We start from the raw sequence: 576,716 nt of genomic DNA, 5'->3' as shown, positions 1-576,716 counted from the left end.
GCTTCCACCAGTTTTCCCACTATTGACATCAAACTATCAGGTCTGCAGTTTCCTGAGTTATGCTTTGTCTTTTTCTTAAACAATTTGCAATCTTCCTGTCCCCTGGGACTAATCCTGTGTTCAGAGAGGCCTAGAAAGTTTCTGTCAATAGCTTTGCAATTTGCCCCTATACCTCTCTCAGTAATGCGATATATTTCAAGAAGATTATCTCGCTTATAAACTCCAATAAGTACAAGACAAATCGACTCAACTACTCCCCCTAAGAAAATTCCTCCCAAACTGTGATCAGTCCTGCAAACCTTCTCTGGATGTCTCCAGTGCCTATATATCTTTCCCTAAATGAAGGGCCCGAAACTGTTCACATTTTTCCAGCTGGTCTGAGTAGTGTCTTGGATAATTTTAGCAAGACTTCTCTATTTTTATACTCCATTCCCTTTGAAATAAAGGCAAAAGTGCATTTGCCTGCCCTATTTTGGAATCCAAAATGGTACCAATACCAGACAGCTCTTTGCTAGCACTTACTGCAGATCTTATTCTCAAATTTCTTATGAATGTTCCACACTTTTAAACCTAAATTCTAAGGTTAAAAAAATCTAATGTTGATCTTGTTTTGTGCACCTTCAGTGCAGCCAATAACCCACAAATCTCTCTGTGTTGCAGCTTTCTGCAACATCTCTCCACTTAAATAATATTGAACCCCTCTATTCATCCTTCCATAGTGTACAACCTCGTGTTTTCCCACATTGTTTTCCCAGCTGCCAAATTTTTGTCCACTCACTTAACCTGTCAAAATCTGTTGTAGACTCTCTGTATCATCCTGTCCATTTGCCTTCCCATCTAACTTTTTGTATCAACCACAAACTTAGTTATACTCTATTTTCTTCTGTTATCCAAATTGTTAATACATATTGTAAATAATTGCGGCCCTTGCACTGATCACTGTGACACTCCACTAGTTACAGGTTGTCATCCAGAAAATGATTCCCCCCACCAACCCCACTCTCTGTTTTCCAATAGTTTCATCCTTCATCCATTCTAACATACCTCTCCTAAACCATGGGCTCTTATTAAGTAACCTTGTGAATGCCTTTTGGAAATCCAAATATTTGCATGTTCCCAGTTATCTATCCAGCTTGTTACTTCTTCAAGAACTATAATAATTTTATCAGACATGATTTCCCTTTCACGAAGCCATGAATCTACTTGCTTTTATTCTGTATTTTTGAATGTTCTGCTATTACATCCTTTATAATACACTCTAACATTTTCCCAGTGACAAACATGAAGCTAACTGGCCTATAGTTAACTGTTTTTTTTGTCTCCCATTTATTTTTGAATAAGGGTGTCACATTGGTGGTTTTGCAAACTTGAAAGGATTCTTGGAAGATTACTACTAGTGAATGCAATATGTCTGGAGCAACATCCTCTAAGATCCTAGGACTCAATCTATCAGGTTGTTATCTTTTCACCCCATCAATTTCCCAAGCACTTTTTCCCAAGTGATGGCAAATGTTTATTTCCTCCCACAACTTTAGTCTCTTGATTATTTAGCATTTACAGAATACTATGAATGTCCTCAACTCTGACGGCTGATGCAAAGTGTTTATTCAACTCCACTATCACTTATTGGAGTTGAAAAATGTGGTGCTGGAAAAACATAGCAGGCCAGGCAGCATCCGAGGAGCAGGAGAATCGACATTTTGGGCATAAGCTCTTCTTCAGGAAACATCCGAAACATCGATTCTCCTGCTCCTTGGATGCTGCCTGGCCTGCTGTGTTTTTCCAGCACCACATTTTTCAACTCTGGTCTCCAGCATCTGCAGTCCTCAATTTCTCCTACCACGTTTTGGAGCCTATTTAATTTCCCGAACCTCGTTCTCTGAGGGACCTTTGTTTACTTTGGTTTCTATTTTCCTTTTTGCATATGTTTATATGCAAAATAAATTTCCTTTCCAAAATAAATTTTAGTTTTTTCTCAATGTTTAATTTCTCCTGCTTTTTTTTATTTTGATCATCTTTTGCTGGTTTTTAAATCCTTCACAATCCTCTGGCTTAACACTTTTCTTTGTCTGGTTTTTCTCTCAAATGCATGCTATCCTTATCCCCTTCTAAGAATCCTTCTTCCATGCTGGAACTTTGGTGTGAGTCATTAACCGTTTTCTTAAACTTTAAGTTCAAAGAATGATGAGAGACTGCTTTATTATGGAGGTGTTCACTCTCCAAGCAGCAAGGTTAGAGAGAATTGTTTGTCCATTCAAAACAGCCAATGATGTTGTCATTACATCATGTAATCAGACTCTCAAAGTTGTGGATGTGGGTTTGCTCGCTGAGCTGGAAGGTTTGTCTTCGGACGTTTCGTCACCATAGTCGGTAACATCTTCAGTGAGCATCCAGACGAAGCACTGCTGGTGTTTCCTGCTTTCAATTTATATGTTTGGGTTGGTGATGTTATTTCCTGTGGTGACGTCATTTCCCATGGTGGTGTCACTTCCTATTCTTTTTCTCAGGGGGTGGTAGATCGGGTCTAATTCAATGTGTTTGTTGATACAGTTCCGGTTGGAATGCTATGCTTCTAGGAATTCTTGTGCATGTCTCTGTTTGGCTTGTCCTAGGATGGATGTGTTGTCCCAGTCGAAGTGGTGTCCTTCCTTATCTGTATGTAAGGATACTAGTGAGAGTGGGTCATGTCATTTTGTGGCGAGCTGATGTTCATGTATCCTGGTGGCTGTTTTCTGCCTGTTTGTCCAATGTAGTGTTTGTTACAGTTCTTGCACGGCAATTTGTAAGTGACACTAGTTTTGCTTGTTGTCTGTATAGGGCCTTTCAAAGTTCATTAGCTGCTGTTTTAGTGTGTTGGTAGGTTTGTAGGCTACCATGATGCCAAGGGCCTGAGTAAACTGGCAGTCATTTCCAAAATATCTTTGATGTAGGGGAGAGTGGCTAGGGTTTCTGCATGCCTGCTGTCTACTTGCTTGTGTTTGTTGTTAAGAAATCGGCAGACCATGTTCATTGGGTACCCATTCTTTTTTAATACACTGTATAGGTGATTTTCCTGTGCCTTGCGTAGTTCCTCAGCGCTGCAGTGTGTGTTGGCTCATTGAAATAATGCTCTGATGCAGCTTTGTTTGTGGATCTTGGGATGATTGCTTCTGTAGTTCAATATTTGTTCCATAAGTGTTGTTTTTCTGTAGATGTTGGTTTGAAGTTCCCTGTTGGCTGTTCACTCCACTGTAACATCCTAGGAATGGCAGTTTGTTGTTCTTTTCCTCCTCTTTAGTGAATTTTATGCCAGTAAGAGTATTATTGATGGTATTGAAGTTGTCCTCTAATTTGTTTCATTTAGTGCTGACAAAGGGGCCATCCCTGTAGCGGACCCAAAGTTTGGGTTGGATGATTGTCAGAGCTCTTTGTTTGAGTCTCTGCATTACTGTCTCTGCTAAGAACCCTGATGTCAGAGATCCTATGGGTGTTCATTTGGTTTGTCCATAGGTTTTGTTGTTAAAGGTGAAGTAGATGGTAATGCAGAGGTCCACTAGCTTGACGATACTATCCTTGGTGATGAAGTTGGTGTGTTTGGTATATGTGTCTTTGGGTCTATTAATAGTGTAGTCAGTGTTTCCTTGGCCAGGTTAATGTTGATGGATGTGAACAGGGATGTTACATCAAAGGAGACCATTATCTCATCCTCTTCTATCTTGGTGTCTTTGATGGTCTTCAGGAATTCTTGGGTGGAGTGGATGGAGTGGCATGAGTCTTCTACTAAGTGTTTTAGTCTTTGATGTAGCCCTTTGGCCAATCTGTAAGTTAGTGTTCCAGGTAGCGAGACTGTGGGTCTGAGGGGGGCTCCTGGTTTGTGAATTTTGGGTAATCCATAGAAGCGTGGTGTGTTAGATCCATCTGGTCTCATTTTTTGGAAGTTAGTCTTATTTATTTCTCCAGATTTCTGAAGTCTTTTGAATAGAGTTGTGATTCGGTTCTCTAGTTGTTGGTTCGGGTCTTTTGCCACTTATTGGTAAGTGTTGGTATCTGCAAGTAGTGCGTTCACTTTTTCAATATAGTGTCTTTGATTTAAAATGACTATCAAGTGTCATTTGTCAGAAGGTAGGATAACAATTTTAAAATCTTTTTTAGTCTTTCTAGTGCTTTCCTTTCTTGTGTATTGAGTGTGTTTCCTTCCTTTTTCCTGCTTAATGATGGTGCAACTACCTGTCTGATAGTTTTCTGGGTTTCTTCTGTGATTTGGTTTTTTTCAGTGTTGTTTCTAATGCTGCTAAGAAATCTTTCTTGTCTGCATGCAGGAAGTTGTAATTTAATCCTCTTACTAAGACGGCTTTTTCAGTGTCTATTAAAGGTCAATCAGATAAGTTTTTTATCCATGCTTCTGTGTTGTCAGTGCTATTATTTTGTGTAAGTTTGTCTAGGCTTTTTCTGCAGGTCTAGTTTTTTTTTCATTTTCAACCAAAGGACATCCAGACATATAAATAGAAAGCAGGAAACACCAGCCATGCTTCATCCGGAGGCTCACTGAAGATGTGACCTGGTATGGTAACGAAACATCTGAAAATGAACCTTGCAGCTCAGTGAGCAAACTCACATCCAGAACCTCAACCTGAGCTACAAATCTTCTCAACCTCATTAAGACTCTCAAAGTGACTGTCCATCATACTTACACAAATACACAACATCCCTCCCCCACCAGCAATTCTTGAAATGAAAGCATTCACATTATTTACAATAATATGCACAACAGTTGTGGGTAAGACATTCTGGAGAACATTGATTCCTGTGTAGCTGTCGCCGTACCTCAGACTTTTCTCATTGGCTTTAATCTTTGTGTAGTTTCAGGTGTACAAGATGCCTGAATGTGTGACGGTTTGCACAATGTCATGTTGGTTCTGGCACGCTTCAAGTAAAGCCCATCTCAACTGGACAGGTCACCTCCACCCCAGTGCTGGTGTCAGTGCCTCACAAACTGAAAGTCATTCCACTCACAACACCCATTTATCTCCTTGACTTCATTTAACCCATGCCAGTTTGACAGTGACTCAGGTAGTAATCCTGTGATTCTTAGCTTGGAAGTGTTAATTTTGAGTCTAACTCATCAAAACTTTTCAACAGAACCTCCTCTTTAGACAACGAGATCCTTCCCATCCTGATCCAAGTTCTTCAATAGTTCTGAGGAGAAAGCCTTAACATTGGCACCAGGCGGGCAATGCAGCCTTCGGGTCTCCAACTTACAAATGGAAAAAACATTATCTCACCCACTACTACTACATTCCAATTTCCTCTTCTCACTTTAGTGTACCGCAATGTCACAGTTAGTTCACTCCATCCAGTCTCTGCTCTTGTCCACACAGCTTACAAGAATCTCATATCTGTTGGAGAATTGTCGGTTCCTCAAGCCATCCCTCAGATCCCCATGTCTGCCTCACTGCAGTCATATCTTTTTGTTCCTCATCACAAAACAAATTTGAATTTCCTAGTTTGAGGGATATGACCATTCCCTGGACCAAAGTCTCCAGGTATCTTTCTTCCTCCCTGATGTGATGAAATATCTGCAATTCAGACACTAGCTCCTCAATCTAGATCTGAAGCTTCTCGAGCAGCAAACACTTTCTACAGATGTGTACAATGTGGATCACATTGGTGTCCAGAAGCTCCCATATGCGGCTGCAGCAACACATCACCTATCCTTTTTTTTGCTATGATATTTTTTTTAACTCATTAATGAATTACTCTGGTGTCCCTGCTATATACACTCGTAGAATCTTCTGTACTTGCACTTTATTGTAATTCATTTTTAACAGTATTATCAATGTTATACTTAATAAACTAATTTTAAGAAGAAGAGAAAGAATAAAAGACTAGAGGTCCAATGTAAACTAAAGAGCTTAATTTTGCTTTAAATACTAGAAATACTCACCAAAGCTACTCATCACTTAGCTGCTTTCCCTGGATTCCCAATCCCATTGTGATTTGTGGCATCACTCCATTACTGGTCCTACAGCAGTTCAGCCCTTCCAGAGAATCTAAGGCCAAATTTTTCAATCTCTCATCATAAGACAACCCAGGCCACAATCTAGGGAACTTTCATTGTTCTGCCTCCAATGCAAGTATAACATTCCCTAAATATGGAGACTAAAACTGCACGCAATATTCTGGGTTTAGTCTCACCAAAGCCCCATTCAGTTGTAACAAGATAGCTCTTTTCTTATGCTCTAATGTCCTTGCTTTCATAATTTCATGTTTCTGCATGAGGCTTTATGTCTCTTGTATGTGCACACCCAATTTCTCTGAACATCGACATACACAAGTTTCACATCTTATAAAAAAATATTGAACTGAGGAATGCTGCACAGAGAATGCTGGAAGATCTGCCTGAGTTCAGTAGCATCAGACATTAGGATACCATTCACCTTTCCTTACTTCATGAAGTTATTGAACCTCAGTAGGACTGAATCCAGCTATTATTCGCACAACATTACTCAAAATACTGAAGATGCTGATAACTGAAATAAAAAGGAAAATGCAAAAAAGTACTCAGGAAGTCAGGTAGCATCCGAACCCAGAAATAATCCCATCTGATGCTAATACTGAACAAGTAAGTTCTCTGAATAAGAAGCATCTTGAGAGATTCAAGTTTAATTGTTGCATTTGGTTAATGTAATGGACTGACACATAATCACACGAGGCTGCAGATGTTCTTTAACAACAGAACATTAGTGTATTACTTAAATGAAAGAAAATATAAATAAAAGACAGAAAACTCTTAATGCCAATGTCAAAACAACATTTCAGCCTGTTTCTCAACACAAAATTTTATTCTCAGTTTTAGAAAAATTTCCTCCTATCTCAGTTCTTTATATTTTTATTTAACTAATCCCTCCCAATTTATTTTCTTGGACTACAGAGGCTTAGGGTTCCTGTCTGAGTCCACAACGCAAATGTTTTGCAACTCTGATGGCCTAAACTTTCTCACTTTAACAACACAAAGACATAAAAGCTCTCCTGGCTTGGGAGTTTCATGAACTAATAACACTTCAACACTGGTTCTCTTAAATTAAAACTTGATTACCCTGCTAGGAGAAACATTCCTACTTTATATACTGAATTCCTGGTTCTTCTGAAATAACACTTTAAACCTCAGTTCTGAACTTGAAGTCAAAAGTGAGCTACCAAATTTCCATCATATAACATTGCAGCAGCTCTCCTGAACACTTGACTGCAGTCACATACTTTCACAGTCACAAACTACTGAGCTTTCCCACGAATGTCTGTGTTTGTAACTTAGAACAAAATTGTATGAGAAATCTAAGGTTTCAAATATGCATGTCACGTTCATGTGACAACCACTTTAAACATTGTCTTTAACCCTTTGGCTAAAATAATCCTGGTAAATTGAAAAACAAACAAAACTCAATTGAAAATGAGTTCATTAACATCTCCTCAAGAGTCCTTGAGTCATTTTATGATACCGAAGATACTAGAAAAACGCAGATTGTTAGTGCTAATTACTGTGATAACTGCCTGTCAATTCACACTACTATGTCCAAACACAACAAGAACAATTCATATATCATATAGCAGCAGAACTCTGAAAGACGGTCACTGGACTCAAAACATTAAATTTGCTTTCTGTCCACAGATACTGCCAGACTTGCTGAGTATTTCCAGCATTTTCTGATTTTTGTTAAAGTTAATTAATATCCCTTATCTTGTAGATTGGATTGCTGTCTGGAATCAGTACAGACTGCACTCAGACAAAACATTGTATGTTATTTTTAAAAACAGAGTACTTTTAATTCATGTTTTAAGCTTTAATAGTTTTAAAATATTAGACAGTACAATTCAATGAGGGTTCATACCTAATATTTTTCAGGAATAAACAATAGCTTATATTTATATAGTAGCATTGCTAAACTATCCTTCTGTTCCAGTGAAACTATCTCCCTCGTTCTCAGGGAAACCATCTCCCTTCCCAGTGAGTCTAACCCCCTCTGCCTCAGTGCTAAATGACCTCTCTCTGTCTCAGTGCTAAACTATCCCCTTTGTCCCAGAGTTCAACTATCCCCTCTATCCCAGTGAAACTAACCCCCTCTGTCCTGGGGAAAATATCACCCTCTGTCCCAGGAAACCAACTCCATGTCCCAGTGAAACTATCTCATGTCCTCGTCAAATAATCCCATGCCCCAGTGAAACAACCCCCTATATCCCAATGAAATTACCCCCTGCTGTCCCAGTAAATGTATGCCCCTCTGTCCCAGGGTTAAATTATTTTGCCCAGCCCGCCACCACAGCCTGTGTTAAACTGTCCTCTACCCAAAGAAACAACAGAACTGGTACATGTCAACATGAGTTTGCATGTAACACACTCATTGGGAGCTACAATTTTGCTATCTTGACATCTCATACAAGCATAGAGACTGGGTCAAAGTCCCTTAGGGACTGTGTGATCATTCATTTACAGGCTTTATAATGTCCTCCGAACATGGTGTCATAACATCCTGCAAGTACAGTTTTATTGAAAACTTGTATTGTTACTTCAGATTGATTTTACTGCATTCTTAATCTTTGTGATGTTATCAATCATTGATCCAGTATTGTCTCTGCAATAATTTACTTATCTCCTTTCTGTTAATCTTACAGCAATCTCTGCACAGGTCTCCTCATTATCTGGACTTATGCCCATCATTTTTCTGATCTTTGTCCACACATTGTCTGACAATAATGTCTGTTGCTCACCAGGTCCAGGTCACATCCTGCCTGTAACATTTTACTACTGTAGTTAGTTTAATCATAGAGTCATAAAGATCTACAGCATTGAGAAAAAGCCCTACAGTCCATTGTGTCCAGACCAGTCAGAAACAACCACCAGTGTTTAGATTAGAGTGGTGCAGGAGGCATGGCAGCATCCGAGGAGCAGGAAAATCAACGTTTCGGGCAAAAGCCCTTCATCAGGAATAGCTCTACAGGCAGTAAGTTCCACATTCCTAGCACCCTCTGGGTGAAAACATTTTTTTCACATCCTCTCTAAACCTCCTGGCTTTTGCCTTAAGTCTATGTCTCCTAGTCATTGATCCCTCCATCAACAGGAAAAGTTTCGCCTTGTTTATGCCCCTTATACTTTTTTACAGCTCAACAATGTTCCCTTTAAATCTCCCCTGCTCTAAGGAAAACAACCCCAGTCTAACTAAGCTCTCTACCTGAAACTCTCCGGCCCAGGCAACATCCCTGTAAATCTTCTCTGCATCCTCCCCAATGCTATTGCATCCTTCTTGGAAGATGGATTCCAGAACTGTACATAATACTCTCGTTGTGGCCTAACTAGCATTTTATACAATTCCAGCATAACCTCCCTGCTCTTAAATTCTATGCCACAACATAAGCCTTGTTAACCACTTTATCTGCCTATCTTATCTACCTTAAGGGGTCAGTATATATACCAGGTTCCTATCATTCTTCATGTATTCCCTTGCCTTGTTTGTTTTGCCCAAGTACAAGACCTCACAATTATCCAAATTAAATTCAATTTGCCATGATCAGCCCATGTGATTAGCCAATCTGTATGTTTCGGACCAAGTCTACGGATTCTTAAGGGCGAGGGTGAGCAGCCAGAAGTTGTGGTACATATCGGTACCAATGTCATAGCTAGGAAAAGGGATGAGGACCTGAAAAGTGATTATAAGGAGTTAGGTTGGAAGCTAAAGGGCAGGAAGAGCAGAGAAGTAATCTCTGGATTGTAACCGGTGCCATGTGCTAGTGAGGCTAGGAACAGAGAATGAGTGCAGCTGAACACATGGCTGCAGAGTTGGAGTAGGGCTCCATTCATGTGGATCATTGGGATACCATCTGGAGGACGGGTTGCATCTGAACTGGAGGGGTTCCAATAGCCTGGGCAGGAGGCTTGCTGGAGCTCTTTGGGAGGATTTAAACTGGTTTTGCAGGAAGATGGGAACTGGAGCTACGGAGCATAGGATGGAATAGCTGGTGAACAGGCAGATACAGCATGCAGAGAGTCTGTGAGGGAGGATAGACAGTTGATAGAGCAAAGTGAGGTTGGCGTGATCTGTTGAAATGTGTTTATTTTAGCGCAAGAAGTGCCAAGAATAAAGGTGATGAACTTAGAGCTTAGATTGGTACTTAGAGTATGATGCTGTGGCCATTTGGATATCATGGGGGCAGGAATGGCTGTCAGATGCTCCGGGGTTTAGATGTTTTGAAAGGAATAGGGAGGGAGGTAAAAGAGGTGGGGAAGTTGCATTGTTACTCAGGGATAGTACAACAGTGGCAAAAAGAGAGGTCATCGAGGAGGGTTAGTCTACTGAGTCTTTATGTGTCGAAGTCAGAAACAGAAAAGGAGCAGTCATATTAATTGAGAGTTTTCTACAGACCCCCCCCCCCAAATGGCAACAAGACAGTGGGTGGCACGGTGGCACAGTGGTTAGCACTGCTGCCTCACAGCGCCAGAGACCCGGGTTCAATTCCTGCCTCAGGTGTGGAGTTTGCACATTCTCCCCATGTCTGCGTGGGTTGCCTCCGGGTGCTCCGGTTTCCTCCCACAGTTCAAACATGTGCAGGTTAGGTGAATTGGCCATGCTAAATTATCCATGGCATTAGGTGCATTAATCAGAGGGAAATGGGTCTGGGTAGGTTTCTCTTCAGAGGGTCGGTGTGGACTTGTTGGGCTGAAGGGCCTGTTTCCACACTGTATGGAATCTAAAAAAAAGTATTTAACTGGGGGAGAGGGAATTACAATGTAATTAGGCAGGAACTGTGGAGCATAAGTTGGGAACAGATATTCTCAGGGAAATGCATGACAGAAATGTGATGGTTGTTTAGGAGCATTTGCTCCGAGTGCTAGATAGGTTTACCCCACTGAGGCAAGGAAGGGATGGTAGGGTGAAGGAACCTTGGGTGACAAGACATGTAGAACATGTAGTCAAGAGGAAGGAGGAAGCAAGGTTACAAGGTAGCCAGGAAAGACCTACAGAGAGAGCTAAGATGAGTGAGGAGGGGACATGAGTAGTTGTTCGCGGATAGCATCAGGAAAACCCTAAAGCTTTCTACAGGTAAAAAAAGGATAAAGGAATGACTAGAGTAAGATTAGGGCCAATCAAGGACAGTAGTGGGAAGTTGTGCCTGGAGTCAGAGGATGTAGGGGAAGCAGTAAATGAATATCTTTCGTCAGCATTCACATTGGAAAAAGACAATGTTGTTGAGGAGAAAACTGAGAAACAGGCTACTAGGCTAGATGGGATAGAGGTTCACAAGGAGGAGGTGTTAGCAATTCTGGAAAGTGAGAAAATAGATAAGTCCCCTGAGCTAGATAGGAATTATCCTAGGTTTTCTGGGAAGCCAGGGCGGAGGTTGCTGAATTTTTAGTCTTAATTTTTATGTCATCATTGTCTACAGGAATAGTCCCAGAAGACTGGAGGATAATAAATGTTATTCCCTTGTTCAAGGAGGGGAGTAGAGACAACCCTGGGAATTATAAACCAGTGACAAGACATGTAGAACATCTAGTCAAGAGGAAGGAGGAAGCAAGGTTACAAAGTAGCCAGGAAAGACCTACAGAGAGAGATAAGATGAGTGAGGAGGGGACATGAGTAGTTGTTCGCAGATAGGATCAGGGAAAACCCTAAAGCTTTCTACAGGTAAAAAAGGATAAAGGAATTTGTTGTGGGTAAAGTGTTGGAAAAGGTTAAAAGAGTTAGGATTTATAATCATCGAGACAGGAATAAATTCATTAAAGATCATCAACACGGTTTTGTGAAGGGTAGGTCATGCCTCACAAACCTTGAGTTCTTTGATTCTAAAAAAAAGTGACATAGAACATAGAACAATACAGCACAGAACAGGCCCTTCGGCCCACGATGTTGTGCCGAACATTTGTCCTAGCTTAAGCACCTATCCATGTACCTATCCAATTGCCGCTTAAAGGTCACCAATTATTCGGACTCTGCCACTCCCACAGGCAGCGCATTCCATGTCCCCACCACTCTCTGGGTAAAGAACCTACCCCTGACATCCCCCCTATACCTTCCACCCTTCACCTTAAATTTATGTCCTCTTGTAACACTCTGTTGTACCCGGGGAAAAAGTCTCTGACTATCTACTCTATCTATTCCCCTGATCATCTTATAAACCTCTATCAAGTCACCCCTCATCCTTTGTCGTTCCAATGAGAAAAGGCATAGCACTCTCAACCTATCCTCGTACGACCTATTCTCCATTCCAGGCAACATCCTGGTAAATCTCCTCTGCACTCTCTCCAAAGCTTCCAAATCTTTCCTAAAATGAGGCGACCAGAACTGCACACAGTACCCCAAATGTGGCCTTACTAAGGGCCTGTACAGCTGCAACATCACCTCACGACTCTTGAATTCAATCCCTCTGCTAATGAACACTAATACACCATAGGCCTTCTTACAAGCTCTATCCACCTGAGTGGCAAATTTCAAAGAGCTATGGGCGGCACGGTGGCACAGTGGTTAGCACTGTTGCCTCACAGCGCCGGAGACCCGGGTTCAATTCCCGCCTCAGGCGACTGACTGTGTGGAGTTTGCACGTTCTCCCCGTGTCTGCGTGGGTTTCCTCCGGGTGCTCCGGTTTCCTCCCACAGTCCAAAGATGTGCAGGTCAGGTGAATTGGCCATGCTAAATTGCCCGTAGTGTTAGGTAAGGGGTCGATGTAGATGTAGGGGTATGGGTGGGTACGCTTCGGCGGGGCGGTGTGGACTTGTTGGGCCGAAGGGCCTGTTTCCACACTGTAAGTAATCTAATCTAAAAAAAAACATAGATCCCAAGATCCCTCTACTCCTCCACCCTACTGTTAACCCTGTATTCCGCATTCTTATTTGTCCTTCCAAAATGGACAACCTCACACTTGATAGGGTTGAACTCCATCTGCCACTCCTCAGCCCAGCTCTGCATCATATCTAAGTTCCTTTGCAGCTGACAACAGCCCTCCTCACTGTCCACAACTCCACCAATCTTTGTATTGTCTGCAAATTTACTGACCCACCCTTCGACTCCCTCTTCCAAGTCATTAATAAACATTACAACAGCAAAGGACCCAGAACTGATCCCTGCGGAACTCCACTTGTAACTGGGCTCCAGGCTGAACATTTATCATCTACCACCACTCTCTGACTTCGACCGGTTAGCCAGTTCTCTATCCAACTGGCCAAATTTCCCACTATCCTATGCCTCCTGACTTTCCGCATAAGTCTACCATGGGGAACCTTATCAAATGCCTTCCTAAAATCCATGTACACTACATCCACTGCTCTACCCTCATCCACATGTTTGGTCACCTCCTCGAAGAATTCAATAAGACTTGTAAGGCAAGACCTACCCTTCACAAATCCGTGCTGGCTGTCCCTTATCAAGCAGTGTCTTTCCAGATACTCATAAATCCTATCCCTCAGTACCCTTTCCATTACTTTGCCTACCACTGAAGTAAGACTAACTGACCTGTAATTCCTGGGGTTATCCCTATTCCCTTTTTTGAACAAAACAGGGACACAACATTCGCCACTCTCCAGTCCCCTGGTACTACCCCCATTGGCAGTGAAGACAAAAAGATCATTGCCTACAGCTCTGCAATTTCCTCTCCTGCTTCCCACATAATCCTAGGATATACCCCGTCAGGCCCGGGGGACTTGTCTACCCTCAAGTTTTTGAAAATGCCCAACACATCTTCCTTCCTAATGACCAAACAGGTGGATGAGGGTAAAGCCGTAGATGTGGTGCATATGGATTTCAGTAAGGCATTTGATAAGTTTCCCCGTGGTAGGCTATTGCACAAAATACGGAGGCATGAGATTGAAAATGGTTCAGCAGTTTGGATCAGAAGTTGACTCGCTGAACGAAGACAGAAGGTGATGGTTGATGGGAAATGTTCATCTTAGGATTCATTTACTAGTGGTGTACTGCAGGGATCTGTTTTGTCTTTTTTATAAACAACCTGGATGGGAACATAGAAGGATAGGTTACTAAATTTGCAGATGACACTGAGGTCAGTACAATTGTGGATAGTGCCAAAAGATGTAGCTTACAGAGGGACATAGATAAGCTCCAGAGCTGGGCTGAGAGATGGCAAATAGAGTTTAATGCAGAAAATGCTCCTTTGGAAGGAGCAACAGGAATGCATGGTATTGGATGAATGGTACGATTCTGGATCGTGTAAATGAGCAGACAGATCTCAGTGTCAATGCACATTCAATCCTTCAAAATTGCCACATAAGTTGATAGGGCTGTTAAGAAGGCATACGGTATGTTAGCTTTTATTGGTTAGAGGGATCAAGTTTTGGAACCATGAAGTCATGCTGCAGCTGTACAAAATGCTGGTGCAGCCGCACTTGGGAGTACTGCGTGCAGTTCTGGTCATCGCATTATGAGAAGAATGTGGAAGTTTTGGAAAGGGTGCAGAGGAGATTTTCTGGGATGTTGCCTGGTATGGAGGGAAGGTCTTCTGAGGAAAGGTTGAGGGACTTGAGGCTATTTTCATTAGAGAGAAGATGGTTAAGAGGCGAATTAATTGAGACATATAAGATAACCACAGGGTTAAATAGGATGGACAGTAAGGGCCTTTTTCTGAGGATGGTGATGACCAGCACAAGGAGGCATTGCTTTAATTTGAGGGGTGATATATATATATGTATATATATATATAGAGGACAGATGACAGAGGTAGTTTCTTTACTCAGAGAGTAGTAAGGGTGTTGAATGCACTGCTTGCAACGGTAGTAGACTCGCCAATTTTATGGGCATTTAAATGATCATTGGATAGGCAAATGGGCTAGAATGGAATAGTGAGGGGAGATGGGCTTCAGATTGGTTTCACCGGGCAGCGCATCATCAAAAGGCCTGTACTGCGTTGTAATGTTCTAACTAGCAGCACGAGTCGGTGATTCATTTAAAAGTGAAGGGGAAGGTAGGGATTAAATCTCCTTGCTATTTCTCATTTTCTTTTAAAATAAACATCCATACTACTGCCAAAAAGCAGTAGCGCCTATTTACCCCCTGCACCCATGATGTGTGTGTGCAGGTGTAGGACACAGTGAAGAGTGACGAGTGCAGAAACCTTTATTCATAGTCCACCACCAAAAAGAAAAGAAACACTTAAGTGGCCAGTGACAACCAGTGCCCTTCTCATCAAAGGGCAATGCCTAAATGAATGAAAACGTGAAGAGGATGGTAGGGATTAAATCGCCTGGTTATAGTTGTTTTATGAACTGACCGTGGCCCAGCCAGCACAGAATCAGTGCCCTAAACTGAGGAGACTCTAAAGCTCCTGGGTCTTTTTTTTTGTCGTGTACACGCGCAGGTGTAGGACACAGTGAAAAACATCAGGTGTTTAAATCTTTATTTGCATTCCACTACCAGGAAGAATGGAAACGTCCGAGTGGCCAGTGACAAGCAATGCCCTTCTCATCAAAAGGACAATGCTGCATGATTGAAAAATAGTAAAGGGGAGGGCATTGATTAAATTTCCTGGTTATATTTTTTTTGAGGGGATTCTAAATATCCTGGGTTTTTTTTTGTTTCTTTTTCTACCCCCACACGACTGCCTAACTACGGCAGTGCTTATATTTTCCCCAGCACCATGTTGTGCATGTGCAAGTGTGAGACACAGTGAAAGACAACAAGTGTACAAATCCTTATTCAATTCCCACCAGCAGGAAAAAAGGAAACACCTAAGTGGCCAATGACAAGCAATGTCCTTGTCAAAGGGCAATGCCGCATGATCAAAAAAAGTGAGGGGGAGGGTAGGGATTAAATCTCCTGGTTTTTCTTTATTTTATTAAACAATACAGTTTACAAAACAATTAACATTGTATACAGCTGTCAAAGAAACAGAAATTTTTACAAGGGAAAGGAGCAGCAAAGTCAGGCCCCAAACCTAACTAGTTTTCAGGGAAATGAGGACAAACCTCAAATCCCAGTTTTAATCATGGAAAACAAACTAATGACATTTGTACATATAAGACAGACAGTCTGATTACATAAAACAGTGCATACAATACAGATCCCCAGCAACCCACCCATCCCTCCCACCTTCTGGCCACTCTAAGTCAGACTGCCCCTTCCGGCTCTCGATCTACCCCATGCCCCTTCTCGTTCTCTATCCCCCCTGACACACCTTTCAACCACCTCTAGGACAGTTCGTTCGGCTTCCCCAAGGACAACAACAGCCAGGATAGTCTACCCACCTTCCCTAATCGCCCTTTACACCTTCCAACCACCGCTGGGCCAGCACTGAGGAGGGTCCACCCACCTTCTGGCTCTCAGCCTGCCCCATACATACCATTGAGCTCTCACCCACCCTGATGTGCTATCCGGCCTGTGGACAGCCCTAACACCTTCTTTCCACCTCCAGGACAGCCTGTCCCCTTCCCTGGGACAATGGCACGCAGGGCAGCCCATAAGCCTTTTATATCTCAGTCTACCCCTACACACCCTCTGGCTCTTGGCCGTTCTGACACCTTCTGAATACCTCTAGGACAGCCCGTCCTGATTACCCCTTCTCGGGACAACAATGTTCAGAATGGCCTACCCACCCTCCAACTCACAGGGTGACAGCTTTCAGGATGACCCAAGAGCCTCCCCGCTCACAGTGAGGCCTGCCAGACCCAGGGACACAACACAGTGCAGGTGATAACCCAACAAGCAACAAGACAATTACCAACAAACAGAGGCCTTTCTGGTACAGACTCCATTACCAAAAACAGTTCTCTGCAAAATGTAGCGTCCAATTCCAGGAACAGAGTCTACTCCAACCTGCAGAGTCTGTTGCTAAAAACAGAGTCCACAACTGAGGGCAGAGTCCACTCCTGAAGGAGCAAATGCACATCCCACAGCACACAGGTGGTGTTCATTCTCCAGAGTGTCCTGGTCCATCCATAGAGAACCAGGCCCACTCACAGGAACATAGTACATTGGAAAGGTGCAGTTAACTCACAGGGGTTTTGGTCCACTACCAAAGGCAGGGTCTACTCAACTCCAGGCTGCAGCCAGTGCTCACCTCCCAGCACACATACAGGTGCTCAGTCTTTGCAGAGGCCCAATCCCAGGGCCAGGCCTACCCACAGGAACAACTCATCTGGAAAGTTGTATTTTCTCACAAGTGCTCAGTCCAAACACCAAAACAAAAGTGAGGACACATACAAAATACAGAGAATACTAGAGTCCAAGGCCTAAGCCCTACAACAAAAAATCAAAATTGAGCAAAGGGCAAAAGAAAAAAAAGAGTAAAATATGGGCTGTAACCAGCCGGTGAAACAACAATCCCCTAATGAGGACTGAGTTACACCTGAAACACATTGTCTGTATGGATCAGGCAGTTTAGAAATCAGTCCTCACTAAAAATGGAATATCAGTTAATAAAGTGGCTAAATAATTCAGCTAGTTCAGGAATCAGGTTCCCCACCCCAAAAGAAAGCAGAAACCAACTGCAGTAACACACTGACTGTAGCACCAGCCAGTCCCCTCAACTGAGGGGACTCAATCTCCTAGTTATTTTTTTTAAACCCCCACCTAACTGTGGCAGTGCTTATATTTTCCTCAGCACCCATGTTGCATGTGGGGGTAGGTGTGACACACCAAAAGACAACAGGTGTACAAATCTTTATTAAATTTCCACCACCAGGAAGGAAACACCCAAGGGACCAGTGACCAGTGACAAACAGTACTCTTAGAGGGTGATGCTGCATGATCAAATAGTGCAGGGATTAAATCTAAATAGAGTTGAAGGGGGAAATAATACACTCCACTCCCTGCAGTGTCCACCTTTCCCTGAAAATCGAAGGTATTGGTGGACACCACATGCTCCTTGCCCAGGGAACCTCTGGCTCTGATATATCCGCGAAAGAAGGGCAGGCAATCGGCTATAATGACCCCCTCCACGGTCTGCTGCCTGGACCTGTTTATGGCCAATTTGGCCAGGCCCAGGTGCAGACCACGAGGAAGTTCCTCAGACCTACCTCCCCCGTCCTCACCAGGTGCCTAAAGATCAGGAGCATGGTACTGAAGCGCAAACAAAAACAGAAGGAGAAGGTCTTTGATTTCCTAAAAGAGGGAATGCAAGCACCCACCCACAGACTCCACAGGAACCACCACAATTGACAGTTTCAGGAGACTTCTGCGTGCAACACCCTCCAACCCAGATCCACTGAGGATCCCCACCACCCAGTGGCAAATGGGCACACAGGCTCCCAGGAGGAGTATGAGACCCTGGGTCCAATGTGTAATGCCATCTGGGCAGGGGTAAGCGCAGATGGGATTCCATTGCACACCTGAGCATCATCCAACTGGTGCACTATGTTGGGTGCGGGCACCGTCATTTTAAGACAATGGCAGTGACCACAAATCAGTCATCTACCTCTGCCCTGCTCGCTACATCCTGCAGCAGCTTCCAGCCCAGATTCCCGCCACCCAGCAAGTCCCTGACCCTGGTCACCCTTGTAGCCATGGCCTTCCCCCTCAGACAGCCACTCGAACCTGTGAGTACAGAAGTGCAGATTCCTGAACAACAGCTTTCTAACGACAGCTACTACTCCTGCCGGGGATAGGCGCAACACAATTCAACCATGTTCCAGTGATCAGGTCCTGGTAAAAGACAGGCATATCCTAAGGGCAACCTCCAAAGCATCACGGTCGATGTTGAGGTGTCATAGTTGAGGTTATGCACCTGGCAGAAAAAAAAATACATTGCCAGAGCACACCACATAGGAGTTGGTTCAGTGTAAGAGGCATTGCTACAAAGCCTGAAGGCGGAAAGTCACCACTTGGGTGCGAACGCACACCAGCAACTGACCGCTCTCCTCAGTAGGGAGACTCAGGACCTGCACAGCAACCCAATGAGACTTTGTCCCAGAAGAAGTTCTCTGGTTGTCAGCAACAAAACCAGGAGGGACCAAAGGGACCAGCCAGTACCATAGCATGGCAGCTACCAGCTGGTTTACAACCAGCACTCTACTCCTGTAAGATTCGTGCAGTCCTGTCCAGCAGCCTAGATGAGCCAAAACTTTGGCCTCTAGTTCCGGCTACTTTGTGGGCCAGGATTCCTCAGAGGGGCTGAGGTAGACCCCCAGTAGAGGAGATAGGTGGTACTCCAGCTGAACCCCTGTAACTCCACCAGCAGAGTCCACCCACCACCACAGACTGACCAGTGATCCAGAACATTTGGCCCAGTTGATCCTGGCGGAAAATACTGCCAAGTACATGGCCTGACACTCACTCATCCTCACCAGATCAGTGCACGTCGTCAGTGTAAGCAGAGAGGACCACTCCCGTGCCTGTGCCGCAAAGAACCAGCCCTGACAACCTTCTCCGCAAGAAACACAGGAAATGCTCCATGTAGAAGGAATACAGCTGGCCGGACAGGGGGCAGCCTTGATGTACTCCTCTCCCAAAGCAAAGGGGCGCCATCAGAGACCCATCAACTTTAACCAGACACTCAGCGGTGTGCAAAAGTCGGATCCGGGCGATGAACTGTGTCCCGAACCCAAATGCCCACAGAGTCCTGAGACTCTGAGAACCCAAATGCCCACAGACTCTTGATCAATGCTGTCGAATGCCTTCTCCTGGAAGGTGCGTGGCAGACCAGCCCATTGACTGAAATGAATCAGGTCCTGGACCAGATGGACTTTGTTGTGTTTCGTTCGGCCTAGGACCATGTAGGTCTGGTCTGGGTGAATCATGTGGGCTAGCACAGAGTTCTGCCCACAGCAGGTGATGGTCTGTGCACTGTACCCGTTACATGGAGGCTGCTGGAAAGCAGGAGGCGTACGCTGGCAAAAACCTATGGGCGGTCAATTCTCGACACTCTGACTCCAGGCCTCACGAAGGTCAAGGCAATGGAATAGAGATGGAGAGTCTGCCAGATGTCCACCAAGTCAAGGGACTTGACCAAGTCCCCCAAACTCCTCCCAGGCACCGCTGTGGTCCCGGTCCTCGAGGATCCAGTTTAAATCTCCCAAGGACAACACACTGGCCTTCGTCAATAGAGGGTAGATGAATGGACATTTCTCCATAGAAATGTATTTGCCTCGGTCCAACCACGGGAACGTAGACATTCACAAAGTGAAGCACCGCAACCAACACCCCCACCCCAGCCAAACAGTCAGGTGAAGCAAACAACCTGACACAATCTCACTGACCCCCCGCACTCCCCCCCCAAGATCTCTGGCTGAAAACGTGGGGCCAACAAGATAGTCACCCTGCCAGATGTGCAGGTGAGGTGGCCCAGTGCACCCCTTCCTGGAATGCCCCTAGGTCAGATCATCGTTCGGTGGAGGCTCAGGTCCCTGCTCCTCTCCCAATACTGGGACACCCAGCTCCTTGGGGAAAAGGTCCTCCCCGAGGGCCAAGCCAGCTGGAAAATCAGTCTGGGAGGGACGAGTGAGGATAACGCCTACCTCTCCTCTCCTCCCCTTCCCCACTCGATGACCCAGTGGTATTAAAGTTTTTGTTGTTATAGCCCACACTGTGCACAGACACAACCCTGGGGGCTGGTGGGAGCAGGGGATTTTGCTGAGATCCCCGGGGGTCCAGGTGGGTCAGGCCACAGTGTGGGAAAGGTGGGAGGCTTAGCACCGACCGTGCGCCATGGGGAAGTCCTCCCCACTGTGGGAGCTGCACCTCTTCCCTCTAGTGGTGGTGGTGGCTCTCCCCTGTGCACCCAAGTGGTCATGAGGCCAGAGGCTCATCCCCCCAGCTTTTTGCAGAATACGATAGGCTGAGGGAAGGGGTGGATGGTGGCAAGGGTCAGGAGAGTCAGCCGTGTCACTTCCTGTCCATCCCCTAGGTTATCAGCTGATGGTGGGTGGGGCAGGGATCTCCGCCCTGGATAGCTTCTTATCCAGGGCGGAGATCTGCAACGAGTTCCCCAAAGTTGTTACATAGGTCTGGGTGAATGGGGCAGGGCCTGGGCCAGGTGTTGCCAGGCAAGGACCAGACATCAATAATCCCAGGGGTTCTGTAATGGGGTGGGGTTGGGTATGGGGTCAGGAGACATGGATTCTTCAGGGATCTCATGGCAGGGCCGGGATCAGGTCTGGGGGTCACGGTTCCTGTGCTAGGGCAAGGTTGGTGCAGCCACAGGGGCATTGTTGCACCAGGTGGGGCAGATAGAGGGTCCAACTTTGTGGAGACAACCCCGTTGCCTCTCCCAGGTAGGTCTGCTTGAGCCTGTCTAGCCAGACACACTCCACCCTCCCTGCCAGAAGCAGAGGCACTAGAAACCCTTGGCTAAGCCCCCACTGGCAGGGCATGTGGTTGTTGTCTGTGAGGGAGGGGGAAGTGGGTGCAGCCGTGCCACCCTCAAATGGCAGTGTGTGCTGGACAGCCTTCTGGGTAGGATAGTTCTTCCATATGTACCCCACCTCATGGCACAGGTGGCACTGCACATTGTCCAGAAGACATGCACCCTCGTAGAGGAGGTGAAAGAGCCCTCAGTGACCTCCTCCCAGGCCAGGCAAATAAACACCTGGTGCCAGAAGGAGAAAACGTGCCAGAGGGCAGGGTCCTTTATACAGAGCAGGAGCTGTTGGACACCTGACCGGATTTCCCCCAAGGTGTTGAGATAGGGGAGAAGGAGCACACTGGAAATGAAGGGTGGAACATTAGAGATCACAACCCACTGGGTAGAGACCTCCAATGGTCAAAGCATAATGAGTCCCACCCACAGTGAGCCCCTCTTCATGGCCAGGTGGACCATCTGCTCGGTCCTAAGGAAATATATGGCCTTCCCGTACATTTGGGCAGCAGCAACAACGGTTAGCAGGCTGACCACACCAGGTATGGCCTTACTGCAAGCCTCGATTGTCACATTCGGGTGGAGATAGGTCTTGACCCCTAGGAGTTAGGTGAGGTGCCTGAAGAGGGTCAGGTTTGCAGCTGGGGCTGAAGCAGTAAGCCTAGGGCAATGGCTATCCTGGTATAGGTGTGGCTACAGCCTGCTGGTTTTGGGCTCACCATTGTGTTGTTGGGTGACCACGGGTATTCTTCCTCCACGTGGGCCTGAGGCAGTGGTAGTCACAAGACTGGGGCAGTAGTACTGGCAATCCAGTGTCCTGATGAAGGGCTTTTGCCCAAAACGTAGATTTTCCTGCTCCTTGGATGCTGCCTGATCTGCTGTGCTTTTCCAGCAGTACTCTGATTGAAACACTGGCAGTCCAATGTGTCAGTGAGGCAGCAGTGGTGGTGGTGGCAGCCCAGGCAACTGCAGGAGTAGGACTGTGTCGGTGGGGTCTAGACAGCTGCTGCCATGGGAGAGGGCACCCCCCGTACCTGCCCGGGGTGACAGAGCCGAGGACAGCCTACCACCTTCAGGCTCTAGGTCTGCCCCTGTGTACCATCTGGCTCTTGCCCACCTCAACGCACCATCCAGCCTGTGGCCCACCCTGACACACCTTCTGGCCACCTCTAGGACAGCCTGTCCCTTTCCCTGGGATGACAGCGTGCAAGGCAGCCCACAAAGCCTCCCAGATCTCAGCCTGCCTCTATGCAACTTCTGGCTCTCAGCCACTCGGGGAGACAGTGCTCAGAATGGTCTACCCACCTTCCAGCTCTCTGGGTGACCAGCATCGGGGTGGCCTACTCGCCCTCCGGCTCTGAGTCAGCTTTCACGATCACCTATGAGCCTCCCAGCTCACAGTAAGGTCTGCCAGACCCAGGGACACAACACAGTGCAGGTGATAGACCCAACAAGACAGTCAATTATCAACAAAGAGTGCTTTCTGGTAGAGAGTCCATTACCATAAACAACTGTCTTCAAAATGTAGAGTCCGTGCCCAGGAACACAGTCCACTCCAGTATACTAAGTGCATTGTCAGAAATGGTGTCTACTCCAAACTGTAGAGTCCATTGCTAAAAACAGAGTCCACAACCGAGGGCAGAGTCCACTCCTGAAGGAACAGTGCACATCCCACAGGTATTCATTCTCCAGAGTGTCCTGGCCCATCCATAGAGAACCAGGCCCACTCACAGGAACATAGCACATTGGAAAGGTGCAGTTAACTAACAGGGGTTTTGGATTAGTGGTGCTGGAAGAGCACAGCAGTTCAGGCAGCATCCAACGAGCAGCGAAATCAACGTTTCGGGCAAAAGCCCTTCATCAGGAATAAAGGCAGTGAGCCTGAAGCATGAAGAGATAAGCTAGAGGAGGGTGGGGGTGGGGAGAGAGTAGCATAGAGTACAATGGGTGAGTGGGGGAGGAGATGAAGGTGATAGGTCAAGGAGGAGAGGGTGGAGTGGATAGGTGGAAAAGAAGATAGGCAGGTCGGACAAGTCAAGGAGGCAGTAACTGAGCTGGAAGTTTGAAACTAGGATGAGGTGGGGGAAGGGGAAATGAGGAAGCTGTTGAAGTCCACATTGATGCCCTGGGGTTGAAGTGTTCCGAGGCGGAAGATGAGGCGTTCTTCCTCCAGGCGTCTGGTGGTGAGGGAGCGGCGGTGAAGGAGGCCCAGGACCTCCATGTCCTCGGCAGAGTGGGAGGGGGAGTTGAAATGTTGGGCCACGGGGCGGTTTGGTTGATTGGTACGGGTGTCTCGGAGATGTTCCCTAAAGCACTCTGCTAGGAGGCGCCCAGTGTCCCCAATGTAGAGGAGACCGCATCGGGAGCAACGGATACAATAAATGATATTGGTGGATGTGCAGGTGAAACTTTGATGGATGTGGAAGGCTCCTTTAGGGCCTTGGATAGAGGTGAGGGAGGAGGTATGGGCACAGATTTTACAGTTCCTGCGGTGGCAGGGGAAAGTGCCAGAATGGGAGGGTGGGTCGTAGGGGGGTGTGGACCTGACCAGGTAGTCACGGAGGGAACGGTCTTTGCGGAAGGCGGAAAGGGGTGGGGAGGGAAATATATCCCTGGTGGTGGGGTCTTTTTGGAGGTGGCGGAAATGTCGGTGGATGATTTGGTTGATGCGAAGGTTTGTAGGGTGGAAGGTGAGCACCAGGGGCGTTCTGTCCTTGTTACTGTTGGAGGGGTGGGGTCTGAGGGCGGAGGTGCGGGATGTAGACGAGATGCGTTGGAGGGCATCTTTAACCACGTGGGAAGGGAAATTGCGGTCTCTAAAGAAGGAGGCCATCTGGTGTGTCCTATGGTGGAACTGGTCCTCCTGGGAACAGATACGGCGGAGGCGGAGAAATTGGGAATACGGGATGGCATTTTTGCAAGAGATAGGGTGGGAAGAGGTGTAATCCAGGTAGCTATGGGAGTCAGTGGGTTTGTAAAAAATGTCAGTGTCAAGACGGTCATCACTAATGGAGATGGAGAGGTCCAGGAAGGGGAGCGAGGTGTCAGAGATAGTCCAGGTAAATTTAAGGTCAGGGTGGAATGTGTTGGTGAAGTTGATGAATTGCTCAACCTCCTCGCGGGAGCACGAGGTGGCGCCAATGCAGTCATCAATGTAGTGGAGGAAGAGGTGGGGAGTGGTGCCGGTGTAATTACGGAAGATCAACTGTTCTACATAGCCAACAAAGAGACAGGCATAGCTGGGGCCCATACGTGTGCCCATGGCTACGCCTTTGGTCTGGAGGAAGTGGGAGGATTCAAAGGAGAAATTGTTAAGGGTGAGGACCAGTTCGGCCAAACGAATGAGTGTGTCAGTGGAAGGGTACTGTTGGGGACGTCTGGAGAGGCAAAAACGGAGGGCTTGGAGGCCCTGGTCATGGCGAATGGAGGTGTAGAGGGATTGGATATCCATGGTGAAGATAAGGCGTTGGGGGCCAGGGAAACGGAAGTCTTGGAGGAGGTGGAGGGCGTGGGTGGTGTCTCGAACGTATGTGGGGAGTTCCTGGACGAGGGGGGATAGGACAGTGTCAAGGTAGGTAGAGATGAGTTCAGTGGGGCAGGAGCATGCTGAGACAATGGGTCGGCCAGGGTAGTCAGGCTTGTGGATCTTGGGAAGGAGGTAGAACCGGGCAGTGCGGGGTTCCCGGACTATGAGGTTAGAAGCTGTGGGTGGGAGATCTCCTGAGGTGATGAGGTTCTGTATGGTCTGGGAGATGATGGTTTGGTGATGGGGGGTGGGGTCATGGTGGAGGGAGCAGTAGGAAGAGGTGTCCTCGAGTTGGCGTTTGGCTTCAGCGGTGTAGAGGTCAGTGCGCCAGACTACCACTGCGCCCCCTTTATCCGCTGGCTTGATGGTGAGGTTGGGATTGGAGCAGAGGGATTGGAGGGCTGCGCGTTGTGAGGGTGAGAGGTTGGAGTGGGGGAGGGGGGACGACAGGTTGAGGCGGTTAATGTCCCGGCGGCAGTTGGAAATGAAGAGGTCGAGGGCAGGTAATAGGCCAGCGCGGGGTGTCCAGGTGGATGCAGTGTGTTGGAGGTGGGTGAAGGGGTCCTCGGAAGGTGGGCGGGAGTCCTGATTGTGAATAAGCTCGGAGGCGGAGGCGACGGAAGAACTGTTCGATGTCACGTCGTGTATTAAATTCATTGATGCGTGGACGGAGGGGGATGAAGGTGAGTCCTTTGCTGAGGACTGATCGTTCGTCCTCAGTGAGTGGGAGGTCTGGGGGGATGGTGAAAACTCGGCAGGGCTGTGGTCCACTCCCAAACTCCAGGATGCAGCAAGTGCTCACCTCCCAGCATGCACACAGGTGTTCAGTCTTTGCAGAGGCCCAGGGCCAGGCCTACCCACAGGAACAGCTCATCTGAAAAGTTTATTTTCTCACAAGGGCTCAGTCCAAATACCAAAAAAAAAGTGAGGACACATACAAAAAACAAAGAAAACTAGAGTCTAAGGGCTAAGCCCTGCCACACAAAAAAAATCAACATTGAGAAAAGGACAAAGAGAGGAAAAAAAAGAAAAATACAGGCTATAACCAGCCAGTGAAATAATAATCCCCTAATGAGAACTGAGTTACACCTGAAACACATTGTCTGTATGGATCAGGCAGTTTATAAATCAGTCCTCACTAAAAATGGAATACCAGTTCAGGAATCAGGTTTCCCATGCTTCCCACCTCCTCCACACCCACCCCCCCGCCCCCAAAAAAAAAGAGCAGCAGAAACCAACAGCAGCCATAACACACTGACTATAGCACAGGCCAGCACTGAGTCAGTTCCCTAAACTGAGGAGACTCAATCTCCTGGTTACTTTTTTAAAAATTAAACAATATAGTTTACAAAACTGTAACAGCTGTATACAGAGAGACAGCAATTTTACAGGTGAGAGGAGCAGCAAAGCCAGGCCCCAAACCCTACCGTTTAACTAGTTCTCAGGGAAATGAGGGCTAACCTCAAATACCAGTTTCAATCATAACAAAATAGTAACAACATAAGACAGTCCAATTAGATTTTAAAAACTCTGCATAAAATACAGATCCCCAGCAACCCACCCATCCCTTCCTCCTTCCGGCCACTCTAAGGCAGCCTGCCCCATGCCCCTTCCAGTTCTCAGTCTGCCCTGACACACCTTCTAGGACTCTGGATTAGTGGTGCTGGAAGAGCACAGCAGTTCAGGCAGCATCCAACGAGCAGCGAAATCAACGTTTCGGGCAAGAGCTCTTCATCAGGAATAAAGGCAGTGAGCCTGAAGCGTGGAGAGATAAGCTAGAGGAGGGTGGGGGTGGGGGTGGGGGTGGGGAGAGAGTAGCATAGAGTACAATTGGTGAGTGGGGGAGGAGATGAAGGTGATAGGTCAGGGAGGGGAGGGTGGAGTGGATAGGTGGAAAAGGAGCTAGGCAGGTAGGACAAGGCTGAACTGGACACCTTCTAGGACAGCCCATCCTACTTCTCCAATTCCCCTCAGGATGACAGCAGTCAGGACAGCCTTCCCTAACCAACCTTCACACATTCTGGCCACCTCTAGGACAGTCCACCCCAGTTCCCACCCAAGGTGACAGCACTGAGGACGGCCTACCTGCCTTCCGGCTCTCTATCTGCCCCTATGTACCATTGGGCTTTCACCCACCCTAATGGGTCAGCAGGCCTGTGGCCTGTCCTGACACCTTCCTGCCACCTCTAGGACAACCCTTCCCCTTCCCTGGGTTGTTAAGAAAGGTGTTTTGGCATTTGTTAACAGGGGGATTCAGTTTAAGAGCTGTGAGGTTTTGCTGCAGCTCTACAAGTCCCTGGTGAAACCACACTTGGAATATTGTGTCCAGTTCTGGTTGCCCTACTATAGGAAAAATACAGAGGCTTTGGAGAGGGTGCAAAGAAGGTTTACCAGGATACTGCCTGAACTGGAGGGCTTGCCTTAGGAAGAAAGATTGAATAAGCTCAGACTTTCTCTCTGGAGAGGAGGAAGAGAGGAGACCTGATTGAGGTGTACGAAATAATGGGAGGGATAGATAGAATCAACAGCCAGAGACTTTTCCCCAGGGCAGGATTGACTGGCATGAGAAGTCATAGTTTGAAGATATTAGGAGGAAGGTATAAAGGAGATGTCACACGTAGGTTCTTTACACAGTTGTGAATGCATGGAATGTGTTGCCAGCTGTGGTGGTGGAAGCGGAGACATTGGGGACATTTAAGTGACTGCTGGACATGCACATGGATAGCAGTGAGTTGAGGGTGTGTAGGTTAAGTTACTATATTTTACATCATGATTAAATCATGGCACAACATTGTGGGCCAAAGGGCCTGTTCTGTGGTGTACTTTTCTATGTACCTTTCCAATGTACTGTGTTCCTGTGAGTGGGCCTGGTTCTCTATGGAGGGGTCAGGACACTCTGGAGACTGAACAGCTGTGTGCTGTGGGGTGTGCATTTGCTGCCTTCAGGAGTGGACTCTGCCCTCAGTTGTGGACTCTTTTTAGCAGTGGACTCCATTCCTGACAAGGCACTTTGTATGCTGGAGTGGACTCCATTCAGATTACTTTACAGTGTGGAAACAGGCCCTTCGGCCCAACAAGTCCACACCGACCCGCCGAAGCGCAACCCACCCATACCCCTACATTTACCCCTTACCTAACACTACGGGCAATTTAGCATGGCCAATTCACCCTAACATGCACATCTTTGTGACTGTGGGAGGAAACCGGAGCACCCGGAGGAAACCCACGCAGTCACAGGGAGAACGTGCAAACTCCACACAGTCAGTCGCCTGAGTCGGGAATTGAACCCAGGTCTCTGGTGCTGTGAGGCAGCAGTGCTAACCACTGTGCCACCGTGCCGTCCTGGGAATGGACTTTACATTTTGAAGAGAACTGTTTATGGTTATGGACTCTGTACCAGAAAGGACTCTGTTTGTCAGTAACTGACTGTCTTGTTGCTTGTTGAGTTATCACCTGCACTATGTTATGTCCCTGGGTCTGGAAGACTCACAGGTCATCCTGAAAGCTGTCTCCCTGAGAGCTAGAGGGTGGGTAGGCCACCCCAATGCTGGTCACCCAGAGAGTCGGAAGGTGGGTTAGGCAACTTTGAAGGATGTACTAGTACACCCAGATCTCTCTGTTCCTCCACACTGTCAAGAATCCTGCCTTTAATCCTATATTCAGCACTCAAGTTCAACCATCCAAAATGCATCACTTCACATTTATCCAGGTTGAACTCCATCTGCCACTTCTCAGCCCAGCTCTGCATTTTGTCTATGTCACACTGCAGCAGCCCTCTATACTATCGACAACACCTCCAACCTTAGTGTCATGGGGGTTTTGGTCCACTCCCAGAAGGTAGGGTCAACTCCCAAACTCCAGGATTCAGCATATGCTCACCTCCCAGCACACACAGATGTTCACCCTCTGTAGAGGTCTAGTCCTAGGGTCAGGTCTACCCACAGGAACAGCTCATCTGGTAAGATATATTTTCTCACAAGGGCTCAGTCTAAACACCAAAAAAAAAGTTAAAACACATGTAAAAAAGCCTAGAGTCCAAGGGCTAAGCACTGCCACAAAATCAACATTTTTCTCCTTCACTTTGAGAAAAGGACAGAGTAACACACAGGCTGTAACCAACCCATGAAACAACAGTTTCCTAATGAGAACTGAGTTACACTTGAAATACATTGACTGAGTGGACCAGACAGTTTAGAAATCAGCCCTCACTTTACAGAAAAGGAATACCAGTTAACAAACTAGCTAAATAATTCAGCAGGATCAGGTTCTCCCCACCCACCTCCCAAAAAAAGCAGAAACCAGCACAGAGTCACTCCCCTAACTGAGGAGACTCTAAATCTCCTGGTTACATTGGTCAGCCAGGGCTTTCCTGGTTGGCCCAGGTGAACAACCCTAATCAAGTATCTCATACTCAACCAAGTCCACTAGCTTCCAATCCCTACAGAAGGCTAAATGCCTTCTTAACTACATTCTGTATATGTGACACAAACTTCAAAATATTAGGCACTTAGGTCTCTCTGTTTGAGAGAAGTAATTTCTCATCTCTATTTTAAATTTGTTACTCCTTATCCAAAAAAACCTTTTGTTCTGCCCCACAAAAGGCAATATCTTTTCTATTTCTATTTTGTCAATGCCTTTAAGCGTCTTGTATACCTCACTTACACCTCCTCTCATTCTTCTAAACTTTAGTTAATATAGGCTTAATAGCTCAAACACTCTTCAAAAAACAAGCCCTTCATTTCTGGAATCAATCTCATGAATCTCCTCTGAACTACCTCCAATGCAATTACATCCCTCCTAAAGTAAGGGGACCAAAATGGTATGCAATACTCCAAGTGCAGTCTCCTAATGCCTTATACAATTGCAGCAAAATTTCCATACTTCTTTACCCTACACCTTTAACAATAAATGCCAAAATTCCATTTGACTCTGAAGGATTGTATTTTGACTTTCTAAATGTACTGTTATTATTTCCTTAATAATGAATTCTAATCATTTCTGAATGATGCATGTTGACCTAACAGGTTTATAGGATTTCACCTTCTGCTTCCCTCCCTTTTTTTTATATAGGGGAATTAAATATCACATTTTTCCAAACCACTGGAACCTTTCCTGCATCCAGAGAATTTTGGAATACCAATGGATCCACTGTATCTGCTGCCACTTCCTTTAAGACCCTAGAATGGAGGCCATCAGCCCCTGGGACTTGTCTGCCTCCAATTCCAAACATTTGCCCAATACATTTTCTCTTGCTGTCATGTATCCGCTTCTACCACCTCCCTGGCAGCACATTCCAGGCTCCTACCACTCTCTGCATAAACACTTCCCTCATATATCTCCTTTAAACTTTCCCTCTCATCATATACTTATTCTCTCTAGTATTTGGCATTTCCTTCCTGGAAAAAGACTCCAACTATCCACCCTATCTATGATTTTGACTATTTCTATCAGGTCAGCCTCCAATGCTCGAGCGAAAACAATTCAAATTTGTCCAACCCCTCTCTATACCAAATATACATCCTGGTAAACCTCGTTTGCACCTTTCCCAAGCTTCCACATCCTCCCTATTTTGCAGCCACCATAGCTGCACACAGTATTCCAAATGTGACTTGAAAAAAGTCTCATACAGTTGCAGCTTGACTTGTCATCTTTTATAGTCAATGTCCAGACTAATTAAAGTGGAAGTGCTGGTGTTGGACTGGGGTGGTGAATTTGCATTTGCAAATTTACATTTGTAGATGTTTCTATTTTGTGAAACAAAACACAATCTGTAGCCAGTCAGTCCATGTGACATTTTATAAATTCCTACTTTGGAAATAGAACTACTCTGATTCAAGGTTGGAATACAGGCAGACTCTTAACCTCACACCTTTAATGCATTGTCTAAGCTGAGATGTCACCTTTGTTTTTATAAAGCCTTAAGTTATCTCGGGAATGTGACTTGAAAGAAGTTCTGGGATTTATATATTAATGAATTGAAATCTCCAACCAATTCTACGTGATTAAAACTTAACAGCAATCTAAGTTTGTTCAATGCATCACATCTGTTGCATGATACTTTGACCTTTTACAATAAATTCTGTGTCCTGTGATCCTGCCCCACTAGTCACTTAATGAGGGAGCAGCATGCCAAAAGCTTGTACTTCAAAATAAACCTATTGGACTATAACCTGGTGTTGTGTGATTTTTAACTCAGACTAATGAAGGCAAGCCTTCTACCACCTATCCACTTGTGCTGCCACTTTCAGGGAGTTATGAACTTGGACCCAAAGATCTCTCTGTACATCAATGCTTCTAAGGGCCTTGCCATTTACTGCATACTTTCCCGTTGCATTTGATCTCCCAAAATGCATTTCCTCACCCTGGTCCAGATTACATTCCATCTTGCATTTTACCTCCAACTTTCCAGCTGATCTATCTCCTGCTGCATCCTTTGAAATTCTTCTTCACTATCCACAACTCCACCAATTTTCATGTCATTTGCAAACTTATTAATCAGTCCACTGATATTTTCATCCAAATCATTTACATGTATTACAATCAACAGAGGTCCCAGCACTGATCCTTGCAGAACGCTACTGGTGATAGACCTCCAAGTCAGAAAATCAACCCCTCCACAACCCCTTCTGTCTTCTATAATCAAACCAATTTTGTAACCAACTTTTCAACTCACCATGGATTCCATCCGGTTTGATCTTCTGGACTAGTTGCCCAAGTAACCTTGTGAAATGGTTTAGATGCACACTTATAATGCTAAAGTGTACAAGGCTTTGGACCAAGTGCTGGGAAAATGGGATTAGAATAGTTAGGTGCTTGTTTTTGACCATGCAGACTCAATTGACCAAAGGGCCTTTTTCTGTGTCTATAAGTCACCTCTGATTCTTCTAAACTGCACAGGATATATAACATAGAACATAGAACATAGAACATAGAACAATACAGCACAGAACAGGCCCTTCGGCCCACGATGTTGTGCCGAACTTCTATCCTAGATTAAGCACCCATCCATGTACCTATCCAAATGCCGCTTAAAGGTCGCCAATGAATCTGACTCTACCACTCCCTCGGGCAGCACATTCCATGCCCCCACCACTCTCTGGGTAAAGAACCCACCCCTGACATCTCCCCTATACCTTCCACCCTATAGACATCACCTTTCCTCATTGGCAACCTGTTCCTTTGGGTATTAGTCTAGAAAACCTTCTTTGAACTGCTTCCAACATATTAACATCCTTCCACATGCATAGTGGCCAGTAATACACACTATACTCCAAATACAGTCTCACCAATGACCGAAGCATAACCTCCCTACTCTCACATTCAACCCCCCCACCCCCCCCAATAAAACATTTCATTTTATTAGCTTTCTGATTACTTGCTATACCTACAAACTAACCTTCTGCAATTCGTATGCTAGGACACCCAGATCCCCCTGAATCTTAGAACTCTGCAACCTTTTAGCATTTAGAAAATATGTTTATTCTTAATAATGAAGCCCAATGGCTGAATATTAATTCCTACAGAATGGTTAACAGCTAAATGCCTTCAGGATGATGAGAAAAAGTGGCCAAAATCACAGGAACAACAGCCCTGGCAGAACAAGGCACTGTTTGTTAAGCAGGAATCTGGTGATAACGGCTTCTAAAGACTGCTTGGTCTTCGTGGTTATCAAGGCTACTAAGTTAAATAGAAAAGAGGACAACGAAACAAATGTATCTTGTGCATTGAATCCAGAGTCCCGGTCAGGAAACAAACTATCTTGAACCTTCAAGAAGAGACATATAAAAGTAACTGTTTTGAAGGATTGGCAATGTAACCTGGGGAACAACCATTCAGAAGCAGGAACCTCAGCTCAGAGTTCAGAGAAGAACAAAAGACCCAGCTGAGTGACTGAAACCTCACCAGTGTGGGTATTACCTATATTTCAGTAGTGAGTCTGGGGCAGATTTGTTTTTAACCTGATACAATTTTCTGCTGTAGTGTTAAGCTTACGGAGTGATAAATAAAGATGCACATTGTATTAACAGCAGAGTTGCAATCATTGTGTTCACTGGTGTTGAAATGGGCAGGACAAACAGACAATGGACAATTCTTTCAGCCAAAATGGACAATGTCATGCTTTTCCACATTGTACTCCATTTTCCAGATCTTTGCCGACTCACTTATCCTATCTTTACCCATTTATAGTTTCTTTTATGCCATCTTTACAAATCACTTTCTTACTTCGGCAGGTTGATCCTCCTCTGCAATGTCCTAAGTGGAAATTGCTGAGGGGCCTGTGTGTGAAGTTCTATCTCCAGCTGGGTGCCTTCTGAAAGTGTCCTGTCCCCTTGTAACGAAGGGTCACAGTTCCCCAATCCGTTGTCACCCTGTCTTCAGTCCTGAGCACCAATGGCTGAGGTGAAGAAAGGAGTGTAGGTGTATGTGTGTGTCCAGCAGTGCCCCAGGCTGCTGGGCCTAACTCTCCTTGACAGTTCCCAACCTAAACTGGAGGGAACCAGACATATCACAGCATTCACAACCTTGCTGCAACTTCTTTCCAATAAGGGTAATTGAATCCCAGGTCTGTCACTCCCATCCCTCCCTGTGCATATGGATGAAGTCTCTGATTGCCAACACCACAGAGACTTCTACTACCTGGGGTTGTACAAGCCACTGACAGTCTTCCCACTTCCAGCAGCCCGGGTATTTTTCCTTCTGCCAACTACAGAGCTGTTACCAGCTTGTGTACCAATACACTTTAAAATAATGTACTCCCAAGGTGTCAGTATCTGAACTGCTGGGAGTTGCAAGGGGTAGCCTTGGCAATGTTTCCTCTGATTCTCCTCCAGGAGAGCACGATTTCACCAAAGAGGTCATGGAAATCCAGTGAATCCTGCAAGGCAAAAGAAAGAGAAGGCATCATGACCAGTGGTTAGAGGTGGTGTGAAATGATCGACACTAACAACGGGGTTAATTTGAGAGTTACAGTGAAACAAGGAGTAATGTTTACTTGATTGTCAGCACACGGATGTTTTGACATCCCTGCAGGAGTAGTCCCAGTATTCTCCTGTGAAGGCTAGGATTTTCTCCTTGTGGAGGGTGAGGGCACAGACATTGTGTGCCACTCTACCCATATGGACTCCCTCTGCCCTGTTACAGGCTGTGATCTCCTGTAAAAGAAAAGGTAGAGGAATGAGTGAGATGACACTGGTTAGCACAGCTCTAGTGCTGTTGCATGAGGAGCAAAGGTGGTGGGTTGTACTGAAGCGCTTAGGAGGCATCACAGAGGCCGGGCAGGGTTAGTGGTGAGGGCATTGGTAGGAGGATGTAAATTGAGAGAGGGTGATAGGTGAGGTAGCAGAGATAAGGATAGATAATTTATCTTGGCAAAGCAGAGAATATCGTTGACCTTGTTTCTGCATTGTTGACCATTCCACCACACTCGACGGAGGCTTTGACCTAGGTGGTGACCTCAAACTAGGCTAGTAGTGTCTGGTGGCACTATTCCTCCAGGAAGAAGGCTAACCCTGTCCACCAGGATCACTTGTTACCCATTGGAGAATCGTGGTGCCACTTTTGCTTTATTCTAACGTGTTCAGACTCTCTCCTTGACCAAGCCGAACAGCTTTGGAATGTCAAATGCGTGCATAGTCCCAATGGAGTGTGAGACTGTTGGTGGATATCTGCTGAGTGGTGAGAGTTCCTGGAACAGCAAGTGATAAGCTGGGGTGGAAATCAGATGTGAGAGATATCATATTGGCATAGCAGGTCATTAATCAGGACCATCTATAAGATTGGGCACGGAATCTTGCGAGGCCTTGTGGAGTAAAAGGCTTCCATAAAAATTCAATGTAAGCCAGATTTAGCCAAACACACATAATATGGATACTAAATTGATGAAATGGATACAAAATAGACTGAGTGATAGGTAACAGACAGTAACGACCAAAGGTTAATTTTCAGGCTGTAATGGAGACCTCCAGGATCAGTAATGGGAGCCTCACTTTTCCTGATATATATTAATGATCTGGATCTTGGTGCAGGGACAATTTCCAAGTTTGCGGATTACAATCAACTTGAAAGAATTGTAAACTCCAGAAGGATATCGAGAATAACACTGTCTTTGTCTTCGCCACAGCCACTTCCGCCCCCTGCGTTGCCGCCGCCACAGCCACTTCCGCCCCCAGTGACATCACTAACCTGCACGACCACAGCGCCGCATGTGTCTCCGCCCCCACGCCGATCTCCGTCACGACACTTATCTCCACCCCCACGCCAATCTCTCTCACCATGCCTAACCCTGCCCCCACGCCGATCTCCGTTACCACGTCTAACCCCGCCCCCACGCCGATCTCCGTCACCACGCCCAACTCCGCCCCCACGCCGATCTCCATTCCCGCCCCCATGCCCAGCTCCAGCCCCACACTAGGTCCTGGTCCTAGCCCCCAGCCCTGTCATATTTTCACCATCCCTCCAGATCTACCCCTCTCTGAGGATGAAAGATCAGTCCTCAGCAGAGGCCTCACCTTCATTCCCCTACGCTCTCGGATTAACGAATTCAACATGTGGCGTGACATCGAACAATTCTTCTGCCACCTTCGCCTCCGTGCCTACTTCTCCAACCAAGACTCTCGCCCACCCTCTGATGACCCTTTCTCCCACCTCCAACATACCCCATCCACCTGGACACCCCGTGCTGGCCTCTTACCTGCCCTCGATCTCTTCATAGCCAACTGCCGCCTCAACTTCTCCACCCCTCTCACCCACTCCAACCTCTCACCCTCGGAATGTGCAGCCCTCCACTCCCTCCGTTCCAACCCCAACCTCACCATCAAACCAGCAGAAAAAGGAGGTGCGGTAGTAGTCTGGCGCACTGACCTTTACACCGCTGAGGCTAAACGCCAGCTCGCGGACACCTCCTCCTACTGCCCCCTTGACCATGACCCCACCTCCCACCACCAAACCATCATCTCCCAGACCATCCAGAACCTCATCACCTCAGGGGATCTCCCATCCACCGCCTCCAACTCATAGTCCCACAACCCCGCACTGCCCGTTTCTACCTCCTGCCCAAAATCCACAAACCTGACTGCCCCGGCCAACCCATTGTCTCAGCCTGCTCCTGCCCCACCGAACTCATCTCTGCATACCTCAACACGGTCCTGTCCCCCTTAGTCCAAGAACTCCCCACCTACATTCGGGACAGCACCCACACCCTCCACTTCCTCCATGATTTTTGCTTCCCCAGTCCCCAATGCCTTATCTTCACCATGGACATCCAGTCCCTGTACACCTCCATCCCCCATCATGAAGGACTTAAAGCCCTCCGCTTCTTCCTTTCCCTCCGTACCAACCAGTACCCTTCCACCGACACACTCCTTCAACTGACTGAACTGGTCCTCACCCTGAACAACTTCTCTTTCCAATCCTCCCACTTCCTCCAAACCAAAGGAGTAGCCATGTGCACCCGCATGGGCCCCAGCTATGCCTGCCTCTTCGTAGGATATGTGGAACAGTCCATCTTCCGCAGCTACAGTGACCCCACCCCCACCTTTTCCTCCGCTACATCGATGACTGTATCGGCGCTGCCTCGTGCTCCCACGAGGAGGTTGAACAGTTCATCCACTTTACCAACACTTTCCACCCCGTCCTCAAATTCACCTGGACCATCTCAGACTCCTCCCTCCCCTTCCTAGACCTTTCCATTTCCATCTCGGGTGACCGAATCGACACGGACATTTACTATAAACCAACCGACTCCCACAGTTACCTAGACTACACCTCCTCCCACCCTGCCCCCTGTAAAAACGCCATCCCATATTCCCAATTCCTTCCTCTCCGCCGCATCTGCTCCCAGGAGGACCAGTTCCAAAACCGTACCACCCAGATGGCCTCCTTCTTCAAGGACCGCAATTTCCCCCCAGACGTAGTCAACGATGCCCTCCACCGCATCTCTTCCACTTCCTGCTCCTCCGCCCTTGAGCCCCGCCCCTCCAACCGCCACCAGGACAGAACCCCACTGGTCCTCACCTACCACCCCACCAACCTCCATGTCCAGCGTATCATCCGCCGTCATTTCTGCCACCTCCAAACGGACCCCACCACTAGGGACATATTTCCCTCCCCTCCCCTATCAGCGTTCCGAAAAGACCACTCCCTCCGTGACTCCCTCATCAGGTCCACACTCTCCACCAACCCAACCTCCACTCCCGGCACCTTCCCCTGCAACCGCAAGAAATGCAAAACTTGCGCCCACACCTCCCCCCTTACTTCCCTCCAAGGCCCCAAGGGACACTTCCATATCCGCCACAAATTCACCTGCACCTCCACACACATCATCTAATGCATCCGCTGCACCCGATGTGGCCTCCTCTATATTGGGGAGACAGGCAGCCTACTTGCGGAACGTTTCAGAGAACACCTCTGGGACACCCGGACCAACTAACCCAACCACCCCGTAGCCCAACACTTCAATTCCCCCTCCCAGTCCACCAAGGACATGCTGGTCCTTGGACTCCTCCATTGCCAGACCATGGCAACACAACGGTTGGAGGAAGAGTGCCTCATCTTCCGCCTGGGAACCCTCCTACCACAAGGGATGAACTCAGATTTCTCCAGTTTCCTCATTTCACCTCCCCCCACCTTATCTCAGTCAAATCCCTCGCCTTCCTAACCTGCAATCTTCTTCCTGACCTCTCTGCCCCCACCCCACTCCGACCTATCATCCTCACCTTGACCTCCCTCCACCTATTGCATTCCCAACACCCCTCCCCCAAGTCCCTCCTCCCTACCTTTTATCTTAGCCTGCTGGACACACTTTCCTCATTCCTGAAGAAGGGCTGATGCCTGAAACGTCGATTCTCCTGTTCCTTGGATGCTGCCTGACCTGCTGCGCTTTTCCAGCAACACATTTTCAGCTCCAGAAGGATATTGACAAGTTGGAGTTGGTGGGGGTGGGGGGGGGGGGGGGGCGGAATAGATGGCAAGTTAGGCTCAGTGTAAAGTGTGAGGTGATGTACTTAGGTCAGAAGAACATTGAAAGACAATGTCACTGGTATGGTGCCTCAGTGGTTAGCACTGTTGCCTCACAACACCAGGATCCCAGGTTCAATTCCAGTCCCTCAGGCAACTGTCTGTGTGGAGTTTGCACATTCTCCCTGTGCCTGCGTGGGTTTCCTCCCACAGTCCAAAGATGTGCAGGTCAGGTGAACTGGCCATGCTAAATTGCATATAGTGATAGGTGCATTAATCAGAGGGAGATGGGTTACTCTTCGGAGGGTCGTGGACTGGTTGGGTCGAAGAGCCTGTTTCCATGCTGTGGGTAATCGAATCTAAATAAAGGTCCAATTCTAAAGAGAGTGCAGAAGCAGAGGGGTCTGAATGTTTTTTGCACAGATCATTGAAGGTGGCAAGACAAATAGACAGCAGTAAATAAAGCTTTGTACATATAGTACAAGAGCGATGAAGAGCTGTTGAACTTGTACAACTCACTTGTTAAGACGACAGCCGAACTATTTTGTACAGCTGTGGGCACCGCATTACAGGAAAGATGTGAATGCTCTGGGGAGAGTTCAGAAACAATTTATAAGAATGGTCCCAGGAATGAGAAACTTCAGTGAAGAGAATAGATTGAAGAAATTGAAACAGTTCCCCTTGGAGTGATGAAGGCTGAATGGAGATTTGGTAGAAGTTTTCAAAATCATGAGCAGACTGGACAGAGTAGATAGGGAGAAGCTGTTCACACTCGTACAAGGAAAATGAATGAGATGATATAGATTTAAAGTGCAAACAAGGTAAGGATGTTTTGAGAAAAAGCTTTCTCACACAGCAAGTAGTTAGGGTCTTCTGGAAGTGTTGTGAAAGCAGGTTCAATTGAGGCATTGAAAGGAAATGGGTTGATTATTTGGGTAGAAATAGAGTGCCAGGGTGTGTGGAAAAGGTAGGAGATGGGCAGCGGGTAACAGAACCAATGCAGGCATAATGGGACAAACTGGGATTTCCTTCTGTGGTTTACAATTCTATGAATCCACAGTAATATGAGATTTTATAGAAGAACATTCGTGGACGGCACGGTGTCACAGTGGTTACCACTGCTGCCTCACAGCGCCAGAGACCCGGGTTCAATTCCCGCCTCAGGCGACTGACTGTGTGGAGTTTGCACGTTCTCCCCGTGTCTGCGTGGGTTTCCTCCGGGTGCTCCGGTTTCCTCCCACAATCCAAAAATGTGCAGGTTAGGTGAATTGGTCATGCTAAATTGCCCGTAGTGTTAGGTAAGGGGTAGATGTAGATGTAGGGGTATGGGTGGGTTACGCTTCGGCGGGGCGGTGTGGACTTGTTGGGCCGAAGGGCCTGTTTCCACACTGTAAGTAATCTAATCTAATCTAATTCATTCACTAGATTCTTCAGTGTGCATGCCCTCAAAATGTGCTGTTGTTTTTTCAATTGTGAAGATAATTGGGTGACAAAGTGGCTCAGTGGTTAGCACTGCTGCCTCACAGCTCCAGGAACCCAGGTTCAATTTCAGCCTCATGTGACTGTGTAGAGTTTGCATATTGTCTCTGTGGGTTTCCACTGGGTGCTCTGGTTTCCTTCCCCAGTCCAAAGATGTGCAGATTAGGTGGATTGGCCATGCTAAATTGACTATAGTGTGTAGGCTAGGTGGGGTTAGCCATGTGGAATGCAGGATAGGGGTGGGTCTGAGGGGATGCTCTTTGGAAGGTCAATGTGGGCTGAATGGCCTGCTTCCATACTGTGAGGATTCTATTAAATACAATAGCAGTGGAAATTGAATCTATCATGTCTCATGTGATGTTTATCACCTCTTCATTGTTCAAATGATGGGACATAAAATACTACTGAGTGAGTATAGAATAGTGAGTTCCTTGACTTCACCCTTTCCCTATTAAATGGTCAAAGTCTAAGGACTTACTCAAAGGTTACTTTCTGTCTATGTAGCTATAATTACATAAACTGGAATGAGAATTATTACTTTGCCGGCAGCTTAAAATTTCATTAGCAAACAAAGAACAATGGTGTGCAAAGATTTATTAGAATGAGATGGTGAGACTGCAGACTAATTGATGTCATAAAATTTATCAAGCCTTTCATGCATGACATTCGATAATGATATAAACATTGCATGTCTGAACAGATGGATTAACAATATCTACAAATTCGAATGTGCAAGCAGTTAATGCCTACTCTTCACAACAATTTTAGGATAGCTGTTGTCTTTAATTGGAATGTTACAGACACCATCCCTTCAGGAGAGCTGGAAAGGATAAAGAGGAGATTTATCACCGTTTTAATAGGGATGAGGGACTTCAGTTGGATAAGATCATAGAATCTCTACAGTGTGGAACAGGCCGTTTGGCCCAATGGGTCGATACTGTACAGCATCCCAGAGCCATCCCTCTATCCATATACTTCCCATGGCTAACCCACCTAGCTTGCACATCTCTGAACACTACAGGCAATTTAGCATGTCCAATCTGCCTAACATGTACATCTTTAGACTGTGGGAGGAAACCTGAGCACCCAGCCAAACCCACACAGACATGGGGAGAACATGCAAACTCCACACAGAGGTTGGAATCGATCTTAGGTCCCTGGTGCTGTGAGGCAGCAGTACTAACCACTGAGCCACCATGCTGCTGAAAAGATGTTTGAAAGGTCAAGACCATTCTTGAAACCGAGACAATTAAAAGATGAACTAGTACAAGTTTTCAATATAATGAGCACTTTTGATGGAAAAAGGAAAGCATTCAGGTGAGTAGGTCAACAACCAGATGCTGTCAATTCCAAAACATTGGTAAAAGGTGAAGGATGATGGGGAGAAAATGTTTGCCAGGGACGATCTGAACCAGTTTACCTAGCATTGTGGTGGGTCAGACTCCACTCATCGGCTTTGATGAGGGTTCCAGGATCATGTCAAAGGAATTATAAATGCAGCACTGAACACATCTGCTCTTTCCAAGACAGCCTGAAAAACCTCCATGTGTGCTATGAAGGTGTGAAATCATGCATTCTGGTAGGATGAACAAGCTTCACACTAGAGTGGAGCTAACTTGCAGAACCAGCAGGAAATTATTCAATGTCTACTACCTTCAAGCCAAACCAAAGTCACCCCAACCAGCATCATTGAGCTCCAGTACACACATGATGTTTCTGTATGTGCAATCTTCAAGGATATACCTGGACCATTGTCAGCACCAATATGGAGATATATGAGAGTATAGGTCTCACACTGAACATTCGCAAGATGAACGTCCACCACCAATCTGGCCGAGCATTGTGGCGTGAACCCTGATTATCAAGGTTCATGGGGAGGCCTTAGAGAATAATGGGCACTTCCAATACCTGGGGAGTGTTGAGATCCAGCACCACCTCCAGTGTGCTAGTGCAGCCTTCAGTCACCTGAGGAAAAAGGGTCTTCTAGGACAACATCAAATCTGACATCAAGGTCATGGTTTACAGAGCTATGGTAGTTCCTGGCATCTTATATGGCTCTGAGACATGAACTGTCTAGAACACACATCCCAAGGTACTGGTGCAGTAGCAACCAACGCTGCCTACACAAGACCCTGCAAATCCACTGGGAAGAAAGATGCACCCACACCAGCATCCTTAGTCAGGCCAACATCCTGACCATTGAGGTGCTGACTACCCTTGATCAGCTATGATGGGCTTGGCACCTCACCTGCATGACCGACATGAGACTCCCCAAGCAGGTGCTCTACGTCCAGTTCCTATATAGCAGGCAAGCCCCTTGTGAACAGAGGAAGCAGTTCAGTTAATACCCTCAAGACTTCACCACTGGCGAGGTGTGGCATTCCCACAGACACTTGAGAATCACTGGCCCAAGTGGAGGAGGAGCATCCAGGAAGCCATCCAGCACCTTGAGACTGGCCATCGGAACAAAGTGGAAGTAAGGCAAAAACAAAGAAAAGAGTGTGCTGCCATTCCAATGCCACACCCATCCCTTCCCATGACCACCTTCTGCCCCAAATATAACAGAGCCTTTGATAGTCAATATGTACAGCCACCTACCTGAGAGTGGAAGAGAGTCATCCTCGTCTGTGAGGGACCACCAGTGGTTGATGATTTGCCTGGCCCATATCCCTCCACATATTTCTTATTCATGTACTTATCTTTTAAACATTGTAATTGTACCTGCATCCACCACTTCCTCTGGAAGTTCATTCCATACACGAACCACTCTGTGTACAAAAATTGACCATCACGTCTTTTTTAAATCTTTCTGCTCTCACATTAAAAATATGTCCCTTAGTCTTGAAATCCCCAACCTCAGGGAACAGAAACCTTATATATAGAGTTCATTATTTTATAAATCTTTATAAGGTCACCCCTCAACCTCCTATGCTCCAGTGAATAAAGTCCCAGGAGAAAGTCCCAGGAGGACTGCAGATGCTGGAGATCAGAGCTGAAAGTGTGTTGCTGGAAAGGCGCAGCAGGTCAGGCAGCACCCAAGGAGCAGGAGAATCAACGTTTCGGGCATGAAGAAGGGCTCATGGCCGAAACGTCGATTCTCCTGCTCCTTGGATGCTGCCTGACCTGCTGTGCTTTTCCAGCAACACATTTTCAGCTCTGAAAAAAGTCCCAGCCTATTCAGCCTCTCCTTATAACTCACTCTATTCCTAGCAACATCCTGGTAAACCTCTTCCAGTTTAATATCATTCCTATAACAGGGTGACTAGAACTGGACACAATACTCCAGAAGAGGCCTTACCAACAAATCAACATCATGTTCCAATTCCTACACTCAAAGGTCTGAGCAATGAAGGCAAGCATGCAAAATGCCTTCCTTACCACCCGACCTACATCTGACCCAAACTTCAAAGAATGTGGGAATGTAAAGACATCCCTATTCCAACAACCGTGTAAGTAACACTTCTAACCAGTGTCTGCGAAACCTTCTCTCCCTTATGTCTTGCAGGGACTACCAGCATCTTTGCTACCTTTGCAGAAAATGCTGGGATCCCCCAGAAACCACCTCTTGGACCACTGAGGATGAGAGTACTGAGGTCTCAAGAGAAGCATCAGCACCCCCCAGCAAACCAGTTACTGACACTTGAGGGAATGCTAGTTTTCAGGTTGTTGGTGCACAAGCTGGTGAGCACCTGTGGGAGATACATCCCAAGTCACCGGCACTCATAGGACTGGTGGAGACCAGGCACCTGCTCAGCTCCAGGCAGCAGAGAATCCTATGGTGTTGGCAATCAGACATTTCATCCACATGTTGCAGGGAAGAATAAGAGTGGCAGACAGTTATGTGGAACACAATGGCACTGCCCAGGAGCTACAGCAATACAGTGAATCATGTTGTCATGGACAGTTTGGTGGTTGCCATGGACACTCAGGTCCAGTAGTCTCAGGGTCTGCTGGAAAGGTTCACACACCAGCACTCCACTGCCCCGGCCATTGGTCCTCAGGACTGTAAGCATGGGATGGGGAATCTGCCAGTATGGATCTAGCCAGAAGAGAAACCACACACTAGCCCCCAAGATGTCTCTAGTCAGGGCACTCCAGATGTTCCCAGGACCTCCAGGATCCCTTGCCTGGCCTCATCTGACCTCAGAAATTCTGAGAGGCAACTTGTACCAGGTAAGAAAACCACTAGCATGTCTGGCCTGTCCAGATGCATATGGCACCGGGGTCATCTGACCAAATCTCTAGGAACAACAAGCTCCACTATCAACTCCACCCCAGCTGTAGGGACTACATTGAGATGTGGTGAGAGGGAGAGGTAACTCAAACTTTATTGTCGGCACTTTGATGGCACGAATGACAATGGGTTGTAATTGATTGGAGACCTTTGTAGAAATGTCTTTGCTTTATCTGTCCAGCGGGTTATTAGTCTCTCTCTCTCTATACAGGACCAAATGGCATTGTTACACTATCTGACATCACTTTATGGACACAAACAAGATCCATCTCTCAATGATGGGGGAGTCCAGAACATCAGTACAAAAGATAAGGCTGGAGCATTTGCAGTGTATTTCATCCAGAAGTATGAAGTGGATAATCCTCTTCCATAGTCTCCAGCATCATAAACGCCTGTCTTCAGCCAATTTGGTTCACTACACACAATGTCAAGAAATGGCTGGAGGTACTGAATATTGTACAGGATCTGGGCACTGACAACATCCCAGCAGCAATATCAAAGATGTATGCTCCAGAACTTGCTATGCCTCCAGTCTAGCTGTTGCAGCATAGTTGCAACACTGGCATCTACCTAACAATGTAGAAATTTACCCAGTGTACGTTGTGTATAGCAGGATAAACCCAACTCGGCTAACTACTACCAAACAATGTAAACCTGACCATCAGAAAAGTGATTGAACGTGTTATCAACAGTGTTATTGATCAACACTTGTTTAGCAATAACCTGCTCACAGTCGGTCAGTTTTGAGTTACATTAGGGCCACTCAGCTCCTGAGCTCATTACCGCTTTAGTTCAAACGCGGACAGTATCTGAAGAGCAGGACAATCGACATTTCGAGCAAGAGTCATTTCTGATGATGGGCTCTTGTCCAAAACGTCATTTCTCCTGCTCCTCGGATGCTGTGCTTTTCCAGCAGCACACTCACAACTCTGATCTACAGTATCTGCAGTCCTCACTTTCTCCTCAAATGTGGACAATAGAGTTGAATTCCAGAAGCGAGGTAGACTGTATGCCCTCAACATCAACGCTGCCTTTTACTGTGTATGAAATTTGATGCCACTGAGTAACTGGGATGTATTACAGATGCATTTAAAGGGAAGATTGGCATACATGGGAGGAGGGAATAGAGTTTATCGCCAAAAGTTAGTTGAGGAAAATCGGAAGCTCAAATTGAAAATAAATTCTGACAAAATGGACTGTTTTCTTTGTTGAATGGCCTGTTTCCACGATGCACTTTTAATGTCACCTTTTCCTCTACATTTAAAGTGTAACCATGACTTGTACACATTTAGGGTAAATTATCTGCAGTTAAAAGATGAACAGTGACGATCTTTAGAGTTTGGCGCATAATACATCAGAACTTATGTTTCACTTGTTGTGAAATACTTTTGCATATAGAAGGAAAACTGAATGGTAAATGAATCACAATATGTTGAAGTATATCCTGTTTGTTGATTTACAAATGAGATATTTGGGAGGAAATTTTCTACCTTTGCCAAATCTTACTGAGGAGGGGAAAGGAAATAAGGGAAATATTGCCAAAATTCCTGCTCCTTCTTGGCTATCTTCATGACCTCTATTTGAAACTGAGTTGAAAAGCTGTCTTGCTTGGTAATGATTCAAATTGATTTCAAAAACTGTGAGGAATGATTGCTTGGATGTTGTGGAATAATGAGGACAGAGGATTAAAGTGACAGTGATTAAAGTAGTGATAATTTAGTGTTCAATGTGAAAGCACCAAGAAATTCACCAAATTCTTTAGGCATCAGCTTCCAAATCAACAACCACAAATATCTACAAAGACAAGGGCAGCATATACGTGGAAACCCAACCTGCAAGTTCCTATCCTAACCGCTCACCATCTTGACTTGGAATTATTCTGACTGTTCCTTTGTTGTTGCTGAGTCAACATGCTGTAATGCCTCTCTAACCTACAGCAAATGGACTGCAGGTATTCAAGAAAGCAACTTGCCACCACATTACTAAGGGCAATTAGGGATGGGTAATAAATTCTGGCCCAGCCAGCAAAGCTGCTATTCATACATGAATTTTAAAAAGAGATGACTTGCACTTCAGATAGTGTCTTCGATGTGGTAAAATGCTGCCTTTCACAAGAGCATTCACTGACAAAAATGACAAAGTTTCAACAGAGCGTTTGGGGCAATTGACCACAATCCTGGTCAAAGAGCTGATTTTAAACAGACATAAAAGAGGAGAGAGGGAAGTGGAGATGTTTTCAGGAAGAAATTCTAGCGCTTAGGTCCTGGGTACTGAAAAATATTATTAAGATGGAGAGGGTTCCTAAGACAGTTGCCAGAATGTTTCTGGATCAAGAGGGTTTAGGTAGTGGGCAAGTTGTTGGAGGGAATCCTGAGGGACAGGATGTACATGTTGTTGGAAAGGCAAGGACTGATTAGGGATAGTCAACATGGCTTTGTGTGTAGGAAATCATGTCTCACAAACTTGATTGAGTTTGTTGAAGAAGTAACAAAGAGGATTGATGAGGGCAGAGCAGTAGATGTGATTTATATGGACTTCAGTAAGGCGTTTGACAAGGTTCCCCATGGGAGACTGATTAGCAAGGTTAGATCGCATGGAATACAGGGAGAACTAGCCATTTGGATACAGAACTGGCTTAAAGGTAGAAGACAGAGGGTGGTGGTGAAGGGTTGTTTTTCAGACTGGAGGCCTGTGTGCCACAAGGATCGGTCTGGGTCCTCTACTTTTTGTCATTTACGTAAATGATTTGGATGCGAGCATAAGAGGTACAGTTAGTAAGTTTGCAGATGACACCAAAATTGGAGGTGTAGTGGACAGCGAAGAAGGTTACCTCAGATTACAACAGGATCTTGACCAGATGGGCCAATGGGTTGAGAAGTGGCAGATAGAGTTTAATTCAGATAAATGCGAAGTGCTGCATTTTGGGAAAGCAAATCTTAGCAGGACTTATATACTTAATGGTAAGGTCCTAGGAAGTGTTGCTGAACAAAGAGACCTTGGAGTACAGGGTCATAGATCCTTGAAAGTGGAGTCGCAGCTAGATAGGATAGCGAAGAAGGTGTTTGGTGTGCTTTCCTTTATTGGTCAGAGTATTGAGGACACGAGTTGGAAGGTCATGTTGTGGCTGTACAGGACATTGGTTAGGCCACTGTTGGAATATTGCATGCAATTCTGGTCTCCTTCCTATCGGAAAGATGTTGTGAAACTTGGAAGAGTTCAGAGAAGATTTACAAAGATGTTGCCAGGGTTGGAGGATTTGAGCTACAGGGAGAGGCTGAACAGGCTGGGGCTGTTTTCCCTGGTGCATCGGAGGCTGAGGGGGGACCTTATAGAGATTATGAGGGGCATGGATAGGATAAATAGGCAAAGTCTTTTCCCTGGGGTCGGGGAGTCCAGGACTAGAGGGCATAGGTTTAGGGTGAGAGAGGAAAGATATAAAAAAGACCTACAGGGCAACTATTTCACACAGAGGGTGGTACATGTATGGAATGAGCTGCCAGAGGAAATGGTGGAGGCTGGTACATTTGCTACATTTAAGAGGCATTTGGATGGGTTTATGAATAGAAAAGGTTTGGAGGGATATGGGCCGGGTGCTGGCAGGTGGGACTAGATTGGGTTGGGATATCTGGTCGGTATGGATGGGTTGGACCGAAGGGTCTGTTTCCATGCTGTACATCTCTATGACTCTACAAAGACAGGCTGAAGAGGCAGGGACTTTTTTCACTGGAGTGTAGGAGGTAGAAAGGTAGCCTTAGAGGTTTATAAAATAATGAGGGGTCTAGATAAGGTGAATGACAGGTGTCTTCTTCCTAGGGAGGGGATTTCAAGATTGGGGGGCATTTTTAAGGTGAGAGGGGAAAGATTTAAAAAAGACAATGAGGGGCATTTTTTTTTACACAATGCTTTGTGTGTGTAATGAACCTTCAGAGGAAGTGGTGGGTGTGGATACAGTTATGACATTTAAAAGACATTTGGATAAATACATGAATAGGAATGGTTTGGAGTAAGGTGGGCCGTGCGCAAGCAGGTGGAACTAGTTTATTTTGGGATTATGGTCAGCATGGACCGGATGAACTTCAGATCGTTTCAGAGGTGGAAATGAGTTACAGGGAGGTAGTGACACTTCAGGTGCAAGAAAAGGGTAGATCGCCTACTGTCAGTGGACAGAAAGTGAACCGGCAGGCAGTGTAGGGAACCCCTGTGGCTGTTCACCTCAATAACAAGTATACCATTTTGGATGCTGTGGGGGGGGGATGTCATACCGGGGGTAAATCATGGAATTCAGGTCTCTGGCACAGAGTCTGTCCCTGTTGCTCAGAAGAGAAGGGGGGAGATGAGCAGAGCATTAGTCACTGGGGACTCCAAAGTTGGGGGACAGATAGGAGGTTCTGTGGTAACGAGAGACACTCGCGGTTGGTATGTTGCCTCCCAGGTGTCAGGGTTCGTGATATCATGGATCTTGTTTTCGGGATCCTTGAGGGAGAGTGAATCAACCCCAAGTTGTGGTCCACACAGGCACTAATGACATAGGTAGGAAAAGGGATGGAAATTTAAAGTAGTAATTCAGGGACCGAGGCTGGAAGCTTAGAGCTACAGCAAACACAGATGTTATCGTCGGTTTGTTGCCTGTGCCACATGCTGGGGAGGAGGGGAATAGGGTGAGACAGGAGTTGAACACATGGCCACAGGGATGATGCAGGAGAGAGGGTTGTGGATACCGGAATAATTGGGGCTCATTCTGGGATAGGTGGGATCTCCATAAACAGGATGGTCTACACCTGAACTAGAGGGATACCAATATCGTTGGTGGCGGGGGAAGAGTTGCTAATGCTCTTCAGGAGGGTTTAATTGTGCAGGAGGATGGGAACCTAAATTATACAATGTCCAGGAGGTTGAGTGCAGTGAGGCCAGAAATGAGGTTTCAAGGTCGCAAGAGTTCACTGGCAAGCAGGAGGGTGGTTTGAAGTAGTTTCAACACCAGGAACATTAAGAATAAGGTGAGTGAACTTGCAACATGGGTTGGTACCTGGGACTTTGATGTTGTGGCCATTTCGGAGACATGGGCAGAGCAGGGACAGGAATGGTTGTTGCAGGTTCCAGGATTTAGATGTTTCAGTAAGAACAGAGAAGATGGTAAAAGAGGTGTGGCATTGTTAGTTAAGGATAGTATTACGGTGGCAGAAAGAACGTTTGCGAACTCATCTACTGAGGAAGTATAGGCTGAGGTTAGAAACAGGAAAGTCCGTTGGGAGTTTTCTACAGGCATCCAAATAGTTCCAGAAATGTAGAGGAAAGGATAGCAAGAATACTTCTGGATAGGAGCGAGAGTGACAGGGTAGTTGTTACAGGGGACTTTAACTTTCCAAATATTAACTGGAAATATGATAGTTCAAGTACTTTAGATGGGTCAGTTTTTGTCCAATGTGTGCAGGATGGTTTCCTGACACAGTACGTAAACAGGCCAACAAGGGGCGAGGCCACATTGCATTAGGTACTGGATAATGAACCTGGCCAAGTGTAAGGTTTGGAGGTAGATTAGATTAGATTTCCTACAGTGTGGAAACAGGCCCTTTAGCCCAACAAGCCCACACTAACTCTCCAAAGAGTAACCCACCCAGACCCATTTCCCTCTGATTAATGCACCTAATATTATGGGCAATTTGGCATGACCAATTCACCTAACCTGCACATCTTTGGACTGTGGGAGGAAACCAGAGTACCTGGAGGAAACCTACACAGAGACGGGGAGAATGTGTAAATTCCACACAGTCACCCGAAGCTGGAATCAAACCTGGGCCCCTGGCGCTGTGAGGCAGCAGTGCTAACCACTGTGCCACCATGAGCACTTTGGTGATAGTGACTTTGGTGATAGATTGGCTTTGATCTTTGTGTCATCATTGTCTACAGGAATAATGCCACAGACTGGAAGATAGCAAATGTTGTTCCCTTGTTCGATTATGTTTTCTTTAGCGATAGAGAGGGATAGGTATATAACACAGGGCAAGAGCTATTGCTGGGGGAAAGGCAATTATGACATAATGAGGCAAGATTTAGGATGCACAGGATGGGAAAGGAAGCTACAGGGGATGGGCACATCTCGGGGCGGGAATGGCTGCTGGATGTTCCAGGGTTTAGAGCATTTAAAAAGAATAGGGAGGGGGGAAAAGAGGAGGGGGTGTAGCACTACTAATCAGAGAGGGTATCACAGCTACAGAAGCTTCCATTGTCGAGGAAGATCTGCCTACCGAGTCAGTATGGGTGGAAAGCCAAACAGAGAACAGCCAGGGAATTCCTAGAGGCATGGCACTCATCCATAGATTCAATCAATAAGCACATCGACCTGGACCCAATATACCGACCACTGCAAAGGACAGCTGGAACTGACAACCGGAAGCGGCAGATTCAAACCACTACAAATGCCGGAGTAAAGATCACAGAAGCGCTTCACAGGAGGCTCCCAAGCACTGAGGATGTCACCTAGTCAGGGGATGGAACATCTGCAACACAAATTCCCAGCTCGGCGAACAGAGAGAAGGTTGAGAGCTGACTTAATTGAGTCATCAGAGGGTTAGATAGGGTGGACAGTGAGAGCCTTTTTCCTTGGATGGAGATAGCTAGCACATGGATGATGGATATAGGACAGATGTCACAGGTAGTTCCTTTACTCAGAGAGTAGTAGGGACGTGGAATACACTGCCTGCAACAGTAGTAGACTAGTCAACTTTAAGGGCATTTAAATGGTCATTGGATAAACATGTGGATGAAAATGAAATAGGGTAGGATCGAATGGCTTCAAGTTGGTTGCACAGGTTGGCACAACATCAGGGGCCGAATGGCCTGTACTGTGCTGTAATGTTCTATGTTCTATGGCTGGTTGGACCAAACAGTCTGTTTTTGTGCGATATGACTCAGAATGCTATAGAAGAGGGATCTAGGGGTGCACGTATATCAAGCTTTGAAGTTTGCATCACATACAGACAGATTGTTTAAAAAGGCATTTGGTAAGCTTGCCTTCGTTGCTCAGTCCTTTGAGTGTAGGAGTTGGAAACTCATGTTGAGGTTGTACAGAACATTGTGAGGCCTCTTCTAGAATACTGTGTTCGGTTCTGGTCTCCCAGTTATAGGAAGGACAGTATCAATCTGGATAAAAACAAGAACTGCAGATGCTGGAAACCAGATTCTAGATCAGAGTGGTGCTGGAAAAGCACAGCAGTTCAGGCAGCATCAGAGAAGCAGTAAAATCGACGTTTCGGACAAAAGCCCTTCATCAGGAATACAGGCAGAGTGCCTGAAGGGTGGAGAGACAATGAGAAGAGGGTGGGGGTGGGGAGAATGTAGCATAGAGTACAATAGGTGAGTGGGGGAGGGGATGAAGGTGATAGGTCAGGGAGGAGGGTGGAGTGGATAGGTGGAAAAGAAGATAGGCAGGTAGGACAAGTCACGGGGACAGTGCTGAGCTGGAAGTTTGGAACTGGGGTGAGGTGGGAGAAGGGGAAATGACGAAACTGTTGAAGTCCACATTGATGCCCTGGGGTTGAAGTGTTCCGAGGCAGAAGATGAGGCGTTCTTCCTCCAGGCGTTGGGTGGTGAGGGAGTGGCGGTGAAGGAGGCCCAGGACCTCCATGTCCTCGGCAGAGTGGGAGGGGGAGTTGAAATGTTGGGCCACAGGGCGATGTGGTTGATTGGTGCGGGTGTCCCGGAGATGTTCCCTAAAGTGCTCTGCTAGGAGGTGTCCAGTCTTCCCAATGTAGAGGAGACTGCATCGGGAGCAACGGATACAATAAATGATATTGGTAGATGTGCAGGTAAAACTTTAATGGATGTGGAAGGCTCCTTTAGGGCCTTGGATGGAGGTAAGGGAGGAGGTGTGGGCGCAGGTTTTGCAATTCCTGCGGTGGCAGGGGAAGGTGCCAGGATGGGAGGGTGGGTTGTAGGGGGGCGCGGACCTGACTAGGTAGTCACGGAGGGAACGGTCTTTGCAGAAGGCGGAAAGGGGTTGGGAGGGAAATATATCCCTGGTGGTGGGGTCCGTTTGGAGGTGGCAGAAATGTCGGCAGATGATTTGGTTTATGCGAAGGTTGGTAGGGTGGAAGGTGAGCACCAGGAGCGTTCTGTCCATGTTACAGTTGGAGGGGTGGGGTCTGAGGGCAGAGATAAGGGATGTGGACGAGATGCATTGGAGGGCATCTTTAACCACGTGGGAAGAGAAATTGCGGTCTCTAAAGAAGGTGGCCATCTGGTGTGTTCCATGGTGGAACTGGTCCTCCTAGGAGCTTTGATGTCACGGTGTGTATTAAATTCATTGATGTGTGGGCAGAGGCGGATGAAGGTGAGTCCTTTGCCGAGGACTGATCGTTCATCCTCAGTGAGGGGGAGGTCTGGAGGGATGGTGAAAACTTAGCAGGGCTGGGAGCTGGAATCTAGTGTGGGTGTGGAGATGGTTCAGAAGAGGTTTACTAGGATGGTGCCAGATAAAGAAGATTTCAGTAATAAAGAAAGGTTGAGTCTTTTTTCATTGGAGCATTCAGGTTGAGAGGAGATCTGATAGATGTTTATGAAATAATGAGATAGATAGAGTTAATGGTAGTTGTCTTTTCCCTAGAATGGGGGCTTTCAAGACTGGGAACACATTTTTAAGGTGAGAGGAGAGAGATTTAAAAAGGAAAAGAGGGATACATGAATAGGAAAGTTTTGGAGGGATATGAGCCAGGAGCACGCAGATGAGACTAGCTTAGTTTGGGATTATGTTGGTCATGGACTGGTTAGACCGAAGGGTCTGTTTCCATGGAGTATGAAACTGACACTCTATGGCAATGCTCTAGGATGCCCAGGGAATGGGGAACTCCCAAGAACCTTCCAGCTCAGCACACTCCTCATGACCTGTCCTACCTGCCAATCTTCCTTCCCAACTATCCGCTCCACCCTCATCGCTGACCTATCACCTTTATCCCCACCTCAATCCACCTATTGCACTCTTAGCTACCTTCTCCCCAGCCCTACTCCCCTCCATTTATCTCTCCATCCTGAAGGCTCCCAGCCTCATTCCTGATGAAGGGCTGATTTTCCTGCTCCTCGGATGCTGCCTGATCTGCTGTGCTTTTCCAGCACCACTCTAATTTTGACTCTGATCTCCAGCATCTGCAGTCCTCACTTTCACCCTTCCAGATATGTTGTCCTCCCCACTTCGCAATTGGCTCTTTCCCAAATGTCTGCATTCCCAAAGACCTACTTGCCAAGTAGCAGAGCCACAGCAATGACAACCTATGTCCTCCATGCCCTAAAAGCCTTTCCCCTTTGTTTCTGTGGACAGACATGATGGACTGAGGGTGGCTCAACTCATTAACTGATCCAACTGGATGCCCAAGGTAAGAAAAGCCACATCTCCGTCTTGGGCCTGCTGCAGTGCTCCAGTGAAGCTCAGTGCAAGCTAAAGAATAGCATTTTTTTTCCACTTGGGGATCTTACAGCCTTCAGGAATCAATATTGAGTTCAACCAATTTAGAGTCTGAACATCTTCCACAGCCTTTACTCATCCCCACACCCCAGGCCCTGTCATGACATGGACTGCTTTCAGCAGAGCTAACCGACTGTCACCTACTTGTGGTCCTCATTATCAGCTTTTCCTTCTCCCTGGAGGACCATCAGCCATTTCTTTGCCTCCCTAACTGCATGTATACCACTTCTTCCTCACTACTATCAGTATAAGCATCACTGCACCGACACGTTGAACCTCCTTCCTCTCCACTGATGCTGTCAGACCTGCTGAGTTTCTCCAGCAATCTCTGTTTTTGTTTCAGCCTTGGGTGAGAAATGTGCAGACCCCTGATAGATGTACCCTGTGTTAGCCCTACCCCCTGGAGTGACAGGACTGACTGTGACCCAGTCTCTGGGCTGCAAAGGCACCCCTTTGCAGACACATGTGGCCGATCCCCCTGAACTGGCATCTGAGGCTATCTCTGACTTACTACCCACATCCCCTGACTGACAGCTGCCTCCAAGGACTTCTGTGAGCACTACTTCCCCAAGACTTTGAGACTTGGCTGTTTGTTGGGTTGTAAATAAGGCACTTAACAAGCAACAATTCCCCTTAATTGGCAACTCACCACTGCCTAGTGAGAAATTCATCTTGGACTTATTAAAGGCATAAAGGATGGACCGAGTTGGTCTAAACATCGAGATCAGCTTCACCAGACTTCTTGTCCAATGCTGCCACATTTCTTGCCATAGCTCACATCAGTCAGACCCATGTAAGATTCTATCCAAAATGTCTGCAATTCTGAGTACTACAAGGGATTAGGGGCTTCTTTTGATATCAAGAGACTGAAAAAGCTGGGATATTTCTCATTGGAACAGAGTATGTTAGGAAGAGGATTAAGAGATATTTTCAAAAGTTTTGATTGGGTAAATAAGCAAAAGTTCAAGATCAGTGGTCAGTAGGACGCAAGTTTAAAATAAAGTCTAAGTGCTGGAGAAACTCAGCAAGTCTGGCAGAATCTGTGGCGAGAGAAACAGTGGTCAGTAGGTCACAAGTTTAAAATAAAGTTAGTAAGTGCTAGAGAAACTCAGCAAGTCTGGCAGAATCTGTGGCGAGAGAAACAGTGAACATTTTGAATGTCACTCTTCTTCAGAAATCAGTCAAGACACAGCTTTAAGGTGAGTGCCAGGGAAATACATTCATGCCTGTTAAACAAAATAAATAACTATCAAGATTGCAGCTACTCACATGATGCTGTGAATTGTGTTTTATAGTGATTATAAAGAAGATAATGAAATGTGTTGAAGAATTATATAGGTCTCTGTGGCAAGTACAAGTGGCATTTTTATGTTTAGCGATTTAAATGTCTGTTATACAGATGATTCAGCACTACACAGAGCGTACAAAAACAGCAGCAGGAAGTCAAAACTGCTACTGCCCATCAGGATTCTTTCTGCCTTAACTATTGGGAGGGTCAAATGCTGAGTGATCCACTACTTTGTTCACTTCAATTGCAATTTCTTTCATAATCTTGTCTTTTCTTTAACTACCATTCTGAATGGCTGCGAGAACACAAGAACAATGGGAAAAGGTTAAATCAAGTTCTAACAGATTCATTCCTCCAGAACATTATGTTTTATATGGGTCAAATGGTTCAATTGGCCCAACAGCTGGTTTGCAATGCAGAGTAATGAAAATGGCAGAGGTTCAGTTCCTGTACTACCTAAGATCACCATCAAGTCCCTCCATCTCAACCATGTCCCTCATGTGAGGTGTGGTGCCCCTCAGGTTAAACTCACCACATTGTCTTTTTCTCTCTCTAGTGAGAGAGTGGGACTACTGTGAGTTTACCTTCACATTAATTCATTCATGAACTGTACTCCCTAAATGCTAGTGTTTCTGTCTTTAGTTGTCTCTTTGAAGGTCATTCTGTACATTGTAAAATCTAGTTTCCTGATATCTGCATTTATCATTTATAACTCTGGTGTTATTTGATACGTTTTAAAGACAGAGGCTATCTTATCAATCATTTACATTTTGCTGTACTTTGAGACATCTACTTAACTGCCTTCACCTTCAGCAAGATATATACTTCTATAATCCTACTTTTATTTATTCATAATCTTATTTTTATTTGTTCAAGAGATGTAACCATTGGTCATGATCATAGCTGATAGTGATACCGGACAAATCAGAATTTAGAGTGAAACCTGACTTAAAGACCATAAGTTTTGTTTTTTACAATTTAGTTGTGGTCAGTCACTGTGCATATTAACACAAAACTGTCAATGTATTTTACAGGAGAACATAAGTTTATTTCACAAAAAAAGGGTAGAAAAACAAAGCTAATTACGATATAATTTGGGAAGATCCACAACTAAAAAAAATTCAACACTTTCTCCCAGCAATACCAAGTGTCACATCAATCTTCACTCTTTAACTTCTTATTTAACTGACAAATCCATCTCTCTGTGCTTTCAACAGTTGTAATCCACTTGTTACTGTATCTCTAAGAGACACAAGTCACTGATGTTTTCTTAATGAACTTAAAGAAAAGTTCTCGGTCTTTCCAGCTCTGTCTACTCAGAATGTTAAGAAAACTTCTGACTTCTCTCCAGGTCTGATTGTTTGGAAACTATAGAACTAAACTGTCCTTCTGCTGATACGGATCTTTCCTTCTGAATTAAGTCTGCTTCTCCCCTCCGGCCTCTCTTTATCTAGGTTATAAAAGCTCAACTTAGTAAACACTTCTGCAACTAGCTTACTAGGTAGCTTATTTAACAAAGATATGATTTCTTGGAAATGCAGCTTTGACCCACCGCTAATAAAAATGTCATCTTGTCGGAACTGAAAACTTCCAATCCATTGACCTCAACCTTATAAACCAAGTTCCCAAATAATTATAACATCTACATGATGAAATTGAGAGTTTTATACATGGAGTTTAATATTGTTTGCTGCAAACTCTTGGAATTCTACATTTAAAATATGGCTCATCTGTGTATTTGGAGCGAACAATTGCTTTTAAACACCACAAATTACATAAGTCTAAGTGAAAGCAAGTTATCCAGTTCCTGGGGAACCAAAGGACCTAGGGGGAGAATTTCCCAGGCTCTGACTTTCATTTTTCAGTCTGAGCCAGGAAGCCATTCAACAGAGAAGCATGTATTCAGTTCCAAAGTGCTGAGAAGTCCTTTGTTGGAGTTGGACACTGGGTCATGCTAGATGTAAGCCACTAGCAGTTGTTAGATTTGCAACAATATTTGTAAGCTTTACTGATGTACGGATTCCAATACAAAGCTTTTGTTTCTGTTCAATCCACAAAGAATGGTTGGGTTAATTCTACTGTAAATTTAAAAATACTTGATTCTGTATTATAAAGGAATAGATTGTTCTTTTTTCGGTTATCTTCATTACTGTTATTCATAAATATTTATTTTATTTTATTTTATTGCTAAACTAAACTATTAAAGCTCCAGACAATGGAACCTATTAAAACTGAAAGAATAGATGCTCGTTTCTCATTCAAACTGATTGCTTCTGTCAAACTAAGAAGTAGAACAAATGGCTGTCCTTAGAAATAATAGCACTAGGTTTCTTTTTAGTTTAAGCTGTTAGGACATGGAGTAAACCCTCTTGCTTAATTTAAACCTGCAACACAGAAAAGATTTACCCATGCTATAATCTGTGAAAATTCAAGAGGCTAAGAACTATTTAAAGTAAAAATAAACAACTTTATTTCTAAAAGTATAACAGAGAATAATTAACTAACTACTATTTACAACTCCTTCCTCTAATTTATCTTTTACCTTCCCTTCTATAATACTAGTCCGATAAAACCCTTCAATTAAGATTTACCAAAAATTCAAGCTTTCAAAATCAGCCAGCTGTTGAACCTTCTATTGGGATCTTCCTGTGTTTTCTTTTCTTCCTAGGGATTATGCTTCACAGGTCACACACGGGGGCGGCACGGTGGCACAGTGGTTAGCACTGCTGCCTCACAGCGCCATAGACCTGGGTTCAATTCCCGCCTCAGGCAACTGACTGTGTGGAGTTTGCACGTTCTCCCCGTGTCTGCGTGGGTTTCCTCCGGGTGCTCCGGTTTCCTCCCACAGTCCAAAGATGTGCAGGTCAGGTGAATTGGCCATGCTAAATTGCCCGTAGTGTTAGGTAAGGGGTATGGGTGGGTTGCGCTTCGGCGGGGCGGTGTGGACTTGTTGGGCCGAAGGGCCTGTTTCCACACTGTAAGTAATCTAATCTAATTGATAAAGGTACCTTTAAGAGAGCTATTTTGTGGGCAGTCTATAGATGTTGTTGGCTCAGCAATTCTCCTCCCAACTATCCAATTTTCCCCAGTCTTACATTCCTCCAAAGCATTGGATTGTGTCATTGGCTCTTAAGATTGTCAATATACTAAATTCAAACTTGACTGGGATTTGGTATTTTTCAGGGGATAATTTAAACGGATTGGCCGAATTTGAATTTGTTTTGTCGTCTCCAGACAACCAGCTAATCTAGCTTTCAACCAATTGCTACATTGTTACTTTATTCGGTGCTGTGTCAGGTAGTTCTGCTTGCTTTTGACTCTCTTAAAGGTACAATACACCCACATCTTCATAACAAAGCTCTCTGGATATTTAAATCACTATTCAGATCATCACATCGATTCGCTAGCATTGTTTTCTACAGCTTTTAATATATAACTGTACTTTTCTTTATGGGAAAAGCACACCAATGCATCTAAATACTTACACAATGTTTGGCAATCCAAGGTGTCTGTATTAAAGAGTCATAATTAATTCAAATTTTAATTCTGCTCTCCTCTGCACAGATGCTCCCAAACCTGCTGAGACTTTTCAGCACTTTTCCCTCTTATTGGATAATGTAATAGTCAATTTATGCTTTCAGGACAAAGACCTCGATTGCTGCAATAAAAACATATAATTTGAAAGACAGTATCTAATTATGACATTTGAAGTTGTCAAAATATTTTATACCCACCTGTCAGGATCCTCCCAACTCTTCAGCAGGTTCCCACAAATTTCACAAAATCTCTTTACTGCCAAGTTTCTCAAATGGTTTCCAAAACTAATCAATAAGAATATCTCCTGGACTTGGCAATGTCAATCAGTCATTGTTTTATATATTCTGGGTTGCAAAGCTGACCTAATCCAAACTTTTTCCCACCCATGGAAAGTTGTATGGGTCTTTTCTGGAGGAGAAATTCAAATTTATGGTAGCACAGCCTTTATTTTGTTAATTCATACACCATTTTCCAACTTTGTCAGGACAGGAAGATCCAACCTCAGATTTCAATGCTCCCAGACTAGGATTTCAAAGTGTGATGTACTCATGGAGACGGACCACCATCTGCTGGTAATTACATATAGTGCAGATAGTCAACTACCACACGCAATATATAGTCTTTAATGTTGTCATGCTGTCACAGTGCTTCACAGAAGCAATTATTAAACAGAATTTGATGTAGAATACCTGAAGTGCAATTGCCATTCGGCCCATCAACTCTGCACCAGCCCTCCAAAAAGCTTGGACCCTGGGGGGCATAAAACCTTTATTTTATTTTAGCATGATAGGCCTTTTCATAACTAGGTTTCTATAGGATTTGATTTTTGATTTTTTTTTAAGAAATGCAGGTGGCTTTTGATAAATGATTATGTAATCAAGATTATCTTGCAGACAACAATAGAAAGAAGGGCCAGTATAGCTTTAATATAGAGGTGTGAAATTTTGTTCTACTTTTGAGTTTTGGAACAAGCTGGCTGTAGAAGCTCAAATGTCTCTCTCAAACAGAGTTCAATTGAAATTATGTATGTTGGCTAAAAATGTTTAAACCTCATTACCTGATGACATCATAACAGTGAGTTAAACTTCTGGTACAGCCAAACTGTGAGAGACAGGAGTTTTATATGCAAAACTACAGAATTAACAACTAGTAGAATCAGGAAAATTCTGATCTTAGGTAGCTATGCTTAACAAAATATATGCCTGCATTGAATGAGAAGTCTAAAGCCACTGGATGGTTGGGACAGTTTTGAATGACAAACCTTGCTGAAATACTCAAGAAATTGCAACCTTTATCTGAATTTTTAAAGCAATATTCAGACCAAGTGTTTAATCACCTATGTTTTGATAAAGATCTAACTTTGAATTTTGGTCTTTAAGTCAAATGCATACAGAAAAAGGATGAGATGAAGGTGGTCAGATTTAATTATACGTAACTTTATTTGCTGTACTTTTAATATCTTTAACATAAGTGACTATTTAAGATAGAGTGTAGCTATTTGTATTTGTGTCCTTTGATTTTTTTGTAGTAAAGTTACTTTGATTAAACTCTGGCTTTTGTTCTTTTACTACTTCTTGGTTTTTCAGATTCTGAAGAAATAAATCTACCAAGATCAGAACAATTAGTGATCTAGTGAAATTGCAAAATCACAGATCATGCTGAATGTGATGAAATATTAGCTGAGGTTTAGGCTTATATGAGTTCAATGTGAATTTTATGATATGAAGTACAAAATGCTGCATCACTGGCAAAGACTATTTTGGAGAGTACAGATTCATCCCTGAATGATTTGCAACAATTAACCAAGTTCAGATTTTAAAAATTAGCAGGAGAATTGATTTAGAGGTAAAAGCAGGGTCTAAAAAAACAGAAATAGTTGATGTAATGGAGGTGGAAGAAAAAAGGCTGATCCTGGTCCAATGCAGATTGAGTAAGCCAGAATTCAACTGTAGATATAGCTCCTCAAACTAGAGAGAAAAGTGAAATAGAAATAGAAGTAAAAAAGAGAAATAAAAATGTTTCAACACAAAATAAATTAAGAAAAGACAGCAAGTTGGGAAAGAGACAGCCATAGATAGTTTCAATTACTGAAAGTTCCAAAGAGGTCTGATAATACAAACTGGGTAAAGAGAAGCTTAATTTATCAAGTGAAAGAGAAACTAATAATTTTGACAATAAACTCGGCCCCACTCCAAACTTTGACTTAACAAAGAAATTTTGCCTAATTTTCACGGCGGTCAGAATTAAACAGGATCTGGACCAGATGGGCCAATGGGTTGAGAAGTGGGAGATGGAGTTTAATTCAGATAAATGCGGGGTGCTGCGTTTTTGGAAAGCAAATCTTAGCAGGACTTATACACTTAATGGTAAGGTCCTAAGGAGTGTTGCTGAACAACAAGACCTTAGAATGCAGGTTCATAGATCCTCAAAAGTGGAGTCGCAGGTAGATAGGATAGTGAAGAAGGTGTTTGGTATGCTTTCCTTTATCGGTCAGAGTATTGAGTACAGGAGTTGGGAGGTCATGTTGCAGCTGTACAGGACATTGGTTAGGCCACTGTTGGAATATTGTGTGCAATTCTGGTCTCCTTCCTATCAGAAAGATGTTGTGAAACTTGAAAGGGTTCAGAAAAGCTTTACAAGGATGTTGCCAGGGTTGGAGGATTTGAGCTATACAGAGACACTGAACAAGCTGGGACTATTTTCCCTGGAGCGTCGGAGGCTGAGGGGGTGACCTTATAGAGGTTTACAAAATTATGAGGGGCATGGATAGGATAAATAGACAAAGTCTTTTCCCTGGAGTGGGGGAGTCCAGAACTAGAGGGCATAGGTTTAGGGTGAGAGAGGAAAGATATAAAAGAGACCTAACGGGCAACTTTTTCACACAGAGGGTGGTATGTGTATGGAATGAGCTACCAGAGGAAGTGGTGGAGGCTGCTACAATTGCAACATTTAAAATGCGTTTGGATGGGTACATGAATAGGAATAGTTTGGAGGGATATGGCCGGGTGCTGGCAGATGGGACTGGATTGGGTTGGGTCAGCATGGACAGGTCGGACCGAAGGGTCTGTTTCCATGCTGTACATCTCTATGACTGTATGACTCTAATGAGAAAGAGGCTATGACTCTAATGAGAAAGAGGCAAAGGTCACTGCAGGATACATTCATTTTTATTTTGCAAATATTTTATTGGGTAGGACAATGGACGTTTATTCAAGGCTATGGAAAGAGCAATATTCAAATTGTGAGGCAGTTGAAATATAGTCCTTGATACATATGAAATTTTTCTTGAGATATATCAACTAAGAGTTCAGACCCAGAAATAAAATCAAAGTAGAAATTCCTGGGCTATGTTAGACATAAAGATATATCAAGACTCAGAATATTATTTCATTTATTTAGATAAAACCTTTGAAAATATGAGGGAGATCATGATCCTAGAATAAGTTAGGAACTGCATTCCAGTAATTACTGGATCTCACTTGGAGGACTGGAAAGTCTGTAAAATGAAGGAAGCTAAAGATTTACCCAATGGATGTGATAGCTCACACAGACAGCCACAAGGAAGCTCGAGGAATCAACATTTTGAAAAGGATTCTAGCTTTGGGAAGGTTGAGGATGTTATGAACAATAGACAATAATATCACATATAGAACAGTACAGGCCCTTCAGCCCTTAACTCAGAGAGAAAATGCTGGAAAATCTCAGCAGGTCTGGCAGCATCTGTCAAAATGTCAGCTCTTTTCTCTCCTTACAGATGCTGCCAGACCTGCTGAAATTTTCCAGCATTTTCTCTTTTGGTTTCAGATTCCAGCATCCACAGTAATTTGCTTTTATCCAGTGTAGAGCTTTGACAAAGGGTCAGTTAGACTCGAAACATCAGCTCTTTTCTCTCCTTACAGATGCTGTGAGACCTGCTGAGATTTTCCAGCATTTTCTCTTTTGGTTTCAGATTCCAGCATCTGCAGTAATTTGCTTTTATTCCTTCAGCCATTAATGTTGTGTTGATTTTTTATCCTACGCTAAGATCAAACTAACCTACATAACCTTTATTTTAATATCATCTTGATGCCTATCCAACAGTCACTTAAATATCCCTAATGTCTCTGATTGTACTACCATTGCTGGCAGTGCATTCCATGCACCCACAACTCTCACAACCTACCTCTAACACTTCCCCTAAATCTTCTTCCAATCACCTAAAATTATGCCCCCCCAGTTGTTTCTGCCTGAGGAAAAAGTCTCTGGCTATTCATTCTGTCGATGCCTCTCATCATCTTGTACACCTCCATCAAGTCACATCTCATCCTTCTTCACTCCAGTGAGAAACCCCCTAGCTCCCTCAACCTTTCTTCATAAGACATGCCTGGCAAACCTCCTCTGCACCCTCCCTAAAACTTCCACATCCTTCCTATACTGAGGCAACCAGAACTGAACACAATATTCCAAGTGTGGTCTCACCAGGGCTTTTTTGATCTGCAGCATAATCTCGTTGCTCTTAAACTCAATCCCTCTGCTAGTGAAAGCCAACACACTATTCACCTTCTTAACAGCCTTATCAACTCGGCTGGCAAGTTTGAGGGATCTATGGACATGGACCCCAAGATCCTTCTGTTCCTCCAGACTGCCAAGAATCCTGCTTTAACTCTGTATTCTGCATTCAAGTTCAACCTTCCAAAATGAATCACTTCACACTTTTCCAGGCTGAACTCCATCTGCCACTTCTCAGCCCAGTTCTGCATCCTAATAATGTCCCGTTGCAACCTACAACAGCCCTACAAACTATCCACAACTCAACCAACCTTTGTGCGATCACAAAACTTAGTAACCCAACCCATCCAAGTCACTTATAAAAATCACAATGACCAGAGGTCCCAGACCAGATCCCTGCAGAACACCACTGGTCACTGTGCACTAGGCTGAATACCAGCCAATTCTGTACCAGACAGCCAAATTTCCCTGAATCCCCTGCCTCCTTATTAAGTGAATGAGCCTACCATGGGGTTTTGCTAAACATCAAATAATTGAATAAGGCTTGTGAGGCATGACCAGCCCCTCACAAAGCATTGCTGACTATCTGTAACCAAACTATGATTTTCCAAATAATCATACATCCTGTCTCTCAGAATCCTCTCCAATAATTTACCCACCACCTACATAAGACCAACTGGTCTGTAATTCCCAGTGTTATCCTTATTCCCTTTCTTGAACGAGGGAATAACATTTTTCACCCTCCAATCATCTGGTACTATTCCAGTGAACAGTGAGGATCATCACCAAAGGCACAGAAATCTCTTCCTTCACTTCGTGTAGTGTATCCTGTATCTCCCATCTGGATCACGGGACTTATCTATCCTCATGCTTTTTCAAATTTTCAGCACATCCTCCTTCTTAACGTCAACCTGTTTGAGCATATCAGCCTGTTTCATGCTGTTCTCACAAATGACAAGGTCCCTCTCATTAGTGAATACTGAAACAAAGTATTTATGAAAGATCTTCCCTACCTCCTCCAACTCCAGGCACAAGTTCCCCACTATTCCTGGTTGGCCCTTCCATTACTCTGGCCATCCTCTTGTTCCTCACATAAGCGTAGAACACCTTGGGGTTTTCCTTAGTCCTACCCACCAAAGCCTTTTCATGCCCCCTTCTAGCTCTCCTAAGCCCATTCTTCAGTTCCTTCCTGGCTACCTTCTAACCCTCTAAATCCCTGTCTGATCCTTGCCTCATCAACCTTAGTAAACTTCCTTCTTCCTCTTGACTAGATGTTCTATATCTTTTGTCATCCAAGGTTCCTTCACCCTACCATCCCTTCCTTGCCTCAGTGGGACAAACCAATCCAGCACTTGCAGCAAGTGCTCCCTGAACAACCATCACATTTCTGTCGTGCATTTCCCTGAGAATATCTGTTTCCAATTTATGGTCCACAGTTCCTGCCTAACAATATTGTAATTCCCCCTCCCCCAATTAAATACTTTCCCATACCATCTGCTCCTATCCCTCTCCATGACTTTAGTAAAGGTCAGGTAGCTGTCATCACTATCACTGAAATGTTCCCTCACCAAGAGAATTGACACATGACCTGGTTGGTTGCCAAGCTCCAATATGGCCTCCCTTCCAGTCAGTCTATCTATATATTGAGTCCAGAACCCTTCCTGGACACACCCGATAAAATCTGCTCCATCCAAGTATTTGCACTCAGGAGGTTCCAATCAATATTAGGGAAGTTGAAGCCACCCATGACAACAACCCTATTACTGCTGCACCTTTCCAAATCTGCTTCCAATCTGCTCCTCTACATCTCTGTTGTTATTGGGGGGTGTCTGCAGAAAACTCCCAATAACATGACTGCTCCTTTCCTGTTTCTGACTGCAACTGTTCCTTTTCTGCAACTGTGATACTATCCCTGCTCAGCAATGCCTCTTTTGCCTTCCTTCCTATTCCTTTTGAAACAGCTAAACCCTGGAACATGCAAAAATTATCCCTGCTCCTAAAACATCCAAGTCTCCGTAATGGCCACACAATGGCAATGGATCCAAGTACTGATCCATGCTCTAAGTCCATCACTCTTATTCCTGACACTTTTTGCATTAAAATAGACACACTTCAACCCATCACACTGACTGCAATTTTGCCCTACCAACCTTCTATCCTTCCTCACAGATTCTCTGCACACTGTATCTACCTGTTCATCAGCTACCCCATCCTTTGATCCATAGCTCCAGTTCCCTTTCCCTTGCCAAACTTGTTTAAATTCTCCTGAAGAGCTCTAGCAAACTTTCCACCCAGGATATTGGTGCCCATCCAGTTCAGGAGCAACCTGTCGTCCTTAAATCGGTCCCACCTTCCCCACAAGGTATCCCAATGATCTACATATCTTCCTACACCAGTTCTGCAGTTACATGTTCGGCTGCACTTTCTCTTTGTTCCTAGCTTCACTAACCCATGGCACCAATAACAATCCTGAGATTACTACTCTGCTCATCCTGTCTTTTAGCTTTAAACCTAACTCCCTATAAATACCTCCCTATTTCTCTCTTTTTTAGCTTTGACAAAGGGTCAGTTAGACTCGAAACGTCAGCTTTTTTCTCTCCTTACAGATGCTGCCAGACCTGCTGAGATTTTCCAACATTTTCTCTTTTGGTGTCACTTTTCAGGTCCTCATCCCTTTTCCTAGCTATGTCATTGGTGTCAATATGTACCATGACGTCTGGCTGCTCACCCTTCCCCTTAAGGACCCTGTCGACTTGCTCTGGGACATTCCTGACCCTGGCACCTAGGAGGCAACATACCAACCAGGAGTCTCATTTTTGACCACAGAATCTCCTGTCTGTTTCTCTAAACATTGAAACGCCTACCAATCTCGCTCTCCTATTCTGACCCCCTTCCCTTCTGAGCACAGAGCTCAAAGATATATGTGATATAAAGATATAAATGATGTGAAGAAATCTTAGTCTGAATCCTCCCGTATTGTAACAGTGGCATTTAGTGGAGGGTTTCCTTCTATGAGTCCCGGTGATTTATTTCACACAATTCTCTGCTGGTCGTTGCATTATTTATGAATTTGAGCCCACCACACAACCTTTCAGCAGCATCTTCTGCACTTCACACCATAGGTGTGAGACATAAATCTCAGCAGCACACTATTTATAACATTGCAAGCCAGTGATTATACTGCAGTATGTGTCACTGCACAATTTCAAAGGAGAAGGTCAGTTCACAGTGTCCTAGACATCCTAGTGGATGGAATAGTGGACAGACACACGGCCATGGCTCCAAACACAGCTAGCTTGGTCCAAAGGAGCTGAATTACTGCTGTGTAAATGGTCAAAAGAAAGTATAAGTAGGTTCGTGATCTTCTGCAATCAACACTGAGCAAGTGTAAGTCCCGCCATTGTCTCTCAGCTACCTCTCACTCTTGCTCACCACTTCTCCTGCTCTTCTGCTAGCCCTAGTAGCTCACCCAGCCCTTTTCATCCTGCTGAATTCCTGTGTGTCTTGTTGCAGGAGAAAATAGCCTATAATAAAACTGAAAGGGCCGTGACAGGTGGCTGACATTTGTTCCTAGGGAGAAGCTGAACAGGCTGGGGCTGTTTTCCCTGGAGCGTCGAAGGCTGAGAGATGACCTTATAGAGGTTTACAAAATTATGAGGGGCATGAATAGGATAAATAGACAAAGTCTTTTCCCTGGGATCAGGGAATCCAGAACTAGAGGGCATAGGTTTAGGGTGAGAGAGGAAAGATATAGAAGAGATCTAAGGGGCAACCTTTTCACACAGAAGGTGATACCTGTACGGAATGAGCTGCCAGAGGATGTGGTGGAGGCTGGTACAATTGCAACATTTAAGAGGCGTTTGGATGGGTATATGAATAGGAAGGGTTTGGAGGGATATGGGCCGGGTGCTGGCAGGTGGGACTAGATTGGGTTGGGATAGCTGGTCGTGTGGACAGGTTGGACCGAAGGGTCTATTTCCATGCTGTACATCTCTATGACTCTATGCTGTATGAGCTCATGAGAGGGGACTGAGACCGATTTCATACAGAGATATCAAAGTCACCACATCAAGGCAACCAATTAAACTTCATAATGCTGTTCTCCAGTTACCAGCACTGTGAACATATCCTTAACATGGTCAAGCTTCTACCCCTATTTGGCAACAAATTCCCTTCTCTCTGATGCAAGCACCAATGGCACCCACACAGCCTCTACTTAGAAGTACACAGCCCGTCCTCCATTTCTAAGGAAGAAGTCGCAGATCCCTCAGAAGATGGACTGGCATCCATTGTCCATGAGGATACTTTGAGGGGCCTCTGCTTCTTCCTTGAAAAAAGGTCTGACTGAGCTTGTTCTCAATTGGCACAATTTCTCCTTTAACTTATCTCACTTTCTCCAAGTCAAAGGTGTGGCCATGGGAACTAACATGGTTTATCCTTGTTCAATAGCTTACTACATTCAACAATTTAAAGGCAAGGACTAAATTTGGAAATTTCTTTTTACAGAATTCCCTTAGTGTAGGAACAGGCCATTCAGCCCAGTAAGTCCATACTAATCCTCTGAACAGCATCCCACCCAGATCTATCCCATTACACTATCCTTGTAACCCTGAACTTCCCACGGCTAACACATCTAACCTACACATCCCTGAACACTATGGGTAGGTTAGCATGGCCAATCCACCTAACCTGCACATCTTTGAACTCTGGGAGGAAACTGGAGCACCTGGAGGAAAGACACACACAGATATAGGGACAACATGCAAACTCCACATACAGTGTGGAGGCTAGAATCATATCTGGCTCCCTGGCATTGTGAGGCAGTAGTACTAACCACTGAGCCCTATTCAAATGGATTTTTCTCAATCTTGTATATAAGTTAAATTCCATTGAATGTTTTTCTATTGACTGATCATTGAATTTTGTAAACATATCAAAGTCTGATTGTGCATTTAATGGATCAACTTCCTTACAAATTTTGTCCATAAATGCTAAACGAATTTCCAAACCTCCTTCAGTGTCATGGCTGAGACATGGTGGCAGGAAGGACAGGTTTGGAAACTAAAAATAAGTAGGTTACAAGTTTACAGGATAGACAGGGAAGGTGGAGTAGCCTCACTACTTAGAAAGGGAGGGGGAAAGCATACGGGGAGACTGTATGAGTGTAACTGAGGAACATAAAGAATCTGAAACCAATACAGGTGTTGTGTACAGACCCGCAATAGCAACTTTGACGTGCTAGGCAACATAAATGCAGAAGAGTCTAGATTAGAGTGGTGCTGGAAAAGCACAGTAGATCTGGCAGCATCCGATGAGCAGGAAAATCGACATTTCGGGCAAAAAGTCCTTCATCAGGCATGAAGGCAGGCAGCCTTCAGGGTGGAGAGATAAATGGGAGGGGGTGGGGCTGGGGAGAAGGTAGCCAAGAGTACAATAGTTGGATGGAGGTGGGGATGAAGGTGAAAGGTCAGAGAGGAGGGTGGAGCGGATAATTGGAAAGGAAGATTGGCAGGTAGGACAGGTCATGAGGATGGTGCTGAGCTGGAAGGTTGGAAATGGGGTAAGCTGAGGGGAGGGGAAATGAGGAAACTGGTGAAGTCCACATTGATGCCCTAGGGATGAAGTGTTCCGAATCGGAAGATGAGGCGTTCTTCCTCCAGTGTCGGATGGTGAGGGAGTGGCAGTGGAGGAGGCCCAGGACCTGCATGTCCTCGGCAGAGTGGGAGGGGGCATTGAAATGTTGGGCTACGGGGCGGTGGGGTTGATTGGTGCAGCACCACTCTAATCTAGACTCTGATTTCTAACATCTGCAGTCCTCACTTTTGCCTACATAAATGCAGAAGTTAGGCAAGTGAATAGCAAAAGCAGAATAATGTTAATAGGGAATTTTAACTTTAACATAGATTGAAACAGGCAGACAAACATCTGTTAGAAAGGTGTTGAATTCTGCAGTATGTTTCCTGCAGCAAAATGTCCTGGCTGCAATAAACAATATAAGCAATATTGGATTTAGTAATGAGTAATGAGCGGATAGAAGAAGTAACCTAATTGTGCATGAGTATTATCAAATAATGAACAAAACATGATCAATTTTCAATGTAGCGTTTGAAAGCAAAAAGCATGAATCAGTTATTCGAGGTTTCAATTTAAATAAGGCTGACTTTCAATGAGATGTAACAGTAAACCAGGAAGTCTGCTCTTGGATAAAACAACTTAAGAACATTGGGGGATGTTTAAGGAAACATTTAACACAATAAATACAAAGCCAGTTTATACCCAAGAGCGAAAGCTTCACTTCACTGAAAATATGTCTTGGATAACTAAAGAGAGGACAGCATAAAACTAAAAGAAAGGGCTTATAAAAATGCAAAAAAAAAGCACAGACTGCTGAATGGCAAAGTTACAAAGACCAGCAAAGAGCCACAAAGTGGCTTATGAGGACTAATAAAAAGATGATCCTGAAATACAACTTGCCAGGGACACCAGAATCAATAAGAAGAAATTCTACAGTTACATAATTGGAAAGTACGTGGTCAGGAGCAATTGTGACACATGAAAGACTGAAAATGGGGATATTATCAATTACTATGCAGAAATGGCTGCTATGTTACATAATTACCTTGCCTCAGTATTTACAGTAGTAAATCAGGATAGCCTGCCTAAAGTCCTGAGGAAATTAATAGTGGATTCGGGACAGGGATGGAATAAAATTAGCACACATAAAACACTGGTAATGAGGAAATCAATAGAACTAAAGAATGACAAATCACCAGAGCCTGATGGTTTCCATCTGAGGGCATTAAAGGAAGCAGGGGATCACACTGTTGACATCCTAACTGTAATCTTTCAGAGTTCCCTAGATACAGAATTCTTGATTGGAAAATTGCACTTGTTGCTCTGCTTTTTAAGAAGGGCAAATGAGGAAAACTAGAGAAGTACAGACCAGTTAGCTCATATCCATGGTGGGGAAATTATTGGAGTCTATAATAAAGGATAGGGGAATGGAACACTTTGAAAATGTTTAGTTAATCAGGGAGAGCTAGCATGACAAATCATGCCTGACAAATCTCATTGAATTTTTTGAAGAGGGTACAGGTGAATGTCTGTGCACATGGTTTATATGGATTTCCAAAAGGCATCTGATAAAGTCCCACATAAGAGACTGTTAATTCAGGTAGAAGCCCATGGAACTGAGGAGGAAACTACTGATATGGCTAGGAAATTGGTTGAATGGCAATAACTGAAAGTAGTAACAATGGCTGAGTACTCAGATTAGCAGGATGTGACCAATGGTGTCCCACGAGGATGTATTATGGCCTCAATTGCTCACATTATTTATTAACAACTTGGATAACAACATAGAAATATGTCCAAATTTGCTGATGATACAAAGTTTGACAGCATTGTAAACAGATGATAGCAAAAAATTACAAATGGATATTGATAGACTAAATAAATGGACAAAACTGTGGCAGACAGAGTTCAGTGTAAGCAAGCGTAATGTTATCCATTTTGGACTGTGAAACGATACATCAGGGTACTTTCTAAATGGTATGAAGTTCAATTTACTGGATGTCTAAAAAGACTTGGAGTTCAAGTACATAGATCTTTAAAATGTCACAAATAGGTGCAGAAACCAAACAAGAAAGCTCATGGAATGCTAGCCTTTATATCGAAAGAACTGAAGTAAAAGGATGCAGAAATTATGCTGCAGCTATACAAAATTCTGGTTAGATTCTATTTGGAGTGCCATGAGCATATCTGGGCACCACACCTTAGGAAGGATATATTGGCCTTGGAGAGAGTACAACTAGGTTTACAAGAATGATTAGATTAGGGGCGGCATGGTGGCACAGTGGCACAGTGGTTAGCACTGCTGCCTCACAGTGCCAGAGACCTGGGTTCAATTCCTGCCTCAGGCAACTGACTGTGTGGAGTTTGCACATTCTCCCCGTGTCTGCGTGGGTTTCCTCCGGGTGCTCCGGTTTCCTCCCACAGTCCAAAGATGTGCAGGTCAGGTGAATTGGCCATGCTAAATTGCCCGTAGTGTTAGGTAAGGGGTAGATGTAGGGGTATGGGTGGGTGGCGGGTCGGTGTGGACTTGTTGGGCCGAAGGGCCTGTTTCCACACTGTAAGTAATCTAATCTAATCAATGAATCCTAGACTTCAGGAGTTATGAGAAGAGATTACAAAAATTAGGCCATTGTACTTGAGAAATTAGAAGGTTAAGGGGTGATCTGATTGAAGTCCAGCCTAGTGTGGCAGATGTTCAGCCCGGCGTGGCAGTCTCTCAGTGGCCCAGGATGGTGGTCTCTCGGCCTGGTGTGGCCTCAATGTGGACCTCCGAGCTTGAGGTGGTTCTTCAAAGTGTAGTCCTACCATGGTTAAGCACTTAAGAAAGACTGTTATGTTTGAACTTTCTGCTTCATTTCTTTATTTGCTATTTGAAACTAAGAAGGTCTAACTTCTAACCTTGTTTCATATGTTTTACACTATACTGTAATTACTGCAATGTTTAGCTTTTAATTTTGTTCTTTCTTTCTACCTTGTTCTTAAAATTTAGTACTTAGGTATTTGTACCTAAGATGGTGCCTTATGTGGTAACATTATACACTTTTCACTGTACTGCTGTACCTTTATACTAGAGTGCATGTGACAATACATCAAATAAATCAATAAATAAATCAATGAATCAGCCTTCAAGATAGTATAAGGAAAAGGAGGGAAGATAAACAATTTCCACTGGTTGGGAATTCTAAAACTAGGGGACATAGTCTGAGAATTGGGCCAGACCATTCAGAAGAGGTGTTAGGAACATATTTCGACACATAAGGAATGGTAGATGTTTGGAACGCTCTTCCACAAATGGCAGTGGATGCTGGATCAGCTGTTGATCTTAAATCGAAGACAGATAATTCTCGTGTTAAAGAGAAGGTTTAAGAGATTTGGGCCTGAGGCAGGAAATGGAGTTAGGCCACAGATCAGCCATGATATCATTGACTGATGGTACAGGTTGGAGGGGCTGAATGACCTAATCCTGTTCCTATGTGTCCAAGTTTTGAACCTCTAGTTCTGAAAATACTTTGACTGATTTTGCTTTCAGTAGGAAGCAACAGAGCAAAGGTCGTACCTTGCTGTCTTTCTTGGGAAGGACATAACCACCTGGTCAATTCATTTTTTCAATAATCATAAAAGTTTATTTTCACAGAACATCAAAAAGAAATCATATCTTGTTACTTCACACTTCGTTTCTGTCATTTTTCTCCAGATGAACCTATTTACCATAATAATTACTCTCATAAATAAATCAAATTATAATCTTCAATTTAAAAACATCAGCTTCCCATCTCCCCCTTCAGGCCACTATCCTCTTCTCTCACTGATACTGGTTTCCAGGTTGGCTGCAGAGATAGAAACTAAGACAAAAACTTTTCTTTATTCACAAGAGTTTATTGACTTGCTTAGTCTCATAGTTTTCATCCAATATCCCAACTGTCCACATTTTTATATGTGCTCAAAGATAATTAATACAGCTCATACTTCTCTTAATCTTAACAATGACATTAACAACCTAAGAGAAGTAATTCAACAAAGTGCTGCCTCACCCAAAGCAGACCACATCCCTGTATAAGTAAAATTAAACAATGCCAGACAAAAATTACGCAAAAAAGAATAGAGCTCTCTGTTCGTGGGATATACAAGTTTGATATGTGCTGGGAAAGCATGTGTGAGAGTGATTTCCCTGGTAATTTCAGTGTAATTGAATATAGTTGAAAAAATCCTCCCCTCTCTTGAACAGCAAAGAAAAGTCTATGTATCATAAGAGCCATGGTGAAAACTGAACAAATAGTAGGTGAGGAGGGAATCCTTGCCATGGCTAAAGAGGAGTTCACAACCTCACACATATGCCTACCACCAGCTGAGATATGGGCCTTGAGGGAGGAACAGGGCATTTCAATTGATGAGTTCTGATATTCTTCTCCTCAGACAGAATGGGAAAAGTTTAGATTCTCAAACCCAGGGTTAGAGTGAAGATTTTAAGCAAATCCTCTTAGCTGCCTGTACCCCAGACCTAAAAGGAAAACTGAACCAGGATATTACAGCAAAGATCCATCTTAGGGTATTATAGGAGGTCAAAAGAGGGGTATTAAGAGAAGCAAATATTAATTTCCACCAAATATTAGTTAGTATCAAAGAGTCACCTGCTGACAGTCTATCTGCTTGCAAAGCGGCTTCTTGGTTGCTATTGAAAGACCTAGTCAGAGGAAGCTGAAAATGTGTTGCTGGAAAAGCGCAGCAGGTCAGGCAGCATCCAAGGAACAGGAGAATCGACATTTCGGGCATAAGCCCTTCAGAGGAAGAACAGGTCCTAGACAGAGGTGAATGCTGTGACTTCCCAAGTTTCAAGAGCCTCTTTCTGAAAGCATTCTAACCATCAGTCCATAGTGCATTAAGTACGTACAATAATAAAACCATTGGACGCTGATGAGTTGTTCCACCGTACTAACTGAAATAACTGCACACAGGCCGGTACCCCATAATCAAGTCATCCTTTACTTAATATGCATAGGACATGGACTCTGGCCATCCAGCTCAGAGGCAGTCCCTACATTTTGGAACACTCGAGGAAGTTCCTTTTCCGAGTCTTTACATCGCTCGTCGATGTTTGTGTACTCTCTAGCATCACCACAGACCAAGGATCAGCTGATACTGGTGGTATATGAGGCTGGTTGTTATCATCATTATTTGCGGGCACCTACTGATGTTGGTGATGTTGTAGGATTTTGTGGACCGGCATCCTCCCATTTTTTATTTTTTATTTTTATATTTTTTTTGGTGGGGTTTGGCCAGTCCTTGTCTCGGTGAAGGATCTTATCTCACTGTTTACGGTTATTTGCTCACTTGTCACTGATGAGTTGTAAGAGTTCAAGTGTCAGTGACAGAGTGAGTCTTGATGTCTTTTGGGCGAATGTATCATATCTCTCGATGCCAAGGAATTTCATGAGGCGGTTATTCATACCCAGCCACTTGCCTCGTGCGCCCATCACGAAGCCAAAGTATTTGGGGTCCACGCCTCCCGTCAATTCCGTGACCTCGGCATTCAGGTGTTTATATTTCTCTTGTTTTTCCCGCCATGCTGTTTCCAGTGCTTTACTATCATTCTCGTACCACACTGTGACATCTACAACCGCGATCTTCTGCTCTTTTCTAAATATGAGATCGGGCTTCCATAGGGAGCCATCTTTGGCAAACAGCCTGGGCTCCACCCACGATGTCCAGCCGTACTGACGTGTTTCTGTAACTGGTCAGTGATCTTGTTATGGCATTTTATTCGAGCATTTTTCACGAATGGGCAGCATCCTGAGATGTGTGATATGGTCTCGTTTTGCCATCTCACACCTTCGGCATAGTTTGTTTCGGTTTGGCATTCCTCTACATAATGTGGTTCTTGTCAGGTATAGATTACACGGCAAGAGCACGCTGTTTATGAATCTAGAGGATTTTTGTTGTACTCTGGCTTTTGTCCAAGAATTAGAGATCTTGTCATCTCTAAAGTACTGGATGCCTGCCCCTTGACATTCCAGCGTTTGCCACTTTTCGAATTCCCACTCCCTCCAGCCAGCATACCTATAGGGTGGTTTTGGTCGCCTGCGTTTGCCTCCTGGAATGCAGGCATGATGTCTTGGATAGCGGTCATCGGGTTTCCCCTTCGCCGCTACTGGGTTGGAAATTTTCAATTCCCTTGAGGACCTTGAGCTCGCGCAGTCCCACAACAGTCTCTGTGTTGCTCTCTCCTTTATGTTGAAAGGAGGCCCGAATGATCACATCACTGGACATGTCGAGTGCCTCGTGTTTGCGAACAATCGCGGATGGAATTTGCACTTCCAGTTTTGGGACACCTAGACCGCCGTTCCTGTTGCTAGCGTATAGCACCCTGTCAGCGGTATGAGGTGGTAGGTGTAGGAATTCTTTGGTGGTGTTATGGATTATTTGGTCCAGCTTGATGAGAGTAGCCTGTGATGCTTCTGTCGGGATCAGATCGGGGGATGACATGTATCTTTAGGATCTCCAGCTGTTGTTGTGGTCGGAGAGGTGCTGCCTGTATTCCTTTAACCCAGGACTTAAGCTTCTCCTCCCACGCCCCTTCTGCCACACCTGCTCATGGATCGATCCGGGCAGCCGGGTATTTCTCTGTGTCGCCTGGGGGTATGTAGGCTATGGATTCGTCTTGCAGCTTCCAGTTTGCGAAGTGACTGTACAAGAAGGTTTTCCTTTTAAAGGTGAAGTGGAATCCCTTCGTCTTCGCTGTGTTAATACTGAGGCCTGTATGGTCACAGTATGCCTGGAGCAGCTTCAGATTTCTAGCCATACCGGTGTGGGAGTCGCTTAGAAGGGCAATGTCATCCGCGAAGGCTGAAGTCGAGCAGTTGACTCTTCTGCCGCCCGGGGCATGGAGACCCTTGAGTTGGCCCTCTCCAGAGAGCATACCAATGGATCCAAAGCGATGTTAAATAATATTGGTGAGAGTGGGTCGCCCTGCTTTACGCCCCTCTCAATGGTTATTGGGGTGGTTAAGTTTCCGTTCCCTTCCACCACTGTTGTGTTGCCAGTGTATAGGTCTTCAATGAGACTTACAAAGGCTTTGGATAGTTTCACTCTTTGCAAGGATTTGATCAATAGCTTGTGCCCAACCGAGTCGAACGCTTTCGCTAGATCGACAAAGACAACTGCGAAGTCCTTACGATTGTGCTTTGCTCCCTTGATGATGTTTTCGAGGACGACAATGTTTTCATTGCATCCGGGAGTGGCTGCTATGAATTCTTTTTGCCTGGGGTTTATTTCGACTGCTTCACTCAGACGTTTTGCCATTATTTTCGTGAACAGCCGGAGCAGCATTGGACCGATAGTTATTGGTCGCCAGTTATCAATGCTTTTCAAACGGTCCTTATCCTCGCACTTTCAACTCTTTTTTAGTGAATCAGGGATAGTGCTTGACTTTAGCCATAGGGAGAAGAGGCGGGGTAGACGAGTTTCCTCTTGCTCATGGATTGTTCTTATGTCCTACAGTTTCAGGCCATCTGGTCCAGCAGCACTGTTCTCGTCTATCCCCTTTATGGCTGCTTCAACCTCCTCTACCTCTATGGGTTTCATCAAGGACCCGTCATCAACTTTGCCAGTGTATGGGGCATACTTATTTATGTTTGATTTTTTTATTTGGTGCTGACAGTTTCTCACGGAAACATGTCTCCAACTTCTCTTTTGAGAGAGGACAAGCGGATGAGGTCGGCACCCCCATGAACTCGCGAGCTAATTGACGCCAGTTAGTTTTGTAAAGCTGCTGTATTGCTCTAAACAGCGCTTTACGTGCTGCTCACCGTTTTTTGGCTCCAGTATTGCTACCGATCCTTTTGTCTTTCTTGGTCCGATCTTTTTGAGGCCTCTTGTGTTTGTCCTGTCTTTTCCTACTATTCATTAGTAGGTCGGTAATACTTTCCACTAGTCCGATTCCGAGGGCAAGCATGTCTGGGTCATTCCTCGCGCTCAAGAGCTCCTCAGCTTGTGAAAGCTGGTCATCTGTGTCCCGATGTTTAGGGATCGAAGCCAGTGTTCTTCGGCTGGCTCTTTGGTGTTGGGCTTGATTGTCAGAATTTTCCTGGACACTCTCTGCCTCAGAATCGTGCGAGTCTATACCTGTCGTTGGCTCGCTGATGGTCTTGACATCCATTGGGGTGTTTGCCAGGAGCCTGCGCTTGTCTGAGATTTGCTTTGGTGTTTTGGTTTTAAGGATGCTAGCGATGGATTTGTTTATAAATTTGATCCTGCAAATCTCACCTGCAATTCCCTCAGGAGTGCCACCTCCTCCTGTGACCATACGCGGTCACTTTTCCCATGTTTGCCCTTGACTTTGGATGCTGGTTTGAGGCGTTTCTCGTTTCGTAGAACCGGGTGTCTGTGCCTCTCGTGTTGACCAAGGCCCAACTGCGTTGAAAACCGTTGGTCATATGTGCTGCATGCAAAGTCTCCAGTTGGGGTTTGTTTTGATCCCTTGCATTTTGGATAATGGCAGGTGATTGAATGGTATTCTCCTGCTTTACTGCAGCGTGAACATTTTGTTCGGGTGTTCTTTATTCCGTGCATTTTAGTCACATGGGTCTTAAACAGGCTCAGCGTGGGGAAGAGGGTGTCCCAGTCCTTGCAAAACAGCCCATCAATGGGATAGTGAATGATTACCTCTGAGACAGATGTTCTGTCGTATACTGGCTCGATAACTACTCCTTCCATGAAGGCAGTTGCATCAGCTGTTTCCTCGCCAGTCTCATTTATAGTCTTTTTCGTTTCTGCGCCCTGCTTTATGTCTCGATAACTTTTGTTGTAGAAAGTTTGGGCGGTTATGCTTGTCTCAACCACAGGGTGGGCTGCCCTTACGGTGCCTTCTTCAACGTTATCTATGTCATCCATTACAGGGTGAGCCGGCTCCCTGGGAGGGGTGACCAGTCTCAGCTCCATGTAAGGTAGGAGGTAACGTCTCAAGGTTGCTGTCTCGGTCTGGACCGAGATGGACCTTGTTGCGGGTTTTAAATATGTACAACCTAATGATTTATCACAACTCGCGGTTGTGGACGAGACTGTGGGGAAGTTGTTTTTCCGAGACGCTTCCCAGCCGGAAGGCTCCATTGAAAATGGAAGACTCATACTGGTTTTTTGAGAGCAGGTCAGTCTAGACCACAGCCGTCTCGTACCTTTTCTGGTCGTTTGGTCACCCAGCAGCCAGGACTGCTGAGCTTACCGGCGGGGCGGCACGACACAAACTATGCGCCAAAAATACGTGAAAACCTCATAGTCGGCAACGCCTTCCGAAGGGGGTTATGTCAGAGTTACTCCCTCCTTACGAGAGTCATAGTTACTCCCGTCTGAGACTCTCTGATACTCCTGTTTATACCTGTCAGCCAGGGCTCCCTAATTGGCCCAGGTCAACAGCCCCAATCAGGGATCTAGTACTCAATGAGATCCACCTGGCCAACTCCATTCCAATCACTACACCAATACAGCCTGGACCATGGACCAGGTCTGAAATAACTTTTGTAGGAGTTTGGGAAATGTTAACGAAGCAGATGTTGAGGGCCCCTTGTTCAGCCAGAAGTCTAAATTACCCAAGAACCCTGTGGAAAGAAAGGCTATACTTTCCACTGCAATTATTTGGGGTACTATGACCAAAATTGCTGTCGTAAACAGGATGGGGAAGAGGCTGGCAAGGGGATGACTTCCCTCTCCCCACTCTCTGGTACACACAAGTTCTGACTAAGTTCAACAGTGTTTAGAGAGACTAGATTCAGCAATAATGACCATGAGATCAAACAGGGCACTCAGTAATTCACTGCAGCATTGACCCAAAACCCTATTCTAACAAGCCAGAATCCATAATGATTCCTCCACAGAGACATGGTGTCATCTCTCTGAGATAATGGTTGAGGGAGACCAATAGTTCAACTGTTGATATTGAAGACTTTCAGCAATTAATGCTAGCTGACACCCCCTCAAACATGATGCACGACCTTTATCCAGAATCCACAAAAGGCTCAGCACAAACTTGACAGGGTCCAATACAGGAGACTCTTATCATCAAGTTAAATATAGATACAATTTCCAGGAACAAAGAAAGGGGTGGTAACGACCCTTGTGGTATTATCACTAGAACTATTAATTGAGAGACCCAGGTAATATTCTGGGATTGCAGGTTCAAGTTCCATCACAACTGGAATTTCAATTCAATTTTTTAAAAGTCTGCATAGAAGAGCCTAATGACACCATCAAACCTATGTGGTTTTCCCTTTAGGAAAGGACACTACCATCCTTTCCTGGTCTGGCCTACATGTGACTCCAGAACCACAGCAATGTCGTTGAATCTTCACTGCCTTTGGGCAATTAAGGATGCTGCCTGGACAGACTAACATCCCATGAATGAAAACAATGGATCGACAAAAGAATAATTTTAAAAAAAAGAAACATCAAGCACAATCTAGCAAATTACATTTGAGAAAATGTATATATTTTTTGTAAGAAACAACAAGCGGAATTTAGTAATAAAATAAACAACTGTATGGAGAGAATAGAGATGAGAAACAGAAACACAGAAGGTAGAGGCAGAAGGCCTTTTGATCCCTTGAACATACTCTGCCATTCATTACTATTACGGCAGACAATCGAGCTGCATACTTTAATTGCACCCTCCCCCCATATCCCTTCATCCATATACCCGGAAGGCTATCTAAATCTGCCTCCTTCTTGAAAACACATTGCTTTCGCCTCAACCACTTTCTGTGGTACTGAATTCCACAAGCTCACCATTCTTTGGGTGAAAACAAATTCTCACTGAGTCCTAAAAGGTTTATCCCTTATCTTTAAGCTTTGACCCCTTGCTCTGGACTCCCCACCATTGGGAACATCTGTCCTGCATCAAACCTGTCTAGTTCTGTTAGAATTTTATAGGTTTTTATGAGATCTCCCTCCTCATTCTTATAAACTACAGTAAATACAATCCTAACTAACTCAATCTCTCTTCATAGTTAGTCCCACCATCCCAGGAATCAACTTGGTAAACCTTTACTGCACTCTCTCTACCACAAGAATATCCGTCCTCAAATAAGGAGATCAAAACTGCACACAATATTCAAGTGTGGCCTCATCAAGGTCGAAAATCACATGACACCAGGTTATAGTCCAACAGGTTTATTTGCAAACACTTGCTCCTTCATCTGGTGTTCGTGAGAGGAAGACTGAACACCTGACACAGACTTTATAAGGAAAACATCAAAAGGTTATACAATTCATGTGAACAAATTGAAGACACATAAGATGACTCTTAAATCTTTAATCAGTTAGAATGCCGGTGCAGGTTTCGATTGACTAATATGCAAATCCCAGAATTTCTTTCAAGTCACTGCCCCGAGACAACTTAAGGTGTTATCAATATAAAGGAGGTGAACCTCCAGTCAGACAATGTATTTTAGGCATGAGGTCTTGTTTAGAGTCTGTCTGTGTCTTTTATTTCCAAAGTAGGAGTTCATAAGATACCACATTGACTGACTGTCTATACATTTTGTGCTTTTTGAACAAAATAGAATGTATCTGCAAATACAAATCTGTAAATGTAAATTCAGCCCACAGATTTGTGTGTGCATGTGAGAGAGGGGGAAAGTGAGTATGTGTGTTTGTGTGAAAGACACAGAGGGGGAGCGAGAATATGTGTGTTGACAGAGATTGCAATTGAACACTTGCAAGTTCAACTTTGAGGAAGTCTGTGCATCTGAGACTGTGCATGTGTTTGGTTGAGAGATACTATGACTCCAAACAAGTCAGGCCTAAAATACATTGTCTGGCCAGAAGTGTCACCTCTTCTATAGCAATAACACCTTAAGTTGTCTCAGGGCAGTGACTTGAAAGAAATTCTGGGATTTAATAATTAATTTAAACCTGCATTCTAGCTGATTAAAGATTTAAGAGTTATCTTATGTATGTTCAAATTGTTTGTATGAGTTGTATGCCCCTTTGATGTTGTCCTCCTAAATTCTGTGTCTAAGGTCTTCCTCTCTCGCTAATACCAGATGAAGGAGTAGTGCTTCCAAAGCTAGTGTTTTCAAATAAACCTATTGGACTATAACCTGGTGTCATATGGTTTTTGACCTTGACCAACCCAGTCCAACACCAGCACCTCTATATCCTGGGTTCACCAATGCTGTAGCAAGACATCCTTGTTTCTGCACTCACTATGAAGATCAACATACAGCTTGCCTTCTTTACTGCTTGCTGTACCCACACATTTACTTTCAGCAAATAGTTCACAAGGGAGCACAGATCTTGTGGGCGGCACTGTGGTTAGCACTGATGCCTCACAGCGCCAGAGACCCGGGTTCAATTCCCGCCTCAGGCGATGTCTGTGTGGAGTTTGCACATTCTCCCCGTGTCTGTGTGAGTTTGCTCCGGTTTCCTCCAACAGTCCAAAAATGTGCAGCTTAGGTGAATTGGCCATGCTAAATTGCCCCTAGCGTTAGGTGAAGGGGTAAATGTAGGGGAATGGGTCTGGGTGGGTTGCGCTTTGGCGGGTCGGTGTGGACTTGTTGGGCCGAAGGGCCTGTATCCACACTGTAAGTAATCTAATCTAATCTTGTTGAACATCCCTCTCTCTCAATTTACAACCATTTGAATAATAATCTGTCTTTCTATTTTTGCTATCAAAATGATAGCCTCAGATTTATCCACATTAACCCACTCACTTTGCCTGACCAAATCACACTGCAATAATCTCTGTATCCTCCTCACAGCTTACCCTCCCACCCAGCTTTGCATCATCTCAAAATTTTGAGATATTACATTTAGTTACCTCATCTAAATTAATAACATATTTGAGATTAGCTAGTACTGATCCATTTAAATTCCCACTAGTCACTGTCTTGCCACTCAGAAAAACTCATTTATTCCCATCGTTTCCAGGGTGCTAACCAATTTTCCATCATAATGCATTACCCTCAAGCTCACGTGCTTTAATTTTACACATCAACGTCTTATGTGGAACTTTGTCAAAAACCTTCTAAACATCTAACGAACAACATCTACAAGCTTCCCGATCAACTCTACTAGTTTAGATTAGATTACTTACAGTGTGGAAACAGGCCCTTCGGCCCAACAAGACCCCCCGAAGCGCCACCCACCCAGACCCATTTACCCCTTCACCTAACACTACGGACAATTTAGCATGGCCAATTCACCTAAGCTGCACATTTTTGGACTGTGGGAGGAAACCGGAGCATCCAGAGGAAACATACGCAGACATGGGCCAGACAGTTGCCTGAGGCTGGAATTGAACCCGGGTGTCTGGTGCTGTGAGACAGCTGTGCTAACTACTGTGCCACCGTGCTGCCCACTTTTTTTTAAAAGGTTCTCCCTGTCCACCTTATCTAACCCTCTGATTAGTTTATCCTTAAAGTATTCCAGTAGATTTGTCAAACGTGATTTCCCTTTTCTAAATTCATGCTGACTATGTCTGTGTCTGACTTTACCACTGTTTTCTAAGTGTTCGGTGATAAAATTCTTGATAATGTATCTTCCTTGATATTGACATCAGACTCACTGGTCTACAAAGAGGAGATTGTGGGAGATGAGCACGAGGGAGCAGATGGTAGTGGGAGAGTGAGGGAGGGGATGAGTGTGAGGATGGGGATAAGTGTGAGGATGAGAATGAGGATATAAGCAAAGAGGATAAGGAAATGGATGAGGGTGTTGGGGATGAGGGAAGGATGAAAGTGAGGGAGATGGGGAACGGAGGAGGGTGAGGGAGTGAATGTGGATGAGGGAGGGATGGGTGGTGAGGGATAAGAGGAATGAGATTGAGGAAGAAGATGATGAGGGATAATATGAGAGTGAGGGGCACAAGAAAGAGGGGAAAGAAAGCGATGCGGGTGAGGGGATGAGTGTGAGGATGGGAATGAGAATCAGATGCATTACGAACACTTAAATGACTCTTGGATAGGACATGAATATAGTAAAATGTAGGATATGTAGGTTAATTTGATCATAACATCGAGGGCTGAAGGGCCTGAACTGTGCTGTACTATTCAATGTTCTATGAGAGAGAAGGAGGGAATGACGGTGATTAGATGAGGGTGAAGGAGGGGATATGTGAAGGAGGGGCACAGAGAATGAAAGGAGAAAGAGACTGGGGACAAAGGAGTAGATGGAGGAGATGAGGGTGATGAGGAAGGGATGAGAGTGAGGGAGAAAGCAGGGAGTGGATGAGGGAGGGGGTGCAGCTGAGGGACAGTTGAAAGTGAGAGAGAGGATGGGGAGGGAGGGGATGAGGTTGAGAGTTAAGGAGATGAGGGTGAGGGACAGGATGAGGGCAAGGTAGTGGATGAGAGTGAGGGAAGAATGAGGGAAAGGAAGGGGTGAGGATGAGGGTGATGGAGAGATGAGAGTGGGAGAAGGGATGAGGGTGGGAGAGGGAGGCTGAGGATGGAAGAGAGGAATGAGTGTGGGAGAGAACAGTGTGAGGAGCATGTAAGATGACAGTGAGGGTGAGGGGATGAGGTGTGGGAGGAGATGAATGTGAGAAGTTGAGGGTGATTGCACGATGGCATAAGAGTGAGCTTGAGAGGATGACGGTGAGGGACTGGATGAGTATGCAGGATTAGGGTGAGGAGGTGGTTGTGGGATTTGACGTCCAGTGTGATTGCTTCTATGTTGTGGAGACGAAATACAGACTGGGTGACCACTTTGGAAAACACCCATGTTCTGTCTGCAAAAATGATCCTAAGCTTCTAGTTGCCTGCCACTTCAACACACCAAAGTGTTCCCAGACCAACATTTTTGTCGCAGGCCCATTGCAGTGTTTCAGTTAGCCTCAGCGCAAGCTCGCAGAATGACACTGCATTTTCCACCTAGGGACCCTGCAGCTTTTGTGACTCAACACTGACTTTGATAACTTTAGAGCTTGGTTTCATCCTTCCTTCCCTGATTTTAACCCAACCCCACTGTTGTGACATGGATTGTTTTTAGCATAGGCACCCACTTTCGCCTTATTATCACATCCCAGGGTTTGTTTTAAGCACGGGGCCCCTCATTCTCTGCTACCCTCAGCTCTCATTACTATTTATTCAGCTTCTCTCCTGTGCTGTTCTGACCTGCCATCCATGATGCCTTCTTTTCCCCACCTTGTTCATATTTATCTGTCTCTCAGCTCCATTTCCAACCATCTGACCACCTCTTCGGCAAAAATACCATTTTTTTCCCCCCCCAGCTGCTATCAACTGTGAAGAAGAGTCACTGGACCTGTTCCTCTCTCCTCAGCTGCTCTCAGATTTGATGAGCTCCTCCTGCACTGGGACAGCGAGCCAGAGGCTCAGGACTGAGCCACGCCCCTTCCGCCGATGCAGCCAATCCGAGCGGCGGACGACGCGGCGAGGTCGCGGGTGGTGACGCGTTTCCGGTTCACTTGCCTGCACGGACGATGCGGACCTGGAGCCTGATGTTTCGGCAGCTGCTCAAGGTCAGCCCGGGCTCCGGGACCTGCGGGCCCCTCGGCCCGGGCCTCGCCGCTCCGGAGGCCGGGCCCCCATCTCAAAAAGCTGCCGTCCTGGTCAGACCCGGAGCCTGCACACCTCACCATCCCCCAAACACCGGAGACCCCTCCCTTCCCCCAAATCATGGAGACCCTACTCCGCCTTCTCCCCTCAGCCCGGACCCCCCTCCTTCCACCTCCACCCAAAACTCTGGCGACTAATGTCCCCAAATGCAGAGACCTGTCCCTCCGCCTCCCCAAACTCTGGAGCCACCCCACCAGAAAGCCTGGAACGACCTCCACTCAAAAATTCTGGAGTCGCTTTCTTTTCACACCCTCTTTTACCCCCCCACCACCTCCCCTTTTAAACTCTGGAGCCCCCTTTCCACTGCCACCCCCCCCCCCCCCAAAAAAAAACCTGGGGCCTCCCAGTGTTTTCCCCTTCTCTCCCATTCATGATTCTTGTGCATTGATAATGCTAATTTCTGGTACTTAATGGGTACTGTCATAGAACTGTGTAAAGTGAATGCATTAGGTATTAGCCAAAATATGTGCAATATAAGTAGTACAACTAATTTAGTTGAATATAGTTCAGATTTAGTTGGTGCTGATTGTATTTTCAGAAAGCATGCACCATCTGTAGGATGAGATTTTTAACGTTCTAAAGGAATTATGATCCAGTTGGTCTGCTGTGATCTCCTTGTACACATTGTTTGACCGGTTTACCTTCACTATTTGTATGAGAGAAGAGGACCTAGCAAATGTGATGAAATCTGAAGATGGACTATCTTGTTCATCTTGTTTTTCAAGGTTGATTCCAATGTTGTTGAAATGTGTTTTTCTTCTGAATGCAGACTGGACGTGCTTGTCGTAGACTCCAAGGTCTTTCAGCAGTTGGGTTGCGGACCTATGCTGATGTTGCACCAGGTATGGTATGTGTTATAGACCCTGGCCAGCTGTGCTTTTCCAGCACTGCACTCTTTGATCTCCAGCATCTGCAGTCCTCACTTTCTTGTAGGGCTGTAGGTGAGAGTTCTCACCTATTAATCATTTTGTTGCTGATTTCCCTATGATTCTTCAACCTTTGTAATGTTAGGCTGATATTTTCATTATAATATCTTGGTGAACTTTAACCCTAATGGAAAACAATTATGAATTGCAAAAGGGAGCAGGAAAATATTTGTGGGACTGGACTTGTGTACTGGTAGATAAAACCACCGTTAGTGCTGTTAAATGCATGTCTGAGCATGTTGTTCCAAGTAGGCTAAAGTGAGGAAATGTGTTGATTCATTTTTAAACCTTCTATTTAGGTTTGCTAAGCAATTAGATAAATTTTAGAGGGTAATACAGCAGCGATTCAGGTCTATCGTTGTTCAGATCAATTTCATTAAAATAAATCCTAGTCTTTATGTGCAGTGTCCATTTTTACTCTTCTGAGAGCCAATGTGACTGTCTTTGAGATGAATCTAATGCTGTTTTATGTGTAACTCCCTTGTGAGGATAAACTGTTTACAATTGCCTACCATCTGCAGTTGAAGGTGTGGTTTTATGCCTGAAGTTATGTAAAAATATCTAAACTTGTACGATTCTGTTGGGGGGTGGCGGAGTGAGGTTTTGGGCACTCAACAGCACTACTGAAAGTCTCTTTTGTCACTCCTGGTATAACAACAGTAATTTTTCATTGGCAAGCTCAAATATCCATGTAATTAGTCTAAAATATGATTTGTACACTGAAATATTGACTTTATTCTGGTCCATGTGTGGACAGACTCAACGTGAAATAATGCTTCACTGGTGACCGTTGAAGCAGTTCAAGCATCAGCAATTGTTGCTCCCTCTCAGCTGCATCATATTTATGGCAAGGAATTTTGGAACCAGAAAGTAAAATTTACAGCAGTTAGTGTTGAAAATAAATTCCTTCTGTTGAAAGAGTCACTTGGCAGGCACTACTCAGTTTTTCCAAAATAGTCATTTTCTTGGAGCAAATGTTATGCAACCAACCAGGGAACAGGCTATTCTGGATTTGATATTGTGTAGGATTAATTAATATTAATTAATCTCAGTAAAAGATCTTCTAGGGAAGAGTGATCTATAATTTTAAATACACCGGGAGGAGGGGGAAGCTAGAGTCCCACACTAGTGTTATGGAGTTAAACAAAGAATTATATAGGCACAAGGACTGTTTTAGCCCTGATGGACCAAAGCAGGAAGACTAAAAGGGCAGTTGATGAATGAATAGTGGCAGATGCTTAAGGAGATACCTAATTGGTGGTAATTAAAATATATTCCAGAAAGAAAGAGGGGTGGTATAAAAGGTGGAAAAACATCCAATGCTAAGCAAGGAAGTTAAATATAAAAACAAAAACTAACACATCAGATTCTGGACACACCAGTAGATGTCTGGAGATTAATGACAGGATATGGCGATAATGTGGGAAAATGGTAGAAGAAGTGATATACTATGTTCTAGAATGGCAGGGCAAATTCACAGACAAGAACGACATAGGATTCTGCCACATTATGTCCATGCTGGTCAACAAGGATCCCATTTTCCAGCTTTTGCCCCATGCACTCATGGTATCACGAGTGAATATCTAAAAACTGCTTAAATACTGTGTGTTTCTGACGTGGTGCTCTTTCAGGCAGAGAATTCTCTACTCCCACCACCCTTTGCGTAAAATAGTTCCTTAAAGTAGCATGGTGGCTCAGTGGTTACTACCACAACATCAGGCATCTGGTTTTGACTCCACACTTGGGCAACTAGTGGAGTTGTACATTCTCCCCACATCTGCATGGGTTTCCTACCACAGTCCAGGGATGTGTAGGTTAGGTGGATTGGCCATGCTAAATTGACCATATTTATGACAAGAGAAATGCAGGTTTGATTAATTGGCTATGGGAAATGCACAGTTACATGGATGGGGTAAGGGGGTGGGTGTGATGCTGTTTGGAGGGTTGGTGTGGACTCTGAGCCAAATGGCATGTTTCCAGACTGTAGGGATTCTGTGGTTCAACATGATAGGTTGAATGGCACATTTCTGTTCCTAATTGTTCGCTTATGCAATGGCCAAACTTTGAGGCACAGATGTGATTTCTTCATAGAATCCATCTTAGTAAATTTTTCATTTTATGACGGGTCTTATTGGCGGTTCATGGTGTCTGATGACGAATATTGGTGTTATATTGGTTTATTGTGTCAGTGATGAAAGCTCAAGCTGAATGTACTCTATATTCCTCATTGCAGTTGATGCAGATGTCACAGTGGTGGGCTCAGGACCAGGCGGGTATGTTGCTGCCATTAAGGCCGCGCAGTTGGGGTTTAAGGTAAGTCAAAGGCTGGTGAGCTAATTATGAAATGGTTTCACATGTAAGGCAAAGCCTCTTGTCCAAATGTACCAATGATTAAAAGGGTAATATTGCAAACAATGTTAAAGGAAGCATAAAATTACAAAGAAGGCAGAAAAAAATGGCAAATAAATTGCTGTACAGGCCAATATGAAGTCCACATTGGACGTTAAAAAAGACTGACAGGGACATTATTTAAATAATGGAAAGCCAGATACAGTGGACAGGTACAGAAAGTTATGGTAAAGGTGATTTAAATGTTGACCTTTTCATAGACAACGTAAACAAGAAGGTAGAAGTCATGCTTCAATACAATACCTGGGTTACATGATGGCAGGAGGAATGGTACCATGTGTTAGGCCTTGAAGGGAGTGCAGTATAGAGTTACGAGGCAGATATCTAGGCTCCCAGAGTTAAATCATGAGAAGTGATTGCACAAACTAGGATTGTGTTCCCTGAAACTTAGAAGATTCAGGTTTAACTTGATCAGAGCTTTCAGGCAAGGAAGGGAAACAAATTATTCCTGCTAGTTGGACAATCCAGAGTTGGGAGACCTGGCTCTATTTTATACCTTTTGAGGAATAAAGTTAGGAAGCATGTCTGTGCATACTGCCTGGACATTTTGAACTCTTCTGCAAAGATTGATGACTGCTGAATTATTCATTGTTAAGCCAGTGATAAAGGAATTCTTATGGTATATTGGTTTATGGAGTCAGGTCACAGAATCATTTCATTGAATAGTAGAACAAGTGATGAATAGTCTCTTTCTGTTCCTGTGTGCTATTAGAAATAAATATCCATAGTGTTATGAAGCACCACCATGTGTGCTGCACGTTCATGCCTTTTACCCATAGCCACTCAGGTCTTTCTTTTTAGATTATTACCCAATTCCTTTCTGAAAGCCAGACTGACCCTGCTTCTATCACTCTCAAGCAAAGCATTCCAGATCCTAACCCCTTGCTGTGTGAAAATATTTCCCCGTGTCAAGTAGGAACAGGTTCTCCATATCTACCCCATGTTTTGAACACCTCTATCAAATCTCCTATCAACCTTCCCTCAGGAGAGCATGCTCAACTTCAGCAACTAATCTTCCTAACTTAAGTCCTTCATCCCAAAACCATTCTTTTGGATCTTTCCTGCCCCCCTCCAGTGCATTCATATTCTTCATAAAGTATATGGCCCAGAGCTAGACACTTTGTGGGCTCTCTGTAAAGCATAGGATCCTTTATTAATTTCTTAAATGTGTGACTGCACTTACCATATCAAAACTCCTGCAATGTTGCCTCAGGAAAACTTGATGGTGCTGCACGGGTTTGAGTGTTCAGCTCCTCAGAGTAAAGTCAGCCAATTGTAGAGCCAGTGATTGTAAAGGTGCTATTTTGCTGGGCTGGTCATTGTGCAAATGACTACCCCAGAAGGTATTCAACAGTGATGTGAAGCTATTAAGCACTTCTAGAGTTTCGAAGAATCTAAGAATGCTCAAAGACCTATCTAGAAAAACATGACATTTCAGCTGACTCAGGATGAAATGTGCGACAGGTAAAAATAACAATAGCTAATTCAGTTACAAGACAAAATATATCCACCTGGCTGCAGAAGACTCTCAAAAGGCAATCAAGGAAAGGTTGACGGTCAGATCAATCTGACATTTTTGTCCTATTGTGGGGGAAATATTCCTATAGAAACTAAATTTGTACTCTGTCCATGGGTGTGGGAGTTCACATTAAATACAGAACTCACTTTCCTATTCATCCAGACCCTACCTTCTGCATGCAGATTACGTGATCTATCGAGCCTTTTCTTTAATCAATATTCACTGATTTCCTGCACAGTAGAGCTTATATTTCAAACTCTTCAGCTTCATCAATAGACCCTGCTGAGATCCATTAGTCTCAGTCAGCATCATCTCTCCCAGCTCTGCATTTCTGCTATTATACACCAGCTGCCTATTCTTCTAGCTCCTCTCTCATTGCTAAGTTCAATTTTCAGCCACCTTTGCTACCTTGACCTATTCTCACCTTCAAAACCTTCCTTTCTAAAACTCTGCCATTGACAACTCCTGTTCAGCTCTTAACTGGACTGTAAGGTACTTTGGGATTTATTCCTGTTATTGTCCCTGAATCAGGGGAATTCATTCTCACCTCTGATTGTTCAGCTATATAAACCTCACATTGTTTGGCTATACATATATCTATATCAGTGATGATTTAAATATGTAAATGGTGTAAAGGCATTGTTGATAAATTAAGTTGTTATATATTTTATAATAGTATTTTAAAGGCAAAGGATAATTCATTCCTGTTAAGCAAAGGGGTGAAAGGTATCTGTTCAAAAAAGGGAATAGGAATAACCCCAGGAATTATAGGCTGGTTAGTCTTACTTCGGTGGTAGGCAAAGTAATGGAAAGGGTACTGAGGGATAGGATTTATGAGTATCTGGAAAGACACTGCTTGATTAGGGACAGCCAGCACGGATTTGTGAGGGGTAGGTCTTGCCTTACAAGTCTTATTGATTTCTTTGAGGAGGTGACCAAGCATGTGGATGAGGGTAGAGCAGTGGATGTAGTGTACGTGGATTTTAGTAAGGCATTTGATAAGGTTCTCCATGATAGGCTTATGCGGAAAGTCAGGATGCATGTGATAGTGGGAAATTTGGCCAGTTGGATAAATAACTGGCTAACTGGTCGAAGTCAAAGAGTGGTTGTAGATGGTAAATATTCAGCCTGGAGCCCAGTTACAAGTGGAGTTCCGCAGGGATCAGTCCTGGGAGTCGAAGGGTGGGTCAGTAAGTTTGCAGACGATACGAAGATTGGTGGAGTTGTGGATAGTGAGGAGGGCTGTTGTCGGCTGCAAAGGGACTTAGATATGATGCAGAGCTGGGCTGAGGAGTGGCAGCTGGAGTTCAACCCTGTCAAGTGTGAGGTTGTCCATTTTGGAAGGACAAATAAGAATACTGAATACAGGTTGAAAGGTAGGGTTCTTAGTAAGGTGGAGGAGCAGAGGGATCTATGTTCATAGCTCTTTGAAAGTTGCCACTCAGGTGGATAGAGCTTGTAAGAAGGCCTATGGTGTATTAGTGTTCATTAGCAGAGGGATTGAATTCAAGAGTCGTGAGGTGATGTTGCAGCTGTACATTTGGAGTACTGTGTGCAGTTCTGGTCGCCTCACTTTAGGAAAGATGTGGAAGCTTTGGAGAGGGTGCAAAGGAGATTTACCAGGATGTTGCCTGGAATGGAGAATAGATCGTACGAGGATAGGTTGAGAGTGCTAGGCCTTTTGTCATTGGAACGGCGAAGGATGAGGGGTGACTTGATAGAGGTTTATAAGATGATCAGGGGAATAGATAAGAGTGGACAGTCAGAGACTTTTTCCCCGAGAACAACAGAGTGTTACAAGGGGACATAAAGGTGAAGGGTGGAAGGTATAGGGGGGATGTCAGGGGTAGGTTCTTTACCCAGAGAGTGGTGGGGGCATGGAATGCACTGCCTGTGGGAGTAGCAGAGTCAGCATCATTGGTGACCTTTAAGCGGCAATTGGATAGGTACATGGATAGGTGCTTAAGCTAGGACAAATGTTTGGCACAACATCATGGGCCGAAGGGCCTGTTCTGTGCTATATTGTTCTATGTTATCAGGGTTAGGCAGGAATGTGGATTTAAGGTTACAATCAGATCAGTTGTGATCTTATTCAATGTTAGGCATGATTTGGAGGTGCCAGTGTTGGACTGGGGTGAACAAAGTTAGAAATCACATAACACCAGATTATTGTCCAACAGGTTTATTTGGAAGTACTAGCTTTCAGAGCACTGATCCTTCATCAGTTGGTTGTGATGAAGGAGTAGCACTCCGAAAGCTAGTGCCTCCAAATAAACTTGTTGAACTATAAACTGGTGTTGTGATTTTTAACGTTATTTAATGGTCCATTCCTGTTCCTAATTCATATGTTCTCAACTTAATCTGACTACTTTTATTGGTCACTTTGAGGAATTAGATGAAACAGTTATTAACCTAAAATAAAATGCTGCAAATGCACCGCAGGTCTCCTGGTACCTGTGGAGAGAGAAAGAGTTGACGTTTCTAGTCTGTGACCTTTCACCAGAACCTGATCTGCAACACTTCTTTCTGCACTGGTGCTGCCAGATCTGTTAACTCTTTCCAGCACTGTGATCTTTTCAGATTCTGATTATCCCTAGCATCTTGCCTTTTGTCTTAGTTTTGAGGAATGTTTATTTCCACAGATACTGGTACCTTGCCTATAATTACCACTGAATTCAATAATAATTGTCAGGAATATGGAGAAGGTAGAAGGTCAGTTACAATCTTATTGAATGACAGAGCAGGCTTGAAGGACAGCTTGGCAGAAACCCTGTATTACTTGTGTGTGTGTGTGTTCTTATCACATTGTTTGCAGTTACAGGTCAAACAAAGCACTGTTAATCAAGCTCACCTTCCTGAATACTTTCAAAATGGTAACTTTCATTTTTAAACATTGCAGACTGTCTGTGTGGAAAAGAATGATACGTTGGGTGGAACATGTTTGAACGTGGGATGTATCCCCTCCAAAGTACGTATTTGTTCAGTGTGTAAGACACTGCATTTTTAATCAATGTTCTATTGGAATGCTACTATATAGTCACTAAATGTTTTACATATCAATTGTAAGATTAACTGCTTAATCAAAGTTGTCACTCTTGTTCTAGGCCTTGCTGAATAACTCCTATCTCTACCACTTGGCCCATGGGAAAGATTTTGCCAGCAGAGGGATTGAAAGTAAGTATATCTTCAGAACAAAAACAAAAAGTGCAGGTAATGCCTGACAGTATTCTGAGAGAGAGAAGCTGTCACCTTTCATCAGAACCGGAAAAAGTTAGAAATATAGTTGCTTTGGATTGGTTGTAGGAGGTTTTAAAAAAATCAGTGCATGGTTAGAGACGTTAAATGACAAAAGGCTACATGTTGCAAAATCAAAGGGAGTGGTAATTGGAGGAGTAACTAAATGAAGATTGTCTAGTGGAGGTGTAAATGGCAGGATCATGAAGAGCTACCATTTACAAGGAAAAGGAATGATGTGAAATCGTTTTTTGAAATGGAAAAGGAAGTAAGTGAGACAGGTGGTGATTTAAAATTATTAGAGCTATACAAAATCATGAGGAGCTAAACAGATGAAGGAACTGTTCCCATTAATAGAAAGATTGAGACAGAGAGAACACAAATTGAAGGCAAGAGAGGCGATGGAGGAATGAAAATCTTTCTTCACTAAGTAAGTGATTGGGATTGGAAATGCCTTGCTTGTGTGTTGAGAAAGATTCAATCAAGGTATTTAAGCGGGAATTCAATTATTGTCTGAAAAGGAAGAAAAGTGGCCACACAAATTGCGTGATAAAGGAGATGTATGGCATGCTTGCCTTTATTGGTCAAGGCACTGAGTAAAAGAATCAGGATGTTATGTTGCAGCTTTATAAGACTTTGGTTAGGTGATACATTTGAGTTCAATTTTAGTCGCCATGTTACAAGAGGGATGTGGAGGTTATAAAGGGGGTGCAGAAAAGGTTTTCCAGGATGCTGCCTGGAATAGAAGGTATGAGCTATGAGGAGAAGCTAGTAAACTCTGGTTGTTTTCTATAGAGTGGTAGAAGCTGAAGGTAGTCTTGATAGTCTATAAAATTGAGATGCATGGATAGGGTTGACGGTCAGGCTCTTTTTTTTTCCCCCCAGAGTTGAAATATCTAATACTAGAGGGCATGCATTTAAGGTAAGAAGGGGGGATAGTTCAAAGGAGATGAGGGGTAAGATTTTTTAGTGTTAAGTGTCTAGAATGTGCTGCCAGGGATAGTGGTGGAGGCAAACACAAAGGGGGGTGTTTAAGGGACTTTTAGATAAGAACATAAATATGCAAGGAATAATGGAATATGGACCAAGGGGCAGGCAATAGGAATTAGTTTATGTTGGTGTCGTGTTCAACGCAATGCTGTGGGCTATACAGTTCTATGTTCTAGGAATGTGCAGAATAATATGACCATGTGCAGTCAGTTGGGATTAGTTTAGAATGGCATTGTAGTCCGTGTAGACAATGGCGGGCCAAAGGGCCTGATCCTGTTTGTACTGTTCTTTTGTAATGAGGAGATGGCATGGTAATGGTGCTCGGTGAATTCCTTCAGAACAGGTGAATGGACTCCTGTGCTGTAACCAGTCTGTGACTCCAGTAAATTCTGAAAACTCAGAAATTCCTAGTTGAAACTGAAGGGGATGAAGTGTTATTCCTCAAGCTTATATCAAGCTTAATTGAGGAGCAGAGTGCAAATGTGGAAGACAATTAAAATGCCAGGTGACCAGAGCTTGGATTAAATGAGCTAGCCGAATGGAAGACTATTGCAAAGCAGTTAGTAAGTCTACATTTGGTTTTCCTAATCTAGAAGAAACTATATTGAGCAGCAAATGCAGTATACTAAATAAAAATACAAGTAAACTGTTGTTTCACTTACAAAGGAGTTTTTAGGGTCTTGGATTGTGAAAAGAATATAGGTAAAATGTAGGAGTTACATTTTTTGGGCTTGCTGTTTGAAGGTGTCATATAAAGGGGAGGATGTGCTTGAGGTCTGGGCTAAGTTTTGACAGGCAAGCCTACCCTTTGGAATGGTAAAAGAGATGTGTAAGAGACCACATGGCATTGAGAAAAGGGTACAAATTGGAAGCAAAATGAAGAAAAATTTCAAATTCTGTAGGTACAAATGAGGAAGTAGCACTGGAGCAATAAACATACAAGGATTAGGAGATTTAGAGTTAAGATTTTAGGCAAGATATGTAAAATGAAGTGAGGAGTTTCTTTTCTCGCAGTTAGTGGTAATAACCTCAAACTGTTATCAATGAGGTTATCAACCTGTTATCAATGAGGTCAGTTGAAAATTGGATAGGATCTTGAGGGAAGTAAGCTTGTCAGAACATAAGGAGAGATGGAAGGGTGGAGAATTGGACTGTTTATAATGCTGTACTGGTTAGAAGGCCTCCTTCTGTGGTGCCATTAATCTGATTTCACAAACAGTCTCCTTTTTATTTTGAGTGAGTGGAATTGAAGGAGAAGTCATTTAAGATGAGGACAGGTTCAGCCAGATGGAGGAAGGTAGTGATGAATGGGTTCTGTGCAGGGAAGCACCAGGGAGCTTTGATTATCCTGGTATGATCATGTGTAGGGACACCCTTGATGAAGTCAGTCACTTGGGGCCAGGAAACTGGGAACGATTGAAAGTGACAGAGGGCATCAGAAGAATAAACTAGACCACTGGGAGTAAAATAGTCCAGAAGGGAAAGCATCCGTTGTGGGACAGAAGCAAGCTCAGTGTCTACTGAGACAGTTCTTATGGTCAAGTAGGTATATTTGGTTAATTGTCCTATTTCTTCCATTGCCCCACCACCTTGTATAAATCTGAGTGGTTTGGCTGGAAATAGGGAGTAAATGGCATATGGTGGAGTTGGTCATTGCTCACACTGTCACTTACTGATTTCCTCCCCCGCCACCACCTTAACTGTTGTATTTTATATAAAATATGGGGGCATAAAATTGACTTATTCTGTGTTTCTTCAGTGGGTTTAAAACTTATGAGTGAAGTTGGATGTCTTGTGGCTCATTTCAGTATATGACAAGGGCATGCAATCGCTTTAGAATATAAATATCCTTCCCTGCAAATTAACTGTAAATGTGAATAGCATATTTTTGATCCTAATTACATTTGGTTAAAATGTAACTTAGTGCACAATATTGAAAGTTCAAAAGGTGTTACTTTGAACTTTACTTCACATTTCTTTATTAAAGTCACAGGAATGAATCTTAACCTGGAGAAGATGATGGAACAAAAGAGCAATGCAGTGAGGTCACTGACTGGTGGAATTGCTCATCTTTTTAAACAGAATAAGGTTAGTTTCTGATTTAAATGCACCATTTGAATTAATGGTGCATTTATGGAGACCTTTGTCGAGGTAAGGGGAGCAGAGGTTGTTGCTTGCTTTACCATGTCCAAAGTCTTCCTTCTGAGGAGCTACGATAGAATGTGTTAAGTTTGATTAACTGTGAATCTTATCCTTAATACCTACTCACTTGGCCTATATCATTTGAGCATAGGCAGAACTAAAATTTAATCTCTGACATTTGGAAATAAATTTGAAAGTTCATGTACATCTTATAGAGGCAATTCTGTTTTAAATTTAGTAATATTTTCAGTTATTGCATTTAGTGTACGTTTTCTGCATGAAATGTCGACCACCCCAGGTTTGGTATGTTTTTGTAGTCTGCTGCTTCAAATCTGCATGTAGACCAATTAAAGTCATAGATTCATAGAGATGTACAGCACTAAACAGTCCCTTTGGTCCGACTCGTCCATGCTGAACAGATAGCCTAAATTAAACTAGTCCTCTTTGCCAGCACTTGACCCAGATCCCTCTAAACCTTTCCTATTCATATACCCATCCAGATGTCTTTTAAGTGTTGTAATTGTACCACTTCCTCTGGCAGATCATTCCATGCATGCACCACCCTCTGAGTGAAAAAGTTGTCCCTTAGCTCCATTTTAAAATTTTTCAGTATTTACTACAACTCCACCAATTTCCATGACACCAGTTAGCTGGATACTTATCCAGAACAACTCACTTGATTAGCACCGCATCTACTAATATTCACTCCCTCCACGATTGATGCTTATTAGCAGAAGTATGTATTATCTACCAGATGCACTGCAGAAATTTGCCAGACATCCTTAGACAGTACCTTCCAAACCCCTAAACGCTTCTATCTAGAAGGACAAGGGGAGCAGATACATAGGAATGCTACATAGGAATTCCCTTCCAAGTCACTCACCAACCTGACTTGGAAATATATCACCATTCCTTCACTGTCACTGGGTAAAAATTCTGGAATTCCTTACCTACAGCATATTGATTGCAGCAGTTCAAAAAGGCAGCCTACCAACACCTTATTAATGGTAAGTAGGAACAGGCATTAAGTACTGGCCAGCCAGCGATGCTCACGTCCTGTGATTAGATTACTTAGTGTGGATACAGGCCCTTCGGCCCAACAAGTCCACACCAACCTGCCGCAGCGCAACCCACTCATTCCCCTACATTTGCCCCTTCACCTAACACTATGGGCAATTTAGCATGGCTAATTCACCTAACCTGCACATTTTTGGATTGTGGGAGGAAACCGGAGGAAACCCACGCAGACACGGGGAGAATGTGCAAACTCCACACACAGGCGCCTGAGGTGGTTATTGAACCCAGGTCTCTGACGCTGTGAGGCAGCAGTGCTAACTGCTGTGCCACCATGCCGCCCACCAATGTGAGTGAATTTTTTAAAAAGTATCCTTTCCATGAAAGCCAGCTAGCATTTGTCGCCTTCACCGCCTGTTTATATTGAGGAGCTGGTGCACGATGACACCCTGATCACGTTACAGCTTTCACTTTCCCAACCTTTCAGATTCTTTCCTATTTTTGCTACCAAAGTGGATAAATATCCACGTTATACTTCATCTGCCATGTATTTGCCTCAACTTGTCCAAATCACACTGAAGCTTCTCTGCATCTTCTCTTTTCACCCTCCCATTCACATTTGTCTGAAAACTTGGAGATGTTACATTTAGTTCCCTTGTGTAAATTGTTATAAAATACTGTGCTGGTATCCAAACACTGATCCCTCCAGTACTCCACTGATTACCAGCTGCCACTCAGAAAATGACCTGTTACTCCTATTGTTTCTTGTCTGTCAAAGTTAAAAATCTCAACACCAGATTATAGTTCAACAGGTTTATTTGGAAGCACTAGCTATCGGAGCACTGCTCCTTTATCAGGCAGCTACCTGAAGAAGAGGAGCAGTGCTCCGAAAGCTATTGCTTCCATATAAACCTGTTGGACAATAATCTGGTGTTGAGATTTTTAACTTTGTCCACTCCAGTCCAACACCGGCTCCTCCACTAGTCTGTCAACAGTTCTCTATCCATGTCAGTACACTTCCCCCAGTCTTGTGTGCTTTAATTTTACTTGCTAATCTTTTGCATGAGATCTTATCAAAAGCTTTGAAAAATCTAAGAAAACCACATCTACTGCTCTACCCCACTTAAAACTCTACGAGGCAAAATAAAACTTGTTGATATTTGTCGTTGTCATTCTATTTCGTTACAAGGTGACACATGTTCAAGGACATGGGAAGATTACTGGGAAAAACCAGGTCACAGCTTACTGTAGTGATGGTAGCATACAAATCATCAACTCCAAGAACATTCTTATTGCCACAGGATCAGAGGTTACACCTTTCCCTGGGATTCAGGTATGAGAGTTAACTTTAAAAAGCGGGATTATTCTCAATTGATAAATTTCCATGTTTTTACACAACTATTTAGCTGATGTACAATCACGTTTAAAAATGTGGTAAGTGACAATTTTAGTACAGTTGAAGGCCATTCAGATTGTCATACCTATTCTGGTGCAGATCTGATTTAGTGCAACCCACTTCCAATTCCCTGCCTATTCTCCATGTTTTTGACATTCTCTTTACCTTGACAACAGTCTTGTGTTTTTATAGAACCTGTTACTGCTTTTTGCCTGGAAGTCAGTTTTGTAAGAGTGTTAAATTAACAATATCAATATGCCATACCCACAGATTGATGAAGAGACAATTGTGTCTTCAACTGGAGCTCTATCATTGAAACAAGTTCCTGAGAAGCTGGTGGTTATTGGTGCTGGTGTCATTGGTGTTGAATTGGTAAGCAGAAGAAACTGCAGAAATGAGGTCTTGCTTTTAAGAACAATTAATCAAAATATTACATAGAAACCCTTTGTGTTTGAACTGGATCTTTGGTAGAACTAACTATTTAATCCATGTCCCTGACTTTTCTTAACTGACCTGCAATTTCTTCCCCTGGTTCAAACCTGCAGATTATTGACCAGTGGCACTCCAGTAATCGTGTATGTCAGCATCTGTCTGAGAACCTAAATCAAAAAAAACTTCTAATCTCTTGAAAATTTGTGTCACACGTTTCACTCCCCTTAACAGATATCAAAACAAATCTTGGATTCCACTAACCAAGAGTGGGATTGAGAAAGGAAATGAATCCTGTAGTTGATTAAAATCAATGATTTAATGGTATGTTAGGGTAATATTTCCTGACTGTGAAGGATGTCACAGCTATCACAGTTCTCAGAAAGTGAGCTGATATCCCTTATAACAGCACTGACAGGTCTCACCAGTGGGACCGTTAACTTACACAGCTGTCCAGTTACAGTCTGCTAACTACGGTCTACTACAAGTTACATGATACCCGTCTAATATACTGCCTCCGAATTCCAGGCTATTTCAGTACCAACTAGTGTCTCACCCCACTCGGCACCATAAAAGGTGGAGCATTTGTAGAACTACTGGTGTCTTGGGCATTAATCTCCAAGTGTGGCTCCTAAAGGTGGTCCAACAAGTGACTGGCCGCCTACCTTCCAGGCTGTTGGGACTTGTACTTTCTGCTCTTGTTAATTTATCTTGATGGTGACATCTCTAATTGTTAGATCAACGTCACCATCAAGATTCTGCACAACATTTGTGGATGTGCAAATGTCTGGACTGTCATACAGAGAACAAATGTCCCATGTACAAATTGCAGCAGTTTTAAATGGGGCGAGCAGAGCTGGGCAGCAATCTTAATGGATGTCTTGGTGCCTCACTCAGCAAAGGAAATTAGAGGGAATGTTGATCCTAAGCCTGACGTAGCGTCACATGTCAGGAAGAGTCTACAGTATCTCTCTAGCAGTGAAGTTCCACCACTATGCTTGTTAACAGTTACCACCCACCACTGCTGGAGAGGGAGAAATGAAACCAGTGCTCTTGCTGTCCTCAGCCCTGCTGCATTATTGAATCTGTCAGTGTATATGTTGCAGTAGCCAGTCTCTGGAAGTTGTGATTTTCTTCTGTTTCCAGGGCTCTGTATGGCAACGCCTTGGCTCCGAAGTGACAGCTGTTGAATTCTTGGGGCATGTTGGAGGAATCGGCATTGACATGGAGATTGCAAAGAATTTTCAGCGCATTCTTCAGAAACAGGGTCTGAAGTTTAAGCTTAATACAAAAGTGACTTCAGCAACTAAGAGACCCGATGGGAAGATTGATGTTTCGTGAGTATGAAGTGAGAATGTATGAGTAATGGATTAATTATAAGCCATAAGAAGTGAGTTATAAGCAGTGTGTAAAGTTAAGCACAGAAAAGTACTTTGTACTCCATGGACACACTTTGAAGCGTTTTATCTACTTGCTCCAGATTTGAGGCTGCAGCCGGCGGAAAGGCAGATACAATCACTTGTGATGTGCTGCTAGTGAGCATTGGCCGTCGCCCCTACACTGAGAATCTGGGACTGCAGGACATGGGAATCGAAGTTGATAAGAAAGGTCGGATACCAGTCAATAATCGCTTTCAGACAAAAATTCCAAAGTAAGTGAATCCTCTTCTCCACACACAATTATTCCAGGAACGTATATGGACACTTGTCTGTGTCTGTGTTTGCAAGCTGTAGACAGCTAGAACAGGAATTGATCACTAAGTCACTTGAGCATTTCCATCAATCAATGACACCCTGGTTGATCTGTGACTGAACTCCATTTGCTCACCAAATTAAGTAGCATGTAGCACAGCTTGAAAAAGTAGTTAAAGTTGGGGGATTTAGTAAGTGAAACATTTTTGTGCAGTAAGGAAAGAAAGTGCTGTTCTGCACCACAGCACGTGGTATTGAAAGGGGACCTCCAGGAGATAAGGACCAAGCAGTCAGGGCATGAGTGCATCTTGCTCACAACTGGGATAGGAGCCAGAGTATAGATTCAGAAGGGAATGACTAAAGATGAAAATAAGGAACAGAAACGGAGTCAGCAAGTATGGAGGGTCGAAGGAACAAAATCCAGAAAATAGCCAGCAAAGGACGTGGTCAGCAGTTCATGATGTGTACTTCAATGTGAGGAGTCTGCTCTTACTCACTAATGAGCTGATGGCGCAAGTAGAAATTTGGAAATATATATTAGTCATTGTTGAAAATTGACTGCAAGCAAAAAAGAGATTGGTAGCTCTATATGGTTTACAGTTGGTATAAAATGGAGGGTTCACCATCTTGGTAAAGGATCAATTATAGCTGTGGCAGAAAAAGAGAAAGTAACATCTAATGAGGCCACGTGAGTTGAACTGAAGAATAAAAAAGGAGTCTGTCACATTACCTAAAAAGGATTGTGGAGCCACCCCAGGAATAAAGAAACAAATTTGTAGATAAATTACTGAGAAGAGTGTAGATATAGTAAGAGGTCGCAGCTAACGCAATGTTAACTGGGATGGATCAGTGTAAAAGGTATAAAAAAGCATTGAAAGTGCATTTAAGAGGAATCTTTCAGCCAGAACAGAACAAAATTGACATGTTTGTGATGTCATTTTAGGGAATTAATTTGGCAGGTGATAGTGGTGTTAGTGGGTCAGTATTTTGGTGGCAATGATTTAGGCTCGAGGGCCTGGACGGCTTACTTCTGCTCCAGGTAATTGAGTTGTATGAGGTACTTGCTATCTGTATAGATGAGAATAAGGACTATAAGGGTCAGTGGGAAGTGGACAATGGAACCGTGGTGCAGTATGCCATTCAACTGATCGTCTAAGGTGGTAATAGAGGAAAACTGGAGAAGCGACAGAGCATGATTCTGGGAGAAGTTGGCTCACTCACCACAACGGAGAAGGGGATTGCAGAGGACCTGGTATCAAATACCATGGGCTAGAGAAGTTGCCAGGTAGGATCCATCTTAAGTTGCTAAGGGGGGTAAAGGAGCAAATAACAAAGTCGTTGACAGAAATTTTCTAGATTTCTCTGAACACAGGATTAGTCCCAGGGGACTGGAGGATTGCAAATGTAACACTGTTGCTTAAGAAAGTGGCAAATGATAACCCAGGAAGCTACAGGCCTATCAGCTTGACATTAATAATGGGAAGACTGATGGAGACCATAATACAGGCATAGGTAAACATATATTTAGTGAAAAATAGGTTAATATGAGACAATCAATATGGTTTGGTCAAGGGCAGATCATGTCTGACAAATTTGAGTTCTTTGAAGTGACACAGGCAGGGGTGAGGTTAGTGCTGTGGACTTTCAAAAAGCATTTGGTACAGTGCCATTTGTCAGCTCGTTTAGCAAATTAAAATGCTTGGGTTTGATGGATCCTCGGCAGCATAGATTAGAAGTTGGCTAAAAGATAGGAAATTCAGGGTAGGTACAGACGGATGTTCCTCACATTGGATATCAGTTGAAAGTGGTGTTCCCTTGATCAGTGTTGGGATTCTTGTTTTTATATAAGTCAGGAAGTGCTGTGAAGGTGGGTGTTGAGGGCAACATCTTAAAATTTGCAAATGTTGCTAGGGAGAATAGTGAATTGTGAGTATGATGTTGAGTGATTTCAGAAGGACAATACAAGTTGGCCAAATGGGCAGACACCCAGCAGATGAATTTTACTGAAGAGAAATGTGAGCTAATGCAATTTGGTAGAAGAAACATGGAGAGACAATACAGGCTCCATCGTACAAGTTTGAAGGGAACATAGGACCAGGGGGACCTTGTGGTTCACGTGCATAATTCTCTGAAGGTCACCTGCAAGTTGAAGCAGTTGTTAAAATGACTTATAGGATCCTTGAGTTTTTAAATAGAATCATAAAGTATTAGAGCAAGGAAGTGATGCTGCACCTCTACAAATCATTGGCCAACCCACACTGGGAGTGTTGTGTTCAGTTCTGGGCACCTTACTTAAGGAAGGATTTTAAAGTCCTTTAGAGAGTGCAATGGAGATTTCCTGGAATGATACCAGGAATTAGGGATTTTACATAAAAGGAAAAGTTAGAGAAATTGGTCTTATTGGAGTCGCACAGCACAGAGTGAACTGGTCCATGTTGACCAAAATTTCCATCTACACTAACATATCCTTCAAAACATTTCCTATTCATGTATTTGTCCAAATGTCTTTTAAATGTTGTTAATGTACATATCTCAACAGCTTCCCTTGGCAGCTCATTCCATTTGTGTACCACCCTCTGTGCAAAACAGTTTCCCCTTGGGTTCCCTTTTATTCTTTTCCCCTCTAACCTTAAACTGATACCCCTAGTCCACGATTCCCCAACGTCTCGAGTGAATGAAGAAAAGGTCCTGCTACAGGATATCGGGAGAAAAGATAGAAAACATGACCTCCAAGAATCTAATACATTATTAGCATTAGAGTCAGTCACACTCTTTCTCCATATCCCTCCAATATGTTTTGTCTGTCCAATTCCCTTCTGAGGATTGTTATTCAATGTGTAAATTACCACTACTTACATTAAGAATTACATTCCAAATCCTGTTGTGTAAAAAGATTTACTACTTCAATCCCCTGTTGGGTCTTTTCCCAATCCTTTCAAACCCATGCCTTCTCATTATCTAACAGTTATTAGAAATATTTTGTCAATAGTTATTCTCAATTTCTGTCCTCAAATAAGAACAAGCATAGTTCTTCAATCTTATTAACATCACCTCAAGCCCTAGAAATATTCTAGTAAATCTCTTCTGTACACATTCCACTTGTCTTATCCTTCCTGAAGTTTGCTGCCCTCAAGTAGCTGCCAGCTGGAGTAGTGTGACGAAGTTGCCTTCTGTCATGTTTAGCAAACCTTCTCGTTTTTCTACTCCATGACTTTATATGGCCCAGAATTCTATCTGCTTTATTGGCTACTTTTTTAACCTGTTATACCACCATTCATGCACAAACCCTTTTCCAATCTCTGTTCTTGTACCCTCTTTAGTGTTGTACTCTCCAGCATGTAAGGTGTGTCTTTATTCTAATGTTTACTTTGAAATCTGTCTTTAACATTGTTTATCATACTTCCAGATTTCATGTCATGTGTGAATTTTGAAATAGTCCTTTTCTCCCTACCCCTGTTCCAAGTCCAAAAACAAGAGATCCTAGTACTTGAACCTCTAGAAAGTTGGCTGTATACCTTTGTAGCACATTTTAATTGAATCTAAATGGGTAGTTTAATATATTGAACTACAAAAAAGTATTTTTCCTTCCATAGTATCTTTGCTATTGGGGATGTGATTGCTGGTCCAATGCTGGCTCACAAGGCTGAAGATGAGGGGATCATCTGTGTAGAGGGAATGGCCGGAGGAGCTGTACACATTGATTATAACTGCATCCCATCTGTTGTATACACTCATCCAGAGGTTGCTTGGGTTGGCAAATCTGAAGAACAACTGAAGGAGGAGGTAACATTCCCACTCATTCCAAATCTTTGCCCTTTTGACTTCAGCACAAAATATTAAACTAGCAATCTGTTACTAAAATGGATATTTTTAGAAACTAATGTTCAGCCACTTAACCCTCCTAAAAACATTAAGATGACTTTTAAAAAATGAATTGAAATGTGTTTGAGGATTAATAATGACTCCTGCAGGTGCTTGCCTGTTTTAAGGATTATAATTAGCAATACAATTAGCAGTGCATGAAATGGTGGGTCAAAAAAGCCTTGTCTTTGCATTAGGATGTCCTTTAGGGTATGTTAAGAATGAGCTTACTGCTATAAAATGCTTCTATGACTTTAAGATGTTCTCAAATAGAATTAAAGAATGGTGGTTTCATAGTGGTAATGTCATTGGGCTAGTAATCCAGACCCTGTAGAATGCTCATAGTTTCAAATGCCACCGTGGTAGATCCCACAGAAACTGTAATTAAAAGCTAACATAGGAAAGATTTTGGAGGGATATGGATCAGGAGCAGGCAGGTGGGTCTAGTTTAGTTTGGGATTATGTTGAGAATGGACTGGTTGGACTGTGGTCTGCTTCCATGCTGTATAACTTTCATGACATGACCCTAATTGCAGCCATATAGTCACTGATTGTCATGAAAGCCCATTTAGCTCACTGATCTCTATTAGAGAGGAAATCTGCCATCCTTGCCTCATCTGGCCTACACAGGACTCCAAATGTACAACAATATAGTTGACATCTAACTACCCTCTGACATGGCCTAGCAAGCCATTCAGTTTTGGATGTAGGTTTGCTCGCTGAGCTGAAAGGTTCATTTCCAGACGTTTCATTACTTTTCTAGGTAACATCTTCAGTGGACTTTATGCAAAGCAATGCTGAAACTTCCTGCTTTCTATTTATATGTTTGGGTTTCTTTGGGTTGGCGATGTCATTTCCTTTGGTGATGTCACTTCCTGTTCCTTTTCTCAGCGGGTGGTAGATGGGGTCTAACTCGATTTGTTTGTTGATAGAGTTCTGGTTGGAATGCCATGCTTCTAGGAATTCTCATGCTCGTCTTTGTTTGGCTCGTCCTAGGATGGACGTATTGTCCCAGTCGAAGCGATGTCCTTCCTCATCCGTATGTGAGGATACTAGTAAGAACGGGTCATGTCTTTTTGTTGTTCATGTATCCTGGTGGCTAGTTTTCTGCCTGTTTGTCCAATGTAGTGTTTGTTACAGTCCTTGCACGGTATTTTGTAAATGACGTTAGTTTTGCTCATTGTCTGTATAGGGACTTTCAAGTTCCATTAGCTGCTGTTTTAGTGTGTTGGTGGGTTTGTGGGCCAAGGGTCTGAGTAGTCTGGCAGTCATTTCCAAGATGTCTTTGATGTAGGGGAGAGTGTCTCTGGTGGACCTATGCCTTACCACCCACTTGACCTTCAACAACAAAACTTAGACAAACCAATGGAATGCCCATGGGATCTCCGATATCAGGGTTATTAGCAGAGGCAGGAATGCAGAGACTTGAGCAAACAGCTCTGCCAACCATTCACCCCAAACTCTGGGTCCGCATGGATGACACCTTTGTCATCACTAAACGAAACCAGTTAGAGGTAACCTTCAAGACCATCAATAATACCCTTACTGGCATAAAACTCTCTAAAGAGGAGGAAAACAACAACAAACTGCCAGTCGTAGGGTGTCACAGTAGAGCGAACAGCCAACAGGGAACTTCAAACCAGCGTCTATAGAAAAACAACACATACAGACCAAATATTGAACTACAGAAGCAATCATCCCAACACCCACAAACTAAGCTGCACCAGAACATTATTTCAACGAGGCAACACACACTGCAGCACAAAGGAATCACGCAGAGCAGAAGAAAGTCAGCTATACGGTGTATTCAAAAAGAATGGGTACCCAATGAACACAGTCCGCCAATTTCTCAGCAACAAACCCAAACAAGCAGACAAAATACGTCCGAAACCCTAGCCACTCTCTCCTACATCAAAGACATCTTGGAAGTGACTGCCAGACTACTCAAACCCCTTGGCCCACAAACCCACCAACACACTAAAACAGCAGCTAATGGAACTTGAAAGTCCCTATACAATGAACAAAACTAATGTCATTTACAAAATACCGTGCAAGGACTGTAACAAACAATACATTGGACAAACAGGCAGAAAACTAGCCACCAGGATACATGAACACCAACTGGCCACAAAAAGACATGACCCTCTCTCACTAGTATCCTCATATACAGACGAGGAAGGACACCACTTCAACTGGGACAATACATCCATCCTAGGACAAGCCAAACAAAGACGAGCACGAGAATTCCTAGAAGCGTGGCATTCCAACCAGAACTCTATCAACAAACAAATCGAGTTAGACCCCATCAACCACCCCCTAAGAAAAGGAACAGGAAGTGACTTCACCACAGGAAACATCATCACCAAAGGAAATGACATCACCAATCCAAAGAAACCCAAACATAAATAGAAAGCAGGAAGTTTCAGCATTGCTTTGCATAAAGTCCACTGAAGATGTTACCTAGTAAGGTAATGAAATGTCTGGAAATGAACCTTTCAGCTCAGTGAGCAAACCTACATCCAAAACCTCAACCTGAACTACAAATCTTCTCAATACGCTAAGCCACTCAGTTGTTTCAAACTACTATGAAGTCTAAACAAACAAGTAAAACCAGACTGACCACCTGATTCACTCTCCACCTTCTTTGCAGTTGTAACACAGTATTTTGCAATCTGTTCTGCTACCCCAATGCACTTTGTATGGTACAATCTGTCTGTATTGCATGCAAAACAACACTTTCTACTGTATCACAGTAGATCTGACAATAACAAATCAAATCAAATGTCAGCCCATGCATGGGAAATGCTAAGGGCAAGGAACAGCCTTGACAAATGTAAAATATCCTTGTTACCAACATAGGATAGTGTCATGCTCTGGCTGGCTGTCACATTCTCTCGCGCTCTGTCTCACTTGTGCCTGGCTCTCTGTCTTTTTGAGCTGCTTCAGTACAGCTGCAACACTGGCATCATCCACTAATGTTGAAAATTGCCCAGGTATGTTTTGTGTACACAAAGCATCCCAATCAACCAATCTATTTTCAATTGTTGGCAAAGTAATGGAAGCGGTCAGCAGCAGAGCTATCAAACAGCATTTGTACAGGAATAACCTGCCCACTGATGCTTAATTTGGCTTCTGTAAAGGTCCCTCAGCTCCTGATTACATGGTCCAATGATTTGACTGAGTGTGGTATCAAAATTGAAGTCGAGGGCTATCTGAAGAAAACTTGCTGGTTTGAGTCAAGCCTAGCACAAAAAAAAGTCTGTTATTGGTGAATTATCTCCTACTTTAGGAAGGAGCAAAACCAGAATTATCACTTTGATCATGATTATTGAGCAGTCTTAAGCTTTAAGTCCTGTAGCTCTACTTTGCTTAAAATTTCTGCAGGAGTTCCTCAGGGTAGTATCACAGTATAATAGTATGTGAGGCCCAGTCACCTTCAGCTGCTTCATCAATGACCTTTGCTCCATCATTAAGTCAGAAGTGGAGATATTTGCTGATAATTACACCACATTCAGCTCTATTTGTGACCCCTCAGGTACCTGATGCAGTCTATGTCCAAGTGCAATAAAGACCTGAACAACATTCAGGTTTGGGTTGTTTAGTATCATTGCCAAGTATCGTTTTATGATGGAGAAAGTGAGGACTGCAGATGCTGGAGATCAGAGCTGAAAATGTGTTGGAAAAGCACAGCAGGTCAGGCAGCATCCAAGGAGCAGGAGCAGGAGGTTTCCTGAAGAAGGGCTCATGCCCGAAACGTCGATTCTCCTGCTCCTTGGATGCTGCCTGACCTTTGCGCTTTTCCAGCAACACATCTTCAGATCGTTTTATGATGCAAAACTACCAGGCGATGACCATCTCCACTGAGAGAAAATCATCTTATTGTTGTGGTTCTGTTTGCCGAGCTGGGAATTTGTGTTGCAGACGTTTCGTCCCCTGTCTAGGTGACATCCTCAGTGCTTGGGAGCCTCCTGTGAAGCGCTTCTGTGATGCTTCCTCTGGCATTTATAGTGGTTTGAAACTGCCACGTCCGTTGCAGTGTTCGGTATATTGGGTCCAGGTCGATGCTTATTGATTGAATCTGTGGATGAGTGCCATGTCTCTAGGAATTCCCTGGCTGTTCTGTTTGGCTTGTCCTATAATAGTAGTGTTGTCCCAGTCGAATTCATGTTGCTTGTCATCTTGAGTGTGTGCCTACTAAGGATAGCTGGTTGTGTCGTTTCGTGGCTAGTTGGTGTTCATGGATGCGGATCGTTAGCCGTCTTCCTGTTTGTCATATGTAATGTTTTGTGCAGTCCTTGCATGGGATTTTGTACACTACATTGGTTTTGCTCATGCTGGGTATCGGGTCCTTCGTTCTGGTGAGTTGTCTGAGAGTGGCTGTTGGTTTGTGTGTTATGAGTCATAGTGGTCACAGTAGTCTGGCTGTCAGTTCAGAAATGCTCTTGATGTAGGGTAGTGTGGCTAGTTCTTTGGGTTGTGGCATGTCTTTCATTGTCTTTCCCTTAGGCATCTGTTGATGAAATTGCGCGGGTATCCGTTTTTGGCAAATACATTGTATAGGTGTTCTTGTTCCTCTTTTTGTAGCTCTGGTGTACTGCAGTGTGTTGTGGCCCTTTTGAATAGTGTCCTGATGCATCATCTTTTGTGTGTGCTTTCACGCATTTGAGAGGCAGTGTGCACATGCTGTGAACAATAAAAAAACCTACACAAAAGTCATTCAGTCCATTAAACCCAGACCTGTTCTGAGTATGATTAGATTAGATTACTTTTTTTGATTAGATTAGATTACTTCCAGTGTGGAAACAGGCCCTTCGGCCCAACAAGTCCACACCGCCCCACCGAAGCGCAACCCACCCATACCCCTACATCTACCCCTTACCTAACACTACGGGCAATTTAGCATGGCCAATTCTCCTGACCTGCACATCTTTGGACTGTGGGAGGAAACCCATGCAGACATGGGGAGAACGTGCAAACTCCCAGTCTGATCCCCATGGTCCTGTAGGTTTTTTGTTTTGAGTGCCCATCCAGTTTTCTTTTCAAATCATTGTTACCACTTCCAGCACTTGCATGGGCATTGAGAGTTGGGGGGGTTTGAGCTATAGAAAGGGGCTGTTTTTCCTGGGGCATTGGAGGCTGAGGGGGTGACCTTTTGGAAGTTTATAAAATCATGAGGGGCATGGGTAGGGTGAATAGACAAGGTCTTTTCCCCAGAGTAGAAATTCCAAAACTAGAGGGCATAGGTTTAAGATGAGAAGGGAAACATTTAAAAAGGAGCAGAAGGGCAACATTCTCATGCAGGGTTTGGTGCATCTATGGAATAACTGCCAGGAGGAAGTGATGGAGGCTGGTATAATTACAACATTTGGGTGGGTATATGAGTAGAGAGGGTGTAGGGGAATACGGACCAAATGCAGGCAAATGGGACTAGATTTATATAAGATATCTGGTCGCCGTATAGGAGTTGGACCGAAAGCTCTGTTTCCATGCTATACTGCTCTATGACTGACTTCCAGGTCGTTGCCACTTACTGTGTAAAATTATTCTTCCCAAAACTCCCTGCATATATTGTACTAGATTTTAAATCTGTTTCTATAGGACTTGTCCTCATATGAAAATAGTGCTTTTTCCCCAACTTATCCAAACTTTTCCATCTTATACACCTTTCTTCAATCTATTATAATCTACTTTGCTCCAGGGAGAATAGTCCCAGCTTCTCAAACCAATCATGTTGAAATTTTACTCTACATCCTAAGTCCTCTTTATACAACAGGATAAGTTGTGCTTCTAGCACAGAACTTTTGCAGTACTATTTACAATGAAATGGCTTTGAAATCTGATCACTTTCAAAGCAGCCCTTTTGTGCACGGCAAGATCCTGCAAGCAACATTGAAGGAATGACCATATAATGTGATTCAGTGATGTCAGGCCAGAAAAGGGTATGGAAATATTTCTGATTTCCTTCTGTAAAGACCATAGGACCTTGACAATCCTTGTCAGGGGCCAGTGAACCACTTACTTAATAACTCAGACCCAGGATAGCACTGTACTGAGAGTATCCATCTGGAATTGTTTCTACTCATGGGATGTGAGCATTGCTCTGTAGACCAGCATTTATTGTCTGGAGAGCATTTATGAGCCAAATTGTTTGCTGTGGGTCTGGAGTCAAATGTAGGCCAGACCAGGTAAGGTAGGTAGATTTGCTAACGTGATGCCACGTGACTTATGACAACCGACAGTACTTGCACGGTCATCATTAGGCTACTTTTTGAACTGAATTTGGATTTCACTTTCTGTCATGATGGGATTCAAATCCATGTCTCCCAGAACATGAGTCTGGGGTTCTGGATCACCCATCCAGTGACGACATCACCACTACACCACCATTAACCCCCTTATGACTGCAAGTTTGTAGAATGCATGTCACTAAGTGTACACCTCACTTGCTGCAAAAACAGGTCTGTCTTGAACGTAAAGCATATGTGAGCCTGTTTTATTCAGTATTGATCATTCATTTTCTTTTAGGGCATTCCGTACAAGATTGGCAAATTCCCATTTGCTGCCAACAGCAGAGCAAAGACTAACAATGATACTGATGGTCTGGTAAAGATTCTTAGCCATAAAGAAACAGACAGAATGCTTGGAGCACATATCCTTGGTTCTGTAAGTAGCAAACCCATTGTGGTGTAGATGGGATAGAAGTAAATGTGGTTTTCTCTCTGTTAAGGGTGCTGGGGAAATGATCAGTGAATGTGGTTTTCTCTCTGTTCAGGGTGCTGGGGAAATGATCAATGAAGCCACCCTCGCTATGGAGTATGGAGCATCATGTGAAGATGTTGCCCGTGTTTGTCATGCTCATCCAGTAAGTAACGCTGGGAACTTTGGAGTACTGAACAGGGATAGCACTGCACAGATTATTAAAAACCTGCATCCCTAAAGTCTTCACGGCACGCAAATGTTGTACCTCTACTGAAAGAGCAGTTGTGCTTATTCTATATATTTCTTGTCCATGTGTATCTGACTAGAAATCAAAGCAGCAATAGGTTATTTGGCCCATCAGGCTTACTTCCCCATTCTACACAATCAAGGCTGATCATGGGCTTCACGGTGGCACAGTGGTTAGCACTGCTGCCTCACAGCGCCAGAGACCCGGGTTCAATTCCCGCCTCAGGCGACTGACTGTGTGGAGTTTGCACGTTCTCCCCGTGTCTGCGTGGGTTTCCTCCGGGTGCTCCGGTTTCCTCCCACAGTCCAAAGATGTGCAGGTCAGGTGAATTGGCCATGCTAAATTGCCCGTAGTGTTAGGCAAGGGGTAAATGTAGGGGTATGGGTGGGTTACGCTTCGGCGGGGCGGTGTGGACTTGTTGGGCCGAAGGGCCTGTTTCCACACTGTAAGTAATCTAATCTAATCTAAAAAACTCCACTTTAGTGTCTGCTCCCCATATCCCTCTCTTCCTGAGACATCAAAATCTGTCTGTCCAAGCCTTAGATATATTAAGTGATGGAGCATTCACACCCTTCTGGAGCAGTGAATTGTGTGAATAAATGTCTCCCTATTTCGATCCTAAACGATCATCTGCTTATCCTGAGACTGTGCCCCCAGATTCGAGATTTCCCCAGTCAGGAAGAAAATAACATCTCTGTCTACCCTGGGAGAAAGTGAGGACTGTCGATGCTGGCGATCAGTGTCAATATTGTGGTGCTGGAAAAGCACAGCTGGTCAGGCAGCATCTGAGAGCAGAAGAATCAACATTTCGGGCATAAGCTCTTCATCAGGAATGAGGGTTGTGGTCCGGGTGATAGCCACTTTTTGCTTTTGAGAACTGTTTCCATTCTCACTAATAATCCCTATGTTGTACATTTTTACTGTTTTGCCTAATACATTTACTTTTATATGGATTATTTGCACTTTCTAAACAACTGAAATACCAACTCTCAAGATTCCAATTGGCTGCTCTCTACCTCCCAGCCCTTCACTCACTTCCCAAACTTTGTTTTCTGCTTTATTCCATATTGTTTGTAAATTTGTATTTAGCTTGGAACTGGAGCAGACAAAGTTCTTGTTTTGGTTATGAAAGTAATTACTGACCATTGCTAAGACTCTGTGAAACTAGTAATTAAACAGTCTCACTGCTTTTTCTCTTCTCTTGCAGACTGTTTCAGAAGCTTTCAGAGAGGCAAACATAGCAGCATCATTTGGCAAAGCCATTAACTTCTAAAAGATTTGTGATTTGTATATAAACTGTAACTGGCGTCGGAACCATTAGTAACTTGGCATTGTGATGAAGAATGAAATTATCTGTTGGCCTTAAGCAGGATTGTAATAAACGATTTGTTTGTCAAATGATGCCACATTACTTGTATTTTAACAGTAATAAAACTGAGGAAATGATGTATAGATTTCTGTTCGATTATTGTCAGTGTTTTCACCCCAAAATGCCGGTGTTCCAGCCCTCTTCCTAGGTAGGAGGCTGAGGGAGTTCAAGGAGGGCAGGGGGCAAGGGGAAAGAATGGCAAAGGGGAAACAGAAGTTTGAGCATTCAATGAGACTGCAGCATGGGACAGAAAGCAATCATGGAATTGAATATGAGGGCTTTAAGTTCTATAGGACTTGGTAATGAGGATGCAGGAAGGGCTGGAATCAGGCACCCATGACAATTCCTATTTAGCAAATTAGTCTGGGACCAGCTATAGAGAGGCAGACCTTGGAACTGAATTTTCAAATTGCAGTTTGTAGAAAACAATTGGATGCCAAACAATGCTGGAGAAACTCAGCAGATCTGGCAGCATCTCTGAAGAGAGAAACAGTTAACATCCCAAGGGCAGATCAATAGTTAGCACTGCTGTCCCACAGCACCAGGGACCTGGGTTCGATTCCACCCTCTGGCGATTGTCTGTGTGGAGTTTGCACTTTCTCCTTGTCTGTGTGTTTCCTCTGGGTGCCTCCAGTTTTCTCTGCCCAAAGTGGTGCAGGTTAGGTGGACTGGCCATGCTAAATTGCCCACAGTGTCCAGGGATGTGCAGGCTAGGTGGATTAGACATGGGAAATGCAGGCTTACAGACATGTATGGGTCAGTGTGGACTCTGGACCAAATGGCTTCCATCCTGTAGGAATTTGATGATTCTGAATCTCATTTGACTTCTTCAGAACATCTCCAAGGTCTTCTGTGGTAGAGAATTCCACAAGTTCACTACCCTTTAAATGCAGGAATGTTTCCTAGTCTCAGTCTCGGGATATTGAGTAGGCTATTTAGTACTGTGTACCCTGACTAGACTCTGGACTGCCAGGGAAAACAAACTGCTTGCATCTTGTTTGTCCAGTCCTGTTAGAATTTTAGACATTTCAATGAGACCTTCTCTCAACATTCCAATACAAGCCCAGTCAAACTAATCTCTCCTCATAGGTCAGACCTGCCATCTTTAGTATCAGCCTAATGAACTTTCGCTGCACTCGCTCTATGCCAAGTGTATCATCCTTTGGGGCATCAAATGCACACAATAGTCCACTAAGACTCTGTATAACTGCAGTAAGGCATCCTGACTTCTGAATTAGTCTTGTCTCAATGAAGGTCAATGTACCATTTGCTTTCCAAATTGCTTGCTGCACTTCTTCAGGCCTTCACATGCAAAGAATAATCCTCTGCCATTTTCGCCGACGCCACCATTAAACACATCTTCCCTTCCTTCCCGGTGTCTGCGTTCCGCAGAGATCATTCCCTCCAGGACAACCTAGTCCACTCCTCCATCATACCTAACACCTCTCCCATCATACACGGCACCTTCCCATCACACCTAACACCTTTCCCATCTCCCATCTCACAGCACCTTCCCATCACACCTAACACCTCTCCCATCACACACGGCACCTTCCCATCACACCTAATAGCTCTCCCATCTCCCATCACACACGACACCTTCCCATGCAATCGCAGAAAGTCATCCAAGGCCCCAAACACTCATTTCAGATTAAGCAGCGTTTCACTTGTATCTCTTTCAATTTGGTCTATTTCATTCGTTGCTCCCAATGTGGTCTCCTCTATAACGGAGAGACAAAACACCGACTGGGTGATCACTTTGCTGAGCACCTTCGGTCTGTATGCAATCAGGTCCCAGACCTTCCCGTGGCTTGCCACTTCAACACAATCCTGCTCCCATGCCCACATGTCTGTCCTCTGCCTGCTGCAATGTTCTAGTGAAGCTCAACGCAAACTGGAGGAACAGCATCTCATCTTCCAACTAGGCATGTTACAGCCTGCCGGTCTCAACATTGAATTCAACAACTTCAGATGATTATCCCATCTCGACCCCTCTGTTTTCATTCTGCTCCGTAATTTTATTTCACTTATTTTTTAATTATTTTTCATTGTTCTGTACCTCTTATTTCTTGATTGTCTTTCTCTCGCTCCCCACTCTCTCATCACCTTTTTCCTCTCCTCTTCCCCCTTTGCTACCCTTCTCCCCTGTTTTCCATTTTGCCTCTGCTTCACCCATCCCCCCCATTCCTCACATATTTTGTCACAGCACTGGCTTCAGCCTTGGTCATTCACAACTCGTAATCTCCCTATAATCTCTCTATGCACTGTTGTTATCACCTCTTTATTGCTACCTTTGCTTCTGGAGCCATGACTCACCTTCTCTCAGCCTAGTATAAATACCTCCCTATTTCTCCCTTTTTTTTTAGCTTTGATAAAGGGTCAGTTAGACTTGAAATGTCAGCTCTTTTCTGCCAGACCTGCTGAGATTTTCCAGCATTTTCTCTTTTGCTTGATGTACTTGCTTGTTAAATTGCATTGACTGGTGTGTAAGGATGCCCAGATCTCTGTGTACATCCATATTTCTCAATGTATCACTAATTAAATAATCATCTTTCCTGTTTCCAAAACCAAGGTGTATAACTTTACATTCAGCCACTTTGTGCTGCATCAGCAATGTGTTTGCCCATTCATTCAACTTATCTAAATCATCCTGACATTAGTTTACCTCTTCCTCAGCTGAGAAGGGCTCATGCCCGAAACGTCGATTCTCCTGCTCCTTGGAAGCTGCCTGACCTGCTGTGCTTTTCTAGCAACACATTTGCAGCTCTGATCTCCAGCATCTGCAGTCCTCACTTTCTCCTAGAAGATTTTTGCCTCTTCCTCACAACTGTAGTTGAATTTTGTCATACCTGTCAAATGTGCCAGAGGTTAGGAAAGCCACCAGAGAGACAGGTGTTTAGTTACTGCCCCGCAGAGTGAGAAATCAAATCCAGATGGCATGGACCTTAATGTGCCTCAAAATACGTTAAATAATGAGGAAGTTCTTGAAGAATGGTATAGGATAGTGAGCTATCTGCATGGTTTTGTGTGAGGAAAATTGTGTCTCACAAACTTGGTTGAGTGTTTTGAGGAAGTTACCAAAAATATTGATGAAGGCAGAGCAGTAGACGTTGTTTATTTGGATTTTAGTAAAGCCTTCAGTAAGGTTCCACATTGTCGATTAATTAGTAAAGTTAGATCACATGGGATTCAGGGTGAGCTTGGCAATTGGATAGATAATTAGCTTCACTGCTTTACAGACTGGAGGTCTGTCATCAGCAGTGTTCTGTTCTGGGTCCTCTTTTGTTTGTCATTTATGTAAATGATTTGGATAAAAGTATGGTCGGCATGGTTTTTAAGTTTGTAGTCGACACCAAAATTGGTGGCATAGTAGACAGTGAAGATGGTTTTCTAAGATTACAAAAAGATGGGTGGCACGGTGGCACAGTGGTTAGCACTGCTGCCTCACAGCGCCAGAGACCTGGGTTCAATTCCCGCCTCAGGTGACTGACTGTGTGGAGTTTGCACGTTCTCCCCGTGTCTGGGTGGGTTTCCTCTGGGTGCTCCGGTTTCCTCCCACTGTCCAAAGATGTGCAGGTCAGGTGAATTGGCCATGGTAAATTGCCCATAGTGTTAGGTAAGGGGTAAATGTAGGGGTATGGGTGGGTTACGCTTCAGCGGGTCGGTGTGGACTTGTTGGGCTGAAGGGCCTGTTTCCACACTGTAATGTAATCTAAAAAAAAAGTAATCTAATCTTAATCATATAGGTCAATGGGTTGAAAAATGGCAGATTGGTTTCAATCTGGATAAATATGAGGTATTACATTTTGGTACAACAAATAAAGATAGGGCTTATTAAATTAATGGTAGGGCCTTGAGTAGGGGTGCAGCTACACAATTATTTGAAATTTGCATCACATATAGACAGAGTGGTTTAAAAAGTGCTTGGCATGCTTGCCTTCATTGCTTAGTCCTTTGAGTATAGAAGTTGGAAAGTCATGTTGAGGTTGTATAGGACATTGGTGAGGCCCCTTCTGAAATACTGTATCCAGTTCTGCTCACCCAGTTATAGGAAAGATATTAAGATATCAGAAGAGATTTGGCAGGTATGGAAGGTTTGAGTTATAAAGAAAGCCTAGATAGGCTGGGACTTTTTTCGTTGGAGAGTAGGAGGTTGTGACTCAAACTTTTAAGTTTATAAAATAATGAGGGGTATAGATAGAGTTAAAGGTAGTTGTCTTTTCTTTAGGATGGGAGAATTTCATGACTAGAGGGTACCTTTTTAAGGTTAGAACAGAAAGATGTAAAAAAAGACACTAGGGATAATTTTTTTATACAGGTGGTTCACATATGGGATGACCTTCCTGAGGAAATGGTGGATATGGATACAAACATTTAAAAGACATTTAAATGTACATGAATGGGAAAGGATTGGAGGGATATCGGCCAAGAGCAGGCAGGTGGGACTGGTTTAGTTTGGGATCATGTTTGGCATAGATCAAAGGGTTTGTTTCCTTGTTGTATGACTCTCCTTGTAAGACAATCCCTTCATACATGGTGCAATCTTAGTGAATCTTCTTTGGACTGCCTCCAATGCTAGTACATCCTTCATAAGATAAGAACAAAACTGTTCAGAGTATTCCAGTTGTGGTCTAACTAATGCCATATTTAGTTTTAAAAGACTACTTTATATTCTATTGTTATGGACCAGGCCAGACCCCTCAAAACATTCCAAGAAGGTAGCCCAGACCCTAATTTTGCTAGTTGTTTTAAGCAGGTGTTCAGTTGATATTCCAGGAGAGATGCAGCTGGTCAAACCACTTAGTTTTAAACAAAACACAATTTATTTACAAGATTACTGAATGAAACACAAACATCAGAAAATAGAATACCAAATAACTTAACCTCTCCGAAAACCCAATAGATCATCCCAACTTAATGATGCTGTTCCAAATATTTGCAACAATTCTCACAAATACCCCTTGGCACAAAAAGTAAAATCAAACACAGGTTCTTGCAGGATAGAGGACAGAGACAGAGTACCAACCTGGACCTGCTTCTTTGGGTCCAGCAACATCTTTCACACTACTGTTCAAAACCAAACCAAGCCAGAGAAAAGCAGAGCTGGAAGAACTGGCCACTCCCCTTTCATTGTACCAGTTTTTTTTAAGTGAAAGCCTTTTGCCTCAGGCAGTATCTGTTTGCTATAAACAAATTGGCCCTAAACCCCTTCAATCCCAGACTCTTATGTTTATGACGTCTCTGAAAAAGAAAACAGGACAGCATAACCTTGTTAAAGAAGCAGCTTTATCACATCATTTCCTTCAAAATAAAGTGCAATAAGATGCAATGGTCAGTTTGCTCATCTTGCCTGCAATTCCACTGTAGTCCACACAGTTTGCAAGAACCTCCTAATAGTTGGATAATTGTCGGGGCCAAGGCTCCTGTAATGCCACAGCTTGTGTCCTCATACCTGCCTCACCTGCATAAAGCAAATTTGAATTACCTGGACAGAGAAGCATTTCCAGCTCCTGGTGCAAAGTCTCCAGGTCATTTTTCCACTCCCTCATGCGGCACAAGTCTGCAGTTCAGACTTCAGCTCTTCAACTCAGATCTAAAATTCCTTGAGCTATAAATGCTTCTGTCTCTGCAAACCTCTGGTTCCAAACAGTGCCTGTATACAGACTAGCTTCTGTCCTGCCCCTGCAGTGTTGGTATGGCTTCTCTAGTTCAGCATCAGATCAACAGTGACCCTTCAAATATAGTCTTGCTACTGCAGGGCGAGGCGAAGATGGCTAGACAGAAAATAAAGAAGTGCAGCTGATGGAAATGTGAAGCAAAAGCAGACATATCTGGGGAAATGGGTCAGGTCTGGCAATATCTGTGGAGAGAAAACCGAGTTAAATGTTTGGGTCTGATGATCCTTCTTTAGAGCTGATGGCTTGGCTTTGTTTAGTGGAGATGATAGTTTGTGGTTTAAACCATCAGATAATCCAGCAGCAGGTCCTGGGAAGTGAGGCAAAGGCTTGTGCGTGAACTTGTGGGAACTGTCCCTGACTTGATAACAGTGAGGATCTCTACTTAGACAGTTTAAGATGACTTGCAATAGAGTCATGGTGTCTTACAGTATGGAGACGGGCCCTTTAGTCCAAACTGATTCATGCCAATCAACATGTCTGTCCAAGCTATACCCCATTTCCCTGCACTTGGCCCATATTCTTCTAATCCGTTCCTATCCATGTATTTTAATGGCTTTTAAATGTTGTTAATGTACTCACCTCAGCCATTTCTGCTGGTAGGTCATTCCATATGCGTACCACCCTCTGTGTAAAAGAATTGCCTTCAGGTTCCCTTTTATTCTTTCCTCTCTAACCTTAACCTGATGCCATCTAATCCTTCCACTATTATCCACTGCTTCCTACCATCTAGCCAATTGTGTATCCAATTCGCCAGCTCCCATTGGATTCCATGCAATCTACCCTTTCAGAGCAGACTACCATATGGAACCTTATCAAAGGCCTTACAGAAATCCTTATATACTACATCTACTACCCTTCCCTTGTCAACCTTCCTAGTCACTTAGAGTCATAGAGATGTACAGCATGGAAACAGAACCTTCGGTCCAACCCATCCATGTCGACCAGATATCCCAACCCAATCTAGTCCCACCAGCCAGCACCCAGCTCATATCCCTCCAAACCCTTCCTATTTATACACCCATCCAAATGCCTTATAAATGTTGCAATTGTACCAGCCTCCACCACTTCCTCTGGCAGCTCATTCAATACCCGTACCACCCTCTCTGTGAAAACGTTGCCCCGTAGGTCTCTTTTATATCTTTCCCCTCTCACCCTAAACCTATGCCCTCTAGTTCTGGATTCTCCAGCCCCAGGGAAAAGACTTTGTCTATTTTCCCTATTCATGCCCCTCATAATTTTGTAGACTTCTATAAGGTCACCCCTCAGCCTCCGACGCTCCAGGGAAAACAGCCCCTGTCTGTTCAACCTCTCCGTATAACTCAAATCCTCCAACCCTGGCAACATCCTTGTAAATCTTTTTTGAGCCCTTTCAAGTTTCACAACATCTTTACGAGAGGAAGGAGACCAGAATTGCACACAATATTCCAACAGTGGCCTAACCAATGTCCTGTACAGCCGCAACATGACCTCCCAACTCCTGTACTCAATATTCTGACCAATAAAAGAAAGTATACCAAACGCCTTCTTCACTATTCTATCTACCTGCGACTCCACTTTCAAGAAGCTATCAACCCGCACTCCAAGGTCTCTTTGTTCAGCAACACTCCCGAGGACCCTACCATTAAGTGTATAAGTCCTGCTAGGTCCAGCACCTCGCATTTCTCTGAATATTAAACTCAGCCACATCCGGTCAAGATCCTGTTGTAATCTGAGGTAACCCTCTTCGCTGTCCACTACACCTCCAATTTGGGTGTCATCTGCAAACTTACCAACCACACCTCTTTTGCTCGCATCCAAATCATTTATGTAAATGACGAAAAGTAGAGGGCCCAGCACCGATCCTTGTGGCACTCCACTGGTCACCCCAGTCTGAAAAACAACCCTCCACCATCACCCTCTGTCACCACCCTCACCCACCTTAAGCCAGTTCTGTATCCAAATGGCTAGTTCTCCCTGTATTCCATGAGATCTAACCTTGCTAATCAGTCTCCCATGAGGACCCTTGTCTAATGACTTATAGATCACATATAGATCACATCTACCGCTCTGCGCTCATCAATCCTCTTTGTTACTTCCTCAAAAAACTCAGTCAAGTTTGTGAGACATGATTTCCCACGCACAAAGCCATGTTGACTATCCCTAATCAGTCCTTGCCTTTTCAAATACATGTATATCTTATCACTTAGAATCTTCTCAAGTAACTAACCCATCACAGCTTACTGGTCTCTTCATTCCCAGGCTTTTCTTTACAGCCCTTGTTAAATAAGGGCACAGCATTCTGTACCCTCTGGTCTTCTGGGACCTCACTCGTGGTTAACTATGGAGCAAGAATATCAGCCAGGGTCCCTAGAGAAGAATTTAATCTCTAGCCTTTTTCAGTGTTCTTGCATATAGAATCCTGATCAGCATTATGCTTCACTCTGGGTTTTGCTGGAGTCCATGCTCCGGGTTTTGCGGGAGTGTGAACCCCGCCCCGGGTTTTGCGGGAGTGTGAACTCTGCTCCAGGCTTTGTGGGAGGCCCTGCTCCGGGTTTTGAGTGAATGTGAACCACGCTCTGGGTTTTGAGTGAGTCCACTCTCTGGTTTTGTGTGGGTCCACTCTCTGGTTTTGTGTGAGTTCACTCTCCGGGCTTTGTGTGGATCCACTCTCCAGGTTTTGTGTTGATCCACTCTCCGGGTTTTCTGTTGATCCACTCTCCGGGTTTTGTGTTGATCCACTCTCCGGGTTTTCTGTGGGTCCACTCTCCGGGTTTTCTGTGGATCCACTCTCCGGGTTTTGTGTTGATCCACTCTCCGGGTTTTCTGTGGGTCCACTCTCCGGGTTTTGTGTTGATCCACTCTCCGGTTTTTGTGTTGATCCACTCTCCGGGTTTTGTGTTGATCCACTCTCCGGGTTTTGTGTTGATCCACTCTCCGGGTTTTGTGTGGATCCACTCTCCGGGTTTTGTGTTGATCCACTCTCCGGGTTTTGTGTGGATCCACTCTCCGGGTTTTGTGTTGATCCACTCTCCGGGTTTTGTGTGGATCCACTCTCCGGGTTTTGTGTTGATCCACTCTCCGGGTTTTGCGGGAGTTGACGGTTGGGACGTCGCGGTGATGGCGGCGGGAAATGGCCTGTCCCCGAATCGATCCAAAGAGCTTCTGAGGACGGAGAGTGTCCCTGGTGAGAGGGTCAGGGTCAGGGACAGGGACGGGGTGGGGGGGGGGGGGGGGGGGACAGGGACGGGGTGGGGGGTCGGGGGGGGGGTGAGTGGGCTCTGAGAGAATGGCGGTTGATTTTGGTTGTTTATTTTATTTTTGCGGCAGGTTTCAGGCAGAGCCTCGTGGTGGATCCGGCTCGATCGAGGAGATCAACCCGACCCCAGATCGTGAGAGTGGAGAGGAGCAGCGGTGAGTGCAGCCCTGACCCCCGCCCATAACCCCCCTCCCCGCCATAACCCCCCCCCCTCCGCCATAACCCCCCCCCCCCCCCGCATTAACCCCATCCCCCCCCCCGGCCATAAGACCCCCCCCCCGCATTAACCCCATCCCCCCCCCGCCATAACCCCCACCCCCCCCCCCCCCCGCATTAACCCCCTCCCCCCCGCATAACCCCTCCCCCCGCCATAACCCCCCCCCCCCGCATTAACTCCCTCCCCCCCCCCCCCCGGCCATACCCCCCCCCCCGCCATAACCCCCCCCCCCCATAACCCCCCCCCGCATTAACTCCCTCCCCCCCCCCCGCCATAACCCCCCCCCCCCATAACCCCCCCCCGCATTAACTCCCTCCCCCCCCCGCCATAACCCCCCCCCCCCGCATTAACTCCCTCCCCCCCCCGCCATAACCCCCCCCCCCGCATTAACTCCCTCCCCCCCCCCCGCATTAACTCCCTCCCCCCCCCAGCCATAACCCCCCCCCCGCATTAACCCCATCCCCCCCGCATTAAACCCCCCCCCCCCGCATTAACCCCATCCCCCCCCCGCATTAACCCCCCCCCCCCCCCGCATTAACCCCCCCCCCCCCCCCCGCATTAACCCCCTCCCCCCCCCGCCATAACCCCTCCCCCCGCCATAACCCCCCCCCCCGCATTAACTCCCTCCCCCCCCCCCCCGGCCATACCCCCCCCCCCCCCCCCCCCCCCGCATTAACCCCCTCCCCCCCCGCCATAACCCCCCCCCCATAACGAACCCCATATGCCGCCCCCCTCATAACACCCTCATACACCCGCCATAACCACCCCCCACAGTCTCTTCCCCCCGTCTCTTTTCCCCCCCCGTCTCTTCCCCCCCCCCCGTCTCTTCCCCCCCCCCGTCTCTTCCCCCCCCCCGTCTCTTCCCCCCCCCCCGTCTCTTCCCCCCCCCCCCGTCTCTTCCCCCCCGTCTTCTTCCCCCCCCCCCCGTCTCTTCCCCCCCCCCCGTCTCTTCCCCCCCCCCCCCCCGTCTCTTCCCCCCCCCCCCGTCTCTTCCCCCCCCCCCCCGTCTCTTCCTCCCCCCCGTCTCTTCCCCCCCCCCCCCCGTCTCTTCCCCCCCCCCCCCGTCTCTTCCCCCCCCCCCCCCCGTCTCTTCCCCCCCCCCCGTCTCTTCCCCCCCCCCCCGTCTCTTCCCCCCCCCCCCCGTCTCTTCCCCCCCCCCCCGTCTCTTCCCCCCCCCCCGTCTCTTCCCCCCCCCCCCGTCTCTTCCCCCCCCCCGTGTCTCTTCCCCCCCCCCGTGTCTCTTCCCCCCCCCCGTCTCTTCCCCCCCCCCTCGCCTCTTCCCCCCCCTCTTCCCCCCCCCCTCGCCTCTTCCCCCCCCCCCCCTCGCCTCTTTCCCCCCCCACCCCCTCGTCTCTTCCCCCCCCCCCTCGCCTCTTCCCCTTCCTCATTCTCCCTCCCCAGTCTTCCTTTCCCTCCACTCTTCTGTTCGCCCCCCTTCCCTCACATGCACCACCCCGAAGTCCATTTAAAAACAGTGCAGACATTGTCAGTTACGATCCCACTTTGCAATGTTTAGGTTTTATCTCTACCTGTCTTTACCCTCAGTGTTGGACAGAGTTCAGAGCTTTCTGCCAAAGTTGGCCAATGCGAATCAGGAACTCTTAAAACAGATGGAGATATCTAAACCGGAGACAGTTTGACATCGAGAATATAGAGGATTGTTCCGATAATGTTATTGAAATGGTGAGTGAGAACATAGGATGGAAACGGGGCCGGGGAGGTGAGGGGGGAGGGCGCGACAGAGGGGCGCGGGGAATGGGGGAGGGGCGCGACAGAGGGGTGCGGGGAATGGGGGAGGCGCAACAGAGGGGCGCGGGGAATGGGGGAGGCGCGACAGAGGGGCGCAGGGAATGGGGGAGGGCGCGACAGAGGGGCGCAGGGAATGGGGGAGGCGCGACAGAGGGGCGCGGGGAATGGGGGAGGCGCGACAGGGGGGGGGGGGGGGGGGGGGGGGGGGCGAGCGGGGAATGGGGGAGGGTGGAAGGGAATGGGAGATGGGGAAGGGTCAGATGGGAGAGGAAAGATGGGGGAATGGCAAGATGAAGGGAGTTGGTGGGGAGGTGGGAAGGTGTGAGATGACCCGAGTGGGTGGGGCAGTGCGAGCTGAGGGGAGTGGGGAGCAGTTGGGGTAGGGGGTAAATGAGAGTGGAAGATGTGGGAATGTCGAGATGAGCTGAGTGGGGTGGGAGATGGGGAAGGAGTAGGTGTGGGGAATGGGGGGTGGCAGGGCAGCTAGAGGAAGAAGGTGGAGATGGGAGTGCAGAGGTGAGATGAGGGAGTAGGTGGGCAGATGGGGAGGGGCTGGATGAGGGGAGTGGGGGACAGATGGAAGAGGAGCGTGATGTGAGGACTAGGGTGGCAGATGGGAGCTGTAGATGACGGGAGTGGCAGATGGAATGGTGAGATGGCAGTGGGGGGGGTGGCAGATGGGCAAGGGGTGAGATGAATGGTGAGCGGAGAGGAACGACGAGGGAATGGGGAGGGTAACAAGGGGGTATTGGGGAGGGACGAGGGGGGAGCGAAGGGGAGTGTGGTGTGGGCGAGTTGGTTTACGATGGGGAATGTGGAAGGGGAGTGAGGGATACAGGGAACATAGAAGATGGGGGAAGAGTGTGGGGCATGTGAGATAGTGGAGGAGGATGGAGCAGAAGGACAAGGAGGAGAGGGGGCACGAGGGAGGATGTGGAGAGGGCAGATGGGCACAAACTGGTCAGGTAGGCAGAGCAGTAGCAAATGGAATTCAATCCAAAAAAGTATGAGGTGATGTACTTGGGAGGGGTAACAAGACAATGGGTTATGCTGAGTGACAGAGCACTGTAAAGTATTAAACATCACAGACACCTTTTGGTTTGTGTATCCACAAACACCCTGCAGGGCAAATAGATTAAGAATGCAAATGGGATTCTTACCTTTTTGCACCTGAGGCATAGCACACAAGAACAGGGAGATTTTGCTGAAACTTTATAAAACACTGTTTAGGCCACAATTGCATCAAATTTTGGGTCACCACATTATAGGAAGAATTTGATTGCAATAGTGAGGGTGATTTGACAGGATGTTACCTGGGCTAGACAATCTGTGCTATGAGGAAGGATTGGATAGGCTGGTGGGTTGTCCTTGGAGCAGTAAAGGTTAAAAAGGGACTTGATAGAGATGTATAATCCAGAATTACACGCATTGGCCTAACCAATGTCCTGTACAGCTGCAACAAGACCTCCCAACTCCTGTACTCAATACTCTGACCAATATAGGAAAGCATACCAAACGCCTCCTTCACTATCCTATCTATCTGAAACTCCACTTTCAAGGAGCAATGAACCTGCACTCCAAGGTCTCTTTGTTCAGCAACACTCCCCAGGACCTTACCATTGTGTATACGTCCTGCTAAAATTTGCTTTCCCAAAATGCAGCACCTCGCATTAATCTGAATTAAACTCCATCTGCCACTTCTCAGCCCATCTGGTCCAGATCCTGTTGTAATCTGAGGTAACCCTCTTCGCTGTCCACTACACCTCCAATTTTGGTGTCATCTGCAAACTTACTAACTGTACCTCTTATGCTCGCATCCAAAGCATTTATGTAAATGACAAAAAGTAGAGGGCCCAGCACCGATCCTTGTGTCACTCCACTGGTCATAGGCCTCCAGTCTGAAAAACAACCTCCACCACCACCCTCTGTCTTCTAAGAAGTTTACAAAATTATGAGGGGCATGGATAGGATGAATAGACAAAGTCTTTTCCCTGGGGTCGGGGAGTCCAGAACTAGAGGGCATAGGTTTAGGGTGAGAGGGGAAAGATATAAAAGAGACCTAAGGGGCAACTTTTTCACACAGAGGGTGGTACATGTATGAAATGAGCTGCCAGAGGATGTGGTAGAGGCTGGTACAATTACAACATTTAAGAGGTATTTGGATGGGTTTATGAATAGGAAGGGTTTGGAGGGATATGGGCCGCGTGCTGGCAGGTGGGACTAGATTGGGTTGGGATATCTGGTCAGCATGGACGGGTTGGACCGAAGGGTCTGTTTCCATGCTGTACATCTCTATGACTCTGTAAGATTGAGGTGCATTAAAGGGGTGGATAGGATGGCACTGTTTTCATCCATAGAGGAGTTATTAACCAGGAGGCATAAAATTAAGAGATCGAAGGCTGACACGTGAGTTGAGGATAATTTTTTTTTGTCTCGGCTTAAGCCAGATATTTAAGTTCAACATTTAAGCAGTATTTAGATATTGCCATAGCCTCCAGGGGTCTAGGTAAAAAGCTGAAAAATGAGTTAAGTATAGTCAAGTCTTCACTGATTGTCACAGACTTCTGTATCATGTTTCCTACTCTGCTTTTCCAGTTCCCAATCTCTTCCCATCATCCCATCCCTGACCTCTCTGCGACCTTTGTCTTTGTGCACCTGTTTCATTACCCCTCAGTTGCCCTCTCTTCTTTCCCTCTCAATTACTCTCTCTGAAATACGTTCCCACCTCACTCCCCATGATCCAAAACCTCTGCAACATCTTTCTGTTTACCCTATCCTCACCGATTCCCCTCCAGTCTCTGGAACCCTCCCTCACCCCACCCTTCCTCACCCCACCACCCCACCCTCCCACTCAAACCAATCTCCACAGACTTAACAAACTGCCAATTGTTACTGTCCAGTTTCTCCCTGCTGCTTCATTTGCCTATTGTACTGTTTCAGAATGTGTCTCTGTTTGAGATGAATGGCTGTGACAAAAGTGGAGAGGAAGCGTTAACTTCTGAGGATGAGGATTCTCAGTGTGAAAATGATTCTCAGTGTGGGGAAGTTACAGAAGCAAATCTCAAACTACACAGATCCCAGAAGCAAAAGAAGTGTAGAATAGAAGTTCTGTCAAGTGATGGCACCCACTAACTGTCCAAAGGAGCCTGGAATAGGGGCATTAATTTCTTCATATTTAAGAGGGATGCAAGTGATGCAATGTCCTGCATGATTTCAGAAGATAATTGAATTGTTTAGTCCTCAGTCTCACTGTTAACAGTCACACTGACCTCAGTAACATCTGAGTGGATTAATAGAGCATCCATCTAAGCTGAGGAACTGAAGGTACCTCATGAATTATCTTGCAAAGGAATCAGCCAGATGTGTGACTTTCCAGCAAAGCAGCATGCTGCACTTGTAGCACATTATTTGTATACTTCATGTCAGTTGGTTACTTTCAACAGCCATTCAAAACAGGCTGCCTCTGGAAACAGCAGTGCCTGATGTTCCTGAACATTATGGGTCTGCTGTTCTGATGAACTTCCCCTAATGGAAATAATTTCACCAAATGTCCTGGTACTGGAGAAACTGAAAGAAATCTCTTTAACAGAATGAAGCTCTGGTTGAGTGTTAAGCTCCACAACAACCAGCAAATAGATGGACTTAGTTTAGCCATTGCTGCCCGTTTGAGAGTTTATGGTGTTAAGAGTGTTGTAAAGAGAATGACAAGTGATGTAGTTTTTGAAAAGTGAATCAGTAAAATGAGCAGAATTTTGTAAAAGTGACATTTGAAGTGATAACCATAGGAATCTGTGTAATGCGAGTATTTAACAAATCAACCCATTTCCCTGCAGAGCTAATGAAATTTGATCGTTCACTTTACTGAGAAATCTGGGCATCTCTTTGTAATTAGGAGCTGGTGGATAATTTTGTTCAATTCTACAGCACCTTGCTGTAACTCATTTTTAGAAAATACCAGTTATATTTTGATATCATGAAAAATGATTTAACAGTGACAGTACTATATCCTGTAATTACTATAAACAATCTTGTGCATTATAATCCTTGTGAACAGACATTGGCCAGGTCTGTGCTGCAAATTCAATGGTGTAGGAATGTGCTTTAGCTGCAATCACTTCTCAATTTGAAAGCAGATCTACTTGAAATCCATCACAGCAGATTTCAGCTGTAGGTGCTGCATTCAATTGCTTGATAGCATTCAAACATTTATCATTTTTGTCTGTCTTGCAACACCAGTTCTGACAAGTCATCACATCTCCTGATCCTGACCCAGCTTAATGATGCTTTTTTTTTCTCTGCCTTTGTGTTTGAATATTCTTTTTTGTACTCTATAAGCTGATGCATTTTTCCATCAAATCTAACTACACCTGGTAGAAAGTTGGGTCATCTGTTATTTTCAATCTTTAATCTCATCACTTGTGTTTGGCCAATTGAATTTTTTTCTTTACTCATCCTCCTCCAAAGCCCAACCCTCTGAGTCACCTCCTTAGGATTCAATAAGCTACTGAGCATCTCTGGTTTCTTATGGTTTAGTAAGACCAATCTTCTGATTCTGCATGTCTTAGGGTTATCTATCTAGTTATTGTTGCAGTTTCTGCAGATGCTTCAAATGCTGGAATTTTTTTATTGTCATGAACCTGTGTCCAGCAGAGGGAACAAAACTCTGCCTCTGATAAGTCTGAATGTTCCGTTGAAGGAAGTGCTGTTGCTCACTGGTGCCTGATCTTTTCTGAAGATCAGCGAGTGTGGTCTCCACCTCGTGTGCGTGGAGCTTTCGTTTACATTCAAAAGTTCGTATTAATCAAGAAAGACTCCCTTGAGAAGGATACATGAGTAAGGATAGTGTCAAATTGATAAACTAGGATTGAGAAAAGAGAATGATTTTAATTACAGACACGTTCTTTTTGTAAAACAGTGGTTTCTTTGTATAGATAAACATTTTGGTGTAACTAATTCTGTATTCAATAGTTTCCATATTATTGCTGAATGTCTCTTTCAGGAACACTGATTCTGTATGGTAACCTTGTAATAATTCATATTTCGTTTTAAATAAAAACCTATTTGAATTTACCAGCTGAAGAGTCTTGTTTTTACTGTGTGTCTAAGTCTCATCTGAACCATAAAAATCTGAAGATTAAGTTGGTAAAGTTAACTTTTATGGTAGTATATTTGAATTCTGCTGTTGACTGAAAATCTGTTTGAAGAAGTCAGAGTAAGTTGTAGTGGGACAAACAGAATACAAAAGCTATAGGAACAAACGTTCCTGCAATGAGATGCTCATGACTCAACAAATGTAAGCAAACCCTAAAAGAGAGGTGTACCTCTGATTTGAGTACCAATTTACTGGGGGAGATTTATCTTTGGGAGGATTTTGTGATTTTGTCCTTCCACTCAATGCCCAGAATGTGCTGCAAACACTTTGAGATTGGATAAGCTGGATTTCTTCGGGAGAGGCCAAGTGAAGATTTAATTCAGGCATTTAAAATTATTAGGGACCTCAGTGAGTGGATAGGACATACGTTGTTAGCTAATGCTAGGTCAGTGGTTTTCAAGTATCTGGCAGAAAAATTAATGAGGCACAGAGGGCAATTCTTTTCACCAAAGTCGTCTGGAAGGGTAATGGGGGTCTGGTCTGATTGCTTGAATAGGTAATACAGCCAGATTCTTCAATGCACTTTAAATGCTGTAACTTAGAGCTTTATACCAAAAGTTGAAAAGCAAGATTAAACTTTTTTAGAGCTGGTCATTTTGCAACTTTAATTTTTAAACATTATTATGTTACGTGATCAGGAAACAGTCATTGATGATTGATCATTGAACATAGAACATTACAGCACAGTCCAGGCCCTGCGGCCCTCAATATTGAAATCAATTTGAAGGCCATCTATCCTACACTATTCCATTTTCATCCATATGTTTATCCAGTGACCATTTAAATGCCCTTAAAAGTTGGTGAGTTGCAGGCAGGGCTTTCCATGTCCTTACTACTCTCTGTGTGAAGAAACTACCTCTGACATCTGTCCCCTCATGTTAGCCATCACTATTCAAGTAAAAAGGCTCTCACTGTCCACCCTATCCAACCCTCTGATCATGTTTATGACTCTATTAAGTTCTCAACTACCTTATTTCTAATTAAATCAGACTCCAGACCAGACTTTACTAACATCCATATACACCACATCAACTGCTTTACCCTTATCCCAGTTTGGTCACCTTTTCAAAGAACTCAAGAAAGTTTGTGTGGCATGACCTACCCTTCACAAAATCGTGTTGACTATCCCTAATCAAATTATTACTTTCTAGATGATTATAAATCCGATCATAACCCTTTCCAACACTTTATCCACAACCAAGTAAGGCTCACTGGTCTATATGACCAGGGTTGTCTCTACTCACGTTCTTGAACAAGCAGACATTTGCTGTTCTCCAGTCTACTGGCACTATTCCTGTCGACAATGATGACATAAGGATCAAAGCCAAAGGGTCGGCAATCTACCCTCTAGCTTCTCAGAGAAGCCTAGGATAAATCCCATCTGGCCCAGAGGACACATCTATTTTCACACTTTCCAGAATTGCTAACACCACCTCCTTCTGAACCTCAATCCCATAGTCTAATAGCCTGTATCTCAATATTCTTCTCAACCACATTGTCTTTTTCTGTGCAAAAATTGACAAAAAAAATTCATTTAGTGCCTTTCCTATCTCCTCGGACTCCATGCACAACTTCCGAGCTAACTTGTAACTCCCTAGCACCTTAACTGAACCTTAACATCTCATCTTTACATAGTTAAAAATCACACAACACCAGGTTATAGTCCAACAGGTTTAATTGGAAGCACACTAGCTTTCAGAGCGATGCTCCTTCATCGGGTGATAGTGGAGGGCTCGATCGTAACACAGAATTTATACATAGAAAAATTGATTGTCCGTTAAGCCTTTCATCTGTTAGAATACAGTGATAGTTTCACTTCTTTCATGTGTAAATCACAAAACCTTTTTTTAAAAGTTGCATTCTCAGGTTAGCTGTTAACAATGGTGATAGCTAGACAATATTTTGAAGGTGTTAGCCCCCTGTGTTCTCTGTCTATGACCTGATGTTTAGGTTGATTCTAATCTAAAAAGTGAGATAACAGAGTTTTACATAAATTCATGTAGTTTTTGAGCTCAGAGTTCGACATGAATGTATGCAGTTTTTGAGCAAAGTGCAATATAACTCTGCAAGTACAAATTCACCCCACAAAATATATGTGTGCATGTGGGTCTTTGTCTGTCTGTGTGTGTCTGTCTGTCTGGGGGGGGGTGTGTGGTGTTGTGAGTGTGAGAAAGTGTGTGTGTGTGTGTGTGTGTAGTGAGTGCAGAGTGTCTTAAGTCTGTGAGGGGGTGCATGTGCACTTTGCACAGGGGGCTAACACCTTCAAAAATATTGTCTAGCTATCACCATTGTTAACAGCTAACCCGAGAATGCAACTTTAAAAAAAAAGGTTTTGTGATTTACACATGAAAGAAGTGAAACTCTCACTGTATTCTAACAGATGAAAGGCTTAACGGACAATCAATTTTTCAATGTATAATTTCAGTTACATCACACTGCAAATTTTTGCTATAAATTCTGTGTTACGATCGAGCCCTCCACAATCACCTGATGAAGGAGCATCGCTCTGAAAGCTAGTGTGCTTCCAATTAAACCTGTTGGACTATTGTGTGATTTTTAACTTTGTACACCCCAATCCAACACCAGCATCTCCAAATCATCTTTACATAAGTCTCCTTCTTCCTCTTCACTTCCTCTCATACGTGTCAAGGACAAACAGTTAGCTGTTCCTTGAACAAGCTCCACATTGCAATTCTGCCCATCCCCTGCAGTTTCCTTCCCCATCCTAAATCTTGCCTCATTGCATCATAATTGCCTTTCCCCCAGCTATAACTCTTGCCCTGTGGTATATACCTATCCCTTTCCATCGCTAAAGTAAACATAACTGAATTGTCACTATCACTAAAGTGCTCACCTACCTCGAAATCTAACACCTGGCCTGGTTTATTAACCAGTACCAAATCCAATGTAGCCTTGCCTTTTGTTGGCCTATCTACATACTGTGTCAGAAACCCTCCTGACAAAACTTAGCCATCTAACATACTCAAACTATAGTGTTTCCAGTCAATATTTGAAAAGTTAAAGTCTTACAAGTTAATATTTAAAAGTTAAAGGAAGGGCTTATGCCTGAAACATTGAATCTTCGGATGCTACCTGACCTGCTGTACTGTTCCAACACAACACTCTTGACAAAGTTAAAGTCCACTATAACAACTACCCTTTTATTTTCACTCATACGGATACATCTTAGCTATCCTTTCCTCTACATCGCTGGAACTTTTCGGAGGCCTATAGGCGGCACGGTGGCACAGTGGTTAGCACTGTTGCCTCACAGTGCCTGAGACCCGGGTTCAATTCCCGCCTCAGGCGACTCACTGTGTGGAGTTTGCACGTTCTCCCCGTGTCTGCGTGGGTTTCCTCCGGGTGCTCCGGTTTCCTCCCACAGTCCAAAGATGTGCAGGCCAGGTGAATTGGCCATGCTAAATTGCCCATAGTGTTAGGTAAGGGGTAAATGTAGATGTAGGGGTATGGGTGGGTTACGCTTCGGCGGGGCGGTGTGGACTTGTTGGGCCGAAGGGCCTGTTTCCACACTGTAAGTAATCTAATCTAATCTAATCTAAAAACCCCCAAAAGGGTGACCTCTCCTGTTTCTAACCTCAGCCCATATTACCTCAGTAGAGGAGTCCTCATCAAAAGCCCTTTCTGCCACTGTAATACTATCCTTGACTAACAATGCCATACCTCCCCCTCTTTTACCACCTTTCCTGTTCTTTCTGAAACATCTAAACCCCAAAACCTGCAACAATGATTCCTTGTCCCTGCTCTATCCAGGTCTCCAAAATGGCCACAACTTTGAAGTCCCAGGTACCAACCTATGCTGCAAGTTCACCTGCCTTATTCCGGGTTCTTCTGCTGTTGAATTAGACACACTTCAAACCGCTTTACTGCCTGCTGGTAGACTCTTGCAACCTTAACCTCACTACTCTCAACCTCCTGTACATTGCAGCTACAATTCAGGTTCCTATCACCCGCCCCCCCCCCCGAATTAGTTTAAACCCTCCCGAAACCACCACCCCCATCCCGGAATATTGGTACCTGTCAATTTTATGTGTGGACCATCCCATTTGTAGAGGTCCCACCTACCCCAGAATGAGCCCCAATTTTCCAGGTATCTGAATCCCTCCCTCCTGCACCATCCTGCAGCCATGTGTTCAACTGCTCTCTCTCCCTATTCCTCGCCTTGCTAGCATGTGGCATGGGTAACAAACCATAGATAACAACTCTGTTTATCCTCGTTCTAAGTTTCCACCCTAGCTCCTTGAATTCCTTACAACCCCATCCCTTTTTCTAACTATGTCATTGGTGCCTATATGGGCCACGACTTGTGGCTGGTCTCCCTGTCCCTTAAGAATCCTGAAAACACAGACCCTGGCACCCGGGAGGCAACACACCAACCGCACGTCTCTCTCGTTCCCACAGAATCTCCTATCTGTCCCAGCTGTGGAATCCCCAATGACTATTGCTCTACTCCCCTCTTCCTTCCCTTCTGAGCAACAGGGCAGACTCTGTGCCAGAGACCTGTAACCCATTGCTTACCCCTAGTAAGTCACTCCCCCAACAGTATCCAAAATGCAATTGAGGGGAATGGCCACAGGGGATCCCTGCACTGTCTCAATGTTCCCTTTCTGTCCCCTGACTGTAACCCTTTTTCATGTACCTGGGGTTAAAACCTCACTGTAACTCCTCTCAGTTACTCCCTCAGCCTCTCAAATGATCCAAAGTTCATCCAGCTCAAGTTCCCTAACGCAGTTTCTGAGGAGCTGGAGTTGAGATTTATTTATTGACAGAAAAGTGACCAGGTGTCTGGCACTCCCTAAATGTAGAGTCCTGCACTCTATGACTAATAATCCATTTACCAGTTCACATCTTAGAATCATAGGATCCTTGCAGTGTTGAAGCAGGCAATTCAGCCTATTGACTCCACATTGACCACGAGTTGAACAGCATCCCACCCAGATTCTTTCTTCCTCCCTTACCCTTTCCATGTAACCCTGCATTTCCCATGGCTAACCGACTTGGTCAGCACATTCCTGAACACTATGGGCAATTTGGCACAGCTAATCTACTTAATCCTTACAGGCCACTCTGTAGATGATGTAGTACCAACCAAGCTTACTCTTGTTCTCTGCTTCACCAAATGTGCTTCTTTAATGGAATTAGAGAAATTTCACAGAAAACAATCTATTTATCACAATTAGTGTTGGCATTTAATATTAATGTCCTAATCTCTTTGATCCAGAATTATCCCAATCGTATCAGACAGGAGGGTAACTGAGCATATCTTTATCTACTACACAATGTAGTTTTCACCCCAACCACAACATCTTGAAGTTAGTGCTTCATATTTCATCTTAGACTGAAGAATACAAATTTATGCAAATAATTTAAACAATGGGATGAACCTCAGCATGATCATGTGTGGGGAACATCCACAAACAAAGGTTTTTAATCAATGGATTTATTCCAAGGTCATCTTTGCTATATATGCGCTAGAACAACTGAAAGCAATGGCTGAAAACCACAATCACCAAATACCCAGCATTAAGAGCAGGGGAAATTTAAAAAGAAACTGGCTCAATATCAGCTGGAATGCACAGCAAAGCTTTATTTTTACTAAATTATGCGATGCATGCTTAAACCACAACTACTAATTTTTACATTCATGATGAATAAATTCATAAAAGTGAGTTGTGAAAACAAACATAAATGGAAATTTAAGCCATCTCAGAGCAGAAACAAACCAGAATATTAAGCAGATCTTCTTTTCCCACATGATCTCAGAGACACAGTGGTGCCTGTTGAGGTGGAGTGAGACCAGTTCCTCACAATCAAGATATAAGCTATGTGTATTCATCAAAAACACTGGTACGTGTAATTTCTCCTGGACTAGATTTGATCACCTGATGGAATTGGAAAACAGCTTTTTGGAGAATGTTATTCCCTATTGTCCATTGTTTCTCTTTATTGTCTCTCAGGAGATCAGCTGACTGCAGGGTGGAAATATCTGTTGCAATACTTTAGCCATCATTGCGGGGGGGGGGCGGGCAGTCTTGATGGATCAACTTTTTTTTTAACCTACTCCGAGTTTTAAATGCCAATGTTGCCCTAATTCCCCATCACACCAACTCCAAGGTTCATTTTGTCAATTACTAATATTCTGCAGCGATCAAGTGAAAGCGTTATGAGATCACTTTTCAATGGTATCAGACGAACAATAAAATGGTCAGGACTAAGGCAGATATATAGATATATTGCCAGTAAGGAATTAATGCAACTGAAATTTTCTTACACAAATGAAGCAAGTGTTCTTAACAGAACCCATGAACATAATAATATAAACACACTTTCAGACAGATGTAACTACTGGATTAACCAGTATTTGTATGACATTATAGGTATATTACAAAACACAATCTTGATACATGTGCCTACAGTCAAGACATACGTCAATTCCAGAGAACAGGCATTCAAGTTTACAGAGATACAAAATATTGAAATTATTCAAAATTAAAGCTTATTATGTAGTTTAGATGCTACGGTGCTGTCTTCTATATTACTATATAGAAAGTTTTCTAGTTTCCCAGATCTATATAAGTTTTCTACATCTATATTAAGGGCACTTCATTGTAATCATGTGCAAATAAATTTGTAGTGATACTTGGCAGCACCATCATTCGGACAAAACTAAAGCGACATATTATTCTGTAACTATTAATGCAATAACATCAGAATTTGATGATACCACCCTCACCTCAGTCCAACACCAGCACTTCCACATCATATCAGGTTTTGTTGAACAAAATAAATGACCTTTTTAAATGGTCAGTCGATTTAAAAATCCCAAACATTTAAGTGCTTCGTTCTGATGTTCAGTTGTACTGATTTTCTCTCCACAGAATTTTCCCAAATTCCAACATAAAAATTTGCAGAATTTCAAGTTCAGATCACATTTCTATGATATTTTGAGATAGTTAATCACTGTGCCTGCTCACTGCCCAGATTGAATTAATCACCATGGTGAGTTTCCACAATTGCACTCATTTTCACACCATCTAAAAAGGTCTTTAATAAACTCTCTTGTTTTTATATTAAAGGTGTAATATGCCATCAGACACCTTTTAAAACTCAGAATAAAACTGATACTGTACACCACTAACTCACAACTGATGCAGTGTAGTCACTTTCACTTAAAGTGCTAGATCAAACATTAATTAATTTTTTGTGATAAACCCAATTGCAGCTCAATAAAACTGCACCAGTTACCACTTCAGATATTTTAAGGAATATTTTTAATTCAAATGTAAAGAAAATGTCTAAAACAGCCCTATTGTACCAGTTCATGGAAGATAATATGTATATAATATTGAGGGAAAAATTTAAAGAGCAAACACTTCCATGAACTGATGCAATTTTGAACATTACTTTATGTCTAAATATTGATTGCACCCACAAAGCATAATCTGTGGCTAAGAGTTCAAACTAGTGATTATTTAAGATATATTGGATGATATTGAGGCACACGGAGATGTCAATGCATCAACAATGTAAATGGGATAATTTTACTTCTCTTGGGGGCTATAATTAAAAGCAAGTAAGTCACGGTTTTCCCCGAGGGTTCAGTCTGTATAAGTCAGGTGACCCTAGGGTTCAATTTATTTATAGAAAATAACAGCAGATCTGGCAGCATCTGTGGACAGAGAAACAGAGTTAACATTTCGTATCCAGTAAGACATTTCTGCGGAACTTTTCTCTCCAGAGATGCTCTTAGATCTGCTGAATTTCTCCAGAAGCTACTTTGCATATCAGATCTCCAGTATATCACAATACTTCATTTTTATTTCAGTCTGTACAATTCAGTTGTCACCGAGGGTTCAGTCTGTAAGATTGAGCAGTAGCTTTACTGGTTTAAGTGTAGCCAGTGTGAACAAAGATGGTTCTAATATTCCACAGTTACAGCTTTAGTTCGTAGATATTCATGAAGAGCTTCCTCACCTAAAAATGGAAAAAAAAAGATTTAGATTTAGAAACTTCAGAAATCTTGAAATCAAACACCCAGATGATCAGGTTGTCTTCTTCTGTAACAGGAAAGGAGCAGTCACTTTATTGGGGGTTTTCTACGCGCCCCTCCAACAGCAACAGAGACACGGAGGAGCAGATTGGGAGGAAGATTTTGGAAAGCTGCAGAAGTAACAGGATTATTGTCATGGGTGACTTTAACTTCCCTAATATTGATTAGAATCTCCTTAGTTCAAATAGTTTGGATGGGGCAGATTTTGCCAGGTGTGTTCAGGAAGAATCCCTGATTCAATATGCAGTTAGGCAGACTAGAGGGAAGACCATATTGGATCTGGTGCTTGGCAATGACCCAGGTCAGGTGTCAGATCTCTTGGTGGGACAGCATTTTGGTGACAGTGATCACAACTCCCTGACTTTTACTATAGTCACGGAGAGGGATAGGAGCAGACTGTATAAGAAAGTATTTAATTGGGAGAGGGGGAATTACAATGCTTTTGGCAGGAACTGGGGTGCCCAAATTGGGAACAAATGTTCTCAGGTAAATGCACAACAGAAATGTGGAGGTTGTTTAGGAAACATTCGCTGATAGTGCTGGACAAGTTTGTCCCACTGAGGCAAGAAAGGGATGGTAGATTGAAAGAACGTTGGGTGACAAGGGATGTGCAACATCTAGTCAAGAGGAAGAAAGAAGCTTACTTAAGGTTGAGGAGGCAAGGATCAGACAGGGATTTCAAGGGTTACAAGGTAGCCAGGAAGGAACTGAAGAATGGGCTTAGGAGAGCTAGAAGGGGGCATGAAAAGGCTTTAGCAGGTAGGACTAAGGAAAACCCAAAGGCAATCTACACTTATGTGAGGAACAAGAGGATGGCCAGAGTGAGGGTAGGGCCAATCAGGGATAGTGGAGGGAATTTGTGCCTGGAGTTGGAGGAGGTAGGGAAGGTCCTTAATAACTACTTTGCTTCAGTATCCACTAATGAGAGTGACCTTGTTATTTGTGAGGACAGCGTGAAACAGGCTGATATACTCAAACAGGTTGATGTTAAGAAGGAGGATATGCTGAAAATTTTGAAAAATATGAGGATAGATAAACCCCCTGGGCCAGACGGGATACACCCAAGGTTCTTACAGGAAGCGAGGGAATTCACTGCTGCACCTTTGGCGATGATCTTTGCGTCCTCATTGTCCACTGAAATAGTACCAGATGATTGGAGGGTGGTAAATGTTATTCTTTGTTCAAGAAAGGGATTAAGTTAACCCTGGGAATTACAGACCAGTCACAGTCTTGTGTCTGTGGTGGACAAATTATTGGAGAGGATTCTGAGAGACAGGATTTATGATTACTTGGAAAACTATAGTTTGATTAGAGATAGTCAGCATGGCTTTGAGAGGGGTAGGTCATGCCTCGCAAGCCTTATTGAATTATTTGAGCATGTGACAAAACATATTGATTTAGATAGAGCAGTGGATGTGGTGTGCATAGATTTTAACAAGGCATTTGATAAGGCTCATTCAGAAAGGAGGCATTGGATACAGTGAAATTTGGCTGTCTGGATACGGAATTGGCTGGCCATAGAAGACAGAGGGTGGTAGTTGATGGCAAGTATTCACTCTGGAGCTCGGTGACCAGTTGTGTTCCACAGGGATCTGTTCTGGGTCCTCTGCTCTTTGTGATTTTTATGAATAACTTAGATGAGAAAGTGGAAGGATGGGTTAGTAAGTCTGCCAATAGCACAATGGTTGGTGAGGTGGTGGATAGTGTGGAGGGCTGTTGTAGGTTGCAATGGGACATTGACAGGATGTAGAACTGGGCTGAGGAGTGGCAGATGGAGTTCAACGTGGAAAAGTGTGAAGTGATTCATTTTTGAAGGTCAAATTTGAATGCAAAACATAGGGTTAAATTCAAGATTCTTGGCAGTGTGGAGGAATAGAGGGATCTTTGGTTTCTTGTCCATAGATCCCTGAAAGTTGCCACCCAAGTTGATAGGGTTGTTAAGAAGGGTTGTTGGCTTTCATTAGCGGGGGTTGAATTTAAGAGCTGTGAGGTTATGCTGCAGTTCTGTAGAGCCCTGGTTAGACCACACTTGGAATATTGTGTTCAGATCTGGTCGCCTCATTACAGAAAGAATGTGGAAGCTCAAGAGGAGATTTGTCAGGATGCTGCCTGGACTGGAGGGCATGTCTTATGAAGAAAGGTTGAGGGAGTGAAGTAGGGTGAGAGGTGAATTGATACAGGTGTACAAGATGATGACAGGCATAGATAGAGGGAATAGTCAGAGACCTTTTCCAGGCCAGAAATGGCTATCATAGGGGGCATAATTTTAAGGTGACTGGAAGAAGGTTTTAGGGATGATGTCAGAGGTCAGTTCTTTACGCAGAGAATGGTGGGCATGTGGAATGCACAGCCAGTGGCGATAGTAGAGTCAGATACATTAGACACATTTAAGTGACTCTTAAATAGGCACATGGATGATAATAAACTGTAGGGGACGTAGGTTAGTTTGATCTTAGAGTAGGATAAAAGATCAGCACAACATCAAGGACTGAAGGGCCTGTACTATCCTGAAATGTTCTAATTAATTTCTCACGATTTTCTTTTAGACTCACTCTGCAAATTTATGTTGCCTCTCAAATTAGTGCATAATGGTCCAAATGTTCAGTCACTCTGTCCTTGTATAAGATTCTAGGAACTGTCCCGCAACTGATATTAGACTCAGAAACCTGTTAAACAGCATAAATGACATCAGTCAGTTTCCCATCCAAAGGGGCAATTTGTGACATTTTGGACGATCAGTTTTCTCACTTCATTCTTTTAACATCCTGGAGAGTTGGCTACCTTTATAATCTTTTTAGTTTTGCTGTAATATTATTTTATTTGTATTTAATCCCGTTAGTTCCTCCTCACGCTTTATTTCCAGGTTTCTCAGGTACTTTGTCCTCAACATTTACTGTGAAGACATATACAAAATAGCTATTAAAAAGAATGAAAACAGAAGATCCTGAGGAGAATTTATGGTTGGATATTGACTGGAAGGGACTAAAACTAAGAACATGGTTTAAAACTTGTGGATCGTCCACTTAAAAGTGATGGGATTTTTCCTCACAGAGTGTCATTGACCTGTGAAATTCTCCTTCCCAGAAAAAAAAAGAATATCTGTCATTAAGGCAGATTAGATAGATCTTTGATTGGCAAAGAGGTAGACATGACAGGAGAGTGGAGTTGAAACCACATGCAAGTCAGCCATGATTGTCACAGAGTCATAAAGAATAGAAACAGGCCCTTCGGCCCATCATGTCTTTGTTGACCAACAAACATCAAGATACCCTAATCCCACTTAGCTGCAATTATTTTATAGCCTTCAATGTCTTGGCATTTTAAGTACTCATCCAGATGCTTCTTGAATGTTGTGTGAGCACTTGGCTCCACCACCCTCTCAGGTAGCACGTTCTATATATCTACCACCCTCTGGGTGAAAACAAGTTCCTCAGATCTTGAAAGCACATGCTCCTTTTGAACAGGCTTGAGTGGCTGAATGGCCACACTCATTCCATGTATATACGTCCTTATTTAACATGCCTGCCATTTTCTGGTTTACAATTACAATATTACTTGTGTCTTTAAGGAATTTCTGCACCTCTCTCTGATTCTCAAAATATTAGCAAAATCCCTCAGCATTGTCCCTGATTTTTGTTTTATCTCTTTGCTGTTTTTCCAGAATCTTCCAGTGCATGCAATCTCCACTCATATGCCTTTGCACAAGATTAGATTAGCTTCCCTACAGTGTAGAAACAGGCCCTTCGGCCCAACAAGTCCACACCAACCCTCTGAAGAGCAACACACCCAGATCCATTCCCCTCCGTTCACCCCTGACTAATGCACCGAACACTATGGGCAATGTAGCATCTTTGGACTGTGGGAGAAAACCCACACAGACACGGGGAGAATGTGCAAACTCCACACAGACAGTCGCCTGAGGTGGGAATTGAACCCAGGTCCCTGGCGCTGTGAGGCAGCAGTGCTAACCACTGTGCCACCGTGCCACCCCTCTTTCAGTTGCACACTGTGTCTCGCCTCTGTTCCCCACATTTCTGCTCGCTGATTTTAAAAACAGTTCCAAATTTGAAAATAGCTCACCTGACATCAACTCCACATCTCAAAAATAGGAGCAGGAGTAGGCCATTAGATCCTTCAAGCCTGTTCTGCCATTCAATATGATCAGGACTGTTCCCGCTTTCTCCCCTTATCCTTTAATCCCTTTAGCTCTAAGAACTATACCTAAGTTCTTCTTGAAAACTTCCAATATTTTGTCCTCAGCCACTTTCTGTGGCAGAAAATTTCACAGGCTCACCACTCTCTGGGTGAAGAAATTTCTCCTCATCCCAGTCCTAAATGGCCTACCCCGTACTCTTAAACTGTGACTCCTAATTCTGGACTATCTAGTTATTGGGATCATCCTTCCTGCGTTTAACCTACCCAGTCCAATTAGAATTTTACATGTATATATGAGATTCTCTCTTTTTCTTCTGAACTCAAGGGAATATAATCCTAACCAATCCAATCTCCTAAGCAGAAAGGATAAAGAAATATAGATTCCTAAATAGAGAATTATGGTTAGGAATCTACAGAACAGACATCACTTCTGCAAACTTAATGAGACTGAGATAGGAAGACAGAGACAAACCAACTTTTTTTGCAACATGTCTTCAAATAGCTTCTTTCACCTCTCAGTCTGCTGAATATTGAAGTCACATGTTAATTATATTGGCAAACCATACACTATTTACAATCAGAATCTGGATTAGATTGCTAGGAATGGGACACATGTTGACTTAATGACTCAATAGCAGCTGGAAACTTAGTTCCTTCCAAGTATGACAGAGGGAGAATGTTTAAACATGCTGCTAGTTAATGTTAAAATTATTTGGCCTACAATCTTAATGAGAAAGCAAAGGAAGAGTGACGTGACTTAGAAGGTGCAGTGTCGATATCAAAATAGAATGTAACGCTTTCTATAAATCACAAACGAAGCTGCAAACAGCTATTGACAGAATGTGCATAAAGTGGCAAATGGAATTAAACAAATTTGAGGTGAAACACATCAATAAAAAACACAACAAAACAAAACATAATCTAAGCCCAATATCTGTAGGAAGCACATTCCTTGAGAAGATCCTGAGAGCTAAGATATACATGCACTTGGAAAGATGAAGGGCTTTTGCCTGAAATGTCGATTTTCCTGTTCCATGAATGCTGCCTGACCTGCTGTGCTTTTCTGGCATCACACTCTCGACTATAATCTCCAGCATCTGCAGTCCTCACTTTGGCCCATTTGGATAAGAGTAGTCGGCATGGCTATGTGCATGGGAGATCATGCCTCACGAATTTGATAAGAGTTTGTTGCTGAGGTGACCAGGAAGTTTGATGAGGACAGGGCATTTGATGTAAGCTATATAGATTTCAGTAAGGCCTTTGATAAGGTTCCACATGATAGACTGCTCTAGAAGGTTAGATTGCATAGAATACACAGGGAGCTGGCAAATTGGATACAAAATTGGCTTGATGGTCGGAAGAAGAGGGTAATAGTAGAAGGATGCTTGTTGGACTGGAGGCCTGTGACTTGTGGAATGCCTCAGGGGTCGATGCTAGGCCCATTGCTGTTTGTTATCGATATCAACGATTTGGATCAGAATGTACAAGGCATGATTAGGAAGTTTGCAGCTGACACTAAAATAGGCAGTATCGTGGACAGCGAGGAAGGTTATCAGAAATTGCAGCAGGATCTTGATCAGCTGGGAAGTGGGTTAAGAATGGAGTTTAATATAGATAAGTGCGAGGTCTTGTATATTGGAAAGTCAAATCAAGGTAGGAGTTTCATGGTAAATGGTAGTGCTTTAAGGAGTGCAGTGGAAGAAAGGGACCTTGCAGTTCAGGTGCACAGTTCTCTGAGAGTGGAGTCACAGGTAGACAGGGCAGTGAAGAAGGCTTTTGGCACACTGGGCCCTTCATCAGTTAGGGCATTGAGTTTAGAAGTTGGGAAGTTATGTTGCAGTTGTACAGGACATTGATGAGGCCACACTTGGAGTATTGTGTTCAGTTTTGGTCACCTTGCAATAGGAACGATGTTATTAAATTGGAAAAAGTACAGAATAAATTCATAAGGATGTTGCCAGGACTCAACAGTCTGAATTACAGGTAGACGTTGGACAAGTTAGGACATTCTTCTTTAGAAGGTTAGAGACTGAGGGAGGATCTTACAGAAGTGTATAAGATCATGAGAGGCATGAATAAGGTAAATGCGCTCAATCTTTTTCCCAGAATTGGGGAATTGAGGACTAATTTATGGTTAGAGGAGAAAGAATATAAGGGAACCTGAGGGGCAACTCTTTTACACAGTGAGTGGTATACATATGGAACGAGCTGCCAGTAGAAGTGGTTGAGGCGGGTACATTAACAAGATTTAAAAGGTATTTAGATAAATGCATGGACAGGAAATGTTTAGAAAGATATGGGTAAGTGCATGGAAATAGGATAGCGTGGATGGACATTTTGGCCAGCATGGCCAAGTTTGGGCGTAAGAGGCAGTCTCTGTGCTTTAGGACTCTATGGCTCTATGAATGGAAATAGGCTCAGCGTTATGGAAGGGCGGAGGAAATTGGAGAATAGGTACACCATTGCCACAGTTTGATAAGGCTGCAAAAATAAACAAGAATACTATGTTCTACCACATGCAGCAAAAAGTTGCTCCATCATGATTCGGCATTCAAAAAAAACGAGCAAAACCAGAGTCAATCCCCCAGAAGGAGCTCCCACATACTCAGTCCTGGAACTTAATATAACACAACTGCCTGGTCATAGAGTGAATGCTGCAACAGAATGCTGCCATTAAAAACCTTATGACCAACACAAGCTGTGTTTCTGAATAAAGTTTAAACTTACCCAGATCTTTTCCAAATCCAGACTGTTTGAAACCCCCAAAGGGAGCTGCAACATCAGTTTTATTATATGTGTTGATAAATACAGTTCCAGCATCAAGTCCATCGCTCACGTACATTGCTTTTCCAATGTCCTGTGTGAAAACCCCTGACGCTAAACCAAACTCAGTATCATTTGCCCGATGCAACACTCCATCAACATCTCTGTAACCAATATAAAGAGAGTAAAATCAGTGCTTCACATTGGACTGTACATTTCATCTCATAACCACAAATATTTCTTCAAATATAAAGCATAGTAGAAAAATACTTGCATTAGATAACAGGTTTATAAAAGAAAGAGCATTAAGAATGAACTGAAAAAGTAAGTGAGAGGTCAAAAGCAGTGAATTTTAATAGATTACTAAGAAATATGTGTGAATCCAGGAAGTGTTTTTTTTAAGTAAGCAAGTGACCACACAAAAATGATGCTAAAAACAGGAGTGACTACTGTTATAAAGCAGAGGTTGACCCCCTTCTGAGAACCAAAACTGAAACACCCAAAGAGGAGCGCCTCACCCTGTTAAAAGGAGTGTGAGAAAGGGTGTAATCCATTTTCATCAAATTTTAGTGGTTAAATAAAAGAAACTCCTGACATTCACTTCACAATCAACAAGCGACAATTTATTTATTTAACTCTTGACAGTGAACAACTTAACTAAACTATTAGAAACTGAACAATCCCCTTCCAGCTACTAACTCTTTTGAAATAATGCAAAATTTGAATGGTATGCTGTTCCAATAAATATAAGTCTCATTCATATACAAAGAAAAGAGTTTAGTCTCGAAATTACAGCCAGATTACATGCCTTCTGGAATTTTCTGTGCCTACTTCATCGCTTCTGTCAGGAACATCTTCTCCTCCATTGGTATTGTTATCAGTTGGATGGTGCTTTGTCTAATACATAGATGACTGTGACTGCCAATTTCTCTCTTGAGAGAGAGATGAGAGCTGAGAGCTTTTACCTCTGGCAGGATGGCAGCTAGCTCTGTAGATTTTTCAACTGCCCCCTTCTTTCATACCTTGATGACCTATCAATATTTTTACAATCGGATTGGCCCGAGGTTGTCAAAATCATCAGGTTTAAATTTGCTAGGTTTTTAGTACCTAAGGGCCTGATTTAAATTGAGTGGCTAAATTTAAAACCTGTTGTCTTGACAAAAACTGCTGCTGGGCCTACTAACTGTCGTGCCTTTTGATACAAATGTTTCAGTTCGGGCTGTCTATGTACCGGCAAACTCAAACTGCTGCCAGACGTCCATTTTAACTCTAAGCATAGAAAAAAACACCATCTTTTAACAGAACCACACAATACATTCCCCATTTTACAATTTTACAAACACCAACTTCACAACACTACAGACCAAAAAGGCAATCTTCTGAAGCAGAGAGTATGGCTATGGTGATGAGTGAGCACTTTGAATCCAATTTCTTTCAAGAAAATATGGGCGGCACGGTGGCACAGTGGTTAGCACTGCTGCCTCACAGCACCAGAGACCCGAGTTCAATTCCCGCCTCAGGCGACTGACTGTGTGGAGTTTGCACGTTCTCCCCGTGTCTGCGTGGGTTTCCTCCGGGTGCTCCGGTTTCCTCCCACAGTCCAAAGATGTGCAGGCCAGGTGAATTGGCCACGCTAAATTGCCCATAGTGTTAGGTAAGGGGTATGGGTGGGTCGCGCTTCGGCGGGGCGGAGTGGACTTGTTGGGCCGAAGGGCCTGTTTCCACACTGTAAGTAATCTAATCTAATCTAATCTTTATTCAAAAGGATACTGCCTCTGTAGCAGTGAAATAGAAATTGGACAGAATGGAAATTCACTCTCAAATAGAGTTTGGAATATGATAGGGGAATCGCTCTGGGTGAGTTACTCTTCGGAGGGTCGGTATGACTTGTTGGGTCAAATGACCTATTTCCACACTGTAGGGATTGTATTGTATTATATTTTATTATATTTTTGGTTTGGATATTTGGGGAACTGCTATTGATGCAGACTTGGATATGGGGAGCATATTTCAAAGTTTATAGATGACAAAATGCAAATACTTAAGAGGATTTAACAATGACAGACATTCAGAGGGTAAAATTTACCATAACTGTTAAATGATTTATTCTAGTCTAATGAATGAGACACTAAATGATCTAATTTTAGATGGGATGCAGAGAAACAGAGAGTCCTGTGGCAAGTAAGGGTGAGTGTGTGCACATATATATACTAACTGAGCACATTGAGAAGGCTGTTAAAACCTTTTGTTTCATACAGGCATATAGTAGAAACGAAAGGAAGTTGGCAAAATCTTAGTACTTTGGTTAGACCATACTAAATTTCGGCACTACAGTTTAAAAGGGACAGTAATGCACTTCGTTGGGTTTTGTCTGTCAGCCCATGTAATATATACCAGAAGACTGGATTCTTGGTGAGTCACATGTCTCCAAGTTTATTCACAACACTAACTACTTTTTGCACTTGTATGAATAGTCTGGGTTGTGTTCTTATTGAAGTCACTGTCACTGCAAACACTGAAGTGACTGACCACACACTGAATCCATTCAGAGAATGTCTAAAAACAAGGCAGTACCTGTACATTAGAATGTCATATACAAAGAACAAAGAACAAAGAAAATTTACAGCCCAGGAACAGGCCCTTTGGCCCTCTAAGCCTGAGCCAATCCAAATGTACTATCTAAATCTGTTGGTCAATTCCTAAGCATTTGTAACCCTCTGCTCCCTACGTACTCATGCATCTATCCAGACACATCTTAAATGAATCTACCTGCTGGCAACATGTTCCAAACATCCACCACCCTCTTTGTGAAGTACTTGTCCCGTGTATCCCCCTTAAACTTTCCACCTCTCACCTTGAACGCGTGACGTCTGGTTATTGAATCCTTCACCCTGGGAAAAAGCTTGTCTCTATCCACCCTGTCTATACCCTTCATGATTTTGTAAACCTCAATCAGGTCTCCCTTCAATCTCGTTTTTTCTCGTGAAAATAAACCTAACCTACTCAATCTCTCTTCATAGCTAGCACCTTCCATACCAGGCAACATTCTCATAAACCTTCTCTTCACCCTCTCCAAAGTGTCCACATCCTTTTGGTAATGTGGCAACCAGAACTGTATACAATATTCTAAATGCAGCCGAACCAATGTCTTGTACCAGGATGGCTGGTCTGGCATCTCTGGAAATATGATAAAACTTTGGGAAGGTTACAGTGAACATTTGATGTAATAGGGATGTGGGACTAGCTAGGTTGAGGGTCTTTAGGTCTGTGGGGAAACCAGAAGAGCTGAGTTTCTTATTGTTAGGACAGAGAAGGTTAAAAGGAAATTTAAGTGAGGTGTTCAAAACCTTGAAAGGTTTGATAGGTTAAATATGAGAAACTGCCTCCAGTGGTAAAACCAGATCTTTTGATTTGAGGTGATAGCAAAAGAATCACAAGTTCTTATAACCTGGCTGTGCTGAACGAAGGGCTGATGCAAGAGATTAAATGATAACATTCAAAAGGGAGTTGGATGAAAATGAAGGAAAACTCTGATGTACAAAGAGTTAGGGGCGTGGGACTAACTAGGGTAGCTTTTCTAAAGAGCCAGTCCAGGTGTGATAGCCTGAATGGTCTCTTTCTGTATTGCACCATTTTAGATTAGGAAATCTTGAACAAAATCTCTCAAAATACAGCTAAATCTTCAATTCTCATAGAAACAGTTCTTGCCTTTGATATACTGTGAACAGGAGAGGTTTCCAGTTTGCCTGCACACCCTCAGTTGCTTCTCATCAATTCCTCAGTCACTATCTATCATCCCCATGCAGTCTCTACCGTAACCACCACCATGAGAGAGAGAGAGAGAGAGAGAGAGAGAGATAGAGAGAGAAAAAGAGAGAGAGAGAGAAAGAGAGAGAGAGAGAGAGAGAGGGAGAGAAGACAGTAGAGTTTATTGTCACCATGTGTTGTGCCTGTACCATTATGCTACAATCTTATTTGGTTTTGAACTTACTGGCTGGACACTTAACTTGCCTCCTTGTCCATACACCTTGCCAGAGTGGGAGTGGCAGTGAACTGGACACACTAAGAAGGGAAAAGATTATGGGAACAGCCATAGAAGATCTGGAGAAGTATGTTTAAGGAGTACCCTCTACAGCTGAAGTGGAAAAGATTGTAATGGATTGAGGTTAGTGACAGAGTCTTGCCGTCTATTTTCCTGTACCAAACTCAAGGAATCTCGTCTATGGCTGAGTCATTTAGAACATAGAACATAGAACATAGAACATAGAACATAGAACAATACAGCACAGAACAGGCCCTTCGGCCCACGATGTTGTGCCGAACTTCTATCCTAGATTAAGCACCCATCCATGTACCTATCCAAATGCCGCTTAAAGGTCGCCAATGAATCTGACTCTACCACTCCCACGGGCAGCGCATTCCATGCCCCCACCACTCTCTGGGTGAAGAACCCACCCCTGACATCTCCCCTATACCATCCACCCTTCACCTTAAATTTATGTCCCCTTGTAACACTCTGTTGTACCCGGGGAAAAAGTTTCTGATTGTCTACTCTATCTATTCCTCTGATCATCTTATAAACCTCTATCAAGTCACCCCTCATCCTTCGCCGTTCCAACGAGAAAAGGCCGAGAACTCTCAACCTATCCTCGTACGACCTACTCTCCATTCCAGGCAACATCCTGGTAAATCTTCTCTGCACCCTCTCCAAAGCTTCCACATCTTTCCTAAAGTGAGGCGACCAGAACTGCACACAGTACTCCAAATGTGGCCTAACCAAAGTCCTGTACAGCTGCAACATCACCTCACGACTCTTGAATTCAATCCCTCTGCTAATGAACGATAATACTCCATAGGCCTTCTTACAAACTCTATCCACCTGAGTGGCAACCTTCAAAGATCTATGTACATAGACCCCAAGATCCCTCTGTTCCTCCACCTGACCAAGAACCCTACCATTAACCCTGTATTCCGCATTCTTATTTGTTCTTCCAAAATGGACAACTTCACACTTGGCAGGGTTGAACTCCATCTGCCACTCCTCAGCCCAGCTCTGCATCTTATCTAAGTCCCTCTGCAGCCGACAACAGCCCTCCTCACTGTCCACAACTCCACCTATCTTTGTATCATCTGCAAATTTACTGACCCACCCTTCGACTCCCTCATCTAAGTCATTAATAAAAATTACAAACAGCAGAGGACCCAGAACTGATCCCTGCGGAACTCCACTTGTAACTGGACTCCATGCTGAAAATTTACCATCTACTACCACTCTCTGCCTTCGACCGGTTAGCCAGTTTTCTATCCAATTGGCCAAATTTCCCTCTATCCCATGCCTCCTGACTTTCCGCATAAGCCTACCATGGGGAACCTTATCAAATGCCTTACTAAAATCCATGTACACTACATCCACTGCTCTACCCTCATCCACATGCTTGGTCACCTCCTCGAAGAATTCAATAAGACTTGTAAGGCAAGACCTACCCTTCACAAATCCGTGCTGGCTGTCCCTAATCAAGCAGTGCCGTTCCAGATACTCGTAAATCCTATCCCTCAGTACCCTTTCCATTACTTTGCCTACCACAGAAGTAAGACTAACTGGCCTGTAATTCCCGGGGTTATCCCTATTCCCTTTTTTGAACAGGGGCACAACATTTGCTACTCTCCAGTCCCCTGGTACCACCCCCGTTGCCAGTGAAGACGAGAAGATCATTGCCAACGGTACTGCAATTTCCTCTCTTGCTTCCCACATAATCCTAGGATATATCCCGTCAGGCCCGGGGGACTTGTCTATCCTCAAGTTGTTCAAAATGTCCAACACATCTTCCTTCCTAACAGATATCTCTTCTAGCTTATCAGTCCGTTTCACACTCTCCTCTTCAACAATACAGTCCCTCTCGTTCGTAAATACTGAAGAGAAGTACTTGTTCAAGACCTCTCCTATCTCTTCCGACTCAATACACAGTCTCCCACCACTGTCCTTGATCGGACCTACCCTCGTTCTCGTCATTCTCAGGTTTCTCACATACGCATAGAATGCCTTGGGGTTATCCTTGATCCTATCCGCCAGGGATTTTTCATGCCCTCTCTTAGCTCTCCTAATCCCTTTCTTCAGGTCCCTTCTGGCTATCCTGTATCCCTCCACTGCTCTGTCTGAACCTTGTTTCCTCAACCTTATGTAAGCCTCCTTCTTCCTCTTTACTAGACATTCAACCTCCCTCGTCAACCAAGGCTCCCTCACACGACCATTTTTTTCCTGCCTGATCGGTACATACATATCAAGGACACGTCGTATCTGCTCCTTGAAAAAGTCCCACATTTCCACCACATCCTTCCCTGACAGCCTATGCTCCCAACGTATGCTCCTCAAATCCTGTCTTACAGCATCGTAATTTCCCTTCCCCCAATTGTAGAAACTTCCTTGTTGTGCGCACCTATCTCTCTCCATAACCAAGGTGAAAGTCACAGAATTGTGGTCGCCATCACCAAAATGTTCACCCACTAACAAGCCCACCACTTGTCCCGGTTCGTTACCGAGTACCAAATCCAATATGGCCTCCCCTCTGGTTGGACAATCTACATACTGCGTTAGAAAAGCTTCCTGGACACACTGCACAAACACCGCCCCATCCAATCTACTTGATCTAAAGAGCTTCCAATCAATATTTGGGAAGTTGAAGTCGCCCATGACTACGACCCTGTGGCTTCTGCACCTTTCCAAAATCTGTTTCCCAATCTGTTTCTCCACATCTCTGCTGCTATTGGGGGGCCTATAATAAACACCCAACAAGGTGACTGCACCTTTCCTATTTCTGACTTCAGCCCATACTACCTCCAGAGGCAGATCCCCCTCAAACTTCCTTTCTGCAACCGTTATACCATTTCTAATTAGCAATGCCACCCCCCCTCCTTTTTTACCACCCTCCCTAATCTTACTGAAACATCTGTACCCAGGAACCTCCAACAGCCATTCCTGTCCCTCATCTATCCATGTTTCCGTGATGGCTACAACATCGTAGTCCCAGGTACCGATCCATGCCTTAAGTTCACCCACCTTATTTCTGATACTCCTTGCATTGAAGTATACGCACTTGAGCCCATCTCTGTGTCTGTAAGTAGTCCCTGTCAGTGCTACCTTCTCCACAGCCTCCCTACAGTCTTGGACATCCTGACACACAGCTAGCTTACTTGCTGGACTACAAGTCCGGATCCCATCCCCCTGCCAAATTAGTTTAAACCCCCCCGAAGAGTGCTAGCAAACCTACCCCCCAGGATATTGGTGCCCTTCTGGTTCAGGTGCAACCCGTCCTGTTTATACAGGTCCCACCTTCCCCAGAATGCAGTCCAATTGTCCAAATATCTGAAGCCCTCCCTCCTACACCATCCTTGCAGCCACGTGTTCAACTGCACTCTCTCCCTATTCTTTGCCTCTCTGTCACGTGGCACCGGCAACAACCCAGAGATGACGACTCTGTCTGTCCTAGCCTTTAGCTTCCAGCCTAACTCCTTGAGCTCTTGAATGACCTCCCCGCCCCTCTTCCTACCTATGTCCTACCTATTTCATTTAGTTTACAGTATAGCACTGCCCGTAACCTCTTTCTATTCACACAGCAAGATGGTAGTTCCACTTCATCATTCAACTCACCCATCTCGAAACTTAGAAATGACCATCACTGGTCCAAAAGATTCTTCTTTCGCAATGAACATGTCATCCTCCACATCAGTGAACACTGTCGGTTCCATGAAGAAACCTAGAACAAAGATAACCACCAGAAACAGAATAATCGCTGCTGAGTCAAGGCTGAAAACTCAAAGTCTTTTGACTACAGGCACAGTATACAGACTACACCATGTCATTTAACAAGTCATTGGACTCAATGGCTTAACTCAGTCTGTTCCTCACCACTTACCAACTCACCATGGAAGGATACAAAAGAATAAAGAACAAAACAAATAGTAAGAGCTAGTAAAAAAAGAGCATAAAAATAAATGTACACTATCAAACCAACAGAGAACATGTTTACAATTACAGGAGAAAAAAACTGGTAATGGTAATATATTATATTACATGCTGAATAATCACTTTAAATCAGTCTTTCCAATGGCATGACCAGTGATCATGCCAGAAGTTTCCAGAAATTTAGTAAATCAGAGGACAGGGAGTTACCAGAAGTAACCTAAGCATAGTAACAGTAATGCAGAGAATCACAGCATTTAATATTGACAAATTTGTAGAACCACGTAATTCTGTTTAAGATTTATATAGGAAGTAGGTGAGAACAGCGCTAGTGCCCAAACTATATTATTGCAAGTTTCTCATGATTCAGAAACAGTTCTATTAGATTGAAAAACTATGCATATATAAGAAAACAGAAAGGGAGAAACTAGGGAATTATTAACTGGTGATCTGAATATTTATTCTGTGGAAATTGTCAGAGTTTGTAAGTAAGGATATGGTGACTGAACACTTTGAAAATATTCAAGTGACGAGAGAGAACCAGCATAGATTTTAAAGGCTAGGTCCTGTCCAACAAATCAAACAAATATTTTTTGAAGAAATGATTGCACTAATGGCTGGAGGTATATTTATTTGGACATTCAGAACATGGTAAACTCCCATGAGGCTATTAGCTAAAGTTGGAGTTCATGGCATGAAAGGCAGATTATTGCCTTGGTTAGGAAATTGGCTGAGTGACAGAGACAGAGACTGGGATGATAGACAATACTTTAACTGTCAGGAAGGGACTTGTTATGCCCCTCAACTATTCACTGCATTCATTACTTACTTAGATTTTGGTGTACAAAACTCCACATTGCCGACAAGGCAGGTAGGTAATAAGTTGCAAAGAAATATTGATACATTAAATGAAAAGGCAAAACTGTGGGAAGTGAATGCAGGACAGATCAGAGAACCTCCTAAACAGTTACAGCTAGAAACAAGAAGGGCTCACTAAATCAGATAATTAAAATGTTTTAACAGGTCCAGAAAATAATCAAAAACCTAACAGAATGCCAATCTATAACTTTATGAGGACTAGAAAACATGCTTAGCTTCAGCAAAATAAAGTTTTGGTTCGAGTTCACCTGCATTCACTGTGAGCAGCCCTAGGGATCACACCTTAGAGAGGAGGTTTTCATCATGGAAGGAGTTACTGTAGATCTACCAGAATGGTACCTCAACTCCAAAGGTTGAAGTAAATGAAGTGATTACAGGCAAACTAGGGTTATATTGCCTGGAATTTAAAAGGCAAACAGGTGATTTGATTAAAGCTTTAAAGATATTAAGGAAAAGGGATATAGTACATAGAGAAAAATTATTTCCACTGGTTAAGTCATCTCTGATCAGGCGACGCTCTAAAAATTAGAACCAGACCTTTCAGAAATAGAATTTTGAAACACTTCCATAAAAGAGATAGGAAATGTTTAAGACTGTATTCCATGAACAGCTACTAAGGTTCAATGAAGTGTCCAAGATTGATGGGACTTTGTTATCTGAAAGGACAATGGGTGAAGACAGATATATGAAGTTAGCTATCAGATGAGCCGTTATCTCACTGAACAGTGGATCAGGTTCACAGGTCTGAATGGGTAAATCTGTTCATACGGCAGAACTGTACACATGCTTAACATTCTATCATCTTTAAAGTCCTCCTGTCTTTCCAGTAACATCCTCTGTTCCTGCCTTCAAGTATGCATAAAAACGAAATACTGCTCAACTGTATCACATAAAAACATGTGGGTTTTTTTGTCAACCCATTTCTATAAAGTTAAAGACTTCATACCAGGTTGCAAAACAGACTTTCCCCCGTATACCAGTGTCGCTCCTTCCTTCACTCCAATCTCACAGTATTCCAGCAGTTTTTCCAGATGAGCTTTATGGTTTTGTGGCCCATGATCTGTTGACCTGTCTAAAGGATCACCAATTTTCATCTTCTTAATCTCCTCAACCTGTATAACAGCATGGGAAATAAAATACAGGACCACCACACATTAATAATGTGCATTTTCTCCTTAAAACGGAAGAACAATAAACAAGAAGAACTTCATGATAACTTACCACTCGCTGAACAAATTTATCATGGACAGATTCTTCAACAAACAAACGGCCAGCAGCAATACAGTTTTCCCCTTTATTGAAATATACTGCACCCATACCCTGCAGGAGGAAGATTAACAATTACATATAAGAAAAGGAATTGCTGTGTTCACTGAACAAGAATTGGGGTCAGTTTTCATTTATTGACAGACTGACTGCATAGTTGTAAACACAAGGATGTCTCAGGTAACACTCACCATTCTTACAGCCTTATCAAGGTCACAGTCATTGAAGATGATGAGTGGAGATTTCCCACCCAACTCCAAAGAGACCTTTTTCAGATTACTCACAGCACAGCTGTTAAACAGATGTTAAAAGGTCAATTATATTATCATTCATTCATATCTCATTTGACAATTGTCATTATAAATTTTTTTTCTCCCATGAGTCAATCCCACTCATACTATTGACAAGTCAAGCTATACCAAAGATCTGTGTATATATGCTCTCATGTAATAAATATAAACACCATCACGTCTGCAAAATATGACAGAATATTGACTGGATGATCGAACCTTGAAGGTTTCTAGAAGTTAAGAATAAAAGAGCATGACTCTGCAGGTGGTATTGTAGTTAAAAGAAAGAGAAATCCCAAAATCTGTTTTAAACCTACACATTCCTTAATAAGCCATTCTTGCTGATTAATCATCAACTCCACCCTCCAATATTTGAACCTGTCTCCTATATTATGATGTCTGAGATTTACTTATTTGTCTTATTTCTATGGAGTTTCCTGTCTATTTTCTCTTCTTTCCAACCCCAATTTCTATCTTCTGCCGACTGCAACCTACCCTGCCTCCCCCATCTGATTCTTGCTTCAATGTTAAGACTGTTCTGTGCACATGTGCAGTGTGAACTTAATGCATGATGCAACAACATACAGGGTCTGGAACCATGCGGATGCACATTTTCAAATGAGCGCAGTTGCCCTGTAGTTGCAGTATTATCAAAAGCTGACTTTCCGAACATTCCACCTACACCCCTGAGATTCTCAGCACTATGTGGTTTCTTTATCAACCTACCTCAGATGTCTTCTTGAATTACACCTTCTGACCATGACTCAGATTTTAAGATTATTCTTTGTCAGAGGGAAGGTCTGTCTGTCACCACAACCAGAAAGGCATAAGAAAGAGTGAAGGATGAAAAAGGCCATTCTTCACCTTATCAATGTTCTGAGCTGTTCAATTTATTGGGTGCTTTAGCTGTTCGACCCACTTCTGCCTTTGTAAAATGTTTTGTTTATTTCTCACATTCTGATTTGAAATTCTCTGTATCTTATTTTGTCTACAACTGCTATTTCATTTACAATTATTGCTCTCAAAAAAGGCAAGGTCATAGTAATTGCTCAACAACCAAAGATTTATCTACTGTTTATTGGTGAGTTGACAATGTCCCGTTGAACATCCTGAAAAAACGATTTTACAACTTACCTTTTCATAATCTGTTTACCGATTGGAGTTGATCCTGTGAACCCCAGTTTGCGAACATCCGGGTGTTCTGACAGCCGCTGCCCAACCAGGCCACCTAGGATTAAATGTGAAGGATTCGATGGCTATTAAATATCTTGATTAATATCAAAGTTCAGTAGTTGCAACCCGATTTGTAGAAATTTGAATAGCAATATAGTATTTTTGTCTGCACAGTGGCTATGTTATTGGAATTGTAGCCAAGAATACTGTGTCTTCATCACCATTCATGGGAATGTCTTATCTCACCAGTGGCACAGTGGTATATGGTCAGCAGAGCATGGTCCAACAGACTCTGAAGCCATGAACTCTCATGGCACCGGGTAAAATGGGCAAATATCCTGCTGATTACCACATGTCCCACAGCTGATGGTGGCTGCAGATATAGTGGATATGCATTGATTGCAATCTCTCAAGATTCCCTAGACACCTGGAAAGGTCCTAGCAAACCACAAATGCAAGACCTTATTCAAGAAAGGAAAGAATCAGAAAATGGGAAACTATAGGTCATTTCTGCCTAATATCTGTCTTCAATGAAATGATGGAATCCCTTATTAACATACCAGTGGTAGAACATTTAGAAATAAATAATTGCTTGGTTGCATAGAACATAAATATTGCTTAAAGATGACCAGAAGTCAAAACTGTTCATCTTTTCATCTGGACTATTACATGAGAAACAGTGTAGGTGCTCCTTTTTTCAAGTCTGACAAATGCAAGACAAAAGGTTCTGATTTCTTGTCTTGTTTTAGTAACATTTAGAAAAATGTAATACAATCAGGTAGTGTCAATACAGTTTTGTAAATGGGAAATTGTGTTGATAAACTTATCAGAAATCTCTGAGAAATACAACAAGCAGGGTGGATGAAAGGGAACCAATAGATGTGTGAGATATTGTGTTATACGTATCTTTACTAACTCACTCACCAGCTCGCTATACTCATTCATACTGCATTCCCATTCATTTGTTCAAAACCCTTCATTGACCTGTAATTTACTTTAAAATGTTTTCATTCATTCATTCATAAAACTGTGGTTTTGTAGTATATTTTACTATTACAATATAGACTAAATTAAAACATCCCTTTCAACCCATTACTGCTTCTTCATTCCTTTAACCCTGATCAGGCCTATTTCTACATCAAAAACTACCTTTGGTTAGATGTCAATGTCATAAAAAATACCATCCCCATCAAGTCTCCACAAAACATTACAATATTAATCAGCCCTTACCAACCATCTATCAGACCTGAGTAGATACAAAACATCTTCCTCAACTAGACCCATACAAATGAACAGAACTGTTAAGAAACTTCCTATCAAAACAGCGCTGGAACTGAATGAATGAGAACTGTCAAAACCGGCAAGTAGAAAACAAAATCTCACAGCCCAATTTAACATTCTCCACATAAAGACATCTATAATTTCTAACTTATTTAGATTATATAGGTTTAGCATTTTTACTAACATAAAGGTTGATTCAATAAAGACCATTTCAAACTTAAAAGATAAAAGAACTAACATCTTTTAATTACACAGCCTGGACAGACACACTGATCAGAGTAGCAGCCAACAGTTAGCAAGTGTTTAAACAATCTCCGGCCTCCCCAGGACTGATGTCAAACAAATTTTTGTATATAATAGATCAAACTATGCAACACCATAATGATAGAATTTTATTATAGAGTCACAGAGATGTACAGCATGGAAACAGACCCTTCGGTCCAACCTGTCCATGCTGACCAGATATCCCAATCCAATCTAGTCCCACCTGCCAGCACCCGACCCATATCCCTCCAAACCTTTCCTAATCATATACCCATCCAAATGCCTCTTAAATGTTGCAGTTGTACCAGCCTCCAGCACTTCCTCTGGCTGCTCATTCCATACACGTACCACCCTCTGCATGAAAAAGTTGCCCCTGAGGTCTCTTTTATATCTTTCCCCTCTCACCCTAAACCTATGCCCTCTAGATCTGGACTCCCCCCACCCCAGGGAAAAGACTATGCCTATTTATCCTATCCATGCCCTCAATTTTGTAAATCCCTATAAGGTCACCCCTCAGCCTCCGATGCTCCAGCGAAAACAGCTCCAGCCTGTTCAGCTTCTCCCTGTAGCTCAAATCCTCCAACCCTGGCAATATCCTTGTAAATCTTTTCTGAACCCTTTCAAGTTTCACAACATCTTTATGATAAGAAGGAGACCAGAATTGCAGGCATTATTCCAAAAGTGACCTACCCAATGTCCTGTACAGCCACAATATGACCTCCTAGCTTTAGTACTCAATAAAGGAAAGCATACCAAATGCCTTCTTCACTATCCCATCTACCTGCGACTCCACTTTCAAGGAGCTATGAACCTGCACTCCAAGGTCTCTTTGTTCAGCAACACTCCAGAAGACCTTACCATTAAGGGTATAAGTCCTACTAATATTTGCTTTCCCAAAATGCAGCACCTCGCATTTATCTAAATTAAACTCCATCTGCCACTTCTCAGCCCACTGACACATCTGATCAAGATCCCATTGTAATCTGAGGTAACCCTCTTTGCTGTTTACTACACCCCCAATTTTGGTATCATCTGCAACCTTACTAATTATACCTCTTATGCTCACATCCAAGTCATTTATATAAATGATGAAAAGTAGTGGACCCAGCACCGATCCTTGTGGCACTCCACTGGTCACAGCCTCCAGTCTTAAAAACAACCCTCCACCACCACCCTCCGTCTTCTACCTTTGAGCCAGTTCTGTATCCAAATGGCTAGTTCTCCCTGTATTCCTTGAGATCTAACCTTGCTCACCCATCTCCCATGGGGAACCTTATCAAATACCTTACTGAAGTCCATATAGATCACATCTACTGCTCTGTCCATTTCAATTTTTTTGTTACTTCTTCAAAAAACCCAATCAAGCTTGTGATACATGATTTCCCACGCACAAAGCTATGTTGACTATCCCTAATTAGTCCTTGCCTTTCCAAATACATGTACATCCTGTCCCTCAGGATTCCCTCCAACAACTTGCCCACCACCAATGTCAGGCTCACTGGTCTATAGTTCCCTGGCTTGTCCTTACCACTCTTCTTAAACAGTGGCACCACGTTAGCCAACCTCCAGTCTTCCGGCACCTCACCTGTAACTATCGATGATACAAATATCTCAGCAAGGGGCCCAGCGATCACAGAGTCTAGGGTACACCTGATCAGGTCCTGGGGATTTATCCACTTTTATACATTTTAAGATATCCAGCACATCCTCCTCTGTAATATGGATATTTTGCAAGATGTCACCATCGGTTTCCCCATATTCTATGTCTTCCATATCCTTTTCCACAGTAAATACTGATGCAAAATACTCGTTTAGTATCTCCCCCATTTTCTGTGGCTCCACACAAAGACCGCCCTGCTGATCTTTGAGAGGCCCTATTCTCTCCCGAGTTACCCTTTTGTTCTTAATGTATTTGTTAAAACCCTTTGGATTCTCCTTGACCCTATTTGCCAAAGCTATCTCATGTCCCCTTTTTGCCTTCCTGATTTCCCTCTTAAGTATTCTCCTACTGCCTTTAAACTCTTCTAAGGATTCATTTGATCTATCTTGTCTATACCTGACATATACTTCCTTCTTTTTCTTAACCAAAGCCTCAATTTCTTTAGTCATCCAGCATTCCCCATACCTACTAGCCTTCCCTTTCACCCAAACAGGAATTAATTATCTCTAGTACATGGAATATACTGGAGTACTCTTCATTTGACCGAATGAATACATTTCCAAAAAAATTGAAGAAGCCCAACACCAAAAAAAGCCCAAATGAATGGCATTCTATCTACCACCTTCAGCATTCATTCCCTCCACGACCAGTGGCAGCAACTGTGCACCACTGACAAGATGCACTACAGTAACTCACGAAGACCCCTTAGCTAGCATGAAACATATTTGACACATCTAACAACTCAAAGAACATGGGTAATAGATCCATAGGAATTAGCTGTAAGTTCCATTCCAAGCAGTGCACCATGCAGATAACGAAATATACTTCCATTCCTTAATTGCCATGACTTCAAAAATCAATTCTCTCTCTAGCAACATTGTACATATGGTTCAAGAGGACAGTTCACCACCACCTTCTCCTGAGCAATTAGGAATGGACAATAAATATTAATAAACGTCAATGATATCCACATCCCAGAACAGAACTAAAAACAGACAAGCCTAGCATAGAATAGGTTACATTGTAGATGAATTAATTCAGGAATGACAGGCTACACTGACTGAGAAGCTTGATGGTGCCTATTGTAGGAGTGGAAGGTAATGGATTGGGGAACAAAGCTTGCTCCCCATTGAGGTCAGATCTCAGCACTGAGTGCAGTGTTAAAAAACAATCTGAGAGAGATTCATTATATAGCATCACAGCAGATAGCAGTTCTGACAGAATTCAAAACCAGCTCCCCTTGTAGGATAAGTCCTCTCCACAGCAAGCTTCATTCTAAATCTACTTTTTGTCTAGCACATTCTGCCATTTTCCTGCTCCATCCTAGCACTAGTGCATCCAGTAGCCTCATTTCCACTAACAAACTTTCATCTGGTTGCCCTTCCCCTTTACCTTAATTCCACTGGATCTCCTCTCCTGCAGAGTTCTGCACTCAGCACAGTTAAGTATGAGAGAGGTGTGGATGATGCAATAACTCATTGTTTAGACAGCATTGAAATACAGAACTAGTTAGTCACTCCCAAAATATATTGAACAATTCCAACAAAAGAAGAGTTTGTCAGTTCACCTGATCCAGGAAGAATATTGATAACTCCTTTCGGTATTCCAGCACGTGCTGCCAATTCAGCAAACTTCAGTGCAGTCAGCGGAGTCACCTAAAATGGAATAAAATCCAGACACAGTTACCAGAGGAGAATCTGGGGTCAAGTGTACCCTAACTCACTAAATGGAAAGCCCAAATATTGAATCAAATCTTGAATTTTACAATCATTCTCCACTATTCAAAAACTGGGTGAGGAATAAAACTAATTTCATTCAATTCCCAAATCCCTGTGTTTGGGTTCAAATTACACTCAGAGGTGACTTATGCTATGTTTGTTGGTCATTTCTGCTGAACAGAATAATAAAAACAAGGATTTAAAAATCACTATGATTATTTCAAAATTGCTTGAAACATACTAAATTACATAAAGAGACCATGTGGGTTTTGAAACAACCTACTCATACTGGCTTCAACGTTTTTCATTCTTTCATGGGCTGTGGAAATGCTGGCTAGGTTATTTCACAACCACTGGATATTTCAAATCACTTCATAGCCAATGAAGTACTTTTTGAAATGTAGTCACTGTTGTAATGCAGCAGCCAATTCGCACACAGTGAACTCCCACAAATACATAATAATAATGAGCAGAGAGTATGGTTTTCAGGATGTTTCTTACCTTTAGGGTGTTAATAAATATTGATCAGGGTATCAGTAGAACTCAGCTGCTCTTCTTCTCCATGGGATCTTTTACATGCACTGAGGCAGACAGGCCTCAGTTTAACATTTTATTCAAAAGTCAGCACTCACTGATTATTCACTGGTTACTGCGCTGGACTGGAATTTGAACCCAGAACCTTATCATGAGCGGGTTTGTTAGCTACCAACTGAGCCATGACTAACACCCCAGCATAAAGGCACTGCTCGATTTAGGGTAGCAACTTAGCCCACCGATATTACACATTTGCTTAAGGAAGAATTACTTTACATCAGCATGACTCATCTCAGCTTTACTGGATACAGTGAGGGCTGTAGAGTTGGTGAATTAGCTGACCATGCCACCATGGTACAGGAACATATACAAGATAGGAGTAGGAAGGAATGCAGTGGCAATATATAACAATATAATGAGGGGCACTGATACAGTTCTCTTCAGCAAACACAGGGGTCCAGAGGGCTATGCTGATATCAGGGCTTGGGATATCTGCTTAGTGTTATTTAATGTCCAATGAAACAAAATAAATTTAAAGTCTCATAGTAAAGGCATCCATAGGTTCCAATGATCATATTATAATTGAATTTAATATTCAGTTTTAGGGAGAGAGGAGCGAGTCCAAGACTACTACTTTAAAAATATAAATAAGAGTGATTCTATGAGGGCATGAAAGCAGAGCTGGCTAAAGTCAACATGCAAATTAATTAAAGGGTAGAGTTGCTGTAGCAGGCATCAAAGGGAATATGATAGAATACACAGAATAGATAAATTCCAAAGAGTAAGAAAAATCCAAAGGGGCAGACCCCTATCCATGGTTGACCAAAAATGCTAAAGATAGAATCAAAGTAAACAAGTTGCATATAATCGCACAAAGACAGGTGGCAGGTCAGAAGATTGCACAGAATATAAAAATACAGCAAAAAGTGACTAAAAACTTAATGGGGAAAAGCTTGGAGTACAACTGAAAACTAGCCAGAAATATAAAAACAGATGGTAAGAGTTTAATAGCTTAAAAGAACGAGTTAATAAAATTAGCATTGGTCCTTTGGAAAGAGAGTCTTGAGTATTAATAATGAAAATGGGGAAATTGAATGGTATTTTGCAACAGTCTTCACAGGACACAAATAACATACCAGAAGCAGTGATATAACGAGGAAACAAAAGTGAGGAAGGAAATCAAGAAAATCACAATCACTGAATTTATACTGAATAAATTCTTGGAGCTACAACCTGACAAGAGCTCAAGTCCTAATGGACTTTAACTTCAGGTCTTAAAAGAAGTGGTTAGTGAGATAGCTGGTATACTGATTGTAAGTTTGAGTATGTGGGAAGATGAGAGTAAAGAAGTCAGAACTGAGATTTCAAGATCGCAATAAGGCACCGGCAGGCAAGAAGTTGGTTTGAAGTATGTCTACTTCAATGCCAGGTGCATCCAGAATAAGGTGGGTGAACTTACAGCATGGGTTGGTACATGGGATTTCATTGTTGCAACCATTTCAGAGACAGGAATGGTTATTGCAGGTTCTGGGATTTAGATGTTTCAGTAAGAACAGAGAAAATGGTACAAGAGGGGTTGGTATGGCACAGTTAGTCAAGGGCAGTATCGCGGTTGCAGAAAGGACGTTTGAGGACTCCTCTACTGAGGTAATATGGGCTGAGATTAGAAACAGGAAAGGAGAGGTTACCTTGTTGGGAGTTTTCTATAGGCCTCCAAATAGTTCCAGAGATGTAGATACAGCTTAGCAAGGATGATTCTCTATAGGAGCAAGAGTGACAGGGTAGTTGCTACAGGCTTTTAACTTTCCAAATATTGACTGGGAATACTTGACTGGGAAAAGTTCAAGTACTTTAGATGGGTCAGTTTTTGTCCAATGTATGCAGGAGTGTTTCCTGACACAGTATGTCCTTAGGCTGACAAAGGGTGAGGCCACATTGGATTTGGAACCAGGCCAGGTGTTAGATTTGGAGATAGGTGAGCACTTTGGTGATAGTGACCAAAATCCAGTTATGTTTAACTTAGTGATGGAAAAGGTTAGGTATATATCGCAGGGCAAGAGTTGTAGCTGAGAGAAAGGCAATTACAATGTGATTAGGCATCGGATGGGGAAGGAAACTGGAGGGGATGGGCAAAATTGATACGTGGAACATATTCGAGAAAGTATATACTTTTCAAACAGAGAGGAAGTGGGTGAGTGAGGGAGCCGTGGTTTACTAAGGAAGTTGAATCTCTCTTCAATAGGAAGAAGAAGGCTTATGTTAGGATGAGATGTGATGGCTCAGTTAAGGTCCTTGAGAGTTATAAGTTAGCCAGGAAAGACCTAAGCAGAAAGCTAAGAGGAGCCAGGATGGGACATGAGAAGTCACTGGCAGATAGGATCAAGGAAAACCCTATGGTTTTTATTAGCAATATCAGGAATAAAATGACTAGAGTAAGATTAGGGCCAATCAAGCATAGTGGTGGGAAGTTGTGTGTGGAGTCAAAGGAGATAGGGGAAGCACTAAATGAATACTTTTTGTCAGTATTCACACTGGAAAAAGACAATGTTGTTGAGGAGAATACGGAGGTACAGGCTACTAGACTAGATGGGATTGAGGTTCACAAGGAGGTGGTGTTAGCAATTCTGGAAAGTGAAAAAAATAGATGAGTCCCCTGGGCTGGATGGGTTTAATCTTAGGATTCCCTGGATGCCGGTGGGGTGGGGGTGGGGGTGGTGAAAGTGGAGGGGGGATTGCCGACCCTTTGGCTTTAATCCTTATGTCATCATTGTCTACAGGAATAGTGCCAAAAGACTGGAGGATAGTAAATGTTGTTCCTTTGTTCAAGAAGGGGAGTAGGGACAACCTTGGAAATTATAGACCTGTGAGGCTTACTTCAGTTTTGGGTAAAGTTTTGGAAAGGATTATAACAGATAGGATTTATAATCATCTAGAGATTAATAAGTTGATTAAGGATAGTTAACATCGTTTTGTGATGGGTAGATCGTGCCTCACAAACCTTATTTAGTTCTTTGAGAAGGTGACCAGACAGGTAGATGAAGGTAAAGCAGTTGATGTGGTGTCTATGGATTTCAGTAAGGCGTTTGATAAGGTTCCCCACGGTAGGCTATTGCACAAAATAGGAGAAAGTGTGGATTGCAGATGCTGGAGAGAGCTGAAAATGTGTTGCTGGAGAAGCGCAGCAGGTCAGGCAGCCACTAAGGAGCAGGAGAATCGACATTTCGGGCATGAGCCCTTCTTCAGGAATCAAATTCCTGAAGAAGGGCTCATGCCCGAAACGTCGATTCTCTTGCTCCTTGGATGCTGTCTGACCTCCTGCGCTTTTCCGGCAACACATTTTCAGCTATTGCACAAAATACAGAGGCATTGGATTGAGGGTGATTTAGCGGCTTGGATCAAATATTGGCTAGTTGAAAGAAGACAGAGGGTCGTGGTTGATAGGAAATATTCATCCTGTAGTTTAGTTACTAGTAGAGAGAGCTCAGTCCAGGTATGTAGATCCTTGAAAGTTGCTACCCAGTTGATAAGGTTGTCAAGAAGACATATGGTGTGGTAGAGGGATTGAGTACTGCAAGGATATGTTTTGGGTCCACTGTTGTTTGTCATTTATATAAATGACCTGGATGAGGGCATAGAAGGATGGGTTAGTAAATTTGCAGATGACACTAAGGTCGGTAGAGTTGTGGATAGTGATGAAGGATGATGTAGGTTACAGAGAGATATAGACAAGCTGCAGAGCTGGGCTGAGATATGCTAATGGAGTTTAATATAAAAAAGTGTGAGGTGATTCACTTTGAAAGGAGTAACAGGAATGCAGAGTACTGGGCAACCGGTAATATTCTTGGTAGTGTAGATGAGTAGAGAGAGCTCCGTGTCCAGGTACATAGATCCTTGAACGTTGCTACCCAGTTGATAGGGTTGTCAAGAAGACATATGGTGTGGTAGAGGGATTGAGTTCGGAACTATGAGATCCTGCTGCAGCTGTACAAAACTCTGGTGCGGCCATATTTGGAGTATTGCGTACAGTTCTGGTTACTGCATTATGAGATGGATGTGGAGGGTTTGGAAAGGGTTCAGAGATGATTTGCTAGGATGCTGCCTGGTAAGGAGAGAAGGTCTTACGAGAAAAGATTGAGGCACTTGAGGTTGCTTTCATTGGAGAGAAGATGATTGAGAGGTGACTTAATTGAGACATATAAAATAATCAGAGGGTTAGATAGATTGGACAGTGAGACCCTTATTCCTCAGATGGCGATGACTAGCACGAGGGGACATAGCTTCAAATTGAGGAGTGATGGAAATTGGACAGATGTCAGAGGTAGTTTCTTTACTCAAAGAATAGAAGGGGAATGGGACGCGGTGCCAGCAACAGTTGTAGACTCGTCAACTTTATGGGCATTTAAATGGTCGTTGGATAGGCATATGGACGAGAATGGAATAGTGTAGGTTAGACGAGCTTTAGATTGGTTTCACAGGTCGGTGCAAGATCGAGGGCCGAAGGGAATGTAATGTACTGTAATGTCCTATGCTCTAAGCTTTCAAAACTCCTTTGATATAGGTACAGTCACATTACATTGGAAGATAGTGAATGTAATTTCTTTATTCAAAAAGAGAGGTAGACAGAAAGTAGGAAACCACAGGCCAGTTATATTAACATCGGTCATGGGAAAAATGTTATTTTTAAAAGAAGTTAGAGCATGGTATTTGGATACATTCAAAGTAGCCAAGCAGTGTCAGTATGGTTTTGTGAAAGGGAAATCACGTTTGACCATCTGTTAGAGTTCTCTAAGGAAGTAAAATGTGATGTGGATGAAGAAAAACCAGTGATGAACTGCAATTGGATTTTCTGTAGCCATGTGAAAAGGTCCCACATCAAATGCTTTTGCAAAAAATTAAAGCTCATGATGTAAGTGTTGGTACATTGAGGTGGATAGAAGATTGGATGGCTTACAGGAAGGGAGTACGTGTAAGTGGATCATTTTCAGGTTGGCAAAATGTGGTGAACCATAGAATTAGTGCCGTAACCTTGTCAGTTTATAATTTATATAAATAACTTGGATGAAGGAATGGTAGGCATTGTGTCATCAGCAAATTTGGCAAAAAGATAGGTAGAAAACTAAGTTATAAAGAGAATGAAAGGAGCTTACAAAAAATGTTAATGAGTGGGAAAAGATCTGACAAATTGAATATGATGTGGAACATGTGAAAATGCCCATTTTGGCAGGAAGCAAAGAAAGAGAAGTATATTATCTAGATGGTGAGATTTTACAGAACTCTAACTTGCAGAAGAACTTGGGCATTCCAGAAGATGAATTCCAAAAGATTAATACAGCAAGTAATTAATAAAACTAATGGAAGGCTCATATTTATCATAAGTGGAATTTAGTGCAAAACTAGGGAGGTGATATTTTAGTCAAACAGGGCACTATTGAGACATATTGGAATACTGTGCGCAGTATTGGTCCCCTTACTTAAGGAAAGAAATAAATGTGTTGGAGAAAGTTCAGGTAAGATTTACCAGACCAATTTCTAGAAATAGAGCAATGTCTTATGAGGTCAGGATAGGCTTATATTTTCTGTGGATTTTGAAAGAGTAAGATGTCATTCACCTGAAACATAAGATCCTGAGGGGTCTTTACTGGGTTATTATTTCCTCTTCTGGAGGAATCTAGAACTCTGGGATTCTTTAAAAATTAGGGGTTGCCCATGTACAACACAGATTAGGCTTTTTTTTCTTTCAGAGCATCATGAATCTTTGGAACCCTCTGAAAAGATGATGCGTTCTTGAGTATTTTTAAGACAGAGGGTGAAAAGTTATCAGGGGAAGCAGAAATGCTTTTCAGTCAGATCAAACATTAGCAGAGCAAGCTTGAGAATTTGAACGGCCTCTTCCTTGCTCGTATGCATATTTTAAGATGCTTGTACATAACAACTTTAATGTAACAAAATTTCCAAAGGGCTTCTTAGGTATATTATAAAACAATCTTTATCACAAAGGTGCATACATAGATCTTGGGTCTCCTGTTTAGGAGATTTATTTGATGGGGAGGTCATGATATCTTTCGAGTAGCTGAGTCAGAAATATGAGCTATCTCGGAGGGACCTCTTTCATTACTTTCAGGTTAGGGACTTTTTGCAGAAAAAGATGACATTGATGGTTAGTCCCCATAAGTCGGATACGGAGAGTACAGTGCTCCGGTCTACAGGCGCGCTCTCGGTCAGCACCCTCTACCACTTGTTAGGAGGTAATGTTCCAAAAGGCTATGCGGAGCCTGGAATCGGGAATTGGGGGTGGGAATCTCATCAGAGATGTGGGAGGATATTTGGGAGAATGTAAGGAAGATTTTGATTTGTAACAGGACGCAGACTATGCATTGAAGGTACTCCACAGGGCTCACTTGGCACTTGAGCGGCTTGCAAACTTTAAGACAGCAGTGTCCCCAGTGTGCCCCAAATGTAAAACAGATGTTGGCACTCTTACTCATTGCTTGCTGTCATGCCACAAGCTTCGTAGGTATTGGGGTGCCACAGCGAGTGTTTGGAAGGGGTCTTGAGAACTGAGGTCAAGATGGATCCAGTGTCCCTCCTCGTGGGTTTGCCAAATCTCCCTTCTTTGGATGTGCATGGGAAGAAACTGTTTAATATTCTTTCACTCTGTTCTAGGAAGAATATTCAAATAAGCTGGTGGCCCCAGAATCCCCTGGGACTGGCGCAGGTTAGCTATGGAGTACACCCCCCTGGACTTCTTTACGAGTATGGTGCACCAGAAAACGGAATTGTTTTATAGACCTTGGCGGCCCTTTCTAAATTATTTTGATGCAGACTTGGTGGCTATATTGGTCAGGGCCTTTGTGTAGTCATGAGGGCTCTGTCTGGCAGTCGAGGGACCCCTGGGGGGAAGAATCCTGAACAAGTACGGGTTTGCTTACTCATGCTCCCAGTAGTGGGGAGCTTTGGTGGAATTGCACTGAGTGGAGTAACTTAACGAATATAACTTAATTTACCTTGGTTTAATTTTTTTTTCTTAGTTATTTATTGAATTGCAGTTTTTTTAGATTTTTTTTTTCCTCAGTGGTTTGTGGAGTAGAATAGTTTGTTTTCTGATATTGCCATTACATTATAAGATTGATATACTATTTTGTAGTGATATTGTAATTTTGTAAAAAATTTATAATATTTTTTTCTCAATAAAAATATTTATTTTTATTATTTTATTGTGAGAATGATACATACGAGTATTTCAGACCTTGGGGTCTAGGCATTTTAAGGCATAGCTATCAAAGCTGAAACAATCACAATTGAGGATGGACATGAGGCCAGTACTAATATCACAGAGAGCTGTGGAGATGAAGGTTACAGAGATAGAAAGGGGCAAAGTCACGGTGGGACTTGAAATAAGAAACAGGCTTTTACAATCAAAGTTGCTTGACCAGGAACCAGAATAATATCACTATGACAGAAGAACAGAACTTGAGATAAGACACAGTTCAAGGTTTGTGCAAAGATTTGTAGTTTGGGTGCCGGTTGCTGTAGTTGCGGGTATGTTCACCGAGTTGGGAAGTTGATTTGCAGGCGTTTCATCCATAGAACATAGAACATAGAACATAGAACAATACAGCGCAGTACAGGCCCTTTGGCCCTCGATGTTGCGCCGATCCAAGCCCACCTAACCTACACTAGCCCACTATCCTCCATATGCCTATCCAATGCCTGTTTAAATGCCCATAAAGAGGGAGAGTCCACCACTGCTACTGGCAGGGCATTCCATGAACTCACGACTCGCTGAGTAAAGAATCTACCCCTAACATCTGTCCTATACCTACCACCCCTTAATTTAAAGCTATGCCCCCTCGTAATAGCTGACTGCATACGTGGAAAAAGGTTCTCATGGTCAACCCTATCTAAACCCCGAATCATCTTGTACACCTCTATCAAGTCACCCCTAAACCTTCTTTTCTCCAATGAAAACAGCCCCAAGTGCCTCAGCCTTTCCTCGTACGATCTTCCTACCATACCAGGCAACATCCTGGTAAACCTCCTCTGTACCCGTTCCAGTGCCTCCACATCCTTCCTATAGTATGGCGACCAAAACTGCACACAATACTCCAGATGCGGCTGCACCAGAGTCTTATACAACTGCAACATGACCTCAGGACTCCGGAACTCAATTCCTCTACCAATAAAAGCCAGTACGCCATATGCCTTCTTCACTGCACTATTTACCTGGGTGGCAACTTTCAAAGATCTGTGTACATGGACACCAAGATCCCTCTGCTCATCCACACTACCAAGTATCCAACCATTAGCCCAGTACCCCATCCTTTTGTTACTCATACCAAAGTGAATCACCTCACACTTACCTACATTGAACTCCATTTGCCACCTTTCTGCCCAGCTCTGCAGCTTATCTATATCCCGCTGTAACCTGACACATCCTTCCTCAGTGTCCACCACTCCCCCAACTTTCGTATCATCCGCAAACTTGCTCACCCAACCTTCTAGCCCCTCCTCCAGGTCATTTATAAAAATGACAAACAGCAATGGTCCCAAAACAGATCCTTGCGGAACACAGCTAGTAACTGCACTCCAAGATGAACCTTTACCATCAACTACTACCCTCTGTCTTCTTCCAGCCAGCCAATTCCTAATTCAAACCTCCAACTCACCCTCAATGCCATACCTCCGTATTTTTTGCAGTAGCCTACCATGGGGCACTTTATCAAATGCCTTACTAAAATCCATATACACCACATCTACCGCTTTCCCCTCGTCCACCTCCTTAGTCACCTTCTTGAAGAATTCAATAAGGTTTGTGAGGCACGACCTGCCCTTCACAAAACCATGCTGACTATCCCTGATCACATTATTCCTATCCAGATGTTCATAAATCCTATCCCTTACAATTCTCTCTAAGACTTTGCCCACAACAGAAGTGAGACTCACTGGCTTACTGTTACTAGGGTTATCCCTACTCCCCTTCTTGAACAAGGGAACCACATTTGCTATCCTCCAGTCTTCTGGCACTATTCCTGTAGACAACGAGGACAGTGTCTAGGTAACATCTTCAGCAGTATATAGGAGACTCCAAAGCACTGAAGATGTCACCTAGACAGGGGACAAAACATTTGCAAAAAAAATCTGCACAGCAAACGTACCCACAACAATGGCATAAGACACAGTCTTTGACGACCTCAAATTCCCCTCAAAACCAGAAAATATACATGACAAAAAAAAAAGGGAATTAAAACTCCACTCTGCCGAGGATTTGCAGAATTCTTGCTGGTTCCAGAAATCCCCACATGATGGTAGTGGTAGCTGCCAAGTTATTAGGAGAAGTGAAATTTGATCTGTTTTCCCATTTAGAGATCGGGCATTTCCAGCTATTATCATATAACTGTTTGATAGCTGATTAGATATTATTACAAGTGGAGTCTGGACAGTCAATTGTGACTACTGACAAATCAACTCAAAAAGGAGATTCGTAACAATTCAAGCTTGTGCTGATTTACCTGTGCCGGTTTCAGCACTAAAGTGTTGCCTGCTGCCAGACAAGCAGCACTCTTCCATGCCAGCATCATAAGAGGATAATTCCAGGGAATAATGATCGCACAGACTCTGGAAAACATCAATAATCAGCCATCACATACAAATCAACCACTGTTGTCCCAACATTCTCCCTTTAAAAAATTTTAGACATCCAGGCTATTTACCAAAACAACCATCAAACGAATTCACCATCTTACCCAAGTGGCTCCTTCTTTGTATATGTTAAATTACGATTGGGACGAGCTTGATTAATGGGGATTGTAGAACCCTAAAGAATATCAAAAATGGCACAGGTTAAATTTTCATCTGGACACTTTTTTAAAAAATAACTAAATTGAATTTTAAGTTCTTGAAGTGAACCCGCTGTGTAATAAGAAGTGGTAATCAGGAGAGTTCGACTAGAGTCATACACATGGAAACAGACCCTTTGGTCCAACTCATCCATGCCGACCAAGTATCCCAAACTAAACTAGCCCCACACTGATCTAATGTACTTTAAATGTTGTAACTGTACCTGCACCTACCACTTCCTCTGGCTGTTGATTCCAAATACGAACCATCCCCTGTGTGAAGAAGGTATCCCTTAGGTCTCTTTTAAATATTTCTCCTCTCTCCTTAAAAATATGCCCTCAAGTTTTGAACTTCCCTACCCTCGGGAAAATACCTTTGCAATTCACTTTATCTCTGTCCTCCATGATTTTATAAATCTATATAAGATCAACCCCCACTCCATTCCCCACAAAAAAAATGTCTCCTGCACTCCAGCAAAAAAAGTCCCAGCTTATCCAGTTTCTCCTTATAACTCAATCATGACAGTTCTGGTAACATTCTATTCAATCTCTTCTGAACTCTTTCCTATTTAATAATATCCTTCCTGTAGCAGGGTGACCAGAACTGTACACAGTACTTCAAAAGTTGCCTCATCAATGTGCTGCACAACGTCCACATGACATCCCAACTCCTATACTCAATGGTCTGAGCAATGAAGGCAAGTGTGCCAAACACCTTCATAACCACTCAGTCTACCTGTGACACAACTTTCAAAGAAATATGTACCTGAAACCCTAGGTCTCTCTCTGTTCGACAACATGACCCAGGGCCCTATCTTTAACTAAATAAGTCCTGCCCTTGTTTGTTTTACCAAAATGCAATACCTCACATTTATCTAAATTAAACTCCATCTGCCATTCCTCAGCCCACTGGCCGAATTGACCAAGATCCTTTTATAATTTTATATAAGCTTCTTCACTGTCAACTATACCACCAATTTTGACGTCATCCGCAAGCTTCCTAAACATGCCTCCTAAATTCTCATCCGAATAATTTATATAAATGATCAACAAAAGTGGACCCAGCACCAATACCTGTGGAACACAGCTGTTCACAGGCCTCCAGTCCAGTCCAAAAACACCCTCCACCATTTCCCTCTGTCTCCTACCGTCATGTCAATTTTGTATCCAATTGGCAAGTTCTTTCTGAATCCCACATGATCTAACTTTACTAGTTAGTCTACCATGCAGAACTCTGTCAAAAGCTTTACTAAAATCGACGTAGACAATGTCTACTACTCTGCCCTCATCAATCTTTTTGGTTATGTTCTCATAAAACTCAATCAAGTTTGTGAGACACGATTTCCCATGCACAAAGCCATGCTAACTATCCCTAATCTGTCCTTGCCTCTCCAAATGCATGTGAATCATATCTCTCAGAATCCCTTCCAACAGTTTGCCCACCACTTATGTCAGTCTCACCTGCCTATAGTTCTCAGATTTCTCCTTACAGCCTTTCTTAAATAAAGGCATAACATTAGCCATTCTCCAGTCCTTCAGCATCTCACCCACAGCTGTAGATGATACAAATATCTCTGTTAGGGGCCCTGTAATTTCTTCCCTAACTTTTCACAACATCCTGTGATACACTTGTTCACGTCCTGGAGATTTATCCACCTTTACGTTTTTACCTTTACTTGCGTTCCACCACTAGTTGGAACAGTGGTCCCAGTCCAAAAAAAACATAAATATGTTCATCCCATGACCAGGAATATTTCTTTGCTTGTGAACTCAAACACACACCACACATTTTGGAAAAATAACCTACTAAGCTCCCAAGAGCCACTGGATACAATTATGAAACTATTCAATTTTTGTTTATAATCAATGTATAGAGGAACCTCGATTATCCAAATGACACAGGCAAGGAGTATTTTGTCGGATCAATGAATGTTCAGATAATCAAATGCTGGATAACAGTTTAGCCAAGCATTGGGATTTGCAGTCTTGCCGGATAATCTGAAATTTGGATAATTGAATGCTGTATAATCGAAATTTGTCTGCATTCTAAAGGTAAGTTTTCAAATTGAAATGCTTCAGAATCAAGCTATACGACTCTGAAATGGAGGCAGTAGGGTGGATAGTGAGGTCTTCAGGGTAGATGAGCACAGGAAGCCACTCAAATGGTAAGAAGGGAGGAAAACGTTGAAAGGAATGTAGTGGTAACAAGGGTCAGTATAATCTGAACGATTGACACAGTTCCTTGCATCAGAGAGTGAAAGATCAGAAAACTGTCTTGTCTGCTCAGTTCCAGTCATCACCACAGAGCTGGAAAGGAACTGGCAGTGGGAGGGGGATAGGAGGGCCAATCTTTGACCTTTGTTGTTGATCCCCAGGACTATGATTATGACTCTATCTTGTTGCTTATCTGTGTTTTGCTAAAGTAACGTTATTAAGAATAAATTGTTGATTTTTGTTTAATTTGTAAACATGGTGTCCAAAATTTGTTAGTGTTAGAGTCTGGTTAGGAACAATTGGGCAATGTAAGCAAGTGTTAGGTAATCAGTTTGGACCGAAGAGATCATCAGATCATAAGACATAGGAGCAGAAATTGGGCCATTCAGCCCATCGAGTCTGCTCTGCCATTCAATCATGGCTGATACGTTTCTCAACAGCATTCTCCCACGTTCTCCCTGTAACCTTTGATCCCCTTGACAATCAAGAACCTATCTATCTCTGTCTTAAGTATACACAATCACCTGTCTTCCACAGCCTTCTGTGGCAATGAATTCCATAGATTCACCAATCTCTGGCTAAAGATGTTTTTCCTCCTCTCCGTTCTGGAAGGGTCTTCCCTTTAATCTAAGCCTGTGCCCTTGAGTCCAAGTCTTTCTGGCCAATGGAAACATCTTCCTAACATTCACTCTGTCCAGGCCATTCAGTATTCTATAAGTTTCAATTAGATCCCACCTCATCCTTCTAAACCCCATTGAGTATAGACCCAGAGTCCTCAAACGTTCTGTGTATGTTAAGTGTTTCATTCCTGGGATCATCCTGTGAACCTCCTCTGGACCCGCTGCAGGGCCACTACATCCGTCCTGAGGTACAGAGCCCAAAATTGCTCACAATACTCTAAATGTGGTCTGACCAGAGCCTTATAAAGCCTCAGAAGTACATCCTTGCTTTTATATTATGGTCCTCTCGAAATAAATGTATTTGCTTTCCTAAATACCGACTCAACCAGCAAATTTACCTTAAGAGAATCCTGGACTAGGACTCCCAAGTCCCTTTACACTTCAGATTTCTGAATTTTCTCCCCATTTAGAAAATAGTCTATGCCTGTTTTCTTTCTGACAAAGTGCATGACCTCACCCTTTCCCACATTATATTCAATATATGAGTACTTTCTACAGGATATGAAGTTAAATACAATAGATATCCAAAGATATTTGGGGGTTCAAGTGCATGGATCTTTAAAATGGTGCAGAAAATAATCAAGAAAGCTCATGGAATGCTTGTGCCTTACTACCTAGATGATTGGAGTACAAGGATGTAGAAGTTTGGCTGCAGCTATACAAAGCCCTGGTTAGTCTCCACTTTGAGGTCTGTGTGTAGATCTAGACATTCGGAAAATAAAGGGGCATGGGAAACAGGGAAATCTGGCTGTCTGGACACAGAATTGGCTGGCCCATAGAAGACAGAAGGTGGTGGTAGACAGAAAGTATTCAACCTGGAGCTCAGTGACCACTGGTGTTCCGCAGGGATCAGTTCTGGGACCTCTGCTCTTTGTGATTGACTTGGATGATAAAGTAGAAAGGTTGGTTAGTACGTTTGCTGATAACACGAAGGTTGGTGGAGTTGTGGACAGTGTGGAGGGCTATTCTGGGTTGCAATGGGACATTGATACGATGCAGAGCTGGACTGATAAGTGGTAGGTGAGGTTTAACCTGGAAAAGTGTGAAGTGATTCACTCTGAAAGGTCGAATTTGAATGCAGGATTCTTAGCAGTGTGGGGATACAGAGGGATCTTGGGGTCCATGTCCATAGATCCCTCAAAAGTTGCCACCCAAGTTGATAGGCTTGTTAAGAAGGCATATGGTGTGTTGGCTTTCATTAGCGGGGATTGATTTTAAGAGCCGCGAGGTTATGTCTATCACAAGGGAGCATAATTTTAATTTAATTTGAGGAAGGTTTAGGGGAGATGTCCAAGGTAGGTTCTTTACTCAGAGAGTGGTAGGTGCATGAATTCACTGACAGCAGTGGTAGCAGAGTAAGATACATTAGGGACATTTAAGCTACTCTTGGATAGACACACATGGATGATAGCACAATGAAGAGTATGTAAGGTAGTCTGATCTTAGAGTAGGGATAGCCCGAGTAACTATAGGCCAGTGAGTCTCACTTCTGTTGTGGGCAAAGTCTTAGAGAGAATTGTAAGGGATAGGATTTATGAACATCTGGATAGGAATAATGTGATCAAGGATAGTCAGCATGGTTTTGTGAAGGGCAGGTCGTGCCTCACAAACCTTATGGAATTCTTTGAGAAGGTGACCAAGGAAGTGGACGAGGGTAAAGCAGTAGATGTGGTGTACATGGATTTTAGCAAGGCGTTCGATAAGGTACCCCATGGCAGGCTAATGCAAAAACTACGGAGGTATGGCATTGAGGGTGCATTAGAGGTTTGGATTAGGAATTGGCTGGCTGGAATGAGACAGAGGGTAGTAGTTGATGGTATAGGTTCATCTTGGAGTGCAGTTACTAGCGGTGTTCCACAAGGATCTGTTTTGGGACCATTGCTGTTTGTCATTTTTATAAATGACTTGGAGGAGGGGCTTGAAGGCTGGGTGAGCAAGTTTGCGGATGACACGAAAGTCGGTGGAGTTGTGGACAGTGAAGAAGGATGTGGCAGGTTACAGCGCGATATAGATAAGTTGCAGAGCTGGGCAGTAAGGTGGCAAATGGAGTTCAATGTAGCTAAGTGTGAAGTCATTCACTTTGGTAGGAGTAACAAGAAGATGGATTACTGGGCTAATGGTTGGATACTTGGTAGTGTGGATGAGCAGAGGGATCTTGGTGTCCATGTACACAGATCTTTGAAAGTTGCCACCCAGGTAAATAGTGCTGTGAAGAAGACATATGGTGTACTGGGCTTTATTGGTAGAGGAATTGAGTTCCGGAGTCCTGAGGTCATGTTGCAGTTGTATAAGACTCTGGTGCGGCCTCATCTGGAGTATTGTGTGCAGTTTTGGTCGCCATACTATAGGAAGGATGTGGAGGCATTGGAACGAGTGCAGAGGAGGTTTACCAGGATGTTGCCTGGCATGGTAGGAAGATCGTATGAGGAAAGGCTGAGGCACTTGGGACTTTTCTCATTGGAGAAAAGAAGGTTTAGGGGAGATTTGATAGAGGTGTACAAGATGATTGGGGGTTTAGATAGGGTTGACAGTGAGAACCTTTTTCCGCATATGGAGTCAGCTGTTACTAGGGGACACAGCTTTAAATTAAGGGGTGGTAGGGGTAGGGGTAGATTTTTTACTCAGCGGGTTGAGAGTTCATGGAATGCCCTGCCAGTAGCAGTGGTGGACTCTCCCTCTTTATGGTCATTTAAGCGGGCATTGGACAAGCATATGGAGGTTATTGGGCTAGTGTAGGTTAGGTAGGCTTCGGTCGGTGCAACATCGAGGGCCGAAGGGCCTGTACTGCGCTGTATTTTTCCATGATAAAAGGCCGGCATAACATCGAGGGCTGAAGGGCCTGTATCGTTCCATGTTATATCTTCCTTTTTTTTCCTACTTTTATACTCTATTCCTTTTGCAATTACTGTCAAAATTCCAATTGTCTTCCTTATTATTTGCACACTAGATTTCAGTGATTAATGCATGAGAACACCCAGATCCCTCTGCACCAGAAGCACTCTGAAGCTTCTCTCCATTGAGCTAACAACTTGCTTTTCTAGTTTTTAAACCAAAATAGATAACCTTATATTTATCCACAGCCATTGTTAAATTTTGGTCTATTTACCTAAATTATCCACATCCATTTGCAAATTTCTTATTTATTCTTATTTTTCCACCTATTGTAGTGTAACCTGCAAATTTGCTTACAATACCTTCTAATCCTCCATCCATGTTATTAAAACAAATTGGAAATAGTTGAGGCAAGAGAACCGAACCGTGTGGCACCCCACTAGTTACATCTTGCTAAGCAGAAAAAGATGTAATTATCCCAACTCTCTGCTTTCTGTTAATTAGCCAATCCTCTATCTGAGCTAATAATTTACCCTAACTCCATATGATCTTACTTTGTATCATAATCTTTTGTGCGGTACCTTATCAAATGCCTACTGAAAATCCAGATATACCATATCTACAGAATCCCCATATTCCTCGTTACATTTTTGAACAATACTAGCCAAACATCATTTATCTTTTTTAAAACCATGTTGACTGACGGATTGCATTTTGACTTTCCGAATGTCCTGTTATTGCTTCCTTAATAACAATTTCCCAATGACAGATATTAAACTAATTAGTCTCTAGTTTCTTACCTTCTGACTTTTTGAATAAGGGTAATACATTAGCATTTTTTTCCAATCCACTCAAACCTAACAAGCTGATCTCTCTTTGAAACATAACCATATAAATGGGAGATTTTTTTTTAACAATAAAACGTAAGATTATTAAACAAAAGACAAAATATAATAAAGCAAACTATTTACTTATACAGTAAACATACAGTTTTAAACATACAGTAAAAGCATAATCCCAGGGATCCAAGATAGTGGGGATCTGAGAAGATCACACTGAGAGCTCTGCATTGCAGCATAAGCGGGACAAACTTTCAACCCAGACCATTGCGATATCCTGGGACTCCGGAAAGATTGTGGAGTCCCAAGAAACTCCTAAAAGTTAACTTACCTGCATTTCCAGCCGTCCAGAGATGCCAAAAAAGGGAGGAGGAGCATCTGAGGCCGGGCCTGCGGCCCTGCCTGCAGGGCCCTTGGAATCGATTACTTTCCAGGCCCTGGTGAACGAGTTCGCGAAATCTCACGAGATGCTGGGGAAACAGATTGAAGAGAAGCTGGCTCCAATCTCGCTCATGCAGCAAAAGCATGAGCAGCAGCTGGGAGACTTGGAGAAGAGGACGGATGAGGTGGAGCACAGGATCACAGTGATGCCAGTTCATCCAAGACCTGGAGACGCAGGTCTGTAATTTGCATGACCAAGTGGATGATCTTGAGAACAGGGACAGGAGAAAAAACATTCAGATCATTGGTCTGCCTGAGGGTAAGGAAGGTGAGCAGCATGCGGAATTTGTTGAGGATTGGCTGCCGATATTCCTTGACTTAGAGGCTAGCATGAGAGGACTGAAGATAGAGAGAGCTCATTGGGTTGCAGGGAGGAGATTGGGTCTGGGTCAACATCCTCGTCCTCTCCAGGTGCGGTTCCATCAGTATGGAGAGTCATAGAGGCTTCTAGAGTCCAGGAGAAGGATCCGAACGCCCTAATTTACTAAATTAGGGCGCTCTAAAATCATGTTCTTTCAGGAATTCTCAGTGGCGGTGATCCAGAAATGAAAATCTTATGATGGTGTCAAAAGAGGAAAGAGGGAGCTTTCCGGTGGTGCTTCGGTTAACCTTAGATGGATCCATACATCTCTTTGACACGTCGGAGAAGGTAAGAGACTTTGTGGACAAATTAACCTAATTTGAACGATTTTAGTATGTATAAACAGTGTTGTTTGGGTATGTCTTTATTGCTTTTGTAAAAGAAACGGAGGAAGTCCAGCTGGAGCTTTATTTTTCTATTTTTTTTCTATTGATAATAATTTGGTTTAAACTATTTTTGGCGGTGGTTGAGATGGACTTTTTCAATTTCTAAGTTAGGATATACCAAAGGATGGGTGGGGTATTTATTCTCTTTGTTTAAGAATATGTTTAAGTTTATATTGGTATTCTATGGTGTGTTTACTCTTTTCTGTTTGTGTTCGCGGTGTGGCTGTAGCTGGGAGAAGTGAAGGTGGCTGGAATGGTTGGATGCCTGCTTACGGGCAGTTTGGGATGGGTAGTTGCCCCCTCTGGACAGGGTTGAGTTCCTTCAATCAGCACTGTTGGCGTTTTATATGTTGGTTTGTTTTTATGGTTTACATTGTTTTTAATTTTTAATAGTTTTGTAGGTTTGTTAAATGTAGTGGTTTTAGTTTATGTAGTTTATATTTGGTGGATCATGTGACACTGGGGCTCAGCAACTTGTGGTTCAGGTTCTTCCTCTCTGGAATTTAAATGTTATTGCAGAAAGTTATGGCTAATGACTTGATTAAATGGTGTACCTGGAATATCAAGGGAAGTCACTGACCAATTAAGGTGGTATTCTTGAGTATTAGAAAGGAGAAGGTGGATATTGCTTTGTTACAGAAGACACACTTGGATGACAAGGAGCATTTGAAATTATAGCAGAATGGCTTTGACTGAGTTTATTTTTCATCATTTAATACCAGAAGTAGGGAAGTGGCCATATTGTTTTTTTAGATTAGATTAGATTACTTACAGTGTGGAAACAGGCCAACAAGTCCACACCGCCCCGCCGAAGCGTAACCCACCCATACCCATTTATTCCTTACCTAACACTACGGACAATTTAGCGTGGCCAATTTACCTGACTTGCACATTTTTGGACTGTGGGAGGAAACCGGAGCAAACACACGCAGACATGGGGAGAACGTGCAAACTCCACACAGTCAGTCGCCTGAGGCGGGAATTGAACCCGGGTCTCTGGCGCTGTGAGGCAGCAGTGCTAACCACTGTGCCACCGTGCCGCCCACAGGTTTAGGAAGAATCTCCCAATTAAGTTGTTAGAGTGTGTTAAAGACACACATGGGAGGCTTGTAATTCTTAAAGCCTTGATAAATGGGGAAGAATATGGTGTTTTAAATTTTTATTGCTCTCTAGCTCATCCCCTTAAATTTTTGGTAGATGCTTATTCTGGACTGATAAGTCTTGATTCCTGGCACATCATTATAGGGGGATATTTTAACCGTCTCATCGATCCCACAACAGACAGGTTGCCCAAAGGTCCCTCAATACCCTCTGTACAAACTAAACAATTAGTGGATCTGTGTGGGGAGTTAAGGTTGGTGAGCATCTGGAGGCAGGAACTTTACGTTTTTCCACCCTAAGGCAGGGATTTTATGTTTTTCTCCAATCTGCACAGATGTCACACCAGGATTGATTTTTTTCTGACCCCTGCGGTAACCCTGGACTTGGTGGCATCTTGTACGATTGGTAATATTACCATCTCTGATCATGCTCCAGTGTACCTTATGGTTAAGCTTAAGGACATTACAGTGGGTTTGAGGCACTGGCGAATGGATCCCTTTATCCTCAAGTGATAATAAGTTTGTGGAGTATTTCTCTGGGGAATTTCCGGTATTCCTACACATCAACTTAGGCTCGTTTGGTAGTTCACCCATCCTCTGGGAAACTGCCAAAACCTATGGGGTGGGGGGGGCGGGTGATTGGGAGTTGGGGGTAGTTATTTCCTGTTCCGCCAGTAGGAGGCTGCAGAAGAGTGAGCAGCAACGTATCCTTGAAGCACGGTTGAAGGCAGCTGAGAAGGCTTATTTTGACAGACCCTCATTGGTCAAACTACACAGGATTACGGCGCTGCAGTCTGCAAAGAAGGAGCTGGCTTTTGCAAAGCAAAGGTTATATGAGAATGGTGAAAGGCAGGCAAATACTTAGCGTATCTCACCAGGAAAAGGAACGCCCACAAGCCATTACAGCGATTAGGGAAGGGTCTGGGAACCTAACATGTGATTCTAAAAAGATTAATGTGGCGTTCCAGAGATTTTACTCTTAAGTTATATCAATCCGAGGATTGTGAGGAGGGGTAGGCCAAAATGGAATTTTTTTTAAGGATCTGAAGCTCCCGGGCATGACTCCCAAACAAGAGTCCTTTCTTGATGTCTCCTTATCACAGCAAGAAATGCAGGAAGCTGTGAGGCGCCCGGTCCTGATGGACATCCCAGTGAATTCTATAAGGAATTTATAAGGATACTGAAAGGCCTGATGCTCAATATGTTTAATGATTCATACAGTCATGATTGTCTCCCACCATCTCTGACAGAGGCCAATATTTCACTTATTCTTAAAAAAAAAGGAAGGACCCGGAAGACTGTGCTTCGTATAGGCCCCATATCACTCTTAAATATGGACTTTAAAATCCTCTCCAACACTCTCGCGTTAAGGCTAGAGACTGTGTTACCTTCTATTATTAAAGAGGATCAGACAGCTTGATAAAGGGTCGCAGATCCTCCAATAATGTTTGGAGGCTGCTTAATCTAATTTAAGCATGGCGACTTCTCTAGATGCACAGAAGGCATTTGACTGAGTTGAGTAGCTGTACCTTTTACACTCTGGAGCGGTTTGGTTTGGACGAAGTCTTTATAAGAGATGGGTAATGGTTCTCTTATCACCAACGAGGTACGATCAAGTAATTTTAATATTTTTAGGGGCAGCCAGCAGAGCTGTCGTCTTTCACCACTGCTTTTTACGTTGCTGATTGAACCATTGGTGGAGGCCATTCGTGGGGATCTCAATATATCAGCTCCAGAAATGGGGTCAAAATTATATAAGATTTCGTTGTCTTAATTTTTTTAACAAATCCAGCAGTTTCAGTGCTTCGCCTGATACAATTTGCTGCATTTTCAGCGTACAAGATTAATTTTGTGAAATCAGAAGCTATGCCTATGGGTGGTCTTGCGAAGAAGCAAGGTCTTGAGGGCGATATAGATTCCCATTTAGGTGGTCACAGGAGGGGGTTTTGTGTATTTGGGCATATTTAATACTCCAGTTCTGGATCGGCTGTTCAAAGCCAATTTTATTCAATTATTTGATAAAATTAAACAAGACCTTCAAAGATGGGAGGCACTTCTGGTCTCATGGTTGGGTCGGATAGTGCTTATTAAGATGAATATTCTCTCCTGTTTGCTATACCCTATATGGATACTCCCCCGATTTTCAATAAGCAAACACTCAGGAGGCTGAACGGCTGGTTCAGCTCCTTTATTTGGTATCGTAAGCGGCCCCTCATTTAATTAGCTAAATTGCAACTGCCTCACAGGTTGGGGGGGAAGTAGACCTTCCAGACATTAAAAATGACCAACTAAGCTCGCTTTTGTCCTGCATGAATGATTGGGTTTGTGGAGATCCTCTTTCAATATGGCTAGATATCGAAGCCTCCCAGGCAAAGTGCCCCCTTACCAGTTTTCTGTTTTGGACAAAGTGAGGACAGTTAGGGAATATTGTCATCACCCAATAGTCATCAATACAATTAAAGCATGGAGGACAATTCGGCAGAGGGAAGGCAATATTGGCAAAACTTCTTTGTTTACACCTTTAGTGGGTATGCCGGGTTTTCAACCGGGGATGATAGATTCAGGATTTAAATGTTGGGTAACAAGGGGTGTGTCTTGCATGAACAATTTGTTTCGAGGAGACATAATAACGTCCTTCGATCAGTTAGTACGGAAATAACAGTTATCTAATAGAGACCTCTTTCGTTTTTTTCAAGTTAGGGATTTTATTTAAAAAAAGACTACACTTATGAATGATCCCTACAAATCTGACATAGAGAGGGGAGTGCTAAGTGCTAAGAGTACACTTTCTGTCAATACATTATGTCATCAATTGGGGGGGTGCCCCCTCAGATGAGTTTGATCGACTGCAATGTGTGGGAGAGACAGCTGGGTGTTGAAGTCTCCCCAGAGGCATGGGAGAATATTTGGGAGAATGCAAGGAAGATATTAATTTGCTTTACAGTTGACATATCTCCACAGGGTCCACTTGACTCCAGACCGTTTGTCAAAATTTAAACCAGTGGTATCTTCAGCATGTCCCAAGTGCAAAGTTTGTATGGGTACTTTTACCCATTGTCTCTGGTCTTGCGATAGGCTTCAAACATATTGGAGTGCTGTGGTGGGTGCAATGGAGAGGAATTTGGGTGTAAGGGTGGAGAAGGACCCTATCTCTCTCTTTCTGGGCCTGCCCACAGTATTCCCTGCAGATGCGCATAAGAAAAAAAACTTTTCAACATTCTCACGTTCTGTGCAAGAAAGAATATCTTGCTAGGTTGGATATCTGAAAATCCCCCAGGCCTGTCAGGTTGTTATGGAGCAGATTCCCTTGGATTTTCTCTCAAATATGGTACACCACAAAACTGAGAATTTTTATAAGACATGGCAGCCCTTTTTGGAATACTTGGACACAGATTTATCTGCCACACTAACAACAGCTTTTATACAGCCGTAACAATTGTGTTTTACAAGTCCAATATTCAGGGAGGAGGAGCTGTGAACGTATGAGCGTTTTGTTTGGCTGGGCTGAGTTATTACTATTTACTAGTTTGTTGTTGATTATTATTTACTTGTTTAGTTAAATAGCCAGTTTGGGTTTTTTTTATTCTACACTTTTCTATATATGTTTATACATTTGTACACAAGGGTGGGTTGTTTTTTTTTTAAACTTTTGTATTGTTTTGAATTGTATTGCTTCGTACTTGTTGTAATATTTAAAAATCTATTTTTCTAATAAAAATATATTTTTAAAAAAGCATAATCCCGAAACATTCCTTAATGAATTACTATCATAAACATACTTTGTACAGCATACAAAAGCACTCCCTTTCTCATAGTTACACCAGAGCGGAAAAAAAATCTGTTCCTAACATCTCAATAGGTATAAGGCAAGTATGGCTTTAACTCCAAGACTGAAATGTCTGATAGGTTCTTCCTAGAGCTATAATATACCTGAACTTAAAATAGCCTCTTCAGGGTTTTATCCCAACAGTTTGGTTTGGGAACTAACACTAGCTCCTTACTCAAAAGCTACTTATTTTTTCTATATTGTCCCTTTCTCAGGACCACTGGTCTCTTCAACCATCTCTGTCCAAGCAGTTCAAAGCCGAAACAAGTAAAACTGAAAGAAAATGTCCCACGCCAAGCTAAGCTTAAGACAATCCTCAATCTCAATTTCTAACAGACCTTAAAAACACAGGTTTACCTTGTTAAAATATGCTAAAGTAAACACAAACTCATCAGTGCTACCAAAGATCCTCTCTCAAACTATTTTCAAAGAAATCACGTGGCTACACACATATTTACAAGTGAATTATTAACTCCAGACCCACAGAAAATCGATATGTCACTAACACAAAATCCAAAACCCAAACTTGAATTAAATGATATTAAAAATAATAAAAGTCAGACAGTTTTTATCTCAATATAAAGAAAAGAAAAAAAATGGCTGAAAGATCAATAGGGCGTGAAAAAAAGTACAAGAGAAAGCAAGCTAAAAATTTAAAAACAAATGGCAAGAGTCTCTTAAGGTATTTAAATAGGAAAAAAGTAAGTAAAGCAAGCACTGATCCTCTAGAATATGACTCTGGGAATTAATCATGAAAATGTGAGAAACGACTTATCAATTCAATGTATTTTGCATCTGTTTTCACTGTGGAGGATACAAATAACAATCTCAAAATAACTGAGACTCAGAACGTGAAGGGGAGAAAGGGACTTAAACTAATTACAATCAACAGGAAATCACTGCTGAAAAAATTGTTAGAACTAAATTTAATAAGCTTTTGGCCCTGATGGAGTTCATCCAGTCCTGACAGATGCCCAGAACTCTGGACAAGGGCAGGCAACACTGCCTTCCAGAGTCTCACTCTCAGATGCAGGGAGCTGCATCAATCCTTTCGACTACATTGCCTGTTTGAATGACTTCCTGTGCTCATTCAACATGAAACTCTTACTATCCACTCTACCATTCCCCATCCCTCAAAAGTGGTTGTGCAGCTTGTACCTAAACCATTCTGTCTTTTAAAAATTGCTTTTCCAACCAAGTTGCTTACAAAGAAAGTTTGAAAATGTTAAAAGAGATGGCTGCTGGAAGGGTCCAATCAGATTTGAAAATAGCAAATGTGATTCAATACTCAGGAGAAGATACAAAAAGAAAGGAAACTATAAATCAGGAAGACAATGCTGAAATCTATTAAGGTGGACATAGAAAAGCATTTAGAAAATCTTAATGCAATCAGGCAGAATTAACGTGATTTTGTAAAGAGTAAACTATGCTTGACAAATTTATTAGAGTTTTTGGAGCAAGTAACATGCAATATACTGTACTTAAGATTCCCAGAAAGCATTTGACAAGGTACAATATCAAAGATTATTACCCAAAATAAGAGCTCATAGTATAGGGGATATGGACAGAGGCAGACTAGCTAATAGGAAGCAGAGGATGGGCAGAAATGGGTCTTTTGTCGGACACGGGGATCAATGCTTGCACAGCAACTATTTATAATTCTATATTAATTACTTGGATGAAAGGACTGAATGGATGGTTGTCAAATTTAATGATGACACAATGATAGGTAAGAAAGTAATGTGTGATGTGGACACAAGGACTCTGGAAAGATTTATAGATAGGTTAAGTGTGTGGGCAAAACTCTGGTAAATGGAGTATAATGTGGAAAAATGTAAAGTTATCCACTTTGGCAGGAAGAATAGAAAGGCAGCATATCATTTCAATGGAGAGAGATTGTAGAACTCTAAAATACACAGGAATCTGGATGTGTTCACAAATAAATCACAAAAAGCTAGTTTGAGTATGGCAACTGATTAGGGAGTGTTTTTATTTATTGCAAATAGAATTTAAAAGTAGGCATGTTTTCCGATAGAATATAAAAGTATATACGATTCTGGTCTCATTATTAAAGAAGGGCTGTAAATGCTTTCAAATCAGTTGGCTGGACATGCTGGACTATCCATTGAGATTAGAAAGGTGATCCTATTGAAACATATAAGATCTTAAGGGGACTGAACAGGACAGACACTGAAAGCATGTTTACCTTTGTGGGAGAGAGCAGAACTATGGGACACATATTAAACATAAAGCGTCACCCATTTAAGAGGGAGGTGAGAGTTTTATTTTCTCTCAGAGGATGGTACATCTTTGGAACTGTCTTCCGCTGACCGCAGCAGACACAGGTTAAATGTGTTTTTTAAGGCACAGTAGACTTTTGACTAACAAAGGAATCAAAGATTATCGGGGTAGCTAGGTATACGAAGACGAAGCCATATCTTCCAAATTAAACACCAAAGTAGGCTTCACAGGTTGAAGGCATACTCTGTTCCTAACTTTTACATATGTTTATGCATTAACAAAGAGTTTCCATTTTTATAATAAGCAAATGGAAGATCTAAGGTGTGTGCTCATTCATTCTGTACCTGGATCTTATCACACCATCCTGCAAAGTATCTGAATGTTTGAATGGACATTCCAACATGCGTCTTCAGAGCAAGTGTGTACACAGCCCCTGAGTCAATGGCCTCAATGGTAGCCAGTTCTTCCTGGTGCTCCTCCATCAGATCTGCAAGTCTACAATTGAAAAACGTAAACTCAGCAACACAGATACTTTAAAACAAGAAATTCCAAATCTTGAGAGATTGCAGTTCTGCAATTCCTCATCGTGTTACAGGGCGCTCTCTCAGAAAACAATATTATGTGCTGTAGTTTACTGTGGTGGTGTAATGAGGAAGTTACACACAAAATTTTATTCGATCATCTACCATCTTGTTGATATTAATTTAAATGCAAATTTCCAACTAATCTTATTATTGTTGCCTGGTAGCACAAAACTTGAATATTGCTGAAAAAAAAGACACATTTAGTTGAAACTTTCATCTTGCAAGACATGAGTGCTAATGGGTTGGCTGAGGAATTGCCATGACAAATGCACCAAATAATGGTGAATGTCAGTTAACTACCAGGCTATGTTTAAATTTTATACTAGGCAGGTTGATGTGAATTTGATCAGGGCAATGCCCTGAGGAATAAACCAGCACATGCCTAAGACCTAGTTTGTTTAGTCGAAACAGGCACAATGAGTGTATATATTCTGTGCAGCATATTTGTGTGTACTGGAAGGTACAAATATTAACACACAGGGAACTGTTCTTTCCAGACAAAAAGTACATACACTGCACTTGTTTAAACTTAACCAGCTAATGTCTAAGGGCACTGCCTAACCGACCTGGTTTAAATTTGATTAGTGCATTCTCTATGGTAACATCTTTACCAACCAATCAGAGTACACTGGCCAGCTGATCAGCATGCAACATAAATGTCAGTTTTCCCCTTGAATCAGAAATAGTGTGAGTTGCCCTGAAGAATTCAAGATGAAAAACATCCACAAAATGTATCTTTCCTTAATAATACCCAACTCATTATCACCACTGGGAATACACAAATTATTCAGTGGCCAGGGATGATACAAATTCACATGGTATGTCCCTTCTTAAAGTTATGAAGTTTCAAGCTGTCTATCTATCATTCAACCACTTTAATGATAACAAGCTTAACAACATGTCATTGTGGAAGCATTTCAATTTATCAGTAATCTGTTCTAAATGTATGAAAATGGTTTCTAAGACAGTATTCTCAAACCATTGAGTCCTGGAGTTATATGTAGATTTTCAGGGGATCTGTAAATAACACAAAACTGCTGACTAAGCACATCAGTGAACTGCCATCGTCAGAGATTAACATGGTGCTAGTTGGGAGACAAGAGTAGAGTGCAGCCACAGCAAGACGTTATGGACCAGGCCAGACCCCCTCAAAATATTTTAAGAAGATAGTCTAGACCCTAACTTTTTCTTATTTTAAAAGCAGATGTGAAATGGATATTCCAGGTGTGATGCAGCTGGTCAAACCACTCAGCTTTAAGCGAACCAGAATTTATTTAAACACTACAGTTGAAACACGAACAAAAGAAAATGGAATTTAGGATAACTTTACTGGAAAACTTAACCGTCTTGGTACAGCAACTTAACTAAGGAACAGTTCCAATCCAGCAATATTCCATAAACACACCCCTTTGGCAAAAGGTAGATTCAAGCACAGGCTCCTACAGGCAGGAGGGAACAACTTCCAAAGAGATTTCAGAGAGAAAACTCAGTCAGGAATCATCTGCTGAAGTTGGAACCTCTCTGCACTCCAGAGCTGCTGACAGCTACGAAACTAAACCAAGCTAGGAGAAACCTGAACTAGGGGAACTGGCCATCCCCCCACCATTGTTAAACTAGACATTTTGGTACCTCTCCCTTTAGGACCATCCTTACAAAAAGCCCCAAAGAAAATAACCTTGTTTAAGTGACAGCATTGTCACAACAGACTGAATTGGCTGTGTCACTGAGACTTCCTTTTTGGGGGGTGGTAATATTTGCTACTTCGAATTTTACTTTAGATGCAGTATTAAAACAATTTTTACAAGCATCTCTTTCAAAAAATCAGTGACATAGTTTAGCTGGGGGTCTGAAGAGATAATTAGGCTATTTGAACAGAACTTTTCCGCAACCAAAAAGATCGAAAACTACTGTTCTCAAATATTGTTGGGGGTGGGGGTGGGGGGTTGGGGGGGAGCTGTATGAGGAGAAATACAAAGTACCTGCTCAAAGTTTGGCAATATTGGGTCAGAAAATAACAGTATCCTGAGGTGTCAGTTAAACCTCCTCTGGATGGCAGTGTCAGTTTGAGCCAAAATAAATGCAGAAAATTTGCAGGCAACAGGCTCTCTAGCTCAGAGCAGGTTTGAGCCAAGATGTGTTCAAGGCAGGGATTAACCAACAAATATAAAAGAGAAAGGGAATTGAAGATTTAATACTTACACGCATTATGTTAGTTCCCATGTTTCCATGATCTGGGTAACTGCTGTGCTACCCGATTGTGGGTATCTCAGGGTGAGAATACATAGCATATTCCACCCAGCCTTACAACAAACACAAATACAAAACAAATTTCTGCAAATACAAAACACATTTTCAATATGATACCTGCAAGGATGTTATCAAACAGGCATTGCATCATATATGTGGAGAAACACATGGTCCTGCAGCTCAATATTGTTTTGTGCAACACTCAGCTGGTGAAGTTAGGAGTAACAAGTAGTCTGCAAATCAAATAACTTTCATTATAGTGCATATTCTCATATATTGTGAGTAATGGGAATATCAGAAAAGCCTTACTGGTACAACAATCTGCCTCTGTCTCTTGCATTCATCTTTCCCCACTGTCCATTTTCAAATGCATCTTTGGCTGCAGCCACAGCTCTGTCAACATCAGCAACTGATGAATATGACACCTCACAGATCACCTGCCAAACAAACCAATGAATTTACTAATTCATTATCAATGGCCATTACAAATCATGAACATCCCATTCATGTGAGTTATGTTGCTGTCACTATCAGTTGTTCAGAACACGGAATTGTTATGGACTAGGCCAGACCACTCAAAACACTCTTAAGCAGGCAGCCCAGTCTGTAACTTTGCAATTTGTTTCAGTAAGTGTGCAGTGAAAATTACCCGGAGTAAGTTAGCTAGGTTGACTGCCAGGTTTTAAAACAGACAAAGATTTATTCACAAAATTACAGAATAAAACACAACGAATAAAATATAGAATACCTACAGAAGTCAATCTATCCAAACTAGACTTAATTATGCTGTTCTGAATATGCACAACAGTCCCAATAAACAAACCCCCTTAAACATAGTGAAAATGAAACAAAGGCTTACAGGTTGAAGTTACAAGGGCAAAAGGAGAGAGAGTCTATCAGCCTGTTTCCACACAGCCCACTGCTGAACTGACTGAACCAGGACTTCAGCTTTCAGGACTGACCACTCCACTTTCATTATGCAGGTCAATTCTAAAACATAAGCTTTGGTGTAAAGTCTCATCTGTTTATGTATAAACAAAGAGGCCTCCCAACACCCTTTCATCTTTATACCAGCCCAGCCGATTCAAAGCCCGGAATATTTTTTGTCCCCTCTGAATAAACTCAAGGGCACAGTATCCTTGAGAAAAGGAACAGCTTTTAGAAAAAAAGGACCAGCTTTGTGACAGAATTAATTAGCATTGTCCTTGCTGAAGATACCAGTCTATTTTGTCAGATGACTGAACCTCACTGGAAGATTGGTTACTCACAGAGCCATTGGTGGGATTGATGGTATTGTATGTCTTCCCTTCCTCAGCGTTTGTAAACCTGCCATCGATGAAGCACTGGTGTGGCATTTTCACAGTCATATCATTTACATCCATCAAAACCTAAAAATTTGAACCGAATATCATAAACTGTGTGGATCTTCATTCTTGATCATCTTGAAAGATTGCCAAGAATTTCTGAGGGTATAATCACAAACCTTTAATAAGATAATCAACAATTTGGAAACTATGTTGGAAACCTTTCATTCAATGCAATCCCTGTGACAACTGCAACTTTAAAATGTCTTCATTCTAAGAGCTGAAGACAGATTCATGACCTCAGTTCATCATGTTGATTGGAATGTGGCTTGTAAATTGTAATTGTAATAAATTTGTTACTTTCCACATCAGAGGCTGGCAAACTGACTAGATTATTGACCAATGAACTGGCGTTATGGCACTTACATAATCCACTTCCAGTTCTTCCTCTTTGTCCTCTCCTCTCAGTTTCCTCACAATCATTTGGATGAAATCCTCGAACTTCGTTGCCATGTAGACATCTTCATTTTGCAGCTGCAGGCCATTGCATTTTTGTTTAATTTCTTCAACCAGCCTAAACATATACCAATGGCTTTACTCAAGCAGGGTGAATTTTATACAGAATTTCAAGATAAATGTATCTCACAAGGACAAACTTGGTGAAACTTTCAAATGGAATTGGATATTCATTTGTCGGCACCTCAGTGAGAGAGTGACGTACTGTGGCTCACACAAAGCTTCACACAAACATACAGAGTTTAAAAAGAAGAGAAGATAGTTACCTGACAACATCCATGGAAGCTGCTCCAGATTTGAAGAAATCGGTGGTATCCTCAATGGCTTCAACATTGCTCAAAATTGATTTCCAGATAGCCTGGAAGATAATAACAGAACAAACCCACCTGGGATAAAAGTGGACATATTCTATTCTAGAAAAAGCTGCTACAGTGAACCCCCATATGTTAAGTTTTCTGAGATATGTCAAAGATTTCCTCTCACTCAATTCCACTTGGACAACCGACCCACTTCCAAATACAACTAATATACTGCAATGATCTTCCTCAGCTCAAAATAAACAAAGATATAGTCCATATAAGAATTGGTCTTCCAAGACTTGGAATTGAGGGATGGTACCAGAGGTTTAGAGAATTGCAAACTGAAGCAGTCCATGCCCCATATGCAGGCTGACAAGTGGCAACTAACAGTCATGCCACACAAGTGTTACACAATGACCATCTCCAACAAGACAGAACCAACCATCTTTATTATTCAATGGCATCACTGTCAATAAAACACCACTATCAATATCCTGAAGGCTACCATTGGCCAGAAATTGAACTAGTCATATAAATACTCTTGGCTAAAGAGCAGGAATCCTGCAGCAAGCAGTCACCTCCTGACTCCTTAAAGTCTGCCCACCATCTACAAGGTGTAATTCAGGAGTCTGATGGAATACTCCCCACATGCCTAAATGAGTGCAGCTCCAAAAATATTCAAGATGCTTGGCACCCTCCAGAATAAGACAGACTGCTTGTTCGCCACCACATTCACTCCCTTCACCTCCAACACTCAGTAGCAGCATTATGTACCATCTACAAGATGCACTACAGAAGTTCACCAAGGCTCCTTAGATAGCACCTTCCAAATCCACAACTCCTTCCAGAAGCAGAAGTCTACAGATAAATGGGAATATCACCATCTGCAAGTTCCCCTCCATATCGCTCACCATCCTGACTTGGAAATATATCAGTTCTTTCAGTATAATTGGGTCAAAAATCCTATAACTCCCGTCCTAATGGCATTGTGGTTGTACATATATCCAAATGGTACTTTTACCAACTGGCAACAGTTCAAAAACTCAGCTCACCACCAGCCTCTCAAGGGTAACTAAGCTTAGGCAATAAATGTTGGCCCAGTAAGTGGTGCCCATACCTCCTGAATGCATGAAATAAATGTTACACCCTTCTTCAATCCCACATATAAGCCCAACAATGTCACACCAGTTTAACCTTGATGGTAGGGAAGCTTTTGGAAATGAGCATGCAGGCCAAAATTCATAGTCACTCAGCCAACTGAGAGTAGGCCAACACAGGTTTGTTAAGAATGCATTGTGCTGAATTAACTTTCTCACACTTTTTGATGAGATAAGGGAGGGTTGATAAAGGTAGTGATGTGGTGTATGTGGATTTTCAAAGGACATTAAAGTGTTACACAATTGACTTCTGAGAAATGTTAGAACTCAGTGTAAAGCAGATGGTAGCAATGTAAATATAGAATTGGCTGAATGACAGGAAAGAGAGTAGTGGTCAACAGTTGCTTCAGACTGAAGAACTGTGTATAGTGGGGATTCCCAAAAGTTTATGTTGGGATCCTTCCTCTTACAAGGATTTAAAACTTGATGTTTGGGCATCATTTCACAGTTCACAGATGTAAACTGTGAGGAGGATAATATTAAAATGAAAATAGGATGTAGAATGTGAAACTGTATGCAGAGAAGTGTGAAGTAATTAATTCGACAGAAAGAGCAGTGTAAGGCACTACAAAACAAAGCAGGGAAGTTGTGATAAAGAAACAAATCAGCTTCAACTGGAATATTATGTTCAGTTTTTGGCACCATATTTTAGGACCAGTGTTTGAAGGTTCAGAAATCATTCAAGGATAATGAGGGATGAGCTACAAATGGTGGTCTTGCCAGTGCCAGTTACATCCCATGAAGGAACTTCTTTTTAAAAAAGGAATGGGTCAGAGTATTGAGTACAGGAGTTGGGACGTCATGTTGCAGCTGTACAGGACATTGGTTAGGCCACTGTTGGAATATTGCATGCAATTCTGGTCTCCTTCCTATCGGAAAGATGTTGTGAAACTTGAAAGGGTTCAGAAAAGATTTACAAGGATGTTGCTAGGGTTGGAGGATCTGACCTACAGGGAGAGGCTGAACAGGCTGGGGCTGTTTTCCCTGGAGCGTCGGAGGCTGAGGGGTCACCTTATAGAGGTTTACAAAATTATGAGGAGCATGGAAAGGATAAATAGACAAAGTTTTTTCCCTGGGATCGGGGAGTCCAGAACTAGAGGGCATACGTTTAGGGTGAGAGGGGAAAGATATAAAAGAGACCTAAGGGGCAACTTTTTCACGCAGGGGGTGGTACATGCATGGAATGAGCTACCAGAGGATGTGGTGGAGGCTGGTACAACTGCAACATTTAAGAGGCATTTGGATGGGTATATGAATAGGAAGGGTTTGGAGGGGTACAGGCCGGGTGCTGGCAGGTGGGACTAGATTGGGTTGGGATATCTGGTCAGCGTAGACAGGTTGGACCAAAGGGTCTGTTTCCATGCTGTACATCTCTATGACTCTGACTCTAGTGACGTTGAACTTTGGTTACACTGACAAACCAGAGACTGAGGTTGTTCTCCATGGAGAAGAGTAGGTTGAGAAGAGATTTGATAAAAATGTTCAATGCTTAACAGGTCTGGATAAAGTAGGTGAGGATCAATTGAAAATCAGCGTGCTCAGGTTTAAGTATGGAAACAGTGAATGGAATTGAGTATGTTGCCTATGGCTGTGTGGAATGCTCTGCCCCAGAGGGCAGTGGAGGCCCAGTCTCTGGATTCTTTTAAGAAAGAATTGGATAGAGCTCTTAAAGATAGTGGAGTCAAGGGGTATGGAGATAAGGCTGGAACAGGATACTGATTAGGAATGATCAGCCATGATCATATTGAATGGCGGTGCAGGCTCGAAGGGCAGAATGGCCTACTCCTGCATCTATTGTCTATTGTCTATTGAGTCTGGTGAGGCAGGGTCAAAAACCATTGAAGTGACTCCAAGTCTGTTGTTCTTGCAGAGTTTTGACAGACCAAATGGCCCCCTCCTGCGCTGTAACTGTTTCATGAATTTATCCATCGGTGATACGCAAAAATTAAAGATTTCATTTGAAAAACCACGGAACAAATACAATTCAGAAGGAAGCTAATTACCCACTGCCTGCATGGCTCTTTGAAAGAGCTGTTCACTCAGTCCCAATCCACTGTTCCTTCCCCAGAGTCCTTTTTACAGCATTTATCCAATTCTTCTGAAATTTATTATTGAATCTGCTTTCATTGTCCTTTCAGATAGGGCATTCCAAATCACAAATGTTTTCTGCATAAAAATAACTGTCCTCATCTCCCCTCTGGATCTTAAGCTGGTGTCCTGGTGGAAGCATTATCTCCTTCTATATCCTATCAAAACCCCATTCAGAATTTTTAGCACCTCTATTAAAATCTTCCCCTAACATTCTGTGCTCTGAGAACTATGCAAGCTTCTCTTGTATCTCCATGTAACTGAAATTCCTGGTACCATTCAATCAATCTTGTCTACACCTTCTCCAAGGCCTTGACATCTTCCCTAAAATATTATGTCCAGAACTGGACACAATTCTCCAGCTTGTTTTTAAATATTACCAGTGTTTTATAAAGATTTGGTATAATTTAATTGTTTTTGCCCTCTAAGCCTCTATTTACAAAGCAAAGCAAAACTGTTATGCTTTCTTCAACAGCCTTCTCCATTTATCCAATCAACTTCAAAGCTTTCAATATGTAAATATCCTAATGAGCCTCCTCCTATATTGCTTTCAAAGGTGAACTATTCCACTTATATTGAAGAGGGGCAGAATAATCTCCTGACCAGCTGGACATCTGTCTCTTTGCTTTTAAAGGATTATACAGAATGGCTGTTTCAATAGCAATTGGGCAATTATAGCTCTTCATTCAATATCTCCTTGTTCATGAAATGTTCTGCAAAATTCAAAAGACAAGCTAAAATTACACAGAAATGAACTTGGAAGATTCAAAAATGGTGAAAATTAAATAATGTACATACAAATGGTTAGCACTGTTGCTTCACAGGGACCTGGGTTCGATTTAACCCTCAGTCTATATGGAGTTTGCACTTTCTCCCCATGTCTGTGTGGGTTTCCCCTCGGTGCTCCAGCTTCCTCCCACTGTCCAAAGATGTGCGGGTTGGGTGGACTGGGCATGCTAAATTTGCCCATAGTGTTCAGGGATGTGCAGGCTAAGTGGATTAGTCAGGGTAAATGTGGGGTTATAGAGATAGGTGTGTGTGGTCTGAATGGGATGCTGTTTGAAGGATTGGTGTGGACTTGATGGGCCAAATGGCCTGCTTCCACACTGTAGGGATTGTCTAACGCAAAAGTGGTCAGGAAAGGGATAAGATCAGTGGTTTGCGAATAGAGTTGGTGTTGGCTTCCAGTCTCATCAATATTGAGCTGAAGGACATTTTTTGCTTATCCAATATGATCAAGCAGTTTTAGAACACCAAGGCAGTGCAGCGTTCGAGTAATGTGGCAATAAGACACAACTAGATGCCTTCAGCATACTTGCCACCTGACTCCATTTCTTTTAAGTTTCAATTGAAAGGAATCAAATTCCTTTGATTCAGAAAAGGAATATTACCTTTTGATGACCAGCTTGACAAGTAACAGTTGTCTTTCTGAGTTAGGAATAGATAGTGTTGACAGTCAGAATCTTTTTCCCCAGACTTGAAATGTCTAATACTAGTGGGTACATATTTAAGGAAAGAGGGAGAAAGTTCAAAGGAGATGAGACGGGCAAGTTTTTTTTTTACACAGAGTGGTAGTGCATGGAATGCGCTGCCAGGGGTAGTGATGGAGATAGATATAATGGGGCATTTAGATAAGCACATGAATAAGCAAGGAATGGAGGGATGTGGACCATTGGCTGGCAGAAGGGATTAGTTTAACTTGGTATCATGTTCAGTACAACATTGTGGGCCAAAGGGCTTGTTCCTGTGCTGTACAGTTCTATGTTCCACCCTTGCATCATTCTTTAAATATAAATATGCAGCTTAAACATCCAACATTAAAGGGAAGTATCACTCACAAAGGAGAAAGTGAGGACTGCAGATGCGGGAGATCAGAGTCGAGAGTTTGGAGCTGGAAAAGCTCAGCCGGTCAGGCAACTTCCGAGGAGCAGGGGAATCAATGATTTGGGCATGAGCCCTTCATCAGGAATGAGGCTTGTGGGCCAAGGAGGCTGACAGATAAATGGGAGGGGGGTGGGGCTGGGCGGGGGAAGGTATCTGAGAATGTGATAGGTCGATGAAGGTGGGGATGATGGCGATAGGTCGGAGAGGACGGTGGAGCGGATAGATGGGAAGGAAGATCGACTGATAGGACAGGTCAAGAGGGCAGTGCTGAATTGGAAGGTTGGACCTGGGATAAGGTGAGGGGAGGGGAAATGAGGAAACTGGCGAAATCCACATCTATATGTCATTCACAAAGCCCTGGAAGTCTGATTCACTCAGATAGCAATGCAAAATCATATTAGTATTTGTTATGGCTCGGATACCCTCACATCGTCACAGTTACGTACTGTAACTTCCCCGATTCCTAGGAGAAGGCATGCATAGCCTCTGCCGTTGTTATTGCAGAAGTTCTGAGAACCTAAGGAAATGCTTTCACGTGGTCCAGCTTTTAAAAATTAATAATGAAACAATAATGTGGGTTTTCACAAATGTAACTAGGTATGTGGTTCAAAGCAAAGCCTTTCAGCCCAGCAAAGATTATCATTTGACTATGTCAACACAGTCATTAAGTTTGTCTAACACTAATCCAAATAACCTGAAAATCTTTGCTGCAGTCACTTCCATTGAAAAGTAATTCCAGACCATTTATCAAAACCTACAATTAAAACCTTGATAAAAGCAATGACTGTCCCACAAGTAACTGATGCAGTATTCCCATAATATCATAAATGGCAATGAGACCAATAAGGGAGGGTGGGACATAGAACTGCACAGCACAGGAACAGGCCCTTTGTTCCACAATGTTATGCCGAACATGACACCAAGTTAAACTAATCCCTTCTGCCTGCCAATGGTCCACATCCCTCCAAACCTCCATGCTGGCCAGGATTCTGGGAAAATCTGCTGTTAACTTGACTTTTGTTCTAAATTTATTCTTATTTTTAACACTCAGCTCAATAATGCTTAATCACACCCCAATCCTTGCATCTTTCTATCATATACCTGCCAATCAATGACAATTTGGAGCTTTTTGGATGTTGAACAGAACATCCTTAAAATATAACAGGATAGTCAATAGCTCCACTGAAAGAATGAGACTGTCAGATAGAGCGAGGCAGAAAACAAATATCAACAAAAAAAGCACATTAAAGACAAAGAAGTTTCACCTTTGTGTTATTCTAATTCCATAAAATCTGAATTTACCTTTATATCCTCTGCAACCTTCTTTTCTTCTTCAGTCAGTTCCACAGAGACAGTCTCACCAGAAGAGAAATATTTGGAGGCAGGAATCATTTTTCCATCCTCAAACTGAAGATTTCGAACCAACAGCTGCAAAACACAATACTTACCACTCATCTAAAATACAAAGGGTAGCCATGCCACCAAAAGGTCTGAGCAACCTCATGCTTTCTCTATGTAAATTCACTGCACAACTCTAAACAAAGAGATCCCAAGACAATGCTGTATTTAATAAAATCAGCCAAGACAATCCAAAGACAATTGATGGTCAGGCAGGATTCAAGGAGAAGGAGAATTGACGTTTCGGGCATAAGCCCTTCAGGAGGAATGAGTCTTGTGGGCTGGGGGGCTGAGAGATAAATGGGAGGGCGGTGGGGCAGGGGGGTAAGGTAGCTGAGAATGCAAGAGGTAGATGAAGATGGGGAGAAGATGATAGGTCGGAGAGGAGGGTGGAGCGGATAGATGGGAAAGGCAATGGACAATCAAGAGGGCAGTGTCAAGTTACAGGCTTGTGGCTGGGATAGGGTGGGGGGAGGGGAAATAAGGAAACTGCTAAAATCCACATTAATCTCGTGTGGTTGCAGAGTCCCAAGGCAGAAGATGAGGTGTTCTTCCTCCAGGTGTTGGGTGGTTGGGTTTGGCGATGGAAGAGGCCGTGGACCTCCATGTCCTTGATGGAGTGGGAGGGGGAGTTGAAGAGTTCAGTCACGGGGCAGTGGGGTTGGTTGGTACGGGTGTCCTAGAGATGTTCTCTGAAACAATCTGCAAGTTGCTGTCCTGTCCCCGATGTAGAGGAGATTACATCGGGTGCAACGGATATAGCAGATGACATTTGTGACAGGTAAATTTCTGTCAGATGTGGAAGGATCCTTTGGGGCCTTACACATTTACAAATAACATTTTAAGCAACAAATACTTGGGGTACAACTTGCTCCTATCATTAATTCTAAACTAATTATAATTCATGAATAAATTTACTTTGCTTTTACTAAAAGAGTTGCTTTAGAGAAACTCATATTTCACCACAAGCATCTGAAGAAATTTAGAAGTCTTAGATTTAGAAAAATCATTCCATTACTATGATAGATCAGTGCAGTAAAGTCTTACCATATTTCCATCATTGCCAAAGAGCACCAGTCCATTGCTGGTTACTAGACCAGGCTTGCTAGCACCACTGATCTCCAACGGCTGGCCTGATGGTACTGCACCTTTATACATGGAGGAACCATACAAGGTGACTGCCTGAAATGGGCAAGAAACAATATACAACTGTTGACTGATGCACTGCAGAAAAAAGTAATCTCTCAGACAAAAAAAAATCACACTTAGTATTTGCTACATTATAAATAAATTCAGTGGCAATCCTTTTGTAAGTTGTTGTATAATGTATTCAGAGTAATTTTTCCAAATCATTTTTCCAGCTTGCACCTGGTGAAACTCTCTGAACCTTCCATGTGATCTCTTGGTACAAATGCTTGCAAACTATCATACAGGGACAAGATTTAGTACTGCATTCTGCAAATGGGTTGCCCAAAAATATGTTGGTATTTCCTGGTCGTATGGATCATCACTGATGGATGAACAAGTGAATACAATTCATCAATAACAGTTATTATTTATTTCAATATTCCAGTGAAATATTTTTCTAAAGTTCCAAAACAATGCAACAGCTTATAAAACAGTAATTACTACTCCTAGAATTTGAGGAAATCAGCACCAACACTGAAAGTACCTCAAAAAAAAAGCAGCTCTTACAGCCACAACGTTTTCCTGTACTTCATAAAGTCTTCTTCCTGGTTTGGGGGAGGCAGAACTAGAGGGCATAGGTTTATAGGGGACAGATTTGAAAGGATCCTAAGGAGCAACTTTTTCACACAGAGAGTGGTGTGTGTATGGAATGAGCTGCCAGAGGAAATGGTGGAAGATGGTACAATTATAACATTTAAAAGGCACCTGAGTGCGTATGAAGGGTTGATAGGGATGTGGGGCAAATGCTTGCAAATGGGAATAGATTTGTTTAGGATATCTGGTAGGCATGGACAAGTTGGATTGAAGGGTCTGTTTCCGTGCTACATAACTCTATGACTCTAAGTTAGTGGAGCTCATACTATTCCAAAAGGCGACTGGGTATCATGGAAGTACTTTGGTTACAAATATTTCCCAAGGAAAGGAAGGGCCCTTGGCTTCAATTTGCACTTTCAACAATTACTCCACAGGTATCAGACATGGTTAAACATAATTTTCTTCATTAATAATTTAAAATATACATAAGCATTCATTAAAAATAGCCCACTTCTGCAGTTTCCTTCATTACGGCAACTTGCTGTATGTTTTGGTCAAATTACATTTTTATTACTTAAGGCTTCTGGGGATTTGGCCAGTGCTCAGAGATAAAATTCCATATCTTTTTCCATGTAAAGTACTAATTAAAGCTAATGACCCCATTCAACAGTGATATATATGCACAGCATACCAAATCTGTACCAAAGTTCTCACCGTTAAGAAAATATTCTTAACATTTACAAGTTCGCTAATGACACCACTATAGTCGGTTGAACCTCAGATGGCAACAAAACAAACCACAGATGGGAGGTGGAAGACCTGGAAAAATGATACACTGAGAACAACCTCGCTCTCAATGCCAGCAAAACCAAGGAACTCATTACTGACTTATGGCAGGATGTTACTTATGCCCCCCTACACATTAACTACAGAGAGGTGAAACGAGTAGAGTGTCAAGCTCCTGGGAGTGGTCATTCATAACAAGCTTTCTTGTACTCTTCATGTGGACACACTGGTTACAAAGGCCCAACAACATCTCTTCTTCCTCAGGCAGCTGAGGAAAATTGGCATGATGGCAAATAACTTTGCAAACCTTTATAGGTGTGCCATCGAGAGCATTCTGTCTGGATATATCACTACCTGGTATAGCAACTGTACCATTTGAGATCGGAGACGGTTACAGAGAGTGGTGAACTTGGCCCGGACAGTCACAAAGGCCAACTTCCCATCTATAGAATCTATCTACCAGGCCCGCTGTCAAGGAAAAGCTGCCAGCATTCTCAAAGATCCATCCCACCCTGTCAATATTTTTCTGCAACCTCTATCAACGGAGAGAAGGTACAGAAGCCTGAACACATGCACCAGCCAGTTTTGAAACAGTTGTTAGAATACTGAATGGAGTCACAAACTCCTAGCATTTGCCTGTACCTGTGTTTTTGTTTTTGCCACTGTTTACCAATTATTGACTTATCTATGCTACTAACTCTGTGATCTGCCTGTATTGCTCGCAAGACAAAGCTTTTCACTGTGCCCCAGTACACATGACAATAAATTCAATTCAATTCAATATTCTGATCAACTGTCTCCCTAATCAGTTTTTGTTCAAATGCTGTCCCTGAAAAAGGGATTTGAATAACCTCCCCAAAACAGACACTAAATAAACCATTAATTTCTTAGTTTAACTCTCCTCCCCTTCTTAAATAATGATTGCATTTGGTCCTGGGGCTTTGTCTAACTTCAGTTTCATTAGTTTCTCCATCATCATTGTCTGCAAATATACACAATCTAATTAGCTTCTCCCCTTGTTTTAGTTTTATTTTTCCTATCCCTCATTTTATTCTCCTCCTTTACTGCAAAAAAACTGATACAAGGTAATTATTTAACAATTCTGCTATTACTTATTTCCAATTAGTTACTTACGATTACTTACAGTGTGGAAACAGGCCCTTCGGCCCAACAAGTCCACACCGACCCGCCAAAGCGCAACCCACCCATACCCCTACATCTACCCCTTACCTACACTACGGGCAATTTAGGATGGCCAATTCACCTGACCTGCACATCTTTGGACTGTGGGAGGAAACCGGAGCACCCGGAGGAAACCCACGCAGACACGGGGAGAACGTGCAAACTTCACACAGTCAGTCGCCTGAGGCGGGAATTGAACCTGGGTCTCTGGCGCAGTGAGGAGGCAGTGCTAACCACTGTGCCACCCATAAAGGGGGCAGAATCTTCTAACTGGACTCTAAATATGGCATCAGGCACATCAGAAGTTACCAATCTTGTTTAGACCCAGGACAAGTTTTCTCATGCAAACGTCTAATTTTTAGTAATTAATTATGCGTCAAGTTGTTGATAGAGTTGGACGGTGAATCTTATGGAGTTAGCAGACAGGAGAATCTTGCCCCCATCAGGATTTTTGGGTGTCAATGGTGCAGATGCCATACTAAACTTGGATGGCACTTCACTCACTGCAAACCTGCAGCATTGTTAGAACCTGCACTGGTCACCTCAGCTCCTCTGCAGATATGTCAGGCCAGACTGAAAGTGACCCTAAGATTCACCTCATTATTCTAATCCAGGCAGTTCATCAAAGAAGGAAAGGACCACCCAGAGAACTATGCACCTGAATCCTTAGGTCTCTTTCTTCAGCAATACCCTCCAGGGCCCTACTGTTAACTGTATAAGTCCTCCCCCGATTTGCCTTACCAATTGCAACACCTCACATTTACCTAAATTAACCAAATCTGTCAATTCTCAGTCCATTGACTCAGCTGATCAAGGTCCCATTGTACTTGGAGATAAACTTCGTCACTGTCCACTACACCATCTATTTTGGTGTCATCTGCAAAATAACTAATCATACCTCTTATATAAATGATCTGGATGTAAATATAGATGATGAAACGCAGTGGACCAGCACTGATCCCTGTGGCACACTGCTAGTCATAGACCTCTAGTCTGAAAAGCAATCCTCTAGCACCACCCTCTGTCTCCCACTGTCAAGCCAATTTTGTATCCAATTGGGTAGTTTCCCCTGGATCCCATGTGATCTAACCTGACGAACCAGTCTACTATATGGAACCTTGTTGTACCCTTTGCTGAAGTCCCTTTAGACAATGTCTACCTTCCTCTGCCTTCATCAATCTTATTTGTCACCTGTTCAAAAAAATCTCAATCAACATCGTGAGATATGACTTCCCATGCACAATGGCATGTTGACTCTCCCTAATCAGTCCTTGTCTTTCCAAATGCATGCAAATTTTGTCCCTCAGAATCCCCTCCAACATCATAACTACCGCTGACGTAAGGCTCACTGGTCAACAGTTCCCTGGCTTTTCTTTACAATCTTTCCTAAATAATATTACAGCATTAGCCAACCTCCAGTCTTTCGGCACCTCACTCGTGGCCATCAATGATACAAATATCTCAGCAAGGGGTCCAACAATCTCTTCTCTATCTTCCTACAAAGTTCTGGGAAACATCTGATCAGGTCCTGGGGATTTAATTACCATAATGCAGTTTGAGACCTCCAGTGGCTCCTCTTCTGTAACATGAACTTTTTCTAAGATATCATTATTTATTTTCCCAAATTATCTGGCTTCCATGTCCTCCTCCACATTAAGTACTGGCATGAAATATTCACTTAGTATCTCACCCATCTCCGATGGTTCCACACGGAGACAGTCACGTTGATCTTTAAGTTGATCTAAAAGTAACTCCCTAGTTACTTTTTTGCCCTTAATGTACTTGTAGAATCTCTTTGGATTCTATTTCACTCTATTTCTCAAAGATATCTCATTTCCTTTTTGCCATCCTGATTTCCCTCTTAAGTATACTCCTACCGCCTGTATACCCCTCTATGGATTCACTCAATTGAGGCTGTCTGTATGCCTCACCGATATATGCTTCCTTCTGTTTCCAGAGCCTCAAGTTCTCTAGTCATCCAGCATTCCCTACACCTACAGCTTGCCCTTCACACTAACAGGAACACACTGTATCTGAACTCCTGTTATCTCATTTTTAAAGGCCGCCCAATTGCCAACAATCACTTCACCTGCAAATAGCACCTCCCAATCAATTTTTGCAAGTTTCTGACTAATGCCGTCAAAAGTGACCTTACTTCAATTTAGAAATGTTTGATCCTTTTCATAAATATTTTAAATCTAATAGAGTTATGATCACTTGCCATAAACTGCTCTCCCACTGACACCTCAGTTACTTGCCCTGCCCACTATATGTAAAGGAATAATTGAGCTTAGTTAAAGCTCAACTGACCCTGCATTGACCCCTGAGGCATTCCACTAGTCAAAGACCTCCAATCCAACAAGCGTCTGCTTTCTACCATCAAGCCAATTGAGTATCCAATTTGCAAGCTCCCCCAGATTCCATGCGATCTAACCTTCCAGAGCAGCATACTATCTGGAATCTTATCAAATGCCTTACTGAAATCCACATAGACTACGTCTACCGCCCTGCCCTCTTCAATCTTCCTGGTCACTTCATCAAAAAACTCTAACAAACTTGTGAGGCATGATCTCCCACACACACAAAGCCATGCTAACTACTCCTAATCAAACCCTGTCTTTCCAAATGCATATTTATCTTATCCCTCAGAATCTTCTCAAGTAACTTACCCACCACAGATGTAAGGCTTACTGGTCTATAGTTCCCAGGTCTTCCTCTGAAACTCTTCTTGAATAAGGGCACAATGTTCACTACTCTCCATTCTTCTGGGACCTCACTCATGATTAACGATGATACAAAAATATCAGCCAGGGCCCCTGCAATTTCCTCTCTAGCTTTTTGCAATGTTCTTCGATATATCTGGTCAGGACCAGGAGATTTATCCACTTTCATTCATTTTAATACATCCAATACCTCTTCTACTCTGATATGGACTGTCCCCAAGTCCCCAAGTCTTTGTGTCTTTCTCCACAGTAAACACAAAGAAGGAAAACTCATTGAGGACCTTGCCCATCTCCTGCAGTTCTACACATACAAATCCACTTTGGTCTTTGAGGGGTCCTATTTTCTCTCCAGCTATTCTTTTTCCTTTAATATACTTAAAGAATCTCTTTAGATTCACCCTAATCATCTCAGGCAAGGCTATCTTGAGCTGGCAAATTAGATCCACAATTGACTTGATGGGAGGAAGCTGAGGGTAATAGCAGAAGAATGCTTGTTGGACTAGAGGCCTGTGTTGAATGGAGTGCCTCAGGGGTCGGTGCTGGGCCCATTACTATTTGTTAACTATATCAATGATTGGATGAGAATGTTAAAGGTATGATTAGTAAGTTTGCAGATGACACTAAAATGGGTAGTATCGTGGATAGTGAGAAAAGTTATCAGAAATGCAGCAGGACCTTGATCAGCTGGATAAGTGGGCCATGAAATTGCAAATGGAGTTTAATACAGATAAGTGTGAGGTCTTGCACTTTGGAAAGTCAAATCATGGTGAATGGTACTGACTTAAGAAGTGTAGTGAAACAGAGGGACCTTGAAGTTCAGCTGCATAGTTCTCTGAAAGTGGAGTCACAGGTAGATAGGGCAGTGAAGGCAGCTTTTGGCACTCTGGCCTGCCTCTATCAGGGCATTGAGTATAGAAGTTAGGATGCTATGCTGCAGTTGTATAGGATGTTGGTGAGGTCGCACAAGGAGCATTGAGTTCAGCTTTGGTTACCTGGAAAGAGTGCAGAAGAAATTTACAGAGATGTTGTCAGGACTCAAGGGACTGAGGTTAGACAAGGTAGGACTTTTTTCTTTAGAGCCCAGGAGACCGAGGGGGGTATCTTGTAGAACTGTATAAGATCACATGAGGCAAGGATAAGGTGAATGCACTCAATCTTTTTCCCAGGGTTGGGGAATCGAGGACAAGAGGGCATCGGTTTAAGGTTAGAGAGGAAAGAATAAAAGGGAACCTGTGGGGCAATGTTTTTACACAGAGGGTGGTACACATATGGAATGAGCTGCCAGTGGAAGTGGTTAAGGCGAGTACACTAATAACATTTAAAAAGGCATTTGGACTAATACACGGATGGGAAAGGTTTAGAAGAATACGGGGCAAGTGCAGGGAAATGGGGTTAGCATGGATGGACATTTTGGTCGGCATGGACCAGTTTGGGCCAAAGGCCTGTCTCCATGCTGTAGGACTCTATGACCCCAATATTATCCAGCCCACACAATGACACGGACAGCTGAGCAGTTTCTTAAAAAAATTTTGAAATGGTAGTAGGGGGGCATTACTATGTTCAAGACGCTCAAACTGTTCCCACCAATGCTCCCTACTTAGCTGGGTCCAGAGTTTTTTGGGGGTCTTCATCCTAGGGTTGCCCACAACCAAACTGTTGAGACTACCAGGGCATTTAGAGCTGCTAGCAATCAAACTGGCCAGCAGCTCCAGAGGGTCAGTCTTTCTCTCACTGAGGGGTGGAATTCCACTCCACACCATGTTAGCCCACTCACAGTGCATCATGGCCTGGGCAGGCCTATCAGTCTGTCAGTTGCCCATCGACTTTCCTTTGCAGTCTTTTAGATTCAATCAGTTTACCACTGGTGATAGGCAAGGCTTTAGAAACAATGATCCCAGAGAATACTGACAGGCACTTAGACAGGTATGGACTAAAAAGAAGAAATGTCAATATAGATTTATGTTAGACAAATGGTGTTTGATTAACTGTCCTGAGTTTTAAAAGAGGGAACAGAGGGTGGATGAGGACAGTACAGTTAATCTTGTATGCATGGACCTCCAAAAGACAGGTTGGTAAAGTGTCACATATGAGACTTGTTAGAAAATGTATAGCCCATGAGATAAGGGGCAGCAGCACATATGTAAATTTGGCAAAGGGACATCTATGGAGTAGCAGGTAGTAACTGGTAGGATACCACAGGGATGAGAAAACTAAATGTCATGAGTCCAAGTTTGCACATGACAGAAAACTGAATGGGAGGATGAACTATGATGATGCAGCAAAAATGTTTAATCATGATTTGGACTATCAGGCAAATGAAACTAGTTTAGTTTAGGAACATGATCAACATGGACTAGTTGGACCAAAGGGTCTATTTCCTTGCTAAATAACTCTATGACTCTATAAGTTGAGTGAACAGGCAGATGAAATATAATGTGGATAAATGGGAGGTGATCCATTTTGATAACAAAAACAGCAAGGCAGATTATTATCTAAATGGTGATGGAATGGGAAAGGGGGAGGTACAATGAGACCTAGGCGCCTCTACATTCCAGGGCAGAATGAAACATATCCTGGGTTGCTGAGTGAGGCAAGGGAGAAATAATTGAGGCATTTGCAATAATTTTCAATTCCTCCCTGGCCATAGGAGAAGTGCCAGAAGACTGGAGTACAGTCAAAGTAGTAACGTTATTGAAGAAGGGAGGGAGAGATGAACCAGGAAACTACAGGCCAGTCAATCTAACCTCACCAGCGGGGAAACTATTGGAAGCAATTCTGAATGACAGAGCTAATCAGCACATGGAGTAGCAGGAAATAATCAAAAACAGTCAAGTGGTTTTCTGAAGTGGAGTTCATATCTGACCAACTCAATTGAATTTTCAAAGAGGTAACCACTTGTGTAAATGAGAGCAATGCATTCAACATAATCTATTTGGACTTCAGCAAGACTTTTGATAGCGTCCTACGTGGAAGACTGTTAGCAAAGGTAAGAGTCCATGGGATCTAAGGAGATTTAATAGATTGAATAAAGAATTAGCTGAGTGGCAGGATGCAGAGGATGATGGTAAAGGAGTGTTCCTGTGACTGGAAGTCTGTTTCAAGTGGAGTTCCACAGTGATCACATTGAACTAAAAGGCAAAAAGGACCAAATTGCCTACACCTGTTTCAAATTTTAATGTTTCCAGGTCCATGGCTGATTTTTGTATGATTAATGACTTGGACTCTGAGAGGAAGTTGCATACAACATACAATTACAATCTGTGCAGATGACATATGATATACAGTGAACAGTGAGGAAGATAGTAATAAATTTCAAGAAGGTTTAGACAATCTAATGTTTAGCTGAACAGAGGACCTCATTGTGAATGAATGGCTGAACTCCAAGCTTCACTAATGGACCCATCCCCGTAGGGAACTCTTTGCACAGCTTGAAGGGACTAACTGCTTTGTTTGGTTGGTAGTTTTATGAGTTTGTAATAAGTTTATTTTTCTCTGAGGTAGTTTCTCAGTGGTATTTGTTATTAGGACAAGATTCAGAGCCGTTAAATGGATTAAAGATTTCATAAATGGGATTTGTGCCGGCCATAACAGTTTAATGAGATCATAAGAGGGATGTTGGGTCCTCTACTTTTTGTCATTTACATAAATGATTTGGATGCGAGTATAAGAGGTACAGTCAGTAAGTTTGCAGATGTCACCAAAATTGGAGGTGTAGTGGACAGCAAAGAGGGTTACCTCAGATTGCAGCAGGATCTTGACCAGATGGGCCAATGGGCTGACAAGTGGAAGATGGAGCTTAATTCAGAGAAATGCGAGGTGCTGCATTTTTGGAAAGCAAATCTTAGCAGGACTTGTACACTTAATGGTAAGGTCCTAGGGAGTGTTGCTGAACAAAGAGACCTTGGAGTGCAGGTACATAGCTCCTTGAAAGTGGAGTCGCAGGTAGATAGGATAGTGAAGGCGGCGTATGGTATGCTTTCCTTTATTATATGTTGTAGCTATACAGGACATTGGTTAGGCCACTGTTGGAATACTGCATTCAATTCTGGTCTCCTTCCTATCGTAAAGATATTGAGAAACTTGAAACGGTTCAGAAAAGATTTACAAGGATGTTGCCAGGGTTGGAGGATTTGAGCTTAGGGAGAGGCTGAACAGACTGCAGCTGTTTTCCCTGGAGCATCGGAAGCTGAGGGGTGACCTTATAGAGGTTTACAAAATTATGAGGGGCATGGATAGGGTAAATAGGCAAAGTCTTTTCCCTGAGATGACGGAGTCCACAACTAGAGGGCATAGGTTTAGGGTGAGAGCGGAAAGTTATAAAAGAGACTTACGGGGCAACTTTTTCACACAGAGGGTGGTACATGTATGGAATGAGCTGCCAGAGGAAGTGGTGGAGGCTGGTACAATTGCAACATTTAAGAGGCATTTGGATGGGTATATGAATAGGAAGGGTTTGGAGGGATATGGGTCAGGTGCTGGCAGGTGGGACTAGATTGGTTTGGGATATCTGGTTGGCATGGACGGGTTGGACCGAAGGGTCTGTTTCCATGCTGTACATCTCTATGACTCTATATTTTCAAATAGAATCTTCAATGGGAGATTTTATAATTTCATGAGCATTTCAAAAACTTGCTTTATTATTAAATCTATACCTAATGGATACAGGGTGAGTGGGCATACTGGCCGATTGGGCAACATGGAGGATGCAGGGGCCTTTATAGAGGAAACACAGAAGATATGAGAGGTCACATAGAAGATATGAGAGGCTGAGGAGGGAGGTGAAATGATGACGGGTGAAGGATGAGGACTAGAGGATCTAACAACCACGAACTGAATTGGGCTGATATCCCTGTAAATAGAAGCTTCTATCCTGTCAGCCTGGCCATTCGGCTGCCTCAGCACTGGAAATGTCAGCCCTCACTAGATTACTGAAGACCAAACTTTTGTGGAAAATCAGTGCCCTTTTGAAGTAGAGAATAGGACATCAGGAAATAGACTCACTTAATGTTTCTGAACCAAAGGGAAATTCAGCATCAGAATTCTATCACCAAGATTAGAATTATATTAATCCAAATTTGTTTTTAAAAGTATTCAATTTTAGCAGTAAAACTTTGTTGCACGTTATAGGGCTTGCATCAAAATACATGAAAAGAAGGATGCTTCAAGTACTTGTCCATCAAGGAGAGTCCATGCTCCGGGTACTTTATCATGGCCACGAATCCAGTTGTGTATGGCTTCTGCTGACTGATCCCAGGAAATCTGAAGAAAGAACATTAGTACAGAAATTGAATCAGATTCTATAATGCATTAATTTAACACCATTACTAACTGAGACTTTGTGGAAAACAACAGGCTTTTCATTGAAACAACCAGGGGTCAAACTAGTTTGTACGCAAATATTATTGCCAAATATTACTACAGTTTCTGCCAATAGGGCTAGCTGAGACTAAATGGAGGCATTAAAGTGATGGTGATCTTATGTTGGTAAAAATATGATGCTGTCTGAGCCCTCAGCTCAAAGATTCTCTGCTTAAATCTCTTTTCTGTTTCTGCTCCTTTATGATTCACTTTAAAATCCACTTTCCCTAAATATTTGGTTGCTTACGTTCATCATTCTTTACGTGACACAGTAACTAGTTCAATTTGATATCCTTCTACTGAAGCAAGTTAGAAGGCTCTGTTAAAAGTGCTAACTAATGTAAATTTATTTTCTGGATTAGTGGTGCTGGAAGAGCACAGCAGTTCAGGCAGCATCCGAGGATCAGTAAAATCGAAGTTTCGGGCAAAAGCCCTTCATCAGGAATATAGACAGAAAGCCTAAAGTGTGGAGAGATAAGCTAGAGGAGGGTGGGGGTGGGGAGAAAGTAGCAATCGTTCGTCCTTCCACCGACACACTAATTCGTTTGGCCGAACTGGTCCTCACCCTTAACAATTCCTCCTTCGAATCCTCCCACTTCCTCCAGACCAAAGGGGTAGCCATGGGCACATATATGGACGCCTCCTAGCAGTCTCTTTGTTGGCTACGTAGAACAGTTGATCTTCCGTAATTACACCGGCACCACTCCCCACCTCTTCCTCTGCTACATTGATGACTGCATTGGCACCACCTGGTGCTCCCGCGAGGAGGTTGAACAATTCATCAACTTCACCAACACATTCCACCCTGACCTTAAATTTACCTGGACCATGTCTGTCACCTCCTTCCCCTTCCTGGACCTCTCCATCTCCATTAATGACGACCAACTTGACACTGATATTTTTTACAAACCCACCGACTCCCACAGCTACCTGGATTACACCTCTTCCCACCCTACCTCTTGCAAAAATGCCATCCCGTATTCCCAATTCCTCTGCCTCCGCCGTATCTGCTCCCAGGAGGACCAGTTCCACCACAGAACACACCAGATGGCCTCCTTCTTTAGAGACCGCAATTTACCTTCCCACGTGGTTAAAGATGCCCTCCAACACATCTCGTCCAAATCCCGCACCTCCACCCTCAGACCCCACCCCTCCAACTGTAACAAGGACAGAATGCCCCTGGTGCTCACCTTCCACCCTACCAACCTTTGCATAAACCAAATCATCCGCCGACATTTCCGCCACCTCCAAAAAGACCCCACCACCAGGGATATATTTCCCTCCCCACCCCTTACTGCCTTCCGCAAAGACCGTTCCCTCCGTGACTACCTGGTCAGGTCCACGCCCCCCTACAACCCACCCTCCCATCCTGGCACCTTCCCCTGCCACCGCAGGAACTGCAAAACCTGCGGCCACACCTCCTCCCAAGGCCCTAAAGGAGCCTTCCATATCCATCAAAGTTTTACCTGCACGTCCACTAATATCATTTATTGTATCCGTTGCTCTGGGGAGAGTGGACGCCTCCTAGCAGAGCGCTTTAGGGAACATCTCCGATTCACCCGCACCAATCAACCCACACCGCCCCGTGGCCCAACATTTCAACTCCCCCTCCCACTCTGCCGAGGACATGGAGGTCCTGGGCCTCCTTCATCGCCGCTCCCTCACCACCAGACGCCTGGAGGAAGAACACCTCATCTTCCGCCTCGGAACACTTCAACCCCAGGGCATCAATGTGGACTTCACCAGTTTCCTCATTTCTCCTTCCCCCACCTCACCCTAGTTCCAGACTTCCAGCTCAGCACTGTTCCCATGACTTGTCCTACCTGCCTATCTTCTTTTCCACCTATCCACTCCACCCTCCCCTCCCCCACTCACCTATTGTACTCTATGCTACTTTCTCCCCACCCCCACCCTCCTCTAGCTTATCTCTCCACGCTTCAGGCTCTCTGCCTTTATTCCTGATGAAGGGCTTTTGCCTGAAACGTCGATTTTACTGCTCCTCGGATGCTGCCTGAACTGCTGTGCTCTTCCAGTACCACTAATCCAGAATTTGGTTTCCAGCATCTGCAGTCATTGTTTTTACCTAATGTAAATTTATTGTCTGGTAACCTTAGATATTACAGGTAAAATGGAGGCATGTCTGGGTTAACACTTTTTTTGGATGGCGTGAATGCTCAAAGATGGGGAAGAGAAGGTAGCAATATATGGGAGACTGATAGCAAAGCCCATGGGATCCAAGGAAATTTGGCAAATTGGATCCACAATTGGCTGAGCGACAGGAAGCAGACGATAATGATTGAGGGATGTTTTTCCGACTGGAAATCTGTGTCTAATGGGGATCCCACATGGGTAAGTGCTGGGATCTTTGCTGTTTGAAATTTATATGAATGTGTTAGACTTTAATGTAAGAGAGTTGATCAGTAAATTCACAGACAATACAAAAATTGATAGGGTGGTATATTATGAGGATAGCCTTAAATCGCAGGAGGACATAAACAACCTGGTCAGGTGGGCTGATCAATGGCAAAGGAAATTCAATCGAAATAACTGTGAGGTGATGCACTTGCACATGACAAACAAAGTAAGGGAGCATGTGATGAATGGAAGGAGCTTGAGGAAGCACCAAGGCAAATAAAATGGTTAAGAAGGTATATGGAATACTTGCCTTTATGAGCTGAAGCACTGAATTTAATAGCAGGGAAGTAACTTTGGAACTGTTTGAAACATTTGTCAGGCCACAGCGAGATTACTGTGTGCAGTTCTGGAATTTACATTATAGGAGGGGTATGAAAGCTCTGGAGAGTGCACAGAGGAGATTTAACAGGATGCTGTCTGGCCTGAAAAGTTTGAGTTATGAAGAGTAGATAAACCAGGATTGTTTACTTGGAGGTGAGGAGATTGAAGGAGAACATGACTGAGATGTATTAAGTTATGACGGACAGAGATACAATAGACTGAAGAAACTTTTCCCCTTCCAGGAGAATCCAGAATAAGGTAGATGAACTTGCAGCATCAATAGGTAGCTGGGACTTCGATGTTGTGGCCATTTCGAAGACAAGGATAGAGCAGGGTCAGGAATGATGTTGGGCTTAGATCTTTCATTAAGATCAGGGAAGGTGGTAAAGAAGGAGGAGGTGTGGCTTTGTTAGTCAGGGACAATATAACTGTGGCTGAAAGAACTTTTGACAAGGACTCGTCTCCTGAGGTGGTATGGGCTGAGGTTAGAAACAGGAGAGGAGAGGTCACACTGCTGGAAATTTTTTATAGGCCTCCGTAAAGTTCCAGGGATGTGGAGGAGGAGATTGGCAAAACGATTCTAGGTAGGAGCGAAAGGAATAGGTTGGTCATTATGGAGGACTTTAACATTGACTGGAAATGTCGGATGGATCAGTTTTTGTCCAATGTGTGCAGGAGGGTTTCCTGACACAGTAATTCGGAGGGCTGGCAAGAGGGGAGGCCATACTGGATCTGGTACTTGGTAATGAAGCAGGCCAGGTGTTTGATTTAGTGGTAGGTGAGCACTTTGTAGACAGTGACCATAATTCAGTTACGTTTAGTATAGCGATGTAAAGGAATAGGTACATGCTACAAGGCAAGAGTTATAGATGGGGAAGGGCAATTATAAAAAGACTTAGGAGGCATAGAATGAGGTAATAAAATGCAGGGGATGGGGACAGTCGAAATGTGGAGCTGGTTTAAGAAACAGGTACTGCGTGTCCTTGATAGGTAGGTCCCTGTCAAGCAGGGAGGAAGTGATAAGGTAAGGGAATCGTGGTTTAGATTAGATTAGATTAGATTAGATTACTTACAGTGTGGAAACAGGCCCTTCGGCCCAACAAGTCCACACCGCCCCGCCGAAGCGCAACCCACCCATACCCCTACATCTACCCCTTACCTAACACTACGGGCAATTTAGAATGGCCAATTCACCTGACCTGCACATCTTTGGAGTGTGGGAGGAAACCGGAGCACCCGGAGGAAACCCACGCAGACACAGGGAGAATGTGCAAACTCCACACAGACTGAGGCGGGAAATGAACCCGGATCTCTGGCGCTGTGAGGCAGCAGTGCCAACCACTGTGCTACCGTGCCGCCCAAGAAATTATATCTCCTTAAAAGCGGAAGAGGGAGGCTTACGCGACATTGAGACGAGATGGTTCAGATGAGGCGATGGAGAGTTACAGATTAGCTAGGAAGGATTTAAATAGAGAGTTAAGAAAAGCAAGGAGGGGACCTGAGCAGTCTTTAGCAGGTAAAATAAAGGAGAACCCTAAGGCTTTCTATAGGTATGTAAGGAATAAAAGGATGATTAGGGTAGGAATAGGCCCAGTCAAAGAAGTGAGAAGTTGTGTGTGGACCCTGTGGAGATTGGAGAGGTGCGAAACGAATATTTCTCATCTGTTTTCACTCAGGAAAAGGAGAATATTGTAGAGGAGAAGACTGAGACATGGGCTATTAGACTAGAAAGGATTGAGGTTAGTAAGGAGGAGGTGAAACCAATTCTAGAAGGTGTGAAAGTAGGTAAGTCCCCTGGGCCGGATTTATCCAAGGATTCTCTGGGAAGTTAGGGAAGAGATGACGGATCCTTTGGCCTCAATCTTTGAGTCATCATTGTCTACAGGTTTAGTACCAGATGACTGGAGGATTGCAAGAAGGTCAGTAGAGATGACCTAGGTAATTATAGACCTGTGAGCCTTATGTCTGTTGTAGGAATAGTTTTGGAAAGGATTATTAGATATAGGATTTATAACCATCTAGCAAGCAACAATTTGATTGGAGATAGTCAACATGGTTTCGTCAAGGGCAGGTCGTATCTGCCTCATTGAGTTTTTTGAGAAGGTGACCAAACATGTGCTTGAGGGTAGGGCAGTTGACGTGATGAACGTGGACTTCAGTAAAGCTTTTGATAAGGTTCCACATGGTAGACTTTTGGAGAAAATGCAGAGGCACGGGATTGAGGGTGATTTAGCAGTTTGGATTAGAAACTTGCTTTCTGAAAGAAAGCAGCGAGTGGTGGTTGTTGGAAAATATTCAGCCTGAAGTCCAATTACTAGTGGTGTGCCACAAGGATCTGTTTTGGGAACACTGTTGTTTGTCATTTTTATAAATGACTTGGATGCAGGCATTGGTGGATAGATTAGTAAGTTTGTAGATGACACTTAAGTCAGTGGAGTGGTGGACAGTGTTGAAGAATGCTGCAGGTTGCATGGGGACTTGGATAAACTGCAGAATTGGGCTGAGAAGTGGCAAATGGAGATAAATGTGAGGTGATTCACTTTGGGAAGAATAATAGGAAGGCAGAATACTAAATCAATGGAAACATTCTTGGTAGCGTGGATGTGCCGAGATATCTTGTTGTCCAAATACATAAATCCCTGAAATGTTCTATGGACAGATAATAACCAGGGAGATAGATTTAAGGAAAGGGGCAGAAGGTTTATAGGAGATGGGAGAAAAACCTTTTTTACCTAGAGGGTGGTGGGAACCTGGAAGTCTCTGCCTCTCTGCTTGGAGGTCGGTACAGGCAGAATCCCTTCCAACATTTAAGTAGTATTCAGATGTGCACTTGTAATGCCATGGCATGCAAGATTTTGGGCCAAGTGCTGGAAAAAGGGATTAGTGCTTGATTTTGATCTGGCCTGGATGTAATGGTCCAAATGTGCTGTAGATCTTTATGACTACAACCACGAAATACAGTGAAACAGCCAGGTTAGCATGCTCAAGGAGATGCAGTGCTGCATGACATAACATGTTCAAGGGGAAAGTGCTGCAGTTACAGAATTACAACAAATCTTACACAATCCTGAAGATCAGAAATGAGTTTAGAGTTTAGCAGAGGGATTTGAGAAATAACACCTCCATTGTGCAAGAAATGAAAAAGTTTTTCATAGTTTGGGTTCTAGCGACCAATAATTTTACAGTTCCATCCAGAAAAATGTATGCTCATACCTGTAATGAAAGTTTACATTTAAAAACAGAATTAATGATGTTGAACTATTACTGTTTACTGATTTATATCACCTTCATCAACTTGTACTATACAAATTTAAATTAATTATCATAAGGTGAGAGCTAGACAGCACTTTTACACCGGTCTGGGTTCAAGTTTGTGGGATGATGGCATTGAAAGTAGTGATGGGTTGTCTGTCATTCTTTAATTCAGAATATGCTGAAGTGACATTTACAGCGAGAACTGGCTGTAACTTAAGCACAGTGCTCAAAGTTAGCAGTATTGAAAAGAAGGTATTTACTGCCAGCTGTTGGCTTCAATCAGAGCATCTGAGCAGTGTTCATAAAAAGCAGCTATCAAGGAATCTATTTCACAACTAGTTTATTTCAAAACATCTTGCCACGAATTTGGGTCATTGATCATCATTTGGACTGCATGAACTGAGATGAAACAACTGGGGCCCAGTAGACATTTACAATAGCTAAACAAACATTTTGAAAGTTTGAATTTGCTCTTATTGGAGATTGCAATAGAAATGGTACACTATGAGCATAAATTTTGTTATCAGTCTTGTTCACCATGATAGGTTTTGTTTCATAGTGTTTCTGCACTGTAAGATTCATCCAGATTATGCAGAAGTGAGGCCTGAACACTTTCATATGGATTCAAGGTGGAAATTGTTGGTATCCATGACTTGCAGTTAATAGGGGAAGCATGATTATTTACTTTCAAGAAACCAAGACATAAAAACATACTTCACTATCTCTGGAAGATCTCATGCATATTATTCTAAATTCTTGCATTGTAAAATATGGACTTTCCCACATAGTGCCTTTTAACACCTCAAAATGTCTGAAAGGACTTTGTAGTAAATGAAGTGTTGCTATAGAATCATGGAGTCTTTAAAATATACAGCAAAGAAACAGACCCTTCGGTCCAACTAGATATCCTAACATAATTTAGTCCCATTTGCCAGCACTTGGCCCATATCCCTCTGAACCCTTCCTATTATTTACCCATCCAGATGCCTTTTAAATGCTGTAATTGTACCAGTCTCCACCACTTCCTGTGGCAGATCAGTCCATACATGATCTGCGCTGTGTGTGAAGAAGTTGCCCTTTAGATCTCTTTTATGTGCCCTCCAGCTCTGGACTCTCCCATCCAGGAAAAAGGCCTGGTCTATTTTTCCTATCCATGCTCCTCATGATTTTCTAAACCTCCATAAGGTCACCCTTCAGCATCCGACTCTCCAGGGAAAACAGCCCCAGCCTATTCAGCCTCTCCGTAAAGCGCAAATCCTCCAACCCTGGCAACATCCTTGTAAATCTTTTCTGAACCTTTTCAAGTTTCACAACATCCTTCCATTAGGAAGGAGACCAGAATTGCACGCAATATTCCAAAAGTGGCCTAACCAATGTCCTGTACAGCCGCAACATGACCTCCCAACATTCTGACCAATAAAGGAAAACATATCAAATACCTTCTTCACCACCCTATCTACCTGCGAGTCTACTTTCAAGGAATGATGAACCTGCACTCCAAGGTCTCTTTGTTCAGCAACATTCCCCGGACCTTACCATTAAGTGTATAAGTCCTACTAAGATTTGCTTTTCCAAAATGCAGCAGCTCACATTTATCTAAATGAAACTCCATCTGCCATTCCTCAGCCCATAGGCCCATCTGATCAAGATCCCGCTGTAATCTGAGGTAACCTTCTTCGTCGTCCACTACACCTCCAATTTTGGTGTCATCTGCAAACTTACTAACTATACCTCCTATGTTCACATTCAAATCATTTATATAAATGACAAAAAGCAGTGGACCCAGCACTGATCCTTGTGCACTCCACTGGTCACAGGCCTCCAGTCTGAAAAACAACCCTCCACCCTCTGTCTTTGAGCCAGTTCTGTATCCAAGTGGCTAGTTCTCCCTGCATTTCTTGAGATCTAGCCTTGCTAATCAGTCTCCCAAGAGGAACCTTGTCAAATGCCTTTCTGAAGTCCACATAGATTATGTCTACCGCTTTGCCCTCATCAATCCTCTTTGATTGCTTCTTCAAAAAACTCAGTCAAGTCAGTGAGACATGATTTCCCACGCACAAAGCCATGCTGACTATCCCTATCAGTCTTTGCCTTTCCAAATACATCCCTCCAACACGTTGCCCACCACCGATGTCAGGCTCACCAGTCTATAGCTCTGTGGCTTTTCCTTACCCCTTTCTTATAGATTCATAGAATCCCTGCAGTGTGGAAACAGGCCATTTGGCCCAACAAGTCCACATTGACTCACCAAAACGTAACCAACCCAGACCCATTCTCCTACCCTATATTTACCCCTGACTAACGCACCTAACCTATATATCCCTGAACATTATGAGCAATTTAGAAAGGCCAATTCACCTAACCAATTCACTGTGGGAGGAAACCAGAGCACCCGGAGCAACTCACGGAGAACGTGCAAACTTCACACAGACAGTCGCCCTAGGCTGGAATCAAACCCGAGTCCCTGGTGCTGTAAGACAGCAGTGCTAATCTCTGAGCCACTGTGCCATTCTAATTTCGTAAACAGTGGCACCACATTAGCCAACCTCCAGTCTTCTGGCACCTCACCTGTGACTATCGATGTTACAAATATCTCAGCAAGGGGTCTAGCAATCACTTTGCTAACTTCCCACAGAGTTCTAGGGTACACCTGATCAGGTCCTAGGGATTTATCCACTTTTATGCGTTTCAAGACATCCAGCAACTCCTCCTCTGTAATATGGGCATTTTTCAAGGTGTCACCATCTATTTCCCTACATTCTATATCTTCCATGTCCTTTTCCACTGTAAATACTGATGCAAAATACTTATTTAGTATCTCCCCCACCTCCTGTGATTCCACACACAGGCTACCTTTGAGGTGCCCTATTCTCTCCCTAGTTACCCTTTTGTCCTTAATGTATTTCCAGAATCCCTTTGGATTCTCCTTAGCTCTATTTGCCAAAGCTATCTCATGGCCCCTTTTTGCTCTTTTTGATTTCATAGAACAGTACAGCATAAAAGGAAGCTCTTTAGTTTACTGTATCTCAAAGACCAATCCAACTAGTCCCCAATTCTTTCACCATATCCTTAACACCTTTTCTCTTTTAATAATTCATTCCTTTTTAAAAGTGACTACTGAATTGATATCCGCCAGCCAATCAGGCAGAGTGCAGTCCAAACCTTCATCACATCACACACAAAAAAAAGACTTTTCATACATAGAAAATAGTAACAGGAGTAGGCCAGACCTTTCAAGCCTGGTCCGTTACTTAATATGTTCATGGCTGATCATCCCACTCAGTACCCAGCTTCAACTTTTGCCCCGTACCCTTTAGTCCCTTTAGACCCAAGAATCATATCTAACTCCTTCTTGAAAACATTCAATGATTTGGCCTCAACCACTTTCTGTGATCAAGAATTCCACAGGCTCTGGATGGAGCCATTTCTCTGGATGGAGAAATTTCTCCTCATCTCAGTCCTAACTGACCTACTCCTTATCCTTAAACAATGATCTCTGGTTCGTCATTAGACATTGATTCTTTTGTTGATGTCTCAGGATATACCCTCTTGTTATCAATCATTCAGCTGTTGGAAGATTTTGTTTAACTTACTCTATCAAAACCTCTATTAAATCTTTTCGTGACAATCCCCAGTTTATATAAAACACCAGTCAGTCCACATTATTTTAAATCTCTCTTCCGTGTAGCCACTCAATTTCTTGCCATTCTGAAAACCTTCCTAAAACCCACAGAATTTCTTTTAAGATTTCTTGCAGAATGAAAATAGGCCATTTGGCCTAACAAGTCCACACTAACCCTCCAAAGAGTAACCCAGCCAGACCCATTCCCCTACCCTACATTTAACCCTGACTAATGCACCTAACACTATGGGCAATTTAGCATGACCAAGTCACCTGACCTGCACATCTTTGGATTGTGGGAGAAAACCGGAGCACCCGGAGGAAAACCCACGCAGACACAGGGAGAATGTGCAAACTCCACAATAGTCACCTGAAGTTGGAATTGAACCCGGGTCCCTGGCGCTGTGAGGCAGCAACAAATGCCCTCCACAAGTTTGCTTTCTGCTTTTTATACACATCTTATTGATCCTAGGATCCCATATGCTAGCCTGCCACCTTCAACCTTTTGCACACTAGTTGCTGTTATAATTCAGGTGTCAATTTGCAAGCTGCAAAGCCTCAGAAACATAGTCATCATGGGCTACCCCGTGATTCAAGGTTAATCTCTACTCAGGGTTACAAATTTCTGCCTTGGTTTTCAGATGACGGGATAGGCCAATTTGCAACCTCATAGATTTCTGGCTACCTGAGGCAGTTGGATCAAGAGTGCAGGGATTGCTTCCTTTCCTTTATACTGCTTTGTTTCTTCATGGACAAGTTGCCATTATTTTAAATGACTGGTAGCAAGTTCCTCCTGGTTCTTAATGTCAATGTCACTGCATTTCAACAGCTTTGTAATGTTTTGTTTGCCCTCTCTCATTTGACAGATGGTTCTAATGGGTAAATGTTTATCAATCATTTGGATTGAGTGTTCAGTTTGTCAATGTTGGTTTTACAAGAGTTATGTTTAAATATTTCTCAAACTAGTTTAAGGAAGATATTAGCAATTGTCTAATGGTCTTCCAATTGAATCTGAAGGGTGTTGCATTAGCAATGTCTCTGGAAGTTCTTAAGTGTCGATTATACCCAATCCAAGTCTCACTGCTGTCTAGAAGTGTGGTGATAACTGTTCTGTCAACTAGGACTTTTGTTGACTTTCAGAGATCTTTGTTGTCAAACACTCGCTGCTGTGACTTGTAAAAGCATAAGCTGACCTGGTTTTGGATCTCCTCATCAATGATGGCCTTTTTGGCTAATTCCAGAGAGTATGAGGCTTGTTCTGGCAACACTCAAGAACAATCCAAGTTTCTTGTATGCAGAATCGAAGACACTGAGAATGGATTCCATATTTGGTGCAGAGAGAGGATCGACATTGTAGTCATATGTATGCTGTAGATAATGCTTCGTCTATGGTAATCAGTTTAGTTTTGGCAGAGAGGTTATTGAGGTTAAAGAGTTTTCTGTCCGGTTGGTATTTAACACTAACACAAGAGCCAGCTGGTCTTTAATTGGGTAAATAGCCACTGACTCCTTTTTCCTGTACGGGAGACAGAGCGGAAGTAACACTGGAGACCAGAAGGTTGCCGGGAAGGTAAGGACTTAGTATAAATTTGGGCAGCGGCTAAACCCGATACTACACGTGTAGTATCCCCCTCTCGCACCCCCTCCTCTAGCCAGAAGAAAGGGACTCTGTAAGGTAAGTTTTTTTTTCTCTTCTTTCATATATTAAGTGCAGTGTTTGGTTTTAGTTAGTTGATATAAAGCTAAGGCTTACAATGGCAGGGGACCTCAGACTCATCAATGTGCCTCTTGCTTGATGTGGGAGCGTAGGAATGTGGCTGACGTTCCTGACTCTTACACTTGTAAGAAGTGTGTCCAGCTGCAGCGCGTGTTTGACCGCACGACGGCTCTGGAGCTGCGGATAGACTCACTGTGATGCATCCGTGATGCTGAGGTGGTCATGGATAGCATGTTTAGTAAATTAGTCACACCACAGATTAGAATTGCTGAGGAAGACAGTGATCACAAGGCAGAGAAGGGGTGGGAAGGCAGTGCAAGTGTCACCTGCAGTCATCTCCCTCCAAAACAGATATACCGTTTTGGTACTGTTGGGGGAGATGGCTCACTAGGGGAGGGCAGTATTTGTCAGGATCATGGCCCCATGGTGGGCACTGCTGTTCAGAAAGGCAGGGAAAAGACTCGTAGGGCCACAGTCATAGGGGATTCTACTGTAAGGGGGGCAGATAGGCAGTCCTGTGGCCGAAAACAAAACTCCTGGATGATATGTTGCCTCCCAGGTGCTCGGGTCAGGGGTATCGCCGATCGGCTGCAGTGCATTATGAAAGGGGAGGGTGAAGAGCCAGTTGTTGTGGTGCATATAGGCACCAATGATATAAGTAAAAACCGAGATGAGGTCCTGAAAGCAGAATTCAGGAAGCTAGGAGAGAAGTTAAAGAGGAGGACCTCAAAGGATTTCTACCAGTGCCATGTGCTAGGCAGGGTAGAAATGAAAGAATAGACAGGATGAATACGTTGCTTGAGGGATGGTGTAGGAGGAAGGCGTTCAGATTTGTGGATGATTGGGACCAGTTCTGGGGAAGGTGGGACTATTACAAATTGGATAGTCCATACCTGAACCAAACTAGAACTCATGTCCTTAGGGGAGTTTTTAAACTAATGTGGCAGGGGGCTGGGAACCAGAAGAGAAGACTAGTAGACAATGAGATGGAAACTAGAAACTGTAAGGATCATGGAGTTAGCATTACCAAGGGAAGAGTAGGCAGAGAGCAGATGGACACAAAAGAACTCACTGCCTGAAGTGCATATAGTGGGTAAGGCAGATGACCTTCTGGCTTGAATTGGTACCTGGGAGTATGACGTTGGTTGAAGGATATAGATGCTTCAGACAGGACAGGGAGGGAAGAAAGGGGAGCGGGGAGGAGTTGCATTGCTGGTCACAGATGATATCACGGCTGTGCTAAAGGAGAATACTATGCAGGGTTTGAGCAGTGAGGCATTATGGGTAGAGCTGAGAAATAAGAAGGGTGCAGTTACATTGTTGGACCTGTACTACAGGCCTCCCAGTGAGTGTGAGGTAAAAGAACAAACGGGTAAACAGATTATGAAAAGATGTAGAGGCAACAGAATGCTGGGGATGGGAGATATTAACTTTACCAACATTGACTGAGATACACTTAGTGTCAGAGGTCTGGATGGAGCAGAATTTGTAAGGAGCATCCAGGAAAGTGTTCTAGAGCAGTATGGCAATAGTCCGATGAGGGAAGGGGCCATATTGGACCTGGTGTTGAGGAATGAATCAGGCCAGGTGGTAGAAGTTGCGGTGGATTTCTTTGAGCATAGCGGCCGCAATTCTGTAAGCTTTAGAATACTCGTAGACAAAGATGAGAGTGGTCCTAAGGGAAGAATACTAAACTGGGCCAAGGCCAATTATATCAAATTTGGCAGGAGCTGTGAAATGTGGATTGGGAGCAACTATTTGAAGGGAAGTTCACATTTGATATGTGGGAGACTTTCAAAGATAGGTTGAAGATAGTGCAAGATAGGCACGTCCCTTTGAAAATAAGGGTTAGGAAAGTCAAGATTTGTGAACCGTAGATGACAGGAGGAATTGTCCGACTAGCCAAGAGGAAAACGGAAGCGTACATAAGATCCAGGCAGCAAAGAACAAAACAGGCTTTGGAGGAATATCGGGACAGTAGGACCAATCTTAAACAAGGAATCAAGTGGGCTAAAAGGGGTCATGAAATAATACTAGTGAGCAGAATTAAGGAAAATCCCTAGGCCTTTTAATTCACGTAAAAGAAGCAAGAGGGTAACTAGAAAAAAGGTTGGTCCACTAAAGGATAAGGAAGGAAGGTTGCGTGTCGAATCTGAGAAAATGGGTGAGATTCTGAATGATTACTTTGCATCAGTGTTCACTGAGGACAGGGACACGATGAATGTTGAGATTAGAGATAGATGTTTGTTTACTTTGGATCACATTGACATAAGGAGGGAAGATGTGTTGGGTAGGCTAAGGTGGACAAATCCCCAGGACCAGATGGGATCTATCCCAGGTTGCTGAGGGAGGCCAGAGAGGAAATAGCTGGGGCCCTGACAGATATCTTTGTAACATCATTAAACAAAGGTGAGGTGCCAGAGGACTGCAGGGTTGCTAATGTTGACCACTCATACAAGAAGGGTAGTAGGGATATTCCGGGTAACTACAGACCAGTGAGCCTGACATCAGTGGTGGGAAAGTTGCTGGAGAAGGTACTGAGGGATAAAATCGATATATATTTGGAAAAGAATGGGCTTATCAATGATAGGCAACATGGATTTATGCAGGGGATACCGTGCTTTACCAACTTAATAGAGTTCTTCGAGGAAGTGACCAAGTTGATAGATGAAGGAAGAGCTGTTGATGTCATATACATGGACTTTAGTAAGGCGTTTGATAAGGTTCAAGGAGAAAGTGAGGACTGCAGATGCTGGAGATCAGAGCTGAAAAGGAATCCTGAAGAAGGGCTTATGCCCGGAACGTCGATTCTCCTGTTCCTTGGATGCTGCCTGACCTGCTGCGCTTTTCCAGCAACACATTTTCAGGTTTGATAAGGTTCCCCATGGTAAACTAATGAAGAAAGTGAAGTCACATGGTGTTCTAGCTAGGTGGATAAAGAATTGGTTGAGCAACAGAAGACAGCGAGTAATAGTTGAAGAGAGTTTTTCGAAATGGACAAAGGTGACCAGTGGTATTCTACAGGGATCAGTGCTGGGGCCACTGTTGCTTGTGATATACATAAATGATCTGGTTTGATCAGTAAGTTTGTTGATGACACAAAGATTGATGGAGTAGCAGAAAGTAGAGGGGACTGTCAAAGAATACAGGAAAATATAGATAGACTAGAGAGTTGGGCAGAGAAGTGGCAGATGGAGTTCAATCCAGGCAAATGTGAGGTGATGCATTTTGGAAAGTCTAGTTCTAGAGAAAACTATACTATAAACGGAGAGCCTTGGGAAAAGTTGATGAGCAGAGAGATCTGAGAGTTCAGGTCCCTGCACGGGTGGATAGAATGGACAATGTTATGCTTGCCTTCATTGGATGGGGCATAGAGTATAAGAGCTGGCAGGTCATGTTAAAATTATACAAGACTTTGGTTCAGCTGCATTTAGAATACTGTGTGCAGTGCTGGTTGCCACATTACCAAAAGGATGTGGATGCTTTGGAGAGGGTGCAGAGAAGGTTTATGTGGATGTTGCATGGTATGGAAGGTGCTAGCTATGAAGGGAGGTTGAGTAGGTTAGGATTTTTTTTAGATTAGATTTCTTACAATGTGGACCCCTTCGGCCCAACCAGTCCACACCGACCCTCCAAAGAGTAACTCACCCAGACCCATTTCCCTCTGAGTACTGCATCTAACACTATGGGCAATTTAGCATGGCCAATTCACCTGACCTGCACATCTTTGGACTGTGGGAAGAAACCAAAGCACGCGGAGGAAACCCACACAGATACAGGGAGAAAGTGCAAACTCCACACAGACAGTTGACTGAGGCTGGAATGGAACCTGAGACCCTGGTGCTGTGAGGCAGCAGTGCTAATCACTGAGCCATTGTGCCGCCTCATTAGGAAAAAAAAGGAGATTGAGGGGGGACCTGTTTGAGGTCCACAAAATCATGAAGGGTATGGATAGCATAGATAGAGATAAGCTTTTTCCCAGGGTGAGGGCTCCAATAACAAGAGGTCACATATTCAAGGTGAGAGTTGAAATGTTTAAGGGGGATACATGTGGAAAGTACTTTACACAGAGGGTGTTAGGTCCCTTGAACGCGTTGCCACAGGTAGTAGAGGCGGGCACGGTAGATTCATTTAAGATGCTTCTGGACAGATGCATGAGTAGGTGGGGAGCACAGGGATACAGATCCTTAGGAATTGGGTGATAGGTTTAGACAGTGGATTTCGATCGGCCCAGGCTTGGAGGGCCGAAGGGCCTGTTCCTGGGCTATATCTTTTCTTTGTTTCTTTGTTTGACATACAAAATAGTACAGGCACTATCATAAAAACTTGAAGTGATGTTCACACAATTTTTCTTTCAGGTATCTGCTTCAGATCTCCCACACAAGAAAGTTGCAAAAATTCTTCTATGGATCACCACCTGGACATGATGGAGTGGCTGTGAATTCTGATGATCTCTTGTGCAATGCCACTGGGATGTTCTTAGTGATGGTATTAAGGTCAGCAAGAGATGCCAGACAAACTGCAGTTCAAAAAGTCCTCAACATTAAAAATCGGCAAAGGAAGACTATGCATCTCACTGGCTGCAAGAGCGGCAGCAGCAAAGTGATCCTGATCATTGTGATTCAACACATCATTTAAATCTGATCATCAACCCACCAAGACCGTGTGGATAATGTCAGTGCTTCAATATCTTCACATTAAACAAATCAAGCACTCACGTCTATCAGTGAGCATTTCTCAAAACCTGTGGTGATGCCGAATAGGTAATATGCGAGTCCCTAGTGATGAGTTGTCTACATAGGTGCATGAATGTCATTGGGACATGAGTTATGACAGAGGTGACTTTGGGTATCAGCATCAATGGCTGAGGGATCCTCTTATGCATACTTTCTGCTCAACTGATACAGGGAGGATGTTTAAAAAAAAATGCCACAAACGTTTTGAGTTGAGGTGACCCTTCATCAGAGCTGAAGACTGCTCTGATGAAGAGTCATCTAGACTCGAAATGTTAGCTTGCTCTCTCTCTCCATGGATGCTGCCTGACCCGCTGTGATCTTCAGCATTTCTTTTCAGCATTGTGTTAATGACAAGGTAATTTGTTTTTAATGACACCAACTGAAGGATAAATAGTGGACAACATACTAGGGAGAACTCTCTGCTCTTTGAATGTAAACCATTTTACATTTTCTTGAGAGAGTAGCTGGGACCTCGATCAAGTATCCCACCTAAAAAGCTGGCATCTCCAACACAGTATCACACTGACACTACCACACAGGTAGTGTCGGCCTGGATTATGTAGTCAAGTTTCCACAATATATATCTTTCCTTGCCAAAACCTATAACATTCAGCTTGAATGTCTGATCAGAAGCTCTCACCTGCACTAAAAATGGAACCTGTACTGCTTAATACATCACAATACAACAGATCATTAAGAATTAAAAGGCAAAGTGAAAAGGTTCTCAGTCAAGGACACTATTTGGGAAAATTGTGTCCAGGTAACTTATGTACACAGCTGTGTCCATAACAACATCACCTTTACTTGTTATGTTCAAAATTATTTATATCTAGTTTAGGCAGTGAATGAGTCAGGTGTTCTTTAAGGAATATTAAAGTAATTTATAGCAATTATTACAAATGCACAGCTTTCATTTCAACAGAGTAAACAAGTGAGGTCGTGGAATGTCAGTTTCATCAAATGTTTACATTGATCATACATGCTGCAAATTAACTTAACACAACTAATCTAACAGTACGTAAACCCCTTAAGATTCATCGAACAACTTGCACTTTTAATGTAATATTACATCCCAAGACACATACAGGCACAAACATCTACAGCACAGAAAATGGCCCTTCAGCCTTTTAAGTCTGTGTCAGTCAAAGACACTACCTAACTATCCTAATCCATTAGGAGAAAGTGAGGATTTCAGATGTTGGAGATCAGAGTCAAAAAGTATGGTGCTGGAAAAGCACAGCCAGTCAGGCAGCATCCGAAGAGCAGAAGAGTTGATGTTTCAAGCTAAAGCTCTTAATTAGGAATAGATCCTAATCCATTTTCCAGCACATGGCCCATTGCGCCTTGCATGTCTTGGCATGGCAAGTACACATCTAAATACTTCTTAAATGTTATCAGGGTTTCGGCTTCCAACATTCTTACAGGTGGTGAGTTCCAGATTCCCACCAACCTCCAGGTGAAAATGTTTTTTCTCACATCTCCTCTAGAGGGGGTGATGGCCCAGTGGTATTACCACTGGACTGTTAATCCAGGAAGCCAGATAATGTTCTTGGGACCTGGGTTCAAACCCTGGCAGATGGTAGAAAGGGAATTGAATAAAAATGGCATTAACCATTTCACCAGTGCTCTTTCAGCATGGAAACTTCCATCCATCCCTGGTCGGGCCTTCATGTGACTCCAAAGCAGCAGCAACAGTTGACTCCTAACTGCTGTATGAGCAGTAAATGCTGATCTAGCCAGCAATCTTATGAATAAATTAAAACAACTTTCTAACTCTTTCCTTAAAGCTATACCCCCAGTCATTGATCCTTCCACCAAGGAGAAAAGTTCCTTTCTATCTATCCTATCCCCCTCATGATTTTATACAATTCAATCATGTGCCCTCGCAATCTCCTCTGCTCTAACAAAATGAAAACTGTCTGTCCAATCTCTCTTCATAACTCTCAGCCCAGGCAGCATCCTGGTAAATCTCCTCTGCACCCTCTCCAATGCTATCACATCCCAGATGTGGATTCCAGAAATGCACACAATACTCTTGCTGTAGCCTAATCAACATTTTATACAGTTTCACCATAATCTCCCAGTTCATAAAGGCAAGTATCCCAGTGGAGCTCATATTTAGGGAATGGATTTCGGAGCACGGACAAAAAAAAACCAGTCTTACCGTTAGGTTATTTGAGAAAACTTCTACTCATCCAGTACTAGATATCAAATAAGTAATCAGGGATAATTTATCAATAGTGAAGGAGACTAAATAAAATGTGGTGAGATAGAGCTGAACTTCAACAGAGTATTTGTGAAAACGTACAATGTACTTTTCGCGGGCATCACAGGAGGGAATTTGCTCTGTTCTCACTGGCTACCTGCAACAGCAACTTACTGGTACCAATCCCCTGTCTTTTCACAGCAGCCCTGCTTCAATTTCAAACAGTGATCCAAGTTCCTTTTTGAAAGTCAGGATTGAAATTGCCTCCACTGTGCTCCTTGGCAGCACATTCAGTCATTTATTATAATAAAATATTTCTTCATATTGTCAATGCTTCCTTGTCCTTAAATCAATGCCCTCTGGTTCGTGATCCAACAATAATGGGAACAGTTTCTCCTTATCTACTTTGTCTGGACCCCTCATAATTTTGAATATCAAATCTCCACTCAGCCTTCTCTTCTCCACGAAGACTTTGCCATTCTACCTACATAGTTGAAAGTCATCATCCATGGAATCATTCTTGTGAATCTTTCTGACAACCTCTCCACATTTTTCAAAATGTAATGGATGCATCCAGTTGATGCCAAATCAATGTTTATGTTTTACATAGCTTCCTTGCTTTTATACTCATTATACATAATAATAAAGCCCAGGATGTTGAATGCTTATTAATCACACACTCAATTTGTGCTGAGAACTTCAATGATTTGTACTTATATACCCCAGATCCATCTACTCTTGCACCCTTTTAAAAATTGAACCCTTTGTAATGTATTATCTCGACATATTCTTCCTATCAAAACGAATTGCTTCACACTTTTTTGCATTAAACTTAATCTGCTACTTGTCTATTCATTCCCACCAATTTATGTCCAAAGTTTACATTATCATCCTCACATCTGACAATGCTTCAAAGTTCTGTGAGGTCTCCACCTTTTGAAATTGTGCCATGTGCACCAAGATCTAGGTCATTAATACATATCAGGAAGAGCAAAGATCATAACACCAACCCATGGGGTACTCTATCATGAACCTTCCTCCAGTCCGAAAAAACAATCAATCTCTATTTCTGTTGTTCAGCCATTTTTGTGCTCATGTTGTCCCTTTTATTATATGAGGTCTAAGTTTATTCACAAGTCTGTTGTGCTGCATTCCATCCAATGCCTTCTGCTCTGTCAAAGTCCATGTACACCATGTTAACAGTATTAGCCTCATCAACACACAGTGTTACCTCATCAACCAGTTAAGTATACAGAACCGCATGATGGCTCAGTGGTTAGCACTGCTGCCTCACAGCACCAGGGTCCCAGGTTTGATTCCAGCCTCGGGCAACTGTCTGTGTGGAGTTTGCACATTCTCCCAGTGTCTGCGTGGGTTTCCTCTGGGTACTCTGGTTTCCTCCCACAGTCCAAAAAGGTGCAAGGCAAGTGAATTAGTCATGCTAAATTGCCCATAGTGTTAGGTGCGTCGTGGCGAGGGAAATGGGTCTGGGTGGGTTACTCTTCGGAGGGACGGTGTGGACTCGTTGGGTCAAAAGGCCTGTTTCCACACTGTAGGGAATCTATTCTAATTTACCCTTAAATTCCCACTGGATCTCTTTAATTAACTGAACATTCATTATGTTCTGAATTAACATTTTTATGTTTCATCACTATGTAAAGTGCATCAACATCTTAAATACAATCAGCATATCTAAAGGGTCCTTCTCAATTTTAACCCAATCAAGTTTCTGAACTTCTAGTCTTTCACTACCTGAACTGAAAATACCACTTACAATATGGGTCAATAGTGAGTGGGGGAGGACGATGGATGGTAGGTGATCAGTAGATTAGTGAGAATGGGTTCATAGGAGAGGGACACTAGTAGGTAGGTCCCATGGGCAAGATAGGCTCGAGGAAGACATGAGGTTGAAACAGTAGAGAAACTAGACAAAGATAGTTTGAACACCCGTGCTCATGGAAGGGAAGGACATGACAGAGCAGCTGATCTAATTACCTCAATCTTCGTGACACCACAAGCTCTTCATGCAGCACTGTGGCTCAGTGGTTAGTACTGCTGCCTCACAGTCTCAGGGACCTGAGTTCGATTCCAGCTTTGGGTGACTGTCTGTGTGGAATTTGCACATTCTCTCCATGTCTGTATGGGTTTCCTCCGGGTGCTCAGGTTTCGTCCCACAGTCCAAAGATGTGCAGATCAGGTGAATTGGCCATGCTAAATTATCCATAGTGTTCAGGGGTGTCTGGTTAGGTGCATTAGTAAGGGGAAATGTAGAGTCATAGGGTAGGGAAATGGGTCTGGGTGGGTTACTCTTTGGAGGGTCAGTGTGGACTTGTTGGGTCAAATGGCCTGTTTCCAAACTGTAGGGATTCCGTGATTCTTGGAAGTGAGGGTGGAGGGGCAGCAGAGAGAAATTCGACAAGATGATCTGTGGTAGAGGAAGGGAGCCAGAGTGACTATCCTCCAAGTCTGCTTTTTCCCAAGCTGCTCCCATATTCTTCAGTTCCCTTCAACCTAATGAATGAATCAATGTTCTCTTTACACGTATTTGTTTCAACTACTCCCTAGCTTTCTTGAGGAGGTGAACCTTCTCCTTAAATCACTGCAGATTGCATGGTAATCCTGCCTTCAGAAGGAATCGTGCTTTGATATAATTGAGATGTAGTTTAGAGTCAATTACTGTGTGGATCTAGAAGCATGGCCAGACTATGATTTAGTTTCAAAATGCACCCGCTATCATGGAGAAAAACTACTGCAAAATAACAGCAAAAAATAGACTAAAACACTACCATTGCGTTTTCTTTCCTCTGAATTCCTTCATAAGATGCTCCTTCTTCAGGTTGATTTATTCGCGGTGCCTTCCCTTCAGCAATTAGCTGCACAGCTTCTACCTGAAACGAACAGATGAATTCAGGCTAGATTCAAAGTTCCAAAAAAAGGTTTGCAGCAAGCACGTGAAAACCCGATTCTTCCAATGCAACATTACCAGCTTCCGGGGTTATATTACACTGCAATTACTGTTAAGTGATGGACGAAAGATTCTTACACTAAAGCTTCCACTCAGGAGTGAATTCATATTTGAACTCGATAATGCATATCATTAAGTTAGCAATGACTTTACAGCAAAATCTCTTTCATTTCAGCACCCAAGGAGTTTCAAGTACACTACATGCAATTCTTCACACAGGAAGTTGTTGTGGCTCAGATAAAATACACTCATTTTCTTTGGGGGTGTGTAACTCCTAAATCTAAACCCTCTGGATGTCAAAAAGGATCTGGGGTTGGATAAGGCAATAAAAGGAATCTCACCAGATACTGTGTTTTCAACATTGCAAAGGGTTAAGGAAGTTATGAAAAAAGAAAATTAGGAAATCAAAGAAAATATTTATTAGCAATCAAAATCAAGTAAAATCCAAAGTAGTTTCATGAATGCATAAAACACATTTTTCAATCCTCTCTTAGCACTCTCTGGTACTCAAGGACAGTAGCATTGTTTAAAAAGGAAGAAAGGGATAACTAATCTTGGTGGAGGGAAAATTTCTGTAAACTTGTCATTAAGTAAAACAGAGATTAACCAAAGAGAGGTTGTTAAGAGGTTTTATCTCATTAATTTAATTTGTTTTGGGCAAGTAACAAGGAGAACTGATGAGAATGCTTAATGTAATCTAAATGGATTTTGGCAAGGTTTATTGACGAGATCCCATATGGCAGGCTGGCCATAAAAGACTTGTAGAATCCACAGAAATGCATCAAGTGGAATGAAATTTGGATCAGTGGCAAGAGCAAGGGATAATGGGTGATGGGTGATTTTGTGACAATAAGATTGTTTCTGGTAGAACTCTGCAGGGTTGAATGTTGAGTCACTTGCTGTTGCTGCTAAATAATAATAATTTAGATTTAATATAGAGGACATGAGTGAGAAGTGATAGGGTATCTTTATGAAGGATATGAAAATTGGTAATAAGCCATTTGCTGCAGGAAGGTGTCAATGGACTGTTTAGATGAGCAGAAACATGAGAAAGTGAAATTCAATTCCAAGGAGTGAAAGGTAACAGGCTGGACTAACAAGGCAAGAGAATACATTATAAATGGTTGGATACTGAGAAGCGTCATGATAGAAAATGATATTAGAGTTCAAGATCACAGATTCCAGTGATCAAAAAGACACATATTTCCCTTTGTAGGTGGATTATAATGGAACTGTATGTACACTTCTTAGAGTTTTGGTTATTGCATAAGGGATGGAGGTGATTGTACGAGAGAAAGTGCAAAAGACATTTACGTGGGCATTGCCAGAACAAAAGAATTTTAGCTCTAAAGAAAAACAGAAAATTCTGCAAAGAATTGAGCACTTACTGACTTCCTAAAGCCTGTTCACCACCAGGAGTGATAAAATCCTCCTCACTTGCATTTGTGTGTACAGCTCCACAACTCTTAGAGCTCGATACTATGCAAGATAAACCAGCTTGGCTGACTGGCACCCCTTCTGCAGTGTTAAGCATTCAAACGCTACAACAAATTAGACAGATGAAATATATAGTAGTGTAATGTAACATTACCCACTTTCATAAGAAAATCAGAAATCCAGAGTATTCAATAGTGATCGGCTGGGAAGTGTTGAATTTCAAAGGGACTTGAGCATCATTGTTTGTCCAAACATATGAATTAGGAGCAACAACAGGCCACTAGAGACCTTAAGCCCACTCTGTCAATCAATAAAAGGTTATGGCATTCAATAACAATGTAAGTTACTGAAAGTTAACACTTATGTAAGCATTTGAAAAGCCAAATGGTATGCTGGCCTTTATTGCTACAACAGAAAGTGAGGACTGCAGATGCTGGAGATCAGAGCTGAAAATGTGTTGCTGGAAAAGGGACACATTTTCAGCTCTTTATTGCTACAGGACCATCTTACTGTAACTATATAGAGCCTTTCCCTGAATCAGTGTCTAGAACCAGGAGGCACACTCTTAGAATAAGGAGCAGGCTCTTTAAGACTGAGATGAGAAACTGTTTCTTCATTCAGAAAGTGGTGAATCTTTGGAAGTCTCTACTTCACAGCTATAGGGACCCACTCATTGAGTAAGATCATGAGATTCTGACTAATTAAAATATCAAGATACAGGGATATTGCAGGGAAATGGCGTGAAAGAAGATGAGCAGCCAAGATGATCACTGAACAGCAGAACAGCTTGAAGAGCTGAATGGCCTATTCCTGATCTTGGGTTTTATGGGTTTTTTTAGATTAGATTACTTACAGTGTGGAAACAGGCCCTTCGGCCCAACAAGTCCACACCGACCCGCCGAAGCGCAACCCACCCATACCCCTACATCTACCCCTTACCTAACACTACGGGCAATTTAGCATGGCCAATTCACCTGACCTGCACATTTTTGTGTCTGTGGGAGGAAACCGGAGCACCCGGAGGAAACCCACGCAGACACGGGGAGAACGTGCAAACTCCACACAGTCAGTCGCCTGAGGCGGGAATTGAACCCGGGTCTCTGGCGCTGTGAGGCTGCAGTGCTAACCACTGTGCCACCGTGCCGCCCATTACATGTTTACACTGTGTCAGCTTTGTAAGCAGGCCTATTCAGCATTGTTCCCAAACCGACATCTGAAGGCTGCATCAGGTTCTGGTTGCATACTAAAACCTTGGGCTCAAGACAGGATTTTCCTGGAGCAGGTTGGTACATAACTTCATATTCCACTGGACTTATCATAAGGCCAAAGATGTTGCATGTATTGGAGAACAAGTCAATGTGCATTGCATAGCCACCACTGAACCAAGAGCTAGTACACAGACACAGGCCCACCTTAGAGCTGTGAGTGCCAAGCTGTATTGCAGCAACACATCAAACTTCCAAGAACAGCAACCTCAAACCCATATTATTGATCGCCCAGAGGGTCAAGGGCAGTAGACAGATGATAACTTCACCAACTGCAAGTTTGCTTGTAAGTTACATAACATCCTGATTTGGAACTTTATCATGGTTTGCTCATGTCATGGGGTCAATATCTTTGAGCTCCCTCCCTAACAGCACTGTGTATGTATCTAAAGCACGCGACTGCAGAAGTTTAAGGCAGCAGATCAGGGCAGTTAGGATTGCAAAATATATATTGGTCTAGGCAGCGATGCTCTGATCTGGAGAATGAATTTTGAACATGCCCTTACCATTGCAGAAATTCCTTCAGGGTACAGGAAACGGTTGTACAGTGAGTCAACAGTGTCATTCAGGTCAATATCACATTGCCTCTGCAGAAGAATTGGGCCAGTATCCAGGCCTTCATCTGCCCAGAAGATGGAGAAACCTCCGACCTTATCTCCATGAATAAGAGTCCTGCACACAAAGGATCAAGTGTTAAGGGTTTGTCTATATAATCTCTGTGGCTTGATTTAACTACCACATCTCAGGGAACCGAGGCAGAGTTTCTTCAGAGTTGCACGTTGGCACATGTGGCTAGCACTGCTGCTTCACAGTGCCAGGGACCAGGGATTGATTCCAGCCTTGGGCTATTGTGTGGAGTTTGCATGTTTTCCATGTGTCTGTGTGAGTTTCTCCCTTTGTCCAAAAACACGCAGGTTAGGTGGGTGAGCTATGCTAAAAATTGTCCCATAGTGTCCAGGGATGTGCAGGTTAGGTTGGTTAACCATGGTAAAAACCCCATGTGGAGTTATGGGGCTTGGTTGGGTCTGCTCTTCAGAGGGTTGGTGCAGACTTGATGAGCTGAATGGCCGCATTCTATGCCGTAGGGATTCTATGACTCGATTCTCTGATTCTTTGGGGGTGCACAGTAGAGACACGCACTGGTAGAAAGGAAAGACAGTTCTGTCATGAATGTGCAGATTAGATGTGTTAATGACACCAGAACCCAAGACCTGCCTGACGTCAAAATAAGGGGTCAGTTTCAGTTTAGCAAAATCTATAGCCTGCACCTGGAGAGGTCCAGCAGTTAAGTTCATATATAAGTTTCATGGAAAAATGTTGGGCAAGAAGTGGAAGGTAGCACGTTTCTCATTGAATCGTAGAATCCGGACAATGTAGATGGAGACCATTCAGCCCATCAAATCTGCATACACCCTCCAAAAAGTATCCCACCCAGATCCATCCCTCACCCTATCCCATACCTCCATAGGTATCATGGCTAATTCACCTAGCTTGCACATCCCCTAGACACTGCAGGGCAAATTAATATGGTGAATCCACCTAACCTGCACATCTTTGGACTGTGGACAGAAATCTGAGCACTTGGCAGAAGCCCATGCAGACATGGGGAGAACATGCTAATTAGAAAATAGAACATAGAAGAATACAGCGCAGTACAGGCCCTTCAGCCCTCGATGTTGCGCCGATCAAAGCCCACCTAACCTACACTAACCCACTATCCTCCATATACCTATCCAATGCCCGCTTAAATACCCATAAAGAGGGAGAGTCCACCACTGCTACTGGCAGGGCATTCCATGAACTTACGACTCGCTGAGTGAAGAACCTACCCCTAACATCAGTCCTATATCTACCCCCCCCTTAATTTAAAGCTATGCCCCCTTGTAATAGCTGACTCCATACGTGGAAAAAGGATCTCACTGTCAACCCTATCTAACCCCCTAATCATCTTGTACACCTCTATCAAATCACCCCTAAACCTTCTTTTCTCCAATGAAAACAACCCCAAGTGCCTCAGCCTTTCCTCATAGGATTTTCCTACCATACGAGGCAACATCCTGGTAAACTTCCTCTGCACCCGTTCCAGTGCCTCCACATCCTTCCTATAGTATGGTGACCAAAACTGCACACACCAGAGTCTTATACAACTGCAGCATGACCTCAGGACTCCGGAACTCAATTCCTCTACCAATAAAAGCCAGTACGCCATATGCCTTCTTCACTGCACTATTTACCTGGGTGGCAACTTTCAGAGATCTGTGTACATGGACACCAAGATCACTCTGCTCTTCCACACTACCAAGTATCCGACCATTAGCCCAGTAATCCATCTTTTTATTACTCTTACCAAAGTGAATCACTTCACACTTAGCTACATTGAACTCCATTTGCCACCTTTCTGCCCAGCTCTGCAGCTTCTCTATATCCCGCTGTAACCTGCCATATCCTTCCTCACTGTCTACAACTCCTCCGACTTTCGTATCATCCGCAAACTTGCTCACCCAACCTTCTAACCCTTCCTCCAGGTCATTTATAAAAATGACAAACAGACATTCTACAGTGACGGTCACCCAAGCATGAAATTAAACTTGGGTTAGGAGCTGTGAGGCAGCAGTGCTAACCACTGTGTTACTGTGCCTATCATTTATGTGCTTCACAAGTATGGGCCTCCCTTTCACCAGCCAAAACGCTACCCTCCGATGCAGGCTCCCTCCCCTATTCATTGTCTCTGCTTTGTAACAATCCTAATCTCCTGCCTATCTCCCACATCCTGTTTATAGCCTGCCCACTAACTCCAACACCTCCCTCCCAGCCTCCAGACACTGCTAGCCTACCCCATTCACTTCAACATTAGCCTCCACTCCCAGCAAATTAACACCCACATGTCCCACCATCCACCCAAATGAAAGCCTGGAGTCACTGTTCCAGCCAGTGTCAGGTGCTAATCCCAAACTGATGCCTCCAGTCGTTATTGGCCAAGTTGCCAGGATATTGGCTAGCAGGCTGGAGGCACCACAACAATTTTGTAATGAAACCCTGGAGTGAAAACCAATAGCATTTTCACATGCCAGAATTTTTTACCATCTACAGGCCATTTCTCATCCTCTCTTTCTCCTCATTTACACCAGAGAATGTATGTTTTCCAAAACATAACCTACAGGTTCTAACCAGAATTTAAAGATCAGAAACTAAAAACTTCATTCTTTTTGTTTAAACGATGATTGGTATCCTGTGCTGCAATTGTGTGCTCACAGATGAGTTATCACATGGAAAGACACAGTTATGACTGAAATATCTGCTATATATTTTTGAAATGTATTGGAATAAAAAGCCAGAAAAACAAACAATTCTTTCCATCAATAAAAATCTGGGTGGAGAGAAAGGGAAGGAGATATCTGTTCTAAATTTAGCATGTCACTAACTCAGTTTCTGTGTTCCAGTCAGTAATCATTTAAAGCTAATCATTAGTTGTTGCCTTCCAAATCCCTGCTCATCTTCCCTGCAACACTTGGTGTGAACTTCCATCCCATTACAATATTTTAAGAGTATTTCCAAAGTCACAAATGACATCTCATATGAATGACAAAGCTATGATTCCGTATGTTGAGCTGTTGTTTAAATAATCTGTGGAACAGCTGTCCCAGTTTTGGCACTGGCCCCCATACATTAGAAAGGAATACTTCACAGGGTTGACAGGTCTGGGTGCCACCTGTCATTTTGGTATCTGGAACAGGTGGGGGTAGTCTGTCCAATTTTACTTGTTTTGCAGTGATTTGGACCAAATGGGTGGATTTCCAGGCCATTTCAGAGAACAGTTAAAAGTTAACCACGCTGCTATGGATCTGTAGTCACATGTAAGCCAGGTCAGGAAATTTCTTTCCCTAAAGGAGCCAGATAAGTTTTTTTTATGACAAACTACGATTGTTACTGGGACTAACCTTTAATTCCAGATTTATGGACAGCTTGACTTCTATTAATTAATTAAATTTAAAATTCCACTAGTTGCCCTGGGGTAAAAAACAAGTCTTCCAAATATTTAGCCTCCGACTCTACTAGTTCAGTGACATTATCACTAAGTCACTGACCCTGTGAAGATACTGACCTTGTCTTCATGCCAGTATACCCTCCACTGGTTTGCATTGCACAACCATACTGCTCAATGAGATTGATTCAAAACAGATCCATCGGCACTTGCTGATTAAAGACATTCAGTTTGGGTTTCACCAGAGCCATTCAGCTCCTGACTTTATTACAGCCTTAGTTTGACCATTGATTACAAACTGTACTGGACTAGCTACAAGAGCAAGTCATATCCTGAGTAATTCATATCCTGATTTTCCAAAGCCTGTCCACCATCATTAAAGTACAATTCAGGATTGTGTTGGCCGGATTATTGTAACTCCAACAAGGGTGGCATGGTGGCTCAGTGGTTAGCACTGCTGCCTCACAATGTCAGGGACCTGGGTTTGATTCCACCCTCAGGCGACTGTCTGTGTGGAGTTTGCACATTCTCCCTGTGTCTGTGTGGATTTCCTCCCACAATCCAAAGATGTACAGGCTAAGTGAATTGGCCATGCTAAAATGCCCAGAGTGTTCAGGAATGTGTAGGTTAGGTGCATTAGTCAGGGGTAAATATAGGGGAATGGGTCTGGGTGGGTTACTCTTCTGAGGGTCAGTGTGGGCTTGTTGGGCCAAAGGGCCTGTCCCCACACTGTAGGGATTCTATTTTTTAAATAAAGTCAAGAAGCTCAAGACCACTCAAGCAAAGCAGTCCACTTGAATGACACCTACTTAGCCAACCAACCCAAGGGTAACTAGGATGAGCGACAGTTGATCATGCACAATACCAATGTTCAGTCAAAGAATAAAAATAAAAGGATACATCAGAAATTTAAGTGTGGAGTTGGAGGATGCAAACCTAAAGAACCAAACACTTTTGACAGGAGCACAAAAGCGTAGTCAGCAGCATCAGTCCAAATCAAATGAACAATTTATCAAAAAAGTTGCATTTTGGATTCTCCAAGAATTCAGCAAGAATCACAGATTTAACAATCCAGTCAAAATGGGAAATATTTCCCAGCAGAGGACCCAACTGGCTTTATCCTTCAAAATTGCAGCAAATGAGTTGCAGGGTATTCCATCCTTGCCAGTTTGACTGAGTTTGGGTAATACCATTTGTACGCAGGCATTTGCAGAGCCTGCAGTGGCCCTGGTTTCACGCTACGGATGCTGCCAGACCCATTCAGAAGTCAACTTACATCTGGTTTGGACCAGTTAAATTGCTTAGCTACATCAAAAACATAACTAATCAAAATAAACATCTGATTAAATGGTCATCTGTTTCTAATAGAGGTTGCTACCAGCATGGCCGTATCACTGATCACAGAACCAGTTTTTAACAAAATTCACTCTGGACTCCCGCCCTTAAAGTTTGTGCAAGGCTAGGCCGAGAACCTATACCAGGGAACCTTTTCAGATGAAGGGTACAACTTCAATTCCAGTCTCTTATGAAAAGCAGCTGGTCAGTTACCAATGACTGTAGTAAAAGGCTCTGGCCCAAGCTGGATGGGATGAAATTGGTTGTGAGAGATCCACCAGGATTGGTTCAACATTTTTCAATTAGAAAATGGCTTCCCATGTGAAATCTTCCAAGAAGCTCGAAGGACTATTACAGGAGGCAAGGTCATCTCACATATTGACTAGGAAGCAATTCTATGATTCTTCAAGGCAAACACAGTGCCATTTGCCTTAAGGACAGAAATAGAGGCAGAAATCAATGGGCTTGAAAACGAAAAAATAGCCTACAGCCTAGCTAGGTACCAAGCTGTCGCTGTTCTTATTTGGTTAAAGGATTACTCCACATGCAACTATAGGGATAGCAGCAGCAGAGTTGCTAATGGATAAAAGGCTCCCATCAGATTAACTGTAATCTTCCCAGACCTGGCAGGAAGAGTGGGTGGCTTGAAATGGCATCAAGAATGCTGATCCTGGATTGAGACTCTGCCAAGTGAGAGAAACTGTTTGATAAAGGGGATGAAGTTTGGTGTAAGAATCATGGAAATAGCCTCGAATGGGTACGAAGTATGTGCAGCATGAGGTCAAGACCAGTGATTTATAAAGTTCAGCTAAATGGGACAGTTCTGAACAAGCACGTGGACCACATGAAAGACAGCAAATTCGCAAATGGTGCAGAAGCAAAACGTGTCCTGCCCCGCTGACCAGTCGGAAAGGCTGCTGGAACCCACAGGTTCACCCAGTCCAACAAGCATTGACAAGTCCTCAGAATCAGAGACGGATATAGCCGAATCAACGCCTTTGTCACTGGAAGAAGGGAGTAAAATTCTACCGAGACACTTCTGGTGGAAGAAGTGAGCTCCTGTGCATTGCACACCAACCATATCGGATGCCAAGTCACAGGAACCTGACACAGTGCTAAAATGGCTCTCCAGAAAAAGGACCAGAGGGGAAGGGATTTAGTGGTTGTAACCAGCTGGACATCACAGAATATGATTTCCCTGATGGAGCTGTTAACCTGGTCCAATCAGGGAGCCCTGGCTGACACAAACAGAAGTGTCGTCCTACACTCCTGATCTTTGGGCACCCGGTACGGAGGAAGGAGGGCAGGTCTGAAGACCTCCTCGTGGGTCTGCTCCTGGGCCTGGACAAACTGGCCATAAACAGGTCCAGGCAGTGGGCCGTGGAGGGGGTCGTTAGGCTGACTGCCTGTCCCTCTTCCGCGGTTACGTTAGAGCCCAGGTGTCTCTGGAAAAGGAGCATGCGGTGTCCACTAACACTCTTGAGCTGTTCAGGGAGAGGTGGGCGCTGCAGGGAGTGCAGTGCATTATTTCCCCCTCCAACTCTATTTTGATTTAATCCCTGCCCTCCTCTTCACTGTTTGATCACACAGCATTGCCCTTTGATGTGAAGGGCACTGCTTGTCACTGGCCACTTGGGTGTTTCCTTTCTTCCTGGTGGTGGAAACTGAATAAAGATTCGTGCACCTTGTGTCTCTCAGTGTCTCACACCTGCACACGCACACCATGGGTGCTGGGGAAAAAAAATAAGTACTACTGCAGTTAGGCGGTAGTGTGTGGGGGGGGGGTTTAAAGAAAAAAAAGGAAAAAAAAGAAAAATAGTGGAAAGTCAGAAATGCTGGCAAAAAAAGAAAAAAGATAAGTGTCAGAGGTTATGTTCATGCTGACAGCTGACTCTGAAGAGGCAGTTCTAAAGTCAAGGACTGTTCATGTGTTAATAAGGTTGACTTGGTGGTAGAATATGGACCTCTGTAGAGTTATTTAGATGTTATGGGGAGAATATATTGGTAATCAAGGCACATGCAATGCACAGGAGCTCACTTCTTCCACCAGAAGTGTCTCGGTAGAATTTTACTCCCTTCTTCCAGTGACAAAGGCGTTGATTCGGCTATATCCGTCTCTGATTCTGAGGACTTGTCAATGCTTGTCGGACTGGGTGAACCTGTGGGTTCCAGCAGCCTTTCTGACTGGTCCGCGGGGCAGGACATATTTTGCTTCTGCACCATTTGCGAATTTGCTGTCTTTCATGTGGTCCACGTAAACAGTAAAATTAATGTTTTGAATGATTCAGCAAAATAGTTAGTTGTTTGCCTTTAGTCCTGCTCTCCAGAATAAAATACAGTTTCATTGGGCTTCTTTAATAAACTCTCCATCTTTTTCTTATAAACAAAGCTCACTTGTAAGAATGAATGACAAAACTGGCTTACACCTAATCTATAATGTGGATTTGGACCTTTTGATCCCTATGCACATGCCCACAACACAAAATACAACAAGGTCTCTGGCAAGGATAATATTTTTAAAAGACCAGAAGAGAAATAATTATATTGATTACTGGCCTGAATATCAAAGGATAGAATTGGATTTCTATTAGCCCATGCAAGATCTTCCAGACAAGGCTTCAGTTTGGATGGCAATTAGGCTGGATCCAAATCTTTGGGCGGTTGTCACAGTTCAGCTTTTCAGTGTTTACAAAGTAATCAAAATACTGAGGTGCAATAACTTAGTATCAGGTTTCCCAGTATTTAAACCAAGAGAGCCAGAGAGAGAATCTAGTAGCTGTGTCAAATTTTTAACTCCTCTTCCCAGGCCCCTAAGATTGGTTAAAACAAAGTCAAGTGCAACGGATTTTGCGAAACAATCGTCTATACAAAGTGCCCTGTAGACTCTTTCAAATCCAGATTTGCCAGTAATTGGTGGCAGTAAATCCTATCACCTTCTGTAATGGGTACATCTACATATTGATGAAGAAACTTTTCTTGAACACATTTAACAGATTCCTCCCCATCCACGTCCTTAACATTATGGCAATCCTAATCTATATTTGGAAAGTTAAATCCTTTACTATTACAGACCTATTATTCTTACTGATATCTGAGATCTTCCTACATATTTGTTCCTCAGTTTCCTGGAAGGCCTAGAATACAATCACATCAAGGTGATTGTCCCTTTTTTATTTCTCAGTTCCACACATATAGCTTCACAGGACTGTTCCCCATGCATATCCTCTCTAAGTATAGCAGTGATGTTTTCCTGCATCAAAAACACCACCCCCTCCACTCTTGACTCCCTTTCTATCCTTCCTTTCATATGTATACTTATGTCTGAACACTGCCAGTCCTGTCCTTCCCACAGCCACGTTTCTGTAATAGCCATGATCTCCCAATCCCATGTTCTCATCCATGCCCTGAGTTCATCTATATTACCTGTCAGGTTTCTTGCATTGAAATAAACGCAGTTTAATTCATCAGCCTTCCCTCGTTCTCTGCCATGCTCTTGCCAGCCTGATCTACTTAACTTGCTTCCTTCAACATCCTAAATATCGTCAACCTTCTCTCTTTTCTTATTACTGCTTAGGATCCTCTCTCCTTCCATCCTGCTTTAAAGCCTACCGCATTGCATGAGCAAAGCTTCCTGCCAGCGTATTAATCTCCCTCCAGTTAAGGTAAACCTGACCCATCTGCACAGGTCACTTTTGCCCCAGAAGAGGTTCCAATGATCTAAAAATCTAAATCCCTGCCCCCTCCACTGCCATTCACTAATCTACCCGAAATAAAAACCTAAAGAACTGTGGATGCTGTAAATCTGAAAGAAAAACAGAAGTTGCTGGAAAAGCTCAGCAGGTCTGGCAGCATCTGTGAAGAGAAATCAGAGATAACATTTCGGGGCCGGTGACCCTTCCTCAGACCTGAGGAATTAATCTGCCCTCTCCTCCTGTTCCTACTCTCACTAGCATGTGGCACCAGAAGTAATCCAGAGATTACTGACCTTGAGGTTCTGCTTTTTAACCTCTTGTCTAACTTCCTACATTTACTCCGTAGAACCTCATCCCTTTGTCTACCTATGTCATTGGTATCAATGTATACAATGACCTTTGGCTGCTTACGTTTTGCTTTGAGAATTTGCTGCAACCGCTCTGAGGCTTCCCTGATCCTGGCACCAGGGAGGCAACACCCATCCTGATGTCTTGCTCATGGCCTCAGAATCACCTATCTATGCCCTCGACTGGAGAGTTCCCTATAACAATTGCTTGTTTGAACCTTGACAAACCCCACACAACAACCATGGTGCCCAACACCTGGTACTGGAGGATTGGAAAGAGGCAAATGCTGCTCCTCTTTTCAAGAAGGGCAATAGGGAAACCCCTGGCAATTACAGACCAGTCAGTCTTACGTCTATGGTCAGCAAAGTTTTGAAAATAATTCTGAGGGATAGGATTTATGACTATTTGGCAAAGCATAGTGTGATTAAAGGCAGTCAGCATGGCCTTGTGAGGGGCAGGTCATGCCTCACAAATCTTATTCAGTTCTTTGAGGAAGTGACAAGACAGGTCGACGAAGGTCGAGCAGTGGATATGATGTATATGGACTTCAGCAAGGCATTTGATAAGGTTCCCCATGGTAGGCTCATTTATAAAGTCAAGAAGTATGGGACACAGGGAGATTTGGCTATCTGGATTCAGAATTGGCTGGCTGACAGAAGGCAGAGTGTGGTTGTGGATGGAAAGTATTCTGCCAGTGTTGAGTGGGATCCCGCAGGGCTCTGTTCTTGGGCCTCTGCTCTTTGTAGTTTTTATAAATGACTTGGATGAGGAGGTTGGTGGGGGGGGGGGGGTTAGTAAATTTGCAGCTGACACAAAGGCTGGAGGTGCCACCGATAGTATTGAGGGCTATTGCAGGCTGCAGCGCAACATGGACAGGATGCAAAGCTGGGCTGAGAAATGACAGATGGAGTTCAACCTGGATAAATGCAAAGTGACGCATTTTGGTAGGTCAAACTCGAATGCTGAATATAGGTTTAAAGACAGGATTCTTGGAGGAACAGACGGATCTTGGTGTGCAAGCACACAGATCCCTCAAAGTTGCCACCCAAGAGGATAGGGTTGTTAAGAAAGCATACAGTGTTTTGGCTTTCATTAACAGGGGGATCGAGTTTAAGAGCCGTCAGGTTTTGCTACAGCTCTACAAGTTCCTGGTGAGACCACACTTGGAATATTGTGCCCAGTCCTGATTGCCCTACTACAGGAAAGATGCAGAGGCTTTGGAGAGGGTGCAAAGAAGGTTTACCAGGATGCTGCCTAGACTGGAGGGCTTGCCTTATGAAGAGAGGTTGAGTAAGCTCGTACTTTTCTCTCTGGAGAGAAGGAGGGAAAGAGGTGACCTGATCGAGGTATAAAAGATAATAAGTGGAATAGATAGAGTCAATAGTCAGAGACTTTTCCCCAGGGCAGGACTGATTGGTACAAGGGGTCATAGTTTTAAGATAGTAGGAGAAAGGTATAGTGGGGACATCCGAGGAAGGTTCTTTACGCAGAGAGTCGTGAATGCATGGAATGCGTTACCAGCAGTGGTGGGGGAAGCAGAGACACTGATGACATTTAAGCGACTGCTGGACATGCACATAGATAGCAATGAGTTGAGGGGTTAAATTATTTTATTTTCCATTAGGATTAACCCTCAGCACAACATCGTGGACCAAAGAGCCTGTTCTGTGCTGTACTTTTCTATGTTCCATGTTCTATGCAACACATGGCTGCACTGCTATTTTCTTCAGAGAGGTCATCTCCCTTCAACAGTGTCCAAAAGCCTATATTTGATTGAGAAAGGGATAGCTACTGGAGACTCCTGCAATATCTTCCTACCTCTTTTGACAGTCACCTATCTTCCTGACTGTACCTGTGGTGTGACCACGTCCCCGTAGCATCACACGCTGCACCTCCTGTAGGCTCCTCAATGACACCAATTGACTCTCCAGCTGAATCATACAGAATGACATGAGCTGCAACCAAACAGACTTCTTGCAGTCAGAGTCTCCAGGGACACTTAACTGTTCCCTGATCTCCCACATCTGAAAGGAAGAGCATACCACTCCAGTCACTGCTATCTTTGCCCCTTTAACAATTAGCGAATGTAGACTTGCCTTAAACACCCACATGTCGCTCAAATCCCAGAGTTTGCACACTGTTGCTGCTTACACTCTGCTGGCAGACCCTAATGCTCACCTTTATACTATAAGGCTTGAAAGAAGCAACCCTTAGTACAACCTCTTAAAAAAAACCTACTTTCCTTTACCCACAGTTTTAAATTTTAAGTATGCAAAATTTACAGTTTATGTTAGAGTCAAAGAGATGTACAGCATGGAAACAGACCCTTCGGTCCAACCTGTCCACGCCGACCAGATATCCCAACCCAATCTAGTCCCATCTGCCAGCACCCGGCCCATACCCCTCCAAACCCTTCCTATTCATATACCCATCCAAATGCCTCTTAAATGTTGTAATTGTACCAGCCTCCACCACTTCCTCTGGCAGCTCATTCCATACACGTACCACCCTCCATGTGAAAATGTTGCCCCTTGGGTCTCTTTTATATCTTTCCCCTCACCCTAAACCTATGCCTTCTAGTTCTGGACTCCCCCACCCCAGGGAAATGCCTTTGTCTATTTATCCTATCCATGCCCCTCATAATTTTATTAACCTTTATAAGGTCACCCCTCAGCCTCCGACGCACCAGGGAAAACAGCCTCTCCCTATAGCTCAAATCCTCCCTGGCAACATCCTTGTAAATCTTTTCTGAACCCTTTCAAGCTTCACGACATCTTTGCAACAGAAAGGAGACCAGAATTGCAAACAATATTCCAACCAATGTTCCGTAAAGTCGCAACCAGACAGCCCAACTCCTATACTCTGACTGATAAAGGTAAGTATCCCAAACACCTCCTTCACTATCCTATCTACCTGCGACTCCACTTTCAAAGAGCTTTGAACCTGCACTCCAAGGTCTCTTTGTTCAGCAACACTCCCTACGACCTTACCATTAAGTGTATAAGTCCTGCTAAAGTTTGCTTTCCCAAAATGCAGCACCTCACATTTATCTGAATTAAACTCCATCTACCACTTCTCTGCCCATTGGCCCATCCGATCAAGATTCTGTTGCAATCTGAGGTAACCTTCTTCACTTTCCACTACACCTCCAATTAGATTCAATTCGATTACTTACAGCATGGAAACAGGCCCTTCGGCCCAACAGGTCCACACCAACCCACCGAAGCGCAACCTACCCATAACCCTACATTTACCCCTTCACCTAACACTATGGGCAATTTAGCATGGCCAATTCACTTGACCTACACATCTTTGGACTGTGGGAGGAAACTGGAGCACTTGGAGGAAACCCACGCAGACACCGGGAGAATGTGCAAACTCCACGCAGTCGCCTGAGGTGGGAATTTAACCCGGCGCTGTGAGGCAGCAGTGCTAACCACTGTGCCGCCCACTGGTGTCATGTGCAAATTTACTAACTGTACCTTTTATGTTCACATCCAAATCATTTCTGTAAACGACAAAGTAAAGGACACAGCATCGATCCTTGTGGCACTCCATCGGTCACAGGCCTCCAGTCTGAAAAACAACTCTCCACTACCACCCTCTGTCTTCTACCTTTGAGCCAGATCTGTATCCAAATGGCTAGTTCTCCCTTTATTCCATGAAATCTAACCTTCCTAACCAATCTCCCATGGGCCTTGTCGAACGCCTTACTGAAATCCATACAGATCACATCTACCACTCTGCCCTCACCAATCCTCTTTGTTACTTCTTCAAAAAACTCAGTCAAGTTTGTGAGACATGATTTCCCACACACAAAGCCATGTTGACTATCCAGAATCAGTCCTTACCTTTCCAAATACATGTACATCCTGTCCCTCAGGATTCCCTCCAACAACTTGCCCACCACCAATGTCAGGCTCACTAGTCTATAGTTCCCTGTCTTGTCCTTGCCATCCTTCTTAAACAGTGGCACCACGTTAGCCAACCTCCAATCTTCCAGCACCTGACCTGAGACTATCAATGATACAAATATCACAGCAAGAGGCCCAGCAATCACCTGATCAGTTCCTGGGGATTTATCCACCTTTATGCTTTTCAAGACATCCAGCACTTCCTCCTCTGTAATAAGGACTTTTTGCAAGGTGTTACCATCTATTTCGCTACCTTCCATGTCTTCCATATCCTTTTCAACAGTAAATACTGATGCAAAATATTCATTTAGTATCTCCCCCATTTTCTGTAGTTCCACACAAAGGCCGCCTTGCTGATCTTTGAGGGACCCTATTCTCTCCCTAGTTACCCTTTTGTCCTTAATATATTTGTAAACTCCCTTTGGATTCTCCTTAATTCTATTTGCCAACACTATCTCATGTCCCCTTTTTGCCTTCCTGATTTCCCTCTTAAGTATACTCCTACTTTCTTTATACTCTTCTAAGGATCCGGTCTATACCTTACACATGCTTCCTTCTTTTTCTTAAACAAACCCTCAATTTCTTTAGTCATCCAGCACTCCCTATAAATATCAGCCTTTCCTTTCACCCTAACAGGAATATACTTTGTCTGGATTCTCGTTATCTCATTTCTGAAGGCTTCCCGTTTTCCAGCCGTCCCTTTATCTGCCCCCAATCAGCTTTTGAATGTCCTTGTCTAATACCATCAAAATTGGCGTTTCTCCAATTTAGAACTTCAACTTTTAGGTCTGGTCTATCCTTTTCCATCACTATTTTAAAAATGAATAGAATTATAGTCACTGGCTCCCCCACTGACACCTCAGTCACCTGCCATGCCTTATCTCCCAAGAGTAGGTCAAGTTTTGCACCTTCTCTAGTAGGCACATCCACATATTCAATCAGAAAATTGTCTTGTACACACTTAAATTCCTCTCCATCTAAACCCTTAACACTATGGCAGTCTCAGTCGATGTTTGGAAAGTTAAAATCCCCTACCATAACGACCCTATTATTCTGTCAGATAGCTGAGATCTCCTTACAAGTTTGTTTCTCAATTTCCCTCTGACTATTAGGGGGTCTATAATACAATCCCAATAAGGTTATCATCCCTTTCTTATTTCTCAGTTCCACTCAAATAACTTCCCTGGATGTATTTCTGGGAATATCCTCCCTCAGCACAGCTGTAATGCTATCCCTTATCAAAAACGCCACTCCGCCTCCTCTCTTACCTCCCTTTCTATTCTTCCTGTAGCATTTGTATCCTGGAACATCAAGCTGCCAGTCCTGCCTATCCATGAGCCATGTTTCTGTATAATTGTTATGATATCCCAGTCCCATGTTCCTAACCATGCCCTGAGTTCATCTGCCTTCCCTGTTAGGCCCCTTGCATTGAAATAAATGCAGTTTAATTTATTAGTCCTACCTTGTCCCTGCCTGCCCTGACTGTTTGACTCGCTTTTGTTCCCAGCTGTACCAGTCTCAGATTAATCTCTTTCCTCACTATCTCCCTGGGTCCCACCCCCACCCCCCCAACCTTACCAGTTTAAATCCTCCCGAGCAGGTCTAGCAAATCTCCCTTCCAATTTAGATGCAAACCGTCCTTCTTGTACATGTCACTTCTACCCCAAAAGAGATTCCCATTCGTCCAAAAATGTGAATCCTTCTCCAATACACCAGCTCCTCAGCCATGCATTCATCTGCTCTATCCTCATATTCCATCCTCACTAGCTCGTAGCACCGGGAGTAATCCAGATATTACTACTCTCGAGGACCTCCTTTTTAAATTCCTGCCTCTCTGTAATCTCCCTTCAGAATCTCAACCTTTTCCCTTTCTATGTTGTTGATTCCAATGTGGACAATGACCTCTTGCTGGCCCCTCCTCCCCCTTGAGAACATTCTGCACCCTCTTTGAGACATCCTTGATCCTGGCACCAGGGAAGCAACACACCATTCTAATTTTTCGCTGCTAGCCACAGGAATGTTTGTCTGTACCTTGGAGTAGAGAGTCCTCTAACATAATTGATCTCTCGGAACCCGACATACCCCTCATTGCATTCAAGCCAGTCTCAATACCAGAAACTTGGCTGCTCATGCTACGTTCCCCTGAGAATCCATCACCCCCTACATTTTCGAAACAGCATACTTGTTTAAAATGGGTATAGCCACAGAAAGCTCCTGCACTAACTGCCTACCTCTCTTACCTTTCCTGGAGCTAACCCATCTATGTGACTGTACCTGAGACTTTCCCCCCTTCCTATAACTGCCATCCATCACATACTGTTACTGTTGCAAATTCCTAACATTGCTTCTAACAGTCTCTCCAACCGATCCATTCGATCTGATAAGATTCACAACCAACAGCATTATTTGCAGATATAATCCGCAGTAACCCTTAAACTCTTTTAAACTCTCACATCTGACAAGAAGCGCATATCACTTTACTAAAGGCCATTTTTGCTCCTTCACAATCTACATACCCAGAAAATAACACCGTCTTATTCCTCTACAAAACACTGCCCCAGGTTAAATTAATACTTATGGCTTATATTTTAAGTTTAATCAAGAGACATATCTCAAAAAACATATAATCAAGAAAGAAACAACTCTACTCACTGCTGCAGACTTTCTGTCGGTCACACTTAAAAACAATACACTTATCTGCTTCTGTGCTGTGAACTTTGTCCAAACAGTTCCTCCAAGATCAGTTGTGAATTTCACCGTTTGCTAATTTTCCCAGATGCACTCCAATATCCAGCAATACATGAATTCAAACAGCAAAGACAGTAACTGTGCAGATTCACTGCTGTTGAAAAATGTGTTGCTGGAACATTCTCCTGTTCCTTGGATGCTGCCTGACCTGCTGTGCTTTTCCAGCAACATATTTTTCAGCTGATCTCCAACATCTGCAGTCCTCATTTTCTCCTAGGTTCACTGCTGTGTCAGTTTCTTTCTCTCTCTCCTGCACTGACCTCACGATGTCCTTTGTCTGTTCTTCTCCCTTTTAAAACTGCTTTGTTTTGACATTTTTTTTCCCCCAAAGTTCCAAAACAATGCAACAGTATACACAACAGTAATTGCTGCTCCTGGAATTCGATGAAATCACCTCCAACACCTAAAATACCTCAATAAAGGAGCAGCTCTTACAGACAGAAATTTTTCCCGTCCTCCATCTTGGATTACCCAGCATCCGTCTTAAATTGTAACCCTTAACTTACTTCTGGCATTTGAAAACTCTTGTTTATCAGGATCCAAACCAAAACAACCTGCTCCTCAGAAACACTAATTGAGGTACAGCCCTCTCCTGTTCTGAATTACTGTGTGCAGGTCCCTTCACCTTCTCGATTCAGCCTTACAAAGACAACAGTTCCAGGAACCCTGTTCCTCATCATGATTCCTCTCCCACTGTTGCTAAGACATTCCCTCTCTGAAGCTCTCTTCAATCTCATGAAACAAGTTCAAACTCCTATATGTCAAGTATAGACAACAGGGATCTAGTGAAACCCTTGAATAATATAGGGGAAATGGGGCATACTTAAAAAGAGAAATCAGGAGGGCAAAAAGGAGATAAGAAAGGAGATTAAGGCAGCACGATGGATCAGTGGTTAGCACTGCCATCTCAACACCAGGGACCTGGATTCGATTCCAGCCTTGGGTTACGTGAACTGGCCATGCTAAATTGCCCATAGTGTTCAGGGATGTGTAGGTTAGGTGTATCAGTTAGGGGAAATGTTGGGGAATCGGTTGGGTGAGTTACTCTTTGGAGGGTCAGTGTGGACTTGTTGGGCCAAATGGCCTGTTTCCACACTGTAGGGATTCTATGAAGTAAACTTACCTGCCAAGGATAAGAAGGACCCAAAGAGTGTATATTAAGTTCTGAAGAGCACCTAGGAGAGAAAATGGCTTCTTCAAGATCAATTAAGTCATTTATTTGTGGAACCACAGGATACTAAACAAATATTTTGTGTTGGCATTTAATATGTAGAAAGACATGGAAGCTAGGAAACTTGGAGATATAAATAGTGATGTCTTGAAAATAGACCACATTACAGAAAAGATGTGCTGAAGGTCTTAAAATGCATAAAAGTAGATAAGGTGAGTGTTGCTGAACAGAGATCTTGGAGTGCACGTTCATAGTTCCTTGAAAGTGGAGTCCCAGGAAGACAGAATAGTGAAGGCGGTGCTTAGTATACTTGCCTTTATTGGTCAGTACACTCAGCATCAGGAGTTGAGAGATCATTTTGTGGTTGTACAGGATATTGGTTAGACCATTTTTGGAATACTGCATTCAATTCTGGTCTCCCTGTTCTGGGAAAGATGTTGTGAAACTTGAAAGAATTCGGAAAAGATTTACAAGATTGTTGCCAGGATTGGAGGGTTTGAGCTATACAGACACACTGAATAGGCTGGGACTATTTTCCATGGAGCAATTGAGGCTGAGAGGTGAACTTGTGGAAGTTTATGAAATCACGAGGGGCAAGAATAGGGTGAATAGGCCTATTTCCCTCGGGTGGGGGAGTCCCAGGGAGCCTAAGTTTAAGGAGAGAGAGGAAAGAGTTAAAAAGGGCCAAGGGGCAACTTCTTCACATGGAGAGTTGGACCGAAGAGTCTGTTTCCATGCTTTACAGTTCAATGACTCCATGATTCTAAGTCCTCAGGAGCTGATCAAATGTATCCCAGGATATTGTGGGAAGCTGAGGAAGAGGTTGCAGAGCCACTGGCAGAGATATCTGTATCATCTGCAGTCACGCGTAAGGTACCAGAAGTCTGCAGGGTGGCTAATGTTGTACCTTTATTTCAGAAAGGCTCTAAGGAAAAGCCCGGGAATTGCAGACCGGTGAGTCTGATGGCAATGGTGAGTGAGTTGCTTGAGGGATACGGAGAGACAGGATTTACATGCATTTGGAGCGACAAAAGACTGATTGGGGATAGTCAGCATGGCTTTGTGCATGGGAAATCGTATCTCATAAATTCGATCTTTTTGAGGATGACACCAAGAAGATAGATGAAGGCAAACCGGTAGACATTGTCGACACAGACTTTAGCAAGGCTTTCACCAAGGTTCCACATGAAGACTGGTCAGTAAAGTTAGATCATATGGGATCCAAGGAGAGCTAGCCATTTAAAGTCATAAAGTCATAGAGATGTACAGCATGGAAACAGACCCTTCGGTCCAACCCGTCCATGCCGACCAGATATCCTAACCCAATCTAGTCCCACCTGCCAGCACCGGGCCCATATCCCTCCAAACCCCTCCTATTCATATACCCATCCAAATGCCTCTTAAATGTTGCAATTGTACCAGCCTCCACCACTTCCTCTGGCAGCTCATTCCTTGCAAGTATCACCCTCTGTGTGAAATAGCTGCCCTTTTATATCTTTCCCCTCTCACCCTAAACCTATGTCCTCTAGTTCAGGGAAAAGACTTTGCCTATTTACCCTATCCCTGCCCCTCATAATTTTGTAAACCTCTATAAAGGTCACCCCTCAGCCTCTGATGTGCCAAGGAAAACAGCCCCAGCCTGTTCAGCCTCTCTATAGCTCAAATCCTCCAACCCTGGCAACATCCTTGTAAATCTTTTCTGAACCCTTTCAAGTTTCACAACATCTTTCCGATAGGAAGGAGACCAGAATTGAATGCAATATTCAAACAGTGGCCTAACCAATGTCCTGCACAGCCGCAACCTCCCAACTCCTCAATACTCTGACCAATAATGGAAAGCATACCAAACGCCTTCTTCACTATCCTATCTACCTGCAACTCCACTTTAAAGGAGCTATGGACCTGCACTCCAAGGTCTCTTTGTTCAGCAACACTCCCTAGGACTTTACCGTTAAATGTATAAGTCCTGCAAAGATTTGCTTTACCAAAATGCAGCACCTCGCATTTATCTAAATTAAACTCCATTAGCCACTTCTCAGCTCATCTGGTCAAGATCCTGTTGTAATCTGAGGTAACCCTCTTCATTGTCCACCACACCTCCAATTTTGGTGTCATCTGTAAACTTACTAACTGTACATCTTATGCTCACATTCAAATCATTTATGTAAATGACAAAAAATAGAGGACCCAGCAGCGATCCTTGTGGCACACTACTGGTCACAGGCTTCCAGTCTGAAAAACTACCCTTCACCACCACCCTCTGACTTTTACCTTTGAGCCAGTTCTGTTTCAAAATTGGCTCAAGTAGGAGACAGAGGGTGCTAATAGAGGGTTGTTGCCCAGATTGGAGGCCTGTGACCTGTGGTGCTTGGTCCATTGTTGCTCATCATTTATATAAATGATTGGATGAGAATATAGGAGCCATGGTTAGTAAGTTTGCGATGATACCATGGGATCTTGATCAGCAGGGCCAAAGGTGCGAGGACTGACAGTTGGAGTTTAATTTAGATAAATTTGATGTTGCATTTTGGTAAGACAAAGCATAGCAGGACTTACACAGTTAATGGTAGGGCCCGGGGGAGTATTGTCAGAGACCTAGTGGTACAGGTATGTAGTTTCTTGAAAGTGGCATCACAGGTAGGGTAGTGAAGGCGGCATTTGGCATGCTTGCCATCATTGCTCAGACCATTGACTATCGGAGTTGGGACATCAGGCTGCTGCTGTAAAGGACATTCTTGAGGTCACTTTTGGAGTAATGTGTACAGTTACGGTCACCCTAATATCAGAAGGATATCATTAAATTAGAGACTGTGCAGAAAAGATTTACAAGGATGTTACTGGGACTAGAAGGAGACTGGATAGGTTGGGACTTATTTCCCTTGAATGTAGGAGGTTGAGGGGTAACCTTGTAGAAATCTTGAGGGATTTTGATAAGATAAATAGCAAAGGTCTTTTCCCTTGGATAGGAGTGTTCAAAACTAGAGGGCATAGTTTAAGATAAGAGAGGAAAGATTTAAAAGGGACCTGAGGGGCAGCTTTTTCACACAGAGGATTGCGCATGTATGGAATGAACTGCCAGATTGTTGATGCAGATATATTACAACATTTAAAAGCCATTTGGACAGGCGTATGAATCGGAAAGGTTTAGAGGGATATGGGCCAAATGCAGGCAAATGGAATTAGTTTAGTTTGGGGAACCTGGTTGGCATGGATGAGTTGGACTGAAGGGTCTGTGCTGTATGACACTATGATTCTACATAGCTCAATCATTTAGCTCAACGTACAAACAAGAATCAAGTTTCAAAAGCAAAGGAAGCAAGACATCAACTTTGCAGAGCTTTCCTTACCCAGACCTACTTACAATTAAAAAAGACATAGAACATAGAACAGTACAGCACAGAACAGGCCCTTCAGCCCATGATGTTGTGCCGACCATTGATCCTAATGTATGCACCCTCAAATTTCTGTGACCATATGCATGTCCAGTAGTCTCTTAAATGTCCCCAGTGACCTTGCTTCCACAACTGCTGCTGGCAACGCTTTCCATGCTCTCACAACTCTGTGTAAAGAACCCGCCTCTGACATCCCCTCTATACTTTCCTCCAACCAGCTTAAAACTATGACCCCTCATGTTAGCCATTTCTGCCCTGGGAAATAGTCTCTGGCTATCGACTCTATCTATGCCTCTCATTAGCTTGAATATCTCAATTAAGTCCCCTCTCCTCCTCTTTTTCTCCAATGAAAAAAGTCCAAACTCAGTCAACCTCTCCTCATAAGATAAGCCCTCCAGTCCAGGCAGCAACCTGGTAAACCTCCTCTGAACCCGCTCCAAAGCATCCACGTCTTTCTTATAATAAAGCGACCAGAACTGGACGCAGTATTCCAAGTGCGGTCTAACCAAATCTCTCAATAGTTTGACAGATTTGAGAAACACTCAGATTAGACAAAACATTGATTTGTCAAATGTAGAGGATATTCATTGCATATCCCATGAATCCCAGCTCATCAGAAGAGGTTCCTTGAAACAATCTTGAAATGTTATACTCCCAACTACCTAATTCCCCATATCCCTTCCGACAAAGGTAGGAAGAGAGATGGGGATTTAAGGCAGAAATTCAGGGAGCTAGGGTGGAAGCTTAGAGCTAGAACAAACAAAGTTGTTATCTCTGATTTATTACCCGTGCAATGTGCTAGGGAGGTAAGGAATAAGGAGAGAGAGTTGTTGAACACGTGGCTACCGAGATGGTGCAATAGGAAGGCTTTTGGATTCCTGGATACTCCCTATTGCTGTCTGTAATAAGTGAAAGAAAAATAATGTGGTAGTAACATTCCCTCCCAACCACGCAACCATGACAATCTAACAGGTATTCAATAGCAATGAACCCATTTGCACACTTCCTGGAACAGGATCAGAGTAACATTAGTAGCAATCAATTTTAATAGGTGTTAAATAAATTTACATGTTCAAATAGAGATGTTTCCTTTAAAGAGGCATGAGCACACTAATCAGAGCAAATACATCTCCTCATCAAGAAGCAGAGTGACATTAAGGCAAACACAGTAAATGTGCAATGATATTATCAATATACAATTACCTTATTGGGATAATAAGTTAATGATACAAATATCAGACATTGCTCCACTTGACTGAAAAAAAATAGCAGAAAAACCTAAACGTTGACAAACAAACTTCACTGATGCTGTCACTTCAAAAAAGGTCATTTTGTCATTTTCTTTTTGAAGACAGGTTGTAAAGGCACAGATGCCGAAGTGGCTATGGCACATAGCCTAATTCAACAATCGCGGAGGCCTTTAGGCTTTTGTTAAACCTGTTGTAACAATGGAAGGGGAATGGCCATTTCTCACAGATCCAGCTTTCTAGTTTTTTTTTTAGCTGTAGCAGTCAAAAGCTGTTTGGGTCCTAGAAGAGTTGGGGCTTCATTAATATGATTACCAGCTGCTACATCCTCGGAATTGTCTCTTGATGTTGTTTTGTCCTGTATTAGAGAATTGCCTGTAAGAATCTGTGTCTAAGTTTACCTTTTTGCCGAGGGGTGTGTTTATGGGATGTTACTATAAAGGAACAATTAATTAGTCGGGGGTACTGCATCAATTATTCAGTTAAGTTTTCTAATAGTTAAGATATTCTAAATTCCTCTTTCTTTTGACTGTAGTATTTAAATAAATTGTATTTTGCTTAACATCGAGTAGTTTGACTAGTTGCATTAGATTTGGAACAAACATTTCACGTCTGCCTTTAAAATAAGAGAAAGTTAGGGTCTAGGCTACCTTCATAAAATACTTTCAGGTGGTCTGATCCATAGCAATGAAAGTAGCAAAAGTATGTGAAACAAAATTGCAGAAACAATAAGCTTCAACCAAGGTGAAGCAGACAATGTGGCGTAACTTTATCAAGCAGAAATGGAATAAATGAGACAATGGGAAAATGGCAATAGTAGCAAAAGCTATCACATTCTTAAAGTCCTTTTTGTCTTCTATTTTGCAACAAAATACAAAGTACTTTGGAAATAAGTTGCAATGATCAAATTCTCCCTTTAAACCATGTGCTTCTGTTCAGTGATCGGATTTCCATGCATGGGAATTGGAATAATTGCCATCACATTGAGAGCGTACTGGATGCTGCTCTCTTGGACGTAATTGAAAAGTTTACATTAAGTTGCAAAACATTGGCCAGCTTTACAAGACACGGTTATTGAGTCTAGCCCACTGCAGTCAGCACAGGTGAGTCAAGCAGTTTTGTCCGCTGGCCAAGTTAAATTGTTATGCAACGGCTGTGTCATTGCACCCTGGCCGAAATCAACACATACAGTGTCACGGATTGTATTCTCGGCCAGTTGGTAAACTGGGATAAACTGTGATGCAGCTGATACAGACTCAAAACATCTTTGCTGTGGCTATCGGTACAAAGCCTTGGCAACAGTCTACAACACAACTACCTAATTCCCCATATCCCTTCCGACAAAGGTAGGAAGAGAGATGGGGATTCAAGGCAGAAATTCAGGGAGCTAGGGTGGAAGCTTAGAGCTAGAACAAACAGAGTTGTTTGTTTACCCGTGCCACGTGCTAGGGAGGTAAGGAATAAGGAGAGAGAGAGTTATTGAACACGTGGCTACCGAGATGGTGCAATAGGAAATCTTTTGGATTCCTGGGTAATTGGGGCTCTTTCTGGGGCAGGTGGGACCTCTACAAACAGGATGGTCTTCACCTGAACCAGAGGGGTACCAATATCCTGGAGGAGAAATTTGCTAATGCTCTTTGGGAGGGTTTAAAATAATTCAGCAGGGGGATGGGGACCTGAACTGTACTTCCATATACAGGAGGTTGAGAGTAGTGAGGTCAGAAACAAGGTTTCAAGGTCGCAAGAGGACATTGGAAAGCAAAAGGTTGGCTTGAAGTGTGTCTACTTCAATGCCAGAAGCATCCGGAATAAGGTGGGTGAACATGCAGCATGGGTTAGTACCTGGGATTTCGATGTTGCGGCCATTTCAGAGACATGGATAGAGCAGGGACAGGAATGGTTGTTGCAGCTTCCAGGATTTAGATGTTTCAATAAGAGCAGGGAAGATGGTGAAAGAGGTGGGAGATTTGACATTGTTAATCAAAGACAGTATGCAAGGATTGTGAAGGTTTGTAGCTCAGGTCGAGGTTTAGGGTGTAGGTATGCTCGCTGAGCTGTAGGTTTGATATCCAGACGTTTCATTACCTGGCTAGGTAACATCATCAGTGGCGACCTCCAAGTGAAGCGAAGCTGTTGTCTCCTGCTTTCTATTTATATGCTTGTCCTGGATGGGATTCCTGGGGTTTGTGGTGATATCATTTCCTGTTCGTTTTCTGAGGCGTTGATAGTTGGTATCTAGATCTATGTGTTTGTTTATGGCGTTGTGGTTGGAGTGCCAGGCCTCTAGGAATTCACTGGCATGTCTTTGCTTAGCCTGTCCCAGGATAGGTGTGTTGTCCTAGTCGAAATGGTGTTTTTTTTCATCTGTGTGTAGGGCCACGAGGGAGAGAGGGATGTGTCTTTTTGTGGCTAGCTGGTGCTCGTGTATCCTGGTGGCTAAATTTCTTCCTGTTTGTCCTACGTAGTGTTTGTGGCAATCCTTGCATGGGATTTTGTAGACGACGTTGGTTTTGTCCACGGGTTGTACTGGGTTTTTTAAGTTTGTTAGTTTTTGTTTGAGAGTGTTGGTGGGTTTGTGTGCTACTACGATTCCGAGGGGTCTTAGTATCAAGGACAGTTTTAAGGTGGCAGAAAGGACATTTGAGGACTTGTCCACTAAGGTAGAATGGGCTGAGGTTAGAAACAGGAAAGGAGAGATCACCACGTTGGGAGTTTCTAGAGGCCTTCGAATAGTTCCAGAGATGTAGAGGAAAGGATTGCAAAGATGATTCTTGATAAGAGCGAAATTGACAGGGTAGTTGTGATGGGGGACTTTAACTTTCCAAATATTGACTGGGAATATTATAGTTCAAGTACTTTAGATGGGTCAGTTTTTGTCCAATGTATGCAGGAAGGTTTCATGACACAGTACGTACAAAGGTCAACAAAGGGCGAGGCCACACTGGATTTGCTACTGGATAATGAACCCAGCCAAGTGTTAGATTTGGAGGTAGGCAAGCACTTTGGTGATAGTGACCACAATTCAGTTATGTCTACTTTAGTGATGGAAAGGTAAGATTTATAGCTGGGCGAAAGGCAATTACGTTGCAATTAGGCAAGATTTAGGATGCATAAGGTGGGGAAAGAAACTGCAGGGGATGGGCACAATTGAAATGTGGAGCTTATTCAAGGGACAGCTACTACGTGTCCTTGGTAAGTACCTGTCAGGCAGAGATGAAATTGTCGAGCGTAGGAGCCATGGTTTACTAAAGAAGTCGAAGCTCTTGAAGTCAATAGGAAGAGGAAGGCTTACGTTAGGATGAGATGTGAAGGCTCAGTTAGGGTGCTTGAGAGTTACAAGCTAGCCAGGAAACACCTAAAGAGAGAGCTAAGAAGAGCCAGGAGGGGACATGAGAAGTCATTGGCAGGTAGGATCAAGGAAAACCATTAATCTTTCTACAGGTATGTCAGCAATAAAAGAATGACTAGAGTAAGATTATGGCCAGTCAAGGATTGTAGTGGGAAGTTGTACGAGGAGTCAGAGGAGATAGGGGAAATGCTAAATGAATATTTTTCGCCAGTATTCACACTGGAAAAAGACAATGTTGTTGAGGAGAATACGGAGATACAGGCTACTAGACTAGATGGGATTGAGGTTCACAAGGAGGAGGTGTTAGCAATTCTGGAAAGTGAAAAAATAGGTAAGTCCCCTGGGCCAGATGGAATTTATCCTAGGATTCACTGGGAAGCCAGGGAGGAGATTGGCTTTGGTCTTTATGTCATCATTGTCTACAGCAATAGTGCCAGAAGACTGGAGGATTGCAAAGAAGGGGAATACAGACTGGAGGATTGTTCAAGAAGGGGAATACAGACAAATCTGTTAATTATAGACCAGTGAGCTTTACTTCGGTTGTGGGCAAAGTACTGAAAAGTTGATAAGAGATAGGATTTATAATCATCTAGAAAGGAATAAGTTGATTAGATAGTTAACACGGTTTTATGAAGGGTAGGTCATGCCTCACAAACCTTATTGAATTTGTTGAGAAGGTGACCAAACAGGTGGATGAAGGTTTTGTGGTGTATATGGATTTCAGTAAGGCTTTTGAGAAGGTTCCCCACAGTAGGCTATTACACAAAATATGGAGGCATGGGATTGAGGGTGATTTAGTAGTTTGGATCAGAAATTAGCTAGCTGAAAGAAGACAGAGGGTGGTGGTTGATGGGAAATGTTCATTCTGGAGTTCAGTAACTAGTGATGTACCACAAGGATCTGTTTTGGGGCCACTGTTGTTTGTCATTTTTATAAATGACCTGGATGAGGGCTGAGAAGGATGGATGAGTAAATTTGCGGATGACAGAGGTCCAGTAGAGTTGTGGATAGTGCCAAAGGATGTTTTACGTTACAGAGGGACATAGATAAGCTGCAGAGCTGGGCTGAGGGGTGGCAAATGGAGTTTAATGCAGAAAAATGTGAGGCAATTCATTTTGGAAGGAGCAACAGGAATGCAGAGTATTGGGCTAATGGTAAGATTCTTGGTGGTGCAGATGAACAGAGAGATCTCGGTATCCATGTACATAGATCCCTGAAAGTTGCCACCCATGAATAGGGTTATTAAGAAGGCATATGGTGTATTAGCTTTTATTAGAAGAGGCATAAGGTCATGTTGCAGCTGTACAAAACTCTGGTGCGGCTGCACTTGGAGTATTACATACAATTCTGGCCACTGCATAATAGGAAGGATGTGGAAGCTTTGGAAAAGGTTCAGAGGAGATTTACTAGGATGTTGCCTGGTATGGAGGGAAGGTCTTATGAGGAAAGGCTGAGGAACTTGAGGCTGTTTTCATTAGAGAGAAGGTTGAGAGGTGATTTAATTGAGACATATAAGATAATTAGAGGGTTAGGTAGGTTGGACAGTGAGAGCTTTTTTCCTCGAATGGGAATGGCTAGCATGAGGGGACATAGCTTTAAATCTAATAAAAGCTAATAAATCGAGGGGTGATAAATATAGGACAGGTATCAGAGGTAGTTTCTTTACTCAGAGTAGTAGGGGTGTGGAACAGCCTGCCTGCAACAGTAGTAGACTCGCCAACGTTAATGGCATTTAAATGGTCATTGGTAAGGCATAGGATAAAAATGGAATAGTGTAGCTTTAAATGGGCTTCAGATTGGTTTGACAGGTCAGTACAACATCGAGGGTTGAAGGGCATGTACTATGCTGTAACGTTCTATGCTTAGATTAGATCCCCTTCAGTATGGGAACAGGCCATTTGGCCCAACAAGTCCACAATGATCCTCTGAAGAGCGACCCACATAGACCAATTCCCCCACCATACTTACCCCTGACTAATGCACAATGGGCAATTTAGCATGGCCAATTCACCTGACCTGCACATCTTTGGGTCATGGGAGGAAACCACAGCACCTGAAGGAAACACATGCAGACATGGGGAGAATGTGCAAACTCCACACAGACAGTCTCCAGGGCAGGAATTGAACCTTGGTGTGTCAGGCAGGAGTGCTAACCACTGAGCCACCCTGCCATCCAAATGACAAGAACCATAAACTTTGAGGGATACAATGCAAAAGCTTGATCATCACATTCAATCCTACACGTCATGGTCTTCTGGACTGATATTAACAAAATTCAAGAGATAAAATCATCAATGGAGACAAGAATATTGCACAATTATTTAAACAAGGTTGGCAACCTTCCATCTAGACAAGACGTTTGATGAAGATATCAGGTATAATGCTAGTAAGTCAACAAATTCATATTGGAAAATTTTTAGCAGAAGGTTGTATAAATATTGCCAGCTTTGTTTTTCAATGTTCACTCCACAAATAGCATGAACACTTGAAGCTTGAGATGCTTGGGCAATAAAATCATTTTGATGGAGAAGCTGTCCTGTCTCCCCATTCAAATCAACCTCCCCATATGTCTTGTCTCTTAGAAGAATAAGAGGAGACCTTACTGAAACACAAAATTCTTAGGGGACTTGATTGGGTAGATCAGAAGGACCAGAAGGCACAATCTCATAATAAGTGATCGCAAATTTAAGATAGAGATGAAGAGAAATTTATTCGCTCAGAGGGCAATGAACTGTGGAATTCCTTACCGCAGAGTGCTATTGAGGCTGGGTCATTAAGTATATTCAAGACGGAGATAGATTTTTAATCATTAAGAGAATCAAGCAGGTAGAGTTGACGATTATCAGATCAGCCATGCTCTCGCTGAATGACAGAGGCAGACTCGATGGGCTGAATGGCTTTTTTTTTGCTCCTATTGTTCATAATCTTTCCATGATACAATGACTCGGTGAGCTGGAATTGAACGAAGCAGCGCTCCAAAATAACACTCAGATGGTGATGCCTTACATGCAATCCTCTAAAGTGGCTGATGATGGACTATTTACATCTGCAAGACATCACCACTGAGATAAATCATATCTTTTTGAATGTTTTCATGAGTTGTGGACATATTGGAAAAGCTAGCATTTGTTGTCCATTCCTATTGCTCAGAGGGCAAGTGATAATCACCCTCCATGTTATGGGTCTGGAATCACATTTGGGCCAGATCAGGCAAAGACAGAAGAATTCCTTCCCTATTGGTCATTAGTGAGCCAGTCAGCCTGACAATTGACATTGTCATCATTAGGTCAGCTTTCTATCCCAGGATTTTATTGAATTCAAATTTTACCATGAGCATGGTGTTCTGGATTCCCACAATGCTACCGCCTCCAAGAATCTGAGTTTGTCTTCATCGAAGAGAATATTTCATTTCAACAAGTTACTTTACAGTGTAGATTCAAATAACTATGGGATTTAAGTTAAATTATTCAGTTGTCATTGTGTGCCAATTCCTGGTGTGATTTCATTTCAGGAGGTGATATACTCAAAAACATTTAAGAGGACAACTTTTTAAAGCTTTAAAAAAAAACTGGGATCCTAATTTCTAAAAATGCAAAGACAAAAAAGTAATGGTTAACCCAATCACTGATTTTTGTGCAGTCCAGATATTATTGCATGACTTTTGTACATCTCAGAGGACTTTATAGCCAGTTAATGCTTATCAAGTTTGTAATGGTAAAAATATGTCAGCCAATTTGCCTACTGTAAGCTCACACAATGCAATAATGACTAGATAATGAATTTCTGTGATTTTGGATGAAGGATAAATATCAGCCAGGACATGAGGCATAAGTCCCTTGTTCCTCTTCGAATAGCCATGATGTGAAGGTGCTGGTGTTGGACTGGGGTGGACAAAGTCAGAAGTTACTAAATCTCTAATTTTCTATCTGCTTAATTTATTAGAGGTCTGGGAAGAGGACAAGAGAATGGAACTGAATTGATTGATTTCTCAGAATGAGTACAGATGGTCTATTGTAGTACTGCAAAATTCTACACTGCAGGACACCTAAACTAAGAATGAGATCTACTCCACGATCCAGTCAATGTAACAGGCCAGTTTAGAGACGACACTCTCAGCAGCTTTATAAACAGAGTCTCATCATAGGACTGAAACTTATCTAGTGTCATTTGATAGTCGAAAAGTATCAAGACCTGTTTGCAGTAAACAAACTAATGGATTTCATACTGGCAGTGAAGAAATACTGGGAGACATACATGATACCGTCAAAGTTTGAAGTTTTTGAGTTGAAATTCCCTGAACATAATGACTAGCTGGTATTTTTTTGGATTTTTAGAAAGCTCTAGATAAACCTTGAAGTAATGCACTGATGTACTAGATTGATGAAATAATTTGCAAATTAGCTAACGGAGTTAAAATGAGTTTGCAAATATGAGTCTTGAACCTAGCTGATGTTCTCATGTCTGCCTGGATAGTCTACTCCAAACTTAACATTGCTGGCAGTACACAGATATTTTCTGCAAAGACAAACTATACATTCTAACTATGCTGGAGAATGAAACAGACATGACAAATTTTCAGAAGAGGTTTCAATAATTAAGCAGTAACGCTAAGAAATATTTGATTCACTTTAATGTGGTCAGGCACTAGTAAATGGCATGTAATGAATATAATAAACTCAATTACAGACTGCAAAACATATTTAACCACGTATCATGCATAATATCTAAAACCTAAGTGAAAAGCTTCAAAAAAGCAGTGTAGAGAACAGTTCATAGGAGTACAATAAACAAGATTTTGAACTGAAGATTCCAGATGATGGAGAACCTCACAGCAAAATTAATTTTCACTGAGGGGCAAACCAATCAGGATATTTAAATTGAAGATGATAAAGGATATTATTTTTTGCTAGCAGGTTTGAGAGCAAGCATAGCACTTCAGGATTACAACAAAAATTTTATCAGATATGCATAAAAGTAATCAGTTTACATCAATTTAAAATAAAAATGATTTTTCACAGCTTGAATTGTCATTTTCGGAGGATATCAAACACAATACAGGAAAATACATTGTGCCTTCTTTTTCTTTAATAACTAATGCCCTTCACAACTCAATACAGCACAATCATTAATGTATATTCTAATTTATATTCCTGATAACCTATGCCTTTTCGACAACTTTTACCTCAGTACTGAAGTTCTTTTTACAACCCTTTCATTTTTAATTTTTTTCAACTACTATCTTCAGCGTCTATTACTACAACTGTTTAAAGCACCCACCCTTTCAGAATGAGGGTGTCGCTCACCCACCTCTGAACATCTTGAGAAGATAGTGATTTAATACAATTGAAAAGTTTGCCAGATCACTTCAAAGTACAGTTAAGAGCCAATCACATTGGTGTTGGACTAGTCATATGATAAACCAAACCAGGTAAGAATGCAGCTTTCCTTTTCTAAATAACATTCATAAATCAACTAGAATTTTATGACGTACAGCCTCAAGATCACTTTTATCGGTCCTTGCTTCAATTTTTAATTTCTTGATTTAAAATATAAGCAGAATTCAAATTTGCCACTTGTCACTATGATATTAGAACACACATTCACTAAATAACAGGTCCACAACACAAGAACCTGTATACATTTAAATCTTCCGCCACTTTTCTCTTCAAAAAGAGACAGGCATAATTTTGATTCAGAGTAAGTCTGCCCTGTTATAGCAACCTTCCTTCTTTCCAGGCCTCACCTCAGTGTTCCAAACATGTTAACACTTACTGCTCCCAATAACTCTAGCTATAGAACTGACCTTCCGAATCTCACTCTCCTTCCAGAAGATAGCACACAAATTAATGAGAAGATTACTACTAACAGTTGTTTGTCAGGCTAGTTTGTGACTTCCCTGTGTCCCTTCATGTCATGAACTATGACAGAGTCATAGAGATGTACAGCACAGAAACAGACCCTTCGGTCCAACTTGTCCAGGCCGACCAGATAATCTAGTCCCATTTGCCAGCACTTGGCCCACATTCCTCTAAACCCTTCCTATTCATATACCCATCCACATGCCTTTCAAATGCTGTAATTGTACCAGCCTCCACCACTTCCTCTGGCCCTTTTATAACTTGCCCCTCTCACCCTAAACCTATGCCCACCAGTTCTGGACTCCCCCCACCCCAAGGAAAAAAACCTTGTCTATTTATCCTATCTATATCCCTTGTGATTTTGTAAATCTCTGCAAGGTCACCCCTCAGCCTCCAATGCTCCAGGAAAACAGCCCCAGCCTATTCAGCCTCTCCCTGTAGCTCAAATCCTTCAACCCTGGCAATATCCTTGTAAATCTTTCCTTTCAAGTTTCACATCCTTCCACTAGGAAGGAGACTAGAACTGCATGCAATATTCCAAAAGTGGCCTAAGCAATGTCGTGTACAGCCGCAACATGACATCCCAACTCTGATAATCAACGCTCTGACCAATAAAGGAAAGCATAACAAATGCCTTCTTCACTATCCTACCTACCTGTCATTCCACTTTCAAGGAGCTATGAACCTGCACTCCAAGGTCTCTTTGTTCAGCAACACTCCCCAGGACCTTATCATTAAGCATGCAAGTCCTGCTTGGATTTGCCTTTCCAAAATGCAGCACCTCACATTTACCTAAATTAAACTCCATCTGCCACTTATCAGCCTATTGACCCATCTGATCAAGATCCAGTTGTAATTTGAGGTAACTTTCTTTGCTGTCCACTACACCTCCAATTTTGGTGTCATCTGCAAACTTACTAATTATACCTCCTATGTTCACATCCAAATCATTTATATAAATGATGAAAAGCCGTAGACCCTGCACCAATCCTTATGGCACACCACTGGTCACAGGCCTCCAGTCTGAAAAGCAACCCTCCACCACCACCCTCTTCTACGTTTGAGCCAGTTCTGTATCCAAATGGCTAGTTCTCCCTTTATTCCATGAGATCTAACCTTGCTAACGAGTCTCCCATGGGGACCTTTGTTGAACGCCTTACTGAAGTCCATATAGATCACGTCCACCGCTCTGCCCTCATCTTGTTACTTCTTCAAAAAACTCAATCAAGTTTGTGAAACATGATTTCCAACGCACAAAACCTGCTGACTATCCCTAATCAGTCCTTGCCTTTTCAAATACATGTAAATCCTGTCCTCAGGATTCCCTCCCATCAACTTGCCCACCACCAATGTCAGGCTCACCGGTCTACAATTCCCTGGCTTTTCCTTACCACCTTTCTTAAATACTGGCAGCATGTTAGCCAACCTCCAGTCTTCCAGCACCTCACCTGTGACGACTGATGATATATCTCAGCAAGGTGCCCAACAATCACTTCCCTAGCTTCGCACAGAGTTCTATGGTACACCTGATCAGGTTCAGGGGATTTATCTACTTTATGTGTTTCCAGACATCCAGCACCTCCTCAACTGTTATATGGGCATTTTTCAGGATGTCACCATCTATTTCCCTACATTCTATACATTCCATATCCTTCTTCACAGTAAACACTGATGCAAAATACTCGTTTATCTTCCCTGTCTCCTGTGGCTCCACACATAAGCTGCCTTGCTGATCTTTGAGGGGCTCTATTCTCTCCCTAGTTACTCATTTGTCCTGAATGTATTTTAAAAACCCTTTGAATTCTCATTACCCCTATCTTCTATGCCAAAGGTGGCATGGTGGCTCAGGGGTTAGCACTGTTGCCTCACAGCACCAAGGACATCTGTTCGATTCCAGCCTTAATTGACTGGCTGTGTGGAATTTGCACATTCTCCCCATGTCTACATGGGTTTCCTCCAGGTGTTCCAGTTTCTTCCCAAAGTCCAAAGATGTGCAGTTTAGGTGAATTGGCCCTGCTAAATTGCCCATAATGTTCAGGGATATGTAGGCTAGGTGCATTAGTCAGGGGAAATGTAGAGGAATGGGTCTGGTAGGGTAGTCTTTAGACAGTTGGTCTGGACTTGTTGGGCCAAATTACCTGTTACCACACTATAGGATTTCTATCACATCTTTTTTTGCCTTCCTGATTTCCCTCTTAAGTATACTGCTACTGCCTTGATACGCTTCTGAGGATTCACTCCATCTCTCCTGTCTATACCTGGCCTGTGGATCCTTCCTTTTCTTAACCAAAACCTCAATTTCTTTAGTCACCCAGCATTCCCTACACCTACCAGCCTTTCTTTTCACCGTAACAGGAATAGACTGCCCCTGGACTCTCGTTATCTCATTTCTGAAGGACTCCCATTTTCCAGCCGTCCCTTTACCTGCGAACACCTGCCCCTAATCAGCTTTGAAAGTTCTTGTCTAATACCGTCAAAATTAGCCTTCCTCCAACTTAGAACTTCAACTTTTAGATTCGGTCTATTGTTTTCCATCACTATTTTCAAACTAATAGAATTATGGTCGCTAGCCCCAAAGTGCTGACACCTCAGTCACCTGCCCTGCCAAGAGTAGGTCAAGTTTTGTATCTTCTCTAGTGGGTACATCCTCATACTGAATCAGAATTTTTTTTGTACACACTTAAATTCCTCTCCATCAAAATTCATAACACTATGGCAGTCCCAATCTATGTTTGCAAAGTTAAACATATTATTTGGAGATAACTGAAATCTCCTTACAAATTTGTTTCTTGATTTCCTGTTGACTCTTATGGGGTCTATAATACAATCCCAAAAAGGTGATCGTCCCTTCCTTATTTCTCAGTCCCACCCAAATAAATTCCCTGATGTATTCCCAGGAATATCCTCCCTAAGTACAAAGGTAATGCTATCCCTTATCAAAAGTGCCACTAACCCTCCTCTCTTGCCCCCCCTTTCTAAACTTCCTATAACATTTGTATCCTAGAACATTGAACTGCCAGTCCTGTCCATCCCTGACCCATGTCTCTGTAATTGCTATGATATCCCAGTCCCATGTTCCTAACCATGCCCTGAGTTCATCTGTTTTCCCCATAAGGCCTCTTGCACTGAAGTAAATGCAGTTTAACAGTCCTACCTTTGTTCCTGCCTGCCCTGACCATTTGACTTGCTCCCCTTCATAACTGTACCAGTCTCACCTGATCTCTTTCCTCACTATTTTCCTGATTCCCACATTTCCCCACCCCCTCCCCAACTCCACCCCCTCCACAAGCCCCACCTTACTAGTTTAAATCCTGCCTAGCAGCTCTAGCAAATCTCCCTGCCAGCATGTTACTTCCCTTCCAATTCAGTTGCGATCCGTCCTTCTTGTACAGGTCACCTCTACCCCAGAAGAGGTTCCAATGATCCAAAAACGTGAACCCTTCTCCCCTACACCACCTCCTCAGCCATGCGTTCATCTGCTCTACCCTCCTATTTTGACCAGAAACTTGGCTGTTCTTGCTACATTCCCCTGGGTGTCCATCACCCCTTCCATTTTCCAAAGCAGCATACTTGTTTGAAATGGGGATAGCCACAGGAGACTCCTGAACTACCTGCCTAACCCTCTCACCTTTCCTGGAGTTATGCCATCCAACTGACTGTATCTGCGGATTTTCTCCCTTTCTATAACTGCCATCCATCACATCTCCTTGCTCTTGTAAATTCCTCACTGCCTCTAACTGCCACTCTAAGCGATTCATGCGATCTTGGAATGCTTCCTTCTTTTTCAGAGATTTTACCTTCACTCAGACATACGATAGGCAAGAAACATTTGAACCTGAAGTCCACAACCTCAGACACCACTGCCTCCAGTTATAGATCTCCATAATTACAACCATATAATTTACCTGCTCCTCACCCACCAGGAAACATGCTGTTCAGGACCATCCTCCTCACAGTTTCGGCCCACCTCAAACTTGAGCAATACACATGACCTCTACCAGCTAGATGGACAAAGGTAGCAGATACCTAGAGAAACCATGACATGCAAATTCTTCTCCAAGACATAGCCCATCCTGACCTGGAACCATATCACTGTTCCTTCACTATTTTTGGGTCAAAATCCCAGAATTCTCTCTCTCTCTCTCACACAACCCTGTGGTGACCCTTAACCTCAAGAATACAGTGGTGAAAGAAGTCAGCTCACCACCACCTTCACCTATGACAAGCAATCAATGCTGGCCCACCCAGTGACACCCACATCCCATGAACAAACAAAAAAAATGATTAGATTAGATTTCCTCCAGTATGGAAACAGGCCCTTTGGCCCAACAAGTCCACACCAAACCTCCGAAGAGTAACCCACCTAGATCCATTCCACTACCCTATATTTATCCCTGACTAATGCACCTAATACTATGGGCAATTTAGCATGGCCATTTCACCTAACCTGCACATCTTTGGATTGTGGGAGGAAACCGGAGCAAACCTGCACAGAGAATGTGCAATAAGGCAGGAATTGAACCCAGGTCCCTGGCGTTGTGAGGCAGCAGTGCTAACCACTGAGCCACTGTGCCACCCATGATGTCTATAGGACAAGTATGACCCAAGACACTCAGCAATTTCTGTTCACAATATCCATGCACTTCAAAGTGTCTAGCACTGCACAATTTTGAAGAGTTTGAGTCAGAGACATCTTATTCCATGATTTTGCACATTACTCACACATCAACAATGGCTTAGAGTCCTCCCTCTGTGTAACTTAAAAGTACAGTTTGTGTTAACCTGAATCCATAATAACTCCAGTCTCTCCAGCATCAAATTCCATTTGCTTCACAAAACAGAAAAATCTCTCATTGCAAGAGGACGACACTGATAATTTCCATATTTCCAGTTCCTTAATTGTACAGAAGTTGAATCCTGCTGAAATCAGGGACATGTTGCCCAAGCTTTTCATCTCTCATTCATCAGGACAAATGTAAGACTGCCAAATTTCAAACAATTAAAACCATTTGTATGACAAGGTAAGAGGTATCTGATTTGTTGGCAAATCAACTGTAACCTGCATTGCCATGGAGAAAGCAACAGGAATTAAAGACTCCCCCAGCACTTTGGGTTTTTTTAAAAAACACCACAACACTTCAACATATTCCTTATGCGTGTAGAGAATAGGTCCTTTGGTATGAATGCAAATTGCTTCTAATAAGCACAAATTAGCCACATTTTATGATCAAGCTGAGCTCACATTTATTGTTAACATAAGTATTAGTGCAATCAGGATAGTTTATAAAATTTCATCCAATTGTGGAATCACATTTATCAGTGGATGTTTTGCTTTGGGTTTTTCAAGCACCCTTTTCTCCTGCAGTACAAAATATTACAATTCTTTGAAATTTGACATTAAGACCACAAGAATTAGCAGAAGTAAACGACTCAATCCATCAAATCTGCTCCGCCATTCAATTAGATCATTCATGGTTGATTTGAAAATTCTCAACTCACTTTCTTGTCTTCTCGCCATAATCTTTAATTCCCTTAATTATTAGAAATCTGTCTATCACAGCACTGAATGGCCAAACCTTGACAGCCCCCTGCAGTATAGAATTCTATAGAATAACCTGTCTGAGAGAAAAGAATTCCTCATCATCTCTGGCTTAAACGGAGGACTCGTATTCTGAGATTATGCCCTCTGGCTATAGACTCTCCCAGAAGGGGAAATCAACCTCTCTGCATCCACCCTGTTAAGTCCTCGAAGAATCTTGCGTGCTTCAATAAGATTGCTTCTCCTTTTAAATCCTACTCAATCTCCCTTGTAAGAAAACCCCTTACATCTGAGACCAGCCTTGATATCCTTCTTTGTACTAATTTCAATGCCAGAGCTGAAAATATGTTGCTGGAAAAGCGCAGCAGGTTAGGCAGCATCCAAGGAGCAGGAGAATCGATGTTTCGGGTATGAGCCCTTCTTCAGGATTCCTGAAGAAGGGCTCATGCCCGAAATGTTGATTCTCCTGTTCCTTGGATGCTGCCTGACTTGCTGCACTTTTCCAGCAACACATTTTCAGCTCTGATCTCCAGCATCTGCAGTCCTCACTTTCTCCTACTTTCAATGCCAGTAAATCTTTCGTTAGTCAACAAGACCAAAACTGTTTATTGTAATCCAGCTGTGATCTGGTCAGTGCCTTGTATAGTTTTAGAAACACCTCCTTATTTTTCTATCCTTTGAAGCAAATCTGTCTTCTCTATTATCTGCTGAACTTATAATCTACCTTTTTGTGATTCACACCAAAATCCCTCTATACTTTCCACAGAATCCCTCTATAAAGCTTTCTACAGTCTGTCTCTATTTAAATAATATTCAGCTTTTCTATTCTTCCTGCCACAGTGCATTTTCCCAAGCTATATTCTATCTGCCAAGTTTTTGCCCACTCACTTAACTTGTCTATAGACTCCACATGTCATCTTCACTACTTGCCTCCCTGCCTATTTTTTGCATTTGCCCTGAGTGTGCAACACAAAAACCTTCAGCAACATGCCTCTTTTCAGCAATAAAACTACCTTTTTAAAATCTCTCGCCTTCATGTTTGCACCAAACAAATAATGCAGTTGACCCCTTCTTTAATTGCTGGACAGAAAAGAGAATTCATTAATAGACTGTCAGGAGTTTAGTGAAGAATCACTGGATGCTGGCAATTTAAATTTTAAATTCAAATTTTTTTTAAAAAATCACAACAGATTAAATAAAATTTGCAGCAAATCAAAAAAAATTAAAGTTCACAGTTTCTTCATTATTACAAGTTCCTTACACATACATCAGATCCTTGCTATGCAATTTAAAGTGCACCACAACAGTCAATATCAGTGTCATTTGGAGGACTATTCTCACCAGTTTATAGCAGCAGCGCCTCTGTGGCGTGGAAGCAGTGATGGATGGTAGATTATTGATCCATGCTTTGGGTGATTAATAACATCCATAGGAATGAACTGGCTGCAGAATGGGAGCACATTTAGTTCTGCTCCAACTGATTTATAGGCCTCAACAACATCTGTAATAGATTTTCCCTTCAGCCTCCACTTGGGAAACTTAAATACTGGTGTCCCATCCTTCTCTGCTGCAACAGCTGAGAGAAAAAAATTAAAATGACAATAAACATTAGTTCACAACATATTTACCTCTATGATCTTTTTAACTCTCAAAGTGTACTCCCCTCCATCCTCCCAAAACAAAACAAATTCAATTTATCTTTCAAGAGATGGGTTACCATTTATTAATTGCATTAATTGAAAGATTCTAAAATGTCATTTTGTGCGAATGGAAGAGGATAAACTAATACCCAACACTTGTAACAACATTGCTGGCCAATGTTTCCTGATAATGGTGAAAAGTACAAAGGCCAGATCCACAGACATAGTTCACAATGAATTCACTGGTGGATCAACAATGAAATTCTTATTTATCCAATTATGAAAACAGATGTAAACTGCTGTCGGTTTATTCAGAATTGTAATTAAGGATAAAACTGTGATTCAACATGCAGATACTATTCTCTTGCTCTTCCAGTGATGTCTCATTTTATTGCACCAATATAACATCAAATAAAAGAATGGTAACTGCAAATGCTGGAACATAGAAGAGTACAGCACAGGAACAGAACACTGAAATAAAAACAGAAAACTCTGGGAAACTCAGCAGGTTGATAGATTAAGTGGAGAGAGAAATGTTCTGAGTCTGATATAACTCTTCTGTGTTCTCCAGCACTATTTTTTTATGTACAGAAAAATCTCAGTTATCGAGCCATCAATTATCCAAAGTTCAGATTATCCAAACAAGATCTCAAGGTCCTGTAAATGCTTCCTTTGTTTATGATCAGATCAGTTATCTGAACCAAATGAGACAGACAGGGAGTATTTTGATAATTGAGGTTGTTCTGTAATGGCTAATTTGGAATATCAAATCATTTTTCTGTTCAAAATATTTCATTCGCCTTGTGTCTGATGACTTCTGCTTTGAAAACTCCTGTCAGCAAATTCGTACTATTTGTTTTCTCTGTGTTAAACCTCACAGCTACAAACAGTTAAAATTTTTATACTCCAGCTTTGAGACAAAGACTGCTGCCCTGAAGGCTTCCTCACTATCCAAAATCATTCAATTTACAGTAAGCCACAAATCGGTTTCAGGCTGAACAAAAGAAGTGCCAAATTTCTAAAGAAGAGAAGGCTATTCCTGAACTCACTGTCAAAGCCCCTCCTGCCTTCATTGCGGGTGTTGGTCAAGGCCCTTCCTGCTTTGACTTGATGGGGCTCTCCTACTCTGACTTAGGGCATTAATCAAGGCCCCTCCCAAAGTCAATGGAGACATCAGAGTCATAGAGATATACAGCATGGAAATAGACCCTTTGGTCCAACTTGTCCATGCCGACCAGATATCCCAACCTAATCTAGTCCCACCTGCCAGTACCTGGCCCATAGCCTTCCAAGCCCTTCCTATTCATATACCCATCCAGAAGCCTTTTAAATGTTGCAATTGTACTAGCCTCCACCACTTCCTCTGGCAGCTCATTCCATACACGTACCACCCTCTGCATGAAAAGGTTGTCCCTTAGGTCTCTTTTATATCTTTCCCCTCTCACCCGAAACCTATGCCTACCCCAGGGAATAACTTTGTCCATTTATCCTATCCACGACCCTCATGATTTTATAATTCCTGGCAAAATACTCATTTAGTATCTCCCCCATCTCCTGCAGCTCCACACAAAGGCCGCTTTGCTGATGCTTATGGGGCACTATTCTCTCCCTAGTTACCTTTTTGTCCTTAATGTATTTGTAAAAATCCTTTGGATTCTCCTAAACTCCATTAGCCAAAGGTATCACATGTCCCCTTTTTGCCCTCCTGATTTCCCTCTTAAGTATACTCCTACTGCCTTTATACTCTTCTAAGGATTCACTCGATCTATCCTGTCTATACCCGACATATGCTTTCTTCTTTTTCTGCACCAAGACCTCAATTTCAGTCAGCCAGCATTCCCTATATCTACCAGCCTTTCCTTTCACCCTACTAGGAATATACTTTTTCTGGACTCTCGTTGTCTAACTTCTGAAGGCTTCCCATTTTCCAGCTGTCCCTTTACCTGCAAACATCTGTGCCCAATCAGCTTTTGAAAGTTCTTGCCTAATATCGTCAAAATTGGCCTTTCTCCAATTTAGAACTTCAACTTTTAGATCTGGTCTATCCTTTTCCATCACTATTTAAACCTAATAGAATTATGGTCGCTGGCCCCAAAGTGCTCCTTCACTGACACCTCAGTCACCTGCCCTACCTTATTTCAGAAAAGTAGGTCAAGATTTGCACCTTTCCTAGTAGGTACATCCCCATCGGCACGGCCTCTCCCACTTTCATCCCACTCTCAGCAGAAGCCACAAAAGCTGGAACCCTGAACGATCAATCACTTTTCTGTGCAGAGTTTTTTTGGACCAATCTTTGAACTTGCCCCAGGATTCGGTTGTGACCAGCTAACTCTGCCGAGATGAGGGTGTGAAATTGTAACCTTCTAGTTTTGTATCACAACATAAGATGACTGTGTCTGAGTCACTGTGGAAAGGGTGACAGGAGAACACAAATCCAGCAACAAAATTCCAGTTACAAACTGCAAGTAAAATATTGCCTTAGATTGAAATCCTACATATATCCCATGTTATTTTTGTAGCAGCTTAAAGGTGACAGAGTACCATCAATGCTTACCTTGCAATATCTAAGTGCTTTATTTTCATCTCCACACAACTTACTGGAAGTTTGATGAAAAATTCATTAAAAAAATATATATTCAGACCAAGAAAGAGATAGGTAATGATCGTCATAGAATCACAACAGTGTGGAAACAGGCTATTTGGCCCAACAAGTCCTCACTGACCCTCCGAAGAGTAACCCACCCAGATGGATTTCCCCTACCCTATTATTGTACATTTGCCCTGACTAACGTACCTAGCCTACACATCCCTGAACACTTTGGGCAATTTAGCATGGCCAATTCACCTAAACTACATATCTTTGGACAGTGGAAGAAATCAGAGCACCAGGAGGAAACCCACGCAGACAGAGGGAGAATGTGTAAACTCCACACAGACAGTCACCCAAGGTTGGAATTGAATCTGGGTCCCTAAGGCTGTGAGGCCGCAGTGCTAGCTACTAAACCTCCGTGCCACCCTTTTTATTTTAGCATTAGATGATAAACAAATCTTTACAAGAATTGTCAACTTTGAGAAAAGTTAGAAAAATCAAGCAAATCAGAAATAACACATTGTTGTATCAAGTTCCAAGCGAATGCCACACTCCATGTAGAATTCTATTTCTGATTACCTTCCATTGCAATTCTATTATTAGGTGTAACTATTTTAGAACAGAAACTATCAAAATACCTGCCCATAAGCATTTTGCAAAATCAGCACACTTTGAGGTTGTAGCTTTGCTCAACTAAACTATTTCCAATCTGGCCAGAGTGGGGCTGATATGAGTGCTTCACTCCACAAATTTCAATGTAGCTGACAGCTAACTTGTAACATTCAACATGAAAATCACCAGCACTGGCATCCTTCACTCTGGTGGGTATAATAAACTGCTGGTTTCAGGCTAGGAACAGAATAAATAAAGATAGCCATCTAAGAAATGTTTAACTTTGCTATCGAGAGTTCAGACTCTGTTCAGTCAGTACAATCACTTCTCTCTTTCTTTATTTACAGAACTTTCTCTTGTGGAGTTTTTTTATACCTACAACAAATGCACAATGATGTTTACAAAATATTCTTACTCTAGAGTAACAAGAAAATTCCCCATAAAACTGCTCATCATGAAAGTCTCATTACTGAATATTTAATCCACATTAAAAACCAACATTACATGCCACGTTCCACTGATAACGAGCTGATTAGCTGTTGAAGTAAACTTGCTGGCAATAGCAACATACGATACGTGGACTCCCCTATATGAATAGAAAGCCTTGACAAACAATTAAATCAAGACATTAGATAAGCTTGACAGAATTTCCTTTTAACATGGGTGGCACGGTGGCTCAGTGGTTAGCATTGCCACCTCACAGTGCCAGGGACCCAGGTTTGATTCCAGCCTTGGGCGACTGGTTGCCTGGAGTTTGCACATTCACCCAGTGTCTACGTGGGTTTCCTCCTGGTGCTCCGGTTTTCTCCCACAGTCCAAATATGTGCAGGTCAGGTGAATTGGCCATTCTAAATTGCCAATACTGTTCAGGGATAAGAACAAAGAAAATTTACAGCCCCGGAACAGGCCCTTTGGCTCTCCAAGTCTGAGCTGATCCAAATGTACGATCTGAACCTGTCACCCAATTCCTAAGCATCTGTATCCCTCTGCTCCCCACCTACACAGGCAAATGTCCAGACGCATCTTAAATGAATCTACCGTGCCTGCCTCTACCACTTCTGCTGGCAACGTGCTCCAAACGCCCACCACCCTCTGTGTGAAATACTTGCCGCGTGTATCCCCCTTAAACTTTCCACCTCTCACCTTGAAAGCATGACATCTCGTTCTTGAATCCTTCACCCTGGGAAAAAGCTTGTCTCTATCCACCCTGTCTATACCCTTCATGATTTTATAAACCTCAATCAGGTCCCCCTCAATCTCCTTTTTTCTAATGAAAATAAACCTAACCTACTCAACCTTTCTTCATAGTTAGCACCTCCATACCAGGCAACATCTTCAAAAACCTTCTCTGCACCCTGTCCAAAGCCTCCACATCCTTTTGGTAGTGTGGCGACCAGAACTGTACACAGTATTCTAAACACAGCCAAACCAATGTCTTGTACAATGTTAACATGACTTGCCAGCTCTTATACTCAATACCCCGTCCAATGAAGGCATGCATACTATATGCCTTCTTGACCACTCTGTCCACCTATGCAGCAACCTTCAGGGTACAATGAACCTGCACTCCGAGATCTCTCTGCCCGCCAACTTTTCCCAAGGCTCTTCCGTTCATTGTATAATTCGCTCTTGAATTAGTCTTGCCTAAATGCATCACCTCACATTTGTCTGGATTGAACTCCACCTGTCACTTTTCCGCCCAACTCTCCAGTCTATTTATAACCTCCTGTATTCTCTGACAGTCCCTTATGCTTTCTACTACTCCACCAATCTTCTTGTCATCTGCAAACTTGCTGATCATACCAACAGTGCCCTCTTCCAGATCATTTATGTATATTACAAACAACAGTGGTCCCAACACTGACCCCTGTGGAACACCACTGGTCACCTTTCTCCATTTCGAGAAACTCCCTTCAACTATTACTCTCTGTCTCCTGTTGTTCAACCAGTTCTTTATCCACCTAGCTAGAACACCCTGCATACCATGTGACTTCACTTTCTCCATTAGTCTACAATGGGGAACCTTATTAAATGCCTTACTAAAGTCCATATGACATCAACAGCCCTTCCTTCATCTATCAACTTGGTCACTTCCTTGAAGAACTCTTAAGTTGGTAAGGCACAATCTCTCCTGCACAAAACCACGTTGCCTATCACTGAAAAGCTCATTCTTTTCTAAATATAAACAGATCCTATCCCCTCAGTACCTTCTCCAGCAACTTTCCCACCACCGACGTTAGGTTCACTGGTCTGTAGTTAGCTGGAATATCCCTACTACCCTTCTTGTACAGATGTGTAGGTTAGGTGCATTAGTTAGGGGTAAATGCAGAGTAATAGGATAGGGGAATGGGTCTGAGTGTGTTACTCTTCAGAGCATTAGTGTGGATTGGTTGGGCCAAATGGCCTGTTTCCACACTGTCGGGATTCTATAATGATTCTATGATTTTAATTTGTAGTCCAAAAAGTGATAGTCCCTTTAAGGAATTAAGGCAGAGTTACTAAATCTGTGGCAGATGGTGAGTAAATTAAAAGACTCCCTATGCATTATTGACTTGACCTTTAAGTTCAATATCTTAGCCTATATAAAGTGTAATGTAGACAGCCTAGAAATATGCTTCAAACTGGACGTGAAATTCAGTATAAATAATAGTAGTCGTTTGGTTTAAAATGAAGCTGCTGTCTTTTAGGAGCTGACCTGACCATGGAAGTTATTACTTCAAATAATTCTGCTTATAACAATTAATATGATTGTTTAATGCAACAAGGCGTCACAAACATAATGGACAAGGTTAATTAAAGACTGTAAAGCTGAATGTGATAAGCTGAGGAAGGAATAAGATAAGTGAATTAGCCAGACACGTGGCAAATGAAACAAAGTAGGTTCTACACAGAGTCACTGTCACAGAATCATACAGCACAGAAAGAGACTCGTCAGTCCAATTCATCCGTGCCAGCCAGACATCCCAATCTAACCTAGCCCCATTTGCCAGCATTTGGTCCCTATCCCTGCAAACCCCTTCTATTCATATAGCCATTCAGATGACTTTTACATGTTATAATTGTACTTGCCTCCACCACTTCCTATGCATAAGACTAGAAACTCAGGAATGGAACCATGACACAAATGAAAATTAAATAATGTACAAGGTAAATGAGGGGAACCTGGAGGTCCTAAGTGACAACAAATTGGAACTATTGGCAGTGATGACAAAAAATTACGTGTCTGAATTTACTGAAAGATTAATCTTTAGTCAAAATATTGATGTAATCCTGTTATTTTCTAAAACACAAGTCTGACCATGTTCAGAATAATGTGTACAGCTCTGGGCATCAGTGTACAAAAGGACATTGATACAATCCAGAACCACCAAACTGACAAAATAAGAAATTAGGTTATGAAGAGTGGATATGTTACATATGTAGATGGTAAGTGAAAAAGGGGAGGTTGAGAAGTAATATAGTCACGGGCAGGGTCTCTCCATTGCTCTATTAACTTCAGCAGCACAACTGTGCTCCCTCCAAGAATCCCCAGATTTTACTGTCCTCAACTGTCAGCATGCCTGTGGCCCAGGTTCTACTTTTCCTTCATAATCCTCTCTGCCTTTCAACCTGTCTTTGCTTTTTTAAAAACATTCCTTCAAACTAACTTCATTTCCCAAACATTTGGCCATTTACCCCAATGTGGCTCAGTGTCTAATTTTGCTTAATAAAACTCAAGTCAAACATCTTGGCATAGTCATCACATGAGAGATGCTATTTAGTTCTAGCTTGTGTCTTTTTGACTTTGGTAAAGGGGAGGTAACATCATCTATGACAACCTGTTTACTCCTGTCCAAAACACTAAAATTACAATGAAGAAAATAAGCATCAGTTGTCACAGCACATTAATGGCTGTACTCACCCAGGGGATCAGCCTTCCCATCCCGGTCAGGGATCGTGAACACTCCCACAACCTTGTGCCCTTGTTTCTGCAGGTTAGTGTAAACCTCTTGCCCGAATAGGCTCTGACCTATTAAAGCCACATTTAGCTTGTTCTGGTAACAGATCTATTTAAAAAGAAAGCAACCAGATTAAAGTACAATAAAACTAGAGTATGAGAGAGGAGGCATGACAGGGTGTGGGGAGAGTCAGGAGTGCAGAGGGCAAAGATGGGGGAATAGGGGTGGTGGGAGGATCAAGGAGGTCAGGGGATTTGAAGATGTTGAGGAACATCAAGAAGGTCAGGGTACATTAAGGAGGTCAGGGTGTAGCAAGGTGGTCGGGAATACTGAGGAGATGGAGTGGGAGTCGGGGGGGGGGGGGGTTATAAGGTGGTGTTCGTTGAGAATGTCAAGATAGTTTCGAGGAGACATGAGATGGCATCAAACAGATCCAAGAAGTGACTGGGGAGGTTGAACAGAGGTGGTTGAGATAGAGGTAAAAGAAACGAGCAATTGGAGAGAGCTCGAGAAGTCGGAGAAGGTTGAGGAGGTGAAAAGGACGAGGAGCTTATTGGGGAGATCGAAGGGACATTCTGGAGGGGTTTGCAGGGAGATGAGGAGCAGACGGGTTCAGCCGAAACGCAGGGCTCCTCACAACCTCCCGCAGCTGCTGCAACGTGTCCACCCAGGAGCAGCTGGAAGAGCCCAGCCGGGGGTAGGCGGGGGGGGGGGGGGGGGGAAAGTGGAGGAGACCAGACCCCGGGGGTAGGTGCGATCCGGGAGAGAGAGCCCACGGGAGCAGAGGGCAATGTGGCCAGGGGTGTGATCTCGGGGGAAGGGCTGAAGCCGGTGGTGTGTTTATGAAGGGGGGGTGGGGGGGGTCTCTGTCCCTCCCAGCCACTCGGGGCATCCTCCATCCTCACCGCCGCGGTAGACAATCGCCTCACGACCCCGCCGGCTGCCCACATGACGCCCAGGTACTTGGCTCCCAGTGGATCTGGACTAGAATCCAAAGCGAAGTGACCACCTGCCGCACGTTCCCGACACTGACAGAGCACGCGCGGTCCCGAGCCGCTTACGTTGCGCGCGGTCCCGAGCCCGACGTGTTGCGAACGCGATCCCTCCCAACCAGACAGCCCATCATCAGCTGGTCACCACGGCGACCGGCCCCGCCTTCATCTTGGTTGGGTCACGGGGTCTGGGCTTGCTAATGGACATGCGCAGTGGCAGCCGAGGGGTAGGACAGAGAGCAAGGCTGGCAAAATTATGGACAGATTACTCAAGGAATGAGAGTTCTGGGTCGATATGTTACCTATAAATGTTAATGACTTAGCCCTTGCAGTGTTAGGGTACAATTTCCAAATTTGCTGATGAAATGTAAGCTTTATAAATTATTGAGAGGCAAGTACAATGCCTTCAAAACGAGAGAAACAAAAACAAAAATTGCTGTAAAAAGCCCAACGACTCTGGCAGCATCTGTGCAGAGAAGGCAGTGCTTACGTTTTGGATCCAGTGATCCTTTATCAGAACTGGGGAGCAAAGGAGTTATGCTAACCTGTAAAGAACACTCCCACAGTCTCAGCTAAAGTTTTCATCCAGTTCTGGGTGCCACACTTCAGGAAAAATGTGAAATTGACGTTGCAACATAAATTCATGAGAATGATTTCAGGGATAAAGGAAGCTATATTGGAATTGGTGCTTCGCAACGAACCTTGGCAGGTGTTAGATTTCTCAATGAGAGAGCATTTCGGTGATGGTGATCACAACTCCCTGATTTCTATTACACTCATGGAGAGGGATAGAAGCTGACGGTATGGGAAAATATTTAATTGGGAGAGTGGGAATTACAATGCTATTAGGCAGGAATTGGGGTGCCTAAATTGGGAACAGATGTTCTCGGGTAAATGCACAACAGAAATGTGGAGGTTGGATAGTGCTGGACAGGTTTGTCCCACTGAGGCAAGAAAGGGATGGTAGGTTGAAAGAACATTGGGTGACAAGAGGAAGAAGGATGTGTACTTAAGGTTGAGGAGACAAGGATCAGACAGGGATTTAGAGGGTTACAAGGTAGCCAGGAAGGAGCTGAAGAATGGACTTAGGAGAGCTAGAAGAGGAATGAAAAAGCTTTAGTGAGTAGGATTAAGGAAAATCCTAAGGCATTCTACACTTGCGTGAGGAACAAGAGAATGGCCAGAGTGAGGGTAAGGCCACTCAAGGACAGTGGAGGGAACTTGCGCCTTGGGTCAGAGGAGGTAGGGGAGGTCCTTAATAAATACCGTGCTTCAGTAGACTGATATGCTAGAATGGGTTGATGTTAAAAGGGAGGATGTGCTGAAAATTTTGAAAATATGAGGATAGATAAATCCCCTAGGCCAGACAGGAAACACCCTAAATTATACAGGAAGTGAGGGACGAGATTGCTGCGACATTGGCAATGATCTGGCATCCTCACTATCCACTGAAGTAGTGCCAAATGATTAGAGGGTGGCAAATGGTATTCCTTTGTTCAAGAAAGGGAATCGGGATAATCCTGGGAATTACAGACCAGTCAGTCCTACAGCTATGGTGGGCTATCTATTGGAGAGGATTCTGAGAGACAGGATTTATGATTATCTGGAAAACTATGGTTTGTTTAGAGGTAATTAGCATGGCTATGTGAGGAGCAGGTCATGCTTCACAAACCTTATTGAATTCTTTGAGGATGTGACAAAACACATTGATGAAGGTAGGACAGTGGATGTAGTGTATATGGATTTTAGCAAGGTATTTGATAAGGTTCCCCATTTAAAGCTAATTTAGAAAGTAAGGAGGCATGGGATACATGGGAAATCTGGCTGTCTGGATAAAGAATTGTCTGGTCAAAGAAGACAGAGGGTGCTGATAGTTGGAACTTATTCAGCCTGGAGCTCAGTGACCAGTTGTGTTCCGCAAAGATCAGTTCTGGGACCTCTGCTGTTTGTGATTTTTATAAATGACTTGGATGAGAAAGTGGAAGGGTGGGTTAGTAAGTTTGCCGATGACATGAATTTTGGTGGGGTTGTGGATAGTGCGCAGGGCTGTTGTACATTGCAACGGGACATTGACAGGATGCAGAACTGGACTGATAAGTTACAGATGGAGTTCAACCTTGAAAAGTTAAAAGCAAGATACTTGGCAGTGTGGAGGAACAGAAGGATCTTGGGGGTCCAAGTCCATAGATCCCTCAAAGTTGCCATCCAAGTTGATAGCATTGTTAAGCAGACATATGGTGTGCTGGCTTTCAGTAACAGGGGAATTAACTGGTCATACTGCAGCTGTATAGAGCCCTGATTAGACCACACTTGAAATTTTGTGTTCAGTTGTGGTCGCCTCATTATAGGAAAGATGTGGAAGCTTTAGAGAGGGTACAGAGGAGATTTACATGAAGATTAGATTAGATTACTTACAGTGTGGAAACAGGCCCTTCGGCCCAACAAGTCCACACCGCCCCGCCGAAGCGTAACCCACCCATACCCCTACATCTACATCTACATCTACATCTACCCCTTACCTAACACTACGGGCAATTTAGCATGGCCAATTCACCTGACCTGCACATCTTTGGACTGTGGGAGGAAACCGGAGCACCCGGAGGAAACCTGGGTGCAAACTCCACAGTCGCCTGAGGCGGGAAATGAACCCGGGTCTCTGGCGCTGTGAGGCAGCAGTGCTAACCACTGTGCCACTGTGCCGCCCACAAGAATTTACCAGGATGCTGCCTGGACTGGAGGGCATGTCTTATGAAGAAAGTTTGAGGGAGCTAGGGCTTTTCTCATTGGAGAAAAGGAGGATGAGAGGTGACTTGATAGAGGTGCATAAGATGATGAGGCACAGATGGAGTGGATAGCCAGAGACCTTTGTCCCCAATAGAAATGTCTATCACAAGTGGGAATAATTTTAAGATGATTGGAGGAAGGTTGAGGGGAAATACCAGACATTGGTTCTTTACACAGAGGGTAGTGGGTGCACGGAAGACACTGCCAGCAGTAGTAGTAGAGTCAGATACATTAGGGACATTTAAGTGACTCATGAATAGGCCCCATGGTAGACAGTACAATGAAGATTTGTAGGTTAATTTGATCTTAGAATTGGATAAAAGGGCTGAAGGACTGCATTGTGCTGTACTGTTCAATGTTCTGTGTGACCCCAAAGATGTTGATAGTGGAAAATTCAGTGATGCTTTTTAGATTGTCTCTCATGCGATGATTATGGCCTGGCATTTAAGTTAGAACATAGAACATAGAAGAATACAGCGCAGTACAGGCCCTTCGGCCCTCGATGTTGCGCCGATCAAAGCCCACCTAACCTACACTAACCCACTATCCTCCATATACCTATCCAATGCCCACTTAAATACCCATAAAGAGGGAGAGTCCACTACTGCTACTGGCAGGGCATTCCATGAACTTACGACTCGCTGAGTGAAGAACCTACCCCTAACATCAGTCCTATATCTACCCCCCCTTAATTTAAAGCTATGCCCCCTTGTAATAGCTGACTCCATACGTGGAAAAAGGTTCTCACTGTCAACCCTATCTAACCCCCTAATCATCTTGTACACCTCTATCAAATCACCCCTAAACCTTCTTTTCTCCAATGAAAACAACCCCAAGTGCCTCAGCCTTTCCTCATAGGATCTTCCTACCATACCAGGCAACATCCTGGTAAACTTCCTCTGCACCCGTTCCAGTGCCTCCACATCCTTCCTATAGTATGGCGACCAAAACTGCACACAATATTCCAGATGCGGCCGCACCAGAGTCTTATACAACTGCAGCATGACCTCAGGACTCCGGAACTCAATTCCTCTACCAATAAAAGCCAGTACGCCATATGCCTTCTTCACTGCACTATTTACCTGGGTGGCAACTTTCAGAGATCTGTGTACATGGACACCAAGATCCCTCTGCTCTTCCACACTACCAAGTATCCGACCATTAGCCCAGTAATCCATCTTTTTATTACTCTTACCAAAGTGAATCACTTCACACTTAGCTACATTGAACTCCATTTGCCACCTTTCTGCACAGCTCTGCAGCTTCTCTATATCCCGCTGTAACCTGCCATATCCTTCCTCACTGTCTACAACTCCTCCGAATTTCGTATCATCCGCAAACTTGCTCACCCAACCTTCTAACCCTTCCTCCAGGTCATTTATAAAAATGACAAACAGCAATGGTCCCAAAACAGATCCTTGCGGAACACCGCTAGTGACGGCACTCCAAGATGAACCTTTGCCATCAACTACTACCCTCTGTCTTCTTCCAGAGAGCCAATTCCTAATCCAAACCTCCAACTCACCCTCAATGCCATATCTCTGTATTTTCTGCAGTAGCCTACCATGGGGGACCTTATCAAACGCCTTACTAAAATCCATATATACCACATCTACCGCTTTCCCCTCATCTACCTCCTTAGTCACCTTCTCAAAGAATTCAATAAGGTTTGTGAGGCACGACCTGCCCTTCACAAAACCATGCTGACTATCCTTGATCACATCATTCTTATCCAGATGTGCATAAATCCCATCCCTTACAATTCTCTCTAAGACTTTGCCCACAACAGAAGTGAGACTCACTGGCCTATAGTTACTAGGATTATCCCTACTCCCCTTCTTGAACAAGGGAACCACGTTTGCTAGCCTCCAGTCCTCTAGCACTACTCCTGTAGACAAAGAGGACACAAAAATCAAGGCCAATGGCTCTGCAATCTCCTCCCTTGCTTCCCAGAGAATCCTAGGATAAATGCCATCAGGCCCAGGGGACTTATCTATTTTCACCCTTGCCAGAATTTCCAACACCTCTTCTCTACATATCTCAAAGCCATCCATTCTACTTATTCGTGCCGCAGTATTCATATCGACAACAATGTCCTGTTCCTGAGTGAATACCGACAAAAAGTATTCATTCAGTGCCTCCCCAATCTCTTCAGCCTCCACACGCAACTTCCCATTACTATCCTTGATTGGACCTATTCCTTCCCTAGTCATTCTTTTATTCCTAACATACCTATAGAAAGCCTTAGGGTTTTCCCTAATCCTACCAACTAAGGACCTTTCATGTCCCCTCCTTGCTGCTCTTAGCTCTCTCTTCAGGTCCTTCCGGGCTACCTTATAACTCTCAATCACCCCTATTGAACCTTCACGCCTCATCTTTACAAAGGCCGCCCTCTTCCATTTAACAAGGGATTCCAACTCCTTATTAAACCACGGCTCCCTCACACGACCCTTTCCTCCCTGCCTGATAGGTACGTACTTATCAAGGACACTCAATAGTTGCTCCTTGAACAAGTTCCACATATCAATTACGCTCTTGCCTTGGAATCTACTTTTCCAATCCACACATCCTAAATCATGCCTCAACGCATCATAATTTCCCTGCCCCCAGCTATAACTCTTGCCCTGTAGTACACACTTATCCCTCTCCATCACTAGACTAAAAATCACCGAATTGTGGTCACTGTCCCCAAAGTGCTCACCTACCTCTAGTTCTAATACCTGGCCTGGTTCGTTACCCAGAACCAAATCCAGTATGGCCTCACCTCTTGTTGGCTTATCTACATATTGTGTTGGCAAATGTTACTTGACCCTTATCAGCCCAAGCCTGAATACTGTCCAGATCTAGTTGTATTTGAACACAGACTGCTTCAGAAATTGAGGGGTCACAGACGGTGCTGAATGTTGTGCAATCATCAATGAATGTCTCCACTTCTGACCTTATGATGGAGGGAATGTCTTTGATGAAGCGGCTGAAGGAGATTGGCGTGTAGGACACTATCCTGAGGAATTCCTATAGAGATCTGAGATGATTAGCAACTATGACTCCCAACTAGTAGAGAGTTTGTCCCCGGTACCCATTGATTACAATTTTGCTCAGGCTCCAAATTGCCACAATCAGGCAAATGTGACCAAACGTCAAGAGTTGTCACTCTCACCTCATGTGACCGGGTACTGATTGATAGTACTGGTGATGACACCTTTCATACTTTACTGATGATCAAGAGTAGACAGATAGGGCGGTTAGTGACTGAGTTGGATTTGTCCTGCTTTTTATCTACAGGAAATATCTGGGCAATTGTCCACATTGTCGATGTCACTGTTGTAACTACTGGAACAGCTTGGCTAGAGGAGTGGAAAGTTCTGGAGCACAAGTCTTCATTACTATTGCCGGAATGTTTTCAGGGCCTTTGAAGTATCCATTGTCTCCAACTGTTTCTTGATACCCTGTGGGATGAATGGAATTGGCTGAAGACTGGCATCTGTGATGCTAGGAAACATTGGAAGAAGCCAAGATGAATCATTCACTGTGCACTTCTGGCTGAAGATTGCTGCAAAAGTTTCAGTCTTATCTTTTGCACTAATGAGTTTACTTCTTCCATCATTGAGAATTGGGATATTTGTTTAATTGTCCATCCGTGGCTGTGGCAGGACTGTAGAGCTTAGATCTGATCCGTCAATTGCAGGATTGCTTAGCTGTGTCTATTCCTTGTTGCAGTTTGGCATGCAGTTGTTTGGTAACTTCACCTCATTTTCAGCTATACTTGGTGCTGCTCCTGGCATGCCCTTGTGCACATTCCACTGAACCAGGCTTGATCTCTCTGGCTTGATGATAATGGCTGAGTCGATGATACGTCGGGCTATGAGGTTGCAGATGATGCCGGAGTACAATTCTGCTGTTAATGATGGCCCAAAGTTCCTCATGGTTGCCTTGTCTTGTATTGGTAGATCTTTGAAGTCGATCCCATTTAACACAGTGACATTGCCACACAACACAATTGAGGATATTCTCAGTGTGAAGGCTAGACTTTGTTTCTACAAGGACTGTGTGGTGGTCATTCTTATAAATACTGTCATGGACAGGCGGATCTGCAGCTGGCAGATTAGTAAGGAAAGCCAAGTATGTTCTTCCATCTTGTTGGTTCCCTCATCACCTGCTACAGATCTAGTCTAGCAACTATGTCATAGAGATGTACAGCATGGAAACACTCTTTGTTCCAATCCGACCATGCTGACCAGTTATCCCAACCCAATGTAGTCTCACCTGCCAGCACTCGGGCCATATCCCTCCAAACCCTTCCTATTCATATACCCATCCAGAAGCCTTTTAAATGTTGCAATTGTACCAGCCTCCACCACTTCCTCTGGCAGCTCATTCCATCCACGTCCCCCTCTGTGTGAAAAAGTTGCCCCTTAGGTCTCTTTTATATCTTTCCCCTCTCACCCTAAACCTATGCCCTCTAGTTCTGGACTCCCTGACCCCAGGGAAAATAGCCCCAGCCTGTTCAGCCTCTCTTTATAGCTCAAATCCTCCAACATCCTTGTAAATCTTTTCTAAACCATTTCGAGTTTCACAAAATCTTTCCAATAGGAAGGAGACAAGAATTGCATGCAACATTCCAACAGTGGCCTAATCAATTACCTGTAAAGCTGCAACATGACCTCCCAACTCTTGTACTCAGTACTTTGACCAATAAAGCAAAGTATACCAAAAGCCTTTTTCACTATCCTATCTACCTGCGACTCCACTTGCAAGGAACTCTGAACGTTCACTCCAAGGTCTCTTTGTTCAGCAATACTCCCTAGGAACTTACCATTAAGTGTATAAGTCCTGTTAAGATTTGCTTTCCAAAATGTAGCACCTCGCATTTATCTAAATTAAACTCCATCTGCCACTTCTCAGCCCATTGGCCCAGCTGATCAAGACCCTGTTGTAGTCTGAGGTAACCTTCTTTGCTGTCCACCACACCTCCAATTTTGGTGTCATCTGTAAACTAACTAACCATATCTCTTATGCTTGCATCCAAATCATTTATATAAGTGTCAAAAAGTAGAGGACCCAGCACCAATCCTTGTGGCACTCCACTGATCACAGGCCTCCAGACTGAAAAACAACCCTCCACCACCACCCTCTCTCTTCTACCTTTGAGCCAGTTCTATACCCAAATGGCTAGTTCTCCCTGTATTCCATGAGATCTAACCTTGCTAACCAGTCTCCCATGGGGAACCTTGTCGAACCTTGCCCTTCATGCCCATCAGCTCAATCAGTAATGCTTGGACATCGAAACACGTCACTCGGAATACTTTTTGTGCCCTTCCCATCTTCAGTGCTTCTTCAAAGTGTCGTTCACCATGTACTGATTCATCAGCTGAGGAAAGATGATACATTGTTATGAGTGGGAGGCTTCCTTGTCCGTGTTTAATCTGAAGCTCCAAGACTTCATGGGTTCCAAAGTCAGTGTTGAAAACTCTAAAGTGCAGTCCAAGGGCATTGGGACAGGACATATCCAGGAATGGTGATGGTGGTGTCTGGGACATTGCTTGTTAGGTATGATTCCATGAGAATGACTATGTCAGGCTGTTGCTTGACTAGTCTGTGAGTCAGCTCTCCCAATTTCAGTGTTAGCACCCAATTTCAGTGTTCGTAAGGAGGACTTTGCAAGATCAACAGGGTTGTTTCTGGCATCAAGTTAAAAATCACACAACACCAAGTTATAGTCCAACAGTTTAATTGGAAGCACACTGGCTTTCGGAGCGTCGCTCCTTCATCAGGTGATTGTGGAGGGCTCGATCGTAACACAGAATTTATAGCAAAAATTTGTAGTGTGATGTAACTGAAATTATGCATTGAAAAATTGATTGTCTGTTAAGCCTTTCATCTGTTAGAATACAGTGATAGTTTCACTTCTTTCATGTGGAAATCACAAAACCCTTGTTTTTAAAGTTGTATTCTCGGGTTAGCTGTTAACAATGGTGATAGCTAGACAATATGTTGAAGGTGTAAGCCCCCTGTATTCTCTGTCTATGACCTGATGTTTAGATTGATTCTAATCTAAAAAGTGAGATAAGAGAGTTCTACATGAATGTATGCAGTTTTTGAGCAAAGTGCAATGTAACTCTGCAAGTACAAATTCACCCCACAATATATGTGTGCATGTCGGTCTTTGTCTGTCTGTGTGTATGCGTCTGTCTGGGGTGGGGGTTGTGAGTGTGAGAAAGTGTGTGTGTGTGTGTAGTGAGTGCAGAGTGTCTTAAGTCTGTGAGGGGGTGCATGTGTGGGAGTGTGTGTGTCTATAAGTGTGTGTGTGGGTATCTGTGTCCGTGTGTATGTGAGAGTGTGTGTGTGTAGAAATATCTGTGTGTGTATAGTGCAATGGTGATCACCTGTAATGTGACATGAACCCAAGGTCCCGGTTGAGGCCCTCCCTATGGGTACCGAACTTAGCTCCAAATCGTTTCTGGCATCGTTTGTGATGCCTGGTGAACTATCTGACTTCATTTGTTTTTAGACTTGATTACAATCGATACAAATGAATGGCCACTTCAGAGGGCAATTGAGAAGCAACCACATTACTGTGGGTCTGGAGACACATGTAGGCCAGATCAGCTACGAATGGCATATTTCCTTCATAGAACATAGAACATAGAACATAGAACATAGAACAATACAGCACAGAACAGGCCCTTCGGCCCACAATGTTGTGCCGAACTTCTAACCTAGATTAAGCACCCATCCATGTACCCATCCAAATGCCGCTTAAAGGTCACCAATGATTCTGACTCTATCACTCCCACGGGCAGCGCATTCCATGCCCCCATCACTCTCTGGGTAAAGAACCCACCCCTGACATCTCCCCTATACCTTCCACCCTTCACCTTAAATTTATGTCCCCTTGTAACACTCTGTTGTACCCGGGGAAAAAGTTTCTGACTGTCTACTCTATCTATTCCTCTGATCATCTTATAAACCTCTATCAAGTCACCCCTCATCCTTCGCCGTTCCAACGAGAAAAGGCCGAGAACTCTCAACCTATTCTCGTACGACCTATTCTCCATTCCAGGCAACATCCTGGTAAATCTTCTCTGCACCCTCTCCAAAGCTTCCACATCTTTCCTAAAGTGAGGCGACCAGAACTGCACACAGTACTCCAACTGTGGCCTAAACAAAGTCCTGTACAGCTGCAACATCACTTCACGACTCTTGAATTCAATCCCTCTGCTAATGAACGATAATACTCCATAGGCCTTCTTACAAACTCTATCCACCCGAGTGGCAACTTTCAAAAATCTATGTACATAGACCCCAAGATCCCTCTGTTCCTCCACCTGACTAAGAATCCTACCATTAACCCTGTATTCCGCATTCTTATTTGTTCTTCCAAAATGGACAACCTCACACTTGGCAGGGTTGAACTCCATCTGCCACTCCTCAGCCCAGCTCTGCATCATATCTAAGTCCCTTTGCAAACAACAAATGTCCTCGTCACTGTCCACAACTCCACCTATCTTTGTATCATCTGCAAATTTACTGACCCACCCTTCGACTCCCTCATCTAAGTCATTAATAAAAATTACAAACAGCAGAGGACCCAGAACTGATCCCTGCAGAACTCCACTTGTAACTGGGCTCCAGGCTGAATATTTACCATCTACCACCACTCTCTGCCTTCGACCGGTTAGCCAGTTTTCTATCCAATTGGCCAAATTTCCCTCTATCCCATGCCTCCTGACTTTCCGCATAAGCCTACCATGGGGAACCTTATCAAATGCCTTACTAAAATCCATGTACACTACATCCACTGCTCTACCCTCATCCACATGCTTGGTCACCTCCTCGAAGAATTCAATAAGACTTGTAAGGCAAGACCTACCCTTCACAAATCTGTGCTGGCTGTCCCTAATCAAGCAGTGTCTTTCCAGATACTCATAAATCCTATCCCTCAGTACCCTTTCCATTACTTTGCCGACCACAGAAGTAAGACTAACTGGCCTGTAATTCCCGGGGTTATCCCTATTCCCTTTTTTGAACAGGGGCACAACAGTCGCTACTCTCCAGTCCCCTGGTACCACCCCCGTTGCCAGTGAAGACGAGAAGATCATTGCCAACGGTACTGCAATTTCCTCTCTTGCTTCCCACATAATCCTAGGATATATCCCGTCAGGCCCGGGGGACTTGTCTATCCTCAAGTTGTTCAAAATGTCCAACACATCTTCCTTCCTAACAAGTATCTCTTCTAGCTTAACAGTCCGTTTCAAACTCTCCTCTTCAACAATACGGTCCCTCTCGTTCGTAAATACTGAAGAGAAGTACTTGTTCAAGACCTCTCCTATCTCTTCCGACTCAATACACAGTCTCCCACTACTGTCCTTGGTCGGACCTACCCTCGTTCTCGTCATTCTCAGGTTTCTCACATACGCATAAAATGCCTTGGGGTTATCCTTGATCCTATCCGCCAAGGATTTTTCATGCCCTCTCTTAGCTCTCCTAATCCCTTTCTTCAGGTCCCTTCTGGCTATCCTGTATCCCTCCACTGCTCTGTCTGAACCCTGTTTCCTCAACCTTATGTAAGCCTCCTTCTTCCTCTTTACTAGACATTCAACCTCCCTCGTCAACCAAAGCTCCCTCACACGACCATTTCTTTCCTGCCTGATAGGTACATACATATCAAGGACACATCGTATCTGCTCCTTGAAAAAGTTCCACATTTCCACCACATCCTTCCCTGACAGCCTATGCTCCCACCATATGTTCCTCAAATCCTATCTTACAGCATCGTAATTTCCCTTCCCCCAATTGTAAAATCTACCTTGTTGTGCGCACCTATCTCTCTCCATAACCAAGGTGAAAGTCACAGAATTGTGGTCACCATCACCAAAATGTTCACCCACTAACAAGCCCACCACTTGTCCCGGTTCATTACCGAGTACCAAATCCAATATGGCCTCCCCTCTGGTTGGACAATCTGCATACTGCGTTAGAAAAGCTTCCTGGACACACTGCACAAACACCGCCCCATCCAATCTACTTGATCTAAAGAGCTTCCAATCAATATTTGGGAAGTTGAAGTCGCCCATGACTACGACCCTGTGGCTTCTGCACCTTTCCAAAATCTGTTTCCCAATCTGTTTCTCCACATCTCTGCTGCTATTGGGGGGCCTATAGTAAACACCCAACAAGGTGACTGCACCTTTCCTATTTCTGACTTCAGCCCATACTACCTCCAGAGGCAGATCCCCCTCAAACTTCCTTTCTGCAGCCGCTATACCATTTCTAATTAGCAATGCCACCCCCCCTCCTTTTTTACCACCCTCCCTAATCTTACTGAAACATCTGTAACCAGGAACCTCCAACAGCCATTCCTGTCCCTCATCTATCCACGTTTCCGTGATGGCCACAACATCGTAGTCCCAGGTACCGATCCACGCCTTAAGTTCACCCACCTTATTTCTGATACTCCTTGCGTTGAAGTATACGCACTTGAGCCCATCTCTGTGTCCGCAAGTAGTCCCTGTCAGTGCTACCTTCTCCACAGCCTCCCTACAGTCTTGGGCATCCTGACACACAGCTAGCTTACTTGTTGGACTACAAGTCCGGATCCCATCCCCCTGCCAAATTAGCTTAAACCCCCCCGAAGAGTGCTAGCAAACCTACCCCCCAGGATATTGGTGCCCTTCTGGTTCAGGTGCAACCCGTCCTGTTTGTACAGGTCCCACCTTCCCCAGAATGCAGTCCAATTGTCCAAATATCTGAAGCCCTCCCTCCTACACCATCCTTGCAGCCACGTGTTCAACTGCATCTCTCCCTATTCTTTGCCTCACTGTCACGTGGCACCGGCAACAACCCAGAGATGATGACTCTGTCTGTCCTAGCTTTTAGCTTCCAGCCTAACTCCATGAGCTCTTGAATGACCTCCCCACCCCTCTTCCTACCTATGTCGTTGGTGCCAATGTGTACCACGACTTCTGGCTGCACACCCTCCCCCTTAAGGATTCTGAAGACACGGTCTGAGACGTCTCGGACCCTAGCACCCGGGAGGCATCAAACCATCCGAGAGTCTCGCCCATGTCCACAGAACCGCCTGTCCGTCCCTCTAACTAGAGAGTCTCCTATAACTAGCGCTCTCCTCCTCTCCCCCTTTCCCTTCTGAGTCTCAGAGCCACAGACCCCTTCACTGCAGCTTACACCTGCAAGGCTGTCCCCCCCAACAGTTTCCAAAGCTGTATACTTATTTTTTAGGGGAACGACCACAGGGGAACCCTGCACTGCCTGCTTCTTCCCCTTCCCACCTCGAACTGTTACCCAGCTACCTCTGTTCTCCGGAGTAACTATGTCCCTGTAGCTTCTATCAATCACCCTCTCAGCCTCTCGAATAATCCTCAGTTCATCCAATTCCAGTTCCAGTTCCCTAACTCGTTCGGTGAGGAGCAGGATCTGACTGCATTTCCTGCAGACGAAGTCGGCAGGAGTATCGGTGGTCACTCCTACCTCAAACATCCTGCAGGAGGAACATTCCACTGCCTGTGCTGCCATGACTGTACACTTTGTCTCCAAAAACAAGAACACTGAGTCAATAACACTGAGTCACTTACCTGTGGACTTTAAAGTTAGGTTCGAGGAGGAGGGTGTGAAGGAAATTAGTGTGTTGCATGTGTTTTCCCAAGGATCAACAATAGTTTTGTGGTGATAGATTCTTAATTCCGGATAGATTTTATTGAATTCTAATACCACTATCTGCTGCGGCAGGGTTCAAACCCAGGACTCCAGAACATTTGCTGGATTAGTAGTCTAGTAGGTTGATAACCCTGGACATGAATTTCAGAACACAAGGAAAAGAAGATGAGAAATTTACTTCATACCAAGTTATTATGAGCTAGAATACGTTATGTCAGGTGGCAGAAACAGATTGAATAGTAACATGAATAAATGTGAATGTGGAAAAATTACAGGACTATGGAAAAAGAATAGGGGAGTGGAACAAATTGGATTTACCATTGCATCATCAGTAACACAATGGACTGAATGGTCTGTTTGATTTTATGAAAATCTCCTGATGTTTGATGGTGATTGATTTCTAGTTTAGTGTATTATATTTACTCCATTGAGTGTTACTTTCAAACTTCTTGACTGTGTCTAAAAACTAAATTCTTACTTTTACTAGGGCTGATGTTAAGGGACCCTACAGGCTCCTACTACAACCGAAATGAACATATCATCCCTTTCCACTGCAGACCTAATCTGTGTGTTATTAGTCACTGCAATAGGTACAATATGTTCTGACCTCAACAATCTATTGGTGAAAAACAAATAAATGGATCTGGGTCCACACTAACCTTCCAGGAACTATCCTGCAGAATGACGTACCTAACTTTCAAAATATTTGCTTTTTTCAAAAAATGTTCTCAATGAAAACTGCCAGCCCATTAAAGAGACCAAGCCGCACAGACTGAGAATTGAAAGTCCCTGTGGAAATTGCCGGGAATTATTGATTGCTGGCCAGTTGGTAAGTACCACTGGAGGCTGTTGATCCCTGTACCAGAGGCTGGAGTCAATGGAGACATTTCTTATTATTTCTACTGGTTAGCTAATCGCTGTGAATGCAAAGAACTAAAAATGAGCACATTAGGGCCAACCACTTCAGCTTCACAGCAATGAGAGGGGTTACTGATTGGAGTAAACAAAAATCAAACAGTGACATCACAGGGAGGTAGTGGATTGATAGGCTTGTGATCTAAAAACTGTATATTTTAGGATGAAGGGATTAAATGAAAACTAACAGGAATAAGTGAAAGCTAGGGCCAATATGGTAAAGCCATATAAGTAAGCAAAGTAGGGTCAGGGAAGTGCAGTAAAGTTAGCATAAGGGAAGCAAGTTAAAAACTAACAGAATAAGTAAATTTAAGGCTTGACAGCACAAATTGGTTGAGTGGAATGAGTGGCCTGTAATATGTGGAACATCAGGGACCCCACCAGGTTCCTAGATCAGAATCTCCTTGAATTTTTGTTTCTTCAGTTTGGACTTCGAGGGAACCCAATAAAATGGGGGGTTTAGAGATTGACAGCTTGAACTTAGATCCTTGTCAACAATGAGTTTGATAACAATATTCCCTTAAACAAATGTAGTCCTGTTTCAAACTTATTCTTCCTACTTTCAGGAAAATAGTCACAAAGTAGGTTCAGATTTAAAGCTGGTGAGTATAACACACAATGCTTTGTTTGGAAACTGTGAATTAGAGAAGGCTGGACTGCAACCAGACACACTCATTTCAGAGGGAGTTGTAGGGTGACATTTCTGTCCTTTTAGATCTGAGAATAAGAGATTGAGAATTGAAACCTTTTGTGGAAAATGATAGGAAACATTGATTGCAGACCATCTGGAAGCGGTTAATCCCAGTTCTAGAGACCGGAGTCATTTCAAATTACCTACCCCAGTTAGCTAATTGCTGTGGATACAAAGAACCAAAATGAGCACATTCGGGATTGGTTGTCATCGGCATTTGTATGAAGTTGCCGCTGTTGAAAGTTTTCTGCAATCTGGGACTACCACGCACAATACTTCCAAAACCTGGATTACCTCCCACAGTCCTCCTCTTGTCTGCCTGGGTTTATCTCCTGCAGCATGAGTTAATGTTAGAAACATAGAAAATACAAGCAACAGGAGGCCATTCAACCTTTGGAGCCTGTTCTGCACTACAATATGATTATGGTTGATAATTTGACTTCATACAGTGATCCCAATTTCTTTTCATTCCCTGTATCCTTGAGGAGTATATCTGACTCCTTCCTTGAAGCATTCAGTGGTTTGGCCTTGACTGCTTCTTTGTGGCAGAAATTCCACAGTCTCACCACTCTCTGGGAAAGAAATTTCTCATGAGTTCTAAATGACTGTATCCTTAAACTGTGACCACAGTCTTTTGGACTCCCCCCACCACCAGCAACATCCTTCCACTATCTAGTCCTGTTAGAATTTTATGGATTTCTACGAGATTCAACCTAATTTTTCTAAACCTCATTGAATATCATCCAGTCTCTCTTCATATGTCTATCCTGCCATCTCAAGAGCAAATGTGTTCCATGTATGGTGATTGATGTGCCAACACAGATTGCAGCATTGACTTCCAATTCCAGAAGTTGCTGTCAAGCAAGGACCTCGAAGTCCAAACTGAAGAAATAAAAATTGAAGGAAATTTTGATCTAGGACCCTGCTAGGGTTCCTGATGTTCCACATATTACAGGCCACTCATTCCACTCAACCAATTTGTGCTGTCAAATCTTAAACTTACTTCATCTGTTAGTTTTTAACTTGCTTCCCTTATGCTAATTTTTCTGCACTTCCCTGACCCTACTTTGCTTACTTATATGACTTTACCATATTGGCCCTAGCTTTCACTTATTCCTGTTAGTTTTCATTTTATTCCTTCATCTAAAATATACACTTTTAAAATCACAAGCCTATCAATCCAATTTTTGTTTACCCCAATCAGTCACCCCTCTCATTGCTGTGTTGAAGCTGGAGTGGTTGGCCCTAATGTGCTCATTTTTAGTTCTTTGCATTCACAGCGATTAGCTAATCAGTAGAAATAATAAGAAATGTCTCCATTGACTCCAGCCTCTGGAACAGGGATCAATGGCCTCCTGATGAAGGGCTTTTGCCCGAAACGTCGATTTCACTGCTCTTTGGATGTTGCCTGAACTGCTGTGCTCTTCCAGCACCACTAATCCAGAATCCAGTGGTACTTACCAACTGGACAGCAATCAATAATTCCCACCATTTTCCTCAGGAGGTTTCAATTCTCAGTCTCTTGCGGATTGGTCTCTCATTGCTTTGTTGAAGGTGAGATAAGTGCCCAAAACTGGACAATGAGACTTTGTTTCAATTGGTCAGGTGGGTAGGCCCGAAGAAGGCATTGCATCCCTCCCAAAATCCCACCAAAATGGCAAAAAGAGGAAACAATCTCCACACTCATATTAAAATATTCATATTGTAGAGCAAGGAAGTACCATAATTGCTATGAGTGATATAGAGTCAGAGAGATGTACAGCACGGAAACAGATCCTTCAGTCCAACCCGTCCAATCTCGACCAGATATCCCAACCCAATCTAGTCCCACCTGCCAGCACCCGGCCCATATCTCTCCAAACCCTTCCTATTCACATCCCCATCAAAATGCCTTTTAAATGTTGCAATTGTACCAGCTTCCACCACTTCCTCTGGCAGCTCATTCCATACACGTACCACCCTCTGCGTGAAAAGGTTGCCCCTTAGGTCTCTTTTATATCTTTTCCCTCTCACCCTAAACCTATGCCCTCTTGTTCTGGACTCGCCCACCCCAGGGAAGAGGACTTTATCTATTTATTCTATCCATGTCCCTCATGATTTTATAAACCTCTTTAAGGTCACCCGTCTGCCCCCAACGGTCCAGGGAAAACAGCCCCAGCCCATTCAACCTCTCCCTTTAGCTCAAATTCTCCAACTCTAGCAACATCCTTGTAAATCTTTTCTGAACTCTTTCAAGTTTTACAACATCTTTCTGATAGGAAGGAGACCAGAATTGCAGGCAATATTTCAAAAGTGGCCTAACCGATGTCCTGTACAGCCACAACATGACCTCCCAACTCCTGTACTCAGTACTCTGATCAATAAAGGAAAGCATGCCAATTGCCTTCTTCACTATCCTATCTGCGACTCCACTTTCAAGGAGCAATGAACCTGCACTCCAAGGTCTCTTTGTTCAGCAACACTCCCTCAGACCTGACCATTAGCTGTATAAGTCCCGCTCAGATTTGCTTTCCCAAAATGCAGCACCTCGCATTTGGCCCATCTGATCAAAATCCTTTTGTAATCTGAGGTAACCTTCTTTGCTGTCCACTGCACCTCCAATTTTGGTGTCATCTGCAAACTTACTAACTATAACTCTTATGCTCACATTCAAATCATTTATATAAATGACGAAAAGTTGTGGACCCAGCACTGATCCTTGTGGTACTCCACTGGTCACTGGCCTCCAGTCTGAAAAACAACCTTCCACCTCTGCCTTCTACCTTTGAGCCAGTTCTGTATCCGAATGGCTAGTTCACCCTGTATTCCATGAGATTTAACCTTGCTCACCAGTCTCCCATGGGGAACCTTGTTGAACACCTTACTGAAGTCCAAAGATCACATCCACCGCTTTGCCCTCATCAATCCTCATTGTTACTTCTTCAAAAAACTCAATCAAGTTTGTGAGACATGATTTCCCATGCACAAAGCCATGTTGACTCTCCTTAATCAGTCCTTGCCTTTCCAAATACAGGTATGTTGTCCCTCAGGATTCTCTCCAATGACTTGCCCACCATCGATGTCAGGCTCACTCATCTATAGTTCTTTGGCTTGTCCTTACCATTCTTCTTAAACTGTGGTACCACATTAGTCAACCTCCAGTCTTCTGGCACTTCACCTGTGACTATCGCTGATACAAATATCTCAGCAAGGGGCCCAGCAATGACTTCCCGAGCTTCCACAAAGTTCTAGGATACACCTGATCAGGTCTGTCGATTTATCCACTTTTATGCATTTCATGACATCCAGCACTTCCTCCTCTGTAATATGGACATTTTTCAGGATGTCTCTTTCTATTTCCCTATATTCTATGTCTTCTGTCTCCTTTTCTACAGTAAACACTGATGCAAAATACTTAATTAGTATCTCCCCCATTCGCTGCAGCTCCACACAAAGGCTGCCTTGCTAATATTTGAGGGGCCCTATTCTCTTCCTCGTTACCCTTTTGTCCTTAGTATATTTGTAAAAACCCTTTGGATTCTCCTTAACTCTATTTGCTAAAGCTATCTCTTTGACAAGGTTATGTTGTCCCTGTTTATTTTTTCAGGAGGTCATAAAAACATGGGTTCTGAAGAGTTTGGGCTTGGATCGGTTTTAGGGCCAATTTGATTATAGCTCACAGATACTACCTCAGGGAAAAGGCTTTCAAGTTTAAAAAGAAATTGTACAATGATAGGGAGGTGGCCAGTTCTCTCAGCTCAGTTTTTCTCTGTTTTGGTCTGGCTATTCACTGAAAGCAGTCAGGCAGTTGTAAAAGCTGCAGGACTCAAAGAAGCAGGTCCATGCTGATCCTCTCTCCATGTCTGACATCTCTCCTGTAAGACCCTGTGTTTGATATTACCTTTTGTGCCAAGGGGTGTTTCTGGGGATTGTTGCAAGTATCTAATCTGTTGGGTTTTTGGATAGGTTAAGATATTCTGTTCTCTTTTGTTTGTGTTTCATTCTATAATCTTGTAAATAAAATTGGTTATGATTAAAACTAAGTGGCTTGAACAGCTGCATCCCTCCTGCTTACACCTGCTTAAAACATCTAGCAAAGTTAGCACCTGGGCTACTTTCTTGAGATGTTTTGAGGGGGTCTGGCCTGGTCCATACAGATGAATATGGAAGGATCAGACACTTTAAGCACTGCAGCTGATTTGGAAATACTGCATCACCACATAAGCAAAAAAAAAGCCCAATGAGTAGGGAGTTCACAAAAAAGTATGCATAAGTGGATAAGAGAAAATGCAAACAATTAAAGTTGAATACCAATAAAGCAAACCAACATTTTTAGGTGAAGCAGAGGCTTTGGACTGTCACATTGCAAATTAAAGACTACAATGTAGATTTTAAATTAGATATGGGTGTGCAGCTGTTTCAATTTTGCCTGGCAGCTTGCCATGGCTCAAATCAAAAGATGCACAGCCTGCTGTAATTGAAATGTAAGGTCCAGGGACACATCTTCAATCTGAACAAGGTCAGTTCACTTCCATACTTAGCCACAAGGGACAAGACTTTACTGACACTGCCTATGTCTTGGAGAACCAAGGCATATCACTCTTAAAACAGGATTGCATGCACGCAAGCAGGTCTTCTACAAAGAATGGATACAGTATTTATAAGAAGAAAATAGTATAGAATTTTATCAAGAAGTCTCACAACTTTTTAAGCTTGCATTACGTAATGGAAGAATGCCATGCCCAATATATTTATGTACCCCTATTGCTATGAAAAGTGAAGGCACAGCTTGACAGCATACTACATAGAGGAGTAATATCAGCTGTCAAGAAGATGGTGTTCAGGGCTGATAACAGTTCGCAAACCCAATGGAGACCTCAGATTATGTATATACCTCACACAACTGTACTAGGCAGCTCAGAAGACTCCACACAATGTTATCAGCAGACGACAGTCCGGGAAAACTGGCCAGAGGTGGATTCTTCACAAAATTAAGCAAATACCTCAAGACTGAGCCAAGGTTGTAAACCATTTTTACCATTTTTGTTTCAATTGTCTACCATTTGGAATTTCATTAGCACCAGAAATCTTTTGACATGCAAGCGTGGTATAACTTGCTGAATAGATGACAGACTGAACAGAAAAATGCTGCAATTATAAAGGAGCATGATCATTGGGTTTGGGAAATTTTGAAAGCCTCGTAGGGTGCAGACAGACCAACAATCAATCACAAGTGTCCTTTCCAAAGATGAAAACCATATTCTTGCGTGACATTATACAAGAGAAAGGAATGATGATTGCTCCCAGGAAGACAAAAGCCATAAGTGGGTTCCCACAGCCAAAGAGTGTCAACGCTTTTTAAGAATGGTCAGTCAGGTGGGGAGGTTTGTTCCAAATCTGGATACTATCATACAACCTGGATGTGAATATAGGAGTTGTGGTTCGTGAGTTTGCAGATGACACTAAAATTGATGGTTTAGTGGTCAGCAAAGAAGATTACCTCACAGTACAATGGGACCTTGATCAGATGGACCAATGGGCTGAGGAGATGGAGTTTAATTTAGATAAATGTGAAGTACTGCATTTTGGAAAGGCAAACCAGTGCAGGACTTATACATTTAATAGTAAGGTTCTGGGGTGTGTTGCTGAGTAAAAAGACCTTGGAGTGCAGTTTTATAGTTCTATTTAAAGTGGATTCGCAGGGAAAGAGTGAAGAGGCGTTTAGGTATATTTGCCTTTATTGTTCAATGCACTGAGTATATGAGGTGGGAGGTTAAATTACAGCTGTAAAAGACATTGATTAGGCCATTTTGGGAGTATTGCATTCAATTCTGGTCTCCCTGCTTTTGGAAAGATGTTGTGAAATTGGAATGGGTTCAGAAAAGATCTCCCAGGATGTTGCCAGGAATGGAGGGTTTGAATTGTAGGGAGAGGCTAAATAGCTGTTTTCCCTGGAGCATCAGAACCTGAGGAGTGACCTTATGGAGGTTTATAAAATCATGAGGGATTTGGATAAGATGAATAATCAAGGTCTTTTCCCCAATAGGGGAGTCCAAAACTAAAGGGCATAGGTCTAAGTTGAGAGGGGAAAGATTTTAAAGGGACCTAAGAGCTAACCTTTTCATGCAGAGGGTGTTGCGTGAACATGAATGAACTGCCAGAGGAAGTGGTGGAGGCTGGTACAATTACAACATTTAAAAGGCATCTGGATGGGTATATGAATAGGAAGAGTTTAGCAGGATATGGGTCAAATTTAGGAAATTTGGTGTGGCAACCAGAAATGCATACAATACTCCAAATGTTTTCAAGCTAAGGTTTTATACAGCTGCAACATAACTCACCAACAATTACACTTAGTGCCCTAACTAATCAAGGCTTTCATGTTATATGTCTTCTTCACCACCTTATTCACTTGTGTTGCCACTTTCAAAGTGCTATGGACTTGCAACCCAAGATCCTCTCTGTATACCAATGGTCCTATCATTCACTATATGCTTTCCTCCTGTATTTGAACTCTCAAAATGCATAATCTTACACTTTTTTTTGATTAGATTCCCCTACAGTGTGCAAATAGGCCCTTCAGCCCAACAAGTCCACACTGACCCTCTGAAGACCCACCCAGACCCATTTCTCTCTGACTAATGTGCTTAACACTATGGGCAATTTAGCATGGCCAATTCACCTGACCTGCACATTTTTGGACTGTGGAAGGGAACCATAGCACCATGAGGAAATCCGTGCAGATTCAGGGAGAACATGCAAACTCTACACAGATAGTCGCCCGAGGCTGGAATCGAACCTGGGTCCCTGGCACTGTGAGGCAGCAGTGCTAACCACTGAGCCACCATGCCACCATGCCACCCTTGTTGAGATTAAACTCTATCTGCCATTTCTGAATCATAGAATCCCTACCGTATGGAGACAGGCAATTTGGCCCATCGAGTCCACATCAACCCTCTGAAGAGCATCCCATCCAGACCTGCCCATCCTAACTCAGTAACCCTGTATTTCTGTGGCTATTCCACCTAGCCTGCACATCCCTCGACACTACAGGGCAATTTGGCATTGCCAATCTACCTAACCTGCTCATCTTTGGACTGTGGGAGGAACCAGAGGCAACACACACAGGCACAGGGAGAATGTGCAAACTCCAGAGACAGTCAGCCAAAGTTGGGATTGGACCCAGGGCAATCTGTGATGCAGCAATACTAACCACTGTGCCGCCCCAACTTTTCTCAGCCCAACTTTCCAACTGATCTATATCCTGCTGTATCCTTTTGACAACCTGCTTCACGATACAGAACTCCATCAATTTTCATGTTATCTGCAAACTTGTAATCAGACCACTGACAGTTTCATTCAAGCCATTCATATATATTACAAACAACAGAAGTCCTGGCACTGATCCTTATGGAACACCACTGGTAACAGACCTCCAGTCAGAAAAACACCTAACACAACTAACCACTGTCATCTATGACCAAGCCAATTTTTAATCCAATTTACCAACTTACCTGGATCCCATATGACTTAATCTTCTGCACTAGCCGACCTTGTCAAATACTTTCATAAAGACTCTGTAAATTGATTTCCTATGCAAAAAGCCATGCTGACTATCCCTAATCAGTCCTTGCCTTTACAAATACTAGTAAATTCTGTCCCTCAGGATTCCCTCCAACAACTTGGCCCTTCGCCAATGTCAGGCTCACTTGTCTGTAGTTCCCCGGTTTTTCTTTACTAGGTTTCTTAAACAGTGGCACTGTATTAATGAATCTCCAGTCTTCCGGCACCTCACCTGTGACTATCGATGATACAAATATCTCAGCAAGGGGTCTAGCAATCACTTCCCTAGCTTCCCACAGAGCTTGAGGGTACACCTGATCAGGTCCTGGGGATTTATCCACTTTTATGCGTTTCAAAACATCCAGCATCTCCTCCTCTTATGTATAAACATTTTTGAAGCTGTCACCATCTATTTCCCCATATTCCCCATGTCTTTTTCCACTGTAAACACTGATGCAAAATACCCATTTAGTATCTCCCTCATCTCCTGTGCTTCCACACATAGGCTGCCTTGTTGATCTTTGAGGGGCCCTATTCTCTTCCTAGTTACCCTTTGTCCTTCATGTATTTATAAAAATCCTTTGGATTCTCTTCAACCCTATCTCATGTTCCCTTTTTGCCTTCCTTATTTGCCTCTTAAGTAGACTCCGACTGCCTTTATAGTCTTCTAAAGAATCACTTGCTCTCCCCTGTTTATACCTGTCATATGTTTCCATTTTTTCTTAACCAAAACCTCAATTTCTCTAGTCATCTAGCATTCCCTACACATACTAGCCTTGCCTTTCATCCTAACAGGAATGTACTATCCCTGGACTCTTGTTATCTCATGTTGTCCCTTTACCTGCGAACATTTGTCCCAATCAGCTTTTGAATGTTCTTGCCTAATACCGTCAAAATGTCTCCAATTTAGAACTTCAACTTTTAGATCTGGCCTATCTTTCTCCATCACTATTTTAAATCTAATAGAATTATGGTCACTGGCCCCAAAGTGCTCCCCCACTGACACCTCAGTCACCTGCCCTGCCTTATTTCCCAAAAGTAGGTCAAGTTTTGCACCTTCTCTAATAGGTACATCCACATACTGAATCAGAAAAAATTCTTGCTCACACTTAACAAATTTCTCTCTATCTAAACCCTTGACACTATGGCAGTCCCAGTCTATGTTTGGAAAGTTAAAATCCCCTACCAGAAATACCCTATTTTTCCTACAGATAACTGAAATCTCCTTTCCAAATTTGTTTCTCAATTCACACTGACTATTAGGGGTGTATAATACAATCCCAATAAGGTGATCATCCCTTCCTTATTTCTCAGTTCCACCCAAACAACTTTCCTGGATGTATTCCCAGGTATAGCAGTAATACTATCCCTTACCAAAAGCGCCACTCCCCCTCCTCTCTTGCCCACCTTTCTATCCTTCCTATAGCATTTGTATCCTGGAATATTACGCTGCCAGTCCTGTCCATCCCTGAGCCATGTCTCTGTAATTCCTATGATATTCCAGTCCCATGTTCCTCACCATGCCCTGAGTTCATCTGCCTTCCCTGTTAGGCTTCTTGCATTGAAATAAATGCAGTTTAATTTATCAGTCCTATCTTGTTCTCTGTTTTGTTCCTTTACTGCCCTGACTGTTTGACTTGTTCCCTTTCCCAACTGCACCAGTCTCAGATTGATCTCTTTCCTATTTCCCCCCTGCCCACCTTACTAGTTTAAATTCTCCTGAGCAGCTCCAGCAAATCTCCCTGCCAGTATATTAGTCCCGTTCCAGTTCAGGTGCAATCCATCCTTCTTGTGCAGGTCACTTCTACTACAGAAGAGATTCCAGTGATCCAAAAATGCAAACCCTTCTCCTATGCACCAGCTTCTCAGCCATGTATTTATTTGCTCTATCCTCCTATTCCTACCCTCACTAGCTTGTATCACCGGGAGTAATCCAGAGGACCTCCTTTTTAAATTCCTGCCCAACTTTCTATATTTTCCCTTCAGAATCTCATCATTTTCCCTTCTACTTGCTGCTTATGCAGTTTGGCATACAAGTGTCCTGTCTGGTAGCTTCACCAGTTTGGCACCTCATCTTCAGCCTGTTGCTGCTCCTGACATGCAATCCTGTACTCTGCATTGAACCAGGGTTACAGTCATAGAATCATACAGCACAGAAACAGATCCTTCAGCCCAAATTATCTGTACTGGCCAGGTTTCTTAAACTGAACTCATCCCATGTGCTTGCATTTGGCCCTTCTGCCTCTAAACCTGTCCAAATGTCTTTTAAATGTTGTAATTGTACTTGCCTGTACCACTTCCTCTGACAGCTTGTTCCACAGACACACCACTCTCTGTATGAAAACCTTGCCTTTCAGATCCCTTTTAAATCGTTCTCCTCTCACCTTAAACCCCTAACCTGGGGGAAAGATGTTTGCTATTCACCTATCTATGCATCTCATTATTTTATAAACCTCTATAAGGTCACATCTCAGCCTCCGAAGCTCCAGTGAAAAAGTGCCAGGTTATCTAATCTTTCCTTCTAAGTCAAACTTGCAGTCTCAGTAACATGCTTGTAAATCTCTTTGCACCCTCTCCAGTTTAATAACATCCTTCCTATAGCAGGGTGACCAGAATTGTATGCAGTACTCCAAATGTGAATTATCAATGTCTTTTTATAGCTGTAACATGACTTCCCAACTTCTATACTTAATGTTCTGACTGATGAAGGCAAGTGTGCCAAATGCATTCTTCGCTTCCTGTCTACTTGTGACTTCATTTTCAAGGAATTATGTACCTGCACCTGAGATCTCTGTTTGACAACACTCCCCAGGGCCCTACCATTAACTGTGTCTTTCCTGCCTGTTTGTCTTACCAAATGCACTACCTTGCTTTTATCTAAATTAAGCTCCATTTACTATTCTTTAGCCTACAGGCCCAGTTAAGCAAGATCCCGTTGTTTTGTTTGATCACCTTCTTCACTGTCTACTATACCACCAATTTTGGTGTCATCTGTAAATTTATTAACCATGCCTCCCATATTCTCATCCAGATCTTTTATATAAATGATGAACAACAGCTGACCCAGTGGCAATCCTTGTGGCACACTGCTACTCGCAGACCTCCAGTCTGAACAATCTGTCTCTTTTTTGTCAAAGTTAAAAAAACACACAACACCAAGTTATAGCCAACAGGTTTATTTGGAAGTACTAGTTTTCAGAGCGCTTCTCCTTTGTCATGTAGCTAGGGTATGACTATGTCAGGCTGTTGCTTGATTAGTCTGTGAGACAACACTCCCAACTTTGGCATTCGACTCAAATGCCAGTGAGGAAAATTTGTAGGGTGCATAGGGCTGTTTCTGTTGTTATCTATTTCAATGCCTCAGTCGATGCTAGGTGGTCCACCTGGTTTCATTTCTTTGTAGAGACTTTGCAGTAATTGATACAACTGATTGGCTTGCTAGGCCATTTCAGAGAGCAGTTAAGAGTCAACCCCATTGCTGTGGTTCTGGAGTCACATTTAGGTGAAACCAGGTAAAGATGTCAGGTTTCTTCCCTGATGGACATTAGCGAGCCAGACTGAGTTTAATGGATGCTCGACAATGGCTTCATGATAATCAGTAGATTATTCATTTCAGATTAATTTTCAGATTCCAAAATGTTATATATGCTTATAGTTCACCAATTATATTAATTACTATCGGCACATGGTGGAATAAGTGTAGAGTCAGCACAGGCATCATAGCCAAAATGGTCATTACCTATGCTGTACGTTTCTTGATTAAACAGTGTATTTACATGGTGCCTGTCAGAAACCATACATCTCAAACAGCGAATGAAGTACTTTTCAAGTGTAAAACTTGTAGAATGCAATCCTATAATTAGGTATGTAATTCTTGACCCAATCCTGATCCTCGACTCCTCATACCTGTCCCAATTCATTCACAGAGAAATAAAAGCATAAAGTGCTAAACAAAATTAAGTAGATCCGACAGTTTCTGTGGAGGGAGAAACAGTGTTCAGGTTAGTTTTGATGTAAGTTCACAGACCTGAAATATTAAGTCTGTTTCACTGCTGTCTGATGTTAGTCAGTGACAGGTCTTTGGCATGATTCAGGCTGACCTTTCACCTGAAAACTGCATTTCCCAGAGAGCATCGGGGCAGCGTCGTGCGCGCGGCTGCGGAACCCGCCTGGTCTGCTCACGGGATCTGAAGATGGCGTTGGACCCTCAGGCCCGGGACTGGCAGTTTGACCGCTTCGATGACGGATCCCAGAGTGAGTTCAGAGCCGCGTCTTAGCTTCCCACGGGGAAAGAAGCTCCCTTTTCCCTGTGGTGATGCTGTCTTCTAACTCCCGTTCCTCATCCACTCCCGCCACCTGGGCAATCCCTCAACCCTAGGGAGTGGAGACTCCCACCATGGAAGGACTGTTCCATAAACCCTGAATTTTCAGCATTAGTCGGTCTGTTCCCTCGAAGTGATCAGTATAATAATAATCTTAGCCATTGAACCAATTCGATACAATGAACGTTGCTTGCAGCATTTCCTAATGCTAGAATGCAATCTGTGATCTACTGTATCTCAGTGCAGTTTGTTAACTGATGTGTGTTTTAGAATTATCATAATAGAGATCGTTTGGTCTAATGAGTTCTTGACAGCTTACTTACAGCAATTAACTTCCATTACCTTATTCTATCCTCATAACCCCATAAATTATTTCTCTTAATAGGCTTTCCAATCTTTTGATATCATTAATTGTCTTTGTTTCCACCACCCTCATAAGCAGAGAGCTTATTGCCCTTTGAATCTCCTATGCAAAATCTTAAATCCAGGTGCTATTGTCCTTGTACAATCAGCTAATAGGAATACGTGATCTGTATCTCAACCTGGTATTTCACTCTACGTCTGTTAGATGTCTCTTGATCTCTTTTGCTTCACAAGGTGCAACACCAGCTACTCCAGCAACAGTTAAGGATTGATGTTTGGATTGATTCTCGTATATCTCTATTACACCCTTATAAGTGCCATTGGGTTCTTCCAAAGGCACTATGACTAAAACTAGATGCAGTACTCCAGTTTAGGTCTTCTAAGTTTGAATCAATATTTGGGACTTTTCATTATAACAAGTCTGAAAGCTCTGGGTATAGGGTATTTGGTAGAAGCAGTAGTAAATTTATTTGGTAGGAGTATAAGTCACACAAAATGGCATTTAGCAAGACAGTTGTCACCATATATTGTTATTGACCTCTACTAATACATTAGGACAAAAGGGTAACTGAGGAGAGAATAGGGCCCCTTAAAGATCAGCAAGGCAGCCTCTGTGTAGAACTGCAGGAGAAGGGGAAGATACTAAACGATTATGTTGCATCCAAGTTTACTGTGGAGAAGGACATGGAAAGTACAGAATATGGGGAAATAGATGGTGACATCTTGAAAAATGCCTGTGTTACAGGGGAGGTGGTGCTGGATGTCTTAAAATGCATGAAGGTGGATAAATCCCCAGACCTGATCAGGTCTATCCTAGAACTCTGTGGAATGCTAGAGAAGGGATTGCTTGGCTTCTTGAGATATTTGTATCATCCATAGTCACAGGTGAGGTGCCAGAAGATTGGAAGTTGGCTGACATGGTACCACTATTTCAGAAAGGTGGTAAGGAAAAACCAGGGAACTGATAAACCTGACATCAGTGGTGAGCATGTTGTTGGAGGGGATCCTGAGGGACAGGATTTGCATGTATTTCGATAGGCAAGGACTGAATAGGCTTAGTCAACATAGCTTTGTGTGTGGGAAATCAGGTCTCACTAACTTGATTGAAGTTTGTTGAAGTAACACCGAGGATTGATGAGGAAAGAGCGGTGTACGTGATCTATATTGACATCACGAAGGCAATCGACAAGGTTCCTCAGAGTAGTTTGGTTAGCAAGGTAAGAATACGTGGAATACAAGGAGTACAAGTCATTTGGATACAGAACTGGCTCAAAGGTAGAAGGTCGTGGGTCGTGGTGGTGAAGGGTTGCTTTTCAGACTGGAGGCTTGTCACATGATCGGTGCTGGGTTCACTGCTTTTCATCATTTATATAAAAAGTTTGGATGTGAACATAGGAGGTGTAGTTAGTAAGCTTGCAGATGACACCAAGATTGAAGGTCAGTGAAGAAGGTTACCTCTGAGTACAATGGGATCTTGATCAGATGGGCCAATGGGCCCAGGAGTGCCAGATGGAGTTTAATTTAGATAACTGTGAGGTGCTGCATTTTGGAAAGGCAAATCAGGGCCTGGCTTATACATTTTAATGGTAAGGTCCTGGGGTGTATTGCTGAACAAAGAGACCTTGAAGTGCAGGTTCATAGTTCCTTGAAAATGGAATCTCACGTATATCGGATAGTAAAGAAGGCATTAATATGCTTGGTCAGGGCATTGAATAAAGGAGTTGGGAGTTCATTTACAGGGCATTGGTTAGGTCACTTTGGAATATTGTGTGCAATTTTGGTCTCCCTGATTTTGGATGTTGTGTAACTTGAAATGGTTCAGAAAAGATTTACAAGGATGTTGCCAGGGATGGAGGGTTTGAGCTATAGAGGCTGAATAGGCTGGGGCTGTTTTCCCTGCCGTGTCAGGTTGAGGAGTGACCTTATAGAGGTTTATAAAATCATGAGGTGCATGGATAGGGTAAATAGACAAGGTCTTTTCCCTGAGTTGGGGGAGTCAAGAGCTAGAGGGCATATGCTTAGGGTGAGAGGTGAAAAATTTAAAAGGAACCTAAGGGGCAACTTTATCACGCAGAGGATGGTGCATGTGTGGAATGAGCTGCCGGAGTAAGCAAGTGCAAATACAATATTGAAAGACATCTGGATGGGTATATGAATAGGAACGGTTTAGAGCGATGTGGACTAAGTGCTGGCAAATGGGACAAGATTAACTTGGAATATCTGTTCAACATAGACGAGTTGGACTGAAGGGTCTGTTTCTGTGCTGTCATATTTATGACTCTATTACTGCTTCATTAAGTTTCTCCTCTTGCACACTGCCATTTATTTATTACATACTTTAACTAACATTGTTAACACAGCATAGTTCTTTATCTTTGCTATTGTTTTATGGGGATTGGCAAACATAGATGTTTCTCCAAGCTTGCAATTAGCCAAACTGCTGATCTGAGCTTTTACAACAGTTTGACATTTCTTTCCACTAATCCCACACATCAAAGTCTTGCATGTCTTGTTTCTCTGCACTGTTTGGGACTTCACATTTCCATGCTATCATACAGCCCAGAGATTTATAAAAATTTACTGTAACTTTCCTGCTTTTGTACTCAATCTATCTATTTCCCAAAGCCCAAGATGCTGTCTACTTTGCTATTTACTATCTCTACTGTCAATTTCAAGGATCTATGCAAATGAATTGCCAAGTCCCTCTGTTCCTGCGTGAGCTTTATAACTGTGGCATTAATTCTATATTATCCCTATATATCAGAAATGACCTATATATCATTAACCACAGCTCCCCTGTTTATTATCCATCCTAACACTGACCCTCATTTCATGAGCCACAATTTTATTATCCAGAGCCATTTTAACATGGTATGATGTTAAACACTTTCTTCCAAATTAATTTGACAATGTTTTTTGTTTTCCCTTCATCACATCTTGTTACTTCAGGGAAAGAAGCCCTAATAGTCAACTACAATCTGCCTTTTAAAATCCAAGTGGACTCTTCTAAATTAATTTACATCTCTCCAAGTGCCCATTTTTTTTCCTCTCATTGTTTTTCAATTTTACCCATCTTCAATAAGAAAGTGACCAGCTTCTCATTACTAGTAATGTCCTTGCATCATTTTTTGAATGATGATGTCACACTTGATCCTCTCCAAAATGCAGAATTTCACCTGATATTCTTATCTCTGCCTTCGAGGAATGATGTTAAGTAAATGCCAAACATTCACCCAAAGGTAATGTAAAATTGGTGAGTGAATCTCGCTCCTTTTCAATAAATGTTGATAAGGTGATGATGAAAGGTTACCTGTCCAATCTCGTCTGAGAGTTTGTAAATGCTAAAGCTAAAAAATCTCTGAGGAATGAAGATAGTGAAAGATTACTGCTTTTGAGTGTGTTAGTTTTGATCTGACTTAGAAACGGTTAATGAGCCATAGCCAATTTTTTTTAAAGCTAAAATATCAAGATGTAGATAGCAAGTTTTATATATAAACTAGCAAGTTATAGTGTACTTTTCCAAACCTCTGTTTTTCTGCTTAGGAATCCATGCTGAAGTGCAGCTGAAGAATTATGGAAGATTTCTTGAAGAATATACCAATCAGTTGAAAGGAATTGAAGATGCACTGGATGACTCAGTTGGGGATGTCTGGGATTTCACTCTGGATCCTATAGCTCTTAAGGTATCTCAGAAATTTTAATCTAACTGACCTGGAATTTTGACTGAAGAGTTGAGTTTTTCTGGGCTTTTGAGTTTTGACTTAGGATGTGAACAGGTCCTGTATTAGGATTTGCTGCAAATGTGAATGAGGTGTTTAAGCTAGTTGATTAAAGAATCATCATTGAACCAACCTAATGTAAATCAGGAAGTTTTTTTATGTTAATGATATAGAGAAATCACAGTAGAGCTTGAGACAAAAAGTAAAAGGAGGATGAACTAAGTTCTGTGTTTCTCCATCTAATTGTATGGATACCAACAATTGGTTTCAGTTTACTTTGTGATAACTGTATACACTGTTAGCCTCTCCCTTATATTGTAAGCAATGCAAAATTCTGGCTGTTGTTAATTAACTATTTTCAGTTAACCAACTTTTCAGCATTTTCACAGATGCTTGTTACATGGAAAAATGAAATGTTAAGATGCTACATGGTATGTTAAAACTTAACATGCATTTTCTGAAGATGATTCATCCCAATCAGCAATAATGTGCATAATTAATACTGGTTTGCAGGCTACTGAATTCACAGTCCCCTTCATCTCTATTCTAAGAACAGCCTCAGCTTCTCAGTCTTGTTACAAGTCCCGCATTTCTGATATGGATATAGTAAAATTGCTTGGTTCCTTCTCAAACTTCAACATTCTCCTTACATTTGTCCAGATTTGCCCACAGTATTCTAATTGGAGCCTTAACAATGTTCTGCAAAGATTTAGAGTTGATAAAGCATGAGGCTGGAAAAAGCATAGCAGGTCAAGCAGCATCAGAACACCAGGAAAGTCCTGCCTAAAACGTCAACTCTCCTTCTGTTCTAATATTGCTTAGAATCATAGAGTTCTACAGCATGCACATAAGCCTTTTGGCCCAAACTGGTCCATGCCGACCAAAATATCCATCCACGTTAACCCCATTTCCCTGCACTTGGCCCATGTCCTTCTAATCCTTTCCTATCCATGTGTTTATCCAAATACCTTTTAAATGTTGTTAATGTACCCATCTCAACCACTTCTGCTAGCAGCTCATTCCATATGCATACCACCCTTTGTGTAAAATGCTGCCCCATAGGTTCCTTTTTATTCTTTCTCCTCTAACCTTAAACTGATGCCCTCTAGTCCTTGATTCCCCAACCCTGGGAAAAAGACCGAGTGCATTCACTATATTCATGCCTCTAATAGTCTCAATAACAGCCCCCCTCAGTCTCCTACACTCCAAAGAAAAAAGTCCTAGCTTGTCTAACCTCTCCCTATAACTCAGTCTCTTGAGGCCAGTCAACATCCTTGTAAATTTCTTCTGTGCTCTTTCCAGTTTAATAACATAGTTCCTACTGCAAGGTGTCCAAAACTGAACACAATACTCCAAGTGCGGCCTCACCAGCCTCCTGTATAACTGCAACATAGTTTCTAGCTTCTATACTCAATTCCCTGGTTGATGAATTCCAGTGTGGCAAAAGCCTTCTTACTGCCCTGTCCAACTGTGACTCCACTTCCAGAGAACTATGAACCTGAACTCTGAAATCCCCCTGGTCCAATACACTCTTTAAGGCCCTACTGTTTACCATGAAGCTCCCACCTTGATTTGACTTTCTCAAATGCAAGACCTCACACTTATCTATATTAAGCTCCATTTGCTATTTCCAGTCCGACTTCTCTAGCGGATCAAGGTCCTGCTGCAATTTCTGATAACCTTCCTCATTGCTTGACCTTTTTCCGGCTCCACATTTTATTGACTCTGACTTTCCAGCATCTGCAGTCCTCGTTATTGAGAAAGATTTGGCATAAGTGTAGTTGCTTTGAGCCCCTCCTTGACATTGTTGAGAATCTTGTATGCTCTGATGATCCCTTGAGTGATAGTGCTAGAAGCTTTTTACCACCAAAAGCAGTGTCAGGTGGAGATGTCAGATAAAGGAGGGATGGTTAAAGGAGAAATAGGGCCGATCAGAGACCAAAGAAAAGGATTTACAAGTAGAGGTATGGCTGAATGAATACTTGGTGACTGGCTTTACAAAAGAGGAAGATTCTGCCCAAGTCATGGTGACAGAGAAGGAAACTGTCACTAGAAACATTCAAGCTTAATAAGGGGAGAAGTCTTCGATTCTTGGTACTTAAAGTTGACAAGGAACCGGGATCAGATGAGATGCATCCAAGGATTTTTAAGAAGTCAGGGTAGAACTTTCTGGAGCATTGGCCACAATCTTTGTTCTCCCTAGATTCGAGGAAAGTGCCAGAAGACTAGAGAATTACAAACATTATAGCTTGTTCAAGTAAGGTTTGAAACCAAGCAACCCTCTCAAACTGTTTTGGTCACCTACTGTCTCAATGAGTCTAACATGAGAGAAGTGTCAAAAACCTGTGGAGATGTCCACTTTTAGATGGATTTCAACCAACATTTTGCAAGAGCTAAACATGATGTTGAAGCTTTCATTCTGAATAAGTGCAGTCTTCGACAAGCTGTAGCAGCACTGAGGTCATATGTACAATATTTCTAAGCTGGTTGAATGTTATTCTGCCTGATGATATCACCATCAGCTTGAGAAAAAATTGAATATGAAACAGACACGGCAGCTTTCTGAACTGGGATACATGAGATGCTCAAAATTGAGACATGGAGTCGCACAGACAGTGTTAATCAGAAGTTGATTTGAAATATTTAATTTCAAAGAGGAGTTTATAATCTCCCAATAACTCAAAGCCTTACACAGCTAATGAGTAATAAAATTACAACTTGATCAACTGGTAAAGAAAACCAGATTGTCATTTAAAATGGAAATGAGGCACTTGAGATTGTGCAGAGAAGATTTACAAGGATATCAGGAAGTGATTGACAAACTGGCTTTTTCTCCTGAAGATTAAAGTGTTGGGTGACCGAATAGAATTTTTATAATGATGAAAGGCTTTGATGGAGATGATACATAGAGAATTTGTCCTCGTGTGGGTTAGAGGACAACTAGACTCCGTCAATATAAAAGAGTCCCGAAGAAATACAATCAGGAATTTGGAACAAACTTTTTCACCCAGATAGTGGTGAGAATGTGGAACTCAAGATTATAGCAAGTGAATAACACAAATGCATTTAAAGAGAATTCAAACAAGCATTTGAGCAAAAAGGGAATAGATGGTTACAATGATAGATTTAGAGAAAAGATGGAAAAAGGCTTAAGTGAAGCATAAACACTTGTTGAGCTGAATGGCCTGTTTCTGTGCCATTATCCTGTGCAGTTCCGTGTAAAACACTAGCTGCCAGCTGTCTATTAGTTGTAGGCTCCTATGGGGAAAGACGTATTTGTCCAGGACTGTTCTTTGTTGTAAATGATGGTATTCTATGTTGGCTTCAATACAGAGAACTTGATAATTTAATAATTTTAAAGAAAGTTCAAAGCTAACTTTGGTAAAAGTGACCATGAAACTGGTGGATTGTCATTAAAACTGAATTGATTGACTAATGAGCTAAAGAAAAGTCTGTCTTTCATGTTTACTCAATATTCTATTTATAATTTACACCTTGACTGACTTGACTGATTCAGCTTGTGACTGGCTGACTGTTAATGGATCTGAGATAACTACTATGATGGTCAAATTGTACTTTATAGTGGAGGTACATTTCACCATTGCTTTATTGCTTCATGAATGCCATTCTCTGTAGACCTATATAGAGGAACCTCAATTATCTGACAGAGTCTTTTGTTTGGATAATCAAATGCCGGATAACAGTTTAGTCAAGCATCGGGACTTGTGATCTTGTCCAGATAATCCGAAATTCGGTTAATCGAATGCCAGGTAATTGAGGTTCCTCTATGTGTAGGTATTGATGAGGGGATCAGGCTCATTGTGGTCTTCATGGTCATGTTTTGAATGTAAGGTAAATAACTGAAACTGGTAGAGGAAGCAACAGATGACCAGTACCATGTAACTACCTGCCACCGAGGGAGTTGCTGCCTTGACTGGGAAGGAGAAAGTGATAAAGAGGAGGGACAATATTAATGTTGAATATTACAGCACAGTTGAATTATTTGTGAGGGCGGTGTAGAATTGTGATTAACACTTATAATTTTTGTTTTAGCTTTTGCCATATGAGCAATCTTCATTACTGGAACTCATTAAAACTGAAAATAAAGTAAGTAGTAAATTTCAGATAATTACATTTTAAACATGATTGTCAGTTATGTTTGTTACCAATAAATTCCAATGAATCTAAAATTTAATACAATTTTAAATGGTTTTCATTGGTGGTTGGTTTTAGTGTGTGGAGTTTGCCATTCTCATACTGGTTTCCGACCATTTTGCAGCATCTGTTATTGGGTTGATACTGTAAGAGGAAAAATGAAAATGTGAACCTCAGTGTCATTTAAAGCGGAAAATAATAGATTAAAAGGAGCCTTTTATGTTAGTGGAGTAAAATGACAATATCATTTCAGCCTCATTCACAGGACTGCAGCCCACAACATTCGCCTCTTCTTGATCTGCTCATTGGCTTCTGGCTTATTTTGATAACTGGGTTTATAGTGAGGGGGGGGGGAATGCCCATTGTAATTCAGAGGATATGCTGTGGGTCACAATATGGGAAGGAGACAAAGGTAGCGCTGGAAGGGTCAACAGCCAGGGATGGAATGTGTGGTTGGTGGAAGGGAGGAGCATAACTGCATTGTAGCCAGGATAGAGGATTGGGCAAAGAAAGGTAAGCTCTGATGGGGACAGTATAAAGAGATATTTCCAGGGTGAATTAGGGATTTTAAAAACATTCTTATTCACTGTGGAAAAGGACATGGAAGATATTGAATGTAGAGAAATAGATGGTGACATCTTGAAAAATGTCCAAATTACAGAGGAGGAAGTGCTGGATGTCTTGAAACACAAAAGTGGATAAATCCCAGGACCTGATCAGGTGTAACCTAGAACTCTGTGGGAAGCTAAGGAAGTGATTGCTGGACCTCTGACTAAGAAATTTGTATCATGGATAGTCACAAGTGAGGTGCTGGAAGACTGGAGGTTGGCTAAAATAGTGCCACTCTTTAAGAAACGTGGTAAGGACAAGTCCGGGAACTATAGACCAATGAGCCTGACGTCAGTGGTGGGCATGTTGTTGGAGGGAATCCTGAGGGACAGGATGTACATGTATTTGGAAACGCAAAGACTGATTAGGAATAGTCAGTATGGCTTTGTGTGTGGGAAATCATGTCTCACAAACTTGATTGAGTTTTTTGAAGGAGTAACAAAGAGGATTGATGAGGGCAGAGCAGTAGATGTGATCTATACGGACTTCAGTAAGGCATTTGACAAGGTTCCCCATGGGAAACTGGTTAGCAAGATTAGATCTTGTGGAATACAGGGAGAACTAGCCATTTGGATACAGAACTGGCTCAGAGGTAGAAGACAGAGGGTGGTGGTGGAGGGTTGTTTTTCAGACTGGAGACCTATGACCAGTGGAGTGCCACAAGGATCGGTGCTGGGTCCACTACCTTTCATCATTTATATAAATGATTTGGATGTGAGCATAAGAGATAGTTAGTAAGTTTGCAGATGACACAAATTGGAGGTGTAGTGGACAGTGAAGAAGGTTACCTCTGATTACAATGGAATCTTGATCAGATGGGCCAATGGGCTGAGAAGTGGCAGATGGATTTTAATTTAGATAAATATGAGGTGTTGCATTTTGGAAAGCAAATCTTAGCAGGATATATACACTTAATGATAAGGTCCTCAGGAGTGTTGCTGAAAAAAGAGACCTTGGAGTGCAGGTTCATAGCTCCTTGAAAGTGGAGTCGCAGATAGGTAGGATAGTGAAGAAGGTGTTTGGTATGCTTTCCATTATTGGTCAGAATATTGAATACAGGACATTGGTTAGGCCATTGTTGGAATATTGCAAGCAATTCTGACCTCCTTCCTTTCGGAAGGATGTTGTGAAACTTGAAAGGATTCAGAAAAGATTTACAAGGATGGTGCCAGTGTTGGAGGATTTGAGCTACAGGGAGATGTTGAATAGGCTGGGGCTATTTTCCATGGAACGTCGGAGGCTGAGGGGTGACCTTATCGAGGTCTATAAAATCATGAGGGACATGGATAGGATAAATAGACAAAGTCTTTTTCCCTGGGATGGGGGAATCCAGAACGAGAGGGCGTAGGTTTAGGGTGAGAGGGGAAAGATAAGAGACCTAAGGGGCAACGTTTTCACGCAGAGGGTGGTACGTGTATGGAATGAGCTGCCAGAGGAAGTGGGGAGCTAGTTCAATTGCAACATTTAAAAGACAAGGATATGAGTAGGAAGGGTTTGGAGGGATATGGGCTGGGTGCTGGCAGGTGGGACTAGATTTGGTTGGGATATCTGATCAGCATGGGCGAGTTGGACTGAGGAGTCTGTTTCATGCTCTCCATCTCTAATACTCTATGACCAATAAATATACAAATTATATCACATGTTTTGTGGCTCTCTGCCACAATTTATAGAATTGTCAAAAATATACAAGTTTCTTTGTATATCTGATTTCAGAGATGGTGCTGAGTATGTGATAGCTTACTGCTGTATTTTAAATTGGTAGCTCTGGTTGGCTAAATGTGTCAGTAATAACTGCATTTGTATGATTATGATGGGAAGTTTCCACACAAAATAACGTTGAAGTGACAATTGCGTTTTTGTGTTGGATTTAAGCGTAGGAATCAATAAAAGGTTTGCTATCGAAGTTTGTAATTGGAAGGTCTAAAATGTTGAGTTAAATGTTGGTAGTGGATCGTGCTTGACTGTTTGCTAATTAAGTGAAAATATCTTTTATAGGTCCTGAATAAAGTGATTACTGTGTATGCTGCTCTTTGTTGTGAAGTTAAAAAGTTGAAACATGAGGTAAGAACTTAACATTTTTCGTTCCCACGTGCTAGGGAAAGCAACGTTGTTTAAATGTTTTGTAAAATTACTTTGTGTCTCAAGGAGAAACATATAATTTAGCTAAGCTAAAGATACTTTAAATGATTTTATTTTTCTTTTCAGGCTGAAACAAAATTTTACAATGGGCTTCTGTTCTACGGAGAAGGAGGTTTGTTTTTTTTCTTTACTTGAAATCTTTACATTTACGTCTTCATAGGGAGCGTGTAAAATATTCTACAGGAAGAAGGGAGTGAGCCAAAAGTTGTAGTGCATGTCAGTGCCAACCATATAGGATCAGTCGAGACTAATTTTGCAGCAGGAGGCAACTCATCAAAAGGGATGGGTTGTATCTCAAAAATACTTGGTCGTATACTCCTTGTGGGGATGTGCAGCTGCGTGGTCAGGGGAGAGTTTAAACTAAATTTGCAGAGGGGTGGGAACCAAAATTTTGAAGTAGAAGTGAAGAAAGAGATCTATGGAGACAGAGGGTAGATAGTGGACGAAGTGAATACAAGGAAAGCATGGACCAGTTTAGTATGCATGTGTAAACACAAAATGAATGTAAGTTGAGCTACAAGCACAAATAACAGTGTAGAAATATAAGGTAATCACAGTAATGGAAGCTTGGCTTAATGGTGGTGACTGCTGGGTCCTTAATAATCAAAAAAGTCAAGTGCTTAGAAAAGATGGGAGGGAGAAATGAGAGGTGGGATAGCAGTACAAATTAGAGTCGTCATAATGTTGGAAAGAGAGGATGCCCTTGATGGGCCGAGGACAGAATTTATTTACACTGAGTAGAGAATTGAAAAACATATAATTATACTACTGGGGTACTCAAATCTTTAATTTGTGAGAGAGCAAGAGGAGCAAAATTGAAGAGAAATTGCAGATGTGCAAGAATTGTAGAGTGCAGATCTGAGGGTATTTTACTCAAATATCTATTTTGATATTGCAAGAGTAAAAGGGTAAAGATGGAGAGACCATCCTCACATTTGTTCAGGATGACTTGCTTAACCAGTATGTTCTCATTCCAATTAGGAAGGCGGCATTGTTGGATATTCCATTGGGGAATGGGATTGGCCAAATGGGGAACACTTTATAAAGGTTGTTGTTTCAGGAGATGTCTTTTTTTTTAGGCTGGCTACGTTCCAACAAGACTTAAAGGTTGGGGAACCAAAACCAGGACTCCTGGTATATCCAGGGAAATAGAGAATATGATTAAATAAAGGGAAGATGTTTGATGAACATGACTATACAATTCTGTTGATTTGATGGTCTGAAGGCTGCTAGTAGTGAAGTTGGAGGTAGCAGGAGGATTTACCCATAATCTTCCAACATTCCTCTGATACAGAGAAAATTCCACAGGATTGGATGAAACTTTTATTCAAGAAAGAATGTAAAGACAGTCCTAATGACTATTGAACAGTCAACTCAGCATCAGTGGGTAAAGTTTCAGAACAAAAAATCAAGAAAAGAAAGTAACACTCCGTGAATTTTGGGTTAATTAAGGAGAGCTGAAAATGTGTTGCTGGAAAAGCGCAGCAGGTCAGGCAGCATCCAAGGAACAGGAGAATAGACGTTTTGGGCATCAGCCCTTCTTCTGATGCCCGAAACGTCGATTCTCCTGCTCCTTGGATGCTGCCTGACCTGCTGCGCTTTTCCAGCAACACATTTTCAGCTCTGATCTCCAGCATCTGCAGTCCTCACTTTCTCCTCATTAATTAAGGAGAGTCAACATCATTTGTGAAAGATAGATTGTGCTTGACTGATATTGTTGCTAAGGAACAGGTTGACAAAGGAAATGCAATAGATGCTGTCTGTGTTAGATTTTAAGAAAGTGTTTGACAAAGTGCCATACAAGACTGGTTAAAAAATTGAGATTCATGGAATAGAAGGGTAACAGTCAGCTTGGAGAAAAATGATTTGCTTAAGTAGAGAAAACAGAGAGGTGTGGTGAATGATTATTTTACAAACGAGTCCACACGAGGCTGTGGTATTGCCAGATGCTACAACCATTGCATTCTCCTATGACTTGGATGTCGGAATACAGACTAAAACTTCGAAACTTGACAATGTTACCAAACTTTAAGATATGCCTCCATTGAGGATGATGTCATTTCATTTCAACAGACTTGCAGATTGTGTGGATAAGTGGCAGATGGAGTTTAACATGGAGGTTTGAGGTGATGAATTCTGGGGGGAAGAGATGGTGTGAGGATCTATGTGTTTTGGAATAAACCTGTCTTATGTGTGATGACTCTTCAAGATGGAAGTGGACTGGGAAATCTTCTGAGAGAGGGTTAATTATTTTTCTGATAATAGCATTGTGTTGGTCCAAGAAATGCCTAGATTACCTGAGGTTGCTATAGGGATGAACAGTGCAGTAGCAAAGGATAAGTAGAAAGCTAATTGTGATGAGGTTGGGTGATCCTTTTTTTCCCGTTCGCAGTTTAGAAAATGTAGAATCCATGTACAAAGAAAACAAGCGAGGTTCCCTCTGGTGTTGAAGCATGTTTCTGAAAATAGTAAATGGTCTGTGTTACGCAGTATGTTATACAAAGAAAATTTACAGCCCAGGAACAGGCCCTTCGGCCCTCCAAGCCTGAGCCAATCCAAATGTACTGTCTAAACCTGTCGGTCAATTCCTAAGTATTTGTCTCCCTCTGCTCCCCACCTACACATGCGTCTGTCCAAACGCATCTTAAATGAATCTTCCTTGCCTGTCTCTACTACCTCTGCTGGCAACGCATTCCAAATGCCCACCACCCTCTGTGTGAATTACTTGCCGCATGTATCCCCCTTAAACTTTCCACCTCTCACCTTGAAAGCATGACATCTTGTTATTGAATCCTTCACCCTGGGAAAAAAGTTGTCTCTATCCACCCTTTCTATACCCTTCATGATTTTGTAAACCTCAATCAGGTCCCCCCTCAATCTCCTTTTTCTAGTGAAAATAAACCTAACCTACTCAACCTCTCTTCATAGCCAGCACCTTCCATACCAGGCAACATCCTTGTAACCCTGTCCAAAGCATCCACATCCTCTTGGTAATGTGGCGACCAGAACTGTACACAATATTCTAAATACAGCCGAACCAATGTCTTGTACAATTTTAACATGACTTGCCAGTTTTATACTGAATACCCTGCCCGATGAAGGCAAGCATACTGTATGCCTTCTTGATCACTCTATCCACCTATGCAGCAACCTTCAGGGTACAATGGACCTGCACTCCCAGATCTCTCTGCCCATCAACTTTTCCCAAGTCTCTTCCATTCATTGTATAATTCGCTCTAGAATTAGTCTTGCCTAAATGCCATCACCTCACATTTGTCTGGATTGAAATCCGTCTAGCACTTTTCCGGTCAACTCTCCAGTCTGTCTATATCCTCCTATATTCTCTGACAGTCCCTTATGCTTTCTGCCACTCCACCCAATCATTGTCATCTGCAAACTTGCTGATCGTACTAACTGTGCCCTCTTCTAGATCATTTATGTATATTAAAAACAACAGTGGCCCCAACACTGACCCCTGTAGAACACCACTGATCACCTTTCTCCATTTCAAGAAACTCCCTTCAACTATTACTCTCTGTCTCCTGTTGCTCAACCAGTTCTTTATCCACCTAGCTAGAACACCCTGCACACCATGTGACTTCACCTTCTCCATTAGTCTGCAATGGGGAATCTCATCAAACGCCTTACTAAAGTCCATGTATATGACATCAACAGCCCTTCCTTCATCGAACAACTTGGTCACTTCCTTTAAGAACTCTATCAAGTTGGTAAGGCACGATCTCCCCCGCACAAAACCATGTTGCCTATCACTGATAAGCTCATTCTTTTCTAAATATAATTAGATTCTATCTCTCCATACCCTCTCCACCACCGACATCAGGCTCACTGGTCTGTAGTTACCCGGAATGCCCCTACTACCCTTCTTGTACAAGGGGACCTTCCAGTTCTCTGGCACCTTACCTGTATTTAAGGATGCCACAAAGATATCTGTCAGAGCTCCAGTTATTTGCTCTCTTGCCTTCCTCAGCAACCTGGGATAGATCCCATCCAGTCCTGGGGATTTGTCACCCTTAATAACCTCGAGCATACCCAACACATCTTCCCGACTTAGACCAACGTGATCCAGACTAATCAAACGTCTATCTCTAATCTCAAGATTCATTACTTTGCATCACTGAGAGGAACATAATCATTCAGAATCTCACTCATTCTCTCAGGTTCGGCACACAGCCTTCCTTCATTATCTTTTAGTGGACCAATCCTTTCTCTAGTTATCCACTTGCTTCTTATAGAAGAATAAAATGCTTTAGGATTTTCCTTAATTCTGCTTGCTAAAGCTATTTCATGACCCCTTATAGCCTGCTTGATTCCTTGTTTAAGAATTGTCCTACTCTTCCAATATTCCTCCAGGGCCCGTTCTGTTCTTGGCTGCCTAGACCTTATGCGTATAATTTCTCCTGTCATCCACATTTCACAAATCTTGCCCTTCTTATCCTTTGCCTTCAACAGGACATGCCTATCCTGCACTGCTGTTAACTTATCTTTGAAAGCCTCTCACATCTCAAATGTGGACTTCCCTTCAAATAGCTGTGTCCAATCCACATTTACCAGCTCCAGCCTAATTTTGATATAATTGGCCTTGGCCCAGTTTAGTACTCTTCCCTTAGGACCATTCTCTTCTTTATCTATGAGTATTATAAAACTTACGGAATTGTGGTTACTGTTCCCAAAGAAATCCCCCACAGCAACTTCTACCACTTGTCCTGGCTCGTTCCCCAGTACCAGGTCCAATATGGCCCCTTCCTTTGTCGGACTATTGACATACTGCTCTCGAAAACTCTCCTAGACACTTCTTACAAATTCTACTCCATCCAGACCTCTGACGTTAAGTGTATCCCAGTCAATGTTGGGAAAATTAAAATCTCCCATCACCACTACTCTACTGCCTCTACATCTATTCATAATCTGTTTATCTATTTGTTCTTCTACCTCATGCTCACTGTTGGGAGGTCTGTAATACAGCCCCAACAATGTAACTGCGCCCTTCTTATTTCTCAGCTCTACCTATAATGCCTCACTACCCAAGACCACCATAGTGTCCTCCTTGATATCGTCCCTGACCAGCAATGCAACTCCACCCCTCCTTTTACTTTCCTACCTGTCCTGTCTGAAGCGTCTATATCCTGGAACATTTAGTTGCCAATCATCATGCCCTTCCTTCAACCAAGTCTCTGATGGCACTAATGTCATACTCCCAGGCACCAATCTAAACCCCAAGTTCATCTGCCTTACACACTATACTCCTTGCATTAAAGTAGATGCATTTCAGGCCTCCAGTTCTTTTGTGCTCACCTGCTCACTGCCAATTCTTGGAGAAAGTGAGGACTGCAGATGCTGGAGATCAGAGCTGAAAATGTGTTGCTGGAAAAGCGCAGCAGGTCAGGCAGCATCCAAGGAGCAGGAGAATCGACGTTTCGGGCATGAGCCCAAAGAAGGGCTCATGCCCGAAATGTCGATTCTACTGCTTCTTGGATGCTGCCTGACCTGCGCTTTTCCAGCAACACATTTTCAGCACTGCCTATTCTTCCCTTTTATTAAAGTTATTTTCATAATTCTTACAGTCTGCAGTCTCCACCTCGCTGTCTACTTGTTTTCTCTTCTGGTTCCCAGTCCCCTGCCACAATAGTTTAAAACCTCCCAGCAGCAGTAGTGAAATCTCCCCCCAAGGACATTGGTTCCGGTCTGGTTCAGATATAGACCGTCCCTTTTGTAATACAGAACCGGTCCCAATGTCCAACAAATCTGAACCCCTCCCTCCTACACCATCTCTCAAGCCACATGTTCATCCTGCCTAGTTTTTTTCATTTCTATGCTGGCTAGCACATGGTACTGGTTGTAATCTCGAGATCACTACCTTTTGAGGTCCTCCCCTTTAACTTCTCGCCTAACTCCCTGAATTCTTCTTTCAGGACCTCATCTTACTTTCTACATATATGTTGGTGCCTATGTGCACCAAGCCAACTGGCTGTTCACCCTCCCCTTTTAGAATGCTTTGCAGCCAATCAGTGACATCCCTGACCCGAGCACCTGGGAGGCAACATACCATCCTGGAGTCCTGTTTTAGGCCACAGAACCACCTATCTACTCCCCTCCCAATAGAATCCCCTATGACTATGGCCCTACTAGTCTTTTTCCTACCCTTCTGAACAGCAGTGCCTGCCACAGTGGCATGATCTGGAGAACTGCTGAGCCATCTCCTCCAACAGTATCCAAAATGGTATACTTGTTTTGGAGGGAGATGACCGCAGGGGACACCTGCACTGCCTTCCTACTCTTTTTTTCTATCTTTTGGTCACTCATTCACTGTCTCCCTCAGCAAGTCTAACCTGCGGTGTGACCAGTTGGAAAAAGTGGAGAGCTGGTGACTAGAGGGGGAAGGGATTGTAGGTTAGACAAAACCCATTGCTGCTCTTTTTGTGTTGCCAAAGCCCACCTCCAGAGGCTGAAAAGAGTTTGGAAAAAGGTATCTCTTGGATTCTGTACCATCAGGATAGTTGTAAGTTAAGTGAGAGAAGATTCATCCACCTGTTTTAGGACTTTGGGTAGAATGCAGGTGAGAGCAACTCAAGGCCAGAAATGGTGTGGATCATGAGAGATCCTGTGTACTCAGGGCCGGCTTGGAAAAACAGTAAAATAATCGTCCCCCTGTTAGTGCAGAAAGTAATATGCGTGCTTGTAACTATACAAAGTCATCTTTGCATTGAATATTTAAGTGCAGTATACTTTATTTGGAGTTTTCTTCCTGGTTGAATTATTTTGGTTTTCTTTTCCTTTTTACTGTAAAAACAATATCATGCAAACATCTTGTATATTGGTTTCTTTTCTGTTAGTTCATTTATATTCCTTTCTGTGAGGATTGTAACAGATTGGGGGTTGTCTGGTATCTGAAATTTTCCAGAATTTAAACAAAAAGATTTCAATTTTCGTTTTGCTGTATTTGGTGGCAGTCAATTTGGATACCTTATAATGCACAAACAATTTTGGGAAGAATGGATGTGTCCCTTTAGTGCCTTTGAGCAATTAACAAACGTTAAGGCTCTGGCAAAGAAATTTAGGATCAGGATCGAGAAAAACAGATTTTTGAATTTGTAGCTCAACATTTGAAGCTTAAGGATCGATCTGTGTTCAGGTCGGATTAGTTAAATTTGATTAGAAAAAAAAATTCAAAAGAGAGAACTGCAGAAACTTGAATTCAAAAGAGATTAGGAAGTGAAATAGAATGCAAGGACTTGAATTAGTTGGAAAAATACTCAAAACTGGTACTTTGGAAGAGAAATGTGAGGAACACTGTACAGTCAAGACCTCACTTTTTTGATTTGGCAAAGAATATTTGCTTGGGACCTAAACTGAATGAAGAGGGGTAGAAATAATAACTTGTGTATTTGGGGAAATTGCTGCAAAGCTAAAGTGGGTGAAAGACAATAAGACTGCTTTTGTGGGAAAAGCTTTGGAGGTGTACTTGCCTCTTTCAGAAGAACAAGTCACTGTGACTGAGGAAAGAATGCTGTGCTTGTTGCCTGTGAGTTAAAACCTGAAGCCTAGAGACAGCAATTTAGAAAGTTGAAAAGAAAACGGATTCAGCAAAGGTTGTGAAGACTTTGAAAACCTTAGGGAAATAATTGTGAACGGAGAATTTAAAGATATTGTCTCTGGCAAAAGGTTCTAAAAAAGACAAGAACGTAAAATAAAGGATGCTGCAACCTTTGTGGATGATGATAGGTTGAGTCACTGGCATATTTATAACAGGCCCCTGTTTGGAATCTCCCTGAGAAATGGAGGATTTAATCGTGGGGGAAAAAAAAAAGTTGGTTGAGGTGAGAAAGATAGCAAAAATAAAAATACAGGCACTTATCAGTGAAAGTGAAAGCCTGGAGGATAAGTTTTATTTGAGGGGAACAATTTGTGATTTTGTCCTCAATAGTACATGTAACGGGTGAATATTGGAAATGGAAAAGCAAATCTGTAGAGTTAGAATGGTCACAGTGTCTCTCAAGAATTAGTGGGGCAAGCCAATGGATTTGCTTTTTTCAATGATGATCAGGGTACAGGAAGCATAAAGTGTTCCTAATTTTGTAAGGCGAGAGCTGATGTTTAGCTTAAGAGATATAGGAACGATCCAGTTACTGGGAGTGTCAGGTCATGAGAAGCTCTCTTTAAAAAGATGCAGAATTTAAGAAGTATCATTAAAATTGGTTACCCATTCTGTTCTACAGGTTAATTTACAATGTGACTACATTAATGGTCTTGTTACTGTGGGAGGCATTCCTAATTTGCCTATTGAAGAGCTGGATTTTTTTGGGGGGGAGGAAATTACTTGCCTAGGGGATTTCTAGTGGATTCTGGAACACATGCTAGGGTTGAGGTCCCTGTAATGTTGTGGGATGAATTTCTTGGATTGTTTCTGGACTAGGCAAACAAATTTGGTATGGGAGACCGTTTGAGGGTCGATTTTCAGAATTTAAATGAAGAAGTTTAACAGGTCTCTGTTTGGAGCACAGTGGATGAGGAGCTTGTGCCAGGCAGCATATTCTGAAGCTGAAAAGGACATATGTGGTATTGCGTGAAAAATGATGTTTTGATGAGGAAGTCAAGACCTTTCCACAGGTGGTGGTTGATATACGGTGATTGTCCGTCCTTGTTACCATAATGAATTTCCATGAGATTCCAGTTACAGGTTATGGAGATATTTGGGACAGGATATCAGGCAAGAATAATGAGGTATTGGTATTGACTACCCAGGAATAGAGTTAATTACCAGGATATTGTCAAATTGTTAGGAAGCCCCAGCCTTCAATCAACCAGATCCAGTCAACCAATAACTATGTTTGAGCCATTTAGCAGGGTTCATGTTAATTGTGTTGGATCCCTGGAAAATGGAATTGGACCATAGGTGTTTCTTAAATCATGAGAGATTTGTCCATTTGGTTTTCAGAGACAGTATCCTTGAGATAATCACAGTTAAAGTTGAGAGTCAGGAATTCATTCGTTTGTAACTGGGTTTGGGTTGCCAAAAGAAATTGTGTACTTCACTAAAAGAGCAACTCGCCTCAGATTATCACTATGATCCCAAGAGTCTTTGGAGGGATATCCCCAAATGTTCAAAACTATGCTTAAAGCCAATTGCCTTAAGTATCCCAAGTCACTTAAAAAGATGGTATTCTTCTCGCAGGGTTCAGTCCTTTTGAATTGATCTATGGGTATAAGGTTAGGAAACCTGATCAATGAAAAGAATATGGGTATATGTGCAGATGGGCCTGGTCATACCCCTGTGCAAGGTGGATGCAGGAGAAACTACTCCAATCATACAGAACTCTGAGACTCAATCCCAGGAATTAGGCCAAGATCAGGGAGGAGGTACAATTCTTGCTAGCTTAATGATGTAATTAAGCCCAGGTAAAGTAATTGGAGTTCTCTTGTGCTGGTACTTAAACCAGGAGATTCTCAGATTCTGAGATTTAATGTAGTAGCTAAGACATGTTAAATTAATATCTCTTAAGCGTATGGAACAATGAATATGTCCTCTGTTCTGTCTGGGCCAGAAGATCCAAGTTTGAGTCCAACTTCAGGATTTGTTGACCACAGAGGGGTTAATTATAACATGTTGTTTTTTAAAAAAAAAATGTCCTGGTCCTGAAATTCATAAGCATCCAGTTTATTCATCCATGAAATATGGGAATATAAACTTCTGTAGCTGGATCTGCATTGTTCATCCATAATTGCTGTTGAGGTAGTGATACACAATGACCTTGTTTTCTGTTATAGTTACAGATTCGTGTATGGTAGAAGGGGAGTCGCAGATCCAGATGGGCAGATTTATTTCTTTTTTACAGGTATGATGTCGGTTTTAGTTTCATGGTTGTTTCAATGCTCATAATAAAATGATCCTTTTATCCCCTTGTGTTTACGAGCTGATTTCAGACCCTCCTCTTCAGGGAAAGATCTGATTTATATTGACAAAAATAAGATGCTGGTGATGTGAAATAAAAATAGAAATTGCTGGTGAAACTCAGCAGGTCTGGTGTGGAGAGAGAAACAGATAACGTTTTAAGTACAGTGACTCGTCTTTGTTAACTCAGTTCTCCCTCCACAGACGCTGCCAGATCTACTGAGTTTATTTTTAGCACTTTATGGATTGATATTGAACTTGTGTCTTTTCGCCTGGCTTCTTTATCTTTGACTTAAATGTGGGAGCAACAGGCTGATAATTTTGTGTGCTTTCTGTTGTCATGTCTTATTCATCTCGATGAGCTAGATTTTAAACTATTTATAGATTCTCATTGACAAAGACTTTGGTCTCCTTTTGATTTTTTTTTAAACTCCAAGTTAACAGTGACATGAAATTCTACATTTTGGAGTACTTACAAACTCTGTCTATAACGTAGAGTTGCGATAGTATAGGTTAGGGGGTTACAGCAGCAAAGAGCTATAGCGTAATACGTGGATGTTCTTAGTGCTATCAATGAAATTGCTGTGAATTTAGCAGTAAGCCTAGTGCTGGATTAAATTAAACTTTTTATTGAACTGTACAAGAAGGACGGATTGCACCTAAATTGGAAGGGGACTAATATACTGGCAGGGAAATTTGCTAGAACTGCTTGGGAGGATTTAAACTAGTAAGGTGGGGGGGTAGGACCCAGGGAGGTAATGAGGAAAGAGCTCGATCTGAGACGGGTACAGCTGAGAACAGAAGCGAGGCAAACAGTCTGGGCAGGCAGGGACAAGATAGATCTAATAAATTGAACTGCATTTATTTCAATGCAAGGGGCCTAACAGGGAAGGCAGATGAACTCAGGGCATGGTTAGGAACATGGGACTGGGATATCATAACAATTATACAGAAACATGGCTCATGGATAGGCAGGACTGGCAGCTTAATGTTCCAGGATACAAATGCTACAGGAAGAATAGAAAGGGAGGCAAGAGAGGAGGCAGAGTGGCGGTTTTGATAAGGGATAGCATTACAGCTGTGCTGAGGGAGGATATTCCCAGAAATACATCCAGGGAAGTTATTTGAGTGGAACTGAGAAATAAGAAAGGGATGATAACCTTATTGGGATTGTATTATAGACCCCCAATAGTCAGAGGGAAATTGAGAAACAAACTTGTAAGGAGATCTCAGCTAACTGTCAGAATAATATGGTGGTTATGGTAGGGGATTTTAACTTTCCAAACATCGACTGGGACTGCCATAGTGTTAAAGGTTTAGATGGAGAGGAATTTCTTAAGTGTGTACAAGACAACTTTCTGATTCAGTATGTGGATGTACCTACTAGAGAAGGTGCAAAACTTGACCTACGCTTGGGAAATAAGGCAGGGCAGGTGACTGAGGTGTCAGTGGGGAAGCACTTTGGGGCCAGCAACTATTAATTCTATTCATTTTTAAAATAGTGATGGAAAAGGATAGACCAGATCTAAAAGTTGAAGTTCTAAATTGGAGAAAGGCCAATTTTAACGGTATTAGGCAAGAACTTTCAAAAGCTGATTGGGCACAGATGTTTGCAGGTAAAGGGACAGCTGGAAAATGGGAAGCCTTCAGAAATGAGATAATAAGAATCCAGAAAAAGTATATTCCTGTTAGGATGAAAGGAAAGGCTGGTAGGTATAGGGAATGCTGGATGACTAAAGAAATTGAAGGTTTGGTTAAGAAAAAGAAGGAAACATATGTCAGTTATAGACAGGATAGATCGAGTAAATCCTTAGAAGAGTATAAAGGATGTAGGAGTATACTTAAGAGGGAAATCAGGAGGGCAAAATGGGGACATGAGATAGTGTTGGCAATTAGAATTAAGGAGAATCCAAAGGGTTTTTACAAATATATTAAGGACAAAAGGGTAAATGGGAGAGAATAGGGCCTCTCAAAGATCAGCAAGGTGGCCTTTGTGTGGAGCTACAGAAAATGGGGGAGATACTAAACGAGTATTTTGCATCAGTATTTACTGTGGAGAAGGATATGGAAGATATAGACTGTAGGGAAATAGATGGTGACATCTTGCAAAATGTCCAGATTACAGAGGAGGAAGTGCTGGATGTCTTAAAACGGTTAAAGGTGGATAAATCCCTAGGACCTGATCAGGTGTACCTGAGAACTCTGTGGGAAGCTAGAGAAGTGATTGCTGGGCCTCTTGCTGAGATAGTTGTATCATCGATAGTCACAGGTGAGGTGCCAGAAGACTGGAGGTTGGCATACATGGTATCACTGTTTAAGAAGGGCGGTAAACAAGCCAGGGAACTATAGACCGCTGAGCCTGACCTCAGTGGTGGGTAAGTTGTTGGAGGGAATCCTGAGGGACAGGATGTATATGTATTTGGAAAGGCAAGGACTGATTAGGGATAGTCAACATGGTTTTGTGCGTGGGAAATCATGTCTCACAAACTTGAGTGAGTTTTTTGAAGAAGTAACAAAGAAGATTGAGGGCAGAGCAGTAGATGTGATCCATATGGACTTCAGTAAGGCATTCGACAAGGTTCCCCATGGGAGACTGGTTAGCAAGGTTAGATCTCATGGAATAGAAGATACAGAACTGGCTCAAAGGTAGAAGACAGAGGGTGGTGGTGGAGGCCTGTGACCAGTGGAGTACCACAAGGATCGGTGCTGGGTCCTCTACGTTTTGTATTTACATAAATGATTTGGATGCGATCATAAGAGGTACAGTTAGTAAGTTTGCAGATGACATCAAAATTGGAGGTGTAGTAGACAGCGAAGAGGGCTACCTCAGATTACAACAGACTCTGGACCAGATGAGCCAGTGGGCTGAGAAGTGGCAGATGGGTTTTAATTCAGATAAATGCGAGGTGCTGTATTTTGAGAAAGCAAATCTTAGCAGGACTTATACACTTGATGGTAAGGTCCTAGGGAGTGTTGCTGAACAAAGAGACCTTGGAGTGTAGGTTCATAGCTCCTTGAAAGTGGAGTCACAAGTAGAAAGGATAGTGAAGAAGGCGTTTGGTATGCTTTCCTTTATTGGTCAGAGTATTGAGTACAGGAGTTGGGACTTCATGTTGCAGCTGTACAGGACACTGTTGGAATGTTGTGTGCAATTCTGGTCACCTTCCTATTGGAAAGATGTTGTGAAACTTGAAAGGGTTCAGAAGGCTGAACAGGCTGGGGCTGTTTTCCCTGGAGTGTCGGAGGCTGAGGGTTGACCTTAGAGGTTTACAAAATTATGAGGGGCATGGATAGGATAAATAGACAAAGTCTTTTCCCTGGGGTCGGGGAGTCCAGAACTAGAGGGCGTAGGTTTAGGGTCAGAGGGGAAAGATATAAAAGAGACCTAAGGGGCAACTTTTTCATGCAGAGGGTGGTACGTGTATGAAATGAGCTGCCAGAGGATGTGGTGGAGGCTGGTACAATTGCAACATTTAAGAGGCATTTGGATGGGTTTATGAATAGGAAGGGTTTGGAGGGATATGGGCCGGGTGCTGGCACGTGGGACTAGATTGGGTTGGGATATCTGGTCGGCGTGGTCAGGGTGGACCGAAGGGTCTGTTTCCATGCTGTACATCTCTATGACTCTATGACTCTAATTGATGCTGGTTCATATTAGCACAATAGAATGAAGTTCTAATAGGTATTAATTCATCATAAAATGTATTAGTAAAATCAGGACATAGTAAGAAAGCCAAAATAGAAATTGCTGGAGAAACTCAGCAGGACTGCCACCATCTTTGCAGAGAAAACACAATTAACGTTTTGAGTAAATGGTTACTGAATTTGCAGCAGGTTCTGTTTTCTGTCTACAAGTGTTGCCAGATTCACTGGGTCCTTCCAGCAATTTCTGTTTTCGTTTCTTTCAGATCTCCACCATCCACAGTATTTTTTATTTTAATAGTAAGAAAACATTCAGTCGAAGTTTAATTTTGGCTGCAGTGCTGCGAAAATGGAAGTACAAATGTTAAGGCACATCATCCTATGTGCCTTAACATTTGGTAACAATTACTTGAAGGAACAAAGACTTAACTTCCATATTTACTATAGCATTACATTGAATGGGCTTTCTCTCAAACTTTAAGCTATGTGTCTGCTATTTCTTTGTATAGTTTCTTGGGACTGAGAAAGTTGCCTGATTGGATTTTGCGCTGCACTCTTCTTATATATAACCACTCCTTGAGTTAAGCAATTATCACACCAAAACATTTCTTTTGAATGCAAAATAATGAGAGTTTTCTGATCTTCCCAATTTCACAATTAGCGACTTTCCATGGTTAGTTTAAAGAAAAATGCAGCCAATTGTAAGGATCATGTAAAAGTAAATTCAGCTTGCCTGCATTGTTCTAGTATACAATAATGAAACAGATAATTAAACTTCTAAGTTAGTTTTACTCTGCATTATTTATGTATAAATTAATGACTCGCTTCATGTCTTATATGAATATTTGCTTTTGGCTGGTGGAGTGTACTGTCCCTATCTTGGATATGATTTTTCCTGTGGCTGCATTGCAGTGACCTCTGATCTTAACAGTTGCCATGCTTGTATTTACTGGCTACATTTTTCTGCACGGAAACAGCAATGCATGGGTTCTACGAGAGTTGGGTTTTTATTGAACAAATAAAACTATTTTACTGGCAGGTTGGCCATCAATTAGATAATTAGCAAAGAGTAGTAGGGAATTGATTTTTTTATGCAGTGAATTGTTGGGCTGAATCTCTACCTGGCTGTACTGCATATTCTTTTCTGGGATTTTCTGATCCTGGCTGAAGAAGAAATGTCCAGCCCACAGTTTCCTGGAGAGCTCCCAACAGATTGCAGTAGAGTGGGGAAGAGACAGCAAGTCACCTTTTTTATTGATTTAGTTGTCTTACTTAATAATTATTTAAATGTCAATTCATTTAATGAACAGGCAAAGGGAAAGTAGACACGTGGTTGGATGGTTGAAGTTGGGAATATTAGAGGTGACAATTGGGAAATTGGGGCAATTGACTTCTAGAATTACCAGCTGCTGGACTAAGCTTTAAATTGTATTGTATTTCCTGGCTACTTATCTCAGTAAGTCACAGATCTGTTCAAGTCTCCATTGAAGCTCAGTATCAAAGACCTTGACCAAAGTCCTGGGGAGTAGGTGATCCACCTGGTGAAAGTTTCCATCCAAGCCCCCACATTAGGATATTCACAGGGTCCTAATATAATCTTCTATCCTTCATTTGGTCTACAGTGATCTCAAGTCTAGAAGACTTGGGTTGTTGCACTCTGGAATTAACTGCCTGAAAAAATGAAGGAGACTAGATAGTGACTTTCAAAAGGAATTGGATAGCACATTTAAACTACAGAACCATAAAGAGAAGGAATTAGATGAGTTGGCTAGCTTTTTTCCAAAGAGCTGGCCCTGGCTTGATTGGCTGAATGGGATTTCAATTGTTGCAAAAGCTATTTAGAAGCAATTTTTATCAATGTTTTTCAGTTGCACCATTCCTGAGCTGAATATGAAACTTTACATCCAAACGCAACCTGATAATCAAGAAGAAAGCTGCTATAGTTCATTGCACTGGTGCGGTTGTAGCAGGAGGACAGGCCTGGGTACTCTTTTCTTGTGGGGCTTCGGATAATTTGTCAAGATATCACCCTGAGTAACTTAGATTTCCAAAAATTGTCACAAATTTTGAATAGGAGTGTTTGAAGGTATGTCGTAATGTCATTGTTTTTACTTGCAGGAGTTATCTTGTTTCGTTACAAGATGTTATGAAGTGGTAATGAATATTGTTCAACAGCTCGCTTCACTCTACACAAGTAACAAGTAAGTAAACTCTCCTTTGGGTTTTAGTGCATTAGGGACTTGCAATGAGAGAAGGAAAATGGTGTAACTTTGTGTATTAAATATGTTAGCTCAACCTGGTAGTCAAGTTGAACCTGAATTATAACCCCACCACCAAATATCAAGCCTCAATACTTAATGTTTCCAGGACTCTCACTGACTTCATCTCTTTAAGGGACATTTCCTTCAAAGCTTTCCAATTTACAATCTGCCTCAGTGCCAAAATCATCAGACGGGACAGACCTGGCAAACACATCTTTTCATCCTGTTCCTGTCTTAATGTACTTATTTCTTCTGATCTGAACTCATATTTTTCTGCAAGGTTTGTGAAGATTTGTAGCTCAGGTTGAGGTTTAGGGTGGAGGTTTGCTCACTGAGCTGTAGGTTTGATATCCAACCTACAGCTCAGCGAGCAAACCTACACCCTCATTTTTCTATCCTCATCCAGTCGCCTTCTACCTACGTTTGTTGACTCTCTGTTTTATGTCATTTCAGCAGTTCCTATTTAGAGTTATAGAGCTGTACAGCACAGAAACAGACCCTTTGGTCTAATTTGTCCATATCGATCAATATTAATCTAGTCCCATTTGTCAGCATTTGGCATTTATCCCTCTAAGTCCTTCCAATTCATGTACCCATCCAGATGCTTTTTAAATGTTGTAATTGGAGCAGACTCCTCCACTTCCCCTGGCAGCTCATCTCATACACACACCACTCTGTGTGGAAAAAGTTGCCCCTTAGGTCCCTTTTAAAATTTTCCCCCTCACCTTAAACCTATGCGCTCCAGTTTTGGTGTCTCCTTCCTTGGGAAAAAGACTTTGGCTATTCACCCTATCCATACCCCTCATGATTTTATAAACCTCTTCAGCATTTAACACTCCAGGGGGAAAAAAGCTCTAGTCTTTTCATCTTGCTATAGCTCGAACCCTCCAACCCCGGCAACACCTTGTAAGTCTTTTGTGCACACTTTTCAAGTTTCACAACATCTTTCCAGTGGCAGGGAGACCAGAATTGAACACCGTATTCCAACAGTGGCCTAACTAATGTTACAGCCATACAAGACATGACATCCCAACTCCTATACTTAATGTACTGACCAAAAGAAGGCACATGTGACAAATGCCGTCTTCACTACCATGTCTACTTGTGACTCCATCTTTAAGGAACTATGAACCTGCACGTCAAGGTCTCTTTGTTCATCAACACTCCCCAGGACCTCACCATCAAGTGAGGTCCTGCCCTGATTTGCCTTTCCAAAATACAACACCTCATATTTATCTAAACTAAAGTTCATCTGGATGTAGGTTTGCTCACCATACGAGGTAACACCAGTGAGCCTTCGGATGAAGCCGGAGGCTCACTGATGATGTTATCTAGTATGGTGACAAATGTCTGAAACCGAACCTTCCAGCTCAGCGAGCAAGCTTACATCCAGGGCCTCAACTTGAGCTACAAATCTTCTCAAAACTCGCTAAACTTCATCTGCCACTCCTCATATCATCAGACAATTTTCCTGGCCTGAAATGCCTTCTCTTCATTGTGGGCATTCAATTCCTCTCTGTTGCCATCCCCAGTTAGATGATCTGAGCACTCTTTACTTCTTCCTTGAACAGAAGCCCAACTGATTATAGTATCATACAATATAGAAGAGACCTTCGGGCACATTGAGCCTTTTCTGCCAAAAATATGTTAGGACCTACACTAGGCCCACTTTCACGTCTTGAATGTTATGAAATTTCAGTTGCTCTTCAAAGTATCTTTCAAGGTTGTGAGGATTCCTGCCTCAATTACCCACCAAGGCAATGCTTTCCAGACCCCCACCAACCTCTGGGTGAAAACATTTTTCCTCAAATCCCCCCTAAACCTCCTGTCTTTCACTTTGGGAGGAAACTGGAGCATTCACAGGAGATCCGCAGACATGGAGAGAATGTGCAAACTCCACAAAGATAGACAGTCAGCTGAGGGTGGAATCGAACCAGGGTTTCTGGTGCTGTGCAGCAGCAGTGCTAACCACTGCGCTGCTGCAAAGAGCAGGGAGGTCATGTTGGAGCAGCACAGAACTTTGCTTAAGCCACAGCTGGAGTACAATATACAGTTGTGGTCAGTACTCTATCGAAAGGATGTTATTGACCCTTTGACTAAAGGAAACAGCAGCTTTCTGGTCACCATGTCCATTCCCCTCCTAATCTAATACTTCTGTTGGGCCCCACTTCAACCTTCCGGTCCAAAGAAAACAACCCAAGCTTATCCAATCTCTCCACAGCTGAAATGCTCCATCCCAGGCAGCACCCTGGTGAATCCATGTTCCCTCCAGTTCAATCACATCCTTCCTGTACTGTATCCAGCTTTGGCTTAACCAAAGTTCTGTACAGCTCCAACGTGACCTCCCTGCTCCATGGTGCAGCATGGTGACTCAGTTGTTAGCACTGCTGTCTCACAGCGCCAGGGACCCTGGCTTGATTCCAATCTCGGGTGACTCTCTCTATCTTTGTGGAGTTTCCACATTCTCTCCGTGTCTGCGCATTTCCTCCGGGTGCTCTGGATTCTTCCCACAGTCCAAAGATGTGCAGGTTAGGTGGATTAGTCATGCTAAATTGCCCATAGTGTCCAGGGATGTGGAGGCTAGGTGGGTTAGCTATGGGAAATGCAGGCTTACAGGGATGGGGTGGTCTGGGTAGGGTGTCCTTTAGAGGGTCAGTCTGGATTTGATGGGCTGAATGGCCTGCTTCCACACTGTAGGGATTGTATGATGTAATCTATTTTATGACTAATAGAGGCTTGTATTCAGTATTAACTTGTCCTGCCACCTTCAGGAATCTGTGGATAGCATCCTAAGATCTCTCTGATCCTCCTGAGTTTCCTCATGTCTTGCCATTCGTTGAATACTCCCTTGTCTTGTTTCTTCTTCCAAAGTACGTCAGTTCACATTCATCAGCATTAAATTGCATCTGCCCCTCTGACTAATTGCTTATATCCTCTTGTAACCTAGCACATTCCTCCTCATTGTCAACCACCTGGCCAAACCAGGTGTCATCCACAAGCTTACTAATATCTACCATCACCAGCTGTCAACATTCTGTCTTACATCATTTACAAATATCAGAAAGAATAAGGTACCCCATCAGTGAACATGTGATCCAAATTCTTCTTCACCCTCGTATGCCTGGCTCAACCTATTCACTCCAGCCATAATTTCTCATCTTGCTTGTCTCACTTCCTCCAAATAAAAGATGTGGCTGTAGATACCTGCCTGGGTCCTAATTATGCCTGTCTTTGTTGGGTATATGGAAAGGCAACTGGAACATCTCTTGTTCCAGTGCTACTTGGTGTAGGAAGATTTCTCTCCCATAACTTTCTTCTGAGGAATATATTGGCGCTATTTCCTGCTCTCCTTTGGAATTGGGAAATGGCTTCAACTTTGTTTCCAATTTTTGTCCTCCTCTCTCTTTCACATGTTCCATTTCCAAATCTTCCCTTGCTCAACTTTCCAGTCTCCACTTCTGGGCTGTCTGATAATATTCATTATAAGACCACCAACACACACTTTGCCTCAACTGCACCTGCTCACACTCAGCCTCCTGGAAGGACTGTTCTCTCAGTTTTTCTGTCACACTTGTTCTGATGCTGCCTTCCATAACATTGCTTCTGATGTGTCTTCTTTTAACTTCAGCCGTGGATTCACCCCAACACTCTATCTGACAGGACTCTCAACAGTGTCTGGTCAATTTCCTGACCTTTTGCTTTTACAACTGTTACTTCCTCCCAGAACCATGATTGAGTTTTTTAATCTTACATTTCAGCTCTCCATACTCCACATTCAAAAAATCGTTTTCTGCCTCCCTCCAGCATGATGCAAAGTCCAAATACTTTGTCATCCTCCCCTGCCCTTTGAGAACTCTGAAACAACAGTTCCTTCCACAATACCTTTGTCCAGTACTCCAACACCTCCAATGTCCTGTCACTTTCCCAGGGCACCTTGCCAAGCAATCTTAGGAAATGCAACCCTGACTTTTTAACTCCTATCCAAGCACTCCTTCCAGGTGAAGCATAGATTAATTTGTACCTCTTGCAGTCTAGTTTGCTCTCTTTGCTGATCCTAAATGTAGGGATTTTTGCTCAGGTCCTTTGTTTAGTAATCTCTTTGCTCAGTCTGTGAGCATGACCCTGAGCTGCTTGTTTCTTGTCTTTTTAAGCATTTTCTTACTCCCATCTTCTCATTTCTGACCTTGGCCTGTGTAGTGGTTCCAGTGTCACGAGGGAACAGCCCCTTACAGCCTTCAATGCATTCAATCCTATTACTTTTGGATAGAGTATTATGATGTTTTACATTCACTTCAGGTGGATTTGAATCTTCCATGTCAATAAAGTACTTTTTTTCCCTTAGAACTGCACCAAAAGTCATAGAAACGACTGGCGTTCATTTTCAGGTGAGTTGAGTTCAACTATAATCAAAGCTATTGCAAACCTAAACAGCCTGGAGCATTTTGCAGAAGCTCTAGAGCTGTGCTTGAGACCCAGTTTGAACAGAAGATGAACTCATTTTAAGTAATTTCTTTTTATTCTTTTTGTAACTCAAAATGGTGCCAGATTGTGGTGATAAACATTTTTTTCACTGTATCTTCCTAGATATACGTGACAATTAAAGCATTCACTCATTCATTCATTGGAAATGATAGTTCCCTGGCACTTGTTTGGTTGAATGTTGTTTACTCTTTATCAAAAGGATTCTGGGTAATCTAAGATGGAGGGCAAGAAAGACTTGTGGCTGTAAAAGCTGCTCCTTTTTTTTCAGGTATTTTGGGAGTTGACGATTATTTCCTTGAATTCCAGGAGCAGTGCAAAGCTGTTGCATTGTTTTGGAACTTTGGGGGGGGGGAAGAAAATCAAAACAATGGCACTTTAAAAAGGAGGAAGGGAAACAATGGCACAGACCGCATGGCCGTAGAGAGAAACTTGCATTGTTGTCTGACATAGCAGTGAATCTGCACAGCTACTGCCTTTACTGTTTGAGTTCAAGTATCTCTGGACATTGGAGTGTGACTAAGAAAAATTAAAAAAACAAATTTACAGCTGATGTTGGAGGAACCTGTTTGGGAGAGCTCACAGCACAGGACAAGCTAAGTACATAGGTTTTAAGTATAACCTTGCTGGAAATGTGCATTGGGGGTAAGAGTGGGTTCTTTTTTTTTTTATTAAATGTTTGATTAAGATCTGTCTCTTGATTAAACTTTGAAATATAGAACATAGGTATAAGTTAGCTTGGAGCAGTGTTTTTTTTTTAGAGCAGTAAGGTGGTGCTGTTTTCTGGGTCTGTAGATTAAGGTGCAAAGATGGCCTTTTGTAGAGTGATGTGCTCTTCCTGTTGGATGTGGGAGATTAGGGAGCGTTTCCATGTACTGATGATTATGTCTGCAGGAAGTGTGTTTGGTTGCGAATTAGATCGATTGGATTTAGAGGCTTTGAGGAATGTACAGGAGCTAGGGGGTATGATGGGTGGCAGTTTTGGAAAGGAGAAAAAAACACAGATACAGTAGGGTAGATGGCTTACCTCCAGGAAAGGTACCAAAGGCAGGTAGGTAGTGCAGGAGTCTCCTGTGGCTGTCCCCATCTCAAACAAGTATGCTGTTTTGGAAAATATAGGGGGTGATGGACTATCGGGGGAATGTAGCATGAACAGCCATGTTTCTGGTACTGAGACTGGCTCTAATGTAACGAGGGGTATGACAGGTTCCAAGTGATTGTGATAGGGGACTAATCAGAGGCACAGACATTTCTGCGGCTGGCAGCGAGAAATCAGAATGGTATGTTGTCTGAGAGTGTGCAGAATATTCTTCAAGGCAAGAGGGACCAACAGGAGGTCATTGTACACATTGGAACTAATGACAAAGGAAAGGAAAAGGATGAGATTCTGAAGGGAGAATATAGGCAGTTAGGCAGGCGTTTTAAAAGGAAGTCCTTGAGGGTAGTAATATCTGGATTACTCCTGGTGCTACAAGCTAGTGAGGGTACAACAGGTGAATGCATGGCTGAGGAGCTGTTGCAGGGGAGAAACGTTCACATTTTTGGATCATTGGAGGAATCTCTTCTGGAGTAGAAGTCACCTGTAAAGAACGATGTATTGCACTGATTTGGAAGGAGACAAATATACTGGTAGGGGATTGGCTAAAGCTGCATTGAAGGATTTTAAACTAGTAAGATTGGGGAGTAGGATTCAAAGGATCAGTCTGAGACTGGTACATACGGGAAAAGGAGCAAGTCAAATAGTCAGGGCAGGAAGAAACAAAGCAGAGAACAAGGTGGGACTGATAAATTAAACTGCATTTATTTCAATGCAAGAGGCCTTACAGGGAAGGCAGGTGAACTCAAGGCATGGTGATGAACATGGAACTGGGATATCATAGCAATTACAGAGACATGGCTCAGGGATGGACAGGACTAGCAGCGTAATGTTCCAGGATACAAATGCTACAGGAAGGATAGAAAGGGGGGGGGGGGGGGTGCAAAAGAGGAAGGGGAGTGGAATAACATTATGGTTGTACTTACAGAGAATATTCCTGGGAATACGTTCAGGGAGGTTATTTGGGTTGAATTGAGAAATAGGAAATGGACAATCACCTTATTGGGATTGTATTGTAGACCTCCGATAGTCAGTGAGAAATTGGAAAAAAAAACAAATTTGTAAAGAGATTTCTGTAAGAAATCTGTAAGGATAATAGGAAGGTTATGGTAGGGGGTTTTAACTTGCCAAGCAAACACTGGGACTGCCTTACTGTTGATGGATTAGATGGAGAGGAATTTCTTAAGTGTGTACAAGACAATTTTCTGATTCAGTATGTGGATGTACCTGCTCATGAAGGTGCAAAACTTGACCTACTCTTGGGAAATAAGGCAGGACAGGTGACTGAGGTGTCAATGGGAGAGCACTTTAGGGTCAGCGACCATAATTCTATTAGGTTTAAAATAGTGATGGAAAAGGATAGACCAGATCTAAAAGTGAAAGCTTGACATTGGGAGGGAGGCCAGTTTTGACTGCATTAAGCAAGAACTTTCAAAAGTTGATTAGGGGTGGATAGTTGCAGATAAAGGGATGGCCAGAAAATGCGAAACCTTCAAAAATGAGATAAGGAGAGTCCAGAGATAGTATGTTCCTATTAGGGTGAAAAGCAAGGTTGGTAAATGTAGTGAATGCTGGATGACTGGAGAAATTGAGGTTTTGATGAAGAAAAGGAAAGAAGCGTATGTCAGGTATAGACAGCAGAGATAGTGATTCAGGTTGTATATTTGTTCACTGAGCTGATATGGTTTTCTGCAGGCGTTTCAATCCCTCACGAGGTGACATCATCCATGCATCTTCAACACTATATTGGTGGTCTGTCCCATACAACATAGAATATTACAACGCAGTACAGGCCCTCTGGCCCTCGATGTTGTACCGACCTGCGAACCCATCTAACCTACACTATTCCATTTTTATCCATATGTCTATCCAATGACCATTTAAATGCCCTTCAAGTTGGCAAGTCGACTACTGTTGCAGGCAGGCCGTTCCACACCCCTACTACTTTGAGTAAAGAAACTACCTCTGACATCTGTCCTATATCTGACACCCCTCAATTTAAAGCTATGTTCCCTCGTGCTAGCCATCCCCATCCAAGGAAAAAGGCTCTCACTGTCCATCCTATCTAACCCTCTGATTATCTTGTATGTTGCTAAGTCACCTCTCAACCTTTTTCTCTCCAACTAAATCAGCCCCAATCCCTCCACCTTTCCTCTTAAGGCCTTCCCTCCATACCAGGCAACATCCTAGTAAATCTCCTCTGAACTATTTCTAAAGCTTCCACATCCTTCCTATAATTCAGTGACCAGAACTGAACGCAATACTGGTGTAGCCGCACCAGAGTTTTGTGCAACTGCAATGTGACTACATGACTCCAAAACTCAATACCCTCCTAATAAAAGCTAACACACTGTATATCTTTTTAACAACCCTATCAACCTGGATGGTAACTTTCAGGGATCTATATGTACATGTACACCAAGATCTCTCTGCTCGTCTATACTACCAAGAATTCTACCATTAGCCCAGTACTCTGCATTCCTGTTACACTTTCCACAGTGAATCACCTCACACTTTTCCGCATTAAACTCAATGTGCAACCTCTCAGCCCAGCTTTGCAGCTGTCTATGTCCCTCTAACTTGCAACATCCTTTGGCACTATCCACAACTCTACCGACCTCTGTGTCATCCGCAAATTTACTAATCCATCCTTCTATCCCCTCATCCAGGTCATTTATAAAAGTGGCAAACAGCCATGACCCCAAAACCGATCTTGTGGTGCACTACTAGTAAGTGAACTCCAGAATGAACATTTCCCATCAATCACCACCCTCTGTCTTCTTTCAGCTAGCCAATTTTTGACTGAAACTGCTCAATCACCCTTAATCCCATGCCTCCGTATCTTGTGCAATAGCCTATCATGAAGAACCTTATCAAATGCCTTACTAAAATGCATATACACCACATCAACTGCTCTACCCTCATCCACATGTTTGGTCATCTTCTCAACTCAATAAGGCTTGTGAGGCACGACCTACCTTTCAAAAAACCATGTTGACTATCCCTTATGAAATTATACCTTTCTAGATGCTTATGTATCCTATCTCTTATAACCTTTTCCAATACTACCCACAATCGAAGTAAAGCTCGCAGGTTTATAATTACTAGGGTTGTGTCTACTTCCCTTCTTGACCAAGGGGACAATGTTTGCTATCCTCCAGTCTTCTGGCAGTATCCTTCTAGACAATGACAACATAAAGATCAATGCCAGAGGCTCTGCAATCTCCTCCCTGGCTTTCCACTGTATCCTAGGATAAATCCCATCCATCCTAGGACACTTCTCTGTTTTCACACTTTCCAGAATTGCTAACACCTCCTCCTTGTGAACCTCAATCCCATCCAATAAAGTATCCTGTATTCTCTTCTACCACATTGTCATTTTCCTGTGTGAATACTGATGAAAAATATTCAATTAGCACTTCCCCAATCTCGTCTGACTCCACACACGCATTCCCACTACTATACTTGATTGGACCTAATCTTTCACTCGTCATTCTTTTATTCCTGATATACCTATAGAAAGCTTTTGGGTTTTCCTTGATCCTATTTGCTGCCAACTTATGTTTTCTCTTGGCTCTTCTTAGCTCTCTCTTTAGGTCTTTCCTGGTTAAGTTGCAACTCTCAAGCCTTCAAGTCTTATCCTAACATAAGCCACTGCATTCCTTTAGTAAACCACTGCTCCGGTGCTCAACAATTTCGTCCCTGCCTGACAGGTTCATACTTATCAAGGACACGCAGTAGCTGTCCCTTGAATAAGCTCCACATTTCAACTGTGCCCATCCGCTGCCATTTCCTTCCCGATACTATGCATCCTAAATCTTGCCTAATGGCATCATAATTGCCTTTTCCCCCATCTATAAGTTGTGCCCTGTTGTATATACCTATCCCTTTCGATCACTAATGTAATAAATAACCAAATTGTAGTCACTTTTGCCAAAGTGCTTACCAACCTCTAAATCTAACGCTTGGTCAGGTTCATTAGATTAGATTAGATTAGATTCCCTACAGTGTGGAAACAGGCCCTTCGGCCCAACAAGTCCACACCAACCCTCCGAAGAGTAACCCACCCAGACCCATTTCCCTCTGACTAATGCACCTAACACTATGGGCAATTTAACATGGCTAATTCACCTGACCTGCACATCTTTGTACTGTGGGAGGAAACCCACGCAGACACGGGGAGAATGTGCAAACTCCACACAGACAGTCGCCCAAGGCTGGAATTGAACCTGGGATCCCGGCGCTGTGAGGCAGCAGCACTAACCATTGAGCCACCGTGTCACCATTACACAGTACCAAATCCAATGTGGCCTCGAAACCCTCCCCCCACCCCCACCCACCTTGTTGGCCTGTTTACATATTCTGTCAGGAAACTCTCCTGCACACACAGGGCTAAAACTGACCCATCTAAAGTACTTGAACTATAATATTCCCAGTCAATATTTGGAAAGTTAGAAGTCCTCCATATCAACGACCCTGTCACACTCGCTCCTATCGAGTAAGATCCTTGCTATCCTTTGCCTGGTGTTTGTGTCTCTGTTTTTGCTATTTCCAGTGGTTTGAGTGGTTTGTATATGGAGTCCAGTTCAATGTTTTTATTGATTGGGTTCAAGGCTTCAAATGAGTCCTTAGAGTATAAAGGCAGTAGGAGTATACTTAAGAGGGAAATCAGGAGGGAAAAAAGGGGATATAAGATGGCTTTGACAGTCAGGGTTATGGAGAATCCAGTGTCATTTAATAAATACATTAAGGACAAAAGGGTAACCAGGAAGAGAATATGAACCCTCAAAAAGATCAGCAAGGTAGAATTTGTGCGGAACCACGGGGGATGGGGAAATATTAAATGAGTATTTTGCAACAATGTTTACTGTGGAGGAGGACTTGGAAGATATAGAATGTGGGGAAATAGATGGTGACATCTTGAATAATGTCCATATTACAGAGGAGGAGGTGCTTGATGTCTTAAAATACATGAAGGTGGATAAATCCCCAGGACCTGATCCGGAGTACCCTAGAACTCTGTGGGAAGTGAGGGAAGTGATTGTTGGGCCTCTTGCTGAGATATTTGTATCATCAATAGTCGCAGATGAGGTGCTAGAAAACTTGGAAAGTGACTAACGTGGTGCCACTGTTTAAGAAAGGAAAAACCGGGACTATACACTAGTGAGCCTGACATCAGTGGTGGGCAGGTTGATGGAGGGAATCCTGAGGAACAGGATTTACATGAATTTGAAAAGGCAAGGACTGATTAGGGATAGTCAACATGGCTTTGTGCGTGGGAAATAGTGTGTCTCTGACATGATTGAGTTGTTGAAGAAGTAACAAAGAAGATTGATGAGGGCAGAGCAGTGAATGTGATCTATGTGGACTTCAGTGAGGTGTTCAACAAAGTTCCTCATGGTAATTTGGTGAGCAAGGTTAAATCACATGGAATACAGGGAGAATGAGCCATTTGGATACCGAACTGGCTGGAATGTAGAAGATAGGTGTGGTGGTAGAGGGCTGTTCTCAGACTGAAGGCCTGTGACCAGTGGTGTTGGTGCTGGGTCCACTGCTTTTCATCGCTTATATAAATAATTTGGATATGAACATAGGAGCTATAGTTAGTAAGTTTGCAATAACACCAAATTGGAGGTGTAGTGAACAGCGAAGAAGGTTACCTCAGTACTATAGGATCTTGATCAGATGTGCCGGTGAGCTGAGGAGCGGCAGGTGGAGTTTAATTTCGATAAATGTGAGGTGCTGCATTTTGGAAAGGCAAATCAGGGTAGGACTTACACACTTAATGGTAAGGTCCTTTGAAGTGTTGCTGAACAAAGAGACTTTGGTGTGCAGGTTCATAGTTTCATGAAAGTGGAACCTCTGGTAGATAGGATAGTGAAGAAGGCATTTAGTATGCTTTTCTTTATTGGTTAGAGTTTCGAGTACAGGAGTTGGGAGGTTGTTGTTGCAGTGTACAGGACATTGATTAGGCAAATATTGTGTGCAGTTCTGGTCTCTCTCCTATCGGAAAGATGTTGTGAAACTTGAAAGGGTTCAGAAAAGATTGACAAGGATGTTGCCACGATTGCATGTTTTAAGCTAGGGTTGGAGGCTGAATAGACTGGGGCTGTTTTCCCTGGAGCATCGGAGGCTAAGGGGTGACTTTGTAGAGGTTTATAAAATCAAGAGGGCCATAGATAGGTTACATAGATAAGGTCTTTTCCTTGGGGCGGGAGAGTTCAGGACTAGAGGGAATTGGTGTCGGGCGAAAGAGGAAGTGTTTAAAAGTAACCTGAGGGGCAACATTGTCATGCAGAGGATGGTGCATGTATAATGAACTGTTGGAGGAATTCAGAAGGCTGGTACAGTGACAACATTTAAAAGGCATCTGGATGGGTATATGAATAGGAAGGGTTGAGAGGAATGTGGACCTAGTGCTGGCAAATGGGACTAGATTAGTTTAGGATATCTGGTTAGCATGGACGAGTTGGACCAAGTTTCCAGACTGTATCTTTCTATGACTCTATAACCCAACCTTGAGTATTACCAGGTTTTGTTGCATCTGGGCTAGAGTATCTGAGTAATAAGTGATATTCAATCAATAATAAACGTTGCCACTTTTGATCTCATGATGAAGAGAAGGCCATTGACGCAGCTGAAGATGCTTGGCCCCAGGATATTACCCTGACGTTCCTGTGGTGCAGTTGTTGTAATCCCACTTCTGAGCCAAGAGGCCTGAGCTTCAAGTCCTACCTCATCCAGTGCTGTGTAATAACATTTCTGAAGATTAGAAAATATTTTCCCTGAGGAACTCTGTAAGGGTCATTGTTCACTGTGCCAATTGGCTTCCAAAATCTGTACAATGTCTTTGTGTTATGTATAATACCAGCTGAAGCGAGAATGTTTCCCTTGATTGTCATAGATTTGAACTTTTCTTGAGTTCTTTGGTGCCCCTTTCAGTCAAATTCTGCCTTGATGTTCAGAGCAATCACTCCTACCACTCCTCTAGGATTCAGTTATTCTTTTCGTGTTTGAATCAAGATGATGACAAGATCTGGAGCTGCGTAGTTCTGTTCAAGGCCAAACTGAACTTCAGTCACCAGGTTCATAGCATTATTAATGACTCTTCCCATCACTTACTTAATGATTGTGTATAACCTGAAAAGGTGGTCATTGGCTGGATTGGATTTATCCTGCTTTAGTGAAGAAGCTGTAACTGGACAATTGTCATATTGTTAAGCAGAAATCAGTATTGTAGCTATACCGGAATAACATGACTGGGAGGTTCCTTTGAAGGGTTTGTGAAAGATTTAAGTTTGAAGTCATTTATTTAAATAGTGATGTTATTTTTGTGCTTCACTGCTATAAACTGTATACCTTCATGCTGTTACAGATTGTATACGAGCATCTTGGAGAACTGCTGGCTGTTCTCCTCATTTTGGATGAAATAATTGGGAATCATGTTACCTTGAAGGATCACTGGATCATGTATAAAAGGTTGGCATGTGGAGGATGACATAAACGCAAATTATTTTACTAGTGCTTAAATCCATGTGACTCAATGGCAGATTATATTGCTTGATTCATTGAACCTGTCTCTTACAAAGGCATGGTCTAGAACTGATTCTATGCACGGTTAAATTCTCATCTCAAACAGCCTTCCGAAGAGGGCCTGTAGAACAAGCAGGATGTTTCCACGTGATGGAAAAACATGAAGACAACTTTCATTTACATAGTAATAAAATGAAGAACTGTGCTCGTTGGAAATTTGAAACAAAAACAAAGTGCTTGAGAAACTTAGGTTTGGTGGCAACTAGACTCGACATGTTAACTAGGTGGAAGTGGGTACTGCAGATGCTGGAGATTAGAGTCAAGATTAGATTGGTGCTTGTAAAGCACAGCAGGTTAGGCAGCATCTGAGGAGCAGGAAGATCAATGTTTTGGGCAAAAGCCCTTCATCACTCTAATCTTGACTCGAAATGTTAACTGTTTCTCCACAGCTGCTGCCAGGCCTGATTTTCTCCAGCACTTTGTTTTTATTTTGCTTTCTTTTACAATTGCCTGGAACTGTCTTTTCTCCTGCCATAGCTGGGGAACAGTGTTCCCTCTGAGCTGCGTGTTTGCACAATTGTGTAATAGTGCATCAAGTGCGCTTAATTGTTACAGTTGCACATATCCTGATTGTGAAGAGGTTTACTGTCGTTCTAGTCCATCAGCAAGCAACTGGTTGATTCCTTCATCATATTAACTTACTGAACACCAACCAGGCTGACAAGATCATCAGGTGGAACTAACAGTTGGAATTCATTCAAGTCAGTTCTTGGAGTCCAAATCCATCATCAGCATTTTTTCTCTGATGGCCTTCCTCCTGCTCTCCATTTCTCTCCCTGAATTTCTTGTTCCCCAATTTGATACTACCACTCAGTGATGGTTCAGAGGAGTGAGGTAGTGAGAGGGTTGGTGTTTAGGTTAATTGAAATGTTTCCTGTTACAACATTTACAGCTGCATTTTTGATTTTTAGGTTATTGAAATCAGTCCACCACAATCCATCAAAATTTGGAATTGCTGAGGAAAAGCTGAAACCATTTGAAAAGTTGTTGTTAAAGCTGGAGGGGCAGTTACTGGATGGAATGATTTTTCAGGTTAGGGAACCTTTATATCTAAACGGTCACCAAGGCAGAATCATTGAAATACTTTACTGACAAAAATCCATTTCCGTTTATGGCTAATCAAATAGCCTGTATGCAGTCATAGTCTCTAACTTAACATTCTAAAGCAGTGTGTCGTAGCTTGTGTGATATGGGATGACATGTTCTCATAGTCACTTGGTGTTAACTCGTGGTTTAAGAAGAGGAGGTATTAACTGTGTTCATTTTGTAGGCCTGTGTCGAACAGCAGTTTGATACAAGGAATGAGCCAACCTCCGTCACAAAGAATAGCACGTTTGCAGAAGAGTTTGCCCACAATATTCGCACTATTTTCACCAGTGCAGAATCCAAGCTTGGTAAGGTTTGGTTGTACTTCTGGTTTTCTTGAAAATATAACTGAGCTGCCAACTCAATTCCTCTCCTGGTTGCAGTCTGAGGCTGAGCTAGACCATTCATGGCAATGGTGTCCCATTTGACCATGAGCATACCTTGTATCTTCCATCTCTAAGATTGTCTACTTTCATCTTCATAACATCAGCCTTCTTTGGACTAAACTCAGTACAACTGCTGAAATCCTCAGTCAGTCAATTTGGCACAGAAAGTAGTTCAGCTCATTGAGCCCTTGTTAGTTTTCTGTAAAGAAATTCAGTTGGTCCATTCCCTCTTAAGTCTATGAGTAACCTATTTCTCATGAATGCCTTTCATTAATTGTCACTGCTATAACCATCCTTGTAAGCAGTGAGTTCTCGATCATTGCCATTCACTGCACCCAAAAAAATCTCTTATCTCATATCTCTTGCTTGATTCTTAAATTTTTATTCTCTCGTTCTTTTATCATCCGTTGATAGAAGTTATTTTATCCACTTCGTATAAACCTATCAACTTTTACCACACTCCTTTTAGCTACATTGCTCCAAGCAGGGTGGCATGGTGGCTCAGTGGTTAGCACTGCAGTCTCATAGTGTCAGGGGCCCGTGTTCGATTCCAGCCTTGGGCAACTGTCTGTGTGGAGTTTGCAAATTCTCCCTGTGTCCACGTGGGTATCCTCTGGGTGCTCCGGTTTCCTCCCTCAATCTAAAGATGTGCGGGTCAGGTGGATTGGCCATGCTAAATTACTCCATAATGTCAGGTGCATTAATTAGAGGGAAATAGTTCTGAGTGGGTTGCTCTTTGGAGGGTCGTTGTGGATTGGTGGGGTTGAATGGCCTGTTTCCACACTGTTGGGAATCTAATCTAAATCTAATCTAAAATACTTCCATTTCTCATGGAAAAAGAATGCAAGAGCAGTATTGGTTACAGATGAAATATTTAGGGGAACTGATGAGTATTTCTGTAGCTCTAGGCATGACTCCAGGGTGTGTGCACTTCCCTGGTGGTATGGTCTAGGATGACACTAAATGGTTGCATAGCACTCTTTTTGGGGGATAGAGGAGAGGTTGAATAGTCAGCAGTCATAGTCCACATACTAACAGATTTTAAAGAGGGAGAAAATAGATTGCCTTTGGCTTTGAAGTCCACCTTTTCGATAACCACAGATTTACTCCCAGTATTATGTACTAGTAAGTACAGATTTAGAAGGATAATGGAAATGAATGTGTAGCTGAAGAAGTGATGCAGGAGGAATAGCTTTAAATTTCTGAGGCATTGAGACAATCCTGATGCAACTGCACCTCTTCGAGGTTTGATTAGTTTTTCAGGGGGAATCAGAAACTGAGAGGGATTTCAAACAGAGAAACAAAGTTGATTATAGCAGGAAGAAAAGTAGTAACGGCACTTGGAAGACAGAAATAAATGCCAGTATTAAATAGGCGTAAAGTATGGAATAATGTTTAAAAGGTACTCCATATCCAAATGCATACAACATTCAAATGTGGCAAATGAATTTGTGGCACAAGTAGAAATAAACTGATTATTCAAGGATATTTAATGTTTCAGGAGGTCAGACAAAGATGAAAAGAAGGTGGGATAGCGCTGTTAATAATGGATAGTTAGAAACCTTGAGGGATGGTTTTGGATTGGAACGTCAAGGTGTTGAACCAGTTTGGATGGAACTAAGAACAGGGAAGGAGCAACAAATCTTGGTGGGCTTTTGTAACGGGATGCCAAACAATTTTCGTAGCTTGGCACACTGAATGAATCATGAAATTAGGTGCTTATGCAGTAAATATTCTTTAGGGAATGAAATCTGTCATCCTTAACTGGTGTTGCATACATGTTATTCCAGAGCTGCAGTAATGTACTTAACTCTTAACTGCCTTTTGAAGTGGCCTAGCAAACCACTCAATAGTTAACAGAAAGGAAAGTGAGCAGGAATAAATATCATTCTTGAGTTGGTAGGCTATGACTAATGGGGAACAGCAATTGTTAGTTCTTGGGTTCCCGCTACTCATAAGTAACATTAATATTTTGGATCTGGAGATCAATTATAATATTTCCAATATTTAAGCAAAGTGCTTGATAAACTCTACAATATTTGTAGACAGAGGAATAGATTTAATGTTTCAAGTCCAATGTGACTCTTCAAAACTGTAATATAACTATAATGTGAAGACAATGCAATGGTGATTTAGTGATTTGGACAAATTGAGTGAGGAAAAGCATGGGATGTTGAATATATTGTGGAGGATTGGAGAAATGTAAAATTACCACTTTAGTAATAAGAACAGAAATATAGAGCATTTTAAAATAGCCTTTCAAACCTTTTTGAGTTCTTTGAGAAAATGACCAAACAGATGGATGAGGTTGATATGGTGTATATGGATTTCAGTAAAGCGTTCGATAAGGTTCAGTGCGGTAGGCTATTGCAGAAAATACTGAGGCATGGGATTGAGGGTGATTTAGCAGTTTGGATCAGAAATTGGCTAGCTGAAAGAAGACAGAGGGTGGTAGTTGATGGGAAATGTTCATCCTGGAGTTCAGTTACTAGTAGTGTACTGCAAGGATCTGTTTTGGGGCCACTGCTGGTTGTCATTTTTATAATGATCTGGATGAGGACTTAGAAGGATGGGTTAGTAAATTTACAGATGACATTAAAGTTGTTGAAGTTGTGGATAGTGTGGAAAGATATTATAGATTATACTGGGACATGGATAAGCTGCAGAGCTGGGATGAGAGGTGGCAAATGGAGTTTAATGCGGAAAAGTGTGAGGTGACTCAATTTGGAAGATGTAACAGGAATGCAGAGTACTGGGCTAATGGTAAGACAGTGTGAATGAGCAGAGAGATTTCTGTGTCCATATGCATAGATCCCTGAAAGTTGCCACCCAGGTTGATAGGATTGTTAAGAAGGCGTACCATATGTTAGCTTTTATTGGTAGAGGGATTGAGTTTCAGAGCCATGAGGTCATGCTGCAGCTGTACAAAACACTGGTGCGACCTCACTTGGAGAATTGTGTGCAGTTCTGGTTGCCGCATTATCAGAAGGTTGTGGAATAATTGGAAGGGGTGCAGAGGAGACTTATCAGGATGTTGCCTGGTATGGATGGAATGTGTTATGAGGAAAGGCTGAGGGACTTGAGGCTGTTTTCATTAGAAAGAAGAAGGTTGAGAGGTGACTTCATAGAGACATACAAGATGATCAGAGGATTTGATAGGGTGGACAGGGAAAGCCTTTTTTTCTTGGATGGTGATAGCTAGCACGAGGGGACATAGCTTTAAATTGAGGGGTGACAGATGTCAGACGTAGGTTCTTTACTCGGAGAGTAGTAAGGGTGTGGAATGCCCTGCCTGCAACAGTATTAGAGTCGTCAACTTGAAGGGCATTTAAATGGTCATTAGATAAACATGATAATGGAATAGTGTAGGATTGAAAGGCTTCCAATTGGTTTCACAGGTCAGCGCAACATTGAGGGCCGAAGGGCCTGTACTGCGCTGTAATGTTCTATAATATATAGTGAGAAATTGGCACGTTGTTATCCCAGGGTACCTAAGTTCATGAATCTGTGAAAGTTAGTGATTAGATTAGATTCCCTACAGTGCGGAAGCAGGCCCTTCGGCCCAACAAGTCCACACTGACCCTCCGAAGAGTAACCCACCCAGACCCATTCCCCCACTCATGCGCTTATCACTATGGGCAATTTAGCATAGCCAATTCACCTGAATTGCATATCTTGGGACTGTGGGAGGAAGCTGAAATACCCGGAGGAAACCCACGCAGACACGGGGAAAATGTGCAAACTTAATGCCGATAGTGCCCGAAGCTGGAACCGAAGCTGGGTTCCTGACACTGTGAGGCAGCAGTGCTAATCACTGTGCCGCCCTATGTGTGTAAGTACAGAAGCTGTTAGGAAGGGAAATGGCATGTTGGCTTTTATTGCAAGGAAATTTGAGTACAGAATAAAGATGTGTTGCTGCAGTTATGTGCACCCTTCATTAGGTAGCACCTCAAGTATTGTGTATAGTTTTGGTCTTAGCTAAGGAAAGATATTCTTAATATCGAAGGAGTGTAGCGGAGGTTGGATTGTCTTATAAGTGACTTTGAGTAGATTGGGTCTGGATTTTCTGCAGTTTGGAAGAATGAGAGTTGGGGGTGGCGGGGGTTGGGGGTGGTGATAGCATAGTAGTACAGATGGAAGACTGGTTGCTTAACAGAGAGCAGAATAGAAGTAAGTACATCTTTTTCAATTTGGCAAGATGAAAAACATGCACAAAAACATAAGTTGCTGAAAAGTTTAGCAGGTCTAGCAGCAACTGTGAAAAGAAATGAGAGTTAACGTTTCGGGTCTGGTGACCCTTCACAGAACTGATGGTAGTGAGGAAAATGTTGGTTTATGTGCAAAAGGTAGGTGGGGGGAGAGGGTAAGGAGTAAATGCTTGGTGGGGATAGAGCCCAAAGAGAGAGGAACAGTTGGACAGACAAAGGAGTGGACAACAATCTGGCTAGGAGGGTGAGTAGCTGTTAATGAAGACTGTTAGTGGCTACCGGCTAGGAAGTGAATAGCTGTTAATGAAGTCTATTAGTGGCTAACAATAGGTAGTGTGTAATAGCATATTGTACTAACAAGGCCTAGTGTGTTGCGTTCGGGGCTAGGACACTGGAGAGTTCCAGTCCTAAAATTATTTAACTTGATATTGAGTCCAGAGGGCTGCAAGGAAATTAAGGAGTTGTTCCTCCAGCTTGCATTGAGCTGGAACACTGCAGTGCCTGAGACAGTGATGTTGGCCAGGGAACAGGGTGGTGTGTTAAAGTGGCAGGCAGCTGGAAGCTCAGGGTCTTTTTTGCAGGCAAAACGTAGACTTGCTGTGAAGTAGTCTCCCAGTCTATGCTTTATTTCCCCGATGTAGAGGAGATCATATTGTGAGCAGTGAATGCAGTAGATTAGATGTGTTGCATGATCTGCCACAGGGACCTCAGTACTGGAACCTCAACAGTTATAATTTATATAAATGATTTAGATGAAGGAGCAGAATGTATGGTTGTCAAATTTGCTGATGAGACAGATATGTAGGAAAGTAAATTGTGAAAAAAAATAAGGCTACAAAAAGACATAGGTTAAATAATTGTGCAAGGATGTGGCAAATTGAGGAAGGTAAGTGTGAACTTTGTGTTAGTTGGATGAATAGAAAAAAACTGGTGAAGTGATGCAGTGGGATCTGGGTGTTTTCATGCACAAATAGCAAAAAAATAGTTACCAGGTACAGCAAATAATTAGGAAAGCTAACAGTATTGTATATTGTGAGGGGAATTGAATACTGACCTTCCCAAGCAATGCATTCCAGATTCCCACTGAGTGAAAATGTTCTTTCCAAAATCCCCCTGACTCATTTGCCCTTTACCCTAAAATTATGACCCTCTGTGATTGACTCCTCAACCAAGAAGAACATCTTCTCTCTCTTCACCCTGTCCATGCCCCTCATGATCGTATATACCTCATATTTCCTCTCTGTTTTCTCTAGAGCAGAGAAGACTACTTAAGCCTATTTGATCTCTCTTTATAGCTCAATATCCTGATCTCAGGCTGCGCGCTGGTGAACCTTTCTGTACCCTTTCTAGTGCTATCATGTCATTCCTGTAGTGAAGTGACCAGAATTGCACACAATCCTCCAGCTGTGGCCTGACCAACACTCTGTACAATTCTAACATTACCTCCTTGCTATTGTACTGTGTCATGACTGATGAAAGCAAGTGCTGAAAATGTGTTGCTGGAAAAGTGCAGCAGGTCAGGCAGCATCCAAGGAGCAGGAGAATCAACGTTTCGGGCATGAGCCCTTCTTCAGGGATGAGGAAAGTGTGCCAAGCAGGCTAAGATAAAAGGTAGGGAGGAGGGACTTGGGGGAGGGGCGTTGGAAATGCGATAGGTTAAGGTGAGGGTGATAAGGTGAGGTTGATAGGCCATGCCCCTCGTGATTTTATAGACCTCTTATAAGGTCACCCCTCAGCCTCAGAAGCTCCATGGAAAACAGCCTCAGTCTATTCAACCTCTTCCTATAGCTCAAATCCTCCAACCGTGGCAACATCCTAAAAATTTTTTCTGACCCTTTCCAAGTTTCACAACATCCTTCCCAATAGAAAGGAGACCAGAATTGCACGCAATATTCCAAAAGTGCCCTAACCAATGTCCTGTATGGCTTACAGCCACAACATATTGATTGGAAGCTCTTTCGATCAAGTAGATTGGATGGGGCGGTGTTTGTGCAGTGTGTCCAGGAAGCTTTTCTAACGCAGTATGTAGATTGTCCAACCAGAGGGGAGGCCATATTGGATTTGGTACTCGGTAACGAACCGGGACAAGTGGTGGGCTTGTTGGTGGGTGAACATTTTGGTGATGGCGACTACAATTCTGTGACTTTCACCTTGGTTATGGAGAGAGATAGGTGCGCACAACAAGGTAGATTTTACAATTGGGGGAAGGGAAATTACGATGCTGTAAGACAGGATTTGAGGAGCATACGTTGGGAGCATAGGCTGTTAGGGAAGGATGTGGTGGAAATGTGGGACTTTTTCAAGGAGCAGATACGACGTGTCCTTGATATGTATGTACCGATCAGGCAGGAAAGAAATGGTCGTGTGAGGGAGCCTTGGTTGACGAGGGAGGTTGAATGTCTAAGTAAAGAGGAAGAAGGAGGCTTACATAAGGTTGAGGAAACAAGGTTCAGACAGAGCAGTGGAGGGATACAGGATAGCCAGAAGGGACCTGAAGAAAGGGATTAGGAGAGCTAAGAGAGGGCATGAAAAATCCCTGGTGGATAGGATCAAGGATAACCCCAAGGCATTCTATGCATATGTGAGAAACCTGAGAATGACGAGAACGAGGGTAGGTCCGATCAAGGACAGTGGTGGGAGACTGTGTATTGAGTCGGAAGAGATAGGAGAGGTCTTGAACAAGTACTTCTCTTCAGTATTTACGAACGAGAGGGACCGTATTGTTGAAGAGGAGAGTGTGAAACGGACTGATAAGCTAGAAGAGATACCTGTTAGGAAGGAAGATGTGTTGGACATTTTGAACAACTTGAGGATAGACAAGTCCCCCGGGCCTGACGGGATATATCCTAGGATTATGTGGGAAGCAAGAGAGGAAATTGCAGTACCGTTGGCAATGATCTTCTCGTCTTCACTGGCAACTGGGGTGGTACCAGGGGACTGGAGAGTAGCGAATGTTGTGCCCCTGTTCAAAAAAGGGAATAGGGATAACCCCGGGAATTACAGGCCAGTTAGTCTTACTTCTGTGGCAGGCAAAGTAATGGAAAGGGTACTGAGGGATAGGATTTACGAGTATCTGGAAAGACACTGCTTGATTAGGGACAGCCAGCACGGATTTGTGAAGGGTAGGTCTTGCCTTACAAGTCTTATTGAATTCTTCGAGGAGGTGACCAAGCATGTGGATGAGGGTAGAGCAGTGGATGTAGTGTACATGGATTTTAGTAAGGCATTTGATAAGGTTCCCCATGGTAGGCTTATGCGGAAAGTCAGGAGGCATAGGATAGAGGGAAATTTGGCCAATTGGATAGAAAACTGGCTAACCGGTAGAAGTCAGAGAGTGGTGGTAGATGGTAAATATTCAGCATGGAGTCCAGTTACAAGTGGAGTTCCGCAGGGATCAGTTCTGGGTCCTCTGCTGTTTGTAATTTTTATTAATGACTTAGAGGAGGGAGTCGAAGGGTGGGTCAGTAAATTTGCAGATGATACAAAGATAGGTGGAGTTGTGGACAGTGAGGAGGGCTGTTGTCGGCTGCAGAGGGACTTAGATAGGATGCAGAGCTGGGCTGAGGAGTGGCAGATGGAGTTCAACCCTGCCAAGTGTGAGGTTGTCCATTTTGGAAGAACAAATAAGAATGTGGAATACAGGGTTAATGGTAGGGTTCTTGGTCAGGTGGAGGAACAGAGGGATCTTGGGGTCTATGTACATAGATCTTTGAAGGTTGCCACTCAGGTGGATAGAGTTTGTAAGAAGGCCTATGGAGTATTATCGTTCATTAGCAGAGGGATTGAATTCAAGAGTCGTGAGGTGATGTTGCAGCTGTACAGGACTTTGGTTAGGCCACATTTGGAGTACTGTGTGCAGTTCTGGTCGCCTCACTTTAGGAAAGATGTGGAAGCTTTGGAGAGGGTGCAGAGAAGATTTACCAGGATGTTGCCTGGAATGGAGAGTAGGTCGTACGAGGATAGGTTGAGAGTTCTCGGCCTTTTCTCGTTGGAACGGCGAAGGATGAGGGGTGACTTGATAGAGGTTTATAAGATGATCAGCGGAATAGATAGAGTAGACAGTCAGAAACTTTTTCCCCGGGTACAACAGAGTGTTACAAGGGGACATAAATTTAAGGTGAAGGGTGGAAGGTATAGGGGAGATGTCAGGGGTGGGTTCTTTACCCAGAGAGTGGTGGGGGCATGGAATGCGCTGCCCGAGGGAGTGGTAGAGTCAGATTCATTGGCGACCTTTAAGCGGCATTTGGATAGGTACATGGATGGGTGCTTAATCTAGGATAGAAGTTCGGCACAACATCGTGGGCCGAAGGGCCTGTTCTGTGCTGTATTGTTCTATGTTCTATGTTCTATGTTCTATGTTCTATATCCTCCCAACTCCTGTACTCAATACCCTGACCAATAAAGGAAAGCATACCAAACGCAGCCTTCACTATCCTGTTGACCTGCAACTCCACTTTCAAGGAGCTATGAACCTGCACACCAAAATCTTTTCGTTCAGCAACATTCCCTAAGATGCCATTAAGTGTATAAGTCCTGCTAAGATTCGCTTTCACAAAATGCAGCACCTTGCATTTATCCAAATTACCTCCTGCTACTTCTCAGCCCATTGGCCCATCTGATCAAGATCTCATTGTAATCTGAGGTAACCTCCTTCGCTGTCCACTGTACCTCCAATTTTGGTGTCATCTGCAAACTTACTAACTATACCTCTGATGCTCACATTCAAATCATTTACATAAATGATTAAAAGTAGTGAATCTTTGTGGCACTCCATTGTTCACAGGCCTCCAGTCTGAAAAACAACCCTCCACCACCACCCTCTGTCTTCTACCGTTGAGCCAGTTCTGTATCCAAATGGCTAGTTCTCACTGTATTCCATGAGCTCTAACCTTGCTAACCTGCCTCCCAAGAGGAAACTTGTCAAACACCTTACTGAAGTCCATATAGATCACGTTTACCTCATCAATCCCCTTTGTTACTTCTTCAAAAAGCTCAATCAAGTTCATGAAACATGATTTTCCATGCACAAAGCCATGTTGACTCTCCCTAATCAGTTCTTGCCTTTCCAAATACATGTACATCCTGTCCGTCAGGATTCGCTCCAACAACTTGCCTACCACCGACGTGAGGTTCACTGGTCTATAGTTCCTTCATTTTCCTTACCACCCTTTTTAAACAGTGACACCACCAGTCATTAGCCAACCTCCAGTCTTCCGGCACCTCACCTGTGACTACAGATATCTCAGCAAGGGGCCCAACAATCACTTCCCTAGCTTCCCACAGAGTTCTAGGGTGCACCTGATCAGATCCTGGGGATTTATCCATTTTTATGTGTTTTCAAGACATCCAGCAATTCCTCCTCAGTAATATGGACATTTTTCAAGATGTCACCATCTATTTCCCTACATTCTACACCTTCTATGTACTTTTCCACAGAAAACACTGATGCAAAATACTCTTTTAGTAACTCCTCCATCTCCTGTGGCTCCACACAAAGGCTGCCTTGCTGACCATTGAGGGGCCCTATTCTCACCCCAGTTACCCTTTTGTCCTGAATGTATTTGTAAAAGCCCTTTGGATTCTCCTTAACTCTATTTGCCAAAACTATCTCATGTCCCCTTTTTGTCCACCTGATTTCTCTCTTAAATATACTCCTACTGCCTTTATACTCTTCTAAGGATTCATTTGATCTATCTTGTCTATACCTGACATATGCTTTCTTCTTTTTCTTAACCAAACCCTCAATTTCTTTAGTCATCCAGCATTCCCTCCATCTACCAATCTTTCCTTTCACGCTAACAGGAGTATACTTTCTCTGGATTCTCGTTATCTCATTTAGTCACAGAGTCATAGAGATGTACAGCATGGAAATAGACCCTTTGGTCCAACCCGTCCATACTGGCCAGATATCCCAACCCAATCTAGTCCCACCTGCCAGCACCCGGCCCATATCCCTCCAAACCCTTCCTATTCATATACCCATCCACATGCCTCTTAAATGTTGCAATTGTACCAGCCTCCACCACATCCTCTGGCAGCGCATTCCATATATGTACCACCCTCTGCGTGAAAAAGTTGCCCCTTAGGTCTCTTTTTTAATATCTTTCCCTCTGAAAGCTTCGCATTTTCTAGCCATCCCTTTACCTGCGAACATCTGCCCCCAATCAGCTTTTGAACATTCTTGCCTAATACCATTGAAATTAGCCTTCTTCCAAATTAGAAATTCAACTTTTAGATCTCGTCTATCTTTTTCCATCACTGTTTAAATCTAATAGAATTATGGTCGCAGGCCCCAAAGTGCTCCCCCACTGACACCTCAGTAACCTGCCCTGCCTTATTTCCCAAGAGTAGGTCAAGTTTTGCACCTTCCCTAGTAGGTACATACTGAATCAGAAAATTTCTTGTACACATTTAACAAATTCCTCTCCACCTAAAGCCTTAACACTATGGCAGTCCCAATCTATGTTTGGAAAGTTAAGATCCCCTACCATAACCACCCAATTATTCTTACAGCAAACTGAGATCTCCTTACAAATCTGTTTCTCAATTTTCCTCTGGCCATTAGGGGGTCTATAATACAATCTCAATAAGGTGATCATCCTTTCTTATTTCTCCGTTCAACCCAAATGGCTTATCTGGATGCATTTCCAGGTATATCCTCCCTCAGCACAGCTGTAATGCTATCCCTTATCAAAAACGCCACTCCCCCTCCTCTCTTGCGTCCCTTTCTGTCCATCCTGTAGCATTTGTATCCTGGAACGGGATTTTGGGCGGCACAGTGGTTAGCACTGCTGCCTCACAGCGCCAGAGACCCGGGTTCAATTCCCGTCTCAGGCGACTAACTGTGTGGAGTTTGCACGTTCTCCCCGTGTCTGCGTGGGTTTCCTCCGGGTGCTCCGGTTTCCTCCCACAGTCCAAAGATGTGCAGGTCAGGTGAATTACCCGTAGTGTTAGGTAAGGGGTAGATGTAGGGGTATGGGTGGGTTGTGCTTCGGCGGGGCGGTGTGGACTTGTTGGGCTGAAGGGCCTGTTTCCACACTGTAAGTAATCTAATCTAATCTAGAACATTAAGCTACCAGTCCTGTCCATCCCTGAGCCATGTTTCTGTAGTAGCTATGGTATCCTAGTCCCATGTTCTTAACCATGCCCTGAGTTCATCTGCCTTCCCTCTTCGGCCCCTTGCATTGAAATAAATGCAGTTTAATTTTTCAGTCCTGCCTTGTTCTCTGCTTTGTCCCTGCCTGCCCTGATTGTTTGACTCGCTTCTTTTCTCAACTGTACCAGTCTCAGATTGATCTCTTTCCTCACTATCTCCCAGGCTCCCGACGCCTGGAGGAAGAGTGCCTCATCTTCTGCCTCAGAACACTTCAACCCTAGGGCATCAATGTGGACTTCACCAGTTTCCTCATTTCCCCTGCCCCCACCTTACCTCAGTTCCAACCTTCCAGCTCAGCACTGTCCTCATGACTTGTCCTACCTGCCAATCTCATTTCCCACCTATTCCCTCTGCCCTCCCCTCTGACCTATCACCTCAATTCACCTATTGTACTCTTTGCTACCTTTACACCCCCCACCCCCACCATTTATCTCTCCACCCTGGAGGCTTCCTGCCTCTGTTCCTGATGAAGAGTTTTTGCCTGAAATGTCAATTTTCCTGCTCCTCGGATGCTGCCTGACCTGTGCGTTTCTAGCACCACTCTGGTTTCCAGCATCTGCAGTCCTCACCTTTGCCTGATTTGGAAACCTGTCAGCCTCCCTGATGTGCTACAGTGAATGTGGTTGCCCCTTGGGCTTGACTATTCTGATGCTGTTCCGACCAGGCTTATGCCTTGCCGTCTGAACATTTGAGATCCTTTAGAACTCTTCCACCTCTACTCCCACAATATTCTATTCTCCCATCACCCTTGTATTTGCTGACTTGTGTTCAACAGCTGACAACAGCTCCATTTTAAAACCTCAACTTGTTTTCAAATCTTGCTATTACTTCACTGTCCTTTGTATCCCTTCCCTCTTCTCCTTTCAAATCTTCCTAAAGTGCATGCTGTTGGTCACCCATTCTGGTCTGTGGCTGGCTATCGAAGTTTTCTTGATACTGTTTGTGTGAAGTGCCTTGGGGCATCTTTGCTACATTTAGGACACAATGTTAATGTATGCTACACAATGTATGTTTCAGTGTTGTTTCTAATTTTGATAGCGAAAGTAACTTTTAAATCTGAGTTTTAAAACAAGATCTCTGTAAATAATCTGACAAGTACTACTGAAAGAGTCTTGGCGAGCCTATCCTGTCACTGTGCTGATTACTTCAGATCATGTAACATTGTATTTGTTGAATCACGCTAACCTGCTGTGATGTTTCATTTGCGTTCTTGAAGTGAAATCCATGATTTGACTTCCAATAAACAATATTCTGGATGAAGTTTGTCAGTTTAAGAATTATGTTTTAACATACATTTAAGTCTTGGGTCATTGACAGCTCTCCAAGGTTGCATCTTGCAATGATTGTATCATTCCATAAAATTTTTTAATTGTCATTTATTTTTGCACAGGGGAGCCTTCTGAAATTGACCAGCGAGATAAGTATGTTGGGGTTTGCACACTGTTTGTGTTGCACTTCCAGATTTTCAGAACATTAGACAAAAAACTGTACAAATCATTAATGGATATTTGCAAGAAGGTAAGTGATGTCTACCTGTGGGATATTTCACTCAACATTTTTTCATCCAAGTCACATTGAATCCTGGGTATTGCTTGACCTATTGAACTCATTGCAGGTACCGGCCATCACCCTCACTGCCAATATTATCTGGTTTGCTGATCAGTTTTTGCTGGACAAAATGGCACCAGCTGCCAAGATCACAGAAAAAAAGAATTTACAAACTATTAAAAGCCAGAGAGAAACATTTCTACAACAGAAGGCCCAAACTCTATCTAAGTAAGTTTCTGTTTGTGGATTACTGCATTTTGTATAATGTTTGTTTCAAGTGCTCTTGGTGAGATCTTATTGCTTAGATTCACCAGGATACTTCCAAGGGCAGTAGGTTTGATCGTTAAAAGACATTGAGCTTGTTTTCATTGAAGGACAAAATATAATAGTTATGTAAGAAAAATAAAAGATCTCTGATGGAATCAATAAGGAAAGCCAATTTTCTATGTCTAGGGAGACAGTGATGAGACACTGTGTCTCATTATATAAGATCGATTTTGTCGATGTAAGATTTCTAATCTCTATAGCCACTCACTTTATATAAGGCAAAAAAAAGGTACATGACTGTTTGTCATCTGATGGCAAATGTGCCAGATGCATTTTAACCAAAGATTATTCAGCATCATGTTGGTCCCTTTTAACCCACTTGCAGGGCCATTCAAATAAAATTTATACCAAACACACTTAGAAAATTCAGTAGTCCACAGAACAAACTGCAAGAACAGCCACCAGTCGTCTCAACCAGAAGAACTTTGATCTCCGATTCTTTTTTTCAGTGCTGACAGTTATCTCGTCACACTTTCCACAGCTTGTATTTTTATAAGCCTTGTGTCCTGGAATTTTCAAGCCTGGTTTGTCCTCTGATTCTTGCTGCCCTCTGATTAGCATCAACCTTTGAACCTGGTATAGTGAAATAACATTTCTTGACTTAGGTGGTGTGAAAGTAGTGGTTTAAAAAACATGACACATACAAAAACAGAGAGCAGTTATGATCCTGTCTGCTAGGTGTTATTGACTAGACCAGACCCCCTCAAGACATTTCAAGAAGATAGCCCAGACCCTAACTTGCCGAGTTGTTTTAAGCAGGTGTAAGGTGGATATTCCAGGGTGATGCAGCTGGTCAAGCCACTCAGTTTTAAACAAAATAGAATTTATTTACAGATGACCAAATTAAACTTAAGCAAAAGAAAACAGTATTTAGAATAATAACTATTTGAAAAAACTTAACAAACAAGTGGTCCAATATCCTGCAACGTCCCATGAACACACCCCTTGGCACAAATCAAGAGTGTGGTGTTGGAAAAGCACAGCAAACCAGGCTGCATCCGAGCAGCAGGATAATTGACATTTTAGACACACGTCCTTCATCAGGAATGAGGCTTGTGGGCAGGGGAGAGCTGAGAGATAAATGGGGTGGGGGTGTGGAATGCAATAGGTAGATGAAAGTGGGTGAGAAGGTGATAGGTCGGAGAGGAGGGTGGAGTGGATAGATGGGAAAGTCAATGGATATGTCAAGAGGGTGGTGCCGGGTTGGAGACTTGGGACTGGGACAAAGTGGGGGGGTTGGGGGGAAATGAGGAAATCCTATCCCCTCCATGGCTGAACACTTCAATTCACTCTCTGACTCCACCAAGGCCATGCAAGTCCTGGGCCTGCTCCATCACCAAACCCTAATCACTCGACACCTGGAGGAAGCACGCCTAATCTTCTGCCTTGGGACCCTTCAACCACATGTGGATTTTGCCAGTTTCCCCATTTCCCCTCCCCCCCCAACTTTTTCCAGTCCCAAGCCTCCAACTCTGCACAGCATTCTTGACCTGTCCGTCGTCTTTCCCATCCATCCACTCCACCCTCCTCTCTGACCTATCAGCTTGTCCGCCACCTTCATCTACCTATTGCGTTCCCAGCTACCTTCCCTTCAACCTCCTCCCATTGATCTCTCAGCCCCCAGCCACAAGCCTCATTCCTGATGAAGGGCTTATGCCTGAAACATCGATTCTCCTGCTCCTCGGGTGCTACCTGGCTTGCTGTGCTTTTCCAGCACCACACTCTCTACTCTGATCTCCATCTGCAGTCCTCACTTCCTTGGCAAAGATGTCAATTCAGGTTGTTACAGGAAAGGAGGGATTGCAGAGAGGGTCAGCCAGGGATCATTGGCTGAAACATGGAGCATCTCTTCTTTCCCAGCAGCTTCTCCGGGTCCCAAGCTAAAGCTAAACCGAACTAGAAAAATCCTTGAACTGGGAGAACTGACCATTCCCCTTTCATTGTACAAGTGTATTTTAAAAAGAAACCTAAAGGCCCTTTTCCCTGATTGTTGCCTTAGGCAGTATCTCATGGCCATTATTAAAGTCACCCGTTCAGTCATATTGGCACCTGTACCTTTACGACCCCGCTTAAAAAATGCCAAGGACAAAATAAAGAACAACAAAGGAAATGGTAAAAGCTGTTGTTACAACCTAACTGACGAGAGCACTGATAATTATGCCCCAGTTTTCCACAAGCTGTCTCAAGTAACATTCCAAAGACACAATCAAAATGGCCAATTTACCTGACTGACTACTATTCAAGAAAAAAAACAATTTGCAAGTTACTTAACAGGCAATAACATAACCGTTTATTGTAACACATTCTCCTTTATCAAAAGGAAGATAAAAGAAGTGATCTCTAATTTACAACTGTGATTTAAACTATATCCCCTCAAAAACCCCCAATCCACAAACAAGCATGCGTGTACATATACACATGCGTGTGTATATGCATGCACGCATACATTAAAACAGGCAGAAAAGAGAAAATTTGATCCGTTTTGGACGGAAAGATGATATAGATAAGGTAAACAAAGTTGTGAAGAACAAACGTCCAGATTTCAAGTGGATTAAATTTTTTCAGTTTCTCTTGATTTTTAGACACAATAATATTATTAAGGCATAATGCCTTTGACTGTAAAGCGATGGCATTTCTTCACTTTAATAGTTGATCTAGTGGACCTAGGTCTCTTGTTAGAATTCTTTCCTGTATGGCTCATTTCCCCTGATATGGGTAAGGAGAGAGATGAGTCTTTCATTTTGCAGCTTCTGCATGTCTCTGCTGTCCTTGCAGTTATAGCTTAGTTTGAATTGTACTTTGTGACAATTAGAGGGCTGGTCTTGGGCAGAATTTCCTTAGCTGAAAAACCTTTTGTCACTCTGTCGCAAATTATCTCCCTCCATTTCAAAAAGCAACATCATCCACTGCAGCTAAACATATGGAGCACCCAATTTTTCCAAGTTGCAAAACTCTTGGTATTTCAGTTGCATAGCAATCCAACTTCCATTTTAATTTAAAGTCCCAAATATTAGTGGGTTTTATGCCGTAAGAAGGAATACAAGAAAAGTCATGAAGGGTAGCCACAATAACATAAAAGGGTTTATAAAAATATGCTTAGAGACTAAGGGAAATGAGGTGATCTTGTACTTGGCATTCAGAAATGGTTAACTTGTAAATTGATGTGGTCTTCACAGTAAGTGATGAGGGTTAAGTACCAAAGATACAAGGAGAGCTGACCATATATGAAGAACAGGAACTGATTCAATGAAATAAAAAGGCAAAGATAATTATATTAAAGATGGACAACTCTTAAGGACCCAATAGATCCAAGATATTAAAAGTATGCAGAGAGAAAATTGTCGATGTATTATTCATTAAAAAAATCTGAATTTAGGAAAAATTTCCAGGGATTGGTGTAATAACTTAGCAAGACCAGCTGGAAATGAGCATCATTTACTGTTGAACACCAAAGTAAGCACGAATGTGTCATGTATATAGGCTAGTCCCAGCTGGGACAGACAGCATTCCTGGGTCTGCTTTATTTATATTTTTCAGAGATGTTATGACGCACTCCTGGAGCAGGTCAGATTTGAACCCTGGCCTCCCGGCTGAGATGAAGGGACACTACCACTGTGATCCCTTCAATGCAGGATTGAACTGGGGATCTTAAGATCTTCATGCTAACACTTTGCCAGCTGAACTATTTCAGCTAGCCCCCGGGTCTGCTTTATATATTGTCCAATTAACTTGTTCAGAGATATTACTAAGCACCTCTTAAGAAGTGGGACTTGAATATGGGCCTGCTGATTCAGTGGTAGGACACTAGAACTACACCATTACGAGTACTGTAAGTGTGCTTTTTTTTTTGTTGTTTTTTCTAATCAGTCTGTTCAAAAATGTCATGAGCCACCTCTGGAGCAGGTGGGACTTGAAGCCAAGTCTCCTGGCTCAGAGGTAGGAACACTACCACTACACCACAAGAATCTGTCTGGGTCCACTTTATATATTTTTTTAATCAATCTTTTTTGGTGTGTTATGATACATGCCTGGGCATGTAGAAGTTAAACCTGAACCTTCTGGTCCACAGGAAGGGACAATACCACTGGACCACATCAGCCTATCACATACCACTAAACAATTTTCCTACCACCAAATCATGGTGAATTTTTGTTGTTTTTGTTTAAAAACCATGAACCACCATCTATTAAATGTGTAGCCAATTAAATATTCACACACAAAGCCCATTATGGTTAATATGAGCCATCGAAAGTGAAGGAGGCGTAGGGAGAGTGGGATGGGCTGAATCAAACTGGAATTGGGGAAATAAAGCACTGTATTCCCTGCGGTGACTACTTCTCTGTAAAAGCATCAAGAGCATTGATGGATATGAACCTAACTGCAGAAGAGGGTCAGACAGTTGGCAGCTATGATCACCTCTGTAGGCTGCTGCCTGGACTTGTTAATAACCAGCCTGGTCAGGCCTAGGAGCAGACTTAGGAGGAGGTCCTCTGATCTGCTTACACCCCTCTTCACCAGATATCCAAAGATCAGGAACATATGGCTGAAGTGCAACCAAAAGCACAACAAAAGATTTTTTGATTTACCAAACACTGGTTGCAATCTCCTACAATCAATATATATACATGGTCCGTAGACTGCACATCACCACTAAGTAAACAGTTGGGCTGGGAGTCTGTGAACCGCTGCAATCTGTGGTTATAAGGGACTGCTACATGCAACACCCTCCACTCTAGGTCCTTGATGGAAAATGAGAGGACTCTCACTTAGAGCCCCCTCCCCTAGGATCCTTGCTGCCAAATGGCAAACCAGACCTTGTGAGGTAAAAAGATTCAGGGACCCAACTACACAAGTAGCAAAGTTACATAATTTACGCAATGGGCAGGTGCAAAGAAAAGTAAAGGACTGATACAATATTGGCCTTTATCTTGAAAAGATTGGAATGCAAAATGATGGAAGTAATACTTAAAGCTCCAGTTGCATAACGCCTGACAAAAGATCAGTGGCTTTGGGGAGTGAGGACTGCAAAACAGATTCTGCAGGGCACAGCCTAAGAATTAACAGGAAGCGATTCAGGACTGAAATGAGGAAGAATTTCTTCACTCAGAGTTGTGAACCTGTGGAATTCTCTACCATCGTTGGTGGGGCCACTTTGTCAGATATATTCAGGGCTGGATGTGGCCCTGGCAGCTAAAGAGATCAAGGGGTCCGGAGAGAAGCTGGAAGTGGGATTCTGAAGTTGCATGACTAGCCATGATTGTGTTGGATGATGGTGCAGGCTTGAAGGGCTGATTGGCCGACTCCTGCACCTAGTTTCTATGTTTCAATGTTTCTATTCACTAGATCGATCGTTTTTGATGATTGAGTTTCCTTCAGCAGGAGGCCAGAACGAGGAGATGTAAATTAAAATTAGTGAAGCTACCCAGGGGCAGTGTCAAAAAGCACTTCACAGAAAGAATACTAGGAATTCTAAATTTCATCTCAAAAAAAAACTTGGGATTGGAGTTTAATGGAAAGTAGCAACACTGATATTTAGATTAAGAAGTGATCTTAAGGGATATGGAAACAATGCAGCTCCAATGGAGTTAAGGTAGAAATCAGTCATAATTGAAGTAAATGGAATTTCAGGGGCTGAATGGCCTGTTTCTCTGTAAAAGAAAAATAGCAGCTAAATAAACAAAGTAAAATTAAGAATCATTAATTGGGATTGTTTATAAGAGGATAATTAATCTATTGATCAAAAAACCTTCAAAAATGAGAATACATGTTTTATTTCTGTGGTTTTCATCTTTCCAAATTTCTAATTCAAGTAAAACATTGTTTTATAGAGATGTGCAGTCATATTACTTGTTTGTAAGCTCATGGATGATGAAAATGGAATGCATCTTGTCCAAGGTACAGAGTGTAGAGAAGTTTGCTGAGCATCTTTCCAACCGATGCAATATTTTTATACAGGTAATTTTTGAAAATTTGGTTGTTTCTCCAGTACTCAAAGCAAAACATAACAAGTTTGTTTGATTCAGAATCATGGATTTTGTACAAGTTAATGGTTGATTTCTTAAAGCTGCACAGTGGCCCAAAATTTGCTAACATCATAATGGTGTCTAATCCCACCATTTTTAATGTGCAAATTCTTCAAATTGTGACAGGGAAAAAGTACCCTGTAAATTACAAGCTACAGTTTGGACAATTTAGAACATAGAGCAGTATAAAACAGACTTGGCCCTTCAACCTTTTATACTACTTGAAGATAAAACTAACCTACATACCGTTTACTTTGCTGTGATCCATGTGCCTATCCAAGAGTCGCTTAAGTGTCCCTAATGTATCTGACTCTACTACCACTGCTGGCAGTGCATTCCATGCACCCACTAACCTCTGACTTCTCCACTAAACATCTTCCAGTGACCTTTAAAATTATGCCCCCTCGTGATAGACATTTCCGCCACGAGAAAAAGTCTCTGGCTATCCACGCTACCTATGCCTCTCATCATCTTGTGTACCTCTATCAAGTCACCCCTCATCCTTCTTCGCTCCAATGAGAAAAGCCTTAGTTCCCTCGTACTTTCTTCATAAGACATGCCTCCAGTCCTGGCAGCATCCTGGTAAATCTCCTCTGCATCCTCTCTAAAGCTCTGGAGCAGCACAGTGGCTCAGTGGTTAGCACTGCTGCCTCGCAGCGCCAGGGACCCGGGTTTGATTCCAGCCTCTGGCCAATGTCTGTGTGGAGTTTGCACGTTCTCCCCGTGCCTGCGTGTGTTTCCCCCAGGTGCTCCGGTTTCCTCCCACAGTCCAAAGATGTGCAGGTCAGGTGAATTGGCCATCGCGTGAGGTGCATTGGTCAGAGGGAAATGGGTCTGGACGGGTAACTCTTCGGAGGGTCGGTGTGGACTTGTTGGGCCGAAGGGCCTGTTTTCATACTGTAGGGAATCTAATCTAATCTTCCAGATCCTTCCTGTAATGAGGTGACCAGAGCTGAACACAATATTCCAAGTATGGTCTAACCTGGGGTTTATAGAGCTGCAGCATAACTTCGCGGCTCTTAAACTCAATCCCCCTGCTAATAAAAGCCAACATACTATATGCCTTCTTAACAACCCTATCAACCTGTGTGGCAATTTTGCAGGATCTGTGGACCTGGATCCCAAGATTCCTCTATTCCTCCACCCTGCCAAGAATCCTGCCATTGACCCTGTATTCTGCATTCAAATTCGACCTCCAAAATGAATCACTTCATACTTTTCCAGGTTGAATTTCATCTGCCACTTCTCAGCCCAGTTCTGCATCCTGTCAACCTACTACCCCACCCTTCCACTTCCTCATCCAAGTCATTTATAAAAATCACAAAGAGCAGAGGTCCCTGAACAGATCCCTGTGGAACACAACTGGTCACTGAGCACCAGGCTGAATACTTTCAATCTACTACCACACTCTGACTTCTATGGACCAGCCAATTCTGTATCCAGACAGACAGATTTCCCTTTATCCCATGCCTCTTTACTTTCTGAATGAGCCTATCATGAGGAACCTTATCAAACACTTTTGTTAAACTCCATATGCGCCACATTCACTGCTCTACCTTCAATGCGTTTTGTCGCATCCTCAAAGAATTAAGTATGGCTTGTGAGGCATAACCTGCTCCTCACAAAGCCATGCTGACTATCTCTAATCAAACTATGCTTTTCCAAATATTGATAAGTCCTGTCTCTCAGAATTCTCTCGAATAATTTGCCCACCACTGATGTAAGACTGACTGGTCTGTAATTTCAGGATTTTTCCTATTCCCTTTCTTGAACAAGGGAATAACATTTGCTACACTCCAACCATCTGGTACTACTCCAGTGGGCAGTGAAGATGCAAAGGTCATCACCAAAGCTACAGCAATCTCATCCCGAGTTTCACAGGTGGTATTGTGGCTCAGTAGTTAGCACTGCTGTCTCACAGCACCAGGAACCCGGGTTCAATTCCAGCGTCAGGTGACTGTCAGCGTGGAATTTGCACATTCTCCCCATATCTGCATGAGTTTCCTCCAGGTGCTGCGGTTTTCTCCCACAATCCAAAAATGTGCAGGTTAGGTGAATTGGCCATGCTAAATTGCCCAGCGTTCAGGGATGTGTAGGTTAGGTGCATTAATTTGGGGTAAATGTAAAATAATAAATTGGGGAATGGGTCTGGATGGGTTACTCTTCAGAGGGTTGGAGTGGACTTGTTGGACCAAAAGGCATTTTCCATACTGTAGGGATTGTATGATTTCTGTGATTCCCATAGTAACCTTGGATATATCCCATTTGGCCCAGGGGACTTATCTATCCTCATGTTTCTCAAAATTTCCAGCACGTTAGCCTCCTTAACATCAAACTATTCTGGCATATCAACCTGTTTCACACTGTCCTCAAAAATGATAAGGTCCTTCTCACTCGTAAATAATGAAACAAAGTATTCATTAAGGACCTCCCCTACCTCCTCTGACTCCAGTTGCAAATTGCCTCCACTATCCCTAATTGGCCCTAACCTCACTCTAACCATCGTCTTGCTCTTTAATCCTACCCATGTCCCCATTCCTAAGTCCATTCTTCAGTTCCTTCCTGGCTACCTTGTAACTCTCTAGAGCCCTGTCAGATCCTTGATTTCTCAACCTTGAATAAACTTCCTTCTTCTTGATTAGATGTTCTACAGCTCTTGTCATCCAAGATTCCTTCACCCTACCTTTCCTTCCTTGCCTGAGTGGGACAAACCTATCCAACACTTGATTCAAGTACTCCCTAAACAACCTCCACATTTCTGTCGTGCATGTCCCTGAGAATATCTTTTCAAAATTTATGATCCACAGTTCCTGCCTAACAGCAATGTAATTCCCCTTGCCCCATAGAATAAGTTTCCATACTGTTTGCTCCTATCCCCCTCCATGACTATATTAAAGGTCAGAGAGTTGTGATCACTCACTGAAATGCTCTCCCACTGACCTGGTTCATTGCCAGTCACCAAACCCTATATGGCCTCCCCCCTAGTTGGCCTATCTACATATTGATTCAGGAATCCTTCCTGGACACACCTGACAAAATGTGCTCCATCCAAACTATTTGCACGAAGGAGGTTCCAATCGATATTAGGAATGTTGAAGTCACCCATGACACCTTTCCAAAATTTGTTTCGCAGTCTGCTCCTCAGTGTCTCTGTTGCTACTGGGCGGTCTATAGAAAGCTCCCAATAAAGTGACTGTGCCTTTCCTGTTTCTGACTTCCACCCACACTGATTCATTAGGCCAACCCTTCTCGACGACCTCCCTTTCGCTGTGACAGTATCACTGATTAGCAATGCTGCGCCCCCACCTCTTTCACCTCACTCCCTATTCCTTTTGAAACATCTAAACCCTGGCACATCCACCAACCATTCCTGCCCTTGTGTTATCCAAGACTCCTTAATGGCCATCACATCGTAGCTCCAAGTACTGATTTTGAAGATCTACCTCTTGGTTCGAGATCGGTCAAAAGAATCGACAAATGCGGTCTATTCAAAAAGCACGCTTCATTAGTTTATTGAATTAAGGTACCTTGACGCAATTCTATCCAGCAACAGAGATTGAAGCTTCCGTGGTCCGGAGTGAAGTTGCGGAATTACATTTGAAAAGACCAATCACACATAATAAGGTGATATGATTTACAGCAAATTAATCCAATGATATTTCCTGGGGAAGGGTTCTTAATTATAAAGAAAAATCCAATCAACTGTAATTTGGTGATATGATTGAAGACAGGCTAATCCAATGGTATTTTCTTTAATAAGGATATCTAATTTATGTAAATTGTCATGCCATGTATTAGTTCAAAGTTAGTTCAAATGGTCAATTAATGTGTCAGTATTCAACTTATGAAAACTCTATTGTCCTCTTATCTTTGAACTGCAAGTTAATTCTGTAAATCAGCAGTATGGTTCACAGGCCATTTTGTAGTATTTTAAATCGAAAAACCATATAGTTGAAATAAATATCTACATATTTTGTTGCCTAAATTCCAATTTTAGATCCTCGTTCTGTGCTGTAAGTTCATCACTCTTATTCCTGACACTTCTTGCGTTAAAATAGTCACACTTCAACTCCTCACACTGACTGCAACTTTGCCCTATCAACTGTCTATCCTTCCTCACAGATTCTCTGCATGCTTATCTGCCTGTTCACCAGCGATCCCATCCTCTGATCCATAGCTCTGGTTTCCAAACCCCTGCCAAACTAGTTTCAACCCTCCCGAAGAGTTTCAGCAAACTACCCAGGATATTGGTACCCCTCCAGTTCATGTGCAATGTGTCCTCCTTATACAGGTCCCACCTTGCCCAGAAGGTATCCAAATGATCCACATATTTGAAGCCCTCCCTACACTATTCAACTGCACTCACTCCCTCTTCCTAGCTTTAATAGCCCGTGACACTGGTAGCAAACCTGAGATTACTACTCTGCTCGTCTTGCCTTTTAGCTTCCAACCTAACTCTCTATATTCACTTTTCAGGTCCTCATCCCTTTTCCTTGCTATGTTATTGGTATATGTCACTCCACCAGTTATTCTTTCATTGCATGTGGAAAGGCTTGCATTTGTTGCACATCAGAAATTGCCGTTTAGGAGACTATGGTGACCTGCTTTTTTGAAGCACTCCGGTCATTAGTGTAGGTCCACCCACTGCACTATTCAGAAGGGGATCCAGTGACAGCGAAGTAATGGGAATAGACTTTCAGGTCAGGATGCTGGGTGACTTGCTGGCATATACAAGTCTGCTGCCCTTCACCTTTTAGGTGATAGAGATCGTGGGAAAGAGGATACTTGGTTAGTTACTACAGTGGTGTTCTTATAGATGGTAAACACAGTTGTCACTGTATCAGTAGTGGAAAAATTGGAAGCTTGATGGATGTAGTGCAATCAAGCAAACTGCTTTATTGTAGATATGCTATACTTCTTGAAGGTTGGTGCTATGTTCGTCGGGCAGGTGGAAAGTATTCCACCACATTTCCTGACCTGATGTACCTTAGAAATAGTAACAAATTTTGTTTCACTTCAGAATGACCAATTTCTGATTTATTGTAGCCACACTGTATGGTTGATCCAGTTCAGTTTCAGATCACTGGTTAACCCCCAGAATGTTGATAGTGGAGAATTTTGGTGATGGTAAAGCCATTGAATAGTGGCAGGAGGGGGAATGTCCAGGTTATGCTTCCTTGGTGATGGTCATTGCTTGCCACTTGTGTGTTGTAAATATCACGGTAATCGCTGCTTACTCTTAACCACCCAGGGGTTTGAAGAAGGTGTTGCATTTGAATACTCATTGTTCCTTAAACTCAACGTGTAAAGTTAAGTAGTAATTATTAGCAATACTGTTTTTAACAGCATGATATTGATGGTTGCCATTCAACTTATCTGACCTAATAAGTGAATACTCAGATGTGTGATGACTTGGCAAGAATGAGTGTTTTAAATATTAAATTTTTAGTTAATGCTTTTCCTTTCTACCTCTCTTTTCTGCACTTAATTTAATATTGAATTTGCTAATTCTGTGACACTCCTCTGATTCTTCAGTCCTTAGTTCTCAAAGGTCAAGTTAATGTCCCATTGGTTCAGTTACAGGCATTCTCCAAGTTGCAAATGGGGTCTGTTCACAAATCAATTTGTACGTAAAATGAAACACAATGCAGGACAGTATAAAGAAACTGTTCATAAGTACAGGAAATGTTCCTATGTTGGATCATTAAAGTAACAACCCTGAATGAGATTGTGTTCGTAAGTACAACGGTTGTAAATTGGATTCTTGTAAATTGTGAACCCCTGTATTTATCAGAGTTCCAGATACCCAAAACTGTTTGGGCTTCTAACAACAGTGAGCAAAACATTTTACACTCAAGGTAGCAGAAGACTCTGTCTAACTAGACATGCCATGGGATGCCATGGGATGCCATACTCCAACAGATTTTTAGGCCTACTTTGCTTGTCAATTTCAATTGACATAGACTATAGTTGAAAATAAATTAATTCCGTGTTTTACCGTCACAAAATATGTTTGTAAAAGACCAACTTTAATGAAACTTTTTAAATCATCTTTAGGGTATTCTGTATGCAAACAGCCTCAGTAATATTATCCGAACCACAATGAATCTGTACATGTCCATGCAGAAACCCATGACCAAAACGTCAGTGAAAGCTTTGTGCAGACTTGTGGAGCTTCTAAAGGTAAGCTGTTGGGAATGTGGGTCTCTTATTTACTCAATTTGTTTTTTCATTAGTGCTACCAATGTTGAGTTCAGATTTATTTCTTTTGATGATTTTTGTTTTTCTGTGTGATGATAGAACTACTTTTACTGAGGTACTTTCTGCAAATTCACTGCCTCATTCTCTTGGTACAAGAACAGGAGAATTTCTTTTTTGAATTTGTTGCTAGATAAGGGCGTTGCTGGCTAGACCAGCACTTATTGCCCATCCCTTATTGTCTAGAGGGCAGTTAAGAGTTGTGGGTCTGGAGTCACATGTAGGCCAGACCGAGGTAAGGATGGCAGTTTCCTCCCCTAAAGGAGATTTGTGAACCAGATGGGTTTTTCCAACAATCAGCAATGGTTTCATAGTCATCGTGAGAGTCTTAATTCCAGATTTTTATTGAATTCAAATATCACCATCTGCCATGGTGGAGTTCGAACCTGAGTCCCCAAACATTACCTGGTCTCTGGATTAACAGTCCAGTAATAATACCACTAAGCCATCGTCTCCCATTAAATTCTAAACTTCTACAAAGGAGACATCTTTGTCTATGTACGCCACATCTTATAATCATACAGCTCATACTCAGGGCCAAATCCAAGAATCTGAATGATTCAGGAAAAGCAACTTGCATTTATAAAACAGCTTAGCAGAGTGAAAAAAGGATACAGGTCTGACTTGTTCCATTTAAATAGCTGTCCCTTGGATTCATAGGATTTATAGGATTACATTGAGACACAACTCATTCATCCTGACCAGGTTTCTTAAACTGCACTAGTCCCGTATCCCTCCACACCCTTCCTATTCATATACCCATCCAGATACCTTTTAAATGTTGTAATTGTACCCACCTCCATCTCTTCCTCTGGCAGCTCCTTCCATACGCACCATCCTCTGTGTGAAAAAGTTACCCTTCAGGTCCTTTTTAAATCATTCCCCTCTCACCTTAAAACTATGCCTTCTAGATTTGGACTCCCACCACCCTACGAAAAAGACCTTGACTGTTTACCATATCTATGTCCCTCATGACTTTATAAACCTCTACAAGGTCACCCCTCAGCCCTCGATGCTCCAGGAATAACAGCTGGATCCTATTCAGCCTTTCCCTATAGCTCAAATCTTAGTCCGCAGCAACATCCTTGTAAATCTTTTTGACACACTTACAAGTTTAACAACATCCTTTGAATAGAGGGTTGATTAGAACTGTATGCAGTATTCTGAGATGTAGCACAGAAACCAATCCCTGCTGGTTTGCTGCTCCACTTGATTCTCCTCCTGTTTTTCCTTATTTAAATTTCCATTCAAAACCTTCTATTGTCTTCTACTTCATATGCATGTCTAGTTTACTTTTAAATGTATTTATAATGTTCACTTCAAATCTTCCTTGTGGGAGTGAATTCCATATTCTCACCAGTCTTTGGGTGAAGAGTTTTTTTTCTTTTGAATTTCCTGGTGTGGAGGTGGCGGTTTTGGACTGGGGTGGATGAAGTTAAAATCTCTCAACACCAGGTTATAGTCCAACAGGTTTATTTGGAAGTACTAGCTTTCAGAGCGCTGCTCCTTCATCAGGCAAGGAGACTATTACCTGTCCTCTGAAATGACCTCCTGAGCCAATTGGTTTAAAGGCAGTTAGTGATTACCAATCTCAGAATTGTTAAGGTAGAGGAGTTAATTTGGCTCATGTCTTCACTGGCTCTCCAAGGAACATTTGTGACTCTGCCATTTGCCAAATCTTGTTTTTCTATACCCTAGCATATTTCTATTTAAAAAAATCATACAATGTTCTCTTGAATGCATCAGTTGACTCTGTCGACCTGAACAATTCGTGTGAAAAAGGTTTCTGTCTCATCATCTGTGTTTGCAAATTACTTTAAGCCTGTGTCCTCTTGTTCCTGATCCTTTGCAGGGCCAGCTACTTATCTGCTCTGTTTGGGCTCCTTGTGATTTTGAAAACACATATCAGATCTTTTTTTTTCCTTCTTTCCAAGGAGTTGTCACATTTGACTGCATTCAAAAGTTTGTGAGGCATTTTGAAAACTTTGACATGAAGTGATGAAAAGTGCAAGATAACCATAAGTCGTTGTTTCTTACTGATTCAGTTGTGAAGATATATTCAGTTCTTCAATTAGGCTGATAGTTGGGAATTTTAACATGTCCTGGTCATAATTTGAAGAGTGTAAAAAGGCACAAAACAGAGAAGTAGATGGAAACAAATGATTCACCCTTACAGAAAAGCTGGTTGATCAATCTATCTTTAAGAAAATTTGAAAGTTTACTTTAGAACACCATTTTTGATTTTCCATTTTTTTGTGAGTGTAGGGAATCTATAAAACTTGAATGCACATGATAATATAAGATTACTCAAAATTAATACATTACAGTAAATAAGCAATATTTTGACTAGCCAATACAAAAGAATTATCATCCTTTCTGACCTGGATACTGAAAAACTCTGATCTCCAACATCTTCAGTTCTCACTATCTCGAGACATCTCGAATGCTTCCTTTTATCTCTCACCTTCAAACATTTCCACATAATAGAGCCTGTGCTCCTCTTTACATACCAGAAGCTGGAACTACACTGCTTAATCCACTCAGCAGGTGGCATACTTCTGCTCCTCGTCTCTGATCCAACTTTGTGAGTTAGCTTTGTAACTGCGAAAGGTTTGAGAAACAGCATGCTGTTGGCTGACCATGCTGTTCTCTATGAAATAGCTAGTCATTGACAAACTTCTGAACAAATTATCAATTTCCTACAGTCCTTACCTCAATGAAGGAATCTCTTTCTTCACTCTCAAGTATCTCAATCTGTTGAGTGTCTGTGCTGTTATAAATGGTGATTCAAATTACATTCCATTTTGCTTACAATACCTCACTCAACATTTAAAAAGCAAAAATGAGAAATACCGATTGGTTCAAGGCTAACATCACAATGATGGAATCTACAATTAAAGCGCTACAATCCACTCCCCTTAAGTACAAGAGAGATCTGAATGCACCAAGGGCTGCATGAATTGAAGTCCATCATTATGCTGGGTCACCTTATGAGGAGCAGTTGAGGACTCTGAGTTTCTACAAGTTTAGAAGGATGAGGGGAATCTGATTGAAACTTATGGAATACTAAGTGGCCTAGATAGAGTGCCAAGGGGAGTAGATGTTTCCACTAGTAGGAGAGGCTATGACTGGAGGCAACAGCCTCAGTGTGAAGAGGGAATTAAGATGACAAGGAATGTCTTCAGCCAGAGGGTGGTAAATCTGTGGAGCTCACTATTGCAGAAGGATGAGGTAAATCTTTTTGAATCCTCCCCAACTTAATAAATATAGCAGAGCATCCAGAAATGTTCATTATACTCCTCCTTTTCAATGGATCTACATTCTGTGCTGAAGGACCTGTTCCCCTTTAGATCCCACACATGGTCCTAGCATTCAGAGAATGAATAACATCAAGATGTTCTGGAAGAGTTATCAGTAAGTCACTGGTGGACCAAAAGACCTCAATATATAGACACAGAATTAGGCCACTCAATCATGGCTGACATGGTTCTCAACTCCATTCTCCTGCCTTCTCCTCATAACCCTTGATCTCCTTACCTATCAAGTACACATCGTAAACACGCCAGCTTCCTCATCCTTCTGCAATAGTGAGCTCCACAAATTTACCACCCTCTGGCTGAAGACATTCCTTGTCATCTTAATTCCCTCTTCACACTGAGGCTGTTGCCTCCACTGAATGTGCAAACTCCACACAGCCAGTCGTCCAAGGCTAGAATTGAACCCAGCCACTGGTGCTGTGAGGTCTAAAGTTGCTGCATAATGTTTGCAGTATTGCTTTTTGTTACTGAATAAAAAGTTTCCTGAAATACATCCGATTCTGTCCTATTTCCTGAATAGTTAATGTCTCAAAAGAGCAACAAAAATAGGTATGTGAAAGCTCACAATTGGAGTTTAACACATATGAAAATGTTTTTGCATTCATTGTTGAGATATGGAAGTTGCTGACTAAGCCAGCATTATTGTCCTTTCGTTATTATTTTGAAAATGTTATTGCCATTAACATCAGCTGCCCTCTTAAACATTGGAAACAGTAACACCCACAGTGTTATTCGGAAGGAATTACCTAAATTTTGACTCAAGGACAGTGTGGGGTTAGCAATATATTTCCAAGTCCGAATGATGTACGGTTTGGAGGGGACTTTGCAGGTGATGTTGTTTCCCTGTGTCTGCTGCCCTCTAGATGGATGGGCTTGTGGGTTTGGAAGGTGCTTTGGTGAGTTGCTGCAGTGCATCTTGTAGATGGGGGCTCTAGCACTGTACATTAGTGGTGAAGATTGCAAATGGGGTGCCAATCAAGTATGCTGCTTTGACACTCCTGAATGGTGCCATGCTCCTCGAGTGTTGTTGGATGTGCACTAATACAAGCAAGTTGAGGGTATTCCATGATACACCATCTTGCTTATGCCTTGTCAATGGTGGACCATCTTCGGGGAGACAAACAATGTGTTATTTGACACAGAATTCCAAGATTCTGACCTATTGTTGGACCTGAAGTTTGGCTGTTCCAGTTCATTTTCTGGCCACTGATGACCTCAATGACTTTGAGAGATTTAGCAATTTAACACAAAGGAGATGATGGTTTGAATTCTCTGGAGATGGGATTGCTTGACAGATGTGCGACACAAATATGCTCACCCTCCAGCCCAAATTTGGATGTGGCCTAGGTTTTGCTGCAGGTGAACATGAACTGATTCAGTATCTGAGTCACTATGATTGTGCTGAAACTTATGCAATCACCACCCAACATCCCCACTGTTGATCTTATTAAATTTTAAAGTCATTGATAAAACAACAGAAGATAATTGGATCGACATTAATGTCCTGGGATTGACATTATTAACCTTCAAAAAGTGCAGACATCTTCCGCTGAGCCTGGTACAATTCTAACCAGCAGAGATATTTCCTTCCATTACAACTGACAAGTTTTCGTAGAGTTCCTGATGCTGCACTCGGTCAAATCAATCTTTGAAATTAAAGACAGTCATTCTCAACTAACCTCTAAGAGTGAGCTCTTTTGTCCGTATTTGAATCAAATCTGTAATGAAGTCAGGAACTGCATGGTCTTGACAAAATTCAAGCTAAGCATCAATGAGCAGGTTATTCCTTCTCAAGTGCTGCTTGATAGCATTTTTGATGATAAGTTCCATGATAATTGAGAGCAGACCTATGAAGCGGTACTTAACTGGGTCAGATTTTTTTAGATTTGTCCTGCTTTTTGTGTACAGAATGTTTCAGGGTAATTTTCCACATTTTCAGACAGGTATTGTAGTTGTACTGTTTGGATTGGGATGCTGCTTGTTCTACAACTCCTCTACAGTACAATTGCCAGAATGTTGTCAGAGTCCATAACCTTTGCGGTGTCCATTATCTTCAGCTGTTGCTTGATAAAATGTGGAGTTAATCAAATTGGATGAATACCAGTATTTGGTGCTGGAGACCTCCAGAAGCAACTGAAATGGAGAATCCATTAGATAGTTGTGGCTGAAGATTGATGCAAATGCTTCCGCTAAAGACTACATTGGTTCCTGATCCCATTAACTATTCATCTGTTTCAGCCTCACATTCTTTATTTTCTTCTCAGATCCTCTCCATCTCCCGGTACTTGTTTATGATGCCATTCAACTTGGCACTGACTGAGATTCTGATCATTCCTCCGCTTTTGGCTTCATGCGACTATGTAGCAATAAGGAAAATTTTGGGATAATTTTGTATACTCAAGATGTTGTATAAATGCAAGTTTTTGTAGAATATTTATCAGGAAATGTGCTTTGGTTCTTGTAGTTTCCACTTGAAATCTGGAAGATGCTGGCTGCTTATCAGTATTAATATTAAAACAAATCTTCCATGAGCTAACTAAACGTTTTACAAAATGTTTTTGATACAAGCTTTTTTCAATACACCAATTCTTCACTCATTAAAACATTCAAGATCTGTTTTGAACAGATTCATTGCTGTTACAATAAACCGCTCATCGTTCTCATTTTATTTTTTAGGCAATTGAACACACCATCCACAGAAGGACAATGGTTATAGCAGATTCTGTGTGTCATATTGCTCAGTATCTTCAACATCAGGCCCTGAATTCAATTTCTGTTGCTAAGGTTTATATATTCAATTTCTCAGTTTCTGTATCTGAATTTTTGTGTTTATAGGTTATATTGTCAGGGCTATGCAATGACTAAATGTTGGGATCTTTTTTTCTTGATTTTAGCTGTTTTCTAATCTAGACAGTAATATCTGATGCTTGAATAAATTTGTAATATTATTGGTTTTGATGACCGTTTACAAAGACTCAGCATCACTTTTTTTTATTTCAATGATGGGGGAGGGAAACTAGGGAGAAAATTTACGGAAGCTTCCAACGATAGTGATCCAGCATAGACTTTAAGAAATATAATTGTAGATATTATGGTAAAACACAACAGTCACAATTTTGCCTAAGCAAACTGAAACTTTATCAATAAACAAATGATTGCACGAGTGTGTGTGTGTGTGTGTGTGTGTGTGTGTGTGTGTGTGTGTGTGTGTGTGTGTGTGTGTGTGTGTGTGTGTGTGTGTGTGTGTGTGAGTGAGTGAGTGAATTAACTCCACATTAAATAGTTTTCCAGCTGGGGCATTTTGCTGATGGTGCTAGCTTGCTATCATTGCAGATTTAGATTTCAGGAACAGGATCGATTGTTAGGAAAATTTTTGATCCTATTGCTCCTTTTAGAAAAGAGTAATATCTGACAAGAAGTACAGTGAGCGACGCCTGGATGTGCTGTCAGCCCTAGTCCTGGCTGAAAATGCTCTCAATGGTCCCAGCACTAAAGAGCGTAAACTCGTAGTTGCACTTGCATTAAGTGTGGGAACGCAAATGGTAAGTATGATGTTCTGTATTTTATATAAGAAACATAAAATTATTGTTCCTTTGTAATGCTTGTGTAGCTTTTACACTGTGAACGTTCTTAAAGTTGGATTGTGATCAGAAACGTAATAGATTATATTTGCTGACATTGAGAGGAATGCTCAGTATGCTCTAGGAACACATGTGAATGACATTTATTGAAAAATGTACACCCGTGCATCTTTAACATTGCGCTGGCTGCCAGTATGAAAAATAGTGTTTCTGTGAATATCTGTTTTTGAATTAAGTGGCAGGCCCAGCATGTGATGAGTGGCAATGAGCGACTTTGATCCCATGTCAGTTTGGAATTATTGCTGATCTTCCTCTCCACTCTGAGAATAAAAATGTCATAATTTCTCATATTTAAGTCCGACGTTGACATTTTCGGGATGTCTGGTATCGGCAAACACTGCCCAAGCCTACAGGCCCATGTCGTTCTAACAGCTTCCTGGTCTTTCCTTTTCATCTCTCTCTCTGCTTCATTTCTAACCCTCTAACCATCATGAAAGTTCCTAAAGAGTGATAAAGCCTCCTGAAACTGTCCAGTGGCTTTCAATATTTGTGTTGTTCTTCTGTGACATTCCTATTATAGTCCAATGCTTTAATTTTAATGTGCACTACCAACCTACATGAACAAAAACAAATTGCTGGAAAAACTCAGCAGGTCAGGCAGCATCTATGCAGAGAAAGCAGCGTTACTGATTTGGTCCTTCAAAACCTGCTTTTTATATTCATTCAAGATCATACTTAAAAGATTAGTGGCGTTGGTTGTTTTGGGTATTTCTGTGTTCATTATTTAACAAAATATAAATTAAAAATTACAAAAGATATTTACTTTATGATCTGTTCAAAGTTGTGTCTAGGCAGGCCTAGGACTGCCATTTCAAAACCCAATTATTGACTGATTATTATTGAAGAATTAGAATTTGTTTTACCAACTGTGCAATACAATTATTATTGAATTAAATTCAAATGATATTCGCTATAAATTCAATGCAAAGCAAACTGTTCGACTGTGTTTCAATTGCATGCCTGTTTTGTGTACGTGCATCTTTTTAATTCTCTGCAGAGAAATGCATTAAAATGAATGCCATAACCTTTAAATTCCTGCAAAGGGCAGGCATTCACTCTTTCTGTATCTGACAAACTGCTGTTTTACTCATTTTGACTCCTGAAGAAAACATTTCGTGATGAAGAATTGCTGGTGTTGCAAGTAGTGCTGAAGAAGTTGGATTTGATCAGTGAGCTCAGAGAGAGGTGAGTAAAGCAGAAAGAATACATTCACGTAACTAAGACACTTGGGGCCAAACAGCAAAATATAACCTCTTAAAACTTTTTTGCAGGATTCAAGTTCTGTGCAACTGTAACTTCCTGTACTGGCATCGAACTATTTTCCCCATCTATTTGGATGATGTTTATGACAACGCTGTAGATTCTGCAAGAATACACGTAAGAGCTGCAAATTATATTGATAGTTGCATAACTGGGCGGCTCGAAAGAATATGCATTACCAGATTAGTGTTAATCTATATTAGTTAACTGTTTCAGAGATAAACAAACCTAACAAATGGATATTATCATAAAGTAGAGACTGTGGTATAGTAATGTAGTGGTTATGTTAGTGAACTGAACATCCAAAGATAGACAGTTTACATCTCACCTTTACATTTTGACCATTTACAACAAGTTTATGGTTAAAATAAGTACACAAAATTAGTAGCAGTAAAAGTGAACATTAAACTGTTGGATTCATGTAAAACTCCAACTGGTCCACTGATATCCTTTAGGAAAGGAAATCTGCCTGTGTTCCTTTGCTTGGCCTGTACATAACTTCAGTCCCACATAACTGTCATTAACTCCTAAGTGTCCTCTGAAGTGATCTGCAAGCCACCCAGATGTATCAAACTGTAATAAAGAATAAGAACGCACACCATTGACATCTCAAGACAGTTAGGAATGGCAGTATATGCTGGACTTGCTGCAATGCTCTCCTGTCAAAAATGAAGAGTTCAAACAAGTATGTTGAAAGTTGTGTGTATGGTTGTACAGGGTGCATATTTGAATTGGGATGTATATTCCATGATTTTTGTCATTTTATTGTATCTCATGCAGTCATGTTGAAATACAACATACTGGTTCATCAATGTGATTTAACAGTAATCTAATTTGAAACCTATTTTAGTACAAAATTCTTCCAGCAGGATACATTTTAACATTAAAAATAGCATTATTTAAAAAATATTTGTGATAGCCTTAAACAGATTTGAGTAGAGCATTTAAAATGGTAAAAACAATGACTGCAGATGCTGAAAATCAAATACTGGATTAGTGGTGCTGGAAGAGCACAGCAGTTCAGGCAGCATCCAACGAGCAGCGAAATCAACGTTTCGGGCAAAAGCCCTTCATCAGGAATAAAGGCAGTGAGCCTGAAGCATGGAGAGATAAGCTAGAGGAGGGTGGGGGTGGGGAGAGAGTAGCATAGAGTACAATGGGTGAGTGGGGGAGGAGATGAAGGTGATAGGTCAAGGAGGAGAGGGTGGAGTGGATAGGTGGAAAAGAAGATAGGCAGGTCGGACAAGTCAAGGAGGCAGTAACTGAGCTGGAAGTTTGAAACTAGGATGAGGTGGGGGAAGGGGAAATGAGGAAGCTGTTGAAGTCCACATTGATGCCCTGGGGTTGAAGTGTTCCGAGGCGGAAGATGAGGCGTTCTTCCTCCAGGCGTCTGGTGGTGAGGGAGCGGCGGTGAAGGAGGCCCAGGACCTCCATGTCCTCGGCAGAGTGGGAGGGGGAGTTGAAATGTTGGGCCACGGGGCGGTTTGGTTGATTGGTACGGGTGTCTCGGAGATGTTCCCTAAAGCGCTCTGCTAGGAGGCGCCCAGTCTCCCCAACGTAGAGGAGACCGCATCGGGAGCAATGGATACAATAAATGATATTGGTGGATGTGCAGGTGAAACTTTGGATGTGGAAGGCTCCTTTAGGGCCTTGGATAGAGGTGAGGGAGGAGGTGTGGGCACAGGTTTTACAGTTCCTGCGGTGGCAGGGGAAAGTGCCAGAATGGGAGGGTGGGTCGTAGGGGGGTGTGGACCTGACCAGGTAGTCACGGAGGGAACGGTCTTTGCGGAAGGCGGAAAGGGGTGGGGAGGGAAATATATCCCTGGTGGTGGGGTCCGTTTGGAGGTGGCGGAAATGTCGGTGGATGATTTGGTTGATGCGAAGGTTTGTAGGGTGGAAGGTGAGCACCAGGGGTGTTCTGTCCTTGTTACGGTTGGAGGGGTGGGGTCTGAGGGCGGAGGTGCGGGATGTGGACGAGATGCGTTGGAGGGCATCTTTAACCACGTGGGAAGGGAAATTGCGGTCTCTAAAGAAGGAGGCCATCTGGTGTGTCCTATGGTGGAACTGGTCCTCCTGGGAGCAGATACGGCGGAGGCGGAGAAATTGGGAATACGGAATGGCATTTTTGCAAGAGATAGGGTGGGAAGAGGTGTAATCCAGGTAGCTATGGGAGTCAGTAGGTTTGTAAAAAATGTCAATTTAAAATGTTGTTCCAGGGATGGCAAAACTGTCGGTGTAATACAGCACAGAAACAAAGCCTTCAGTCCAACCAATCCATGCTAAATGTAATCCCAAACTAAACTAGTCCCACCTGCCTGTTTCTGGCCTGTATCCCTTTAAATCTTTCCTATTCATGTACTTATCCAAATGTCTTTAAAATGTTGCAATTGTACCCATGTAGAAATTGGTTAAAAATGGCTACAGGACTGAGAACTTAAAATCAGCAATACTCAACAGAAAATTCAACAAACCTTGTTCTGACAAAACAGTTGGTCTTTATTAACAAGGAAGCTGCATGCAGATGGCTGACCTTGGAAGAGAGAGGGAGTTGCTCGCAGCTCTGAGTTTCTCTCTCAAGTTCATGCTTACAGTGAGAAAAGCAGGAATCTTTATACTTAAGAAAACTTATTAATAGTTATCAATAATTACCACTAGAGGTTAGTCATCTATTAAACTGGTATATTGAATTATGATCTATGTTATTACTTCCGAGGTTTATCATATTGACTTCCCAAAACCTTGTGTCACATACATCATCCCGTAATCTTGACCTTGTTGGGGGCTCAGAGGGTTTTGTGGAATGTCCTTATTTAGGCTTAGTCAGTATCCCAGGATATATGTGGAGCCAGCTAATTAAACTGACGAGGTCTTCTGGGGTTAAAGAATTTATGTGGACTTGGCCTACGTCAAATCCTGCTGAGGTTAGCAGTGCTTTGATCTTTGCCATGCAACTATCTGTTTCATGCAATTCCACATTCCCCCTGCTTTTGTCATATCATGACACCCAGTTACACAGGTGACACCCAGTTACACAACTTGATTGGAGAATGATTGGATGTGGACATGGGTACAAACCCAACACTTACATTCAATTTTTCAGCATACATATATGACTTATGTAAATAGATGTTTGCATGCAATTCCCAAGTTGGTCGCTTTTTCAGTATCAAATGTCCACCTACATAAAAGAATTCAGAAAGTCCAAAGAGTATCAAAAAGATCTTCATGTTGTGTCGTCTCCTGGGTGAGGAGTACTCTTCTTACAAGTTGGTGTTAGTAAGATTTGAAAAGGGCAGCTCCAGCATTGTCCTAGTTTCTTTCTTTCCAAATTTTTATCCAGCACGTAATCCCCGGGGTTTACTCGTGGATATTGGGAGGCAATAGTTTCTTCCTCAGTTGGGCAATGTGACTGACCCGCGAGGGAAACAATTTCAGAAAAAAAAGTTAACTGTTTCAAATAGTATTGCATTTGCTCACCCAATACATGGAGGTCCACGCCTTCTAGGGGTTTACCATGAGCATCCCATGGAATCTTCTTTGGCCAACCATAAACTATCTCTGCACCTGACAGTCTGGTCTGCTTTTGCAGTATCCAGTGTCTCCAGCAGTTTCTTGATATCATGTGGAAAAAATCGAATTGGCCGAATACTGGCATCTATGATGCTGAGGATCTCTGGAGGAAACCCGACTGAAGATTATTGAAAATGATTCAATCTTGTCTTTTGCTCTGACGTTTTGGGCTTTCCCATCATTGAGGATGGGGATATTTGTGGAGCTGCCTCCTCAAGTGATTTGGAGATGCCAGTGTTGGACTGGGGTGTACAAAGTTAAAAATCACACGACACCAGATTATAGTCCAACAGGTTTAATTGGAAGCACTAGTTTTAGGAGCGCTGCTCCTTCATCAGGTGCTTGTGGAGTATAAGTTTCTAAGACACAGAATTTACAGCAAAAGTTTACAATGTGATGCAACTGAAATTATATATTGTAAAAGACCTGGATTGTTTAAGTTTCTCATCTTTGAGTGGCCATGTGGTTTTAGTTCTTTCAAATATAAATCGCAAAACGTTTTTAAAAGTTACATTCTCAAATGAAGTTTAATAATTGGTGTCATATTGGCCCAGATAATGTATTCCTCCTCCAGTGAGTTATTTCCATTATCCTCCACTGTTCATGATTGCACATGGTCGGACTACAGAGCTTAGATTTGTTGGTTATGGGATTGCTTAGTTTTGTAATTTGCAGCTTAGGTGATTGGCATGTAATGGGTCCTGTATTGTAGCTTCACCAGGTTGATACCTCATTTTTAGGTATTCCTAATGCTTTTCCTGCCATGCACTCCTGCATCCTCTGTTAAACCAGCTTGATGGGAGTGGTGAAGCAGGAGATATGCTAGGCCATGAGGTTGCAGATTATGTGATGGCCCAGAACATTCATGGATGCCCAATTTTGAGTGAATAGATCTGTTACAAGTCTGTCCCAGCACAGCGCTAGTGTTATGCTACACAATTTAAGGTATTCTCATTGTGATGGCAGGACTTTGTCTCCATAGTACTATCATGGACAGATACGTCTGTGGCAACTGGATTAGTGAGGATGAGGTCAAGTAAGCATTTCCCTTTTGGTTCCCACACCATCTGCTGCAGACCCAGTCTAGCAGCTATTTCTTTTAGGACCTCACTACCTTGGTCAGTACTGTTGTGAAGCCACTGTCTGTCGTAAACAGTGAAGTCCTCCCCCCTCCGCCCCCAGCATATGTTCTGTCCCTTGCCACCCTCGATGCTTTTTCCAAGTGTTGTTCAACATGCGCAAGTCCTGATTCATCAACTGAGACAAGACACTAGGTGGTAATGAGCAGGATTGCTCATGTTTGACCTGGTTCCATGATACAGTTGTCTCCCGCTAGTTTATCACTATGCTGCCTCTGGTTTGCGGGTCTGTCGTGCAGGTGGGACAGGGCGTATCCAGGGATGGGGATAGTGGTGTCTGAGAGATTGAAAGAGTTGATTCTGTGACTATGACTATGTCAGGCTGTTGCTAATCTGTGAGACAGCACTAGCCCTCAGATGTTAGTTAGGAAGACTGCAGAGTCAAAGGATTGTTTTTGCTACTGTCCTGGTTGATGCCCGGACCATCCAGTTTCATTTTGAAACTTACGTTTGATACAATTGAGTGGCTTGCTCGGTCATGTTGCTGTTAGTCTGGAGACACATGTAGCCCAGATCAGTTGAGGATGCTCTTTCCAGGTGCGGATGCTGTTGGGTTTATTACCTGATGTCATGTGATTTCTGACTTTGCCCATCCCTGTCAAAAAGTGGCATCTCCACATCCTGTAGTTGCAAAGTAGTAGTAACCAGAATTAGTAATTCTTGCACCATACCTTCCAGATTAAATTAAATGAAGACTAATGATTTGAAAGGATGATTTTTAAATGGCCTGCAGACCAGTCTGTCAGGTGCAGAGATAGTTTATGGTTGGCCAGTGAAGACTCCATGGGATGTCTATGACCAGGATTAAATTTATAATAAGTATTATATTGTATGTGGAACCACTTGAAATATAGAAGACTAAAAATATATTTGTTGTAAAATGATAATTAAGGTATTTTTGTTTTGGTATAATTTCACATTTTCAGTACATGTTCAGTGCTTTGAGGGATTGTGTCCCACCCATGATGCATGCAAGACATCTGGAGTCCACCCAAGTATTGTTGGAATCCTTTGATAAAGAAATCATGGATGTGCTGAATGAGGTAACTGGTATCAAAGCAAAAATAATTCCTTGTTTGCGTTGTTACAGGAATATATTTAAAATGAATTATTATGCTTTAAAGTTTTAGCTAACCCAGATCTTTATCTGCATTTACACGCAAAACTCTGGGCTTGTCTCAGAAAATTATGAAGTGAAGAGCTTCTAAGTTTTGTTTAGTTTTTGTCAAATAAGACTTTAATTCTTAAGAAGTCCATTTCATTTAGAATGTGATCATCCTAACATTTCTTTAGGAAGTTGGATCGAGTTTGAGGAGTTATTGATGGGATTATAAAGATGCAGTTAAAACAAAAAGATAGTAATTGCTAAGAAAAGACCACTTGGCCAGTTCTTTTTGTTATCTCTGTAAAACCATTCCCTCATAACCCACAATGTTTTTCTGCTTCAAATGCATAACCAGTTTCTTATGAAACCTTCCTCAACCCTTGATTCCACCACCTTCGTAGACAATGAGTTTCAGGTCATTACCAATTTCTGAAGAATAAACGTCCTCCATGTGTCTCTTGCCCGAAACTTTTAAATATTTTAGACCTTGTAGCATCAGTTAATGGAAATAGTTTTTCTCTCTCTTATCTTACTGAAACCTGACATAATCTTCTACACCTGTACCAATCTTTGGTCCAGCTACACAAACCTGGCACAATTCTGATAATCTTCCTGTGTATCTCTCCAGGAGTCTCACCTCCTTCTTAAAGTCTGGTGAAATGATTTCAGTATGACTTGCATAAACTTGTACTCATCTCTGAGAGTTCCAAATGATTTTCTAATCACTCCTTCAATAAATTCTGCAACCTTCATGAACATGAATTCTTGGATATCTTTATTCTTACATGTACTTTGTGCTGTTAAGTCTGTGTTACTTCTACCTATTCCTTATTCCAAAATGCGTGACCTCACACTTCATTGTTCTAAGTTTTATTTGTCACTTGCCTGCCATTCTGCATGCTCACGTTTGTACTGTTGCAGTTGATCTGTGTCTTTCTCACTGCCACATTAGTTTTTAAAAATGTATTCTGTATTCACTATCTAAATTTTTAAATATATTTTTTAGATATCGCTAAGATATTAGCATGTTCCAGCTGCAACATTTTCATGACAGGCGAAAGTGAGGACTTCAGATGCTGGAGATCAGAGTCAAGAGTTTGTTGCTGGGTTCCCGATGAAGGGCTTTTGCCCGAAATATTGATTTTCCTGCTTCTTTGATGCTGCCTGATTTGTGCTTTTCCAGCACCACACTCTTGACTCCGACATTTTTGTGATAGCCTGCTGAAGGCAACATATTTTCATTCAATTACATGTAGACTTTTCATGATGGATGATTCAGAGATTGACCTGTCATGTCTGTCATTATGTTAAGGATTTCGAGGGATGTTTATGGGTGGGTATGCGTGGTATCAGTTAGCCAAGCTGGTTCTACCGGATAGTTTTATCCTGAAGAGTTCCTCAGCAGAGTTTATAATTTTTGCACATCCTTTAAGAAAGTTATCTGTGGTGATAGTACCATTTTTTTGTCTGACTGCGCTGTTTTGTTTGGTCAGTTTAAGGGGAATGTCTGGTGGATGGTGCCTGGTACAAGCAGAGGGTCTGTGTTCTTGGCTGAAAAGTTTCATAACATTAGCAGTTCTAATTGCATTTCTTCTCTGGGTCCTTCATCTTTCCTTCTCTCCAACAGCACCTTTTGGATAAACTATGTAAAGAGATTGAGAAGGATCTGAGACTGTCTGTGCACACACATTTAAAATTGGATGATCGGAATCCTTTCAAAGTTGGCATCAAAGACTTGACAGATTTCTTCTCTATCAAACCAATCCGTTTCTTTAACCGATTCATTGACGTGAAAGGTTAGCTTCCTTCAAATTGTGGCTTGTTTGTTAAATATTACTTTGTACAGTTAGCCACAGATATATCAAATTAAAAAAACGTCTGTATAAATGTTTAACAGCATATGTAACTCACTATCTGGACAAGACTTTCTATAATCTGACTACAGTGGCTATTCACGACTGGGCCACCTATAGTGAAATGAGAAATCTTGCAACCCAACGCTACAGCCTCTCGATGACAGAGGCACACCTTCCGAGTCAGACCTTGGAGCAGGTAAGTACTGAGGCATTTCTTTGTGTGACGTTTACCAGTTTGCTTTGTAATGGTGAATGAGAATGTGTGTGACTGACCTTTGGCATGAGTGACACCTAGTGTTGGTTTGTAATAGTAATCAATTTTTAAAAATTTTGGATTTTGATAGTTTACAGTATGTTTATTTATTCGGAAATTGAAGGAATTGCAAAAGAATTGCGTCATTCTTCCTAACATAATTTTGTGTTGTTTTCAGGGATTAGATGTTCTGGAAATCATGCGAAACATTCACGTGTTTGTCTCAAGGTATCTCTACAATCTCAACAATCAGGTACGCTTTTAGGAATTGATGACAGAATTTTGAAATGCATAGAGAAAATTCTGTTGTTAGAATTAAGTTTGAAATTTCATTTCATTGCATATTACAGATCTTCATTGAACGAACAAGCAACAATAAACATTTGAATACCATCAACATTAGGCATGTTGCAAACTCAATTCGTACGCATGGAACTGGCATTATGAACACAACAGTAAGTGCACTTCTACTTAATTGGATGAATTTGTTTTAAAAAAAAGTACTAAAACTTAAGATTTCAGCTGTATTTTTGACAGTCTTATCAATCTAAGGTACATTTCTTCTATGATGTGATGGTTGCATTTTTTTTTGCAACCCCAAGCTACATAAAAACTGCAATAACAATAGCACTTGGCAATGTAATTGTGTTACAGCCATCACACATTTTAACAGTTTGCGCTTTAGAAACAGCGTCTTCTATTTGTCAATCATGTTATAGCCAGTTCACATGCAATACAGGATGAGTCCCCAATTTGTAATAGCTTGGCGTCTCCTCCTTACAACCTTTCTTCAAAAAAAAGGATCAAAACATCTCTTAAAGCCACAGAATTGTCATACAATCTATCTAATCTGCATGTCTTTGGTTTGTGGAAGGAAACTACAGCATCCACTGGAAACCTATGCAAACAGTCACCTAAAGCAAAAATCAAACCCAGGTCCTGCTGCTGTAAAACAGAAATGCTAACCACTGTGCCATCGTGCAAATAATCACCATTTCCCCATATTAAGTTCCCTTGTGGTATTTGGTTTCTCTTGCACATTTGAGCATTTCTCCCTGTAATGTGATGTTCTCAGCTCTCCCACATGGGACTGTAATGAGTGTTTGGACTCTGGTGCATTGTTGCTTGTGGCTTCTAGAAGTGGTACATAGTGCATGGTTTGCAGTTGGTTTATGTTGTCTGGGCCGTGCTGGTCTCTCCACTTCACAGAAACATTGGCTACGAGCATATGGCCTCTGGGCCAACAATAATAACTGGGAATAGCGTGTGTCCTCAAACAATTAAGAGAGAAGAACCCAAACCTGGCAGAGGGAAAAAGATCTGAAGGAAACAAAGATTGGAGGAAGTGAGGCTGAGAGGAGTATGAAATGAAGGATGTAAATATAGACCACGCAATCCATATTTGTGGTGATAGCAAGAAATCATAGGCCAAAGGACCTTTTCTTAGTTCTATCGAGTCATAACTACCACCAAAGGTATCAAGGTTAGAGTGGTGCTGGAAAAGCACAGCGGGTCATGCAGCATCCGAGGACCAGGGAAAATTGACGTTTTGGGCAAAGGCCCTTCATCAGGAATGAGACTGGGAGCCTCTAGGGTGGAGCGATAAATGGGAGGCGGATGGCGCTAGGGAGAAGGTAGCTGAGAGTGCAATAGATGGAAGGAGGTGGGCGGGTAAAGGTGATAGGTCAGAGGGAGAGTGGAGTGGATCGGTGGGAAGGAAGGTTGACAGGTGGGACAGGTCAGGAGGATGGTGCTGAGCTGGAAGGTTGGAACTGGGGTAAGGTGGGGGGAGGGGAAATGTAAAAACTGGTGAAGTCCACATGGATGCTATGGGTTTGGAGGGTCCCGATGTGCAAGGTGAGGTGTTCTCCTTTCAGGTGTCGGGGGGTCAGGAGTGGTGATGGCGGCGGCCCAAGGGGGTTCTGTCCTTTTTGCGGTTTGAGGGCAGAGGTGCAGACCGTGGATGAGATGTGTTGGCGGGCATCTTCAATCACGTTGGAGGGGAAGTTATGGTCTTTAAAGAAAGAGGCCATTTGGTGTGTTTTGTGGTGGAACTGGTCCTGCTGGGAGCAGATGCAGCAAAGGAATTGGGAATACAGGATAGCATTTTTGCAGGAAGTAGGGTGAGAGGAAGTGTAATTCAGTTAGCTGTGGGAGTTGGTGAGTTTGTAAAAAAAAATGTCATTGTTGAGGAGTTGATGGCCGGGGGAATCAAAGTAGAATAATGAATCTCTCAGGATTCAAATGTGACATGGTTATTCATGTGTAAGTGTGGCTGAAGATCAAATATATAAAAAAAACAAAAACAAACAGGGGAAAGAAATTGTCCCTTTTGGTCCTTAATGGCGTCTACTGTTTCCTTTGTTCTCCTCCTTGATATACTTATAGAATATCTTGGGATTTTCCCTAAACTTGCCCTGCCATTTTTATTTCATTCCCTCTTTGTTCTCCTATTTGTTTTCCTAAGGTGCCCCTGCAATTACTGTTCTTCACTAGGACCTCATTGGTGTGCTCCCTTTTTACCTGTTTACATCTCTTTTTCCAGCTTATGCAATTCTGAATATTCAGAGGTATCCAAAGCTCTGGTCTTGTTGCTGCTACATTTCCCCCTAAACGTTGAGCCTGCAATCTTCCCAATTACTTTTTGAATGCCTGCCACTATTCTGCTGTATATTTTCCCACAAATAACTCTTCCTGGGCTATTTTGACCAGTTCCTGTCTTATTTTAATAAAAATCTGCATTCTCCCAATCTGAAACCCTTTTGTTTTGCAGATTATCATTTTCCATGTTTGCTAACAAACTTAGTGTATGGTTTTGTGGTCATTGTCTGTAAATGCTCCCCCAATGCCATCTCAAACACCTGTCCAGCTTTGTTCCCCAGAATTGCATCTTCCTTTGTTGGACCTTCCATACATTGGCCTAGTATTATTTGTACACACCTCAGTGAATTGATTAGCACAGTACGGGCCCTTCAGTCCTTGATGCTGTGCAAACCTTTTATCGCACTGTTTGGTGGTGTTTAATACACTACCAGCCATGTGACTGCCACCTTTTTATTCCTAAACTGGACCCATAAACCCTCATTTGAAGACTCTTCCAAGGTATCATCCCTCCTTACTGTAGTAACTGACAACTTAATTATTAATATGATACCACCACCTCTTTTACATCCTCCCCTGTCTCGTCTGAAGATCTGATGCCCTGGAATGTTTAATTGCCAGACCTCCCCCTCCCTCAGCCCCTTAATTCACACCCTTAATTCGTCTGTCTTTGAGGTTATCCAGCCTTGCAAAGCTCCCTTGAGTAAGGTCTTGGTTCCTTCCTTAAAGTCTAATGTGCTCCTGTTGTACTAAAACTCTTCCTGCTGAACTAGTTTAAACTCCTCCCAGCAGCACCAGCGAACCCACCTGTAAGGATGTTAGTCCATTCTGGTTCTGAGGTGCTGTAATGTGTGAGTTCTAATATGAAATGTTACTTTGCGTCATTGCTTTTTGTTTTTGCTGATGTTAATGTCATGTTTAACATTTTTTTTTAAACTCATTGAATGTGGATATCTCTGACAAGGCTAGCCTTTGTTGTCCATCCCTTGTTTTCCTAGAGAAAATAGAAATGTGTTAAAATGGGATCCCATTAAAAAACAGTTTGAAGCTTTGCACCTGCATCATCCAGCAAAGTGATGTTTTGTAGTTGGTATGGATTTGATCCTGAAATACGCCCTAACTTAATTAAGTGTTGAAATGCTAAGGTCAGTTTGGTGACTTGATGCAAGGCGTTGATCCACAGTCTTGGTGATAACAGTAGAATGAAAGGAAAAATGATATCTCTACTCTCTCTTAGTTCGATAGTTCCATTCATTTGAAATGGCTGAAGCATCTGCACTTAACTTCCAAACACAGAATCATGAAATTAAGATATGTAATCTTCAGCCACACTTATACAGGAATAACCATGTCACAGTTGAATCCTGAGAGATTCATTATTCTACTCTGCTGGTGCCCCACTGCCTCACTGAAATGTCTAATTGAGTAACTTCAAATCGAAAGTTCTCATGTTGAATACTTGAACTGGATCCTTATGTCTTTTTGTTCTAGGTCAATTTCACCTACCAGTTTCTGAGGAAAAAGTTTTATATTTTTAGCCAGTTCATGTATGATGAACACATTAAGTCTCGCCTGATCAAAGACATTCGATTCTTTAAGGAGACAAAGGACCAAAATGATCAAAAGGTATTCATGGACGTGCTAAATTATTGAAGTGCAGGTATTTTCGTACAAAATAAAAAGCAGAAGAACTGCAGATGCGATAAATCAGAAACAAAAACAGAAGTTACTGGAAAAGCTCAGAAGGTCTGGCAGCATCAATGAAGAGAAATCAGAGTTAACGTTTCAGGTCCAGTGACTCTTCCTCAGAACTGATGGTAGCTAGGAAAATGTCGGTTTATATGTAGAAGATAGGGTGGGGGAACGGAGTAAACAATAGGTGGGGATAGAGCCCAAAGAGAGAAGAATAGTTGGACAAAGGAGTGGGCAACAATCTGGCTGGCAGGGTGGCACAGTGGTTAGCACTGCTGCCTCACAGCGCCAGAGACCCGGGTTCAATTCCCGCCTCAGGCGACCCACTGTGTGGAGTTTGCACGTTCTCCCCGTGTCTGCGTGGGTTTCCTCCGGGTGCTCCGGTTTCCTCCCACAGTCCAAAGATGTGCAGGTCAGGTGAATTGGCCATGCTAAATTGCCCGTAGGGTTAGGTAAGGGGTAGATGTAGATGTAGGGGTATGGGTGGGTTACGCTTCGGCGGGGCGGTGTGGACTTGTTGGGCCGAAGGGCCTGTTTCCACACTCTAAGTAATCTAAAATAGCTATTAATGGAGACTGTGAGTGGCTAACTATAGGTATTCTGTAATGGCAGACTGTGATAACAAAGTCTGATGTGTAGGGTAGGGGGCTAGGACATGGGAGAGTTCAGACCCTAACATTATTGAACTTGGTATTGAGTCCAGATGGCTGTTGGGTTCCAAAGCGGGAAATGAGGTGTTGTTCTTCAAGCTTCTTTGGAACACTGCAGCAAGCAAGAGACAGACTTTGCCAAGGAACAGGACGGTGGAACTGGAACTGGAAACTCAAGTCTTTTTTTGCAGCCAGAATGTTCTGCAAATCAGTCACCCAGTCTACGCTTTGTTTACCCAATGTAAAAGAGACCACATTGTGAACAGTGAATGCAGTAAAGTGCTGCTTCACCTGGAAGCCCTGTGGAAGGTTGATGTACAGTGAGATCTGGGTGTTCAGGTCCATTGTTTCCTGAAGGTGGCAATGCAGGCCAGTGGAGTGGTTGAGATGGTATACGGCATGCTTTCCTTCATCAGACGGGGTATTGAGTACAAGAGTTGGCAGGTCATGTTAAAAGTGTACAAGACTTTGGTTCAGCCACATTTGGAATACTATGTACAGTTCTGGTCACGACATTACCAAAAGAGTGTGGATGCTTTGGAAAGAGTGCAGAGAAGGTTCACCAGGATGTTGCCAGGTATGGAGGGCACTAGCTATGAAGAGAGGTTGAGTAGATCAGGATTATTTTCATTAGAGATACGGAGGTTAAGGGGGGGACCTGACTGAGGTCTACAAAATAATGAGAGGTATAGACAGGGTGGATAGCAAGAAGCTTTTTCCCCAGAGGTGGGGGGGTGGGGGTGTGGGGTGTGGGGTGGGGGGGGGGGGGGGGGGTTCTCAATTACGAGGGGTCACGAGTTCAAAGTGAGAGGGGAAAGTTTAAGGGAAATGTGTGGAAAGTTCTTTATGCAGAAGGTGGGTGCCTGAAATGCATTGCCAGCAGAGGTGGTGGAGGCAGGCACAATAGCATAATTTCAGATGTATCTAGACAGATACATGAATAGACAGGGAGCAGAGGGATACAGATCCTTAGAAAATATATGGTTTAGATTGAGGATCTGGATCGGTGCAGGCATGGGGGCCCAAAGGACCTATTCCTGTGCTGTAATTTTCTGTGTTCTTGAGATGTTTGGGCCCTTGGATACTGAGGAGAGAGGAGGTAAATGGGCATATTTTACACCTGCAGCGATTGCAGGGGAAGGGGCTGTGGAGAAGTGTTGGTAGTAAAGTCACCACCAGGTGCATTTCCTTCCCCTCTCTTGTTAGCCTTCTGCAGAGGCCGTACCCTTCAGGGCACCCTGGCTACTCTTCCTTTACTCTCAACACCGCCCCCACGGCACCTTCCCCTGCAACCGCTGAAGGTGTAACACCTGCCCATTTACCCCTCAGCATCCAAGGGCCTAAGCAGCACTTTATACTGCACTTTATGCAATCTAGTCTACTGCATTCACTGCTCATGATGTGGTCTCTTCTAAATTGGGGAAATGAATTCTAGACTAGGTGGCCCCTTCACCGAGCATCTATGTTCTGGCCACAAAAAAGACCCTGAGCTTCCAGTTCCCTGTTGTTTTAACATACCACCCTACTCCCTGGCCAGCATCTCTGTCTCACGCTTACTGCAGTGTTCCAAACTGGAAGAACAACTCCTTAATTTCCAGTTGGGGACCTTTCTAGACTCAATATCGTGTTCAATAATTTTAGTGCCTGAAGTCTCCCATGTCTTAGCCCCCTACCCCACACACCAGACCTCAGCTTTTCCAGCAACTCCTATTTTTGTATCTTTTATTCAATGTCCTTTGAGTGTGTACCAATTTTAATGTGTTTTATATGTTCCTAGTGATTTATTAAAAACAGTTCCTTTTTTCTCAGAATAGGAATTAAGTGGAAAGGGAGAAATGTAAACCTAAAAGATATATAACATGTGACCACTTGATCCCAATTTGCAGTATCCACAGGAAAATTGAAGGAATCGTGGCATATGATAAACAAACCCAAAAAGTACTATGTAATTACTCACTACAATGTTAATTTTGCTTCTCAGTTTAGTCATGGGTTAGTTAAACGATTTCAAACAACTGATCGAAGAATTAAGGTGGAGTTGAATAATATTTTCATGCAGAGGCTGATGAAGTTTTGAATTCATGTCTGAAAGAAGGTGGTGGAAACAGAAGTACTCGTTGCAGTGTCAAAAAAAAAATCTACTTGGTGACCTACAGAGCTCTTGAATAAGCTGGAAGGTGTAATTAACTTGGATAGGTCTCCTTTTGCTAACAGAAAAATGATGAGCTGTGTGATGTCTCTTTGAGTGTCAAATTTTGCTGCTATGAACCAACTAATTCTCGTTCACAGTATCCTTTTGACCGCGCAGACAAATTTAATCGCGGCATCCGAAAACTTGGATTAACTCCAGAGGGACAGAGTTACCTTGACCAGTTCAGGCAGCTTATCAGCCAAATAGGTAAGTGGCCTTTGAATGCACGTCACCCAATAACATATTTTTAGTTTGAGATTGTGATTTGCTGGTATTGCCATAAAGTGCACACATTTAATTGCACTGAAGCAAAGAGGCTGAGGTCTGTAACTCATCTATTTTGTTGCCCATCTCTTGAGGTGAATGGGATGATCCTGTTAGACAGCCCATGGAAATAGACATCATGTTGAATTCGGAAACTAAAAGTTTTCAGTTATACAAGTGTTGGTTGAAGTGTGATATTCCTAATGCAATTCCATTTGAAATTAGCTACTTCAGTAAAGGGTAACTAACTCCCAGGATGTGGTCACTTCTGGCCTTTTTTAAGCCCCAGACCCAGCTGGTACTTCATGTAAAGGTTCTCTGATGAGTAATGGGCAATGGTTGAGGCAGAAGAGCTTTAACCTCAGAGAACCTCAGTTCCCTCTGGGAAGAGGGGTTTCTTTCTCTTAAAACACGTGAGGAAGGCAGTGGGGAAACCTCCTCATGTTTCCTTTGTCCCTGGTCAAAAGTGATTAATGCAACAATTTTTATCAAGATAAGAGTGTGAATGCAGTTAGCATCACTCCTATTAACACCTGTCTTGGTATGGACCTCCAGGATCTGTAGATGGGCCCTATGTATGATGGTGATGCTGTGTAACAGTCAGAATGCTGTGAGAACAGTCTTAAGAGAAGAAAAGCTGATACTAAAAGAATTTCTTGAATGAAGTGAAACATGTAAAAGGAGTCAGAATGGTCCAAAAGAAAACAGATTGGGTTCTTCAGACATGTTATCTGTGAAGAAGGCTTGGAGTGCTCGATATTACCGAGAACTTTGAGCAAAACATGGAAAATTTGGAATGCTGAAGTTACTTATGCTATTTGGAACGGTATTTACATACCAACAACTTTGTATAAACCACAACTTGTACCTAGTTCCTGTCGGTGTGTGTACCTCAGTGCTGAATCTTATGTTTTGACCCAGTGATCAGAGAGATGAAAATTGAATCTGACCTCCCCAGTCTCAGCCCAATCACATGTCTAGATCATTTCAGTCTCTACTAGGCTACCTTCTTTGTTCCAAGTCTTCACTGACTCAGTGTGCTGGTTCCTGACCTTTTCCCTTTCTCATTACTCCATATATCCATCTCATTGTCTAGGTTTCTGCAAAATCCAAGAAGGCCAGTTTCACTGCTGACTTGTTGATTTTTTCCTTCAATTACTTCAATACTTGGTTATCCTCACTCATTCCACTTCCAATTACACCAACCGAGGTTAATTCACTTTTCAGTTCCACAGTAATCTTCTGCCACCAATAGGTTCTTGAAATCACTTACTTCCTCCAAGTCTTTATCCAGAGCATTGTCACTGACTCTGACTCTGATCCTATTCCCCTACCACAACTTTTCATGTTCAAAATCTATTATATCTCTGACTTTTCCCAGGTCTGATGAAAAGTGACAGGCCTGAAAATGTTAATTCTATTTCTCTTGCTTCCCCTGGAGGCTGTCATAACTTGAGTATTTGTCCCATTTACTTCATTTCAATTTATGCCTGAATTAACAGACAACTAACAGAGAGCATAAACTGTAAATTACACAATAAATGGAAGATACAATATAGATCTCATGAGTTTACTGGGCAGGCCATTCAGCATACATGGCCCTAATTTTGCCAGAAAGACCTTAGAAGTTAGGAACATGTTGAGGTCAAATTCCAACTCTATCATTGAGGATTTACTCACCAATCCTCGTCTGACAGTAGCTTCCAACCATCCTGAGTTCCGTAGGCATATTCTTCACTAAATTGATGTGTTTCAGAATCTTCTCAGCTCACAGCAGTCTTGGTGGCCTGGATCCATCAGGCATAACTTTTATCTGAACTTCCAGTATCAACTCTGTGCAATGCATCATGGAATCGCAGAATTGTTATGGTACAGAGGAAGCCATTTGGCTCATCATGTCTACACTGATTCTTTGGCAGCACAGTAGCTCCTTGGTTAGCACTGCAGCCTCACAGTGTCGGGGTCCCAAGTTCAAGGCCAGCCTCCGATGACTGTGTGGAGTTTTACATTCTCCCCGTGTCAGCGTGGGTTTCCTCCGGGTGCTCTGGATTCCTCCCACAATTCAGAATTGTGCCAGGCCAGATGGATTGGCCATGCTAAATTGCCCATAGTGTCCAGGGGTGGGTAAGTTAGGTGGTTTGGCCATGTGAACTATAGGGCAAGGAGGTCAGTCTGGGGGGAATGCTGTTTGGAGAGTTGGTGTGGACTTGTTGGGCCAAATAGCCTGTTTCCGCACTGTAGGGATTCTATGATCTCTATTGTAAAGCCTAATGTCAATCTCATGTTGGGATAAGTGGAAAAGACACATTGTTGATTGTTCAATGTGTTCCTCAGTACTTCAACTGAACCTCCTCCACATCCGGACCCTAATGACTCGTGTGAAAAAGGCTTTGCTCACATCCGTCTTGCCTCATTTACGCATCACTTTAAATCTATGCCGCCTTGTTCTTTTTATTTTTACCCGTGGGAGCAGCCTCTCCCTACATGTTCTGTCCAGCCTGCTTGTAAATTTGAAAACCTCTACCAAATTTCCTCTCAGACTTCTTCTGTCCAATGAGAACAGTCCTAACTTCAGGATGTTTTGAGAGAATACTTTGCAAAACATGTAACACCTTGAGCTTCATGAATAGAAGCATTCAACATCATTCCTTCAAACCAAGCAGTCACTCAGCTGCTCCGAGCTCCTGCACGTGCTGAATGGTGTCCAAAGCACTGGTTCCACATGTGGAACTTGATGGTGTGCATGGATCTCTGATGTCCATGCAGTGCAATAGAAGTTGGAGAAATGTAGGTATTGAGTATTAAGGTTTGGAAGTAGTACAGAGTTTGTAGAGCCCCTGCTGAGATATTTGCATAATACAGGTAAGGTGCTGGAAGGTTGGCTAACATGGTGCCCCTATTTAAGGACAAGCCAGGAAACTATAGACTGGTGAGCCTGACATTAGTGGTGAGTAAATTGTTCGAGGGAATCCTGAGGAACAGGATTTACATGTATTTGGAAAGGCAAGGATTGATTAGGGATAGTCAGCATGGCTTTCTGCACGGGAAATCCTGTCTGTCTGAGTTTTTTGAAGATGTAATGAAGAAAATTGAGGGCAGAGCGGTAGATGTGATCTATGTGGACTTCAGTAAGGCATTCAAAAAGGTTCCTCATGGTAAACTGGTTAGCAAGGTTAGATTACATGGAGTACAGAGAGAACAAGCCATTTGGATACAGAACTGGCTTGAAGGTAGAAGACCTTGAAGGTGGTGATGGAGTGTTGCTTTTCAGACTAGAGGCCTGTGACCAGTGGAGTGCCACAAGGATCATTGCTGGGTCCACTGCTTTTTGTCATTTATATAAATGATTTGGATGTGAACGTAAGAAGTATAATTAGTAATTTTGCAGTTGACGCCAAAATTGAACGTGTAGTAGACAGTGAAAAAGGTTACCTCTGAGTACAACGGCATTTTGATCAGATTGACCAATGAGCCAAGGAGGGACAGATGGAGTTTAATTTAGATATATTTGACGTGCTGCATTTTGATTAGATTAGATTAGATTCCCTACAGTGTGGAACCAGGCCCTTCAACCCAACAAGTCCACACCGACCCTCCGAAGAGTAACCCACCCAGACCCATTTCCCTCTGACTACTGCACCTAACACTACAGGCAATTTACCATGACCAATTCACCAGACCTGCACATCTTTGTGACTGTGGGAGGAAACCAGAGTACAGGGAGGAAACCCACGCAGACTCAGGGAGAATGTGCAAACTCCACACAGACAGTCGCCTGAGGCTGGAATCGAACCTGGCACCCTGGTGCTGTGAGGGAGCAGTGCTAACCACTGAGCCACCGTGCCACCCCAAAGGCAAATCTTAGCAGGATTTATACACATAATGGTAAGGTCCTGGGGAGTGTTGCTCAACAAAGGGACATTGAAGTGCAGATTCATAGTTCCATGAAAGTGATATTGCAGGTAAAATAGTGCAGAAGGTATTTGGTATGCTTGCCTTTATTAGTCTGTGCATTGAATATAGGAGTGGGGAGATCATATTGTGGCTGTACAGGATGTTGGTTTAGCTAGTTTTAGAATATTGTGAGCAGTACTGGTCTCCTTCCTATAGGAAGGATGTTTTATCCTCATCACTGATTCTTGTAAATCACATCTGTTTTATAATGTGATTCCCAGAACTGTACACAATATTTTAGCTGAGGTCTATCACTTCCTTGCACTAGTACTGTGTGCCCCTTCTAATAAAGTCAAGAGCACTGTATGTTTTATTAGCTGCACTCTCCATCATGAAGCTGATGCTGGTCAATCGGTTTCTTTAAAACAACTGAGGCGGTTGCAGTCAACTTATTTTCCTTTATCCCCGATGCATCCTTGTGTTCACTTTTTTCAAATGCTTGTACACTACCATGGATGATCTGAACTCTAATGCCTCTGTATATTTTTGTCTAGTTTGAAATGGTTTCAGTCCTTAGAAACGTGGAAGTTGAGCTTCCCTTTCAGTTAGGATTTTACTGCAAAAAACGGTACAGGTTTGAAATGAGGGTCAATGCATTTACCAAGTCACCAGTTCAGCTTACGGCTCGCATGCTCCCTCCCGCTAGCCCTGTGATTTTTATCACTGCAGGTTTGTATTTCTGCTGTCTCTCTCGGTCCCACCACATTTCTATTTTCATTCCTTTCAGTTCAATTCTGATTTCTTCCAGATTGATGCTAGTTGTCATTTCTTGATTTTCAGCTATCTCTTCTACCTTTTGCCTTGGGTTTTCTTCATTCGTAAGCCAGTTAAAGTATTGCACTCAGCTCTCTTGTCTATCATCCAGGGATGGACAATAAATGCTGGCCTAGTCAGTGATAATATTTAAATGTATTTTTAAAAAGATTTCTTTATCCAGAAAATGATGAATGTGTGGAAGTTATTATCACAGCGAATAGTAACAATGGGTTCGGGAAAGAATTAGGTGTGTACTCCAGAGAAAAAGGAATAGAAGAATGTGTTTTGGTAAGGTGAGGTAGAATGGGAGGAGGCTTATGTGCAGATAAATCAGTTTCTTGAAGGCATTTAATAGGCAAATAAACGCTAACGTATTTGAAAGAATAATCAAAGATGAATACCAATATGGTTAATCAGTTCAAATGGCTTGTGTCTCTTGCACATGTTCTTCTGTATATTTTAATGTGCCTTATAGGATACTGGTATGCTCACGTACAGAATAGTAAACTGGTTGTTTAATCATGGAGCATTGACCCCTCCTTATGACTGCATGTAGCATTTGTACAATGGGTAAATTTGCTTTCCTATTTCATGGTTTTCCTTTTAGGAAATGCAATGGGCTATGTTCGGATGATTCGATCTGGTGGACTGCATTGCTGTAGTAATGCAATAAGGTATTGTTTAATTACAAAAGTTCATATTATTTCAAACTTGGCACAGTCAGCTGGAGTTGACATTGATTCAATCCTGCTTCAGGTTTGTTCCAGACTTGGAGGATATTGTAAACTTTGAGGAACTTGTAAAAGAAGAAGGACTTTCGGAGGAAACTCAAACAGCTGCCAGGTAACATAACCAAGGACTAGCTGGAGCTGATACTGCCTTAACCTTGGAGAGGGCCCTGTCAAGCCGAGTACATTGAATATAAATGAACTTGTCGACATCACATGTTTCCTTTGCCTTATCCTTACTCTAGCAGGCATGGTTATGTGGAAAATTTCAGAGCTAACAGCTGAGATTAGATTAGTTCCAAGGATGCAAGGTTACAGAAATGGAGATAAGAGCTGAAGTTGTTCTCTTTGGGATGGAAAGAGCTAACAGGAGATTGGAACAAAATCTTTCATGTTGTGGAGTGTTTAGATCCATACTTGCCAAAGCGTGAGTCAGTTTTGAGGCTGGAAAACTGTGCACCTCCCCCCGCCCCATTCTCCCACTGGTGTGAAGAGCTAGTAGGGAGTGGCATACTGAGAGAGCAGGCTGCAGTGAAGGGCTGAGTGAGTAGAGAGAGAGTGCTGTTTAGACTACAGTATTTTTCAATTAAGAAACACCCACCGTTTCATTGGGTTTCTCAGAGCAAGAATGATGCAGAATTGGAGTGACTGTGCTGTTAGCGCTCAGTTGAAGCTTCACAGCAACCATTGTTGCTTCAAACAAAAACAGAAACTGCAAGATAAATTCAGCAGATCTGTGAAGAGAAAGCACAGTTGATGTTTTGAAACCCCTGACCCGAAGGCAGCGCAGGTGATGGTTACTGTGAAGGAGTAAGCGATAGGTGGAGATGAATCATGAGAGAGATCAAGATGCTTGGGCAGAAAAAGGGATGGATAATCATAAGCTGAAGAGGAAAAAAAAAACCTATAATGGGGACCATAAATAGGTAAAATTAAGTTGGCTGTTCTGAAAGCAGGGAGAAAGTGAGCACGGCAGATGCTGGAGATCAGAGTTGAAGAGTGTGGCACTTGAAAAGCACAGCCGGTCAGGCAGCAGCCTAGGCGCAGGAGAATCGATGTTGCAAGCATTCAAAACAACGATTCTCCCGCTTCTCGGACGCCGTTCTGGAAGCAACCCATGTCATGACAGGGCTAGGGTGAGAGAGTGGGTAAAGGATGTGGAAGAAGGTGTCCAAGCCCTAAAATTATTTAACTCAATTGTAATGGGTCCTGAAGCAGAAAATGAGATGGTATTCTTTCAGCTTGCACTAAGTCTTGCTGGAGCATTGCTGCAGGCCCAAGACAGAGATATTGGCAGGGAAACAGTATGTTGAAGTTGCTGCCTCAAAGCCAGAGACCCCAAAATGTCAGACTCACTGGTCTTACTGCAGGTTGCATCACACACTTAGGGAAACCTGTGGGCAGGGGTCACAACAAGAAGATACCATTTACGATTTGAAAGGACCAGAGCTGATTTTGATTAAGGATTTATAACTGGATTTAAAAAAACCCAAACCACATTCATACCAGATTTCTCCACGTTTACAAAACACCTTCCTTGTATTTCAATTGGTAATGAAGTGGTAAGAGAAAAGCAGTTCAGTCACATGTACTGATGTGTATTAATTAAGGAAAGTCAGCCCAGATTTGATAAAAGAAGTAACAAAGAGGATTGATGAGGGAAGAGTAGTGGACGTGATCTATATGGACTTCAGTAAGGCTTTGACAAGGTTCCTCATAGCAGACTGGTTAGCAAGGTTCTATCACATGGAATACAAAGAGAACTAGCCATTTGGATACAGAACCAGCTCGAAGATAGGTGGTGGTGATGATGGAGAGTTGTTTTTCAGGTGAGAGGCCTGTGACCAGTGGTGTGCCACAAGGATCGGTGCTGGGTCCACTGCTTTTCGTCATTTATATAACTGATTTAGATGCTAGCAAAGGGGGTTTAGTTGGTAGTTTTGCAGATGACACCAAAATTGGAGGTGTAATGGACAGCGAAGAAGGTTACCTCAGATTACAACAGGATCTTGATCAGATGGGTCAGTAGGCTAATAAGTGGCAGATGGAGTTTAATTTAGATAAATGTGAAGTGCTGCATTTTTGAAAGGCTGGACCTGTACACTTAATGGTAAGGTCCTGGGGAATGTTCCTTGGAATGCAGGTTCATAGTTCCTTGAAAGTGGCATCGCAGGTAGATGAGATATTGGAGGCGGCATTTGATATCCTTGCCTTTATTGGTCACAGCATTAAGTGAAGGACTTGGGAGGTATTGTTGCGGCTGTACAGGACATTGGTTAGGCCACTTTTGGATTATTGTGTGCAGTTCTGGTCTCCTTGCTATATGAAGGATATTGTGAAACTTGAAAGGGTTCAGAAAAGATTTACAAGGATATTGCCAGGGTTGGAGGATTTAGGCTATAGGAGGAGGCAGAATAGGCTTGGACTGTTTCCTTTGGAGCATCAGAGGCTGAGAAGAGACCTTAGAGGTTTATAAAATCATGAGGGGCATGGATGGGGTAGATAGACAATTCCACATTTCCCTGGGGTGAGGAATTGCAGAACTAGAGGGCATTGGTTTAGGGTTAGAGAGGAAAAATGTAAAAGATACCCTAGGAGCAACTTTTTCTCACAGTCGATAGTACATATATATGGAATGAACTGCCAGAGATAGGTGAAGGTACAGTTAAAACAGGTACATGGATAAAAAAAGGTTTAAAGGCATATGGGCCAAAAGCAGGCAAATGGGACTAGTTTGTTTTTGGAAACCTGGTTGCATGGATGAGTTGGACCAAAGTTTCTGTGCTGTGTGACTCTATGATTATAAATACGTTATGGTGTTTGCAGTGAGATTTTATTTTAGCTGTGTTTGTTCTTAAATGTTAGACAGCTAGATTCTGTCCTTACTGATCTCACTCGAAACTCTGCTGAGGGGACTGAATACTTCAAGATGCTGGTGGAGGTTTTTTCTCCTGAATTCCGCAGTTCTAAGAATATGCACCTACGAAACTTCTACATCATTGTGCCACCACTGGTCAGTATGCCTGTCTACTTCTTTATTACTTATGGATCCCCTGATATACTTTAATTACCCTGATGTGCTCACTTATGAGTTCCTTGGTGACTCTCCATTTCTGGTATTAACTTGTCTTTATTTGTAATCAGTGATACAACTGGTGCTCAATATCTCGGCCATTTTCTCATTCTTGGTGCTAATTTGATACCCTTTACATCGAATGAGAATAAATTTCAGAATAAACCAATTAAGAGGATAGGGTTCAAATAAGATGCATTCCATCAAAAAACAAAATCATGACCATGAAAATCCATTCTTAGCTTCCCAAGGCAGTTCAGGATGCTTTAGACTGGAAAAAAAATGAAAATGTTGCAGAGATTAGTAGAGTAAGTTTAAGGCTTGGGAATGCTGTAGAAACTATTAATGGACAATCGGAAAATTGATGAGTGGAAATAAAAATAGAATCTGTCCATAATCTGACTAGGAATATAAAAACAGATTGAGTTTTGATGTTACATTAAAAAAAAGCAGCTAAAATGAAAGCTTTTATTGAGGCAATGGTAGGAGAAATTAGCACCAAGAATGAGAAAATGGCCGAGATATTGAGCACCAGTTGTATCACTGATTACAAATAAAGACAAGTTAATACCAGAAATGGAGAGTCACCAAGGAACTCATAAGTGAGCACATCAGGGTAATTAAAACAGAAAATGTATTGGGAAAAACTTGGGACCAAACCTGACAAATCCTCGAGATCTGATGTACTTCAGTCTATGTCCTAAGAAGAGATAACGGATGTGCTATCTATGAATTTCCAAAATTCTATAGATTCCAGAACAGCCATGCAAATTGGAAGTTGCCAAATGTACACTGCTATTCAAAGAAAGAAAACAAGGAAACTCTGTTCCAGTTAACCTGACATTAATTGTCAGGAAAATATTATGTGCAGTTTGATCTCTATCCATGGAGGGGTACATTTACAAATGGAGGAGGTCTCACAGAAGGTTCACTAGATTGGTTCCTGTGAAGAGATGATCCTCACTATAAGAGACTATGTAAATTGGATCCATAATTCCTGGAGTATAGGAGAATGAGTGTTCTATTCAAACATGTAAGGTCCAGAAGGAGCTTGACAGAATGAGAGAAGTTATTTCCATGGCAGAGAAATCCAGAGGACAAAGGGTCAGTAGTTTTGGACTGAGATGAGAAATTTCTTCATTCAAAGGCTTGTAAATTTTTGAAATTCTCCACTACAGATGTTCCATAATTGAATATATTTGATAGATATTTAGTGTCTCACAGACTTAAGGGATATAAGGAGCGATTGGAAAAATGGAATGAATGCAGATGAATCAGGTATGATCATACAAAATGGTGTGAAAATGGGCTATATCACAGTGCCGCCATTGGTAGGCTGGTGTTATTAGTGTGACATGTATACAGTCAGTTACCATTGCAAGTGTGGATTCAGGAATTTATAATGATGATAGTTACCAAAAGATATGTGTACATCTATTTTATACCAAAAATTGCTGAATTACTTGATTAATCTTTAAATTTACCTGTATGAAGACCAAGCCGACCTAAAAGTTTTCTAATTGTAGCCAATTAACTATCTGTAACAGTCTATTAATTTTGACATTTTTTCATGTTACTAATCGTTATGACTGGTTTCTTTCAGACATTGAACTTTGTTGACCATTCAATAAGTTGTAAGGAGAAGTTGAATAAGAAGAATAAAGTTGGAGCTGCCTTCACTGATGATGGCTTTGCAATGGGTTAGTTGAAATGTCAGTTGAACTATCAGGAATTTCCTGTGCTCATTTGTGAAATGTTGTGCCAGTGGTTAAGATAAATCATCAACAAATGAAGAATAGCTCAGAGCGCAGGAGCACAGTGTAGCCTGACATCAGTTTCAATGAATTCTAGTTTCTTTTACTCATTCATGAAATGAGGGCATTAGTAGCTAGGCCAGCATTTATTGTCCAGAGGGCAGTTAAGAGTCAGCCACATGTAGGCAAGACCAGGTAAGGATGGCAATTTCCCTCTCTGAAGGATATTTGTGAACGAGATGTGTTTTTCCCAACAACCTACAATGGTTTCAAGGTCACCATTAGACTCTTAACTCCAGATTTTTATTGAATTCAAATTCTACCATCTGCCATTGTGGGATTAGGATCTGGACACCCAGGACATTACCCGAGTCTCAGGATTAACAGTCCAGCAATAATATCACGAGGCAGTCTAATAGATTTCACATGGTGGATGAGAGCTGAGCAGGTAATTGAATGGAAGATTTGCTTGAGCTTAATTCACCTCTTTAACCACAGGAAATTGTGTTCCAAATAAAATGCTATCTTGGCATTTACTCCAACCTGAGTGTAGAGCTCCACTTTTCTAGCACTGCCCAGATTTATCTTCAAATTGGCAGCGGGTGTTAATGTATCAACCTGAAGGATTTAAGTGGATTTGTTTTGCAGCTGAATCCTTGCTCCTTCAGCTGTTTGAGATGCTGTTAAAGGATTTTACAAGAATGGAATGAAAGACTTCAGCTATGTGGATGGATTGAAGACATTGGGCTGTCCTGCTTAAAAGTTTGAGAGGAAATTTGGTAGGATTGTTCAAAATGGTGAGCAATCAGCGCTGAATTAGATGAAGGATTTTGAACTAGACCACACTCATTTAATGTGATTTGCAAAAGAGATAATGGCAAGCTGAGGATGAACACACTTTTAAGGATTTGGAATGCATTGCCTTGCCTGACCATGTGGTAGAGCCATATACAGTCAGGATTTTCAAAATACAATTGGACAATTACCTGAAGGGAAATTATTTGCTGTACAAGACTAGAGCAGGGAAAGGGGCTGAAGAAGGGCTTATGCCCGAAACGTCGATTCTCCTGCTCCTCGGATGCTGCCTGGCCTGCTGTGTTTTTCCAGCACCACATTTTTCAACTCTGGTCTCCAGCATCTGCAGTCCTCCCTTTCTCCCAGGGAAAAGGGATTGCATGGGCCTCGTGTGCTGTAACTAATCTCACTGTAGGGAGGGGAGTGGGGTGTTTTGTCCTCTTGTTCTCTTTCTCCTCCCTTTCCAAATAATACACATCATAAATGCAATCAGGGATTTTGAAATAGTTATTTGAAGAAATAGTCAATCAGGCAAAAGATTGTGTTTCAGTCAGGCTGAGTGAGGGACACTCTATAGATCTACTCTGACTGGTTGTGCTATTGAATATAAAGGCACCCAATATCAGTGAGTTTGTCAGAATTCTCTCTATCTCTACTCCAACCTCCCAGGATCTTGCCCTGCTAGAACAGTTGAGTTCAGAATTCTGATGTACAAATTCTAAATGTTTCAATCTGTGAAGCAACAAACTGATTGTTCTCTTTCATTGTCGTAGAATCATTTACAATCTAAATGATGGGCTGTACAGGCCATATGGTGATGGAGTCCATGCTGGCTCTCTGTGGAGCAACCCAGTCAGGCCTCCTTCCTCACTTGATCTCCTTGCCCTGCAGGTTTCTTTCCTTTGGCAATCATTGATTATTTACACTTGCACCACCACTCTCATGGACAGGAGTCCCAGCTCATTACCACTTGCTGTGTTAAAAAGGTTCTTGCTCACACCCCCACATACCCTACCCAAAAACATTAAATCTGTGTCGACTAATCTTTGTCCATTTAGTAATGGGAAGAGCTTTTCCTTGTCTAACTTATCCAAAACCTATCACGATCTTAAACACCTCTATCTGTTCAATCTCCTTTGCTTTTCAAGCCAAACTTCTCCAACTTTACTCTGTCAATAAAAGCCCTCATCCTGCAACTGCTCTCATAAATCTTCTCTGCACTCTGCCAAGAATCCTCACATCCTTCCTAAAGGGTGGTTGTCAAAACTGGACACGCTACTGCAATAGGGATTCAATCACTGTTTGAGAAATGTTCTGCATAACTTGCCAGCCTTTGTATTCAAACTTTTATTTATAATGGCCAAAATGCCATATGTCTTGTTAACCATTCTCTCTGTGTCCTGACGCTAGCAAGGATTGTTGCACATGCCCACCCCTGCCTCTCTGACTTTGAACACTCTTTAGAATTGTGCTACAAGTCTATGTTGCCTCTCTCTAAGTTTTCTGTTTTGACTGCTTATATCATACTCACTCCTTACCTCCTTTATCTTCCTTCTCACCTCTCCTTTCAACCTGTTGTATTTGATCTGGATCTCACTTAAGAATTTAGTTGCAAACAATGTAAATCCTTCTCCTCTTGGGTTTTTCTTAATCTGTCTCTATTATCCATTATTCAAGGAGCCCTTTTTTCAATTCCCTTATTTTCTGCTGCTATTGGAATGTCGTGTGTAACTTGTACTTGAACTATCTCCTAATTAAAAGTCACACATTTTCCATTGGCATTCTTTCTGGCTTTATTTTGTGTGTGTCTTACTGATGGTTCTTCAATTATTGCAGGTGTAGCCTATATTCTGAAACTGTTGGATCAGTATCAGGAATTTGACTCGTTACACTGGTTTCAGTCAGTGAGAGAAAAATATCTTAAAGAAAAGAATGCAGTTGTCAAGCAGCAAAATGTCCAATCAACCAATCAGGATGAAAAGCTCATGCAAACAATGAATTTAACCCAGAAAAGATTGGACATCTATTTACAGGTACAGTTCTGTTTTCTGTTGAAGTAAATGGTCTGATATTCTGTTCTGTAGCCTCACTTTGACATGTACTACAGCAACAACTGAGGCCAACTTGAGGTTGACTATGTGTTCCAATCTCAACATGTTTATGGTTTGTATTCAGGCATGCATTTGTGGTCATTGTTGCTGGACGTTTGATCAAAAACATACTGTTAGTGTAATCCAGCCTTGCTTGCTTCCATTGTAAAAAGATAAATGAACTTTTACTACCTTTTTGGTAGTAAAAAGCCATTGTTATTAAATTCGAAGAATTTGTTGTAGGTACTTGTCTTCAGGACTTCCAGAATGGATTAATTAGTGTTAAATTTATTGGATTACAGGATTCTAAAACAGCAAATAAATGAATGTTGTTTAAATGTAAGAAGCTGCAGTTGTTTATATAATTTCTTTGCATCCAGCTGGACAGACACACAAGGCCTTGTTTTAAGGTCTCATCTAAGCATTAGCACCATCTTGGTGTTGCTAGAGTCATAAAGTTATAAAGCACAGAAACACCCTTTGGCCCACCATGTCTTTGCTGACCAACAAACACCAAACTATATTGATTCCATTTACTTACACCTGGTCCATAGCTTACTGTACCCTGACATTTGAAGTTCTCACCCAGATGCTGCTTAAACATTGCTCTGAACTACCTGCCCAAGGTTATATTCATGTATGTAAGGGGCTCTTGAGGTGCAGTGAGAATGTCCCCCACTGTTGGACAGAGGTTCTGGGTTCAGACCCATCTGAGCAGGTTGCTTTATAATGTCTCTGTGCTTGTATGTGAATTGGAACTCTCAATCTCCTGATATCTTCAACTGCGATAGCAACTAAGCCAAACTTAGCACACTAGCAGAACAGGTGGAATGACTAAATCCGGTTTATGGATTAAGTAAAAATCCAAATCCAAATAATAAGCTGGTGAGAGCAGAATTTGAAATTGGTTTAACTAGTTGACTTTTGACAGTATCTGCTGAATGGGAACAGTCCTTTTACTGGTATTTTCTAAACACCTTGAAGATACAAAAAACACTAGATCAATTAATTCTGGAGTACCATTAATCTTTGTTGTCTGAGTGAGGAAGCCTTTTAATAAGAAAACTGTTCTTTGATCCAGCTTGCTGGCATACACTGGCTTGACCCATTAATGGGAAAAGAGAATATTTTGTTGGTTTTTCTGTTATTAATGTATTGGTTTCTTTCTATTCAGGAGTTTGAACTGCTGTATTTCTCACTGAGCAGTGCCAGGATTTTCTTCCGAGGAGATCAGTCCGCAGCTGAAGAAAGTCAAGACAGAAAAGAGAGAGAAGGCAAGTTTTCAGTACAGTTGGTTCTGGTATAACACGATAGTTTCATTCTTGGGCAATCTTGTATTATAAAACAATTGTGCACTGGCCGTGCCATTTAAACTAAATGGGGCCAGAATCTCATTTATATCCAGTAAGGAAAGTTTGTGTTCTACAAATAATGGTCTAAATTCTTCTATCATGTTAAAGCCATTTGCATTGAAGAAACATACAATATAGCAGAACCAACTGTATTAAGTGTTTGACCAGTTGTACATTTTCCTGAGATATGTATGTCGGTCAGGATCCAAACAAGTTGGTGAGGCAGAAAACCAAGACACCATCCTTTGTAGATGAGTTTATTGACCACTCCCTCATATAGCTCTCTTCACCTACAATGTTACAGGAGTTCCCCATGTATATGGATATTTTTGAATCAAAATGTTCATTGTTCAGAAATGTTAACCTCTGGGACTTCAAACCAAGCTCCTGGTTCAGATAGAGAGACATTCTTATAGTACCACAAGGGCCCCTCTATATATGTCTGTATTCAGACAATTAATACCCACCATTTTTAATCTTCTAAACCTTAAGTATGAACATTAACAAGCTTAACAATATGATTAACTATGTGTTAACAGTGTCATCTTTATATTAGAGCAGTGTAATACTCTGAGAGAGCTGGGCTATAATTATATCAATCAGATATATTACCATTGATCATTAATTTTAAACTTCGAAGTTACTGATCTAATTTTAAAAAATCAGAACATTAGCATTCTGATAAAAAGGTAGTTGTCTGATTTTCCCACATGGTAAATTGGCTGTATTCCTGATGAAGGGCTTTTGCCCGAAACATCAATTTTCCTGCTCCTCGGATGCTGCCTGAACTGCTGTGCTTTTCCAGCATCTCTAATCCAGAATCCGATTTTCCCACTTGTAGCAGAGAAAATTCACATGGTGCTGACCTTGTTTCAACTGTGTAGTTACTTCAGTTTTAATGCCAGAGACATTGAGAATCCTGATGAAGCTTCAATCTGTGTATATGTGCTGTATTTAATTGGGAAGTTGAAACTTCTGTTGGATTGATGCCTGGGGACCCCTTTCAATGTCTTCCACACTAACCAACATCATGAACTCAAGCTTGCTGCTCTGAACTGAACTGGGTAATGCATTTATGGTTTTCCCACTGTGTTAATTACTAGTACAGGGTTGACAGTAGGAACTGTATCCTGAAACTTTGTCTAAACAAGTAACTCCTACCCTGAATCCTGTTGACAATACTCCTCTTGTCAAACCCCAAAAGATGCAAACATCATCCTGCAAAATAGGACTCTCCTAGCTTAATGTCAGGGGCTTCTTATTATGGCAGATGCTGGTGCATAGGGGAACAGTGGCTATTGTCAGGGGAGGGGAGTTGGTTCTGAACAATATTGGACAGTGGAGTTTGGTAGTTGTCAGGGATGAACTTTAGCGGTGAATGGAAGGGTTTGAATGTATCAATGTCAGGACCATTTGAAAACACTGAAGTGCATTGAACAGAAAACACATTAAGAGGGCATGTTTCAGTTCATAATGAGAAAGGGGGTTTTACTGTAGTTCTGCGTGGCCACAAGGCTTCCTGATTCACTTTGCTTATTGTCTCCTAGCAATAGCCAGGACTGGGAAGGCCGAAAACATGAAAAAGTGTTCTGTGTCTAAAAGGTTAACATTGGACAAATTTGGTGGAGTGGCCTTGGCACTAAGCTTTTAGGAAATTCCCTTCCTAAAGCTCACCACTTCTTCCAGAAATGTTCTTGAAAAAAGCTAAACTGTTTGACCAAACCTTTAAATTGCCACATAGCAACATTTTGAAACAAAAACTATGAAGCACCTTGGGATGGTTTACAATATTAAAGGTGCTATATAGTTGCCTGCTTTTCTCAGCCAAGATGCACTGTTACTAATAGTTGAAGGACACACGCACTGGGGAACTGTAAATGATGAGATCTGTTCAGTAACATACAGAATTTCTAACAAACAAAAAGAGAAATTTCTGAAGAAACTCAGCAGGTCTGACAGCATCTGTTGAGAGAAAGCAGAGTTAACATTTTACCTAGGCAATGGCCAAGTAATGTTATCAATAGACCATTAATCCAGAGACCTGGGTTTGAATCCTACCATGGGATTTTGAATTCATTAACATGAAAATCTGGAATTAGGAGTTTAATGGTGACCATGAAAAACCCATCTGGTTCACTAGTGCCCTTTAGGAAAGGCACTATGTGGTCCTTCCACTATAAGGAAAGTCCTTAAATGGTTTGGCCTGCATGTGACTCCAGACCTACGGCAATGTGGTTAACTACCCTCTGATTGTCTATCCCTAAATGCCCAATGCTGGCCTAGCCAGTGACACCACACCCCATGAATGAATAATAATTTTAAAAATAAATTGAGGCAGATGATCCTCCTTCAGAACCTTGTGAATTTCTCTGGCAATTTGTTTTCCTTTTGTTTCAGGTCTCCAGTTCTTAGTATATAAAATAAAACAATTTCTAGGGTTGGTAGTAATTTTAATGCTATTTGGTTGGAATTATTTTGTTTTCTGATCCTGACAAAGCTTGTCACATTCTCTTCTTCCAGATGAAGCAGCCAAATCGAACAGTGATGATTCCTGAAACAATCTGTCATGGTGCTACATTCAAAGAAACCTCTTACCATCTGAAGGCATATTTCTATCTGTTTCCTTTCACACACTTTTGCTTCTTGTACTATATTGTGGCTTGTTTTTTCGTGCATGAAACCTTTGATTTCTTGTCCAGTCACACAGCTTGAATCTGCTCACTAGTGTCCTACCTGGTTTCTACAGAACAGTGCAGAAAACTGATCCAATGGCTGTTGCTTTTTTGATTTTTATTTAGTACAACAGAAAACCAGGGTCCAACTGTATGCAGTGGCATATCAAAGCTCTAATTACAACTACTTTGACCAGCAGTGTGCTTTTGCAGAATAAAGGAAGCTAATAATTCAAATTATAGTGTGCTTTTAGGGCAGTGGTATCTCACAATTGTACAAATTGTAATTTCTGCAGTCCTTGATATAGTTAGGGAACCAATCCAATGGATATGGGACAGGGATAAAAGGTGATTAAACTCACTGTTTTCATTAGACATGGTTTGAGTGATGTATAGCTCTCCTGTCCAAAGCTGGTCTTTTTTAATTACTGGTTTTCTGCAGTGCTCTGCTGACACAGCGTTTGTCTTAACTCGATTGGTACCTAAACAGTTTCATTCAAGCTATTGCTCTGATGTAACAGCAGCAGCTGTGCTCACCTCCCCCACCCCACACACCCCAAAATAGAACAAATCTTCTCTTTAAAAGCAACTGATTCTATAAATATGCAAATGTAAATATTTATGTATTTTAGAAATACCAAACACTGCTAATAGGAATTATCATTTGAATAAATCATAGCTCATTTAAAAAGAGAGGTGCATTTGATAAAGTATCTCTTAACTTGCACTTAATATTTGACAAAACCTGCTGTAGTAGATTTTTAATTGCAAACTACCTGGTACAAAATGTAACTTGGTGATCTGTGCCACTTTGTAAGCATCAAGTTTATAATACTCAGGAATATTGGACCAACAAATCTTGTTGTTTCAAGTATGGTTTGCTTATTTCTGAACAATAAAAGAGCATCAAAATGTGATTTTAATAGTGAATTTTTCTGCACATTGAACTCCCTTTGTGACCCATTCTCTTAGAGCGATTAAGCAGACTGGCTTCTATTCACTAGAGCATGAAAGGTGAAATTTCAAGTTATTAGAGATACTTGGCAGCATAGATGCTGAAAGGGTGTTTTACATATTCAAATATGCAAAAGCTGGAGGCACAGTGGTCAGTCATTTAAGACTATAGTGAGTAGAAATATAGTGAAAGATTGGAAAGCAAGTGGTAAATGGGAAGGTCTTAATATATTTTCCAGATCAAAGGATAGTTTGGGAATCAGACAATTGTTTACATTTTTGTCTGGGATGCATTTCAGGTTGGACCAGTAACAAAGGGCTATCAGAAACCAAGGTAGGGATGATTAGGGACCAAAAAGGAAATTTACTTGTGAACTGGCACAGCTGAGAGATTAATATTTTGCATATTTTTACCAAGGCAACAAATGTTACAAGCTATTGGTATTTGGAGTTGACAAGGTGGCTGGCCTAGATAAGTGCAGAACATGAGAATGCTGGAGCTCAGAAGGTTCAGCAGCAGCTGAGGAGCAGTGTTGATGTATAAGAGTCATACCAGACTCAAACATTAACTCTGTTTCCATCTCCAAGATGCTGCGAGGCCTCCTGAGTTTCTCCAGCATTCTCTTGGTTTATTTCCAATTACCAACATCTGCAATGTTTTGCTTTTATTCAGATAAGATGCAACCTGGGATATTAAAGGAAGTGAGTAGAGATTGCAATGACGTGGCCATTATGTCTCTTCCTTGCACTTGAAGGTGGTACTAGAGGACTAGAGAACTGTAAATTGTTGAAAAGTTGTAAGGATAGGCTCAGAAGTTAAAGACCAGTCAGTTTTGGTGAAATAAAACAAAATAAAATAAAACAATAGGCTGCAGAATCTCAACAGGTATGGCAGCATCTGGGGAGAGAAAACAGTTAACATTTCAAGTTCACAACACAAATTCTGAAGATGCTGCTTGACCTGCTGTAATTTGAGTTGAAGAGAACTTCTAGAAACGACGACTTGGGATATATGTAGCTTAATTAGAGAGCACCACCATGGTGTTCTTAAGAGAAACTTGTTTAACTAATTTGTTGGAGTTCTTTGAAGAGGTCAATGCATTGTATTGTACATAGACTTCCAAAATATGTCAAATTGTACTGCAGAACACAAAATAAAAGTAGTAGATAGATGGATACAAAACAGTAATTAATCAGCATTTTTTCAGGCTGAAGGAAGGATTATATTAGTGTTAGAGGGAGGGGGGCAGTATTTGGGACCCTTTTGTGCTATATCTTTATAAGCTAGACCTTGATGTGCATGAGATAATTTCAGAGTTCGTGAATGATACAAAATGTGGAAGTATTGTGAACTGAGAGAGACAACGTTGAGCTTCAGAAGTACATAGACCAGCTAGTGGAGTGGGTGAATAGGTGGCAGAATAGTTTTGTTTGGAGTGGTGTGTAGTGATGCATTTCAGTCAAAATGACATGCAAACAATATAAACACGTACTATTCTTAAAGGAGATGCTAGAAAAGAGTAACTTGAATGTATATGTGTGTGAAAATAATTGGTAGGACAGACTTGTTAGTAAAGCGCACAGATCCTTAAGAAGGCCATAAGCTACACCTGTATAAAACACTAGTTAGATCTCAGTTGGAAACCACACTTTAGGAAGAAGTTGAATACCGGGAAAGAAGGCATGCAGAAAAGGTTTGAGAATATCAAACACGTTATGAAAATAGATTAGAGAAATTGTTCCTGCTTATAAAAGAACCTAGAACAAGAGGGCACTAATTTGAAGTGATTTGCAAAATAAAGATATGTGATAAAACATCTTCATATAATGAAAGGTTTGGGTTTGGAATGCAATGCCTGAAAACATGGTGAGTTCAGTTGAGATGTTCAAGAGGGTATTGGATGATTATTTAATGTACATGGTTTCAGGAAAAGGATCGACAAATAGCATTACGGTACTCGAAGAGCTGATACAAACGTGAGGAGATGGCTGCCTCTACATTGCAACAATTCTATGAAAGTTATTTTTCCATGACTCCAAAATCAGAAAATAAAGTGATGAGGGCCAAGTTTGAGCTGGACTGTCCACAATAGTGGTGATTAAAGAGAGTTGGAATATTGCTGAGCCAGAATCCACTAAAGGACTCTGAAGTCTCATACGTCCGACATTACCAGGAACACGGTGGAATCGATGTGTTCCTGAGAGCCGTGGTAAACCCTGTTTTTGGCCCTTGAGCTAAAGGCGGTACCCTCAGATCCTGTAAAGTACAGGAGTTCTCCTTGGTGAAAATAATCTCAGAAGGATGCACTCTAAGAGTTTTGTTAGGGTTGAGAGAGAAAAAGTTATGAGTGTTCATTCCTGGCTTTGTTGAACCATTGTAAACTTTTTTAAAAGATATGAAGTCTTGTAATGTAATTCAGTTATTAACTAGAGGTTTTTACTCTACAAGGTCAAGGAAAAAAAACAAGTTAAATGCCAGATGTTTAATATTTTATGGTACCTAACAAATAGCCAGAAAATATGGAAGTTATTTTTCTCATTTTACAATGTGCAACAGCAGTCTCAAAGCACCAAGTAGATTTATAAAAGTAGAAGTACATAATATTATTTGGTAATTCTTCATCCCATTGGTACCATCATTTGTAAATAAGAAATTGTCTTGATACATCAACTTTGATTAAAAAGCTTAATACCATTCAGCACAAAGCAGTCCACTTAATTAGCAGCCCCCATACACCATGGAACCACAGGAGCAGCAGTGTGTACCATCTACTAGATCATGGAGCAACTCTAAGCTCTTTCAACAGGATGTTCCAAATCCAATGACAAGGGCAGCAGATATATCACCTGCAAGTCCCCCTCCAAACCCACTCATCCTGACTTGGAATTATATTGCCATTCCTTCACTGTCATCGCCTAAATCTTGGAACTCTATACCAGCACTGTGGACCATAGTTCAAGATGGTAGTGTCCACCACCAGGGCAGTTAGGGATAGATAACTGGTGACTAGTTATGCCCACATCCTCTGAATAAAAGTTTAGAAATTGCTTTGACTTCAAAGTTAACCATAAAAAATGATTCCTGTTTTACATATTCCTGTGGTAATCTTTAATTTAAATTGGAGTGCTAGCTGCTGGGGTAGGGGAAGATGTTAAAGCCCCTTCTTCTGAAGTCTTCTTTGCAGCTGGCAGAAATTTTGATTTGAAACATGTAAGAAGGGATACACAATGAAGACTCCAGAATCTTAGAGAGAATACCTAGAGAGATAATGAAGTAAACTCAGTCACAAATAATCAAAAACATCAAGTTGCTTTTGTCTAATGGAAAAGAAAACTGGAGTTTGTAATTAGGACATGTTATAAACTAAACTTCTAGACTAGAACATAATGAAAGTAAAATTAACAAAGTTGTTGTAAGGTTCCCATTCACTGGAGTGTAATACAGGCAGGAGAACCACAAAAGGTGATAATGCTCTTTAAATCCTTATCTTGTGAACAAGCATTGATAAAAATGTTAGAGACAAGCTGTTTTCATCATAGCAGTAAACAATTTATATTAATATACGAATGCTTAAAACCACATTTACATTTTATATTGTGTCTTTCATCACATCAGGATGCCCCAATGCACTTCATAGCTACTGAAGTACTTTCAGTATAGTGTACTGGTAGCCAGTGTGTCCCCCAACAAGTTCTCTCAAACAGCAGTGATGAATAACAAAATGTTTTACTGATGGCAATTAGGAGGTAAATACAGGTTAAAATACCAGAAACATTCCCTTTAGTTTTGAGAGGTCTATTATATCTAACTGTGACAGGGCCTCAGCTTAACAGATCATCTGCAATATGGCACCTTTGAGCGTGTCGCACGTTTCAATATTGCAGATCAATCTAGATTACATACTGAAGTCTTTAGATTGGATGAGAATCCAGTGTGTGGCTCAGATGAATGTGTTACCAACAGATTACTTGTATAATTTCTGGGAAGAGCTTGTAACTGTTCTACCCACATGCAGGGATATTTAAAGAAATTGCACCTAAGTCTCATTACCCAAGTACAATGAAATGCAGGAATGCTGCAGTAGGAAGGAGTGAGGAGATAATACAGCTTACTTTTTAACACCCTTTATTGTAGTGGTAAGTGTTTGACACTGAGCCATAAATGGAAGGCTATCATAAATGACTACCCTTGAAGCTGATGGGTAGGGAGTGATATTTTTGAGTCTACCTGATAAACTATAATGGAAGAAAATCAATATGGCAATTGATGACTGGGATAAATAAGGGCAATCAGGTTGTGGAAGGAATGTGCTTTCTCATTGTTTTAGATAAATTATGGGGAAGCAGGTGAGACAGGTGAAGTCTTCTGATTCTGTATTTCCATGTGGCAATGTTGTAACATATTTGAATGTTGACTGAACACATTAATACTAATTCTAGCTTTACAATGCCAATACATCTGTGTAACATTATCACCCCTCCAAATACTTCTTCAGTTAGGTGAAGTGCACATTGGGTAGTAGTGCAATAATAATTAATGAAGATAATTATCACCAACCTGATATGTCTGTCTCTCTCACCTTTACGTCTATTTCTGAACATAAAGCAATTGTGGCATCCTGATGTCTTGAAAGGTGGTAATCTTTACCCTCATTTTTATAACACATATAATCTTTCTTTTATTGAAAAAGAGAATGCATTCTTTTGTGAATAAGCTTTTCAAAGTATAGGCACTTCAATCTATTTAGTAAATGTCAGTTTGAGTAATTGATAGTTTTATGCTTATCCTGTAAACCAGCCCTGAATTACTAGGACCAAAACGAACACTGATTCTTCATTCCCAAAGTAAGTATATCCTTCATCCAATACCAAATTCACCCGTTGCTTTACTGGTCTAAAATTCAAAGAAGAAATACATTTTTTACATAATGAAAAGACAACTGCAAATCAAAGAAATTGTTTGGAGATTAATGCCTGTGTTGTGACTGCTTCAACATTGAGCAGATGTTATGCTTCTGATTCAAAACCCTCTTCAGCTTCTTCTTTGTCCATCTGCTGACTAAGTAAAAGGAACTTTCCATCAGCACTGAGTTTTAATGACTTCATGAGTAAGGCCAAAGTTTCTGGGTCCTGAAACAAAAAATTATTGAGGTATTAAAAAATTCAATTGACATTTCTCTTCAAATATTGTTTCCCATCCTGTTTGATCTTAACTCTTCAGTTTATAGCTGTACTGACATAGTGCAGTTCAGTTACCACCCACTGCACAGAAGCGGTCCTCCAGGTGCATGGATTGGTTCAGCTTCAGGACAAACTTCTCCTCTGGTGGACAGGTAATGTTCTGTCTCCCTTTTCAAATACAGGAATGACAAATCCAGGGAACTACAAAGTTGTTTGCTAAATGTTAGTGGCAGGGCTGCTAATGAGATCTTTACTCAAAAATGTAAAATAATCTCAGAAATGATAAGAATTGTCAGCACATCCCAAAAAGGGTACCCAGTAATCAAGTTTGAAGTTAACAGAAAGAGAAAGTAAGAGTGATAGTATATATAAAATTAAATAACTTTTGAAAATCTAAGTTATGATGCATTCTCTGCATTTATAAAGGTGGTTGGAGAATTGAGGGGGACAGGAACAGGGCCTTATAAAGACAGTGCAGTGCAGATGGGGGAAGAGAGCATGTGTGCAAGAGAAAAAAAAGCTAGTGAACTTGGATCCTTAAAGCAGCAAAGGGGCAAGTGCAAGTGAATGGGGAACCATTAAAAACACCCACAACAGGAAACATTTTTTCCACAGCGAGAGAATCATATTCACTTCAGTCAAGTCACCTTTCACTCTTCTAAACTCAATAAAAAACAAGCCTGTCCAACGTATTCTCAGAAAGAAACCCACTCATTCAAGTGATCAATAGCCACCTGAGCAAAAGTAGGTTATTCAGCTTACTGTTCAATGAGATTATGACAAATCTGAAATCTCGGAACTCCACTTTCTTGTCCTTACCCCATACTCCTTGATTTCCTTCCCAATTAAAAATCAATCATCATCTTGGCAATCTCTCAGGGTCGAAGGTTACTTGCTTCTGTCAGGACATGGGTTCTGCAGTAACTGAATTATCCATTCCTGGAGCTGCAGACTCTGCCCAAGGTGGGTGGGTAGATGGGATGCTCTGGATTCCCTGTGTTTTCTCTGCTACTTGTGCTTGGCCTCCCTGTGTTCCACTCAGTGACATGTCACTGCGGACACTCCTCTAGTTTGTACATTCTAGGGTTAAATGTCTGTCTATCTTCAGCCCTGAATATACTTAATGGCCCAGCTGTGATAGCCCCTGTGGTAAGAAATTCCACAGATCCACTGCCCTCAAAAGAAAAATAAAGTTCATTTCTATCTTAAAAGGGCAACCTCTGTTCCTAGACTCTCCCACAAGGGGAAATTGCCTCCACATCTACCTTATCAAGCTCCCTTATGTTTCAATTAGCTTTGCTCTCATTTTCCCAAAGTCATGATTTGGAGGTGCCAGTGTTGGACTGGGGTGGACAAAGTTAAAAATCACACAACACCAGGTTACAGTCCAACAGGTTTATTTGGAAGCACTAGCTTTTGGAGCACTGCTCCGTCATGTGGTTGTGAAGCAGAACTACTTTTAAGTCACATTCTCACCTTTTTATATAAAACCTTAGGTTATCTTGAGAATGGACTGTAACCTGGTGTTGTGTGATTTTTTGTTTAAACTTGTCCCAATTCTAATGTGTATAGGCCCACTCTACTTAACCTCTCCTCAGAAGGAAACCCTCTGCAGCTGGGAACAACCTTGTGAATGTTCTTTGGACTGCCCACATTATCAGTATATCTTTCCTCAAAATAAGAGGAACAAAACAAGTAGCATGGTGGCTCAGTGGTTAGCACTGCTGCCTCACAGCACCAGGGTCCCAGGTTCAATTCCAGCCTCGGGTGACTGTCTGTGTGGAGTTTGCACATTCTCCCCGTTTCTGCGTGGGTTTTCTCCAGGTGCTCTGGGTTCCTCCCACAGTCCAAAGATGTGCAGGTCAGGTGAATTGGTGAATTGTGTGTTAGCTGCAATAGTCAGAGGGAAATGGGTCTGGGTGGGTTACTGTGTGGACTTGTTGGGCCGAAGGGCCTGTTTCCAGAATCTAATCTAAAACTGTTCGCAATATTCTAGGTGTGGTCTGCCTTGTACAGCAAAACCTCCCTATTTTTATACTCTATTATCTTTTGAAATAAAGGTCAATGGTTTATTTTCCTTCCCTATTACCTGAACATGGATGTTAACTTTTTCTGATTCGTACACAACATCCGCCAAATCTCTGAGCTGTAACCTTCTGCAGTCTTTCTCCATTTAAGTAACAGTCAGCTCTTCAATTCCTCCTGTTGAAGTGCATATCCTCAAACCTTTCCATATTTTATCACAGAGTGATAGACATGTACAGCACGGGTGCATCTATCAGGTCTTTGGCCACTCTCCAAATCTGTCCATATACCTCCATAGATTTCTGGTGTCGTCCGTACCACTTGCCTTCCCACCTATATTTTTTGTCGTCCATATGGTTGGCAATAGTACATTAATAACTTAGATGAGAAAAGTCAATGTATCTTCTAAATAACTGTAGCCCAGCATTGATCCCTTTGGCACTCCTCAGTCACTGTCTTCTCTTAATTAGCTAATCGTCTATTCATGATAATATATTGCCCTCACACCATGGGCTCTACTTAAGTAGCCTTAGGATCAGTTCCTTTTTGAATGCCTTTTAGAAATCCAAAATGTATTACCATTTACTGGTTCCTCTTTATTCAGCCCACTTGTTACTTCCTCCCCCTTTAAGTAAGATGACCAAACCTGCACACTATCTACAAGGCACAAGTCAGGAGTGTGACGGAATACTCAATTATTTGCCCGGTTGGACACAGCTCCAACAGTCAAGAAGTTTGACACCATCCAGGACAAAGCCCACTTGATTGGCACCACATCCTCAATCATCCACTCCCTCCACCACTGACACTCCATATATACTGCTGCACTGCAGAAATTCAAAGATCCTTAGACACCACCTTCTAAACCCACGAGCACTTCCATCTAGAAGGACAAGGGCAGCAGGTAAATGGGAGCACCATCACTTGCAAGTTCTCCTGTAAGCCACTCCCCATTATGACTTGAAAATGCATTGTCATTCCTCCACAATTGCTGGGTCAAAATTCTGGAATTCTCTCCCTCAGGAGAGTGGATCTACCTACAGACTGCACTGGTTCAAGGGCAGCAGCAATGCTAATGTCCAATTCTCCGTTTAAGTGATACTTTTGCTTCTTCATTTTTCTTGTAAATTTCACAACTTTGTATTTTCCCAATTACACTACTCCATTTCACTCAACATCTCTATATTCAAATCAAACTTCTTTATGTTTTCTTCATACTACATTTTCATACATATCTTGATGTCATCTTCGATTTAGCCATTAAACCTTTAAGTCCCTTCACCTATGTCATTGATGTAATTTGTAAACATTTGAGGCCCCATATAGGCCCCCTGTGGAATTCCATTGTGGGCGGCACGGTGGCACAGTGGTTAGCACTGCTACCTCACAGTGCCAGAGACCCGGGTTCAATTCCCGACTCAGGCGACTGACTGTGTGGAGTTTGCACATTCTCCCCGTGTCTGCGTGGGTTTCCTCCGGGTGCTCCGGTTTCCTCCCACAGTCCAAAGATGTGCAGGTCAGGTGAATTGGCCATGCTAAATAGCCCGTAGTGTTAGGTAAAGGGGTAAATGTAGGGGAAGTGTGTTGCTCTTCGGCGGGTCAGTGTGGACTTGTTGGGCTGAAGGGCCTGTTTCCACACTGTAAGTAATCTAATCATTCATCAATGCTGTCAATTATGCATATTGTCTTGTTTTCTGCCAGCCAGACAATCTACCATGTTATTATCTATACCACTATTTTCCACGATGTGGAGGTGCTGGTGTTGGATTGGGTTGGACAAAGTTAGAAATCACACCTCACCAGGTTAGAGTCCAACAGGTTTATTTGAAAGTACAAGCTTTGAGTACTTCTCAGTCAGATACTTATACTTCCAAATAAACCCGCTGTTATGTGATTTTTAACTATTTTCCACATAACCTTTGATTTGACACTTTATTAAGTGATTTTGGAAATCTAAGCATAGCATATCTTCAGGCTCCCCTTTATCCACAGCACATGTTACTTCTTCAAAGAGCCCCAATGCCTTGGTGAAATAAGATTTCTCTTTGATGAAATCACCCGTCACTTCATTCTCCTACTACTTCTAAACAGATTCTAAACTTGGATCTCCTGAAACAAGGTCATCTCCAACTATTGCCACCCTGATTAACAGTATTATCCTTCCACATTTGCCCAGCTTCCTATTCTTCTTGAATATAATTTACTCCTTTATATTTAGGACAATCTGACTCCCTCTTTTTTCCCCCCTTTTAAGTGAAGTTGTTCCCATAGTCCTATTGGCCCATAAAGCAGCTGCTCATTACACAGAGAAGACTGGTGGGGTCATTTAACTCAGTTGGTCAGATGGCTGGTCTGCAATGCAGAGTAATGCCAATAGATTGGCTTCAATTCCTGCACTGACTGAGGTTACCATGAAACGCTCTCCTTCTGAACTGCTCCCCTTACCTGAGGCATGGTGATCCTTAGGTTAAATCACCATCAGTCATCGCTTGCCACTGAGAAAGCCACCTGTGGTTACGTAGGCCTATGCTGACTTTACCTGTAACTTGGACTTTTTTGTTACCTTTATAGCATCAAGTCGTGATTGTTAATGGATTACTTGGTTGTTTTCTCTGAGCTTTCCTGCCATTCTCTGATCCTTATTTTCCATATTCCTATCTTCCTCTCTTATCTTGATAGATCCATGTTTTCATATTTGAGCCCATTATTTATTTTAAAACCATCTCTACTTCCCAAGTTATGCATTTTGTAAGAACATTGGTTCTAGCACAGGTCAAGTGTTGACTACTAGATCTGCACTCTCCACTGCAAGTTTCTCTCCAGCCCCAAGAGACATCCCAAACCTTTAGCACCAAAGGGGAATACAGCCATCCAGAATCTCCATCGTTGCTGCAGAGAATGCTGTCAATCCCCCTTACAATCATTCCTCCCCCACCATTACCACCATCACTACTATATTCCTCAATGACTGCCCTATTTCAGTGGCTTCCTGTATTACGGTGCCATGGCCAGTTTGCATATTCAGTCTGCAGACCCTACTCTTATCCAAACAGACTTAGAACACCAAAACAGTCCAAAGATGTGCAAGTTAGGTGGGGCCATGCTAAATTGCCCATAGTGTTAGTGCATTAGTCAGGGGTAAATATAAGCTAGAGGAATGGGTCTGGGTAGGTTACTCTTCAGAGGGTTGGTATGGACTTATTGGGCCAAATGGCCTGTTTCCACACTGTAGGGAATCTAAATAAAATGTACTGGACCTCATTTGCAGAGGCTGAGACTCCTACCCTCTGTGTTCCCTTACCTGCCTCATTCACAGTCACAAGAGAAAAACAGTATTATTTAAATAGTTATATAGATGAACAGCACGAAAGCAGACTCTTCAGTCCAACTCGTCCAAGCCAACCAGATATCCTAACCTAATCTAGTCCCATATACCAACACTTGGCCCATATCCCTCTAAACCCTCCCTATTCATGTACCAATCCAGAAGCCTTCTGAATGTTGTAATTGTACCAGCCTTCATCATCTCCTCTGGCAGCTCATTTCATACACACACCACCCTCTGTGTGAAAAATGGAGACACTCTAGAATTCTGCAATAGAGAGGAATCTAGGTATCTTTGTGAATCACAATGTTAGCATACATGTACACTAAGTAATTAGGAAGACAAATCAAACACTGGCCTTTATTACAAGGGGATTGGAGTATAATTTTGCTATGGCAGTACATCACCCACTGATATAATCACTTCTTACATTTTTGTAGGTAGAGTCTTCTTCAATTACCTAAAAATTGTGATGATTCAAAAATGATCTGAATCTGAACTGCAATCCTACCTGAAAATACTGCTGTCGAAGTACAATGTGGAACTTTAAATATCTTCCAGTTCCAAAATGGTATACCGAAATACAGCCTGCAACAGGCACTTTAGTCATTAAACCCTGCTTTAATGCTTACCTTTTCTGCCTGATTAATCTTTCTTGCAAGATCAATAATAGCACATATCTGCAAAACAAAGGACATGAGACACAATAATGTATTTTTAAAAATAGTCACAATAGAAGTGAACTATAAATAAGACACAATCAGTGCACCACTGAAATTAAAACAGCTCAGATGTATTATTTGAATATTAAACATATTTAGAATGTGCACGATGGGGAAGCACATGCACATGTGGCATGAAACTGGTTAACATGATATGAATGGGATATATTTGCTGCTTATGGTGAATGGGATTAACAGCTAGGACAATTGAGTTTGTTCACTGCTCCTACAGCCAGGGCAGTGTCATCATGTCTGACTCCCTTTTGGCAGGCTACAACAAACACCAGCTTTATGTCGTGCTGAATCTGGAGTGAGAAGGCAAAATCAGTGGAAGTTGAAACATGTCTAACAGACAAAGTGAAGTGACTGACTCCGGTTCTGTGCTTCCTCATGGGATGTAACAGTACAGAGATAGACTTACCTTTACTCCATCATCATTTGTCTCAAAGATACAGCAATTCAGCAATGTTTTGCGCTCTGCTTGCAAATCAGAAGCTCGCGCCACAAACCCAATTAACCTCTTGTTATCTTGATGAGTAGTGTACAGTGTCACATCGCTGAGGGCAAACTGGAAAATAAATACGATGAAATACCAATATTACACATCATCCTCATTAAGTTTGTAGTGTTAGCTCTTTCCAACCAGCTTACAGTTCTCATTTTTTGTTTACATCCAAAAATGATTAAATCCCCCCTTTAAAAAAAGATGAAGAAGCTCTTTGGAGGTTAATAACTATTTTGAAGCAGAACTGAGTACAGGAACAATCAATTACAGTTCAATACACAATAGTGAGAATGCTTCAATCAAGGTAAAACAGTAAAACGTATTGTTACTCACACTTGCTTTTTTAACCTGAGTTTGTGGATCGATGAATCTGTAATTAAATATAATTATTCAACTGTCGGTGAATTGTTGACAACAGTCATTGTCTTGTTTGCTTGTTCTTAATTTTACACAGACATCTTAAAGATATATGAAATACTCAAATAAGACATGCATGCTCCCAACTGAAATTATACGTGCTTTTTCTCAATATGCAGTCAAAAAAAAACAGAACTTAGTTGTTTTTCATGTACATACAGCTTTAAAATATCAAATTTGAAGAAGAAGATTCAAAACTCCATATTAAAATTTAGCAAATATTACATAATTGTTGTCCATGAGTGCCCTACAGTAACAGAGTTTACTTTTATACTACCTTCATTGGAAATGTTACTTGAAGCAGCTCAAAAAGCCAGCTTGGATTGATGATTCCTTTTACCAAGAGTGGGTCAGTATAAGTGGTTTAAGGCTGTGAGCCTTTATAACTAAGTGGAGAAAAATCTGCATTGTAATAGTGGATGTAGTGGCCAAGAGGGAAAAGGATGTATACACAAGATCTAGGTGACTGATGGACAAAGCCTTAGAAGAATATCGGGAATGTATGGCCAATCTGAAACAAGGAATTAAGAGGGCTAAAAGGAGTCATATCTTTATCAAACAGGACTAAGGAAAATCTCAAAGCTTTTTTTCCACCTATCAGGATCAAGAGGGTAACTAGAGAAAGGGTTGGCCTACTCATGGTCAAAGGAGGAAAGTTATGCGTGGAGTCAGAGAAATTGGTTAGATTCTTTTGTTTTATAAATTTTTTATTAGAAATTTAACATTTTTACAAGTTTACAAAAATAAACAAAACTCTCAAGTTCAAACATTGATATACAATTAAATCTTAAATATATAACCAAAATTTAACAAAAGAAAAATACCGATAAAAATAAACAAAACTCAACTAACTACTAATCTAACCTACAACTAACCAGAGTGTATATTTAAGTCTCTTACATTATTCAAATAAGAGAAAGAGAAAAAAAACCAGGGGATAACATAGAAATTGGGTAGTGAGATACATGCTCGGAACATTTGTTAACATCAAATGTAACAAAACCCGTATTCATGCGGGATTCTTCTCCCTAGGGACCCCAGACCAGCCAGGTTCGTAATCTCAATTAAATAAAAGCCCTTGTTAGGATAGCCGAAATATCTGTATTCATATAATTCAAGAAGGACTGCCATATTTCATAAAATAATTCGGTCTTTCGGTGCACCACATTTGTAAGGAAGTCAAGGGGAATACATTCCATAATTAATCTGTGCCAATTTGAAAGTCCAGGGGGGCCCTCAGCCACCCAGTTTACCAAAATATTTTTCCTTGCACAGAAAGAGAGAATAGAAAATAGTCTCTTCCCGTGCATATCCAGGGAGAATAAGTTCGAAAAGCCCAAAAGGAGAGATACGGGGTCCACTTTAATTTCCGTTCCTAAAATTTCTGTCAGGGAACTTGCTACTTTAGTCCAGTACCTACGGATTTTATGACAGGTCCATAGACAATGTACAAGAGTGTCCACCTGTATTTTACATTTGGGACACATTGGAGATGCCCCTGCCTTAAATTTTGCCAATTGATCCAGTGCTATATGGGCCCTATGAAGTATCTTCAGCTGGATAGCCTGAGTTCTGTTACAGATGGTGATTCTTCTGGCGTTTTCCCAAATGTCATTCCACATTTCTGTAGAGATTTCTAGTCCCAATTCCTGATCCCATGTTTTAAGCAGATTGTCCTTATCTCCCGATACTTCATCATGTAGTAAATGATAAATGGTACTGATGGAGGATACCCCCATTGGTCGTAGCACTCTACATTCTCTATCTGATTTATAAAGACTATCTAATAACGTAGCCTTCTTCTGTATATAGTCTGGAATTTGGAAATATCGATAGAGGTCTCCATTAGGTAATCCGAATTTCTGACGCAGCTGTTCAAAAGACATCAGGACCCCATCTTTAAATCGACTTCGGGATTCTTCAACGAAAGCATCGATCTTCGCATCGAGTTTAGAGAACATTTCCACGAGGCTTGCTACCGTAGGTAAATCCCCCGAGGCGACTGCGGATGCCTCAGCTGCAGCTGGAGAGGGTGGGGGAGGGGTTCCTGCTTGCTGAGAGCTGAGGGCTCTCTTCCCTTTAGTCATTTTTGCTGAAGATTAAATTGTTTAAATTCAACACTGAGCAACTAATTAAATTAAACAGTTATTTTAAATGATTTGGTGAGTGTGGTGGGGGTGGGTGACCCACTTTGCCCAAGTCTTGGGAGGAGCACTGTAGACTCAGACTTGCTGGGTCGCCGCCATCTTGGATCCCCCGGGTTAGATTCTTAATGAGCACTTCGCGTCAGTATTCACCAAAGGGAGGAATATGGCAGATATGGAGGTTAGGGATAGATCATTTGAGTACTGTAGGCCAAGTCAGCATAAGGAGGCAGGAAGTTCTGGGTATTCTAAAAGGTATTAAGGTGGACAAGTCCACAAGTCCAATGGGATCTATCATAGGTTACTGAGGGAAGTGAGAGAGGAAATAGTTGGGGCTTTAACAGACATCTTTGCAGCATCCTTGAACACGGTTGAGGTCCCGGAGGACTGGAGAATTGCTAATGTTGTCCCCTTGTTTAAGAAGGGTAGCACAGATAATCCAGGTAATTACAGACCAGTGAGCCTAATGTCAGTGGTAGGGAAAACTGGTGGAGAAGGTACTGAGGGGTAGGATCTTATTCCCATTTGGAAGAAAATGGGCAGCACGGTTTTGTGCAGGGAATGTAATGTTTTACAAACCCAATAGAATTCTTTGAGGAGGTGACAAAGTTGATTGATTGGGGAAAAGACTGTAGATGTCATACACATGAACTTTAGTAAGGCATTTGAGAAGGTTTCCCATGGTAGGTTGATGAAGAATGTGAAGTCACATGGGGTCCAGGGTGTTCTAGCTAGATGGATAGAGAACTGGCTGGCCAACAGGAGACAGAATAGTAGTGGAAGGGAGTTTCTCAAAATGGAGACCTGTGACCAGTGGTGTTCCACAGGGATCTGGGCTGGAACCATTGTTGTTTGTGATATTTATAGATGATTTGGAGGAAGGTATCAGTTGTCTGATTATCAAGTTTGCAGATAACACTAAGATTAGTGGAGTAGCAGATAGTGAAGGGAATTGTCAGAGAATACAGCAGACTATAGGTAGATTGGAGAGTTGATCAGAGAAATGGCAGATGGAGTTCAATCCAAGCAAAAGCAAGATGATGCATTTTGGAAGATCCAATTCAAGAGCAAACTATATGGTAAATGGAAAAGTCCTGGGGAAAGTTGATGTACAGAGAGATCTGGGTCTACAGGTCCATTGTTCCCTGAAGGTAGCAAGGCAGGTTAGCAAAGTGTTCAAGAAGGCTTATGGCATGCTTTCCTTCATTGGATGCGGTACTGAATACAAAAGTTGGCAGGTCATGTTACAGTAGGACAGGACTTTGGTTCACATTTGGAATACAGCATACAGTTCTAGTCGCTTCATTACCAAAAGGATGTGAATGCTTTGGAGAGGGTGCAGAGGAGGTTCACCAGGATGTTGCCTAGTATGGAGGGCACTAGGTAGGAAGAGAGGTTGAATAGATTAGGGTTATTTTCATTAGAAAGACAGAGGTTGAGGGAGGACCTGATTGAGGTCTACAAAATCATGACAGGTATAGACAGGGTGGATAGCAAGCAGCTTTTTCCCAGAGTGCAGAATTCAATTTCTAGGGATCATGAGTTCAAAGAGATAGGGGAAAGGTTTAGGAGAGATATGTGTGCAAATGTTCTTTACACAGAAGGTGATGGGGGCCTGGAACACATCACCAACAGAGGTGGAACAGGTGGGAACGACTGCTTCATTCAAGATGTATCTAGACAGATACATGAATTGGCAGGGAACAAAGGGATACAGATCCTTAGAAAATAGGCAGGTTTAGATAGAGGATCTGGATCGGCGCAAGCTTAGAGGGCTGAAGGGACTGTTCCTGTGCTGTGATTTTCTTTGTTTTAGGATTTTGTTATAGGCCAGTACAGTACTTGGAAGATACTTGAATACTTTTGCTTAGAAGAGTGACCATTGACTGAAAGTTAATTCTACAATTTGAGATGTGCAGAGTTTAACAATTTAAATTCTACTGTTGCAGAAACTAGACCAATGATACAGCACATCATGTTAAGTTGCTAACTATATATAATTGGTTGAATTACAAAAATATTTGCTCAAGTAGAACTTATCTTTGATGAACTATGCAAAAAGAAAATATATGACAACTTTAAATTATGCTCAGCCGAGAAGTTAATAAGAGGATGTTAAAAGTCGAGTTTTGAAAGCAATCAGCAGTCCCCAGTGAATCCAAGCATTGTCAAAAAACATTTCAATTGGCGGAATTTAGTGTTTACCTTTATCATCACCCTACTTACATATTTAAGGCAGATAGAGAATGACACATTGAGGACCAAGATAACAACAACCAATATCTGTGTAGTGTCTTAACGCTGTCTGATGTCCCAAAGCCCTGAATTTGTGCATTAAAGATCAAAATTTGGCATTTAACCACACAGGAGATATTAGGTAAGATGACCAAAATCTTGATCAAGGAAGCGTGTTTTAATGAGGCTTTCAAAGGAGGGATGAGTTCCAGAGTTCACCATTGAAGCAACTAAAAGCATTAAGGTGGATTGCTTAAAATTGGGGTGACTAAAGAGGGCAGTTTTTTTTTTAAAAGTGCAGATATCTAAGATGGTTGTGAGATTGAAGGAGAGCAGAGTTGTCATTACAGTACAGGAGTAGTTCATCAAGTTCATGCTGGCTCTCTGCAGACCTGATCAGTCAGTGCCATTCCCTTGCTCTATCTCCTCAAATTTTATTTGCTCAAGTCCAGTCTCTTTGTGAAATTATTGATTATCTCTGCTTTCACACACGGGCAGAGATTTCCAGGTCATTAACACACCCAGCTTAAAAGGTTGTTCTTCAAACTGTCCAGTGACCAATGGAAAATACTGGAGTACAAGATCTCATATCACAAGACTTTTACAGCAACAAGAAAATTAAAATCAACATAGTTTTAAAGTTATTTTTTATATTAAGCATTACAACCAGAACTTGCCTCTCACAATGCTTAGCTTCTCGCACATAGATACGTCCTGCTAAACTCAGTCGTGAATGGTGGTAGACAATTGAATAACTCACGGGAGGAGGAGGCTCCACAAATATTCCCATCCTCAGTGAAGGAAGTTCCCAACACATCAGTGCAAAAGATAAGGCTAAAACAATAGCAGCAATCTTCAGCCCGAAGTGCTTCCTGGATGACCCATTGCGACCTCCTCCAGTGGTCCCCAGCATCACAGATACCAGTCATCTCCACGTGATATCAAGAAATGGTTGGAGATGTTGGGTACTGTAAATGCTGTGGGCACTGACAACATTCCGGCAACAGTACTGAAGACTTGTGCTCCAGAATTAGCTGCATGCCTAGCCAAGCTCTTCCATTATAATTACACCACTGACATCTATCAACAATCTGGAGAATTGCCCAGGTAAATCCACACACAAAAAAAGCAGGACAAATCCAACCTGGCCAATTACTGCCCTTTTAATCTACTCTCTATTATCAGTAAAGTGATGGAAAGTTTCATCATTATTGCTATCAAGTAGCACCTACTCAGCAGTAACTTGCTCAGTGATGTCCAGTTTGGATTCTGTCTCATGACAGCCTTGATTCAAGCATGGACAAAAAAGCTGAATTCCAGATGTGAAGTGAGAGTCAAAGCCCTTGATGTCAAGGCTACATTTGACTGAGTGTGGCATTAAAGAGCCTTAGCAAAACTGGAATCAATGGGGTTTGGTGGGCTAGTTGAAGCCATGCCTGGTACACAGTGTGCATATGGCATGTTAGCTTTTATTAGTGGAGAGACTGCGTTTCAGAACCATGGAGGTCATGCTGCAGTTGTACAAAACTCTGGTCCGGCCGCACTTGGAGTATTGTGTACAGTTCTGGTCACCACATTATAGGAAGGATGTGGAAGATTTGGAAAGGGTTCAGAGGAGATTTACTGGAATGTTGCCTGGTATGGAAGGAAGGTCTTATGAGGAAAGGCTGAGGGACTTGAGGCTGTTTCCATTTGAGAGATGACTTAATTGAGACATTAAGTTAATCAGAGGGTTAGATAGGGTGGACAGTGAGAGCTTTTTTCCTCGGATAGGGATGGCTAGCACAAGTGGAAGTAGCTTTAAATTGAGGGGTGATAGATTTAGGACAGATGTCAGAGGTAGTTTCTTTACTCAGAGAGAGTAGCAGGGGGCATGGGACTGCCTGCCTGCAACAGTAGTAGACTCACCAAATTTAACGACATTTAAATGGTCAATGGATAGACATATGGATGAAAATGGAATAGTGTAGGTTAGATGGGCTTTAGATTGGCCTCATAGATTGGTATAATATCGAGGGCCAAACAGCCTGAACTGCGCTGTAATGTTCTATAGGAACATGGTTGTAGTTGTTGGAGGGAAGTCATCTCAACTCCAGACATCTCTGCATGAGCTCCTCAGGATAGTGTTGTAAACCCAAACATCTTCAGCTGCTTCATCAATGACCTTCCATACATTGTAAGGTCAGAAGTGGGTATGCTTGCCAGTTATTTGCGACTCCTCAGATACCGAAGCGGTCCAAGTTTAAATGCAACAAGATCTGGACAATATCCAGGCTTGGATTAAAAAGTAGCAAGTAACATTTGCACCACACATGCTAAGCAATGTCCATCACTAATAAGCGACAATCTAATCACCACCCCTTGACACTGAATAAGGGTGGCACGCTTCAAATTATAAAGACAGGGAGGGGCAAGGCCATGGTGGTATCAAAAATCAAGAATGAGAATTTTAAAATTAGGATGCTCTGTGACCGGGATCTAATGTAGGTGGGCAAGCTCAGGACTTTTATGACAGCAGAGATCTGATGACTTCAGGTTTACAGAGGGTAGAATGTAGGAGAACAACCAGAAGTGCATGTTAATAGCACATTCTGGTGATAACAAACACAAGAATGACAGTTTCAACTGCCTATGAGCTGAGATAGGACAAGGTGGGACTTACAAAGGTGATCGTAATGGAGATGAGAGTATAACTGAGAAGTTCATCCTGAGATCAACTTAACACCAAGATTGCTAAAAGACTGGTTTAGTCTCAGGCATAATCCGAGACGGGGATGAAGTCAGTAGGTAGTGCAGCATGGTCTCAACACAATTGCTTCATGCCTTCCCAACTTTTAATTGGAGGATATTTCTGTTTATCCCTAATTTGAACATTGGGTAAGTAGGACAATAACTTAGGTGGTGTTGATTAGAGCTGAGTCAAACCCGCTCAGCTGACTGTCCAAAATCTTCCATGCTAACAGCTGGGGGCTTCTACCGAATTAGGGAGAGCTGTCCCACAGACTAGTCAAGTAAGAGCCTAACAAGTTGTACTTACACAATCATACCTTACATCATCCCTGAACCCATCTGCAGGATAGATTCACCACAGGTAATAGCGCAGTAGTGTATAAACTGGTAGGATGTTGTCCTGGACTCCCAGGACATGAGTTTGGACTGAATGAAGTCTCATGGCATCAGATGAAGCATGGACAAGAAAAATTCCAGTTGAAATACTACCCAATATTATCTCGTCGCTGAAGAATCAGTACGCATCTGTGCTAAACACTACTTCGAAGAAGCACTTAAAGTAATGAACCATATCCAGTTGTGAATGGTATCGGACAACAACTGACAGGAGGAGGAACCTCCACAAATACTCAGTGCTTGGGAGCTCAGCACATCAGCACAAGATTGAAGTATTTCGAAGGATCTTCAAGCGGGAGTGACAAGTGGAAAATCCATCTTGACCTCCTCTTCAGGACTCAGTATCAGTGATGCCAGTTTTCAGTCATGAGAATGACACAAGAGTCTGCTGAGTGATAAAGGCAGGTTATGCATATGAGCAAAAACTTGCCAGATGGAATATAATGTTGGAAAATGAGAGATTTTGCACTTTGGCAAAAAGGATAGAGGAGCTGATTATTTTTTATCTGGAGAAAGACTGCAGAATGCTACAGAACAGAGGGAGATGGGACCCTGAATCACAAAGAGCTACTGTCCAAGTTCAGAGGATAACATAGAAGGTAAATGGAATGTTGGCCCCAATTTCAAAAGAAATTGGAGTAAATACGTTGTGAGGTTTTACTAAAACTATACAAGACCATTAATCAGACCACAAATGGAATATTGTGAACAGTTTTGGGCTCCTTGTACAGGAAATATATATTTGCGTTGCAGACAGACCTAGGCTATGGTATGCAGTGACTCGCTTAAGTGAAGCGGTTGAGTAAGTTGGACTTGTGTTTATTGGAATTTAGAATGAGAGACACCATATTGAAGCATACAATATTTCTAAGGGACTTGGTGGAGTAGATGTGGAGAGGTGTTTTCCCATTTTGGGAGAGTCTAGGACCAGAGGGCATAATCTCAGAATAAAGTGTTACATACAGAGATGAAGAGGAATATCTTTTCTCAGAAGGTAGTGAATTTGTAGAATTCTTCATGGCTGCTGAGGCTGGGTTGTCAAGCATATTCAAAGGTGAAATGCTACTTTTTTAATTAGGAAGGGCATCAAGGGTTATTTAGGAAGGTGGAGTTGAAGATTATCAGATCAGCCATGAATGCCTCAGTGAATCAGCCTCAAACTGAATGCCTATTTCAGCTGCTTCACCTTATGGTCTTATATCAAGAAACAGGTGAAGGCACCGAATACTGCGAAGGCTATGGTTCCTGGCAACATTATGATAATAGTACTAATTCTTTACGCCCCAGAACTTGCTGCACTCTCGTCAAACTGTTCCAGTACAGCCACATTACTGGCATCTACCTGACAAAGTTGGAAATTGCCCAGGTATCCACTCAAAGGTGCAGAAATAAAATCCACTCAATTATTGCCCAATCAATCTATTCCTGATCACTGGTAAAGAGATGTTATGGGTCATCAATAGTGCTACCCAGCAGCAATAATCTGCTCACTGGTGGTCAGTCTGGGCTTCACCAGGGGCATTCAGTTCCTAACCATATTACAACCTTGGCCCAAACAGAGGTGAATTCTGGAGATGACATGAAAGCAGAATTTGGCCAAGTATGCCATCAAGATGTTGTAAATTGCTTCAAGGTCAGGTCCTACTCAATGGTTTTGGAGACATTAAGTAGGAGGTGTCATTTTTCATTGACACTTTCAACTGAGGCCTCAGTAGTCCACTTTTCTGAAGAAGAATGGCAGGGTTATCCCATGACCTGGCCAGGTTGATTTTGTTGGGGGGGGGGGGGTGTAGGAAATGTGCGTTCAAGAAGAAAACAGGGAGGTATACTATTTAGGGTGAAATGTAGGGGCAACGAGCCTAGAAAACACAATGTCTCAGAATATTCAGGAATTCAACTAAGGGCACACGGTGGCTCAGTGGTTAGCACTGCTGCCTCACAGCACCAGGGACCCAGGTTCAATTCCAGCGTTGGGCGACTGTCTGTGTGGAGTTTGCACATTCTCCCAGTGTCTGCGTGGGTTTCCTCTGGCTGCTCCGGTTTCCTCCCACTATCCAAAGATGTGCAGGTCAGGTGAACTAATTATGCTAAATTGCTCATAGTGTTAGGTGTATTAATCAGAGGGAAATGGGTTTGGGTGGGTTATTCTTCAGAGGGTTGGTGTGGACTTGTTGGGCAGAAGGGCCTATTTCCACACTGTAGGGTATCTATTCTAAAAATGTTGGGGAGCTTAAAGAAGAAAATGGGCCAGTAAAGAGGGCACATGAAAAAACACTGCCAAGAAACATTACAGAGGATCCCAAGGTATTCTCAAAGTCTATCAAGGAGAAGTGGATAACCAGGGTATAGGATCCATTAGGGACTGAAAGGGGTAAAATATGAGCATAGAGCTGGAGAACACTGGTAGGGCATTAAACAAATACTTCACATCTGTAGGAAGGATGTAGGTACAGTATTCAGGGAGATGGACTGTGAGGTCCTTGAGGAGATTGACATAGGGAGGTGGTATTGAAGGTTTTGATGGGCAGTAGACAAATTCCCAGGTTCATGAGTTGTATCCAGGCTACTGTGGGTGGCGAGGGAGGAAATTACAGGGGCTATAACCCAAATTTTTAATGCTTCCCTGGCCACAGGGAAGGTACCAGAGAACTGGAGGACAGCTAACATGGTGCAACTCTAAGAATGCTCAGGTTGCTTGACACCATCCAGCTCACCTACATATGATCACACTTACAAATGTATGAATTAGGAGCAGGAGTTGGTCATTCAAACCAGAGTCTGCTCTGCTAAATAAGATTTCTGATCTGACTGTGCCCTCAGCTACCCCAATTACCTTCAAATTCCTTGTTAATCAAGAATCCACCTGTGCCTTGAAGATATTCAATAACGCTGCTTCTACCACCCTCTGGGGAAAGAGAACTCCAAAGACTCGTGACTCAAAGAGAAAAACGAAAATCTCAAATGTCTTAAATGTCAGACCCTTTTTTATTTAAAAGACTGTCTCCTAGTTGTAGTTTCTATTGCAAAGGAAAACTCTCTTTCTGAAGCCACCCTGTCAAATCCTATAAGTATCGTATATATCTCGCTAAGGTCACTTCTCATTCTTCTAAACTCAAACGGACACATGCTCAACCGATCCAACCTTTTCCTAAAAAGGTAATTCCTCCCCACCCCCCACATAGAACATAGAACATAGAACATAGAAGAATACAGCGCAGTACAGGCCCTTCGGCCCTCGATGTTGCGCCGATCAAAGCCCACCTAACCTACACTAACCCACTATCCTCCATATACCTATCCACTGCCCGCTTAAATACCCATAAAGAGGGAGAGTCCACTATTGCTACTGGCAGGACATTCCATGAACTTACGATTCGCTGAGTGAAGAACCTACCCCTAACATCAGTCCTATATCTACCCCACCTTAAGTTAAAGCTATGCCCCCTTGTAATAGCTGACTCCATACGTGGAAAAAGGTTCTCACTGTCAACCCTATCTAACCCCCTAATCATCTTATACACCTCTATCAAGTCACCCCAAACCTTCTTTTCTCCAATGAAAACAACCCCAAGTGCCTCAGCCTTTCCTCATAGGATCTTCCTACCATACCAGGCAACATCCTGGTAAACTTCCTCTGCACCCGTTCCAGTGCCTCCACATCCTTCCTATAGGATGGCGACCAAAACTGCACACAATACTCCAGATGCGGCCGCACCAGAGTCTTATACAACTGCAGCATGACCTCAGGACTCCGGAACTCAATTCCTCTACCAATAAAAGCCAGTACGCCATATGCCTTCTTCACTGCACTATTTACCTGGGTGGCAACTTTCAGAGATCTGTGTACATGGACACCAAGATCCCTCTGCTCTTCCACACTACCAAGTATCCGACCATTAGCCCAGTACCCCATCTTTTTGTTACTCTTACCAAAGTGAATCACCTCACACTTAGCTACATTGAACTCCATTTGCCACCTTTCTGCCCAGCTCTGCAGCTTCTCTATATCCCGCTGTAACCTGCCACATCCTTCCTCACTGTCTACAACTCCTCCGACTTTCGTATCATCCGCAAACTTGCTCACCCAACCTTCTAACCCTTCCTCCAGGTCATTTATAAAAATGACAAACAGCAATGGTCCCAAAACAGATCCTTGCGGAACACCGCTAGTGATGGCACTCCAAGATGAACCTATGCCATCAACTACTACCCTCTGTCTTCTTCCAGGCAGCCAATTCCTAATCCAAACCTCCAACTCACCCTCAATGCCATATCTCTGTATTTTCTGCAGTAGCCTACCATGGGGGACCTTATCAAACGCCTTACTAAAATCCATATATACCACATCTACCGCTTTCCCCTCATCTACCTCCTTAGTCACCTTCTCAAAGAATTCAATAAGGTTTGTGAGGCACGACCTGCCCTTCACAAAACCATGCTGACTATCCTTGATCACATCATTCTTATCCAGATGTGCATAAATCCTATCCCTTACAATTCTCTCTAAGACTTTGCCCACAACAGAAGTGAGACTCACTGGCCTATAGTTACTAGGATTATCCCTACTCCCCTTCATGAACAAGGGAACCACGTTTGCTAGCCTCCAGTCCTCTGGCACTACTCCTGTAGACAAAGAGGACACAAAAATCAAGGCCAATGGCTCTGCAATCTCCTCCCTTGCTTCCCAGAGAATCCTAGGATAAATGCCATCAGGCCCAGGGGACTTATCTATTTTCACCCTTGCCAGACATCCTAAATATCACTCAAGTGAACCTTTTTATTCTTTCTTAAATAAGGAAACCAAGAGTGTATGCAGTACTCCAGGTGTAATTGTATCAATACCCTGTACAACTGCAACAAAATTTTATTGCTTTTGTATTGCCTTTATTGCGACTGTCCATTTGCATTCCTAATCACTTGCAGCAGCTACATACTAACTTTATGCAATCCATGTACTAGGATACCCTGATCCCTCAGAACCTCTTGCAACCATTCTCAATTTAAATTATATCCTGTTCTTCTATTCTGCCTGCCAAAGTGGGCAAGTTCACATTTGTGTACGTTATATTCTATCTGCCAACTTTCCATTCATTCACCTTACCTTTTTATATCTGTGCTGGCTACCTAAGCACTCACACATTTACTTTCTTATCTATCGTTGTATCATAGTAAATGCAATCATCGTATTTTGAGTTTCTTATCCAAATTATTTCCATAATTTGTGAAGGGTAGGTCTTGCCTTACAAGTCTTATTGAATTCTTTGAGGAGGTGACCAAGCATGTGGATGAGGGTAGAGCAGTGGATGTAGTGTACATGGATTTTAGTAAGGCATTTGATAAGGTTCCCCATGGTAGGCTTATGCGAAAAGTCAGGAGGCATGGGATAGAGGGAAATTTGGCCAGTTGGATAGAAAACTGGCTAACCGGTCGAAGTCAGAGAGTGGTGGTAGATGGTAAATATTCAGCCTGGAGCCCAGTTACAAGTGGAGTTCCGCAGGGATCAGTTCTGGGTTCTCTGCTGTTTGTAATTTTTATTAATGACTTGGAAGACGGAGTTGAAGGGTGGGTCAGTAAATTTGCAGACGATACGAAGATTGGTGGAGTTGTGGATAGTGAGGAGGGCTGTTGTCGGCTGCAAAGGGACTTAGATATGATGCAGAGCTGGGCTGAGGAGTGGGAGATGGAGTTCAACCCTGTCAAGTGTGAGGTTGTCCATTTTGGAAGGACAAATAAGAATGCAGAATACAGGGTTAACGGTAGGGTTCTTAGTAAGGTGGAGGAGCAGAGGGATCTTGGAGTCTATGTTCATAGCTCTTTGAAATTTGCCACTCAGGTGGATAGAGCTTGTAAGAAGGCCTATGGTGTATTATCGTTCATTAGCAGAGGGATTGAATTCAAGAGTCGTGAAGTGATGTTGCAGCTGTACAGGACCTTGGTTAGGCCAAATTTGGAGTACTGTGTGCAGTTCTGGTCGCCTCACTTTAGGAAAAATGTGGAAGCTTTGGAGAGGGTACAGAGAAGATTTACCAGGATGTTGCCTGGAATGGAGAATAGGTCGTACGAGGATAGGTTGAGAGTGCTAGGCCTTTTCTCATTGGAACGGCAAAGGATGAGGGGTGACTTGATAGAGGTTTATAAGATGATCAGAGGAATAGATAGAGTAGACAGTCAGAAACTTTTTCCCCGGGTACAATAGAGTGTTACAAGGGGACATAAATTTAAGGTGAAGGGTGGAAGGTATAGGGGGGATGTCAGGGGGAGGTTCTTTACCCAGGGATTGGTGGGGGCATGGAATGCGCTGCCTGTGGGAGTGGCAGAGTCAGAATCATTGGTGACCTTTAAGCGGCAATTGGATAGGTACATGGATGGGTGCTTAAGCTAGGACAAATGTTCGGCACAACATTGTGGGCTGAAGGGCCTGTTCTGTGCTGTATTGTTCTATGTTCTATAAATTGCAAATTGCTGGGGCCCCAAAATTGTTCCCTGGGAAAGTCTATTTTTCTTATCTTACCAATCCAAAAATGACCCACTTATGTCAAATCCTTGCTCCCTTTGAGATAAACAATCTTCTACTGATTCCAATATGTTAAACATCACAAGCTCTTATTTTGTCAGGAATTTTGATGTAGCATTTTGCCAAATGCTTTCTGGAAATCTAAGTATAGTGAATCCATAGGTTCCCCTTTATCCACATTGCTTGTGAATTCCTAAAAATATTCCAATACATTAGTTCAACATGAAGTTTCTTTCACAAAACCATGGTGACGATATCATCCTTAATAAAAGATTACAGCATTTTCCGTATGCTAGCTGGCAAGATAACTGGCCTGCATTTTCTTGTTTTCTGTCTCCTTGCTTAATGGAGACCCCATTCATGACCTTTAACATTGAGTCCCTCCCAAACAGCGACAGCAACATGTACCATCTACTGCACCGCAGCAACTTGCCGAGATTGTTTCAATAGTACCTTCCAAGCCTGCAACCTCTATCACCTAGAAGGACAAGGGCAGCAGATATAGGAGACATCACTTCCAAGTCACACATCTTGCTGACTTGTAAATACATTAACTCCCCTCTTAACAGCTCTGAGAGATAAATGTCACAGTTGTGCCCCTACAACCATTCCACTGCCATGAGCAAATAACCATGCTCACTGAAATAAACATCAGCTCTCTAGTGACACTGGGACCAAGATCTTCCCCATGCTTTCCTTGCCTAAGATGGCCCTGCTCTGCACTCAGTATTTATTTTACCTTCCAAATGCTTCTAAATACAGCCCTAAAATTTCATCAATTGAGGGAGGCTTGCCTGAAGTGAGGGAGCAGAATCTGAATCTAGAGGGATTTTCCTCTGTTAAATTGTTACACTGGCAACTTACACTATAATGGGAGAAATGCTGCCTGCCTCTCCCTTTTTTTGCCTTCGCCCCAGGTTTTGGTCTACATGCGGACCTTTCTCAGCATTCCTCAGAAATAGCAATCAACTCATTACAACTAGCCATAGGTTTCCTACAAAACTGTACGTGCCTCATTATTCAGAAAATTAATTTAATTCTAGGGTACTTTCCAGGAAGTTTATAAACACTAAAGGAAAGATCAGTGTTACAAATTCTTGAACCAATCACTTCTTAACCTCAGTAACCCAATTTCCATTTTTTCATTTCTTTCAGGATTCATACAATGAGAAATGTGTACAGTAAATATTAAAAGACCAAATACTGAAAGTGAAAGCATGCAATATTTCATTGAAACTATCACAGATGTTAGCATAAAAGTTAATCTTTGAAGTCTCAACAAATACTCCAAAAATGAGGAGATCGTTTGTCAGCTTATACCCTTCCGTATACCATTTATTCTTAAAAAGAAGGATCTATTGGAAGGAAACTGAAAATTCCTGGACTGAGGTGGTGAAGGTGTAGATTGTAATGAAAAAAAGTCATAACAACAGTAGTTAGGGCTCCTACTTACCTCAGTTCCCTGGAGCTGACTATCATCTGAAATTCTGCCATACGGAAGACATTATGGATTGCTCGAGCAGCCAACACCTGCCTCATTGTCTCATAGATTAACTCATCATTCTGGTCGGTTCTTGCTTCTATAGAGCCTAAAAACCTCACTGTAAACTCTTGGTGCAGAAGCAAATCTATAATAAAGTTATGGTTCATTGGTTAGAATGTTGCTGCTATAAAACTTAGTAACAATCTAATTCCACAGTATCTGTACATTTTTGCATTTAAAAGAAATCTAAATCCATGACTTCAAACTTATGATTATAACACAGAAAAGAAAAAATACACCTTAAAATGTGAGCAAGAATTCGCAAACAATTTGAGATTAGGTTCCCCCGAGTTATTTCCTTCAATAATCTGTTCTACAATTCATTGTTCCAAAGTGAAGTTTATCAGACCTCAGAACAATGTTACTGCCCTCACTGTCAGTATAGTAGCAGAGTTGCCGGCTAACTGTCCCCCTCAGGCTCTCTGATTCCAGCAGATTTCCAGCTTATTCTAAACTGCTCACTACCAGTTAAGTACCTCCTCCCTTACCACTGGTGCTATGTTTCCAAATATTAGTTACAGGTTTGAGATCAGTCTTAGAAACTCTTTCAAATAAGTCAGTACAAGTTACTAATTAGTCTAAGATGTCGTATTCCCAGGAATACCTGATACCATACCATACTATATTAAAAGCCAGGAATCTCTCATGATTTGAATCCTTCGGTCCAACCCGTCCATGCCGACCAGAAATCCCAACCCAATGTAGTCCCACCTGCCAGCACCCGGCCCATATCCCTCCAAACCCTTCCTGTTCATATACACATCGAAATGCCTCTTAAATGTTGCAATTGCACCAGCCTCCACCACATCCTCTGGTAGCTCATTCCATACATGTACCACCCTCTGTGTGAGAAGTTGCCTCTTAGGTCTCTTTTATATCTTTCCCCTTTCACTCTAAACCTATGCCCTCTAGTTCTGGACTCCCCAACCCAGGGAAAAGACTTTGCCTATTTATCCAATCCATGCCCCTCATAATTTTGTAAACCTCTATAAGGTCACCCCTCAGCCTCCGACGCTCCAGGGAAAACAGCCCCAGCCTATTCAACCTCTACCTGCAGGTCAGATCCTTCAATCCTAGCAACATCCTTGTAAATCTTTTCTGAACCCTTTCAAGTTTCACAACATCTTTCCGATAGGAAGGAGACCAGAATTGCATGCAATATTCCAACAGTGGCCTAACCAATGTCCTGTACAGCCGCAATATGACCTCCCAACTCCTGTACTCAATACTCTGACCAATAAAGGAAAGCATACCCAACACCTTCTTCACTATCCTATCTACCTGCGACTCCACTTTCAAGAAGCTATGAACCTGCACTCCAAGGTCTCTTTGTTCAGCAACACTCCCTAGGACCATACCATTAAGTGTATAAGTCCTGCTAATATTTGCTTTCCCAAAATGCAGCACCTCGCATTTATCTGAATTAAACTCCATCTGCCACTTCTCAGCCCATTGGCCCATCTAATCCAGATCCTGTTGTAATCTGAGGTAACCCTCTTCGCTCTCCACTACACCTCCAATTTTGGTGTCATCTGCAAACTTGCTAACTGTACCTCTTATGCTCACATCCAAATAATTTATGTAAATGACAAAAAGCAGAGGGCCCAGCACCAATCCTTGTTGCACTCCACTGGTCACAGGCCTCCAGTCTGAAAAACAACCCTCCCCCACTACCCTGTCTTCTACCTTTGAGCCAGTTCTGTATCCAAATGGCTAGTTCTCCCTTAATTCCATGAGATCTAACCTTGCTAATCAGTCTCCCATGGGGAACCTTGTCAAATGCCTTACTGAAGTCCATTTGGATCATATCTATTGCTGTGTATTCATTAATCTTCTTTGTTACTTCTTCAAAAAACTCAATCAAGTTTGTGAGACATGATTTCCCACGCACAAAGCCATGTTGACTATCCCGAATCAGTCCTTGCCTTTCTAAATACACGCACATCCTGTCCCTCAGGATTCCCTCCAACAACTTGCCACTTCTCTGATCTTTAAAAATTAAAACAGAATGACAGATGTTTTTGAGATAAGGTTTTGACTATGAATTTCGTGTGCAGGAAGGAAGTAGAAAGACCAAGTACCAGTTTAATGACTGAACACTGCCTACTTCACTCCCTGAGGAATTCACAGAATCATAGAATTCCTACAGTATGAAAAGAGGCCATTCAGCATCCACTGAGAACAAGCTGGTTGACTTGTGCTTAGAAAATCCTTTCTGGATGACATCTTCTAATTGGAAATACTGACTCCAAATCTGATTAACTGTACATTGTTAGATAATACTGCCACTTTGAAAGTAAGTGGTTGCTTTCTGAACCAATTTGTTAAAATGTTGGCTCGATTTCCTAACTCACAGACACTTCCTCAACCACAACCTCACCTCCCATCACCAAATCATCTCCCAGACCATCTATAGCCTCACCACCACTGGAGATCCCCCAGCCACAACCTCCAAACTCATGGTCTGGGAACCCCACACCTACTTCCTATGTCTACCTCCTGCCCAAACTTCAGACCTGACTGCTCTGGTAGACCCACTGTCTTAGCCTGCTCCTGCCCCACCTAATTTATCTGTGCATATTTTGACACCGTCCTGTCCCCCTTAGTCCAGAAGCTCCCCACCTACATTTGGGACACCATCCACATCCTCTACCCCCTCCATGACTTTCGTTTCCCCAGCCCAATGCATTATCTTAACCAGAGACATCCAGGGACATCCGACTCAACCAGTACCCGTTCTACTGACAGTTTCATTTGACTGGCTGAACTGGTCCGCACCCTCAACTATTTCTCCTTCCAATCCTCCCACTTCCTCCAGACCAAAGGGGTAGCCATGAGCCCCAGAGATGCCTGCCTCTTTGCTGGGTATGTAGAACAGTCCATCTTCCACAGCTACACTGGCAATCTCTCCTCACAAGACAAACCTTTAATCTCTGGAATCAATCTAGTGAACCTTCTCTGAACTGCCACCAATGCAATTACATCGTTCCTTAAGTAAGGGGACGGAAACTATACACAGTACTCCAGTTCAGTGTCACCAAATGCCTTGTGTAGTAACGACGACCCATCCCTACTTTTATCCTCCATTCCTTCAGCAATAAATGCTTAAATTCCATTTGCTCTCATTACCTACATACGAGCGTTTTGTGATTCATCTTCAAGGACACCCAGATCCCTCTGCATCAAAACATTTGGAGATTTCTCTCCATTTAGATAATAAATTGCCTTTTTATTCTTCCAACCAAAATGAATAACCTCACACTTAACAATATTACATCCAATCTGCTAATTTTGGCTCATCACCTAGACTGTCTCAGACTCCTCCCTCCCCTTCCTAGATCTTTCCATTTCTATCTCGGGCGACCAAATCAACACGGACATTTACTATAAACCGACCGACTCCCACAGCTACCTAGACTACACCTCCTCCCACCCTGCCCCCTGTAAAAACGCCATCCCATATTCCCAATTCCTTCGTCTCCACCGCATCTGCTCCTGGAGGACCAGTTCCAATCCCCGCCCCTCCAACTGCCACCAGGACAGAACCCCACTGGTCCTCACCTACCACCCCACCAACCTCCATATACAGTGTATTATCTGCCGTCATTTCCGCCACCAGGCATATATTTCCCTTCCCTCCCCTCCCCTATCAGCGTTCCGAAAAGACCACTCCCACCGTGACTCCCTCGTCAGGTCCACACCCCCCACCATCCCAACCTCCACTGCTGGCACCTTCCCCTGCAACTGCAAGAAATGCAAAACTTGCACCCACACCTCCCCCCTTACTTCTCTCCAAGGCCCCAAGGGATCCTTCCATATCTGCCACAAATTCACCTGCACCTCCACACACACCATTTATTGCATCCGCTGCACCCGATGTGGCCTCCTCTATATTGGGGAGACAGGCCGCCTACTTGCGGAATGTTTCAGAGAACACCTCTGGGACACCCGGACCAACCAACCCAACCACCCCGTGGCTCAACACTTCAACTCCCCCTCCCACTCCACCAAGGACATGCAGGTCCTTGGACTCCTCCATCGCCAGACCATAGCAACACGATAGCTGGAGGAAGAATACCTCATCTTCTGCCTAGGAACCCTCCAACCACAAGGGATGAACTCAGATTTCTCCAGTTTCCTCATTTTCCCTCCCCCCACCTAGTCTCAGTCAAATCCCTCAAACTCAGCACCGCCTTCCTAACCTGTAATCTTCTTCCTGACCTCTCTGCCCCCGCCCCCACCCCCACCCCCACTCCCGCCTATCACCCTCACCTTGACCTCCTTCCACCTACTGCATTTCCAACGCCCCTCCCCTAAGTCCCTCCTCCCTACCTTTTATCTTATCATGCTGGACACACTTTCCTCATTCCTGAAGAAGGGCTCATGCCGAAACGTCGATTCTCCTGCTCCTTGGATGCTGCCTAACCTGCTGCACTTTTCCAGCAACACATTTTCAGCTCATCACCTAACCTACCACATCCATTTGTAAATTTCTTATTTCTTCACTACAACTTACGTTCTCATCTATTTCAATGTCATTTGGCTATAGTAAATTCTTCCTCTACATCCAAGTCGTTAAAATATTTTAGAAATAGTTGGGACCTAGTCACATCCCACTAGTTATAACCTGTCAAGACAACATCAAACAAAAAAAGGGCAGATGCTAGAACTCAGAAACAAAAGCAGAACTTCAAATCTGAAGATGACACTGGAGAAGGGTCACTGGACCCGAAATGTTAACTCTGCTTTCTCTCCACAACTGTTGCCAGACCTGCTAAGTTTTCCCAGCAATTTATACTTTTGTTTTCTGTTAATTAGTTAATCTTCTATCTAAGCTCATATACTAGCCCTAAGCCCACATGATCCTACCTTGGGTGCTCTGCGTGGGGCGTTATCAAATGCTTTCTGGAAGTCCAGATATACTATATCTACTGAACGCCTATTATCCACTTTGCTTGTTACATCTTGAAGAACTCGAACAAATTAGTCAAACATGATTTACCCTTCATTAAACCATGCTGACTCCAATAGATTGTATTTTGTCTTTCCAAATGTCCCATTACTACTTCCTTAATAATGGATTCCAACAATTTCCCAATGACCATCCTTCTTTGTGGGCACTGCTTTACCAAAACAAAACCACCTTAGAGCTCAAACAGACTAACATTTACTCCAATGATTATGTTAAAAAGTCTGTTTCTGTTGCACTGTAAATGACATGGATTTAAAAGGGCATCTATTGTGTACAATGGTACCCAGACCATCTCCTCTTTGAAGGGAGACCATTACTCAGTTAGTTTTTGCCACCAACCATTCAGTTCAGTCTATTCTGCCTGGTTCTGCTCTTACCCCACTGAAGCCAGCACACCCCCAATTGATTTTTCTTATGCTGGATCTACCATTGTCATTTTCCACCATCATCTTAAACCTTACAATACAATGGCCACTGTCATTTAAATGTTTCCCTCTGTAACAGGATCCACTTGAAACACCTCATTTTCAAGAACCACATTCAACAGTGCATTCTTTCTTTTTGGACTGGACATATACATGTAGGAAATTCTCCCAAACACAATCACTGCCCCTTTCACTACCAGTATTCCGACCTATATTTGGGTAATCAAAGTCCTTCATTACAATGTTTCTCTATAATTTCCCTGCTGACTTTGCCTTTTTCATCTTTCTGATTATTTATTGTAGTCTATAGACTACCGATCAATGTAGCTGCATTATTTTTGTTCCTTAGCTACAGCCAATTTGATTCGGTCTTCAAACATCCTAGAAAACATTTTTGCTGGAACTGCAATGTTGTTGAACTAATACTTTCCTTTCCATCCACTGGTAATTTGCCTGAACTCCTCGTACTCATCCATTCTTGCCCTTTGGTTTTCCAGGTATCTGTTGTCATCAGAACATCACATTTCCACATGGCAATTCTGTGGCTGTAACTCCCCTACTTTATTTACTGTATTCCATACATTCATATACATTCACAGTGATCCTGAATTAGACTTCATGACATTTTCCCTGATTCCAACTTCACCTATTAGCTTACTAATCTCTATGTTAGTGCTATTCATCTCTCCAAGTATTTTGTGAAAGCTGGTATTTTTCTACAATATTCTCTCTTGGTCCCACACCCCTGCTGAGTTGGTTTGCAGCCCTCCTAACAGCACTAATGAAACGTTCTGCAAAGAAGTCAGTCCCAGTTCTATTCAGGTGCAACCCATCCAGCTTGTACAAGTGCTATCTTCCCGAAGTCAGTCGCAGTGTCCCAGGAGGCTTGGGCCTTCCCGCCTGCACCATCTTTGCTGTCACACATTATCTACCTACCTATTTCTGCATTCACATGCATGTGGCTCTGAGAGCAAGCTGGAGATTTACACTTCTGATCGTCCTTGCTGATGGCCTACCTAACTCCCTAAATTCTGGTTGCGAGACCATATAAACGACCTGGATGAGGGTGTAGAAGGGTGGATTAGTAAATTTGCAGACGATACTAAGGTCGGTGGAGTTGTGGATAGTGACAAAGGATGCTGTAGGTTACAGAGAGACATAGATAAGCTGCAGAGCTGGGCTGAGAGGTGGCAAATGGAGTTTAATGCGGACAAGTGTGAGGTGATTCACTTTGATCAGAGTAACCGGAATGCAAAGTACTGGGCTAATGGTAAGATTCTTGATAGTGTAGATGAGCAGACAGATCTGTGTGTCCAGGTACACAGATCCTTGAAAGTTGCCATCCAGGTTGACAGGGTTGTTAAGAAGGCATACAGTGTTTTAGCTTTTATTAATAGAGGGATCGAGTTCTGGAACCATGAGGTTATGCTACAGCTGTATAAAACTCTGGTGCGGCCGCACCTGGAGTATTGTGTACAGCTCTGGTCACTGCATTATAAGGAGGAATGTGGAAGCTTTGGAAAGGGCGCAAAGGAGATTTACTAGGGTGTTGCCTGGTATAAAGGGAAGGGCTTACGAGGAAAGGCTGAGGGACATGAGGCTGTTTTCATTGGAGAGAAGAAGGTTGAGAGGTGACTTAATAGAGACATATAAGATAATCAGAGGGTTAGATAGGGTGGACAGGGACAGCCTTTTTCCAAGTATGGTGACGGCGAGCACGAGGGGACATAGCTTTAAATTGAGGGGTGATAGACATAGGATAGATGTCAGAGGTAGTTTCTTTACTCAGAGAGTATTAAGGGTATGGAATGCTTTGCCTGCAACGGTAGTAGATTTGCCAACTTTAAGTACATTTGAGTCGTCATTGGACAAGCATATGGACATACATGGAATAGTGTAGGTGGGATGGACTTCAGATTGGTATGACAGGTCGGCGCAACATCGAGGGCCGAAGGGCCTGTACTGTGCTGTAATGTTCTATGTTCTATATACTCCTTCCTACCTAAGTCATTGGTACTAGCATGGATCACAACCTTGAGCATTTCAACCTCTCCCAGAAAAATGTCCTGTAGCCACACAATGACCTCCTTGACCCTGGCATCAGGGAGGCAACATACCATCCTTGAATCACATCTTTAGCCATAGAAAGAACTTTGAGGTGAAAGATTTAAAAAGGACCTGAAGAGTATTTTGTCCCCACAAAGAAGGTTGTGTGTGTGTGTATGGTATGAACTGCCAGAGGAAATCGTGGAGGCAGGTACAATTACATCATTTAAAAGGCATCTGAATGGTTATATGAATAGAAAGGGTTTACAACGAATTGGGCCAAATGCTGGCAATGGTCAGATTGAGATGTCTGGTCGGCGGAGTTGGGACCAAAGGGTGTGGCTGTATGACTACGACAGACGTTAAATTAACTGATCTACAGTTTGCTAGTTTCTGCTCCCCACCCTTTTTGAATAAGGGCATTATATTAACTTATTTCCAATCCACTGGAACCTTTACAGAAACCAGGGAATTTTAAAGTATTATGACTAATGCATCCACTATCTCTGCTGCCACTTCCTCTAAAACCCTAGGTTGTAGTCCATCAGACCCTGGGACTTGCCTACCTTTCATCCCAGTAGTTTGCTCAGTACTTTTTCTCTATTGATGGCAATTGTTTTAAGTTCCTCCTTTGCTATAGACTATACATTATCTGTTACTTTTTTGGATGATTTCTGTGTCCCCCACTGTGAAAACGGAGACAAATATTGATTTAGTGTTTCGGATATTTCAGTGTTCCCCATTATTGACTCTCCAGACTCATCCTCTAAGGGACCAATATTTGCATTAGCTACTCTCTTCCTTTACTTACACATACAGAAGTTTTTGGTATCTACTTTTGCAGTCGGTGCTGCTTTGCTTTCATAATTTACCTTCGCTGTTTTTTGTAACATTTTTAGTAACCCTTTGTTGACCTCTAGAAGTTTCCCAATCCTCCAGCCAACCACTGAACCTTGCAAAACGGTGTGCCCTAGTTTTTGCCTTTGTCTTTCGTTTCCTTGTTTTGCCATGAATACTTTATACCTTTCTTAAAACCTTTCTTCTTCTCTGGTATATATTTTAGCTTGGAGGAATTGAATACATCTTTAAACATCCACCACTGTTCATCATTTGTCCCAATAAAAATTTTTCTGCTCAGTCCATTACAGCCAAATTTGTCCTTATTCTCTTTGTTTAAGAGAATACAAACTTATCGTCCTCAAACTGAATTTGAACCTTTAGCATGGTATGATCACTCTTCCCTACAGGATCTTTTACTGTGAACGTATGTAAGAGCGCAAGAACTTGGAGAGGACTAAGCAATTCAGCCTCTTGAGTCTGATAATATGTTAGTACGATCATGGCTGATCTGTTTTTATTCTTATTTTTTTTCTAATGCATGAGGTTTTTATTGCCTCTCTCTAATTGCCCAGTTAAGAGTCAACCCCAATGCTGCAGATCTGAAGTCACATGTAGGCTAGACCAGATATGGATGGCAGTTTCCTTCCTTAAAGGACATTAGTGAACCAGATGGCTTTTTCAAACAATCAAAAATGGATTTATGGTCATCATTAGACTCTTAATTCTTATTGAATTCAAATCTCACCATCTGTTGTGGCAGGATTTGAATCCTGGGTCCCCAGAACATTACCTGCATCTTACATACCTCAATTAGGTATTTTCTCATTCTTCTAAACTTCAGAGAGTACAAGCTTAAACTGCTCAATCTCTCTTCAGAAAAGAAATTCCTCTTTTCCTGAATAACTCGAGAGAACCTCCTCTGAACTGCCTGCAGTGCAACAACATCCTTCTTCAAGTAAGGGGACCAAAATCATTTGCAATACTCCAGCTGCAGCCTCACTAATGCCTTGAACAATTATACAAGTTCTGAAGAAGGGTTAACTTGAAACATTAACTCTCTTCTCTCCACAGATGCTGCCAGCCCTGCTAAGTCTCTCCAGAATTTCTGTTTTCGTTTGTTTCCTATATTAAATGTTTAACTGTGACATGCAACATATAAAGACAGAAAAATATAGAAAGAGACTATTCGGTCTATCTGGCAGAAAAGGAGGTGTCTAGCTTAATTTCACCTTACAACTGTTAGTCTGCAGGTTACTGCAATTCAAGCGCATATCTGAGATTTTCTTGTGATTTAAAATGCAAAAGGTTTTTGTGTCTTACTTTTTAAGCAGTGAGCTCTATATTTCTCATTCTATCAAAAAGCTTACTCTTCAACTTTTTTCCAGTCTTTCACCAATTACATTTAATCTACGCTTTGATTACTTAGCTCCTTGCTATCAGAATATTTGCTTGCTACCAAAGCTAGGCTCATCATAATTTTATGGACATCAATTAAATTTCTCCTCAGTGTTTCTATTCAAACAGAACAACTTGCTGCGTAGTTAAAATTCTTCATTCCTGGCAACGTCTTAATCAACTCACTCTGGTTTCATGAAGTTGCATAGGATCCACAGTAAGTTGATAAGTTGGACACAAAATTGTCTTGGTCACAGAAGACAGAGGGTCGTTGTTGTGGAGGAGTGGTTTTCTGACTGGAAGTCTGTGACCAGTGATGTTCTGTAAGGACGAGTGCTGGGTCCTCTGTTGTTTGGAATATATATAAATGATTTGGATGAAAGTAGAGGTGGTCTGATTAGTTTGTTTGCAGAGAACACAAAAATTGGTGGAATTGTGGACAGTGAGGAAGGTTGTCAAAGGATATAACAGGATATAGAACAGTTGGAAAGGTGGGTGGAGAAATGACAAATGGAATTTAATCTGGACAAATGCGAGGTTATGCATTTTGCATTTGACCTCCCAGAAAGATAGTATACAGTAAATGGCAAGACCCTTAGGAGCACTGATTTACAGAGGGATCTTGGGGCGCAAATCCATAGCTCCTAAAAAGTAGTAGCATAATTTGATATGGTGATAAAGAAGGCATACTGCATGTTTGCTTCCTTCAGTCAGAGCATTCAGTATAAAAGCTGACTAGCCACATTGCACCTATGAGTATAAAACTTGAATTCGGCCACTTTTGGAATATTGTGTGCAGTTCTGTTCCCCACATTACAGGAAAGAAATGGAGGCTTTGGAAAGGGTGCAAATTTTTTTAAGAGCAAAGGAGGCTGAGGGGCGATCCGACAGAAACATATAAAATTATGAGAGGTATAGGGTGATTAACAGGAGCCTTTTTCCCAGGGTAGAAAGGTTAAATACTAGGAAGCATTTTGTTTAAGGTGAGAGGTGAAAAGCACAAAGAAGATGTGCCATTAAAGTTTGTTCTACACAGGGAAGTGATAGGTGCATGGAACATGCTGTCAGAGGAGGTCGTAGAAATAGATACCCTACTGCAAGGATGCACTGTGGTCGGTGCTCTCAATGATAAGTATACTGCTTTGGATACTGCTAGGGGGAAACGACCTACCTGGGGAACATCACAGCAGCGATGTTTTTGGCACTGAATCTGTCTGTGGCTCAGAAGGGAAGGGGGAAGAATAGGAGAGCAATAGTGCTTGGTGATTCAATGTCATACAGTCATAGAGATGTACAGCATGGAAACAGACCCTTCGGTCCAACCTGTCCACGCCGACCAGATATCCCAACCCAAGCTAGTCCTACCTGCCAGCACCCGGCCCATGTCCCTCCAAACCTTTCCTATTCATATACACATCCAAATGCCTCTTAAATGTTGTAATTGTACCAGCCTCCACCACTTTCTCTGGCAGCTCATTCCATACATGTACCACCCTCTGTGTGAAAAAGTTGCCCCTTAGGGTCTCTTTTATATCTTTCCGCTCTCACTCTAAACCTATGCCCTCTAGTTCTGGACTCCCCCCAACCCAGGGAAAAGACTTTGCCTATTTGCCCTATCCATGCCCCTCAATTTTGTAAACCTCTATTAGGTCACCCCTCAGCCTCCGATGCTCCAGGGAAAACAGCCCCAGCCTGTTCAGCCTCTCCCTATAGCTCAGATCCTCCAACCCTGGCAACATCCTTGTAAAGCTTTTCTGAACCCTTTCAAGTTTCACAACATCCTTTCAATAGGAAGGAGACCAGAATTGCATGCAATATTCCAACAGTGGCCTAATCAATGTCCTGTACAGCTGCAACATGACCTCCCAACTCCTGTACTCAATACTCTGACCAATAAAAGAATGCATACCAAATGCCTTCTTCACTATCCTATCTACCTGCGACTCCACTTTCAAGGAACTATGAACCTGCACTCCAAGGTCTCTTTGTTCAGCAATACTCCCGAGGACCTTACCATTAAGTGTATATGTCCTGCTAAGATTTGTTTTCCCAAAATGCAGCACCTCGCATTTATGTGAATTCAACTCCATCTGTCACTTCTCAACCCATTTAGTCAAGATCCTGTTGTAATCTGAGGTAACCCTCTTCGCTGTCCACTACACCTCCAATTTTGGTGTAATCTGCAAACTTACTAACTGTACCTCTTACAATCGCATCCAAATCATATATGTAAATGACAAAAAGTAGAGAACCCAGCACCAATGGTGCGAGGAACTGACAGGAGACTCTGTGGTCACGAGCGTGACACTTGGATGATGTGTTGCCTCCTGGATGCCAGGGTCAGGGATGTCTCGGATCAAGTCCACAGAATTTTTATGGGGGAGGGAGAGCAGCAGAAGTCATGGTACACATCGGTACCAATAACATAGATAGGGGAAGGGAGGAGGACCAGAAAAGGGAATATATGGAGTTAGGTTGGAAGCAAGAAGGCAGGAGGAGTAGAATAGTACTCTCAGGATTGCTACAGGTGCCACATGCTAATAAGACTCGGAATAGAGAGTGAGTGCAGATGAACATGTGGCTGCAGGGCTGGTGTAGGAGGGAGGGCTTCAGATACGTGGATCATTTGAAGAAGATTGGACATGTACAAGGAGGACGGGTTGCACCTGAACTGGAGGAACATCAATATCCTGGGCGGGAGGTTTGCTAGAGCTCTTCAGAAGGGTTTAAACTAGATTGGCAGTGGGGTGGGAACCTGAATTACGGATCATATGATGGAGTCGGTAGTAAAAAGCCAGATACAGCATGCAGAGAGTCTGAGAGGTGGGGGGGATAGGCACTTGATAGGGCAGAAGTGCAGTCAATGCGATCAGTTGAAGTGCATCTACTTTAATGAAAGAAGTATCAGGAATAAGGGTGACGACCTCAGAGCGTTGACCATTACTTAGAACTATGGTGTTGTGGCCATTACGGAGACTTGGATATCACAGGGGCAGGAATGGTTGTTGGGATGCTCCAGGGTTTAGATGTTTCAAAAGAAATGGTGGGTTGGGTAGGCTGGGAGGGTAGTGGAAGAAGGTAAAAGAGGTGGGGAAAGGCATTGCTAATGAAGGGGTAGTATCACACAGCAGAAAGGGAGATCGTCAAGGAGGGTTTGCCTACAGAATCAGTATGGGTGGAAGTCAGAAACAGGAAATCAGCAGTCACTTTACTGGTAATTTTCTACAGGTCCCCAATAGCAACAGAGACATGGAGGATCAGATTACGAGGAAGATTATAGAAATGTGTAGAAGTAACAGGGTTGTTGTCATGGGTAACATCCCTAATATTGATTGGAACCTACTTAGTTCAAATAGTTTGAATAGAGTAGTTTTTGCCAGGTGTGTCCAGCAAGGATTCCTGATACAATATATTAACAGGCTGGCTAGAGGGGAGACCATATTGAATTTGTTGCTTGGCAATGAATCATGGCAGGTGTCAGATCTCTTGGTGAGAGAACATTTCAGTGATAGTGATCACAACTCTATACTCATGGAGAGGGATAGGAGCAGACAGTGCGAGAAAGTATTTAACGACGGGGGGGGGGGGGGGGCGGAATTACAATGCTATTAGGCAGGAACTGGGGGACCAAAATTGGGAACAGATCTTCTCAGGGAAATGCAGAATAGAAATGTGGAGGTTGTTTAGGAAGGACCTGCTGATAGTGCTGGACAGGTTTGTGCCACTGAGGCAAGGAAGGTATGGTAGGTTGAAAGATACTTAGCTGCCAAGGGATGTGGAACATCTCATCAAGAGGAAGAATGAAGTTTACTTATGTTGAGAAGGCAAGGATCAGACAGGGCTTAGAGAATAGACTTAAGAGAGCTAGAACAGTGGCATGAAAAAGCTTGCCAGGTAGGATTAAGGAAAACCTTAAGGTGTTCTACACTACGTAAGGAACAAGAGGATGGCCAGAATGAAGGTGGGGCCGATCAGGGACAGTTGAGGGAACTTGTGTCTGGAGTCAGAGGAAGTAGGGGAGGGCCTTAATGAACACTTTGCTTCAGTATACACTACTGAGAAGGACCTTGATGTTTCTGAGGACAACATGAAACAGTGATGCTGGACAGCTTGATGTAAGGAAGGAGGATGTGCTGAAAAGTCTGAAAAACATATGAATAGATAAATCCCCTGGGCCTGACGGGATATACCCTAGGTTATTACAAGAAGCGAGGGAAGAGATTGCTGCGCCATTGGCGATAATCTTTGCGTTCTCACTGTCCATTGGAGTAGTGCAAGATGGTTGGAGGGTGGCAAATGTTATTTCCTTGTTCAAGAAAGGGAATAGGGATAATTCTGGGAATTAGAGACCAGTCACTCTTACATCAGTGGTGGGCAAAGTATTGGAGAGGATTCTGAGAGACGTGATTTATGATTACTTGGAAGACCATAGTTTGATTAGAGATGGTCAGTATGGCTTTGTGAGGGGCAGGTCATGCTCATTCAGAAAGTGAGGAGGCATGGGATACAGGGAAACATGTTTGTCTGGACACAGAATTGGCAGGCCCGTAGAAGACAGAGGGTGGTGGTAGAAAGTATTCAGCCCAGAGGTCGGTGATCTGCAGGGATCAGTCTGGGACCTCCGCTCTTTGTGATTTTTATAAATAACTTGGATACGAAGCTGGAAGGATGGGTTGTAAGTTTGCAGATTACACAAAGGTTGGTTGAGCTGTGGACAGTATGGAGGGCTGTTGTAGGTTGCAACGGGACATTGACAGAATGCAGAGCTGGGCTGAGCAGTTGCAGATGGAGTTCAACTTCAACTGGAAAAGTGTGATTTACTTTGGAAGGTCGAATTTGAATTCTGCCTGTTAAAGGCAGAATTCTGGGCAGTTTGGAGGAACAGAGGGATCTTGGGGTTCACGTCCATAAACCCCTCAAAGTTGCCACCCAAGTTGATTGCGTTGTTCAGAAGGCATATGATGTGTTGATTGTCATTAGCAGGGGGATTGAATTTAAGAGCCATGAGGTTATGCTGCAGCTCCATAAAGTCCTGGTTAGACCACACTTGGAATATTGCGTTCAGTTCTGTTCGCCTAATTATAGGAAAGATGTAGAAGCTTTGGTGAGGGTCCAGAGGAGATTTACCAGGATGCTGCCTGGACTGGAGGACATGTCCAATGAAGAAAGTTTGAGGGAGCTGGGGCTTTCTCATTGGAGTGAAGAAGGATGAGAGGTGACTTGATAGAAGTGTACAAGATGCTGAGAGACATAGATAAAGTGGATAGGCAGAAACTTTTTCCCAGGGCGGATATCTCTATCACGAGAGGGCATAATTTTAAGTTAATTGGAGGAAGGTTTAGGAGTAATGTCAGAGGTAGGTTCTTTACACAGAGAGCAGTGGTAGAACAGATTAAGGACATTTATGCAACTCTTGGATAGGCACACAGATGTTAGTACAATGAAGGCTATCATTGTTAGTCTGATCTTAGAGTACGATAAAAGGCCGGCACAACATCGAGAGCCAAAGGGCCTATAGTGTGCTGTACTGCTCTGTTAGAAATGTTCAAGAGGCATTTAGACAAACATTTGAACAGGCAGCAAGTAAACGTGTACCGACTATATGCAGGCAGTGGGATAAGTTTAGAATGATGCAATGGTCGGCAGAGACATGGTGAGCCAAGTGGCCTGTTCCTGTTCTCTGTAATCCTTTTTGTAAAATTACACCTTTCATCAAATGTGACAAAAAAAATGCATATATGACACCTAGCTGCAATTTAAATAATTCATAGAATTCCTACAGTGTGGAAGCAGGCCCTTCGGCCCAACAAGTCCACACCAACCCTCCGAAGAGTATCTCAACCAAACCCTGACTAATCCTTAAACACTATGGACAATTTAGCATGGCCAATTCACCTAACCTGCAGAGTTCTGGACTGCAGGAGGAAACTGGAGCACCTGGAGGAGACACAGGGAGAATGTGCAAACTCCATACAGACAGTTGCCAGAGGCTGGAATCGAACCTGGGATCCTGGCGCTGTGAGGCAGCAGTGCTAACCACTGAGCCACCGTGCTGCCCCATACACCTTAATCTTATTGCAGCAATGTTGATACTCAGCTAATAAAGAATCCTAAATACCTCTTGACCATTAATCTAATTTTCCTATTATCGCCATTTCTCACAATCATACTTTTGTTTTTGCCCACTCCAAATGTATCACACATCTCCAGACTGAATCACATTCATCACTTTTCCAGTAATTTAAACAGTCCATTGTTATACCACAAACTGCAAAGGTTCTAATATTGAGCCCTGAAGAATCCCATTGAAACAGCCTCCCAATCGTAAAACATAACCATTGACTATGCCCTGATGTTTCCCATCACAATATTGGATTCAATTTGTCATTTTACCTTGGACCACAGGAGACTGAAATAGTCTGAACAGTTTGCCATGTTGGTCACTGTGTTTAAAGTCCTGCTAAAATCCATGTAGATCACATCAAAAATCACACCAACTGATATACTTTGTTGCCTGCGCAAAACATAGCAATTGACTTCCCTTAAGTAACTCTATGCTGTCTATTCATTATTCCGTCCATTGAGAATCCACCACTCAGATTTTTCTCAATAATTTGCCTACTTAGGTTGATTGGCCTCACATTATCCCTGTCTCCTCACCCCCTCCATCACCTTACACATTCAACCCCTTTAGCACTGACGCCAGTGTGTACTATCTACAAGATGTCATGCAGTTACACACCAAGAAACCTTCAATAGCACCTTCCAAACCTGTGACCTATACCACTGAGGAGGACAAGGGCAGCAGATACACAGGAACACCACCACTTGCAAGTTCCCTCCCAACTCACACACCACCCTGATTTTGAATTATATTGCTGCTCCTTCACCATCAGTGGACCAAAATTCTGAAAGTCCCCCTCTAACAGCATATTGGGGTATTATAAGGACCGTAGTGGTTTAAGATAGTCGACCACCACCTACTGCAGGGCAATTACAATTAGGCAGGAAATGTTAGCCTCACTCACATTCTACAAATAAAAAACAATTTATCTGCTTTAATGGATGGCAAACATTAATGCTTCCTCTCTCTTTTTACGTTTCCATCTAAAGTTACATACTCAACTGTCATGTCTGCTTCATTCTGTCTTTTTAGAAAACCGAGAAAAAAAAGATCATCAACATGCTGACATATAGCATCTCCACACCAAATTGCATGTTTTATCTCTCACTTGGCTGCACTCTTTCCTTCACTAACAGCTTGCTGTTTCTATACTTGTAAAAATAAATCTACCTTTTGTGGAATTATTCGCTGGTACAAATAAATATATTTTAATCCAAAAGATTTCTTACCCTTCGAAGTTGCAGCTTTGTCATGATCTGATTCTCCAAAAGGGTTTATGCGTCTGAAAGATATTTAACTAATTAAAGTACACAGATATATTTTCTGAGATTCGTTAACAGGCTAGAATTTATTTGAAGATGTTGTACATACAAACCTGCTGACAGATTTATTGTAATCAAAGTCCTCACTTGTTGAACAGAGGTCAAACTGAATTGGGGTTCCAGGGATTACTAGTGGATCTGTAGATTCTGGAGCATCTATCAAACATTGGTCCCTGCTCACAGCTTCTGTAGACTCATGTTCAGCTCTGTGAAGCACATAAAACAACAGTGAACAACCAACAAAAATACCGCACTTCACTTGGCAAAGGACATCACAATAATCTTTGAAACTTGGAAGATGTGTCAGCATTCTCAGCTATGTTCAGCAAAAGGTTGTTTGAGGCAAGTCACCTGTGGGAAAAGAATTTCCTGGTCACACTTCAGTGGCACTGGCCAGAACAAGGCTCAGAAATGTTTAAGCACAGAAGTGAAAACTCAGAATAACCACTGTGCATTTGAATAATATGCTAGTTTGATAGGTCAGTGAATAACATGCATTCTCACTACAATATTATGTTAGACCCATAGGTCTGTCTGTTTGACCATGTTTAGTCTCCATGGGAAGAGATTAGCAAGAGCTGCCAGTCAAACTTAACTTTCCTAAATAGCTCAATTGAGCTACATCAAACACAGCTAATGGAAGACTGACATGATCCATGGAAGAAACTTTTGAATGAATAATAAACAGAGTCTGTCCAAGAATAGTAGATACAATTTAATGGCATATTTTTTCCCTATTATGAGTAATCAACTAAAATATCTCAGCTTCAATTCAAACCATCTATTTTTTAACCACATGATTTTGAAAATAATCCAATGAAGCTTTGAATACATGATTCTCAGAATTCATGAAATCATACAATCCCTACAGTGCAGATACAGGCCACTTAGGCCCATAAGGTCTGCACTGTCCCTCCAAACAGCATCCACCCAGACCCCCACCCTAGCCCATAGTCCTACATGGAGTTTTGTCCCATGACCAAACCACCTAGCCTGCACATCCCTGGGCACAATTTTGCATGGTTAATCCACCTAACCTGCATATCGTTGGACTGTGTAAGGAAACCAGATTACTTGGAAGAAATGCACACAAATACAGGGAAAATATGCAAACTCCACACCGACAGTCACACAAGGCTGGAATCAAATCTGGATCCCTAGCACCGTGAAGCAGCAGTGCTAATCATGGGGCCACCGTACTGCTCTAAAGGGGGATATACAAGCAGAATATACTTGTTTTAAAGGAAGTATGCAACTGATTCTTATGGCAGTTGAATCTATGATAACAAATATATGCCAAATATAACAATTTTTCAACCCGTTACAAGGTACCTGAAACAATGTATGTGATTCATAATTTACAACCAAGTATGGCTCTTCAATTCCACGCCATGCAAGTTTTTTTGAGGGAAGAGCTACTGTGATTTGTAAATGCTGCTTCATGTAGCTTGTAGAATCTTAGTGCGTAACGCAATCATGACTTTATCTCAGAAATGCACAAATAATTAATTCTAAACAATAATGCTGATGTGGAGGTTTGAATGAGCATGGCATTGTATTTGGCTGTAGATGGTAACTGTACATTATGATGATCAGTAAGCTCCAAAACAAATCATTACACTTCAGCTCTTACGTCTCAGGACGTAGACTTTCATGTTTTTTCTGAAATGTGGACATAGGTGTTACTGCTTCCACTGCTGTCTGGTTCAGTCTGATTGCAGTAGCCTAGTACAAAAGAGAATAGAGTGTTGATGCAACAATCTAGCCATATTAATAATTAAAGGCAAAAATATAGCAACATCAATGCAACAATGACAGAGGTTACCTCGGGGTTGTCAGTCAGGTAGATCTGCCTGGAAATATTATTAATGGTGCAAATCCACTAAAAGTTAGAAACAGAAACAAAAAATGTTATGACAAAATTCTTATAGAAATTAACATAAAGCAAAGAAAAATTCCTATGTATAATTTATTTCAATACCTCTTCATATTCCTGCTTGCCTTCTGCTTGAAGGATAATGCTCCTAGAATAGAACCATTAAATACATGAATAATGGTTAAGTCTATAACTCAACAGTCCAAAGATAAACATCAAGATCATGAGCACCAGATTTCCTCCTTTTTCTGTCTACATATAAAAAGTAATTTGCCTGCTTCCACTGCTAAGCCAAACAAAAGTCTACTTCATTCACAAAGCTGACTAATTGAAGGATGCCGTAGAGTTTCATTTAACACCATGACAGACATTATTAATCAACTTGCTCAAACACGTGTCTGGAGCTGGTGGGATTTGAACACAGGTCTGCTGGTCCAGAGATCGGGGCACTACCACTTATCATAAGAACACCATTATATATTTACAGCAAACAGATATTCAGCAGCAATGCAGAACAGTAATTTGATGCTTGTGTATGTTAGAGTGCAACAAAGAAGAAGAATGACAGGGACATATTTATTTCTCTAAACCATGATGCAAATGGGTCGAAAAATATGGTGCTGGAAAAGCACAGAAGATGAGGCAGCAGCCAAGGAGCAGGAGAGGTGACATTTCAGGCATAAGCCCTTCATCAGGAATGATTCATTCCTGACGAAGGGCTTATGCCTGAAACGTCGACTCTTCTGCTCTTCGGATACTCCTGATGAAGAGCTTATGCCCGAAATGTTGACTCTCCTGCTCCTCAGATGCTGCCTGATCTGCTGTGCTTTTCCAGCGTCACACTTTGACTCTGATCCTCCAGCATCCGCAGTTCTCACTTTCTCCTATGATGCAAATGGGGTTGATTCTAAGGATGAGGAACAAATGCTAGCTTTGCCAATGAAGTTCACATCCTTGGAGTTAAGACAAAATTGAGGACACCAACAATCCACAGCAATCCACAATTTATTCCTAAACAACTTCAGGTCTTCCTTGCTCCCACTAAGCCAGACACAAATGGGAAATTTAATTCAATTTACATCTGTTTCTTTTCCAGAAGTTTTCACTTGACACAATATGAATGAGCACATCCAAGAGACTGAGTATTATTTTTCACCACTGACTAATTGTAGCAAAACAATTAATGCAAGTAAACAGTGGGAATTCCAGTGGGAATACAATGTAAGGAGGACTAGAGTACAAGAATGCAAAAGTTATGCTGGAGTTAATCAAAACTCTGGATAGACCCCACTTGGTGTACTGTCAGCAGATCTGGGCACCATACCTTAAATAGGATATGATTTGGAGATGCCAGTGTTCGGTACCCATAGGGAGGGCCTCAACCGGGACCTTGGGTTCATGTCACATTACAGGTGATCACCATTGCACTATACACACACACACACACAGATATTCCTACACACACACACGGACACAGGTACACACAGACACCCACACACACCCTTATAGACATACACCCTTCCCACACTCACACATGCACCCCCTCACAGACTTAAGACACTCTGCACTCACTACACACACACACACACACTTTCTCACACTCACAACCCCCACCCCAGGCATACACACACACAGACAGACAAAGACCCACATGCAGACATATATTTTGTGGGGTGAATTTGTACTTGCAGTGTTACATTGCACTTTGCTCAAAAACTGCATACATTCATGTAGAACTCTGAGCTCAAAAACTACATTAATTTATGTAAAACTCTGTTATCTCACTTTTTAGATTAGAATCAATGTAAACATCATGGCATAGACAGAGAACACAGGGGGCTAACACCTTCAACATATTGTCTAGCTATCACCATTGTTAACAGCTAACCCGAGAATGCAACTTTTAAAAAAAGGTTTTGTAATTTACACATGAAAGAAGTGAAACTATCACGGTATTCTAAAAGATGAAAGGCTTAACAGACAATCAATTTTTCAATGTATAATTTCAGTTACATCACACTGTAAATTTTTGCTATAATGTCTGTGTTACGATCGAGCCCTCCACTATCACCCGATGAAGGAGCGTCGCTCCAAAAGCTAGTGTGCTTCCAATTAAACCTGTTGGACTATAACCTGGTGTTGTGTGATTTTTAACTTAAATAGGATAGACTGGCCTGGGAGGGAGTAGAACATAGGTTTACAAATGATACCTGGACTTCAAGGGTTAAGTTGTGAGGAGAGATTATACAAATTAGGCCTGTTTTATCTAGAATTTAGAAGGTTATGGGGTAATCTGTTCAAAATCTTCAATATGCTAACAGGAAATGATGGGGTAGATAAAGATAAACCATTTTCAATAGTTCCAGACTTTAGAACCAAAAGCATAGTCTGAGAATTAAGGCCAGACTTATACACACAATAGCTGGCAGAGGTTTGGAACTCTTTTTCACAAATGGCAGTGGATACTGGATCAGTTGTTAATTTCAGTTGTTATGCAAAGGTGTTAAGGGATATCGTTCACAGGATTTAGGACACAGTTGAGCCATAACTTCACTGAATGCTGGAACAGGCTTGACAAGCTGAATGGCTTACTCCTGCTCGTAATGAACAGGAATGCAGAGTGGCGATAATGGGAAGAGTGATGACGCAGAGTAGAGAGAGTAGGAAGAGCAAGAATGCAGTGTGTGAAGAGCAGGAGTGCAGAACATTGACAGTGTAAAGATCAGTAACTGACAACTGTGACTGTAAATAGCAAGAACATAGTGGCAACAGCGTGAACAGTGGTAAGAGAGTGAGGTAATAAAGAGCAGGAATGGCACCAATGTAAGTATAGATAACATGTAAGTGACATGAAGAGAACTGGAGTTAATTAGTGACCATTGGAGACAGGGAAATAGCTGAGATATGAGATGAAGTGATGAAACACAAACTACAGACCAGTCAGTTTTAACTCAATGGTGAGGAAGCTTTTAGAAATGATAATTCAGGGCAAAATTAACAGTTGCTTGGCCAACAAAAAGCCAGCTTGGATTTGTGGAGGGCAATTACATTTAACCAAGTTATTTTCAAGGGTTTCATAAGGTAACAGAGAAGGTCAGCATTTATGGCCCTTGAGAAAGTGATGGTGAACCAAGTTTTAGATTAGATTAGATTACATTACAGTGTGGAAACAGGCCCTTTGGCCCAACAAGTCCACACCGACCCACTGAAGCACAACCCACCCATACCCCTACATTTACCCCTTACCTAACACTACGGGCAATTTAGCATGGCCAATTCTCCTGACTTGCACATCTTTGGACTGTGGGAGGAAACCGGAGCACCCGGAGGAAACCCACGCAGACACGGGGAGAATGTGCAAACTCCACACAGTCAGTCGCCTGAGGCGGGAATTGAACCCGGGTCTCTGGCGCTGAGAGGCAGCAGTGCTAACCACTGTGCCACCGTGCGGCCCACAAAGTTCTTGAACTTTGCTGACCATAGGTCAGGTTTAGGTTGGCCAAGAAGGGAGCTCCAGTTTTTTTTGACTTAGTAACAGTGATAAAAATCCAGTTCAGAATGGATTATGGCACAGAAGAGAATCTGCAGATGTTGTTAGCATTCCCATGCAGTCAGTATTGCTGTTCTTAGCAGTCTTGGGTTTGTGGTGGCAGAGAAAGTGAATATTGAATGTTGGGGACGAAGTGTTAATCAGGTATAATTGCTATGCAGATTCAGCCGAGGATGGAAAATTCCATGTGCCATTCCACTGTTTAAAAGGAGTGCAGAAATAGACAGGAAATTATAATTTCACAAAAAAACAGAAACAGGTTGTAAGTTTGCTCGCTGAGCTGGTAGGTTTGTTCTCAGACATTTCTTATCACCATGGTAGGTAACATCATTATCGAGCCTTTGCCAAAGTGCTGGTGTTCTGTCCTGCTTTCTATTTGTGTGTCTTGGTTTGTTTAGGTGGGTGATATCATTTCTGGTTCTTTTTCTCAGAGGTTGGCAAAGGGGGTCCAAATCGATATGTTTATTGATGGAGTTCCTGTTTGAATGCCAGGCCTCCAGGAATTCCCGTGTGTGTCTCTGTTTAGCCTGTCCTAGGATGAATGTGTTGCCCCAGTCAAAGTAGTGTTCTCCTTCATCTGTGTCTAAAGATACTAGTGATAGTGGGTCATGTTTTTTTGTGGCTAGCTGGTGCTCATGAATCCTGGTGGCTAGTTTCCCGCCTGTTTGTCCAATGTAATGTTGTTGCAGTCCTTGCAGGGTATTTTGTAAATGACATTTGTTTTACTGATTGTTGGTACACTGGGTCCTTTAGGTTCATCAGTAGCTGTTTCAGTGTGTTGGTAGGTTTGTGGGCTACCATGATGCCAAGGGGTCAGAGTAGGCTGGTAGTCATCTCTAAGATGTCTTTGACGTATAGTATGAATGACATTATTTAAACGGGCCAAAACACACGGCAGCACCCAGGAACTATGAGCAGCAGAAGAAAAATACCTCTACAACATATTCAGGAACAACAGGTACCAGATAAACACAATCCACTGATTCTTAAACAACAAACCCAAACAAGAAGATGCAACACATACCCAGAGACTCTGGCCACACTATTATATATGAAAGACAGCTCGGAGATGACTACCAGACTACTCCGACCCCTTGGCATCATGGTAGCCCACAAACCTACCAACACACAAACAGCTATTGATGAACCTAAAAGATCCCGTACCAACAACTAGCAAAACAAATGTCATTTTACAAATTACCGTGCAAGGACTGCAACAAACACTGCATCAAAGAACAAAACAAGAGCAAAGAATATTTCAGCACAGGAACAGGCCCTTTGGCTCGTCAAACCTGCGCCAATCCATATCCTCTACCTAAATCTGCTGTCTATTTTCACAGGATCTGTATCCCTCTGCTCCCTGCCCATTCATATATTTGTCTAGATACATCTTAAATCATGCTAATGTTCCCACCCCTACCACCTCCACTGGCAATGCATTCCAGGCACCCACCACTTTCTGCGTGAAGAATTTTCCATGTGTATCTCCCATAACATTTCCCCTCTCACTTTGAACTCATGACCACTAGTAATTGAGTCCTCCATTCTGGGAAAAAGTTTTTTGATAATCCAGCCTTGCTACACCTCTATGAGAGGTCTCAAATCAGATTCCCCACTCAACCTCCTTCTTTTCAATGAGAATAATCCTAATCTACTCAACTTCTCTTCATAGCTAACATCCTCCATACCAGGCAATATCCTGGTGAGCCTCCTTTGCACCCTCTCCAAAGCATCCACATTCTTTGGTAATGTGGTGACCAGAACTGTACGCAGTATTCTAAATGTGGCCAAGCCAAAGTCTTATACAACAGTAACATGACCCGCCAACTCTTGCACTCAACACTCCGTCCGATGAAGGGAAACACACTGCATGATTTCTTGATCACTCTATTGATCTGCATTGCTACCTTCAGGGCAATGGACCTGAACACCCAGATCTCTCTGTACATAAATTTTCCCAGGACTTTTCCATTTACTGCATTGTTTGGTCTTGAATTGGGTCTTCAAAAATGCATCACCTTGCATTTGTCTGGATTGAACACTATATGCCATTTCTCTGCCCATCTCTCCAATCTATGTTCTGCTGCATTTTCTGACAGTCCCCTTCACTGTCTGCTACTCCATCAATTTTAGTGTCATCTACAAACTTGGGTAATGAGGCAACCTACACCTTCCTCCACATCATTTATGTACATGGCAAACAACAGTGGACCCAGTGTTCCCTATGGAACACCATTGGTCACAGGTCATTTGAGAAACTCTCTTCCACGACAACACTCCGTCACCTGTTGCCCAACCAGCTCTCTACCCATTTAGCTAGAACACCTTGGAGCCCATGCGACTCCACCTTCTTCATCAGCCTACCATGGGGAACCTTATTAAAGGCCGTACTAAAGCCCATGTATATGACATCTACATCCCTTCTCTCATCAATCAACTTTGTCACCTCTTCAAAGAATTCTATTAGGTTTGTAAGACATGACCTTCCCTGCACAAAACCATGCTGCCTATCACTGATAAACCGATTTTCTTCCAAATGGGTATATATCCTATCCCTTATTATCTTCTCCAGTAGTTTCCCTACCACTGACATCAGGCTCACAGGTCTGTAACTACCTGGATTATCTGTGCTATCCTTCTTAAACAAGGGGACAATATTAGCAATTGTCCAGTCCTTTGGGACCTCCCCCATTTTCAAGGATGCTGCAAAGATATCTGTTAAAGCCCCAGCTATTTCCTCTCTCGTTTCCCTCAGTAACCTGGGATAGATCCCATCCAGACCTAGGGACTTGTCCACCTTAATGCCTTTTAAAATACACAACACTTCCTTCCTCCTTGTGCTGACTTGACCTAAAGTAATCAAAGATCTATCCCTAACCTCAACATCCATCATGTCCCTCTCCTCAGTGAATCCTGATGCAAAGTACTCATTAAGAATCTCACCCACTTTCTCTGACTCCACGTATATCTTTCCTTCTCTGTCCTTGAGTGGGCCAACCCTTTCCCGACTATCCAGCTTGCTCCTGCTATATGAATAAAAGCTGTTGGGGTTTTCCTTAACCTTGCATGCTAAGGATAGCTCATGAACCTTTTAGCCCTCTTAACTCATCATTTAAGATTGGTCCTACATTTCTGATATTCCTCCAAAGTCTGTCTTCAGTCTCTTAGACCTTATGTATGCATCCTTTTTTCTCAACTAGTCTCGCAATGTCACCTGTCATCCATGGTTTCCTAATCTTGCCATTTCTGTCCCTCATTTTCACAGGAACATCTTTCTCCTGAACTCTAATCAACCTCTCTTTAAAAGCCTCCCACATATCGAATGTGAATTTCCATTCAAACAGCTGCTCCCAATCTACATTCCCCAACTCCTGTTGAGCTTTGGTCTAATTGGCCTTCCCCCAGTCGTACAGACAGGCAGGAAACTAGCCATCATGATACACGGACACCAACTGGCCACCAAAAGACATGAGCAGCTATCACCAGTATCCTTACACACAGGACGAAGGAGTACACCACTTCAACTGGGACAACACATCCATCCTAGATCATGCCAAATAGACACACACAGGAATTCCTAAAGGCCTGGCAGTCAAACCGAACTCCATCGATAAAGACATCGATTTGAATCCCATTTACCAACCTCTGAGAAAAAGAGGTGGAAAAGATATTATAACCCAAGATACGTAAACATAAAGTGTGACAGAACACCAGCGCTTCAATGGAGGCTCACTGATGTTACCTAGCATGGTGATAAAATGTCTGAGAACAACCCTACCAGTTCAGCAAGCTAACTTCCAACCTCAACATGAGCTACAAATCTTCTCAAAAATCACAAAAACACAAACTGTTGGAGAAACTCAGAAGGCCTGCCAGCACGTATCGAGAAAAAACAGAGTTAATATTTCGAGTCCAGAGATCCTTTCTCAGAATGTTACATAATCAAAGACACCTTGAAAACTCTGAACTGACCAGAGAGAGCCAGTGTGTATTCATAAGGGACAGGTCATGTCTGGCATACTTGGTTGAAGTGTTTGAAAAAATGACAGAAGCAGGGAAATGGGAATGTCCATGAATATTATTTACATGTACTCCCAGATGGCAATTGTTAAGTCCCTCATCAGTGGCTGAGAGGAAAAGTTGAAACTCATGACTTGAAGGTAAATTATTGTCCTGGTTATGAAACTGGTTGAATGGTAGGAAAGAGAAACAAGGATAGCAAGCAATTCTAATTGACAAAAAACTGGATTAGGGTCTGAACATTTCTTTTTATTTATTAATGACTTAGATGATGGGCTAGGGAGCTGCAAAACTATGGTTACTGATGACATAAAATTATGATGGTTGCACACAGACCTATTCCTGTTCCTATGTTAACAAAATTTGACGTGGGTCACTTAAGGAATTAGGAGCATCAGAGAGAGTCTTGAAGGTGAAAAGGAGAGATAGAGAGATGGAGGGATTCAGGGAATGAATTCCACAGTTTATGGCCTCAGCAGCTGTAGACACAGTGGCTTTTGGTAGAATAAAGGGACATTCACAAAACAAAAAATGCTGGAGTGACTCAACTGATCTGGCAGCATCTGTGGAGTGAGAATCAAGTTAATGTTGAGTCTGGCATGATCCTTCTTCAAAACTGAAGGGGATGGAAAGTTGGCTGAGCAGGAAGTTGATGGTGCAACACCAGTTGGAAAGGAAATCTATTCCTGGCTGTTAGTTGGCTGAACAAGAAAACCTTTTGCGTAAGCTGGCTGGAAATTAATGCACATATGATGTCTTGAGTATAAGTTGTATGAACATTCAATGTTCTCAATTGAAAAACTGGACAAAGAATCAAATAATTTGTGACATGCAGCTCATTCCTGACATGGTCCAATGATTCTATGACACTTCTCAGAATTAAAAAGAAAGCTAGTCACTAAAGGCAGCCTGACATTTACAATTGCTTTCAACTACCATGTAGATGACTTTACTTTATAAATAAAATTACCCTGCTTCAGTAATGAACACCTAGGTTAGCAGCTCAACCTTGAAAGTTTAATTCAGCCATAAGACTACCCATAAGTATAAAACACAGATTTGGAGAAATATAAAAGTAATTAAATGATACTTCAGCAAAAGGTGTGAAAGTGATTGAAGAATGTTGTACAGAAGAGTTGTGGTAGTTACTTACATTTTTCCTGAAGGTGAAGTAATCTGGAAACAGTATCTTCTGTCCTCACAATCTACCGCCATAACCGAGCAATTATCCAGGTCCATGATCAGTCCACCAGCTACTGCCCCTCGTGGCTGGCACATCAGGTTACCTCCTTGTGTAAAAAAATATAACCGTTCCCAGGATGTAGACACCAGGCCTGTTTTACTAATGGAATGAAGAGACAAAGAGATGTAATTATACTGAGTTACCTTAACAGAGGAAACATTTATAATGAATGGAAACAAAAAAAGGCAGGAATAGAGTTATGCTTCTAGCTGATTGTCCTTTGTCAGAACTGGAATTAACAATTTGTAAATAAGGACGTCAGAGAGGTAAAAGAGGTGGGGGAAGAACAAATGGGAAGGTGTGTTATGAAATGGAAGGGAGGTTGCCAAGTCTCCAGGATCATCTGAAAGTCTCCAGGAATTGAAGATGATGCTTGTTGTTGCCATTGCTAAATGACGAACAGGCACCTCAGCAGAACTGCTGTGACATTGTGCAGGCATAATTTGGTCAAGGAACATTGTAATCATTGTGAATTTCTCTGTGCAATTTCCCCATTGCCCCCAGTACTCGTCAGGGGACATTGCAGTACAGAAGGAGACTATCCAGCTAATTGTGTTCTCTGCAGAGTGTTCTAGTGTATCTCACTCTCTCTTTGTACCCTTGTGGCCCTGCACGTTTCTTTCCACCAAATACCAATTCAATTTTATTTCAAAATCACTCTTTATTCTTGGCTTCCATCACACTCATGGGAATCAAGTTAGAGTTTCTGTATTAAAACATTTCTCCTCACATATCCTATTTTATCATGCCTCAAATCTTGAATCTGTGGCCCTTAGTCGTGGTACCATTGGTAAATGGAAACACCACTTCTTCATTAACCTGATCTGAGCCTGTCATAATATTGTACATGTCTATCAAATCTCCCCTTAACCTCCGTTACTCAATGATGTGGAGGTGCCGGTGTTGGACAAAGTCAGAAGTCACACAACACCAGGTAAAAGCCCAACAGGTTTATTTGAAATCACTAGCTTTCAGGGCACTGGTCCTTCATCAGGTGAAGTATCATGCTCCATCAGGCTCCTTCACCTGACAAAGCTCTGAAGGCTTGTGGTTTCAAATAAACCTGTTGGGGCTATAACCTAGTGTCATGTGACTTTGTCCATTACTCTAAGGAGAACAACATCAGGTTCTCCAAATTAATCTTGTTACTAAAATCTCTTATTTCTCAGAATTTTAGAATCATAGAATCCTTATTTGTGGAAACAGGCCCTTCGGCTCAACAAGTCCACACTGACCCTCCGAAGAGTAACTCACCCAGACCCATGCCCCTACCCTATTGCTCTATATTTACCCCTAACTAATGCACCTTGAACACTATGGGCAACATAGCATGGCTAAATCACCTAACCTGCACATCTTTGGATTGTGGGAGGAAACTGGAGCACCCAGAGGAAACCCACGCAGACGCGGGGAAAATGTGCAAACTCCACACAGACAGTCGCGCGAGGCTGGAATCGAACCCGGGTCCCTGGCGCTGAGAGGCAGCAGCACTGAGCCACCGTGCCACCTCTGGTAAATCTCCTCAGTACCTTCACATCGTTCCTAAAGAGCAGTGGATAGGACTAGGTAAACCAGAGTTATACAGTCAGAGTCATAGAAATGTACAGCACTGAAACAGACTCTTCAGTCCAATTTGTCCATGCCTACCAGATATTTGAACCTAACCTAGTCGGCATTTGCCAGCACTTGGCCCATATCCCTCTAAATCTATTCATATACCCATACAGATTTCTCTTAAATGTTGTTATTGTACCAACCTCCACCACTTCCTCTGGCAGCTCATCCCATACACGCACCACTCGCTGCGAAAACTTTGCCCCTTAGGTCCCTTTTAAATATTTCCCCTCTCACCCTAAACTTATGCCCTCTAGTTCTGGACTTCCCCATCCCAGGGAAAAGACTTTGTCTATTTATCCTATCCATGCCCCTCATGATTTTATAAACCTCCAAAAGGTCATCCCTCAGCCTCAGACGCTCCAGGGAAAACAGCCCCAGCCTACTGAGCCTCTCCAGCCTCTCCCTATGGCTCAAATCGTCCAACCCTGGCAATGTCCTTGTAAATCTTTTCTGAACATCCTTCCAATAGGAAGGAGACCAAAATTGCACTCAATATTCCAAAACTGGCCTAACCAATGTCCTATACAGCCATAATATGATCTCCCAACATCTATATTCAATGCACTGACCATTAAAGGAAAGCATACCAAATGCCTTCTGCACTATCCTATCTAGCTGCGACTCCACTTTCAAGGAACTATGAATCTGCACTCCAACATCTCTTTGTTCAGCAACACTCCCCAGGTCCTTACCATTAAGTATAAGTCCTGCTGAGATTTGCCTTTTCAAAATGCAGCACCTCACATTTATCTAAATTAAACTCCTCGGCCCTTTGGCCAATCTGATCAAGATCGCATTGTAATGAGGTAACCTTCTTCACTGTCCACTACACCTCCAATTTTGGTGTTACCTGCAACATTACTATACTTCCTATGTTCACATCAAAATCATTTATATAAATGACAAAAGTGGACCCAGCATTGATCCTTGTGGCACACCACTGGTCACAGGCCTCTAGTCTGAAAAGCAACACTCCATCACCACCTTCAAGGTCTTCTACCTTCAAGCTAGTTCTATATCCAAGTGGTTAGTTCTCCCTGTACTCCATGTAATCTAACCTTGCTATCCAGTTTACCATGAGGAACCTTGTCAAACGTCTTACTGAAGTCCATATAGATCCTATCTACTGCTCTGCTCTCATCAATCCTCTTCATTACTTCTTCAAAAAAACTCAGTGAGACATGATTTCCCGTGCAGAACGCCATGCTGACTATCCCTATTCAGTCCTTGCTTTTTCAAATGCATGTAAATCTTGTTCCTCAAGTTTCCCTCTAATAATTAGCCCACCATCGATGTCAGACTCACCAGTCTATAGTTCCCTGGTTTTTCCTTACCACCTTTCTTAAATAGTGGCACCATGTTAGCCATCCTTCCAGCACCTTATCTGTGACCATCGATTATGCAAGGGCTCTACAAACTCTGCACTACTTCCATACCTTAATACCCAATACCTACATTTCTCCTACTTCTATTGCACTGCATGGACATCTGAAATCCATGCACACCATCGAGTTCCATATGTGGAACCAGTGCTTTGGACACCATTCAGCATGTGCAGGTCCTTGGAGCAGCTGAGTGACTGCATAGGTTAGAAGGAATGCTGTTCACTACTTCAATTTGTGAAGGTAAAGGTATTACGTGTTTTGCAAAGTATTCTTTCAAAACATCCTGCAACCTTCAAAGATCAGTGCACATGCATCTCAAAGTGCTTCTATTCCTGCACACGCTTTAGAACTGTGCCAGAAAGTCTATATTGCTTCTCCCCATCCTTTCTGCCAAAATGTACCACCTCCCTCTAACATATCATCTGCCAATAGCCCATCCTTTTTTCTAATCTGGTTATCTCCCCTTGCAGTCAAGTGTTATCATCCTCACTGTTTGACACACCTCCATGTTTAGTATCACCATCAAATTGTGAAATGTTAATCTGTTTCAATATTTAAGACATACAGCAAACAAAGCACCGTGTCCTAGCAGTGGATCCTGGGGAATAGCACTGCCTATCCTCCTCTCGTATGAAAATTAAGCATGGAATGTGACTTGCTGTAATCTGTCATTACCCAAATTTTTATCCAGACCAACCAGCTGATCCATGAGCCTCTATTTTGTCAAATGTTTTCTTAAGATCCAAATAAACATCCACTGCATTTCCTCCTTAAAACCTTTTGGATTTAACAAGATTAGTTAAGCACAATTTGTGTTTTACAAATCTATGCTGGCTTTCCTTAATTCAAATATTTTCAAGTGCCTGTTATTTTCTCTTATTACTGTTTCTAAAACCTTACTACGCTCATGAGAGAATGACCAGCCAGAAGTTACTAGGTATATTCTTACACCCTTCCTTGAACATGGGTGCTACATTGTCACTTTCCAATCCAATTATTGGTGTGAAATGCCAAACACTGTGAGGATTCTTTGCAGTCCATGTTTCCCATCAGTTCTCTTTGTCTATATACTAAATAGAACAGAAATACTATTCTGTAAATTGTGCAGTATTTAATATGCTCCCAGTAACTGAAAGCAAGGTCAGTTGTGATTTCAATAGGAATCTGTGGAGGCTTGTGCCGGCTTTATCAGTTTTCACTAACTTGAGATCAGACCTCAGGAAGGTTGATGAGAGATCTCACACATGCAAATAAACACCTGCATATCCCATTCTATAATTTCAATGGTAACACAATTTACAGAATAGAATTTCTGTTCTATTTAGTATATAGACAAAGAGAACTGATGGGAGACATGGACTGCAAAGGTTTAATAAAATGAAAGACATCCTATGAATAAATGACATCCTATGAATGTCATCACTAGATGGTACAAATAGCAAATGGAAAGTTGACGTAATTTTGAAATGATGGTAAGCAGCTGCCCGTCTAGGTGTAACGTTCCAGTACAAGAAAATAAAAAAAGATTTACTTTAGTATGAAACCGAGCTCACCCCTTTGCAGCAATATGCTCTTTCCCTCTCTTAACTACCTCCCCTTATCTCCCACTCACCTACTTCCCTCAGCCTTCCTGTCAAGGCAATAAGGAGGCTGACTTGCTGCGGAGGTCCGCACTCACTCTGTTACAGGCTGCCAACGCAGGCCCTTCATGTCCTATTTCCAGTGCAGAATGCCACCACTACTCAGGGTGCCAGCTTTACCTAGCACCCAGCATACAGATCCGCAGCTCCCATTCCCAGTATATGCTGCTCCAGAGTCAGCAGCACTCACAATCATGATATCACAGAACAGGGTGACTATCAATGCAAGCACAGACGCTCCCTGTGGTCTGACTTGTCATGGACAGCTCAGGTCATGGGCTGCATCTTGATGGTCATTTTGGTGTTATGGATGATCACTCAGAAATTAAATTGCAATGCCCAACTTTTAAATGTCAATGTAGCCAGACTTTTGAAGAAAGCTCCAGTCAGCTGGAAAATATTTTAACCACAATACTGAATACCTCAATCTTAATCAATGATGAAATGCCTGAAGAAACCTACTTAATCCTCTCACCACATTAACAGGCGTATCTTGAGCAGCCAGCGAGTTCCACACTCTAGGCAAAAGTGAAGCCTGCAGATGCTGGAGGTCAGAGTCAAAGAGTGTGGTGCTGGAAAAGCACAGCTGGTCAGGAAGCATCTGGGGAGCAGGAGAATCGACGTTTCGGGCAAAAGCCCTTCATCGGGAATGAGGCTGGGAGCCTCGGCACTGGAGAGATAAATGGGAGAGGGTGGGGCTGGGGGGCTAGGAAGCTGAGAGTGCAAGTTTCAGCACCATCCTCATGACCTATCCCATCTTTCCATCTTCCTTCCCACCTGTCTGCACCACCCTCCCCTCCAACCTATCACCTTTATTCCGACCTCCATACACCTATTGCACTCTCAGCTACTTACCCCCAGCCTCCCCCCACTCCCCCCTCCCATTTATCTCTCCACTCCAGAGGCTCCCAACCCCATTCCTGATGAAGGGCCTTTGCCCGAAACATTGATTTTCCTGCTCCTCGGATGCTGCTTGACCTGCTGTGCTTTTCCAGCACCACACACACTGTCAAGCAAGGGTTTCATTCAAACACATAGTCCTGGTCTGATGAGCCATTCTGATCTTGATGATATTCCGCCTTGTCAGCACAATGGGTACTGACCAGTGGAGTCAAAGGACGACAGGTCGAAACAAGGGCAACATTTTAGTCTTGAAAGTTTCAGATCAAATAAAATTAAATTGTAATACTCTTACTTTCGAATATTCAGGTAGCCAGCCTTTTGAAGGAGGTTTCTGTTAGCTGGTTTTGATGTAGTAGTGTTGCTATCAGGAATATAGATGGACTCATTGGCTAGCAGCAGCTCCTGTTGGACCAATCTCATGCTTTCAGCCTCTGCATCCAGTTGCCCTTGGATACTGAGGATTGGATAACATACAACACATGTTTAGCACAGTATCAACATCACATTTTAAATATTTGACAAACTATCAAAAATAAATCCTTAATAATGAAAAATTACACTTTTCACATTGAACAGGTGAGACATTGAGTATCTCCTCTTTTGAAAACTATAAAAACAACCAAATGATCAATCTCTGGAACCAGGAAAGTCAAATGTATAAAACGTCAACCTCTAGTTTTGGGAAAAAAATAATTATTTACAACCTTTGAACCATGGTTGCAACAGAAGACAAAAATTCTTCAAGCTTCTTTGAAAACATTTCCACTCCCATCTTGAAAAAGTTGATCTGTAAGACAGAAGATGATCAGACATTTGCATTCTTACAAGTTTCAAATATCCTGTAGTTAAAGATTGGTTCAACATAGCTGTTAAATATTCTCTGGCTACTTTCACACCTGATATCAATAAGCATTTTTTGTCCTTCTGGGGAGGTTTATTGATGGAGTTGAGAGAGTTTAACCTAAATTGACAGAGGTTTAAAAGAGGAATAAAGTTCATATAGGAATAAATGTGGTGTAGAAAAGAAAGCAGTACCAGCTTAAGCAGGGCAGGACAAGACTAAAGACAATGGGGAGTACAGAGAGATTTGGAATGCACAATGTGTGATGAATCAGGTTTGTGATTTACAAGCACAAATAGCTGAGAAAGAATATGGTCAGCCACATTAGCATCAAATGGGAAAGGAGAACTCCTACTCCTGTTCCCAGATGCAATATGTTTATGGCTCATGACAATGATAGAAACATGAATAAAAATAGTGCTGTTTGGATGCTTTATATTCCAGGAAAGCATCCGGAAAGTACGGTAGGAAAAATGGGAATGGGATGACAACAATAATTAGGGAAGAATGTTGGAAAGAAAGGATGTCCTTGACAGACCTAGGACATAATCCACTTGGTTCGAGTTGAAAAGGAAGTAAGGAATACTCCTGCAAGTGTTCCCTAGATCTCCCAATAGCAAGTTAGCTCATGGGTGAGTGCAACTGAGCATGTGGCAGAGTACATGAGTGTGTGCACTTGAGTGAGTGCGGGAATGAGCACAGTAGTTCACAGGAAAGTGCATGCTTGCAGGAATTCAAGCATGCCTACATGAAAAACCATGAGGGCATGAGTCAGTGAAGATACATGTGCGTGATTGAGCAAATGAGGATGTGAATGTATGCTCACATGGGAAGCTAAGTGAGTCAGTGAGTGCATGCATGAGTTAATGAGCATGAGTATTAGAGAATAAAATCTGCAGGATAACAGCTGAAAAATGGGCCATGATGAGGGCCAGGACAGGCCTCAGCACGAGGATGGACGAAAGGGCAATGATGGGCATATTGATGGAATTTAAGGCAGTGAGTGACATCAGAGCAGCAACTGACATGAGGGCAATGAGGAATGTGAGGTCAGTAATCAGCATGAGACCAATGAGGGACATCAGAGCTGTGATGGACAATTTTTTTTCACAAAAGATTTACTGACCTGACCCTGTGTGAAGCCAAGCAATGGATCCAACATTGCCACCCTCTTCCTATATTGTAGAGCGTTTAAGGCACAAAAGTATTGCAAGGAAGACTGATGCTGCCTTCTTCTGGCAGTCGCTACTTCTGCTACTACTTCCGCCTTCAACTGAAAAACAGAAACAGTATAAGAATGAGGACTTGCTTCTAACAGGTTTCACTGCAATTATGAAGTGGCATAACTTCAATTCTCTATTGTGCACATCTGATCTTTGAATGATCTTACACATACAATTGATTTGCCAGGGTAAGAAAGGAATGATGTCTGTTCCTTTAGTGACATTCCCTCTTTATTTAATGACAACAGAAAGGAAAAAAAACCAAAAAAAACTCAATCTAAATTGAATATCAAAACTTTCGAATAATAATTATGCTTAAATACTAATATTGTAATTAGATGGACATACAACAAATTCATTATTTTCAATTTGCAAGTAACAGTTACAAGAACAGAAGGAAGCTTTATTTAATATGACTGCCATAAATCAACTCAATTTCATGAGTTTTAACAGACACTTAAAAGGCAATGAATGTAAAAACCCAATCACAGTGATATTCCAGATCAAATTCTACAAGGTCACCGTCCTTACCATCCTGCTGTATAGTACAGAATCCAAACAGCACACTACTATAGGCAGCACATCAAAGCACTGGAACACTTCCATGAAAGACAACCAAGGTCCACCCTGAGAATGTGAAAGCTGGAAATAATCACAAACTACGAATTCCTTTCTGATGCTGGGCTCAACACCATGCAGACCATCTTCCAGAAAATTCAACTATGTCTTCTAGTGATAACAGAATCACCAAGATGATCTTGTAAGAAGTTTCTCAGAACAAACATGTGGTGGTCAGTATAAACTAAAGAAGAACATTCAAACAGAGAGCTTTATAAACTTCCACATTGTAGACTCTTCTTTTGAGGTCACTGCAGGTGACCTGTCCAAGTATAGACAGACATTGAAATTTAGTTCAGCTAGTTGAGAGGGCTATCTGTGATAAATGTGTAACTTCTAATGCGCCCAGATGATGCAGATGCAAATGTTTCCCCAAGTACCAATACTGCCTCTCTGGGTGCCCATGCCAATCCTGCATTGGATGCTTCGGCCATAAGACGAAAAACAATTCTGACACACAAACAATTGGGAATTGACCACAACAATTTCACATGAACTATCAACTGGAGTTGATCATATGCGCCATTAAGCCTGCTCCACTACTGTTTTATTCATTTGCAGGATGTAGGCATTGTTACTTATTCTCTATCCCTAATCGCCCTGGTGAATATACTGGTGATTTACCTTTTAAAACACAATAGTCCATGGGATGTTGGGCCACCAAAGATTTAGTAAGGGAATTTCTGGGACTTTATAACACAGTCACAGTGATGGAAGTGTGATGTAGTTCTAAACAATAGTCTCACTAGTTTGTCTTGCTGCCACACACGGACCTCTGAGATCCAACTGCAGCAGCAACTGCGACAAGTGGAAGCTGTGCACTGGCAATGATCAGCATGTGTGAAGCTTCTCAGTGCCTGTGCAGTCAGAATGCTGGTTCCAAGTCAGGATAGTTTGGGGTTTGATGCCAAATTTGCAGCTGGTGGTGTTCTGCGGGTTGCCACAGGAGTTAGGCCCGCAACGGTTCAGGATATATATAAATGATTTGGAAGAGAAGACAGGGTGTAACATATCCAAGTTTGGTGACGACACTAAATTGAGTGGAAAGGCAAAATGTATAGTGGATGTGGAGGGTCTGCAGAGAGATTTAGATAGGTTAAGTGAGTGGGCAAGAGTCTGGTAGATAGAGTACAGTGTTGGTAAATGTGAGGTTATCCACTTTGGAAGTAAAAATAATAGGTCAGAGTATTATTTAAATGGTGAAAGATTGCAGCATGCTGTTGTGCATAGGGACTTAGGAGTGCTCGTACATGAGTCACTACAAGTTGATTTGCAGGCACAACAGGTAATCAGGAAGGCAAATGGGATATTGGCTTTCATTGCGAGAAGGATTGAATTTAACAGCAGGGAGGCACTGCTGCAATTGTACAAGATTGGACTATTGTGCGCAGTTCTGGTCTCCTGGCTTTGGAGTCCGTGCAGAGGAGGCTCACCAGGTTGATTCTGAAGATGAGGTGGTTATCTTCTGAGGAGAGGTTAAGCCACCTGGGACTGTACTCCTAGAATTTAGAAGAATGAGAGGGGATCTTCTAGAAACATAAAATTATGACAGGGGCACATACAATAGAGGCAGGCAAGTTGTTTCTGCTGGTGGGTGAGACTAGGACTAGGGGACATGGCCTCAAGATTAGGGGACTAGATTTAGGACAGAGATGAGGAGGAACTGCTTTTCCCAGACAATAATGAATCTATGGAATTCTCTACCCAAGGAAGCAGCAGAGGCAGTTTCATTAAATATATTCAAGATAAAGTTGAATGGGTTTTTGCTTGGTAGAGGAATTGAGGGTTGTGGGTTTAATACAGGTAGGAGAAGCTCAGACGATGGATAGGTCAGCCATGATCTTAATGAATGGCAGAGCAGACTCGACATGCCAAATGGCCTCCTCCTGCTTCTATGACTCTGAAACTATTATGTATCTGCCACTTTGTCCTTCTAGATGGTACAGCTGGAAGGTACTCTTGAAGTAGTCTTGGTGAGTTGGTGCTCTGGACTGATCTTGGGCTTCAACTCCAATCTTCTGACCACTCCCTCTACTCTTCATTACCTGAATGGCAATCATTCTGTCTTTTCTTTCTTCAAGAGTGTTTTCCTGTGCCTAATTTGGCATGAAATTCAACAATGCCAATTCATCTTCTTCAGTCATTGCACAAATTTATATCCCAGACTTCATCAGCTACTTATCCTGTTCATTCACACTAGAGATGGCCTATTTTCCCACTGTGCCATTTCAGGTACAATACTTTGCCACTTGACACACAAAAAAATTAAAACCGTCTTTGTGGTAATGCATGTTTAACATTAGCAAATACTCTTAAGTACTGTAATGCAGCAAATTACAGTCTGTTATGTGAAACGAGAGAGACAAAAACTAGTTTTACAACTCTGCTGAGAGATCAGCCTGTCTATACCCAGATCAAGGATTGCATTGGCACTTGCCTACTCAACCTCTACAGCTACCCTGTAGCCTGAGCATACTCGTCTGTGCACAACTGCACAAAAGTAGTCAGCAGCATCATTACTATAAAATGTTTCTTGCTCTTTGAAAAGCAGTGAAACAAATGTTGCAGATAGAAAATGGAATAGAAATTTTACACAAAGCAGAAGAGGAAGCCACAATCTGTAGGCTTAAGCCAGAGGGAATACTTGGAAATGGTCTACTGATTGTACTGGAGCTCCATTTTCAAGTATACAAGACAAGTTGGACCAGTATGCACCATTTAAGGTTCTACTGTTTTTTCCTTTTGTTCTCCAAGATGCAGATACTTCTTGGATTTGCATTTCCCATACTGCGTCAAGGTACAAAAACTATGGAATCAGACCTCAGTGTCACAGGAATTTGCTTAGCCCCCAGTGCACCAGCTCACATTGGTGATTTGCACTAGCCTCTCCTCAACCTACAACATGTATTTTTCCACAGAATATGCAGTGAATCCACAGGATCAGCAATGGCAGAGAAAAGCAGAATAGTAAAGGGATGAGAAAGATTAGTTCTTTGTGGGCCAACTTGGCAGAAAGGTAGGCTAGGCAACTGGGATCACTATTGGAAGGAAAGGATTGGACACTCTGGCAGCAGGAAACATGTTTCCGCTGATGGGTGAGTGCTGAACCAGAGGACACAGCTTAAAAATACGGGGTAGACCATTTAGGACAGAGATGAGGAGAAACTTCTTCACCCACAGAGTGGTGGCTGTGTGGAATGCTCTGTCCCAGAGGGCAGTGGAGGCCCAGTCTCTGGATTCATTTAAGAAAGAGTTGGATAGAGCTCTCAAAGATAGTGGAATCAAGGGTTATGGAGATAAGGCAGGAAGAGGATACTGATTAGGAATGATCAGCCATGATCATATTGAATGGTGGTGCAGGCTCGAAGGGCTGAATGGCCTACTCCTGCACCTATTGTCTATTGAAGCAAGAACTCTTCATTCTTCAGATGACTGCAAGAGAGGCGCAGAGAGATGCTCTAGGCTTACCCCAGAGTGAGTCGGAAAGTGTGGTGCTGGCTGAAAAAGGGTTCCTGATGAAGGGTTCATGTCTGATACATCAACTCTCCTGCCCCTCAGATGCTGCCTGACCTGCTGTGCTTTTCCAGCACTACACTTTTCGACTTTGACTCTCCAGCATCTGCAGACCTCATCTTCTCCTAGTTACCCCAGAGGGAGTCTCACCTGGGTCAGAAGCAGGAGAATAGAAAGGATAAAGAGGCTGATAGGTTTAAAGTAACGATTTATCACTACTAAAGTACACAAAAAGGAAATTAAAGTTGGCATGTTGATAGGAAAGGAAAATCTAAGAGAGGTAAAGAGAAAAGGATAAATAGAGTAAATAAAGGAGATCAGAGGTAATAGACTCAAGTGCATTAAAAATATTAATCAAGATACATAAAATCTGTCCAACACATTATGCAAAGATGACTGGCTAGAAATCTTGAGTAATTTGATTCTCTTGCACACACTTTGTGCCTGATATTAAGTTCCCATTGACTACAAAACAAAATATAGATGATTCCTTCAATCCTGTCCCTGTAATATCACTACCAAAACCAACTTCCATATCTATGTGAGTAAAATACCCAGTACCTTTTCATTTTCTCTTCTCTTGGGCAGTTTGCTGTATTTTGCCATTGCCGCATCATGTTCTACAGGAATAGAGATAGCAGTTAGTTATTTCAGGCATTGAATTATTTAAAACAAAATCTCTCTAAGAACAGAATATTCAGATTAAATAATAATCAGTCAGATTTATTTTGACACACCATCTAACACTTGGTCTTATTATTATTCGACTTATTATTTGACATTCCACTCACACTATTCATATTGATATTCTGATCTCTCTGCCATAAATTCTGTGTACTGTGTGCGTCCCTCTCACTTCGCCTGATAAAGGGGCTACACTCCAAAAGCTCGAGATTTCAAATAAACCTGTTGGGTTATACCGTGGTGTCATGTGATTACTGACTTTGCCCACCCTAGTCCAACATCGGCACCTCCACATTATTGCTAAAACTATACAAGGTACTAGTTAGACTACATCTAGAATACAGTGAACAATTATCCAAGGAAAGACATATTGACATTGGGAGCAGTCCAGAGAAGGTTTGCCAAGTTGACCACAGATTTGAAGGTATTTTCTTATGAGGTGAGGTTGATTAAGTTATATCTGTACTCACTGCAGTTTAGAAGACAAGTGACCTTATTGAAACACGATGTTCTTAAGAAGCTTGACAGGGGAGATGCTGAGTGGTTTCTTCCAAGTGTGAAAGAATCTAGAACGATCTGCAGGTAAACGGTCACTCATTTAAGACAAAAAGTAGGATTTGTTTTTTTTTCAGAGGATAATGAATATGTGGACATCCTATTCAAAGCTTAGCTGTTAATTATGTTCAAATCTGAAATAGACAGATTTTTGAACAGTAAGGGAATAAAGGACTAGGGGGAAAAGATAGGAAAATGGAGTTGAAAATTAATAGATCAGCCAGAATGATGTAGCAGGCTCAATGCACCAAATGGCTTATTTCTGTTCTATTATAGTGTATTAGAAGTCAGTTAACAATTTGCATTCAAATAGAAAATAGATGGAAATATAAGAGGGGATCATAGGAAAGGAGGTATTAGACATTTTAGTGAGTATATAGGTGCACAAGAAGCAGAACATATCATGACTGATATGCTTCTCAACCCGATTCTCCTTACCAATCAAGAAACTATCTATCTCTGTCTTAAATGTCTTGGCTTCCACAGCCTTTTACAGCAATGGGTTCCACCGATTAATCACTCTCTGGCTCCCAGCACAAGATGATAAGAGCAAAAAAATTAAAGATTTAGGAACAAGTGTAGATCACAAGATTTAGTTTCCACCTCATGCTCACATTAAAACTGCAATTTCACTACGAGCTCTTTGAGCAAAACACATTGGTACCAGGTAGAATACACAATAAATTACTCCTGTTCCCATTTTAAAGCTGGGACACAGAGGAATATATATTTTTGGACAAATCACAAATTGAGAAATCTATACTGATTACTTGAATAAAAGGTCACGTATAAAAAAATATCTACTCATCTGTGATAATGTGGTTGAGGGGGTCACTTAGTAGCCTAGACAGCTGGTTTCCATTGCAGAGTGACACCAACAGCATGAGTTCAATTCCCACACCAACTGAGGTTACCATTAAGGTATCTCTTTCTCAATTTTTCTCATCGCTTGAGGCATAGTGACCACCACTACCAGTTGTCCCTACCTAATGAGAACAACCTTTACTTCTGTTGTGGACAAGGTGTTAAGCACAATCCTAAAGGATGGATAAAGGAAATGTTTTGAACAATGTCATGTATAAAATGGAATTGTTTTCCTTTCAATGGCTCAGGAGGTACTGATACTTGTGGTATTTTCCTCACCTGTGCTGCCTTGGCATTGCTCTGGAGCTATGGTTCATTGTAGATAGTTGAATACATCCGAGAGCTCAGAGATTGCAAATTATACCAATCTGGAGGGTACTACATAACTTCATACTAACATGAGTGTTTTCTGGTTCAAACAACTTCCCAGTTTTCCTTAAACCACGTTGTTACAGATGGCATTCATGAACAAATGAGATGATGATGTGGGTACCATTTAAAAAGAATTAATTTCAAAATCTTGGCATGCAAATAACACTGCACAATGCTTTTTCTCAATCAGCTTTTCAGTTGAAATAGATGAAGCACGTTTGTTACAGAAGTATTAACAATCTCATTTTTTTAAATAGCACAATCCGTTTGTATCATTTGTAAACATTGCACACCTTTAAAAAAATCCAGGCTCATTCTGGCAGAATTTTTAAATACAATCAGTTCTTTAAAACGCAATAGTTGCGTTCTTGTGCAACCCCGTGTTACAGAAAAACTGTGCTTTAGAAATAGCACTAAGTGTTGGCGCTGCAATCGCGTTACAGCCAACACATGCTTTAAAAGTTCACGCTGTAGAAACAGCGTCCCCAGTTCGTCAGTCACGTTGTAATGAATTCACGTTGACGAAGCACGCACGACAACAGAACGACCTGTGAGATATTCTTTCACAAACCAGTTTCATCCAAGCAGTAGAAAAGTAGTTGTGACAACTTGTGTACAGAATGCAATCTCTGAGCTCTCAGATGTATTCAACTACCTACAATCTCAGTGGCATGAAGCCAACTAACAAATATTGTAAGATGCAACATGCACCCACATCAGTGCAGCAATGTTACTGAAATTTTAATCAAATACACAAATTCAGCAATTTCAGGTATGTCAGAACGCCAGGTAATTCTAAGTTCAGAAGTAGATCAGAGATTACTAGAAGTAGAATCTACAGATGACCAGTAGGGGATCTTCAGTACATTCCCATCCAAACATCCAGCAAAGAGGCCAGGACTCCAGACCTCATATCTAAGCTCAGAGAAGGAAGTGCTGGGTAGAGAGACCATAATTTATTCTGCATCCCCGCTCTTCTCATTCTAATAGCTGAACAGAATGTTTATGATGTTAATGCTGAAGATTAAAACGAGTCTTACTTTTGATGAATTAAAAGTTGCTGACATTGTGTCTGTTTACCTTGGACTTAAACAATGAAAAACCAAAGACTGCTGTTAAAAAATAGAAATTTCAAAAATTCAATTTTCTACAATTATCGAACACAATCAATGGATAGTTATTTGAAAGAAAATGTTGGCCTCTTGGCACTTCCTTTCCCTGCCAGCTCTCTCCAAAGCAACTCAGCCAGTTCCATTTCCACTTCACCTGAGGAGGTGGGCATCTGAAGGTAGCTAGGCTGACTAAAGTGGTGTGTGACAGCAAATATGATCAGGCTAATGTAGATGACTCAAGGCACACATGACAGCAAATGCTGTCAGGCCTGTGAGTCATGCTCACTGTAAGAGAGATATTCTGTTTAAAATAAGTGTTTATCATAGTAGGCATAAGAATACTGTATAAACAAGCTTCAAAGTTTGGGAGAAGATTTGTAGCTCGGGTGCTCGTTGTTGTGGTTCTGTTCGCCGAGCTGGAAATTTGTGTTGCACAAGTTTCGTCCCCTGTCTAGGTGACATCCTCAGTGCTTCTGTGATGTTTCCTCCGGCATTTATAATGATTTGTATCTGCCGCTTCCGGTTGTCAGTTCCAGCTGTCCGCTGCAGTGGCCGGTATATTGGGTCCAGGTCGATGTGCTTATTGATTGAATCAGTGGCTGAGTGCCATGCCTCTAGGAATTCTCTGGCTGTTCTCTGTTTGGCTTGTCCGATAATAGTAGTGTTGTCCCAGTCAAACTCATGTTGCTTGTCATCTGAGTGTGTGGCTACTAAGGATAGCTGGTCATGTCCAGCTATCCTTAGTAGCCACGCAATCAGATGACAAGCAACATGAATTCGACTGGGGCAACACTACCATTAGAGGGCAAGCCAAACAGAGAACAGGCAGGGAATTCCTAGAGGCATGGCACTCATCCACAGACTCCATCAACAAACACATCGACCTGGACCCAATATACCGGCCACACTACAGCGGACAGCTGGAACTGACAACCGGAAGCGGCAGAGACAGGCCACTATAAATGCAGGAGGAAACATCACAGAAGCGCTTCACAGGAGACTCCCAAGCACTGAGGATGTCACCTAGACAGGGGACAAAACGCCTGCAACACAAATTCCCAGCTCGGTGAACAGGACCACAACAAACAAGCTTCACACACAAGTATCGGTTGCAATGCTGTATAAAAAGTCACATTGATTCACAGTAAATCTAACTTAGCTCGAAGATGTACCAAGAAGTGTTTTCAATAAAGACAACCTTGAAGACTTCTGTCCAGTCTCCGTCTCACTCCTGTCCACCGGTCTTGGAAAGAACATGATTTCACCATTCAAATTTTTTCATCAGGTATTTATCCAGTTTGATTTTGAAAACCATAAATGAATTTACTTCCATAAGATTCCCAAAACAGTGCATCCAGATCCTGACTACTCACTACATACAAAATGTCACAATGTCACCACTGGTTCATTGTAAATCACCTTAAATTAGTATATTCTGATTATTCCAATCAGAATAGTTTCTATTCACTCTGTCTAGACACAATTTTGATTATACCTATCAAATCTCTTCTCATGACCTTTCTCCTCCTCCAAGGAGAACATTAACTTCTCCAATCAAGCCATTAACTCAACTCCCTCATCCCTGGAATCACTCTTGCAAACTTTTTCATCACTTATTCTGTAATCTTTAAAGCAGATACAGATTCTAAGCTGCCAAACCCAGAGTTGTATGCAGTATTCCACTTGAGGGCAAACCAGTGTTTTAAAAGATTCCCCACAACTTCCTTGCTTTTATATTGTTTCTCTCTACTTACAAAGTCTAGAATCATACAGCTTTTTAAAAAAAAATCTCAACTTACCCTGTTATTTTGAGAAGTGTTGCCTGGTCATAACACCATTACATTTCAAGAAATGCCCATGTAACACAAGTTTACCAAAGTGAAGAACAGCTAAGAAGCAAAGAGTAAAAAGTAGTAGATACAAAAAGATTGCTGGAAAACCTGAGCAGGTCTAGCAGTACAGAAATCAAAGTTAACATTTCGGGTCCCGTGACACAACCTCTGGGGGAAGAGATTTTCCAGCAATTCCTGTTTTTGTTTCTGATTTCCAGCATCTGCTTTTTTTTTATTTAAGAAGCAGTGGAGTTGGGTCAGCCAGTATCAACTGCTTGACAGTCCAGAATCTGTACGAAGAAGAAACAAGTGAGCCTGCCTTTGAATGGAATAATTTTCTGTTTCCCAATCTTCGGACAGATCCTGGTGTTGATACAGATTGCCAAGAATGGAATAGAGATTGTGTTACAACGTGTTACCTAGATAGAAAGAGCAAGGAGATGATGACAGCAAGGGTAAGGGGTTGCTATTGGATAATGCCCATTGTTACTGTTTCATTATTGGCAGAGTTTATCAGACCATTTAGAGTAATTGGAAATCCAGTCCCTCCTGAAATCCAGATCTGGTGCATTCAAGTCGCGGGATCCTGACATATACGGGAAATCTGGGTATGAACCTAGATCGTGGCATCAGGGATGCCAAGAGACAATACCACACTAAACTACAGTCCCAGACTAACCACCTAAACAAATGCCAACTGAGGCAAGGTTTACATAATATATCCAGCTACAAAGCGAAGTCGAGTAGACTCACTGAGAACTACGCATCCCTCCCCGATGAGCTCAACCTTTCCTATGCGTGTTTTAAGCAGAATGTCAGTTAATGATATCACCTATCCTGACAGTCTCAGGTCCACCTGTACCCACAGTCATCACTGCAGAAGTCACTGCAGATTGGCCTTCTTGAGTGAACCCACGGAAAGAACTGGCCTGATGGAGTCCCTAGCCATGCACTCAGATCCTGTGCAGACCATCTGGTGGGAGTATTTGCAAATGTCTTTAATCTTTCCTGACTATGATGTGAGGTTACCACCTGCTTCAAGAAAACCACTATCATCCTGGTGCCAAAGAAACATCAGGCAACATGTCTTTATCTTCACCTAGTAGATCTGACATCTATCATTGTGAAGTGCTTCGAGAGGTTAGTAATAGCACACAACTCCAAGCTCTTAGATTGCCTTGAACTATTACAATTTGCCGACCATCACGACAGGTCCAAAACAGACGCCATCTCCCTGGCCCTACACTCATCCCTGGAATATCTGGATAACAAGGATACCTCCATCAGACTCCTATTTATTGACTTTAGCTCCACCTTCAACACCATAATTCCAACAAAACTCATCTCCAAACTCCGAGACCTAGGATTCTGATTCCCCCCTGCAACTGTTTCCACAACTTCCTGACCTGCAGACTGCGATCAGTTAAGGATTGGCGAGAACACCTTCTCCACAATAACCGTTAATACCAGTATCTGCAACGCTATGTACTCAGCTCCTTACTATACTCCTTATATACTCACATCTCTATGTGGCCAAATTCAACTCATTTCGAAATTTGATGACACAACCGTAGTCGGTTGGATTTCAAACAATGATGAGACAGAGGATCAAAAAGAGACAGACAGCTTAGTGGCTTAGTGAGAAAGCAACAATCTCTCCTTCAATGTCAGTAAAATGAAGGACCTGCTCATTGACTTCAGGAAGCAGAGTGGAAGACACCCCTGACTCTAACAATGGTGCTGAGGTGTAGCTCATAGAGAGCTTCACGTTCCTAAGAGTAAATATCACTAACAATCCACCCTGATCCATCCACGTCATGCTAGTCAACAAAGCACTCCGACGCCTTTACATTCTCAGAATGCGAAGGAAATTCAGAATGTCAATCAGGTAGAAGACAAAAGGTTTGAAAACGCATATCAATAGATTCCAAGAACAGATTCTTCCCTGCTACATTCTCAGACTTCTGAACAGATCTCTCAATGGAGTGGAGTTGATCTTTCTCTACGCCTTCTCTGTAGCTGTTAATGTGATATTCTGTTTATGTAAGGTATGATTTGTCTGGTTAGTATGCAAAACAATACTTTTCACTGTATCTTAGCACATGTGGTGGTGGTGGTGGTGGTGGAGAGGGAAAATTGCCTTTCAGACTGGAGGCCTGCGATCAGTAGTGTGCCACAAGGATTGGTGCTGGGTCCACCACGTTTCGTCAATTACATAAATGATTTGGATGTGAACATAGGAAGTATAGTATGTAAGTTTGCAGATGACACTAAAATTGGAGGCGTAGTGGTCAGCAAAGAGGGTTACCTCAGAGTACAACAGAATCAAGGAGTGACAGATGGAGTTTAATTTAAACAAATGTGAGGCGCTGCATTTTGGAAAGGCATATCTTAGCAGGACTTATACACTTTATGGTAAGGTCCTAGGGAGTGTTGCTGGACAGAGAGACTTTGGAGTGCAGGTTCATAGCTCCTTGAAAGTGGAGCTGCAGGCAGATAGGATAGTGAAGGTGGTGTCTGGTATGCTTTCCTTTATTGCTATAGGAGTTGAGAGTTCATGTTGCGGCTGTATAGGACATTGGTTAGGTCACTTTTAAAATATTTGTGCACAGTTCTGGTCTCCCACCTATTGGATGTTGTGAAACTTGAAAGGGTTCAGGGTAGATTTACAAGGATGATGCCGGGGTTGACGAATTTGAGCTGTAGGGAGAGGCTGAATAGCTGGGACTGTTTTCCCTGGAGTGCTGGAGGCTGATAGGTGACCTTCTAGAGGTTTATAAAATCACAAGGGGCATGGATAGGGTAAATAGACAAAGTCTTTTCCCTGGGGTGGGGAAGTCCAGAACTAGAATGCATAGGTTTAGGGTAACAGGGGAAAAATTTAAAAAGGAGCTAAGGGGCAATATTTTCACACAGTGGATAGTGTGTTTACGGAACGAGCTGCCAGAGGAATTGATAGAGGCTGGTACAATTGCATCATCTAAAAGGCATCTAGATGGGTATATGAATAGGAAGGGTTAGAGAGTTTAGGCTATCTGGTCGGCATGGTCGAGTTGGACTAAAGGGCCTACTCAGGGAGTAGTAATGCCATGGAATGCCCAGCCTTCAATAGTAGTGGACTCACCAACATGAAGTGTATTTAAATGTTCATTGGATAAACATGGGTAATAATAGAATAGTGTAGATAAGGTGGGGCTTATAGTGATATCACAGATCAATGCAACATCGAGGGCTGAAGGGCCTGTACTGTGCTGTAATATTCTATGTTCCGTGCAGTACATCTCGACGAGAGGATTCTGGGTAATCCAAAATAGAGGACAGGGAAAATTTCTGGCTGTAACAGCTGCTCCTTTATTGAGGTGTTTTAGGTGTTGGAGGTGATTTCCTCGAATTCCAGGAGCAGCGATTACTGTTTCATATGTTATTGCATTTTTTGGAATGTTAGAGAAAAAAAATGTCAAAACAACAGCAGTTCTAAAGGGAGAAGAACAGACAAAGGAAGCACATGGTGAGGTCAGTGCAGGAGAGAGACAGAGAGGGAAAGAAACTGACACCACAGTGAACCTGCACAGTTACTGCCTTTGCTGTTTGCATTCATGTATCGTTGGACATTGGAGTGCGTCTGGAAAAATTTTAAAAAACAGTGAAATTCACAACTGAACTTGGAGGGACCTGCTTGGGAAATGTTACAGTACAGAAGCAGATAAGTGGATTTTAAGCATGGCTTTAAAATAAGTCTGCACTACTGAGTAGAGTGGGTTCTTTCTTGATTGTGTGTTTTATTGATTTAAGCCATAAGTATTAATTTAACCTGGAGCACTGTTTAGTAGAGGAATAAGACAGTGCTATTTTCTGGGTCTGTAGATTGGAAAAAGCAAAAATGGCCTTTAGTACAATGATGAGCTCTTCTTGTCGGATGTGGGAGTCTAGGGAGAGTTTGGAGGTTACTGAGGATTATATCTACAATAAATGCCATTGGTTGCGAATCCTATCAGATCAAATGGATCGGTTGGACAGGCAATTAGAGGCAATGAGGAATTTATAAGAACAAGAGGACGTGATGGATGGCAATTATAGGAAGGGGGGAAAGTCTCAGGTACAGTCACACAGATGGGTTAACTCCAGGAAAGGTAAGAGAGATAGGCAGGGAGTGCAGGAGTCTTCTGTGGCTATACCCATTTCAAACAAGTACACTGTTTTGGAAAATGTAGGGGGTGATGGACACTAAGGGGTACTACAACCAACTTTCTGTTATTGAGACTGACTCTAATGTAATGAGAGGTACGTCGGGTTCCAAGCGATCAATTGTGTTAGCGGACTCTCTAACGTTTCTGTGGTCAGCAGTGAAAAATCAGACTGGTGTGTTGCTTCCCTGGTGCCAGGATCAAGGATGTTTTGAAGAAGGTGCAGAATGTTCTCAAGGGGGAAACGGTCCAGCAGGTGGTCATTGTACACATTGGACCCAATGACATGGGAAGGGAAAAGGTTGAGCTTCTGAAGGGAGATTACAGAGAGTTAGGCAGGAATTTAAAAAGGAGGTCCTCGAGAGTAGTAATATCTGGATTACCCTCGGTGCTGCGAGCTAGTGAGGGCAGGAATAGGAGGATAGAGCAGATTAATGCATGGCTGAGGAGCTGGTGTATGGGAGAAAGATTCACATTTTTGGATTATTGGAAGCTCTTTTGGGATAGAAGTGACCTGTACAAGAAGGACGGATTGCACCTAATTTGGAAGGGACTAATATACCGGCAGGAAGATTTGCTAGAGCTGCTTGGGAGGATTTAAACTAGTAAGATTGGGGGTGGAGGAGGGTGGGACCCAGGGTGATAGTGAGGAAAGATTTCAAACTGAGACTGGTACAGTTGAGAACAAAGGCAAGTCAAACGGTCAGGGAAGACAGGGACAAAGCAGAGAACAAGGCAGGTCAAATGAATTAAACAGCATTTATTTCGATGCAAAAAGGCCCAACAGGGAAGGCAGATGAACTCAGGACACAGTTAGGAACATGGGACTGGGATATTATAGCAATTACAGAAACATGACTCAGGTATGGACAGGACTGGCAGCTTAATGTTCCAGGATACAAATGCTACAGGAATGACAGAAAGGGAGGCAAGAGAGGAGGGGGTGTGGCGTTTTTGATAAGGGATAGCATTACAGCTGTACTTAGGGAGGATATTCCCGGAAATACATCCAGGCAAGTTATTTGGGTGGAACTGAGAAATAAGAAAGGGATGATCACCTTATTGGGATTGTATTATAGATCCCCTAATAGTCAGAGGGAAATTGAGAAACAAATTTGTAAGGAGATCTCAGTTATCTGTAAGAATATGGTAGGGGATTTTAACTTTCCAAACATAGTTTGGGACTGCCATATTGTTCAGGGTTTAGATGGAGAGGAATTTGTTAAGTATGTACAAGAAAAGTTTCTGAATCAGTATGTCGATGTACCGACTAGAGAAGGTGCAAAACTTTATCTACTCTTGGGAAATAAGGCAGGACAGATGACTGAGGGGTCAGTTGGGGAGCACTTTGGGTTCAGCGAACATAATTCTGATAGTTTTAAAATAATGATGGGAAAGGATAGACCAGATCTAAAAGTTAGAAGGTCGAAATTGGAGGAAGGCCAATTTTGATGGTATTAGGCAAGAACTTGCAAAAGCTGATTGGGCGCAGATGTTTGCTGATAAAGGGACGGCTGGAAAATGGGAAGCCTTCAGAAAGGAGATAACGAGAATCCAGAGAAAGTATATTCCTGTCAGTGTGAAAGGAAAGGCTGGTAGGTATAGGGAATGCTGGATGACTAAAGAAATTAAGGGCTTGGTTAAGAAAAAGAAGGAAGCGTATGTCAGGTATAGACAAGATAGATCGAGTGAATCCTTAGAAGAATATCCTTAGGAATAAAAGAATGACTAGGGAAGGAATAGGTCCAATCAAGGATAGTAATGGGAAGTTGCGTGTGGAGGCTGAAGAGATTGGGGAGGCGCTGAATGAATACTTTTCGTCAGTATTCACTCAGGAACAGGACATTGTTGTCGATATAAATACTGAGGCACGAATAAGTAGAATGGATGGTTTTGAGATATGTAGAGAAGAGGTGTTGGAAATTCTGGCAAGGGTGAAAATAGATAAGTCCCCTGGGCCTGATGGCATTTATCCTAGGATTCTCTGGGAAGCAAGGGAGGAGATTGCAGAGCCATTGGCCTTGATTTTTGTGTCCTCTTTGTCGACAGGAGTAGTGCCAGAGGACTGGAGGCTAGCAAACGTGGTTCCCTTGTTCAAGAAGGGGAGTAGGGATAATCCTAGTAACTATAGGCCAGTGAGTCTCACTTCTGTTGTGGGCAAAGTCTTAGAGAGAATTGTAAGGGATAGGATTTATGCACATCTGGATAAGAATGATGTGATCAAGGATAGTCAGCATGGTTTTGTGAAGGGCAGGTCGTGCCTCACAAACCTTATTGAATTCTTTGAGAAGGTGACTAAAGAGGTAGATGAGGGGAAAGCGGTAGATGTGGTATATATGGATTTTAGTAAGGCGTTTGATAAGGTCCCCCATGGTAGGCTACTGCAGAAAATACAGAGATATGGCATTGAGGGTGAGTTGGAGGTTTGGATTAGGAATTGGCTCTCTGGAAGAAGACAGAGGGTAGTAGTTGATGGCAAAGGTTCATCTTGGAGTGCCGTCACTAGCGGTGTTCCGCAAGGATCTGTTTTGGGACCATTGCTGTTTGTCATTTTTATAAATGACCTGGAGGAAGGGTTAGAAGGTTGGGTGAGCAAGTTTGTGGATGATACGAAAGTCGGAGGAGTTGTAGACAGTGAGGAAGGATATGGCAGGTTACAGCGGGATATAGAGAAGCTGCAGAGCTGGGCAGAAAGGTGGCAAATGGAGTTCAATGTAGCTAAGTGTGAAGTGATTCACTTTGGTAAGAGTAATAAAAAGATGGATTACTGGGCTAATGGTAGACTACTTGGTAGTGTGGAAGAGCAGAGGGATCTTGGTGTCCATGTACACAGATCTCTGAAAGTTGCCACCCAGGTAAATAGTGCAGTGAAGAAGGCATATGGCGTACTGGCTTTTATTGGTAGAGGAATTGAGTTCCGGAGTCCTGAGGTTATGCTGCAGTTGTATAAGACTCTGGTGCGGCCGCATCTGGAATATTGTGTGCAGTTTTGGTCGCCATACTATAGGAAGGATGTGGAGGCACTGGAACGGGTGCAGAGGAAGTTTACCAGGATGTTGCCTGGTATGGTAGGAAAATCCTATGAGGAAAGGCTGAGGCACTTGGGGTTGTTTTCATTGGAGAAAAGAAGGTTTAGGAGTGATTTGATAGAGGTGTACAAGATGATTAGGGGGTTAGATCGGGTTGACAGTGAGAACCTTTTTCCACGTATTGAGTCAGCTATTACAAGGGGGCATAGCTTTAAATTAAGGGGGGGTAGATATAGGACTGATGTTAGGGGTAGGTTCTTCACTCAGCGAGTCATAAGTTCATGGAATGCCCTGCCAGTAGCAGTAGTGGACTCTCCCTCTTTATGGGTATTTAAGCGGGCATTGGATAGGTATATGGAGGATAGTGGGTTAGTGTAGGTTAGGTGGGCTTTGATCGGCGCAACATCGAGGGCTGAAGGGCCTGTACTGCGCTGTATTCTTCTATGTTCTATGTTCTAATATGTGTAGGAGTATAATTAAGAGGGAAATCAGGAGGGCAAAAAGGGGACATGAGATAGCTTTGGCAAATAGAGTTAAGGAGAATCCAAAGGGTCTTTTTAAACAAATACATTAAGAACAAAAAGGTAACTAGGGAGAGAATAGGGCCTCTCAAAGATCAGCAAGGCAACCTTTGTGTGGAGCCACAGGAGATGGAGCAGATACTAAACGAGTATTTTGCATTAGTATTTACTGTGGAAAAGGACATGGAAGGTATAGAATGTAGGGAAATAGATGGTGACATCTTGAAAAATGTCCATATTACAGAAGACGAAGTGCTGGGTGTCTTGAAATGCATAAAATTGGATAAATCCCCAGGACCTGATCAGATGTAGCCTAGAATTCTGTGGGAAGCTAGGGAAGTGATTACTGGGCCTCTTACTGGGCCAATGATATCTGGATTATTGATAGTCACAGATGAGGTGCCAGAAGACTGGAGGTTGGCTAACGTGGTGCTACAGTTTAAGAAAGGTGGTAAGGACAAGCCAGGGAACTATAGACCAGTGAGCCTGACATCAGTGGTGACCAAGTTGTTAGAGGGAATCCTGAGGGGCAGGATGTACATGTATTTGGAAAGGCAAGGACCGACTAGGGATACTTAACATGGCTTTGTGCATGGGAAATCATTTCTCACAAACTTAATTAAGGTTTTTTGAAGAAGTAACAAAGAGGATTGATGAGGGCAGAGGGGTAGATGTGATCTATATGGACTTCAGTAAGGCGTTTGACAAGGTTCCCCATGGGAAACTGTTGAGCAAGGTTAGATCTCATGGAATATAAGTAGAACTTGCCATTTGGATACAGAACTGGTTCAAAGGTAGAAGACAGAGGGTGGTGGTGGAGGGCTGTTTTTCAGACTGGAGGCCTGTGACCAGTGGAGTGCCATAAGGATCGGTGCTACTTTTATTTATATAAATGATCTGGATGTGAGCATAAGAGGTATAGTTAGTAAGTTTGCAGATGACACAAAAATTGGAGGTGTAGTGGACAGCGAAGAAGATCACCTCAGATTACAGCGGGATCTTGATCAGATGAGCCAATAGGCTGAGAAGTGGCAGATGGAGTTTAGAACATAGAACATTACAGTGTAGTACAAGCCCTTCGGCCCTCGATGTTGCGCCAACCTGTCATACCAATCTGAAGCCCATCTAACCTACACTATTCCATGTATGTCCATATGCTTGTCCAATGACGACTTAAATGTACTTAAAGTTGGCGAATCTACTACCGTTGCAGGCAAAGCATCCATACCCTTACTACTCTCTGAGTAAAGAAACTACCTCTGACATCTGTCCTATATCTATCACCCCTCAATTTAAAGCTATGCCCCCCTCGTGCTCGCCGTCACCATACTTGGAAAAAGGCTCTCCCTGTCCACCCTATCTAACCCTCTGATTATCTTATATGTCTCTATTAAGTCACCTCTCAACCTTCTTCTCTCCAACGAAAACAGCCTCAAGTCCCTCAGCCTTTCCTCATAAGACCTTCCCTCCTTACCAGGCAACACCCTAGTAAATCTCCTCTGCACCCTTTCCAAAGCTTCCACATCCTTCTTATAATGCGGTGACCAGAACTGTACACAATACTCCAAGTGCGGCCGCACCCGAGTTTTGTACAGCTGTAGCATAGCCTCATGGTTCTGGAGCTCGATCCCTCTATTAATAAAAGCTAAAACACTGTATATGCCTTCTTAACAACCCTGTCAACCTGGGTGGCAACTTTCAAGGATCTGTGTACCTGGACACAGAGATCTCTCTGCTCATCTACACTACCAAGAATCTTACCATTAGCCTAGTACTTTGCATTCCGGTTACTCCGACCAAAGTGAATCACCTCACACTTGTCCGCATTAAACTCCATTTGCCACCTCTCAGCCCAACTCTGCAGCTTATCTGTGTCTCTCTGGAACCTACAACATCCTTCGTCACTATCCACACCACCACCGACCTTAGCGTCGTCTGCAAATTTACTAACCCACCCTTCTATGCCCTCATCCAAGTCATTTATAAAAATGACGAACAGCAGTGGACCCAACACCGACTCTTGCGGTACATCACTGGTAACTGGACTCCAGGATGAACATTTCCCATCAACTACTGGATTAGTGGTGCTGGAAAAACACAGCAGTTCAGGCAGCATCCAACGAGTAGCGAAATCGACGTTTCGGGCAAAAGCCCTTCATCAGGAATAAAGGCAGTGAGCCTGAAGTGTGGAGAGATAAGCTAGAGGAGGGTGGGGGTGGGGAGAGAGTAGCACAGAGTACAATGGGTGAGTGGGGGAGGAGATGAAGGTGATAGGTCAAGGAGGAGAGGGTGGAGTGGATAGGTGGAAAAGGAGATAGGCAGGTCGGACAAGTCCGGCCAAGTCAAGGAGACAGTGCTGAGCTGGAAGTTTGAAACTAGGATGAGGTGGGGGAAGGGGAAATGAGGAAGCTGTTGAAGTCCACATTGATGCCCTCGGGTTGAAGTGCTCCGAGGCAGAAGATGAGGCGTTCTTCCTCCAGGGGTCTGGTGGTGAGGGAGCGGCGGTGAAGGAGGCCCAGGACCTCCATGTCCTCGGCAGAGTGGGAGGGGGAGTTGAAATGTTGGGCAACGGGGCGGTTTGGTTGATTGGTGCGGGTGTTTCGAAGATGTTCCCTAAAGCGCTCTGCTAGGAGGCGCCCAGTCTCCCCAATGTAGAGGAGACCACATCGGGAGCAACGGATACAATAAATGATATTGGTGGATGTGCAGGTAAAACTTTGATGGATGTGGAAGGCTCCTTTAGGGCCTTGGATAGAGGTGAGGGAGGAGGTGTGGGCACAGGTTTTACAGTTCCTGCGGTGGCAGGGAAAAGTGCCAGAATGGGAGGGTGGGTCGTAGGGGGTTGTGGACCTGACTTTCCCATCAACCACCACCCTCTGTCTTCTTTCAGCAAGCCAATTACTGATCCAAACTGCTATATCTCCCACAATCCCATTCCTCCACATTTTGTACAATAGCCTACTATGGGGAACCTTATCGAACACCTTGCTGAAATCCATATACACCACATCAACCGGTTTACTCTTATCTACCTGTTTGGTCACCTTCTCAAAGAACTCAATAAGGTTTGTGAGGCACAACCTGCCCTTCACAAAACCATGCTGACTATCCCTAATTAAATTGTTCTTTTCTAGATGATTCTAAATCCTCTCTCTTATAACCTTTTCAAACACTTTACCGACAACTGAAGTAAGGCTCACTGGTCTATACTTACCAGGGTTGTCTCTACTTCCCTTCTTCTGGCTCTATTCCTGTAGACAATGACGATTTAAAGATCAATGCCAAAGGCTCGGCAATCTCCTCCCTGGCTTCCCAAAGAATCGTAGGATAAATCCCATCCAGCCCAGGGGACTTATCTATTTTCACATTCTGCAGGATTTCTAATACCTCTTCCTTGTGAACCCCAATCCCACCTAGTCTAGGAGCCTGTATCTCAGTATTCTCCTCAACAACATTGTCATTTTCTAGAGTGAATACTGTCAAAAAATGTTCATTTAGTGCTTCCCCTATCTCCTCTGACTCCACACACAACTTACCACTACTATCCTTGATTGGCCCTAATCTTACTCTCATCATTCTTTTATTCCTTAAATACCTATAGAAAGCCTTAGGGTTTACCCTGATTCTATCCGCCAACAACTTCTCATGTCGCCTCCTGGCTCTTCTGAGCTCTCCCTTTAGGTCTTTTCTGGCTACCTTGTAACCCTCAAGCACTCTGAGCCTTCACATCTCATCCTAACATAAGCCTTCTTCTTCCTCTTGACCAGGGATTCCGCTTCCTTTGTAAGCCACGGCTCCCGCGCTCTACAGCTTCCTCCCTGCCTGACAGGTACATACTTATCTAGGACACTCAGGAGCTTTTCCTTGAATAAGCTCCACATTTCTAATGTGCCCATTCCCTGCAGTTTCCTTCCCATCCTATGCTTCCTAAATCTTGCCTAATCGCATCGTAATTGCCTTTCCCCCAGCTGTAACTCTTGCCCAATGGTATACACCTATCCCTTTCTATCACTAAAGTAAACATAACAGAATTGTGATCGCTATCACCAAAGTGCTCACCTACTTCCAAGTCCAACACCTGGCTGGGCTCAATACCCAGTACCAAATGTAATGTGGCTTCGCCCCTTGTTGGCCTGTCTACATACTGTGTCAGGAAGCCTTCCTGCACACACTGGACAAAAACTGACCCATCTATAGTACTCGTACTATCATGTTCCCAGTCAATATTTGGAAAGTTGAAGTCCCCCATGACAACTACGCTGTCTCTCTCACTCCTATCGAGAATCATCTTTGCTATCCTTTACTCTACATCGCTGGAACTATTCGGAGACCTATAGAAAACTCCCAATAGGGTGACCTCTCCTTTCCTGTTTCTAACCTCAGCCCATACTACCTCAGTTGACAAGTCCCCAGACATCCTTTCTGCAACTGTAATACTGTCCTTGACCAACAATGCCACACCTCCCCCTCTTTTACCATCTTCTCTGTTCTTACTGAAACATCTAAATCCTGGAACCTGCAACAACCAATCCTGTCCGTGCTCTATCCATATCTCCGAAATGGCCACAACATTGAAGTCCCAGGTACTAACCCAAGTTCACCCACTTTATTCCGGATGCTCCTGGCGGTGAAGTAGACACACTTCAAACCAACTTCTTGCTTGCTGGTGCCATCTTGCGTCCCTGAAATTTGATTTCGGACCTCCCTTCACTCAACTTTTTTTATACTCGAACTACAATTTTGGTTCCCAACCCCCTGCTGGATTAGTTTAAACCCACCCCAATAGCCTTAGCGAATTTCCCCCCCAGGATAGTGGTACCCTGGAGTTTAATCTAAATAAATGGGAGGTGCTGCATTTTGGGAAAGCAAATCTTAGCAGGACATATACACTTAATGGTAAAGTCCTCGGGGAATGTTGTTGAACAAAGAGACCTTGGAATGCAGGTTCATAACTCCTTGAAAGTGGAGTCGCTGGTAGATAGGATAGTGAAGGCGGCGTTTGGTATGCTTTCCTTTATTGGTCAGAGTATTGAGTACAGGAGTTGGGAGGTCATGCTGCGGCTGTACAGGACATTAGTTAGGCCACTTTTGGAATATTGTGTGCAATTCTGGTCTCCTTCCTATCGGAAAGATGTTGTGAAACTTGAAAGGGTTCAGAAAAGATTTACAAGGATGTTGCCAGGGTTGGAGGATTTGTGGTATCGGAAGAGGTTGAATAGGCTGAGGCTGTTTTCCACGGAGTTTCTGAGGCTCAGGGGTGACCTTACAGAGGTCTATAAAATCATAAGGGGCATGGACAGGATAAATAGACAAAGCCTTTTCCCTGGAGTGGGGGAGTCCAGAATTAGAAGACATAGGTTTAGGGTGAGAGGGGGAAAATGTAAGAGAGACCTAAGGGCCAACTGTTTCACACAGAGGGTAGTACGTGTATGGAATGAGCTGCCAGAGGAAGTGGTATGATTGCAACATTTAAATGGATGGGTATATAAAAAAGGGAGGGTTTGGAGGGATATGGGCCAGGTGCTGGCAGGTGGGACTAGATTTGGTTGGGATATCTGGCCAGCATGGACGAGTTGGACCGAAGGGTCTGTTTCCGTGCTGTACATCTCTATGGCTCTATGGCTATGTGACAATAGTAAATCAAATCAAATCAGAATTAATTTCTGTGGATTCTGTGTCAAAAGGGCTATCATGTCCCAAGTAAGATGGCTTCATAGATGGACACCTTGTCTGTGTTAACCATATCCAGAGAATATTGCTGCTGGTCAGTGTACCAAAAGAATTGAGTGGAAGCAATGTACAGCAGATACTGAATGAGAAAGAGATTGCCTGTAAATCTAGATTTATGCAGGAAGATTACTTGTGCTTTTAACTATGTGACAAGTTTATTTTGTTGTTTTGTTACTGTAAATGCTTTAATAGTGAAATCCTGTCTATTTGGGTCCTTTCTATTAGCTTTGTGGGGATTCTGTTTTAAAATGAAGTGTGTTCATCTTTACAGGGATTGTAATAAACTTGTAATCAACATTAGGTACACTGAATTTTGTTGAAATTAAACAAACAAAATATTTCATTCTTACTTTTTCTCATTCGGAATTAAGCTAGTTATCTTTAACATTCAGACGTTTCCGGAGAGAACAGTTATCGAAAGACTTACTTGACGTTTGTGGCTTAGAATTAAAAAGTGGATTTGAAACAGAACTAAGACAGCAGAAATTGACTGACATAGTGCAAGAATTCTGAGTCCGTCAACTATATCCTCTGTATATCAGGGAGCAACTTTATTAAAGCAATTTTCCACAGGTATTAGGCCCATAATATCGGTATTCGAGATGTTTAAAGAATTTAGCTACAAGACTAACTGCCTTCTCCACTTGAAAAGCATGTTCAAATGATACAAACTTCTAACTCTTAGTATTGTTATTTTTAAATTCATTCAAATCAGGCACAATGAGATATATTTAACAAATTAGACCCAAACTAAAGACTTAACTTGCGTCAGAATTCTTTCGTATGATCAAAGATTTCCAAAGTCAATGTTTTAATCTACTTGATGATAATACCAAACTGCAGAAGGATTTCTGATGCAAAGGACTGTGTCTAGGTTATACTGAAATAGGCAATAAAAACCTGATGATCTGCATAGGTTTTACATATGGGCAGCAATTTTTATGCAAATTATGTAGTTTTATATTTATACGGTCCAAATATGCTGGATTACTGTCACTAACAAGTATGATAGGATCCTCCAACTTACACTAATGAAATGACTACTTCGTGTGGATTAAAGGTTTTACAATTGTCCTACATTTCACAATAAACAAAAGCAGCTGTGAACGAAAATATTATTCACTATTCTCTACTCAGAGATTTACATAGTTCCTGTTCCTTTAAATCTCAGGTTTCGAATTATCCAGCTTCAAATTGATCTATAGATTCACACCCTTTCTATGTCTAAACTCTTTCGGCTCTATGAGCTCAGCCCTTCCCAAATACACTTCTCCTTTCACCACAGACTCCTGCTTGAGCAACCACACTTCCCAGTCCACTTCTCCCGACACCGATCCCAATGGCAGAAGAGAAAGTCTTGGGCTGGAAATTTACAGGGAGAAGCACTCTCACATAGATTGCCACTCTTGCCTTTTTTCTTTTAAATGCAAGGGAGCTCTACATTTCTCAGAGGAGATTCCACTCAAGGCATCCTCAAAAAAGTGGAACTGTATTTGCATTCCAACAGTTCTTTGATAGTGCGGAACTGTCACAGGATGGCAAACTAACCCCATTTTCACAGCTGTCAGCTCCCATACTGTGAAATGTCAAGGTCTTGACAACCCCCCACTGTCAAACTGTAAATATATAATGGTATGATGTAGGATGCTGGGAGGGTTACATACCAGATGGCTAGGGAATAGGATGCCTGATGATTACAGGGTAGAGTGCCAAAGAAGGATGCCAGATCAGTAGTGTGCCAGCTAAGTAGGGGATAATGTGCCAAGTGGATAGGCTACCAAGTTAATAGAGTGTAAGCATGGACGGTAAACAATGCAGTCTTTAGGAGCGCATGAGAGAAATTAGGTTCGGCCCAATGGAGGGAAATTTTGTATCGTTGGGCCTTCCGGATTGGGCCCAGCAATAAATGATTCTGTTTGGGTAAGGTCGGGAATGCTTCCAGGGGAGTTGGGGGATCATCTCCAATTCTTCTGAGGGGAGGGGATATTGTTAGCTCAGGTCCAACAGGGTGGCAGGAAGGAAGAGGGCTGGGTTCAGTGCTTTTGGAGGGGATAGTGTTGGGTCAGGATTGGAGCTCTGTATAAAGGATGGGGTGCAATTGGTATATGAGATAAGGATAAGTTCTGTAAAATAGTTACTCAAGACTACATGGTTCATAGTCTAACTCATCCTGAGCAAGTATTTGGCTTCATCAACATTTTGCGCAGTCTCTAATTCCAATGGAGACTTGCAGAGGTTTCCAGACATACAGGAATACTCAATTTCCTTGGCAATTCCTTTGGAATCGATTACAATGGGCTGTGCACAACTCACATCCATGTCAGAATAATGACCATCAAGCCTTGACTATACACAAAATCCTGAAATTGCATCAAATGACAATCACCAGTGAGAAAATGTGCTTTTTCATTAACGAGCTTGCTCAGAATGGAAACGATTCCTTACTCAACATTCCCTCCAAGATGTGCCGCCATGGCAAACACGAGGAAACACAACTTTTAAAGTGAGCGGAGATAGGTATAAGACAGATATCAGAGATAGTTTCTTTACTCAGAGTAGTGAGGGTATGGAATGCTTTGCCTGCATCGGTAGTAGATTCACCAAGTTTAAGTGCATTTAAGTCGTCATTGGACAGGCAAATGGACGTACATGGAATGGTGTAGATGGGATGGGCTTCAGATTATTGTGACAGGGCGGCACGGTGGCACAGTGGTTAGCACTGCTGCCTCACAGCGTCTGAGACCCGGGTTCAATTCCCGCCTCAGGCGACTGACTGTGCGGAGTTTGCACGTTCTCCCCGTGTCTGCGTGGGTTTCCTCCGGGTGCTCCGGTTTCCTCCCACAGTCCAAAGATGTGCAGGTCAGGTGAATTGGCCATGCTAAATTGCCCGTAGTGTGAGGTAAGGGGTAGATGTAGATGTAGGGGTATGGGTGGGTTACGCTTCGGCGGGGCGGTGTGGACTTGTTGGGCTGAAGGGCCTGTTTCCACACTGTAAGTAATCTAATCTAATCTAATCTAACATCGAGGGCCGAAGGCCCTGTACTGTGCTGTAATGTTCAATGTTCTATGATCTGAGCGACAGGGAGAGGCTGAACAGGCTGGGGCTGCTTTCCATGGAGTGTCGGAGGCCGAGGGGTGACCTTATAGAGGTTTACAAAATTATGAGGGGCATAGATAGGATAAATAGACAAAGTCTTTTCCTTGGGGTCAGGGAGTCCAGAACTAGAGGGCATAGGTTTAGGGTGAGAGGGGAAAGATATAAGAGACCTAAGGGGCAACCTTTTCACGCAGAGGGTAGTACGTGTATGGAATGAGCTGCCAGAGGATGTGGTGGAGGCTGGTACAATTACAGCATTTAAGAGGCATTTGGATGGGTATATGAATAGGAAGGGTTTGGAGGGATATGGGCCGGGTGCTGGCAGGTGGGACTAGATTGGGTTGGGATATCTGGTCGGCATGGACAGGTTGGACCGAAGAGTCTTTTTCCATGCTGTACATCTCTATGACTCTATGACTATGGGTATGTAGGTTCTGTGCATGCCAATCAGCAAGCTGCTCTGTTCCAGACATTGATTTTCAGTTTCAGAAGCTGCTGCATCTCAGATCACGGAGGTCTACGTAGCAGGTAAAATAATTCAAGGGAACGTTGGCCCCATGCCAGGATAGCATTGAACATCAGAGAAAGGACAGATAATGCACAAAGCTCAACCTACATTATTCCACACTCCGTTAACTTGACCAATATGATCATTTTTTTTCTTAATATCTTATAACAACGAAAAAAATATAAATTTATATTCTGAACCTTGGACTTGTAGGAACTGAATTGACAGATAAAAAGGCACATTAAAAACCTCTGGAGTTATGAGATTCGACTTCATGTTTCATGAGATGATTTACAGTACAAGTGCCAACACTGTACAGACAATATCATAGAACATGACATCAACAATAAATAAAAATTGAAAGCGATAGAGAAATTCAGCAGATCTGGCAGTGACTGTGCAGAGAATGTGGTACAACTTTTTTTTGGAACTCAGGGATCCTGAAGAAGAGTCATAGCGGACTTGGAACATTAAATCTATTTCTCTTTCCACAGATGCTGCAAGACTGACATAAGTTCTCCAGCAATTCCTATTTTTATTTCAGCTTTCCAGTATCTGCAATATGTTGCATTCATGAAATCTGCCCATCCTGGTCATGTACATGGGCACTTCAAATGGCAATCACTTTTTCATTATCAGTTGGCAGTGTGAATTAGACCCTAAATGAAAATCTCTGCTTCCTAGTGGCTGTGCAGGATTCCACATAATAGGATTTTGCATGAGGAATGGTACAATAATAAGTCACTAAAACTTGGCAGGTTAAATGGTGCAACCTGTGTACATGCATGTAAGTGAGTCTCATTTTCAAACTGAAACCACAACAGAATATGTAAACAACTAAAAATTAATAAAACTAGAAATGAAAAATATACATACCATTACTAGCAAGAAGAAACAAATCTTTTAAAGTGCTTACTTCTGCAAATGATAAAAAAAAAGCAATGTTCAGTATAAGAAACTTAAAACTAACAAAAATAAATTTGGTCAGAAACAGCTACTAAACAATAAGGTAACGTTAAGCCCTTTGCTGACAGAAATGCGATGATGCATTAACCAGTTTTTGACTGATCTCATACAATCAATAAAATATTTCCCTTATATACGAGTTAGTACGAATAAAATAGCTTTGAACAAATTGATATTACTGCTGTACATTACATGATGGTTACATTTTGAAATATAACTTTAACTAAAAGCAATCCAGAGAATTCTGGGTAAGTCTCTCTGGTTGGAAACATGCCTGTGTAATCCAGTGTCACAGGAGAGAATCTTGAACAAAAACCAACTGAAGTGTCAGACAGCTTTATAAACACTTCTTCACAGTATTTCACAGAAAAGGAACTGCTGCTGTTTGAGACAAAGACTAAAAAAACTACTGCTCTGGGGAACCAAATGGACTGCTTTAGGCTGACTAGAGAGTTTGGATTCCGTTCAAAAGTTAAGAGAATGAGATGCTTAAGATTTAAGGAATGGGGTCACAAAGCTATATGTTTCTGGTCCTTCAGAAAACTCAAAGAGGGAATGGATTGTTCGTCCAAGGACATTAGAATTTCAACCTGATATAGTAAAGCGTGACTGTCGGATAGTTCTTTAATGCTATATATTGACCAAAACTAAATACATTATGAAAGGGCTTTGTGAGATATATTCACAGTGTACAATTTTTTTAAAAATGCAATGTATTTTGTGATTGTTATTGTTAGTTAGTTTGCAGTACAATCCTTAAAATGTGAATCCCTGTCCCTCAGTTCTTCCCATTGTTCACGGTGTCAACTGGAATTATACAAAATTAATGACATTACCAAGGTCTGCCATAATTCTGCATGGTAGACTGGCTAGTAAGGTTAGATCATATGGGATCCAGGGACAGACACAAAATTGTTTATGGTAGGAGACAGAAGGTGGTGGTAGAGGGTTGTTCAGTTTGGAGGCCTGTGACCAGCAATGTGCCACAAGAATCAATGCTGTGTCCACTGTTGTTCATGATCTATATAAACGAATTGGATGAGAATATTGGAGACATGGTTAGTAAGTTTGCAGATGCCACCAAAATTAGTGGTATAGTGGAGAGTGGACAGAAAGTTATCTACAAGGACAATGGATCTTGATCAACTGGGCTTGTGGGCCAAGTAACACCAAATAGATGTGAGGTGTTGTGGTAAGGCCAAAACCACTGTAGGGAATCTAATCTAATCTAAAAAAAACAGGGCAGAACTCTTACAATTAAAGGTAGGGCCCTGGGGAGTGTTGCTGAACAGAGAGACCTGGGATGCAAGCACATAGTTCCTTGAAACTAGTTGTCACAGGTAGACAGGCTGATGAAAAAGACGTTTGGCCATGCCTGTCTTCATCATTCAGAGCACTGAGTTTAGGAGTTGGGATGTCATGTACAGTTGGACAAGACATTGGCAAGGCCAGATTTGGAATACTGCATACAGTTCTGGCAAGCCTACAAGATTAAAATGGAAATAATGCAAATAAGATTTAGAAGGATCTTACTGAGACTGGAAGATTTGAGTCATAAATATGGATTGGCTAGGACTTTCTTCCTTGGAAGATAGGGGACTGAGGATTGACCTTATAGAGGTTTATAAAATCATGAGGGGCATAGATGAGGTGAATAACAAGGTCTTATTCCCCAGGCTAAGGCAGCCCAAAACTAGAAAGCATAGGTTTAAGATGAGTGGGGAAGGACTTAAAAGGGATCTGAAAGGTAACCTTTTCACACAGAAAGTAGTGTGTACATAGAATGAGCTGCCAGAGGAAGTGGTAGAGGTGGGTACATTTACAACATTTAAAATACATTTGAACAGGTACATGGACAGTAAAGGATTAAAGTTAGATAGGCCAAATACAGACAAATAAGACTAGTTCAGTTTAGGAAACCTGGACAGCATGGATGAATTGGGGCAAAGGGCCTGTATCTATTCTGTATGACTCTTTAGTTAACTGCAACGGTATAGTTAAAGGGAGGGGAAATATAAAATAAAACAAGGAACAGTCAATTTCGTGTTTAATCCTTTTTAATGAGTAAAGATCATTCTTTGAAGTTTCTTTTCTGATAATGAAAACTTCGTCTGAAATAAATATTTTAACCGTGTTCCACTTTTCATCCAGTTGTTGTGAAATGCCGATCAAACATTAATTGACAATTGCTCTGAAAGAAGTTTAGTATCATTAACCCAGGATGCTTTAATGATTTACGTATGTCAATTCTGTATATCAATTGTTCACATGCTATATTGAGCACCGTAACCTCTTCTAACATCAAAGTTTCATTTTACACACCCATAAAACAGCTGAGATTAAATCATTTTAAAATGTCCCAATGAAACAACTCATTTTGTTCATCTAAGGCCAGAAACATAAGCTATTGGAATTTTGGTGGAAAGCATTAATGATTTGTCCATGGTGTAGCACTGAACTGAGGCATAGTCTTCTTAAACTAGATTAGCGACATGGGTAAGTTTTCTGTCAAGTACATTTATTTCATTAGTCTTCTACACCACATAAGATCACATATTTCCAAGTATCCCACAGCTAGAGAAGAGTGAGCTGCTGACTATATCTCACTGAGCATATCAGATACAGTCTGTCTTCTGACATTTATGTTAGATTACACTTTGTGTACAGACAGAGAGTTGAGAGACCAATATAATAATCCAATTAGAAGGCAAAGTTTGCTAAAATGGGGCGCTTTTTTAAAGTATGGAGGGGCTTTGGGATCAAATGGAAACGAACAAATACTTAGGATGTGTGGCACAGAAACAGGTCACTCAGCCCAACTAATCCACCTTATTCCACTCTAGCCTCCTTACTACCATCTTTCCTTGTCTAAATCTGGCAAAATCACTTAATGTCTTCTCTGCCATGTCCTTGTCTAATTTTCTCTTGGATACATTAACATTATTGGTTTCAACCCCTTCCTCTAATAACAACTTCCAGGTTCTCATCATTCTTTGGGGAACAAACTTTCTTCTGAATTCTCTATCGGATTTATTGATGGTCTCTACTATGGTCTTCCCACAAAAATAAAAATTCCACCACTTCAAAAGACCTCTATTAGATCACCCATGACCTTTTCTTTCAAAAAAAAGGAAACAAGCCTGTTCATACTTCCTTGACATGTCTATTCTCACATTCCTGGTATCATTAATGGATGTCTTCTCTGCACTCTCTCTGGAGCCTCTAATACATCTTCAAATACTGCTTTGAGTTATGGCTGTCCTACTGTGATTTAATCAAGGTTCAATACAGATTTAATATAACTGCCTTACTTTCTAATTCTATTCCTCTAGAAACAAGGCTTATTGCTTGGCTTGCTTTCTTATAGCCTTGTTAAATTGTGCTACAACTTTTAGTAATTGATATATTTGTTCTCCAATATCCCTTTGATTCTCTATTCCACACAGATTTGCACCTTCGAATTAGTGAACTCCCTGTTTTTCATACCAAAACAAAATACCTCTCAATTATCTGCATTAAACTTCATTTGGCAATTATTTGCACATTCTGCAAATATATTAATATCCTCCTGTAATTTGTGGCAAATATTGACTATCCAGCAGTTTGGTCTTATCTGTAATTTTAGAAATGCATTCCTGGATCCAAAGTTCAAATCATTCATGCTATTTAATACATAACATCCCAGCTGCACATTTATCCTTTTTTTACACCAGGTTGTTTTGTATTGCACAATACCTAAACTCTTACTCAGTACTGTACAGGAGTTTGAACATGTTGACAGAATAAATAATTAATACCATATGAAATCCATGACAAACCTTAGTGGAATAAAACAGGGTTGCATATCAACTATGCCCATTATTTCAAACCTTCCCTTCTTTACACAGAAACAAAGTTTAATTGTACCGTCATTCAAATTAAGCAACGCAATAATAACTGAACCACTTTTGAATTACACAGTAATTTGAAGTAACCAGCTTCCATTTAAAAGACTGCATTCAAAGTATCAGACTCAATTAGCAAATAGAAGTCAAAGGTTTTGGTTTTACAATTGCTGCAGAGTTAACGGCATTCTATTTAAGGAATGGCACTTGATTTGTGAGGCGGAACATGTTTTTAATACTCACAGAATCATACAGTGTGGAAAGAAGCCATTCAGTCCATCGAGTCTGTACTGCACCTCCAAAGAGAATTCACCCAGGCCCAGCTCCTTACTCTATTTCTGTAACCTTGCATTTACCATGGCCAAAGCACCTAACCTGCACATCTTTGGACTGTGGGTGGAAACTGGAGCACCCAGAGGAAACCCACACAGACATGGGGAGAATGTGCAAACTCCACAGTCACCCAAGGATGGAATCAAACCTGGGTCCCCTCATGCTGCAAGGCAGCAGTGCTAACCACAGAGTCGCCATATCCCCCCACAAATGTGATTACTACTTGAATTGGTAATGACTGTGAAGTAAAAATTAATTAGATTATCTGTTCAATAATATCAAGAGAGGTTTCACAGTTCAGCCCTGAAGCCTTCATCAGAAACACTACACCTAAATTAACAAACTTTCCAAGTGGCTTATTCACTAGTTGGCTCGAAAGGCATTGAAACATGATCCATGCTGGATAATTATGATTACGCTGCTAAATTTACCTATTATTAACAAATTCAAGGTTTGGGAGAAGATTTGTAGCTTGGGTGCTCAATGTTGTGGTTCTGTTCGCCGAGCTGGGAATTTGTCTTGCAAACGTTTCGTCCCCCGTCTAGGTGACATCCTCAGTGCTTGGGAGCCTCCTGTGAAGTGCTTCTGTGCTGTTTCCTCCGGCATTTATAGTGGCCTGTCTCTGCCGCTTCCGGTTGTCAGTTCGAGCTGTCCGCTGTCAACAAACACATCGACCTGGACCCAATATACCGGCCACTACAGCGGACAGCTCGAACTGACAACCGGAAGCGGCAGAGACAGGCCACTATAAATGCCGGAGGAAACAGCACAGAAACGCTTCACAGGAGGCTCCCAAGCACTGAGGATGTCACCTAGACGGGGGACGAAACGTTTGCAAGACAAATTCCCAGCTCGGCGAACAGAACCACAACATTATTAACAAAATTGCATTCTTAGGAAACATAGCTTTCCCAGTACATTCACACAATTACATCAGTAGGTTACAAAGGAACAAGATACTTCTGCATCCAGAGACTTTTATTACGCTGAGGATCTCTTGTAATAACTAACCAGAAAACCAGCAATAAATGTAACAGATCAACAGGCAACCACCATGCGTGCCAAGGATACAAATGGAGAAGATATTAATTGAGATTGAAGTCAACAAAGGGAAGAGTCATGTTAAATGTTTATTTTCTAGAATGGCATAATAAGTTGCACAAGTGATGAATCAACTGGTGTTGAAATGACAATAATTCGACAGGTAAATGGAGCTCTTTACAAACACTGTTCAAATGTCAAATACAGGTTAAGAATTTCAAGTTATTAAATGTTATGCATTCCCCAAGGTGAATCCAACAGTCCAGTAAATAGCATTGGTCAACATTACCTGTGAGATCCCTTTCCCTGAATTGTATCATTGGGAAGATCATTGTGTCAGCGACCTGTTTAGCTAGTTCTGTATGAAGAGAATTTAGCTATGAAAAAAAGTGATTTTATTAGTTACATAAACTGAAATTCAATAAGTAAAATTACATGAACAATACAGAATTTATACAGTTTGTAAGACAAGGATTTACACCATGGTAATCTTCCTATTTTCTTCTCTACTACATTTACCTTCCATTCAGGACTCAGGAAATTCAGAAAGGTCAGTGGATGAGGAATTGAGGGTGAGTCACTGATACCCTGCATTTCAAATGTTGCACATTTCAAATGCAGGTCAATTGAGAAAATGAGGAAATATGGAATTCACAGACTTCACTTGAATGGCGATTGGAAGGTAAGGGTCATCCAAACTGTTCACTGGCGTTGAAACAGCAAGCTACTTCAGCCACTTGTTCCAATACCAGACAGCAGAAAAACTGGCAGAAGGAAATTGTGATAATTCCAAGGCTCTTGTTATCATCACTTCACTGAGGTTTTGGGGGCCTGGAATGAGGATGAGATGTGGGGTTAACTGGGCAGAGAGAAAGGTGCAAAAGGCAAGGAGTGGGATGTGTGATATGGTGTGTAAATGCAGGAAGGTATGTTTGTGGGGTGTGTGGGTACAAAGGGGTGCTGGACGATTGTATGTGGGGGATGTGCGTGGTAGACGAGTACTGTGTGGTTAGGGTGGAGTGGCAGATTTGGGGGACTGAGATGATGCCGGGAGACATAGTAGTGGAGTGGTGGAGCTGCAGGGGCAAGAAGGAAGAGGGATGTAGAGGTGTGGACATTTCAAGTAGCAAGGGGTGTAACCCTAATGATGGAGTCACAGCATCTCCATGTACTGTGCCACTCCTTGTCGTGGTTGGTGAGCACAACACAATGATCAGAACAAAATGGCAAAAGCAGATACCTGGGCTGTATTTAAATAATGATCCTGAAAATGAGGGACAAAAGCACCCCATGGGTGGGACTTATGGGAAATAAGTGGGACAATCCGGAAAGGCTTCCACCCCTCTCTATCATATCAAATTGGAAGTCATTCAAAAATTCCTTAGACAAACACCATCATAGGCCATGGTCTGCACAGTTATAAATGTTATTGCAAAGGGAATTTTCATAAGAAAATGCAAGTAATTTCTTACAAGTTAAGAACATGGAATATTATCAAGCTAAGAAACACAGGATACCACTTCCAAGATAAACAAATACAAAATTCAAGGTAAAGTTAACAGAATGATCAAAGGAAACAAATTTATATTAGGAAAATCAATATTGCACAGATAATGGAAAGAAAATCTGTAAAAAATGCAATAACATTTAGAATAATCTATCAAATACACAGTATAGCCAAACACATTAAAACACTGAACATATAGTTGAAGCGGAGTGTCGCAGTGTTGGGATTCTTTGGCTTTACTTGCCTTGATCTTACCCTATGCTTACACTCTGCGCAGACTGTGACAGTATCAATGAGCAATAAAATCAAAAAACTAATTTTTGATCAAGCAAATATGGAGAAACTATTTCAAGTGTCAGATGGTCTGTGACCAGAGTACGCAAAGTGCTAGTATTTGGCAGAATTGAAAGGACGAAACATTTTTCTGCACATCAAATTGTTCTGATCTAGAATGCAATGATTGAAATAGTGATAGATGCTATCACAACTGTCAAAAGACAACTGGATGAATACTAGAAGGGAAAAATTTATATGGCTACAGGATAAGAGCAGAGTCTAATTCTTTTTAAATTCTTTTAAAGAGCCAGTATAGCTATGATAAACTGAATGGCTTCTTGTGCTTTGTCATTCCCTGATTCAGTGAACTTTCCTTTCACTCCTGCTTTTCCTGTTGGTTTTTGTCACGTCCAAGTCATTTAGATTCAATTTTGATTGAAAACTTGAGGGAGGGAAGTTTTACATTCTGTCTGCACTAAATAAATGTGCATGATTGCAACCATGTCAGATCATCTTATCTGGGCTGACTTTCTGGTTGGGCAACCACAAAATGATGTGAACATTTGCTCCCCTGGAGCAGGAAATATCACTAGGTAAAATAGATTAAGATTATAATAAATATACCAATGGTTATTGGATAAAATTTACTAGCTTTCTTTTTACAGAACTTCAAACTGCTTTTGATACATTACATACAGCATCAACAGTAAAGATTAAACATTAAGATAGATCAAATAAATTACAGGATACCAGGCCTTTTTCATTATAACCATCACTAAGTCTGTGTTCAACCACAGTAAACTAAGTATATCCAACTGCCACTGTACTGGTTCGGGAAATAGAGTTTAATAGGAGCTTGTGAGCAATAAGTGCGTTAGTAAAGTTTTTTTTGCTTCATACCTGCACATAGGCAAAAGAAAACAAGAAAAACGTTTTTAAAATACATTAACTGTGAAAGAATAACTGAAGAAATATTACAGAACAACAGTAACTGTGCACAGAGGAGAAGATATTCCTCGAATATACTTAGTGTTTGTCTTCACAAGAGACAGATGGTGCAAACACTGTTACAAAGCAGCTATGTGAAACATTGCATGGGAGACACAGAAAATAACAAAGCGGCTGAGCATCTTTGAAACAAGGCAAATCACCATGTCATGATAAAATGTGTCTTAAGTTGCCAAAAGAAGCAAAACAACTGCATTATTGAGCTTATTTAACTTAATTTACATGAATTTTAGGAAGACTTTTGTCACTGTTCAGAAACAGAAAAGTCCATAGAAGCTAAGGACAAATGGCAAATTGCATTCAGAAAAGACTCAGCTGCAGGAAGCAAAAGGTAACAAAAGCAAAATACTGCAGATGCTGGAAATCTGAAACAAACACAAAAAGTGCTGAAAAAATTCAGCAGGTCCGGCAGCATCTGTGAAGAGGGAAACAGAGTTAATGTTTCAGGTCCAATATGACTTCTTCAGAACCTCAGAGAAAACAGCACCAATTGCAAAGGGCACTTGCATGACTGAAGACCATTCCCAGTCAGAGCTCCACAAAGCTCAATGAAATGTTCCTTGTTATTTTTGGTTTACTTTAAAGAATTAGACTTGCTTTGGCGACCATGAGGGCGACTTCAGCAGTGGTATCCTGTAGCCACTCGAGAAACCCAGAAGCCATGGAGGGAACAAAAGATGAACTTTGTTGTACTTTGTCTCAATTATTTCTTTTTATAATTTCTGTAATTAAAATGACACCAAATTTTGGTGACTTACACATTTCTCATTGTATTTTCATAAATACAAGTGTATAAATTGTTATTCTATTCTAGACTTAAAAATGGAGGACTTTATTAAGGCATTGGAGCTGACACAAGAATTGGTCATCTGGTTGATATTCAGGTAGAAAGCTATGAGAAGATATCAATGGGCAGAAAAGTGTTAAATGAATTTCAATATGAGAAGGATGAAATGAGAAGGGGAAACAAGGCAAAGAAATACACAACAAATTGGAAACATTGAGAAGTGTAGAGAAACGGCAACAGTACGGGTTAAAAAGCTGGTTAAAAAGACCAGAGCTATGCTTTAGCTGAGAAGAGAAAGAAAGAGCAAAAAAAGCTATGCTAGAACTGTATAAGACTATATAGACAAGCAACAATTAGAGTACTGCATACAATTCTTGTCATTTTACATTTGATCAAACTGGAGACATTACAGAAGTGATTTACAAGTGATGTACTGGGAATGGTAATGTTAGTTAAGAGGAAATATTAGATTGACTGGGTCCATTTCTTTGAAGCAGAGGAGGCTGAAGGGAGATTTTGCAGATTATTTGGAGTTTATAGAACGTGAATAGAAAGAACCTATTTCTCTTCACAGAGGGATAAATAATCAGGCAACAGAAAAGTAATTGGTAGAAAAATGAGGAGACAGCTGAGGAGAATTATTTTCACCCATTAGAGATTTGGAACTCAGTGAAGACAGAAAACGCCCATCACATTAAAAAAGATTGGATAGGCAGTTGAGGCACTTTAACCCACAGAGCTATGGATGAGTATGGGCACAGACACAGACAATGCCACACGGCCTTCTTCTGAACTATGAACTTTCTTTGTTTCACTGCTGTCCTAAATTTCTCTATTAACATTCCTTCATGCAAACAAGCCATTGCTTAAATACATCAATGCTGTTTACTTCAATCCTTCCATCTGGCAACAAGTTTCACATATGTACCACCAGCTACGCAAAGAGTATCCATCAAGCCAAATTTTGTTTTGATCAATTAATGGTCATTCCACATTTATATCCTTCACTTTTGCATCCCAAAAGCCTCTCACATTCCATAAAATTGAAGCTAGAGTAGTTCAACTCAAAAGACTGGACTAATGATTCAGGATCAAAGCCCAACATGGCAGCTGGATAGGTTAAACATAATTCATTTAAATATTTGAATAAATTTGAATTTAAAAATTGGTCATGGTGAATATTGTAATAATTACACTGTTATAAAACCTCATTTAGTGCTTTCAAGAAGTAAGTCTGTCATGCTAATTTGTGACTCCAGATTCATGGTAATACAGCTGACTCTTAATTGTTCTCAGGAATGGCCTATCAGGTCACTCACTTGTGTCCAGGAAACAAGATCCTTCTCAAAGGATAATTAGGGATGAAAAATAAATGCTGGCCTTGCCAGTCAGAGTACCACCGAATGAAGAAAAATAAAGATATCATACTGAATTCTTCATAAATTTATATACTTCTATCAAGCCATTTCAGATTCTCTTTGTCATTACTTTTGCAAAATTATATCCCTTACGTTGGAACATTTTAATATTTTCAGTTTCTTACAATTGCAAAGTAATTATGAATGTGGGAAATTTAATGTCAATATGATAAAATGCTCAGTAAGTTTGCAGATGACACCAAAATTGGCGGTGTAGCAGACAGTGAGGCAGGTTATCTCATAGTACAACCTCAATCAGATGGGCCAAGGAGTGGCAAGTAGAGTTTAATTTCAATAAATGTGAGTTGTTGCATTTTGGAAAGGCAAATGACGACAGGACTTATATTCATAATGGTAAGGCCCTCAGGAGTGTTGTCAAATAGAGACATCTTGGAGCACAGGTGCATACTTCCTTGAAAGTAGAGTCACGGGTCGACAGTTTGAAGGCAGCATTTGGCATGCTTGATTTCGAGTTTAGGAGCTGGGTGTGGCTGTACAGCATGTTGGTAAGGCTACTTTTAGAGTATTGCATGCAATTCTGTTCTCCCAGCTATAGGAAAGATGTTATTAAACGTGAAAGGATTCAGAAAAGATCTACAAGGATGTTGTAGAGATTGAGCTATAGGGGGAGGTTGAATAGGCTGGGACATTCTTCCCCTGCAGCGTTGGAGGCTGAGGGGAGACCTCAGAGGTTTATAAAATTATAAAAGGCGTGGCTAGGGTGATTAGCCAATGTCTTTTCCCCAGAGTAAGGGAGTTCAAAGCTAGAGGGCATAGGTCTAAAGTGAATGAGGAAGAATTTAAAAAGGACCTGAGGGGCAACGTTTTCCTACAGAGAGTTGTGTGCGTATGGAACAAGCTATCAGAGGTGGAGGAGGAGTTGGGTATAACTAGATCATTTAAAAAGCATCTGGACGGATACATGAATAGGAAAGGTTTAGAGGGACATGGGCCAAATGCCATAAAATGGGATTAGGATCATGATGACTAAGAGCTGGATGATCTTCGGATCATTTGGTAGGCGGAAGGGGTGATAGAGAGGAGTTATAGGGAGGTAGTCACACCTAAGTTACAGGACAAAGGTAGCTGGGTGACCATCAGGAGAGAGAAAGGGAATAGGTAGACAGTACAGGGAACCACCGTGACCGTTCCCTTCAATAATAAGTAAACCGTTTTGGATACTGTTGGAGGGGCCAGCTTACCAGGGGAAAGCCACAGCGGCCAGGTTTTTGGCACTGAGCCTGACTCTGTAGCTCAGAAGAGAAGGGGGGAGAATAGGAGATTCTGTGGTCATGAGCAAGACACACAGATAGTGTGTTGCCTCCCAGGTACCAGGGTCAGGGATGTCTCGAATCACTTCTACAAGATTCTTAAGGTGGAGGGAGAGCACCCTGGAGTCATGGTACACATTGATACCAATAACAGAGGTAGGGAAAGGGAAGAGGGCCTGAAAACAGAATATAAGGAGTTAGGCTGGAAGTTAGAAGACAGCATGAGCAAAGTAATAATCTTAGGATTGCTACCGGTGCCACGTGCTAGTGAGGCTAGGAATAGAGAGCAAGTGCAGATGAACATGCAGCTGCAGGACTGGTGTAGGAGGGAGGGCTTCAGATATATGGATCATTGGGATACCTTCTGGGGAAGGTGAGACATGTACAAGAAGGATGGGTTGCACCTGAACTGGAGGGGCACCAATATTCTGGACAGGTGGTTTGCTAGAGCTCTTTGGGAGGATTTAAACTAGATTGGAAGGGGAGTAGGAACCTTTGTTCTGGACTTTTTTAGATTAGGTTACTTACTTACAGTGTGGAAGCAGGCACTTTGGCCAAACAAGTCCAAACCGACCTGCCGAAGCGCAACCCACCCAGACCCATTCCCCGAAATTTACCCCTTCACCTAACACTATGGGCAATTTATCATGGCCAATTCACCCAACCTGCACATTTTTTTTGGATTGTTGGAGGAAACCAGAGCACCTGGCGGAAACCCACGCAGATACGAGGAGAATGTGTAAACTCCACACGGAGAGTCGCCCTAGGCGGGAATTGAACCCAGGTCTCTGGCGCTGTGAGGCAGCAGTGCTAACCACTGTGCCACCGTGCCGCCCAATGATGGAGGAGGTAGTGAACAGGCAGATACAGCTTGCAGAGAGTCTGTGAAGAGGGATAGGCACTTGATAGGGCAAAGGTGCAGTCAGTATGATGGGTTGAAGTGTGTCTATTTTAATGCAAGAAGTACCAGGAATAAGATTGACGAGCTCAGAGCATTGATCAGAACTTGAAACTATGTTGTTGTGGCTATTATGGAGACTGGGATATCACAGGGGCAGGAATGGTTGTAGGATGTTCCAGGGTTTAGATGTTTCAAAAGGAATACTGGGGTGGTAAAAGAGATGGAGGAGTGGCATTGTTAATCAGGAATAATATCACACCTGCAGAAAAGGAGATCGTTGATGAGGGTTTGTCTATAGAATCAATTTGGGTGGAAGTCAGAAACAGGAAAAGAGCAATCACTTTATTGGGAATTTGCTACAGATCCCCGAAAGCAACAGAGCCACGGAGGAGCAGATTGGAAGGCAGATTTTGGTAATGTGTATAAGTAACTGGGTTGTTGTCATGGATGACTTTAACTTCCCTAATATTGATGGAACCTACTTAGTTCAAATAGTTTGGATGGAGCAGTTTTAGTTAGGTGCCTCCAGGAAGGGTTCCTGATGCAGTATGTAGATAGGCCAATTAGAGAGAGGCCATGTTGGACTTGGTGCTTGGCAACGAACCATAGCAGGTGTCAGATCTTTCGGTGGGAGAGCATTTCAGTGACAGTGATCAGAACTCCATGACCTTTACTATACTCATGGAAGGGGATAGGGGCAGACAGTATGAGAAAGTACTTAATTTGGGAAGGGGAATTACAATGCTATTAGGCAGGAATGGGAGAGCCTAAACTGGGGATAGATGTTGTCAGGGAAATGCACAACAGAAACGTGGAGGTTACTTTGGAAGCAACTGCTGATAATGTCGGACAGGTTTGTCCCACTGAGGCAAAGAAGAGATGGTGGATTGAAAGAACCTTGGGTGACTAGGGATGTGAAACATCTAGTCAAGAGGCAGAAGGAAGCTTACTTAAGGCTGAGGAAGCAAGGATGAGACAGGGCTCTAGAGGGTTACAGGGTAGCCAGGAAGGAACTGAAGAATGGACTTAGGAGAGCTAGAAGCATGAAAAGCTTTAGTGGGTAGGATGGCCAGAGTGAGGGTAGGGCCGATCAGGGATAGTGGAAGGAACTTGCGCCTAGAGTCGACGGAAGTAGGGGAGGTCCTTAATGAATACTTTGCTTCAGTATTCACTACTGAGAAGGATCTTGATGTTTCTGAGAACAGCATGAAACAGACTGACATGCTAGAACAGGTTGATGTTTAATCATGAATAATAGTCATACGAAAACTTAACAAGAACCAAAACTCAAATCAGTGAAATCAACAACTAAATTGCAGGCATGAACTCAATATGAAATAAGTCATTTAATTCTAAAATATAATTCAGTTTGTAAATATTTTTGCAAAATCCCAATTCTTGATGCGACATGTTATATATTCCTGACAGATGAACAACTGAAAAGTAAAGTTTGCTAAATTACTTACTCTGGAACACGTGTCACCTTATGTGAGTGTATTGGAGATAGAGGGGTGACCTGCTAGAAGCTTTGACAGGCATGGATAAGGTGGATAATAGGAGTCTTTTTCCCCCCAGAATGGAAATGCCAAATGCTAGGGACCATAGGTTTAAAGAGGGAGAAAGTTTTAAAGAAGATGTGCGAAACAAATGAATTTACACAGAGAGTGGGAGGTGCCTGGAATGCGCTGCCAGGGGAGGTGATAGAAGCACATTCCACAGTAAAGCTTAAGAGGCATTTAGACAGACACATGAACAGGCGAATAGAGGAATATAGACCATATGTAGACAGATGGTATTAGTTTAGAATGGCATCATGGTCAGTACCTGTTCCTGCACTAGGGCCTGTTCTATGTTTTACCCAAAATACACACAAACTTAAAATGATTGTATATTGGCTCCCAATGCTGCAATTCTTACCCATTTCTAAAATTAATGACTTGTTAGATCACTCCAGTGGGCAGCTATTCAATCTAAGCAGGATTCAAGATAAATGCTAGCCACATATGGATGGTAAGCTCCCTTCCCCATTGATCACTTGCTAAACAGTAGAATTATTAATCATAATCTGGTGACTTCCATTACCAAATTAAATTTCAACTAATTTCACACCTCATGATGGCAAATTTGAACTTTTCACTTGAGTGGTTAGGTCTAATATTCAATCTATTTCATTACTGTATTTGACAGGTTATGTAATATACAATATATTACCTCATTTACAACCCTGGCAAACCGTTGGAGAGTAGAAATCACTTCATTGTCCCCTTTGCTCAAAGCGAAATTCTAAAAAGTAACAAAGATTTCAGATTTAGATATACAGCTATTTAGATAATTTTCAGATTTCTTTCTCCTTCACCCAAAGCATCGATAGCTTGAGCCCAGTTCCAGATGTGTTTTCCAATATTTTGTCCAACCATCTATCCCATACTAATACATATGTTTGTCTCCATAACTAATTTTTGTGCATAAACAGGAAGAGATATAAGGGACTGTTCTTCACTTGGTACTCTTATGGAACGAACTGGATAGGAAACACTATCTTGTCAGCAGTCTACTTCAGCATTATCTTTCTTTACCTGTACATTCTGCCTAGTTATATGTGGCTGTCAAGGTCAAGGCAGCACAACAATGCCAGTTCTTCCTCAAGCAGCTCAGGGAATTCAACATGTCCATAAGGATCCTCACAACTTTTACAGATGCACTACAGAAAACATTCTATCCGGGTGCATAACAGCTTGATACAACAAGTGCTCTGCTTAGGACCACAAGAAACTGTAGAGGGTTGTGAACACAGCCCAGACCATCACAGAAGCTAACAGCCCATCTATGGACTCTATTTACACTTCTCAGTGCCGCAGAAAGGCTGCCAATATCATCAAACATCCCTCCCACCCGGGGTAATACTTTCTTCCAACTTCTTCCGTCAGGCAGAAGATAAAGAAGCTTGAACACTCTCACCAACAGGTTCGAGAACCACTTCACAGACATGTTCACGGACATTCTTCTCTCTAGCTAACTGCTACTGAGGTGCACTGAGGCCTTTCTATTGACCCACACTCTATTAATCAAACTATCTGTTGTAGGGCTCTGTAACATGCAAATTTTACAAAGTGAAACAAGTTGAGTTTGTTTGGGAAAAGGAATTAGGACATGGAACAAAATTAATTTGTTTAAACTGATTTCTCTGGAACTTATGGTCTCTTGTAGATTGAAGAGAGTTTTGCATCTGAAAACAAATATTTTATCAAGCAATTTTAAATCGATTAATGACAAACTTTGAAATAAACACATTTAAAATGCATTGAGAACTTTTAAACAAAATTGAAATGATTTTAATGCAAAAATTGCATTTAAGCTGTAAGCTTGATTTGGATCCTGAAGTCTGAATATGAGATTCTGCGCGATCCTGCATGTTTACAGAGAATTTGGGTTAAGTGAACAATAAGGAAATGATTTCTCAATTTTCAGAAATATAATCCTTTTCAAGGCTACATTCCTCAAGACTGCATGAACTTAAAGTCTGACATACATCAATGGTTAAATCAGTCATCTGTCATTCTTCTGTCAGAGGCTGTTTGTGACTGGAGGCTAATGTCCAATGGCATTACCACAGGAGTCAGCGGTAGGTCTCCTGTTGTTTGTGAGGAACAATGTCTTAGGTTATAGGATGATATAGATGTATTGGTCAGGTGGGCAGTTTAGAGGCAGATGCACTTTAACTCTGACTAATACAAGGTGATGTTCTTTGGAAGAAGTAACAAGAGAGTACTCAATGAAAACCAGGACACTGTGGAGCTCACAAGAACACAGAACATAGAATGTTACAGCACAGTACAGGCCCTCATGTTGCGCCGACCTGTGAAAGTAATCTGATGCCCATCTAACCTACACTGTTCCATTATTATCCAGATGTATGTCCAATGCCATTTAAATGCCCTTAACTTTGGCGAATCAACCACTGTTGCAGGCAGGATGTCTCACGCCCCAACAACTGAGTGAAGAAACTACCTCTAACATCTGTCCTAAATCTATCACCCCTTAATTTAAAGCTATGTCCCCTCATGTTATTCTTCACCATCCAAGGAAAAAGGCTCTCACTGTCCACCCTATCTAACCCTCTGATTATCTAATACGTCTTGGTTAAGCCCCCTCTCAATCTTCTTCTCTCCAACGAAAGCAGCCTCAGTTCCCTCAGCCCTTCTTCGTAAGGCCTTTCTTCCATACCAGACAACATCTGAGTAAATCTCCTCTGAACCCTTTCCAAAGCTTCCACATCCTTCCTATAATGTGGCGACCAGAACTGTATGCAATACTCCAGATGAGGCCTTACCAGTCTTGTTCAGCTGAAGCATGACGTTGTGGCTCCAAAACTCAATCCCCCAACCAATAAGGCCAACACACCACATGCCTTCTTAACAACCCTATCAACCTGGGTGGGAACTTTCAGTGATTTATGCACCAGGACACTCAGATCTCTGTTCATCTACACTGCCAAGAATTTTACCATTAGCTCAGTACTCTGCATTCCTGTTACTTCTTCTGAAGTGAATTACTTCACCTTTCAAACTCCATTTGCCACTTCTCAGCTCGCTCTGCATCTTATCTATGTCCCTTCGGCACTATCCACAACTCTGCCCACCTTAGTGTCATTCCCAAATTTACTAATCCATCCCACTACGCCCACATCCAGATCATTTATAAAAATGACAAACAGCAGTGGACCCAAAGCAGATCCTTGCAACACACCACTGGATGAACAGGATGAACACTTCCCATGAATCACCACCCTGTGTCTTCTTTCAGCTACCCAATTTCTGATCCAAACCTCTAAATCGCCTTCAATCCCGAAACTCCGTATTTTGTGCAGTAGCCTACTGTGTGGAACCTTATCACACGCCTTACTCAAGTCCAAATACACCACATCAACTGCTTTATCTTCATCCACCTGTTTTGTCACCTTCTTGAAGAACTCAATAAGGTTAGTGAGGCACAACCTATCCTTCACAAAACCGTGTTGATTATCCCTAATCAAATTATTCCTTTCCAGATAATTATAAATCCTATCTCTTAAAAACTTTTCCAACATCTTACTCACAGCCAAAGTAAGGCTCACTGGCCTATAATTACCAGGGTTGTCCAAACTCCCCTTCTTGAACAAGGGAACAACATTTGTTATCCTCCAGTCTTCTGGCATTACTCCTATCAACAATGATGACATAAAGATCAAAGCTCTGCAATCTACCCCCGCCGGCTCCCAGAGAATCCATGGATTAATCCCATCCGGCCCGGGAGTTTTATCTATTTTCAGATTTCCAAAATTGTTAAAACCTCCTCTTTGTCAACCTCAATCCCATCTCATCTTGTAGCCTGTATTTCCATATTCTCAGAGGAATCTTGGTAGCAGGGCAGGTCAATAGGGTGGTTGAAGAGGCATATGGGATTCTTGGCTGCATCAGTTAAGGCATAAATTATAACAGCAGGAAGATCATATTGGAAGGGTATAGGGCTTTCATTAGGTCACAGGTGGAATACAGTTTACAGTTCTAGTCACCAAACTACGTGAAGGATGTTATTGCCCTGGAGGGGCTGAAGAGGAGATTTCACCAGGATGTTGCCTGGGATGAAGCATGTCAGCTATGAAAAAGAGTCTGGATAAGCTTGAGTTGTTTTCTTTGGAGCAGAGAAGGCTGAGGGGGTACTGCTTAGAGGCTATGAAGGGCATGGACAAGGTGATTAGAAAGCAGCTGTTCCCCTTAGCTGAAAGGACAAAAATAAGGGAGCATAATTTTAGGGTGAAAGGCAGGAGATTTAGAGGGGACTTGAAAAATATTGTCATCCAGAGGGTGGTGGGGGTGTGCAATGCACTGCCTGAGAAGGTAGTTGAAGTGGGAAACCTCACAACCTTTTAAAAAGTACTTCAATGAGCATTTAAAATATCATAACATTCAAGACTATGGGCCTAGTGCTGGAAAGTGGGACTAGTATAGATTTAGTGGATTTTTGGCAGTATGGATTTGATAGGCCAAATGGCCTCTTCTATATTGTACGATTCTAAGAGAGAATGTGTCAGCCTTAACTCCTTGCCTGAGTCAAAGTCGTGGTGAAACTTCCTTTAATGATCTAAGCATTTAATCCAAGCTAACATTTTGCTGCAGTATTGAGGGGGCGCTATACACTTGCATGAAATGTTATCATGTCCCCATCTTTCCTTTCAGATGTGTGTAAAAAATTCCAAGGCATTATTTCAAAGGATTTGGATTTCATCCTGATAATCTGGTCAATATTTATCCTCCAACTTATCTCATAAATGGATTTTGTTGGTCATTTATTTTCTTGCTATACGATGGTATTCTATGCAAATCTGCTATCACATTTGTATAAAAAACTGACACTAAACAGCATGAAGACAGAATAGAGTGCTATATAAATATAAGACTTTTTTTTTCATAGGGGTCCGTTAACTCAGTTGGCTGCATGGTTGGCTTGGACTGCAGCGTGATGCCAACAGCATGGGTTCAATTCAAAGTTTGGTAGAAGATTTGTAGCTCGGGTGCTCGTTGTTGTGGTTCTGTTCGCCGAGCTGGGAATTTGTATTGCAAACGTTTCATCCCCTGTCTAGGAGACATCCTCAGTGCTTGGGAGCCTCCTGTGCTGTTTCCTCCAGCATTTATAGTGGCCTGTCTCTGCCGCTTCCGGTTGTCAGTTTGAGCTGTCCGCTGTAGTGGCCGGTATATTGGGTCCAGGTCGATGTGTTTGTTGATGGAGTCTGTGGATGAGTGCCATGCCTCTAGGAATTCCCTGGCTGTTCTCTGTTTGGCTTGCCCTATAATGGTAGTGTTGTCCCAGTCGAATTCATGTTGCTTGTCGTCTGTGTGTGTGGCTACTAAGGATAGCTGGTCGTGTCGTTTCGTGGCTAGTTGGTGTTCATGTATACGGATCGTTAACTGTCTTCCTGTTTGTCCGATGTAGTGATTTCTGCAGTCCTTGCATGGGATTTTGTACACTACATTAGTTTTGCTCATGTTGGGTATCGGGTCCTTTGTTCTGGTGAGTTGTTGTCTGAGCGTGGCTGTTGGTTTGTGTGCTGTTGAACAAACACATCGACCTGGACCCAATATACCAGCCACTACAGTGGACAGCTCGAACTGACAACCGGAAGCGGCAGAGACAGGCCACTATAAATGCCAGAGGAAACAGCACAGAAGCGCTTCACAGGAGGCTCCCAAGCACTGAGGATGTCACCTAGACAGGGGACGAAATGTTTGCAAGACAAATTCCCAGCTCGGCGAACAGAACCACAACAATGGGTTCAATTCCTGTACTAGCTGGGTTTATCATAAATCACTCAATTCACAATTTCTTCCTCTGCATGAGGCATGGTGACCCTCAGGTTAAACCATCACCAGTTGCCTCTCTCTGATGAAAGAGCAGCCCTATGGTCTGTTAGGACTTATGCAACTTACACTTACATTTAAAAGTTTCTCTCTCAAGTCAATGTGGTGAACTGGTCTTAGAGTAGGATAAAAGGCTGGCACAACATCGAGGGCAAAAGGACCTGTGCTGTATCTACGTTCAGGTTAGGTGGAGTGGCCATGCTAAATTGTCCATAGTGTCCACATGCAGGCTAAGTGGATGGGAAATGCAGGGTTACTGGGATGGGGGTTGGAGGGGTGGTCAGGGTGGGATGCTCTTCGGAGGGGCTGGTGTGGACTCAGTGGGCCGAATTAGCCTGCTTCCGTACTATAGACACTCTATGATTCAACCTCTACTTATGCTTTGGTTTACAACCAACAAATGTGACTTTGAGCCATGGAATCATACAGCACAGAAACAGTCCAGCCAGTCCATGTTGAACATAACCCCAAATTAAACCAATCCCACCAGCCTTGCCCAGATCCTTCCAAACCTTTCCTAGTCACGTACTTGTGTCTTTTAAGCGCTGTAACTGTTCCCGCATCCACCACTTACTCAGGAAGTTCATTCCACACAAGTAAAAATTTATTTTTTAAATCTCTCTCCTCTCACCTTAAAAATATGCCTCCTAGTTTTGAAATACCCCATTCTAGAGAAAATAAAACTACCATTAACCCCATCTATGCCCAACATGATTTTATCACCTCTCAACCTCCTACACTCCAGTTAAAGAGTCCCAGCTTATCTTTATAACTCAAACCTTCCATACTCGGCAACATCCTATAACTGGGCGAACAGAACTAGACATTGTTCTCCAGAAAAGGCCTCACCAATGTCCTCTACAACGTCAACATGACTTCCCAACTCCTATACTCAAATGACTGAGCAATTGAGGCAAGTGTGCTAAATGCCATTTTAATTACCCTGTCTATATATGGCATAAACCTCAAAGAATTACATGCCAACTCTTACGTTCGACACCAAAGCCCCACCATTAATTGTATAAGTCCTGCCCCTATTTGCTGTACCAAAATATAATACCTTGTATTGATCCACACTGAACTCCATCTGCCATTTATCAGCCCATTTACCCATTTGATCAAGATCCCTTTGTAATCTTCACTGTCTACTATGCCACCAATTTTGATATTGCCTGCAAATTTACTAACTTTATTCTCATCCAAATCATTCATATAAATAATAAATAAAAGAGGAGCCAGAACTGATGCCTGTGGTACACTGCTGGTGACAAGATCTTTTAAAGTTGATTAGATGTGTTCTTCACCAAGTGAGAAGGCTACCCATTTCTTCCACTGTTTTACATTCAGATGGGTTTACTTCAACGACAAAGAAACCAGTGTGTGGTGTTTTTTGAATTTAAAATACAGCCACAGCTGCCAGCTAAAGGTTGAGCTGTTCCAAATATAACAGTTGGCTGTTAAATGGATACCGGAGTTTTGGTTGTTGTTTTAACAATTAAAATTTAACCAATTAACTTAAATTATGGCCAGAAGCCAAAGAAATTTGAATTTTATCGTTTTGACACCTGGAAACCAATCAAAGTGTAAGAATCTAATGTGTTATTGGGGTATACAAATCTGGTATTTTGAAAATTAGAAGAAGAGCAACTACCATCGATCAGAGCCGAACAGCAACTGCCCATTTAATGTCTTGATCTCAAAGAAATTAGAAAGGTGTCTTTTCATGTGTATTATACTCGCAGTAAAAAAGAAAGCTGATGACCTAGGGAAATCAGTAGCTGGAAGAGTGAAAACAATGAAGCAGACAGAGACTGTGTGGTCTTGAGATTAAGTTAATGTAATGTTTAATAAATGTTTTAGAGAGTTGGGATCAGATAGTAAGTAGTTAAAGGGAGGCCTGGATTTGTGAGTAGTTTTTATTTAATGTTCACAATTAGAGTTAGAAAAAATAAATTGTTATTTTTCTTTAAACAGTGGAATATAGGGGTTCTCTGTGACTTGCTTACACTTTAACAGATTACAAGCCGAGGCGAGCTTTTCTGGGTGTTTGGTTTTTTAATTGACAGACAGGTTCAACCTCCACATCGTAACAGTGGTCAGTTAGTCAGACTGACTCTGGTTTCAACTAGTTAAGGTGAAAGGTGATGGGGTGGGCGTGTGTGTGGTAGTGGTGGTGGCAACAGCATGGCACTCTACTCCCAACACATGTCAGAATCCATTGAGATGTTAATCAATATTCAAAGACCAAAACTCTTGTCTTAGCTTGTTGGATCTTCAGTACTACAACAGAAATGGTTCAGAACCATAGATAATGAATAATCCATGCCTAATGAATCTAACAAATCTGGCCCTCTCAGCAATAAGAATGTGCTGTTAAATAACTGAGCACACTGGAGGAAAGATTTCAAGAGGAACCACCAAAACTAAATCTTTGAGTGAGGTTATCAGGAACAGAAATCAATCACTGGGCATACCATTGACCAACAAGGTCACATAATAGAAAAGTTTGATCACCCACTAAGTGGTCTGCGACAATCACTGGGTTTCCCGTAGCATCTCTCATTGACAGGCCAGGTCACCCACAGGATCATGCACTGGACAACTGGGTCAACCACAGTATCGCACATAGGACATATGGACATAACAAGAACTGGGAGCAAGAGTGGGCCATCTGGCCCTTCAAGCCTGCTCTGCCATTCAATAAGATCATGGCTGATCTTTTCGTGGCCTCAGCTCCACCTCTCATCATAACCCTTAATTCCTTTACTGTTGAAAACATTATCTATCTTAGCTTTAAAAACATTTACTAGGGAAGCCTCAACCACTTCACTGGGCAGGGAATTCCATAGATTCACAACCCTCTGGATGAAGAAGTTCCTTCCCAATTCAGTCCTAAATCTGCTCCCCTTAATGTTGAAGCTATGCCCTATTTTCACCCATCAGTGGAAACATCCTCTCTACTTCTATCTTATTTATTCCCTTCATAGTTTTATTTGTTTCTCTAAGACTCCCCCCTCATTCTTCTAAATTCCAATGAATATAATCTCAGTCTGCTGAGTCTCCCCTCAACTTCAGAATCAACTCCTCTACAGCCCTTCCAGTGCCAGTATACTCTTTCTCATGCAAGGAGACCAAAACTGCACACAGTACTCCAGATGTGGCCTCACCAGCACCTTGTATGGCTGCAACATAACCTCCCTGCTTTTAAACTCAATCCCTTTAGCAATGAAGGGCAAAACTCCATTTGCTTTCTTGCACCTGCAGATCAACCTTCTGTGATTCATGCACAAGGACACCCAGGTCCCTCTGCACAGCAGCATGCTGCAATTTCTTACTCTTCAAGTAATAGTCCTTTTTAATGTTATTCCTACCAAAATGTATGACTTCACATTTACTAATATCATACTCCATCTGCCTGACCTTTGCCCATTTGCTTAAGTTATCTATGTCCCTTTGCAAAGTTTCACGGTCCTCTGCACACTTCGCTCTACCATTCACCTTAGTGTCATCTGCAAACTTTCACACACTACATTTAATACCCAATTCCAACTACATAAATGGTGAATAATTGTAGTCCCAACACTGATCTCTGATGCACACATGAGTCACTGATTGCCAACCAGAATAGCACTCATTTATCCACGCTTTACTTCATGTTGATTAACCAATCCTCTATCCATGGGAATCCATTGCCTGTAACACCTTGCATCCTTATCTTATGCAGCAGCCTTTTGTGCGGCACTTTGTCGAATGCCTTTTGGAAATCTAGATACTCTACATCTACTGGGTCCTCATTGTCCACCGTGTTCGTAATGTCTTCATAGAGTTCTAAAAGATTAGTTAAGCATGACCTGCACTTCATGAACCCATGCTGCCTCTGCCCAATGGGACAATTTCTATCTCGGTACCTTGCTATTTCTTCCTCGATTACAGACTCGAGCATTTTCCCCACTATAAAAGTTAAGCTAACTGGTCTATAATTCTTTTGTCTACCTCCTTTTTAAAACAGTGGCATTACATTTGCTGTTTTCCAACCTGCTGGAACTGCCCCAGAGTCCAGTGAATTTTGGAAAATTTCCATAAGTGCATTTGCTATTTCTCGTGCCATCTCTTTCAGCACCCTGGGTCAGGGCCAGGAGACATGTGTACCCTTAGCTCCATTAGCTTGCCCAACATGACATCTTTCATGATCGTCTCTTTGTCAATTACTGGCATGTTATTCGGTCCTTCAGTGCGAAGACCAACACAAAATACCTATTCAATGCCTCAGCTATTTCCTCATATCCCATTACTAAATACCCCTTCTAGTCCTCTAAAGGACCAATGTTTACTTTAGCCACTTTTTTTTGTTTTGTATATTTATAGAAAATTTTGCCAACTGTCTCTATGTTCTGAGCAAGTTTTTCCTCATAATCTATCTTACTTTTCTTTATAGCTCTTCTTGTGGCCGGACAGGCTGGGTCACCCCATAACTCCAAGTGGTTCCCATAATCATGTATGATGAGGTTGCATTGTGTACATCACAAGGTAATGATTGACTACCTAATCTAATTCATTGAACCTGAAACTTGGAGACAATGCACCTGGTTGTGACACTCTCGTGTCATCTGATAATTAGGGAATTTAGTACAAATGATCAGTTTGTATGGGCTTCTATATGTAACTGTATCAAGTTTACGAAGTGTAGATGACTAAATGGAATTTGTTGCTTGAAAGATTAATATTAAAAGCAGTGAGCAGGTGGTGGCATCACGCTAGATAGTTTGTACTTCAGTAAATTTACCAAGAATTTAAACTGATGATTTGTTGGCTGCTGAGCACTTGTCTTTAATATACTCTATGTTTTCTGTTGTCAAGTTGGGAAGCATTAAGTAGTCTTTGCTCAGCGCAGCAATCTTATCAGCTGGAGGGGTAGAGTAACTTAATCTGCCATTTAGTGCTAAGTAGCACTCCAATGAGTCACCAGTTATCCTCCAGTTTACCTATTACTACAATTTTAATGGGATTACCCATTCATACATAAATCCTTCAAATTTATCAGTATTTTGAATTCCCAGATTCTTAAACTGAGTTCTCTCCCTTTACACTAGTTTACCTCAGTGAACCCATTATCTGGCACAATTCAAGTTGCTTTAGAACGTAAGCATGAACAAAATATTAAAAGCAAAAATCTCCAACATTCTCACCTGTTTCTCATATGCAAGAAGCTGTTTGGACAGCTGTTGTGTTGCTAGACTCATTTCATTCTGCAAAAAAAATCAGCATATTAAGAACCATCTGCAGAGTGTAAGATAGCACAACAGAATGTTCTCAGAAGCTTTGTGAATCTCTCAGAATCCACGACCCTCAATCATATTGATGCAGAAGGCAAATCCAACTCAAGCATAAAACATCAGAAAGCATCTATGCATTTGTTCCAACTAATCAAAACATTGTTACAATTGACAATAGATCTGCATTTGGTCTTCTTTATTCTAAGAACATAATGCAACTCCACATACAAATATGAAAGTGCATAATCTCCCAGAGAAAACTTGAGTTTTGTATTCTTTACAAGGTTTACATTGTTGGTATCTCACAGCCTTCTGTAAACTGCATGCGCGCGTTGATGCCAAGGAGCCCCGATAGCCCCAACTAATGCGCACTTCACCAAGAAGAATCCTTAATAAAACATACAAATATCTTTCCATGCCATCTATACACAATCCCACACAGAAAAATGTTCATTCTTAATTGAAAGAGTTAGGAGTCACCTTGTTTAATGATTTTGCATTCATTACTTCAAGTTATTGACCGATTCAAGTTTTTAGATTAGATTAGATTAGATTAGATTACTTACAGTGTGGAAACAGGCCCTTCGGCCCAACAAGTCCACACCGCCCCGCCGAAGCGCAACCCACCCATACCCCTACATCTACCCCTTACCTAACACTACGGGCAATTTAGCATGGCCAATTCACCTGACCTGCACATCTTTGGACTGTGGGAAGAAACCGGAGCACCCGGAGGAAACCCACGCAGACACAGGGAGAATGTGCAAACTCCACACAGTCAGTCGCCTGAGGCGGGAATTGAACCCGGGTCTCTGGCGCTGTGAGGCAGCAGTGCTAACCACTGTGCCACCGTGCCGCCCACGATGAAGTTCTTTATCTTTTGTTTAGAATATAAGAAACACAATGAGGAGGCTATTTACCCATGAGCCTGCTCTGTCAGTCAGTAATACCATGGCTGATCAGATCGAAGTCTGAACTCTACTTGCCTGTCTGTTCCTCATAATACTTAATTCTCATCTACCAAAAATCTGTCTCATTAAGCCTTGTGACCCATATTCCATTGTTCTTTGGGGGAGATATTTCCGAAGATTATTGAGCTCCCATATAAGAAATTCCTCTCTCTTAAAAGGGACACCTCCCATTTTTAAACTGTACGCCCAAGTTGTAGATGCCCCTACCAAGGAAACATCACTCAGTACCTACTCTGTCAAAACCTCTCAGAATTTATACATTTCAATAATATCTCCTCTCATTCTTCCGAGTTCCAATGGATTCAATCTGTTCACAATGGACAAACCCTTTATCCTAGGAAACAATTTTGTGAATAAGATCATAAGAACCAGGAGCAGGAGTAGGCCACCTGGCACTTTGAGCCAGCCCAGCCATTCAATAAGAGAATGGCTGACCTTTCCACGGCCTCAGTTCCACTTACCCACCCTCTCACCATAATCCTTAATTCCTTCATTGTTGAAAATATTATCTATCTTAGCTTTACAAACATTTATTATCGAAGCCTCAACTACTTCACTGGGTGGAGAATTCCATAAATTCACAACCCTCTGGGTGAAGATATTCCTTCTCAATTCAGCCCCAAATCTCCTCCCCTAATTTTTAGGCTATGCCCCCTTATCCTAATTTCATCCACCCAGTGGAAACATCCTCTCTACTTAGAGTCATAGAGATGTACAGCACAGAAACAGACCCTTCGGTCCGACCCATCCATGTCGACCAGATATCCCAACCCAATCTAGTCGCACCTGCCAGCACCTGGCCCATATCCCTCCAAATCCTTCCTATTCGTATACCCATCCAAATGCCTTTTAAATGTTGCAATTGTACCAGTCTCTACCACTTCCTCTGGCAACTCATTCCATACACATATCAACCTTTGCGTGAAAACGTTGCCCCTTAGGTCCTTTTTATATCTTTTCCCTCTCACCCTAAACCTATGCCCTCTAGTTCTGGACTCCCCTACCCAGGGAAAACACTTTGTCTACTTCCCCTCTATAAGGTCACCCCTCAGCCTCCGATGCTCAGGGAAAACAGCCCTAGCTTATTCAACCTCACCCTACAGCTCAAATCCTCCAACCCTGGCAACATCCTAGTAAATCTTTTCTGAACCATTTCAAGTTTCACAACATCCTTCCAATAGGAAGGAGACCAGAATTGCATGCAATATTCCAACAGTGGCCTAACCAATATCCTAACCAGCCGCAACATGACCTCCCAACTCCTGTACTCAATACTCTAAATAATAAAGGAAAACATACCTTCTTCACTATCATATCTACCTGCATCTCCAAGGTCTTTGTTCAGCAACACTCCGAAGGATCTTACCATTCAGTGTATAAGTCCTGCTAAGATTTGCTTTCCCAAAATGTAGCACCTCACATTTATCTAAATTAAACTCCATCTGCCATTCCTCAGCCCATTAGCCCATCTAATCAAGATTCCATTGTAATCGGAGGTAACCTTCTTCGCTGTCCACTACCCCTCCAATTTTGGTGTCACCTGCAAACTTACTACAATACCTCTTATGCTCAAATCCAAATCATTCATATAAATGATGAAAAGTAGTGGACCCAGTATCCCACTGGTCACAGGTCTCCAGTCTGAAAAACAACCCTCCACCACCACCCTCTGTCTTCTACCTTTGAGCCAGTTCTGTATCCAAATCGGTACTTCTCCCTGTATTCCATGAGATCTAACCTTGCTAACCAGTCTCCAATGGGAACCTTGTCAAATGCCTTACTGAAATCCATAAAGATCACATCCACCGTTCTGCCCTCATCAATTCTCTTTGTTACTTCTTCAAAAAACTTAATCAAATTTGTGAGACATGATTTCCCACACACAAAGCCATGTTGACTATCCCTAATCAGTCCTTGCGTTTCCAATACATGTACATCCTGTCCCTCAGGAATCCCTCCAACAACTTGCCCACCACCGATGTCAGGCTCACCACCTTTCTCAAACAGTGGCATCACGTTAGCCAACCTCTGGTTTCCCGCACCTCTCACCTCTGACTATCGATGATACAAATATCAGCAAGAGGTCCAGCAATCACTTCCCTAGCTTCTCACAGAGTTCTAGGGTACACCTGATTAGGTCCTGGGGATTTATCCACTTTTATGTGTTTCAATACATCCAGCATTTCCTCCTCTGTAATATGGATATTTTTCAAGATGTCACCATCTATTTCCTACTTTCTATAATTTCCATGTTCTTTCCCACAGTAAACACAGATGCAAAATACTCATTTAGTATCTCCCCCATCTCCAGTGACTCCATACAAAGGCTGTCTTGCTGATCTTTGAGGGGCTCTATTCACTAGGTAAAAACAAGGACTGCAGATGCTGGAAACCAGAATCTAGATTAGAGTGGTGCTGGAAAAGCACAACAGGTCAGGCAGCATCCGAGGAGCAGGAAAATTGACATTTCAGGCAAAAGCCTTTCATCACAATTAGAGGCAGTGTGCCTGCAGAGTGGAGATATAAATGAAGGGGGGGGGGGGGGTTGGGGGTGGGGAGAAAGTAGCATAGAGTACAATAGGTGAATTGGGGTGGGGATGGAGGTGATAGGTCTGAGAGGAGGGTGGGGAAAGGTAGCAAAGAGTACAATGGGTAAATGGGGGTGGGGATGAAGGTGATAGGTCAGAGAGGAGAGTGGAGCGGATAGCTGGAAAGGAAAATAGGCAGGTAGGACAATATCATTTGTTGTATCCGTTGCTCCCAATGCAGTCTACTCTACATTGGGGAGACTAAACGCCTCCTAGCAGAGCGCTTTAGGGAACATCTCCAGGACACCTGTACCAATCAACCCCACTGCCCTGTGGCCCAACATTTTAACTCCCCCACCCACTCTGCTGAGAACATGCAGGTCCTAGGGCTCCTCCACCGCCGCTCCCTCACCACCAGACGCCTGGAGAAAGAACACCTCATCTTCCGCTTCGGAACACTTCAACCCCAGGACATCAATGTGGACTTACCAGTTTCCTCATTTCCCCTTCCCCCACTTCACCCCAGTTCCAACCTTCCAGCTCAGCACCGTCCCCATGACATGTCTATCTTCCTTTCCACCTATCCACTCCATCCTCCTCTCTGACCTATCACCTCCATCCCCACCCCCATTCACCTACTGGGCCCTATTCACTCCCTAGTTACCCTTTTGTCCTTAGTGTATTTGTAAAAATCCGTGGGATTCTCCTTAATTCTATTTGCCAAAGCTATCTCATGTCCCCTTTTTGCCTTCCTGATTTCCCTCTTAAGTATACTCCTTTATATTCTTCTAAGGATTCACTCAATCTATCCTGTCTATACCTGACATATGCTTCCTTCTTTTTCTTCACCAAACCCTCAATTTATTTAGTCATCCAACATTCCCTATACCTACCAACTTTTCCTTTCACCCTAACAGGAATATACTTTCTCTGGATTCTTGTTATCTCATTTCTGAAGGCTTCCCATTTTCCAGCCGTCCCTTTACCTGCAAATATCTGCCCATAATCAGCTTTTGAAAGTTCTTCCCTAATACCTTCAAAATTAGCCTTCCTCCAAGTTAAAAGTTCAACTTTTAGATCTGGTCAATCCATTTCCATCACTATTTTAAAACAAATAGAATTATGGTCACTGACCCCAAAGTGCTCCCCCATTCAAACCTCAGTCACCTGCCTTGCCTTATTTCCCAAGAGTAGGTCAGGTCTCTAGTAGGCACATCCACTTACTGAATCAGAAAATTTTCTTGTACACACTTAACAAATTCCTCTCTTAACACAATGGCAGACCCAGTCTATGTTTGGAAAGCTAAAATCCCCTACCATAATCACCTTATTATTCTTATAGATAACTGAGATCTCCTTACACATTTGTTTCTCAATTTCCCGCTGAGTATGAGGAGGGTCTATAGTACAATCCCTCTATCTTATCTATTCTGTTCATAATTTTATGAATCTAAAGATATCCCCTCATTCTTCTAAATTCCAATGAATATTATTCCAATCTCTCCTCATAAGCCGATCACCCCCTCAGCTCCGGAGTCAACCTAGTGAAACACCTCTGCAGCCCTTCTTGTACCTGTATAACCTTTCTCAAGTCAGGAGACCAAAACTGCACGCAGTACTCCAGATGAGGCCTGCCTCGTCAAAAACAACTAACAAATTCGATGTTGAGGTTATTGGGTCACATTTAAAAGCAGCTGCAAATATAAACCATCAGCTGAAGTTCCCTAAAGAGAACTTTGCTCTAATTGCAATAAAATATCAATGGTATGTGTCTGTAGAAGAGACCATCACACACACACCAACCACCATCAATCACATTACCAACAAAAACATCATGAAGCTAGTGGACCTGTGCCTCACCACCCACTTCACTTTCAACAACATAGTCTACAAACAAACCAACGGCACACCCATGGGATCTCCGCTATCAGGATTCATAGCAGAGGCAGTAATGCAAAGACTAGAACAAACAGCCCTACCAACCATCAAACCAAAAATCTGGGTCTGCTACGTAGATGACACCTTTGTCATCACAAAACGAAACAAAATAGAAGAGACATTTAACATCATCAACAACACCCTCACAGGTATAAAGTTCACCAAGGAGGAAGAAACTGACAATAAACTCGCATTCCTGGATGTCACAGTCGAAAGAAAGGACAACGGAGAACTACAAACCTGCGTATACAGAAAACCGACAAACACTGACCAAATACTTAACTACACCAGCAACCATCCCAACACACACAAACAAAGTTGTATCAGAACACTATTCCAACGAGCCACCACACACTGCAGCACAGACGAACCTCAAAACAAAGGAGAACCACTTATACAACGTATTCAAGAAGAACGGATACTCAAAAGTTACAGTGCGCAGATTCCTCAAGAACAAACCACGACAAGCAGACCAAACACAGCCAGAAACCCTAACCACCTTACCATATATCAAAGAAGCTTCAGAAATGACAGCCAGACTACTAAGACCCCTCGGAATCCTAGTAGCGCACAAACCCACCAACACTCTCAAACAAAAACTAACAAAGTTAAAAGACCCAGTACAACCCATGGACAAAACCAACGTTATCTACAAAGTTCCATGCAAGGACTACCACGAACACTATGTAGGACAAACAGGAAGAAAGTTAGCCACCAGGATACACGAACACCAGCTAGCCACAAAAAGACACGACCCTCTCTCCCTCATAGCCCTATACACGGATGAAAAAAACCATCATTTCGACTGGGACAACACATCTATCCTGGGACAGGCTAAGCAAAGACATGCCAGAGAATTCCTAGAGGCCTGGCACTCCAACCACAACGCCATAAACAAACACATAGATCTAGCTGCCATCTATCAACCCCTCAGAAAATGAACAGGAAATGACATCACCACAAACCCCAGGAATCCCATCCAGGACAAGCATATAAATAGAAAGCAGGAGACAACAGCTTCGCTTCACTTGGAGGTCGCCACTGATGATGTCACCTAGCCAGGTAATGAAACATCTGGTTATCAAACCTACAGCTCAGTGAGCAAACCTACACCCTAAACCTCAACCTGAGCTACAAACCTTCACAAACCTTGCAAAAACACTAAGATACATTTTGCTACATACCAAAATCGTGATAGGTTACATCAAGTTAAAGATGGGACATCCATACCACTGACAGCCTCGCCCTGAGGTCCCCACTACACAGAGTTCAGTCTTCAACCAATTCAATTTACTTCACATATGAAAATCAAAAGTTAATTGGATACAGAAAAGACAATGAGCCCTAATAACATCCCTCTTTTAGAGAGCTTGAAGATTCATATGCCAGAAGCGGCTGCGCCCTGAAACAAACTGTTCAAGTACAGCTCCAGCATTGGCATCTGTCCAACAATAAGAGTGAAAAGCTCTCCAGTTCATCACGATAAAAACAGCAGAAAAAATTCAAAATTAGGGAATGCCCTCTGATTAGCCTACACTGAACCATTAGTAAGCCAAAGCAAGATATCAATCGTCCTATCATGTGACTTTACTCACCAATATCTTAAAACAATTGCACTTAGTTTGAATCCCAACTGGACTACACATTACCAGGCCTCAACACAGTGTTGGTGTAAACTTAAACAAAAAATTGAGTTTCAGAGATGAGGTGAGAATGATTGTGACATCAAAGCAGCATTTGATCAAGTGTGTAGCATCAAGGAGCCCAAATAAAATTGAAATCTGCTGGAATCGGGGAAACCATGGATTAACCATGTCAGCCTCACTGAAAGTGCTTCTTAGACCCAACCACTTCAGTCTATTCATCAATGACATTCCTTCCATCCTAAGGACAGCAGTAGGCTTATTTGCTGGTAATTGTACAATGATCAGTGCCACTCTCAATTCCACAATTACTGAGACACTGTGTCCATAAGCAAAAAGATCTTTATAAGCAACATCACACAAACGCCTGGCAACGACCAGAGAGACTGTCACTATCTCCCCCGACACTCAGCATCAATAACACAGCTAACACACCACCATCAACATATAAGGTTTACAAATTACCAGAAACTGACCTGAAACTGAACTGAACTGTGATGCTATAACTATAATAGCACATCAGGGCCTGGGGTTTCTGCAGTGGGTAACCCATCTCCTGATTCCCCAGTATGTGATCTACACAGTAGAAGTATTTGATTTGACTTCTTTATTGTCACATGTATTTTGTTACAAATTATAGCGAAAAGTGTTGTATAGTGTTGCCACTCTCCAGCACCATCTTAAAACACAAAAATAAATGAAAGCAAAAGAATGAAGAATTAAGAAAAAATATTCAACATTACAGTTCTTGATGATAAGTGCTCTGCCATAGGCCTGGCAGCCAGGCATGAGTCCCTTCTGCAAGTAAGGATGTTAATTGCATAAAAATTGTGATCAATTGTATAGAGGCAGTGAGCAATGGACACACAGACCAAACTATGGTGGTTGAGTTAGATGGTGTATACTTGGAACGTGTACTTATGTTATTAAAAAAATGCTTATGAAGTATGCAAAAACTGGCTCCAGTTCTATTCTTCACCAACTGGCCTTCTGGAACATTATACAAGAATGCAATGAAATATCCACTACTTGCCTGGATGAGTACAGTTTGACACCATCCAGCCCAATGGACTAACAACCCACTCACCACTTTAAACTTTCATTCCCCCAGCACCAGCGCACCACAGCTGCCATGTGCACTGTCAACAAGATGCACTGCAGCAACACAAAATCACTATCAAACATGCAACCTGAACACCTAAGAAGTATGATCAGTAATCACATGCAAGAACACCTCTAAGTCACAATTCATTCTGATTTCAAAATATTATTCCTTCTCAATTGCAGAGTTAAAATCCTGCAACTTACGCACTGCAGGGGATCATTTACCAGATGGACTACAGTATTTCAAGCAGTCCACAGGTATTCCTAACCACCTTCTCAAAGACAATTAAGGAGTGACAATGATTCTTTCCAGTGGTGCTCACATCTCAAGAGTTACAATAAAACACTAATAGACTTCAGTGTTCCATTCTCAAAAGAAATATATACTGAAATCGAGACAAACATCAGTACTGAAAGTAACACTGTCAACAGAATCAGGAACGGGGTGGTTGTAGCTAAGGTAGGTGTGACATCTTGTACAAGTTTTGACATAGTGTGCCAAAAAAAAAATGCCTAGGTCAAGGTGACCAAGTGAATTCAAAGTTCAGGCATCAAAATGCTAGAATAGAAATGCAGGGGAAACGCACAAAGGAAAGTTTATGATTACCTAGAATTTTGCTCATCATAATGGCAAGCTTCTTAAAACGTAAGTATTTATTATTTCAAAAAGTTCAAGACTGCAGGATTTAGGAGAAGTAGGCCATTCAGCCATTCAATGAGATTGTGGCTAATCCGATAATCCTCAACTCCACTTTCCTGCCTTTTCCCTATAACTCTGGATTCCTGTATTGATTTGTCAATCTGAGCCTTGAATATATTTATTGACCTAGTCTCTACAGCCCTCTGTAGTAAAGAATTCCACAGATTTCTGTCCATTCAATGGATTTGGGCTTTATTTGGCCAGCATTTACTGATAAAAGGCAACTACATTGCTGTGGATCCGGAGTCATACGTAGGCCAGATCAAGTAATGTTTCTTTACCTAAAGAACATTGGTGAATCAGATGGGGTTTTTTCCCAACAATCAACAATGGTCATCATTCCAGTTTTCATACAGAATTTTATTGAATTCCCATTCCACCATTTGGGATTTGAACCCAAAACATTACCTGGACCTCTGGATTAAAAGTGTCCTGAACATCATCACTAGGCCATCACCTTTCCTCACTACTCAGAGAAGAAAAATCTTCCTTTTCTCTGTACTAACTGGGCAACCCTTTACTTTGAGATCATGCCCTTTGGTCCGAATCGGTCCATAAAGGGAAATAACCTCTCTATCCTGTCAAGCCCCTATGAATATTAAAGATTTAGAGATGCCGGTGGTGGACTGGGGTGTACAAAGTTAAAAATTACATAACAGAAGGTTATAGCCTAACAGGTTTAATTAGAAGCACTAGCTTTCAGAACGCTGCTCCTTCATCAGGTGGTTGTAGGAAACAGAATTTATAGCAAATGTTTATAGTGTGATGTAACTGAAATTATGCATTGAAAAAGCCTTGATTGTTTGTTAAGTCTCTCATCTGTTAGAATGACCATGATAGTTTCACTTTTTTCATATGTAAATCACAAAACTTTTTTTTAAAAGTTATATTCTTAAGTGAACTTTAACAATTGGTGTCTGTCAGCCCAGATAATGTGTTGAAGGTGTTAGCCCCCTGTGTGCTGCTGTCTGTGCCATAATGGTTAGATTGATTCTAAACTAAAAAATGTATTAACAGAGTCTTACATGGATTCATGCAATTTTTGAGCAAAGTACAATGTAACTCTGCAAGTACAAATTCATCCCACAAACATATATGTGTATGCGTGCGTAAGTAAGTAAGTAAAGGGGTCTAAGTCTGTGACCGGGTGCATGTGTGTCTGTAGGAGTGTGTGCTCGTCTGTGTGTGTGTGTGGGAGTGCCTGTGTGTGTGTGTGTGTGTGTGGGAGTGCCTGTGTGTGTGTGTGTGGGAGTGTCTGTGTGTGTGTATAATGCAATGGGGTCACCTGTAGTGAGACATGAACCTAATGTCACAGCTGAAGCCATCCCTATGCGTACGGAACTTAGCTCAGCCACTTTTCGCTGAGCAGGGGCAGAACCTTGGGTTCATGTCACACTACAGGTGACCCCATTGCAATACACTCTCACTCACTCACTCACTCTCTCACACACACACACAGTCTTTTTTTAAGACTAGAATCAGTCTAAGACAGCAGCACACAGGGGGCTTACACCTTCAACATATTATCTGGGCTGACAGACACCAATTGTAAAAGTTCACTTGAGAATGTAACTTTTTAAAAACGTTTTGCGATTTACATATGAAAGAAGTGAAACTAACATGGTCATTCTAACAGATGAGAAACTTAACAAACAATCAAGGCTTTTTCAATGTATAATTTCAGTTACATCACACTGTAAACTTTTGCTATAAATTCTGTGTCCCACAATCGTGTACTCCACAATCACCTGAAGAAGGAGCAGCACTCTGAAAGCTAGTGCTTTCAATTAAACCTATTGGACGATAATCTGGTGTTGTGAGATTTTTAACTATGAATATTAAATGTTTCAGTAAGGTCTCCTCTCATTTGGATTTGAAAAATGCAGTTTGTTTGCTGGTGTAGACAAAAGGGCACAATTGGAATATACGGTCTTACTGAGAAGTTTTAAACACAGGAATAATGAAAGAGCAACTCATTTTGTCATGGCAAAATTGGAATCCAAACTTGGGTGATGGGGAATACGAACTTTGCATCTATGAAGCTGCTGAACAAGGAATAAAATAATCAGATGGAGACTGAAGATGAAGAAAGTGGGCAAGCTGCACGTATGGATTTTAAAATACCTAGAAAATTAACTCTTAGAGATGGATCATTATAAGAAAGGAAGCACTTGAAACATTTTAAACAGCACAATTCATTAAGCAACAATTTGAGCTACCTCAAGAGGAAAAAAGAGCAAAGTCCAGAGGTATGCATTGGAGTAAAATAAAAGTAAACTTGTTATCTCAAAAACAAAATCATTGTGAGAGAGGAAAAACAAAACTCTGCCCATTTCTGCATCAACCTTGGAATTTCTTCTTTTCACATTTATATCCAAGTCCAATATGTACTCTGTTTACAATTAATTATAGGAATACGTAACTAAGTCAAATGAAGAGCCTTTTTTTCCTGTTCTTCCAATATTATTGGGAGTGTGTAAAGACCTATTTGCAAACTTCATTGTATATTTAGCTCAGGTTGGTTTTGGCAGTATATGACCCACTGTTATGTACTGCTAAAGGGAGTGGCTGGATAAAGTTTAACCCACATACTTCCTGTGTACTTGACAACAGTTAATCTATTTTTGGAGAGAAAGGTCATGCATAACAATGGCATCTCCACCTTAGTAAGAAAATGCAATCAAGTTGATCCATGAAAAAAATATATATGGAATTCTAAGTTACGGATGCAAAGTGCTTATTCATTATAAAACAGGATCCGTCAACAAGACAAAGATGAAGCAACACCTACCTGAGCACCGTACACCCGCTGCATGGCCTGCAACAACTGGTTTGTATATTCTGTTAGTGTGCCTGCATCTTCTTCAAACACACTTAGCAACGATCGTGTCTAAATAAGAAATACAACAAAATTTTATATCTTGAAGAGCATAAATTATGGATTTAACAGCTTTTACAATATTTGAAAACAAGAGAGCGTTGCATAGTACAACACAGGAACAGGTCCTTCGGCTGTGATGTTGTGCAAAACATGATGCCTAAATTAAACTAATCCATTCTGTCTGTCCTTGCTTCCTCTCTCTCTATTCCTTGCATATTAATATGCTAATCTAAAAGTCCCTTAAATGCTTCGAATGTATCTGCCTTCTCCATCACCCCATGCAGTGCACTCTATACACCTATCACTCTAAAAAACTTGCCACTGACATCCCCTTTGAACTTTCCCTCACCTGAAATGCATGCCCTCTACTTTAGAAATTTCAACTGTCAAAAAAAATGACTGTCAACCCTATCCATGCATCTCAAAGTTTTATAGATTTCTATCAAGTCTCTCCTCAGCGTCCACCGCTCAAGAGAAAACAACCCAAATCTTTCTGGTCTCTCCTTATAGCTCATACCCTCTAATCCATGCACCATCCTGGTAAACCTCTTCTGCACCCTCTCCAAAGCCACCTCTTTCCTGTAATGTGTTGACCAGAATTCAATGTAATAGTCTAAGTGTGGACAAACCAAAGTCTTATAAAACTGCAACATAACATCCTGACTCTTGTACTCAAAGCTCGACCAATGAAGGCAAGCATGTCATATGCCTTCTTTACTACCCTAGCTACTTGCATGGCCACTTTCAGCGAGCAATGGACTTGAACCCCAAGGTCCCATCATTGCTAACTCTATACTTTTCCTCAACATTTGAGCTCCCAAAGTGCAGCACCTCACACCTGCCCAGATTAAACTCCATCTGCCATTTCTCTGCCCATACCTGCAACTGATCAAATCCTCCTCAATCCTTTGACAACCTTCTACACTATCCACACACAATTCCACTGATCTTTATATTGTTTGTAAAATTACTAACCACCCATCCACGTTTTCATCCAAGTCATTTATACATATCATGAACAGCAGAGGTCCAGGCATAGATCCCTGTGAAATACCACTAGTCATGGACACGTGGGCGGCACGGTGGCACAGTAATTAGCACTGCTGCCTCACAGCGCCAGAGACCCGGGTTCATTTCCCGCCTCAGGCGACTGACTGTGTGGAGTTTGCACGTTCTCCCAGTGTCTGCGTGGGTTTCCTCCGGGTGCTCTGGTTTCCTCCCACAGTCCAAAGATGTGCAGGTCAGGTGAATTGGCCATGCTAAATTGCCTGTAGTGTTAGGTAAGGGGTAAATGTAGGGGTATGGGTGGGTTGCGCTTCGGCGGGGCGATGTGGACTTGTTGGGCCGAAGGGCCTGTTTCCACACTGTAAGTAATCTAATCTAATCCAGCCAAAAAAACATCCTTCCACTACTACCTTCTATACACAAGCCAATTCTGAATCCCATCATCGTAGATCCCATGCATCTTATCTTCTTGATGAGCCTACCATGAGTAACCTTGTCTAAAATCCATGTAAACACCATGCTCTGCTCTACCTTCATGGTTCACCTTCGTCACCTCAAATATTCAACCAAGTTAGTAAGACATGACCTGCCCTTCACGAAGCCACGCTGTGCCTACGTAGGTCACGCCCTTCCAAATGCGTGTAAATCCTATCCCTAAGAATTCTCTCCAATATCTCTCCATCGACTGATGTGAGTTTCACTGGTTTACAGCTTCCTGGATTATCCTTATTTCCCTTCTTGAACAGAGGAACTTTAACTATTCATCAGTCCTCCCAGACCTCTCCAGTGGCTAGCAAGGATACAAAGATCTTGGTCAAGGCCCCAGCAATCGCTCTTGCCTCTCTCAATAACCCTAGGACTTACCCACCTTAATGTTCTTCTGGAGTCCTAAAACCACTTCTTCCTTAATCTCAGAATGCCCTAGCATATTAGCATGGCCCGCACTAATCTCACTATCCTGGGTATGCTTCACCTGGGTGAATACTGATGCAAAGTACTCATTTAGGATCTCGCCGACATCCTATCCCTCCTTTATCCTTGAGTGGTCCTACATTCTCCATTGTTATCTTCTTGCTTTTAAATGTATGTATAGAATGCCTTGGAGTTCTCTTTAAAGCTACTTGCCAAGATCATTTCATGGCCCCTACTTACACTTCTAACACCCTGCTTGAATTCGTTCCTGCTTTTTTTATATGCCTCGCTGGCCCGGTCTGATTTTAGCTTCCTAAACCTTACATAATCTTCTTTTCCTCTTTTGACTAAAATTCCCAACTGCCCTCACTATCCAAGTGTCACCCTGCTTTCCCCCCCTCAGTCGAAGCAGAACTCTCACAGAGACATAGTATGGCTTCTTCATCTTTATTCCGAGCCCTGGAGGGAGAGAGAACTATCACCTACGAGCACAGGGACATGAGTTCATGGTCTTCTCTGGAATAGCAGTTTCTCAATAAACTATATAGTCATTTTACAAGGTGGAGCATCCAGATAAGGCAACATACGTATTAAGTGGCCGATCGTTACAATCGAGTATCAATAGCAGAGGCCAAGCCCTTTACTGTTATACAATGAATGTTCCTAACCTTATTAACTGGATTCATACAATGGATACTTTTCACCTTGTTAACTGACGTTATATACTGAAAGCTGCCTCATCTTGTTAAATGGCTCTACATAATGAATGATTTTCCACCTTGTTAACCCATTACGTTTGCCTCCAGCACCCCATTGTTAAATGTTATTTTTTATCTGATCTGAGTCATGCTCAGCTGAACCTCTTGCTTCACAAACCTCAGAACCTAACTCTTTCCCTGCCTGTTTATATCCTAACACATTCTCACAAGGGTCCCTTATTTTGTCATCTTTATCCTTCCTCCTTACTGGAATATGCATGTCATAGAGCCATAGAGAGGTACAGCATGGAAACCTCTAATGCATCCATGCCAACCAGATATTCTAAATTAATGTAGTCCCATTTGCCAGCATTTAGCCCATATCCCTCTATATTCTTCTTCCGATTCATGTACCCATCCAAATGTCTTTTAAATTGTTGTTCAATTATAACCGCCTCTACCACCTCCCCAGCATCTCATTCCATACACCCACTACCCTCTGTGTGAAAAAGTTGCCCCTTAAGTCCCTTTTAAATCTTGGATAAAAACCTTGGTTATGCACCCTAGCATGCCCCTCATGATCTTATAAACTTCTAGAAGGACTCCTTCCAGCTTCTGATACTCCAGAGAAAATAACCCCAACCTATTCAGCTTCTCCCTATAGCTCAAACCCTCTAACCTTGGCAACATTCTTCATTTAGCAAAAACATCTGAACTGAATGCAGTATTCCAAAAGTGGCCTAACCAATATCCTGTACAGCTGCAACATGACCTCCCAATACCTATGCTCAATGCACTGACCAATAAAGGTAAGTGTACCAACCACCTTCTTCACTATCCTGTCTACCTATGACTCCACTTTCAAGGAATTATGAACCTGCATTCCAAGGTCTCTTTATTCAGCAACACTCCCCAGGATCTTACGAAAAATTATTTAAATTTGCATTTAGCTCTTTGGTCACACATTCATGAGAATGCAGATCACTTTCTACAAAATGATACTTTTCAAAACCACATAAGAAGGCAGAAGCTACAGAAGGAAAACTTTCAAATCTAAATAAACATGCCTATAACTGAACGATGCTTCCAGCAGGTACCATTTTTTTGGTGGGATTTGTTTTGCTAAAAACAGTTTGTGCTCCACTAAATACCAATCCCATAATGTTTTATATGTATCAGAACAAAAAACTTTCAACCTCCTTGTGATGCAGACTGACCATTTCTTATCAGGTGGTGTTTTGGAAATTTGAGAACTGTGTTACTATTAAGATCAGAGCAGAATTTGAAATTGGGAGTCAGGCTTTTGGGGTTTTTAAGTATACTGTACTGCACTGTTTAAGTAGGTGAAATTAAGAATACTTTACTCCCAGTACACCCACGACTGTGTTGCCAAATTCCAAATGAACAGTATCTGCAATTTAGAACATAGAACATAGAACAATACAGCACAGAACAGGCCCTTCGGCCCACGATGAAGTTCTCTGACAACACCACTGTAGTAGGTCGAACGTCTCACAAAGACATGTCAAATCTTGAACTCTCAAATGTGGGGCTTGCCCGATAACAACTGCTCTCAGTTAACTCTTCCTAGCTCCTGCCTAATACATGGGTAATTTGCAATTTAGTACCTTCCTGCAAGTGCCCTCTTATCTTTATTTCTAGTTATCTTAGGGAGTTGTGATGACTGTTTCCAAAATGCTCTCCTACTGAAAGGTCACCTGGCCAGGCTCATTAGCCAATACAAGGTCCAGTATGGCCCCTCCTCTAGTTGGACTATCCAAATAGTGGTTCAAGAAACCCTCTTGGATACACCTAACTAATCCTGCCCGTCTAAATCTCTTGCTCTAAGGAAGTTCCAGTCAATATTGGGCAAGTTAAAGTTACCCACTATGATAACCCTGTTTTTATTGCATCTTTCCATAATATGCCACATATTTGTTCATCAAAATCTCAGTGGCTGTTAGCAACCTCCAGTAAAATCCTATCAGAGTGATTGCACCTTTATTTTTGAACAGTACCCATATTACCTCAGTGGATGAACCCTCTAAGTCCTTGCTCTCCCTCTCGATCCTGTCAAAAACAACAAAACCCTGGAACTTTCAACTAAGTTTCTGTAACAGCCACAACATCAAAGTCCCATGCACTGATCCAGGCTGTAAGCTCATCTGCCTTACTTATAATATTTCTTTATGAGAATCAGTTCAGAGTGTTAATGCATCCAAAAGTAATTATCCTTTATTACCCACAAGCAACTATATAATGGGCACTGCTCTGACAAGAAAAGATCTTGGACTGCAGGCACGACCCTATCATGATGCTGAGTCTTGTACCACAGAGGGAGGGTCACTGGACCCAAAATGTTATCTCTGATTTCTCTGCACAGATGCAGCCAGACCTGCTGAGTTTTTCCAGCAGCTTTTGCTTTTGTTCATGTAGCACAGAAACGGACTAATAATTGGTACAAAATTCTGTATTATAGACACTGATCTATTGTAGCACAAGGTCCTGTACTACAGCAAAGTCCCGTCACTGTACAAGATTTTTTAGAAATGTGTGATCATACATTATGGTATCACTTTGCTCAGCTAGCAACTACTGTCCATCCTAATTGCCCTGGAGGTGGTGGTGATAAGCCATATTTTTGAAACGCTGCAGTCCATGAAGAGTTGATACTTACCATACATCAGGAGCATTTCTGAACTGACAGCCAGACTACTGTGACCACTAGGACTCATAGCAGCACACAAACCAACAGCCACGCTCAGACAACAACTCACCAGAACAAAGGACCCGATACCCAACATGAGCAAAACTAATGTAGTGTACAAAATCCCATGCAAGGACTGCAGAAAACACTACATCGGACAAACAGGAAGACAGTTAACGATCCGTATACACGAACACCAACTAGCCACGAAACGACACGACCAGCTATCCTTAGTAGCCACACACACAGACGACAAGCAACGTGAATTCGACTGGGACAACACTACCATTATAGGGCAAGCCAAACAGAGAACAGCCAGGGAATTCCAAGAGGCATGGCACTCATCCACAGATTCCATCAACAAACACATCGACCTGGACCCAATATACCAGCCACTGCAGTGGATAGCTCGAATTGACAACCAGAAGCGGCAGAGACAGGCCACTATAAATACCGGAGAAAACAGCACAGAAGCGCTTCACAGGAGGCTCCCAAGCACTGAGGATGTCACCTAGACAGGGGACGAAGCATTTGCAAGACAAATTCCCAGCTCGGCGAACAGAGCCACAACAACGAGCACCCGAGCTACAAATCTTCTACCAAACTTTGGAGTCTTGGGGAGTTTGTATGTGTTGCTGATCACAGCATACCTTGGACTTTAACTCAATCTTCCTGCCTGCTTTCCAGATCTCTTAACTATCTGAATCATCAAAACTCCAGATATTCAAACATCTACAACAACGACACATCCACAGTGCGCTGGGATAGAGAATTCCACAGATTCACAACCCTTTGATTAAAGTAATTCCTCCACCCCTCAGTGCCAAATGATTAGCTTCTTTCATAAAGGCTAATTTAGATTCCCTCACCAAAGGATGAGTTACCATAATGCATCACGGAGGTAGTAGTCACTGTTGTCACCACGTATTGGTGGTGCACAGAGAAAATGTTCGAAGTGATGGATGGGGTGCCAGTAAAGCTGGCTACTTTGTTCTGGATGATGTTGCATTTTTTTGAGTGTTTTTGGAGCTATACATTTGATTTATTTATTGTCACGTATATCTTGTTACAAAATACAACAAAAAGTGTTGTACACCATCACCACTCTCTAATGCCATCTTAAAGTACAGAAAACTAAACCAAAACATAGAAGATAAAGGCAGAAAAATGAAAAAATAAAGAAAACATATCCAATTTTATAGTCCTTCTTGTTAAGTGCTCCGCCATGGGCCATAGGCCTGGTGGCTAGGCACAAATCCTTTTCACCATACCACAGTCACTGGAATGAAATTTGTCACTCTTCTGACACCCGAGCCACTATGAGTCCTTGATAGGCCTCACCAACACAGACGCAATCAGTTACTGCACTGGCCTAACCTCGATTCAATCACGAATAAAATTCTGGTCCACCTCACCAATGCAGCTGCAACTGATGCCACTGGGCCTCATACCAGACCCAAACCTGTCTCTGCTGCTGCCTCCATGAATGTGCGCTGGACGCAGATGCTGCTGGGAACACAAACTTGTCCCCGCTGCAGCCATGTGTCAGGACTAGGACCACCTCCTCAGAAACAACTGGAACCTAAAAGGGGCTCCGATGCCACTGCCACAAGTCCACACTGTTGGGCCTACTTGAGTCCTTACTGCGAGGCCCACCTGCTACCACTGACTGTTACTGTCGCTGTGATCAAACTTTTCCCAATAAGTAAAATGAAAGGGAAAGAAAAGGGGAGAGGAAAAATAAAACAAATGAAGGAAAACTGGATGGATCAGACGAGCCCTGGGCTCAGACGCCATACCCAACTCCCAGTTTCACTGGTGCGATTAAACTTTCTTGGCTATTTTGGAAGTACTCGGGGGAAAATTCTCCTGTTGCTTCCATGAAGTTTGAATGATGTTTCTTAAAACAATACACTCTAGAACCAAACAACGATCAAACTATACTGGATTTAGTAATGTCTGATGAGACAGAATTAACTGCTTATCTCACAGCTAAATGAGCATAAGACCATAAGACCATAAGACCATAAGACATAGGAGTGGAAGTAAGGCCATTCGGCCCATCGAGTCCACTCCGCCATTCAATCATGGCTGATGCGCATTTCAGCTCCACTTGCCAGCGTTCTCCCCGTAGCCCTTAATTCCTCTAGACAACAAGAACCTATCAATCTCGGCCTTGAAGACATTTAGCGTCCCGGCTTCCACTGCACTCCGTGGCAATGGAATTCACAGGCCCACCACTCTCTGGCTGAAGAAATGTCTCCGCATTTCCGTTCTGAAATGACCCCCTCTAATTCTAAGGCTGTGTCCACGGGTCCTAGTCTCCTCGCCTAACAGAAACAATTTTCTAGCATCCACCTTTTCAAAGCCATGTATTATTTTGTACGTCTCTATTAGATCTCCCCTTAATCTTCTAAACTCCAACGAATACAACCCCAGTATCCTCAGCCGTTCCTCATATGCTAGACCTGTCATTCCAGGGATCATCCGTGTGAATCTCCGCTGGACACGTTCCAGTGCCAGTATGTCCTTCCTGAGGTGTGGGGACCAAAACTGGACACAGTACTCCAAATGGGGCCTAACCAGAGCTTTATAAAGTCTTAGTAGTACATCTCTGCTTTTATATTCCAACCCTCTTGAGATAAGAGACAACATTGCATTCGCTTTCTTAATCACAGACTCAACCTGCATGTTTACCTTTAGAGAATCCTCGACTAGCACTCCCAGATCCCTTTGTGCTTTGGCTTTATTAAGTTTCTCACCATTTAGAAAGTAGTCCATTCCTATATTCTTTTTGCCAAAGTGCAAGACCTCGCACTTGCTCACGTTAAATTCCATCAGCCATTTCCTGGACCACTCTCCCAACCTGTCTAGATCCTTCTGTAGTCTCCCCACTTCCTCAGTACTACCTGCCTGTCTACCTAACTTTGTATCATCGGCAAACTTCGCTAGAATGCCCCCGGTTCCCTCATCCAAATCATTAATATATAATGCGAACAGCTGTGGCCCCAGCACCGAACCCTGCGGGACACCGCTCGTCACCGGCTGCCATTCTGAAAAAGAACCTTTTATCCCAACTCTCTGCCTTCTGTTAGATAGCCAATCCTCAATCCATCCCAGCAGCTCACCTCGAACACCATGGGCCCTCACCTTGCTCAGCAGTCTCCCGTGTGGCACCTTATCAAAGGCCTTTTGAAAGTCCAGATAGACCACATCCACTGGGTTCCCCTGGTCTAACCTACTTGTTACCTCTTCAAAAAATTCCAACAGGTTTGTCAGGCATGACCTCCCTTTACTAAATCCATGTTGACTTGTTCTAATCAGACTCTGCTCTTCCAAGAATTTAGAAACCTCATCCTTAATGATGGATTCTAGAATTTTACCAACAACCGAGGTTAAGCTGATTGGCCTATAATTTTCCATCTTTTGCCTTGATCCTTTCTTGAACAAGGGGGTTACTACAGCCATCTTCCAATCGTCCGGGACCTTTCCTGACTCCAGTGACTCTTGAAAGATCTCAACCAATGCCTCTGCTATTTCCTCAGCAACCTCTCTCAGAACTCTAGGGTGTATCCCATCGGGGCCAGGAGATTTATCAATTTTAAGACTTTTTAACTTTTCTAGCACTATCTCTTTCGTAATGGCAACCATACTCAACTCAGCCCGGTGACACCCTTTAATTTTTGGGATATTACTCCTGTCTTCCACTGTGAAAACTGACGCAAAGTACTTGTTAAGTTCTCCTGCTATTTCCTTATCTCCCATCACTAGGCTCCCTGCATCAGTTTGAAGTGGCCCAATGTCTACTTTTGCCTGTCGTTTGTTTCTTATGTACTGAAAGAAACTTTTACTATTATTTCTAATATTACTGGCTAGCCTACCTTCATATTTGATCCTCTCATTTCTTATTACACTCTTTGTTATCCTCTGTTTGCTTTTGTATCCTTCCCAATCTTCTGATTTCCCACTGTTCTTAGCCACTTTATAGGATCTCTCTTTTTCTTTAATACATTTCCTGACTTCCTTTGTCAACCAAGGTTGTCTAATCCCTCCCCGGTTAATCTTTCTTTTCTTGGGAATGAACCTCTGTACAGTGTCCTCAATTATACCTACAAACTCCTGCCATTTTTGCTCTAGTGTCTTCCCGGTTAGCCTCTGCTTCCAGTCTATTTTAGTCAGTTCCTCTCTCATGCCCTCATAATTATCTTTATTCAACTGTAACACCATTACATCAGATTTTGCCTTCTCCCTTTCAAACTCCAGACTGAACTCTACCATATTATGGTCGCTACTTCCTAAGGGTTCCCTTACTTTAAGATCTTTTATAGAGTCTGGTTCATTGCAAAGCACTAGGTCCAGAATAGCCTGCTCTCTTGTGGGCTCCATGACTAGCTGTTCCAAAAAGCCATCCTGTAAGCATTCCATGAATTCCCTTTCTTTAGATCCACTAGCAACATTATTTACCCAGTCCACCTGCATATTGAAGTCACCCATGATCAATGTAACCTTGCCTTTCTGACATGCCTTCTCTATTTCCCGGTACATGTTGCGTCCCTGGTCCTGACCACTGTTAGGAGGTCTGTACACAACTCCAATTATGGTTTTTTTGCCTTTGTGGTTCCTCAATTCCACCCACACAGACTCCACATCATCCGACGCTATGTCATTCAATACCATAGATTTAATTTTGTTCTTAACTAACAAGGCAACTCCACCCCCTCTGCCCACCTCTCTGTCTTTTCGATAAGTCGAAAAACCATGGAGGTTTAACTGCCAGTCCTGACCCCCCTGTAACCAAGTCTCTGTGATGCCTACTACATCATAATCATTCACTATTATCTGTGCCATTAATTCATCGGCTTTGTTATGAATGCTACGAGCATTCAGGTAAAGTGCCTTAATGCTAACTTCCTTATTAGAGATGTTGTAAGTCATATGTCCTAAGTTATCCTTGCTTTTTTCTGCATTCTCAGTCTGCCTCAATTTTAAATCCGCCTGGAAACATGCTATCCTGCTGCTTATCTTTCCATTTACCTCCATACTCCCTGTTGCTTTCACTTTCCCTTCCCCCCAACTCAGAAGTTTAAAGTCCTACTGACCACCCTATTTATCCTCTTCGCCAGAACATTGGTACCTGATCGGTTCAGGTGGAGACCGTCCCAACGGTACAGATCCCCCCTGTTCCAAAACTGATGCCAGTGCCCCATGAAGTGGAATCCCTCTTTCCCACACCAATCCCTTAGCCACGTGTTTACTTGCCTAATTTTCTAGGCAACCATGTTCATTATATGATGGCATTTCAAATTCGGTGAGAAACTTGGATCTAAACTAGTGCCTTAAACTTAAATAAGACCAATACAAAGTATTATGATAAACATGCATGTAGATTACTGTTCCAAACAACTTTCTGGACTTTTAAAAATAAGACTTCCATAGAACTAGCCAAAATCTGACTAATCTTAAATTGACAGTTCCTAAACTGCACATCTTTGGACTCTGGGAGGAAACTCCATACAGACAGTTGCCCGAAGCTGGAATCGAATCTGGGTCCTTGGCACTGTGAGGCAGCAGTGCTAACCACCAAGTCACCGTGCTCCATTCCCTTTGAAATAAAGGCCATCCATATTATCTGCTGAACTTGTATGCCAGCTATTATGTGCTATTAGTATTCAACATTGAAGTAACCATTGATAGTTTAATTGGACTACTGTTGCTTTAGAATTAAACTAGTCTCCTTAAGGGTGATTCAAAAAGTGAGGAATATGCTGGTCCATGAGATTCCATGTTGTGTTCTTCGCACGTTCAGGATTGTTATGACAGGAACTGTCAATTTTAGATTAGTCAGGCTCATAATGTGGCTTAATTATGCACACTCAAAGCTGCAAACACTTGCAAACAGGAACTGTTCTATGCTACAAAAAAATAATGCACCTTTAATGAATTAACAGCATGCAGTACAATAGTCCCCTCGTGCACTTTCCATAGCAACACTTTGATCCATCAGTGCCAATTTGTCAACCAATCCCATGGTCAGTTAAATCAATTAATTAAAAATCTGGAATTGAAAGCTAGTCTCCATAAAGGTCACCTGTAAATTGTACTTTACCACGGCTAATACACCAAACTTGCACATTCCTGACCACAATGGGGCAATTTAGCATGACCAATCCACATAACCTGCACTACTTTGGGCTGTGGGAAGAAGTTAGAGAATCCAGCAGAAACCCACATAGACACAGGGAGAACATGCAAACTTCACACACAGTCACCCAAGGCTGGAATCAAACACACATCCCTGGAACAGTGATGCAGAAATGCTAACCACTGAGCAACAGTTTAATTAGAGTAGAGTACATGATAAGAAGTGTACAGTATCTCTTATAAATATCAATGGACAAATTTGTGGGCTCTTGATCATTGGACACAGGACATAAGACTAAAGACGTGGAACCACAAGAGATGGGGGAAGATACTAAATGAGTATATTGCACAAGTGTTTATTGTGGAGAAGGACATGGAAGATATAGAATGCAGGGAAACAGATGGTGACGTCTTGAACAATGCCCGAACTGTACAGGTGGTGGTGCTGGATAACTTAAAATGCGTAAAGGTGGATAAATCCCCAGGACCTGATCAGGTGTGCCTAAGAACTCTGTGGTAAGTGTGATGATGCTACTCCTTTAACAATGTTATGCTGTCCTTACATTTGTTTTTCCAGAGTGGTCACAACCGCAATAGATTCTGAAATGTCTGGGTTGAGAAGCTTTTAGGATTTTAAACAAACACTTGTACAATGAAAGGCAAACGGCCAGTTCTCCCAGCTTAGCTTTACTTTGATTTGGTTTGGTTTGAGCAAGCAGTCAGTTTTTTGAGACTGCTGTTCAAAGAAACAGCTATATGGAAGAAGGTGTTCCATGCTGAATCACTGTCATCTCTCTCTTCTGTAAGACCCTGTGTTTGATTTTACCTTTTTGCCAAGGGGTGTTTATGGGGATTGTTGCAGGAATTTGGAACAGCATCATTAAATTGGGATAATCTGTTGGGTTTTTGGATTAGTTAAGTTATTCTGTTATCTGTTCTCTTTTGTTGTGTTGCATTCGGTACTCTGTAAATAAATTGTTTTGTTTAAAACCGAGGGGTTTTGACCATCTACATCACTCTTGGAATATCCACTATACACCTGCTCAAAAACTAGAACTGTCTTGAAATGCTTTGAGGGGGTTTGGTCTAGTCCATAATAGACTGGGGGAGGGGGGGGTGGTCTTTGTGGGATTTGTCCTATATTTCCAATTTTGGATTAGGGTTGCTGGACTCGAAGGCAGCAAATGGTAGATGTTACTGTCTTTTGTTCTGGGTGTCAATTTGGGTTGGTTTGAACGGTGCTTGGGATAGCAATGGTGCTTTCAGTTACCAAGACTTTTCTGGGGGTTTTACAAAAGGCTGGAATTAGCAGGCAATCTGGAATTGGAGCTGCCTCAGTCTGTGAGGAAAGGATAAGTAATTACAGCAATAGTTCAGCATTTAAATTTGCTGGAAATTCCATCAGAATCTTTGCAGATGGCTAAAATTCAATTGAAAATGAAACACCTTGAGGTAGAGACAAATGACAAGGAAAGGGCAAAAGAAATGAAACTGTTTGAATTAAGATTAAAAGCAAAGAGAAAAACAATGAGTTGACTTAGCAGAACAAAGAAGAAAGAAAAAGAGAGGGAAAAGGAGAGAGAGGAAAGGAAGAAAGAGAGGGAGCTTGAATTTCAGAATTGGCACTTAGACAGGAAAGTCAGCTTAAAAGGACGGAGATGATCATATCTGATCTTGGAGGAACCTGTTTGGGAGAGATCACAGCACAGAAACACATAAGTTGAATAGTTTTAAGTGTGGCCTTGCTGTAAGTCTGCAGTAGTGAGAGGCGTGGATTCTTTCCTGATTATATGTTTTATTAAGATATGTCCCTTTATTAAACTTAAAAAAATATAAGCCATAAGTATTAAGTTAGCCTGGAGCAGTGTTTTGTAGAGGAACAAGACAGTGCTATTTTCCAGGTCTATAGATTGGAAGAAGCAAAAATGGCTTTAGTAGAGTGATATGTTCTTCTTGTCGGATGAGAGAGCTTAGGTAGAGGTTACGCGTTACTGAGGATTATATCTGCAATAAATGCCATTGATTGCGAATCCTATCAAATCAAATGGATCGGTTGGACAAGCAGTTAGAGGCAATGAAGAATTTACAAGAACAAGGGGATGTGATGGATGCCAGTTATAGGAAGGGGGTAAAGTCTCAGGTACAGTCACATAGATGGGTTAACTCCAGGAAAGGTAAGAGAGGTAGGCAGCTAGTGCAGGAGTCTTCCATGGCTATCCCCATTTCAAACGAGTATGCTGTTTTGGAAAATGTAGGGGTTATGGAGTCTCAGGGGAATGTAACACGAACAACCAAGTTTCTGGTATTGAGACTGGTTCTAATGCAACGAGGGGTATGTCAGGTTCCAAGAGATCAATTGTGTTCAGGCAGTCTCTAGTCTGCGGCACAGACAGACATTTCTGTGGCCAGCAGTAAAAAATCAGAATGGTGTGTTGCCTCCCTGGTGCGAGGATCAAGGATGTCTCAGAGAGTGTGCAATTCTCAAGGGGGGAAAGGGCCCAGCAGGAGGTCATTGTAGACATTGGAATCAATGACATGGGAAGGGAAAAGGATGAGATTCTGAAGGGAGAACATAGAGATTAAGGCAGGAATTTAAAAAGGAGGTCCTCGAGATTAGTAATATCTGGAATACTCCTGGTGCCACGAGCTAGTCAGGGTAGCAATAGGAGGACAGAGCAAATGAATGTGTGGCTGAGAAGCTGGTGCAGGGGGAGAAGAATTCACATTTTTGGATCATTGGAATCTCTTCTGGGATAGAAGTGACCTGTACAAGGAGGATGGATCACACCTGAATTGGAAGGGGACTAATATACTGGAAGGGAAATTTGCTAGAGCTGCTCAGGAGGATTTAAACTAGTAAGGTTGGGGGGAGGTGGGACCCAGGGAGATAGCAAGGAAAGAGATCAATCTGAAACTGGCACAGTTAAGAAAAAAAGCAAGACAAATAGTCAGGGCAGGCAGGGACAAAGCAGAGAACAAGGTAGGTCTGATAAATTAAACAGCATTTATTTCAATGCAAGAGGCCTAACAGGGAAGGCAGGTGAAATCAGGGCATGATCAGGAACATGGGACTGGGATATTATAGCAATTACAGAAACGTGGGTCAGGATTGACAGGGCTGACAGGTTAATATTCCAGGATACAAATACCACAGGAAGGACAGAATGGGAGGCAAAGAGGAGGGGGAGTAGCGTTTTTGATAAGGGATAACATTACAGCTGTACTGAGAGAGGATATTCCCAGAAATACATCTGGGAAAGTTATTTGGGTGGAACGGAGAAAGAAGAAAGGGCTGATCGCCTTATTGGGATTGTATTATAGACCGAGGGAAATTGAGAAACACATTTGAAAGGAGATCTCAGTTATCTGTAAGAATAATAGGGTGGTTATGTAGGGGATTTTAATTTTCCAAACATAGACTGGGACTGCCATAGTGTTAAGGGTTTAGATGGAGAGGAATTTGTTAAGTGTATACAAGAAGATTTTCTGATTCAGTATGTGGCTGTACCTACTAGAGAAGGAGCAAAACTTCTCTTACTCTTGGGAAATAAGGCAGGACAGGTAACTGAGTTGCGAGTGGGGGAGCACTTTGGGGTCAGGGGCCATAATTCTATTAGTTTTAAAATAGTGATGGAAAAGGATGGGCTAGATATACAAGTTGAAGTTTTAAATTGGAGGAAGGCTAATTTTGACGGTATCACGCAAGAACTTTCAAAAGCTGATTGAGGACACATGTTCGCGGGTAAAGGGATGGCTGGAAAATGGGAAGCCTTCAGAAAATAGATAACAAGAGTCCAGAAACAGTATACTCCTGTGAGGGTGAAAGGAAAGACTAGTAGATGGAGGGAATGCTGGATGACTAAATAAATTGAGGGTTTGGTCAAGATAAAGAAGGAATCGTATGTCAGGTCTCGACAGGTGAGATCCAGTGAACCTGCAAAGAGTATAAAGGCAGTAGGAGTATACTTAAGAGGGAAATCAGGAGGGCAAAAAGGGGACATAAAATAGCTTTGGCAATTAGGGTTAAGGAGAATCCAAAGGGTTTTTACAAATACATTAAGGACAAAAGGATCTAGAGAGAGAATAGGGCCCCTCAAAGATCAGCAAGGCGGCCTTTGTGTGGAGTCGCAGAAGATGGGGGAGATATTAAATGAGTACTTTGCATCAGTGTTTACTGTGGAAAAGGACATGGAAGATATAGAATGTGGGGAAATAGATGGTGACATCTTCAAAAATGCCCATTTTACAGAGGATGAAGTGCTGGACATAAAACTGGACAAATTCCCAGGACCTGATCAGGTGTACCCTCGGACTCAGTCAGTAGCTGGGGAATTGATTGCTGGGACCTCTTGCTGAGATATTTGTATCATCAATAGTCACAGGTGAGGTGCTGGAAGACTGGAGGTTGGCTAATGTGGTACCATTGTTTAAGAAGGGTGGTTAAGGACAAGCCAGGGAACTATAGACCAGTGAGCCTGCCGTCAGTGGTGGACAAGTTGTTGGAGGGAATCCTGAGGGACAGGATTTCATGTATGTGGAAAGGCAAGGACTGATTAGGGATACTCAGCATAGCTTTGTGCATGGGAAATCATATCTCACAAACTAGATTGAGTTTTTTGAAGTAGTAACAAAGAGGATTGATGAGGGCAGAGCGGTAGACGTGATCTATATGGACTTCAGTAAGGCGTTTGAAAGGTTCCCCTTGGGAGACTGATTAGCAAGATTAGATCTCATGAAATACAGGGAGAACTAGCCATTTTGATACGGAGCTGGCTGAAAAGGTATAAGGCAGAGGGTGGTGGTGGAGGGTTGTTTTTCAGACTGGAGGCCTGTGACCAGTGGAGTGCCACAAGGACGATGCTGGGTCCTCTACTTTTCGTCATTTATATAATTGATTTTGATGTCAGCATAAGAGGTATGGTTAGTATGTTTGCAGATGACACCAAAATTGGAGGCGTAGTGGACAGCAAAGAAGGTTACCTCAGATTACAACAGGATCTTGATGAGATGGGCCAATGCGCTGAGGAGTGGCAGATGGAGTTTAATCTAGATAAATTTGAGGTGCTGCATTTTGGAAAAGCAAAGTAGGGCCGGACTTATACACTTAATGCTAAGGTTGTAGGGTGTGTTGATGAACAAAGAGACCTTGGAGTGCAGGTAGAATCGTGACAAATGACAAGGAAAGGGCAAAAGAAGTGAAACTGTTTGAATTAAGATTAAAAGCAAAGAGAAAAACAATGAGTTGACTTAGCAGAACAAAGAAGAAAGAAAAAGAGAGGGAAAAGGAGAAAGAGGAAAGGAAGAAAGAGAGGGAGCTTGAATTTCAGAATTGGCACTTAGGAAAGTCAGCTTAAAAGGACGGAGATGATCATATCTGATCTTGGAGGAACCTCACAGAACAGAAACACATAAGTTGAATAGTTTTAAGTGTGGCCTTGCTGTAAGTCTGCAGTAGTGAAAGTAGAATCGCAGGTGGATATGATAGTGAAGAAGGTGCTTGGTATGCTTTCCTTTATTGGTCAGAGTATTGAGTACATGAATTGGGATGTCATGTTGAGGCTGTACAGGACATTGGTTAGGCCACTTTATGAATATTGCATGCAATTCTGGTCTCCTTCCTATCAGAAGAATGTTGTGAAACTTGAAAAGGGTTCAGAAAAGATTTACAAGGATGTTGCCAGGGTTGGAGGATTTGATCTATAGGGAGAGGCTGAATAGGCTAGGGATGTTTTCCCTGGAGCATCGGAGGCTGAGGGGTGACCTTATAGAGGTTTGTAAAATCATAAGGGGCATGAATAGGATAAATAGACAGGGTCTTTTCCCTGGGGTCGGGAAGTCCAGAACTAGAGGTTTAGGTTAAGAGGGGAAAGATATAAAAGAGACCTAAGGGGCAAATTTTTCACAGAGGATGGTGTGTGTGTAGAATGAGTTGCCAGAGGAAGTGGTGGAGGCTAGTACAATTGCAACATTTAAAAGGCATCTGGATGGGTATATGAATAGGAAGGGTTTGGAGGGACTTGGGCCAAGTGCTAGCAGGTGGGACTAGATTGGGGTGGGATATCTGGTCGGCATGGATGAGTTGGACCAAAAGGTCTGTTTCCGTGTTGTACATCTCTATGACTCTATAAATGCCAGGAAGATGTGATGAAGTCCTGATATGTTCAGATCTTTGTTGGAATTGCTGAGGAAGTTAAGCTTCCTATGAGTAACTCTCACTGGGACACTCCATGGATGGCAGATCTGTGGTAATTACCTGGATAATGCCAAATGCTAAACACTGGTCTAAAACTTAGGTAACCCCACAATTGACCCTATCATTCTCCTAACCAAATTACTGATTTCACTTAAACTCCTGAATACACTCCTAACACAACCTAACCAACAGCCCCACTGACCCAACTATCCAAATATTCCACCAGCCCACCAAACAACTCAACCTACCCCTTAACAACTCAACCAGCTTCATAATTACTTAATTACACCACTAATCAACCCAATCCAACATGTAAAGGCTGAAGCATGTTGATTTTTCATTATTTAAAGAAAATAACAAATGAAATGATTCTGGGGAATGGGAAAATGGTATGGGATCAGCTATTTTGGGCCCTGAAGCCGGAACAAAATTCTAAGAAGGACAAAGAGTTAATGACATTTGAAAAATGGCAAAATAGCATTTATTCCAACGATTTAATTCTGATATTGCAGGCTTTAAAAATAATATTAAAAGGGCATTTCTGTTTACCTGTATACCTGCATAATACAATCAAGTTAAGAGAAAACACTTCAAAATGGAGGCCACAGCAGGCCATTTCTGTAAGAGTGAATTAGATCAAAGATTATTGAGCTGTGTTGTCTCAAATCAGAAAAAGGAGATATTTAGAATTCACCCAAGCCCTGGGCTCTCGCTACGTAACCTAGGCTAATTAGCTCTCATTGTCGGAAAGATGACTCAATTGTCTCGGGCAGACACTTCTGAAAGTGGAACTGCATAAAAACGGACTATGCAGTTCTGAGTTTATGTGCAGAACTCCAAAAAGGTTGAGAATCACGGTTTTGACAGAGGGAAGACAAAGAGACCAAATACTTTTTTGTTGAAGGAAAGTCAGGCAATGTGGAAGTGCTGACACCGCAGAACTGATGAAGAACAAAGAATCTTCACCCTCCCCCCAGTACCCCGCAAATTGCGCTGCCCAGCTAAGTTCAGTTGAACAAAAAAACTATGAAAGTAGAAAAGCCATTATATTTGCTGGATATGGCTTGAATAGTTAATCTCTTTGTTTCAGTATTAAGGAACTCAGGCAAACGCCCTCACAATATACCAGAGAGACTTGTTGGGACTTTCTTCTTTTAAGTATCTTGTACTTGATTTTGTCTTTTTAACTAATATTTAGATCATGACATTCTCTCTTTATCCTTAACAGCTTGTGCAAAATTAATCAATGCTAACACAAAAGCTTGACTGCAGTCTAATTGATTCCTGAAGAAGGGCTGATGCCCGAAACATCGATTCTCCTGTCCTTGGATGCTGCCTGACCTGCTGCGCTTTTCCAGCAACACATTTTCAGCTGCAGTCTAATTTAGTTTAACTAACTGCAAATTCAAAAAGGGCACTAAACACATTATTTCAATTCAGTTCACTGACCACTTTAGGGACGAGCTTCGTGGTTGTGAGAGCTGGAATGGAAGGTTTCCATTATAAGGACATCAGTAGACAGGTATGACGTAGACATTTCCAAATCAACCTGTTCAGAGTTGTTATTACACACCTGTGGAGCAAGTGGGACTTAAACCCTGACCTTGGTCAGGAATACATAGGTAGTTCAGGGATAATAGGTCAACATTTGCAAACAAGAATGATGATGAATAGGAAAGAGAGAATGCAGAAACTGTTCTCATCAACAAAAAATGATTATAAGTAATAGATTTTAGAATCCATCATTAAGGGGATCATAGCTGGACACTTAGAAAATCACAATATGATGAAGCAGAGACAATGTTGCTTTGCAAAAGAGTTTATTCATAATGTAACATACATGGTGGATAGTGGTAACCAGTGATCTAGTGGGCATGGTTTTCTGAAAAGGTGCCATAGATTGCTGCACAAGACAACAGCACATATTGTTGGGTTTAACTGCAGCAGTTTTTACGCCCATCGCCTTAATGGCATGATTCACGTCCTCTACTGTCACAGGACCTGTCAGAGTCCCACTCTCCGATCCCTCCCCTTGCCTTTTATATTTGGCAAGTCCCTAGATACCTGAAAGTGTCAGTGCAGATGGATTAGTGTGGTGAAGGCATACGGGTTGCTTGCCTTTATTAGCCGGGACATTAAATACAGGAGCAAGGAAGCCTTGATACAACCTTATAAGACATTAGTTAGGTCACAGATGGAATACTGTGTACAGTTCTGATCGCCACACTATTGGAAGGACATGATTGCACTGGAGAGGGTACACAGGAGATTCACCAGGATAATGCCTGGGGTGAAAAGACTGTTATAACAAGAAACTTGACAAGCTGGGATCGTTTTCCTTGAAGCAGAGGAGGGGAGACCTGATTGATGTACACAAAGTTTATGAGAGGCATAGACAGAGTAGAGTGTGAGAATCTGTTCCCCAAGGCAGAGGTGTCTAAGACCTGAAGTAATAAGTGTAAGGTGAGAATTAAATGGTTTGGAGGGGATCTGAGGAATTTGTTTTTTCACCCGGGGTGGTGGATATATTAAATTTGCTCCCTAAAGAGGATACTGGAGGCAAGTACTCTCAACATTTAATATCCTATCTGTGGATTAGCACTTAAAATTCCAGGGCATAGTAGACTACGGACCAAGTGCAAGTAAATGGGATTAGCATAGTTTGGTATTTGTGGTCAGCATAGCCATTGGGCTGAGGGTCCTGTTTCTCTGCTATACGACATTAAATTTGGTGAACCCAGCCATAATGAACCCAGCCAGATGTTAGATTTGGAGGTAGGTGAGCACTTTGGTGATAGTGACCACAATTCAGTTATGCTTACATTAACGATAGAAAGGGATAGGGATATATGGCAGGGCAAGAGTTATAACTGGGGGAAAGGCAATTATGATGGGATTAGGCAAGATTTAGGATGCACGGGATGGGGAAGGAAACTGCAGGGGATGGGCACAATTGAAATGTGGAGTTTATTCAAGTAACAGCTACTGCGTGTCCTTGATAAGTATGTATATGTCAGGCAGGGAGGAAATGGTCAAGTGAGGAAGCCATGGTTTACTGAGGAAGCTGAAACTCTTGTCTAGAGGAAGAGGGCAGCTTATGGTAGGATGAGATGTGAAGGCTCAGTTTGGGCAATTGACAGTTACAAGCTAGCCAGAAAAGATCAAGAGAGAGAGCTAAGAAGAGCCAGAAGGGGACATGAGAAGTCATTGGTGAATAGGATCAAGGAAACCCTAAAGCTTTCTTTCTGTATATCGAGAATAAAAGAATGACTAGAGTAAGAGTACGGTCAATCAAGGACAGTAGTGAGAAGTTGTGTGTTGATTCCGAGAAGATAGGAGAAACACTAAATGAGTATCTTTCGTCAGTATACACACTGGTAAAAGGCAATCTTTTCGAAGAGAATACGGAGATGCAGACTACTAGAATAGATGGGGTGTAAGTTCTCAAGGAGGAGGTGTTAGCAATTCTGGAAAGTGTGAAAACAGATAAGTCCCCTGGGCCAGATGGGATTTATCCTAAGATTGTCTGGGAAGCCAGGGAGGAGATTGAAGAGCCTTTGGCTCTGATCTTTATGTCGTCATTGTCTACAGGAATAGTGCCAGGAGACTGGAGGACAGCAAATGTTGTCCCCTTGTTCAAGAAGCGGAATAGAGGCAACCCTGGAAATTATAGACCTGTCAGCCTTACTTCAATTGTGGGTAAAGTGTTGGAAAGGGTTATAAGAGATAGGATTTATATTCAACTAGAGAGGGATAAGTTGATTAGGGATAGTCAACACGGTTTTGTGAAGGGTTGTGCCTCACAAACCTTAGAGTTCTTTCAGAAGGTGACCAAACAGGTGAATTAGGGTAAAGCAGTTGATATAGTGTATATGGATTTCATTAAGGGTTTTGATTAGGTTTGCCATGGGGTAGGCTATTGCATGGAGGTATGGGATTGAGGGTGATTTAGCAGTTTGGATCAGATATTGGCTAGCTGAAAGAAGACAAAGGGTGGTGGTTGATGGGAAATGTTCATCCTAGAGTTCAGTTACTAGTGGTATACCACAAGGATCCGATTTGGGGCCACTGCTGTTTGTCATTTTTAGAAATGAGTTGGATAACAGCATGGAAGAATGGGTGAGTAGAGTTGTGGACAGTGCTGAAGGATGTTGCAAGTTACAGAGGGACATAGATAAGCTGCAGCACTGTGCTGAGAGGTGGCAAATGGAGTTTAATGCAGAAAAGCGTGAGGTGATTCACTTTGGAAGAAGCAACAGGAATAAAGAGTACTGGGCTACTGGTAAGATTCTTGGTAGTGTAGATGAGCAGACAGTACTCTGTGCCCATGTGCATAGATCCCTGAAAGTTGCCACCCAGGTTGATAGGATTGTTAAGAAGGTACACAGTGTGTGTTAGCTTTCATTGGTAGAGGGATTTCGTTTCATCGACACGAGATCATTTTGCAGCTGTACAAAACTCTCGGTGTGGCTGCACTTGAAGTATTGCATATAGTTCTGGTCACTGCATTATAGGAAGGATGTAGAAGCTTTGGAAAGGGTTCAGAGGAGATTTACTAGGATGTTGCCTGGTATGGAGGGAAAGTGTTATGAGGAAAGGCTGAGGGACCTGAGGCTGTTTTCGTTAGCGATAAGAAAGTTGAGAGGTGACTTAATTGAGACATATAAGATAATCAGAGGGTTATATAGGGTGGACAGTGAAAACCTTTTTTCACAGTTGATGATGGCTAGCACGAGGGGACATAGCTTTAAATTGAGGGGTGATAGATATAGGACAGATGTCAGAGGTAGTTTCTTTACTCAGTGGTAGGGCGTGGAACGCATTGCCTGCAACAGTAATGGAGTCACCAACTTTAAGGTCATTTAAATGGTCATTGGATAAACATATGGATGAAAACAGAATAGTGTAAGCTAGATAGGCTTCAGATTGGTTCCACAGGTGTGCGCATCGAAGGCCATAGGGCCTGTACTGTGCTGTAATGTTCCATGTTCTATATATGTTCTATGTAAGGTTCCAGATCTCAAACCAGATCATAACCAGGTCATCTCATCAAGGTTCATTACTCTTTAAAATTGCCATCTTATATATTGTGCTGTAAAAACAGGATGTATTCTGACTTTCCCCGATTCTACTTTGTCCCGGTTTCAGGGGACTGTGACAGCCAGGATCAGAAGATCCCAGATGAAATGCGCAGCAGCACCGGGTCAGGAGAATTTTCGCATGCAGCAGCATTCTAATCAACACTGCTGCTGCCCACAAGATTCAAATACAGTTTGAAAAAAGTGTGCAGAGAAACATTAATGAATTCTTTAAAATCATTGTTCAAGTTGGAAGAAGAATTGTATACTTGCTAGGTAGAATTGAAGAACTGCATCTCCATTTGTTTGTTGCCTCAATATCAAAACTAAATGCACATTTAATCTGTGGTATTACAACACTAATCAGTGTAGTAGGGTCCAGAGATATTAATCTCCTCCATTGAAATTGAGGGAAATTCAAATCATACATTTAAGATCACAAATAGGGAAAAAGTGAGGCAAAGCACAAGTCTTCCTTTAAATTTGAAACCAATGTGTTATTTAGGTCATGGAATCTTTCCATTGGGCAATGGTAAAATAAACATCACGTAATGCTAAATTTGATTATTTCAGTGCCAAGTTTATATACAATTGGTAGCAGGTTTTGTTTGTCTGACTGGCAACAGAAACATTCAAACTATTCCTTGCAAATAACAACTAATGGCACTTAGTATTCTGCAAAAATGGTTCTGAAGTTGACAAGATGCCATATGATTGAGTGAACATGCACAATTAAATATGTAAAACTGCACATAGAATCAGACCTCGGATCAATTCTCTGTGGTACAGCTTATTCACCTGATGAGCAGTAGATAATCTCCTTCAATCACCTCTATGATCATCTATTTCTGAATGCTGACATGGTCCTGCTTTAATAGGACCAGTCAGTAACGTAATAGTTACTGGATTAATTATCCACAGGCCTGAAAAAATACTCTGGAGATAAGAGTTCAAATCTTGCTATGCCAGCTCAGGAAATTTAAACTCAGGTAACTAATTACAGGCGGCATGGTGGCTCAGGGCCTGTTTCCACACTGTAGGGAATCTAATAAATAAAATATAACTTTGCGCAATGCAAAGCTTGTCTCATTAATAATGATCACCAGATTGCTGTACAAAACCCATCGGGTTCACTCACATCCTTCAAGAGTGGAAATCTGCCACATTTCTCCACTCCAATACTTTGAAACTTGAGATCCACGCTTTGTGGTTAACTATTAAATTCCCTCTGAAAGGGTTTAAAAAGCCACTCAGTTTACCAAACTGCTGTAAAAACAAAAGACTATGGGTGTACTACATTACATGGACTACAGTAGTTCAAGGCAGCGGCTTACCAGCGCCTTAAGGGTAGTTAGGGATGGGCAACACATTGATTTTGCCAGAAACACCATATCGTATGGAGGAATTAAAAGGAAGCTAATATTATCATGAAAAAATAGTCTCATCAGCTCTGTCATAAATCTTCAAACCACACCCCATCAGGACAAACAAGTTAATCACTATAAACAATCTGTTTCTACATGCTCTCCCATCACTTCAAATAACTTCAATCTCCTCTGTTCTAGAAGAACTGCGAAATCTTCAAGTCTTTATGTTTGTGTTTCCTCATGCCAGACAGCATTCAAATGAAACTGTGTGCTTCCCCAATATCTTTCCAATAGAATGGGGCCCAAAACTGCTAACAGTACTCCCAAAGTGACCTGAGTGGAAGGTATATACAGATTCACCTTTACATCTCCACTTTGACATTCTACACTTCATGCTGTAAAATGCAGGATTTGGGGTTAATTTTCCTCTGAAGAGGTGAAGCAATGTGGTTGACTCTTACCTGCCCTATGCAGTGGCTTAGCAAGCCACTCAGTTTTGTCAAACTGCTATAAAGAAATGAAATCTCATGAAGAACAGGAATCCAACTAAGACACCAAAAAGGACATTGAGGCAAGGAGCCCTGCCAAATTTGGTACAGCTATCCCACAAAATAGTCAAGCAACAGTATTACATGGTCATACTCAAGGAATTATAACTTACAGAGAACATTCCCAGATATCACAAATCATTATATGTCCTGACCCACCAACAGGATAGGCACACCTGAGGTGGTGTCACAGTGGTATACAGTCAGGAGGGAGTTACCTTGGAAGTTCTCAAGATGTGTTCCAATCGAGCATTGAGTCTGTACCCAATGAGGTGTCATAGCATCAGGTTGAAAATGGGCAAATATGGGAAGTCATACCCAGAGAAGTAAAATACAAATACAAAATACAAATAAAAATGAGGTGTGAATCTTGTGAAACTACAACACAGGAATACTTGTAGGCCAAACAGTGTAAGTAGCATGTGACAGAAAGATCTAAGCAATCTCAAAACCAATAGATCAGATCTAAGATCTGCAGTTCTGTCACACGTAGTCATGAGTGGCAGGGGACAACATGAGAAAAAACGAAGGACAAAGCAGCTCCACAAATGTCCCATTTTCAATGACAAGGGAGCCAAACACATTAATGCAAAAGGATGAATGAAATGCAAACATCTTTAACCAGAAAAACAAATTAGATAATGCATCCCCAACCTCCTCCTGAGGTCCCCAGCATCACAAATGCCATTTCAGCCAACTTGGTTCACTCCACATGATATGAAGAAATGGCTGAAGGCACTAGACACTGCAAAAACTATGGGACACTGACAACATGACGGAAATAGAGCTAAAGATCTATCTCTAGAACAAGCGGTGCTAGCAGCCAAGTTGTTTCAGCATAGCTATACCACTAGCAATGGGGAAAATTGTCCATGGATACCCTTTCTACATGAGAAGAAAGACAGCCAAACACAGCCTCGTTAATTTACTTTTAATCATCCATGAAGGGACGAAAGGTGTTATCAACAGTTCAATCAAGCAGTACTTACTCAACAATAACCTGCCAACTGACATTAGGTTTGGGTTCCACCAGGTCCACTGTTGACCTCACTTCAATCGGGTCTAAACATTTATAAAGGAGCTGAACATTATGACACTGATTTAATATTTGTTCAAATGGGGCATCAAGGAGTCAAGCAATACTCTAGTCAATGGTATACGTGATGTCATCCATTTTGGTCAGAATAATAGCAAAATTGGCTATTATTTAAATGGTGAAAAATTGCAGCATGCTGCTGTGCAGAAGGTGTCCTTATGCATGAATCACAAAAAGTTGGCTTGCAGATGCAGCTGGTAATTAAGACAGCAAATGGAATATTACCCTACATTGCTAGAGGGTGGACTTTAAAAACAGGAAGGTTATACTGTAGGCATTTAAGGTGCTGGTGAAGCCACACATGCCAAGTACTGTGTACAGTTTTGGTCTCCACACTTGAGAAAGGACATACTAGCAACAGAGGGGGTTCACTAGGTTAATTTAGGAATTGAGGGGTTTGGCAAATGAGGGGAGATTGAGTAGACTGGGATTATATTCATTGGAATTTAGAAGAATGGGGGGGGGGGATCTTAGAGAAATCAAAATAAGGGGGTGCAGATTTAGGACTGAGTTGATGAGGAAGTTCTTCACCCAAAGGGTTGTCAATCTGTGGCATTCCTTGCCCAATGAACCAGTTAAGCCTACCTTGTTTTTAAGGCAAAGATAGATTTTTGAAGGATAAAGGAACTAAGCTTTCTGGTGAACGGGCAGATAAGTGGACATGAGTCCAGGTAATCAGCCATGATTTTATAGACTAATGGTGGAGCAGGCTCAATGGGCCAGATGGCCTACTCCTGCTCCTAGTTCTCATGTAATCAGCAGAGACATTGTTCACTGGTTGGAGTCATACATTGCACAAAGGAAGGTGCTGATGGTTGTTGGAAGTCAATCATCTCAACTCCAGGATATCACTGTAGGAGCTCCTCAGAGTAATACCCTAGACCCAAACACCTTCAGCTGTTACACCTTCAGCTGTTGATTGTAAGGTTAGAAGTGGGGATGTACACTGATGATTGCACAATTTTCAAGTAACATTCATATCACAGAGATGACAGGCAATGAGAGAGAATCTATCATCTCTTCTTGACATTCATGGCATTGTAAACACCTGAATCCCCCTCAAAAGCAAATCATATAAAACTTAAATCATATAAATAGTGGCAACGAGAGCAGGTCAGAAGCTGAACATTCTGCAGCGGATAACACTCATCATCTTACTCCTGAAAGCCTGTCCACCAACTACAATGCACAGGTTAGTGTGATTGATAGGTAAAGCTCAACACATCCAGTTCAAAGCAGCTCACTTGATTAGTCCCCATCCAACAGCTTTAAAATTCACGCCTTCACTACTGACAACAGCAGCAATGTATACCATCTACAAGTACTGCAGTAGATCACAAAGTCACCTGAAACAGCAGCTTCCAAACCTGTGAATGAATTTTATAAATCAATAGCATCATATGGAGCTCAAGTCACAGTAAGGCTAGAGTCAGGCTGGGTGGTTTCCTTCTGTCAAGATCTTGAAGGAATCAGCCGGCTTCTTTTTGATGACCCAACAGTATTGCCGTCACTATTCTGCTACTTGGCATTGCTTCTCACATGATCTAATTCTCAAAAAGTCAGGATGTAATTTGCTGATGTGCCCTCTGGATTGTTCATCCAGGCAATATGGTTCCTAATTTGGTCACATAGCCACTGCATGGAACGTGGAAGGAAGAGTTATTCCTTTCTTTGTAATTCTTTCATGGGATATGCCACTAGCAAGGCATCATTGCCCATCCCTAATTATCCAGTAGATCTGGTGAAACAACATCTAGAGTGCCCACAGTTTTTAGGATGTACCTAAAACACTTGTAAGCTGTGTGGGAGTCCCACTATTTTGACCCAGTGACAGTGAAGGAATGGCAATATACTTCAGGTTGGTGAGATGCTTGAAAGGTGATTGTAGACCTTCTGGGGATTGGAGGGATTTTGGGAGGAGTTGTTGAGGTTTTTTAATGGAGTTTATGGGATTTTAAAGGGCAGTTTGTGGGTTTTTTTTGCGAGTCATTTGTGGCATTGCCAAAGGGAGCTTTGAGCAAGGTGGTAGCTCAATGGTAGCACTAGTGCCTCATGGTGCCAGGAACTTATGTTCGATTCTAGCCTTGGGTAAAAGTGTGGATGGAGTTATCCATTTTCCCCGCAGTTTCCTCCCACAGTTCCTCCCATGTGTGATGTGGGGTGGACAAAAACAGAAGACACATAACACCAGGTTCACCTAATTAAAGGGCTGTGAAAGCTGGTGATTTTAAATAAACTTGTTGGACTATCACCGGATTTTGTGTGACTTCTGACTTAGACCAAAGATGTGCTGGCTTGGTGGTTAGTCATGGTAAAATTGGGGGGGGGGAATGGGGATAGGTTGGGGGAGGGGGATAACGGGTGTAGGTCTGAGTTGGATGTTCTGTGGAGGGTCGGTGCGGACTTGATGGGCCGAATAGCTTCTTTCCGCACGGTATGGATTCTATGAATTTGATGGGAGCTTGCGGGATTCTCAGCGGTGGGCGGTTTTAGACGTGAGTTTGCGGGATTTTCGCTTGGGACGGGGTTCGGGGGAAGAGTTGCCTGTTTTCCGGCCTCCTGTCGCCGCCAGGCCGAGACTGAGTGCCCCCTGTGACGGGTGATCCCGGTCACTAATCCGGGAATGACGGAGTTTGATTCGGAGCCGGTCGGTACCTGTGGGCTGTCCTGCAGCGCCTCCTCCAGCAGCAGTTTATCCACAGGCGGCATCTTCACCAGAGACCGGGGCAGGCAGAAAACTCACAGATCAAGACAGGCCACAAAAACCGACAGATCAACCCACACAACGACAGTCCACTCAGCAACAGCGCGCGACCCCGCCTCCAACACCAGGGCACCACCCCGAGCGCGGCCCCGCCTCCAACACCAGGGCACCACCCTGAGCGCGGCCCCGCCTCCAACACCAGGGCACCACCCTGAGCGCGGCCCCGCCTCCAACACCAGGGCACCACCCCGAGCGCGGCCCCGCCTCCAACACCAGGGCACCACCCTGAGCGCGGCCCCGCCTCCAACACCAGGGCACCACCCCGAGCGCGGCCCCGCCTCCAACACCAGGGCGCGGCCAAGCCCTGTGCCCTCAACACGTGCAGAGTGCGCTCCTGCCAACGGCTGCGGCCTCTTACCCGCCCATGGGTCTACGGTTTCCATGGAAACCGGGATGGCGTCGAGGCAGAGCTTCATCTGGGTGTTGGAGCTGAAGGGTGATTATAGTGTGAGGCAAAGGATTTCAGAATATTGGTAATGAGGTTATATGGGATAGAGGAGATTGAATTGGGTATGGACAATTACAGACTGGGATGTAAGGGGATTTGGAGTGAGATGTGTGGGTTTACAGAATGTAGGTTTTGTTATACAGTATACAGTACTAAAACAGATCCACTTCCATCACTTCCCCTGCCGGCTCATTCCATAGTTGCACCACCTTCTGTATGGTAACGTTGCCCCTTAGGTCACGTTTAAATCTTTCCTCTCTAGCCTTTAAGTCCATGCCCTATACTTTTGGACTCCCCCACCCTTGGAAAAATATATTTTTTACTCACCCTATCCAGGTCCCTCATGATTTTATAAACCTCTGTCAGGTCACCCCTCAGCTTCCAGTGCTCCAGGGTGTGGGAAATAGAACCCACTCACTTCAATAATTTCAGTCCGAGACAAGATCTGAAGCAGCAGTATCTTTATTATACTCTTGCAAGAATGGTGTCTACAATCTAGGCACATCAAGTCCAACGAGCACACAACTTTTATATAATTCATTTGTCCATTGTTCCTCCCCTGTTTACATCTCCCACTTCTCTAAGCCCAATGCCCATTACTGTTGTTTATCTCTTGCCTTATCCGGCCTTGTGTGTAACAAAGTACAGGCACTTACCTGGCCATTTCACCACATCCCTCTGTGGTCCATAGTTAGCGTATATCCTCCTTCACTGCCATCTGCTTCCTTGCTCGCTAAAGCAACATTTCCTCCCATTCTTTGTCCACACTGAGCCTTATGACCTCTTGATTGTGGTTATTTTGTTTTTGCAGAAGCGGGAAACAGATGCTTATAACTGTTTGTACAAGCATATCTAGTTTAACCTACACGCCCTCCCCTCACAGCACCTTCTCTATTTGTCTGTAACGTCTGCCATTGTTTGCAGGCATATTTCATTCTTGTATGCACATTTTAGCTAATGCAAAAGCAATTATATAATTTCCTTCTTGATAACTCAGCTCTTGGCCGAAACAGTTATACACTGGTGTGAATTCATTTACCTTGCAGAAGCAATTATGGTTGCAGAAGTAACACTGCTTTACCTGTATCCCACAAGACGAAAAAGCCCCAGCCTATTCATCCTCTCCCTATAGCTCAAACTCTCTAATCCCAGCTGTGAGGCTGCTGCTCCTTTAAAAAGGTTAAGTTGTCCTTGGGTTTTTTTTTTCAAGATGGGTCCTAAAGGCAGAAGTTCCAATTTGCCTGGGTTAGGGACTTTGCTAATGGCTAACATATAATGCCTAAGGCAATAATCAGGGGAAAGGGTTTTTAGGGATTTTTTAAAAATCAGTAATACAATGAAAGGGGAGCGACCAGTACTCCCTGTTCGTTTTTATTCCCTAGATTTTTAGTTTTGAAGCTGCTGGTCAAAGAAAGCTGCTGGAGAAAAAAGGTTCCCTTATTCAACAGAGGTTTTCTGCTGACCCTCTCTCTGACATCTCTCCTGTAAGAACCTGTGTTTGAATTTACCTTTTTGCCAAGAGATGTGCTTATGGGATGTTGCAGAAATCGGAACAGCTTTGTTAAATTAGATCGTGTCTGTCAGGTTTTCAAATCGTTGTTATTCAAAATTCTGTTTTCTTTTGCTTGTGTTTCAATCAGTAGTCTTTCAATAAATTCTGTTTTGTTTAAAACTGTGTGGTTTGATCAGCTGCATCACTCCTGGAATATCCACGGTACACCTTAAAACAACTAGAAAAGTTAGAGTCTGGGCTATCTTCTTGAAATGTTTTGAGGGGGTCTGGCCTTATGATGTGAGATCTGCTCCATAGCTTTCTGCAGCATAGGAATTTGGGTGTCCCCATCCATAAAAGAGAAAGGACTAGCATCCGAATTCAGCAAGTAATAGGGAAGGCAAATGGAATCAAAAATAGAAATTGCTGGGAGAACTCAGCATATCTGGCAAATCTGTGGAGAGAAAGCAGTTAACATTCTTCTGAACAGGCAAATAGACTGTTAGTCTTTATTTCAAAAGGAATAGTTTTGGGAGGTTTCAATAAAACTGTATAAGGCACCATTCAGACCACAGCTGGAATACTGTGAACAGTTTTGGGCCTTTTATCAAAAGAAAGACATATGGCATTGGAGGCTGTTTAGAGGAGGTTCACTAGGCTGTTACTGAGCATTGAGGGAATGTGTTCTGGGGAAAGATGGAGTAGATTGGGCCTGTACTCATTTGAATATAGAAAAATGAAATGTGACTTTATTGAAAATACAAGATTTGTAGAGAAAAAAACAAAAATCAAAGAATTGCAGATGCTGGAAATCTGAAATCATGTTTTTGGTTTTGTAGGGGACCTAACAAGGTAAATGTAAAAAAAATTGTTCCCCTTGTATAAGAGTTCAGGACCATAGGCCATAGTCTCAGCTTAAGGGGGTGCACATTTAAGACAGAGCTAAGGAGTAATTTCTTCTCATAGAGGGGAGCGAATCAGTAGAATTCCATACAAGATGCAATTGAGTTTTTGATGAACTACTGACTCAAGATTTCCTAATCTTGCATTTTTCTCTCTCCCTCTAATATGTACTTGCTTTCAAAGAAGGCTGCAATATTTTTATTGTTTGTGCCAGATTCAGCAATGCTAGGTTATCTGCCCCTGCTAAAGGAATTTCTAGTGCTCCAATTTTCCATATTCCTTATCCAATATTTTAATGTCAAATATCTGCTTAAGAGAGCGGGCACAGAATAAAGAGAGCGTGGGAATAAAGAAATGGCAGTGCAGTGGAACAAATATTTTGTCTTCCTTCACAGTAACAGACAAAGGGGGATTTGAGAGGGAGGATTCAAAATCTTAATCATTTGCTGCATAAACGTATCATTGTTTTTGCTAATCACTTTGAATGTTAGTTCTAGTTCCTATTGCAAATGGCATTTTCTCCTTATCCACTCAGACCAGGCCCCCCATCATTTTGAATATCTCTAATGAATCTCTCAACCTTCACCCCCAAGGAGATCTACAACTTCTCCAGTACATCAAGATAACAACATGCTGATCCATGGAAGCATCTGTATGATTTTTCTTCTGCACTCTCTTTATTGCCGTCACATAGAGCCATTGAGTCAAACAGCACCTTCGGGAACAGACCCTTCAGTCCAAACAGTCCATGCCGAATGTAGTCCCAAACGCCTGCTCCTGTCCCATATCCCTCCAAACCTTTCTTAGTCATGTATTTATCCAAATGTCTTTTAAACACTGTAATTGTACCCGCATCCACTACTTTCTCAGGAAGTTCATTCCACATGTGAACCACCCTTTATGTAAAAAAAAGCTTCATGTCTTTTTTAAATCTCTTTCCTCTCACCTTAAAAATGTGTCCCCTCGTCACGAAATGAGGGAATTAACTCTATCTATACCTCTCATTATTTTATAAACTTCTATCAGTTTGCCTTTGAAATAATTGATATTCCTGGTTGCATGGTGTTTAGGAAAGATAGAAAAGGTCAAAAAGGAGGAATTTCAGCATTGATTGAGTAGAATTTTAGTGTTGAACGGAAAGGATGTCCCAGATGGGTCAGGAAGAGAATTTGTTTCAGCTAACCCAAGAAGAGAATCTGTTTCAATTGAGGATTATTCTCCAGTTAATTTGAGCCACTGTTTAACACAGCTTGAACATGTCTACCTTCATTTTGTCATCATACTGCAGTCGATCATCTTACTAGATGATAGTTTGATGTTGAGAGTTGAGAACAGAAGCAAGTCAAACAGTCAGGGCAGGCAGGAACAAGGTAAGACTAATAAATTAAACTGCATTTATTTCAACACAAGGGGCCTAACAGGGAAGGCAGATGAACTCGGGCATGGTTAGGAACATGGGACTTGGATATCATAGCAATTACAGAAACATGGCTCAGGGATGGGCAGGACTGGCTGCTTAATGTTCCGGGGAAGTGGCATTTTTGATAAGGGATAGCATTACAGCTGTGCTGAGGTACAATATTCCCAGAAATACATCCAGGGAAGTTATTTGGGTGGAACTGAGAGATAAGAAGGGGATGTTAACCTTATTGGGATTGTATTATAGACCCCCTAATAGTCAAAGGGAAATTGAGAAACAAACTTGTAAGGAGATCTCAGCTATCTGTCAGAATAATAGGGTGGTTATGGTAGGGGATTTTAACTTTCCAAACATAGACTGGGACTGCCATAGTGTTAAAGGTTTAGATGGAGAGGAATTTGTTAAGTGTATACAAGAAAATTTTCTGATTCAGTATGTGGATGTACCTACTAGAGAAGGTGCAAAACTTGACCTACTCTTGGGAAATAAGGCAGGGCAAGTGACTGAGGTGTCAGTGGGGGAGAACTTTGGGGCCGGTGGCCATAATTCTATTAGATTTAAAATAATGATGGAAAAGGATAGACCAGATCTAAAAGTTGAAGTTCTAAATTGGAGAAAGGCTAATTTTCATGGTATTCGGCAAGTACTTTTGAAAGCTGATTGGGGACAGATGTTTGCAGGTGAAGGGATGGCTTGAAAGTGGGAAGCCTTCAGAAATGAGATAACAAGAATCCAGAGAAAGGAAAGGCTGGTAGGTATAGGGAATGCTGGATGACTAAAGAAATTGAGGATTTGGTTAAGAAAAAGAAGGAAGCATATGTAAGGTAAGGCCAGGATAGATCATGTGAATCCTTAGAGTATAAAGACAGTAGGAGTATGCTTAAGAGGGAAATCAGGAGGGCAAAAAGGGGACATGAGATAGCTTTGGCAAAGAGAATTAAAGAGAATCCAAAGGGTTTTTACAAATACATTAAGGGCAAAAGGGTAACTAGGGAGAGGTTAGGGCCCCTCAAAGATCAGCAAGGCGGCCTTTGTGTGGAGCCGCAGAGAATGGGGGAGATACTAAATGAGTATTTTGCATCAGATTTACTGTGGAAAAGAATATGGAAGATATAGACTGGAGGGAAATAGATGGTGACATCTTGCAAAATGTCCATATTACAGAGAAGGAAGTGCTGGATGTCTTGAACCACGTAAAGGTGGATACGTCCCCAGCTGGAGTACTATTGCAGTTCTGGTCACCACACCTTAGGAAGAATGTGATTGCACTGGAGGAGATTCACCAAGATGTCTCTGGTACATTGATGACATCAGCGATATTGCTTCCCTCATTCATTTGGAATTGGAAAAATCCAGTAATTTTACTTTAAGTTTCCACCCTGCTCTCATCTTCCCCTAGCGCACTCTGACTCTTCCCTTCCCTTCCTCTATCTCTCTGTTTCCATTTCTGGGGATAAACTGGCCACCGATATCCGCTCATTGATTCTCATAGTACCTGGACAATATATCCTCACAGCCTGTATCCAGTAAAAACTCTACCAATTTCTCTGTCTCCGTCACATCTGTTCTAATAATGCCACGTTCCACAGCAGGACCACAGAAATGTCCACCTTTTTCTTCAACTGAGCATTCCCTACCACATACAATGACATAGGTTAAAGAAAAAGGGACAAGGTCCTTTTTCGCATCAGAGAACACTGGGAGCAAGGCGGAAGTGAAGGCAGAGCACAAAGCTGGTCGGGAAGGTAAATGATTGTTATTGTTATTAGAGTGGGTGTGTTCTAGACCCCAGGTCCTACAAAGTAGGGCCTCCATCCCTCCCTCCTCCTCCTCTAAACTAAATTAAAAGTGCACAGACTTGCCCCAAAAAGAGGGTCCAAGGAAGCTCCTGTGGATTGAAGACTGAGGCTTCAGCTCAGGAGTCTTTGACAAGGAGGTTGAGTGAAGTGATTACACCACAGTTGAAGAGGGTGAAGACATGACTGCCAAGCTGGTTCAGTGTGCTACATGCTTGATGTGGGAGGTCAACGACTCTGGTGTGTCTGGCTCGTATAAGTGTGGAAAGTGTGTGCACGTTCAGCTACTGACAGAACATATTGCAGCACTGATGAAAGAACTCGAGGACTTTAGGCTCATCCGAGAAAACGAGATCTTTCTGGACAAGACCTTCAGCGAGGTTATGACACCAATCGTACCAGAAGAGAGCAAACAATGAGGAAGGCAGAGAGGAGACAGGTGCAAGAGACCCCGGGGGAAGTACCTGTCAAGAACAAATTGAATCTTTTGGAAACAGTAGAGACAGATGACACTGCCAGTCCGCGAGGCGGCCAGGTCTGTCAATCAAACGTTGGTGCAGAGGCAGAGCAGAAGAGTCGGACATCACACAGAGCCGTGATAATAGGGAACTCCATAGTGAGAGGAACCGTCCGGGGTTTTTGTGGCAGCAGATGGGTCTTAAGGTAGATGTGTTGCCTTCCTGGTGCCAGGGTTAAAGACATCCAGACAGAGTGCAGGAAATCCTCAAGGACGAAGGTGAAGAGCCAGAGGTGGTGGTACATGTCGGCACAAATGATGTCGGGAAGAAGAGGAGGAACATACTATAGCGGGACTTTGGAGAATCAGGAAGAAGGCTGAAAAGCAGGACGTCCAAGGTGGTTATCTCCGGTTTGCTTCCAGTTCCTCGGGCTGGTGAGACCAGAAACAGGGAGATAATGGACTTGAACGTGTGGCTGGGGAGCTGGTGCAGGAAAAAGGATTTAAATTCTTGGATCACTGGGGTATGTTTTGTGGTAAGCATAAATTCTCCAAGAGAGACGGTTTGCACCTTAATAGGTTGGGACCAGCATTCTGGCAGGCAGGTTTGCTACTGCAACACAGCTATGTTTAAAATAAGTAGCGGGGGGAGGGGACAAACTGGATGTTTAAGAAGGAAATTGAAGGGAAAGTTAGAACAAAGGAAGTCAAGAAAGACAACGGTATCAATGAGACAGAAAACTCAGAAAGGGATCATGCTGTAAGGTTGAGTGAAATAGGAGTTGATGGGAAGAGTGAGGGCAGTAACAAATTAAAAGTACTATACATGAATACACGAAGCATTCGAAATCAGATGGATGAGCTTGAGGCTCTTTTGGATATTGGCAGATACAGTATTGTGGGGATAACTGAGACGTGGCTTCAAGTGG

General features: G+C 42.5%; 5 protein-coding genes across 6 annotated transcripts; 3 read left to right on the top strand and 2 right to left on the bottom strand.

The window, feature by feature from the left end:
* The first annotated feature begins 83,167 nt into the window (after positions 1–83,167).
* dld (deltaD) lies at positions 83,168–111,367 on the top strand. 2 transcript variants are annotated; one of them, XM_072562436.1, is made up of 14 exons: positions 83,168–83,261; positions 84,128–84,200; positions 86,518–86,597; positions 91,112–91,180; positions 91,317–91,386; positions 94,424–94,524; positions 96,782–96,925; positions 97,259–97,360; positions 98,564–98,754; positions 98,898–99,068; positions 102,702–102,891; positions 109,495–109,632; positions 109,742–109,831; positions 111,123–111,367. In XM_072562436.1, the coding sequence occupies exons 1-14, from the start codon at positions 83,223–83,225 to the stop codon at positions 111,186–111,188; spliced, it is 1,524 nt and encodes a 507-aa protein (XP_072418537.1). In that variant the 5' UTR covers positions 83,168–83,222; the 3' UTR covers positions 111,189–111,367. The 2 variants fall into 2 exon arrangements, with proteins under 2 accessions (XP_072418537.1, XP_072418536.1); XM_072562435.1 differs by having other exon boundaries at positions 83,208–83,351.
* Positions 111,368–119,961: 8,594 nt separating this feature from the next.
* On the top strand, positions 119,962–127,233 carry nopchap1 (NOP protein chaperone 1). The gene is given in 5 exon segments (XM_072562433.1): positions 119,962–120,125; positions 120,269–120,352; positions 121,960–122,042; positions 122,044–122,097; positions 125,104–127,233. Coding segments are annotated over 5 exon segments (480 nt in total). The 5' UTR covers positions 119,962–120,058; the 3' UTR covers positions 125,296–127,233.
* Positions 127,234–132,900: 5,667 nt separating this feature from the next.
* On the bottom strand, positions 132,901–277,719 carry LOC140466792 (mitochondrial 10-formyltetrahydrofolate dehydrogenase-like). Its single transcript, XM_072562431.1, has 23 exons — positions 277,527–277,719; positions 276,585–276,729; positions 269,183–269,417; positions 231,773–231,938; positions 228,386–228,487; positions 207,139–207,228; positions 196,604–196,738; positions 195,461–195,586; positions 188,997–189,088; positions 188,641–188,788; positions 188,179–188,298; positions 187,220–187,347; positions 184,424–184,574; positions 169,067–169,137; positions 168,833–168,938; positions 158,639–158,726; positions 153,828–153,921; positions 152,595–152,694; positions 152,359–152,457; positions 152,084–152,249; positions 149,947–150,052; positions 142,266–142,465; positions 132,901–135,307 (listed from the first exon to the last, which is right to left on the bottom strand). Exons 1-23 carry the CDS (start codon positions 277,569–277,571, stop codon positions 135,252–135,254), a joined length of 2,769 nt encoding a protein of 922 aa, XP_072418532.1. The 5' UTR covers positions 277,572–277,719; the 3' UTR covers positions 132,901–135,251.
* Positions 277,720–304,375: 26,656 nt separating this feature from the next.
* On the top strand, positions 304,376–413,123 carry washc4 (WASH complex subunit 4). Its single transcript, XM_072562430.1, has 33 exons — positions 304,376–304,470; positions 308,445–308,584; positions 312,674–312,727; positions 315,380–315,445; positions 315,590–315,635; positions 325,307–325,374; positions 331,191–331,273; positions 335,676–335,718; positions 344,284–344,387; positions 345,413–345,533; positions 345,772–345,895; positions 358,728–358,855; positions 358,953–359,113; positions 365,041–365,167; positions 371,293–371,418; positions 377,487–377,594; positions 378,206–378,352; positions 379,557–379,636; positions 379,723–379,828; positions 385,347–385,463; positions 387,153–387,321; positions 387,423–387,577; positions 387,813–387,887; positions 387,985–388,089; positions 391,727–391,861; positions 394,867–394,975; positions 400,350–400,416; positions 400,499–400,585; positions 403,336–403,483; positions 405,147–405,243; positions 407,929–408,125; positions 409,357–409,456; positions 412,055–413,123. The coding sequence occupies exons 1-33, from the start codon at positions 304,410–304,412 to the stop codon at positions 412,087–412,089; spliced, it is 3,489 nt and encodes a 1,162-aa protein (XP_072418531.1). The 5' UTR covers positions 304,376–304,409; the 3' UTR covers positions 412,090–413,123.
* A 2,505-nt stretch (positions 413,124–415,628) lies between these two features.
* appl2 (adaptor protein, phosphotyrosine interaction, PH domain and leucine zipper containing 2) lies at positions 415,629–569,365 on the bottom strand. Its single transcript, XM_072562432.1, has 21 exons — positions 569,163–569,365; positions 540,673–540,771; positions 528,911–528,970; positions 518,542–518,613; positions 509,452–509,539; positions 503,815–503,856; positions 481,012–481,070; positions 476,223–476,369; positions 474,960–475,042; positions 474,548–474,709; positions 468,621–468,809; positions 460,003–460,045; positions 459,847–459,903; positions 459,655–459,746; positions 458,075–458,227; positions 457,929–457,981; positions 440,808–440,982; positions 425,252–425,288; positions 424,835–424,981; positions 424,324–424,371; positions 415,629–418,290 (listed from the first exon to the last, which is right to left on the bottom strand). Exons 1-21 carry the CDS (start codon positions 569,214–569,216, stop codon positions 418,168–418,170), a joined length of 1,983 nt encoding a protein of 660 aa, XP_072418533.1. The 5' UTR covers positions 569,217–569,365; the 3' UTR covers positions 415,629–418,167.
* Between the last annotated feature and the right edge of the window lie 7,351 nt (positions 569,366–576,716).

Source organism: Chiloscyllium punctatum, chromosome 44, assembly GCF_047496795.1.
Source record: "Chiloscyllium punctatum isolate Juve2018m chromosome 44, sChiPun1.3, whole genome shotgun sequence".
Taxonomy (NCBI): Eukaryota; Metazoa; Chordata; class Chondrichthyes; order Orectolobiformes; family Hemiscylliidae; genus Chiloscyllium; species Chiloscyllium punctatum.
This window is presented reverse-complemented; position numbering and strand designations above follow the sequence as displayed.

Excerpts from the sequence above, each read along its gene's own strand:
- dld (XM_072562435.1), top strand. The coding sequence starts at position 83,223 with ATGCGGACCTGGAGCCTGATGTTTCGGCAGCTGCTCAAGGTCAGCCCG. Across the intron at positions 83,352-84,127 it reads CTCAAAAAGCTGCCGTCCTG|ACTGGACGTGCTTGTCGTAG; the intron begins GTCAGACCCGGA and ends TTCTGAATGCAG. Across the intron at positions 109,633-109,741 it reads GAGCACATATCCTTGGTTCT|GGTGCTGGGGAAATGATCAA; the intron begins GTAAGTAGCAAA and ends CTCTCTGTTCAG.
- appl2 (XM_072562432.1), bottom strand. The coding sequence starts at position 569,216 with ATGCCGCCTGTGGATAAACTGCTGCTGGAGGAGGCGCTGCAGGACAGC. Across the intron at positions 540,772-569,162 it reads CGCTGCAGGACAGCCCACAG|ACACGATCGTTGCTAAGTGT; the intron begins GTACCGACCGGC and ends TTTCTTATTTAG. Across the intron at positions 474,710-474,959 it reads GTTGCAACCATGGTTCAAAG|TATCCAAGGGCAACTGGATG; the intron begins GTTGTAAATAAT and ends TCCAATCCTCAG.
- LOC140466792 (XM_072562431.1), bottom strand. The coding sequence starts at position 277,571 with ATGTGGGCAGCCGGCGGGGTCGTGAGGCGATTGTCTACCGCGGCG. Across the intron at positions 276,730-277,526 it reads GGCGATTGTCTACCGCGGCG|ATCTGTTACCAGAACAAGCT; the intron begins GTGAGGATGGAG and ends CTTTTTAAATAG. Across the intron at positions 188,789-188,996 it reads GCTTCCATGGATGTTGTCAG|GCTGGTTGAAGAAATTAAAC; the intron begins GTAACTATCTTC and ends GTATATGTTTAG.
- washc4 (XM_072562430.1), top strand. The coding sequence starts at position 304,410 with ATGGCGTTGGACCCTCAGGCCCGGGACTGGCAGTTTGACCGCTTCGAT. Across the intron at positions 312,728-315,379 it reads TCATTAAAACTGAAAATAAA|GTCCTGAATAAAGTGATTAC; the intron begins GTAAGTAGTAAA and ends TATCTTTTATAG. Across the intron at positions 359,114-365,040 it reads AAGGCCCAAACTCTATCTAA|AGATGTGCAGTCATATTACT; the intron begins GTAAGTTTCTGT and ends ATTGTTTTATAG.